General features: G+C 42.5%; 1 non-coding gene across 1 annotated transcript; it reads left to right on the top strand.

Annotated features, from left to right (window-relative positions):
• The first annotated feature begins 559,150 nt into the window (after nucleotides 1-559,150).
• Nucleotides 559,151-559,225, top strand: Trnat-ugu. Its single transcript has one exon. It is a non-coding gene; the product is annotated as a tRNA-Thr (tRNA).
• Nucleotides 559,226-576,716: the final 17,491 nt, after the last annotated feature.

Raw genomic sequence — 576,716 nt, 5'->3', positions numbered from 1 at the left:
CGTTTCCACAAGGCCGCAGTAGGATATTAACATTGGGTCACGCCCTCCGTAATGGAACCTGCGGCCGAGGAGCGCAGTATTTTCGTTTCTGAAAGATAAAAGGAAAAGTTACATTTTATGTACACAGGGACTGCAAAAAAGTACATACACAAATTTTTTTAATGTTTGGAGGAACACAGTTCCCTGCGAGAAAAATGGCATAGATGCATCGTTTCCCTGCGGGCGGGTTCTTGAACGTTTTGAAGCTAGTGATGTTCAGTGAAGGTTTTCAGACTACCGAGATGTAGCTGAAGACGCATAGCTAGCGTCTGCGGGCTGGTGTGTAAATAACTGTGTAACACGCTCAAAACAACAGTGTGTAATACGAATAACAGCTGCAGCTTCAGCCAAACGGGCGACATGATCTCCTGGGGTGTTTATCGATGTCTCGTACAGCAAACGTATCTCCTTCGCCAACAATAGGAAAAACGTTAGGAGTGAGGCCGCCCGAACACGGTGGCCACGCCACTGACTCACTGCTCTCAATCCAGCAACTGTGCAAATCATTGTCTAAATATTCTCTGAAATCAGTGGCAAAGTGTTGTGGGGACTGACTGCTTGGGAGTAGTATTTCAGTATTTCACTTAAAATTTCCAACATTCAGTATGTCACGGAGAAAGATGCTGTAATTTTCTTCACCGAGCACATTAGATAGAAGAAAGGGCTCAATCAGGTGGTCGCGAACAATATCAGCCCACACATTTACGGCAAATCTCTTCTAAAGGCGTAATACACGATAGGGCTTAGGATTATTCTTCTCCCAAGTATGGCTATTGTGGCTGTTGAATCTTACTTCCTTTGTGAAGGCAGCCTCAGTTTTAAATAAAACACACGTTTGGAAGTCATGGATGTTTATAATTTGTTGTAGAAACCACTGATAGGATTCCAGCGGCTGGGGAAAGTCATCAGCTGATAGGTCTCGTATCTTCTGACAAAAATGGCTCTGAGCACTATGGGACCTAACTTCTGAGGTGATAAGTTCCCTAGAACTTAGAACTACTTAAACCTAACTAACCTAAGGACATCACACACATCCATGCCCGAGGCAGGATTCGAACCTGCGGCCGTAGCGGTCGCTCGGCTCCAGACTGTAGCGCCTAGAACCGCTCGGCCCCTCCGGCCGGCTATCTTCTGACACCTGAATGGATGCACGCCTGTCTCATGCAGAATGTCCCACACACTGCCGATGGAGGTACTTAGTTCCTTTGCTACTGTTCGCGTGCTGGGGCCGGGGTTGTCCTCAGTTTGCAGCAGCTCATCTTCCTCAAGCTGGAAAGTTCGCACAGGGCGAAGTTAACCAGTTTCCCGTCGGGGTGACGTAAGGAATCCTTTTTGACAATGAGGGCCATTAGGTTTTTGTAACTTTACATGATCCGATAACCTCCTCCCTCGAAATCGCTCCAGTTACAGGTATTTAGCTTCTCGACTGTTGTATAGTGTCTCCCCATACATGACATGCATGTCAGCTAATTCGGTTAGAATGTTCCTTGCCCACATAACACAAATAATAATAATAGAATGGTTTATGAAACGGCGTGGACACTGCTAGAAGTAATGAAAACTCATCCATCCCAGAAGTAAGATGTGATACCGTGTCTGAGCAGAGTCTAATGTCAACATGTGGCATATGAAGTAGTCAAAACACCTGCGAAATCTGGTCTAAGTGAAGTCCATCAGCGAACTCTCTAAGGACCTCTGGCTGGGAAACGGTGCATCTGTGACATCTGTGCCTCAAAACAAAAGTGTTTCTTTTTATATTTTCTGATAACTCTACAAATTTGTATATGTAGGTTTTTTTTAACCTTATATGAAACGTTTTCCATTTCCATGTGACATTCGGTTCCGTTATCCAGACGTTCTTGAGAGTTTCAAAATTAGCATTAGGCAACTACGCACTCGAACAGGTGAAAACATACGCAATAGAAGAGGAGTGTAACTTTGAATATGTGAATCTCCACGTCCTGACCCCGTATTATTTGATCCATAAACTTGTGTGAGTTCAGCTGTAACACGACTTTGCCTAATGTTAATATTTTGGCTATAAACGTTTTCTTATCTCTTACTTTAAGTCACTTCACCCCTAGAAAATGTGGAACTTGGCTTTTGTAATCGGCAGTGATGTTTATGATGGCTTTTTCGCACACAACTGTTTAATGTATAAAAACAAAAAGGAAACAATGGTGTGGGAAAAAGTGTGGTATGCAAAACATAAGAAATGCGTAGTTCTACAGAATAACTAAAAATTAGACCATAAATACCAGTGTCTAAAGAAGATAAACAAACGATGTGCTCGCAGACGACATTTCCCGATGGAAGCGAGAAATCAAGCGGAAATCACCGTAACATATTGTTAGCGTATTGTTAAACGATATGTTGTTAACGAAATATTTATCGATCTTAAGGCAAATAAAAATGTAAATAACTTAATTACAGACCTCCGATGATGCTTTCCTCAATAAAGCGAAACGTGTCAGGTAAATTAAAAAGAAAAACACGAATTTTTGTAGTTGCAACGACGAAACAAAAATACTCTCAAGAACTGTACTATTGGGTGATAATTCTCTTACTGTGTGTATGATCGAAGAGGAAACTTCTTTTTTCCATCACAAGAAAAGTTGAGCATTGTGGAATTATTTAGAAGGATCAAATGCCACGAATAATTTCTATTGGTCTGTCACTCGTTCACGCACAAATTATTAACAACTCGTACAGCTATATTGATAACTCTAATTCTTGTGATACCAAACACTTCACTATTGACGGAGCTACAATGCGCCAACGTTCGGTCCATACAATGCAAGTGCTTATGAGTTTAGTGTTAAACACACTATCCGGCTCTCCCAGTCTAAAGATCGATGTGCCCTTATTGCCTGAAAAAGAACGAAAGCGAATGGAGACGTGAAGAGAAGCAGCGATCAGTCTCCCACTTAATGGAGAATGCTGGGATTCTGCAGGCACTCCGACATAAACAGCTGTACCCAATTGCCGGCGGCGTCTTCCGTTCTTAGCTTTGCTTGCTTCCATTTCCCCATCTCAAACCTCTTCCCTTCCCCCTCCCCCTCCCCCTTCCTCACCCCATTCCCCTCCCCCCCCCCCCACTCCGGGCATGCCACGCTTCTATCTGCCCTTTTTTCCTCTTTCCCCATTCATGCTCTCTCTCTCTCTCTCTCTCTCTCTCTCTCTCTCTCACACACACACACGCACACACGCCTACTACTTACTGACGGTGGCTTGAAACATTTATTGCGTGCAGGTAACAAGTTTCGAAACACCGACATTCACTGTGAAGGAATAACAACACCCTTACTTCTTGATGATTCTGTTCAAGCAACTGTTTCTTCTTACTTCAAACGCTGCGTTTCGTAATGTATCTAATCGCGCTTAAACAATCGCATTGTGTCGTAATATATTTCTAAGAGTAAATATCGTTTTCCAGAGGGTATCATGTTTTGCAATACACTTGTAATGCGCGAATAAGCTTGTGTAGATAATTTCGAATTACGATATTACCCATTAATCAGCCTTCTAGCACGCAACACCTCGTGCACCATGACTCGCTTGATAACGTCGGTGATATATAACAGAAAGCTGAATGAACGTGTAATGAGGTTCCATTCACTGCTGTGTGATCAGTCTCTATACGTCGTACGCTGTTTTAAATAAACTATGCACCTCGCTCTTTTCTACACTAAACTCGCGTACTAATTTTCATGATAAAACAGATATATTGTCGTTTACCTGCAATGGTAAAAATTTTCCGGAGAATACTACCGTGCCAATCTGACATAAAACGCGTGTTGCGTTATAAGACTGCCACTTGAAATAGATATTAAATTCAGTAAGGCACTCTGACCAGAATAATACTTGCACCAACTATCATTATGGAAACATTAAAAGTTTATGGAAAACAGGAAGAATTAAGAATCACACAGTGCACTTAAAAGAAGTTAAATTTACGGGGTGGTTATAATTACACTGCAGCTACTGACGAAGGTCCAGTTAGGGCTATACTTACCGTATGGCGACGAAACTGGGTAGATACCCTAATGCGTTAATACGGAACCGATTTACGCCGGAAAAAATTGCTTCCAATTTTGGTCACCAGGTGCTAATCTCGCGCTGTACAGCATGTCGTCGACGTCTTCGGTGCGCTTACTGAAAAATTATGTAATGGTGGCTAATAATAAAATCAACGTTATGCCTTTCTCACTCGTTTGTTCCTTTGTGCTCATGTTCCTTTCCTAATGCATTACGTACGGAAACATTTCGGTACGCCGTCCTTGCATTCACAGCGTCAGGTTTCCACCTGGTGGCCACACTTGGAACTAATTTTTTCCCAGCGTAAATCGGTTCCGCATTAACGCATTAGTATATCTGCCATTTTAGGCTGCCATACGATAACTGCAGCCCGCACTTGACCTCTGTGGGTAACTGTTCTTTTATAATAACTACCCAGCGTTGCTTTTAATGATGGGCTAATGTCAATTCTGTGCATTTCATACGTTTATTAAGACCTTCCTCGAAACATTACCTTTCAAAATTCAATAGATGCTTACACTCATCACCCAAAAGATTATAACTGACTAAACTCCACGATCAGGCACTGAGGACCACGCAGCGTCGACTGACCCCTTGTCGTCCTCTTCCATGTGGTGTGATGCTGTATGGACGGCAGTGGTGTAAGCACAGCTCTCTCCCGCCCACTGTCTACTTCACAGATCTTTGAGCTTCTGCGTTTCATCCAGTGTCTCCTCTGTTGCTATTACGAGCCTGAGCGAAGTTCATTAAAACGTTATGACCCCCTCTTAATGGTCCACATTCGGAACGCAATACAGCAGCGATTCTTCGTGGTACAGATTCGTCAAGTTATTGTCGGGATTCCGAAAGTAGCATCTAAAGTCCATATATAGGTGACAGTTCCTATGAATTACAGGTCGCTGATTTATGGGTGAGATGATCAAGGGTCAAGAAATCAACACCAAATCACCATCATGCTTCTTAACCATTGTAGTCAATTCTGGCATTGTGACATGGAAGATGCCATTGCCATTGGGGAAGACAACAAATGTGAAGGGGCACAGGTGATGTGTGATAATCACGTAATGTTCTGCTGTCCTGGTGCCTTCCATCACTATCACAGGTACCACAGAAGACGAAGTGGATGTGCCCTGTAGTTATGGGTGGTTATAACTGAAGTGCAGCTATCCACGGAGGTCCAGTGTGGGCTGTAATTACGGTATGGCAGCGAAACATGGTAGACGTTCTAATGCGTTAATACGAAACAGATTTGCGCTGGAAGAAACTTAGTTCCACTTTTGGCCACCAACTGAAAATCTGGGGCAGTGAATGTAAGAAAGACGTATAGAAGTGTTTCCATATGTAATAAATTAGGAATTGGACGTGGGCACAAAAGTTTAAGCAAGTGAGCAAGGCATAATGTTGATTTTATTACAAACCGCCACTTACGCAGTTTGTTCAATATGAGCACCATAGACGTCGACGAGATGATGTACAGCGCCAGATTTGCACCTGATGGTCAAAACTGAAATAAATTTTCTCCCAGTGTAATTCAGTTCCTCATTAATACATTAGCGCAGCTACCAAGTGTCACTGCCTTATGGTGATTATATCCCACGCTGGACCTCCGTGACTGGGTGTATTACTGCCCTCACCACGCCAAGTCAGCGGCACAGCAAATGTTAAGAGCAGTCGTTCGCCTGGATATTGGCCTATCCGGACCAGAAGGTCGACCTTTTGTCGCAAGAAACGTGATCCATCCGACCAAGTGGGACGTTTCCATTGATCCACGGTCCATTGTCGATGATCCCTTGCTCACTAATATTGTAAATGACAATGTCGTTCGATCAACATCAAACCACATAAGGGTCGTCTACTTTGCTGCCCACTGTTGAACAATGCGAGCTGAACAGTGCGCCAGGAAACAGTTTTGTCTGCCAGAGTATTTTGCGCAGCGGTAAAGGAAGACAGGAAATATTTATAAAGGTCTGCGACTTTGATGGGCTTATACACAATAGTCGGTCTGGATATTTTATTGCTTCACAAAGCTACCACAATTGGGCGGTCTGCTTTTACCAGACGAAAATCGTGGGTGAAACATCATTACAGTGAACCTGTAAAGCACACATCATCGTACCGAAATTACTGATATGAGATGTGGTTACGTGCCATTTGACGTGAAACATCGTGCCGATTCTTTACTTATGTTTTTGATCTGATGTCGCCAGCCTGCTATCTGTCATATTTAAAACAGTATAATCGCGATCAGTCATTACTACTTCACAAACGTAAAATATCAGCAGAGTTTTTACTTGTAGACTGAAATCGTTTCACTACAATTCGAGGTGTCTAATTAAAGAGTGCTTGCCCGAATACCGGGTAACACAAATGTGACGACCCCAAAAAGGGTTATTTTGTATTATGAGTGCGAGAACCTTATACGAAATTAGCTGCAGCGTCATGTCTCTGGGCGATTACGGTTTTAAACTAGTAGACACACGAAAATGACATAAGCTCAGACAATATTTTTTCTCGAATAAACAGGAATGGTAACTTTGTTAACTTTTACTGTAAATATTTGAACATTTTGGATGACGAGCAGGTAAAAGTTCAAAATAGATAGTTCCATTTTGTTTTGTACAGATAACTCCGTTTTCTATAGAAACGGGAAGACTTCTAAGCTACGAAAACCGGTAGCAGGGCGTATAAACAACATGTTCACTTAGGTATCAACATAAGTTTTAAAAAAACTGCGAGGTAGTGCATAAACGAGTTTTAGCAAAAAAAAAAGGCCTTGCGTTTCACTTTTCAATCTTTCGTGTCATTTACGTATTTCTCCATCTGAAGCGTGACCACACAAACAAATAGTGGGCAAAAAGTTTGTGAGTGGTGAAGAAAAGTGTTTTATCTATAATTAAAGCATCAGCCGTCACAGCGCCGTCCATTAATGTCGAAACAGTTACACGTTGATTTTACCCATGACGGATACGAGGTTCTGCTTATTAAACTCAGTATTAAAAGTAGAATCAACCACGATGTACAACGCAACGGCACTGATATCCACGCATTTCGAAGGAGAAAGTCTCCATCATCAGATTTATGCTGCAAGAAGCCTATGAAAGCAATAAAGATAAAAATATTTTAAATTTATGGTCGCCTGTAAACATGTCTTCCTAAAAGGTGCTTCAGCATAATTCATTCAGTCGGTAAAATGAACTAAAACGGCTCGATGTATCCAGTCCCTGAATATAGGCAGTATCCTTGCAACAGAATTTCAAATTCACCGTCCGCATTCTTCCTGAAACGTCTTCCCGCTACAAACAAATACCCAGTGCGACTGAGCACATCGTGTACTTAATCAAGAAGTCTGAGACATTCTCAGCAATGTTCAAAGAAGGAAACGCCTCCATACGGGAACGCCAGGTAGTTCGAATCTCGTCACACACTGAATGTCAACGATAGACTATGATTAAAGCAGCTAATACCAGTTGTTATTATTTTTGCGTGGCCTGTAATCTGATCAGTTGATGAATTTACATTTTCCTCGCTGTGTATCGTAACCTAACTTTTCCAGGAGATCCAGTTTTCTACTCTTACCCTGTTCGTGCAGAATGGAAGATGTTCTTCAATCCCCAAAGACTGTTGGCCAGTTTCGTGGATATGTGTGGTTAAGGCCGTCTTTTAGAAATTATTAACGGGATGAACGTCACTGTGTTCCCTGTACTTCAACATTAAGCACCCGGTGTAGTTCACCTTACGATTGTTAACACTGAATTTTATAGACGGCAGCTTCATCGTATTTATCAGCCTCCTGTGTTAATTCCTTAATTTACATCGTAACGTGTCGCTGATTTTAAATCGGGCTTCAATTTTAAACTGGTTAAAAATGTTCGCTACTTTCTGCGAGAAATTTCCGAAATGCGGAACCTTTACTATCTCAACACTATGCGCATCATTTTCACTTATCTTCGTGTGCCGTTTCTTACGAATTAATTACTTTGATATGTCTTCCTGATATCCGGTAGCTTAGGAAGCTGTCTTGTAACATTAAGTTCAGTCATTATACCCTGTTTACTAGTCTGAGCTTTAAAAGCTCTATCTAAACGAAGTGCTGAGTCGCGCTACATGTTTCGTATGTGACTCTGACTTTTCTGGAGAAATATAGACAATGCACGCCATTAGCTGTCGCCGCGACACTGCCTATACTGTCAGAACGCATACGCCGATTCAGTTTAGTATACTTTACTGACTGGACAAGTGATGATGAGGGCGCACATTTTAGAAAGACGCTGTTACAAGGGAAGTGACCAAACATTTTTAATATTTTAGTTACATTTTTATCTTTCAGAATAAAGCTGCTGATGAAGATTTGCTTCTTCGAAATTTTAGTAGTCTTGCCGTGTGAAACGTTGTTGATCCTACGTTTTAACACTGTGTTACATGTTGGAAACTCACGTCATTTCTCTTAGGAAACGGCTCACTTACCCAGACAGGAGCGACTTCCGGGCGGCTTCTGGGCTCCTGGCTGCCCTCTTCCTCCGGCTCCAGCTGGGTCACCACCTCACGCGTCGTCGGCGCGGGTCCCGTCCCGTGGCGTGCCCTACCTAGGGCAGGCCGTCGCTGTTGCTGCAGCGGCTGGCGGCCACCCACTGCCGGCTCCGCGGACGGCGTCCGCACTGTGTTTGGCGGGTGGCACTAGCGCGCAGGCGCACAACCGCGGCTGGACCTGGGACACACGAGGCTGGTGTTGCGGCCGCGGGCTCACCACGACTTGTTGCTGATCTCGCCAGGGGGGCTAATGGGGGCAGCGGAGCGACAAGACTGCCGACTCGAGAGGGGTCTGAGAAAGAGCGATACTCCGCGTGCTGGTACGGCGTTGCGTTATAGCTGTGTGGCTCAAAAATTGTACAGTGTGTGTCCAACAACATCTCTTATCCCTGCATCGAAAGAGTACCTCCATATACCGGGTGATCAAAAAGTCAGTATAAATTTGAAAAGTTAACCTTCATGCGCTCGCGCTAGAAATAGTCACGCGAGCGCTCACGTTTTCATCAGTCTCTTGAGGTTTACCGTTTTTAAAGGTTTTGAATATCGACATAGGATATCTCACACAATATTGCAAACACATTTGTAATCAAAATTATTTTTTTAACAATAAAATATACAACGGAATACTAAAAGGGAGCCAAATTCCCAAATGAAATATAAGAAGTTTTTTTTAATTGCAATGTTTTGGGACTATATAATGTAATACTTAAGACTAGAATTATTCACTGTCTTAACTCGTCACAAGAAAAGCTAATTTTGCTTTGAAAAGAGAGTTTTTGATTGAAAACGTCACAAACATTTCTGTCAGACGAAAAATGCTGACCAGTCTGTACGCACTTCATTTTCGTTTTGAGGCTGACAAAAATTATTGCACGGAACTGTCGGGATTGAATGTCGTAGACAGACGTTTCTTTCACTCATTCACCGCATTCTCGCTTTGTTTTTATATTCTTTTTTGAGCCACACAAATAACATATTCCTCTCCTTGTAGGGGTTAACACAGCTGCATAAACTACGTCAATCTCTCTGTAATTTTCCAAAAATACTAACAAATCTTTTGGTAAATGCTTCAATTTAGCTCTTTCTTTCAGGTTTTCGCTCATCAGTTCCAAAGATAACGCATGTAAGAATTGTCTCCTCGTTTTTTTTCTTTCATATTGCCTGTGTTGAATTGAAAAATGCCTAACGAATTTATTCCTGCCAAGTCAAGTAAGCGGAAAAATATACATTCAGGCCACCTTTGTGTTCTTCTTGATGTTGAAATTCTGGAGCACATGCACATTCACTAGAGAATTGGAAGACTCTATAAAATTTAGGAATTATAGGGAATTACAAAAAGAAATACTGACATTCCGAAGTAGACGAGTAGAACAAAGTCTCGCAAGCGCTCGCAAGGCAGTAACTGACCGTTTTTGTAAGTGCCGTAAGCGCTTGCAAGGCGGTAAACTGACCGCCGAACGTGTTCGGACCTATTTGAACTTGTTCTGAGAGGCAGAGAGGTGCGACTTGGACGAATTTGGAGCAGCATCTGTCGGAAAAAGGTGCAACTAGAGAATATATGTCCCTCCCGCCGCCTCGTTGCCTTTGTGGAGTAAGTATGGCGTGAAATTGCAAAAAGACGGTCACTTCACCGCCCGCGCGAGCGCGTGAAGGTTAATAAACCACGGAATAATCTAGATAGAGAGGTAAAAGTTGACACACATGCTTGGAATGACATGGGGGTTTTATTAGAAACCAAAAAAAAAAAAAAAAACAAAGTCTCAAAATGTCCGACACATGGCGCTGGACAGCAAAACGTCAGTGACTGCGCATTACAATCGTGTATAAAAGCAGTTGACACTGAGGCGTAACCTCCGATGCTATCCGTACAAAATCCATCGGCATCATGAACTGTTACCTGGCGATTTAGTGAAGCGGAGGGCATTTGCGGTGTGGGCGTTTCAAAAGATGGCGGAAGATGACGATTGGTTGAGTAACGTGTTGTGGACCGACAAAACTCAATTTCACGCTCCGAGGGTCTGTCAACGCCCACAACTGCAGAATTTGGGCTACCGTCGTCGTCGAAACTCCATTGCACGACGAGAAAGTCACGGTATGGGTTATAATTACGACATCTCCGTTATCGGGCCTTTTTTCTTCGAGGAAATGCGTGATTCTGGTTTTGTAACTGCTACCGTGACGCCTGAAAGGTACGCCGATATGTTACACAATCGCATCATCCATAGCCTGGCTGATAAACACCTGCTGGAACGTACGATGTTTATGCAGGATGGCGCTCCACCCCATATTGCTAAACGCGTGAAAGATCTCTTGCGCTCGTCGTTTGGTGATGATCGTGTTCTCAGCCGCCACTTTCGTCATGCTTGGCCTACCAGGTCCCCAGACCTCAGTCCGTGCGATTATTGGCTTTGGGGTTACCTGAAGTCGCAAGTGTATCGTGATCGACCGACATCTCTAGGGATGCTGAAAGACAACATCCGACGCCAGTGCCTCACCATAACTCCGGACATGCTTTACAGTGCTGTTCACAACATTATTCCTCGATTACAGCTATTATTGAGGAGTGATGATGGACATATTGAGCGTTTCCTGTAAAGAACATCATCTTTGCTTTGTCTTACTTTGTTATGCTAATTGTTGCTATTCTGATCAGATGAAGCGCCATCTGTCTGACATTTTTTGAATTTTTGTATTTTTTCGGTTCTAATAAAACCCAATGTCATTCCAAGCATGTATGTCAATTTGTACCTCTCTGTCTACGTTATTCCGTGATTTATTCAGATTTCAAACTTATACTGACTTTTTGATCATCCGGTACGTAAAGCATAGCAAAGAGGATTTAGCTAAGTGGATGTAATTTACTTGATAATTATGCTACTCTCCTTAAGTAACTCATTATTTCTCCTTGCCCTTTAACATGCGAAAATACTATTCAAACGATGTTTCATGTAATTTTATTATCCTTGTGATAATTTACAGCTGATAGATTACAGCGCAGAATTTAGTTCCGTCGAGAACTGTATCAGTTAAGGGTATTTGGTAATTTAAATTGTTATAACACAAATAAAATTTTAAGATAAGTGCTGTTCAGCAACGGTGAATGTAAAGGAATGATATGAAAAAAGTAGACAACCAGGTGCAGGTATAAAGGTTTATTAAGAACCCTCTATTGCGGTCTCAATAATTGGAAAATTGTCTTCTTCAGAAGTACATGGACATGGAAAATTTTCAGAACAATGAAAGTCATGAGTAAAATCTTCTCAGTTTTCAAGCCGTGTCAGTTCGAATAAAATTCTCGAACTGTCGACGGCTATCTTGGCCTTCGTCGTCAGTGTTAAAAGTACTGACTGCCGGGAAGGCCACAATTTTCCGCTTATACAGTTGCGGATACGGCAGCAAGCACCAATCAGAGATGGGCGAAACGACCCGTGCGCGGAAGGTGAGTTGGGCAGTTGATAGGAACTCTGCCCGCCGCGGGACCAGGTGACGTTTGGTGGTGGCAGGTTATCATGGGACCAAGCTGCTGAGGTCATCGGTCCCTAGGCTTACAAACTACTTAATCTAACTTAAAATAACTACGCTATGGATGACACACACACCCATGCCCAAGGGAGGACTCGAACCTCCGACGGGGGGAGCTGCGCAACCGTGGCAAGGCGCCCTTGACCGCGCGGCTACCCAGCGCGGCGAGTAACGTTAGATGGCGCGAGGGGCCGTCACCACGTTTGAAACTGCCGCTCCCTCCTCCCTATAAGCGTTAAGCATCCGTCATTACTTCCTTTCGACATCCAAAGCGCCCCCGCAAGCCCTACTCATTGTGCAGCCTTGGTCCCTGTTAAAATTGTTGCGCGTCCGCAGCTCGTGGTCGTGCGGTAGCGTTCTCGCTTCCCGCGCCCGGGTTCCCGGGTTCGATTCCCGGCGGGATCAGGGATTTTCTCTGCCTCGTGATGACTGAGTGTTGTGTGATGTCCTTAGGTTAGTTAGGTTTAAGTAGTTCTAAGTTCTAGGGGACTGATGACCACAGATGTTAAGTCCCATAGTGCTCAGAGCCATTTGAACCAAAATTGTTGCTGTTCATTCTAATCTCAGCTACCTCTTTTATAACGGAATCCTAGTCTTCTGACGCATGAGCTAAGACTCTCTTGTTCTCAGACTGTATTTCATTTCCATTTTCCAGGCAATTCTTAGCTATGAGCGATTTGTCAAGCTCCCTTTCCGTAATATGTCTCTTGTGCTCAGTACAATGCCCTACAAGTGTGCGAATTATCTAGCCTTTATACATTGCGTACTCAAAATTATCCGGCCATACCCAGAAACATACGTTATTCATATTAGGTGCGTTTTGCTGCCACCTACTGCCAGGTACTCCATATCAGCGACCGCAGTAGTCATTAGACATCGTGAGAGAGTAGAATGGGGCGTTCCACAGTACTTACGGACTTCGAACGTGGTCAGGTGATTGGGTGTCACTTGTGTCATACGTCTGTACGCGAGATTTCCACACTCCTAAACATCACTAGGTCCGCTGTTTCCCATGTGATAGTGAAGTGGAAACGTGAAGGGACACGTACAGCACAAAAGCGTACAGGTCGACCTCGTCTGTTGACTGACAGCGACCGCCGAGAGTTGAAAAGGGTCGCAATGTGCAATAGACAGACATCTATCCAGACCATCACACAGGAATTCCAAACTGCATCAGGATCGACTGCAATTATTATGACATTCAGGTTGGAGGTGAGAAAACTTGGACATGGTCGAGCGGCTGCTCATAAGCCACACACCACACCGGTAAATGCCAAACGACGCCTAGCTTGGTGTAAGGAACCTAAAGATTGGACGATTGAACAGTGTAAAAACGTAGTATGGAATGACGAATCACGGTACACAATCTGACGATGCGATAGCAGGGTGTGGATATGGCGAATACCCGGTGAACGTTATTTGCCAGCGTGCATAGTGCCAACAGTAAAATTCTGAGGCGATGGTGTTACGGTGTGGTCGTGTTTTTCATGGAGGGGGTTTGCACCCCTTGTTGTTTTGCGTGGCACTATCACAGCACAAGCCTACATTGATGTTTTAAGCACCTACTCGCTTCCCACTGTTGAAGAGCAATTCCGACATGGCGATTGCATCTTTCAACACGATCAAGCCCTTGTTCATAATGCACGGCCGGTGGCGGAGTGGTTACACAACAATAACATCCCTGTAGTGCACTGGCCTGCACAGAGTCCTCACCTGAATCGTACAGAACACCTTTGGGATGTTTTGGAACGCCGACTTCGTGCTAGGCCTCACCGACCGACATCGACACCTCTCCTCAGTGCAGCACTCCGTGAATAAACCTTCAAGCATCTGACTGAACGTATGCTTGCGCGAGCGGAAGCTTTCATCAAGGCTAAGGCTGTGCCAACACCGTATTGAATTCCAACATTACCGACGGAGGGCGCCACGAATTTGTAAGTCATTTCCAGGCATGTGTCCGCACTCGCACCGGACACCATACACACCGGGCACACCAAGAGCTATGTCCTCTTTCAGAGCGCAGCATATCGAACATGCGGGCCGGAATACCGGTCTCAATCCATGTCCCTGTAGTACACATCCAAACTTGCTGCTCGTTGCAGGAAAGCCGCCGGATCGGCTTCTAACGCCGATTCACAAGGCGTCCTTCTTCGTTGGCACCTGAAAGCGTTTCCAGTACCTCTCTTGCTATAACCATTCTCTCTGAACACGTGTCTCAAGCGCTGCATTTCCGACTACAGGAGGTCGTCGTCAGAAATAACTTTTGCTCTGTGTATTAACTTGCTCAGGACGGCTTTCTTGTGAGTTAGCGATCGGAAACTCAAGAATTTTATTCGAATTGACGCAGCTTGCACACCGAGAAGATTTTATTCAGGCATGCCACCGCGAAAGATTCCGAGGACAAAGAAGCTCATGTTGAGTAACATGGTATTTGTGTCCATCTGTAAAACCAAATAAAATCCATTACAAAAAATACAAAGTAAGAAATCAAAAAATAAAAACATTCCCTTGGGAGCTGGGACAGGCATAAAAGTCTTCACATTACACTGTGCATGGAAAATCCACAGAAGCGACCCGTATGTGTCTGGTCCCATGCGGCGAAAGTAAATTGTATTGTATTGTACTGTTGGCCACATACACTTCCTTGCCCCCTCCACCTCCTTAGGGGGGTGGTAACGTGCTAGCCTCCCACGCATTACGTGTTTCCTGAGACAGTTTCAGTAAACACGTAATGAAGATGCCGTATTCCAACGTCGAAGACGCAGACCACTGGCACTACATCCGATTCTCCGAGATTACAAGGAATCGCTGGGAAATTAAAAAAATTATGCTCCGAAAGTGTATGGTACAGACATTCCGCCCCATATTATGTTTCCTTCCAATTATTGTACATCTTGAGAAATTCTCTGGGCCCAGGTGAAGGAATTAGGTTAAATGAAATAATTAATGTGATGGGAAATCGAATGAAGATCATCAGCTTCTGCAAAAAAATGCTATGACAAAAAGAATCCACACCATGATAAGAAACACTATAGAAAGAAAAGGGCAGAAAGAAAAGTACATTCAGTAATATATACTGGATGCAGGTTCTTGAAAAAGGATGTTCATGATACTACTGAAGGGAAAACGTGGGGCTCCGAAATATTTGTTCTGGATACGTTAAGTCATTTCATTCATGGGTTTTGACCCTGTTTACATTTATTCTATGGTCAGTCAGTTCGCTCGATATTTTAGTAGTACTTCACACGCAGTAATATTTCTGTTGTGCCGGCCGGTGTGGCCGAGGGGTTCTAGGCGCTTAGTCTGGAACCGCGCCCGCATCTCGTGGTCGTGCGGTAGCGTTCTCGCTTCCCACGCCCGGGTTCCCGGGTTCGATTCCCGGCGGGGTCAGGGATTTTCACTGCCTCGTGATGGCTGGGTGTTGTGTGCTGTCCTTAGGTTAGTTAGGTTTAAGTAGTTCTAAGTTCTAGGGGACTGATGACCATAGATGTTAAGTCCCATAGTGATCAGAGCCATTTTTTTTGGAACCGCGCGACCGCTACGGTCGCAGGTTCGAATCCTGCCTCGGGCATGGATGTGTGTGATGTCCTTAGGTTAGTTAGGTTTAAGTAGTTCTAAGTTCCAGGGGACTGATGACCTCAGATGTTAAGTCCCATAGTGCTCATTTGAACAATTTTTGAGTATATCTGTTGTTGGGCATGATGCTTTACCGGTAAAGCGCATGACTGAAAGACGAGATGTTGCACGACTGAATCACGTCTGGAATTCGAAAATTCTCAGAGTGTTTTTAACTCTCAACAATGTGAGATTTCGCCAGGAATGACGCGTCATTTGAATTGTACCTTAAACAATCGATCCCCTTTCCTGGTTGGATAACGTGCATATTGGATGAGCAAGTCGCCTCAGTGACGCCCCATTGAATGATTTCCTCCAGGCCATTGAGCAGCTATAACTGTGATATCTATTTCGAAAACTATGTAGAAAAATAATTACAAATAAATATTACTCCCATAATGGAAATAACATTAAGAGATTACAACACCTTCCAGTCGTTAGAGTAACGTGCCAGGATATCTGGTGTTCATAGATTAGCCGTGCATGCGATGTTTGTCATTGGAAATGAACTACGTCAGGCCCATCTCTCTCTCACCTGGCGTCTTGTAAGGATTGAATTTTCATAGATTCATATCGTACACTCAAAAATAATCATGTCAATTTACGCTAGCTCAGTCAGACTTGGCCTGCACCTGAATATTTCTGGTAGCTTATTACACACAAAATGTAAACAGTGACGCCACGCGCATCGATTCACCATGGCCGCCGGCAACCAACTTCTCGATAATGCAATAATTAAGACATGTTGCAAACGTTTACGCATCGACATTAGACGAGCGACTCTTCCCTGTGATCACTGTTGGTAGAATGTGCCATAAAACAATATTTTGTAAGAATAGGTTAAAATCACAACCACCACGAGTGTCTACTTGGGCTGTAGCTGCCCAACTCCTCATGCTCATACAAGAGAGTTTCTGGCTGGAGCAATTTAGCCAATTACAACAAATTCCGTGCTGTTATATAGTGGAGCTTTGGTTAGCCTATAGGAAGCAAGGATGCTGTTACAAGGTCGATGGTGACGACTTGAAATCTCGGCAAAACGCCACACTGGAAACGCTATGCTCTCCACTACTCGTCCTCAAAACGCCACACTGTCCTTGTGCTTAAACTAAAGATCTTGTGACATATTGTGCCACTTTGCGAATATTCGATACCCATTTTAACAAAAGTATTACACATCTACCCCCCCTTAATGTTTTTTTTAATGGCAAATTCTCAAAGGCAATTACATGAATGAAGACAGAGACTCTCTTGCCAAATTGCTCATATTTAATGGAATGTTTTGAAACGTAAGTTTTGCTAAGAATGCATAAATGTTTCCTTGTTTTTCATTTGTCCACATTACGTTAACATTTGCGAATATTTTTCCTAGAATGTAAAAGCTTTAATGCTCCTTATCTATGAACTTAACATTTGAATTATTAAACTCAGTATATGCTATAAAATGCTTTTCTTCTTAAATCTGTACCCTTATGTTGTCCTATTTCTATCTTCTTGGCACATTGGTGTCCTAACACTACAGTGAAACTGCTTGCATCTGTCATCTGGCAGTTTGCCTTTTTTGGCCCTTCACGTAAATACTATTTCCGATGATAGGCAGCGGTGCAGTCGAGAGTATGTGGCAACTGAGGCATCATCATATTCTTCCCTCAATAATGCTGTCTCAATTCAGTAAAAGCAGCTCTCCATCACCTTCCTCTCTCTCTCCAACCTGGTACGTAGTTGAAGACTGACATGTAACGGAAATTTTTTATCAGGTAACAACAAGTAATTGTACTCTACTCGTGTGAAGGAATAACAGATTCATTAACTATTCAAGCACCACATTATTTCCATTACCAGCGTTCTTGGATGTCGTTGACTTTGTGTGGCGTTAAGACTAAGTATTTTCCCCATAGCCTTCCTGTAGAGCTATCAGAGTTTGTAGCCTATATTTTTTTGTGAGTCTCACTTGGCGATCCCGTACCTGTTTCGGTACAGAACACCTACAGTGAATAAATTTTTACTTTCTGGGGAGGGTCAGTACACCCGTAACACGTTAACTCAGTAGCCGAACTCCCGTGCGTTCGCCTCTCAAAACACTTTGTTGTTGCCATTACCAGTTACATTTACTTATTCCACACACGACCTCACATTAAAGTCGCTGCTACACAGTGGATTCGTTACGTTAACCTCTGTCTCAGTAGGATGTGTGTTTCTGTTGAATGCAAACGTACTACCCTAAGTTTGATAGTATTTGTTTCTGATATTGTCATTAATTGCAACTGAAATCGTTTCTATCTGATTTTTAATGCTTAACTGAGTACTTGCTGAGTGTGTGTTCTTCACCCTCTGGTCTCTCAACACAAATTTCGGCGTAACTATCACACTAAAATCATACCATTTCTCCTCGAATGCAAGACGGAAATTGCACCGAAATTGCGCCATTGTCTGTCGGACGGTCACGCGCGACGCCCCATTTCTGTCGCTGCACTTTGGGGATAATGTGGCCATAACAGTCGTCATATGTCATAAAATGTTCAAGATATCAAAACAAGTTATTTTTCAAATGACAGCACGCAAATAGGCACATACATTTATGATAAATACTCGGACCTCTTGTTTTCTCCGATATGTGGAAGTAACACGCCAGTAGCAGCTCTAGGGACGGCGGAAAAATGCCAATAGCACTTTAGTTCTCTAGAGTGTGAGGGATGTTTGAGCAGAGGTCCACATATCAGTTCCGTAGCCTACTGGTTAACTACGTGGACTGGCAATTTGTCGACTAGGACTCGATTCCCACTATGCCATCCTTTTATTTTCCTTTACTTCATTACATTCCTCGCAGTGTTAAACGCGTAATTACAAACCTTAAATCTATTTCAATAGTTCGATTTAAATAGGGAAAATTGATAGACAGAACGAAATTTTCACTCTGCGGTGGAGTGTGCGCTGATATGAAACTTCCTGGCAGATTAACTTCTGTGAAGTTTGGAAGGTAGGACACGAGGTACTGGCAGAAGTAAAGCAGTGAGGACGGGGCGTGAGTTAGTCGGTAGAGCACTTGTCCGCGAAAGGCAAAGGTCCCGAGTTCCAGTCTCGGTCCGGCACACAGTTTTAATCTGCCAGGAAGTTTCATATCAGAGCACATTCAGCTGCAGAATGAAAAAATCCCCCAGGCTGTGGCTAAGCCATGTCTCTACAGTATTCTTTCCTCAGGGAGTGCTAGGTCTGCAAGGTACGCAGGACAGTTTCTGTGAAGTTTGGAAGGTAAGAGACGAGCTACAGGCAGAACTGAAGCTGTGGGGACAGGTCGTGAGTCGTGCTTGAGTAGCTCAGTCGGTAGAGCACTTGCCCGCGAAAGACAAAGGTCCCGAGCTCGAGTCTCGGTCCGGCACACAGTTTTAATCTGCTACGAAGTTTCAAAAGTAATGTATTCAATTTATCTACAAAGGAATTAAAGACATTGGCGGCGAGTGGGCATTGATTTAAATCAATGGGGAAATTGAAAATTTATGACGGACTGAGATTCGAGCTGGGATCTCCTGATTACTAGCCACATGCTCTGACCACTAAGCTATCCGGACACAGTTATATCGTCGTGTCAGACAAAAATTCTCAACTTATCCACATACTACTGATTCGGTCCCATTATCCTCATTACTCGAGGAATTCCGCTGATAGCCGCATGAGTTCCAACTTGATGTGCATCCGCACTGAAGAGCTCATTGGCCACTTAGCCTTAATTGTGAATCACCTAATACTGGCTACTCACGTGTGGTTTTCGCAGAGCGGATTGGTACTCAGGGGCTCATACTGTTAGCTGATAGCCGGCCGGGGTGGCCGAGCGGTTTTAGGCGCTACAGTCTGGAGCCGAGCGACCGCTACGGTCGCAGGTTCGAATCCTGCCTCGGGCATGGATGTGTGTGATGACCTTAGGTTAGTTAGGTTTAAGTAGTTCTAAGTTCTAGGGGACTGATGACCTCAGAAGTTAAGTCCCATAGTGCTCAGAGCCATTTGAACCATTTTTTAGCCGATAAACAGCGTGTAACAATATAGATGAAGTGGATTTTTTGTCAAAAATAAACTTTCTTGAGTGTAACAATGCCAATCGACATTGACGACGTAAAAGCAGGTTAAATTAGAATGTCAATGGTGTTTGTTGCAGGATTCTAGTGCTAGCCGTTTACGAGATATCGTGTTTTTAAAAATTACCGCATCGACAATACCAGTGGGTAGCACACACTAAAGAACAACACAAGCGCATACGCTAATTATGTGGATTCTGACCAGTAACGAGAAATTGATCATCACAGGTTGTGTTCAAAATGACCGCGGGCAGCGTTGTCACACGCTTCCAGTCTGACATGGAACGACTACTGCATACGTGGTAGGTATTTCAGCGGAGGTTTCCAAGAAAGCTACGGTAACACCTCGTTGAATATCATCGGGTGTAGTTGGGTATAGTTGGTGTGTCCTTATAGACACCGTGTTTCAACTTTTCCTACAGAAAATAGTCTATAGGCGTCAGATCCACGAAAACGGCTAGCCAAGGCTCCTACAACTTCTCTGCGACCAATCAAATGATTTCGAAACAATTCGTGAAGACATACTGCAGTACTCCATGCACTATGGTCTGGACAGACATCACGCTGATACCAAAGTTTTTTCCTAGTCTGCAAAGAAACGGCTTCTATTATGTGTGGAAGATGGTCGGTTATGAGGCTGCGATACTTCTGTGCTTTCAGTGTTCCTTCTATAACACCCTGGGCCATGCGCTGATGGTTCACTATCCCACACCACACGTTTACACCCGACTAAGCCAATAATGTTTTTAGCAGACCATTAGTGCGTGTTTCGGCAGTTTACATGGACATGATTGGCAAATGTGGCTTCACCACTAAACAAGATAGGTGATACATCTGTCTTAATGCACATATACAGAAATTAACAGGATTCTTATATTCGTTTCTATGCAGCTTTTGATGGCGAGAGACGTGATGCAGATGTCGATGGAGAAGGAGTGTGACACTTGTCTGACTCATGCCACTTCCTCGTGCAATTGCACGGGAACTAACGTGTGGATCAACTGCAACAACAGCAGGAACATTAGTTTCCCCCTCTTCTGTCGTCACCAGTTTCCTTCTGTTACGTTGTGTACGTGTTACATTACCACATTCAAGTATCTGGTTGAAGAGGTTGATAAACAACTGCCAAGGTCGTTAACGTCTATTGGGATATCTTGTCGCATACACCGTATAAGAACGAACTGCGTTCTTCCTACACTCTCCATACGCCACGAGCATGTCGGGTTTTTCTGCCTTTGTAAATCACATCGTCCACTCCTATTGCTTGGACTGCCACACTCTAGCTGACTAGCAATGCTCACAAGGAACCCACAAGCACTCTGCAAGCAAATCCAACAACATCGTACACAGCAGCTACATACGTTGAATGCTACAAACAAGTGTCGGTGTGGGAACTTTCCAAAATACGATATCTCGTAAACGACTCGCACTAGAATCCTGCAACGAAGACCACTCACATTATAATTTACTCTACTTTCAGTCTTTTAATGTCAATAGGCGTTGTTCCATTTAAAATGGGTATGTTTGCATAAAAAATACACTTTCTAAGTAGTATTACAATCTGTTTATTCCCCAACAATAAGAGCCCCTTTCAGCATTCTGTGAAAACCACACATCGATAGCACTTCCCAATTCCGCAATAACTGCGGTGCAAAATGATTCAAATGGCTTTAAGCACTACAAGACTTAATATCTGGGGTCATCAGTCCCCTAGACTTAGAACTACTTAAACCTAACTAACCTAAGGACATCACACACATCCATGCCCGAGGCAGGATTCCAACCTGCAGCCGCAGCAGCAGCCCGGTTCCGGACTGAAGTGCCTAGAACCGCTCGGCCACAGAAGCCGGCTCTGCGGTGCAAGTTTTAGGTGATTCACCCTGTATTTTTGACAGATGTATAGATTGTACGATAGTGGATAATAGAGAACAAATTCAAACGAAAGGAAACAGCACCACTGTAGCTTGGAGTCCTATAGTCACCAACAACATACTGACAAAAGAGCTGTGAGTCCCCTGGGGTTTGCAGAGTGTCTACTAAGCTATTCAGTATTCACCATATAAATATTAATTCCTTAGGTCTTCTCAATAATTCGAATTCCATTTACTATACTTCGTCACTGTCTTTGCTTTCCTCAGTTTCTATTTGCAATCCGATTTAGTGGAGAAATTCGTAAAATGTATCCATAATCTCATTGTCGGGTATCAGATCGTTATAACTTTGACTTACCTGTTGTTTTTCGTTTGTACCTTGTTTATATTGTCACTTACCATTCTTTCTAGATTCGTAATCATTATTTTCTAACTTATAAATTTTCAATGACTCATCGCTCCATGGATTCGTAGGTGGATTACCTAAACGAGTATGTGCTCTGTAATCTACCTCTTCTTTGCCACTGTAACGAAACGTTACTCCTGACGTTTCTCTGTTGAGCGGACGCCGTTGATTAAATCCTCTCAGCTGCATTTGTATTGTCTACGTTCTCTTCACACGCTTGATTGACCTCTTTATATGTCTCAGCAAATGTTATTTTATTGGTCCGTTTTTATCCTTCCTCTTCAAGATAGATTCAACTATTTCACTCTGAGTGGTTTCTTAGTTAGTACCATCCATGATCGGACCCTATCCGAACCTGATAAGCTGTCAGTCTCCTGGCTGGTCTACCATCCCCTGTGACGTGGCACACCAGATTTGCGCTGGTTCCACGTAAATTTTCAGTAGCTGTGCTTATTCCATACGTGCATAACGCATAACTTTCCGATAGCCATTGAATCGTCAACCGATCTACTCTCTATTTTACCGTGAAAGTGTTTTAGATCGAAAGAAAGATCTCTTTGAATTCTTATTACATTTGATTTTAAGAACATCTCGGTAAACTTTAAGAAATTGAGCTTTGTAAACATTCTTTACTTTGGAGCACTGCTGCTTGTGCGAAACGTAATGTTTCTCAGTTCGCATTTGCTTTTTAACTGACCGAACATCACTAACAGCAATTAACTTCTAACTTCTAAAACAATGACTTGAAACTCATTTCCTTCAGTTATTTCTTTACTGTCAGTAGAAACAGTTTTTGTCACAGTATCTTCAAAAAAATAAAAGTTTATGACTTTTATTCATTAATGACACAACATTAGATTATAAACAAGCTATTTGAGGCTCTTACGCTTCAAACAACTGTCTTTTCCTAGATACTTTTTCTGTTAAAGCAATAATTTATACTAATTCAAAGATAATCTCATCTTTCAGTTAATCAATATTAAGACCGGTTTATCAAGTTAGATGGACTGATTATCGTTAGAGATTTCTATTTCTTTTGTAGTAGAAGGGTTACTGTCCTCAACTGGATTTTAAATTTCTTCAAAAATTTTCTGAAATTCTCTTAAATACTTCAGCAAAATATCCTTCTTGTCACTATCATTTACTACAGAAATTTCACTGGACGATTTACCACCACTGGCAGCAAGTACAGTGTCTGCTGATAAAGTGTGGTGTCTTTCACTGGGTAGACTTACATGTGACCCTTGCTCATCTGAATGTACTTGGGCAATGTGCACACAAGCAGGTTTTCCGTGACATTTGAAATGTTTTGCATTGATGTCACTCATATGAATCTGACAAAATATCGTCCTTTTATTCATGAGAAAACTAGCGCATTTCACTAGTGTTGTTCCTTAAAACTACATCTATTTTCGTCACCTATGCTTCAAAGGTTACTGATATTTATAACTATCAAATCTATTTATTACTGTCTGGATGTGGGCTGTTCTTCATTTCCGCGATGTAGCGCGAAGCCGTGCTATAGTGCTGGACCCTAATAAATGATAAAACAAGCCTACCGTACTTTACGACATGTGGCCGTCTGCGAGGTTTGCAAGTGCCGGCTCGTCAGATGGAACTTCGCCGCCAGTGAGATCCCTGGTTGAAAACAGACGTCTTCCTACCTCGAAGTACTGTCTGCTATCTTTCGCATTCCTCATGTCTTGTGAACATTTACAACAACGCTGACCGTCCCTCGCTGTCACTGTAATGTTGTGTAATTTGAATCAATCAAAAATTATCGTCAGTAGTCATGCCACGGTATTTTCTCTGCACTGCGCTATGAACCAGTATCATATATTTGTAGGGAACACCGCGCTCTTTCTGAAGATTAGTTCATGTCGCTGCAGTGAATACGCTTGGGCATGGTGAGCATCGCAGGAAAATCCTCAACTACTTTTCAGTAAACAGTACACAATTACTGTCCAAGGGACTCCTTTTATTAAGTGCCGTAATTATCAACACAGCACGCTCAACATTACACATGATGCACTGCACAACATGATATTTATATTGCTTCAAACCGTGCACTCTAAAATAACGAATATATTGAACTCCATTCCCAACACTTGGTACACTTTCGCATCTTTCCTCAATCCATCCAATACCTCAATATATCTGATAACTTATTATATCCAAAAATCTGAACAGTGACAGTTATGCCCATCTATTCACACATTTTGCAAACTTTTGAACTATGTGCTTACATGCTCGATCGGTTCCTGTGACCACCACATAAAACAATATTTTATAAAAAATGGCTTAGCCATATGCGACTCGACCAGCCATTCCTACTGCCAATACAAGAGATTTTATGATTCGAGCGGTTTAGCCAGCCACAACATAGAAATTATGTGCTGCCATTTATGGAGGAGCTTTGATTAGCCAATAGCAAGCGAGGAAGATTTTACCACGTGGGTAGCGACGCCGTCACACTTCAGCAAAACTCCTTGCTGGAAACAGCACGTTGTTCTTCCGCCCTTTATAAAAACGCCACGCTGTCCTTCTACCCGGATTGTTGCTTTTTGTGACATACTGCTCGCTATTACTAATAATCGGCTCATTTTAAAATAAGTGTTACAAGATAGCTGACAATTTCAAAATGTGGGGCACTAGTGTTTCTCCTGGTGTTAGACGGCAATAAAATTCACAGCAATGAACGTCGTCACTGTATGTATTCAACTGTGGTATGATTATACTGGAAATATGTTAAGACGTGGGACACACGATCAAGGATACTTCAACTCAATAAAGACAAGGCAACAATTACCAATCAAACATAAACTGTGGCCTGTAATTTCCAACACATTTTATTTAACAATTGCATGACAGCAACAAACTGCTCTTACTCCGGAATAATATACATAATTGCCCTAGAATTTGAAACATTAATAAACAGAAAAAATGCCTATGGGCGTCAAAGCCCACCCCAAACATTAAATAATTTTAAAACCCTCTTTACATTAATTTTAAGAATCATACAAACAATAAATGATTTACTGAGAAAAGCTCCCACAGAAGCAGGTCACATTTTAAAACATAACATCAGAAACAACTCAAAATATCTCTTTAAATACGATATTAAAAACCCAGTACAACGAAAGGCCTCTTTCAGGCATTACAAAATTTCAGAGTCAGGTAATGGCACATCAGAGATGGACGTCTGAATGAAACCCGAAAGGGAGTCGGCGAAGAAGGAAATACGGACGCCTCGGCGTCACCAGGAACAAACAATAAAAGACTCAACTTAAATTCGGCGAAGAACTGGGTTCTACTGGTTAACACAGTGACCGCGCTATCGGTTACAGTTCAAACTGACCGTCGGCAAGTGGTCGTCCTCCATTTAAACGATCAGCTACAACGGATGATGCGCACCACTGATTATACCATAGAAAAAACAACATAAAACCACATAGTAAACGGGCAGTATCCAGAGTAGCACAATCCTTAAAACATTAGAAAAATTTCAAAACAGGAATAGGGTCACAAGGGGCACCCAAGCCATTCACATTCAGCACCTCCTACCAACATTACATTGTGATGTACACAAATTAGTTCCGCAAAATTCTTCGACAGCATGTCACTATTCGCTTTTGTAAATTAATAATTAAAATGTTCATAATATAACCACGTTGCAAATAGTGAATTTTATACACTACTGGCCATTAAAATTGCTACACCACGAAGATGACGTGCTACAGACGCGAAATTTAACCAACAGGAAGAAGACGCTGTGATATGGAAATGATTAGCTTTTCAGAGAATTCGCACAAGGTTGGCGCCGGTGGCGACACCTACAACGTGCTGACGTGAGGAAAGTTTCCTACCGATTTCTCATATACAAACAGCAGTTGACCGGCGTTGCCTGGTGAAACATTGTTGTGATGCCTCGTGTAAGGAGGAGGAAAGCGTACCATCACGTTTCCGACTTTGATAAAGGTCGGATTGTAGCCTATCACTATTGCGGTTTATCGTATCGCGACATTGCTGCTCGCATTGGTCGAGATCCAATGACTTATAAGAATATGGAATCGGTGGGGCCAGGATGGTAATACGGAACGCCGTGCTGGATCCCAACGGCCTCGTATCACTTGCAGGCGAGATGACAGGCATCTTATTCACATGGCTGTGACGGATCGTGCAGCCACGTCTCGATCCGTGAGTCAACAGATGGGGACGTTTGCAGTTCGACGACGATTGCAGTAGCATGGACTATCAGCTCGGAGACCATGGTTGCGGTTATCCTTGACGCCGCATCACAGACAGGAGCGCCTGCGATGGTGTACTCAATGACGAACCTGGGTGCACGAATAGGAAAACCTCATTTTTTGGATGAATCCAGGTTCTGTTTACAGCATCATGATGGTCGCATCCAGTTTGGCGACATCGCGGTGAACGCACATTCGAAGCATGTATTCGTCATCGCCATACTGGCGTATCACCCGGCGTGATGGTATGGGGTGCCATTGGTTACACGTCTCGGTCACCTCTTCTTCGCATTGACGACACTTTGAACAGTGGACGTTACATTTCAGATGTTTTACGACCCGTGGCTCTACCCTTCATTCGATCCCTGCGAAACCCTACATTTCAGCAAGATAATGCACGACCGCATGTTGCAAGTCCTGTACGGGCCTTTCTGGATACAGAAAATGTTCGACTGCTGCCCTGGCCAGCACATTCTCCAGATCTCTTACCATTTGAAAACGTCTGGTCAATGGTGGCTGAGCAACTGGCTCGTCACAATACGCCAGCCACTACTCTTGATGAACTGTGGTATCGTGTTGAAGCTGCATGGGCAGCTGTACCTGTACACGCCATCCAAGCTCTGTTTGATTCAATGGCCAGGCGTATCAAGGCCGTTATTACTTCCAGAGTTGGTTGTTCTGGGTACTGATTTCTCAGGATCTATGCACCCAAATTGCGTGAAAATGTAATCACATGTCAGTTCTAGTATAATATATTTGTCCAATGAATACCCGTTTATCATCTGCATTTCTTCTTGGTGGAGCAATTTCAATGGCCAGTAGTTTAATTAATCCACAAGTTTTGGCCTTCCTCTACTTATAACTTCTGCCAAGGGAAAATAACCATTACTTCTGAAGGAAATTCCGATGGCGATTATTTAACAATTTGACGAAACAGACACACCATGTCATCACTGACGGACCAGAACGTAATCAGGAAAAATCGCTAGTTCAAACACAATGCAAATCCACGATTATCATCTTCTGGTAACAGTACCACATTCTCACTTTCTCTCACGTCGTTTAGCAGCACAGACGAGACCATCGCCCTCTGACTAGACGCAGCACGCATTCGCCGACCGCAGTCCCACCGCCCACGTGACAGAAAAAAGCAGAGCATGCGCAAAGAGCGACCGCTGACAACGAGACTACACATCGCAGCGCCAACTGACCGACCAAATCCAGCCCTCTCTCCACAGCGCCGAAAAGCGACCGAAGAGGAAAACCGCGGCCACGCGGTACAGAGTCGATCGCAGATATAACTGAATACAGAGAAGCGACTGGCGCCAATGCCGCCATGCATCACACGTGAGGTGATGCATTCCACGTGTAATTGTGTAGGCAAATTCTGGAGATACTGTCGAGTGGAAGACGATGAGGAAATTATGAGGCTTCTTACACATTTAACAGCGCCTCTTAACGGCGAACACTCTAAGTACCTTCTTCAACAACATTTGCATTCATTTGTTAGCCTAGTGAACCCACCAGGAGAATTGTGTCCTCACCAACTCAGGGCACCAACACATTTTTTCGGAACTGTGTGGGCACTGTTTGACGAACACTTCACGGACATATGTACGCACTTGTGATACGCCATGTCACGTTGTCACAATCCTATTGAGCTCATCTGGTATGCCATCCAGCAAGTATTGTGTGTCTTGAGCACAGCCCTCGCCTACCTCCCTGAATCGTGATCCTTCGTCTAGTGTTCATAAATCATTATAGCTCCCACATGCCTTTAGCGTGTCTTTCAATCCATGCAACGATGGTTACTACCTTCAGCAGGACGACCGGGTGTGTACACACATTACCTTCTCTTGTACATTTTAAGACCACCCATCTCCCTAGCCCGACCTCCTCACATAATTACAACGTTAACAACTATTTCATACAGCTTTGATAACGTACCTTTAAATTGATTCTTTACGTTCGATTTTATACTGTAATTTATTATTGTAGCAAAATATTTCGCAAAACCTGTTCGAATATTTTAGAGACCGTAGTATCCGTTCTACTTTTGAGCAATTCAATGTGTCTGAGCCAGACTACACCCTCAAAATTGAAACAAATACTTAGTCTACTCTTTTCGGTGCAAACTCTAGTTTTCGATCTTCATTTGGATATCACCTCACTGTCTATGTGGTTGATTTCCATGTTTCTTTGTTATCGGAGAAATAATGTTTGTTGATGATTATAGTCCAGTAGGGATAAAAGATTGGCACTCTACGACTATTAGGCCGGCCGGTGTGGCCGTGCGGTTAAAGGCGCTTCAGTCTGGAACCGCGTGACCGCTACGGTCGGAGGTTCGAATCCTGCCTCGGGCATGGATGTGTGTGATGTCCTTAGGTAAGTTAGGTTTATTTAGTTCTAAGTTCTAGGCGACTGATGACCTCAGAAGTTAAGTCGCATAGTGCTCAGAGCCATTTGAACCATCTACGACTATTAAATTGGTTTATGTTGGCTTCACACATCATTTACAAAACGTTCATGTATTTGCATATCTCTCGCACTAGCACCAACATCACTGGAATATTGCGAATATGCACAACAAGAGGTACATCTCGCATCCCTGCTTACAGTACAGAGTCTCTTTGACTCATAACAATATCCTTTTCCTTCTTTCAGAGTGGGTGTTCACTCTCATACCAACTACATTACTTTCTGCACAATAATATCTTGTTGTTGTTGTTGTGGTCTTCAGTCCAAAGACTGGTTTGATGCAGCTCTCCATGCTACTCTATCCTGTGCAACTTTCTTCATTTTCCAGTACCTACTGCAACCTACATCCTTCTGACTCTGTTTAGTGTATTCATCTCTTGGTCTCCCTCTAAGATTTTTACCCTCCATGCTGCCCTCCAATACAAAATTGGTGATCCCTTGATGCCTCAGAATATGCCCTACCAACCGATCCCTTCTTCCAGTCAATTCGTGCCACAAATTTCTCTTCTCTCCAATTCTATTCAATACCTCCTCATTAGTTATGTGATCTATCCATATAATCTTCAGCATTCTTCTGTAGCACCACATTTCGAAAGATTCTATTCTCTTCTTGTCTAAACTACTTGTCGTCCACGTTTCACTTCCGTACATGGCTACACTCCATGCAAATACTTTCAGAAACGACTTCCTGACACTTGAATCTATTCTCGATGTTAACAAATTTCTCTTCTTCAGAAACGCTTTCCTTGCCGTTGCCAGTCTACATTTTGTATCCTCTCCACTTCGACCATCATCAGTTATTTTCTCCCCAAATAGCAAAACTCCTTTACTACTTTAAGTGTCTCATATCCTAATCTAATTCCCTCAGCATCACCCGACTTAATTCGACTACATTCCATTATCCCCGTTTTGCTTTTGTTGATGTTCATCTTATATCCTCCTTTCAAGACACTGACCATTCAATTCAGCTGCTCTCGCACGTCCTTTGCTGTCTCTGATAGAACTACAATGTCATCGGCGAACCTCAAAGTTTTTATTTCTTCTGCATGGATTTTAATTCCTACTCCGAATTTTTCTTTTGTTTCATTTACTGCTTGCTCATTATACAGATTGAATAACCACTGCTTACCTTTCATGCCCCTCTACCCTTATAACTGCCATCTGGTTTCTGTACAAATTGTAAATAGCCTTTCGCTATCTGTATTTTACACCTGCCACCATCATAATTTGAAAGAGAGTATTCCAGGCAACATTGTCAAAAGCTTTCTCTAAGTCTACAAATGCTAGAAACGTAGGTTTGCCTTTCCTTAATCTATTACAGTTTTATGTAAAACTGGATATCGTAAGTATTCTTTATAATTATTCCATGTTCGAACTACTTAGTTTCATTTTTCGTTTACAGTCGTATCACAATGAAAAATGCTCTTATCATAGCACAAAAAAGGCGAATCTGTCCTGGGCAGAGTTAGAAATGTAAAAGAAGGAACCATCTTTTCGATTAATTTGGTAGCTTCAAAGACATTTAAGACAAAACATCTTGACGTAGTCACGCTTTTAATCCAACCCGGAAATTATATTCCCCCGGAAAACCCTTTTAGATATTACATGTATAGTCTTCAACCATGTGATATTATATGGCTGCCGAATCTTCTGGATTTTGGGCACAGGATCAGGGACTTCAGCCAGTAAATTGCAAGAAGCAGATGTGTCAATATCTTGCAACTAAGGGACTCACTGCGCTTGGGAAATAGGGTTAACCCGTAAAAATGAGGAAATATGTCATGAATTTTTTGTTTTTATGTGTTTGAAGCTTCCAGAAAAGTCGATTAGCTAATTCCCTTATTTTACATCCCTAACTCTTCCCAGGACTTCTTCACCTTTTTTGTGCTGTGATAGGACCGTTTTTTAATTCTGTTTCCAAACGTTTACTCTAACATAATTCTGACATTAGGCCGCTATAGTTTCGCAATTGATGTAGATTTTTGCTTACACGTGTGACAACAAATCCAGTATAACTTTCTTTAGTTGTCTTTCGAATCATGTTGTTTATATCGTAGAAACATACAAAGCCTTCACAAAACAACAGGATGACCGTTACTTTCTTGTATTTGTCTACCTTCTTACAAAGTGTGAACCGATTCGCACAAGTTTAAATCGTAGAAGTGACACACCTCGCACAAAAAACGTATTTCATGCACGTAATATCCAGCTGGAGCAAGATTTTTTCCAAATCCTTAAAACTCATCTTTCGCTAATATCTGATACATCTGTGCACCAAACCATCAGTCGCGCTCCAGCCCGGAGTTACTTAAGAATGACTGTTTTTGCACGTAAAAAATCTGAACAGTGCATATACAAATAGTGACATTAACTGAGTATTAATTTCAGCGCAGTTTTTGCGAAAAGAATTAATTTATTCACGCAATTTGCCTGAACACCAGCTCTGGTTCGTCGTTGAAACCTTGTTTAACGTACGTTAACATAGCTACAGTAAGACAGAGATTCGAATGCCTAAACAAATGGCTGCTGGTCTGGGCTAAACGAAATCCTTCTCACTGCATGTTCCTAATTCTAACAGGAACCGAACATCCCCACCCGTCTCCCCCAATCTGCGCTTCTGCGCACCACTTTGCATACATATTTGTTACAGCGCTTCTGCGCTACAACGATTTTCTGCGTTCCTTGATTTCATAGAATGCCTCTCAGACAATGTTCGGTTCCCAACGTTTGAAATAATCTTCCACCTAATCACATTTCAGAAGGTTTTTAGTTAAATTATTTCAGCCTATCTAAACGATATTAATGAAATAAAGAATATATGTATACAACTTTGCGAAGAAAGTATTGCCTGAAAAATCTGTCAATTCTGCATCTCAAGTATAAACGTGAAAATGTCCATGTACTTGCAATATAAATCTAGTGTTTCCAGTTGCTCAGTTGAAAATATTATCTCATTGTGAATGTGATACTGAAGCAGATCTCTGTATACTTGTACATTAAGTTTTAAAATCCTTCAGCAACGTACACACTGTACACTATGTACACAGGTTAATGAAACGAGATGTCTGATTTGCTGCACTGTATCGGCAGTCAGCTTGTTAATGCTGTGTCACACTACGGAAAAAGTGGAACATTACGCCCGATTAAAACATCTATCATTGTTGGAAAAACAAATTACCTCTGACCATTCGCCAAAACAGATTAAATGTGCTGTCCCATAAAGTACATGAGACGAGAGACCGCAGGATGAAGAAGTGGCGTGGGCTCGAGAAGTTACCTTATTATCTATATGAGACAGCTCAGCGGTAATGTGCAGACTCATCTGACATGGTTTCATACGTCGTCATCTGTTAATAGTCATTGACAACTGATTTGATGCCTCGGTCCACAAAAATGTATCATAACAAAACACTCAGGGGCTGTTGAACCACTGCCTAATAACTTTACAAAGTTCTTTCTGATCCAAGCGAGACAGACACAAAAATGTCGTTGGGTGGCACCTGAGTGAGGAACACTTGCTGATACAATCAGGAGCACACAGCGATTAACAAATGCACAAGTGATCTTACACATCGACCAAGCACTCTGAGATACAACTGGCAGTTGTTGGTTTTCTTGATACGCTGTCAGTGTAAATCAATAATACATTTGTACATCTTAAACTCAACATAATTCTCTTTGGAATGAATAAATAAGAACGACAGGGAAGCGTAGGCGAGAGGGCAACAAGAAAAACACGAAGATCGAAAAGCAAATGGTCGTCGGAAATGCTAGCTCAACATATAAGACAGTCAAGAGAGCCTTCGAAGAAATTGATAGCACATGCATCAACATTAAGTGCGCAAGAAAACTTCCGCTGTTAAACGCAGAGCGGATAGGTCGAGGGATTACAGTAAGGTCTGTATGAGAGGGTGAAACTGTTCGACGTGATAGAAGAAAAAATTGAATTAGATTTGGAAAGACAAAAGGAATCTAGTACAGGAGTCAAAGGTTAACAGAGCTTTGGAAGACATGCGATCAAATAAAGCAGAGGGCATACACAACATTCCCTCGTAATTTCTTAAATCAATTTCGGAAATGACAAACAAAAGATTGTTCAAGTTGGATTCTGCAATCTAGTATCAAACATTGGCATTTAGATTGAGAATTTAAGTTTGAATCACAGCGTTGCATGGAAGAGAGTCGAAGCGTTTGAGGCGAGGTGCTATAGAAGGAAGTTGAAAATTATGTAGGATCGGCGAGGGGAGAAACTCGTGGAAAACACTGATAATAAGAAAGGATAGGAAAAACGTTATACACACCAAGGAGAGACAACAAAACGAGGGAGAAGATAGAGATAAGTCTACAGCCAATACGTAATTAGAATACTGGATGCAAGAGGGATTCTGAAATGAAGAGGTTGGCGCAAAAGAGGATTTCATGACTGCCGCACCAAACAAGTCAGACGAATGATGACGCATAAAAGTTATTAACCACTGCACATCCAAATAAATTTGATCATGTTGATTAGCATTCGGGGATTTGGTCCCTGTCAGTTACGGAACGGCTAACAGGGCTATACGACCGCTATGTAACTGGCGCCAGCCATCTAACCAGCGAAGCATTCCGCCACATTAGAATGTGTAATTGATTGAAGGTTTTTGTAAACAGATATTTAGATAGAAGTTGTCCATGGTTACGGGCCTCAACGGTCAATGTCTGTTGAACATAAGTGCTTATTTTGTTTCGTTGTTTAGTACTGCGCTTTGTTGCATTTTCATCTGGGCAACAAAGTAGCCTACGTTGCCAATTGAACCGTCATCTAACATATTTTCTGTATTAGTTTCTTGAGTATCATGACTCCACATGAAATACCAGCCACTGAAGTCCTGCACACAGACCATACGAGGCGTTCTACGCTATCGATGGTATTCCATCATTGGCCTATCTGAAGGATTGACGTTGTGTATTATGCAAACAACATTCATTTGCAGTTAACTGTTAACAAGTCCGCCGGCAGAGACAAAGCCGTAGCGAGGCTCGCTATTCATTGCACCATAGCTGTCTCAATTGTCTTCGAATAGTACCTGTCATCTCCACTGAGCGATGGCCGATCTTCATTCCAAGTTGAGTTCAGTTTACTTGCATTCAATTTACCAACGACTCTGTTGACTGTTTTACTGTACCTTCTGTTTTCATTCAACTGTTTTCCTTATGTAACGATGTCTTGGACATTTGATAACTCGAATAAAGATTTGTTGTCCATTCTGAAATACTGTCTTTTAGATTCAAAAGATTCCTTTCTTTACTGTACCTAGGAAGTTTAGTATCCCAGAGAAAGGAGTAGAGATAGTTCATATAAATAAAAGAATTTCTACCTCAGTCACTTGTTCTTTTTGACGGTTCACACCATTACTTTCAGGTAGAGAATTGTGTTGTTACATTCCTGGCGTTACTACACAGCACACCTTTTAAATGCAGCAGATCAAGTGAAAGACAAGTTATGTTTCGTCTTTTGAAGGGAAGTAGAAGCGAAAGGATACTGCATACTGCTATTTTTTGCAGATGTTGTTCAATGTAGATTACATTTACAACGTAAACATGCAACAAGTAGCAGTATGCAGCATCCGTTCTCTTCTACTTCCCTTCAAATTACGAAACGTAACTTTTTGAGTGAAATGATTCATACCGGCTGCAAAATATTTTTATTAAAAGACAGTGCCAGATGAAGACAGAGCGGTCAGTTCTGCTTTGCCTTCTGCCGCTCAGCTCTTTCTGCTCGTGACATGGTTCTTCTATCCCCCTCAGTTTAACTTTTAACTACCGGTACCGATTTCAGTGCGCTCGACGTAAATGATGGGAAGTGATTCTAAGGCAGTTACCTTTCCGCTATGACTTGTTAAAAATAATCTCTATCCCCTGAGGATAATATGAAACCGGTCGTGGCTTTCAAGAAAAGTATTTTACAGCCATTGCGGAACATTTCATTCAAAATGTGGCAATGTGGCTGCGGTTTTCTCGAAGTTAAAATAATATGAAACATAACTCACCTTTCACTCGCTCTGATGCCGTGAAAATTCGTCTGTGCTCTGTAAGAATATAAAGATGATGGTGTGAACCAACGAAACTAACAAGTGACTGACGCAGAAATTGCTTCATTTATATTAATCAACAGTCGCAGCTCTGATGATCCCATCCTTTATGGACGACACATTCACTGCGAGTTCATGATATACACTGACGTGGGAGATCTGCCCCGGAGGTTGGAAGCCTGTCTGTTACAGTAGATGGGCTCGGTGCTGCCACTTTGTGCTGTACCACCTACAGGGAAGCCGCTTAATTGCCTGCGGGTCCCGCGAGGAAACTCTAACGCCTTCCCTGAACATCTTATCGAACGCCCTGTGGAGGCTTCTGGAGCCGAGGAATCAAATGCACGTTTCCGTAATGGTAGGCTTTTCGAGTTTTAATTGGTGGAGGATTGCGTTACACTGGTACTTAACTTGATGATATTAAACGTCAAAGATGATGCGTAATGGCTAATATCACGGTTCAGATAAGATTCACCACCGAAGAGCACTTTAGTCAGCACTAAACCAACGCTTATTAACCAAACAACGACATTTCTGTTATCAAAGCATATCTGTGGCCGGACTGAGTGTTTCTTGGTAGGCAGGACGCAAAATGTTATCTTGGAAGCAGCGCCATCGACAGAATTAGATACAACTTCAGATCTTAATGATAACCCCAGACGATGTTAAGAGATGCAATTGTCTACAATCGAGTGAAAAGGGAACACAGATACTTAGTAAGATCCTGATTAGATTAAAAATATAAAGTATAAACTTAGGTGATAGCGGCTGCACTGGTTGGTGCATCATAGCTCTTATGATAACTTAATTAGATATTCGTCTTTATTTAGCACTGCTTAGTACTTCGCAACCACTATGATAAACTTCAGGTTTTCTACTTTACTTACAACTGTTCGTTCTAGAACCCCGTAACCTCATTCTTCTATGTGTTGGTGCTTAGCTCAACGGCTAGTCGTGGCATAAAAATTGATTATTCTGATAGTGTTACATTTGCGGTAAGTTTGTGGTTAAGAAAGATAAGAATTTTACAAGAAAGTACGCTTCTATTACTTTGGAAATAAAGCTGGTCATGAATGCTTATTGGAACTGAAACTATTTGAAAGAACGGATCTGACTGACGCATGAAAGCCTACTCACAAAGTTTCAAGAAACAGTTTTAAGTGATGGATCTAGGAATATACAACAACCTACCTCCCCTACCTCTCCCCCACCCACCACCTATCATGACTATAGTTATCGCGAAGAGAACATTGAATCAGTCCAGTGCACACAGAGACCTTGAGCAATCATTCTTCCCTCCTTATACTTCAATGGAACGATGAGAAGCTCTCTGCTATGCACATAGTGGTTTACAGAGTATAAATGTAGATGCAGATGCAGATGAAGATAAGTTACGCAACCGGCATAAATCATACCATGTTTTTGTTGAACACCTCAGAAAATGTTAAAAATAGAGCATTTATATTCGATATCCCATCGACAATCGTCCGAAAACATGCAATAACAACAGCAGTCGGTAGGGAAAGCTCCTCTTCAATTTATCCACAATTTTATGGATCAAAAGTCCTGGCCAAGTTTCGAGTTGAAGCAATGTTTAGACTCACCGAGAAGATCATTGAATGCTTAAGATCAGCAAAAGCAACCTTTTGCAACCCCCGGGGTGTATAAAATTCCGTGTAGTAGTGATAAGGTTTGTATTGGAACAACTAAAAGCAGTGTTAGTACCCGCCTGAACGAACACAAAAGGAACTGTCATCTGGGACACACCGACAAATCGGCTGTATCAGAACATGTGTTTGAAGACGGTGATCATGAAATAAAATTTAGTGAGGCAAGCGTGTTAGCTAAGACATTGCATTATTATGCACTTACATACAGAGAAACCATAGAGATTTATAAACACCACAATAATTTTAACAGAAACGAAGAAGGCTTAAAGTTAGATAAGATATGGCGTTCGACTTTGTACCAACGACGTGACAATCGATTACCTTTGATCGAGAGTGATGATTTTAGTCAGAGATATTATCACTGTCGACAGCACGTGACGAGTGGCGGCGCTCTGTATGTGCTCTACATAAACGGGACTTCCACGGCCCCTCAGCAAGTATTTTACTCATCTAGGAAGATGTTGCCAGCAGTTGGCAACGAAACATGAGGAAGAATTTCCGCTGTTCGACCACGGCCTATTAGCCCGGAGTTTTAATTAATGAAGATGCCGGTCGTGATAGTCTACGAGTAATGATTACTGCAATAAAATTTGATGAACATGCATTAGGTTGGCAGCAGCGAAAACAAGTGTCACAAATTTATTAAACTAAAAATTATGTGGCTAATTCGTGAAAAGATTTGTTACCACATATAAATTAATTACACAGAAGTATGAGTTTTGCATGACGTTCAGTGTCAACGAGACAAAACGAGGAATAACTATATAATTAAAACAAAGAATAGGCACAATGCAACACGGAACTATGAAACTCTCGTACAATACACCACCGTGCCGTGGAATGTGTGTAGTGGGAAACACTACAGAACACCCCCGCCTCCAATGTTAGCAATACTTCTCGTTGAATTTGACATACGGTCTAGACGGCCTCGTCACGCCTTTCTTGAAGCTCGGTGGCTTCTCCTTGGGATCGGTGTATTCTTCCACCGGCGGGGCCATAGCGCCTACTCATGTTTCCTGCATGGTAGCATCTGATGTTCGTCGAGGCTCGTATATAGCTTGTTGAGCAGAAGGATACTTAGTCCATGCCTCTCCTCTTTCATATTTGTCGATGCCAATTCATTTTCTGTTGGTTCGAATCCTCAAATGCTGGTTTTATGCGGTCGGTCAAGCGCAATCGTGGTACGCCATGGATGGCGACCTTAAGCTGTTGTCCCATGGCTAATTACATAACGGGGTTGCATTAGTCTGCGTACCGCATCATTACGTAACAGCACATGTGAACAGGTGGCTAAATCTACAAAGACAAAGGTGCGGCGTCCGATTTGTTTCCGAGGCTATACTGGATGAAACTGACGTAAGTGGTATCGTAACTTCGCAGCGAAGTCTGACTCTGCGACGGTTTCATCTCCCATACCATGGATGAACTCTCCGGGTAGACTTAACGATTGGCTGTACACCAAGTCTGCCACTGTCGCTTGGAGGTCAGGCTTGAAGACTGTTCGCAAGCCTAGTAAAACAATGGGTAGTGTTTCTGTCCAGTTGTCTGTTGCATAACATCAACACCTAACAATGTGGCAAGGTCCTTAAAGAGGTACACCTCAAATGGATGTCCCTGATGTGTCGTTATTTTCAACGATACGCCGAAACATGCAACCCATCGTTTCAAAAACTCTTTCGTCATAGTCTCCGCTGCGATGTCAGCCATAGGTAATGCTTCTGGCCATCTCGAGTACCTGTCCACGATCGTAAGGCAGTAACTGGACCCTTCAGAAGTTGACAGCGGACCTACGATATCCATGTTGACATAGTCTAATCGCTGGTTAAGCGGTATAAATATACCTAGCAGTGCCTTGACGTGTCGCGTGGTTTTGTTCTTTTGATAGGCCATTCTTTGTTGGATATACAGCTTACAGTCGACGTTCGTGCTAGGCCAGATGAAACATTGCTTAACCTGTTTCGTGGTCCCTCGAACTCCGGGATTTGGTAGATTGTACGGCGACCACCTCTGTTGTGACTATGACAGGTTTTGACTTGTTCCCAACACTGGTTTATCGTCCGCTGCAACACTGCTCCAATTGCGTTAGAGAAGTATCGGCCGTTAAGGCAAACGGCGCGTTTGCTACAGGGTGTGCTAATAGAGCTGCAGCCACTATTGCTATTTTGATGGCATTGAAAGCAGAATCTGTCACGCTTGTCCACCGCAATCTGTCATTTGGCCTATGTGCACCTTTCAACAGCTCATTCCATGGTGCTGTTATCGACGCATGATGCGACACAAACCGCTGGAAGAAATTTATTAAATCACAATAACACCGCAACTGCCCAATTGTAATAGGCCGTGGGTACGCGCGTGTGGCTTCCACTTTGTCTTGCGACGGTCGGTGCCATGCGTGACCACTGCGTAAGTGACGCCAAAAATACATTTTGATAGGTTCATTATTAGTCTACTAGTCCTTGTCCACGCAGTCGTTAAGACGATTTCATCGAATGCTATATATGTTCCTCTTCGAAAGCAAATGTATGTCCATCTTTTCAGAGATGGTTGCGGGATTCGGCTGTTCGATACAGGACGTCAAATCAAACACCTCTTAGCCGTCTGGTTTCCAAAGTTATTTTATTTGGATACCAGTATCGGTGATTTACTACGCCATCTTCAGGCCACTCACCGACGTGCAGGAAGATTCCAACTCGGTTCTGGTCATAAATAAAATAACTTTGGAATGCAGACGGCTGAGAGATGTTTGATTTGACATCCTGAAACGAGCACATGGTCTATATATATACAGAATAAAATATTATATTACGCGTTATCTCGTCCACGAATCGCTGAAAAATCTGCGCTGCGTTAAACAACCCGAATGACATTCTTGTGAACACGAGTAAACCAAATGGCGTGGTGACAGCTGTCTGTCATTGAAGAAAATCGTTTTGCCTTGAATTCTGGCTAAGGAATTCTCTGTATGCGGCACGGATGTCTGTCCGGAATGGTTCTCGTACTTAATTCCGGTAATCAACCATGGCAGGGGCGCCATCCGTTTTTGTTTTCGTGTACCACATGATGAGGAACTGCCCAGCTGCTACTTGAAACCGGGCGAATTGGCCGAGCGGTTCTAGGCGCTTCAGTCTGGATCCGCGCGGCCACTACGGTATCAGGTTCGAGTCCTGCCTCGGGCCTGGATGTGTGTGATGTACTTAGGTTAGTTAGGTTTAAGTAGTTCTAAGTTCTAGGTGACTAATGACCTCAGATGTTAAGTCCCATAGCGCTCAGAGCCATTTGAACCATTTGCTACTTGAAGACCGGCAAATACCTTACGCTAACATGCCACGAAGCTCTTCTTTGATAAATTGTAATTTATCCGTTGCTAAAGGTCGAGGCTGTGCGTACGTTGGCGGGCCTCGGGTAGTGAGGATATGATGAACTGTCGAGTGTTTGACAGATGCAAACGTTATTGATTATCTCGTGAACTCCTTGAAATTTTTAGTAGTTACATGTTTCGTGACCCCTGCGGTCACTGTGACTGTGACTGAGTATAGTTTAGGGGGTGCAGTTTAACTTACCTCTTGCATTCATGTTCGATGTTGCGTCAATTCATCGCTGCCAACGTAGGTCGGGCACCAGATCGCAGGACGCCAAGACGTCTGCTCCTAGTAAGGGGTATGATACATCAGCTACAGTAAACGGGGCACTCAAAGGTACGACGCAGTTGAGGTTGGCTAGTAAAGTGACGAGTTTGTGTGTCGTAAACTCTGAATCATTTGCACCACACAGGCAAACATCGTCGCCACTGTGACGTGTTAACCTGGACGCGGGAGCGCTCCGGTGTCGATCAGGTACAGCACTTTTGTGTTAAGGCCCGTAGTAAATAAACTTCGTATTTTGACGGCGAACGTTGTTGTAGCTGCTGCTGTATCGGCGTCACGATCACTGTACACGGTACTACACACATCTATACGTCTTCACCAAATTTTCTGTGGTACCAACATATGTTGTGTGTCGCTGGCGAACGATTTCCACTTCTTGATCATCGGTGTGCTTCGCATTTTGTGTGGTTTTTGTAGCCCGGATGCTTGTATTGTGAGCGGAGCTAGTCCAGACTGTAGTGACGACAAAGTTGCTGACGTTTTATATTGTGCAGTAGCTACATCGCGATGCTTGTAGACTGATACATTTCTACATCTACATCTACATCATACTCTGCAATTCATTTATTGGTATGTGGCGGAAGGTACTTTCGGTACCACTATCTGATCCCTCCAACCCTGTTCCACTCGCGAATAGTGCGTGGGAAGAATGATAGTCGATAAGCCCCTGTATTGGCTCTAATTTCTCGAATTTTCCCCTCGCGAGATGTATGTGTGTGTGTGGGGGGGGGGGGGGAGGGGGGGAATTAATTTGCTGTCTGACTCTTCTTGAAATGTCCTGTCCCGAAATTTCAGTAGTAAATCTCTCCGTGATACACAATGTCTCTCTTGTAACGTCTGCCAGTGGAGTTTGTTTAGCATCTCTGTAACACTCTCTCGCTAGCTAAACGATCCCGTGACGAAGCGCGCCGCTCTTCGTTGGATCTTCTCTATCTCCTCCATCAATCTTATCTGATAGAAAACCCAGATAGACAAACAATACTCAAGAATCCGGTGAACAAGCGACTTATAAGCCACTTCTTTCGTGGATGAGTTACATTTTCTTAAGATTCTCCCACTATCTGCTTTATATGGTCATTCCACTTAAGGTCGCTCTGGACAGTTACGCTTAGATATTTTACAGCAGACGCTGTCTCCAGCTGTTTGTCATCAATAGTGTAGCTGTACAGCAGTGGATTTCTTTTTCTTTTCCATGCGCAATATGTTGCATTTATTTACGTTCAGCGTCAACTGTCAGAGGCTGCATCATTAATAAATTCTCTGCAGGTCGTTCTGCAAATTCTTACCATCTTCTGGCGTTTTCTGGCGTTGCTACTTTGGTATAAACAACTGCATCATCTGCGATATATAGTGAACAGCAACAATCGTATTACACTTCCTTATCGTACTCCGGATATTACCTTTACATCTGTCGATTTAGTTCTGTTAAGAGCGACGTATTGAATTCTATCAGCAAGAAAGTCTTGAATCCAAAGCAGGTCTTCTCCGATAGTCCGTAAGCTCGTATTGTTTTCAATAAACGGCAATGCGGCACGGTGTGAAATGCCGCTCTGAAACCAAGGAACACGGCACCAGCCTGAGAGCCGTTGTCCACTGCACTGTGGATCTCATGGAGGAAGCGAGCGAGATGAGTTACGCAGGATCTCTGTTTGCGGAATCCATGTTGATTTTTGTAGAGAAGCTGTTCATTTTCTTATAAGGTCATAACTCTTGAGCGTAAAACATGTTCCATCATTCTACAACAGACTGATGTCAATGATATAGGTCTATAATTGTGTGGATCTGTCTTACAGCCTTTCTTAAAAACGGGAACGTCCTGCGCTTTTTTCCAGTTGTTTGGCACCTTTCATTGCTCAAGCGATCTACGATAAATTACTGCTAGAAGAGGAGAAAGTTCTTTCGCATAATCTTTGTAGAATCTTATACGTACTTCATCTGGTCCTGAAGTCTTTCCACTACTATGCGATTGTAGCTGCTTTTCAATTCCGCGATCGGTTATCTTAATATCTGCGATTTCGATGTTCGTACGACGATTGAAAGGAGAGCCAGTGTTACGATCTTCCGCGGCGAAACAACTTCGGAAGACCGAATTCACTATTCCAGCCTCCTCTCTGTTATCTTCCGTTCCGATGCCGGTGTGGTCTCTGAGAAAATGAATAGATGATTTTGACCCACTTACTGATTTTACGTACGACCAAAATCTCTTAGGTTTTTTAGTCAGGTCGGTTTACAACGCCTTACTTTCGAAATCACTGAACGCTTCTCTCATTGCTCTCCTTACGCTCATTTTCACTTTGTTCAGCTTTTGTTTGTCAGCTACGTTTTTACTTCTCTTGAAGAGCTGTTCGTTTATGTGGCGCTTTTCTACTACGGCTATTAAATCATGGTGGATCTTTCCCATCCCTTAAAACCTTATCTAGGGCATATTCAACGATGCATTTGAATTTTTTCCATTTGTTCTCCACATCTTCGTCCTTGGTGCTGACTACTGAGATATTCTGAAATTGTCATCCTGTCATCCTCGATGAGCAGATATATCTTCCTACCTTTCTCAACATTCCTCGTAGGACCAGTCGTAATAGATGCTGTCACAGCCTGATGATCACTGATACCTTCCTCTACGTTAACTAATTCGATAATTTCAGGTCTGTTTGTTGCCGGGAGGTCTAAGACGTTACCCTCACGAGTTAGTTCTCTATGTGCTCGAGGTGATTTTCGGACAAGACGTCCAGAACAACGCCACACGATTTCCTGTCTCTGGCACCAGTTATGATGCTATAACATTCCGCATCTAAACCTCGCAAATTGAAGTCATCCCCTATTACAACGGCATGATCAGGAAAATTATTGAAATTCTGCAAGCTCTCTCTGAAGCGCTATACAACTACAAATCCTGACCCAGGTGGTCTATAAAGCATCCCATCACCATTTTTGACCTTTCTTTGATACTCAATTTCACCCAACTTAATTCACATTCGGGATCTGTGATAACCTCGCTAGATTTTATCGAATTTTGTACTGCAATAAACACGCCGCCACCATTGGCTACTAACCTACCCTTACGATAAACATTCCAATCTGAACTTAGGATTTCGTTATCATTGACGTCTGGCTTCACCCAGCTTTCTGTTCCCAATACAATCTGCGCATAATAATTCTGGGACTTTTCTTGGATGCTCCTAGAGTTTACTAAAATCAAATTAATCTTTTCTATCTCTGATCTGCGGGGACCAAAATCCTCTGAGGTCTCTGTGGCTGATTTAACAGGAAAATCGTGTTTGCTCCCAGGGGAGGGGTCCTCTAACCTAAAACAGCCCCATGTGGACGCCACACGTACACCGCTACCCTAGTAGCCGCTTCCTGCGTGCAGTGCACGACTGACTTGTTAAGGGGAACCCTACAATTCTGCACCCAATAGCGGAGGTCGAGAAATTCGCATCCGATACCGTCGCAGAGCCGCCTGAGCCTCTGGTTTAGACCTTCCACTCTGCTCCAAACCAGAGGACCGCGATCAACCCTGTGTGCGATGCTACAAGTAGCTTAGCCTACACCCCGCGGGCATTGCTAGTTGCCTTCACTAAATCAGCCAGCCGCCGAAAAGCCGAGGATGGCCTCAGAACCCAAGCAGCAGGCATCATTCGTGCCGACATGGCCACTTCATGCAGCCGGTTGCACCCTGTGCGCTCGATAGGCTCCGGCAGGGCCTCCTCCACATCTCAGATGAGACCTCCCGGCAAACATACGGAATGCACGCTGGAATTCTTTCTTGCCTTGCCTGCTCTCTCCTTGAGGGAGCTGTCAAGGAGTAGCTCCTTGAGCGAGATGCCAAGGACTAGCATACCACTAGCATACCCACCCTCTGTACATGTCCGGAATGGGCAGTAAAATCGACCGCTGGCCCAACAGGAGAGGCATCCCGTGCTGGCTCAGAGTTATCACCAACACTGGTAAGCACCTCGTACCTGTTGCTAAGACGTAGGGAGCCAGCCCCAAGGCCTCCTCCCTCTTTCGCCTTCCGCCCAGTGGCATGGGAACCCATCACTGTCAGCCACCCACTCTGGAGTGAGGACGGACCGGTCAGATGTTGCATATCGGAAGCCGCAATGACTCCCGGCCACCAGGGGATTCCAGTGACACCAAAGGTGTCGCAGGTCTCTTTACTGGGGCCCAGACGTCACCGAAACTTCGAGCATTAGCTAGAAGTTTGTCGACGGTAGCCAACGCAGCTTCCAGCTGTTTATGGACAGCAGCCAACTCTCCCTGTGTCCGCTCACAACAAGCACAGTCCCTAGCCATATCGTACTGTGTATAAAATAGATATAAGGTCTCAAATGGCGCTACTGAGTTTGAAAATATACCAAAGGAGAATAAAGTAACACTAAAAGTTGGTGTGCAGTTTTCTCACTGAACTCTGAGACCGCAAGTTATTAAACAGAAATAAATTTATCTACACGGAATATTTACACTAGAAAACCGCCTTACACAACGATACTCAAAAAACTTACGCAACAACAGAAACTACGATTAATTTTCTAGCCACTAGTCTACACAGTAAAATACACACTCACAGTTCACTTCTTTGCAGAAGCACGTGAAGTAAAAACAAAGACTAAATTAATTTACAGTTTATCACACGAGTGCTGCTGCTGCTCTGTTGCGCGTCCTCTCGGCCCGGCGGCTGCTGCTACACCGAATAGTCAACGGTCACTTACTGAACTGAGTCACGTGACGGGTGACGTGGCAGTTTAGCAACGGAAAAAATTCCGCTATCCGACCAGCTGCTTGGGCTAATGCAATCACAAATCCGGGACATACCGCTAAAATCTTCTGTGAACTCGCCGGTTGTCGGTTAGCTATATATTGCGTAATACATCGTCACTAATATTACTTGCAAGAGTATGCACGTGAAGAAGCAGTTACGACCGAGTTCTGTAGCCTAAATCCTCTGTTAATAAAAACTTTTTCCGACATTTAGCTTCAGACTGGAACAGTCGCATATTCAATGGATTCTTTATGGCAGCATATCCGTCGGTTTCCGGAGGACTGTCTTGGACTTCCACGGCAAGATCGTCCGTTAACGCAGTTACCGCGTAACTACATTTCGTTTCACCTGCTGTAATCTTTACAGAGATGAATCGGCTTTCTAATTGCGCGACCAGAGCAAGGTATTACGCTGCCACAAAGGCGGTGGTTTGATCGACACTCTGCTGATAACTTCATTATTTGAGGATGGCTCCGTAGCCACCGGCGAGGTAATCATCTTCGTGTGAAATGATCAACCGACGCGGCTGGCGGAGAAGTAACAGTCGTAGTTTTGACGCGACATGGATCGTCGAAGCTGGCGCGAAAGTACTTGTATGTGTAATGATGTCGGGCGGCACTAATTATGTGTGGTTAAATCGTGAAAAGATTTATTTCCACGTATAAATTAATTAGACAGACGTGTGTGGTTTGCATGAAATTCAGTGTCATCGAGACAAAACGAGGAATACCTCTATAATCAAAACAAAGGGTAAACACAATGCGACACGAAACCATGCAACTCGCCGCAGAATGTGTATCGTGGTAGTCATTACAGCTGCAACGCTTTTAGTAGAAAAATAATGTCACCATTTCCGAAAAGCGTTTTGAATAAAAATTTCTGTTTTATCTTTGTCTCTTAGTCCTTCGATTTTAATTTAAACAGCAAAGAAATCCAACAGTTTTGACGTGATGTACACACCATCAAAACGAATCTTTTTATAAATTTAAAAAGATCTGTTACATTTTCACCTTTTATTCGTGTTTATTGGGTCTTTTTCGCTGAAGAGCGGAATGTTAAAACTGCCGGTGGTCTGAAGGGAACTCCACAAGGTTCCGAGAATTTGCCACGAAACATGAGAAATACTAATGAGTAATATGAAAATAAGAGTCATTACTGGAATCCCTTACATCAGTTACCGACTACCAAGTATCGATTGTCATCGTATCGGGAGCAGAAATAAAATAGAGGAGGAAATGAGGAGACTGTACGCAGCTGAAACGTATTGTCATCTAACACGGGGGTAGTCATTACAAGTGCAACGCTTTTAGTAGAAAAATAATGTCACAATTTCTGCAAAGCGTTTTGAATAAAAATTTCTGTTTTATCTTTGTCTCTTACTCCACAGATTTTAATTTAAACAGCAAATAAATCCAACGAAGGCATTACTTGCCTGCTACTCTGTGGAGCTCAAGTGTCAGGTGTGTGAGCAGTGTGGCAGTCTCTATTGAAGGCACAGCGAAAGGACACGCGGCACTGGATGTAAAAGACTAAAGAGCCCTCATGTGAATCTGATGCGTAGGCGTGTGGTTATGTTACGCAGCACAGCCAGAAACGTTTCCCGATGACATTACTGACAGACGTAGTTGAAAGCTGATCTTCCCAAATCGTTTGTGGGAATAGCAGTTCTCTTCACATAGTACTAGCAGGAGGTTGATTCAACATGCAAATCACCACAGTACAGTGTATAACGAGAACGACGAAGCAGGCAAGGAAATTTAAGCTTCTCCAAGCACTGACACCGACAGAATGCGAAGTACGAAAAAACTAAAATCTTTAAAGTAAGGATCAAAGAGGAGCGAAATACCTTGAATACCTTTAGGTGCGCCGGCCGTAGTGGTCGAGCGGTTCTAGGCGCTACAGTCTGGAACCGCGCGACGGTCGTAGGTTCGAATACTGCCTCGGGCATGGATGTGTGTGATGTCCTTAGGTTAGTTGGGTTTAAGTAGTTCTAAGTTGTAGGGCACTGATGACCTCAGAAGTTAAGCCCCGTAGTGGTCAGAGCCATTTTGAACCATTAGTTGCACATGGTTTTCCGCTTTCATCACACACTGTCCCTGTTTTATAGTCAATTCGTAACACCATGCAAATGGAAATGGATAATTTTAATTCATTTATCATCGAGATGTAGTGGAGACTTTGTCAATGTAACTTGGAAGAGAATAAAAGTTAAAGTTGAGCGACAGCGAGTGAGTTTATTCACATGTTATATATTGACGGGAAGCAATGTACTGATATACTGACAAACATTCCCTCCAGGGGGCTCGCGCTCTTCGGCGGGTTCGTGCTTGACTACCACGGAGCTCCAGCTTTTGCAGCATCTTTTCCCTACCGTGCTGCATGTCTATCCTTTTGCTATTATTTTTCCCCTCCCTTGATGAATATGTCTGGGATATTTTTGGGTATGTGTTCTGCATTTTCAGTAGTTGACATCAGAACAGTCTCTCCAGTGTTTTTCGTTCCTCTTTTCTTTCTTCGATCACCTTCTGCTATCCTCCCTCCGCTTCGGCGTTTGAGGTTCCTCTTTTTCTTCTTCCTCTCTGTGTGCTCCTGAAGGCCGGCCCAAGCGTCTGATTGATAACAGGTGACTGGGCAATTCCCAGCCTTGGCTGAGCAGGTAGGGTTCGCACATACCCCTGGTACAGGCCAGGCCCAGGGAGGAATGACTGCCTGAGCTGCTACCTTCCCAAATAGCAGATAGGTTACTCTGTCAGGTTTTCAGGAGGTGTGAACCACCACCGAAGGCGGGTGCGCCTCCCTCTGATGGGGCCCCCAGCTGGATGGAGTGCTCCATCAGAGGCGCTGGCAATCATGGGGGATTTTCTCGCAATGAGCCAGTCATCTTTTTCACAGTCAATGTCTAACATTCTGCGTGGTGTCTGTTTTTTCTATATCTTGTCTCCCTACCACTTTCGCGCAACGACGCTCTGAGCGTGTTTTTTAGGGAACTGACTAGTTTGAACCTGGGACCTGTTGCTGGTAAGGAGATCCCAGACCACACATGACATGTAGAATTCAGAAGAGTTCAGTGAGACTAGCGATGATATAACCAAATACTTAATGATTTCAGCGTCGGCTCCACTGCACTCCCTGTAAAAGGATCTTAATACTAACTAAATTTAGTGGAATGGGTTCAAGGCTTTCCTATTTTTAGTTAGCTGGTAAAATAACGTCGAAAAAGAAGTTAAGTTTACCACTGGAAATTTTATTCTACTCACAAAACATTGTTTATAAATTGCACTATTGATAAAAGGAAATGTTTTAATACAGGATGGTAAAAACCAACTGCGTTCAACAAAAATGTGAACGAATATTCCATGAGTGGGTTTCCAAGTTCTACAATGGATCGAAGGATGACCTATGCCATATCACATCTATAATCTAGGTTTAAATTAAGTTTCACGAGAGAGAAAATTATCAAAATGGTCTACAGTGACCCTCAATTATCTTTAATTACTTATCTAACTTGTCGTAAAGTACAGTGGCTGATGTGGCTTCTCGATAACTATATAACAGAAAAATCATCGCGTTTCAGATTTTTACTTCAAGTGGCAAATGTGAACACCATGAGCTTTAATTGAAGATTGGCACTAGTATTACGCAAAAAAAGGGGTGTAACGGATGAGACTTCTGCAGTTCTGAGTGAAGCTTTATGCGCTGTTATGCGGCATCGCGTGCGTTCATTACCTTGCCGGTGTTCGTCAGGGGGCGTCGGGCAGCACAGCTCCGCTCACCTCGCCGTCTCGGAAGCAACTCTCTCCTAACTTCTCCTTACTACAATTTACCGAAGTTGGTTTAAAAAAAACTATCTGGCTGTGTTTTTATCTGACCAATCAGGGTCTCAATGTTAACCTTAAGCTCCGCCTACAAAAATTCTGTCTATCCAATGAGAAACGTTACACTTTTCGTGGTGGGGCAATGTTTTTTAAAGTTTGCAACGTAACAGAGACGCGAAAAAGTCTCACGCTAAAACTTGCAGCTGGTGTGGTCCTTTTAGCATTATCGTAAGATCTATACTGTTCTTCTGGAGGGATCTATCTTTTAACATAGGCTGGGGGTTGGTCCTGACGTAACAGAGACGCCAAAAAGTTTCACGCTAAAACTTGCGGGTGGTGTGGTCCTAGCGGTTAGCTGGCGACGTGGGTGTCCGTCCGTCCCTTATCGTAGGGCCTTCCAGCTTAACACGGTTCTGCTCTCGGCTTCTGTTCTCGTTTCTCCCCTCGGAACTGCGTCTGTCTCACGGTGGGAAGGTATGACATGCATTAAGGCATTCTTGTGTTAGTCTGTGGTATTCCATTTGCTCACTCGTTACTCGTATTACTTTGGTTAACTTAATGTCACGATTTATTCGGAGCTATGTGACATACTACTGGATTTGCTTATCATGTCAGGGTTTTCATGGAAGGTGTTGGATTTGCCTGACACCTTACAAATGTCAGTAAAACGTAAACGTACTGAAGCTCACGATTCGAAGACCCTCCCAGTTGCACCACGGTTTCTACTAGAACATCTTTGCCTTAGGAAGGCGTGGTTCGTGTGGAGATCGGAAGCGAGGCCACTGTCTGCTGTCTGCTGTTAGTCATGGGTTCGTTAGCCAACCGAACGCATTTCTACTCAGCTCCGCGTGGGAGTTACTTGTTTATCCCTCGCCCACGTGGCACGAGTTTGGTACAATTCGTGGTTGGCAGTCGAACTTTGTGCTCGGTGACAGTATTTAGATTTTGGCTGCCTTGCAAGTTTCGTTGATCTGTCTCCGTTAGCACTCTGATAAATTATTTACTTGTTTTTCTTTTTGCTATAATTTTGACTGTGGGGTGGTGGCTTTTGGTCTGTAGTACAGGCCTGGACGACTTGATGTACTTAGTATTTCTCTATTAATAAGGCTACGATTTGTGTTTCTTTTGGTGGAACTTGGATGAAATCTGCCTGGTTGATAAAACAGGCCCAGCGTCCGAAGGCGGAGATAAGTCTTCACTGACCGACGGCCAGCTGGGTGCAGGTGATCCTGCACCACTTAATCTTTCCCAGTACACTACGCCTTGCCAAGACAGGGTTGTATAGTACGTCGATGTATTTATTTGTATATTAATAATTCCACGCCTACTGCATCTCTCCTTTTTATCTTTTCTAGCTCATGTATATTGTTGAAGTGTTAACCGACTAATTTTTCGGTTGAGTCATTACTAGATTCATTTAGTTGAATCTGTTTATGCAAATGTCACTCGCTCAACTCATTGGTTATTAATCTTGCTCCTTATATGCACTGTTGGTTTTGAATTGACCAAACACTGTGAGATTTAAGAAGTGTAAATCTCATGAACGTTCTCACTGACATCAGTTTTTTCTGGTTATTTCTCTTGAGTGTCTTGTGCATCTCCACTATCTCCCGGTGTAGTAATTTTCTTAAATGGTTCTTATTTAAGAAGTGTACTTCTATTTTGGATTGTAAATCTTAAAATTTCTTTCTAGAAAGAATTTTTAGGTTTTTTATTGTACTGCCAAAGATTTTATTATTGTATGTAATCTGTTTGCTATTAATCAATCTGGTACAGTTTTATAACTGTAAATTATACTGTTTCTTAGTAGTCGATACCACTGAAGGTGTTTTTCCAATATATTTTCAGTGAATCTAGCTTAGAGTGTTCTATTAAAATAAATAGAACGTTCACAACACGAATGATGTTCAGTCTCCATTTGGCCCGGTCCTTCCTAGCACAGGCAGCCCGACGGGGGAACTGCAAACCACCGCTGGTGTTGTCGCGACGAATCCTTGCGGCATTAGGATATTTTGAGAGCACAGGATTGATTTTTATGGTCGGATATGAAACCTTCACCTCCCCTAGTAGGCGTGGAGGCCTTGGGCTAGTCCACGTCCGCGAACGAGCAGTGGCGACCTATGTAACGACGATGATCAAGATGTTCACAAGACACCAGACAATAACGGGCATATTGTTAGAAGAACTGGCACCATCTCCTTGTCTGGCGGCGGTAGCAGTGGCTCACATCGCACGTCGCTTGTCCACATAGGAATCTTTACACAGTTATGTACATTTGGAACTACTGACTATTAGGACGAAAACATCTCGTGATATGTATCGCATATTGGCTCGAGGACGGCCGAGTTATTCCTTAGAAGCCGCCGGTGTGGCCGAGCGGTTCTAGGCGCTTCAGTCTGGAACCGCGCGACCGCTACGGTCGCAGGTTCGAATCCTGCCTCGGGCATGGATGTGTGTGATGTCCTTAGGTTAGTTAGGTTTAAGTAGTTCTAAGTTCTAGGGGACTCATGACCTCAGATGATAAGTCCCATAGTGCTCAGAGCCATTTTATTCCTTAGAGAGGCGGCAGGCAACCATTGACATGGCCAGTGGTAAGGCTTACAGTGCACCACGTAGACTTACTATGGGAATACGCGCACTGTGGTATCAGGCTGTAAATGGGAAATATATGAACGTTCCAGGTTACATACAATTCACATGGCAGATACTCCGCTGCTCCTACAGATCAGTGTTGTAGTCACAGATAAACATCACCAGACATGCGGGCTTTCAGCAGCAGTGTCCGTTTGGTCCAAGAAATGATGGCCTTTCTCCTTCAGGTGGTGACGCAAGCAAATGAATCGCGGCTACTACTGCTCTCTGATATGACTTTGGTTCAGGGTCTGCCTGTACTTTGTCTTTTCCGAGAGTTCGGTAAGCATTTGCTAAACTTTTGGGCCTTACTACAATAACGTCATTCATTGATTGTGAAAATCCGAGATATCGAACATATTACTCAAATTTTTTAGGCAATGCCTTGACTGATCCCCCACCCAGTAGGTATGTACCGGGTAGGAGAGTGTAATTACTACATACGATTGTTCTGAACCAGAAAGAACCAGGACCCCGGAGAGGATCCACCATCACGCGTGAAGAACGTGCCGGGCACCAAAACGAAGTACAACAGGATCGACGAGGGGGCGCCCACGGATGGGGCCGTGGTCCATTATTGCTTTCTGCTGAAAGAAGCAGTTTGTATCTATTATTTATTACACCATTTCTGTCAAAAGAAGTCATGTTAAAAAAGTATACTTATCTACGTTTCAAGAAATATTTTGTTTTATTGGGAAAACTGTCTTTTAACTTTTGAAAACATTCCTGGCGGATAACAGCGGATTTTCTTAGCACTTTAAAATGAACATAAACCTCAAGAATCCTTTACTTTTGTAGTTATCGGTTTCGGTCAATTACTTACCATCTTCAGACCCCATTCTGAAATATGCGCACAGAATATATTAAGAGACATGTGTACAAATAATAGTAGCATATAAAACACATCTTATATAAAAATTAATAACTCCGCGAACGTCAGCTGCTACGCAAATCAATGCAGCTGTTGCTGAAATACGCGATGCTCCGCCAACTGCGCTCCAAATTACATCAGCGATAGTCAATCAGGCATACAGGATGTAAACAAGTTATACAATAAGGTGCATGCAGAATGATTACACGAAATCTAATGACAAATGAGGAAATAGATACTTTATATTATATAAAGTAACTTCTATAAATAGCACTACGTCAGTCTATGATAAAAATATGTGTAAAAAACAGATAACCGATCGTGATCGTTTGCGAAAACACGGATAGCCATCTGTGAGGATTTATCGCGAACTCGTAGATTGTATAGCAGCAAAGATGGTGGATAAGCGACGCTAATGGTTCCCATGGAGACGGAGTGGTCGTATCGATATGCGCCATCCAGCAGAAGAGGATTTTAGAGCTGCAACTGCGGCTGGATATCAAACACGTGCTGACATGCCAGGTATTACGTGTTGCTCCTAGATCGTAGTGGCAGTGGAAATAGTGCCCGACTGACGCCGTTATTTACAACCGAAGTGGCGTGGAGGTGTCGATGTGCACGTTTCACGGGTGAAGATTTCAAAGTTGCGACAACTACTAGTTGTTTCAGAATACTGGCGTGCAAGGAAGAGGACTGCTGTATTATGTGTCAGATCCCCTAGATGACATTGACTAAGTAACCAACAAGAAAACAAGGTAAGCAGGATACACGGGACCTAAAGCATGAAGAAATATCAGTTACATCAGAAGAACCACGACACGAAATCTCAATGACCCACCGAAGTAGTCAAAGGCATAAAACAACGAGCATAAGAAAACTGAAGTTTAAAGGAACTATGAACATAGATGTTCACAGTTATGCCATAAAACGGTGGTACTCAATGTCAGAAGTATAGGAATATAGATTACGTCACTAGGATATGATACACCAAGGACGCATCAAATTAGTCACAAATATAAATTAAGTTAAAAGATAGTGTGACTGTATTTGTCTACAGTCACAAAAAAATCCTTAAAATGCAGTGAGCACGACGATGCAATTATTATTTAGCGAACTACAAGAGGAATAAATGTGGACAGACGTAAAAGAGCGTTGTTCAGTTAGCCTAGGATAAAATCATTATATTGCATGAAGGGAGCCACAACACACAAACTGGGCCTATTAAGGTAGACACACCTAAGCAGGTATCTCCTTTGATTTTACTGATGAGAAAATTAATTTATTCTGGGGAACAATCATGAGTAAGCATCAGAAGGAAACGGATCCTCTTAGTAGCCAGCAAAATAAATTCGCACATGTTTCCTTCACTAATGAGCATACGTTCCCTCCTATCCCACTAATATTCGTATTAATCCCGTTGAAACAGAGCTTTAAACCAATGGTTAAGATATAATTTAACTCATACTCTAAATTATGCAAACATTAAGCGCATTATAGTCGACGTTAAAACTATGACGAAACGTTCCCATTTGAGTAAATCAGATGTCTGCAAAATTGCCATAAAAACTAAAGACATAATCATCAAAGAGAAAAATAAAATTAAAAGAGATAATGAATCCCAAATGTTTAAAACTATTAATGACAAGCTTGAAATTAATAAAGCAACACTAAGAAGGACAGATAAAGGTAATACAATGGTCCTTGTTTATGGAAGTGATTATATCTCAAGGACTTTAACGCTTTTCAGTGAAAATGGCATAACCGGAACTACCAAGGATCCAACTCCGAAATTTCAAAATACGACTAAAAAACTGATTAATGATAATAATTTCCTTATTTTACCAAAATAAAACCTTCATTGAAATTAATGAATCCTTACTTACCTAAATAAATATCCCAGATGATGCTACATGAGCCTACTACGCCAATTCGTCCAATTGTTAACAATATGAACTCTCCATCACAACCTAGACAAGAAACTGAATGACATTTTGAAAGTTTTTTAAGAGAACTTAAGTGTTAAGAACAGCTACGAACTAATACAGTCAATCTGCAACGTTGAAATTCCTGACGATGCAACATTGGACTAAATGGTCATTACAAAACTGTACACTAAAATATCAGTCACCGAAACAATAGCCATTATTAAAAATAATTTACTTCAAATCAAATTATGAGTGCGGGAGAGATAAAAGAGTTCACTGAGTTACGGGAAAGTACTCTTGCTTTATTCCTCGACTTGCGCCATAGGGTGGTGGGGTTTCGGGTTCCGCTGGATAGGTCAGGAGTCCACTACACGCAACAAGCGGCTACACGGGTAGCAGGGGTTGTGTGGCGTGGGCTGGGCGGTTTTTTAGGTTAGATGGCCTTGGGCAAGTACAGAAAGGGCAACAGCCTCAACGGGTGCGGGGCAAAGTCAGGACATGCGGGGAACAAGCAGCAATCGGTATTCTAATTGTCAACTGTCGAAGCTGCGTTGGTAAAGTACCGGAACTTCAAGCGCTGATAGAAAGCACCGAAGCTGAAATCGTTATAGGTACAGAAAGCTGGCTTAAGCCAGAGATAAATTCTGCCGAAATTTTTACAAAGGTACAGACGGTGTTTAGAAAGGATAGATTGCATGCAACCGGTGGTGGAGTGTTCATCGCTGTTAGTAGTAGTTTATCCTGTAGTGAAGTAGAAGTGGATAGTTCCTGTGAATTATTATGGGTGGAGGTTACACTAAACAACCGAACTAGGTTAATAATTGGCTCCTTGTACCGACCTCCCGACTCAGCAGCATTAGTGGCAGAACAACTGAGAGAAAATTTGGAATACATTTCACATAAATTTTCTCAGCATGTTATAGTCTTAGGTGGAGATTTCAATTTACCAGATATAGACTGGGACACTCAGATGTTTAGGACGGCTGGTAGGGACAGAGCATCGAGTGACATTATACTGAGTGCACTATCCGAAAATTACCTCGAGCAATTAAACAGAGAACCGACTCGTGGAGATAACATATTGGACCTACTGATAACAAACAGACCCGAACTTTTCGAATCTGTATGTACAGAACAGGGAATCAGTGATCATAAGGCCGTTGCAGCATCCCTGAATATGGAAGTTAATAGGAATATAAAAAAAGGGAGGAAGGTTTATCTGTTTAGCAAGAGTAATAGAAGGCAGATTTCAGACTACCTAACAGATCAAAACGAAAATTTCTGTTCCGACACTGACAATGTTGAGTGTTTATGGAAAAAGTTCAAGGCAATCGTAAAATGCGTTTTAGACAGGTACGTGCCGAGTAAAACTGTGAGGGACGGGAAAAACCCACCGTGGTACAACAACAAAGTTAGGAAACTACTGCGAAAGCAAAGAGAGCTCCACTCCAAGTTTAAACGCAGCCAAAACCTCTCAGACAAACAGAAGCTAAACGATGTCAAAGTTAGCGTAAGGAGGGCTATGCGTGAAGCGTTCATTGAATTCGAAAGTAAAATTCTATGTACCGACTTGACAGAAAATCCTAAGAAATTCTGGTCTTACGTTAAATCAGTAAGTGGCTCGAAACAGCATATCCAGACACTACGGGATGATGATGGCATTGAAACAGAGGATGACACGCGTAAAGCTGAAATACTAAACACCTTTTTCCAAAGCTGTTTCACAGAGGAAGACCGCACTGCAGTTCCTTCTCTAAATCCTCGCACAAACGAAAAAATGGCTGACATCGAAATAAGTGTCCAAGGAATAGAAAAGCAACTGGAATCACTCAATAGAGGAAAGTCCACTGGACCTGACGGGATACCAATTCGATTCTACACAGAGTACGCGAAAGAACTTGCCCCCCTTCTAACAGCCGTGTACCGCAAGTCTCTAGAGGAACGGAGGGTTCCAAATGATTGGAAAAGAGCACAGATAGTCCCAGTCTTCAAGAAGGGTCGTCGAGCAGATGCGCAAAACTATAGACCTATATCTCTTACGTCGATCTCTTGTAGAATTTTAGAACACGTTTTTTGCTCGCGTATCATGTCATTTCTGGAAACCCAGAATCTACTATGTAGGAATCAACATGGATTCCGGAAACAGCGATCGTGTGAGACCCAACTCGCCTTATTTGTTCATGAGACCCAGAAAATATTAGATACAGGCTCCCAGGTAGATGCTATTTTTCTTGACTTCCGGAAGGCGTTCGATACAGTTCCGCACTGTCGCCTGATAAACAAAGTAAGAGCCTACGGAATATCAGACCAGCTGTGTGGCTGGATTGAAGAGTTTTTAGCAAACAGAACACAGCATGTTGTTATCAATGGAGAGACGTCTACAGACGTTAAAGTAACCTCTGGCGTGCCACAGGGGAGTGTTATGGGACCATTGCTTTTCACAATATATATAAATGACTTAGTAGATAGTGTCGGAAGTTCCATGCGGCTTTTCGCGGATGATGCTGTAGTATACAGAGAAGTTGCTGCATTAGAAAATTGTAGCGAAATACAGGAAGATCTGCAGCGGATAGGCACTTGGTGCAGGGAGTGGCAACTGACCCTTAACATAGACAAATGTAATGTATTGCGAATACATAGAAATAAGGATCCTTTATTGTATGATTATATGATAGCGGAACAAACACTGGTAGCAGTTACTTCTGTAAAATATCTGGGAGTATGCGTACGGAACGATTTGAAGTGGAATGATCATATAAAACTAATTGTTGGTAAGGCGGGTACCAGGTTGAGATTCATTGGGAGAGTGCTTAGAAAATGTAGTCCATCAACAAAGGAGGTGGCTTACAAAACACTCGTTCGACCTATACTTGAGTATTGCTCATCAGTGTGGGATCCGTACCAGGTCGGGTTGACGGTGGAGATAGAGAAGATCCAAAGAAGAGCGGCGCGTTTCGTCACTGGGTTATTTGGTAACCGTGATAGCGTTACGGAGATGTTTAATAAACTCAAGTGGCAGACTCTGCAAGAGAGGCGCTCTGCATCGCGGTGTAGCTTGCTCGCCAGGTTTCGAGAGGGTGCGTTTCTGGATGAGGTATCGAATATATTGCTTCCCCCTACTTATACTTCCCGAGGAGATCACGAATGTAAAATTAGAGAAATTAGAGCGCGCACGGAGGCTTTCAGACAGTCGTTCTTCCCGCGAACCATACGCGACTGGAACAGGAAAGGGAGGTAATGACAGTGGCACGTAAAGTGCCCTCCGCCACACACCGTTGGGTGGCTTGCGGAGTATCAATGTAGATGTAGATGTAGATGAACTACTTCTCATTCATTGGAAAAATATATTACTAAAAAGACGGATTAGCAATGGGCAATTCACTGGCATGTATCATAGCTGACATCTTCGTTAATCACGTAGGATTACAATTTTCCAGAACAATCCACAGATCATTAATAAAATTTTATGCTGTAAGAAGAATGTTGATGATACTTTGTTGCTATATAAAGATTCTAGAGACGAGGTGGACTCACAAACATTTTAAATAGCGTTCATCCTAATCAATAGCATTAACTTTTAAGATCTAACGATTTCAAATGGCAGCGGTAAACATTCTCTTACCATTTACAGGACGCCCACTGCCACTGATGTAATTATTAATGCCTATTCATGTCAGCCATCTAAATACAAATAACCATGTTTCGAATCTGTGACTCACAGAATAATTAAATTGCATCTGGAATTAGATGAAATCCAAAAGGAACTAAACATTTTAAAGCAAATTGCCAAAGCTAACCGTTTTAACCCCAATGAACTTGATTATTTGCTTCGCAAATTACAACAGTAAGATAACACAGTCTAACTACTCTAAATAACAAATTTACCAAAATGACACGTGGACTTAGTTTCTGACGAAATTAATAACTTATTCAAGAACACAGATTTGACGATAACTTTTACTACGAATATCTTTTTGCAGAACAGGCTGAAACATACAACTGGAAATACCCATAATACCTACCACAATTCAGATGTTTATAAAATACTATGTAAAGATTGCGACAAACAGTACTTTGACTAGACAGGTAGGAACTTCACTACTCGTTGTAAGGAACACGCTTCTGGTGCGTTTCGTAATACATCAGGATTTGGCCAATATTTGACACATCATAATTACTCAGAAGGTAAAGTTATTCACAATACACCTAATGAATTGTTACTTACGACATTAGAGGAGATAGAAATGTAAGCTCACTACAAAAATAAAACCTTGTTCATATTCACTGAACAATTACCCTTAAGAGAAAAATATTTCTATCATCTTTTTGAAGACTTACTATAAACGTTCCAGCTCTTCCTCTTTTATTCTTTCTTTTCTTCTCAAGTCGTGGTTTCGTCTTAGAGTAAACTTTGTGCACTTTATTTTAAATTCTTCGGTGCTTATGTCCTTACTTTTCTTTATGTCTATCTTAATAATCCCAGTTTGTGGGCAGTACCCCCCTTCATGCAATATGATTTTGCTATAGGTTAACTAAAGAAGCCGTTTTACGTCTGTTTGCCCTTATTCCTCCTGTATTTCTCCAAAAGACAACTCTATTTTACGGACTTCTTGTGACTGTAGACAATTACAATCACAGTATGTTTTATCTTTTGACCGTTTATGCGCTTGCTTCACATTTATGATAACTTAGATGGGTCCTTGGCGTAATATGTCGTAGTGATGTGACCCATATTGCTACATTGTGTTCGCCTGTTTTATGGAATTACTGTAAATAACTTTTTTCATAGTTCCTTTAAACTTCAGATTTCGTATGCTCGTTGTTTTATGACTCTGAATACCTCGATTGGTCGATGAGATTTTGTGCCTTAGTTCTTGTGATGTAACTGATATTTTTCATGCTCTAAGTATCATGTGCCCTACTTTACGTGTTATCTTGTTGGTTACTTGCTCAGCGTCGACTAGGGGATTGACACATAATACGACAGTCGCCTTACATGAATGCCAGTGTTATGTAGAAACAAGTCGCTGTCGCAACTATGAAATATTCACCTGTGAAACGTACAAATTGACGCCTCCACACCACTTCGATGGTAAATAACGGCTTCAGTCGAGCAGTATTTCCGCTGCCACTATGATCTAGAAGGAATACGCAACACTTGGTACGCTTTTGTACATGTTGACCTGAATGTCAGCACGTACACTAAAGAGACAAAAAAACTGATGCACCTGCGTAATATCGTGTATGGGCCCCGCGAACATACAGAAGGACCGCGGGTGCCGCAACACGACGCGGCATGCAGTCGACTAATGTCTGAGGTAGTGATGGAGGGAACTGACACCATGAATCCTGCAGGGCTGCCCATAAATCCGTCAGAGTACAAGGGGCTGGAGATCTCTTCTTACAGCACGTTGCGAGGCATCCCAGATATACTCAATAGTGTTCATATCTGGGGAATTTGGTAGTCAGCGGAAGTGTTTAAGCTCAATAGAGTGTTCCTGGAGGCACTCTGTAGCAGTTCTGGAAATGTGGGGTGTCGAGCTGTCCTGCTGGAAATGCCCACGCCCGTCAGAACGCACAACTGACATAAATGCATGCAGATGATAAGACAGGATGCTTACGTATGTGTCACCTGTCACAGTCGTATTTAAACGTATCAGGGGTCCCATATTGCACCAACTGCATAAGCTCCAGACCATTAATGAGCTTCCACCAGCTTGAATAGTCCCCTGCTCACATGCAGGGTCCTTGGATTCATGGGGTTGTCTCTATACCCGTACACGTCCATCCCCTCGATGCAATTTTGAAGCGAGACTCGTCCGACCAGGCAACATATTTCCAGTCATCAACAGTCCAATGGCGGTGTTGACGGCCCCAGGTGAGTCGTAAAGCTTTGTATCGTGCAGCCATCAAGGGCTCCGAATGCCCGTATCGTTGAATGGTTCGTACGGTGACATTTGTTGATATCCCAGCATTGAAATCTGATCAGGTTGCGAAAACGTTGCACTTCTGTCACGTTGAACGATTCTTTTCCGTCGTCGTTGGTCCCGTTCTTCCAGGATCTTTTTCCGCAGCAACGATTTCGAAAATACTATGTTTTACCGGATTTTTGATATTCACCGTATACTCGTGAAATGGTCGTACGGAAAATCCCCACTTCATCGCTACCTCGGAGATGCTGTGTCCCATCGCTCTTGTGCCGACTATAACGCCACGTTCAAATTCATTTAATCTTGATAACCTGCCATTGCAGCAGCAGTAACCGGTCTAAAAACTGCGCCAGACACTTGTTGTCTGATATAGGCGTTGCCTACTGCTCCGCTGTATTCTGCCAGTTTACGGACACTGTGTGATCAAAAAACGACAAGTTCCTGGCGCCCTCCATCGGTAATGCTGAAATTTAATTTGATATTAGTCCACCATTAGCCTTGATGACGCTTCCACTTTCACAGGTATACGTTCAATCAGGTGTCGGAAGGTTTCTTGGGGAATGGCAGCCCATTCTCCACGGAGTGCTGCTCTGAGGAGTGGTATCGATGTCGGTCGGTGAGGCCTGGCACGAAGTCGTCGTTCAAAAACATCCCAATAGTGTTCTACAAGAGTCAAGTCAGGACTCCGTGCAGGCCCGTGCATTACAGGGATGTTATTGTCGTGTAACCACTCCACCACAAGCAGTGCATTATGAACAGGTGTTTGGCGGTGTTGAAAGATGCAATCGCCATCCCCGAATTGCTCTTCAACAGTGGGCAGCAAGAATGTGCTTAAAGCTTCAATGAAGGCCTCATCTGTGATAGTGTCACGCAAAACAACAAGGGCTGCAAGCCCCGTCCATGAAAAACACGACCACACCATAAAACCACCTCCTCCGAATTTTACAGTTGGCACTACACACGCTGGCAGACGACGTTCAGCGGGCGGTCGCCATATCACTTGCCATCGGATCGCCACACTGTGTACCGTGATTCGTCACTCTACACAACGTTTCTCTACTGTTCAGTGGTCCAATGTTTACGCTCCTTACACCAAGCGATTCGTTGTTTGATACTTATCGGTCTGATACGTGGCATACGAGCAGCCGCTCGACCATGAAATCCAAGTTTTCTCACCTCCCACCTAACTGTCATAGTACTTGCAGTAGATCCTGATGCAGTTTCTAATTCCTGTGTGATGGTCTGGATAGATGTCTGCCTATTACACATTACGAACCTCTTCAACTGTCGTCGGTCTCTGTCAGTCAACAGACGGACTCGGCCTGTACGTTTTTGTACTGTACGTTTCCCTTCACGTTTCCACTTCACTATCACATAGGAAACAATGGACCTAGGGATGTTCAGGAGTGTGGAAATCTCGCGTACAGACGCATGGCACAAGTGACACCCAATCACCTGACGACGTTCGAAGTTCGCAAGTTCTGTGGAGCGACCCATTCTGCTCTCTCACGATGTCAAATGACTACTGAGGTCGCCCATGCCGGCCGCGGTGGCCGTGCGGTTCTGGCGCTGCAGTCCGGAACCGCGGGACTGCTACGGTCGCAGGTTCGAATCCTGCCTCGGGCATGGGTGTGTGTGATGTCCTTAGGTTAGGTAGGTTTAAGTAGTTCTAAGTTCTAGGGGACTTATGACCTAAGATGTTGAGTCCCATAGTGCTCAGAGCCATTTGAACCATTTTTTTTAGGTCGCCCATATGGGGTACCTGGCAGTACGTGGTAGCACAATGATCCTAATATGAAAAACGAATGTTTTTAGGGGTGTGCGGATACTTTTGATCACATAGCGTATGTTTGTATTTGAATACGCATCGTTTTTTTTTTTTTTCGCTTGAGTGTATGTCACATCCAGCCGCTGTCGCAGCACTGACATCCTCTTCTGCTGGATAGCGCATAACGATATGAGCACGCCGTCTCCATGGGAACCATTAACGTCGCTGAACCACCGTCTTTGCTGCCATACAATCTATGGGTTTGCAATAAATCCTCACAAATGGCTAGCGGTGTTCTCGCAACTCATTATGCTTATATATTTATATTTATCATAGACTGACGACATGCTGTTTATAGCAGTTACTTTATATAATATAAGGCATCTATTTCTTTATTTGTTATTAGCTCTCGTGTAACCGTTCTGTACATATTGTATTGTAACAACTGATTTACGTCCTGTACGCCCGATCGGATATCACTGAGTAATTCGGTGTGCAGTGTGCGGAGCATCGCGTATTTAAGTAGCAGCCGCATTGCTGTTACTAGCCGGTAACCTTCGTGGAACTAGTAACCACGGCTCCATTCGCCGCCACCGCTCACCAACACTGATATAATTTATTGTTTCATGATTTGTTATTAAGATGTATTTTGTATGTTACTACTACTAGTTCGCATCTTTCTTAATCCACTCAATGTTCAAAATTCATTGTGAAGTCTAAAGTTCACCAGTAATTGAACTAAACAGGTAAAATAAGATTTCTTGTGGTCAAGACTTTTTATGTTCGTATAGAAGTACGTAGTCTTTTATTTTCAGACAACAGAGACTGTTATTTTCTTTATAATTTTACTTGCAATATTTTACTACTGTAGCAGGCGTTCATATTTTTTCTTCTCAGAAAGGGAGACTTTATTCTTTATTTCGAGAAGAGATCTTCCAGTCACTTTATTCGAGACACCTAAAGAGAAGAGGGGAAAAGCGCCACCGCCAACAGCTTCAGGGTTTTGTTGGCTGCGCGTGCCAGCCGTGTATCGTGCAGATCTATTTACCCGTACTGATTTTCTGTTTCCAACATCCGCCTGAAAAATTGAAAATAAAAACAGGTAATCTCTGGATCACTGTATTAAACAAAAGCGAAAGAAAAAGTGGTTAGCGGCGTGGCTTCTTATTTTTGTGTCCCGTGTCCAAAATCTAATAATCAAAAATGGTTCAAATGGCTCTGAGCACTATGGGACTTAACTGCTGTGGTCATCAGTCCCCTAGAACTTAGAACTACGTAAACCTAACTAACCTAAGGACATCACACACATCCATGCCCGAGGCAGGATTCGAACCTGCGACCGTAGCGGTCACGCGGTTCCAGACTGTAGCGCCTAGAACCGCACAGCCACTCTGGCCGGCAAACCTAATAATCATTTCTGTTTTTTTCTCTCTCTTTACTTTATTTTTATTGTTTTCATTAACTGCCCATATCCACAGAAAATTAAACACGAATGTTTCTTAGTAAATTATGAGATACAAGGTTGTTTTAATAACAGTGAAATCTTCACTAGATTGCACAATAAGTATCAAACATTTGTTGTGCAATATAAGAGTGTATGGTATGTTTAGGGGTAACGATCATTTTAAATTCTCATATTCTGCTATTTCATTCTCATATAAATTTTTATATTTTATTCATATATTTATTCTTCGGGAAGATTTGGTGTAATCGTTTGGATGATGCCTATCGTTGATACAATCGAAATATAGACATTGCGAACATTGTGAGCATCGCACGGAGGCAGGTTTGCCATAAAGACAGGGCTTCGAACGAATCTCACTCTGGGCAGAAACATCGTTAACAATGCTGAAGATTTTGGGCATTGGTAATTATTTCGACGTTGACAATAATATCGCGGCAGCACATGCATAACGAATCACTTATCCGAAAAATGGTGCATGTAGCTGATTATGAATAAATATAAGCAGCAGGACTTTCACCGAAATCAATTTCATATAATTTTCTCATTCTTTTTTTAATTAATTAATCTGACAAACAATTAATCGACGAATATGGACAGCGCTACTTTAGTACATACTGGAAAACATTTGTCTAGTAATCTTCTACAGACTTGGATATATAAATGAGAAGAAAAAATAAAAGTAATAATCGGGATTCGGATACCGTGCGCAAAACTAATTAATTGTTACTCTAATCACTACACCACAATTTCGTCTAAGGATATCGCACGGTAAAAGGCACACTACTTCGAAAATACAGCGAAAAGTTTGATCGTCGGTTTTTCAGAAACAGTCGAGTATTACGGATAATCAAAGACACTTGTTCGCCTATTTTGACACTTCTTCCACTGAGCGAAGTTTCTGGGAAAAATAACACCCTATATATTGTTGAAATCTACACCTAGGACACAGTTCCACTGATTACCCGCTACGTTTTAGCCTTCCTACTCTTGAATATGATCGTTCATTGTCTTTCCAGTTTCACCTAAATACATTTTGCCACAGTCACAAGTCACTTGATATATTCCTGCAGTATGAAGGTGATCAGGTGCGCCCTTTTCGCATCGGAGTAATCCTTTCAGTTTTTTCTGATTTTCGTGTCGCGCGAATATGTGTGTGTGTGTGTGTGTGTGTGTGTGTGTGTGTGTAGTTCACTTTCTGAGTTGTTCAGATGCATACAGAAGGTTACTTCTAAAGCCTACATCTCAATTCTTGTGCCAGAAAAAACGTTTTATGTGTCCATATTCTTTTGTTTTGTCTGCGCTCCACTGCATGAATGTAGGTGAGCTATTTTTTTGAATTATTAAAGCCACTATATAAGTTACACATTTTTTGCGTAACAAAATATTTTGAAAACCAGAATATTATCTTCATGACAGCTCTTTTAGGCTTTTAATGATGTAATTCTTCAAGTATATGATAGATGCTTTCACGATCATTGGCCAAGGTGTCGTGAAATATAGAGCAATACCTCTCCGTAATTTAGTTAATCGCCAGAATACGGGTGTAAACATTTTAAAAATGGTAACTGTTCTGTCTTTGGTGCATGTTTCGTCGACGAAACTATTCCGTAGGTCAGGAAAGAAGGTGCAGATTAAGAATGTCTTGAAAATGGTGATTGCGTTGCTCTTGTGGGCTTTTGAAAGTTGTGTCAACAGAAGATTTGCACCGCTATTGATGGAAACTTGCGTTGCCAGAACATACTCGTCGTTGAACAGTTTGAGCAATATTCAGTCAATGACTGTGGTAAATCTGGTTTCTTGTGAGGAATGCTGTTTCTTGTAAAATTCGCTTTCATAATATCCAGTCACTATTAATGTGGTATCATTTTTAGGTGCCACTTGATAACAAAACATTGGCCATAGCGCTATTAAGTTACGGAGGATGTCACAGTATGGCATTTTGAGCATATAAAGTCGTGTAAAATATTTTAGTGAGTTCAGTGGATAGACTCCGTTAATTTGTCCCACCTTCATTAAGAGCATGAAAGACTTCGCAATACCACAAATTTTTCTCCATTAAAATGTAATTGACGGAAGAAAACGACGAACGATGAGGCATAAGCAGTGACTTTGATGCAATAGATCCATATGTCATATTTCGTCAAAGCCGGATACCAATGAAAACGTATTATTCATGGGTGTAAATATCACCCCAACATTCTGGAAAAGTTTAAAGCATCTGCGGATCACTTAAAAGAATAAGTGCTGAATGATAAGAAAGAGTTTGAGATGAATAGCCTTTCTGAGTATCGTAAAGACACGTCACAGGCCCCTGTAGTGACTGACAATTCGCAATTTTTCACAAACATAACTTTTATTTATGTACGTTTACAAGGTTGATGACTGAACAACAAAAGAAAAGTAACAATAACGATGCCAGTAAAAGTCTTCTAATTGAGGCAAACAAAAGTTCACTTCAAATTTTCCACAAAGGGTCGTGGTAACACACACGCACTGGTAAAAGTCCAATTAAGAGACGAAGACGTAATTTTCAGCGGTCGAAGTCCACGATGTCGGCACCCAGAGTGAACTGAACTTCGACGCTGGTTCTAGCCGCTAAATAGCTGTCTCCAGCCAATCAGGTTTTGGCGTAGTGATACTTCCTGCAGGCCGTGGCTCGAGCTCCCCGTGATGGAAGTAGTGCTCGGAATGTCTGTTTCCGTTATATTGTATGTAAATAGCCGGTGTTTACCATGGTGCTTTCGGTACGCCTCGGACATAGACAACCCTGTCCTCTGTGTTGTAATATGGGTTGCCGGCTCTCAGGGGCTATCTTGGCTCTGGCATAACAGCCTCATACGTTCAGAGATCGGTCGTATATTACCGCCGCGATCTTTGGCGAAGGCACCAGTCTGGCTTTGAGGAGAGCAGCACAAACAAGCGTAGTACACTGGACTTGATCGGTTAACGACCTCTGGTGTGCCTTGGCTACCTGTATTCCCTGATGCTGCTTCAGCCTTCTGTTGGAAGGAATGTTCTAATTAACTGAACTACTTGTCGGTGATGCCCTGAGCTTACTCTTCTTGACTCATCAGTGATCGGTAGAAGGTCGTAGCGGCAGTTGCCTAGAACTTAAAATCAGCCGAAGCACATAGTACAAAGATGGGATGTTTTTTGTAAGTTCGTGTACTATATGAAAATTCATTAATTTATTTTATTTATCAAAAAACAGATCTTAGCTTAATGAAACGTTACAGTTTCCTTTGGCCCTTCAGGTGCTGTACGCTACGGGAGACTTTCACAGTGCACTGCGGACTGTCATATACCGATAAAAAATTACAAGAAAGGGAGCGGACGCCACCGCTGTTAGAGTATTCTCTGCGAGAGTCACAGCCACGCAAATACAGTCGAAATCTCCACAAGGGAAGAAAAACATAGTAAATAGGAATCTTGGTAACATACAATTCATAGCCCATTGATCCCAGCCATTACACTATTACGCTATTACGGATGTCATGATCGGTAAGGGAGACGAGTGCAAAAATAGTTTATTGCACGTTAGTCGAGAAGTTGGTAGCTGCAACAGGTTACGCCGACTTGCTAAGCATCATCTGTGGTTTGATGTCCTGTAACGATTATCGGAGAAGTAACAAGTGGAGTTAGACACTCTTTATCTCGCAAAGGTTCAACAAAATATCATTTTGACAAGGGGATTTCTGACGTTCACTATGAGTTTATTTTTATCTGTAGATATGAGTTATTATTATAATGGAAAATGAAATATCTACTGCTAAAGTATCACACTTTAAACAATATAAGATGAAAATGAAACTCTGCATTATTTTCACATAAAAACACGGCGGAGGTCCCTATGCGCCATTACATTTATTTTGATGAGTTTCCTTATAGAGTACGTTCAAAGTAGGCTTATAACCGTTCGCATTTGGAACACACTGCAACATTGATAGGCTCATTACTATCAACAATATTTGGAGTAATTGCTTCACAAAGCACTAAGGAAGATCACCAGGTTATAATTATTTAAAAATCTGCCTTCTGCCATGAATGGTGATGACGGTGTTAGCCCTTTTCCACATATTCACCCATCAACGCTACACGTTTCTCCCAAAGACAGATGGATTTTCGGACGCCTTGTTTGTAGAAAATTACAAATTTGTGTAGGTAACTGGCTACAGCCGTGAGATATTTACAAAAATGGATTTTTATTTGCCACAGCTGTGCCTGTCACATTTATTCTTGACCGGTTTCGGTTGTATCACCATCATCAGCTGGAAGATTGTACAAACAGCAAAACAGAAAACCATATCTAATAAACCGATAAAAATCGAAAAATTAGAGTTGTACCTCTGACCATAGACGTCATATGTGGAACTTATAAAATTGTAACGCATGTTGGTTTAAAAATGCTTAATTCTCATACTAAACACTTTAATATACCAAAATCTAACAATGACAAAACTTCGTTGGACTGTTCTTCCTCGTTCACCCTAGAGCCAGGACGAGCACCTTGTGACTTCCAAATGTTTGGCCCAATGAAGGATGAACTCAGCGGGAAGCATAACGTGGATGATGGGGAGGTTATTGATGCGGCAACATGTCTGCACCGACGTTGATCAGTAGAGTACTATCTTGCTGGAGTACAGGTCCTCCCAGTATGGTGGCGTAAGGTCATCGCATTGAACGCAGATTACGTTGAAGAATTGGGTCTTGTAGACAAAAGAGTGGATAATAACATGGTGATTTGGAATCCTGAATAAAATAAACCTACTTTTAGAAAAAAAAAGAGTGTTGCATTACTTATTGAACGCCTTGTCGTACTAGCTCATTTCGTACTTCATTACTTCTGTTACTCTTTCAAGTTACTACATTCGTTATTTTCATCAGAGCTGAGTAAAGTTCCTCGTGAAACGAATCAGCCAGACACCTGGCGGTCGCGTTTCGTGGAAGAAAACTACCAACGACGCAGTGTAAGTAGTGACTTTTTTGCAATAGATGTACATAGCGCATTTTGTCAAAGACAGATATCAGTGACAAGGTATTATTCGTATCTGTAAATGTCACCTAAATATACTGCAGAAGCTTAAATTATCCATGCATAACTTAAAAGAATCAAAAAGCTATATAATGTGCACAACGAGATTCAGATGCATAACAATACTTGAATATCATATTGAAATGTCATAGCATACGCGCTCAGATGTTGCTATGTCATCACTATCGATGGACAAATTTGACAGCGTAAAGAATGGGTGCAGACTTAGCTGTGACGATGTTGTGAAGGAATGACATTGCCCTAGACAGCTTTTCACAATGCTTCGAGATCAGAGCCTCCTGTAACGTCGTCGGAAGATAACTGCAGTTTGTTCGTGTGACACTCTGTATCTAACAGTCATATTCTGTTAGCATCGCACCTTGCCAGTGTGAAAATGCACTCAGCAATACCTTGCCCGATGATGGTTCGGCCATTACCTTTCTCGGCGATGGTGAATCCACATGTTTCCACTACATGTTTGCTCCTTTTTCTGAGGGCAAAGTAATAGATGCCGCATTACTCCATGTTGGTTAAGCGGCTTAATAAGTCACCTGAACTCAGACTTGTTTGACGGCGCCAGGAGACGCGCGGGGTAGCCGCGCGGTCAGGGGCGTCTTGTCACGGTCCGTGCGCCTCCCCCCCCCCCCCCCCCAGCCCCTCCGCCTCCGTCGGAGGTTCGAGTTCTCCCCCGGGCACGGGTGTGTGGTGTGTGTGTCGTCCTTTGCGTACGTTAGTTTAAGTTAGATTAAGTACTGTGTAAGCTTAGTGACCGATGATCTCAGCAGCTTGGTCCCGTAAGAACTTCCCACAAATTTCCGACGACGCCAGGAGTTTCTGCTCTATCTAACCATTGTGCCATATCGTGATGCCTTGTCACCATACATAACACTGATTCGGCAATGCTATTTCCCTCAAACATAGAAAACGCTGTACAGCAGGATACCCTCGTTATTAGTACACTACGCCAATTTATTTTGGTTTCCCTAGTGGGGTGGTGCAGAACTGTGGCGCTTCCACTGCGATGTATATGGACTGAAGACATCTGCCGGAAAACAAAAAAAAAGTTAATGACGTAAATTTAAATTGTTTTAGCAGTCGTAAATAAAATCCGACAGCATAATTCTCTAAGCTACATAACAAACACTTTAGTCTCTCTTAATCCTCCCTTCACATGCGCACATCAAATTAGGTACTAATAATGCGTCATATTTGTATTTATTATTACAAATTATTCCATTCCATTGGGGCAGAGTGCTACAGCAAGCATTTTCGAATTATTTCAGAATAAAAACAGTCTTAGCTGCGAAATTATTTAATATCAATGACTCGTTTCACCCTTGTTGGAGTATCATCAGATAGTATAAAAATAGCTGGATGTGTATGCTATAAAGCCATATAAAATGGAAAATGGACGCAACAGTGACTAGCTATGTAATGCACCCGTCAGAAAAGCATGTATAATACATAGTTGACGTTGAGAACACCAGCTGACTCGGCCACATCAATACCAAATAGGATCACGCTTACAAAATAAACGCGGTAGGACCCGCACACGGCAAAATGTACTTTTGTCGTCCAGGCGAATATCACTATATAGTAACATTTGTGTGCACACCAAAGCGACATCGTTCCGTGTGCCACTGCAATCACATCTATTTTGTAAGCATGGTCCTATTTTGTACTGCTATGGCGTACTCAGCTGTGCGTTCAGGATCCACCTAGCATTTCATGTTTTTTGGATTACATATTCAGTTACTGATGCTTCCAGTTGCCGTTTTATATGGCTTTATGACAGGCGGGTTACATATCCCATTATTTTAACACAATCTAATGTGCCCCAAAAGGGACAAACGCGCCATTGATATTTAATAATTTCGCAACAAAAACTGTTTTCATTCCGAGGTATTTACTATGTGATAGATCTTATAAACTAATTGTAGCCAGGGATAAGTAATGGGCACGAATTGGAAGTCTAACTGTCCAAGCAATTGTTTCCATTTTTCGGATTCTGTGCGCATACATTCACTGACTGTTAAAGTACAGTCTAACTTGATAATAACAGTGCATGCAGCACACCGCCGATGCCTTACCTATGTTTTTGTGAGGTAGACAGAATACCGCCAACGCCACCGGTTCCAATAATGAGCAAACCCACGTTCGCTTACTTGCCTGGGACGTGTTACATACTGGTATGGCACGCTTTCACGCATCCACTTGGCTCTTGTTCACGCTCACCATTAATTAGGTCAGTAACGTCCGACACGCCATTCAACTGTACCGTTGGGCGGGAACTCTGTGTGGTGCAGCATTTTCCCCGCTCGTAAACATTGACAAAAAATTCGGCAACACATGTTTGACCACTCGCCTAAATATGTGTAGTTGACAATAAATATTCTTTTCTCAGAAAATACAAGTTCGATTTTAGATTTTCAGTGCATGCAACTAACACATTTGCAAGTTTTAGATGTAAGATTTAAAATTCCGTTTCGGTGCATAACATATCCCTTTTTTGCTGTAGTCACACGAGCAACCAACTGATTGCGGTACAGTCACAACAGGGACCACTAACACGAGGGCTGTTGTGAAAGGAAGGTCCGATCTGTCGCGAAATGGAAGATATTGTGAAAATCAAAAATGCTGTTTGCATCAGTTAGCCACATCTTACAGCTGCTTCTCTGCATAGTCACCTCTCCGACTTGCTATTAAACATTTGCCGTAGCGTTGTTCCATCTTTCGAGTGCCATCGTAATAGAGGGCATCCGCCTGCGCTTTTCCCCAATTCTCTACGCTGCTCTACAGCTGGTTGTCTGTAGCAAAATGTTGTCTTCATAGTCAGAGGTTCATGCGAACAGAGATGAAAATCAGAGGGAGCCAAGTCCGTGCTGTAAGGTAGACGACAAAAAACTTCTCATCGAAAATCCTGCACGAGCGTCTTCGTTGTCCCTGCAGTGTGCTGCGGAGAAATGTCATGAAGAAGGAAATGCATTGCAATTATGTTATGTGGGCTGCTTGAAATCAGTCGAAATGTCACGGGAGACACCCATATAGGCTTGTGACTACGGTTTTCTAAGCATATTTACGTGCTCACTGTGCGCTCAGAACGGAAAAGACCGACGTGATGCGATCGATAGGCATACAACAGACACTGCCCAACAAATCTGTGCAAAGCTACATCGGATTTTCATTGTGGTTTCCTGGTTTCCATTTTGCGCCCGATTGAACCCTACTTTCTGAATAGCCCTCGTGGGTAATCTTAGATCACAGAGTATTATTGCAACTGAGTGAGCATTCAGATGTGGAGTGAAGGAAAAAGAAAACGGTGCAGTCCATCGATGTGGAGTATCGTGCGGTAATTTCTATTCATATATTATAGGTACTGCCCCTCTTACAGGTCCTCCGTAATCATTCAACTTCTTGCAGTTCACATGTTCCCTGAAGTGAAGTAGAAACTGCGCCAACTACAGCGAATCTGATGGAATTCTGTGGAAAGGGCTGTGTTACTGACGAATTGTAGACAGGAAATCCCTCACGTTGAAATCGCACAGTTTGATGCATGAACTGATATATATTAGAGTAGGAAGAATAATGTATCAAGCAGAGATTACGTTATATTCGCTATTCTGACGTAGGACGCTGCATACAGCACACGAAGCCGAGTGATTGCTACGTAATCTGATAACGTTAAGTAAAAAACGAAACCAAAAGTCATTGTAAAAACACCTACGACAGTACACTACTTTAAATTACATCATAATTATACAGTTTTGGCGGATTTTGTACTATTGATACAAACTCATCTTTTAGAAATAAGAACCAGTCGCAAGATTTCCAATTGTGCAGATATTACACATTATACTCCGCTGCTGTTGACTGTTCATCTGACGAGTCCAGTACGGTATTTACGTTTGTTCTCCTGCAGAACACATTGACAACAGTCCAATAAATGGAGAAAATTACAGCCACACAGACCCAGATGAGCGTAATATGAATCGGGTGATATTTATTGAAAAGTCTGTTACAACAATCGAATATCGTAGATCTCTACACTGATGACCTGTTTCCTTCAAGTAACGAACACCATCAGATGCGTCGAAAATAAATAACAAACACGCTAATGATTGTACCTATTTAATCGGACACACCGTACAATAAAATAAAAAGGTAAACAAAATGAAAGTGGCAGGATGTATAGAGGACTGTAATTTCTAACTACTGCCTTTTACGCACAATACATCATGATGACGAAGAAATCGTTAATATGAACAGTTACAACGTAAGACTTTCACATTACGAGACACGATAATCTAACAAAACACATAACAAGCGCAATTTCAGTCATTGGACTCAAACAGCGGCTATTAGAAAGCCGTAATTGTCTGAGTATACAAATTAGGTCAGTGATCATACTATGAGCAATAGCACGGCGGAAACGAGGCCAAACCAGCAGCGGACTGAACTGCACGCTGTATGTGCTACCGACTCACGAAACACGACGTCCTCTGATGGAATACTCGGGAAAAGCTCCACAGCGAAGATGCAAGAATAAAGAAAATGTGTTTGAGATGTGATCAGCGGGATTCTCTTTCATTCTAATTTTATCTTTGTACACTGATCATTGTCTTATCCTTAAAATTGTTTCTTTTAGCACATCTACTATAAAACGGGGTGACAGAATTCTAGGGATAGCTCTTAATACCATGTCGAATCTCCTTTTGCCAGGCTTAGTGCAGCAACTCGACTGTGGCAAGAACTCAACAAATATTTGGAAGTCCCCTGCAGAAACATTGAGCCATACTGCCTCTGTAGCATCCCTTATTTGCGGAAGTGTTGCCGATACAGGGTTCTGAGCACGAACTGACTTCTCGATTATGTGCCATAAACGTTATAGGATTCATGTCGGGCGATCCGGGTGGCCAAAATTATACACTCGAACTGTCCAGAATGTTCCTCGAGAGAGTCGCTAAGAGTTATGGCCCGGTGACATGGTGCATTTTTATCAATAAAAATCCCTTAGTCGTTTGGGGACATGAAGTCCATGTATGGCTGCAATTGTCTCCGTGTAGTTTTTTTTTTTTTTTTCTTTATTGTGATTTTAACACCTTATACAAAGGCGGGCTGGCAGCAGCACAATACGCCGCTCTTCAGCCTTGAGTGTTACAACAAGTAGGACGTAAAGGTGGCACAGAGTAGACAGTAATAACGGTGGGCAAAAAAAATGTAGACACTAAAAATCGAAAAAAACATGTAGCCGTTCGCGCTGGACGAGAAACATCACTAACACTGGGCGACACGATGCACAGAACATGGATGATGGCGACGGCACGTGAACGGAGGGGGCGTGACGGCGAACAACACTACACAAAAACGAAGGCACACACACGAAACACTGACGGCGATGATCTCCGGCGCGCGAATGTTCACTGAGCGTGTACGAGTCCGGGGACCTGCCAAGAGAGGAGGTGGAGGAGGAGGAATGGGAAGGGGAATGGGAGAGGGGGGGGAGCAGAGATGCCATGGGCAAAGGAGAGAGGGGGAGGGAGGAAGGGGGAGGGGAAGCCCGATGGAGAGGGGAGGAGGGAGGGGGGAAAGGAAAGAGGAGGGAAGGGAAGGGAGGGAGGGAGGGTGCCTAAAGGAGAGGACACAGGAGGTGGGGGGGGAGGATCAAATTTGATAAGAGGGGTAGATGGAGGGGACAAGGACATCATCAGGGAGGGGAAGCTGGCGGAAGCCACCTTGGGAGAGGGTATGTCTCCGTGTAGCCGAAAATAATCATTTTCAGTCAATGATCGATTCAACTGAACCTGAGAACCAAATCTGTTCCATGTAAAAACAGCCCATAGCAATATTAAGCCATCACCAACTGGCACAGTAAGTTGATAACAGCTTTGGTCCTTGGTTTCGTAGGTTCTGCACCACACTCGAACTCGAACATCAGCTCTTATCAACTGAAATCGGGTCTCATCTGATCAGGCGACGGCTTTCCAGTCGTCTAGGACCCAACTGGTATGGTCACGAGCCGAGAAGAGGCGCTGCAGGCCATGTCGTGCTGTTAGCAAAGGCACCCGCGTCAGTCGTCTGCTGCTACAGCGCATCAACGCCAAATTTCACCTCACTGTCTAACAGATACGTTCGTCGTACACCTCACATTGATTTCTGCAGTTATTTTACATAATGTGGCTTGTCTATTAGCACTGGCAATACTGTAAGCAAACGCCGCTGCTGTCGGTCGTTACGTGAAGGACGTTGGCCATGCTTTGTCCGTGATGAGAGATAATGCCTAAAATTTGTTATTCTCGGCGCACTCTTGACATTGTGGATCTCGGAATATCGAATTACCTAACGATTTCCGAAATGGATGTCCCATGCGTCCTGCTCCAACTACCGTCCCGCGTTCAACGTCTGTTAATTCTCGTCGTGCAGCCGTGATCACGTCGGAAACCTTTTCACAGGAATCGCCTGAGTACATATGACAGCTCCACAGATGCACTGCCCTTTTATACCTTGTATATGCGATACTACAGCCACCTGCATATGTTCATACCGCTCTCTCTTTACTTTTGCTAAAAGTGTATTATACTGATGTATCTTATGAAGAGCGACACCTCTCAATATGTTTTCTCAAACTGCTTTTAAAATTGCCTGAATTACAATTTATGAACATTAGCGACTAAAGGAGGTTGAACACAGCACATAAAACTGGCAGTATCTCATATCCAAATAGTTTGCAAAAAACGGATGTACCATACATACGTATGTATGTTCCACATCTCGTTCTAAACCACTATACCTATTACAACCAAACTTAGTAGACGTATGACTTGCTGTCTGGAAATATTCTCTCTGAGGATAGGAACAGCCAACCTATCAAAGAGCTGGGGTTGGGAGTGAAAAAGCAGTGCTGCCCACTACGCGCGAATACACACTTTTATTGATCCAGTATATGAGAATGAGAGGACTCAGTGACTTGCAACAAACATTTCACATAATTTCAAACCCTCATGAAACTTTTTCTCCCTGACAGCTCCCACAAAATAATGAAAGGGGGAAAAGTTTGTCGCTTACCATATGTTGCTGTTCATGCGGTAAAAATGATGCATGAAGCCTAACGCTTTAATTTATTACTTTTTCACTACTGAATTTGCAGACAATATTCATATATGCCACTAAATATACCAGCAAAATTGTATCGTGGTACGACGCATACTTAGGGATACATAACCTCAAATACTAAGATCAATGGAAAGCCGTGGTATCTTGTGGTATTATACATAACGTTTTAATTTATTATTTCTTTACTACTAATTTTATTCACAACAAATTTACCATAAAATAGAAAAATGTACCACTGGATGCACCAACAAAATTTTATCATTGTGCAAAACGTAGTTTTCGAGATATGACGTCGTAAACATTGAGCTGCCTAAAATTGAAACTGCAGAGCAAATTTTTCTAGACATACAAGTGAAATATGTATACAAATACGTGTGAAATATTTAAATATCTGTGAAATATATTTGAAATGGGTGTACGTCAGCGAAGCTACGAGTGTAAAACCTTCTTAAGTCCCTTCTTAAGTCACCCTTAGTACACATATTAGTTACGATTGGAAAGAACCACCAGCCTCCTATTGGTGTGGAGATCATAGTGTGGAGAGAGAATGGGAAGGAGGATATGGGCAGTTAGAGAGTGGGGAGTAAGAGAGGGGGGGAGGAGAAGATAGACAGAGAAAGGCAAGAGGAGGCGGATAGATACAGGGGGATCAAGAGATGGGCAGACAGGAGGGGTGGGAGGAGACGGACAGGGAGATGAGAATGAGAAGATGGACAGAGAAAGGAAAGAGGAGGAGATGGGCAGAGTACAAAGAAGAATATGAACAGTGAGAGTAGGAGGAGGAGATGGGGATGGGGAAATGTTCAGAGAGGATGGAGGAGAAGATAGGGAAGGAGAGGTGGGAGGAGGAGACGAAATCAGATGGGGCAGGAGGTGATGGACAGAGGGGGAATGAGCAGACGATAAGAGGAGGGAGGGGCAGATGGACAGAGAGAGAGACAGAGAGAGAGAGAGGAGGGGGGGGGGGGCAGGAGGCGATTGACAGGGAGTGAGGAGTAAAGGAAGTGGACATAGTGATGTGTTGGAGACGGACAGCGAGGGGGAAAGCGGGAGATAACTGAGAGAGAGCAGGAGATGGACTAAGAGACGATTGGACTAAATACTTACCGAGGTAACGCCGTGTTCTAAGATAATATTTTATATTTTTCATATGTGTGTTTCAGATTTCTTGTGTAAGATCAAACTTAGCATGTCTTTTACTTGCTTTAAGTCGGCCAGAATGGCCGAGCGGTTCTAGGCGCTTCAGCCTGGAACCGCACTGCTCCTACTGTCGCAGGTTCGAATCCTGCCTCGGACATGGATGTGTGTGATGTCCTTAGGTTAGTTAGGTTTAAGTAGTTCTAAGTTCTAGGGGACTGATGACCTCAGAAGTCCCATAGTGCTCAGAGCCATTTGAACCATTTTGAACTTGCTTTAACAGATCTGAAGTTGTTGAGATCATGAACTAAACCGACTAGCATTGTGAAGAAAAATGTAACAATTAAGTGTTAAAATATATTTTTCATCTTCTTTTGTGTCCATGTCTGATGACAGGTTTCAACTTGAGGCTCTTCATTGTGTTTTGTTCTGAGCAGTTTCCGTCATCGGTATGTTCATACTCTTCTAATGCCTTCCATTACTCCGATACTCTTCCTGCCACTTCTTCTCATTACCTCCATTTCTCTCTCTATAATTCTTTATTCCACACATTTTCTATGTAGTTACGTCCGAGCCACGATTTTTTCCTCATCCTGACAACTTCCAGTAATCTTCTTTCTACCGCTATTTCCTTCACTTCTGTTTCGTTCTTAAATTTGTCAGCCCGTTTCAACTTAAGCATTCTTCTCCATAGCCACATGTCAGAATTTCCTAAATACCTTTATTCTTTCCTTTGTCCATGATTCAAAGCTGTAGAATACTCATGGCAGTTTAACAAATATTTTCCTCAGCTCCTCTCGAATTTCACTGCTTGTTAGTAACCGCTTCGCCTTTTCATATGCTCTCCCTCCCATACATATCCTTCTCCTTATTTCTTCTGTACAACTACCATACCATGTCATTAAATGTTCCACGTATAGAAAGAATTTTACTTGCGATATTTTTTTTTCCGTCTAGGAATATGTTAACTGGCTCCGCATTCCTGCCTATTTCCATTACTTCTGTATTTCTTGTTTTTATTTTCGTTCCATGCCACTCGCCACATCTCCTGTAGCCTCCGATTCCGTCTTTACTGCTTGATTATCACCGTATATTATAGTCTGTATCCTTTATGTGTAGAATATATGAGTCTGGCGACATACCATCAAACTTTCGGAAAAGCATCATACACACAATTCCGAAGACGGCAAGAGCTGACAAGTGCGAGAATTACCGCACAATCAGCTTAACAGCTCATGCATCGAAGCTGCTTACAAGAATAATATACAGAAGAATGGAAAAGAAAATTGAGAATGCGCTAGGTGACGATCAGTTTGGATTTAGGAAAAGTAAGGGGACGAGAGAGGCAATTCTGACGTTACGGCTAATAATGGAAGCAAGGCTAAAGAAAAATCAAGACACTTTCTTAGGATTTTTCGACCTGGAAAAAGCGTTCGACAATATAAAATGGTGGAAGCTGTTCGAGATTCTGAAAAAAGTAGGGGTAAGCCATAGGGAGAGGCGGGTCATATACAATATGTACAACAACCAAGACGGAATAATAAGAGTGGACGGCCAAGAACGAAGTGCTCGTATTAAGAAGGGTGTAAGACAAGGCTGTAGCCTTTCGCCCCTACTCTTCAATCTGTACATCGAGGAAGCAATGATGGAAATAAAAGAAAGGTTCAGGAGTGGAATTAAAATACAAGGTGAAAGGATGTCAATGATACGATTCGCTGATGACATTGCTGTCCTGAGTGAAAGTGAAGAAGAATTAAATGATCTGCTGAACGGAATGAACAGTCTAATGAGTACACAGTATGGTTTGAGAGTAAATCGGAGAAAGACGAAGGTAATGAGAAGTAGTAGAAATGAGAACAGCGAGAAACTTAACATCAGGATTGATGGTCACGAAGTCAATGAAGTTAAGGAATTCTGCTACCTAGGCAGTAAAATAACCAATGACGGACGGAGCAAGGAGGACATCAAAAACAGACTCGCTATGGCAAAAAAGGCATTTCTGGCCAAGAGAAGTCTACTAATATCAAATACCGGCGTTAATATGAGGAAGAAATTTCTGAGGATGTACGTCTCGAGTACAGCATTGCATGGTAGTGAAACATGGACTGTGGGAAAACCGAAACAGAAGAGAATCGAAGCATTTGAGATGTGGTCCTATAGACGAATGTTGAAAATTTGGTGGACTGATAAGGTAAGGAATGAGGAGGTTCTACGCAGAATCGGAGAGGAAAGGAATATGTGGAAAACACTGATAAGGAGAAGGGACAAGATGAGGACATCTGCTAAGACATGAGGGAATGACTTCCATGGTACTAGAGGGAGCTGTAAAGGGCAAAAATTGTAGAGGAAGACAGAGATTGGAATACGTCAAGCAAATAATTGAGGACGTAGGTTGCAAGTGCTACTCTGAGATGAAGAGGTTAGCACAGGAACGGAATTCGTGGCGGGCCGCATCAAACCAGTCAGTAGACTGATGACCAAAAAAAAATCCTTTGTCCTCTCATTATAATGCCTCTTGGGTCCTCTACTGCCGTATCCATCAATTCTTCTCCATGGATGTTGAACAGCTTCGTTGTCAGCCAGCATTGTTTCCCCAAACCCCCACTAATGATGACACCTTCCTTCTCGTTCTTTCCTACTATTACTATTGCTTTATGTTCATCTCCTTTATTAATCTTCAATCTTTACAGTCGATCACACCTGTTAAAATTCTCGGCAGCATACCCCAGTTGTTTCTATCGGACGCATTCACCCAATCAATAAAGAATACTAGGATAATAATTCAGTTGTTGTCAATTTATCTGCGATTGATATCATGTCAGACTTTCCTCTTTTTTACAGTTATAAAGCATTATCACAACGAATGTGAGTAATCTGAGAAAACATCCCGAGAGAAGGCATCCACAATAATTTTATCAATTCAAGATTATGACTAACTCGCTTAGAACGGAAAACATGTAGAAAATATGATTTAATGTGAACTCTTATTTATTGCACAAATAATTAATATATCGCACAGAGTAGAAACTGAAACAAAAGTAATTTTCTTAAAGACACATAATACTTTGAAAGTATTATTACAGTAATGGGAACACGTCTTAATCCAAGAAAGACATTTCTAAGAACCTACTTTTTGAGCACAGCGTTGTACGGTAGTGAATCATAGACAATGGAAAAACAGGAACAAAGGAGAATGGAAGCGTTTGAAATGTTACGCTTCAGTGGACGTAACATAAAGTACTTCACGGTCAGCAGAAGCGATGGTGTCAGCCGATGTCATTTCGTTCCTGTATGAAAGACTGGCTGTAATTCCATTCAAATACTATCGCGAAAGTTCCTTTTTCCTAGCCGAAGAATTGACGATGAAGTATTAGAATCTGTGGCACATTGACGCTTAGATTTTAACAATGACATGCCTAGGATTTGTTTAATCTCATCCATATTGATAACTTCTTATATCAAGAATATTAGGTAGGAAATTCTTTGCAGTTTATTTTCAGTTGCTGTAATGTGTTGTTATATGTTATCGGCTATTACATGCTCTATATGTTCTTAAACAATTTTTTAAATAATCAGATATACCACCTACGGTATAAAATTCGGCCTGCTTCGTGTGTACACCAACCCAATAATGAGGATACACAAATTATCGTCTGCAGTGATGCGTTACCTCTTGTCTTCCATCCTATGTTTTTCTTCTGATGTAGCACCGCTCTTACACCACCGGTGACGTGACAGTATGAAAATCTTATGCGACTTACTTAACCTGCAAGTGCTGATGATATAGAACTCAGTCAGTTGTACTCCCTTCTCATACCTTCTTATCTGCCCATCCATATACACCCACATCGTTTTAAGTGATCGAAAATGATGTGATTACTTATTCATACTGCTGTCATTATAAAGCTCACGAATGCTGCAAGCACAGTTCAATTTGATAGTGCAGCAGAGTGACTACTCTCGTTTTGCTCTTATCAGACTGACTTGGAAAAGCAATACAGAGATTCTTATATAAAAGATAGAAGAACAAGATAGCGGAGGGTCAGTTTGTAATTATAACGAAAGTTTCCAGAAGAGAAGAATGTTTAATGATGTAAGTATAAATTAATCCCAGACAAGGTGTGTGTGTGTGTGTGTGTGTGTGTGTGTGTGTGTGTGTGTGTGTTTGAGGGAGAGAGGGGGGGGGGGGGGAGTGGCGAATGAGAGGAAGGAGTGGGGAGATACAGAGAGAGAGAGAGAGAGAGAGAGAGAGAGAGAGAGAGAGAGAGAGAGAGAGAGCATGCAGTCGCAGGAAATGGATTTAGGCACGACATAGTTCATGACTACCGGATATTATGCGTCTGACGTATCGCGTAGGGTCAATATATCAATTACTGTACGGCAGACGCGCTGTAAGGTACACAACTGCGTCTGGAATTGCGTCCGGTACATGACTCCCACGTTTCCATGGAATATCAGGAACTGTGAAACGGGAGTGGACCCTAAAATAAGTGTAATTTCCTTATGAGGAATGTCTGCCTTTACAGATGATCGGTCAGCGCCAGAGAAGTCCAACATGAGACTCTTGGTATAGACAAGAATATTTTTCTCGGTTCGTTTTGAAGTAAACTGCTATAAAAGCTGGCTCTCTGTGATGTATTTGGTGAACTTTACATTCTGATCTACTAACGCCTCGTAAATGTGCCATAATGGCATTGGCATTATTTGCCTTTGCCCTGAGTGAAATAAGCGTAGGTGCTCCGTTTTCTGTAATAAATATTGCGGTGCATCATTTACATACCTATCAGAATTTATGCTTTATAGGAATACGAGTATCTAATAATTCGTGCTGCAGTAGATGCACGACACAACAAATGATTTCACACGACGCAAAGTCTTTTGATGTAAGTCTTGAGGTTTTTCAGAACTCTATGAAATGTTCTGTGAATTCACATTCTTCGATAAATGCAGTCATGCATCACCAGACAAAAGAGCATTCCAGGATCGGCCTCAATACTGTAAAGAGACTGAAGCAGCCATTTGCTGTACTGACGTCGAGCCAGAGTATCTTAGATCTTCAGTCGATGCCCTACTGTTACGTAAGGCTTTAGTTTGAGTTTGTACGTAGGTCTGTGACCAAACGCTGCTGACACACTAGTCGAAAACGCTAAATAGTGCATTGATTTTCTCGAACTTCTTCAAAAAGGAAATTATAGGAAAGGTAGGTAGATATTTTTACTTGGCAAGAGCGACAGGATACAAATTGCTAATATCTGAGTGGTCAGCATAAAATATTCAGTGATGAGAACAAAGATGTAGAGCACAAATGGAAAAAGTTTAAAAGAATCGTTCAATGTGCCTTAGATAGGTATGTTCCGGAGCAAGATTTTGTGGGATTGAAAAGACCCATCGTGATTCAATAGCCGTGATAGAAAGCTGCTCCCCAACATTGTCGATTGAGAGCTAACACATGAAGACGCAGGACGTCTATAACGCACCGTTGTGTCGTAATAGTTCCCTCACTCAATAATACACATGACGTTAAGCCACACCCGATGGTTCCCCACACCGTGACAGTAGCAATGACATCGCTTTGCCTTCCCAAAACTTTGGTAGAATCGGATCTCTCCACGGTTCGCCGCCATACTCGCCGACCATGGTCATCCATATTAATGTAGAGACAGTGTAATGCCATTCAACAGCAGCTGATGCTTCCCGAACAAAGCATCACTCCAAGCACAGACGTTTGGGTTGTGGTGTTTACGACAGCCTGTACACGCAACAGCAATTCCCCAAACCAGCTGCTGCTAGTATGACACTCAGTATGCAGGGAGTCCATTACTTGTTATCGGACGGCAGAAGCATGCGTCTGGTGAACAATACGGCGACCCTGCCGTGTTGCAATCAGTTCTGGTTGACTGGAAACACGACAAGTATGCCCGCCCTCACGTTCCCATGCTCGCGAACATCGGGCCAGTGTCGCATCAGAATCCAACACAAATCTGGATACTGCACAATTCGATCAACAGGCCAAACGGATTCCCACAATGAGGCCGTTTTCGAACTTCCAGGTGCTGATAACGCTGTCTCAAACGAGTACTCTCCATCTCCGTGTTCTTCACAGTGATTACTCAACATGGGACTCTCTTCAGCCACTTTGTATGTCCTACCAGTCCGGTAAAAACACTAAACACGAACAACATTAACGCACTGCGGTGGCCGTTCTGTGTGTCACAGAGAACGGCAGGTGTACCATTTACATACATACCATTGGTATGTATGAGTAGGACGTTCATGTTGATATCCGACCATGTCTTCTGGGTGCTTCTCGTTTCTCATTAGGCAGTGTAAGATGTTGGAAAACGGAAACCCAGCAATTATTTCGTGTAGTGTTCTGATTCGTGAAATAAAGGTATATTAATGGAGAAAAAAGATACTGATGCTAGTATCATTTTACGAGCGTAGAAGGTATGAGCCTTACCTGATGTCTGCTGTTCTCTAAAAGGGCCATTGCCACAACATCGCATCGAAACTGGCAATAAGAGTAATTGTCATTATCCGTATAAAACTTCCTGGCAGATTAAATATGTGTCCCAGACCGAGACTCGAACTCGAGACCTTTGCCTTTCGCGGTCATTCTGAATTATCCGTATAGTTTTAAAACATCTAAAGAGTTCAGAGATGCACTGCTGGAGTGGTGACACGTTGGTATACCACAGACATAAATGCTTCGCGGACATACACGCGAGGAATCAGAAGTTTTATAACCATGCACCATCAATCATGTGTCACAGTTACCCTCAGTCCTGTTCCTGATCCCAGAATAAAACCGATATCGTAATGCAGGTAAGGTCTCTGTGCTGCTATGTAAAAATAATGAACTGGCGCTAGTGAATCACTTAAATGCAGGAAAAGTTCCAAAAAGATAGTCAGAGGGTTTCAAATATCATCTCTAAAAAAAAATAAAGTTATGTAATGAATTTTATTTTGTTTGCAGGCATATTCCTGCAGTTCTGGTACACACTGAATACCCCACGTTACAGTACTGAGTCATGCTGCACCTATAACCGTCCATAATAGCGAAAGTGTCCGTGCAGGGTTTTGTGCACGACCTCTCAAGTATTTCCCTTATATGTTCGATGGGAATCATGCCGGCCTGTCTGTGAAGTCATAACACTCTCTCCAAGTGTCCAAAATGTTCTTCAAACTAATGGTGAACACTTGTGGCCCGGTGACACAATGCATTGTCATCCATGAAAACTCCACCGTTGTTTGGGAACATGAAGTCCATGAATGGCTCAAAAATGGTCTCCAAGTAGCCGAACATAACCGTTTCCAGTCCATTCCATGTAAACACTGACCACACCATCAAGGAGCCACCACCACCATGGACAGTGCTTTGTTGACATCTTGGGTCCATGGCTTCGTGAGGTCTACGCCAAATCAGCTGTTACAGAGTGAAACTGGGGTTCATCTGACCAGGCGAAGGTTTTCCAGTCGTCTAGGTTCCTACCGATATAGTCAGGAGCGCAAGAGAGGCGCTGTAGGCGATGTCGTGATGTTAACAAAGTCACTCACGCCCGCGTCTGCTGCCATAGCACATTAACGCCAGATTTCGCCGCACTGTCCTAAGGGATACGTTCTTCGCAAACTGATTTTTGTGGTTATCTCGCGCAGTATGTTCAAAATGTTCAAATGTGTGTGAGTTCCTAAGGGACCAAACTGCTGAGGTCATCGGTCGCTACACTTAGACACTACGTAAACTAACTTATGCTAAGAACAACACACACACTCATGCCCGAGGGAGGTCTCGAACCTCCGGCGGGAGGGGCTGCGCAGTCCGTGACACGGCGCCTCAAACCTCGAGGCCACTCCGCGAGGCGCAGTTTGTCTGTTAGCACTGACAACTCTACGCAAACGCCGCTGCTCTCGGTCTTTAAGTGAACGGCGCCTGTCCCTGTGTTGTCCGTGGTGAGAAGTAAAGGCTGAAATTTCGTATTCTCCGCATACTCTTGATACTGTGAATCTCGGAATATTGAATTCCCTAACGATTTCCGAAATGGAATGTCCCATGCGTCTAACTCCAACCACCATTCCGCGTTCAGAGCCTGTTACTTCCCGTAGTGCGGCCGTAATCACGTCGGACATCTCCTCACATGAGTGCAAATGACAGCTCCACCAATTCACTGCCCTTTTGTATGTTGTGTACGCTATACTACCAAAATGGCTCTGAGCACTATGGGACGTAACATCTGAGGTCATCAGTCCTCTAGAACTCAGAACTACTTAAACCTGACTAACCTAAGGACATCACACACATCCATGCCCGAGGCAGCATTCGAACCTGCGACCGTAGCGGTCGCGCGGTTCCAGACTGAAGCGCCTAGAACCGCTCGCCCACACCGGCCGGCTCTATGTTACCGCCATCTGTATATGTACATATCGCTATCCTATGACTTTTGTCTCCTCAGTGTGTTCGTTCGTACGGACAAACCGTCAGAAGAGCACAGTACGGAAATTTACGAGAAGCTCTGAAGACGATGCCCAAGGGAATGTTTCAACCCAACTGCAATGCCTCAATTCATTCTGCATAGGGCACAGTGACACGTGTTGCTCCTTCGGTCTATCAACGTATCACCAGCTCCATATCCTGACATGGTACCCAGCTACTTTTTCTTCTTCCCGTGGATAAAGATGCTATTCTGTGGCAAGCATTCCCAGAAACGGAGGCGATTTTCGAGATGAACCATTTCCTAAGCAACTAAAACGCAAACTGCAGCAACCAAGGTCTTCTCCAAGTTACCCATCGTTGGGTAAAAATGTGTGGCATTGCAGAATGAATATGCAGAGAAGGGCTACCACCTTCATGAAATTTCATAGTCATTACTATCAATTTAATAAGTCACGGCTGCAAAATACTAACGGGAATTCTTTACAGACGGATGGAAAAACTGGTAGAAACCGACCTCGTGGAAGATCAGTTTGGATTCCGCAGAAATATTGGAACACGTGAGGCAATACTGACCCTACGACTAATCTTAGAAGCTGGATTAAGGAAAGGAAAACCTACGTTCCTAGCATTTGTAGACTTAGAGAAAGCTTTTGACAATGTTGACTGGAATACTCTCTTTCAAATTCTGAAGATGGCAGGGGTAAAATACAGGGAGCGAAAGGCTATTTACAATTTGTATAGAAACCAGTTGGCAGGTATAAGAGTCGAGGGACACGAAAGGAAAGCAGTGGTTGGGAAGGGAATGAGACAAGGTTGTAGCTTATCCCCGATGTTATTCAATCTGTATATTGAGCAAGCAGTGAAGGAAACAAAAGAAAAATTCGGAATAGGTATTAAAATCCATGGAGAAGAAATAAAAACTTTGAGGTTCGCCGATGACATTGTAATTCTGTCAGTGACAGCAAAGGACTTGGAAGAGCAGTTGAACGGAATGGACAGTGTCTTGAAAGGAGGGTATAAGATGAACATCAACAAAAGCAAAACGTGGATAATGGAATGTAGTCGAATTAACTCGGGTGATGCTGAGGGCATTAGATTAGGAAATGAGACACTTAAAGTAGTAAAGGAGGTTTGCTATTTGGGGAACAAAATAACTGATGATGGTCGAAGTAGAGACGATATAAAATGTAGACTGGCAATGGCAAGGAAAGCGTTTCTAAAGAAGAGAAATTTGTTAACATGAAGTATAGATTTAAGTGTCAGGGAGTAGTTTCTGAAAGTATTTGTATGGAGCGTAGCCTTGTATGGAAGTGAAACATGGACGATAAATAGTTTGGACAAGAAAAGAATAGAAGCTTTCCAAATATGGTGCTACAGAAGAATGCTGAAGATTAGATGGGTAGATCATATAACTAATGAAGAGGTATTGAATGGAATTGGGGAGAAGAGGCACAACTTGACAAGAAGAAGAGACCGGTTGGTAGAACATGTTCTGAGGCATCAAGGGATCACAAATTTAGTATTTGAGGGCAGCTTGGAGGGTAAAAATCGTAGAGGGAGACCAAGAGATGAATACACTAAACAGATTCAGTTGGCTGTAGGTGGCAGTAGGTACTGGGAGATGAAGAAGCTTGGACAGGATAGAGTAGCATGGAGAGCTGCATCAAACCAGTCTCAGGACTGAAGACCACAACAACAACAACTTGACATATTTTAGAAAAGAAAGTTAATGCTTTACGAGAACTCATCGTATGCATTTCATTCTCGTCATGCGAGACCGTGACGTGGTTATGTCCCTCCATCCTCCCTCTCCCCAGCCATTATCATAGGCATTTCTACACCAGAGAAGGCAGACGGTCGTTCTGGTTAAACTTACACTCTTCAGCTACGATTTCAAGAGAACTACATTCCGCGTAGTGATTGAATGAAGACGTGAATAAAGCTTCCCGAGGGTAGAAAAAGTTGATTGCAAAATAGAAGCGGTTTTAAGGAAGGATCCCGTGTGTTACGACGGTCCCATCACGAGACTGGAGAAGTTACGACACTCGGCTTATTCTCTGCGCTTGTGAAGTCATTGGCGATAAAACTAGAGGGCATAAAGATCCCGCTCTCTCCAGGGTCGTAGCTCGGTCGTAACGTAGAATTCACGCGGACAAAGAGAACAATAGCACAGCCGGCGAATTTGTAGGTTTCAAGGGCAGCGGGGCTAACAAGGTTCCTGTGGTGAGAGCAGGGGGAGGGCTTCGAATTTCATAGCCGCATCGTGCTATTTTGTAAAGATGCTGTGAATCATCGATCACGTAGAGAATTTGATACAGCATCTTCATTTTCAGGCAGACATAAACGCAACAATCAATTATATGAGCGTCTCTTGCGACTGCTTCAAAGGGAACATGTAATTTTGGCGAACTAAAATCGCTAATAACAGCGAGTATATTAAGTTCAGTAAACAGCGTTTCGAGCTGTACATCAGTGAAATGAACAAATATGAAATTTTTATTCGTTGTGCAAGTCAGGCAAATCTGTGTTTACAGAATCATTTCCGGAGACTTCTGTATGGACAGTTAATGACGTCATTGAGGTAGTGATCCCCACTTCATGACGACAAAATTTTCAGTTGCTTCTGGAGTTGTTTACTACTAATGTTAAATGCCCTAAAAATATAGTAGTGATTTCTCCATCGACTTCTTTTCTTTAGTTTTCGTTGACATGAGCTGTTGTCAGTTACGTAGTGTAGAATAGAACAAAACTGCTCAGTACCTACTAAAAGGTGAAATGACAGCTCTACACGATCGTACGAAATGAAACGTAGGCTGTGCATATGCGAAACACATTATGTTTTCATACATGGTTACAGATATTGACCTTTAGTCCATGTAATTTCTGTGTAGGTACATTCATATAGCGTTTACCAGTTGCTTTTTGATGTCCTGTAACAATACCGTCTAATCTTTTACTACGAAGGAACGTGTATTAGTGTAGAGAATCTACATAAAACCTTATTATCTGCATTTATAAAATGCAGGTAAGCCATACCAAGCAATGCGGTTCCAAAACAGAAAAATTTGCTAACATCAATTACAAATTTTAACTGACAGGTGTATTTTTATTGAGTGTAACTAAAAACAGTTTCGACGAGAGTAAAAGAGAACCATCCGAAATGCGTTGGTACAGGTGAAATCTTAAGATTATAAGGGCTGATCGAACAACTAATAAAGAGCTAAACAATCGAATTGTGGAGAAACAGAATTTATGGCATATTCTGATGAAAAGAGGTGATCTACTGATACGGTAGAAGCTGACGGATATCAGTGTGGTAATGGAGGGAAATGCAAGGGGTAAATATTGTACAGGGAGATCAAGGATTGACTACAAAAAGCAATTTAAGCGGACGCAGTGTGTAGTAGTTAGGCAGGGATGAATAGGATTACACAGAGCAGACTAGCATGAAAAGTTGCAACAAACCAGTATTCTGATTTGAGACCACAACAACTCTCAATTTCATATAGTAGCATCAGACAGTCACCAACAAGTTAATTCGGATGAGAAGGAAAAACAAACCCGTAATGATCGGATACAGCATTAGTAATGCCCTGCTTGATACAGTCACGTCGATTAAATATCTGGGCGTAACGTTGCAAAGCGATATAAAACGGGACACGCATGTGAGGATTGTGTTGTAAAGGTGAATGTTCGACTTCGGTTTATTGGGAGAATTCTAGGAAAATGTGATTGATCTGTTAATGAGACAGTATATAGGACGCCAGTGCGACCTACACTTGAATACTGCTAAGTGTTTGGGATCCACATCAGGTCGGATTAAGGGAAGACATCCAGCAATTCAGAGGCAGGCTGCTAGACTTGTTGCAGGTAGGTTCGAACAACACTTATGTGTGACGGAAATGCTTCGGGAACACATCACTGGAATCCCTGGAGGGAAGGCGACTTTCTTTTCGAGAATAACTACTGAGAAAATTTAGAGGATAGGCGTTTGAACCTGACTGCAGAACGATTCTCTTGCCTCCAAGATACATTGCACGCAAGGAACACAAAGATGAGAGTTCTCACGGAGGCATACAGACAGTCGTTTTTCCGTCATTCTGTTTGAGAGTGGAACAGGAAATGAATGACTAGTTGTGGTCCGGGCAACCATCCGCCACGTGCCATAAAGCGGATTTCGGAGTATCGATGTAGATGTAGATTTGTAAAATTCGTGAGTATGTTGATTACTTTCCCTAAATTACATCTTTTGGTATAAATTGGTTTGTTTGCTGGATGTGCGGTGTTAACATAAATTAAAACTCCTTTTGTTTTGCAATGTTCTTTGACGGAGTGATTTTAGTCGGACGCTTCACTCTTCCCTTTACAACTCAACTACAGCTCCTTGCATGTGAATTTTAGTCCCTATACTTTTTTTTATTCTCGAGCGGAATATCGCTTTCGTAACTATGGAAACGGGAACCATAGGCTCACGGCATTTGTGCTGCAGTGCGAAGGAGAGCGAAGTGTCAAACAGTTTCAAAGTAATCGCTGAAAAATCTTAAGGAGAAAGAGGACCCAATATATTGTGATACTGCTTAGAGATTTCCAAAGAAACGAATTTAAGGCAGGATATCTATTAACATACTCCAGGATTCCACATAAGGAGACTCGAGGGAGTGTCAATATGAATAAGAATAATCACACAGCCCGTTCTTGATTTATAGGACAGGACTCTTACTAACGGTATAATATAAAGTGTCCCGTTATATGAGTTTAACAATCATTTTCAAAGTAAGGGTGTTTTTAGATGTAGACGAGAGTAAAGCAAAAATATTTGTACGACACCGTCGCTGCTTTTGTAGAGTTTCAGTCATCATAAAATAAGAAAGTCATTGTCAATTGTGCTTCTTCCGACAACACTACATCACAGGGTACTGCCAGCACTGAACCTCACTGCAGAAGGCAGCAACAGTTCTTTTGCAGCTACTGTAGTGAATAGATTTTAATGTTAAAGAGACTCACCGAATAAAATACACAGGTCACTTTGGTGGGATTTAATAGTGTAGAACTGTTACTCTCTCGCTGGCTTAAGCCATGAAGGTGAAGTTTTGTATATATTCCTGTCGTTAGTCTGAAATCACCGCAGTAAGGTTTGTCGGCGTGAGACGTGACAGATTGAAAGAAATCAAGTTATCGTGTTTGGAAGTTCCCATGACCACATCGCGAAAAAGGCTGCCCGAATTGTTGGTGTATCAACTCACTGTGTAAAGTATCTATAAGGGATATTGTACCACTCGCAGATGCTTAACAGGGTGTATCGATAGTGTTCGTAATATGATCCTGACTGACAGGCACCGGAGAAGAGTGTCACGGCTTGTCACTGAAACTCGTTTCAAACCCGACAACAGTTGCTCCTGTTAGTGAGTGCAGTCCATCTCACAGGGGTACACGAATACGCTCCTTGTTGGCCGAACATTCTCGTATCCTGTGGCTCCTAGACTTGTCCCCTAAGTCACCCTATCTTAATAATATTAAAAACGTCTGTGACTATCTGTAATTTTTGTTTTTGGAGTGGGGAAGGGGGCGTGTATTCAAATCTCTGCCTTCTACAATTTTCTCTAGTACATTACCTGGATGCAGCATACCTTATAGAATTTGTGGATTCGCTTCCTCGCCGAATTAAGACTTTTATCAGAAGCGGTGCCACACTACATTAGTTTGATGTCTCCTGAAGAGCTCACAATTCTTTCCCGATTGCGCATTTGTAGTGCCCAAGCAACGCCTCCCGCTACCACAATCAATGACGTGTTTCCGCAGACCGTAGAGTATTTTTGCTACCTCGGCTTAGCGACCTGTACAAACACAGACGCTGGAAGTCAACATTGCCTCAAATCCGCAAGCACAGCTCTTCGATCTCCTGCGAGAAAGGATTTTAGACAACCCCGACATCAGCGTTCAGACTAACAAAGGAACAGTCCAAATGGACACGTCGAAATCTGTCGTGATTTTTTTTTCTTTTACGTGAAGAGTTAACCGAAAGAAACAATGTCAAAATTTTTGCTATCATGACAAACGTACTTTCTAAAATTATTATTATTTTTTTTTAATGTTGAAAATCCATATCTCATCAGGCGATTGGATTAATGTTCGTCCGTACCCTAGCTGCAGCAGGCAGCGCTTGCACAACACGCCAACACTGCAGATATATATCGTTGAATGATGACCCATCGTTAAAAGGATAACACGGCAAAGTGAGACGTAATTTCTAAAACGGATTTCAGTTTCCGTTGATAGTTTGTCTCACGCAGTTGTTCACAGTACTATTCACTCGAATATGCAACACATGTCTTTGTGGTATCGCTTAGTCTTAACAATGGAGATAAAGATTACTTTTTTTTTTCTTCTTCGTCTTCTCGTATATGCTTGCTAATAGCATGTGTCGTTGTGCAGGTTGTAGAATTTTACAGTAATATGGAATGCAATTAATATTTCCAACATTGCAAAGAGGAAATATGGAAAACGTAATGTGGAATCGAAATTACCTACTTCTCCTGAAGATTTACGTAGGCCTAAGTATTATTTATTATTTAATTTCTTGGACTTTGTAAGATCCCCCCACTTTGCTAAACCACTTGAAGAGTCTCAGTTTCGTCCGTAGAAGAAGGCATAAGAGACGTACAGAATGAATGGCCACTCTTTTCCATACTATATTTGCAGGGATTAAGACACCCTTAATTGGTTTACCTTTGTGAGTCGTCGCGTAGGGTATCTTCCTACCTGTTTTTCCGCAACACTCCATAGTAGAAGCAGTACCACTGCCATTAGATTATTTGGAAAGTGCAAGTCTATATATTGTAATTCGGTAAGGGAAATTCTATTACGAAAGACGCTCAATAAGCAAAGTAATAAAACTTTTTTTTGTCTCGGTCATTTTCGGTTGAAAAATTCAGAATTTGTAGAGGGACATAGTGAAAGTTTCCCGCTTCCGCCCTTATCTTTTCATAAATTTCTTATAAGTGACGGCACTATACGTAGCATTCAAATTGGGATCTGTAACGGAATTGAGATCCGAGCAGTCACTGTTTCTTTCGACGGAAAACATTCATAGACTTGCCACTGAACAAAAGCTTGGTGAGTCGTTAAACGAGGCGTATTTCATCATCGCAACAAGTGTCACGCAACCGTACCGATCTCCCGCGCGCCTGCCAACCGCACACAACTGTGGCTTCTGCAACACTGGAACGTGCGGACACACTCATTCGGGTGATCGACGGGTGACAAACAACGCGCTGGACAACTGGACGTCCCTGTCAGTAGTGATGACAAAATCGTACACCAGTTGGGGTACTCAAAACTATGTTTGTACCCGCTGTGTTCCTCGCCGCCTAACAGAAGACCACAAAGAGCAGCGAATGACCATCTGTGGGGAATCGCTCGAGCATTACGAGGGAGGATATTGATGCAGCAAGACGTTGGCTCCAACGTCTACCAGTAGAGTGCCACCATGCGGGCATTGCGGAAAAGCAACTGCATTCAGAAAAAAATGTATTGCATTTCTTATTGAACACCACTCGTACTTAAAATAATGTTGTGGGTACCCTTGTGATGCGTTTATTTACGGAAACACTGTAATCTGATGATAATGATTTAAGTCTTAACCAGCAATTCCTTGAGAGCGTGGTCTAACGGCTGAACTTTGATGACTTCTTTATTGAAATGACAGCTTTCTTGTGTCGTAATATTGTTATGAGAAAGTGATTGTGACATGTAGGCTTTTCCAAATATCTGTAGTGGAAAAAGTGGCTTTTATTAATTAATATTTATTACACAAAATCACTTTCCTTGCAGCAGAATGGCTGTGGTTTCCATACGTAAAGTGCGCTGATAAGTCTTTGTCGCAGCTATCCAAAGCGCCTCAACCCACCGTTTACTGGCAACGCCAAATGGTCCTGCGGCTACAGCAGCGAGCGTGGGAACTGGAGTCTTACATCCTCCTATACGTTCTGCAGGACTGCCTGAGCTTATTGAATGCTACTGATACCTGCAGACGCGATATAAAATCTACATCTGGAAAAAAACTAAATAAAATTGTTTTGAAAGTAAGGAGTACATTATAACATTCGTTCGAATAATATTGACATTTCGTTAAAAATTGTGGAAACATTAGAAGACGATTCTGTGAATTGTGAATCGACCGATGATTGTTGCGCTAATTAAACTCGAGAACAAAAACACAGCACCCTCCTAGCCCAAATAACACATTTATAGTTATAGCGAACACATTTATAGTTATAGCTTTCAGTGACAAACATAAGTTTGTAAATTTTTTGGTTAAATGAAGGAGGGAAAAATGCTTAAAATTAGGCAGCGTGTAAAGCCAGTTTCCTTTCGTAAAATACGAACGTGTACAAACGGAAGAATGATTTACACCAAGTATGAAACATGTTCCAACATGAAACTCGCAAAATTGTGAAAGAAAAACTATTAGAATGGTTTATAACTACTCTTGAGAGTCATGGCACCGTTTCTGAGGGAGATTTTCAAGACTGGGTCCTCTGAATAGAAAATTATTTCCAGGGTGCTTTGACCAGGTTATACAGATTTACGAAATTATGTGGAAAAGGAAGCCGCAAAAATAGGAAATTTACTTCAAGTAAACGTGTAGAGGAGAAGGCATTGACTAGTAACACTACAGAGGAATTCGTAGCTGACGTGAAGACGAAGTTTCTTGCTGCGTATAAAGCCAATAGGCAGGTTTCGTGCAAAAATGGCTTCCAGACCATTTCGTTCGCATAGAGCCGTAGCCGCTTGTGCGGTCAATGAATGCTATAACATATTCGTATACAACAATGCCAGTGATAAGTATCAGTAGATTTCTGTTTCTGTAACTTTATGTTCCTATTCATAATTTCAAGGCAAATTAAGACAAAAATTTAGAAAAAAGGATCTTGTAATAGATGTAGTAAAAGCTGGAAAAATTGGCGAGAATAATTTTCAACGCTACGCCCGAAAACGTCGTCTTGCCAGTTGCAATAAATAATTCATGGCTTTTGTTGGATTCTTGATTTGGACGTAACGACACCTCTGCCTTTAAGGAGGAGGACGGAAAGACCATTAATACATTTCGGATTTCACCTGCAATTAACAGCGTGATTCAGCCTCTCTATAAGGCTTTTTGACAGTGTTAACCATGTTTTCAGAAAATTATTGGACATAAAATATGCGATAGCTCTTTTTCATTTCAGATTTAATAGTGTATTCTTAAACGTTCGTCATTTGTGCGTTGTCCACAGCGCAATACAGGGTGAACATTAATAAAACCGACAAAGTGCAGGGACGGCTTCCTGGGTAAAAATTGAGGAAAATAGGTTCTATCAACATGTGTCCTAATATGTATCATTGCCACGGTAGATGGCGCTGACGAATGAGTTCCTCTGACCACGTGCCGTGTGTTGCGGGCTGTGTGATTGACGCAGCGTACTGTAACTAACAGAATGGTTCGGTATTCTTATCGGTAACAACACGATATGGTGTTTGTTTACGACCAAACTGATGGAAATGGTCGAGATGCAGCCAGCTATACCAAAATAAGTACTCTCACAGCCTAACCACATCACATAACATTTGAAGCCCTTTTTGGGCGTTTATGTGATGATGGACCTTTTCAGATAGGTGAACTTGCAAGAAGGGGGAGCACTGTGCATGCACCAGATTTAGGTAACTCGGTTCTATATTGAGACGAATGCATGCTTCAGGCAAGTGGTCCGCCGAAGTACGATTCTCTGTATCCTGTATCACAACCGCTACTATCCCTGCAACGAGTGCAAGGATTATCAGCAGTGGATTTCCCTCTACAGGATGGATTTTGTCGACGGTTCTTGCACCAAACCATCACGATTATGGGATTTCTGTCATCAGTCCTCGGATTTCTGTCATCAGTCCTCCACCGAAGAACGATTGTGCTGCTAACAGTACGCCGAGTCAGTGGCACAGCCTGCAACACACATGGAACACACGGCAACTGGTCAGAGGATCTTTCATTCATCAGCGCCATCTACCATGGAAACGATACATTTCGGCACAAATGCTCATGGAAACTTTTTCAGTACCTGCAGTTTGTTGGTTTTATTAATGTTCACCCTACATACAGAACAAGGTCGCAACCATTTCTTGCTCCATCCCAGCTCTGTCCACATAAATCTAGTTATTACCGTGGAGTGCATGAATGCATTAATTTTTCTTTTGTCATGTGTGCTCAGTGCAAGGAAAATGTGGTTTTCGTCATCCAATAACTGCACATTCGAGGGTTGGATTCCCTCTCTTCTTCATCGAAGAGTTTCACTGCCTGGGCTACTCTCAGGGTGCGCCTTCGACGTGGAAGATCCCTGCCGTGTCGTCTGCTTGCCGTCCGTACTGCCTGCCGGTGCTCGCCGCCGCCGCCGCCGCCGCCGCCACTTGGTCGCCGCCTTCCGGTCCTCGCCGCCGCCGCCGCCGTCGCCGCCTGCCGGGGCTCGCCGCCCCCGCCTGGTCGCCGCCTGCCGGTGCTCGCCGCCGCCGCCGCCGCCGCCGCCGCCGCCGCCTGCCGATCGCCGCCGACGCCGCCGACGCCGTCGCCGCCTGCCGGGGCTCGCCGCCGCCACCGCCGCCGCCGCCGCCATCCGGTGCCGCCTGGTCGCCGCCATCGCCGCCGTCCTGACCCTGGTCTACGGCCGTCTTCGTCTGCATCCGTCTTCGTCTTTGTCTGTCCCCAGTTTCTGTCCTCTCCTCTTCGTTCTGTTCGTTCTTGTTTCTCTCTCCCGTCATGTCCGCCCCCACCACCACTGTCACTACTACCACCACCACCATTGTCTATACCTCCCCTTCCGCCGCCTCCACCACTATAACTTGGTGTGCACAGTCCCACCCCCCTCCTTCCATTCCACCTCTCCTCACTCTCCCTTCACCCTCTATCTTTGTCGCCCCCTCTCCCGCTTCTTCCTCCCGCTCCTCTCGTTCTGATCCCTTCCCCCCACTCCCCCAGCCTGTCACTGCAGCTCCGGCTCGGGTGGTGGCCCGTCGGGCCACTGCCCACGCCCAGCTCTCCCCGTCACCTTCGCCATCACCGCCGCCACTGCCACCGTCATCGTCATCGTCGCCGTCGCCTTCGCCTTCGCCTTCACCGTCACCGTCACCGTCACCATCACCATCTCCGGCACCGGCTCCGGCCCCGGGACCTGCCCCTCCCCGCCACATTCCCGTTGTTCCCATCCCCCACACCTCCTCCACCGCCGTCAAGCGCCCCGGTGGCACTCCTGCTTCCTCTGCTTCCAAAAAGGCTGCGCCTCGTCCTCCTTCCCCCACCCATGATGCCATGGAAGTCTCCCCGCCTGTCCCTGCCCCCTCATCCTCCTCCTCTCCCCCTTCCTCCTACCGCTACCTCCTCTCCCGTCCTGATCCCTCTCTCCTTGAAGCCCGGAACCTCACCCTCTTCCTTCGCCAGCATTGTCCTGGTGCCCCCATCTCCCTCCTCACTCCTCGCCGAGATTCGGTCCTCATCTCCTCCCCCAGCCCCACCCTCCACACCTACCTCCTTTCCCGCATCCCTGTCACCCGCTTTGGCCCTCTTGCCTCTCTCACCCCTGCTCCTTCACCACCTCCCTCCCGCCAACCCCAACCTCCGCGTCGCCCGCCAACTCTCACCGCCGTGATCACTCGGCTTAGTCCAGTGCTCACGGAGGAGGAGGTGTTGGCGGAGCTCCAGGCGCATCCCCATTTGGAGGTGCGTGCGGTTCGCCGCATACATAACGCTGCCGGCCCCACCCGCCTTATGCGGGTTTTTTCTGAGCACGCCCCCTCCATTGACCGTCTCCTGAAGGAGGGTGCCCTCCTTTTTAACCAGCGGTACAAGGTCGACCCCTCCCGTTCCCCTCCTCAATCCCTGCGCTGCCAGAGGTGTCTACGCTATAACGCGCACCCCACAGCTGAGTGCCGCGAGGCCCCCACCTGCCCTCATTGTCGGCAAGCGCATTTCCTCAGGCAGTGCCCCAACCTCCAATCCCCTCCTTCCTGCAATACCTGCAATCTCCCCCATCCCACCTACTCCCAAAAGTGTAAAGCCCGACCCCCTCCAACCACTCCTGAACTCACTGTCCCTGTCCGTCCCCTGGACGCCCCCACCCCTCCTGGCAATTCCCTTCGTCCCCCCCCACCGCTGAGGACATCATCAGGTTCCTTACCATCGTCCTCCAGAATGTTCATCCCTTTCAGCACCCACACACCCTCCAACAGATCTCCCTCGCCACCCGTTCCATATTCCAACTCAAGATGTACGCCACCTACTCCAACAACCAGGCCCATTTCACCTTCTCCCACCTCGACACCCTCGTCTAAATCCCTATCATGGTGCGACAGCAACGTATCCTTTTCAACAACATCCGCTCCCTACCCGCCAACAGGAACCTCTTCCTGCACACCCTTGCCACCCACCGCGTGGATGCCTTCCTCCTTAATGAAACCTTCCTCCAACCCCACCACACCATTCACACTTCGCCCTACCTCCTCCACCGCTCCGATAATCCCCTCCCGATTGCGCGTGGCGGAGTTGCCATTGGTCACCACTGCCAGATCCCCATTCGGCTCCAACCTCTCCTTCCCGACCCCACCGAACACCTGATCCTTAGTCTCTTCTTCCCCGGCCTTACCGTTACCTGCGCCACCATCTATGTCCGCCCCAACGCTCCTATTCCCTTCGACTTCCTCTCCCACGTCGATCGTACCTTTTCCTCCTACGTGATCGCCGCCGACCTCAACATCCATAGTCGTTCCGCTGCCCAGTTACGGCGATGGCATCGGTTCCTCTCCACCCTTCAAGGTGACCTCGTCCCCATCCCCCGGCATACCCGTCCTGAATCCAACTCCACTCCTGATGTTCTCCTCTCCTCCCCCAACCTCCTTGGCCGCATAACGGTGGATGTCCTGGAGCCTATTGGTAGCGACCATCTCCCTGTCCTCCTCACCGTTTCAGACGGTCGTCGCCCTCGCCCCGACCCTCGTACTGACCCTCCCCCTAAGTATGTCCACGACTATTCCCGAGCCGACTGGAATGCCTACCGGGATGCCCTTTCCACCCAGGCCGATAGCCACCCTCTCACCTACCACCACCCTGACGATGTCACCCATGCCGCCTCCTTTCTCCAGCAGACCTTGTCTGAGGCCGTGGAGGCCCACGTTCCTACTGTCGCCATCCACCCCCACCGTCCTACCTTACCCCCACAGGCCGTTCTCCTTCTCCGTGAATCCCGTCGTCTCTACCGTGCCTTCCTCCGCACGCGTGACCCGGACACACTACGACGCCACCGGCAACTCCAGCGACACATTCGTAATTTGCTCGCGGCTAAGAAACGCCGGGACTGGCGACAGACATGCACCCGCTTAAATGCAACCCTACCAATCAACTCGTCCAAGTTCTGGACGGCCTTCCGTCGCCTTACCGGGACTAAACCCTCCCCCTACTATCCTCTTCTCCACGATGATCACCCCTTCCCTGACACCCTTAGTAAGGCCAATCACTTTGCCTCCTACCTCTCCGATGTCTTCTCCATCCCCGACGATCCACAGTTCGATTACTCCCTCTTCCCGGATATCCGCGATCGAACTGACACCTCTGTCCCTCCCCTCGCTCCTGGTTTCCAGTACTTGGACAACATTACACACACGGAACTCAATGCCCCTATCACTACACAGGATCTCATTGTTACACTCCGCACCAAACGCAACACCGCTCCTGGTCACGATCGTGTCACCTACCGTCACCTTCGTGAAGCTCCTGTCTCTTTCCTCTCCACCCTGGCCAGGCTCTACAATGTAGTCCTGTCAACCGGTTACTACCCCGACCTGTGGAAAACCTCCCGTATCCTCATGTTCCTTAAACCTGGCAAACCGCCGTCCGCCGTCTCTTCCTACCGTCCCATCAGCCTTACCTCGGTCTTCAGCAAGGTCCTGGAATCTATCCTCACCCGTCGCATCCACCAGCATCTCCGCCAGCACCGCCTCCTTCCCGTCACCCAGTGTGGCTTTCGGCCGTCCTTCTCTTCCGACGACCTTCTCCTTCACCTCACTCATCTCCTTTCCGAACAGCTTAATTCCCGTCGCTCCGCAATCTTCCTCTCCCTGGACCTCGAACGTGCATATGACCGCGTATGGCATTCCGGTCTCCTCTTCAAGCTCCAAACCTTCGCCCTTCCCATCAACTACGTCCGTCTGATCGGCTCCTTTCTCTCCCGCCGTCCTTCCTATGTCACCATCCATAACACCGATTCCTACACCTTTTTCCCCTCCGCCGGTGTGCCCCAAGGCTCCGTCCTCTCCCCCCTTCTGTACCTGTTGTACACGGCGGACATGCCGCCGCCGTCACCCCCTGTCCACCTTCTCCAGTTTGCCGATGACACCGCCTTCCTTGCCCTTGCCCCCACCCTACAGCGCTCCCAACGCCTTCTCCAATCCCATCTTGACCGGTTCACCGCTTGGTGCAACCAGTGGTTGCTCAAGGTCAATCCTTCCAAAACCCAGGCGATCATTGTAGGCAAAACCACCCCTTCCTTCCGCCTCCTTGATTTCTATCTCACCGTCTATGGCCGTCCCATCGCCCTCACTCCCACCCTTAAGTACCTTGGCGTCAACCTCGACCGTCGCCTCTCCTGGACTCCCCATCTCCAGACAATCCAAGCCAAGGCACGTTCCCGCCTCCGTCTCCTCAAGCTCCTTTCCGGCCGTACGTGGGGTCTGGACCCCTCCACCATCCTCCACACCTATAAATCCCTCATCCGCCCCATCCTTTGTTATGCTCATCCAGCATGGATCTCCGCTCCCCCTACCTTTTATAAATCCCTCCAAATCCTTGAACGCCATGCTCTCCGCCTCACCTATCGCATCCGTCTCCCCTCCCCCACGCGGATCCTCTACGATCTCATCCCCTTCCCCCACCTCCTCCTTTTCCTTGAGAGGATACGGATCCTGTACACCTCCCGCAAACTCGATCCTCCTCACCCGCTCGTCTCCCCGATCCTCTCCCACCCCCGCCCGCTGCCGCGCCTGTATTCGCACGTCCCACCCGGTCTCCATCTCTCCACCCTCCATACCCTCTCCCAAGGTGGCTTCCGCCAGCTCCCCCTCCCTGATGATGCCCTCCTCCCTTCCATCTACCCCTCCTACCAACTTTGATCCTCCCGCCCTCCTCCTGTACTTATTCCTCCGGGCACCCTCCCTCCCTCCTCTCCCTTTTCCCTCCCTCCTCCTTTTCTCCCCCCCTCCTCCCCTGGGCCTCCCCTCCCCTGTTCCTCTCCTCCTGCCCCCGACTCCTCAGCCATTGGCATCCTTTTTCTCCCCTCTCCCCCACCTCCCCCTTCTACCCCTCTTGGCAGGTCCCTGGACTCGCACACGTTACGTGGACATTCGCGCGCCGGAGGTCGCCGCCATCAGTGTTTTGTGTGTTTAGTGTTTAGTGTTCACCGTCCCCTCCATCGTTCACCAGTGCCATCATCATCTTCAGTGGTTGTGCGTCGTCTCATCAGCTAGCAGTGTGGATTATCGACGAGTGTGAACGGCTCCGTGATTGTCTCTATGTGTCTCCTGTTTTATTGCCCACCGCTCTGTGACTTATGTGTCTTCTCCCTGTTTTTGCTGCTTGTGTCTTCTATGGCTGAAGAGCAGCGTAGTGTGCTGCTGACAGCCTGCCTGTTGTACAGGTTTTAAAATAACAATAAAGTAAAAAAAAAAAAATCCAATAACAGTTCACATTTTTGTGATGACTGCAGGGAAGAAACAAAAAAGTGTTTTGTTGTTAGTAAACTACACATTCCTTAGTTAAAACTTCTCGGCTGAAAGGGCGTGATCGATCTGTACAACTTCTTCTTACTGACGTTTCGCTGCCAACTGCGGGCAACATCTTCCTAGATGAATCAACGACCGGCTACGAGGCCGTGGAGATCCCGTTCATAGTCCTATAGAGCGCATACAGGGCACCACCATACGTCACGTGGGGCCGACTGTAGGAAGTAGAAGATGGAAGAAGGAGTTTTACAGATCGGCCACGACCTCTCATCCCGGAAGTTTTAACTAATGATGACGCGGGGTGTGAAAGCCTACACATTAGGAAAGTATACATTATTCAAAATTTATCATAAGAACTTTCGTATAGTTATAAAATATTGAATGCAACAAATTAAAATCCCGATTGATGTCAGTCGTCTGTAACGGAACATCAACAATTTCGCTGACGATACGAACTGCATAATACTAAAAAAAAAATAATTATTTGAGACTTTTTGGCGTCGTTTGAGTGCTTAAAATTTGCATGTGTGAGCTTTGAACTCTGTTCTACGTTCTCTTGTCATGGCTGCGTATGCTTATTAGCCGATTAGTCCACTGGACAGGTAGGGCTGTACAAACCGGCAAAGCGGAGAAACTTTGACATTCTTCTTCTTTTTTTTTTCTAATACTTACAGTGTGGCTTAGCAGCTAAAATATTGACAATGCAATTGTTTCGGTTTAATCTTCCTGTGTGAGCTATTTCAGGGTAGGTTTCGACATTATCGGGCTGGGCCATTTCCTTATAAGCCGTATGTATACCACTCTTTGTAAAACCCTCCCTAGCATACGTCTGCAAAATTGAGACCACCTAGAGAAGGCACGTAATTTGCTTCGATAAGTATCAGCCCTGTTTTCTGAGAAGAATCTTTAAAACAGCGTTGTACTCGAAGAACCAAATGCTACTAGCATTGTGGCTACGACGTGAATATATCAGCATAGGTGGACTCATCATACGATCCTTGTGCAAACTCTCGCCTCGCTGAGCAAGTTATTTACTCTCCGCTTATGGTTCGACAGCAAACGCTGGAAGGACTTTTTGTGTAGTATTCAGATGTTCTGTAATACCATGTGCAAATTGTTGTCTTGGTAGAAGAGCCAACACCGTGTTACTAGTGGAGGCCGAAATGCACGAGTTTCAGCTCACGCAGGCTGGCGTGAGGAGGGAAGGACTATACTGACGTGAGGTCTGGAACATGACAAGGAATTAGAATTCAGAAAGCGCACAGAATTAGCTTCATACTTAACTTTAATCCATTAATGATGAACGTCGCTCTTGACGGTACATGATTCACAATATTATCTGTTCAGAATACATTCTTGAAGTAATTATAGTAACTGAATAGGGCGCCTTGCTAGGTCGTAGCAAATGACGTAGCTGAAGGCTATGCTAAACTGTCGTCTCTGCAAATGAGAGCGTATGTAGTCAGTGAACCATCGCTAGCAAAGTCGGCTGTGCAACTGGGGCGAGTGCTAGGGACTCTCTCTAGACTAGACCTGCCGTGTGGCGGCGCTCGGTCTGCAATCACTGATAGTGGCGACACGCGGGTCCGACCACCTAGCAAGTGTGGTGTCTGGCGGTGACACCACACAAATATGCTGAATCAGTGTCGGAAACAGGGGATGCACAATATCGACAAGTATTGCGTCGTTCAGGCCATGAAGACACACAAGATTGCAAACAGAACCGCCGAAAACGCCCGATAAGCGATAGGCAGGGAACGTACGAATGGCAGCTCGAATAAACAACCCACAGAGAATACTGGTTGCCACAGTCAGTTTTATGAAAGGCTTTACAGTTCCGCAGCTAGTTCATCTATCCCTCATAGACTCACACAAAATAACTTCCGTAAGACATAAATTCCGATAGCGACTGAGTAGCCAATAATTTCGACTTGTGTTTATTTCACAACGACGCTTAGCGAAGTATCTGCTTGATTATTCAAATAATGAATCAAAAAGAAGTTCTTCTTAGGTTCGCATCTCTTATTTTTCTATACGTGAATTTTGAAAGATATCTTCTGTTGAATTTTGACCAATTTGTCATTTGCTTTATTGCCAAGAAGTACTATACTAATGTCTGTGTTCATTATTGGTAATTTGTAATTCTAGCTGGGTTTCATAGTCGCGCGTTGCCCTTGTCCTTCAACTTGCCCAAGCATCAGCCTTTGCAAGTTCCTCGATGGTAAACTAGCGAGCGAAGGGTCGCAGTGTTAAGAACTGCATTCTTACGCGAGAGTGCGAGGTTCAAATCCCCTTCCAGATATCCACTATCAGGTTTTCTGTGATTCTGTGATTCTGTGAAATAGCCGAAAAAGCCCACATTCTCATATAAATGCCGTAACGGTTTCATTGGAAGAAAGCGGATAAATTCCCCTCCCATCTGGGCTAAAGTTCTGCCTCGACGAGACATTAAACCCTAGTTCTTTTCACTCGTTAAACTGATTGAATCCCATTTTCAGGAAACAACTGACTATCTTCTGCGAGGGACCTTGGTTCTTAGGTAATGAATGATTATAAGCGAAAATACAATCCACTTGTAAAGAAGTTTAGTGAACAACGTCCTCCGCAAGTGAATTCTATCCTTGCTTATAATGTTTGGTTTCCTAAGAACTAGCGACTCTTGTAGATGCTATGCATTTGTTTCCTGAAGATGGCCTAAGAGGTCGAAAACTAGTTAGAAATAAACAAAAATCAGTAGATCAGAACTAGTGTACTTGTTATTAAACTTTAAAAAAACTTATTTCGGTGGTTCTTTCGTCACGTGGGGGCGTTAAAATCAGTGATTATTAGAGAGATGTAATGTGTGTGGTGGAAGTGGCTTCGACACTTGCGTTTCCTTCATCACCAACGATAACGTTAACAAAGACACTACTCATTTCACCGTCAACATCAGCCACAATATTCACACTTCAGATTTAGGCACGAGCACCCCAAGGAGAGCCGAAAATACCTTACGATGTGTACATTTAGTTGCTTCAAGTGGTATCTCTATACAGTGGACGATTCACCTGCGAACTGTCATCAGTTAAAGTCCCTTACCTTGAACAGCACATTGCTCCTGAATGCCGTAATCTCGGAACGTTACAGTACTGCAGGTCAAGCCTGTCAGAGATTGCATTAAAACACACACACACACTTCTGTCCGTTATGAAGCATCAAGATTTAGAATGACGGAAAAGCCTTTTACTTTTACTTCCTTCCGCCTATTGTCACTTGATAAGTTGCATTGGTAGAATGCTGTTTCACTGGTGATAAATAAGCTTTAGTCTTTTTTATCTTTAAGAATATAATTTCTTTCCATTAAAATATCGTATTGCACCCTGATTACTATATCAGCAGATCGCAGTTGGAATCAGTCAACACAATACTAATAAGCTCACCAAGCGACATATTAGTCACCCCTTCAAAAGATCGCAGTTGTCGATTTGGAGCGCTGTGATTTGTGTATAACTCGTACCAGGAGGTCATGTGTCCCTAGTACTGCCCGAAAGTATTCCCTGGCGCTTCTCTATTTTCTTGTACTAATGGCTCTGAGCACTATAGGACATAACATCTGTAATCATCAGTCCCCTAGAACTTAGAACTACTTAAACCTAACCAACCTAAGGACATCACATACATCCATGCCCGAGGCAGGATTCGAACCTGCGAACGTAGCAGTCGCGCGGTTCCGGACTGAGCGCCTAGAACCGCTCGGCCACCGCGGCCGGCTATTTTCTTGTACTATTGGTTGCAATACATAAAATTCTATGCTTGAATAAACAATCAACTTGTGGTTGATGATAACTCCAAACAGGAGGCCAATAGATTTTTTGAATGATGGGTTCTTCCATTTTTTCCTTAGCAGAATAACCAGATTATAGCTTATGTAATTATAAGCATATCAGTGTTTAAATTATGCTCACTAACGTAAATAATTATTTCGTTACTCTTATTGACATCATTCAATGTACGTTTAAGTACAAAAGCGAACTTTAAAGAAGAGTGTTCCATGCAAACAATATTTACGTGCTTGTCACTGTTAAAATCCTAACGGTAGTAATGACGATAAGCTAATATCAATCTCTGGTTTACATGTTACTAAATCTATAAAAGCCTCAACTTTATATCTGTCCTTCAGAAACCACAAGTGAGATTTTCATATTCTCCCGCTCACCACGCGCAAAGCAGTGGCACTACGGAAAAATGAACGGAATGTTTTTGAAGGAAATTGAATGTAGCTAAATTTTGTATTGGAATACGTTTTCGGTGGAGGCCGTAGATTTCTAGTTAGTCAGAGGAACATTCAGAAGTGGCCTTTAAACGCATCACCTACTCCCACACTCACCCCAACCGGTCACTCTCTCGACTGAACGAACTATTTCCCACATTATAACATTTGGACTTCATTGACTGGTCCCAGTCAAGCTCTTACAAATTGTAAAATTGACATTTGTGTAAATTTTACCCAACGATTTTGTGAATTTTAGCAGCGTAAAAGAAACCTTTACATCGTTGTATTCGTCAGGCCTTATAACTACGAATCTACTGTGTATCCAAGGTCTGAGTTTGGATCGAATTGTCTCGGTAATTACTTTTAGCGTAAAGTTTACAGAAGTAGTTTTTCTTTCATTACCCTCAATGCCAAGTTTAAATTAGTAACGATAATGAAATAGCTGACTATCCTGGTAGCCTTAGAGCCCAATTAATAGAGGCCAAAACAGGTCTAATGTCATGAACAGTTGGCGTAGTCGAAGTTTTCTGGACAGTGGCAGAAGGTAATGCCACGAGCAACGTACTAGAAATCCTGACTGGTGAGGGAAGAGGGTGGGGGTGGAGGTGCTTTCGGTGGTCACTTTCGTATGTGTTTCTTCAATAACTCGAAAATCAAGCGAAAACCTATCACATTTAACTATATTAAATTTCCTGCAAAAAACTAATAGTTTGTGCGTATAGGTCGAGAGAATACGAAGATCTAGCACATGGTTTTTAACGCCATATATAACATTGTGGGTTACAAAAAACAATATCGGTAGGGACAGTTGGCTCATCCTGTATAACCTACCATCTGTACCTCACCAATGAAAAGATTTTCTATTTACAGAAACTACTTCAATATTAAGGATATCCACTTTTAAAATATCAATGAATGAACATTACGAACAGCAGATATTTTGCAATAAATCCTTCCTTTGCCATCAAAAGATACAAATAATCCAACGATGTTGAGGTGAACTCCTCGAATCAGAGATAACTCGCGATAATTTCCGCTTATTTGCTAAAAAGATTCTTTTACAAATGAAAAAGAACGATTTACTCTGTTTCCTTTTCTTAAGTTGGTTCATTAATTAGTATATGACTGCGTATTTAGATTTTTCCTTCATCTCAGAGTTAATTATGACTTCATAATTACTCCGAATCTATATGTGTTTTCATCCTTTTTCTGTCTATTCTTATATCCTTTCTTTTCTATATGTTATTAGTCCCAAGTGGTAAGATAAGAGCTCAAAGTCATATTTTAATTTTGAAATACACGTTCAAATTAATTTTCCTTTTCAAGTATGCATTCGCTGCCTTCGAGCTGCACTGTCTTCCTCAGTATACAAATGGTTCAAATGGCTCTGAGCACTATGGGACTTAACTGCTGTGGTCATCAGTCCCCTAGAACTTAGAACTATTTAAACCTAACTAACTTAAGGACATCACACACATCCATGCCCGAGGCAGGATTCGAACCAGCGACCGTAGCCTCAGTGATACAATCTTGGCCTTGCCTACAAAGGAAAAAATAAATTGCTATCTCCATTTTAGCCCTACAAATTACAAACTTCATTAACAAATCTCATACACTTTCGGCATGGGGTCTATCTAGCAATACTCTTCTTCCTCGGTTTAGTTCATTGTTGAAGAGTGTTACTGTCAGGAAAACAACGCTAGCGGCCTCCATCTCATCGTCACTCTACAATTAAGTCGTTCTCAGCACTAAATTGAAACTGCCTGTAGATCACTATATATATACAGGATGTCCCACTCAAACCTTCCTGATTTCAAAACTCAGGAAAAAAAAACACAGTAGATTCGACAATGAAAAATGCACCATATTGTAGAGCATCTGAAAGAATTTATTTATTTATCATCAATACACCTCTACATGTGATCCATTTGTTGCCGAAGAATATAGAGTCTATATTCAATTTCCTGCGGAGTTCTTTGTAACATTTCCTCTGTTATTGTTGCAATCGCATTAGTGATACGATGTCGCAACGCAGGAATATCGCCCACTTTGGTCGCATACACTCGGTCCTTCACGAATCCCCACATGAAGAAATCAAGTGGCTCAATGTCGGGTGAACGTGATGGCCAGGCAGTGGGTCCTCCACGTCCGATCCAACGATTGGGAAATTTCCTGTCCATGATCTTGCGAACAGCCATTGACCAATACGGCGGAGCTCAGTCTTGTTGAAAAATGATGTTGGGTTGCAAGTCTTGCATCTGAGGGTACACAAACTGCTCCAATATGTCCAGATACACTAACCCATTCACCGTTTGTTGCGCAAAGAAGAACGGTCCAGCAATCCTGTCGTACATTAGCCCGCACCAGATGTTTAGTTTTGGGCTATCACGAACATGTTCAATGGGAATGTGCGGATTTTGCGAACTCCAAATCCGAACATTATGATTATTATCCCTTCCTGACAGATGAAATGTTGCCTCATCTGAGAATAAATATCTTTCCATCCATATCAATACGCTGCAGCACATCAGCAGCAAATTGTTGTCGGGGTGGTTTGTCGTTCAGCGTCATATGTTGCAGAATTTGCACTTTGTAAGCACACATACGAAGACGCTGGTGAACTACACGATGCAATAATGATCGAGGTACTTCAAGTTGCCTAGATGCTTGACGAATTACTTACGTGGGCTTCTGAGAAACCTTTGTCTGCTGTCCTCCACTGTCTCTTCTGAAACTCCAGCACGTGCACCGCCAGAATGTTTCAGAACTGTGGTGTGCGTACTGTAAGACCTTCGCTACACACACCATCAGATTATTTGACTTGCCGCTCTAACGAAGTAGGCGAATGTCAGCAATATGTCTCGTGGTCTTATAGTGGCGTGTGTATCTTCTGCCGTTAGGTCAGACGATAGAAATGCCACTTGCACACTTAGAGTAGCAGATTGACGGTGACCAACTTTAAACAGAACTTGATTAATTTTCACACACATTTATTAAAAGAATAAAAATCATAGACATTACGTAACTTGATTCTGGATGCTGTTTACAATTGACAATCTTAAGTTCCTTTGGACTTGGTACATTAATCTTATTCACACATATCTCTGATACCTGACAAAGTGTCTAGTCATTTATCTTCATGGCTATATACAGGAATATGGTAATCTTATTAGGCGCAGACTGAAACTTGACTACAGACTAATGCAGACTAATGCATACTGACTAATCGGAGGTCTGTACACTCATTATAATACCTCGCGCGTTCATGTATCACTGCGCGAGTGTGATCCGCGAGGAGAAAAGGTTCTACGTTAGCAGCAATCTCATTGGCTCCATTACATATTAATACGCGGATCGGCGGAAGCAGAATTTGGTCCGTCTCTAGGCAGCGCCATCTCGTAGTGCAGAGACAGACGAGCGCTGCGCCTGCGCTGTTGTGCTTAGCGGGGCGCGCTCTAGTGGGGAAGTTGTGTACGCCCTGACTACGCGGAACTGTGTACGCAACAAGAACAGTTGCCAGAAACTTCCTATACCGTTCCTTAATTATTTCCACATCAGGTGGATCACATTAATACACACGACGATAATTTCTTTGCACAGTTATCGGCGATTTTGTTTCTGCAAACCACACTACTGCTTGCGAGCGCTGCTTTCGAGTCGCCAACTTCACTTCATGCGACCATGCTGCACTCCGGCGACGATACTTGGCACTTATGCTGCGGGAATATAAAGTCTTTGAGATGCTTTACAATCTGGTGCATTTTTCATTGTGTCGTATCTACTGTGGATTTTCTCCCTCCCTCCCTCTCTCTCTCTCTCTCTCTCTCTCTCTCTCTCTATATATATATATATATATATATATATATATATATATATATATATATTCACACAATCGGTAGAAACTACTTCTCTCGTTGTTTGGATGGGTTGGATGGGCCGATGTGGAGACGCGACAGATACGCAGACAGGTGCTATCTTGTTTGACCACAGCGCGAATGACACATAAAGGTGCATACCTTCAAGCCACGCAACACAAAACTATACCTACAGTATATACATAGAGGGCGTAGTTCAGGTCTGAATTAGTTGTATGAAGTTTTGCGGATATTATTCGTATCATGATTTGGGCCTACAAAATCTGATTACCGTGACCATTAACCAGCATGTATATTGCAACATTTTCGCTAACCAAAAAGTTTCCTTCCTTCTACATCTTAATAACAAGTACGTCGTCGCCATTACCATCTTCCCTTATGGCTACAGCAGTAATCAAAGAAGCTGCAAGCATATGATTTTCGTTTGAGGAACGCTCGGACAAATCCTCGCAGTACGATTGGTCAGTTAAATCACCTTATCTTAATCCCATAAAATTTTTGGGGTATTTTGGAACACCTGGTGAAACGTACCAATCATCAACTCTCTAGTTTTGTAGCTGTACATTACCTAATCATCAGTGAGTGGCTTCATCTGCATGTGGCATTCCTGAAGAACTTGTATAATTTCATCCTCAACGGGCTATAATTGTATTTCGAAGTGTTACCAGGGTGTAACAATTTTATTTTTTTTGATCATCAGTCTACTGACTGGTTTGATGCGGCCCGCCACGAATTCCGTTCCTGTGCTAACCTCTTCATCTCAGAGTAGCACTTGCAACCTACGTCCTCAATTATTTGCTTGGCGTATTCCAATCTCTGTCTTCTTCTGCAGTTTATGCCCTCTACAGCTCCCTCTAGTACCATGGAAGTCATTCCCTCGTGTCTTAGCAGATGTCCTATCATCCTGTCCCTTCTCCTTATCACTGTTTTCCACATATTCCTTTCCTCTCCGATTCTGCGTAGAACCTCCTCATTCCTTACCTTATCAGTCCACCAAATTTTCAACGTTCGTCTATAGCACCACATCTCAAATGCTTCGATTCTCTTCTGTTCCGGTTTTCCCACAGTCCATGTTTCACTACCATACAATGCTGTACTCCAGACGTACATTCTCAGAAATTTCTTCCTCAAATTAAGGCCGGTATTTGATATTAGTAGACTTCTCTTGGGCAGAAATGCTTTTTTTGCCATAGCGAGTCTGCTTTTGATGTCCTCCTTGCTCCGCCCGCCATTGGTTATTTTACTGCCTAGGTAGAAGAATTCCTTAACTTCATTGACTTCGTGACCATCAATCCTGATGTTAAGTTTCTCGCTGTTCTCATTTCTACTACTTCTCATTACCTTCGTCTTTCTCCGATTTACTCTCAAACCATACTGTGTACTCATTAGACTGTTCATTCCGTTCAGCAGATCATTTAATTCTTCTTCACTTTCACTCAGGATAGCAATGTCATCATCGAATCGTATCATTGACATCCTTTCACCTCGTATTTTAATTCCACTCCTGAACCCTTCTTTTATTTCCATCATTGCTTCCTCGATGTACAGATTGAAGAGTAGGGGCGAAAGGCTGCAGCCTTGTCTTACACCCTTCTTAATACGAGCACTTCGTTCTTGATCGTCCACTCTTATTATTCCCTCTTGTTTGTTGTACATATTGTATATGACCCGTCTCCCCCCATAGCTTACCCCTACTTTTTTCAGAATCTCGAACAGCTTGCACCATTTTATATTGTCGAACGCTTTTTCCAGGTCGACAAATCCTATGAAAGTGTCTTGATTTTTCTTTAGCCTTGCTTCCATTAATAGCCGTAACGTCAGAATTGCCTCTCTCGTCCCTTTACTTTTCCTAAAGCCAAACTGATCGTCACCTAGCGCATTCTCAATTTTCTTTTCCATTCTTCTGTATATTATTCTTGTAAGCAGCTTCGATGCATGAGCTGTTAAGCTGATTGTGCGATAATTCTCGCACTTATCAGCTCTTGGCGTTTTCGGAATTGTGTGGATGATGCTTTTCCGAAAGTCAGATGGTATGTCGTCAGACTCATGTATTCTACACACCAACGTGAATAGTCGTTTTGTTGCCACATCCCCCAATGATTTTAGAAATGCTGATGGAATGTTATCTATCCCTTCTGCCTTATTTGACCGTAAGTCCTCCAAAGCTCTTTTAAATTCCGATTCTAATACAGGATCCCCTATCACTTCTAAATCGACTCCTGTTTCTTCTTCTATCACATCAGACAAATCTTCACCCTCATAGAGGCTTTCAATGTATTCTTTCCACCTATCTGCTCTCTCCTCTGCATTTAGCAGTGGAATTCCCGTTGCACTCTTAATGTTACCACCGTTGCTTTTAATGTTACCAAAGGTTGTTTTGACTTTCTTGTATGCTGAGTCTGTCCTTCCGACAATCATATCTTTTTCGATGTCTTCACATTTTTCCTGCAGCCATTTCGTCTTAGCTTCCCTGCACTTCCTATTTATCTCATTCCTCAGCGACTTGTATTTCTGTATTCCTGATTTTCCCGGAACATTTTTGTACTTCCTCCTTTCATCAATCAACTGAAGTATTTCTTCTGTTACCCATGGCTTCTTTGTAGCTACCTTCTTTGTACCTATGTTTTCCTTCCCAACTTCTGTGATGGCCCTTTTTAGAGATGTCCATTCCTCTTCAACTGTACTGCCTACTGCGCTATTCCTTATTGCTGTATCTATAGCGTTAGAGAACTTCAAACGTATCTCGTCATTCCTTAGTACTTCCGTATCCCATTTCTTTGCGTATTGCTTCTTCCTGACTAATGTCTTGAACTTCAGCCTACTCTTCATCACTACTATATTGTGATCTGAGTCTATATCTGCTCCTGGGTACGCCTTACAGTCCAGTATCAGATTTCGGAATCTCTGTCTGTCCATGATGTAGTCTAATAGAAATCTTCCCGTATCTCCCGGCCTTTTCCAAGTATACTTCCTCCTCTTGTGATTCTTGAACAGGGTATTCGCTATTACTAGCTGAAACTTGTTACAGAACTCAATTAGTCTTTCTCCTCTTTCATTCCTTGTCGCAAGGCCATATTATCCTGTAACCTTTTCTTCTACTCCTTCCCCTACAACTGCATTCCAGCCGCCCTTGACTGTTAGATTTTCGTCCCCCTTTACATACTGCATTACCCTTTCAATATCCTTATACACTTCCACTATCTGTTCGTCTTCAGCTTGCGACGTCGGCATGTATACCTGAACTATCGTCGTCGGTGTTGGTCTGCTGTCGATTCTGATTAGAACAACCCGGTCACTGAACTGTTCACAGTAACACACCCTCTGCTCTACCTTCCTATTCATAACGAATCCTACACCTGTTATACCATTTTCTGCTGCTGTTGATATTACCCGATACTCATCTGACCAGAAATCCTTGTCTTCCTTCCACTTCACTTCACTGACCCCTACTATATCTAGATTGAGCCTTTGCATTTCCATTTTCAGATTTTCTAGTTTCCCTACCACGTTCAAGCTTCTGACATTCCACGCCCCGACTCGTAGGACGTTATCCTTTCGTTGATTATTCAATCTTTTTCTCATAGTAACCTCCCCCTTGGCAGTCCCCTCCCGGAGATCCGAATGGGGGACTATTCCGGAATCTTTTGCCAATGGAGAGATCATCATGACATATCTTCAATTACAGGCCACATGTGCTGTGGATACACGTTACGTGTCTTTAATGCAGTGGTTTCCATTGCCTTCTGCATCCTCATGTCGTTGATCATTGCTGATTCTTCCGCCTTTAGGGGCAATTTCCCACCCCTAGGACAAGAAAGTGCCCTGAACCTCTATCCGCTCCTCCGCCCTCTTTCACAAGGCCGTTGGCAGAATGAGGCTGACTTCTTATGCCGGAAGTCTTCGGCCGCCAATGCTGATTGTTGTTGTTGTTGTTGTGGTCTTCAGTCCTGAGACTGGGTTTGATGCAGCTCTCCATGCTACTCTATCCTGTGCAAGCTTCATCATCTCCCAGTACCTACTGCAATCTACATCCTTCTGAATCTGCTTAGTGTATTCATCTCTTGGTCTCCCTCTCCGATTTTTACCCTCCACGCTGCCCTCCAATACTAAATTGGTGATCCCTTGATGCCTCAGAACATATCCTACCAACCGATCCCGTCTTCTGGTCAAGTTGTGCCACAAACTTCTCTTCTCCCCAATCCTATTCAATACTTCCTCATTAGTTATGTGATCTACCCATCTAATCTTCAGCATTCTTCTGTAGCACCACATTTCGAATGCTTCTATTCTCTTCTTGTCCAAACTATTTATCGTCCATGTTTCCCTTCCATACATGGCTACACGCCATACAAATGCTTTCAGAAATGACTTCCTGACACTTAAACCTATAGTCGATTTTAACAAATTTCTCTTCTTCAGAAACGCTTTCCTTGCCATTGCCAGTCTACATTTTATATCCTCCCTACTTCGACAATCACCAGTTATTTTGCTCCCCAAATAGCAAAACTCCTTTACTACTTTAAGTGTCTCATTTCCTAATCTAATTCCCTCAGAATCACCTGACTTAATTCGACTACATTCCATTATCTTCGTTTAGCTTTTGTTGATGTTCATCTTATATCCTCCTTTCAAGACACTGTCCATTCCATTCAACTGCTCTTCCAAGTCCTTTGCTGTCTCTGACAGAATTACAATGTCATCAGCGAACCTCAAAGTTTTTATTTCTTCTCCATGGATTTTAATACCTACTCCGAATTTTTCTTTTGTTTCCTTTACTGCTTGCTCAATATACAGATTGAACAACATCGGGGAGAGGCTACAACCCTGTCTTACTCCCTTCCCAACCACTGCTTCCCTTTCATACCCCTCGACTCTTATAACTGCCATCTGGTTTCTGTACAACGCTGATTATTTATCAAAATTTAGGCAGTGGCGGTGATCAAACCCGGGACCGAAGACGTTTTGATTATGAATCAAAGACGCTACCCCTAGACCACGGGTAACAAATGATCGAATGCTATGAAAATATAACCAATCTACAAAGAAGATTATTTAGTGCAAACTCGTGCGATCTGTTCTAGCATATTGGTCACGTTTATGGGACTCATACGATATGAGATATTGCATTTAATTGATGAAAGGAGAAAATATAAAAATGTAATAAACGAAGCAGGCAAAAAGGAGTACAAACGTCTCAGAAATAAGATCGACAGGAAGTGCAAAATGGCTAAGCAGGGATGGCTAGAGAACGAATGTAGGGATGTAGATGGTTATCTCACTAGGGGTAAGATAGATACTGTCTACAGGAAAATTAAAGAGACCTTTGGAGAAAAGAGAATCACTTGTGTGAATATCAAGAGCTGAGATGGAATCCCAGTTCTAAGCAAAGAAGGGAAAGCAGATAGGTGGAAGGAGTATATAGAGGGTCTATACAAGGGCGATGTACTTGAAGACAATATTATGGAAATGGAAGAGGATGTAGACGAAGATTAAATGGGAGATATAATACTGCGTGAAGGGTTTGATTCGAAACAAGGCCCCGGGAGTAGACAACATTCCATTAGAACTACTGACAGCCTTGGGAGAGCCAGTCCTGACAAAACTCTACCATCTGGTGAGCAAGTGGTATGAGACAGGCGAAATACCCTCAGACTTAAAAAAGAATACAATGATTACAATCCCAAAGAAAGCAGATGTTGAGAGATGTGAAAATTACAGAACTATCAGTTTAATAAGTCACAGCTGCAAAATACTAGCGCGAATTATTTACAGACGAATGGAAAAACTGGTAGAAACCGACCTCGGGGAAGTTCAGTTTGGATTCCGTAGAAACACGTGAGGCAATACTGACCCTACAACTTATCTTAGAAGAAAGATTAAGGAAAGGCAAACCTACGTTTCTAGCATTTGTGGACTTAGAGAAAACGTTTGACAATGTTAACTGGAATACTCTCTATCAAATTCTGACAGCTAACGAAAGGCTATTTACAATCTGTACAGAAACCAGATGGTAGTTATAAGAGTCGAGGGGCATAAAAGGGAAGCAGTGGTTGGGATGGCAGTGAGACAGGGTTGTAGCCCATCCCCTATGTTATTCAATCTGCAAATTGAGCAAGCAGTAAAGGAAATAAAATAAAAATTCGGAGTAGGAATTAAAATCCATGGAGAAGAAATAAAAACTTTGATGTTCGCTGATGACATTGTAATTCTGTTAGAGACAGCAAAGGACCTGCAAGAGCAGCTGAGCGGAATGGACAGTGTCTTGGAAGGAGGATATAAGATGAACATCAACAAAAGCAAAACGAGGATAATGAAATGTAGTCGAATTAAGTCTGGTGACGCTGAGGGAATTATATTAGGAAAGTAGTAAAGTAGTAAAGGAGTTTTGCTATTTGAGGGGAAAAATATCTGATGGTGGTCGAAGTAGAGAGGATATAAAAGTTAGACTGGCAATGGCAGGGAAAGCATTTCTGAGGAAGAGAAATTTGTTAACATCGAGTATAGATTTAAGTGTCAGGAAGTCGTTTCAGAAAGTATTTGTATGGAGTGTAGCCATATATGGAAGTGAAACATGGTCGATAAATAGTTTGGGCAGGAAGAGAATAGAAGCTTTCGAAATGTGGTGCTACAGAAGAATGCTGAAGATTAGATGGGTAGATCACGTAACTAATGAGGAAGTATTGAACAGAATTGGGAAGAAGAGAAGTTTGCGGCAGAACTTGACTAGAAGAAGGGATCGGGTGGTAGGACATGTTCTGAGGCATCAAGGGATGACCAGTTTAGTCAGTTTAGTAGGAGTATTGGAGGGCAACGTGGAGGGTAAAAATAGTAGAAGGAGACGAAGAGATGAATACACTAAGCAGATTCAGAAGGACGTAAGTTGCAGTAGGTACTGGGAGATGAAGAAGCTTGCACAGGATAGAGAAGCATGGAGAGCTGCATCAAACCAGTCTCAGGACTGAAGACCACAACAACAAACAACGATACGGAACTAACAGAGGATATTGGATCTAATGTAGTGTGATTGTTTACAGGTTACTTTGAGTCATGGGACAGCTGGAAAACCTAAAGCTGGAGATTCTTGAAGACTGTGCTACGAAAGCCTCTTCACTAGCGACATATTACAACTCATTACGTATCGCTGCCGCAGGGACTATGAAGATAAATCTAATTACGGAGCGTATAGTGGCATTAAGGCCATCATTTTTCTCTCACTCAGTACGCAAATAGACCATGAAGAAATAGCAATACGTAATACAGTTGCAAGTACCATCTGCCATTCCCATCGTAGTTGTGTAGAGTATAAATGTAGAGTAGGTAATAGTGAGTTCTTAATGTCAGCATTTGTACAGTAACTGTAATCATAGCGGACACACTGGCTAATATAATGTTTGCTTAAAAACATTAAGTGTATGCTAATCCAGGACCAATTACAAAATTAGTTTCAACGTCTGATTAAAAAAAAAGTAGATTTTATAATAGTAGCCATTCTATTATGCTGAATCCTTAGAAAAAAAGACGACCGCATTCTATAATGAACTTCAAATAGTTTGCAGTCTTCATACTTAACTAAAATGGTAAATGAGTTTCTACAAATGACAGCAATCGAAAATTTAGAGAAAACGGCGGAAAACTAAAAAGAACAGTACCGTGGTCCCTAATTTGCAGTTCCAGCAATCAGTTGTAACCTGGGGGCCTTAGAAGCCGAAAATCGTTTGCTGAATAAAGAATAACTGTTGCTGAGTTTTTTGTCTTATAATGACTTAGTGCCAATTACAGTTAATACGAAAAATAAAAGCACTTCACGAGCAAATAAGATAATAGTTAACGAAACCAGTTACAATGGTCGAAAATACAAGGACCATCTTGAAAGCAAGCTTTGTTAGGCTAAAATAAAATACTGTTAAAATAATTTTAAAGGCTCATCTCAAAACTGTACCTCTGTGTTACTTCTCCACATAATTATCATTAAAATTTGAGCATTTATCACATCTTTTAACGAACTGACAACATCTTCTTCCTCTTCGGAGATGGGAAGCCAAGTGACTTAGCCATGCGGATGGGGAAATGAGTAAGGTATTTGAATCGCCGTTTTCCAGGAAGTTTTGCCCAAAGTTTCAGTAACTTCGTTGCTGACTGATGACTGACGGCAACTTCTGTTGTCATCGTCATAAATATCCGTCCTTCTACGCTAAAGCGCCTGCGATAGTATTGGTGCACATCACTTTCACACAACACATTTGATACGTATGCACCACGAATTTCGCCACGTGTGTCGACAGCTTTTGAATTTTTATCACTAAACGCCACTTTGCAGAAGAGTTTTCACATTCGGGACAGGGGTTACTTTCGGGTAGTCCTCGTAATATAATGTCTAAATGGAGAAGATAAATTGAGGATACTACGAGAGGAATTAACAGACCTTATATTTGCAAGATTTAAAACAATAGTTGAAGTTACTGCGAAAAAAGCTAAGATTTAATAGTTGAGTGAAAATTAGACATTGCGTTAATGGTACAAATAGATATGGCTTACCAGTTGTCTTCGAATGGAAGATTTGTAGAGGAAATCTATAGGTAGAGCACTATCAAAACAGATGACGATTTTTCAGTAACATCACTGAGAGTATTTTTTCCACGAGAAACTGAGAAATTCTTTTCTCCAACCAATTTTCTCCGCAATACACATAATTCGTGTATAATTTTTAATTTAGTCTCGTGGAATGGCAGCTCCGCAACCGTTCACAAGCAAATTAATAACGCTCCTCTTGGGCTACCGTGTACAGGGAAGATCAGAAAAGAGAGATGAGGTTTTTAATGATTGATTTGAACTGTCTGGTACGAAAGTCGCTCTATGTATCAAAAGGCTAGAGGGACGTAAGGGTACCATAGTGCTCATTGTCCATAACACGATGCGCCTTGGAGAGCGGTCCTTGTCTTTCGCTGAAATTATTTCTCCCTGGGTATTAATGCCGATTCCGAAATAAAGAAACTAATGACTGCATTCGGAAAAAAATTGCGAACAAGGATACGGGACGTTGTTCACGAAACACAGCGCGATCAATCCTCACACTTACTTGCAACCATTTAAAACTTATATCAGTGCTGACTATAATAGCTCGTCCCTCATCTTTAATTTACTGCCCGGAGCTAATCACGGATTACAGCTAGTCTCTTAAACGTTTATGAAAGCAACAAGCACAATATATAGCAATGATTCAATGCTAGAAACTCACATAAGAGCAAGAAAGCAAAAGTATATCAAAAGGTGGTGTTTCAAGAACAATGACGACAGTGAATGTTGCTTACATTCATTTTAGATGGTTTGATATTTAAATAATGTCGGATCATTTATTAACTTACAAAAAAACCTTCGCTTGACACAAAAAAACGAAGCTGAAATTTTGTAAGTTGTGTTTAGTTTTACATCCGGAAGGCGTTAGATACAATTCCGCCCTTGCGCCTCCTGAACAATCATAAGGAATAACAGACCAACCGTGTGACTGAATTGAAGAAATTCTAGCGAACGGAACACCGCTTGTCATCCTCAACGGAGATGTCTTCAGACGAAAAAATAACTTCGGGTGTGCCCCACGAAAGTGTTACTGCAACATTAATTTTCGCAATACACAGGGAGATCCCGTGGTAATGTTACAAACATTGGGGATGACAGAAAAGGGTAAATATAGCGGTACTGTTATTGATAAGACTGTAGGCTAGAAAACGACAAAAAAATCTCGAGTAAAGGTGTTGTCTAAAATGCGTACCTTAACAGCAATTAGCATTCGTTCACCTTCGATGCTGTGAAGCACATCTCTTCTACCGCAAGCTCATCGGTTTCCATATTTTTGGAGCGGTTGGTGGGGATCAAACAACATAAAGTACCCTGTAAACAAGGGCTCAAACGTTCATACCTTAAGAGACATGAGCACTTTTTTCAAATTGGCTACTGTGAATTACATGTTCCGCTGAACAAGTACCCACAATTATTATAGTAACAAAGGAGCCTCTGCCTCACAACGCGAGGTGGTTGTGGGAGTGTAGATAGAGACGTAGATATACACTCCTGGAAATTGAAATAAAAACACCGTGAATTCATTGTCCCAGGAAGGGGAAACTTTATTGACACATTCCTGGGGTCAGATACATCACATGATCACACTGACAGAACCACAGGCACATAGACACAGGCAACAGAGCATGCACAATGTCGGCACTAGTACAGTGTGTATCCACCTTTCGCAGCAATGCAGGCTGCTATTCTCCCATGGAGACGATCGTAGAGATGCTGGATGTAGTCCTGTGGAACGGCTTGCCATGCCATTTCCACCTGGCGCCTCAGTTGGACCAGCGTTCGTGCTGGACGTGCAGACCGCGTGAGACGACGCTTCATCCAGTCCCAAACATGCTCAATGGGGGACAGATCCGGAGATCTTGCTGGCCAGGGTAGTTGACTTACACCTTCTAGAGCACGTAGGGTGGCACGGGATACATGCGGATGTGCATTGTCCTGTTGGAACAGCAAGTTCCCTTGCCGGTCTAGGAATGGTAGAACGATGGGTTCGATGACGGTTTGGATGTACCGTGCACTATTCAGTGTCCCCTCGACGATCACCAGTGGTGTACGGCCAGTGTAGGAGATCGCTCCCCACACCATGATGCAGGGTGTTGGCCCTGTGTGCCTCGGTCGTATGCAGTCCTGATTGTGGCGCTCACCTGCACGTCGCCAAACACGCATACGACCATCATTGGCACCAAGGCAGAAGCGACTTTCATCGCTGAAGACGACACGTCTCCATTCGTCCCTCTATTCACGCCTGTCGCGACACCACTGGAGGCGGGCTGCACGATGTTGGGGCGTGAGCGGAAGACGGCCTAACGGTGTGCGGGACCGTAGCCCAGCTTCATGGAGACGGTTGCGAATGGTCCTCGCCGATACCCCAGGAGCAACAGTGTCCCTAATTTGCTGGGAAGTGGCGGTGCGGTCCCCTACGGCACTGCGTAGGATCCTACGGTCTTGGCGTGCATCCGTGCGTCGCTGCGGTCCGGTCTCAGGTGGACGGGCACGTGCACCTTCCGCCGACCACTGGCGACAACATCGATGTACTGTGGAGACCTCACGCCCCACGTGTTGAGCAATTCGGCGGTACGTCCACCCGGCCTCCCGCATGCCCACTATACGCCCTCGCTCAAAGTCCGTCAACTGCACATACGGTTCACGTCCACGCTGTCGCGGCATGCTACCAGTGTTAAAGACTGCGATGGAGCTCCGTATGCCACGGCAAACTGGCTGACACTGACGGCGGCGGTGCACAAATGCTGCGCAGCTAGCGCCATTCGACGGCCAACACCGCGGTTCCTGGTGTGTCCGCTGTGCCGTGCGTGTGATCATTGCTTGTACAGCCCTCTCGCAGTGTCCGGAGCAAGTATGGTGGGTCTGACACACCGGTGTCAATGTGTTCTTTTTTCCATTTCCAGGAGTGTAGATCTAGAGTTTCCATGCAATAAAAGAAATAATAGCGAGGGGATTGTGATTCAGTGATACTCAGTTTCTTTGTTCAGTTCCTCATAATCTTTTCTGAATATTTGAAGTGCTAGAATGATGTGCTTGGGAAAGGGTGGAATACGGGTCGTCCTTAACAATGGACATGGCTTTATGACAGGTGTATCTTAGGCTCGTCTTAGTAGTGATTATAGTATGCCACTTGCTGAGATTCAGCTGCTACAACGATGACTACCGTGGTGCGTCAAGTTTAACTCGGTTATAATGGTATGAGCCTGGTAAGAGACTCGATACCATAAAAAAACACTTGTTGCAATTATAAGCTGGCGCAGTCTTACGCTGAGGCATCAGCTGTACGCTGCCGCCCGCTTAGTTATTGAAATCAGGACATTTCGGCATATAGTGGTAGCAGCGACACCACAAACCTCCATTGGTTGGTTTAAATACTGGCCGACCACCCAGTGAGTCATCGAGTCACTGTCCATCACATTATCGACTTCCCCGCTGTGAGGTTGTTACCACTTCACCGTTATTCTGTCAGTACCGCCTGCCAGAGGCCCAGCCATGGTATTGACGAGCTGGAGGTCGAAATCTATTCATCAAGACACCGGACGCTGGGCGTCCACCAGTACCAGACATCGCTAGCTGGACACCAGGTCGGGCTTCTCTGCCTGGATGACTTCGCTTCCGCCACTACTAGGACCGATGGCAAGACCGTCCTGCACTCGGCGTGGCCGTACCAGGCTGTCGTGTCAGCTCCTGACGTAGCTTGGTTGTTGGTTGGGAATGTTTACCATGTAAGGTCGCACCGTAACTGGACTGCGGTCAGCATAGCAACTGCAGCCGTCTTTACTGCAACACCTCACCCCTGGGCTCTGTGGGTCAATGCCCAACACCCAGCGCCCACCAAATGTGGACTTCAGCTACTAATATAAATGGTTGGATAGTTAAAGAGAATCTACTCTGGCTGAGCAGCTTTCGACTCAGCCCAACCCGCCATTCTCATACAACTGAAAAATCTTCCTTCTATCTGTCTGTGTAGCGAGCAATTAGATGGATCATTCCTACTGAGCACAAGCCATGAGCAGAGGACTGAAATTGTCAAAGGTAGAGGAATTTTTGGAAGTGGTCGCCTTCACTAAGGCACCCGACATTTCGTTATGTCGGATTCCAACATGAGCCATAATTTACATTAAATTACTACCTAGATGATCGGAATTCCCTACATTTGCTATGGACCATAAAGAGCCTATACAATGAAAATAAATTTGTAATAAAGACAAGGAACAAAATAAGTAAGAATTGCGTCATACTGAACAAGGAGTTAAAAAAGATTACTGTCTATCTCCTATTTAACTCGATGTATATACACTGATCAGGTAGAACATTCTGACACCGACCTACTATCGATATAAACCCATCCAGGCGATAGGATCGTCTCCTGGCGAGGAATGACTGCTAGTCAGACACACTCATGGTGCATGTAGTATCAGTGACAAAACTGTCTGTAGGTAGAATGGGATAGGTGCGCGATCTGAGTTTGGCCGAGGGCAGACTGTTGTTCGAGGAGTGCTGCGGTGAGTGTCTTCAACACTTCGCGAAACCAAGGTGAAACCACGTCTAGACGTCGTGGGTCTGGGCGGCCACCCCTCATTACAGATGTCGGACGTCGTAGGCTGGGCAGATTACAAAAACAGGACAGGCGGCGAACTGTGGCGGAAATAACATCAGACTTCAATGCAGGGGCAGGATACAAGTGTGTCTAAATACACAGTGCACGGAACACTCCTGACGATGCGCCTCCGCAGCCGACGACCCTAAGTTAACGCCACCACTTCGGCAATTACGATTTAAGCAGGCACGTGATCATCGGCATTACATGTTGGCGCAATGGCGGAGCGTTGCATGTCCTGATGAATACCGGCACCTTCTTTCTCATGCCGATGGGAGAGGACGAATCCGTCCTCTTCCAAGGGTATCAGCTTGTTGACACCTGTACTGCAGGGCGGAGACAAGTTGGCTGCGGCTTCATCATGCTCTGGGGAACATTGACGTGGGCATCCATGGCTCCAGTGGATCTCGTGCAAGGCACCATGACGGGCAAGGAGTATCGTACTCTGGTTGCAGGCCTTATACACCCCTTCTTGACGATCTTGTCTCCCGACAGCAGTGGCATTTTTCAACACGATAATGCGCCATGTCACAAGGCCAGGAGAGTGACGGAATGGTTCGAGGAACACAGTGGTGAGTTCCAGTTGATGTGGAGGCCACCAACTCGTCAGATCGGGCCCATCCCCGGGATTTATGGGAGATAGCTGACTTCGATGTGGAGATGTGGTGCTAATTCACTTTAGGGATTTATCACTGTCTCATTGCTTCCATGCCATGACGCGTCGCCTCTGTTATCCGTACCAGCTATTAAGTAAGCCATTCAACAGCTGGCCGGCCGAAGTGGCCGAGCGGTTCTGGGCGCTACAGTCTGGAGCCGCGCGACCGCTACGGTCGCAGGTTCGAATCCTCCCTCGGGCATGGATGTGTGTGATGTCCTTCGGTTAGTTAGGTTTAAGTAGTTCTAAGTTCTAGGGGACTTATGACCTCAGCAGTTGAGTCCCATAGTGCTCAGAGCCATTTGAACCATTAAACAGCTGGTCGTAAGTTCTGGCTGATCAGTGCATATGAGACATGATTAACAAGTGGAATGAGGAAACATAATAACAAAGTAATAACACTACATCAGGACCGTAATATACAAGTATTAGTTTATCCTGAGAATCAAACTGTTATAGCCGTTACTGACAAACGGTCCCGCGTTCGAAACACTCCACCGCTTAAATTTTGATTAATAATCAGCATTGGTGGCCGATGACTTCCGGCATAAGAAGTCACCCTCATTCTGCCAACAGCGTTGCATTCTCGAAGACGAGGGATGATGGGAAACTGCCCCTAAAGCAATCAGCAATGATCAACGGCATGAGAATCCTGAAGACAATGAAAACCTCTGCATTAAAGACACTTAATGTGTGTCCACACGACTTGTTGCCTGTAATTGAAAAGTGTAATGATGATCTCTCCATTGGCAAAAGATTCCAGAATAGTCACCCATTCGGATCTCCGGGAGCGACTGGCAAGGGTAAGGTGACCATGAGAAAAAATACTCAATAACCCATGATAGGATAACGTTCTACCAGACGGGACGTGGAATGTCAGAAGCTTTAACGTGGTAGGGAAGCTAGAAAATCTGGAAAGAGAAAAGGGGAGGCTCAATGTACATGTAGTAGTGCTCAGTGAAGTGTAATGCGAAGAAGAAAAGGATATCTGGTTTAATGAGTGTAGGGTAATATCAACAGCAGCAAGAAATGGTAAAACGGGAGTATGATCCGTTATGATGGGGAGTGGGAGGGGGGGGGGAGGGGGGTAGGGGGTAGGACAAACACTGTGTTACTGTGAACAGTTCAGTGATAGGGTTGTTCTTATCAGAATTAACAGCAAATCAACACCGACAACGAGAGCTCAGGTATACATGCCGACGTCGCAAGTCGAAGATGATGAGATATACAGAAAACATATGAGGATATTGAAATGAAAATCTAATAGTCATGGGGGACTGAAATGCAGTTGTAGGGGAAGGAGTAGAAAAAAATGTTACAGGGGAATATGTGTTTCGACAAGGAATGAGAGAGGAGAAAGAATAATTGAGTTCTTCAGTGAATCTCATCTAGCAGTAGCGAATACTGTGTTGAAGAATCACAAGAGCAGGAGGTATACTTGGAAAAGACCGGGTCATATGGGAAGACTTCAGTTATTTTACATCATGGTCAGACAACGGTTCCGAATTCAGATACTGGATTGTAAGGCGTACCCAGGCGCAGTAGTGATGAAGAGTAGGCTGAAGTTTGAGAGATTAGTCAGGAAGAATCAATACGTAAGCAAGTTGCATACGAAACTAGTAAGGAATGACGAGATACTCTTCAAATTCTCTAACGTTGTAGATACAGCATTAAGGAATAGCTCTGTAGGCAGTACAGTTGAAGGAAGAGGAATGGACATCTCTGAAAAGAGGAATCGCAGACGTTGGAAAGAAAAACATAGGTGCAAAGGAAGTTAAATAAACCGTAGGTAACACAAGAAATACTTCAGTTCATCGATGAAAGAAGGAAGTACAAAAATGCTCAGGGAAATTCATGAATGCAGAAACACAAGTCGCTGACGAATGAAGTAAACAGGACGTGTGGGATAGCGAAAACGAAATGGCTGTATGAAAAATGTGAAGCAATCGAAAAAGAAATGCTTGTCGGAAGTACTGGCTCAGTATACAGAAAAGTCAAGGGTGGTAGCATTAAGACTTCAACGGGAATTCCTCTGTTAAATGCAGAGGAGAGACCGGTTAATTGGAAAGAGTTCGCTGAAGTCCTGTATGAGCGGCAACTTTTGTCTGATGCAAATGAGAAAGGAAAAGGGCAACATCAAACCAGTCAGAAGACCGATGACACAAGAAATTGTATATAAGGTCCTTATTTTGCACAAACAGTCGTTTTGTCGTGTACATCCAAACATGGTTCAGCAATTGTGTGCCATCATCCTGACTTTTTTTATTCATACCTATAAAATTTTTATGTGTTTTGAGCGATAATTATTCTGCGAAAGTTAAACTTAAAACAGTTTTTGTTTGTTGTTGGTATTAAAATAATATTTACACTATTTCTTTGTGTACTCGTAGTACCCTAAGTACATTATGAGGTACTGGCAGCTTGTCATCTGGAACTGAATGATGATCAGCTGGCGAGCTTACACGTCGCTCCATAACAAAGGGTAATTATATGCGCAACAATATTTCGCGAATATATTTGCGAAAATATTTAAAAAGTTCACTAGAAAAAGAAAGAAAAGAAAACCGGCCCCTGCAACGGCCCTGTTGGCGTGTATCCAGGTCGGCTTCTCGTTAATTTAAAAACTATGTATAGTCCCCTGAATACATCAGGTTTGAACTTTAGTTCCTGAACATTGAGCTATCTTCTCATTTCACTTCTCATACCCGGAACACCCCAACGAGCCGGAGGGTCCGTGAATAACGAACCAAAGTAATTGGAAAACCATGTTCTATATTTCACGTGTCGCCGCAAGATATCATGTTGCTCTTGCAGTACGTACCAGAAGTCTATGACGTTCATGTCATCGGTGCGATACAAATAATACGTCACCATCGCCTTTATTCAGTTTACGGCGTTTGTCCTGGCGGTGGGAAAGTATACTTTGTCCGAGAACAGTAGGTCGTCAGCTTGATCGCCGTGTGCGCCGTACCCAGTAAAATGCCCAGCATTTTCCTCGTAGAAGCCAACAGTCGAGTGCCACGCAACAAACGAAACGGTGCTCGTCGGAGTCGACGACCACGCAGTTGGGTCATGTCGGCGTGTTAACCAGATGAATTGAGTGCAGCCGTTGACGGTTCGGGAATTCGCCATTCACCACTACATACACAATGCGCGTACCTGTGTAGGGAGAGAGGGAAGATGGACAGGCTCTCCATATTCTCTGCCACTGTATCGCCGGGTACTTCCGCTCGATCACATTGCGATATTGGTGCTGAAGAAAGCTTCGATATACACCACTGGCCATTAAAATTGCTACATGAAGAAGAAATGTAGATGATAAATGGGTATTCATTGGACAAATATATTATACTAGAACTGACATGTGATTACATTTTCACGCTGTTTGGGTGCATAGATCCTGAGAAATCAGCCACCTCTGGCCGTAATAACGGCCTTGATACGCCTGGTCATTGAGTCAAACAGAGCTTGGATGGCGTGTACAGGTACAGCTGCCCATGCAGCTTCAACACGTTACCATAGTTCATCAAGAGTAGTGATTGGCGTATTGTGACGAGCCAGTTGCTCGGCCACCATTGACCAGACTTTTAAATTGGTGACAGATCTGGAGAATGTGCTGGCCATGGCCATTTTCTGTATCCAGTAAGGCCCGTACAGGACCTGCTACATGCGGTCGTGCATTATCCTGCAGAAATGTAGGGTTTCGCAGAGATAGAATGAAGGGTAGAGCCACGGGTTGTAACACATCTCAGATGTAACGTCCAGTGTTCAATGTGCCGTCAATGCGAACAAGAGGTGACCGAGACGTGTAACCAACGGCACCCCATACCATCACGCCGGGTGATACGTCAGTATGGCAATGACGAATACACGCTTCCAATGTACGTTCACCGCGATGTACGCCAAACACGGATGCGACCATCGAGACGCTGTAAACAGAACCTGGATTCATCCGATAAAATATGATGTTTTGCCATCGCAGGTGCTCCGCTCTGTGATGCAGCGTCAAGCGTAACCGCAGCCATGGTCTCCGAGCAGATAGTCCATGCTGCTGCAAACGTCGTCGAACTGTTCGTGCAGATGGTTTTTGTCTTGCAAACGTCTCCATATGTTGACTCAGGGATCGAGACGTGGCTGCACGATGCGTTACAGTCATGCGAATAAGATGCCTGTCATCTCGACTGCTAGTGATACGAGGCCGTTGGGATCCATAACGGCGTTCCGTATTAGCATCCAATGGGAATTAGAGAGCTGCTGTGCGAGAATACCAACAACGATTTCTGAATCGCAGAGTGCCAGAAAGCAGGGCGTTTAGCAGGGTGTTTCACGGATTGTGTGGCCGTGTTACGCTTCCCAGAGTAAATGTTGTCTCTCAACGTCCCGCACAACAAACTCTTACTGAAGTTGAGAACATTCTTCAAGCTGCCCACTTTGGTATTCCACAAACACGAGTGATACGAACAGTACACGAGCACTGTTTGTATGCCTTTCATCAACGGAGTGCATAACATCTGCATGAAGGAGATGCTGCCGCCCGGCAAGAATTCTCTCAATGGATCATTGCCAATGAGCGATAAATTCCACGTATTCTGTTCACTAATGAGTCAACATTTGCCCGCAACGGAATTAACAACATGAGCAACTCTCATGTATGGGCGAATGAAAATGTGCACGATACTGTGGAAACGAATTTTCAACGACGTTTCTCAGCCAAGTTTGGTGCTGTATTACTGATGACCAACTCGTCGGTCCAGTTGCTTTAGATAACCGTCTTATTGGGATATGGTATCTTGAGTTTCTTCAAAATGTGTTACCAGAATACGTGGAGGGTATCCCTTTGGGAAAACGAGCTCGTATGTGCCTTCAGCATTACGGAGCTCCTACACATTCCGTACTGCCAATGACACAGTATCTCAACACAACGAATCCTAATCGTTGGATCGGTCGCCGTGGAGTCATTGCCTGGCTACCGAGGTAACCCGAACTTACCCCATTACATTACTGTTCGTGGGGGTGGCTGAAAAAATGGTTCAAATGGCTCTGAGTACTATGGGACTTAACATCTGTGGTCATCAGTCCCCTAGAACTTAGAACTACTTAAACCTAACCAACCTAAGGACATCACACATATCCATGCCCGAGGCAGGATTCGAACCTGCGACCGTAGCAGTCCCGCGGTTCCGGACTGAGCGCCTAGAACGGGGTGGCTGAAGGGCGACGTCTACAAGTGCAGAGTGGACACAAGAGAGGAACTTCTAGCTCGTATTTTACATGCTTGTGCCCAGGTAAAGGAATGCATAACTGAGTCCGATCGGCGACACAACACCTGCCTACAATAGCAGGAACATGCACTGAAGTTGACGGTGGACTGTTTGAACGTCTTCTGTGAGGAAACGTACACAATTAAACAAACCATAACATAATAGTATCTCAATTTACCTTCACCTACACCATTCCCGTTCCTAGCTGTCTTCGTTGGTTTACCCAGACACGGTTAAGAAAAAGGCATATGTTATTTCAAGGTTTTTGTTCAGAATCACGAGTGGTAACACCCGTCAAATCATTTACCTTTTCTCCTGACTTACCCTTTATGGGTGTATAAGGTGTCTATTCATTGCGACACCATTTATAATCCCGGTCCGGCACACATTTTTAACCTTCCACATTGATTTAAATCAATGTCCACTCGCAGCCAGTATCTGTGCCTTAATTTACAACTATTTCTGTGCCGAACTAAAAGATTTCAAAAGCAAATACAAGACGCAATGTGTGCGACAAACCACGTATGACGAGTATTTTTGCAAAAAGTTCGGAATCTGGATATACTGATTCTCTGATAACTTATGTATCATTTACCCTGTAGTTGAAACATACATGTCTGGGCCGTCTGATATCAAGCAAGGATATTTCAGTGCTTCTTGTTTGGCTACTACATCTCTTTGTAGGCTCCTGTTAACTCTGTGTACCCACTGCCCATTAAGTATTAATATTTTGTGCCATTTCTTGCTTCAGTAAAAAATCCTTGACCGTAATGTAATGTTACTACACAGGATACGTAATGTCTGTTTTGGTAATATCTGCATTGGTAATTAATGAGAAGCAGTGGAATAAGTAATTCGGTTAGGGTAAGCCCGTTATTCTGATGTATTAAATAATGCTTGCTGCCTGAGGAGGAAGGTTTCTCTACTAGCAAATGGTTTGTTTTCGCTACTTTCTTCTTAATTTCATTAAAATTTCGTTTCGAATTTCTCCACAACGCAGGTGCTTGTACTGAAGACTTCATTTTTTCTTGTAAAGGCGTTCCTCCCTAAAGTTAGTTATCTGTTTCTGCTGATGTTGCCTATGATATTAGATCAGCTACTTACAACAACACTGGATATTTGAGCATGCTGCCTTTGCAGGAATTTGCGAAATCTATCGCTGTCCATATTAATAAATGGTGGCAACATAAAAACTGAGATTTATCCTTGTCAAGAAAGATATTTTTCGACACGTTTTCCTCACTTTTTTTTTTAACTCAGAGTTCGAGAAGTTCAGTTTGAAGCTAGTGGTCTACTCACCAATAACATGTGGTGGTACAGCTCATTTCCTTAACAGACCTTTAGTACCGCTAACCCGAGCTCACTTGATTTCACGTGGTCAGCTTCGAGCTTTTTGGGTGGCATTCAACACGGTGATAGCGTTTCATATCGGCAATAGGCAGTTAAAAACATATGCAATTGGCGGTGTCCTGTGTATTTTGATTTTCACTTGTTTCGCCGCTATGAAACATCCAAACTAACTACGATTCAGTTCTCTTTCTGTTATCTCCATTTGAAATAGCTTTAATGTATATAATACAACATTTTGCAAAGATAAACTTCCTCAGTAATCACCTCGTGGTGTTGCAGTTCTTCTTGTTGTGACCGTGCTTGCTACGAAATGGGAAGAGAAATTCCGCCCTACGCAAGACATCTTTTTCCTGTTTTGTTTCACCCAGACATGTTTCAGCACATTTTGCGCTATTTCAGTGGGTTATTTTTTACTTTTACTAGCTGTAAAATTGTTGTTGCATATTAACATTTAACGGATCTTTTGGTCCATAATACTCGTATTTACAACAGTGAATGAATAATTATTGCAAAATATTGTACATCATTTGTTCAACGTTCACAGTTGGGATATTTATTAACGACCTGAGGCACTATGTGTTGTTTATAACACGATGTCAAAGATGTATTTAAAGCTAATTGGCTTTACATACCTTACATGATGTTATTGGAAATTTATTTTGGTAGCTATTCTGCTACACAATCTACAAGTTCTCATATACAAATAGCAAAACGTAATTTCTATTTTTCTGTTTATTATGTATTTACGAACGGAAATGAGTACAAATCAGGTTTTTAGTGGGTTACTTACAGTTTGGTGGTGCTTTCTCATATGTTGTTGGCGAAGGGAATAGGCAGATCTCTTGACCTATGGTCGCTTGACACTGCACTTTCTCTGATTTTTCAAAACATAGGCAGAGTTTTTGCCGCCATTATGTGTTTTTGTGGCTGTGTAGTATTCATTTGTTTCGTTGCGCGTTTTGCTTGGTAACGCGCGCGAGTTTGAAGTGTATTTGGCATCTGTGGTGTTTGGTTTGTTTGAGTGTGCGCGCGCGCGCATTAGCGTGTGTATGTGTGTGTGTGTGTGTGTGTGTGTGTGTGTGTGTGTGTGTGTTCAGGGCTGGAGCAGAGAGGGAGAGGGAGAGAGGGGGGGGGAAGAGAGGGAGGGAGGGAGAAAGAAGTTTTTTTCCTTCTCATGAGTAGTTTTGGTGTCGGTGATACTTGTATAGTTCATTTATTGTGGCGAAGAGGGTTTTGCTGCACAGTGATGTGTATCCTTTGCGTACTTTCTTTCCTTGGGCTACTGATTTTTGGATGTGATAGTTTTCTTTTATAGTTAATTTCTTGTGTAAGCTGCTACTTGTCAGTTAATGTTTATTGGGTGGTGATTGTGTGCTATCAGGTGGTCTGCAAATGTTGAGAGTGAGCTATTGCTTTTTCCCACATATACGGATTGACAGAAGTTGCAAGTAAGTTGGTATGTACTGGACTGTCTGTATTTGTCAGTTTTTGTGGTATTTCTTCCAAGTCTGCTTTGTATCGTGTTGTTGGCTCTGTATGATATGTCGAGTCTTTGTTTCTTTAGTATATTACCCACCCTGTGTGTGACTTTGTTGGCCGGTCGGAGTGGCCGAGCGGTTCTAGGCGCTACAGTCTGGAACCGCGCGACCGCTACGGTCGCAGGTTCGAATCCTGCCTCGGGCATGGATGTGTGTGGTGTCCTTAGGTTAGTCAGTTTTAAGTAGTTCTAAGTTCTAGGGGACTGATGACCTCAGAAGTTAAGTCCCATAGTGTTCAGAGCCATTTGAACCATTTTTTTGACTTTGTTGTTGTAAGTCATTATGTGCCATTTGTTGCTTATTATCTGCTGATTTGTTGTGTTGTGTGTTGAGTTGTGTTTGTGTATGTGTGTGTGTTTTATGGCAATGTGTTGTGTGTTTTCGTGTTTTGTGGTTTACTACTCTCTTTGCATCATATCCATTCTTCTGCGCAATTTGTTTTATTGTGTTCAGTTCTTGTGTGTAATCGTGTTTTTTCATGGTTATTTTGTTCAGTCTGTGTAATACATATACGAAGCAGGCTTCTTTGTGAGTTATGGGGTGATGTATTGGTCATGAATAATGGTGCTAGTGATTACTGGTTTTCTGCAGAATGTAAATTCATGTTTGTTGTTTCTTTTGTGTATGGTGAGGTCGAAGAAATTAAGTTTCTCATCTGTTTGTGTTTCAATGGTGAACTGTACTTGTGGGTTGGTGGAGTTTATGTTGTCACGAAGTTCTTATATGCGAGGCTGTGGTTCATGTATTAAGCAAATTGTGTCAACTACATATCTCTACCAATGTATTATTTTGTACTATTTTTGTATTACTATTTTGTCAGAGAGCCTCCACCAGCTTCAACAGTCCCCTGCTGACATGCAGGGTCCATGGATTCATGAGGTTGCCTAAATTTCCGTACATGTCCATCCGCTCGATTCAACTTGAAACGAGACTCGTCCGATCAGGCAACATGTTTCCAGTCTTCAATAGTCCAATGTCGGTGTTGACAGGCCCGGGCGAGGCGTAAAACTATGTGTCGCACACTCATCAAGGGTACGCGAGTAGACCTTCGGTTCCGAAAGCCCATATCGACGATGTTTCGCTGAATGGTTCGCACGCTGACACTTGCTGATGGCCCAGCATTGAAAACTGCAGCAATTTGTGGCAGGTTTGCACTTCTGTCATGCTGAACGATTCTCTTTAGTCATCATACGTCTGTGCTTGCAGGCTCTTTTTCCAGCCGCAGCGATGTCGGAGATTTGATGTCTTACCGGGTTTCTGATAGTCACGGTACACTCGTAAAATGGTCGTGCGGGAAAATTCCCACCTCATCGCTATCTCGGAGATGCTGTGCCCATCGCTCGTGCCTCGACTATAACATGACGTTCAAACTCACTTAAATCTCGATAACCTCCCATCATTGCAGTAGCAGTAATCGATCTAACAAGTGCGCCAGACACTTGTCTTATACTGGCGCCGCGCGGGGTAGCCGCGCGGTCTAGGGCGTCTTGGCATGGTCCGCGCGGCTGCCCTCGTCGGAGGTTCGAGTCCTCTATCGGGTATGTTTGTGTGTGTGTGTGTGTGTGTGTGTGTGTGTGTCGTCCTTAGCGTAAGTTAGTTTAAGTTAGATTAAATATTCTTCAAGCTTAGGGATCGATTATCTCAGCCGTTTAATCCCATAAGACCTTACCACAAATTTCCTGTTTTCTTATAAGACCTACCGCAGCGCCTCATTCTGCCTGTTTACATATCTCTGTATTTGAATACGCATGCCTATACCAGTTTGTTTGGCGATTCAGCGTATCCATTAATTTATAGATTAAGATAACTTTTTAATTTTTATATTCGGTCAAAAATTATGTAAAATATTGGAAATATAATTTTTGTTTTTCTTGAAAGCCGTCAGATTGGCCAAATAGAACTTGGATTGGTTGACCGGGTGACCAGATAACCATTTCGACCGTTACGTAACATAGAAACTGTCCTTCGTGGCATCGTGTGTAATCACGAATCGACTTATGACTGCAGAAATGGCTACACAATGTGTACCAGAATGTCTATTATGGCTCTAAACAGTTACTAAAATATGGTACGACGTTTTTCCCCGTCAATGTATGCTGCGTGATCCGTGTCGCTAGGCATTGTTCAAACTGTTTTGCAGGTCATGAAAGAACAGGAACACGAGAACATTTGATACGAGTCTTACTGGAAGCCGTCGTTTCGCAGAGGTTTCCGTATTGCTTCCTTCAGCTCTGTAGCTCGCCTACTCTGTGTGTGACTCCAGGAACCTGTCCTTCGCCAGTCCGCCCACGCGGCAGTCGTTTGGTTTCCCCGCTGCAGACTGCAGACACCTGAAGCAAGGACCACGCCCACCACCCCTCTGGCACCGATCGTTTCACCGGTCCAATGATCGTTCGCCGCCCGCGTGCCTGTAACGCGAGCGCATTCCGCCACTGAATGGTTCTTCATCTGTCGTCGGAACCCCACCCATCTCCGACATTCCGTCTCTGTTCACTGCGCATCGACCGTCCGAATCGTTCCTGAGAAACACCGAAGTGCTCAACGACGTCTTTGTAAGGAAGAGTGGCGGAAGCAAACGGAATGTTGTATGTTTCATATTCCTACATAACGACATCTTTTAAGCTTCCACCCTCACCCAAATCTGTACAGAATTTATAAAAAATATTCTTCCAATTTTACAAGCATATCTATGCTATGTGAATGAGGGCAGAAATGTGGCGTGAATTAGCATCACTTTCTGTTGATTGGACGTCTCAGTCTCGATTAATTTCAGGAAGAGGTCATTCTACTAACATTTATTTTAAATTGAGCACCAGTAGTTTGGTACACGGCCCACTTTCAAGTGCATCTATTACAGATGATACGTAGTCCTCGTTTTGTCGTGTTGGGGAAAACCGAGTGCCATGTGTAATTGTGCATCATCTCGCGAATCGTAGCTACAAATTACAACTACGCACAGCTGTTTAGGGCACTAACATACGCGTAGAAGTATGCCTATGCACACGCACTCGTACACATGTGTTAGTACCATAAACAGCTGTGTGTATTGTAACCTCCCCGCAAATTTTTTAAAGTCAATAATAGTGAAATTGTAACCTCCCAGCAAGAATATGAAAGTCAATGTTAAGTGAAATGTTGTCTTCCCACAAAACTGAATAATAAAAATGAGTCAAGCGTAACCTCCCAGCAAGAATATGAAAGAATAACAATGGCCCAAATGTAAACTCCCCACAAACATTAACTAATGAAGATTGCTCATTAAACCCACAATAAAATTAATTAAATAATGATCTATGAACTGAATGTAACATCTCAACAGCAATAATTAAATCTGATAAATTTTATAAGGGCAGCGGCGCTGACCTTCGGCCCTGTGAAATAATTAAACCTGAACACAAAAACCAAAATTCTTACCTCAGTAAACTGCATCTATATCTGCTCTTATTTTTCGGCACAGCTCCGTGCAATGCTGGCCCATATTTAATTTTGATTCTTGGAGGGAATGCATAGGAAGTATTATTTAACTTGAAATGAATCTTTTTCTTTAAAACAGTTACTTTATAAAAAAATTATTATTGGGGCAATTCTTGAACAAATTAATTACAATTAACATATGTTATTAGCTGAGCGCAATGCTGCTTCATTACCTTCTATCACAATATACCTCGTCCCGAACCGTGACCAGAGATGCAAGGAGGGCACGCCGCCGACGCATGCCGACGGCCCCTCAGTACAACCGTCCACTCGCTACACACTACTTCCGACTGACTACTAGTGCAGACAGAGTGCAACTCGCAACTGCACCAGGCTACCACACTACTACTGCCGACAGAGTGCCACTCGCAACTGACTACTCGCAACTCTACTCCCTCTGCCGACTCCACACACACTACTGAACTCTCGTGCGGTCAAGCCCAGACTAGCAACGATACATAACTCTCTGGTCAGAGATTCTGTCATGCCTCGCCATCGCTGTTAATACATACGTCTTTCATAAACAGAGAATATACAGATGTAGAACATGAAGTAAATATGGTGCACATGCACCGAGTACAAAACATATTAGGCAATAACAAAAATGTGAGTACAAAACATATTAACAAATGACATAAGTCCACATGCACTGAAAAATTCTTCAAAGTTTCCACAACAAATAGACATAATGAGTACATATCTTTTGACAAATGACATAAGTGCACATCTACTGTAGTTCAGAACATATCAGCAAATCAAAAAAATGTACATACAATGAGTAGAAATCATGTTAGAAAAATGACAAAGGTGCACACGCACTGAAGTAGTGAACATATCAGGAAATCACAAATGTATAGGTAACGAGTACAAATCATATTGAGAAATGATAAAAGTGCACAGGCACTGAAGTTCAGTACAAAACATATTAACAAAATGGCAGAAGTGCACACACACTGTAGTTCAGAACATACCAGCAAATCAAAAAAAAATGTATTGGTCATGAATACAAATAATATTAGCAAAAAAAATGATTTTCACTATGTTACAAGAATTAGGATACGAAAGGGAAGGATTGCATCATGGTTGTAGCACTTTAGGTTGCACGCAGCGCCATATCTTTCTACTGTAGCACAACACCAAGTGAAACAATCTGAAGTTCTTTTCCCAGAAGTATTTATCAGCGTACCCAAGACACTGAAATGTCGTAGTAATATTCCATGTTATCATTTTGGCAGTACATTAGGTTCAACAAACAGTGGGACCATAATAACATCTCCCTCGCTTACAGTGGTGGACAGCATGTCGTGTCAACACCACGTTCTTGTAAGGTACACCAACGTAGAATTAGTGCAAAAACCAAATATAGTGCTCCATGATCAAGAGGATATACAGGGCAAACGGATATTGCAGTAATTCAAGGTAGTTAGGTCAGAAGGTGAAGGACATTAAGTCACATACTAGTCTTCACTGAGGATTACATTAGTAGTTTGCGGCATTCATTGCCCAGTTATTGAACATTTCTGTACCATGTATGTAGTATTACAGAATAATGTTCATAAATTGGCGTTTTACAGAAACATTGGCACTCATTGCCTAATTATATTACATAATAATATTCATGTGGCGTTTTACAGAGAACATTGGCACTCATTTCCTAATTACAAGTCATCAGAAGTCATTACTTAAAACAGGAGGTAGTCAATAACATAGTATTACAGAATAATGTTCATAATTAATCATTGGTCATCTCAATACAGTAATCACTAGCATTCATTTCCCAGTTACAAAGCATAAAACAGGAGATAGTCAATAACATAGTATTACAGAATAATGTTCATAATTAATCATTGGTCATCTCAATACAGTAATCACTAGCATTCATTTCCCAGTTACAAAGCATAAAACAGGAGGTAGCCAATAACATAGTATTACAGAATAATGTTCATAATTAATCATTGGTCATCTCAATACAGTAATCAGTAGCATTCATTTCCTAGTTACAAAGCATTATTATTATACTGTAACCATTACTCAAAGTCTGTGGTTGGAAAACATCATTTAGTATTACTCATAACTCTTTTAAATTGGTAGTATTATTTGGGACTGGTAATACTTTCCCTTTTTTTGTGTTAGCAATGCATTGTGTTGGGTAATTACAGGAGAAAGAAAAAAATTGCTTTTGGGTTGTTGCTGTAAATGAAAATGTGTAACGTCCTTCGTCATGAGTCAGCTGTAGTAAGATTATGAAACAAGTAGTGTATATGTAATCACCTTCATAAATGACATAGACTTAATGAAGAACTGCTTATAGCACATTAATTTCATAAATAATTTCTCCTGCAAAATATACAAAAATGGATTATTAAACTGAAAGAAGAAACGCATTTTATGTTGAAAAGTAGTGAACTTTGAATTAACAGGCAATGAAATGTGTATAAAATTGTGTTCCATAGCAGTCCCTTCCAAAACCTTCAGTCATCATACTATGCAATATAATACCTACTGTCAAAACGAACTGCAACAAATACTTAAATAATTACATAGCATAAATACATAACTTCAACAATATCCTCATCTGTAAAGAAAAACTTCATTATCCATCACTTCATTATCTATATTATCACAACTCCATTATTATCATCACTTGTAAAGAAAAACTTCATTATCAATAGTAGCATATTCTTCATCATTATTCATCAGCATTCATTATCATCTGCAAAAAATCACTTCATTACTCATTATACAACTATTCCTTATTTCTATCATATTTCATCACTAAAACTAAGATGTGTAGTTCTGTCTGACAGCCTGCATCAATAGCCTCGTATTCTGAAAGAAAAAATTAGTTAAGACTGCTATTCTACGATGTGTATAGTGTATTCTTGTTAATGCTGGTTAGTTCTGATCCATTTACTCTTCATCACGAAGTATTGCATTCTCTTTCGTTCATTCCGAAGGTGAAATTCCCATTTTGTTTAATTTATTTCTTTCACGCATCATTTCTTTCTGAAATTGATGAACAAAGATTAATGTCTTGCATTTACATAATATACTCACTAAATAATGACTGGTTTATGGTAACATAACTAAGCATACAGCATAACATGACAGAAAACGTAATATGTGAAAAAATAGATAGTGTTCAGAGGCAAAAATGTACCCAGTGTATCACAACGTAGCGGTAAAGTAGTCACGATGTTGAGATATCATAAGGCAAAATGTCAAAGTCAACTGGTGTTTGCTATATCTTAACTATTTCATAGTGCATACAAACAAAATATGAAAACAATCGTACAAACATAAAAAAATGATGACAAGAATTGTGACCTTCTTTGTGTTCAGCTTGTATGTTGTGTAGTTAATAGAGGCGAGAATTGAAGACTTTAATAGAGAAAAAATTTGATAAAATTAATATATCACTAGATAGAATTGCATAATTATTCGTAACATACGTAATTTTATCTGGAAAATGTGCACTGTCTAATGTGTAACGACAAGAAAAGCGACCTGCTAACCTTACCTTGCCTGGCACTTGCCAAGACAAAATACGATAATCATCAGTAAGTAGTCACATAAATATAATTGCATAAGTGGTCATAAAATGTGTAAATTCATCTGGGAAAATATGCACGGTCTGATGTGTAACGACAAGAAAAGCGACCTGCTAGCCTTACCTTGCCGAACACTTGCCAAGAAAAAATACGATAATCATCAGTAAGTAGTCATGTGAATATAATTGCATAAGTGATCATAAAATTAGCAAATGGCATTACAGCATGTTAAATCATAAAGTATCTTCATTCAATAAAAGGTTTGACGTTTGACCAATGGTGGTTTCCTTTCGATTTTCTGGTTCTCAAAGTTTCGACGTGTAGAACATTAGGGTGAGGAATGCTGCGAATTCGATATGAACCTGCGTATAGAAGTTCACATTTACTGCACCTACCTTTCATTTTGTTGGATAAATAGTGTGTACGTACTAATATCTTCTGTCCAACGTGAAAGTCACGGCGTATACAAACCTGTTTTTGCTGTCTTCTCCGGCGCTCTGCGGCACGTTTGATGTTGTTCAGCGCAATGTCAATTATGTCATGGTGTCGTAGTCGACGAGATGTAGGAAAGTTTAGTAATTCTTTAATTTTGTTATGTGGTTCAACATTTTTCAGTATAACAGACGGAGATAGCATAGTAGATTCATTTGGTATGGAATTAATTACATCCTGGAATGAGTGTATGTGTGTGTCCCAATCAATATGTCTTTTATGGCAGTATGTTCTACACAGTTTACCAATTTCTTCCATTAATCGTTCACAAGGGTTCGAAGAAGCATGGTACCTGGATATATATATATCGGAGAAATGTTTCTAGCTCGTAACATACGTGTCCATATAGCAGATCGAAATTGTGGTCCACTGTCGGAAATTACTTTCATCACATGCCCTACATGAAATAGAAAATGTTTTACAAATGCTTTCGAAACAGTTGTAGCAGTAGCTTTGCATAACGGAGTGAAGGTAACAAATTTTGAAGTGAGTTCAACAGCGTCAAAGATGTAGCAAAAACCTCTATTAGTTCTGGGAATCGGACCAAAAATGTCTGCAGCGGCCATGTGTCTCAATTTAACAGGTACAATGGGATATAATGGAGGAATATGTGAAGTTGTGTCTGACTTAGCTTTCTGGCATATTTTACATGACGCTAAAACTCGTCGTATACGTTTCTCCATGTTGGCAAAATAACAGTTCTGTCTCAGTATAAGAAAACATTTTCTAGCTCCGTAATGTGCGTAACTTAAATGAGTATACCAGATTAATTTGTTAACAAGCTCGTCAGGAATGCATAATAACCAATTGTTGCTGTCAGGATGAGAGCGGCGAAACAGAATGTCATTGTGTACAGTGTAATGGTTTCTAATAGTAACATTATTCTTATCTTGCCAAAGGTGTTTAATCTCTTTCCACACGTTGTCTTTACTCTGCTCTTGTGCTATGTCCTGTAATGACGACGAAATAAAATTTTCAAATGCAACTTGTTGAATGTACATGACGCTGAAATTTGCTTTGCAGAAGTTGGTTGCAATGTCTTGCTGATTGTTGCTGAGAGAACGGGATAATGCATCTGCTACAATATTTTGTGTGCCGGGAATGTGAACAATTGTGAAATTAAATTCCTGTAGATAAAGTTTCCATCTGCTTAATCTGTCGTGTGTAAATTTAGCCGAAAGTAAAAACTGTATCGCTCTGTGGTCTGTGTAAACGGTGGTATGTCTTCCATAAAGAAAATGACGAAATCTCGTAAAAGTCCATACAACACATAATGTTTCAAGTTCAGTAACAGAATTATTTCGTTCAGCAGGTGACAGATTGCGACTTGCAAATGCGATGTTTTTAATTACAGTACAACCATCTTCTTCAATTTCCTACGTCTAAAGCGGTGTTAGAACTGTCGGTGGCAATGGAAAAGTTTCTAGTAAGATCTGGGTGCGATAAAAGTGGTGCATTCAACAAAGTATGTTTCAAATAACATTCTCGTGAACAAGATTCTGAGTGTCAAAAGTATTGCTTGCGTTACTGGAAGATGCAACCTGTACTGTATCTGGTCAAATTCTATCTGACGTGTTATTATTTTCGGTAGGATGCTGTGGCATTTCAACTATTTGGACTGTTCTGTTATTTCTTACAGACGTATCACGTTCTGGATGATACCTACTGTCTGGTTCATTCATGAGAATATGTTCCTGTGGATGATTTTGCTGTTCGTAAGATCGACTGTTATTAAATGTACGTTGAAAATTGTGCTCATTATTTTTACGTCTGTCGTGATAGTCATTCCTATATGGTGCATCGCGATAGGAATTGAAATATTGTGTTTTCTGTACGTAGTTATTTCCTTGCTGGCGTGCGCTACTATTTGTTGTAGCTGGGACTATACGTGCACGCGGCGAAACATTAAAGTTTGGTTGACCTTGTAGACTGCATTGTTGGTTAGGTATGCTAACCGGCTGACTTTCATGCTGTTGTGGTGAAAAACGTCTATTGTTACTAAAATGTATTTGCGACTGCTAAAAATTTTGCACATACTGATGATTAAAAATTTTATCTGTTATTATAATTACGGCGATAGTTGTCATTACGGGAGTGTCTAAAGAGAACTGTCACTTTCGGTAAAAACTTGTCTTATCGGGTTTTCTTTAGTCATTTTTCTTAATTCTAGGTAGAGCAATAGTTAAAGAGCTGTTTTGATAGATATAAAGGATAGTAGAAGAGAAGGCAGCAGTGCAGAAAACTAAAGATGAAACAGCACTACTACAGCTCGGGGCCCTATGCACGCTACGGCACATATTCATTAAAGCGTAATGAATCCCCCTGAGGTCTATTACGCGCTGCAGATAAACTTTAGCTTTTGCGTTACAGGCAATGCCGGTGAAAATTCAAAAATAAATTGCTGTATCCATGCTAATTGTAGTTTCTGCATTAAAGGCAATGCTGATGAAAGTACAAAAGCAAATTGTCGTATCCAGTTCAAAGCGTGTACCTGTGCTCTGTCATTATTAAGTTCCTTAGATTTTCTTACGGATAAAAATTGCTCGTAATCTACGTTCTCGTCACTGAATTTGAGAACACGTTCAGGTTTGTGTGAGAATCTGTTTGTCAGTGTCATTTCGGATTTCAAGTTGCGTAGCTTTCCAGATTTTAAGTCGCGTACCTTTTCGGATTTTAAGTCGCGTAGTCTCTGTAAATTGCTTAAGTTACACTGGCTGTGTGAGTGTGACAAATGCTCGCAACGTGGCGTATTCTGTGACATGTTATTAACTGAAATAATTTTCATTTCCGTTACTTTAATACTTTCGTCAATTTGGTTGTTCTGTTGTTCACATTTATTATCGATTTCCGTATCCAGCGTGTGTGACAGTTCTGGTGACTTTAAATTAAACTCGCCGTGTGCCTGTGCTGCGTTTGTAGGACATTGTTCAGTGACTGCATTAATTTCATCTTTGACTGATTCTGTTGTGCCTACACGTGTACTACTTAATTCTTGTGCAACAGTTCCAACTTCTTCATTACTGTTACTAGCACAAGCCTTAGTATCCTCACGTAATTGTTCTTTCGTATCGTGACGTTGCACGGTAACAGCTGTAATATGTTCACTAACTTGTTTGTTCTGTTCATTAAGGTTGTCGTGTTTTTCGTTCGTCAGTTTGAAACTTTCATTAATTGTTTCGCTAATTTGTTTATAATGGTTATCTAGCATTTCATTAAGTTGTTTGAATTTATCATCAAATTTTTGTAGCCATGGTGCCATAATTTGATCCAAGCCAATATTGCCTACTCTATTCTCTGTGCTGTTTGATGACGTACCTGCAATTGTCACGTTTTGTGTGACCATTTGGTCATTCTGTGATTCTTGGGAATGTTTGCCAATCGGATGAGCACTGTTAGTCACTACACTGGAATTAAATAAATCTGTCGTACTCTGATTACTCTGTTCATTTTCAATAGAAAAAATTGTCTGTTCGTCACGTGAATTTTGCAAACCGGTTGTGTTGAGCTGGGCAGCGCTCATTGCAACAGAAAGCCCCGCGTCATCAATTGTCGTTAAATTAACAGACGACACAACTGAATTTGTCTGTTCATCGCTAGGATCAAAATCAACATTAGTGGTCGGTACATACTGATTGTCAGTAAACGGAGGATTGTCATCAATACCCTGTGTGTCACAAGTACTATCGCTGAAGGTATTTAAGTCGGTTATTTCACTCATTACACCTCGCGATGCACTATTAACAGTCTTTCGCGGCATTTTTACACTAGTCACAATAATTCACAAATGAGACAAATACAATGCAAAATCCAACAAATACAAATACAACAAAGAGCAACAAATTGCCGATGACCTGTGGAAGAAAGTCACAAAATTAGTAAAAGCGTTGCGCCAAATGCTAATTATATTTCAGTAAATAAGAGCAGATATCTGACTACCTATCAGAAGATTCACAAGGAAATACGATCCTGGACCGGATGTCGCCAAGTGTAACCTCCCCGCAAATTTTTTAAAGTCAATAATAGTGAAATTGTAACCTCCCAGCAAGAATATGAATGTCAATGTTAAGTGAAATGTTGTCTTCCCACAAAACTGAATAATAAAAATGAGTCAAGCGTAACCTCCCAGCAAGAATATGAAAGAATAACAATGGCCCAAATGTAAACTCCCCACAAACATTAACTAATAAAGATTGCTCATTAAACCCACAATAAAATTAATTAAATAATGATCTATGAACCGAATGTAACATCTCAACAGCAATAATTAAACCTGATAAATTTTATAAGGGCAGCGGCGCTGACCTTCGGCCCTGTGAAATAATTAAACATGAACACAAAAACCAAAATTCTTACCTCAGTAAACTACATCTATATCTGCTCTTATTTTTCGGCACAGCTCCGTGCAATGCTGGCCCATATTTAATTATGATTCTTGGAGGGAATGCATAGGAAGTATTATTTAACTTGAAATGAATCTTTTTCTTTAAAACAGTTACTTTATAAAAAATTATTATTGGGGCAATTCTTGAACAAATTAATTACAATTAACATATGTTATTAGCTGAGCGCAATGCTGCTTCATTACCTTCTATCACAATATACCTCGTCCCGAACCGTGACCAGAGATGCAAGGAGAGCACGCCGCCGACGCATGCCGACGACCCCTCAGCACAACCGTCCACTCGCTACACACTACTTCCGACTGACTACTGCTGCAGACAGAGTGCAACTCGCAACTGCACCAGACTACTACTGCCGACAGAGTGCCACTCGCAACTCTACTTCCTCTGCCGACTCCACACACACTACTGAACTCTCGCGCGGTCAAGCGCAGACTAGCGACGATAAATAACTCTCTGGTCAGAGATTCCGTCATGCCTCGCCATCGCTGTTAATACATACGTGTTTCAGTATGTAGCTACGAGTCACTAGATGGTGCACTCTCACGACAGTGCTACGTACAATTACGCATGGCACGCGGTGTCAACTGTACGTATATGTGTTCGTATACGTAACAGATACAACTGAAAATTGTCCACATCCGAAACTAGTAATGTTGAATGAGGCATGTACTTAAAATACACCTTTGCGGAATTATGTCTTTCCTCATACTTACGCGTTATACTTTAAGAACTGGCGTGGAAATATAAATGTTCGTATAATAATTTCTTATTTTTAGGCTCCTGAAACTCTGTTAATAATCAGGATGGTTCCTCTCGGAATCTATTTGTCAGTGGTTTTGACGACCTGATCGTAAGCCGAATTTTACAGAGTGTTCCTAAAAGGACTTACAGACCTGGTCTTATTGTCTTCTTTTAGCAAAGCAAATTAAGTTTTTTAGCTTACAAATCAGCAGGTTGAATGTGGCTTCCGTTGTTTAAGTGGCACACATCCCTTCTCGATTCTGTTTCTTGCCAAACTAGTTTCACTATCTTAGCTGTAATTTGTTGAATGTTGGAGTAGCGCTACTAGAGACAGTTAAAGACGGTATAGACACGGTACCCTTGAAGAATCCCCTCCAGGAAAAATCAGTAGGTACCAGGTCCGGTGAACGTGGTAGCCTCGCAGACGGCGTATCTCGACGTTTCCATTTACCTGGAAAGCGGAGATTGAGGAAGTTATGGACGTCGGTGAGTAACTGGCTGTGCGCAGCCATGTAAGAAGTGTACGCTAACTTCCTGGTCAGTATTGTCAACCAGCTGGATTGAGAAGTTTTCCAGCCTATCTTACTTCATATTTCCGTTGATTACCTTCCTTTGGAAACGAATTGGCAATAAAATTTGGTCTTGCTAAATCCACAAAAGACGTTAACGTTTGAGCCATCAGGACCATGTTCCAATGTTTGTCGTGGATGTTCACTAACCCAGATTCTACAGTTTACTAACCACTCAACCGAAAAGTCGAGTCTTCACTAAAAATAATGTTTACAATCAAATCTTGGTTTTATCTAACTGATGTATCATTTCCCCACAGAACTTCTTACGACCAGTCTTATCAGTGTCTTTTAGTCCATGCACCATTGTCATGCCGGCTGGAGTGGCCGTGCGGTTCTAGGCGATACCGTCTGGAGCCGAGCGACTGCCACGGTCGCAGGTTCGAATCCTGCCTCGAGCATGGATGTGTGTGATGTCCTTAGTTTAGTTAGGTTTAATTAGTTCTAAGTTCTAGGCGACTGATGACCTCAGAAGTTAAGTCGCATAGTCCTCAGAGCCATTTGAACCATTCTCATTTCATACGGTTTGAAATGAGAATGTCTTCATAACACACTCCAAACAGTCGCATGTGGGATACCCAGCTTCTGAGAAGCATACAGCCCGATTTTACAGGACAAGGCTTTGCCTCACGTACTCTACGACGTCGTCACGCGCATGGTCGACCTGAGGATTTCGTACCTTTTAGCCAGCACCCATTTTCCACGAAGCGCTTATGCTACTTACAGGTAAGTTGGCCTACTGACAAGGGAACATCCCCATCGCAACCCCCTCAGATTTAGTTATAAGTTGGCACAGTGGATAGGCCTTGAAAAACTGAACACAGATCAATCGCGAAAACAGGAAGAAGTTGTGTGGAACTATGAAAAAATGGCAAAATATACAAACTGGGTCGTCTATGCGTAAGATAGGCAACATTAAGGGCAATGTGAGGCGAGGAGCGCCGTGGTCCCGTGGTTAGCGTGAACAGCTGCGGAACGAGAGGTCCTTGGTTCAAATCTGCCCTCTACTGAAAATTTAAACTTTTTATTTTCAGTTTATGTGAAAAACTTATGTTTTCATCACTTTTTTTGGAGTGATTATTACATCCACAAGAAAACCTAAATCGGGAAAGGTAGAAGAATCTTTTCACCCATTCGCCAGGTGTACAAGTTAGGTGGGTCGACAACGTATTCCTGTCATGTGACGCACATGCTGTCACCAGTGTCGTATACAAAATATCAGACGTGTTTTTCTGTGGAGGAATCGGTTGACCTATGACCTTGCGATCAAATGTTTTCGGTTCCCATTGGAGAGGCACGTCCTTTCGTCAACTAATCACACGGTTTTGCGGTGCGGTCGCAAAACACAGACACTAAACTTATTACAGTGAACAGAGACGTCAATGAACGAACGGACAGATCATAACTTTGCGAAAATAAAGAAAGCAAAATTTTCAGTCGAGGGCAGATTTTAACCATGGACCTCTCGTTCCGCAGCTGTTCACGCTAACCACGGGACCACGGCACTCCTCGCCTCACATTGCCCTTAATGTTGCGTATCTTGCACATGGACGACCCAGTTTGTATATTTTGCTTTTTTTTTCATAGTTCCACACAACTTCTTCCTGTTTTCTCGATTGATCTGTGTTCAGTTTTTCAAGGCCTATCCACTGTGCCAACTTATAACTAAATCTGAGGGGGGTGCGATGGGGATGTTCCCTTGTGAGAAGACATTCACCACACTCGAAAAATCCGTTGCCCAGATGCAGCAGACTGTAATTTCTCGAACAAAAACCCACAAGAGAACGATCGACAGTCACGAAGACAACCAACGAACTGTGCTCCAAGTGTCTCCAACGCTTGTGGGGATGTTATTCGGTACTAGCGTACCATGTGAGTCAAAACTTCATCTATTTTCGTAGAAATGCAAAAACAAGATCTGTGAGACGTATGAAGAAGTTTCTATGAATGTTCAAAGTTGTAACATGTTTTTGTTGTGGCGTAACAAGCTAGCTACGCCACACTGAGAAGGGAGCCGAAAGGCACGCGTACACACACGCCGACTGGCGTCAAGTCTGGAACAGGATAAGTATTGAATTCTAATAAGAAAAGTATGCAGCTCCTCGAATACTTAACTTTATTCTATCCTTGTGGTACATCGCTCTTGATAATACAAATAAGACTCTCTTCAGATACGGTTAATGGTGCCTTGCTAGGTCGTAGCCATGGACTTAGCTGAAGGCTATTCTAACTGTCTCTCGGCAAATGAGAGAAAGGCTTCGTAAGTGTAGTCGCTAGCGAAGTCGTCGTACAACTGGGGCGAGTGCTAGTCCGTATCTCGAGACCTGCCTTGTGGTGGCGCTCGGTCTGCAATCACACAGTGGCGACACGCGGGTCCGACATGTACTAAATGGACCGCGGCCGATTTAAGCTACCACCTAGCAAGTGTGGTGTCTGGCGGTGACACCACAGTTTTTAGACGTGCAGTCTATAATGACAGGCTTGGAGGGAGGTTGGAACGCAACGGCTGCGTGGGACGAGGTGACTGGCTGGGCTGTTTTGGAGGAGGAGACCAGATAGCGAGGTCATCGGTCCCATCGGATTACGGAAGGATAGGGAAGGAAGGCGGCCGTGCCCTTTGAAAGGAACCATCGCGGCATTTGCCGGACTGCAGAGGCGTGCACCGAGCCTGCGCGGCCCACCCGGGACCGTAGCCGTGGCTGCCGGGCGGGCCCCGACTCTCGCTACCCGGCCAGCCAGTCGAGCCTCACCGAGCCCCGCCGGACTGTCCGGGCCCGCCGGTACCCGGGCCCGGACGGACGCCCGCGAGGCCCGGTTGCCCGTCACGTCTCGCGCCCGCCAGCCGCCGCACTGCTGCGGACGCGACTGACATCTATGTGACAGTCAGCAAGTAGTTTTTTTTTCTTCTGCACAGTATTTACCGACACAAAACTTCACCTCTGGTCTTATAGTAAATTAACTGTAATGCCTGGAACAGCGTGATTCCTTAAATCTGCTGTGTTGCTTGTAATTGGTAAACCAATATATTGTTACGCGCTTGTAATAAAAAAAAAACAAATAATCGAATTTTTGCAATACATAGCGAGGAAAGGGTTAATATTTAAAACTTTTTATTGACAGACATGGAAGATAGCTGTATATCTCACGGAAGAACTGATCTTTTTTTGAAATAAGTTCATCTTTTTCTCGCCACCTACAGCTTCCTCAAGACAGAGTCTGGCTTAAGACTTGGCTAATTTGGCACATATTTTCTTAAAAAATCTGCGGTTTAAATGTATTATTTCAGGGATCAAACACAAACACTGTTTCGAATAGTTGATTATAAAGGTTACAGTTAGGGACGTCTTTTTAAATTCCGATCAAGTTCAGTGCTTCGACATCCTACACGGTTTCCTATAAAAAATTCATCCCTCTTTGGATGATAATATCAAGAACACAATGAAAAACCTTCCAAAGATTATTTTTCTGTTGTGTCTAGTAACAAGAGCTGGATTCGAAATCTCGTAGAAAAGACAATAATTTTCGAATTCACATCAACTGTAAATTAAAATGAGCAGCTCCTGGAAACTTTCAGTGACTGTAAATAACAGAAATGTTATAAATCTTTGTCACTCGTAAGTACCTAGTGAAACTGAAACGCGAAAATCCCAACTGTACCAAATAAAGCAGTAATGAGATACCTGCCTCATCCATACATTTGTCTGTAAAGGCTTCTCCATCTTACACTTATGTAAAAAAAATAAGTAGAGAAACATCCGTTTCGGCGAAAGTAACCTGAAATTGTCTTGAACTTCTGTGATTCCTGTCTTGAATCTTATGTGCCATTCAAAGCAGGCGGATCCCTTGCAATTAATTCCAAGAAAGGGTTTAGCCAGTTAATTCCATAATAAAATCTTATAGGCCAGGAGAAAAGCGTAAAATATTTTAATATTGCATACTAGACGTACCCCTCTTGATGTGACACAACTGAAATGTAAACCATAAAAAAGCACTAGGGATTTTAAACATTTGCTTGGAATTCCGTTACTTGTATGTCACACTAAGTACTTTTTTTTATAAGATGTGAGTCCACAGATATTAGATTTCTGTGACGGGGTGTCACATCACCAAACGTTTCGGAACCACTGCTCCAAGGTATCTGCAAAAATGACATCACAGCTGTACGATAGAACCACGAAATTGTCAACTGAATGCAAAAGGAATTTGTTAAAATCAAAAGTTAAAACAACGAAGGAACACAAACTGCAGGCAGTAAAGAAAAAAGAAATTTATTGGAAATTTTCTTTTTTCATTTAAATAAAGCAACATTCTTCTTGTAACGCTATAACGACCTTCTGGCTGAATCCATTCCTGAAACAAGCAACTATGACGTTAGAGATTTGTGGTGACGAAAATAAGATGTTATGGAAACCTATTTGAAACTAACAATGCTGTTGCAGTGCACCACAAGCAGGTCGTTCACATTTTCTGTAGATATTCCACTACGTTTATCGGTAATAACAAGTCCAGCTCTACTAAATACCCTCTCACTAGAGGCACTAGAGGCAGGTGTACAAAAGACTTCTCGTGCTACTTGCGACAGTCTTGGATAGGTTGTTGTTCTCGATTTCCACCACTCCAGAGGTGACTGCTCTTCGTCTGGTTTCCCCATTACGAGATACATGGAAACCTCGTCGACAGTTTCCTCCTCCTCCGCCCACGATGTAAAGACACTCTTAGCACGTTTTGAAGATGTCGATGGCAAGGCTCCGTCCACTGTGTGACATTCTGCAAATAATACAACATGACTGCATGGAGGTACCTGTTAGTAAAATTGATGCATTTTTCACAACTTTTCTTCAGGGCATGATAAAGTATTTGCTTAGCGGACCTACGTAACACCACATTTACCTTCAAGTGCAGCGCATCTGGAACGTACTGCGGTATAAACTTCCTTTCTCTCAGTTGGTGAAAGTTGTTTCAGATGCCGCTTCTATGGTACTAGAAATGTTGCAATCAAATGCATTGGCTTTATTTCCATTTTTTCTCTTAAGAGTTTCTGTGCGCGTGCTTTCAGCATTGCTACTTCCTGCAAATGATTGATAATATTGAGCCACACCGTCTTCTTTAAATATGATCTCTTATTCAGCTCTGGATGTTTAAGATTTATAACTAAGAATTTAAATTTTATTTGTTTATAACAAAATCGTTTTACGAGTATGGGAGTGCTTACCTCACAGTCTGCCGCATTCTCAGCACATTGTTCTTGTAGCTGGTACACCCATGGCACAAGCAGCTGCAACGTCGGACCACTGTCAGCTTCCATAGCCTTTGTAGCATCTTGGAATACCTCGAGAAACTGAATTAATTTGTCAACTATCCAGTAATTCCAGTTCTCAAACAAGTGTATTTTCCAGAATTCATATAAAATTTCAGCAATTTGCTCATGCTGCGAAAATACAGATCTGACCATGACACACAAAGTATTCCAGCGAGTATCAACTTGTTGCTTTACGGTAAACTTAAGCCTCGAGTCTTTCATAAGGCCACTCCTTTTTAAGGAAGTTACAACATTTTTTGTTGCTTCCAACGATGCGTAAACATCGGGACATTGTTCCTTCAACCATTTGTCCTCAAAGATGTGGCGCAGAACAGTGCTAAGGCAGTGAATGTTGCATGGAAGGCGACAATACTTCTCAAGTGCCTTTTTCATATTTGCCCCCTGATCAGTAACAAACGTAACTTTCGACAAATAACTTGCAAATATCCCTAAGTTGCTCATGTTAGTTTCGATTTCCCCCCGTATCTACATCTACATCTACATGATTACTCTGCAATTCACATTTAAGTGCTTGGCAGAGGGTTCATCGAACCACAATCATACTATCTCTCTACCATTCCACTCCCGAACAGCGCGCGGGAAAAACGAACACCTAAACCTTTCTGTTCGAGCTCTGATTTCTCTTCTTTTATTTTGATGATCATTCCTACCTATGTAGGTTGGGCTCAACAAAATATTTTCGCATTCGGAAGAGAAAGTTGGTGACTGAAATTTCGTAAATAGATCTCGCCGCGACGAAAAACGTCTTTGCTTTAATGACTTCCATCCCAACTCGCGTATCATATCTGCCACACTCTCTCCCCTACTACGTGATAATACAAAACGAGCTGCCCTTTTTTGCACCCTTTCGATGTCCTCCGTCAGTCCCACCTGGTAAGGATCCCACACCGCGCAGCAACATTCTAACAGAGGACGAACGAGTGTAGTGTAAGCTGTCTCTTTAATGGACTTGTTGCATCTTATAAGTGTCCTGCCAATGAAACGCAACCTTTGGATCGCCTTCCCCACAATATTATCTATGTGGTCTTTGCAACTGAAGTTGTTCGTAATTTTAACACCCAGGTACTTAGTTGAATTGACAGCCTTGAGAATTGTACTATTTATCGAGTAATCAAATTCCAACGGATTTATTTTGGAACTCATGTGGATCACCTCACACTTTTCGTTATTTTGCGTCAACTGCCACCTGCCACACCATACAGCAATCTTTTCTAAATCGCTTTGCAACTGATACTGGTCTTCGGATGATCTTACTGGACGGTAAATTACAGCATCATCTGCGAACAACCTAAGAGAACTGCTCAGATTGTCACCCAGGTCATTTATATAGATCAGGAACAGCAGAGGTCCCAGGACGCTTCCCTGGGGAACACCTGATATCACTTCAGTTCTACTCGATGATTTGCCGTCTATTACTACGAACTGCGACCTTCCTGACAGGAAATCACGAATCCAGTCGCACAACTGAGACGATACCCCATAAGCCCGCACCTTGATTAGAAGTCGCTTGTGAGGAACGGTGTCAAAAGCTTTCCGGAAATCTAGAAATACGGAATCAACTTGAGATCCCCTGTCGATAGCGGCCATTACTTCGTGCGAATAAAGAGCTAGCTGCGTTGCACAAGAACGATGTTTTCTGAAACCATGCTGATTACGTATCAATAGATCGTTTCCTTCGAAGTGATTCATAATGTTTGAATACAGTACATGCTCCAAAGCCCTACTGCAAACCGACGTCAATGATACAGGTCTCTAGTTCGATGGATTACTCCTACTACCCTTCTTAAACACTGGTGCGACCTGCGCAATTTTCCAATCTGTAGGTACAGATCTGTCGGTGAGCGAGCGGTTGTATATGATTGCTAAGTAGGAAGCTATTGTATCAGCGTAATCTGAAAGGAACCTAATCGGTATACAATCTGGACCTGAAGACTTGCCCGTATCAAGCGCTTTGAGTTGCTTCGCAACCCCTAAGGTATCTACTTCTAAGAAACTCATGCTATCAGCTGTTCGTGTTTCAAATTGTGGAATATTCCATTCGTCTTCCCTGGTGAAGGAATTTCGGAAAACTGCGTTCAATAAAGCCGCTTTAGCGGCACAGTCGTCGGTAACAGTACCATCGGCACTGCGCAGCGAAGGTATTGACTGCGTCTTGCCGCTTGTGTACTTTACATACGACCAGATTTTTCTTCGGATTTTCTATCAAATTTCGAGACAATGTTTCGTTGTGGAACCTATTAAAGGCATCTCGCAATTTGTCCGCGCCAAATTTCGCGCATCTGTAAATTTTAGCCAATCTTCGGGATTTCGCGTTCTTCTGAACTTTGCATGCTTTTTCCGTTGCCCCTGCAACAGCGTTCGGACCTGTTTTGTGTACCATGGGGGATCAGTTCCATCTCTTACCAAATTATGAGGTATGTATCTCTCAATTCCTGTTGGTACTATATCTTTGAATTTGAGCCACATCTCGTCTACATTTGCATAGTCAGGTCGGAAGGAATGGAGATTGTCTCTTAAGAAGGCTTCTAGTGACACTTTATCCGCTTTTTTAAATAAAATTATTTTGCGTTCGTTTCTGGTGCACTTGGAAGAAACGGTATTGAGCCTAGCTACAACGACCTTGTGATCACTAATCCCTGGATCAGTCATGATGCTCTCTATTAGCTCTGGATTGTTTGTAGCACTTTTCTCCACGTCAGACGGGAACTGTGCAACGAACAGAACCCGATTTTTCCACTGCAACTCTCGCGAGATTGAATGTGCGGTAACGGTCAAGTAATGGGTTTTAGTATAGGCATCTGTCCACATATCAGCCGTACATGAACATGCACCATCCTCCATGTCCTGCAATATATGAGGGAGCATACCCACACGGTATTCGTTTGCTACTTTTTTTACTTTTCTGGTAACTGTTGAAGGATGAGGAAGCACGTCGGTTGCACTTGCAGTGGGGTACTGTGCTCCTATTTCTAACAGCGTCTGTGCAAGGTCTTTAAATCCCTCTCCTGCAACTGTGCTGAACGACCGCAGATCTCTTGCAAGCATTCTTACACACTTTTCCAGAACAACAGATTTTGCTGACGCTGGAAGGTTGTGACTCCTGTTGACATGAGTATTCAGAGAAGCGTTGCAGGTATTCAGATGTCGCAACAGGGTACTGGTACTGCCACCACAGAAAGCTAAAAACTTACGGCAGGCACTACACTCTGCATAGCCTACTGATTTTTTTTCATAATATACAATCTGTGTAAACTTTTGCCATACCACGCTATCTCCTAGTTTCTTCAAACGAGTGAAGGCTCCCTCCACCAGTTTCAAGGAAACTTGTTTCTTCTCTTCCTCACGTTTTCTAATTTTTGGACGTTGGGGGGATATTTCCTGTTCGGTATGTTTTTCTGACATAATAATGATAATGTTTTAAAAACCAATAAGCTCTATCAAGATTACGACAATTACGATGTGCTTGCGCCTTGATCACTTCAGTGTCTTGCTCCGAACTGCCTGCATCCCCCCATTCCCGGCGCTGTCCCTGCCGCTGTTGCTGCGGTCCCTGTTGACTCTCGGGCTCGCCGGGTACCCCGTCGAGCCGCGGGCCTCGACGGCGCATCGCGGCTCGCGCCCTCCGTTCCCGGTGCAGTAGAGCTCGACTACCCCCGGTGCGGGCAACAGCACGGAGCGGTCGGCTGCAGGCGAGCTCGGGCGGGTAAATGTAGCGCGGTGGACGGCTCTGCCCTGGAGCGATTTAGGGAAATCACGGAAAACCTAAATCAGGATGGCCGGACGCGGGATTGAACCGTCTTCCTGCCGAATAGACGAGGTGACCACACTGAGTCTATAGCGCACTGTAGTATCTATAAAGTAAACACAGAGACAACTCCGAAGCGAGTACTATAACGTTGTCACATCGCCCGGTAGAAGTCAGCGTTGCCCCAGTATTAATCCATTAGCTTTTAAAATAATTTCCCTCATTTCATGAAATAGAGTGACTGAAAAAACTCGCAACACCAAGAAGGAGTTGGTAGGCGTGTTTCGACATCTGAAAGATGACTTCACGCCAGTCGCAGAAGAGTGGCCCTAGTAATAAATCAGATTTGCTTTAAATACACGCTGTAACGGTCGTGAGCGTTAGTTTTCTTTGAATTTTGACATGGTCAGTTGATGTTAGTCAAGAATGCCTTTAAGGCGACAAAAAGGCCATTATCAACACGTCACTGAGCTTGGACGAGGTCGTGTAATAGGGCTACGAGAAGCTGTATGTTCCTTATGTGACATTGCAGAAAGACTTGGAATGCAGCCACTGTACATGATTCCTGGCAACGGTGATCGTGAGAATGTACGGTCAGAAGAAGACCAGGCTCCTGACGGGCACATGGCACTACGGAGAGGGAAGACCATCGTGTTCGGCGTATGGCTCAGCCGCATCGCACTGATCCACAGCAGGAATCTTAGCAGCAATTGGTACCACAGTGACACAACAAACTGTTGCTGATCAGTTGCTTCAAGGACAGCTCAGAGTCAGATGTCTTGCACTCCAATGACCCCAAACCATCTCCATTTGCTACTTCTGTGGTGTCAAGCGAAACTTCATTAGAGAGCAAGGTGGAGGTCTGTTGTGTTTTCTGATGAAATCCGGTTCTGCCTTGGTGTCAGGATAGCCCGGTAGTGGTTAGGAGGAGGCATATCGAGGGTCTGCAACCAGCCGGACTGCTATACCCACTGGACCTACACCTAGAGTTGTGATCTTGGGGGTTCGATCTCGTATGACATCAGGAACACGCTCGTGGTTATACCTCGCACCCTGATTGCAATTCTGTACGTCCGTCTGCTTATTCGACAGCTTTGTGTTTCCATTCATGAACAGCATTCCAGGGTTTCTTGTCCACGGGTTAACGCTCGCTTGCATACCGTTGTTACTCAGCATGCCCTACAGAGTGATGAGACATGTTGCCTTGGCCTGCTCGATAACCAGATCTGTCTCCAATAGAGAACATATGGGGTGTCATCGGGCGACTGTCATACACAAAGAACATTAACCGTACCTGCATTGCCAGATGAAGCGCAACAGGTATGGAACTCCATCGCACAACATCCGGCACCTGTAGAACACAATGCATGCACGTTTACATGCTTGCATTCAACGTTTTGGCGGTTACACCGGTTATTAATGTACCAGCATTTCACATTAGCAATGACATATCTCGCGCCTGCTTTAACGTGTGATCTTGCGATGTTCATCACTTACATATGTTGCCTAGAGAAACGTATTTGCAAAATTTCATGGCTCTACGTCAATTATTTTTCGGCGTTGCAATTTTTTTCCATCATTATACATGCCTTTTCTCATGTATGTACCTTTCCTGGAAAAAAAATTAATCACCCATAAAGCAAGGAGAAAACGAAATGAGCTTCGCGAGTTACGACGGCCTGTGATGTTATTGTAGTGATTAAGAGCTCATGAAATCGTCTCAGATTTAGGCGTGTAAAGTACCTGTCAGCATGAGTCTCCTGATCTGTATGACATTGTATTGCGTACTTATCATGGGGGTTCTGGGCGACTACTTCTCACCATCACAAGGGAGGATCCCCGTATTGTGCACCAAGCACATCGTATTCCCTCCACATCTGCGCCTGCTGTCAGCGAACAACAATGGACTCCCTGCAACAATGTGAGTCATATGCACCATTGGTCGAAGAGTAACAGCAGCCTGGATGCATGTGCTCAATCGGATGGGATTGGTTTTATAAAGCCGTTGTGTCATCTCCTGGAGCAAGTTATCCACAACTGTGTTGTGAATGGTCTTCGATATCATGGGTGCTGGCAATGGGACGGAGCTGACATCCAAACTGGTCCCACATATGTTCTATCAAGGACAGATCTAGGGACCATGCTGGTCACAGCAGTATCTCCACGCAGATATTTCACAGAAACACATGCTTATTGTAGACGAGCAGCGTCCTGTTGAGGATATGTGAAGCCCGTGAGTTACCGTTGTGCCGTCAGGCTTCCCTCAGTCGTTACCAGTCATGAACGGAAGTCACACCCGAGTGCTTCCGAAAAACACCTACTTGAGCATCATCATTTGTTGCAGGTCGTGGCTGACGTTTCAAATGTGGCTGAACACTTCCTGTTTCCTTGAATAACGTAACCATCCGGCGAACGGTCCGGACACTTGGATGATGTCGTCCAGGATAGCGAGCAGTATACATAGCACACCCCCCTTGGGCATTTTGATCACAATAGCCATGCATCAACACGATGTCAACCTTGGTAAACGGTCCATTTTAACACGGGTAATGTATCACGAAGCAAATACCGTCCGCACTGGCCGAATGTTAGATGATACCACGTACTTATACGTTTGTAATAATTACAGCGCCATCTATCAGAAAGCGAAAAAAGTGGGCCAACTAAAACATTCATATTTCTTTACATACTACACGAATATGTAATAAAATATGGGCGTTCCTATGAAAAAAAACCGCAGTTGATATCCGTTTGTCCTATGGCAGCGCCATCTAGCGGGCCAACCATAACGCCATCTGGTTTCCCCCTTGAAGCTAGACAAGTTTCGTTCTTTGTGGTTTTTTCGTTTGACGCTTATTTTGTGAGATATTTGGCCCGGTCACGATCAATGGACCACCCTGTATACATTGAAAAAACGACAAAGAGGAAGGACAAAGGTCCAGGGCACTATCTTCCACTTGGGGTGGGAAACTATCCGAAAGGTGGAAGAACCAGCAGTGGCAACGGGACGAGGATGCAGAAGGCAATAGAAACCACAGTCTTAAATATACATAATGCGCATCCAAAGGACGTGACGTGTGACTGAAACAGTGTAATGATGATCTCTCCATTGGCAAAAGATTCCGGACTAGACCTCCATTCGGAATTCCGGGAGGGGATTGGTAAGAGGGTGATAGGCATGACAGATTGCATGACCAACGAAAGGATAACGTTCTAAGAGTCGGGGCGTGGAATGTCAGAAGTTTGCACGTAGTATAGAAGCTAGAAAGTCTGAAAACGGGAATTTCCAAGGCTCAGTATAGATGCAGTGGGGATCAGTGAAGTGAGATGGAAAAAAGACAATGATTTCTGGTCATAAGAGTATAGGGTAATATCAACAGCAGCAGAAAATGGTATGACAGGAGTAATATTCGTTGTAAAGGCAGGGCAGGGAGTGTGTTACTGTGGCAGTTCAGCGAGGGGATGGTTCTCACCAGAATCGACAGCATACACACAATGACAGCAATAGTTCAGGTATATATACCGACGTCGCAAGCATAAGATGAAAATATGAAGAAGCTGGAAAGTCTCAAAACGGGAATTTCCAAGGCTCAGTCTAGATGCAGTGGGGACCAGTGAAGTGAGATGGAAAAAAGACAATGATTTCTGGTCATAAGAGTATAGGGTAATATCAACAGCAGCAGAAAATGGTATGACAGGAGTAATATTCGTTGTAAAGGCAGGGCGGGGAGTGTGTTACTGTGGCAGTTCAGCAAGGGGATGGTTCTCACCAGAATCGACAGCAAACACACAATGACAGCAATAGTTCAGGTATATATACCGACGTCGCAAGCATAAGATGAAAATATGAAGAAGCTAGAAAGTCTCAAAACGGGAATTTCCAAGGCTCAGTCTAGATGCAGTGGGGATCAGTGAAGTGAGATGGAAAAAAGACAATGATTTCTGGTCATAAGAGTATAGGGTAATATCAACAGCAGCAGAAAATGGTATGACAGGAGTAATATTCGTTGTAAAGGCAGGGCAGGGAGTGTGTTACTGTGGCAGTTCAGCGAGGGGATGGTTCTCACCAGAATCGACAGCATACACACAATGACAGCAATAGTTCAGGTATATATACCGACGTCGCAAGCATAAGATGAAAATATGAAGAAGCTAGAAAGTCTCAAAACGGGAATTTCCAAGGCTCAGTCTAGATGCAGTGGGGATCAGTGAAGTGAGATGGAAAAAAGACAATGATTTCTGGTCATAAGAGTATAGGGTAATATCAACAGCAGCAGAAAATGGTATGACAGGAGTAATATTCGTTGTAAAGGCAGGGCAGGGAGTGTGTTACTGTGGCAGTTCAGCGAGGGGATGGTTCTCACCAGAATCGACAGCATACACACAATGACAGCAATAGTTCAGGTATATATACCGACGTCGCAAGCATAAGATGAAAATATGAAGAAGCTAGAAAGTCTCAAAACGGGAATTTCCAAGGCTCAGTCTAGATGCAGTGGGGATCAGTGAAGTGAGATGGAAAAAAGACAATGATTTCTGGTCATAAGAGTATAGGGTAATATCAACAGCAGCAGAAAATGGTATGACAGGAGTAATATTCGTTGTAAAGGCAGGGCAGGGAGTGTGTTACTGTGGCAGTTCAGCGAGGGGATGGTTCTCACCAGAATCGACAGCATACACACAATGACAGCAATAGTTCAGGTATATATACCGACGTCGCAAGCATAAGATGAAAATATGAAGAAGCTAGAAAGTCTCAAAACGGGAATTTCCAAGGCTCAGTCTAGATGCAGTGGGGATCAGTGAAGTGAGATGGAAGAAAGACAATGATTTCTGGTCATAAGAGTATAGGGTAATATCAACAGCAGCAGAAAATGGTATGACAGGAGTAATATTCGTTGTAAAGGCAGGGCAGGGAGTGTGTTACTGTGGCAGTTCAGCGAGGGGATGGTTCTCACCAGAATCGACAGCAAACACACAATGACAGCAATAGTTCAGGTATATATACCGACGTCGCAAGCATAAGATGAAAATATGAAGATAGTTTATGGGGATACTGAACAGTTAATTCAGTTCGTAAAGGGGGATGAAAATCTCTAACAGTCACTGGAAATTGAAATGTGGTAGTATGAAAAGCGTAGAAAAAAGAGTTATTGGAGAATATGGGCTTGGTAGTAGGAATGAGAGAAGAGAAAGACTGATAGAGTTGTGCAATAAATTTCAGCTAGTAATAGCGAATACTCGGGTCAAGAATCACAGGAGGTGGAGGTGTACTAGGAAAAGGCCGGGAGATACAGGATGATTTCAGTCATGTTACATCAGGGTCAGGCAGAGATTTCGATATCACATAATGCATTGTAAATCTTCCCCAGGAGGAGATACAGACTTAGATCACAATTTGCTAGAGATGAAGAGTGGGCTGACGTTCAAGAGACTAGTCTGGAAGAATCAATCCGCCAAGCAGTGGGATACGGAATTACTAAGGAATAAGGAGATAAGCTTGAAGTTTTCTGACACCAAAAATAATACAATAGTGAGTAGCTCAGTGGGCAGATCAGTTCAAGAGGAAAGGACAGATGCAACGAAACCTTAGGTAACATAAGAAATAATTCAGTTGATCGATGAAAGAAGACGGTACAAAAACGCTAAGGGAAATTTAAAAATACAGAGATGCAAGTCATTGAACAATTAAATAGGAGGTGCAGGGAAGCTACGACAAAATGGCTGCACGAAATAGTGAAGAAATCGAAGAATAAATGAGTGGCGGAAAGACTTACTTAGCGTGTAGAAAAGTCAAATCAACCTTCGTTGAAATTAAAAGCTAGGGTGATAACATCAAGAGTGCAACGTTAATTCCACTGTCAGATGCAAAGAAGAGAACGAATAGGAGGAAAGAGTTCACTGAAGGGCTCTATGACGGAAGGACTTGTCTGATAACGTGATAGAAGAAGAAATAGTAGTCAATATACAAGACATTGGGGGTCGAGTATCAAAATTACAATTTAAAATAAGGCAGAAGGGATAGATAACATTCCATCAGAATTTCTAAAATCGTTGGGGGAAGTGCAGAAAAAACGACTGTTCATGTTGATATGTAGAATATATGAGTCTGGCGATATACCATCTGACTTTTGGAGAAACATCATTCAGACAATTCAGAAGACTGCAAGAGCCGATAGGTGCGAGAATTATGGGACAATCAGTTTAACAGCTAATGCATCCAAGTTGCTGACGAGAATAATGTGCAGAAGAATGGAAAAGAAAATTGAGGATCTGTTAGATGACGATCAGTTTGACTTAACGAAACGTATAGACACCATAGAGGTAATTCTGACGGCGCGATTGATAATGGAAGCAAGAATGAAGAAAGATCAAGACACGTTCATATAATCTGCGACCTGGAAAAGGTTTGGACAATGTCAAATGCTGCAAGAAGTTCGAAATTCCGAGAAAAATAAGGGTAATCTATAGGGAGAGACGGGTAATATAGAATCTGTAAAAGAATCAAGAGTTAACAATAAGGGCGGAAGGCCAAGAACGAATTGCTCGGACTAAAAAGCCTTTCGCCCCTACTGTTCAGTCTCTACATCGAAGAAGCAATGACGGAAAATGGTTCAAGAGCGGAAAAAATAGAGGTTGAAGGATGGTACAAAAATTCTAGGTGAAAGGATGTCAATGATGAGATTCTCTGACGACATTGCTATCCGCAGTGGAAGTGAAGATGCAGTACAACGTCCGTTGAATGGCAGAAACAGTCTAATGAGCTCAGAATGTGGACTGAGAGCAAATCAAAGAAAGACGAAAGTAATGAGAACTAGCAGAAATGAGAAAAGCGAGAAACTTAATGTCAGGTTTGGTGACCACGAGGTAGACGAAACTGAGGAATTCTGCTACCTAGGCAGCACAATAACCCATGACGCACGGAGCAAGGTAGACATAAAAAGCAGACTAGCAAAAAGGGCAATCCTTTCCAGAAGAAGTCTGCTAGAATCAAACTTGAGCCTTAATTTAAGGAAGAAATTTCCGAGAATACACGTTTGGAGCACAGCATTGTATGGTACTGAAACATGGACTGTGGGAAAACCGGAAAAGAAGAGAATCGATGCAATCCCAATGTGATGCTACAGAACAATATTGAAAATTCGGCGCCCTGATAAGAGAAGGAATGAGTAGGTTCTCCAGAGAATCGGCGAGGAAAGGAATGTATGGAAAACACTGACATGAAGAAGGGACATGGTGGTAGGACATCTGTGAAGACATCAGGAAATAGCTTCCTTTGTCCTAGATGGAGATGTAGATGGTAAAAGTTGTAGAGGAAGACAAAGATGGGAATACATACAGCAAATAATTGAAGTCGTAGGTTGCAGCTGCTACTTTAATATGAAGAGTTTGGCACAGGAGAGGCATTATTGGTGGGCCTCATCAAACAAATCAGAAGACTGATATATGAAGAGATTCAGTATAGGAATCATAAGTGAATGCAAATCAAATGGCTCTGAGCACTATGGGACTTAACTTCTGTGGTCATCAGTCCCTTAGAACTTAGAACTACTTAAACCTAACTAACCCAAGGACATCACACACATCCATGCCCGAAGCAGGATTCGAACCTGCGACCGTAGCAGTCGCGCGGTTCCGGACTGAGCGCTTTAACCGCGAGACCACCGCGGCCGGCAAGTGAATGCAGAATGCACTGTTGTCCACCCCGCATCGCTTATGTCCTTCGTTCACACATATCGGCCGACCTCTTTTTCCTCTCCCCTCTCTTCCAAAAGTCCTATACAGAGCGCACACGCCAATATTTTAACGTTAGTCTAACATCTGACAGCGTGAATGCATATGTTACTGTTATTTTATATTATTTTCATGATTGTTTAGTGTGCGTGTAACTAGAGTTTGTACATCACGACGAAACTGTTTGTGAAGTGTTGTCATATCTGAAGGTGGCAATAATACGCTGAAACTGACAGGGCGAATATTTGAAGTAATTAGTCTGTCTTAACATATTGAAGTACCACTGCACGCAGTAATGAAAAGTTTTTATTTGCAGATGAACCACCCGACTCTACAAGAATAGATCTTCTACATGCATAAGCATACAATATTGCGGTTCTTTTAAAAACTATATTTATTATCAATGTTTTCATATACTTTTCCCAAAAGTTCAAAGAGCTGTCCACCGGATGCACGACAAACATCCAGGCGACAGTCAAACTCGTCCCATATTTTTGCTAGTGAGTCTGGACTTAACTACGTCTACTGCTGCTACTATGCGGCATTGCAGTTCAGCCAAGTTGTTGCGAAGGGAGGCGCATAGACGGAGTCTTTCGCAAGTCACCACAAAAGAAATACACATACTGTGGGATTACTTGATCTTGAAGGCAAATGGTAGAATGTTATGTCACTATGCGCCTTACGCTGTAGGATTTGCACTGGCTGTAGAGGAAAACGATAAACCCTTCTTGTTATTGTGTTTTTAACTATCTAGACGTGACGTACATTGCGTAATGAACGTGTGAGCAACAGAGCGAACTAACTGCGCCTCGGAAACTACTAGCAATTGTGGTGAAGTTACGGGAAATGCGTTGGACGCGATGGTCAGCCACCGCCAAGTCTGAATCTTAGAACCCAGGCACTTTGCACGTCGCCTCCGCGAGATGAAATTCGACCGTTGATGAACTTAACCTTGCTCGAGAGGGCTACTCAGCGGGCTTAGGTACGCAGGCATCATTCAGCACCGCATTTTTCGACACTGACAAATCCTACGGCACTGTTTGGAGCCATAACACCCTCGGAGAGCTCCACACACGGGCTCTTGGAAGCGCCTGCCGCCCGATGACCGACGCTGCCCTGATTTTCTCAGAGGCAGCATCAATATTCAGGGGAGGTACTGATGCAGGCAATCTAACTTAGCTGACTCACCCTGTCGGTCACCGTAGGGAGCGTGGGACTGCAGTTTCAAGAGTGTTCATTTCTATCGCGTTTCCCGCGTTTCATACGCAGTCACTTAGAAGAAGCCAATACCTCGATCACATAATTTTTGTAAAAAGTGACTACAGTCAACTACAGATGGCATGTGACGTCAGTTAGTATTCGTAACAGATCAATAAAAATCGTAAAGCTTCCTTAAGAGAACCGGTAGAGATGCGAGGGCACTTGCTGTTTTTCTTGTCGCTGTAAGCAATTAGTGTGCAGTAGCCGGTAACAAACCTCTCCCAAGTTCTTCCACTCTCAGCTCATTTTTTAGCACTACAGCTTGAAACTGCATAATAATAATATAGCCCGCTTCACGTGTAAAATGAGCTAGCATTACCTTAGTTATAAGCAGGCATTTAAAAGTTATACTAGACCTACAACTCGCCCGCGTAGCGAAAATAAGTCATGTACATAAACCTTCAACATTAATCAGTTTGTACGCTACTGGTCATTAAAATTGCTACACCATGAAAAATTCAGATGTTAAATGGGTATTCATTGGACAAATATATTATACTAGAACTGACATGTGATTACATTTTCACGCAATTTGGGTGCATAGATCCTGAGAAGTCAGTACCCAGAACAACCACCTCTGGCCGTAATAACGGCCTTGATACGCCTGGGCATTGAGTCAAACAGAGCTTGGATGGCGTGTACAGGTACAGCTGCCCATGCAGGCTCAACACGATACCACAGTTCATCAAGAGTAGTGACTGGCGTATTGTGACGAGCCAGTTGCTCGGCCACGATTGACCAGACGTTTTCAACTGGTGAGAGATCTGGAGAATGTGCTGGCCAGGGCAGCAGTAGAACATTTTCTGTATCCAGAAAGACCCGTACAGGACCTACAACATGCGGTCGTGCATTATCCTGCTCAAATGTAGGGTTTCACAGGGATCGAATGAAGGGTAGAGCCACAGGTCGTAACACATCTGAAATGTAACGTCCACTGTTCAAAGTGCCGTCAATGCGAACAAGAGTTGACCGAGACGTGTAACCAATGGCACCCCATACCATCACGCCGGATGATACGCCAGTACGGCGATGACGAATTCACGCTTCCAATGTGCGTTCACCGCGATGTCACCAAACACGGATGCGACCATTATGATGCTGTAACCATAACCTGGATTCATCCGAAAAAATTACGTTTTGCCATTTGTGCACCCAGGTTCGTCGTTGAGTACACCAACGAAGGCGCTCCTGTCTGTGATGCAGCGTCAAGGGTAACCACAGACATGGTCTCCGAGTTGATAGTCCATGCTGCTGCAAACGTCGAACTGTTCGTACAGATGGTTGTGTTCTTGTAAACGTCCCCATCTGTTGACTCAGGGATCGAGACGTGCCTGCACGATCCGTTACAGCCATGTAGATAAGATGCTTGTCATCTCGACTGCTAGTGATACGAGGCCGTTGGGATCCAGCACGGCGTTCCGTATAATCCTCCTGAACCCACCGATTCCATATTCTGCTAACAGTCATTGAATCTCGACCAACGCGAGCAGCAACGTCGCGATACGATAAACCGCAATCGCGATACGCTGCAATCCGACGTTTATCAAAGTCGGAAACGTGATGGTACGCATTTCTCCTCCTTTCACAACAACGTTTCACCAGGCAACGCCGGTCAACTGCTGTTTGTGTGCTAGAAATCGGTTGGAAACTTTCCTCATGTCAGCACGTTGTAGGTGTCGCCACCGGCGCCAACTTTGTATGAATGCTCTGAAAAGCTAATCATTTGCATATCACAGCATGTTCTGCCCGTCGGTTAAATTTCGCGTCTGTAGCACGTCAACTTCGTGGTGTAGCAATTTTAATGGCCAGTGATGCATATTGTCCGCCCCCATAGCTGAGTGGTCCATCAACTGACTTGTGCTGCCACCAGTGACGTCTGGAAACTTGCCCGACAGTTCGTTGCCTGTTACCTCCGCGTTCCGCCGGACTCGATTGACCCATGGACTTTTATCCATCCTGAGAATACTTATTTCCCCGCCACCAAAAATCATGCGATTGAATGGGTCAAGGGATGGACGATCACCTGCATGTATAATGATGGCGACAAATCACGCCTTGATTTCTGGCAGTACTTACAAACCGCTCATAGTGAAGTCGAACACCGACCGCGCTACCGCGCCTTCTTCGCCAATTACCTACATGCGATCTTTACGTCACTCCCGCTCAATTGGATGGTGCCACACGCAGACAGCACTCCCGCCCCACCCTGCTGACGTCTGAGACCCCCCGCGCTACTTTCTACATTGTAACACACAGTGGAGTAGGCGCATGGACACGCGCCTCCTTTCTTTTATGCACTATACCAGACACACTGGTTTTTCCCTCACTCCACTGTATATTGCTTCACACCTCTTAGCTTACATCAGTATTATTATTCTTTTTTATCCTACACCTTGTCCATAAAAAAAATTTTACACGCCTTGTATGAGTATAATGACTTGTGTTATTTTCGCCGGAAGTATGGCATTTCAGTTGTATTTAAGTTTGTACCAATAAAGATCTTTTGTTAATTTACCCTGTCCCTGGAAAAAAAAAGATGTATAGAGCGTCTGCCATGTAAGCAGGAGATCCCGGGTTCGAGGCCCGGTCAGGGCACACATTTTTAACTGCCTCGTTGATGTATATCAACGCCTTTCGACAGCAAAGGTTCTTGATTTAATTATCATTTCACTTACAACAACTGTGTGCCACCTCGTCTCAGGAGGGGATGCAACGACTTTATGGCACTCTTTTCAAAAAAAAAAAAAGAAAAAAAATAAGCAAAAAAAAAGTGGTCAGCGCTACGGACTGTCAATCCTAAGGGCCTGAGTTCGATTCCCGGCTGGGTCGGAGATTTTGTGTTTTCCTAATCATCATCATTTCATCCCCATCGCCGCGCAAGTCGCCGCAGTGGCGTCAAATCGAAGGACTTGCACCAGGCGAGCGCTCTACCCGACGGGAGGCCTTCGTCACACAACATTATTATTAGTTTACATATTAACGAAAACTGCATCAAAATCGCAGAAGTTGTTTCTGAGAGCAGCCTTCACATACAAACAGAAAAAAATGGTGGAGGATTTAAATTTGTAATATGTATATATTCTGATCAAGCTTCAGTGTTCTCTGGAGTTGCGGCGGCTTTGACTTTACTGCTTTTCCCGCCAGGTACCGTTTCCCATGTAGCATACCAGGTTGTAGCTCCCAACATTCTCAAAAGATGTCACTCCAAGTGTCGATTAAGTATGGATCCCATAATAATACACATACTGCACGCTCGCTATTTTTATAATTATAAATTACACACACAAAACTTCCTCGTGAATCAGAGTGTCTGCTAGTGAAAACTGTATCAATATCCCTTTCCTAATTGCTGAGATTAGTCTTCTTGCACAGAAGAGAAAATACGGCGGTGGAGTTGGTTTTATAATTCCCATATAATTTTAAACGAGCCTTCGTGAAAGAAAAGAGAAGCAAACTAAACACAAGAGGAACGGAAAGACGAGGATGCACCCTGATAAAACTTGAGACCGAAGTCTGGGTATAGAGCCTTCATTGTACAGCGGAAACACGTGGGCGCAAATGAATGAATATGAATCGGTCCAGCCGATTAAACTGAAAGTAGGTTAATAGATTTGGTAACCTTTGGAGTAGAGGCTGGAGCGCCTCCACAGTGTGACTGCTATCAAAGGTGCTGTACAGAAAGATAAGTCAGGTTGGAATCGCTGTGGACCAGCACCTCGCTCTGTTGCTGAAACCAAAGTTGTATATATAATTTTTTTAAAGACATCATATTCGCCATTGACTGTAGAAATTATTTAGCGTTCTCGTTTAGCTCATGTCCTTACTGTGCTGGCGTAGGCTGTGCCAGCACACCGGTCAGCAACGATGTAACGCGAAGATCGATAGCAGGCGCTTCATCAAGTGCGTCTATCATGAGAGAGCCCAGAGACAGACTCGCATGCAACACGCCGCCAACGCCCTCTCGACAGCAGGTATGTAAGCCACTGCCACTGATCAGAGGGCCTCACATACTCACACTCAAGTTTGGCGACTGTCACTCATCCAGTAGAACGGGTCACAGGTTACGACAGTGCCTATCGACCAGATTAGTGAGACTGAAGTTCGTAATAGCTAGATTACCGATATTGTCTGCAAGAGGTCTTTATGGATTAGCTTGTACTACAACATACGGATTCTAATAGAGTCAAATAACCAGGTCCCGTAAATAAAGAACAATATCTATCCATGGGTGCATTTGTGCTGTAGAAAGAGGATACTGGCCAGCCATAGCACACCACCTCCCTTGCTTCCTTGGTCAAGACACTACACTTACCAGAGTTAAACCATTGGTCGTCAAGGCGTTCGAATGAACTTGAGATTGACGTTGAAGCCAGCGCATACCAATGCTACTATGCTACTGGTGTGCCATTGCCTAAGTTTGGTGTCCGAGTTCTCATTCACATACCATGCCACAAATGCAGCATTTGGATTTAATCAATGTAAGTGATAAATATAGTGACTGCAGTCGATTCGAGGTCTCTGATCCTTATGTTCACTTGCTATCAGGTTTCTGTAGTTGTTCACAATGCAAATATTGATACTTTAAAACTAGTCTTCATAATTCAGTATTTATTTCGTAGAAAACTCACTAAAGACGCTCAACACTGCCATTGGACATGGTATTGCACTGTTCCCAATCCAGATTTGGATGTCATTCACAAAAATTAAAAGTATTGTATATCAACATGGACTACCACAGTGTCAACTCACTCTAAAGTGGCGCTTTGCATCTAGTAAAAACTTATTACAACGCATCAGTTTCTCCTCCAATTTAATGGATGCAATGTCACATTAAATCTAATAATAGAATTAAGCTCCCTTAAGGCTACCCTATTATAATTTATATTAGTATGAGTTAAAAGAGTTTATTTGTCACATATTAAATTTGTTTTAGTGTATATTAATATGGCAGCAACCATACTTGGGTCGACTATTATTTCTACCATTATGTCAGCAATCTTCCCAAAATAAAAAAAAATGTAATTTTTTGAAATTTAGAACTTTTGATAATTTATGTATATAGTGTCTCATTTACAGGAATTTTCGTGCCCATTTCAAAACTGGTATGAAATTTCACGAGTCTGTGGTATTTCAGAGTTTATGGAAAATTTAACATTATGATTTATATTTCACCAATATTAATACAGCTGATGTGTTTTGGTTGCAGCTGTGTATGTAAAAAATGATCCTTTGTTGTCCATGACCTGCAGAATAAATTTTGCTTTTCAAAACAGTGTAACTGAATTTTAAAGTTGCACAACAGCTTCCTTTGTTAATACGTGATACAATTTTGGAACTAGGTAACTGATTGCTCCCTGATGAGATCTGTTACGCTATTATGGTCTCTGTTGTCTTAATGGTCAATATAGTATGTATCCATCTTGTGTGTATCTTGCTTTAGAATTTTTCTAATAAACTTTCTCTCTGGTTTCTTAAATTCTTGTGAATCTAGTTTTCGATTTAGTGAGAGTGTCTCACTTGCATATGTGACTATCGGTTCGATTACAGTGTTATAGAGTTTCATTTTAGCGCCTTTTGACAAGAATTATTTTTTATACAAACCTGAAATAAGTGAAATCGCTTTCTTGATATTCTGCAATCTGTTTTTAGTGCTATTGTTTTCAAGTTCTGTTGGATCAGTTATTTCACTGAGGTATTTAAAGTGTCTGACTCTGTTGATTTCACCGTAATTTACATTAAGTTTCGGAGCTTCTACAAGGATGGCTAGCCTCATCATTTACAGCTTCTCTCTCCTTCTTTTACATGTACAACTCAATTTATGAAAAAGACACCTGAAATCAAAATACATAAAGATGATATTAACATGAAAAACACTACAAGAGTCGACACCACAGTGTATAACAACATATTTTGGTAGTAAGCTGTCACGCTTATTTTGTTCGTTTAAAAAGTCTTTTTGCACCTTTAGCTGGGTGGCTATTCAAATTTTCCCCGATGCTTTTGGGTTTGTCTTTTCCGTATTTCCATTACAGCTGTAAGACATCAAAGTAGCTCGAACAGAATTCCACGTTATTACGTTCTTGCAAAGCCTGCGTTGTGACAGCAACTAAATTAGAAGTGAACCGCGCGGTAAGCAAAGGGAGACGGGGGCCTCCAGGGCTACACCAGAGGCCCTCCCCTTGGCGTTATTGCCACAGAAGATGTCGCGCTAATTGATTGCGCAGTCGGCGGCCGCACTTCCTCGCCGCCGTCTGCCGCTGGTGACTGCTGCATCACCGCCAGCTCCCTGCAGAGGCGGCTGCGTCGGAGCTCTGCCCTTTACGGCGCCGCTTATTGCTCTTTATTACGTCACGTGCTGGCGAGTGCTTGCTGTCGCGAGTGTAAGATTTGATCGCATTACAGAATATACCGCGTGTACACTGCTGGAAGCGGCAGCGACAACATGAACTACGAGATGAAAGCGGTAGTATATATAGCATTGCAATCGAACGGAGTCGAACTGAACCTTTCATCACCCATCGCAGGCTGTCATCAAGCACGAAGTGCGACACAGTAAGTTTCTAAATTTGTGATTACGTGTGGTTGGTGCACTGTTGCACTATGCTTTTTGAGGTGAGAGCCACGTAATGGTTGGATTATATATGAACAAATGGCTCTGAGCACTATGGAACTTAACAACTGTGGTCATCAGTCCCCTAGAACTTAGAACTACTTAAACCTAACTAACCTAAGGACATCACAAACATCCATGCCCGAGGCAGGATTCGAACCTGCGACCGTAGCAGTCATATATGAACAAACTACAGAGAAAAAGCGCGATACTCTGTCGTTATTCTAACGCCTGATTGAGTTCACAATGCCCTACATGCAGAGTTGCAAACTGCAAGGTAGCTATATTTTTTAAGAAATGTTACCCAACTTAATTCGATGTTCTGAAATACACTTGCCTCGTGTGTCAATTCATGTGGCGCCACCGATACCTGTTGATGTCTATAAAAATACCAACGTGTATCTGGTTTCTACGTAAAAGAAAAAGAGAAGCAGTTGCAAATGTAGTGAGGGGGCAAGAGAAAAGAAGTACACTGGAACTCTGACACTTGTATTTTACTAGCTTTTTACCTCTGGTTTCACCCGTGTACACGTGTGTCGCAACTCCTCTTCCTCCCTCTGTCCTCCTCCTCCTCCTCCTCTTCTTCCTCCTCCACCACTTTCTGTCGAACTTCGTCTTCCCCCACGCTCTGTACATCTTCTTCTCTGCACTTCCACTCTTCCCGCCTCTCTCTACCCTTTCCCTCTCTCTGTGTCGATCTCCACCTCCCCCACCTTCTGCTCTCCTCGTCTTTATCTTCTATTTCTCCTCTCCTCCATCTTCTCCTCGACTTCATGTCCACCTTCACCCACTCTTTACCTGCCCATCATAACCTTTCTCTATCCATCTCATCCTCCCTCTCTGTCAATCTCTTCCTCCCCTCTTTCGTGCTATTTCCACCTCCCTCCTCCTTCCCCGCAGTACTTCTTTCCAGACAAGTGGTATGTGTACATATTTTGGTTGAAATCGATCCAGTAGTATAGGAGCAGATAGGAAACGTGCATACATCCATCTACTTATGCATCTACATACATACACCGCAAGCTGTGGTTAGCACCTTGTACCACTACTAGTCATTTCCTTACCCATCCCACATGCAAACTGAGCGAGGAAACAACGGCTGCCTATATGCCTCTTAACAAGCTCTAATGTCTTTCACCTTACCTTTCTGGTCCTTAGGCGAAACGCACGTTTCCGGCAGTAGAATCGCTCTGCAGTCAGCTTCAAACGCCGGTTCTCTAAATATTCTCAATACTGTTTCTGGAAAAGGACGTCGCCTTCCCCCCAGGGATTCCCTTTCGAGTTACCGAAGTATGTCCGTAATACTTGCGTCCACTTCTAACCTACCGCTAACAAGCCTAGCAGTTCGCCTCCGAATTGCTTCGATGTCTTCCTTTAATCCCAAACACTCGAGCAGTACTCAAGAAAGTTCGCGCTAGTTCCAATAACTATGCGGTCCCCTTTACAGATGAACCACATTTCCCCAAAATTCTCCCCATAACCTGAAGTCTACCATTCGCGCTCCCTTTCACAATCCTCACATGCTCGTTCCACTTCATATTGTTTTGCAGTTAAGCCCAGATACACAAACGACGTGACTATGTCAAGCAGGACACTATTAATGCTGTATCCGAGCGGTACGGTTTTGTTTGTCCCACTCTTCCGCATTAAGGTCCATTTTTCGACATTTAGAACTGGCTACAATTCATCACACGAACTATATGTAAATTTTGTGTAAGCTATCTTGTATCCCCCTAGAGCCATTCAACGACGAGACGTTTCCATAGGCTGGCATCTGTAACCGAGCGGTTCTAGGCGCTTCAGTCCGGAACCGCGCTGCTGCTACGGTCGCAGGTTCAAGTCCTGCCTCGGGCATGGATGTGTGTGGCGTCCTTAGGTTAGTTAGGTTTAAGTAGTTTTAAGTCTAGGAGACTGATGATATCAGATGTTAAGTCCCATAGTGCTTACAGCCCTTTGAACCTTTCCATACACCACACCATTAATAGCAAATAGCGGGAGATTGTTGCACGCCCTATCCGTCAGATCATTTATGTATAGTATACAGAATACATACGTACTTTCGTATAACATATTAGCCTTTCACCCGCTCAGGTACGTGTAAGTCACATACGAGGGTAGTTCAATAAGTAATGCAACACATTTTTTTTCTCGGCCAATTTTGGTTGAAAAAACCGGAAATTTCTTGTGGAATATTTTCAAACATTCCCGCTTCGTCTCGTATAGTTTCATTGACTTCCGACAGGTGGCAGCGCTGTACGGAGCTGTTAAAATGGCGTCTGTAACGGATGTGCGTTGCAAACAACGGGCAGTGATCGAGTTTCTTTTGGCGGAGAACCAGGGCATCTCAGATATTCATAGGCGCTTGCAGAATGTCTACGGTGATCTGGCAGTGGACAAAAGCACGGTGAGTCGTTGGGCAAAGCGTGTGTCATCATCGCCGCAAGGTCAAGTAAGACTGTCTGATCTCCCGCGTGCGGGCCAGTCGTGCACAGCTGTGACTCCTGCAATGGCGGAGCGTGCGAACACACTCGTTCGAGATGATCGACGGATCACCATCAAACAACTCAGTGCTCAACTTGACATCTCTGTTGGTAGTGCTGTCACAATTGTTCACCAGTTGGGATATTCAAAGGTTTGTTCCCGCTGCGTCCCTCGTTGTCCAACCGAACACCATAAAGAGCAAAGGAGAACCATCTGTGCGGAATTGCTTGCTCGTCATGTGGCTGAGGGTGACAATTTCTTGTCAAAGATTGTTAAAGGCGATGAAACATGGGTTCATCACTTCGAACCTGATACAAAACGGCAATCAATGGAGTGGCGCCACACCCACTCCCCTACCAAGAAAAAGTTTAAAGCCAGAACTATAGACCTATTCTGTTCGATGTCCTTCCCCATGGTCAAACGATCAACTCTGAAGTGTATTGTGCTACTCTTCAGAAATTGAAGAAACGACTTCAGCGTGTTCGTAGGCACAAAAATCTGAACGAACTTCTCCTTCTTCATGACAACGCAAGACTTCACACAAGTCTTCGCACCCGAGAGGAGCTCGCAAAACTTCAGTGGACTGTTCTTCCTCATGCACCCTACAGCCCCGATCTCGCACCGTCGGATTTCCATATGTTTGGCCCAATGAAGGACGCAATCCGGCACTACGCGGATGATGAAGTTACTGAAGCCGTACGACGTTGGCTCCGACATCGACCAGTGGAATGGTACCGTGCAGGCATACAGGCCCTCATTTCAAGGTGGCGTAAGGCCGTAGCATTGAATGGAGATTACGTTGAAAAATAGTGTTGTGTAGCTAAAAGATTGGGGAATAACCTGGTGTATTTCAATGCTGAATAAAACAACCCCTGTTTCAGAAAAAAAATGTGTTGCATTACTTATTGAACTGCCCTCGTATATTACACACACATATATTTCTGAATCTCTGCTGTTTTACGCTTTACGATTCGCAGAGAGTGCCTTAAATTTGCCTGTAACAACAATGTCGGAAAAATAGATTGTTACATGCCGTAAAGATACCACACTGGGCTGCATTCAGGCAAAACACAAGCGGGAACACCTCATGCAGACGTGACCGCCAACCCCGGTAGCACGGAAGTGGCTGCCATGTATGCGTAAGGTATGCTTGCTTGTGTGAATGAATAGTGTGAACTTCTCTTTTTCTAGTAAGCCGAAAGCCTGTGTGTACGTGTCTTTTAATTGCGCTTGTCTGCAGCTTAGCGTGTTATCTTTACGATAAGCAACAATCTACCGTTTCCTATATTGCTGATTTATTATACGTTTTACGTGTGACCAATTTGTGCAATACGTACAAACGTATTGAAACAGAATACTTTATTGAAGCAGAAACGTAGTTACGCAGATGAATATCAATACACAGGCGCTTTGTAGTCGGTAGTACCCCAAGTACGTAGCACAAAATATGTAATGAAACGGAGTTGTATAGTGATCTCTGGCGCTTCCCACGCCTGGCCTAAAATGCAGTCTGACATCCCGCCAAAGAATGCGTGACCCATACACATTTTTGAATTGTTGCTCACGTTGCCCACAGAGTTTCTGCGATTTGGTGCAAAGTTATACGACTGCATCTTTGCCACTAACGATCATATCCAAGACTCCCCTTCGTTCTATTGAGTCTTCTTTCCCGTGACCAGGAGAATAAAAGTGACACTGCCACTTCCCTGAAACATAGTTAGCGCCCAACACCGGAGGATGCATAGATTTCAAAGTGTCATTCGGAAGGCTTTAGTAATTACTTTAGTTTGAAGTTTCCATTAGTTCATGAGGTTTTATTTCTAAAATCTGTTAGTTCCAAAGACGCGCTACATGTACATTAACTTAGGAATAATAGCGGCTATGTCAAGCAAGCGAGGAGGATGTCCATAAGCAACACCGTTTCCAAGACTTAGAGTTGCAAGGCTCCTTTCGAAAACTTATCTTTTTATCAATTCTTCAGGCCGAAAGAGCACATATCCAAACTACACTTTTCGGCTGAGCTTAATGCAACCCACTGACTTTTAGAGTTTTTTTTTTTTTTTTTTTTTTTTTTTTTTTTTTTTTTTTTTTTTTTTTTTTGAGCTTTCAGCCTCCTGACTCGTTTAATGTGGGTCCCCACCACTTCCTCAGCTGCGCCAACGATTTCATCTCAGAGTAGCACTTGCAACCGATATCCTCAATTATTTCGTACAAATATTCTAATATCTGTCTTCCCTACGGTTTTTACCCTCTATCACTCCCTGTGAGACCATGGAACTTATTCCGTGACGTCTTAACAGATGTCACCATCGTGTCCCTTCTTCGTGTCAGTGTTTTCCGTATATTTCTTTTCTCGCCGATTATCTGCGGAATGGTAACCTCTTTATTCCTAACCTTATCAGTCCACCTAATTTTCAACACTCTTCTGTAGCACTACATTTCAATTGCCATACAACCCTGTGCTCCAAACGAACCAGCCTCAGAAATTTCTCCCTCAAATTAAGGCCAACTTTTGATACTAGTAGACTTCTTTTGGCCAGGAATTCCATTTTTGTCAGTACTACTCTACTTTTTATACCCTCTTTGTTCCGTTCGTCAAGAGTTGTTTTGCTGCCTAGGTAGCAAAAGTCTTTAACTTCGTCTATTTCGTGATCACCAAACTTCATATTAAATTTCTCAAGGTTCTCATTTCTACATCTACATCTACATTTATACTCCGCAAGCCACCCAACGGTGTGTGGCGGAGGGCACTTTACGTACCACTGTCATTACCTCCCTTTTCTGTTCCAGTCGTGTGTGGTTCGCGGGAAGAACTACTGTCGGAAAGCCTCCGTGCGCGCTTGAATCTCTCTAATTTTACATTCGTGATCTCCTCGGGAGGTATAAGTAGGGGGAAGCAATATATTCGATACCTCAACCAGAAACGCACCCTCTCGAAACCTGGCGAGCAAGCTACACCGCCATGCAGAGCGCCTCTCTTGCAGAGTCTGCCACTTGAGTTTGCTAAACATCTCCGTAACGCTATCGCGGTTACCAAATAACCCTGTGACGAAACGCGCCGCTCTTCTTTCGATCTTCTCTATCTCCTCCGTCAACCCGATCTGGTACGGATCCCACACTGATGAGCTATACTCAAGCATAGGTCGAACGAGTGTTTTGTAAGCCACCTCCTTTGTTGATGGACTACATTTTCTAAGGACTCTCCCAATGAATCTCAACCTGGTACCCGCCTTACCAACAATTAATTTTATATGATCATTCCACTTCAAATCGTTCCGTACGCATACTCCCAGATATTTTACAGAAGTAACTGCTACCAGTGTTTGTTCCGTTATCATATAATCATACAATAAAGGGTCCTTCTTTCTATGTATTCGTAATACATTACATTTGTCTATGTTAAGGGTCAGTTGCCACTCCCTGCACCAAGTGCCTATCCGCTGTAGATCTTCCTGCATTTCGCTACAATTTTCTAATGCTGCAACTTCTCTGTATACTACAGCATCATTCGCGAAAAGCCGCATGGAACTTCCGACACTATCTACTAGGTCTTTTGTATATATTGTGAAAAGCATTGGTCCCATAACGCTCCCCTGTGGCACGCCAGAGGTTACTTTAACGTCTGTAGACGTCTCTCCATTGATAACAACATGCTGTGTTCTGTTTGCTAAAAACTCTTCAATCCAGCCACACAGGTGGTCTGATATTCCGTAGGCTCTTACTTTGTTTATCAGGCGACAGTGCGGAATGTATCGAACGCCTTCCGGAAGTCAAGGAAAATAGCATCTACCTTGGAGCCTGTATCTAATATTTTCTGGGTCTCATGAACAAATAAGCGAGTTGGGTCTCACACGATCGCTGTTTCCGGAATCCATGTTGATTCCTACAGAGTAGATTTTGGGTTTCCAAAAACGACATGATACGCGAGCAAAAAACATGTTCTAAAATTCTACAACAGATCGATGTCAGAGATATAGTTCTATAGTCTTGCGCATCTGCTCGACGACCCTTGTTGAAGACTGGGACTACCTGGGCTCTTTTCCAATCATTTGGACCCTTCCGTTCCTCGAGAAACTTGAGGTACACGGCTGTTAGAAGGGGGGCAAGTTCTTTCGTGTACTCTGTGTAGAGTCGAATTGGTATCCCGTCAGGTCCAGTGGACTTTCCTCTGCTGAGTGATTCCAGTTGCTTTTCTATTCCTTGGACACTTATTTCGATGTCAGCCATACTTCTTATTACTTTCGCTCTTTCTTCGATTTATTCTCAATCCATATCCTGTACGCTTTAGACTGTTGTTCAGTCCACTTATCAAATCTTGTAATGCTTCTTCACTTTCATTGAGTATGCCAGTCTCATCACCGAATCTTGTCACTGGTATACTTTCACCTCGAATTCTATTTCCACACTTGAACCTTTCTCTTATTTCAGTTATTGCTTCTTCGATGTATAGACTGAACAGTAGGTGCGAAGGCCTGTATCTCTGTCTTACACCCTCATAATCAGAGCACTTCTGTTTTGGTCTTCGACTCTTACTGTTCCCTCTTGGTTCTTGTACATATTGTATATTACCCATCTTTTCCTATAGCGTCATTTGACACTATCGAATGCCACATCGATAAATCTTATGTAGATGTCTTGATTTTTCTGAAGTCTTGATTCCATTAACAACTGCAACGTCAGAATTGCTTCTCCGGTGACTTTACCTTACCTAAAGCCTAAGTGATAATTGTGTGACACATCGTCAGTTTCCTTTTCCATTCTCCTTTCTATTATTCCTGTCAGTAAGTTTGATGCATGAGCTGTTAAGTACTTGCCGCTACTTGCAGTCTTCGTAACTTTGCAAATGATGTTTTATGGAAAGTAAAAGGGTATGTCGCCAGCCTACACCCCAACGTGAATCGTCATTTTGTTGCCTTTCCCCCAATGAGTGCAGAAATAATGATGGGACGTCATCTATCCCTTTATCTTATTCGTTCTTAGGTCTTCTTAGGTCTTCTTATTCTAATACTAGATATCCTACCTCTTATATATCGACTCCCGTTTCTTCTTTTATCATATCAGCAGACAAGACTTCCTCCTCATAGAACCCTTGAATATATTATTTTCAGCTATCCGCTCTCTCCTAAGCATTTAACAGTGGATTTTCCATTGCACTCTTAACGTTATCACCCTTTCTTTTAATTTGACAGAACGTTGTTTTGACTTTTCTGTATACTTAGTCACTCCTTCCGACAATCATTCCTTTATCGATTTCCTCACATTTTTCTTCCAGCCATTTTGCCTTTGCTTCCCTTCACTTCCTAATTTACATACACTCCTGGAAATTGAAATAAGAACACCGTGAATTCATTGTCCCAGGAAGGGGAAACTTTATTCACACATTCCTGGGGTCAGATACATCACATGATCACACTGACAGAACCACAGGCACATAGACACAGGCAACAGATCATGCACAATGTCGGCACTAGTACAGTGTATATCCACCTTTCGCAGCAATGCAGGCTGCTATTCTCCCATGGAGACGATCGTAGAGATGCTGGATGTAGTCCTGTGGAACGGCTTGCCATGCCATTTCCACCTGGCGCCTCAGTTGGACCAGCGTTCGTGCTGGACGTGCAGACCGCGTGAGACGACGCTTCATCCAGTCCCAAACATGCTCAATGGGGGACAGATCCGGAGATCTTGCTGGCCAGGGTAGTTGACTTACACCTTCTAGAGCACGTTGGGTGGCACGGGATACATGCGGACGTGCATTGTCCTGTTGGAACAGCAAGTTCCCTTGCCGGTCTAGGAATGGTAGAACGATGGGTTCGATGACGGTTTGGATGTACCGTGCACTATTCAGTGTCCCCTCGACGATCACCAGTGGTGTACGGCCAGTGTAGGAGATCGCTCCCCACACCATGATGCCGGGTGTTGGCCCTGTGTGCCTCGGTCGTATGCAGTCCTGATTGTGGCGCTCACCTGCACGGCGCCAAACACGCATACGACCATCATTGGCACCAAGGCAGAAGCGACTCTCATCGCTGAAGACGACACGTCTCCATTCGTCCCTCCATTCACGCCTGCCGCGACACCACTGGAGGCGGGCTGCACGATGTTGGGGCGTGAGCGGAAGACGGCCTAACGGTGTGCGGGACCGTAGCCCAGCTTCATGGAGACGGTTGCGAATGGTCCTCGCCGATACCCCAGGAGCAACAGTGTCCCTAATTTGCTGGGAAGTGGCGGTGCGGTCCCCTACGGCACTGCGTAGGATCCTACGGTCTTGGCGTGCATCCGTGCGTCGCTGCGGTCCGGTCCCAGGTCGACGGGCACGTGCACCTTCCGCCGACCACTGGCGACAACATCGATGTACTGTGGAGACCTCACGCCCCACGTGTTGAGCAATTCGGCGGTACGTCCACCCGGCCTCCCGCATGCCCACTATACGCCCTCGCTCAAAGTCCGTCAACTGCACATGCGGTTCACGTCCACGCTGTCGCGGCATGCTACCAGTGTTAAAGACTGCGATGGAGCTCCGTATGCCACGGCAAACTGGCTGACACTGACGGCGGCGGTGCACAAATGCTGCGCAGCTAGCGCCATTCGACGGCCAACACCGCGGTTCCTGGTGTGTCCGCTGTGCCGTGATCATTGCTTGTACAGCCCTCTCGCAGTGTCCGGAGCAAGTATGGTGGGTCTGACACACCGGTGTCAATGTGTTCTTTTTTCCATTTCCAGGAGTGTATAGTTCTGTGTTCCTGAATTTCCCTGTACATTTTTGTACTTCATTCTTTTGTCGATCAACTGAAGTATTTCTTCTAATTCCCATGATTTCTTCGTAGTTTTTTCCTTTGTTCTTTGCAATTGAACTGCCTACTGTCTAACCCTTAACGCAGTGTCTATGACCTCAGATAAGTTCTAGCGTATCTATTCATTCCTTAGTAGTTCCGTATCCAACTTCTTTGCCCATTGATTCTTCCTGTCTAGTCTCTAAAACTTCGGCCTACTCTTCATCACTACTAAATTGTGATCTGAGTCTATATCTTCTCCTGGGTATGCCTTACAATACTATATCTCATTTCGGAAACGCTGCCTAACCATGATGTAATCTAAAATCTTTACGTATATCGTGGCGTTTTCCATACATACTTCCTCCTCTTATGATTCTTGAGTACTCGCTGAAATTTATTGTAAGCATCAATTTGTCTTCCTCCTCTCTCATTCATAGTACCAAGCCCGTATTCCCTCGTAACCCTTTCTTCTTCTCCTTCCTCTACAACCGCATTCTGATCCCCTAAGACTGTTAGATTTTACACTCGTACTGGAGCATATCTAGCGCTCCGATGCCGATCTGTGAATATACAATTTTCATGACTGTCCTTTTATAGCTTGTTAAATGCGCATATAGTAAATTTTCATACAATAAATGAAGTAGAGTATTTGCCACTCTGTTAGGCAATCACTTAATATGCCTCAAATATTCTCCGACTCTTCTGTTTACATGTTTATATCGTTGGAGATTATAATGTTAGCGGTAAGTTCATAGGTTAGGACAGGAGACAATATAATAATAGCCCAAATGTAACGTCTAAGGCAGGCACGTGGTTATGAACATGTTAATTCCAAAGGTCATAATCTTTAAGCATTTTCTCATGCTCCTGTATATTTATTGGCGTCAACTTCCCGCCTTATCGGTCCCTTCTTATTTCTTCGAATTCCACATGTAGCATCAATTCGTCTAGCGACTTCCATTTCCTTTTCAGCACGGACATAATTACTTACGTCTCCACTCCGTCCGCTTCCCTGACTTACTTTGTCTATTGACCTTTTTCTCCCAGTAATTCTCTATACGCACCTCTTCATTGGTTTTTCAGAAATTCTCAAGTGTTTCTACAATTTTCTGATTAAAACTGTATGTCTCACTGCATAAGACTGATAAAAAATACTGATTCTAAACTTTCCACTTCAGACGATTGGGAGGCTGACTTTCAAAACCGTATTTAGTTTCTCAAAACCTCTAGGATGGTTTTATACTTTCAATTTTTGTATCTGTCCATCTGCTTATTGTCTTCAACAGTCAAAAAAATGAAATTTTATCCATTGGTTCCACGACGTTACACTTAATTTGTGCTCTTATTTCTTCAAAAGTTTGAAAAATATATATTATTTTTGTGATTTAATTGATTTTGAAACCTACATTCAGACTTCGCTCTTACACGACCTTACATTCGTTAGCGAGTTTCATCTGTTCTAGAGGCTAACAGTACAATCTCATCAGTACAATGAAAATTGGTAAAACATTGCATTACAACGAATTTCTTCTTCAATTTCGCAATTCATAGATCTGAAAACTTCCTGTACGAGTTCTGACTATAGATACGGTGATGTGAAATCTCAGCATGATAATGTCAAATGGACACTTTTTTGTTTCTTAGTCATCAGTCTTCTGACTGGTTGATGAGGCTGGCTACAAATTCCTCTTCTGTGACAACTTTTTCATCTCAGAGTAGCAATTGTAACCTGGTCCTCAGTTATTTGCTACAGGAATTCCAATACCTGTCTTCCTCTACATTTCTTATCCTCTACAGCCCCCTCTAGCACCATCGAAGTCATTCGCTGATGTCTTAGCAGATCCCTGATCATCCTGTCCCTTCTTCTTATCAGCGTTTTCCACATATGCCTTTCCTCCCCGATTCTACGGAGAACGTCGCCTTACCTTATCATTCCACGTAATTTTCATCATTCTTCTGTATCCCCACATCTCAAGTCTTCGATACTCTTCTGTTTCGGTTTTCCCACAGTCATGTTTCACTGCCATGCAATGTTGCGTACCTAATGCACATTCTTAGAAATTTCTTTCTAAAATCATATCCTATGATTAGTACAAGTAAATATCTCTTGGCTAGGAAACTTTAGTACTGAACAAAAGGGGTAGTGGAGTGCGAAGTGTTGCTTCCGTTGCTTACTTGCACTCTATACGGAATCATATTTTGGACAAGACTGTGTTTTCACATTTAACATTTTTATCCTGAGACAGATGCTAAGGACGATGGGGGGTATCACTTAATCAACTTTGTGTAGGCTTTACCTCAAGTAACTAGGAATTCTCTGTCATTCGTTTATAGTAAAACCTCAAGAGATTTGGGTTTAATACTATAGACTCAGTCACATATAACTCAGTGAATACCAGACAGAAAAAAATTGTCACTTGTGCAACACTTCCCTAACCATTGTAAAGAAAATAAGTACTCTTTGACAGGCACATTTGCAAAAGGCTTTTCAATTTGATGACGAATGGTCCCCTTGAGGCAGGCTTACTTTGTGTTGCACGTGATAGTCTTCCACAAAAGTGTGTTACTTATTTCAATATACCTACTCAAATATGTTGCTTTCTGTTATTCCATATTTCTTTTTAAGAGCTTTATAAATATTCTGGCAATTTTTTTTATTCGTTCCGTAATGGAGTAACTTAAGCCGTAAAACACCTACGAGCAGAATTTATTATATTGCGAATGACGGTTTTTGTGCAAATATTCTGCATGTTTCAAAAGTAAAACTGGTCGAGGTAAGACCGTACTGAAGTAGGCTGCTATGCTTCAACTTTCCGCTTGATGCGCCTGTTTTTATTATGGTTTATTTTGCCAATCTGTTTTTGTCATTAATTTTTTGAAGGTAGGATTTTTTTTTCCTTTCGTGTTGTTAACGATCCTCCAGTAGTGCGTTATTGTGGAAGAAATAAGCTGTATTATGATGTAGATACAGTGTGAAGGAAACATATGCCTATGAACGTACGAACGTGCAAGATGCGTTAGCCGGCCCATTGGTGCATCCGTGCTCGCTTGCGAAGAAGCGACCTCTAGTAACAGCTGCAGTGCTGCAAACTCAGTCTACCATGTGGCAGAAGCATCAGCCTCTTAGAAACTGCACCATTAGTAAGAAAGAATAATAAATGTATTGTGAGAACAAGGCATTGGTTTTACAGTTAATTAGCAGTGTTAGAGACCACTTTTCATCTGACTGTTTGTGTACGCTCCCGGGGATACAAAAGAGTAATGTTGCTTACAAAACAGAAAGAGGAAAGGTTGAATATTTCCTACAGTTTGTTTACTTTTTTGACTTGCCCCATCGCTTGTGAACAACTCTCTCCATTTATTACGTCACTTCTGTTGCAACGAACAGAAACCCTGTTTCCTGTGCTCGTGTTCTTGCTCATATGAGTGAGAAGTTTCGCGATTCAAAACTGTTAAATATAAAAAGAAATGGGTGTTTTAGTAATCGATGACATAAACGTATCTCACAAACGAAATAATGTAGACTTTTGTGTGACCCCTCTGTATTTATTAAGATTTGGAAAACAATCTATTAAAGGTAGTGAGCAAGGGAATAGTAAATTTTTCCATGCCTCTGTAAGCGTTCTGATCTATCTTATTCTCACTACCCCTGCGAGAGATACACGAGTATAATGATAGTCTTCTTCGAATACAGTTTCTCTAAAGTTGAATTTTCATATGGGCTATACGAGTTGTCGCCACCATGTTCGATTCGGTTTGTCATGCCTACGTGATAGGGACTCCATACATTGAAACAACACTCTAGGAGTAGTTGCACTTGCGTCTTTCTTTATAGATGTATGGCGCATTCCCTGAACCTTCTGACAAATCCAAGTCTTCCATTCGTGATCGTCCTATTTCATATCGCTTCTTATATTACCTCTAAATACCTACACAATAGGACATGCTAGAGATCTCCACACTAACCAAAATCGGATACTACCCGTATCTCTGTCCTTGTAACAGGAATTATGTGGCTATTATCTGCGTTTACACAGAGCTACAATTCATTATAAGAAATAGAAATGTTGCCCTAGTGATTCTGTATTTGCCTACGATCGCCCGATGACAGCACTTTCACGTAGATGACAGCGTCATCACCGATGAATTTTAGAATCCTATCTGATACGTCGTTTATATATACTGAGAATACGAGAGGTCCTGTAAGGTTTCTGTGGGACACTCTCGATGATACAGTCTTTTGTTTCCATGGAATATTCGCCGCCACTTTTTTTTCCGTCATCAGTCTTCTGACTGAATTGATGCGGCCCAAGTTCCTCTCCTGCGTCCTCTTCATCTCGGAGCAGCCCTTGTACCAACGTCCTCAATTATTTGCTGCGTGTATTCCAGTCTCTGTCCTCTCCTACAGTTTCTACTCTCTACAGCTCCCTCTAGTACCATGGAAGTCATTCCCTGACGTATTAACAGACGTACTTTCATCCTGTCCCTTCCTCTTGTCTCGCCGATTCTGCGGAGAAGCTCCTCATTCGTTGCCGTAGCAGTCTCTCATTTTCAACGTGCTTCTATAACACCACATTGCAAATGCTTCGATTCTCCTCTGTTCCGGTTTTCCTACAGTCCATGTTTCACTTTTATATAGAGATATGCTCCAATTTCATTCTCTGAAATTTCTTTCTCAAATTAAGACCAATGTGTTGATGCCAGTAGACTTCCCTTGGCTAAGCATGCCCTATTTGCCAGTTCTAGTCTGCTTTTTAGGTCCTCCTTACTCCGTCCGTCATGGGTTATTTTGCTGCCTAGGTAGCGAAATTCCGTGATTTCGTCTACTCTGTCTTCACCAATTCTGGTGTTAAGTTTCTAGCTGTTCTCATTGCTTTCGTCTTTCTTTGATTTACTCTCCGTTCCTTTCTGTACTCATTAGACTGTTCATTCCACTTATCAAATCCAGTAATTCTACTTCATTTTCACTGAGGATAGCAATGTCTTTAGCGAATCTTATCATTGACATCATTTCACCCTGAATTTTAATTCTTCGATGTATGGATTGAACAGTAGGGGCTGAAGACTACATCCCTACATTACACCCTTTTTAATCCAAGTACCGTGTTCTTCGTCTTCGATTCTTATTGTTCCCTCTTGGTTCTTCTACATTCTTTACATTACCATCTTTTTCTAGAGGTGCTGTGCTGCGGTGCTGCAGATAGAGAGATGTGGGGAGGCCTCGCAAGTGATGGTATCTATGTGCCTTCACCATTTCTTCAGAGAGAAATGAATGTGGCCTGAGAAATCAGGCGGCAGAAGTCTTTGGTAGCGGCTTGAGCGAAGATCGGCGGCTGACTGGAACATGTGCTCTTGAGTTGCTTCCAGAACGGCCTGGTTGACAGTTTCCTCCGGGACAGGCTTACAGACCAATTACACATTTGGTTCGTTTCCAACTTGTGATACTGTTTCGACACAACATAATGAATATTCGATTGAAGAGTGTATGGAATTTTTAAATAATTACTTTTTGCTTTACAACCCATCTATGTAACATCACCAATGTACGCAAGACACGGCTAAGTGCCACAGTAGCTAGTTTAGTTCACATATTCATCACAAGTTGAAGCTTTGCTACGTTGCTTACAGTTTACCCAGAGGTCTGTCATTACCAATAGCTTATATGAAAAATGAAGGCAATGGTTCTTGGTGCTCTGCATGCAAATAATTTTGAAATTGGGAATAAAAGGAAAGAAAAGCATTGAGTATAAGTTATATGTGGAGAAGAAACTGAGAATTAGTGGTAAAGGATACAAAATATCTACCAATGACAAGAAACAAGAGAAAAAGCCACCATGTCCGCTGGTAAGATACAAACCTGAATCTCAACTGTAATAATACAACCCTTTCCACACACCTGAATCTCAGCTGTAATAATTCAACTCTTTCCACGCACCAAATATGAAGTCATAAGTTTATAAACAAAACATTTGTAAGTCTTTTGGGAACCTGTTCATGAAGCAAAAATGTAATCCTTTTCGGATTTAGATTTACAACCGTAACTATATTCCGCAATCCAGTCTGTAGTGTATGATGAAGGGTACCGATATTATTTCATCCCACCCTGTTCCAATCACAGGTAGTATCCCAGTAGGAATACTGTTTATACCCCTCGGTATGGGCCCGAACTTCGACAGCTTCAAAAAGGTTCAAATGGCTCTCAGCACTATGAGACTGAACATCTTAGGTCATCAGTCCCCTAGAACTTAGAACTACTTAAACCTAACTAACCTAAGAACATCACACACATCCATGCCCGAGGCAGGATTCGAACCTGCGACCGTAGCAGTCCCGCGATTCCGGACTGAAGCGCCAAGAACCGCACGGCCACCGCGGCCGGCTCTTCGACAGCTACTTGCCGTGAAATAGGGACTTCGTGCTGACTGAGAAGAGGGGGAGGATGTGCCAGGCATTTGTTCCTGAAGACCTGCATGATGTTGTAAGATCTGCTACATGTCTTAATGAATTTGAAGTTATTGACTTAACTGAACAAAATGTCACCAATATTCAGTCTCCTGCCTATTCCGTGGTTACAACAAAAATAGTTGCAGATCTCAAATCTAACGACGGCAAACTTCTCAGCCACGAATTCCCGAGTCATAGAAGTGAGATATACCTTCAGAGAATTAGAAACTCGGAAAAATGATTAAAAAGAGAGTAGAGGTTTCTGCAATCAGAATAGTAATACTCAACGGAACTCAAGGGCAAAGAGTTCTTAGAAAAGATAAAAATGAGAACTTGTTTTCAATGATACCACACTTGGATCAAAAATAGAGCCCACTTTATGAGAACTTGTGTCATACTAATTTGGAATGCTTTGTATTTTCCTTCAAGTAGTGTGTGGTACTAAGACTGAAACTACCTTTGGCACGTACTTGAATTTTAGTATTTTTGTCCTACTTAGTGTGAACTGCATTTAATATTACAATTTAAAATGAAAACACCTATGGAACATTTTTAATATAACTTCTAAACAACTTTTTGAGTGCACTCTTCAGTTTTACGCCGTTCTTGTGGAACTCACCATTTATTTCTCTTGAGGCCAGGCTAAGAAATGAAACTGATGTTCCAACGCAATTACTATCATCGCTCTTTGTGTAGCCTCGCTTTTGCTTGCTGTACGCTTATAATTTAATGTAATGGATAATGGTCCGAAACGAATGTTTAGAATAACCGGGGAGAGACATTTCTTGCATTGGGCGTCATACTGTTGAAATTTAGTTTCTACTGGACCGTTTGAAGAACGGATGCCCTAGAAGCACGAATATCTAATTTACGATGTACTAAAAAGCCCAGGCACAGGAGAGACCAAGTATTATGCGTGTTCACTATAAATTTAGTGCTTTGTGGGCGACATTTATATGACTAGTAAAACACTTCAGAGCTTCAAAAACATATAGCCGAGTCAAATAACTGTCGTCGACATAACTGTGAAAACACATAGATCGTAAAGAAGCTGTGGCTCAGGACTAGCCCCAGGACATCTCGTAAAACATATGCGCCGCAACTTGTGACACTACGTGACAACAGCCATGCGGTTCCTTGTTTAATGGTAATTTTAGTGTAACAGGAAACACTTTAGTTTCTTACTGTCCTGAAACCAACTCTGGGCCCTTCCACCAAAACCCTGTGCTCCATAGGCGCGGCAGCAAACGACCCCTAGGCTTACCAGAGTGTCTGCTGTTGCGAGATTTAAATTGATAGCTGTACGGAAGGACGCAGCTAAAAGAGAATGAACCATTCAGAATGGTCTACGTCCATGCAGAGGCACAAACCGTTGACTCTGCGCGACTTCCTGGCCGATTAAAAGTATATTCGGAACCGAGACTCGAACCTGCAGCCTTACCTTTTCCTGGCATTGCTATTACCTACTGACCTACCAGGGAGTCCACATGACCCGTCATCACAGCTGTTCTTCTGCTACTGCATCTTCTCCACATTGCAAACTGCACGTAAGTTGTCCTGCATACCCTCCTGGAGCAGCACTTCTGGAAGAAAGTATATAGCGGAGAAATGGCTGAGACACAGGCTATGGGATTGTTTCCGCAATGAATCTTCCTTTATCCAGCTGTAAGACAGGTGGTCTATTCTTTTTAACCATTTTCATAAATGACACTGTAAGTGAGTAAACCGAACTAGTATTATTAACATATGTGAGCCTGTCATACGGTAGTTTAAAGCTGGTAACAGTACGATATTATACTTAATCCTAATCACTATCCAACATGCCATATGTAGAATCATACTGTAATGACGTTGTGGCTTTGCATAAGGTCCTCGTTTAAACTGAACTCTCACTTCCTGTTATAAGCAAATAATTCCAAGCCGAAACTTCCTTTCTACGACATAGTCGAGAAAGATTACTTTTTAGTTTGTGGTGCAATATTTTTATTTCACTTATTGATCATTAAATTCGATTACATAGGGAAATTATGAAATAAATTAAATTTTTATTGAATTCTATCAGTCAAAATATTTTGGTTTTTTTCTGTTGTGCGCCTCAATGAATAGCGTAATGACACTAAATTGTATAAATACAACAGTGTTATTATAAACGTCATTTGACGAACATGTGTTAAGTTCTGGCTAGTTCTAAGTAAACATTGTATAATGCTCAATGGGATGTGAAAACCAGGAATTTCGTTCCGCCTGATGCGCATGCAGCCCACATAACGCAGCTGTACTTCAGGTACTCTGATCTGTTTGCGCTTCACTTTGAACGCGAAATGGTAGTTGAAGGCAGACGCATGGGACAATCCATTTCCGAAATCGCAAGGGACTTTAATATTCCGAGATCCACTGACGGCCTTCACTTAACAATCGAAAGCAGTGGCGTTTGCGTAGAGTTGACAGTGCTAACAGACAAGCAGCACTGCGTGAAATAACCGTAGAAATCAACGTGTTGCAAAATTTGGCTTTAACGGGCTATGGCAGCAGACGACCAGGCCACAATTGTTCACGATTGGACAGTTCGAGCGAATGGTTTGGCCACCCATAACGTCCGACATGAATCACGTCGAACATTTATGAGACTGAACCGAGAGGTCAGTTCGTGAACAAAAATCCTGCACCAGCAATACTTTCGCGATTGTAGGCGGTTATAGAGGCAGCACGGCTCAATATATCTGCAGAGGACATCCAGCGACTTGCTGAATCCTTGCCATGTCTGCTACTGCACTAAGCCGGGCAAAAGGAGGTCCAACACGATATCAGGAGGTATCCGATGACTTTAGTGACCTCAGGATAGATACCACATGAGACCTGCATAGAGCAATGTTTTTGGCAATCAGTCCAGATGTAAATTAACACCACGATTTGCATATACTAGGAAACACGTTATGAGATATGGGACGACCGTTAGCTCTTGTAAACCCTCCTTCATTGCAATAAATGACATATATCATACAGTAATCCTTAGGTAAAATTAAATATCTTTATGAACAAGAGATTTTGAGCCAATATCTGGACTCCTCTAAAATCTTTTCCCACACCTGCTACAAGTTGTTTCTACGACTAGTGGTTTTGCATAAACTGGTTATTACACTAACCAATAAAAACATGCGATTAATACCGGAAGCACTCTACTGAAGTCCCAACAGCGTATCACCAGTAATTTCACTGTTCTCATAGTTATGAATAGTTATTTGTGTGCGTGTTTGAACTTTAAATGAGGTAGTGAATTCTTATTATGCACCTGGATTCAAACCGAGCACATAGAGCTAATGTTAACGATGCAAATATTTCGTGTCTGATCATGCATAAATAGATGTGAAATATCGAATTAGTTAATGCGTTATCACGTCGTTTCATTGCACTTTTACACGCTTATATTTTTCGAAAGCTTAATTCTAGTGTCGATTACCCATGTCGTCAATGCTGTAGAAGCTACTGCAATTTCCATGGCTACAAGCGCCACTTACTACACCCATAGCTAGGCAATCTGAAATTGAACATAAATGACGCAATTGTTTTCACTGAACTGGAAATCATATCAAGAGCCTTATCTTCCTCTCGACTGACAACGAACGACTTAATATAGTTTCATTCACAAGTAACAAATTGTGCCTGTTTTCAAAATTGAAATGCTATCATGTGAAGTTTTACGACGAGGTTCGAACCCAGCACGTAATCCGATTGTTAACTAAGTAAAATCAGAGCTGATCTATCGAATGTTTTCACCAATAACGAGATGTTTGAGTCTGATATGATGATATATTATTTTTTTGCGTGACAGGGTTTCGAAAACGGCACCTAATGATGTTGTTTTCTGTCTACGAACAGATGTTATGTATCAACTGTATGTTCAGCAGTAGCGAGCTTTGCGCGTGTTTGACTACAAATGACGGCACCTATCGTTATTTTCCACAACATTCAAAGACGAAAAAATTGAAAATTATTATTCGGTAGTAATTCTGTGTGAACATGCTAGGGTTTGAAATGTAGTTATGAATATTTGTGTCCTGGAACAGGATTCGAACCCAGATACGTGTCTTTCGTGGTGATATAGAGTAATTTGCAATTAGATCAAAACAACGAAATGATAGAACTGTATCGTTCTAAGAGGGTAAACTAAAGTTAAAGAGGAGATCGTAATTCGAATCCCACGGTCTCAACTTTAAATAAGGTAAGAGCTCCGTGACATTAAATGACTTTTGGTTTATTAAATAAATAAAATTTGTAGTATGAAAGAGTGATGATGACAAGGTTTTTCTTTGTGACAACTTTCACCGCTGCTCCAGATGGTAGGGAAGGGGCGGATTCTTAAGTTCGGAGCAATCTTGGTGTTACCAGAGTTGGAGACCTGTTGGTGCACGTTAAAAATAGACTGCTCTTGTGGGAACCGAACCCACACCCCACATCTATCAAACTACGATCAATACCCCAGCCACACTATTATGTTCTAACGGGAAAAGCGTGCTACCGTATGAGAAGTCTGACCCCTGACTCCCTGGAAGTAGATTCCAGCTCGTTCAATAAATTCATTTCCTGGCTTCGTTCTAATTTTGTTTGACTACATCGACATTCACCAACAGCGGCAGCTCCTCAAGTCGTACTTTCGTTACGCTCAGTACCTCCACTAACCCCACAAGACAATGACTGAAATGCCACCAACATCACTTTATAGGTGATTTTAACTGCTAATTGGCTACAGTTAATTTCTGGCGCTTATATATAACAAAGCTCACAATTACACACGGTGAAGAAAAACCGGTTCTCTATTGAAACTTCCTGGCAGATTAAAACCGTGTCCCGGACCGATACTCGAACTCGGGACCTTTGCCTGTCGCGGGCAAGTGTTCGAGTTTCGGCCCGACGGTCTAGATGCTACTGACTCCGTAATCTCTGCTGGCATATTTTCGTTGAGTTAAGGTCTTGAGAACCTTGGAAGAAATCGTAAGTTTAATTCCGTTTTGGTATTCGAACATTCTTGCAAAGCTTAATGCGGCTGTCCATCGACAGTGTAATAGAGCAGTAATCTCATGAATATCCCTATGGAATACAAAATCAGAGTCACAAAAACAATTTTGATTATTTTTATCTGAGCATATATCTTAAAGAAAGTTATGGTTCAAATGGCTCTGAGCACTATGCGACTTAACTTCTGAGGTCATCAGTCGTCTAGAACTTAGAACTAATTAAACCTAACTAACCTAAGGACATCACACACATCCATGCCCGAGGCAGGATTTGGACCTGCGACCGTAGCGGTCGCTCGGCTCCAGACTGTAGCGCCTAGAACCGCACGGCCACTCCGGCCGGCAAAGAAAGTTAAATATGCAGCAAACAGCAAAGGCAGTTAACTGAAGAACGTACAGGACAGTATCCGCCTGACCTTGTGCATCCAATCTAGTTTTGAATATGGCAAAAACAAAAAAAAGGAGAAAAAATTTGTTGGTGCATTTGTAGTAGATTATTTTCGGCTTTGGACAATTACTGGAACAGAAGAAGAAATTATGGATTGAGTGGTGCTTCTGGAAGGAATTCCGTATTACTAATTTGGTAAAGACTTCCGATAGTGTGAATAGAGCAACTACTTTAACATTATGAAGAAAACCGTGATGGATACCGTGAGTGGACAAGAACTTTATGATCTGTAGAAAAATCAACATGGAAAAAAAATTGTAAACGTAACGGAACAGCTGCGTGAAGTCGGGAAGAAGCATGGGAAAGGTAATTCCTTGTTCCCGTAATTGTTGAATATATTCATTGCAGAAGCCATGAAAATCATTAAAGAAGCAAAGAAAGAATTAAATTCATTGGTAACGACATAAATGTATCATCTTTTCTGATGACATTTCGAAAGTCGCAATTTCAGAAAAAAGAAATAAATAAACTGTAAGTAGTTTTCTAATGAATGAAGGGAGGAATCCCGAAACCAAAAAGAAAATAATTAAGTATTGCCAATTAAAAGAGATAGTGACAGCACTAAATTTAAACAAATAAGCAGACTGGCTATATCGGCAGAACCATTACGGAACGTAAAAACTATTTACTGGTGCGTCCCCATCCGGTCTGCCGAGCGCTGTTGGAAGGCGAGGTGCACTCAGCCCTTGTGAGGCCAACTGAGGAGCTACTTGATTGAGAAGTAGCGGCTCCGGTCTGGTAAACTGACATACGGTCACGAGAGTGGTGTGCTGATCACATGGCCCCTCCATATCTGCATCCAGTGACGTCTGTGGGCTAACGATGACACGGCGGTTGGACGGAACCGTTGGGCCTTTATGGTCTGTTCGGGTGGAGTTCAGCTTTTCAGTTGTAGAGCTGTTTAAAAGAACGAGATGAGGAATCATTTTAGAGCAGAAAAGGATGTGAAAGAAAAGATCACCTAAATGGAACGGAAATTCAGATATCGAGGAAAACTCTCGAGTACTAGATGGATGGAAGGAAAAGCAAATCCTGCGAGATGTGAAAGTGGTCAGAAGCCTAATAAAAGAAACAGAAATAAGGTAAGTGAGTCGGACAAGTCCTTGGGCATGCCACTTTCTGCAGAAATATATTTGAAGATCTGGTATTAGTCAAAACACAAATGTGATTCCAGACAAAAGTACATTATTAGAACTTTAAGGCATTAGTACAAAATTGTTCCACTTTCTGAGCAAGATATATCAGACAGGCTTCAATCAATTAGGAGACAGTAAATAGCTCATTTAGTATTTGGCATTTACATGTCTTATACGTTCATCTGCAGTGGTACAAAACATTCAGATTTTATGTTTTCTTCTTCTTCTGTTACATGTAAATGTGGATTTGCTAAGTTTGTGAGGCTATTTCATTCCTTTGTGTGTTCATCCAAATTGCATGTCGAATTATGTATTGTTTCATGTAATCTCCTAGAAAAATACCTGCGTCTTACAGTTAGCGCCATTAAGCCAGTTGGTCTCTATCCATCAGGAAAGAGTATAAAAATTTTCATCAGTGAACCAGTTAGACGGCTTAAAATCTTTAAATTTGAGAGATACGCAATGGCTAGGGTTTGTTTGTATCTCAGAGGAACAAGCCATACTACAGTATTCCAGAGCTATTGTGGGGCTTTGCTTACCTGTTTTGGTGGATATCAATAAATCAATAATCATTTCATTCCGAGTGAGTGTAATATTCAGTGAATTCTGAGAACAGTTACAATTTTATGGTTTTATTATATAAACTGAAGGTTGGGGGGGGGGGGGGGAGGGGGGGGAGAAAGGAAGGGAACTAATGATATTAGCTGCATCGGGACTGTGTACACGATCAGCAGCAATGAGTGAAAATGTGTGCCGGACTGGAACTCGATCGTGGGAGCTCCTACTTACTAGACATTGCCTTAACCACTGCGCCTCCAGATAAGGAGTATATCGGCCCGCTCTCTGGCCCACCCACACTGCCATCTAGAGCACCTATCCACAGTCGTCGTCCATGCCCTCCATTCTCGTCGACTTTTAAGTCCCCTTTGGAGGTCGAACATAAATGTGTCTCCACACTTAAGGTGGCGGATTCATTGCTCATCAAGGCGAATAAATTATCTGAATGCATCGAGTTTGTTCTTTCGGACAAATTCGAACAGACATCACACACTCAGGTAGTTTAAGATTTTAGTTATTAGAAGATATTGTGCTCATTTCCTTAAGTTAGAAAGACTGTGTACTTTTATTAAATTCTTGTATGAACACCGTCGTTTGTGGCAGAAGTAATATTATTGAGGTTCCTGATCCAACATGTTGTCTATATAAATATTCCTTTCATTTACTATTCTGTAAGTGGTAGATAAAAGTACCTTATCTGAAAGGGCCTCTACATATTTCTCAATTTATTTTGTCCCTTGCTGTCCTTTCGCAGCGGGTTAGCAAGTAATACTGCAACACCCAATGTTTAGATACATCACAAATATCTAGAGTTAAACAGTAATATCAGAAACTGAGTCCGCCTTGATGCAAAACACCTTGTTATTCGTTTATTTCTTTGTTATCCCAAACTAGTTTCGACGACAAATTCACCATTGTCAGTGGAGTTTTTTAATCTTATTTATTGTATGTTACAGCATGTTTTAAGCAATTATTGACCCTGTTTGCGACATATTTTCTGTGCTCTTTTCTTCGGGTGCCGTTTTTTACTTAGTGAACATCATTTTATTTGTAACCATATGAGTTGGTTCGTTGGACGGTATGTGGCTGCTTTTATACACAGAAAAACCAAACTTTCCCACTTTGTTTCTGCTTCAGAATATTACGCCATCTTGCTGTTCGCCATCTTGCTGTTCGAACAGCAAGATGGCGTAATATTCTGAAGCAGAAACAAAGTGCGAAAGTGTTGTTTTTCTTTGTGTAAAAGCAGCCACATACCGTCCAACGAACCAACTCATATGGTTGCAGATGACATGATGTTCAGTAAATAAGAAACGCCAACAGAAAAAAAGAGCACAAAAAATATGTCACAAATAGGGCCAATAATTGCTTAAAACACGCTGTAACATACAATAAATAAGATTAAAAAACTCCACTGATGATAATGAATTTGTCGCGGAAACTAGTTTGGGATAATAAAGAAATAAACGAATAACAGGGTGTTTTGCATCATGGCGGACTCAATTTCTGATATTACTGTTTTTCCATGCAAACACGGCCCAAATGGAAGAGTTACAAGATAAAATCATTGCATCTAGAATTAATTTATGGACATGTGGTAACGTCATATGGTTGGAGTTACATCAGCTTGTAATTAATAATGAAATTGTGGATGACGTGCCGTGCTTAAAATCATCGCTCAAGTAAATGTGTTACATCTCCCTAATCGTTCCCCGTTGTTATGTTGTCATTGCCATGCAGTATACACGGCAATATACTTACGAAATGATTCACTGTTCATTTCATGCATTGCACCCGCGGAGTTGGAAATGGATGTAGATTATGTAGACTGTTCCCAATTGGAAGAGGTCCGCCATGCTTTTACCGGAGTGATTAAACAAGCATAGGTAAATCTACATCACGATTGTAAGAATAGCTTTCGGACATTAGTCTAGAGTACAGAGGGATGCGTTCATTTATTGCGTAACATGCTCCCTGACTCTTTTTTATGTTCGCACTTAGTTAACTATAAATGTTTCTGAGTATTTATTGTTTTAGGGTGCAACTCGTCCTGACGGAGGAAATGTTTTCGCTCTGATGGCAATATACAAGGTTCCAGGTTCGGCTACCGGTCCGCTACGTGATTTCAGTCTGCCAGGAAGTTTCGATATTGGTTGGCTCTGGTCCGCGTTTGCACGGTTCCGGCGTTCATCAAGCTGCGCCAGGAAACGTTACACCGTAGAGGAAGCTGTTCGCGAAAGGTACTGTATAAAACCACGTGCCGTGCGCTATTTCGTCCTCCTTATGGCGGTATAAATCATATGAAACCGCTGTGGCTCATTCTCCTGCGATGAATTTCCGTTCTCGGGACATTAAGAGTCAAATTTAACGCTCGTTAACAGTAAATGTGCACTCTAAGCGTAGAGCAAAACATTAAGATGATGAACATTCGGAACCCCTAACATTTTTTCCCATAAAAATTATGCTCCACTTGTAAATCTTGGTCTCTTCCAAGAGCGTTCTCATCTGAAATGAGACGGTCTCTAGCATATGAGCGTCCCTAACACAACTTATTGTAAGTGGCAGCCATTAAGAGCAGTCTGTTGCACGTGCACAATTAGTAATTATCAAATACTCTGTGCTCTAACTAGAAAGCAGCGATGTTTACATCGTGTCTCAAGCAGTGAGATAAAGCTGTGAAGGAGCTTCCATCTGTAACACATCTCTAGTTAATTCTATTATTCACAAAATAAAAACAGGGTTGTTCCAATCTACAAAACCGAAAATAATTGCGATATGATTTACAACATGAACCCAGACTCCACAGAGAAAATTTCATAGTTTGTTCAGGGATGTTTTCTAAATTTTTTGATACAAAGAAAGCATCGTGTCTGCTGTATCACCACAGAGGAAAACTGCGTTTAGTTTGATCTGACACCACCCCCGACCTTCCCTCCACAGTTTACCCTTGCACTGACAGTGCAGATGTCTACGGTATACACTGTGTGTGTGTAGTTTGTAAACTTACTAGTTCCAACCACTAACAGCACTTGCTGTTGATAATAATAGTGCCCACATTACTCTTTGCCCTTAAGTTTGTAGTGAGTACTGATCCGTTCTGTGTCGAGCTCACTTTTCTGGCAGTGTTTAATGTGCGTTAAGAGTTACCCATAGCAGTACTATGGATAGGTTTAGTGATGAAGAATTGGTGGATATGCACCTCGTCTATGAGTTGGTCTGGGGTACAAAAAGGGACCAAACTACAGGGTCATCATTCCCTTTTTCCTTATGCAATCAAGTCATAAGTTAAAACAATTCCCAAAATGAGTTGTTGAAAGTAAAAGGACTTAAAACTAACAGGAAATCACACCGAAAGAGAAAACGAAAGAATCGAACCCAAAGGGAAACACTTACTCTAAAAGGAAATGTAGAGGACGGTGTTCACTGTCTGCAACGATAGAGTGGCACCACTACGCTACGGTAAGCTGTTCTCTCACCTACAGCAGCCACATCATGGTACTTCTGTACATGGCTGAAGGTTGGTGCAATGCACTATATTTTGTATTGTACGTTTTTGAGCTTAAATACTTCGGGCTAGTTTACTGTTGTGAAGGTATTTTAACAGGAACAAAGAAACAACTGTGGTAAGAGGTCATATTAATAACACAAGCACTATTACTCTGGGACGAGCCACCGGTGGCCACGTATGCCTTAAACCAAAACCCACAGAAAATACCTTCTAAATTTTGTCGGTGGCGCTCGTGTTCGTCGTGTATAATGCTATGTAATATCTAAAAAAAAAACTGTGAGTAGGATTCGGACATTCATGCTTTCTCACAAACATAATTAGGTATATAGACAACTCATCCAGTCCGAGAATCGAGAATGTCGACGAGTTTTGCCTGTTATCGACATTGATAATTGCAACATATCGGATCCAGGGTTCCAAGACTTTCGAGAATGTTTTAATTTCAAGTCTGAGGTCGGATATAAAATGATAAAAGAAATATTTTTTCATGTGATACAACTACAAATTTCATATATGTTATTTACGGATTCTTCCGTTGCCTCTAGAAGAACAGATCCATATTTAAGGTTGAATAAGTTCTAGTAATTTTTGCCTATTTCTAAGTACATTTCAGTTCATAGCGCCATCTTCAGGAAACAACTGATTAGCGTCTGTGATGGATACTAGTTTTTACCTAACCAAACATTGCACAGAATGTTGCGCACCAAACTTGTCTTTTAATGCTGAAATTAGAATTAGTGCCCCTTGCAAATGCTAGACAGTTGTTTCCTGAACATGGCACAATAAGCCGAAAACAAATGAGAAATAAACAAAAGTCAGTAGAACGAAAAACAGTGTACTTGTTATTCAACCTAATTTCATTACAAATTAACAATTTACCGATTTTCTTATTTTTGCTGTGAAATATTGCTTCTTGCTAAAATTTCGACATTCTAGACCAATTGGAAGTACCTTTTAGGTTTTCATGACTGAGTTTTCGACTGCCTAAATATGTGACATAATTGGTCGTATATTTTGGTAGCTTTGACTTAGAAGCTTAAATTTATTACACAGCCGAGGGACTATGGACCTTAATGTGTGACATGAATTTCATTTTGATACTTCTAACCGTTACTGAGAAAAAGGAGACTTAATGTACGAACGAACACACAGAGAGTCACATAACAAATGACAATTTTTGTGTGACATAATTATAAACTTAAAATTTTCTAATTTTTCCCCTTTATTTGTACTGTGAAACTTTACTTCTTGTCAAATTTTGTGATTCTGGGACAATGGGAAGTACCCTACACGTTTCGATGAGTGAGTTTGCGAGTATGAAAATATTTGACATAAATAGCCCTATCTTTTGACTGCATTGCTGTAGAAGCTAACTTTCATTATACCCTCCAAAGACTGTAGCCCTTAGTGTGTGAGATAAATTCCAACTTGGTAAGTCTACCCGTTGCTGACAAAAAAAAGTCTTAACAGACGGACGGACAAACAGTCTCATAAATGGAAAAAATTTTCCATTGACATAATTACAAATTAATAATTTTCAATTTTTTTCCGAAGGTTGTACCGTGGAACGTTTTGCCAAATTCCATGATTTTTGGCCGACGAGAAGTATCCCACGGATTTTGGAGAGTGAGTTTGCGAATGTCAAAGTGCGTGACATAGATCGCCGTTTCTTTCGATTGCATTGACATACAGGCTCCAATTCTTTACACCGTCAAGGGACTGTAAACTTTACTGACATACATTTCAACTTGACTTCTTGGGAAAAACGGCTTTTAACAGTCGGACAGCAGACAGACAAGGCGACAACAAAGCGTTGCTATAAGCATGATGCTACACTGAAGCACCAAAGAAAGTGTTATACGCATGCGTATCCAAATACAAAGATATGTAAACAGGCAGATTATGGCGCTGCGGTCGGCAACGCCTATATAAGACATCAAGTGTCTGCTATAACACATCAACTATCTGGCGCAGTTGTTAGATCGGTTACTGCTGCTACAATGATAGGTTATCAAGATTTAAGTGACTTTGAACATGGCGTGACAGTAGGCTCACAAGCGATGGGACACAGCATCTCCGTGGAAGCGATGTAAGGGGATTTTCCCGTACGACCTTTTCACCAGTGTACCGTGGATATCATGAATCAGGTAAAACCTCAAATTTCCGACATCGCTGCGACCAGAAAAAGATCCTGCAAGAACGGGACCAACGATGACTGAAGAGAATCGTTCAACGTGACAGAAGTACAACCCTTCGGCATATTGCTGCAGATTTCAATGCTGGGCCATCAGCAACTGTCAGCGAGCGAATCATTCAATGAAATATCATCGATATGGGCTTTCGGAGCCGAAGGCCCACTCTTGTACCCTGCACGACACAAAGCTTTACGCCTCACCTGAGTCCATTAACACCGACATTGGACTGTTGATGACTGGAAACATGTTGCCTGGTCGGACGAGTCTCGTTTCAAATTGTATCGAGCAGATAAACGTGTACGGGTAAGTCTCATGTATCCAGGGGACTTTTCAAGCTGTTTGAGGCTCTATAATGGTGTGGAAGTGTGCAGTTTGAGTATATGGGTCGTCTGATACGTCTTGTTACGACTCTGACAGGTGACACCCACGTAAGCATCCTGTCTGATCACTTGCATCCATTCATGTCCGTTGTGCCTTCCGACGCACTTCGGCAATTCGAGAAGGACAATGCAACACACCACACGTCCAGAATTGCTGCAGAATGGTTATAGGAACGCTCTTATTTGTTCAACACTTCCACTGGCCACCAAACTCCCCATGCATGTTCATTATTGAGCATATCTGGGCTGCCTTCCGACGTGTTCTTCAGAAGAGATCTCCACCCCCTCGTACTCTTACGGAGTTATGGGCAGTCCAGCAGGATTCAAAGTTTCAATAGCCTCCAGCACTACTTCAGACATTAGTCGAGTCCATGCCACGTCGTGTTGCTGCACTTCTGCGTGCTCGTGGGGGCTCTACACGATAACAGGAAGGTGTGCCAGATTCCTTGGCTCTTCAGTGTATAAGGGTGGAGGTTTGGAACCCTAAAACGAATTAGACTGCAACTCCTATCAGTTTTAGCGTCGAACGACATGTCTGTCTTGAATTAAAGCACTTGCTCAATTACTTTAAGGTGTTACAGGATGTTTTTGCTTTTGTTTCACTCGTTACCCTTTTTATTATTCTTTTAATTTGTTATAATAACATTAGAAAATACTCCAAGAAGCGTTCATCACTTTAAAAACTTTTATAATCGGAATTAAGTTTCCGTTAAAAAGCCAACGGTTAATATAAATAGTCAGCTGAAATTTTACAGTTATTGCATTGTTAATAATAAATTTAGTATGCTCTTTATACCTGGAAACAGTTCAGTGACGTTTATTATATCTAAATTTAGGTATGTTTCATTGTAATTTGAGAAGAATTAATGAAAATCACCAGGTAGAATAATAAAATGAACTGTTTTGATCTTGTTCTTGATTTTATTACTGACGAAATTATTGAAATTAATTCTTTTGAAACGACATTTTTTAGTTAGTTGATATAACTATTTATTCGCCGGCTTCTCAGTGCTCAAGCACACCAGTACCTCGCCTAAGGCAATAAACATCTTTCGTCCTATCAAAATCGAAACGTAAGATCTCACTTACCTCATACTAGCTGCAGTGCCCAGCGTTGCCTGGGATATTGAATATCTACAACACAAAGTAGCGTCATCTACTGTTACATTTTGCAATAAATATCACATTGTGTGTTAAGAAAATTCGTCTTCTACTGTTTCAGCTCAGCTTTTACTGTTTTAAGTAGAGCCGTGTGTGAGCACTATTCGAACAGGTCATGTTACAGTTCGGGAAATCTCGAGCTCTGATCGGCTCGTGATCAAATGACTTTTGTTGGTACTCTATCCACGACCCATCTTAGTGTTTATCTGATGCAGTGGGTTTTAATAATAAAAATAACTGTTAAACAAGGTCTAAAATAAGCCTTTAGAATACATATCATTTTTAAGACCGTCAACTAAACAATAAATAAGAGTTAACATCACGTTTCTGTCGAAATCTCTTGCTGTCGCTCGTCCCGCAATCTAGCGACGACTGATGCTACTATCTCCAGGAGGGGAACTGTCGATATAATTTATTCTAGCGATAGGAATTGCAATCAGTTTTACCACCACACACTTCGTTTGCTATGCATTTAATTTTTGATTAATTTTCTACGTTGTTTCACCTGAGAGTAGGAATTCGAAGTAAATCATCCAAGAAATTTCAAGTAAACCGGTCAAGTACATGTTTGGTAACAATGTTACACACACACACACACACACACCACGCATGACGTGGCATAGACTAAACTAATGTATGAAGTAGTGCTGGAGAGAACTGACACCAAGAATCCTGCAGCGCTGTCCACAATCAAGTAAGAGTACAAGAGGGACGTGATCTCTTCTGTACAGCACGTTGCAAAGCATCCCAGATATGCTCAATAATGTTCATGTCTGAGGAGCTTGTTGGCCGGTGGAAGTGTTTAAACTCAGAAGATTGTTCCTGGAGCAGCTCTGTAGCAATCTGGGACGTGCGGGGTGCCGCATTGACTTGTTGGAATTGCCTAATTCCTTCGGAAAGCACAATGAACATGTGTGGATGCAGTTCATCAGACAAGATGCTTACGTACGTGTCGCCTGTCAGAGCCGTACCTAGATGTATCAGGGGTCTCATATCACTCCAACTGCACACAGCCCACAACATTACAGAGCCTCCGCCAGCTTTAACAGCCCCCTGCTGACATACAGGGTACCCGGATTCATGAGGTTGTCTCCATAACCGTACGCTTCCACCCGCTCGATACAGTTTGAATCGAGACTCGTTTCGTGGAATGGTTCGTAAGCTGACACTTGCTGATGCTTCAGCATTGGAATCTGCAGCAATATACGGAAGAACTGCTCTTCTGTCACACTGAACGATTCTCTTCAGTCGTCGTTGGTCCCGTTCTCGCAGGATCTTTCTCCGGCCGCAACGATATCGGAGATTTGATGTTTTACCGGATTCCTTATATTCACGGTACACTCGTGAAACGGTCGTACGGGAAAGCCCAACTTCATCGCTACCTCTGAGATGCTGTGTCCCATCGCTCGTGCGCCGACTATAACACCACGTTCAAACTCACTCACAACGTGATAACCTGCCATTGTAGCAGCAGTAACCGATTAAATAACTCCTCCTGACACTTGTTGTCTTACACACACACACACACATATATATATATATATATATATATATATATATATATATATATATATATATATTAAAAAATATAAGTAGCCTATATTCGAACAAATATTCATTAGGGGATCGTGTACAAATTTAAAGTAAATCATCAGCCCAAAACTTTTAGATATTTTTGGTAAAATTCTTTCCCTTATATTTGTTACATACACATGTGGTTCAAGTCAGATTACGAAATCCTAAGTAGATAGTGACTTTCTTCTTGTCTTCAAGGTAAACGTGCGAAATTTCATCATGATTGGTACAAAATTGTAGATATGTATGACACACAAACAAAGTAACAAACGGACACTCTTCTTTATACGTATATATCTTGGCTGTGCCCTTTCAGAGCACAAAAACATTTGCAGCCTCCTTCGCTGTCGCAGCTGTCCGCTTCAGGAACAAGCTACCCTACACTCTTCTTTTAAGAAGCTGAAGTACTTCCTTCTATCATCCTCACAGATCTTCCCCAAAAATTATTGTAAATGGCCAACACTCCCTGTGTCAGACAGTAAAGACAGTTCTCTTTTCTCCCTGTTTCGCTTCCTTCTTCTTCCCCTGCCTTCGAGGCAGGCCATCTTCTCTTCCCTACATGCATTAAGAGTGTGTTAACAAATTCCTCTTCCCCCTGCCCACTGCTAATAGCACCCATAACTGAAAACCTACCTTACTGTAATCTCCAATTATTTTTCTATTTATCACGTACGAATTTAAACTGTGCGTATGTATTCTTTAACTGTACAACCATAATTTTTATTTTACAAATTTAGTATTAGATACTTATGGTATCATATGGCTGTTAAAATTTATGGAATGCCTGGTTAGATGTAAGAGAGGGCCTGATGTTACTAATGTTGCCAAATTATATAAAACAACATATTAAAAATAAAATGAATTTCTAAACTGGAACTAGAAGTCATCACTGTTTACCTAAGAATATTTCGCAATAAGTTGTTATGTGTAGTTGAGCCTTTAGAATTAAATGGTGGAATGGGTTGACTGAGTTTGGTTTACCATCCATATTCATACATTTATTGATAACATCGACGAAGATTTGACCTGATCAGAACGACCGATTCGTACCACCTGATTTATAAACAAAGTATTTCCAAGGCTAAATTTTGATGCAGTGTTAATTATTAATAAAGGCTCAGATTTTTTTTAAAAAACCATATATTTAGCATGATAATTAAGACCAGACAAAAACAACTAGCAACAATCACTGGCCCACGAACAGAATGCTACCAGAAAAAAAATATTTACACAGAAATAAAATGTTAATAACAGACACAGATTAAATAAAGTTTAAAACGAGTTTAGCCGCATAATTAAAACAACAGGATCGTAAGGAAATGAAACCATTTCAGGAAGCTCGGGAATATACTGAGTCTAACATATCAAATGTTTACCATAAATATTATAAATGTTAAGAACATTAGCTTCCCTTTTCGAGGACAATGGATGTTTGTTGCTTGAACACTGTTGTAAACATTACAGCAAGTTGAAATAGAGAGCGATACATCGTAAACTTGCGTATGATACCTACCTCCTGTGTGTTACCACAGACGGCGTTCCACGGATCTCGTTAGTACTAAGATTGCAATACACGTGCCACTGATCTCATTAGTGCTAAGATTGCAATAACGCAAGATGCGTATTTGGTTCCACCGCCCTGAGTGGAATGTGTAAGTTTTAATTAATGTTCACCAACCTGCAGTCTGCGCAGAGAACAGCACATATGTCGTGGATCTTTTATCTTGAGGCTGTAACAAATTCTTAACGAGGAACTAATATCGTATAAGTAATTAAATCTTCAAGTTTGTTTTTATGGGATGCCACTAACAAAACAGGGGAAACTGCATAATTATGACCCGCTTTATGAATCATAAATAATCTCCGTTATTCACTTTTTCATAGAAAATAAAGAATGAACTGCGTATTTGCGTAATTACTGTCAGATTGTTCTCAGTTATACATCCACATAACCAGAGTTGCTAATTAAGTTCTTAACCGATACTGACCAAGGCAGGCAACACATCTGTCTTCCGAGACTGCCGAACCATTTCGCTCACCAGCCGAGCCGCCGATCTCTGAAGTGCTTCGTCAACCTCTTCGCTTAGCAGTTGCTATTATGTTCATAATTAATACTTTTGAAATAAAGGTATGATAGCCTACTATTGAGAGATGTTTTTATATGAAAAGCAAGTAAACTCACTGTTTAGTTTTTCTAATATTAATAACAGAAGTTCATCATTTTCGCGCGCAACTTCCGAACGTAGCAGCCAATCGTGGAGGAGGACCACAATTTAGGCGTCTTTCCCACGATATCAATATCGAACAAACCATCTATCATCGGGACCTCAGATCACATTACGTCATCTTCCCACTGCTGCCTTCTCAACTGCTCTAAGATGAGCTTGTTGCAGATGAATATGATGACTGTGAAGCCAGAAATATTACAACACTCATTTCATTACACGAAATGCAGTCCACATTTGGACATACAAGGCTCGGAGTGGCCGAGCGGTTCTAGGCGCTACAGTCTGGAATTATGCGACCGCTACGGTCGCAGGTTCGAATCCTGCCTCGGGCATGGGTGTGTGTGGTGTCCTTAGGTTAGTTATGTTTCAGTAGTTCTAAGTTCTAGGGGACTGATGACCTCAGAAGTTAAGTCCCATAGTGCTCAGAGCCATTTGAACCATATAAAGCTCAAGAAAATATAACACAAACTAACTTGAAAATGTTCAGTAGTAGAAACAGAAAACAACTGTTCTTTATTCTATCAATAAAATACGCTATGTTTGGTACACGCGGCCAGAATAACATCACCGTTAGTCATAACTAATAAAAACATCTAGCAAACTGACTGATAACATACAGTCGGTACAACATCTGAACCCTAAAAAGCAAACGTAATACACTCTTGGCGGCCACCTCAAAAGTTATTAACATTGTCTATCGACCCACTATTTGTGAGCAGTTGTTAGATAATGCGGATTTTAGCAAACATCAGATTGAAGAACCTGTTTAGCATACAATTATGCTTGGCACAGGTAGCTATAAAAATGCTGTGGTTGCGAGCGACCTTACATAAACAAGCCCAGTCTCGACTTGCAGCCAATCTGATACCTGCTGCCGATCAGCTCCGTTCTCATGTCTGTCTCACTCATCCCCCCCCCCCCCCCCCCCACACCACACCACCCGCCCTTGTCACCGGCAGATAAACACTTCCTCCGCCAGAGAGATAAGCCATGTTGGCCAGCGGCAAAGCACAAGAAGTAGAGCCAATCTAGGGAACCTTGGCAGAATAGTGTCACTTGGCACAAAATGTTAAGTTTACAATTATGTGATGCGATAGTTCTGGAACACATGACGTAGACTCTTCTCTTGCGTTTAAACACCTCGCACGTATTGCATACTACCCGGCAAACCGGACTGGTTCTGTGGTCGGGGTGGTGGTATTGTTGTAATTACTCCCGAGTAACAACATACACTTGCAGCAGCACTATTTATTTTTCTGCCTTCCTTTTTACACTTCAGGTGAAAGCTTCTAAACCCGCGGTCTGCCCCGAAGCAACATACGTTATTCCTCAAATGAGAATTGCGGTAAAAAATTAGCTGCACTCTACTCCTCGACGCGGTACATAATTAATAAATTTACCAGGTCCGACTGCAACTACTAAACGAAGAAAACTCCTTGCACAAAATCCACGTTTGTGCTTAAAACTTTTCTGTCATTTGACAATCTCTGAGAATTCACGAGTTAACAAAGTAGTGTGGAGCTGCAGGTCAGATGACCTATCGTCGCAAGAACTGACCACCAACACTTTCTTCTTCCAGTAGCAACGGTGCAAAAGATGTCTTCTCTAATTGGTTGAACACCACAAGAGACAATCAGCATCCTATTTTCCTTCAAATAACCCAGTATTCCCTGTCCTTAGATCTATCTCATTGCAAGATCAATTTAGAGAGGGCAAATCCATAATAACGCAGTCCCAGAAACCAGATGAAAACATATTAATCATATCTTTAATCGTATGAACGAAAGAATTAAGTTTTATATTCCTACATTACCTAAAACAGCTTTCTTCATAATTCGTGGTTTCTCCCCACTCACGTCAAGGCTTCCCACAGGCTCACACTTAACTTTTCGCAATTTCAATAATTTCCATTCGACATACGTACCACATTCATTCTGTCTAAGCCGAGCGAGGTGGTGCAGTGGTTAGCACACTGGACTCGCATTCGGGAGAACGACCGTTCAATCCCGCGCCCGGCCATCCTGATTTACGTTTTCCGTGATTTCCCTAAATCGCATCAGACAAATGCGGGATGATTCCTTTGAAAGGGCACAGTCGACTTCCTTCCCCATCTTTCCCTACCCAATGAGACCGATGACCTCGCAGTTTGGTTTCCTCCTCCCAAATCAACCCAGCCCATTCCCTCATTCACTCAAACGAATCAAAATAATAATAATAAGAAACACAGCAAAAATGTAATTACGTTTTGATAACTGAGAAAGTTACATAATCTATAATATTAAACGATATGCTCTTTTATTAACTTCCTTTGGTAACACATTATTGACTTTAAGTCATTCACTGACGCACTTAGAAAAACATTTTAAAATGTCTGACTGTTGACTGTAACAGGTACTAAGAACTTTCATTTCTTGGAATTTTGAATATTTTCGAAACTACTTCAAATACGAATCTGAAATTTCTACGATAATTAACTACGTGCAAACCCCTCTACCCCATTTCTTTATAGGTTTGATCTCTCCTAGTATAAAACAGCTTCAAACGTCTCTTTTATAGTGGGTGTCCGTGAGAAAAAGTTTCATAAATGTTTGAAATTATGTTTAAAATTTCTTGGAAGTATCTAACTAATGTCATTCTTAAAAAACTGGATGAAAATAATCTGCGAAATTTACAAGCTATGAGTTATGCTGCCTCGTGGCATAGACACAGTTTCTAGTTGTAGAACTAGTGTTACTGTACGTCTGTTAAATTTCTAGTGTAACATTATGCCTCTTAATAGGTAGGTTATGGTACCATCCTAAATTTTTAAATTTGCCCAGTAATTATATCAAGTATTAAAAACTCAATTTTAGCAGCCCTTGGAAGTCTTTAGACAGGCAATCTGCAACTGGCGTCATGGGCTGCGCACTGCGTTAGCTGTTTAGTAATGCAGGATCTTTATAAAGTAGTCATAAAAAAGTAACTTTTAATTGTGAGAAGGATAAATAACTTACAGAAATGTTTGACATAGCAGTGCATGCCGTATATCTCCAGGTTTTAATCACAGCTAACACTGTTAATTACCGACATTCCCGCTAGGTGTCAAGCTAGAATGAGTTATTCCAACAGTCAGCATGGAGTATTATAACGGTGCAATGTGTGCCTAGTCTTGTTTATGGTTTCATGAATCCAAATCCGCAGCTCCAGTTTCAGAGAAAATTTAGGACTAGATATCACAAAGCACCACCTCAAAGCAAACTGTTGTTAATTGGTACAATCTGTTACACCCCAGGATAGAATCCCCTGTGGGCACTACAAATTCGTCCAGTCCTACCTTAGCAGCACCTGGAAGACGAACGACCTGCGTCAATGACAAGCATACTGTCAGCTAGGGGGAATTGCTCAGCGAGTTGCGGCAAACACGCAGGAACGAACGAACACCCAAGTCCGCAAGCGAAGCATAACCACATCATGGAAGGCAAGATATACAGTCACACCACCGGTAATGCAGAGTTTCGTGGGGAAGGCTAGGGATGACGCAACAACAAGTAATCAGGTGTCGAGCCTGAAGAAAATAATCTCTTAAAGGTGAAGTTGCGAAAGTCTGAAGTCGTTACTAGAGCTGACAGCGAGAGAAAACCAAGACACGTGATCTCATAGCCGTCCTCATCGCCGATTGCTTATTGCCGACTTCCCAGTGCGTAGTCTCAGCCCTTGTATCAGCTGCAGCTATCCAGCGAGTGGTGAGGCTATGAGTGTCGACCACCGGCACACCTAGCTCTCTTCGATCCTCTATGGATCCACGAATCCAGCTGGAAGGTCGCTCCAACTGACAGTTGCACTGCCAACTTCCAAGGTCACCCGAAGGGGCGCTAAAGCCGCCGTCACCCTGCAGGTCTGGTGGGGACTTGACATGCGTGACCTGGACGCTGTCTGTCATCCATTTTCAAGTGGGTGAGAGTCGCTTCTGCTCATCCCGTTCCTGTGCTAGACATCGATGCTGCCGTTTATGGGGCTGAGAGCCGATCCCTGTGAGACAGTGAATATTTCAGATGGACCTGGGTCGAGACACCTGAGTGCAAATCTCTGACGTCCACGACAGTACTTTCGAGATCGATACGTAGAGCTGGAAGCCGACAGACTCTGCCGGTCGACGGCCTCCCGTGACGTCACAGCCGCTACCCGACGCTTCGCTGCGCCCCCGACACTGCGAGTCGATCGCACTCCGGCATTCCACTGCTGACGAGGAGATACACCGCCCGCCCAGCTGAGGCGCGGTTCTTTGGAAGATTTTCCTGTATTACTGCCTAACAAATGTGTTATAGACAGTGATATTTTCTTTGCGCCCTCGAGCTCACCACCGGATTCCGCACGGCCCTTCCTGACGACTGTAGGAGTCTGGAACTGGATCCCTATATCTGGTGTCAGCAAGTCTTTGTCAGTGGTAGACACATCTACACCTGATGTCACACTAACACATTTGGGACAACAGCAGCTTACCATCTACACTGCTGCGACGTGGAGCCAACTATAACGAGTTCTAGTTTGTAACAGTGCAGTGTGGTAAGTGATTCAAATGGTTCAAATGGCTCTAAGCACTATGGGACTTAACATCTGAGAGCATCAGTCCCCTAGACTTAGAACTTTTTTTTTTTTTGTCATCAGTCTACTGACTGGTTTGAAGCGGCCCGCCACGAATTCCTTTCCTGTGCTAACCTCTTCATCTCAGAGTAGCACTTGCAACCTACATCCTCAATTATTTGCTTGACGTGTTCCAATCTCTGTCTTCCTCTACGATTTTTGCCCTTTACAGCTCCCTCTAGTTCCATGGAAGTCATTCCCTCATGTCTTAGCAGATGTCCTATCATCCTGTCCCTTCTCCTTATCAGTGTTTTCCACATATTCCTTTCCTCTCCGATTCTGCGTAGAACCTCCTCATTCCTTACCTTATCAGTCCACCTAATTTTCAACATTCGTCCGTACATCCTCAGAAATTTCTTCCTCAAATTAAGGCCGGTATTTGATATTAGTAGACTTCTCTTGGCCAGAAATGCCTTTTTTGCCATAGCGAGTCTGCTTTTGATGTCCTCCTTGCTCCGTCCGTCATTGGTTATCTTACTGCTTAGGTAGCAGAATTCCTTAACTTCATTGACTTCGTGACCATCAATCCTGATGTTAAGTTTCTTGCTGTTCTCATTTCTACTACTTCTCATTACCTTCGTCTTTCTCCGATTTACTCTCAAACCATACTGTGTACTCATTAGACTGTTCATTCCGTTCAGCAGATCATTTAATTCTTCTTTACTTTCACTCAGGATAGCAATGTCATCAGCGAATCGTATCATTGACATCCTTTCACCTTGTATTTTAATTCCACTCCTGAACCTTTCTTTCATTTCCATCATTGCTTCCTTGATGTACAGATTTAAGAGTAGGGGCGAAAGGCTACAGCCTTGCCTTACACCCTTCTTAATACGAGCACTTCGTTCTTGATCGTCTACTCTTATTATTCCCTCTTGGTTGTTGTACATTTTGTATATGACCCGTCTCTCTCTATAGCTTACCCCTACTTTTTTCAGAATCTCGAACAGCTTGCACCATTTTATATTGTCGAACGCTTTTTCCAGGTCGACAAATCCTATGAAAGTGTCTTGATTTTTCTTTAGCCTTGCTTCCATTATTAGCCGTAACGTCAGAATTGCCTTTCTCGTCCCTTTACTTTTCCTAAAGCCAAACTGATCGTCACCTAGCGCATTCTCAATTTTCTTTTCCATTCTTCTGTATATTATTCTTGTAATCAGTTTCGATGCATGAGCTGTTAAGCTGATTGTGCGATAATTCTCGCACTTATCAGCTCTTGCCGTCTTCGGAATTGTATGGATGATGCTTTTCCGAAAGTCAGATGGTATGTCGCCAGACTCATATATTCTACACACCAACGTGAATAATCGTTTTTTTGCCACATCCCCCAATGATTTTAGAAATTCTGATGGAATGTTATCTATCCCTTCTGCCTTATTTGACCGTAAGTCCTCCAAAGCTCTTTTAAATTCCTATTCTAATACTGGATCCCCTCTCTCTTCTACATCGACTCCTGTTTCTTCTTCCATCACATCAGACAAATCTTCACCCTCATAGAGGCTTCCAATGTATTCTTTCCACCTATCTGCTCTCTCCTCTGCATTTAACAGTGGAATTCCCGTTGCACTCTTAATGTTACCACCGTTGCTTTTAATGTCACAAAAGGTTGTTTTGACTTTCTTGTATGCTGAGTCTGTCCTTCCGACAATCATATCTTTCTCGATGTCTTCACATTTTTCCTGCACCCATTTCGTCCTAGCTTCCGTGCACTTCCTATTTATTTCATTCCTCAGCGACTTGTATTTCTGTATTCCTGATTTTCCCGGAACATGTTTGTACTTCCTCCTTTCATCAATAAACTGAAGTATTTCTTCTGTTACCCATGGTTTCTTTGCAGCTACCTTCTTTGTACCTATTTTTTCCTTCCCAACTTCTGTGATGGCCCTTTTTAGACATTTCCATTCCTCTTCAACTGTACTGCCTACTGCGCTATTCCTTATTGCTGTATCTATAGCGTTAGAGAATTTCAAACGTATCTCGTCATTCCTTAGTACTTCCGTATCCCACTTCCTTGCGTATTGATTGTTCCTGACTAATGTCTTGAACTTCAGCCTACTCTTCATCACTACTATATTGTGATCTGAGTCTATATCTTCTCCTGGGTACGCCTTACAATCCAGTATCTGATTTCGGAATCTCTGTCTGACCATGATGTAATCTAATTGAAATCTTCCCGTATCTCCCGGCCTTTTCCAAGTATACCTCCTAATCTTGTGATTCTTGAACAGGGTATTCGCTATTACTAGCTGAAACTTGTTACAGAACTCAATTAGTCTTTCTCCTCTTTCATTCCTTGTCCCAAGCCCATATTCTCCTGTAACCTTTTCTTCTACTCCTTCCCCTACAACTGCATTCTAGTCGCCCATGACTATTAGATTTTCGCCCCCCTTTACATACTGCATTACCCTTTCAATATCCTCATACACTTTCTCTATCTGTTCGTCTTCAGCTTGCGACGTCGGCATGTATACCTGAACTATCGTCGTCGGTGTTGGTCTGCTGTCGATTCTGATTAGAACAACCCGGTCACTGAACTGTTCACAGTAACACACCCTCTGCCCTACCTTCCTATTCATAACGAATCCTACACCTGTTATACGATTTTCTGCTGCTGTTGATATTACCCGATACTCATCTGACCAGAAATCCGTGTCTTCCTTCCACTTCACTTCACTCGCCCCTACTATATCTAGAGTGAGCCTTTGCATTTCCCTTTTCAGATTTTCTAGTTTCCCTACCACGTTCAAGCTTCTGACATTCGACGGCCCGACTCGTAGAACGTTATCCTTTCGTTTATTATTCAATCTTTTTCTCATGGTAACCTCCCCCTTGGCAGTCCCCTCCCGGAGATCCGAATGGGGGACTATTCCGGAATCTTTTGCCAATGGAGAGATCATTATGACACTTCTTCAATTACAGGCCACATGTCCTGTGGATACACGTTACGTGTCTTTAATGCAGTGGTTTCCACTGCCTTCTGCATCCTCATGTCGTTGATCATTGCTGATTCTTGCGCCTTTAGGGGCAATTTCCGACCCCCAGGACAAGAGAGTGCCCTGAACCTCTATCCGCTCCTCCGCCCTCTTTGACAAGGCCGTTGGCAGAATGAGGCTGACTTCTTATGCCGGAAGTCTTCGGCCGCCAATGCTGATTATTTATCAAAATTTAGGCAGTGGCGGAGATCGAACCCGGGACCGAAGACGTTTTGATTATGAATCAAAGACGCTACCCCTAGACCACTTAGAACTACTTTAACCTAACTAACCTAAGGACATCACACACATCCATGCCCGAGGCAGGATTCGAACGTGCGACCGTAGCAGCAGCGTGTTTTCGGACTGAAGCGCCTAGAACCACTCGGCCACAGCGGACGGCTGGTAAGTGATATTTGTTTGCATTCTTGTTCTGTAATTTCTCATGGCCGCATGGCCGCATGGCCGTTTTGAGCTCTGGATGCCTAGAGGCCTTCACATTACATGAAAAGTGTTGTTTGTTACACTGAAGGGACCTACAGACTTGTCTCAGTTCCGCGGGAGCACTAGAGAAGTTTACTTGTAGCCAGTGAGGTGTCCGTACTGTAATTTATCTGGGACGTCGTGTCGTATGTTCAAGCTGTGTCAGCTATGTGCAGTGTGTGTAGAAGTCTCTGTATGTCCATCTTTTCAGGGGTGGTTGCGGGTCTTGGCTATTCGCTACAGGATGTCAAATCAAACACCATTCAGCTGTCTAATTTCCAAACTTATTTTATTTGGCTACCAGTTACGGCGATTTACTACGCCACCTCCAGATCCCTGACCGACGTGCAGGATAATTCTATCTCGGTAGTGGTCAAAATAGGAGCCAGCATTCAAACACTGCTATCTCTAGATTTCTGCTTGCCATACCGATCACTTCATCCATCAGCTTCCGACTGTTAGATAAACATTCAAACGAAAACAGCCATCTTTGAGTGGTTTGTTTTGAATTCCGGTGTGCCGGCCGGTGTGGCCGGGTGGTTGTAGGCGCTATAGTCTGGAACCGCGCTACCGCTACGGTCGCAGGTTCGAATCCTGCCTCGGGAATGGATGTGTGTGATGTCCTTAGGTTAGTTAGGTTTAAATAGTTCTAAGTTCTAGGGGACTTTTGACCTCAGATGTTAAGTCCCATGGTGTTCAGAGCCATTTGAACCATTTGAATGCCGCTGTGGCACGGTGTCCTAATTGTTCAAATGGCTCTGAGCACTATGGGACTTAACTTCTGAGGTCATCAGTCCCCTAGAACTTAGAACTACTTAAACCTTACTAAACTAAGGACATCACACACATCCATGCCAGAGGCAGGATTCGAACCTGCGACCGTAGCGGTCGCGCGGTCGCGGTGTCCTAGATACAATGTTTACGGTAAGAGAACAGTTTATTTGCTGCTAATCATTCCTATGACAACTATAATCACTTGAAAAATTATAAATCGTAGCATAATAAATAAATATGTCTGTGCTTGCTGCACACTCAGTGTGACACCGAATTCATCTCATCTCTTTGTCATCTATTTTGTATGAGCTATTATTAATGGTGAAAGTACTGCAAAATCTCATTGTACAGTGAGATCGAACCCACGAACCTGTGCACAGTAGCTTGCTGCCTTACAGAGGAAGCTGTACATTGTTCTGCAAACTGTAATTATTTTAATGGATGATAACATATGTCATCTCGTCGCGCATTTCTTGAACTAATGTGTACCATGACGAATGTGATAAGGTTATGCAGCTGGCACCTTAAACCACATCATTATTCAGGCCATTCTACGACCCCATATTCGAACTCGCACCCTCCCCTTCCACTTCCGTACGTCTTAACCTATGGTATTCTAGCAAAGTTGGTATTTCATTTTGTTGTTCATGATAGCGTAGAAATTGCTGTCGAATAACACATTTACCCACCTCAAGGCACAGTCAATAAGCATACTTTGCTGTTTTTTTTTCTTTGGCCAAACATTTCAATTCAACGCACGTCAATACTGTGCCGCGCCTGCTGCAGTTTGCACACTGTCCTCTTGCTCAGCTTCTACATTTCGCTTGCATATTCCGTCCACTTTTTTACCTACACTCATCTTTACATAATTTAATGGTCGGTTGATTGGTTGGCAGGGGGGGGGGGCGGGGTGGTCCAAACTGCTTGGTCATCGGTCCCTTGTTCCTATAAAACAAGGCCACGAGGGAAAGAATAAAACAAACAAGACTTATCGCACCAAATATAGAGAAAAGAAGAACCACAAGAACTACTAAAGGGGAACAAACACTACAATGGACAAAATAAGATAAGGAAACCACACAGAGACGCAAGAAACAGGCAGAAGGGATTAAACTAGTGGAGCAGACTATAGTGACTGGCTGGTCATAAGAATAAAAAAGGATAAGCCAGCCGCTCTGCAACAGATTAAAACCTCCAGCCTAAAAGCACTAGGGTAAAGAACACAGATTGACAAAGGACATGCACTAAAACTTGGATGGAACGATAAAACACCGCTCAAGTATAAAACGTAAAACTAAATCAACTGATGACGCGTTGTCAGCTAAAAGTAATGGTAACAATTCCGGTAGCTGAAAATTCCGTCACAGGGCAGAAAAAGCAGGACAGTACAACAGAATGTGGGCCACCGTCAACAGGCTGCCGCACCGACACTGGGACAGGTCATCACGGCGGAGGTGATAGCCGTGGGTCAGCCAAGCGTGGCCGATGCGGAGCCGGCAGAGGACCGCAGAATCCCTGCGGGAGGCCCGCATGAACGACTTTCACACATTTGTAGACTCCTTCACGTCACGCAGTTTACTGGGCATGCCTAGATTACGCAATTCCTTATCCCAAATCCCAAAAACATTGTAGAGTAGTACCGAGCGAAGGTCAGTTTCAGAGATGCCGATCTCCAGAAGCGGTTCCAAGTAACCTGTTCGGCCAGCCTGTGAGAAAGCTCATTTCCTGTGATTCCGACGTATTCTTGGGTCTAGACAAACACCACTGAACGACCGGACTGCCAAGGCGTAGATGGATTCCTGGATGGTCGGTACCAAAGGATGGCGGGGGTAGCACTGGTCAGTAGCTTGCAAGCCGCTCAAGGAGTCACGACAGACAAGGAAGGACTCACAGGAGCAATAACGGAAATGCTCAAGAGCACGAGGTATGGCCACCAGATGTGCAGTGAAAACACTGCAGCCATCCGGCAAGGAGCGCTGTTCAATATGTCCTGTGTGAGCATAAACGAAGCCAACGTGGCCACCAACAAACGAGCCGTCGGTTAGACTACTTCAGAGCCCCGGGACGCCTCAAGAATCGAGAGAAAGTGACAATGGAGAGCCTCAGGGGGAACTGAATCCTTAGGGCCATGCGAAAGTTCCAGCCAAAGCTGCGGCCTAGGTACACACCACGGAGATGTATGTCAATGGACCCAGAGGAGAGATGTTAAAGGAAAGGACTCTAGTTCAGACAGAAGGGATCCGATGCGGACAGCGATCATAATCCCTGAACTGGGCCGCTGATGCGGGAGCTGAACCGCCGTGTTGGGAAAAGGAGATGTTCAGTGAATGACGACACAGAATAGCTCTGACGGTTCTGCCGATAATTTATTCAATAAAACAAATAGTGTCCGAAAAGGGCTTGAAGGCCTAACGGTACGACCGGCTGCCGTATGATCCTCAGCACTTAGGCGTCACCGGATACTGATATGGAGAGACATGTGGTCAGCACATCACTCTCCTGCCCATTGCCAGTTATCTTAATCAAGTAGCTCCTGAATTGGCGTCATAAGGCCTGAGTGCATCCCGCTTGCCAACAGCACCCAGCAGACCCAGACGGTGACGCATCCAAGCCCGACATCTCTTGATTTCGATTATCTGACGGGAGCCGGTGTTACCACTACGGCAAGGCCATTGTATAATCGATTCAATAGAGGGCAAACATCTGTAACAAAAGATTTACTCTAAAATCGATGAGAATAATATCAGCTTTGCTGTACGGAAGAGGATGTTGATAATTTCACCTTATACTGCAATGAAAATGAAGTATTTACCATCTAACTGAGGGCCAGGATTTCCATTTAGCAGTCACTGTCGTTCATATCGAACTTCACTTTGTTTGTGATGATGCATTATATTCAAATAAATGAGATTTTAGAACCTCCATTCTGTTCGACAATATACAACTTTCGCTTGTCACTGTGGCCGCACCTCTTCGTAGCATTAGCCACAGAAATTACGACGTATCATTATCAGCAGCAGCAGCAGCGACAGCATCTTCTATAGGCTATGCCTTGTTATTACAACCACTATTCTCTGTTTTGTGATGCCGTTTTCATTTATAGATAAGTTTGGTACTTCATTACTTCTAACACATCTTCCACTACTTTCTTCCTTGGCTTACTCTTCGACATCTAGAAGCCAGTAGCAACATTGTGCTTGTAGTTCCATTGAGTAGTTCTCCGATTAGAAAAGAATATCAAGGCTCCAAACTGAATTTGTATACTTGAACTCCAGTCAGCAAGTAGTGGAACCCTACTGCTGTCATCTCACATTCAATATCACTTCAGCAAGTTAACAGAGGTGCTACAGCATGCACGTGCTATGCGTGCACTACCCATAACTTGAATAGACCAAGATACTGCCTCAGTTTATAGTTCAGTTAAATTCAAAGACGCTTTGGGATGTTGAGTGCTGAAATACATTGGCATTACCACCTATCTGTTGTTTTCTCAACCTCAATGTAAAAACAGAACTGAGGTTGACGTGTTGTGGAGCAACCCGAGTGCAAGGAGCTTTGACCCTCACCTATTTCCCATTAAGAGACAAGAGAAATAAAAGACTTAAACTTTCGATGATAGAAAGAAATGTAAAAAATTTTCATGGTGTATAGAAAGGCTTGTGATATTTTTTTATTGTATTGATTCTGTATAAACGCTAGCATTTCAGAAAACACCCACTATATCAGGCAGTTTTCTCTCAGTTACTATATTTTTATTTAATTTGTGATGGTAATTTGGTTTTGATTCTGTAGCTGTATATATATATATATATATATATATATATATATATATATATATATATATATATATATAAGGGGGGCAGAGTTACCGAGGGGTGAAGGGGGGTGGGGGAAGGATGGAGGGAAGAACAATAATTTGTAATGTTGGACGCCCTCCGTCACAGATATCATGCGAATCACACAATGCGCTAAGGCCCCTACACACGAACAGTAGATCTCAATTGATATCACTATAAATTGTTCAAGGCATTAACCAGATGAGAACGAAGTTTTTCGCGGCGGCACTTATGTATAAAATATTCTCGGTATTCTTGCCGCGTCAGTTCTAGATAAAATCTCGAGCTTTCGACGATTACCTCCATCGTCATCGTCAGGAGCTGACTGTCTCTACTGCTGCTATGGTAGCCTCTATATAGCCCGAAGACGGCTTCTGATTGGTCGGATTCTAATTGGTCGGCGATTACGTGCTGCTGTCTCAGACGGTGTCACTGTGTGCGCCGGTGGCGCCACCGCTTCCGTTTAAACGTAAACCTTGGAAGGAACGTCTCTGCTGCTTCTCTGCATCAAGCGCTCGTTTCCACGCACAGCTCAGATGGTATCCGCTATCGCGGTTAAAGTTCTTTTGGCTCATTCTGATTTCAACAGCCTCCTTAATAACAGAATCCCAGTACGTGGAGGCATGGGACAGAATTTTAGTTTCATCGAACAATATTTTGTGTTTGTTCGTGAGGCTGTGCTCCGCAATTGCCGATTTCTCAAGCTCTCTATTTTTAATGTGGCGTTGGTGTTCTGCACAGCGGTCGGAAACGGTACGAATAGTCTGACCTATGTAATTGCTTCCACACTCAGACGGTATGGCAATGGGCTCTCCGTTGTCTCCATCATTGGCTAACTTTTTTATGGAGAATTTTGAAGAACGTGCACTAAATTCGGCTCCCCTCCGTCCGTCCTTATTTTATCGTTACGTTGACGATACATTTATGATCTGGCCACACGGCGAAGAAGCTCTTAAAGAATTCATTGAACACATGAACAGCATCCATTCGAACATCCAGTTCGCTGTCGAGACGGAGAAGGAAGGGAGACTGCCTTTCTTAGACGTTTTAGTACAACGACAGACGGACGGGCGTCTTGGCCACTCTGTATACCGTAAGCCGACGCATACCGATTTATACCTTAACGCACAGAGTTTCCATCACCCTGCTCAGAAGAGAGCCGTTTTGAACACGTTGGTATATAGAGCCAAAACTGTTTCTGACGAGGACCACTTAAGGTTCGAGATTAATCACCTAAAGAACGTGTTCCGAAAGAACGGCTATAGTGCACGCGATATAAAGGCAGCGTTCTCCAAAAGAAGGAAACGTGATAATGCTGCAACCTCACAGGATGAAACACCGATTGCGGTTCTTCCTTTTTGTGGCGCAATTTCCAGCAAAATAGGAAGAGTCCTGCGTAGACGTGGTATTAGACCGATTTTTCGTCCTCCTAAGAAAATTAAGGAGATGATGCGCCCTGTTAAGGACAATCTCGACCTCAGGGTCCCCGGTGTTTATAATATACCCTGTGAGTGTGGAAGCAATTACATAGGTCAGACTATTCGTACCGTTTCCGACCGCTGTCCAGAACACCAACGCCACATTAAAAATAGAGAGCTTGAGAAATCGGCAATTGCGGAGCACAGCCTCACGAACAAACACAAAATATTGTTCGATGAAACTAAAATTCTGTCCCATGCCTCCACGTACTGGGATTCTGTTATTAAGGAGGCTGTTGAAATCAGAATGAGCCAAAAGAACTTTAACCGCGATAGCGGATACCATCTGAGCTGTGCGTGGAAACGAGCGCTTGATGCAGAGAAGCAGCAGAGACGTTCCTTCCAAGGTTTACGTTTAAACGGAAGCGGTGGCGCCACCGGCGCACACAGTGACACCGTCTGAGACAGCAGCACGTAATCGCCGACCAATTAGAATCCGACCAATCAGAAGCCGTCTTCGGGCTATATAGAGGCTACCATAGCAGCAGTAGAGACAGTCAGCTCCTGACGATGACGATGGAGGTAATCGTCGAAAGCTCGAGATTTTATCTAGAACTGACGCGGCAAGAATACCGAGAATATTTTATACATTAACCAGATCATTCACCTGCTGAAAGCATCTGGTAGTGGGATGCCGAGGGATTCTCAGGCACAAGCTAGTCACGACAATTGTTGATTTATAATATGGAGTTGAAGCAACACAGAATGGAGTATCCTTTACGTCATCCAAGTTCTGTTCGGTGCCCAGCTAGCGTATTGCTGCCGTTGCTGGCAGAGACGGCAAATCGTGTGCACTGTAAGTTGCACTCAGTGAACTCCCTATCATCCACAAATACTACCACACCTCACCACACAGCAAGTTCCGTTGTTTGCTATCGTTCCTGCTGTTACAATTATAATGGCCCGCAGTGTGCGAAAGCAGGAAAATGAGTATCAACCACACAGTGTTGCAGCAACCTCTGAATCAACACGACACGACGTCCAAGGTCAGCAGGTGTTAAAGCACGCTGTTTCTTTGATTTCTTGGTGTGCAGTTGATTGAAGGCTTCAGCTTCACGCAACCAAGCAACGTTTCCACCGAGATGTGAGGCCAACAGTTCTTTCTCCTCTCCGGCTTTTGTATCTTGTTACTGACTGCCCTCTTCCTGCTAACCATGGTTGTAAGCATGGTGCGAGATGGATTTGTGCTACGTGACTATTTGGCCCAATGAATTTGTTAGCTACTCTACTATTTCCATTTCCTTGTACTTAGGTGATAATAATGTTTGGTAGTTCCATAATTGGATGCAATGCCATTTCACAGGGCCTAGTCGACTGTAATTCTGTATATACATAATTTCGTCTCATGGACCATTGCATCAGGATTGACGATGTCGGTTGTAAGCTTCATCTCAACTCTTACCCTGTATTTTAAGGATATTAGCAGGGGCAAATTTACTGAAAATCAGTCGCAATTTAATCATTTGAGGAGTAGTGATCAAACATTGGTAAATACGGAAATGTTAGTAGAAGCTATGACCGTGTACCCAGTACCAATCCCATTTCCCCGTTTTGGTTTAAATACATTTGGTTTATTACTAATTTTGGTTTAAATAATTAATAGTATTATTATGGTTTGTCTTCAGCAAGTCAGAACGAGAAATATACGTAAATACACCTTGGTTTCTGACAAGTACTTCATCCTTAACAATTCTGGTTTGCACTACAGCTCGCTACTATTGTAAAACTAGCATTTTCACGGTGTCATAACAAATTGTTCACCATGAAAAACCACGAAAATCTATCTGATCCACCGTATTTTATAATTACCAATTCCCATTATTCATAAGTGAATTTTATCATTTACCAGTTGAGCCGCTGTTAACCATACCTCTGCTTATTAAATAAGTCCCAGCCACCATCTGTGCACACGTATTCCTGATTGACATTGTGCCGTTCATCACGTTTCCGCTGCTTTATCCACTTGCTAGATTCATCTTCTGTTTCATGTCGAATACTGTTCCACGTAATGCCATTCCTCTAACTCTGAGCAGCTCAGAATTATGGCTGACTGCCCTATATAAAAACGCAGGAGTGCCGGAATTAAAAACCACATATTGCCAACACACAGGGCCCCCACGATTGTCTGTTGCGTTACCAAAGAACTTCCACTCGGTAGGTTTGGTAAATTTACCCCTGTCTCGCAGTCTACAGCATGTACGTGAAATTTCTTGTCCGCACTTCTCATTACGCAAGCGCTACATTTTGTTCGGGTTTCGCCACGCCGAAATGCTAACAGCTACATATATAATTAGTCAACTAATACCGTTGTACGACCGATGAATAACATCCCGTATTATTTAACTGGCGGTTGCCCGACAACGCGTTCAGCTTGGTAGCTTTGTCTGTCATTCTCGTATCAGAGTGCCCTGTCCGAAATTAATGCATCTGCACTTTCCCACTACCCTTGAAATATGAATATACAGGGTGATTCAAAAAGAATACCACAACTTTAAAAATGTGTATTTAATGAAAGAAATATAATGTAACCTTCTGTTATACATCATTACAAAGAGTTTTTAAAAAGGTTTTTTTTCACTCAAAAACAAGTTCAGAGATGTTCAATATGGCCCCCTCTAGACACTCGAGCAATATCAACCCGATACTCCAACTCGTTCCACACTCTCTGTAGCATATCAGGCGTAACATTTTGGATAGCTGCTGTTATTTCTCGTTTCAAATCATCAATGGTGGCTGGGAGAGGTGGCCGAAACACCATATCCTTAACATACCCCCATAAGAATAAATCGCAGGGGGTAAGATCAGGGCTTCTTGGAGGCCAGTGATGAAGTGCTCTGTCACGGGCTGCCTGGCGGCCGATCCATCGCCTCGGGTGGTTGACGTTCAGGTAGTTACGGACAGATAAGTGCCAATGTGGTGGCACTCCATCCTGCTGAAATATGAATTGTTGTGCTTCTTGTTCGAGCTGAGGGAACAGCCAATTCTCTAACATCTCCAGATACTGTAGTCCAGTTACAGTAGCACCTTCGAAGAAAAAGGGACCAAAAACTTTATTTCAGACGATAAGGTTTCATAACTAACCTTTTTCGTAGGACTCTCCATACAGTTGATTGTGGAATTTGCAGCTCTCTGCTAGCTCTCCGAGTCGATTTTCCTGGGCTGCCAACAAATGCTTGCTGGATGCGTGCTACATTTTCATCACTCGTTCTCCGCCGTCCAGAACTTTTCCCTTTGCACAAACACCCATTCTCTGTAAACTGTTTATACCAACGTTTAATACACCACCTATCAGGAGGTTTAACACCATACTTCGTTCGAAACGCACGCTGAACAACTGTCGTCGATTCACTTCTGCCGTACTCAATAACACAAAAAGCTTTCTGTTGAGCGGTCGCCTAGTCAACAGCGCCTCAAGCGAACAAATGTACAACTAAATGAAACTTTATAGCTCCCTTAATTCGCCGACAGATAGTGCTTAGCTCTGCCTTTTGGCGTTGCAGAGTTTTAAATTCCTAAAGTTGTGGTATTCTTTTTGAATCACCCTGTATGTTAGTAACGCCCAGTGTGTAGGTCACCAACAGCTTCACTACAGTTGCGTGTGTATTAAACGTACGTGCGTAGGAATTTCCGGAAGTAGGTGATAAATGTCATCTACATCTACATACATGCTCCGCAAGCCACAGTACGCTGCGTGGTGATGGTACTCTGTACCTCTACTAGTCATTTCCTTTCCTGTTCCACTCGCATATAGACTGAGGGGAAAACAACGGTCTATATGCCTCTGCATGAACTCCAATTTCTCGAATATTATCTCCGTGTTTCCTTAAGCGCAATGTATGTTGCCGGCAGCAGAATCGTTTGGTTGTCAGCTTCAGATGCCTGTTCTCTAAACTTTCTCTATAGTGTTTCCCGAAAAGAACGTCGCCTTCCCTCCAAGGGATTCTCATTTCAGTTCTCGAAGCATTTCCGTAACACTTTCGTGTTATCCAAGCCTACCAGTAACAAATCTAGCAAGCTGCCTCTGAATTGATTCAATGTTTTCCTTCAATCCGACCTGGTACTAATCTCAAACACTCGGCCAGTACTCAAGGTGAACCACTCTTTACTAAAATTCTCCCAATAAACCGAAGTCGACCATTCACCTTCCCCAACACAATTCTCACATGCTCGTTCCGTTTCATATCGCTTTGCGAAGTTACGCCCAGGTACATAATAGACTTGACTGTGTCATACACGATGCTTGCAATTCTCTAATCAAACATTACAGGTTTGTTTTTCCAACTCATCCTCTTTAACTCACATTTTTCCACATTTTCCAAATCTGGCTCTGGGATACTCAGAGGCCACTGGCATGGGCCTCGAGTGCCCGTCATATTCCCCGGATCTGTACACACACGACTTTTCTTTTCTGGGGCAATATTAATGAAAAGGCGAGCACCAATAACCCGAAAACCATTGTTGAGCTGAAAACAGCCATTCTGGAGATCATCGACATAATCGATATCCCGACACTTCAGCGGGTCATGCAGAATTTCGCTATTCGTATGCGCTACATCATCGCCAATGATGGCACTCGTATCGAACATCGCATAACGTAAATCCGAATATCTGTAGTAACGTTTACGTGCTGGACATACTGTGTGCACGCAGTAGTTTGTAACTAATTTATAGTTCAACAATTGTCACCCTGCAGTTCGCAAAGGGCAAGCTGAGTTTCGCACGAGCGATGCTTTCTAAAGTCATCTTACGCCAAGAACCATTACCCAGCAAATGTGGCACGTTGTCAGAAAAGAGAATATATTCTGAGTTTTCTGCATAGACATTTCTGCTGGAATACAGATAACAGTCCACCACCTGTCTTTCTTTCTTTTGTTACAGCCTTTAGCCCGCATTGTGCGCTGGGTCGGCAGGGTTAAGTACAGATTTGGCATGGTTAATTGTAAGGATGGCCGGATGCCCTTCCTGCCGCCACCCCATACCCCCCGGGAAGGAATTAGTGTACCCCAGCTGTCTGTGGCGAGTGTAAATCGTGAAATAGTGTGAATGTGTTGTAAATAACTGCGAGTCGCGTAACTGAGGCAGGACGTGGGGACCAGCCCGGTATTCACCTAGTAAGATGTGGAAAACCGCCTAAAAACCACAACCCGGGCTAGCCGGCACATCAGCCCTCGTCGTTAACCCTCCGGGCGGATTCGATCAGGGGCCGGCGCGCCTACCCGAGTCCAGAAAGCAGCGCGTTAGCGCTCTCGGCTATCCTGGCGGGTAACAGTCCACCACCCGTGTGGGAGTGAAATGGCACTTCAACTGTTACCATACTACATAGCTGAAATACTAGGACAGTACTATTCTTTGTGGGCAAAACTCCTAATCTGCACACATATTCACCGGGAATGGATCAGATTACGACGTCGCATCCAGCCGTAATGAAATGGTTTCTAAATTTTGACATAGGCCGCAGAGACATGGGTGATCCTAATCGGGAAGGAGGCCATCGACATCCACCACAGACGGCAGAGTCTAGGTAACCGAAGTAAGGTAGATTAGAGTTTAACGTCCTGCAGACAACTACGTCATTAGAGACGGATCATAATCTCGGATTACGGAAGGATGGAGAAGTGAACTGGCTGTGCCGTTTTCAAAGGAACCATACCGACATTTGTCAGAGACCGTGCAGGAAAAGCACGGAAAAGACAAATTTTGATGGCCGGACGCGGATTTGAATCGCCGTCGTTCTGACTGCGAGTCCACTATGATAGCCACTGCGCCACCTCACTCGGTAAGGCAGTCGAGGAAGAACATCTGGAGGTAAGAGGGTTTTTCCAAAGATGAAGACGTTTACAGAGGTATTCTCGTATGGTTCCACGACCAAGTAGTGCATTTCTGTCGTCGAGGAATTGAGTAATTGAACATTAGGACAGCTGTTCACAGAGACTTTATTACAATGTTGTGCTACGTATGTCTGTCACTTAGACATCTAGTGCAGCATTCAATAAAATTTACTTGCCCTGGCATAATAATGTTTAACTTACTTTTTGAAGTCTCTCACCACAAAGAGTTACTGAGGCTTATTTTTTACCATGGTTCTACTCTGATCACGAACAGTTGAGAACGGTAAAACTAACTCCAAATCGCAACAAATATTTAAGAAGAATATTGCATAACCTCTTCCACAAAAATTTAAAAGAAGGGAACATTGTGAAGGTAATACCCAACTATAACTTGCATTTCATTTTCTTGGATATTCACTCTCTGACCATGTAAATGAACAGAGGTTATGTTTGAGGTCAACCAGAGGTAGAAGCAGAATCGGTGTGAGCGCAAAATGAATTAATAAACATTTCCATTTCGTCGACTGGAATGCGATAGAGCGGCCTACATCTACAGGGTGGTCCATGTGAAATTTCGGATGAGATTATCTGGAAATCTATTCATCGGGTAAAAATAGTGGGTAAGACGCGTTTGTAAGTTCAAAGGGGGACATCAAATGATACTACACGTGACCTCCAGCCCCCGCCCCCTTGGGTGGGGCGGGGGCCAACTTTTAAATCTTAAATGGAAACCCCCATTTTTTATTCCAGACTCGGATTCTCCATTACAAAGTAATCAAGTTTTGTCTGAAACATTTTTAAACCATTGACAGATGGCGCTGAAATCGAGAAAATTTAAAATTGGGGAAGAACTCCGACTTTTAGAAAGGTCCGAGAAGGACGCATCAACTCCATACAAAATGTGCATCAATTCTTTTATTACGCCAAATTCAGTTATTTTTTTACGAAATGTGTCTACCCGCCACAGATTTTGATGGAGGGAGGTGGGATGGTATTAAAATCTCGTTAGGGAACTCTTCACAATTGCTTTACTTACCCGACTGTGGCGCTACCGTGGCCAAACTGCGAACTATGGCTCAGCGTAAAGGTCGGCGCAATGCGATCAAACGTCACTTCACTTTCAGATTGTGAACCGTAAACATCAACTGACGAAAGTGAATTATTCTTTAGCGAAACATGGCTCACTATCCTCCTAGAGAGATTGTTGATATGATGTTAATTTTAGGTGAATGCCATAACAATTACGCTGCAGATGCGCAATTGTAGGTGGATCGTTTCCCAAACAGACTACATTCAAGCGAAAACATTATTCGAAATTGCTCTCAAAGAGCTCGAAATGGATACATGCACCATCCACCTCGTCGTCGTAAATACAATGAAACTGACACTCGTACCCTTACTGTTCTCGCCTGTGTTCAACTGGATCCGGAAATGAATAGTCGTGCAATTCAGGGGCAAAATGGAATACCGAAATCAACTGTTTTGAGGATATTGAAGGCACATAAATGTCATGCGTATAATATCACACTGACACAGGCATTAACGCCGAAATATATGCAAATACGCGTGCGTTTCTGCCAATGGACCTTGGAAGTGGTGAGAAGTGATAATGATTCTTTTAGATACACTATGTTCACCGATGAAGCCACATTCAAAAGCAATGGCGAATTAAATCGTCATGATTGTCATTATTGGTCCCCTGTCAATTCACACTGTCACACACCCGTTGACAATCAACACATATGGTCGTTAATGGTCTGGTGTGGAATTTTAAACGGTTACTTGATAGGACTGTATTTTTTTGACCGAAATGTTGCTGGGGAATCTTTCTTACAACTTCCCCGCGATGATTTGTTGGAGCTAATGGAAGATGTTGATTCAGAAACTAGGCAACGAATGTGGTTCCAACAGGACGGAGCAGCTCCCCAATATGCTAAAAATGTGCGGAACGTTTTAAATTTACGGTACCCTGGTCGGTGGATAGGACGCGGCGGACCAATTCAGTGGCCTGCACGTTCATCAGACCTACCATCTCCTGACTTTTTCTTGTGGGGTTATTTAAAAAATATTGCTTATGAAAGACAGCCCACAACCCGAAACAATATGGAGCAGCGCATTCGAAGAGCTTGTGCAGCCATATCACGGGATGTGCTGCTCAAAACTGTGGACAACTTTTGCAGACGATTGACTTTATGCATCGAAGCAAATGGGGATAATTTTGAACAATTTGTTCGTGGCTAATTTCATTAATTAAGCACCCCAATTTATGAGAGGCAAGAGAACTGACACTAATGAAGCACCCCAAACTGTGAGAGTCAAGCAGGCTCACACTAATGAAGCACCCTATGTCGTTCCTTGGTGACGCTAAAAGTAGGATACAGTACATTTTGTACAAAAATAGCTTAATTTGACGTAACGAAAGAGCTGGCGCACATTTTTTATCGATTTGATGCGTCTTTCTTCGACAGTTCTAAATAAATCAGAGTTCTTCCCCAATTTTAACTTTTCTCGATTTCAGCGCCATCTGTCAATGGTTTAAAAAAATGTTTCAGACAAAATTTGATTACTTCTTTGTGGAGAATCCGAATCTGCAATAAAAATGGGGGTTTCCATTTATGATTTAAAAGTTTCTCCTCGCCCACCCAAGGGGGTGGGTCACGTTTAGCATCATTTGATGTCCCTCTTTGACCTTACTAACTTGTCTTACCCACTATTTTTACCCGATGTATAGTTTTCCAGATAATCTCATCCAAAATTTCAGATGGACCACCCTGTACACGGGTGTTACAAAAAGGTACGGCCAAACTTTCAGGGAACATTCCTCACACACAAAGAAAGAAAATATGTTATGTGGACATGTCTCCGGAAACGCTTACTTTCTATATTAGAGCTCATTTTATTACTTCTCTTCAAATCACATTAATTATGGAATGGAAACACACAGTAACAGAACGTACCAGCGTGACTTCAAACACTTTGTTACAGGAAATGTTCAAAATGTCCTCCGTTAGCGAGGACACATGCATCCACCCTCCGTCGCATGGAATCCCTGATGCGCTGATGCAGCCCTGGAGAATGGCGTATTGTATCACAGCCGTCCACAATACGAGCACGAAGACTCTCTATATTTGGTACCGGGGTTGCGTAGACAAGAGCTTTCAAATGCCCCCATAAATGAAAGTCAAGAGGGTTGAGGTCAGGAGAGCGTGGAGGCCATGGAATTGGTCCGCCTCTACCAATCCATCGGTCACCGAATCTGTTGTTGAGAAGCGTACGAACACTTCGACTGAAATGTGCAGGAGCTCCATCGTGCATGAACCATATGTTGTGTCGTACTTGTAAAGGCACATGTTCTAGGAGCTCAGGTAGAGTATCCGTGTGAAATCATGATAACGTGCTCCATTGAGCGTAGGTGGAAGAACATGGGGCCCAATCAAGACATCACAACAATGCCTGCCCAAACGTTCACAGAAAATCTGTGTTGATGACGTGATTGCACAATTGCGTGCGGATTCTCGTCAGCCCACACATGTTGATTGTAAAAATTTACAATTTGATCACGTTGGAATGAAGCCTCATCCGTAAAGAGAACATTTGCACTGAAATGAGGATTGACACATTGTTGGATGAACCATTCGCAGAAGTGTACTCGTGAAGGCCAATCAGCTGCTGATAGTGCCTGCACACGCTGTCCATGGTGCGGAAACAACTGGTTCTCCCGTAGCACTCTCCATACAGTGACGTGGTCAACGTTACCTTGTACAGTAGCAACTTCTCTGACGCTGACATTAGGGTTATCGTCAACTGCACGAAGAATTGCCTCGTCCATTGCAGGTGTCCTCGTCGTTCTAGGTCTTCCCCAGTCGCGAGTCATAGGCTGGAATATTCCGTGCTCCCTAAGACGCCGATCAATTGCTTCGAACGTCTTCCTGTCGGGACACCTTCGTTCTGGAAATTTGTCTCGATACAAACGTACCGCGCCGCGGCTATTGCCCCGTGCTAATCCATACATCAAATGGGCATCTGCCAACTCCGCACTTGTAAACATTGCACTGACTGCAAAACCACGTTCGTGATTAACACTAACCTGTTGATGCTACGTACTGACGTGCTTGATGCTAGTACTGTAGAGCAATGAGTCGCATGTCAACACAAGCACCGAAGTCAACATTAGCTTCCTTCAATTGGGCCAACTGGCGGTGAATCGAGGAAGTACAGTACATACTGACGAAACTAAAATGAGCTCTAACATGGAAATTAAGCGTTTCCGGACACATGTCCACATAACATCTTTTCTTTATTTGTGTGTGAGGAATGTTTCCTGAAAGTTTGGCCGTACCTTTTTGTAACACCCTGTATACACTATGGGACCTTACTTGTTCAGTAAGACCACGGACAGGAACACAGTGAACGTTCTTTTAAAGTCACATATTCGGAGGCCTTTTGAAAGCAAAACAATCTTCTTCTCCTGAAATCCTCCTTCTTCTGCAACAATAAGTCGAGTCTTTAACTTGTTTCAGGTCATTGTACTGATACTATGGGTGCAGGGGCGGTTTCATATCATAGATAAACTGGGTTGTGTCCCTGTTCAGCAATACGTACTCAATTTTTCAACGTACTATTTTGCTTGCACAGGTAAAGATAACATCTAATAAAAAATTTTTCATTGTTTTAACCATCAACTGCTACCATGCACCTTCATTTGTGAACTATCATCTCAGTAACATAATCAACAGACCTCAAGACGTTAAAACTACTTGTCACACTTGGCTCATATTACGTCCATTTACACAACAAGGAAAATCATAAAATTGAAATAAAATTTTTGAATCAGAATCTATTTCGACCGTGCATACACTGAATACACGGAAACTGGATAAGTAGAGTGAGGTAACCACCACTCCATACTTCACAGTGGCTTGAATTATGTTCTGGGCTATGCCACTTGGATCTATGTACGTGATTATAATAAGTATACGGACAATAGCCCTGCCTTCAAGATTAGACACACCTCGTCCCAGCACTAGCATAAATGGTGAAATTTTTAGTCAAAGATGTTCAACTGAGTGAATGCAGCACGAACTGCGTATAAACTAGGCATCCGACTAAAGCAGAAGTACACAGGTTACGTTCCAGTATTACATCGTACACACTCTGTCAATACTACAGTCGTTATTAGTGTTGCAATGCGTTGAACTGGTGATTATCGTTATACTAATTAGGATTTCATTAAATCTTGTGCATGCTTCCCGTTATCTAAAACCTAAATACCCTCGTTCGTAACGTGGGTTGCTATCGACAACAACAGTTCAACAATTCTCAGTACGAGTGCGTACATTATAATTCGTAACTTGCGCTGATTAATTGTCACAACGATTAAAACTTCTTGCTGACACCAAACAAATTTAGTGCCCGAAATAACTATACCTATCGCTGGTTATTTACGTTAGTCACGGTATCGATCGGTATAGTTTACTATGCGAAGATCTTTCACTCACTACTATAAAACAAAATCATTTAAAAAGGCGTAACAAATACGTACCGTGACAAATGGGCCTTAGTACGGTAAATCTCAATTTCTTACACTCTTGTTCAGTTAAATTTAATAAACCATTGTTTATTAAGATCATTCCTAACATAGCAGCCAAAGTTCTAATTTCATTGTAAACCAGCAATATAGCGATAGCTATCTCTGCGATGATATTAATTCTATTGCGATCTGTAAATGTCATTTCTCGTTGTCCCTTTTCCTTATTTCTTTATATTTGATCCTTGAAATAACAGTTAAGTGAATAAAGAAGTTAACACCTTTGCCTTTGCCTTTGAATGAAATCTAGTTAAGTCGTTTTCGTCTAATTACTGATTTTTTAAAACGTAATAAAATCTCAGTATGATATTAGTCTTCGAGTCTAGTTCTTTGGCCTGGGATAACTGATTTATCTCTGCAAGACTGATTTTTAACTACTTTGCATCAATGTAGCTCTTTATTATTTACACCACTTGCGTACATTTCAGTGGGGATTCAATCCTTTCCACTGTAGAACTAGAAAAATGGTTCAAATGGCTCTGAGCACTATGGGACTTAACTTCTGTGGTCATCAGTCCCCCAGAACTTAGAACTACTTAAACCTAACTAACCTAAGGACAGCACACACATCCATGCCCGAGGCAGGATTCGAACCTGCGACCGTAGCGGTCACGCGGTTCCGGACTGAAGTGCCTAGAACCCTTCGGCCATGTAGAACTAGACTCCGAACTCAGGATTCAGTTTAACTGTACTTAATTTGAATCAAATTAATATCTCACGTACATCTTTTATGTGAGCGAATGACATTAAAAAAATCTAAAATCCACACAAATCGATATAGAAAAGATAAAACAAAAACAGAAACAAAAATCCTAAGTGCCACCACCACTTTTGTACCAACTTCAGTACAACAACCAATGCTCATCCATTTCAGGTGTTGCAATCGCCTTCCCTTTAACAATCCCTAAATTAAACTTGCCACTCGTCACCCCATGAATCAATGGAATTGAGTACCGTCGTATAAAATTAATTGGTTCCGCTAAGGTACGAAGTCTGTTTTCAAAGATTGGTGTCACAAATTTTACGGGCAACAGTAACAGCGACCTCTTTTACATACTGTAAGTCGTGCCGATTCTAGTTCCTGGCTTTATAAAATACCAGCTGGTCTTAAACTCGTTACGTCAGTAACCCTGTAGTGTGTACTCAAATATATACACCAACATAAGCCGCTCAACAGTGTTTACTACCTTAGAATGGGCGATCAGAGTCACAGAAATAACTCAACCGCTCAATTACCTCAGAGCGTGCGTGAATACAACGTCCACCAACTTAAACCATAACGTCTTCTAGAGTCATCCCTGCACCAGGAATACCACGACTCGCACTCTTAGACTAAGACCTTCAAGCATGAGCTTCTCCAAATATGGACCACAGTTTCACCAAAATTAAAACGTAACTTTACAACGGCACGCTAGCACGTTTCTTCCTTCACAATGTGAACCCTATTATACTTTACCCTCACAACTGCAGCGTCAATTAATCAGTTTCTCCGCATATTCGATCGTACCAAAAATCTCGCCAACCCTACGACCCAAAATAAACTCAAATCAATTAGTTTTAAGTTCCCTACTTTCTCTTGCGTAACAATATAAATTGAAGCAGGTTCACTGCTAAAAATGTCTAACAACTCGGTCACACTAAGTTCTGATGGAAAGCACTGAACGCATACCAACCCAATAATTCAACGGACCCTCTTGACCAAATCCTCAACAATTTATCAGTCGCGATCCCACCTAGAACCGTGATCTATTGACTTTACCGGCAACTGTTAGACATTATATTTAATTAGAGCTTGCACCTATGAGTTCTAGTGTAGGCTTCCCTAGTAAGACTCAAATCGGAACTGAAATTATAAATCCTAAAAATTATAGGGAGACTATCACTTCACATTCCTATGGTTTTTGTGGTGTCACCGCCAGACACCACACTTGCTAGGTGGTAGCCTTTAAATCGGCCGCGGTCCATTAGTATACGTCGGACCCGCGTGTCGCCACTGTCAGTGATTGCAGACCGAGCGCCGCCACACGGCAGGTCTAGAGAGTCGTCCTAGCACTCGCCCCAGTTGTACAGCGGACTTTGCCAGAGATGGATCAATGACAAATACGCTCTCATTTGCCGAGACGATAGTTAGCATAGCCTTCAGCTACGTCATTTGCTACGACCTAGCAAGGCGCCATTACCAGTTTATATTGAGATAGTAATTATGTATCATCAAGAGCGATGTTCTCCAATTATGGATTAAAGTTAAGTATTCCAGAACTAAGTACTATTTTTGGCTAGTATAATTACTTTACCTTGTTCCAGACCTCGCGCCAGTCTGCGTGAGCTTAAACGCGTGCATTTCGGCCTTCTCTAGCAACACGGTGTTGGCTCTTCTGCCAACACATCAGTTTTAACAATTAAATGTAAGTTCTTCGGCGGCCTTCGTCTCGTTGAATAGCGGCCTCTCGCTTGGACAGCTGACGTCTGCTGCTGCCGGCGCAAGGGGTCTCTTTGCCGCAACTGGCCCGTTCTGTGAAGCGTGGTCGAAAGCTCGCTTTTCTACAACACTTACGCACATATAGACTTTAGTTACAGAACATACATACATTCATAACCATTCATCAGGAAATTAATATTTGCTAGCCGTTAAGTTAATATGCTGAAGCGAATCAAAGTCCGCGACGGCACTCAAAACACTTCTGTCTCTCCACAATTATCGGCAACCAATAGAGACAGCCGCCCACCGTTACAAGCTTTGACTTGTCAGGCTGCCTCAGAATTGATTACAACTTATCGCAGCTAACGTTAATGTTTCATATTACTACGTTACAAAATTTAAACCCCTGGGTGGAGTACAATCTCGCAACTCACCCTTTCTTAAAGCTTAATGTAGTAGACGAAGCGAGAAACTTAAAATTTTGACAGTTATCGGGAGAGGACGTGAACTCTGGCGTATCTTAATAGGTTAAAAATTAAGGCATGTTTGAAACGTGGCAAACAAACGTATTAGTAAATAAAAGTAGTACAAATACACACAGTGACGGAACTGAAATTTCGTGAAAGGAACATTAAGGAACGGAGCATTAAGCGAGGTAAATTGTCACTGGGACTCGGACTTTTGGTTAAATAAATTTTTTATGCAAATATGTAAATCAAATTTTTTTATTGTTACATAAATTCCAGTTTTTCACTTATTAGGGCATAATATTTAAATTTTTCATAAATAAGCTAGAATTTTCAGTTTATTTCATTTTTGTTCTGTGCTACTTACACGAGGACGAACCTATAAGCTACTTAATCTTAATATAAAAACCCGTTGGACTAAATGTAGAGAGTACGTTATTTTATCCCTAGACATTAACTTGCAGTTCTGTGTTTATAATTTTATCGGTCATGGTTTAAATGGTTCAAATCGCTCTGAGCACTATGGGACTTAACATCTGAGGTCATCAGTCCCCTAGAACTTAGAACTACTTAAACCTAACTAAGCTAAGGACATCACACACATCCAAGCCCGAGGCAGGATTCGAAACTGCGACCGTAGCGGTCACGCGATTCCAGACTGAAGCACCTAGAACCGCACGGCCACACCGGCCGGCTTTATCGGTCATATTCGCCACATAAGCGTGGGATTTCTTTGTCCATACCTATGTTGCACCAACTCACTCACATGTGGTTTATTTCTGGTGCTCTGAAGTGTGAAGCAATACCACATCGTCTAATGTAAAGTACACAACAAATTATCGTCTTCAACAATACATTGTTTGAATTACGGATTATTTTAGTTCAGATGGGTGCGTAATGTTCTGCGAACCATTTGAGAAAGCAATAAAGGCTGAACAGTGATCTCAAATTACACAATACCTGGAGGGCATGACATGAAAAACAACCTCTTATTAGGGATGCAGTTCCAGGTTCTTCAGCAGGACCTGGTACGTTTTCAGTTTATTGTGAAGATTTATACAGGGCATTTGCATTAGCCGACGTATCTTTTTCTAAGGTAAATAATCCAGTGTTAAAGGAGTTTCTCTCCAAGTATCCAAATGTTGACACTCCTGAAGAGTCACTGTTGAGAAAAAACAGTCTTCCGAAGAGTTATCGACAAGTTCTACAACAAATTCGTTCCATGTGTGAAAATGAAAAATTCTGCGGTACGTTCAACGAAACTTTGGACTTTGCTAGAAGGAAAGTTGGGAATGTCGTTGTTCGGTATCAAAAACGATGAAGTGATCTCAAAGAAATGTTTTTCGCTAACAAGCCAAGTAATGACTACCACGAACCATGTGACGGCCGGAACATTATTTAATAAATCAGCAAATTATGTAGCAGGGAGTTTCGAAGTCTTACAAAGTTTTACTGTTAATAGCAAATGCCGCAGCATCTGTGAAGAAGGCAGAGGCAGGTTTCCACATTAGTTTCCTTAAAGTGATCCATTTTACATACATTGCGCATGGTTTACATTGACTACGTAAAGAAATTAGAGGAAGAGGAGTATATCCTAATGTGGATAAATTGATTCCTAATGCGAAAAGAATGTTCCCAAGAAGAGCTCACGTACCCAAGAACAAAAATTCCAACGTATCACTGCCACCCACTCCAGTACAAATGCAGTGGGGAACTTTCATAAATGTTGCAAAAGAAATTTAGACGCGTGGTTGAAAACAATAATGCTTTTCAAAACATGTGCAACTTTCAAATGTGTTAAATGATCATCGAGAAGAGGATATCGATGTGAGTTTGAGCGACGTACCCTAGTATAAAATTCCCACATTGATGTCTTTTGATGTGGAGCGCTTATTTTCCCTTACAAAAGAGTGTTTCGAGATAATTGTTAGGCATTTGTGATGGTACCTTGAGGATGAATCTCAGGTCCATTGTAGTTCCACAGCAATCAGTGAGGTATAGAATAAATTCCTTTCATCAGTACTGCATATAGTTAATGTACACACGAATAAAAATGTTTTCATTTTGTTATCACATATTTCACGTAGGTTCAAAATAAAAAATTAATAAGGCCGTGTTCAAAAATGGTTCAAATGGCTCTGAGCCCTATGGGACTTAACATCTGAGGTCATCAGTCCCCTAGAACTTAGAACTACTTAAACCTAACTAACGTAAGGACATGACACACATCCATGCCCGAGGCAAGATTCGAACCTGAGACCGCAGCAGTCGCGCGGTTCCGGACTTCACGCCGAGAACCGCTCGGCTACCGAGGCCGGCAGGCGCTGTTCTATAGTACATGAAAATCCGGGCTTTAATTATCATTAGCACTGATTCAGAAGAACAGCTATCAAACTCTGGAAGTATTGTGGTTGTCTAGCTGTTTCGGCCTACATCGTTGGTGGGACAGGCAAATGGCTTTTGGGTGAGCTCTGTTAACTATGTCTAACAAACGATGTCTGAGATCAGTAGGTATTGTGGCGCAGTAATTAACGGCAGACCATAGTGAAACAAAGAATGGAAACAAAATCCTTGCGCCAATTTGTAATACTCATTACGTATCTTTATTAAGCTAAGTCGACTGTATTCTCCGAAAATGCATGCAATTTTATGTCAGTGTTTTAATGTGCCAACCGCCTTAAAAAACTACACAATGACTCACAAACAACCATCAAAGGTTTTGTTACTTTCGATTCAAAACTTCTAATTTTCTCCCGGAAAAATACACTGTGTGGTGCAGGGCCCGTGAAAGTGCAGTGCCCTTAGCACGTGCTACAAGGGTAAACAACCTCTGGCTGGGTGGACAACATTACATAAATTGCAGGAGACAACAAAGAACACCATGTAAACGAATTACAAACATATTAATACCGTTTATGTCTCTGGAAGGCCTCGAAGTATGGGTTAAATGATGATGACACTCCTTTGCTAGCACTTTGAGGTACAGCAGAGGTCCAGTAATCGATAAAAAATTATACCAGAAGACTGTAATGTGGTTTTGCTTACCCACGTAATTGGGACTTCAGTAAAAAACGGGCTACTCCCATGTCTGCTGGGTCGAAGCGCGAATTTAATATCGAAGCTCTACAGTGCTCCGCGTCCGCTGTCCCTCCCCTCGACACTAAACTTCGCTTTTCAGTTCCAGCAGCACCGAGAGGAAAACGTAGCGGGTGTGAGGTCACGTAATTGGCTGTAATTCCCAGGAACAGCGTATTACGTGACACGCTGCTGCAACCAAACAACGGCCGCAGAGCACGATCCAGCCTCGTGGTCTCTGTTAACTGCGGCATAAAACGCCTCCCGTGGTCTGGGCGACGGCTGCGCGTGTGTCCACACAACCAATGACACAGGCAAGCAGGCGCTGAGCCACACAGGCGCAGGGCAATGTGCTTGCCAACGCGTATACCTACTAAACGTAAGTGCAGACGCACAGTTATAAAATATATCAGACCTGTTGATGCATTTCGTTAGATGTGTATTTCTCTGCACATGTGGACAGCTATACAGGGTGCTTCATGCTCCTACCATGCTTCTAGGGGTGATCACAAGTGGAACTCCCCATCACATCCCCCCTCAGATTTAGTGGATAGATCGTCAGAAACTGAACACAGATCAAGCGTGAAAACAGGAAGAAGGTGTTCTGAAGTGTGAAAATAGAAGCAAAACAGAAAAAGTGGATGATCCAAGCTAAAGATGTGGTGTCACCGCCAGACACCACACTTGCTAGGTGTTAGCCTTTAAATCGGCCGCGGTCCGTTAGTATACGTCGGACTCGCGTGTCGCCACTATCAGTGATTGCAGACCGAGCGCCGCCACACGGCAGATCTAGTCTAGAGAGACTCCCTAGCACTAGCCCCAGTTGTACAGCCGACTTTGCTAGCGATGGTTCACTGTCTGCATACGCTCTCATTTGCAGAGACGACAGTTTAGCATAGCCTTCAGCTACGTCATTTGCTACGACCTAGCAAGGCGCCATATTCATTTACCATAATTACTATCTTCAACAATGTATTCTGAACAGATAATATTGTGAATCATGTACCGTCAAGAGCCACGTTCATCATTAATGGATCGAAGTTAAGTATCAAACTTATTACGTCCGCTTTCTGAATTCTCATTCCTTGACATGTTCCAGACCTCACGTCAGTATAGTTCTTCCCTCCTCACGGCAGCCTGCGTGAGCTAAAATGCGTGCATTTCGGCCTCCACTCGTAACACGGTGTTGTCCCTTCTGCTAACACAAAAAAGACGTGCAACATCGAGAGAATTCGAAGAATAAAGACGCCGTGGTTGTGTGGTTCAAATGGCTCTGAGAACTATGGGACTTAACAGCTGTGGTCATCAGTCCCCTAGAACTTAGAACTAATTAAACCTAACTAACCTAAGGACATCACACATATCCATGCCCGAGGCAGGATTCGAACCTGCGACCGCAGCAGTCGCGCGGTTCCGGACTGCGCGCCTAGAACCACGAGACCACCGCGGCCGGCGTGGTTGTGTGGTCACGGAGTTGGACGGCAAAATGGGAGGTCCATGTTCGAAAATCCGTGGCTCTTCCTGTTTTTTCAGAGCATTATGAACTTCCGTCCAGTCACTGATATGTCTGTTCTTCTTCTGCAGTCTCTGTATTGTCACACTATATTTTGGTTATAGAACACACGTCATGTGGTAAGAATATACGGGGTGTTCAAAAAGTCTCTTCGCAGTGACGTACGATTGTTAGCCGCGCGTGCCGTATGCCGCAGTGAATATACCGAAATGAAACTCATTGAAAAACAAGTTATTAATTTATTTAATATTTATTTTTACTTACAGATTTTCACATTAAATGTTGAAAGTGCCCCCACTGTTGTTGAATGCAAAATTAAATTCGTCTAATCATGTTTCCAAACACAAACTGTAACATCTCTTCTGTAACAGAAGCAGTGAAAGTGGATATTGCAGTTTTCAGTTCATCGATGGATTTTGGACGGTTTTTATAGACAGTTGCTTCCGCTGCACCCAAGAAGAAAAAGTCAGGTGGTGTTAGGTCAGGCAATCGTGGAGGCCAAAGTCCCTGTGAAACTATGCGATCTCCACAAACATCAGCAAGCAGTTACATTGAAACGCGAGCTGTATGCGCGGTTGCACCATCTTGTTGAAAATAACCGTTCAGTATTCTCCTATGAATGGGTACAGAATACCACTGCAGTATCGTTGTGCGTTTATTGTTTCGTTGAAAAACATGGGACCCACAATCCGACGTCTAGAACTTGAAATCCAAACTCCTATTTTCACAGAAAGAAGTGGTTCCTCATGAATACACAATGGATTTGCAATACTCCATGTACGAGAATTCTGCGAGTTAATGTACCTGGATAAATGAAACCACGCCTCATCAGTGAAAAAAGTTTCATTAATAATATCCCTTTCATTTTGTTGAACGAAATTGTTGAACCATCGACAATAATGCAGTCTCTTGCCATGATCACTTTGTATGGGAAAAGTATTTTTTTCCTTACAGCTGTGTGGGCCGTTCCGACACTAACATCGACTTCCTGGGCGAGCTTTCCTACTGACATTATCGGAAATATCGAGTAGTTTATCCTCAGACAAAACGCTACGACGACCACTTCTCGGTGCATCTGTCGCTGAACCCGTACTTGGAAATTTGATAATCAAACCTCGCATAGTATCGCGATGTGGGCGTGCTGTCTCCGAGAAAACTGAATTAAATGTTTGACGAACTGAAACTGTGTATTTACCGCCAGCTTTGAACACTTGTTCGACTAAAAACACACGTTCTCCAATGGTTAGCATTTTAACAGTGACAAAAACGAAACAAACAAACAAAGGAACTGAACTTAAACGTTCACGTCAACACGCAACGACACACACCAACGATACTACAGACGCTGGCTGAGATAAACAAAACAGTGGAATGTTAGGAGAGTTCATTTGAAGGGAAGTAAGAACCATACGGTACGCGCGGCTAACAATCACACGGCACTGCGTAGAGACTTTTTGAACACCCCGTATTATCGTCGCAAGTAAATGTGACCAATAGCGAGGGCAGGAGATATGCAGAATAGGCCTTTCACAGAAATGAAAATAACGGGTAAAAGGGTGTGAACTATGTTAGAAAAAAAGGAATTCAAGACTCAAAGCTTCCAAAACGGAACGCAAGAGTCATGACATTGGGTACTTGTGTAACAAATAGGAGGTATGTATGTCTGGAGAATCCCCTTTGTTCCACATCACTATTGAAAACGAACGTTACACCACGACACAGACACTAATTTGAATACAGCAGATAAGTCAATGATCGTACGGACAGGTCATAATTTTGTGAATAAAATAATACGGAGCACGAGCGAAATTTGTATACGGATCTCCCCCTCCGCAGTCCAATACCGTGACAACATAACCACGACAGCTAGACTTTTTGGGCTTCCTCAGTATTGGACATCTTGAGCATGGGCCATTCACTGTTTCAATTTTGCTTCTTTTTCGCAGTTCAGTACACGTTCTTCATGTGCTCACGCTTGAGCTGTGTTCAGTTTTTGACGGGATATCCACTGGGCCCCCTTACCGCTCAAATCTGAGGGGGGTGCGGGAGTTTCACTTGTCTGGAGATACAATGTTGATAAGTAACCTACGTCCAAAAAGATACGCTTGGATAAAAAAAATAACGTTGAAAATCGGATCGCATTCAAATCTCCCGCTTTACAGTACGCCCACGGGAGGAGACAAAGATAAAGCTCTATAGGATCCCATGGCGTATACAGTATCCAGAGTACTCGTTGTCGGATGCTCTACCACGTAATCAACAACGTCCTCTTCAAAGTTAGAGTGTGATCCGTCCGCGAAGCAACACAGTCAATTCTCTCTGTTGCGCACGTGCCTTCTTCTCGCAGCCGTTGTTGTAGTACATCGAAAATGGTATGTGATGTCATAATTACAACAGAGACTGAGCGGCACCTTCATCTCAGTTCTTTTTCAAGGCGTGAAGCGGGAGATTTGAAAGCGATCGGATTTTCTAACATTTTATATCCAGATAGTAGATTTCCGGATGTGGGTTCCCTATAAACTTTATTTCACAAGTCCCCCCTCCAATAACAGGAATTGTGAAACATCCTGTGTAGTAATCACGCAGAATTTCTCTCACTATAACAGTGATCATCGAATACAGTAGAAGAATCAAAACGTTCTTTGCATTAGTGTATCTCCTGGGACTACACGCGATCCCTTCACACGACGTGTACTGAAATGTATGGAAATGTGCATAAAACTAGAACGACACTTATAACGGCAGATACAATGGCTTCAGAAAGATGCAAGAACTGATGGAAAACGGCAGCTGATATTTACACTGATGACCCAAATCATTGTGGCCACTGATCGTCGCGAGACCGGACGCCGCCTGGTGGCTTTACGGGCATGTAACGCGGTAAGGAAAGTATACTGGGTGAACCAAAATTTGCGTACCCATACGTCGCACTGCGATGCTTTGCACACTAACAGTACAAAAATGTAAGTGGAGTTAGTTGGCATATAAACCTGTACCTCCAGAAATGTCTCAGTTTAGCCGGTGAGCGTAGATGGTGGTCTAATGTGCGTAATGTCCACATCTTCCCAACCGAATTTTGAAATAATGAAGTGAGTCCCTCCTTCATCTGACTTAGTGAGCCACCGCATGGTAATTCTTCCTACCTGTTAGGTGAAGATGCCCTCGCAGTTTCATCTCCGCTTGCAGAGCCGTAGGAGCCCCCTCTGACGCAACGCATATTTTCAATAAGTTACCAGCAACCATTAAGAGTTTAGTTTCAGACAAGGCACAATTTAAACATAATTTAAAAGAACCTTTGGTGGCCAACTCCTTCTATTACATTCATGAGTTTCTCAACAAGTGCAGTAGGCCATTTTAATGAAAATTTATTATACTTTAATTTTTGTCAATACTTGATTGTAACACCCAAGTAACTATCTACTGTGTGGTTGGTTGGTTGGTTGGTTGGTTTGGGGAAGGAGACCAGTCAGCGTGGTCATCGGTATCATCGGATTAGGGAAGAATGGGGAAGGAAGTCGGCCGTGCCCTTTCAGAGGAACCATCCCGGCATTTGCCTGGAGTGATTTAGAGAAATCACGGAGAACCTAAATCAGGATGGGCGGACGCGGGATTGAACCGTCGTCCTTCCGAATGCGAGTCCAGTGCCTACTGTGTGAATGATGGATGTATGGAAAGCAGATTTAAGTCTTAAAAAAATGGTTCAAATGGCTCTGAGCACTATGGGACTCAACTGCTGAGGTCATTAGTCCCCTAGAACTTAGAACTAGTTAAACCTAACTAACCTAAGGACATCACAAACATCCATGCCCGAGGCAGGATTCGAACCTGCGACCGTAGCGGTCTTGCGGTTCCAGACTGCAGCGCCTTTAACCGCACGGCCACTTCGGCCGGCCCATTTAAGTCTTAAGTCTGTAAATAGTGGAAGTTTAATTTTAAATCTTGTACATAATCTGACTGTTCTCAACTGATGATCATTGAAATGAGTAATTTACTTTAATTTTTGACAATACTTGCTTGTAATAGCCTGAAACTAGGAAATGTCTGAATGATGGATTTAATGAAAGCAGATGTAAGTATTAAACCTGAAAATATAAGAAGTTTAAATTTAATTCATGTACATAATTTTACTGTTTATTGACAGAGGATCATTAAAATTAATGAAACTCAAGTTTTTCTAATTACATTTTTGTAATGTGTTTATCTGACATGTTACACACCCAGGAGGATTCCCTCTTTTTATGGTTCTATGGAATGAATATTTAATCTAAGCCGGCCGGGGTGACTGAACGGTTCTAGGCGCTACAGTCTGGAACCGCGCGACCGCTACAGTTGCAGGTTCGAATCTTGCCTCGGGCATGGATGTGTGTGATGTCCTTAGGTTAGTTAGGTTTAAGTAGTTCTAAGTTCTAGGGGACCTATGACCTCAGAAGTTAAGTCCCATAGCGCTCAGAGCCATTTGAACCATTTAATCTAATCTAATCTAATCCTGGAACTATGTGTTACGTAATAAAGCTGGAAGAAGTTCCTTGTATGCAAATAATCTTTACACAGGTTGCCATAATGATGCGTTTCTTTAAGAGACACCGTAAAAGCAACTTGTTCCAACTTGATAAGCTAACTATTAACGTTGATAGAGCATGATCTACCGCATGACTAGATCAAAAGACATCCTATCGACGTCTGCTGGCTATGGCGCACAATCTCTAGCTTCGTAAAATTACTGAAAGGTAGTATTTATGCCCCGTAGACTACTCCTAATTTCTGAGTGGCCATAGGGAACTTTTGGTATCAAATATTTATCAATAACAATTACTTGATTCGCGGCAGAATAAATGTACTCTCCCTACGTATGTCTTTTCTGACGTCACGAGCGATTTCTACACCGGCTCCTCGTCCCACTGGCTTTGCAAGTGCCACATGGCCAACCACCTCTGCTAGCCAGCGTGGGAATCTACTGCTCACTTCTTAATCCGTAAGTACCGCAGTGCTGATACATTCACTTCACGTATGTCAGATAGCAAAACTGGAAATAAAGTAAAATGGACTCTTATCTGCATATAAGGGGTACCTTACAATCTCCAATAATTCCCACTATATTTGACTTTATCCATTCCCGTTTTCAAATTATCTAACCTACCTGCCAGATTAAGGGATCTAACATTCCACACTCCGATCCCTAGGGGGCCAGTTTTGTTTCTCCTGATGACGACATCGTCCTGAGACGTCCCCGTTCGGAGATCCAAAAGGGGGGAGCGCTATTATCTCCAGAATATTTAACCCAAGAGAGCGCCCTTACCGTTCAACCACTGTTTGCAGTACCAGCACAGCAAGGCCGCTTTGCGCGGGATTAGCCGAGCGGTCTAGGGCGCTGCAGTCGTGGACTGTGCGGCTGGTCCCGGCGGAGGTTCGAGACCTCCCTCGGGCATGGGTGTGTGCGTTTGTCCTTAGGATAATTTAGGTTAAGTAGTGTGTAAGCTTAGGGACTGGTGCCCCTAATAGTTAAGACCCATAAGATTACACACACACACACACACACTTGAACATTTTTGAACAAGGCCGCTTTGGTTGATATTACGGGGTCAGGTCAATCAATCATTCACACTGTTGCCCCTGCAGCTACTGCAAACGCTGCTGCCCCTCTTTAGGAACCACAAGTTTGTCTAGCCTCTCGACACATACTCCTCCGCTTGTAACAACAACGACGATGTACTGTTGTACATATAAGTGATTTTTTCTCTCTGAATTTTCGGTAAACTTGTGTAACTGATGTTCTGATTTCATTTCTTTTTTGTTTCATGCCATTATGATAAGAAAACTGCAAATAAGTTTCAATGTGAATAATAATGTTTATGTCAAATGTCAAGCAATATTATAATAGAATTGAAATGTAACAAATGTTGAAACTGTTGTAAGATGTTTAAAATTGTAATTGTGCGTCTGGTCCATACGTAGGCAATGTGTTAGGATATGTAGAATGCAAAACCTCGGGTGAATACCCGGCCTGTCAGGGAGCGGTAAAAGGTGGATGGCAGGCGAGCGCGGGAAAATGCACGCGGGCACTGCACGGCTCAACGGGCTCAGCAGTAGTAGTTGGAGTTTGGCACTGGTTTGAGCAACACCTTCTGGAGCGAGGAGGGTCTCCTGGAAGACGTAGCTTCATTGAGCCTCGGGTATGCCGTTCCAACGCCTACACAGCATGGTAAAATTCCGTAGGCACTAAATGGAAAATGTATTGCGGCGCTAAGAAGAATTAAAGTGCCGATACGTCAAGAGCTATAGCTGTGGTCGTACGTGTGCTCTGTGCCTCGCCATCTCGCCGCCCGCCAACCGCCGCATCGATACAAGCAGGTTGAAACTTTTAATACTGTACTTGTATGGACCGGAGAGTTAACTGTGCAATAATAACCTAAATTTTACCAGAACTTTCCCATCATTTAATTATCCTCACAACTAACCTAGACAGGGTCCTTTCCAAATATTATGCAATCCGAGTGTCGCGAAATGAAAAATTAAATTTTGTGTTAATAACACTTATTTGCAGTCCTAGCTGTGTTAGAATGGTACTTAAAGAAGTGTTTTGTTAATGAACCAGTAAATGAATAACGAAGGTCTAACGAAGTTGAAAGATAACTTTAATATTGATATAGTAATGAAATTTAATTATTTAGTGACAGATATAAAGGTATTTAAATGAGCAGTTAATAAGATAAAAAGCATACTGGAAATCTTGAACGCATAATAATTTCAGTAATCAATTTTTTAATACAGTGATCATAACAGTTTCAGGCCCCCCCCCCTTTTTATTCATATGAATTCTGAAGTGTTCTAAATTGGTTTGACCAGCAAATGTTAAAGTCAATATAAAAGTCAAAATTTATCAGTGTTTTATCTTTATCAAAATTGACAATTTGTGTATGGCACGAAAGTGATATTTCTAGGGTAACCTATGCCCGATTTTAATCAGATTAATATACAAAAGTTTTGTAGGATACATTATAGTGTAGTGTTATGTATTCATGGTTTTCCCATATCAGTACAGAACGTGAAACTATCAGTTCAATAGATTTTCAGGTTCTAAAATTCTACTATATTATGCAGTGTTACTACGTGTTGTTTTGCATGAATATATACCAACTTGTACAGGGAAGAAACTCAGTTAATGCCTAATTAGGCTGGCGACCATATTATTATCAAATTGGTAGCATCTTCAGTGTTGCTTTTGGTCCATCCTGACGTGTAATTGAGCCGGCCGAAGTGGCCGTGCGGTTAAAGGCGCTGCAGTCTGGAACCGCAAGACCGCTACGGTCGCAGGTTCGAATCCTGCCTCGGGCATGGATGTTTGTGATGTCCTTAGGTTAGTTAGGTTTAACTAGTTCTAAGTTCTAGGGGACTAATGACCTCAGCAGTTGAGTCCCATAGTGCATTGCAGTGGGCATGGGAACACTGAGATTAGACCACGGATCAAATACTATGGGGAACACCGATCTGGGCTGGCACCTGTCGAATTAATCGAACACATAGTGAGAACTGCGGACTATGTGAACATTATCCAACATTCCCATCATGCTTCATGTCACCTGACGGTGGTGGCACCTTCCAGCAGGATATGCGTTCGGGTCTCAAGTCCAGAATCGTGCTACAGCGCAAGCAAGAGCGTTATGCTGAACTAATGTTGATATTTTGGTCACCAAATTTAGCTGATCTGAACACAGTGGAGCACATCTGGGGCAATATCAGAAGTGAGCTCCATGCCCAAAACACCAGTCCCTTATTTAAGGGAATTATGGGAGCGGTGTGTAGATATCTAATGCTACATACCTCCAGAAAACCTACCAAGGAATAGTAGAATCTATGCCGTACAGAATCGCTGTTGTACTGCGTTGCAAACATGGAACAACATGGTATTAAACAGGTGATCATAATTTTTTGGCCCATCGCTCTATATCTCATACCATGACCACAATGCTACAAATGGAGAAAGTCGGAATGCTATAGAAGGGTAACCAAGGGACGGGGTAAGGGGAGGGGAGGAAATGGGAGATGAATGAGGAAGAATGACATGAACTTTGTGACTTCATTAGGCAGTCGATTAATGTATATAGGGTATATTTCACGTTTGAGGAAATTTGGAGCAGCAATTTGGGTACGTTTTTTTAAAACTCTTTACTCATTTTTTGTCTGAGGGACGTGTTTTATGTAAAACAAATCATAATTGTGTATCCGAATTTTAAACTTTCTAAAATTGCCCTTTTCCAGGAGTCTATGTCGCGCCATAACACCAACATGTGTACGCAATATGACCCATTTATTTTTATTTCAAAAACTGAGTTTATTTACTCAGTAATGCAAAAGGCAATGAAGTAAATATATGTTTACAAAGAACGGCAATAAAGTCAGTTTAATAACATAAAGTTATTAATTTCAAACTATGGTAGACAAATCAAATTTTAACTTTCACAGGTCAATTAATGTTACTATTAATTTCAAATTGAGATAAGCAAATCAAATACAAATGGTTCAAATGGCTCTGAGCACTATGGGACTTAACATCTTAGGTCATCAGTCCCCTAGAACTTAGAACTACTTAAACCTAACTAACCTAAGGACATCACACAACACCCAGCCATGACGAGGCAGAGAAAATCCCTGACCCCGCCGGGAATCGAACCTGGGAACCCGGGCGTGGGAAGCGAGAACGCTACCGCACGACCACGAGATGCGGGCATCAAATACACTCCTGGAAATGGAAAAAAGAACACATTGACACCGGTGTGTCAGACCCACCATACTTGCTCCGGACACTGCGAGAGGGCTGTACAAGCAATGATCACACGCACGGCACAGCGGACACACCAGGAACCGCAGTGTTGGCCGTCGAATGGCGCTAGCTGCGCAGCATTTGTGCACCGCCGCCGTCAGTGTCAGCCAGTTTGCCGTGGCACACGGAGCTCCATCGCAGTCTTTAACACTGGTAGCATGCCGCGACAGCGTGGACGTGAACCGTATGTGCAGTTGACGGACTTTGAGCGAGGGCGTATAGTGGGCATGCGGGAGGCCGGGTGGACGTACCGCCGAATTGCTCAACACGTGGGGCGTGAGGTCTCCACAGTACATCGATGTTGTCGCCAGTGGTCGGCGGAAGGTGCACGTGCCCGTCGACCTGGGACCGGACCGCAGCGACGCACGGATGCACGCCAAGACCGTAGGATCCTACGCAGTGCTGTAGGGGACCGCACCGCCACTTCCCAGCAAATTAGGGACACTGTTGCTCCTGGGGTATCGGCGAGGACCATTCGCAACCGTCTCCATGAAGCTGGGCTACGGTCCCGCACACCGTTAGGCCGTCTTCCGCTCACGCCCCAATATCGTGCAGCCCGCCTCCAGTGCTGTCGCGACAGGCGTGAATGGAGGGACGAATGGAGACGTGTCGTCTTCAGCGATGAGAGTCGCTTCTGCCTTGGTGCCAATGATGGTCGTATGCGTGTTTGGCGCCGTGCAGGTGAGCGCCACAATCAGGACTGCATACGACAGAGGCAACACCCGGCATCATGGTGTGGGGAGCGATCTCCTACACTGGCCGTACACCACTGGTGATCTTCGAGGGGACACTGAATAGTGCACGGTACATCCAAACCGTCATCGAACCCATCGTTCTACCATTCCTAGACCGGCAAGGGAACTTGCTGTTCCAACAGGACACTGCACGTCCGCATGTATCCCGTGCCACCCAACGTGCTCTAGAAGGTGTAAGTCAACTACCCTGGCCAGCAAGATCTCCGGATCTGTCCCCCATTGGGCATGTTTGGGACTGGATGAAGCGTCGTCTGACGCGGTCTGCACGTCCAGCACGAACGCTGGTCCAACTGAGGCGCCAGGTGGAAATGTCATGGAAAGCCGTTCCACACGACTACATCCAGCATCTCTACGATCGTCTCCATGGGAGAATAGCAGCCTGCATTGCTGCGAAAGGTGGATATACACTGTACTAGTGCCGACATTGTGCATGCTCTGTTGCCTGTGTCTATGTGCCTGTGGTTCTGTCAGTGTGATCATGTGATGTATCTGACCCCAGGAATGTGTCAATAATGTTTCCCCTTCCTGGGACAATGAATTCACGGTGTCCTTATTTCAATTTACAGGAGTGTATAAATCTTCTCGGTTGGGGCAGAGAAAATGTTCATGATTTTCTTTCCACAAACCCACACATTCCTTATGGACATAATTAACATACATTATCCGCAGTCTTATGCTCTTCATTTTATCTTCGGCACAAACTGAGCAGTACCAACCAGTTGTTAGTTTTCTCAGCTTCATTTTAACCCCCGTACTTTAAGGACTTTTTTCTTGCTGATATTGTTCGACTTAGGAGTCATTTTCTTGTTGGCGACCTCTGGAAACAGTTGCTTCCTTAAGATCACCCTACTTGACTAGACAGGCTGATTTTCCATAGCCGGTTGTTTTTTTTCAAACGTTACTAAATCAGCTTTGACCTGGCGAATTCGATTGTACAGGTGTTGTGATCTCGTCTTCTGTAATGACACTGGTAGGCTCTGCATTTGAAACACTGCTCTCAAATGAAATGTCACAGCTACTCTGATGAAGAGGTTGAGGCTCGCTAATGACGTTTGGTAAGCTCCTCGGGCGCAGTATCTCAGTGAGAAGTACTTGAAGGAACTGAAACTCAAGCTTGACTAAGTAGTTGCAAGATTGATCCATTGGGACACACGGTGCCTATGCCTTTTCTGGAATGGCTGAAGGCGTATACACCCGTAGCTCTGAAGCCACTATTTATACTGGCTTGGGCCACTGATTTTTCCCAAGCAGGAGTGAGCACGTCTACGAAGTTCGTCTTTGAAATTTCTGGTGCCTCTTTGCTGAAGTCAAAATGCAGTTATGCCTGTTCATCACAGTAAATGACAAATGTCCGAAAGACATTTTTATAGAAAAGGCTGCATTTGTATTTGTATTTTAAGGCAGGCAATACAAGGTGACATCACTTCCCTCAGCAGCATCACAGATTTTGGAATCTAACTAGTATTTTGTTTCATCGAAGATCAGCAAACATTTCCTCTGTGTACCGAATCTGAAAAGATGATGTATAAGCTGTACTCCACTTCTGAGTCGGTTTAATCGTGCTTCCCCATCTAGGTTTTTTTCTTTGGCCTTTGAATAAGATCACTGGGGGATGATTGTACCGAGACATTGCTACAAGCCACGATTGTGACACATTACCCATGCTCTTTAATGATTATGTGGGCAAGCTTAGCCCATTTTTGTGGCAAATCTGACGGTTATATAGGTAGGTGTACCCTGCATTCCTTTTCATTGGCATTTCTTTCAGTGCAATTAAAGAAGCTTTAGTCATCAAAAATTGCTTTGAGTTTTTGATACTGGCTGTTCACAATAAAATTGTTTAATTTTTGTGCCCGAGCAACTTTCAGTCTTTGTACTCTTCTCTTTGAAACTTTGTGGTTCCTCTTTAAAAACGTTTCAAATTCCATCTCCAGCCTTTTCTCACACAAACTTGTTGCTTATATTGCTTTCAGTATATACATACTGGGGGGCGGGGTACGTAAGCATTTCAGCGCAATTATCTTTGGAACAACAATAGGCACTGAAAAACGACTTTCACAGATAAGAATGTAAGGCAGATTCTCATGAAAGTAAACACTATGAAACATTGTAAAACGGAAGTAAATATTGTTTTTCCACACATACTAACGTATTTTTTTAAATCGACACCCTATATCATTTCTTACGCTATCAATAATATAAAAAAATCGCAGGAGGAATACAGTTGGTTGTATCGCAATACGTCTGTTGCATCCCGAGAAATTGCGAAGTTGACGCTTGAAATAAACAAATGGACCGCTATTGGGCATGCCGAGATGCATGCATGAACCCCACGTTGACCGTGATCGCGATGTGACAGATGTTCGTCATCTAACTTTCAGTGTCATCACGAAGGCCTGAAACACTTCCTATTCGATTGGATATTATTAATCACCGAGTAGCAGCCCAATAAATGAGATATTCTGACCGTGTCCTAAGGATAAGGCGCTGATCGGGTAATACTGCTGTGGGAATTGTTTTGGCTGCTGAATAATGCGTTGACACGATCAACAAGGTTCCACTGTAACAGTAGTTACTATGGTGTTCGGCTGCAATTACGTGCTACATCCTCGATTTTACGCAAATTCGAGGCAGCAATTCTCTTCGCCTTAAAATTTATTGATGGTCATGTTCATCACTGGTTATATTCATCACTGATAGTTCACGCGCTGTAACGTAAATTAGCACAAACACATCACAGTCCTCACTGCAATCCAATTGTAGGTTCCCGACGCGGTTGACGCAAAACGCGTAATCAGGATACAATGTAGATACTTAATAAAACACTTCAGAATAAACTATTGTCACGATAGGTATATTGCTGATAGTCAACTTGCGGCGTCGAGTATTTGCTCAGTCGACAAAGCGTATTACGGACGGGCTTCCACCATTACACCACGTTCTGCTCGCTCAAAGCTCATTTAACGGCACGCCCCTGCACACTGCCTGCACTCCACTAACTAATAATTGCTGTGTCTCCCTGGCGCTCGACTAGCGACCTGTGTGGCAAAACTACCTTTATCTTTATGTAAAGGGCTGTGGACCCTTTACAGACTGAAAGCGATAGTAGAGTTTCCCCGCACTAACATTGATAAGCACATAACGGTTTCCCTCTTGCACGTGCTATTTATCTACATACACACTACGGAACGGTACTGGTCAATATACTAAACCAACAATTCCCAAATCGATGGACAGGACAGGGCAGTCCTCTTAAGAGCTTTCCAGTGCTGTCGCCGGACTTCATTTCTATGAACTTCTTTGCCTGAGAACATGTAAAAAATCTGGTCTATCAGAAGTTTCAAACAAGCACAACATGAAGGCCCGTATTACCGCTCCATGTGCTACAACACTACAGACACTGACAGCAGTGAGTCGATCAACGCTGGAGAGAGCAGAAAGGTGCTGTTATGTAAATGGCAATCTCTTCGAACAACATTGTAGCGTTTTGCTATGAGAAACGTCACTGCATATCGGTGTGCATTTTGTGTGTTCCTGAGAAAAAGTGTATTTATTTTGTAGGTACTACTGTACACGTATGTAATCGTTTCATCGGTTGCAAAAGTCCAGTTGTAACAATCATTATAAATGTTCAGCGTCACAACCTGTACATGCCAAGTACGACCACGTAATTGATAAACAGCTACATACAACTAGCATTTACCTCTCTGTTAGATACCTGGTCAGCCATTAATTATGTTCACTGTGACTGTGATATTCGGTATTTCGTTGCCGATATATACATTCTAGTGCCGTAGTAAAGATTACTAAAGCACGAACGAGTGAACCCTTTCCTTATTTTTCATTGCCTGTTACTGGACGTTTGTACTGTTTCCAGTAAATACAACAGGTACGGAGTCTGTCGCGTCGTAGTTCATCAATCACATCAGAAGTACGGGCACCTTGCCTGTCGGGATGTGCAATAGCGGCGTGTTTCGTTTACTTCAACAATCAACTTCGCTTTGCAGTTTTTCGGGATGTAATTGACGTATTGCGATGAAACCAACACCATTCTTTTCGTGATTTTTCATGTTATGGACTACGTTTGAAATAATACGGGGTGTCAATTTAAAAAAGCATAAGTTATTGAAAAATATTGTTTACGTTTTAGAATGTCTCAAAGTATATACCTTCATGAGCCTCTGCCTTACGTTCATAGCCTGGAAAGACGTTTTTCGATATCTGTTGTTGTTCCAGAGATGTTTGCGCTAAAACGTTTAAGTGGGCTACCATGTGTGCGGTAACTTTCACCACGCAGCGTAGATAGTTTTGTACTTTGTCTCCTTTTTAGGAGTTACACGTGTTTTAATACAACCATGCTAAGTAATTCCATGAAGGTCTTCGTAAATGACAAGATGACTGTGGTTAAACGTAATACACGGTAAGAATTACGACAACAATTCAAAATCTACAATTTACTACAAACCATAAGCACAAACCCACAATCATACACGCACGCACACGGACGCTAAATCGCGCACGCGCGCACACACACACACACACACACACACACACACACACACCACCACCACCACCACCACCACCACTCCAAAATCAATTTTCTTGTCTATATAAAACTTTCAGTACAAATAAGAAATTAGTGAATGGGAGATCTACAATACAATAATACACAAATGTGGCTGTCTGATAATGGGACAAAAATAGTAAGACCAGCCACTCTGCATGTCACTAAAACGTCCAGGTTAAAGGATTAAGCTGTAGTCTAGCCAGATAGTTTTGCTCTAAACAGCGAAGAATGATTTCTGCGTATTAAGCATACCTATATCATATTTTTATTTTATGCTTTAGAAACAGTAGGTGAAAGCCTCCGAATGTGAAGGCAATGGTTTATTCTATAAAATAACTTATTCTGTGTTCAGTTACGATTTATTTTTTTATTTATCTTTTGTTCGACGTTTGTGGAAATGATTCCACTTCAAGTGCGGTTTTCGTGTATTCCGCCATTTCTTTGTAATGTTTTCGATGAATGAGATGCTGCATTGTTGTGTTACCTTTACTGTATTATATCTACTCATACACTTCTGTGATTAATGATCGATCTTTCTGTGGAGTTAGTGGTGAATTTGGAAAACAATCCTACTTCTGGTTTTTTTTTACGTATACCGAAACTAATCCATATTAAACACCACACAGAATTTTCTGTGCACAATACGCTTTGAAAACATTATACGTACAAAATACAAAAGATTCACAAAAATATTTTTACACGGGACCACCGGGATTCGATCTTCGATCAATGTAAACATGTCGGCTGTTCGGTGAATCAAATGGTTTGCTGTACTACGTCGACAGTCGTCTGCATAAACGCCGTCATCGAGGTGAACAGCGGTTCGAAATATGTAGCGCGCCACGGACACAGGCTGATGGGCGTACTGTTATGCTGTTGGAGACAATCTCCTGATGTTGCATGGGTCCTGTGCTAGTAATCCCGACGGCTATGTCACCTTTCAGCAGTACACTTGTACGTGTGTCGGAGACAGAACCGTGCTGCTGTGGTTTGAGGAGCATTACGTACTTGTATACCAGGTACGTGTTGCTATTGCTGATGTTATGTGTGTCTTCTGTCTATATAACAATGAGTAATTTTGATGTATAGTAACGTGATAAGCCGACGTATGTGGCCGAGCGCTTCTAGGCGCTTCAGGCTGTAACCGCGCCACCGCTATGGTCACAGGTTCGAATCCTGCATCGGGCATGGCTTTGTGTGATGCCCTTAGGTTAGTTAGGTTTAAGTAGTTGTAAGTTCTAGGGGACTGATGACCTCAGATGTTAAGTCCCATAGTGCTCAGAGCCATTTGAACCATTTTATTATGATAATGACTCACACTGGATGATATGAGAAAAATCTAAGATTTTAGGAGGAAATTAATCATATCGTGCAGGTAGAGATATTTTTCAGAATTACAAATATTCACGCAAAAATACAGACCTGACTCCTAGACGCTGGCTGCCGCACTGCATTGTTGATCTTCAGCGTAACGACTGACGCAACTTTTTGCGTAAAACTTGAGTAGTCCCAAATATCTTGTGCGTCTGAGGACATCGTTTAAGGGCAAAAACAACTTTCGCAGGCAGTAGTTATGACAGTGTTGCCCGTTGGAAAGTTTTCAGAAAGTAGCCCGCTACTGAGTTGACTCACGAGCTGCTTAAAATACGCTCAACGCTCGCCGAGAAATCGGGCGTCACTTGTGACGGCGCGCTGTTGTATTCATTTGGGGAGGAGGCAGGCAACTTGGCCTCCGCAGGAGCGGTTCCGAGATTGGATGGCGGCCCGTCAGCCTGGGTGCAGATAGTGAGATTATGGAAATGGCGTCAGGGGCGCCACACTGTGTCGGCCCTACGGTCTTCTGGGCAAATATTCCTGCCCGGTGCCTGCAGCGATTTCACTCAGCGTAGGCGCCAGCTAGGTACCGTCATTTATAGCAAAAGACTCCGTGGGTGTATCTTACCTTACGCTCCCATGAGTATAATAAATAATAGCTACGTGGGTAGAATAATTAATTTCTAGAAAATAACGATAACTTTTGATAAGAGAATTTATGACTTTTTGTGACCATGATTCTTACTGGGGTTTTACCGAAAATTTAAAACATGTGAAGCACACAGCCATACATAGAGCCAGACGGATTTGCACGCCGGAGTATCTAGACGTCGAATTAAAACATCTGAAGCACGCTTTTGAGAAAAATGGGTACTCAAAGAAAGAAGTAAGCTGAATTCTGCACCCAAACAACAAAAAGCCTAAGGACAAGCCCGAAAAACGATGGAAGCACATGAGCTTAAACGGGTGCCTTTCGGCTTCACCTCCTAGTGGCTTGGCTGTCTTGCCAAGTCACAACAATAGATATTTGCATGTGAAGAACACGTTAGTCTCTCTCCCTTTTATAAAGAAAGTAACGGATCAGATTGGAAAGATTTTAAGTAAACATGATATTAGACCTGTTTTTAGACCAACGAAGAAAATTTGTCATGTTCTCCGGTCTGTAAAAGATAAACGCGCTTCTCTATCAGCCAGTGGCGTATATAAAATTCCGTGTACATGTGGTAAAGTTTATACTGGAACAACAGAAAGAAGCGTAAATACACGGTTAAAAGGACACAGAACTCTTTGCCGATTAGAAAACACAGATAAATCGGCTGTAGCAGAACACGCTTTTCAGTCAGGAAATCATCAAGTGAAGTTTTCCGAAACAAAAATTTTATCTACGACGACGAACTATTACCCACGGCTTTGTAGAGAAGCAATTGAAATATATAAACATAGGGATAATTTTAATCGGAAATAAGAGACTATGAAACTTAGTGATATTTGTACAGTAGCACTACAGAATTGCTAGACAGTTTTATCCGTGACGAGATTACGATCGATAGTTAAGTTTTATCTCTGACAAAGATTATCTCTGCATATCACATGTAACTCTGGTCAAGCCCACTTTCTACGATATATAAGTCGCTCTCAGACGTCCGACCCGTCAGTCGGCAAGACTCACCGGAGGAGAAACACCCCTCTGAAGATGTCCAGCGCAGCTCTGGACGAAACGTTAGGAGCTGAAGAGTTTCATGGACCACGACCTTACATCCCGGAAGGTTTACCAGAACATACATAGTTCGTCGAAACTTTTTAATAAATTTTCTGTGACACAGCTGTTTTTATATAATTTCGACAAATACACGGTTCTCAGTACTCAAAGTTTGATAGCAGAAACTCGATTGATACCTGGTCAGTTGCTTGTGACTAAAACTCTTCCGATTTTCTAAATTTCCACATGCTATAAAATGGGTTATAATGAACATAACATTTCATTTGCAGCGCAAGTGCCTTTAACGTCGACGTTTCGCTTCGCATCTATCGTATCAGATACTGTACCTACATTCCCCTAACATACCAGGTGTAGATGTATGAAACCGGAATTTCCCTATAGATGGTGCCAGCCGTTAGTGTAAGTCGCATGAGACCGCGACTGCAGCGCCATCTCCTACCTGTAACGGCAGCCCAAGCTCCATACATAGAAGTTACATACATAGAAGTTAGTCTCGAACATATACTGCGTTAGGTTGGCAACATATAGGTAAACATACCAAAGAAGGTAAAACACGTAATGGAGTCGCATTATTTACGTTGAGAAAAACAGTGTACGACGAAATAGTTGTATCCAGTGACAAAAGAACAATAGTACACCACAAAAAAAGAGAGAAACATGGTGAACAGTGTGAGGAGCGCCAGAACAAAAAGATGTGATTATATGGCAGTGATAAAAGTGGTAGTGCGACCTCCAGACCAGATGTGAGGAAACTCAGATCAGCATATCGTAAGTAAGTAATTTTTTTACAAAAAAATCGCGAAGTGAACTGTTTAATGGTCTAAAACTAACAAAAACTATCGTTTAGATCCTACTGATGATGCCTTAGACCAGGAGAAGGCGAAACGCATATGGGATAAATAAAGGAACTAGCAGCTGGAAAAGGCAGTTTTATTTACAAAACAAGTATTTATATGCTTGCTACGAAGGATGGTCACACAAACAAACTTGATCATCGGTATCTGTTTGAAACCCGTAAACTTGTCGAGTTTTGTACCTACGAACTGCAATTTGCGGAGAGCATTGGTTTACAGTTGCCTTTTGGAGAAAACTGCTGCAGAATCGCATCGAATGCTTATAAAGCTTTCGATAAACATGCTGCCGGCCGGTGTAGCCGAGCGGTTCTAGGCGCTACGGTCTGGAACCGCGCGACCGCTACGGTCGCAGGTTCGAATCCTGCCTCGGGCATGGATGTGTGTGATGTCCTTACGTTAGTTAGGTTTAAGTAGTTCTAAGTTCTAGGGGACTGATGACCTCAGCAGTTAAGTCCCATAGTGCTCAGAGCCATTTGAACCATATGATAAACATGCTATTAGGAATACAGAGTGTTTCAAGTGGTTCAAAGAAACTCAAATTGGCGATTTTAAGGTGAGAAACGACGAGTGCGAGAAACCACCGAAAATTTTCGAAGAAGACAAATTGCAGACCTTGAAGATGATACTCAAACTCAACAGAAACTTTCAGAACAATTGAATGGGAGACATAAAGCCGTTTCTCTTCGGTTGAAAGCTATGGGAAAGGTGCAGAAAGTGGGAAAATGACCGCATGAACTGAAGGACAGACAGCAAGCAAATCGAAAGACCACTTGTGAACTGCTGCTCGCCAGATACGGAAGAATGTCGTTTCTCCATATAATAGTGACAAGCGATGAAAAATGGATATATTTTGAGAATCTTAAGCGTCATAAATCATGGGTGAATCCAGGCAAACCATCGACGTCCACTGCAGGATCAAATAGCTTTGAAAAGATCAGTGGTATCAGAAGGGTGGGATCAGAAAGGTGTCATCCATTATGAGCTGCTAAAACGTAGTCAGACCGTTAACACTAATCATTACCAACAGCAAATGATCGATTTAAATCGGGCATTACGTGAGAAACGCCCGGGATATGGAAAAAGGCAACGCAAAATCATATTGCTCCATGATAACACCCCATCACACACAGCATAACGGATCAGGGAAACGATCAAGGCCTTCAGTTTGGACATACTTGGGCATCCGGCTTATTCTGCGGACTTTCCTCCGTCCGATTGTCATCTATTTGCATCACGCTCTGGCTGTACAATGCTTCAGTTCGTATGAAAATGTACTCAAATGGCTCGGTGACTGGTTCTGTTTAAAAAAGAACTGCATTTCTTTTTTTTTTTTTCGTGGGATTCATAGCCTGCCGGAGAGGTGCGAGAAATATGTAAATAGCAACGAATATTATTTTGAATGAAATATTGCTTATCAGTTTTAAACAACAGGCGTGTGGTTATTCTAACCAAATTCCGCTATCATACTTCTACACCTGATATGTCAGCAAATGAGTCAAGTTTTTCACTTCTTCCTGTTTAGAGATATTGCACGGTTAACACAATATAAAACAAGATCGAAAGATTGGATATGAAAGTATGGAAATACCATAACAGAGATCAATCCAAAAGTAAACAGCAGGAAATGAACATAGACATTATACTGCATACATACAGCATATCAGTCAATTTCGCGTCGAAATCGGTGAATTTGATGTCGAATTGAGCATTTGTAAAAGATCCCAAGAAAGAAGTGCTCAGATTGGAGAGGATAGTTGAATTTGCTTGGTGATATCCATCTATTAACACGATATAGACACCTGAAGTTTCAGTAAGATTTATCAATAGTTTCAGATGAACAAAGGTGCGTTCCCTTCAACAAGGGGGTTCGTGCATTTCGTCTTTCGCTGACCAAGGTTGCGAACACTCACAATAGCGAGGGTCTGCTGTTATTAGTTACACTGCACTCCACAGCTCAGTGTCGTTGGCAGATCAAAAATGCTAGTGAAACAATGGTACAGCTGGTTATTCCCCGTTTCCGGAGGTATCTGACATCACACGTTTATACAATATCTATAGATTGCGGATGCATATCCGACAGTTAATAGCGTTCAGTAAGAATTCAGATCAGATGAATTTCATGACTAAAGCGTCAGTGTGAGTGCTCCTTAACCCCCCGTAGCATAATCTGACCCTTATACCACAATGATAATTATACTTACGCAGTAAAACGAATTGTAATAGTTCATAAAGACGTGTGGTCAGTGTGGTGCAACTGTTAGTATACTTGTTATTCTAGTAGTACATTCATTCCGTAGATTCAGACACTTGGTCCCGTGGTCCGCAATGTAATAACAGTACATTCATATTATAGATTCAGATAGGTTCCTAACTAGCTGCAGTAGTACTAGTAGTAGTAGAAGATTCATAATACACACTCCTGGAAATGGAAAAAAGAACACATTGACACCGGTGTGTCAGACCCACCATACTTGCTCCGGACACTGCGAGAGCGCTGTACAAGCAATGATCACACGCACGGCACAGCGGACACACCAGGAACCGCGGTGTTGGCCGTCGAATGGCGCTAGCTGCGCAGCATTTGTGCACCGCCGCCGTCAGTGTCAGCCAGTTTGCCGTGGCATACGGAGCTCCATCGCAGTCTTTAACACTGGTAGCATGCCGCGACAGCGTGGACGTGAACCGTATGTGCAGTTGACGGACTTTGAGCGAGGGCGTATAGTGGGCATGCGGGAGGCCGGGTGGACGTACCGCCGAATTGCTCAACACGTGGGGCGTGAGGTCTCCACAGTACATCGATGTTGTCGCCAGTGGTCGGCGGAAGGTGCACGTGCCCGTCGACCTGGGACCGGACCGCAGCGACGCACGGATGCACGCCAAGACCGTAGGATCCTACGCAGTGCCGTAGGGGACCGCACCGCCACTTCCCAGCAAATTAGGGACACTGTTGCTCCTGGGGTATCGGCGAGGACCATTCGCAACCGTCTCCATGAAGCTGGGCTACGGTCCCGCACACCGTTAGGCCGTCTTCCGCTCACGCCCCAACATCGTGCAGCCCGCCTCCAGTGGTGTCGCGACAGGCGTGAATGGAGGGACGAATGGAGACATGTCGTCTTCAGCGATGAGAGTCGCTTCTGCCTTGGTGCCAATGATGGTCGTATGCGTGTTTGGCGCCGTGCAGGTGAGCGCCACAATCAGGACTGCATACGACCGAGGCACACAGGGCCAACACCCGGCATCATGGTGTGGGGAGCGATCTCCTACACTGGCCGTACACCACTGGTGATCGTCGGGGGGACACTGAATAGTGCACGGTACATCCAAACGGTCATCGAACCCATCGTTCTACCATTCCTAGACCGGCAAGGGAACTTGCTGTTCCAACAGGACAATGCACGTCCGCATGTATCCCGTGCCACCCAACGTGCTCTAGAAGGTGTAAGTCAACTACCCTGGCCAGCAAGATCTCCGGATCTGTCCCCCATTGAGCATGTTTGGGACTGGATGAAGCGTCGTCTCACGCAGTCTGCACGTCCAGCACGAACGCTGGTCCAACTGAGGCGCCAGGTGGATATGGCATGGCCAGCCGTTCCACAGGACTACATCCAGCATCTCTACGATCGTCTCCATGGGAGAATAGCAGTCTGCATTGCTGCGAAAGGTGGATATACACTGTACTAGTGCCGACATTGTGCATGCTCTGTTGCCTGTGTCTATGTGCCTGTGGTTCTGTCAGTGTGATCATGTGATGTATCTGACCCCAGGAATGTGTCAATAAAGTTTCCCCTTCCTGGGACAATGAATTCACGGTGTTCTTATTTCAATTTCCAGGAGTGTATATTCCCCAAAGTGAAATGCGAGACAGGACAGCCAGCTACAGAATAGGACACTGTCAATATTGAACTGAATGGAAGGGGTATAAATAACGAGTCATAGATAGTAAATATATTTAATAACCATTTCATCATTTCCTAAACGTAGTAGAAAGAATAGGGACAAACAGTTCAAGGAAAAATTCACAGCTGCATGTTGAAATACCAGTATCATTCAATTTAGTCAAGCGGATGTAGCTGCAATTTCTCCTCCCGAAATTAAGAAAATTATACATTCTCTCACAAATAAAAACTCAACCGGCTTTGTTGGTGTTTGCAATAGAGTATAAAGATTGGTTCCCATATAATATGCCACTGTCAAACCCCTCCGTAAGGAAGGTGATAGGGGAGATCTCAATAATTATCGACCAGTTTCACTTCTGACATCATTTCCAAAAATTTCCGAGAAGAAGATATATTCCAACAATAACATATCCTCCACAAATCACAGGTTGGATTTCAGAAGTGTTGTTCTATTGAGAGTGCAATCTACATGTTCCCTCACCAAATTTAAAGCGGCCGCTCGTATTTTCTGCGATCTATCTAAAGCATTTGACCGTGTGGATTACAATATTCTCCTAGATATATTGAAGGTTTATGGGACTAATGGAACAGTGAACCAGTGGATAATGTCATATCTAGCCAAAAGAATTCCAAAAGTTGTACTAAGTAATTCGACACATGTAGTGTTTTGATATTATTTTGACTGGGGTGTAATCACATATGGGGTTACCCAAAGCTCAGCCTTTGTTCCACTGTTGTCCTTCATATGTTTAAACAATATTCTGTCTGAAATACAACAAACGACATTAATTCTTTCTGCTGATGACACTAGTGCTGTAATCAATCCAGAAATACATATAGTTGACTGGTTTGATATGAATTGTTTCATCTTCAGTTTTAAAAAGACACAACATATTCAGTTTTGTAAATATAAGTTTACTATGCTAGTGTTAAGTGTAACACATGTTGAAGAAATAATAAATAGGGTGGAAAATTCTAAATGCTCTCGCATTGATATTGATGGGAATTTAAACTGGGAAAAGCACATTATGAAATGTCTAAAATAACTTAATTCGGCCACATTTGCAGTTAGAATCATTGAAAATCTTGGAGAGGGATGAATCAGTAAGCTGAAGTACTCTGCTTATTTTCATTCAATAATGAGATATGGAATAATGTTATGGAGTGACTTATCTTTAAGAAAGAAAAATCTTCATTGCTCAAAAACTTGCTGTAAGAATAATTTGTTGTGCACACCCTAATCGTCTTGTAGACATCTGTTTAAAGGGTCGGCCATTCTGACTACTGCTTCACAGTAAATTTATTTCCACATGAACTTTGTTGTGAATAATCCACTGCACTTCCGAAGGAACAATGATGTAAACAATAACAATACAGTAAGGAAAAATTACATTCATTACTCCACAATGAGGTTGTCTTTAGCAAAATTTGGGTGTATGATGGTTGCAACAAAAATTTTTGATAACTTACCTAGAGATATAAAACGTCTGACAGGGAGAAAAGTAAAATTTGAAAACAAGTTAAAAAAAGTTTCAGCTCGAAAGCTGCTATTATTCTGTAGAAGAATTTCTGTTATTGTAATATGTAAAAGCTCATGGACTGAAACTATTATCCCACATCTGTGGCTACTTAGGGAAAACAGCTTCATAAATGTTCAGCATGCAGCCATATTTAAAAATTAAGTTCTGATGTGTATGCAAAATGACTCATTCCACATCATTACGATTTATTGTGCAAATAGTCCTTGGAACATGAAACAAACTAACTTACTAACTAGAAAAGAAACAAGAAAGCAGTCCGACCAACATACGATTCAGTCTAGAACAACTGGTTACCAGAAAAGTGCCCTAAGTCTTTGGATATGTATGTATAATAATTTATCAGAAGAAACCAAAGGACAGATATGCCAAGAGCTGTCACATGTACATTAAAAAACGTCTTTTGGTGCAAAACTTCTACACATTAAATGATTATTTTGAAAAAGGTTGTAAATGTCAACTAACTTCTTAATAAAAACTCAGTTATGCCTGATGATTATGTACAGCACGTATTTCCTTAAAATGTGGAATGCACTGGTATGCATTTATTTCTATTTTGTTTCTACCATGTTTCATTTCATTTCGTCATATTTAAAAAGAAGTTACAACCCTTCTAACAAGTGAAAGTACAACATGATACCTGTTATCTTCTTGTAATATTGCTGCGAATTTCATATAACAAATTAAAATCTGTACCATACCAACTGTAAAACTTACTTGTAAAAATGTGTACTTGAATGTACAGTACCATATGCACAAACTTACAACATTGTGATTTCTTGGATCAATAAAATACAAAGTAGAAAAACAATTAGCTGTACCGCAGCAACTGCACACTGTTTTGATAGATCTCGGTATTATTGTTTAACTAACACCGAGTGACACTGTAGGTAAGCATTGGTATGATGGAAATTTCATATCATTTGTATAATATGTTTAACTTCAATCATTCATCCTATAAACATAAGGCACCTACATTCAGGCTAACATTTCATTTTTAAGTTATTGTAAGTGGTTCTTCACATAAACTGTAAGTGTTTTACGTTACATGTAATACACTTAAAAACTCCAGTGTATTACTGAATGGTGATAGTTGAGGAATCTGAAGGAGTGGATAATGTGAATGTTGGAAGAAGAGCAGTGAAATTTCCATGTGTATGGTGTGGACTTCAGGAAATTCTGCTAGTCTACAAGACACTAAAATATGTTCGATTGTAGTTATATTTTGAAATATTTCCGAGAATTGTCGAACTTAGTTATTGAAGATTGTGGGGACTTTGATTTTATGAAGCCTGATCTGAAATATTTCGAATGAAGCTTGGAATTTGAGTATATATCAACAATGACCTACTTGTACAACTGTAAATTGTACATATGTTAACCGACAAGGTACTTCACGTAATGATGTGGTGTATAGACCTTTACCTTACATCAGTGTGCATTTTCATCCACCATGGTTTTGAAGCACACTATTCTGTTGATATGATCTATGGTTACTGAAAGTACCTTGTTCATGAGATTTCACTGCAGCACACTAACGCTCATTTTATTTATATGCTTCCTGCTATTCAGATTCTCTGTTTTATCCGTTTCACATAAACTTGAGACCAATTCCTATCTGAAGATGGTTGATATTTTCAACCTAAACTTGTTATCTAATTGTCATTATCGAACTGCGCTAAAGACAATTAAAAATTATTAAAAAATTTTTAATGAATTGGTCTCCCACCATTACGCCGGAATCTAAAACTGTAAGGAATTAAATATCAGTCATGTCACAGAATTAAGGTAAATAGCTTGGGTTGTGCTTGTGCATCAGTTTTTAACCTTATTTTTTCAACTCTCTAACTGTAAAGACAATGAACCTAATAGCACAAATTAGTATACATTCATTTCATGGGATTACAGTTGTTGAGATTTCTGTTTTCTTCAGATTAAATGCTGCTACTTCTAACTATATTATTGTAAGTTGGTGTTCTCACTCTATCCTCATGTCGATGGCTAGTCGTGGTTTCTTCTCCTCTGGACTTCCGTCTTCCTTGGCGTTGTCAGTTCACACACATTCTGCTGTGTGAAAAATAGCGACGCATGCAGCTCTTCTGAAAAAAGGAGAGTATGAAAGATCTTTTACTTTGGAGCTACTTTTAATTTTCTCAGGTCACTAAGGTAGATTACATCCTTTGCATATCAGCTTTCCTCAAATACATTACGGAAAGGAAGAGACTGGAGTTGGGAGCGAAGTTGCCAGGCCAGAAGACATCAAAATTTTATGTGCTTGGGCCATCTCTGCACTAATCGAATAAGAATCATTAACAGTTGCACAATTACAAAGACAGTGATTTCCTGAAAGCAGACAAAAAATTCCTTAATACACTTCGTAACTGTTCTCAACATACATGGTTAATCCGTTCGAAGATCACTGCATTGTACAGTTATCCTACACTTCCCTGAGCAGAAAACCCTAAATACTGCTACTGCAGGCAATGACAAAAACCCAAAAACCACTGAAATTGATGCGATTTTGAAATTTTATTCCATGAAAACTTCCACTTCATGAGACTTTCCTGTTCACAAGTTCTTAATTTCAGCTGTCTTTCGATGAACTGTTCTCCCAACACAGAAAGGACCAGAATAAATGTGAAAAAAGTTATTAAACAAAAATCTATGCCTTCTTGACAAACGATGAATTTTAAAACAACGTCCTGTCCTATTGCAAAAATGTCATCTGGCACAGTAACCCCTTGTTTCCACACATCCTTCCTCGCCTGATCTCCCCAAGGCGACCTCCCACTCGACCACAGGCAAGGGGTCAACTTCAATGCGAGCAGTAACTGGGCTGGCCACCAGTGCAGATCGATCAGTGGGCTCTGATGTGCTGGACATCCATTGGATCCTCACACCCCACACAGTGACGTCCATCTACTGCAACTTCAACCTGTGTATCCGAAGCCATCACAGCCTGGAGCTGAGAGTGAAGTGTCACCAACTTGGCTCGCATCCACACACAGCCCCCCCACCCCTGTCAGAGGTTTGAGTCCTCCCTCGTCCCTTGATCATGGGTGTGTGTGTTGTCCTTAGTGTATGTTAGATTAAGTAGAGTGTAAGCCTAGGGACTGATGGCCTCAGCAGTTTGGTCACATAGTCCTTATCACAAAGTTTCAAATTTTCCACACACAGCAGTCACAGCCCATATCCATACTGGAGACAATGAAGAACCAAACTACACAGTCAAACAAAGGACTCTCGACACATGCTAGGGAACTCTACTGTAGACACCAAAGAAAACGCGAGAAATGTGCCTACTATATTACACTCCTGGAAATGGAAAAAAGAACACATTGACACCGGTGTGTCAGACCCACCATACTTGCTCCGGACACTGCGAGAGCGCTGTACAAGCAATGATCAGACGCACGGCACAGCGGACACACCAGGAACCGCGCTGTTGGCCGTCGAATGGCGCTAGCTGCGCAGCATTTGTGCACCGCCGCCGTCAGTATCAGCCAGTTTGCCGTGGCATGCGGAGCTCCATCGCAGTCTTTAACACTGGTAGCATGCCGCGACAGCGTGGACGTGAACCGTATGTGCAGTTGACGCACTTTGAGCGAGGGCATATAGTGGGCATGCGGGAGGCCGGGTGGACGTACCGCCGAATTGCTCAACACGTGGGGCGTGAGGTCTCCACAGTACATCGATGTTGTCGCCAGTGGTCGGCGGAAGGTGCACGTGCCCGTCGACCTGGGACCGGACCGCAGCGACGCACGGATGCACGCCAAGACCGTAGGATCCTACGCAGTGCCGTAGGGGACTGCACCGCCACTTCCCAGCAAATTAGGGACACTGTTGCTCCTGGGGTATCGGCGAGGACCATTCGCAACCGTCTCCATGAAGCTGGGCTACGGTCCCGCAACCCGTTAGGCCGTCTTCCGCTCACGCCCCAACATCGTGCAGCCCGCCTCCAGTGGTGTCGCGACAGGCGTGAATGGAGGGACGAATGGAGACGTGTCGTCTTCAGCGATGAGAGTCGCTTCTGCTTTGGTGACAATGATGGTCGTATGCGTGTTTGGCGCCGTGCAGGTGAGCGCCACAATCAGGACTGCATACGACCGAGGCACACAGGGCCAACACCCGGCATCATGGTGTGGGGAGCGATCTCCTACACTGGCCGTACACCACTGGTGATCGTCGAGGGGACACTGAATAGTGCACGGTACATCCAAACCGTCATCGAACCCATCGTTCTACCATTCCTAGACCGGCAAGGGAACTTGCTGTTCCAACAGGACAATGCACGTCCGCATGTATCCCGTGCCACCCAACGTGCTCTAGAAGGTGTAAGTCAACTACCCTGGCCAGCAAGATCTCCGGATCTGTCCTCCATTGAGCATGTTTGGGACTGGATGAAGCGTCGTCTCACGCGGTCTGCACGTCCAGCACGAACGCTGGTCCAACTGAGGCGCCAGGTGGATATGGCATGGCCAGCCGTTCCACAGGACTACATCCAGCATCTCTACGATCGTCTCCATGGGAGAATAGCAGCCTGCATTGCTGCGAAAGGTGGATATACACTGTACTAGTGCCGACATTGTGCATGTTCTGTTGCCTGTGTCTATGTGCCTGTGGTTCTGTCGTGTGATCATGTGATGTATCTGACCCCAGGAATGTGTCAATAAAGTTTTCCCTTCCTGGGACAATGAATTCACGGTGTTCTTATTTCAATTTCCAGGAGTGTTGATTAACACGCAGAGATTCAGAAACTGAGCAACCAAAGCACTCAAGTGAGACTAAATAATTCGCGCCTGGTTAGGAACTTGTAAAAGTCACAAAACTGGTCACTTCGCTGTTGCTGCTTGTGTCTCGGTTGGCCCTTGTACCTCACTGCGTGACATCAATCTGCAATGCATTAGCAAACGCGCCTTAATTACATCCAACTGAAACTGCAGATCAACAACACCTTCAGAGTTTTTCATAAGGAACAACAGTGGATCAGAAGCTACTGGGATCCACAGAAGTGGAGGCGGAAGCTGATAAAAATTCGTTTGGTTCCCATCGCCATACTGAAACCCCCAAACCCCTGCAAGCTTCTGCAGCTTATATGTTGCAAATGCAAGACAGATTGCCGAGGGCGGTGTGGGTCTAGGCGGGCAACACTGTTTTGCACGAACTGTGCCAGCAAGATCAAGGATTGTGCTCCATCATCGACGACAATTTTCATATAGATACGAAGACTACCTGGGCTACTATGTAGCAGTATCATTGTCTGAAGCAGTTGAGGCGTCAGGACGTATTATTCGTGTAATATTTTGCAGCATTATGCGTCTTTACTAATAAAATTTTCTCTGTCATAAGATTAATCATTCAGTTACAATATTTTCAGTAAAAGAAAAGAAAGAACTCACTTTTCAGCCCAGACCTTCCATAGCCCCTGACGCTTTTCCTGGACCTTGCATTGACCAAGATCCTTCACCTAGACCTTCAAGAGCCCAAGAAACACTGCCTGGGTAACCAGCATTCCCAAGACGACTAAAATAGCAGTCTACATGACGTCAGACAAGTACTTCTTCATTCGTCAATAGCTCACAACACAACTTATATATCTTTTGTATTCATTTTCTTTCACTAAATGCCTTCTCTTTTCCAGATGATCCATTCCTAGGTTCCCCTTTAACTCATTTCATGACACATGTACGTGTATTATAATGTACAGATTTTTTTATTCCTCCTCCTAATCGTGTACCTAACACGTTTTAAATATAATGCATTAAAGTTTTACTCAAACATGCATTCCTACCGAAACATTCAAAACAATCTCTTAAGCGTAAAACACTGAAAGTGTATCACTATTGAGTGACAGGGGGAAGGGGTCATTTGGCTGTAAGGAGCAGATGATATTTTTCGTAATTTTCGCATTCCTTCTTGCCCTCTTATGAGACAATAGAATGTTAGCTACGTCTCTTGTAGGAAATATAATGTACATTCACACGGAGTGAACATTTTATTGATAACATGTACATTTTACGAGTTGTATGGCGTGGGAGTGGGTTTTTAACGTATTCGCAGAAGATACCACTCGTAAGAAAATCAAATCTGACTAATGTATTTTATTGGAGAATTTGTCGTCTTTAACGCTGTAGCGACTGGTCATCTACGAAAACGCGTAGTTTTTGAGATGTAAACAAAAAAATGAAAAATGTGTGATTAATTTCCGTTTTTTGTTTTGAATAAATCAGAAAACTTGAAATTCGGATTCAGCACACCAAGAACTTGTAGAGTCGTTGAAGAAACAAGAGTTTCGCAGTTTTATTACGGGAACAATATCATTTCACTGGGCTAATTGGATACTGTATCGTTCAGAACGTTGTCACTGATCTTTGCCAAGTAAAAAACGCAATCACTATGTATCAAGTATTTCAGATTGTTGTTGTTGTTGTGGTCTTCAGCCCTGAGACTGTTTTGATCCAGCTCTCCATGCTACTCTATCCTGTGCAAGCTTCTTCATCTCCCAGTACCTACTGCAACCTACATCCTCTTGAATCTGCTTGGTGTATTCATCTCTTGGTCTCCCTCTACGATTTTTACCCCAAACGCTGCCCTCCAATGCTAAATTGGTGATCCCTTGATGCCTCAGAACATGTCCTACCAATCGATCCCATCTTCTAGTCAAGTTGTGCCACAAACTCCTCTTCTCCCGAATTCTATTCAATACCTCCTCATTAGTTATGTCATCTACCCATCTAATCTTCAGCATTATTCTGTAGCACCACATTTCGAAAGCTTCTATTCTCTTCTTGTCCAAACTATTTATCGTCCATGTTTCACTTCCATACATGGCTACACTCCACACAAATACTTTCAGAAATGACTTCCTGACACTTAAATCTATACTCGATGTTAACAAATTTCTCTTCTTCAGAAACGCTTTCCTTGCTATTGCCAGTCTACATTTTATATCCTCTCTACTTGGACCATCATCAGTTATTTTACTCCCTAAAAAGCAAAACTCCTTTACTACTTTAAGTGTCTCATTCCATAATCTAATTCCCTCAGCATCTCCCGACTTAATTCGACTACATTCCATTATCCTCGTTTTGCTTTTGTTGATGTTCATCTTATATCCTCCTTTCAAAACGCTGTCCATTCCGTTCAACTGCTCCTCCAAGTCCTTCGCTGTCTCTGACAGAATTACAATGTCATCGGTGAACCTCAAGGTTTTTATTTCTTCTCCATGGATTTTAATACCTACTCCGAATTTTTCTTTTGTTTCCTTTACTGCATGCTCAATATACAGATTGCATAACATCGGAGAGAGGCTACAACCCTGTCTCACTCCCTTCCCAACCATTGCTTCCCTTTCATACCCCTCAATTCTTATAACTCCCATTTGGTTTCTGTACAAATTGTAAATAGCCTTTCGCTCTCTGTATTTTACCTCTGCCACCTTCAGAATCTGAAAGAGAGTATTACAGTCATCATTGTCAAAAGCTTTCTCGAAGTCTATATATGCTAGAAACGTAGATTTGCCTTTCCTTATTCCAGCTTCCAAGCTACGTCGTAGGGTCAGTATTGCCTCACGCGTTCCAATATTTCTATGGAATCCAAACTGATCTTCCCCGAGGTCGGCTTCTACTAGTTTTTCCATTCGTCTGTAAAGTATTCGCGTTAGTATTTTGCAGCCGTGACTTATTAAACTGATAGTTCGGTAATTTTCACATCTGTCAACACCTGCTTTCTTTGGGATTGGTATTACTATATTCTTCTTGACGCCTAAGGGTATTTCGCCTGTCTCATACATCTTGCTCACCAGATGGTAAAGTTTTGTCAGGACTGGCTCTCCCAAGGCTGTCAGTAGTTCTAATGGAATGTTATCTACTCCCGGGGCCTTCTTTCGACTCAGGTCTTTCAGTGCTCTGTCAAACTCTTCACGCAGTATCATATCTCCCATTTCATCTTCATCTACATCCTCTTCCATTTCCATAATATTGTCCTCAAGTACATCGCCCTTGTATAGACCCTCTATATATTCCTTCCACCTTTCTGCTTTCCCTTCTTTGCTTAGAACTGGGTTGCCATCTGAGCACCTGATATTCATACAAGTGGTTGTCTTTTCTCCAAAGGTCTCTTTAATTTTCCTGTAGGCAGTATCTATCTTACCCCTAGTGAGATAAGCCTCTACATCCTTACATTTGTCCTCTAGCCATCCCTGCTTAACCATTTTGCACTTCCTGTCGATCTCATTTTTGAGACGTTTGTATTCCTTTTTGGCTGCTTCATTTACTGCATTTTTATATTTTCTCCTTTCATCAATTAAATTCAATATTTCTTCTGTTGCCCAAGGATTTCTACTAGCCCTCGTCTTTATACCTACCTCATCCTCTGCTGCCTTCACTACTTCATCCCTCAAAGCTACCCATTCTTCTTCTACTGTATTTCTTTCCCCCACTACTGTCAATTGTTCCCTTATGCTCTCCCTGAAACTCTGTTAAACCTCTGGTTTAGTCAGTTTATCCAGGTTCCATCTCCTTAAATGCCCACCTTTTTGCAGTTTCTTCAGTTTTAATCTACAGTTCATAACCAATAGATTGTGGACAGAGTCCACATCTGCCCCTGGAAATGTCTTACAATTTAAAACCTGGTTCCTAAATCTCTGTCTTTCCATTATATAATCTATCTGATACCTTTTAGTATCTGCAGGCTTCTTCCATGTATACAACCTTCTTTTATGATTCTTGAACCAAGTGTTAGTTATGATTAAGTTATGCTCTGTGCAAAATTCTACCAGACAGCTTCCTCTTTCATTTCTTACCCCCAATCCATATTCACCTACTACGTTTCCTTCTCTCCCTTTTCCTACTACCGAATTCCAGTCACCCATGACTATTAAATTTTCGTCTCCCTTCACTATCTGAATAATTTCTTTTATTACATCATACTTTTCTTCAATTTCTTCGTCATCTACAGAGCTAGTTGGCATATAAACTTGCACTACTGTAGTAGGCGTGGGCTTCGTGTCTATCTTGACCACAATAATGCGTTCACTATGCTGTTTGTAGTAACTTACCCGCATTCCTATTTTTTTATTCATTATTAAACCTACTCCTGCATTACCCCTATTTGACTTTGCATTTATAACCCTGTATTCGCCTGACCAAAAGCCTTGATCCTCCTGCCACCGAATTTCACTAATTCCCACTATATCTAAATTCAACCTATCCATTTCCCTTTTTAAATTTTCTAACCTACCTGCCCGATTAAGGGATCTGACATTCCACGCTCCGATCCGTAGAATGCCAGTTTTCTTTCTCCTGATAACGACGTCCTCTTGAGTAGTCCCCGCCCGGAGATCCGAATGGGGGATTATTTTACCTCCGGAATATTTTACCCAACAGGACGCCATCATCATTAACCATACAGTGAAGCTGCATGCCCTCGGGGCCCGCATCTCGTGGTCGTGCGGTAGCGTTCTCGCTTCCCACGCTCGGGTTCCCGGGTTCGATTCCCGGCGGGGTCAGGGATTTTCTCTGCCTCGTGATGGCTGGGTGTTGTGTGATGTCCTTAGGTTAGTTAGGTTTAAGTAGTTCTAAGTTCTAGGGGACTGATGACCATAGAAGTTAAGTCCCATAGTGCTCAGAGCCATGCCCTCGGGAAAAATTACGGCTGTAGTTTCCCCTTGCTTTCAACCGTTCGCAGTACCAGCACAGCATCCGTTTTGGTTAGTATTACAAGGCCAGATCAGTCAATCATCCAGACTGTTGCCCCTGCAACTACTGAAAAGGCTGCTGCCCCTCTTCAGGAACCACACGTTGTCTGGCCTCTCCGTTGTGGTTACACCTACGGTACGGCTATCTGTATGAGGCACGCAAGCCTCCCCACCAACGGCAAGGTCCATGGTTCATGAGGGGGTATTTCAGATTATGACTCTCAAAAACTGAACTGGTCGTTTTTAAGAAGGTTCTTTTCCCACGGAACGTTGCCCGATTGTCCACCGCCAAGACTACAAAGTTACACATGCGTTTCCATGCCCTTTCACAGGCTGGCAGCTAAAATGTGCAGAAAGAATCCCCACTCTATAGACGAACATAAGGATACAGTAAGACACGAAATTAATTTCATTACTCGTAATGAACCTCAGATGAAAATCTGTTAAAATGGTGTGAGGAATGTCTTAGGGCATGAGGAGCACATTATGGACACTACTTTTCGCATAAAGTACGTAGCAAGAAAAGATTTAAGCTGCTATTATTAGCCCTCCGTTAATGTGTCACGGTCTCACTGACAGACGTTCAATGAAATTCTTGTATTACTGATGTGAATGACCTAAGTCTTTTACCGTTATGGGACACTTGATTGTAATTCGTTCTGAATTCCTGCTGAATCACTGGTCGGTAATATATTACATCACTCACCAACTAAGAAGGCTGTTCAGATTATCTCCTAAATCATTTATACAGCTCAAGAACACAAAGACTCGACAAACACCACACATAACTTCACTTTCATTAGCTTATATCTCATCAGTTAAAGTGTACTGCGACTTTTCTGAGAAGAAATAATGAATCTAATCGCAGAGCTGAGGCGATATTACATAAGCGCACATTTCGATTAAATGCTGCTTGTAAGGAATATAACCCAAAGCCTTCGGAAACTCCAGGAATATCAACTTGAAATACCCTGTAAATAACATTCATAACATTCATTACACCGTCTGAATAGAGCCACTGTTATTTCATAAGATCGATATTTTTTGGGCTCGTGCTGGGTGTATGTTAAAAAACTGTATTCGTCAAGATGTATCATAATTTTTGGTGACAACAGATGTTCTGAACCTTGTTTCGCGAATTCAAAGATTTTCAGTGAGTATATATTTTAAAATATTTTGTAACTTTTTAAAGTTTTCGAGGTCGATGTTGTAGAACAAACACATCTCGCTCTTTATGTTCCTTTTATCTCAACTGCCGATATCTGATGATGGCAGATACCTAAATGTAGTAATATATAAAGACATTTTACTTAGCGATCTAGACGATTTCACTCACAAAATATACTGAAATCTGACTATACAGAAGTCAGTCCAGTTACAAAGAAAATAGTTTCTAAAGAGTTGCGTATTACTGGACAATCAATTTAGATTGTTTCGGTCTTTAAATACTGATGCAAATAATCTACAGGAAAATGGAAGCATCGATAGAAGTCAGCTCAGGAGAAAATTAGTTTTGGTTCCGGAAAAATGTAGTAGCAAGTGCAGCAATACTGAACCCAAGGTTTAGAACGTAAGTTAAAGCAAGATGATCATACTTTTATAGCTTTTCTATCTTTGCTTCTTCACTCATGATTATGATGCACTCTTTGAAATTCTAAATGTATCAGGGACAATTTGTACAGAAACCAGACTGCGGTACTGAGAGCCATGAAAATGGAGTATTAATTGAGAAGGATGAAAGACAAGCTTTCAGCCTATGCTCCATGCTAATGAATCATTATATTGAACAATCAATGAAGAAAACCAAGGAGGAAAAGAGTAAAGAAGGAAAATTACTGCTAACGTAACAATTCCATCATCGAAGCATAAGATTTGTAATACCCTTTGATGAATGGATAGTGTTTTCAAAAGAGATTATAAAATAAGCATCAACAAAATTAAAACAAGGAATCGATAGTCGAACAAAATCAGGCGATTCTGATGGAATTTGATTAGAAAACGAAACATTACAAGAAATAGAAGGCACTTGCTATTAGAGTAGCGAAATAACAGATTAACTAACGACGGCAGATGTAAAGAGGATATAGAGTGCATGCTGACAATACCGCGGAATGCTTTTCTCAAAAGGAAAACTAAATAAATGAAATAAAATGTGTGTAGACCTTTGGCTACGAAGATTTTCCGGCGGAGACATCCAATAATAAGAATAGTGTTAGCATATTTTTCATGAAACTGTTTCTCTGGAGCTGAGCATGATATGGAAGTGAAACGTTTGAGGCACCTACCCTATATTTAAATGAAACGTTGGTTCTGAATATCGGTGCTTTTGTTTTCTGTCGTGTTTGTTTGTCGTCGGTCTCTTGATTTTGGCAACATTGTTGTGCAGTTTTACTCCCATGGCGGTAATAAAATTTTTATAAAGGTACCAAAATGACGCATACGCTCTCATCTACTCTAACTGCTCCACATAATTAAGTCAGTGAAATCACGAAAATGATAATAAAGGCTGAAACGGTACAGTTAATACCGTTAAATAAGATTTGTCATTTAGAATTTCCCAACACGTTATTAACACTTCATTTTCACTGAATGGTGCTCCTTTGGGGATGGAGACGGGCCTCTTGGGGAAAGACTAGTGGTAAAATGTGTAAATTTGTTATGTAATTGTACCTAATTGTTCCATATCCCTTCCTGAGTACCCTTCTGAGCAATTGGAAGAATGAATTAATTTTCAAAGATCCGTGGGATACCAGAGAGTTAACCACTGTATGCCTGACCTTTACCAACCTAAAGGTATTCCGGTGGTTGGGGACACCAGTGGAAACAGAGCAAAGTTGAAATATACTGTTTCCCCTTAAGCGCCTAAAAGCAGTAGTTGATACCGGCGACCCTCTACTTCCCGAGAGCACGCGAATGGCCGAAATATGCGAAAGGTCAGGGTCACTTTTCCTTCTGGGACGAGTGAGTACAAGACGGTAAATCTCCCTAATTTAGTAATATGGTTTGGAACTAGATAAGGATTAGATTTATTTCCAAATGTACAGGGCTTCAATCTGCTTCGGTCAAAAATGTAATACTGTAGATTACTTTGTGAACTTATTTCTTCGTTACTTTCATTCAACTGTTACGTGTAAAGTGAGTTTTAGCACGGAAACCTTGCAAGTAATGAGATGTAACTACGTGCATCAGTAACCAGTGAATTCAGTCTCTCAAGGTTTGTTTCATTTCGTATTCCAACGCGTATTTGCTGACGAAGATTTCGGATATCTTTCATTTGGAGCGCGCGTTAGTTTCAACTTTTTAAGCGGTATTTCTGGTTTTGGTTCTTTCTGATTACGCAACGTCGCACCAGTCAAAATTCATTCCGAGTTGATTGAGTGAAAAGACTGGTGCCTTCAGCGAACTAATTTCCTAATTTCGCGTCACTCTTGGTTTGAATATTTTATGTATGTTAACTTGTTTCATCTACATGACTGTTCTGCGATTCAGACTTAACTGTCTGGCAGAGCGTTCATCTAACCACTTTCACACTGTTTTTCTACCGTTCCACTATCGAACAGCACACGGGAAAAAAGAACACTTAGTCTTCTTCATGCAAGCTTTGATTTCTTTCATTTTATTAAGATGAGCCTTTCTCCTTGTGTAGGAGGGTGCCAATAAAATATTTTCGCATCCTTAGGGGAAAGCTGGAGGTTGAAATTTCGTGGAAAAATCTCGCCGCATCGGAAAACGCCTTTGTCTTAATTATTACCACCCTAACTCGCTTATCATATCCGTGACACTCTCTCTCCTAATTCGCGATTATACAAAACGAGCTGACTTTCTTTGAACTTCTTTGAGGTACTCCGTCAATGGTATCTGGTAAGGATCCGATACAGCACAGCAGTACTGTAGCAGAGCACGGACAAGCGCGTTGTAGGCAGTTTCTTTCCTTTCATTGTTGAACATAGTCGTCCTGAGACGACCATGGTATGCCATGCAATTTTCTTGTATCCAGTGACTAGCGCTGTGTTGCATCCTGTAACACGTGAAATTACAAACACGACGAGTACCAGCACGCTCAGAGGAGTCTTCAATCTCTTTTTTTATTGTATTGACATCTTTCTTATTTTTATTTATTTATTTATTCTCTGTTTCTGTAGTTTCTGTAACACACCTGTGCTCTCTCTTTTCATTGCCTTGTCTGATTTATTTTAACAGCTTAGCACCCCATAATGTAGCATGTTTATTTCTGAGAATTAGTGCTAATTATTTCTATTGCCCTTGTTCCATAAAACCCTTTACTTCTGCCAGTTCATGATGGTAAACATATGTGTAACAACTCTCCGACATTCATGATCTTATTTTATTAATTGGCTACTCAGGCGTTAAGTGTCAATAAACTGCATTCTGTTGTAGAGATCCTTACTCTTCATGACACATATGAATTCAATCAAGATCCTTTCCCAAATGTTTAACCGGCTTCAACGACGTGACTGACTTAATTTTAGTACGGGAATGAATTTGTCATAATGCGTATAAGGCCATTCCAAGTATTACCATGTACCATTGAGCTAGTTGTTCGTTGAGCATACCATCAATGTTAATGGCTCTATGGAGCCAGATCAATTGTATAGAATCAGATAATTCATACGAGCCCATTAGGACGTGAATGAAATGCGAATAATGTGATTCAATCCTATTTATGTTCAAGGTTACGTTACGGTAGATGACTGTAAAGATTCTTTAAAATGCTCCCCTGTTATCCGGCGCTCCAGCCTCTTCCTTAAACATAAATAAGTATAGGTCATAGGCCTCCTTTCACCTGGCAAGCCCTGCCCAGGATGCTCAGGACTGATAGAGTTTTCTCAAAGACAGCCTGATGTTAGGGTGTGTAACGCCAAATATCGTTTTTCAGAGGTTTCAAATTTTCCTTGCACTCATGTTCAGCGCTGACTGACAGCACTGTATCTACTTTGTAAGAATTATTTTCGGAGAGATTATTAAGATTTTATTTTCTATGTAGCTATAGAATTGCTTATCTTTGCTTTGCTCATCAAGGAAAATTGTTTGAGTGTTGAAAGTTTCCATATAATAAGAGTTATGAGTATTATCACTCGTTTGAGACAAGCAGTTCATTAATCACGAAGCGTCTGAGGAAGAGGTGTTAGACAGTGGAGTCACCACGGGATACCAGGGTGAGGTTGAATTGTTGCGAGGACAAGGATTCACGGGAACACCAACGCCGGTAACGCGGGCGACGTGCAGAACAAAGCGAGATGTGGAGACAGATTTAAGGGTCACGTCCCTGGTTCCGGAACACAAAAACGTCTGACTGCGGTCCAGAGCGGATGCCGTTGTGATCGATTCACCGGCGCAAGTTGAAGAGTTGAGGTGAGGGCTGCACTAATAGGCCTGGGAACATACGTCCTCGCATTAGTTTTCTGCAAGTTTGCTAGCCATTAAAACAAGTTTGACAAAGAGAGAAAAGAATTTAGAGAACGAGAGATCTGGTGAGATAGGAACCAGGTTGGACTCAGTAGTCACAGAAAGTTGAACTGCCATAGAATCTATCTAGCAATAAGTGGCGGAAGAGAGACTAGAAGTCGATGCAAGGGATCAGTGGAAAGAGGAATTGGTAGCAAAAGGTAATGAGGTTCCAGAAAGACAACAAGCAGTAGCCAGACACTTTGGCATTGGTGACTGGGAATGATTTGACCATGTTATGATGGGGCACCCACAGGAAAGCAACGAAACACTTCCCAGGAAGCCGCACATAAGGCCTCCCTGGTTAGTCTGACAAACAGGTTCCAAGTGCTTTCTGACCTGTTTCAGAGGAAACCTCTCAGCCTGAAAGATTCGGGCAGTCACAGTGGGTAGGATGCTAGTTGGGAGTTCCAATGTTAAGCGCATTATGGGGCCCTTAGGGACATGGCTGCCAAAGAGGGGAAGAAAGCGAGTGCGCACTCCGTGCGCATTGCAGACGTGAAACGGATCCTTCAGGAAACCATGAAGAGCACAGGATGCAATCACCTGCAGGTGGTGCCTCACGTCGGTATCAATGATAAGTGTAGCCTTAGAACGGAAGAAATTCTCTCTCGTTTTGAGCGGCTGTCATAAGTGGTAAGGTCTGCCAATCTTGCTGCAAGATGGAAGCAGAGCTCACCATTTGCATCGTAGTCGACAGGGCTGATTGCGGACCTCTGGTACAGAGCGGAGTGGAGGGCCTGAATCCGAGGCTCAGAGGGCTCCGCGATCGTGTAGGCTGAAGATTCCTCGAATTGTGCCAAAGAGTGGTTCGGTTTCGGGTTCCGCGAAATAGGTCAGGAGTCCACAACACGCAGGAGGCAGCTACGCTGGTAGCAGCGGCTGTGTGACATGGACTGGGCGGTTTTATAGGTTCGAGAGTTTCTGTGAAACACACTCAGGTTTTCACTCTCAAAGGGTTCAGGTCGAACACGGGAAGAACGTAGAGCCAGGAACCATCGGTATAAGAGTCTTAAAGTGTCGTAGCTCTGTTGACAAAATACCAGACTCGAAGAACTAACAGAAAGCACTGATGTTCAGATCGTTAGAGGCACTGAAAACTGGCTAAGGCCGGAAGTAGTTCAGCCGAAATTTTTGCTCAGGGCATAACGGCGTTCAGAAAGGTCAGGCGAAACACATTTGGCGATGTCGTCTTTGTTGCTGTTAGAAGTAGTTTGTCTCTTAGCGAAACTGAAGTTTCTGTGAGTTAGTATGGGTAGAGTTCATTCTTGGCAAGCGGAATAAAACAAGAATTGGATCCTTTTTCCGACCTCCAAATCCGGATGGTACAATCACCGAAAGGTTCAAAGACAAATTGAATCTAATTTCAAAAATGTACCCGCCTCATATAATTAAAGTTGTTGGTGACTTTAATTTACCCTCGGTATGTTGGCGAAAACATATTTTTAAATCCAGAGGTTCGCATAAAACGTCATCCGAAATTGTGCTAAATGGATTCTGTGAAAATTATTTCGAGCAGTTAGTTCATGAGCCCACTCGAATAGCCGGCCGAAGTGGCCGTGCGGTTAAAGGCGCTGCAGTCTGGAACCGCAGGACCGCTACGGTCGCAGGTTCGAATCCTGCCTCGGGCATGGATGTTTGTGATGTGCTTAGGTTAGTTAGGTTTAACTAGTTCTAAGTTCTAGGGGACTAATGACCTCAGCAGTTGAGTCCCATAGTGCTCAGAGCCATTTGAACCCACTCGAATAGTAAACGCTTGCGAAAACACACTTGACCTCTTAGCAACAAATAATGCTGTGTTAATAACGAGCATCAAAACGGATACAGGCATTAGTGAACAGAGAGTTGGTTCATGAGCCCACTCGAATAGTAAACGCTTGCGAAAACACACTTGGCCTCTTAGCACCAAACAATCCTGAGTTAGTAATGAGCATCAAAACGGATATAGGGATTAGTGAACACAGAGTTGTCGAAGCGAGACTAATTATTGTAACTTCTAAATCTTCTCAAACCTACAATTAAGGATAAAGGTGTGTAAGGCAAAAGGTTAGAGCCCAAGTACCATCATGCCTCATTTCTTTCTACTACCTTACTGACGTAAGTATCTTTGAAACAGTTAGGGGTTTAGCAATCACAATTTCAGTTAATTACAACTCAGATTGAGAAAGATATCAGAGCTCAATAACAGGGCAACAAAAAGAGGCAGGCCTTGATTAATAAGAGTTTCAGCTAACCCAAATTATAAAGTAGCTCTTCATTTAATTATAAGGTATCAGGCAGGCCTTCAATAATAACAGCTTCAGTTAAGTAAAATTACGAAGTAGAAACCAAGTAGTCCTGCATTGACACCAGCTTCAGTTAAGTAGAATTGCCAAATATAGAACAGGCAGGCCTTCAATACTAACAGCTTCCGTTAAGTGAAATTACTAAATACAAACAAGCAGGCTTCCTTTAATAACAGTTTCGGTTAAGTACCCGAGAGTTTTAATTGCCTCCTCCCAAGGTGTGCACCAGAAGTTTTATTGGCAAGCAACACAAGACTATACCAAATAGGAAGGCCAAGAAGGTTACAACGAGAGGACCAGTCATCAAAGGTCCTTTTCGTTAGATACAGGCCGGCAAAAGAAATAATAACACAGCAAGGTTAATTACGTGAAGGTAACAACGGTACACCCACGTCACTGCAAGATACCGCTTCTGCAACCTCGGCGGACTTCCCGAAAGAAAACTAGACTGCCAAACCCAATTACACAGCTTTAGCAATTGCAAATTTTGAGACCCAGGCACCTCCTAAGACAATATAATTAACAGAGTGATGACGTCTGCAATGCCTGGAGGTATTTCGAAACGGGCATCCGGCCACATTAGAAGAGAAACGTTCTCATCTGTTGTTCGAAGGCGTCTGGCAGGGAGGCCGGCTAAAACCCAACCATCTAGGTACTGCATGACGACGGGGGTCCGGCCAAGCATAGAAGAAGCACGTTATCGCTCCGGCTCAGGAAACACCATCCGCTCACACAGTTTAAGATATACTGTTAGCAAACAGTCAATGCCAGTATCGACTCAGAAAAAGCAAACAGCAGCCACAATTCAAGCAATCAACTGGTGGTGAAATAGATCAGATAAAAAATCGCAACGAGCACAACAAAGCTATAGATATCAGTAAGAAAATAACAGTTAAGACCTCAAAATCCAGAACTTAATTGAAATTCACGAATCGAAGCTGAAGCTTGCTGGTTCCAAAGGGGGCCCAGAATTCAGCACAGCGACACTGGCTTCGACTCTCTCATCGGTGTGCTACGTCCCAGAGCTGGCTGGGCACGGTTCGCACAAAGACGGCACTCGAAGTCAGCCATGGATGCACATCGGCCACAAATATGCCCAGCAACCACTCGCCGGACTCCGTGCCCAAGACGCTTGCGCAGGTGTTCGCCTTAGTCGCAGGGCGGACTTCTCACACCGCCCTCCTCGCTCCAGCTCCACTCCCCAGTTCGCCACGCCACAACACGCCCAGTCCCCATTAGCAGCATCGAGAAAATATCTTAGTGGCCTCAAACCGGAGGGACATCGCACGACAGATCGAGCTAGTGACGCCAGGAATTCGAAAGGCGTTCGCCAACAACCCCACCACGGCACATCTTCCAAAAATAAATGAAAAATATTATTCAAAAACGCAGATAAAAATTACCTGACGTCTTCCTAAGAGACAATCTCCACTCCATTCAAATAAACAATACAAGTGCAGACAAGATGTGGCTTGAAGTCAGAGAAATAGCATCTACGCAGTTGAGAGATTTATATCAAATAAGTTAACAAATGACGGAGCTGATACCTGTTGGTACACAAAACGAGTCAGAACACTGTTGCAGAAAAACGAACGCTAAATCTCCAAGATTGGTGAACTTTTACAGACGCTCGAAATTTAGCACAGATGCGAGATGCTTATAACAGCTTCTACAAAAAAACTTTGCCTCGATCTTGGCAGAAAATCCAAAGAGATTCTGGTCATATGTAAAATATGCTAGCGACAAGACACAGTCAATGCCTTCTCGCTGCGATAGCAATGGAAATACCGTCGATGACAATGCTGCCAAAGCAAAGTTACTAAACACGGCCTTCCGAAATTCCTTCACCAAAGACTTCGATGCAAATATTTCAGAATTCGAACCAAGAAAAGTTGCCACCATGAGTAACTTAGAAGTAGATGTCCTCGGAGTGAAGCAACTTAATCACTTAATAAAAGCAAGTCTTCTGGTCCCGATTGTGTACCAATAAGGTTCCTTTCAGATGTGCTGATGCAATAGCATGATAGTTAACAATCATGTATAACCGCTCGTTCGAGGAAATACCTGTACTCAAAGATTGGAAAGTTGTACCGGTCACATCAATGTTCAAGAAAGGCAGTAGGAGTAATCGACAAAATTACAGGCCCATTTCATTAACGTCCATACGCAGCAGAATTTTGGAACATATATTGTGTTCAAATACTATGAAGTACCTCGAACAAAACAGTCTATTGACTCATAGTCAACATGGATTTAGAAAACATCGTTCTTGTGAAACACAAATAGCTCTATACTCACACGAAGTACTGAGTGCTATTGACAGGGGATTTCAAATTGACTCCGTATTTCTAGATTTCCAGAATGCTTTTGACACTGTACTTCACAAGTAGTTTTGGAATATCGTCTCAGTTATGTGACTGGATTCGCGATTTCCTGTCAGAGAGATCATAGTTCATACTAACTGACGAAAAGTCATCGAGTAAATCGGAAGTGATTTCTGACGTTCCACAAAGTAGTGTTATAGATCCCTGGTGTGCCTTACCCGTACAGACTATTTTGAAGCCAATATGAGCAACTATCTTAGTTTGTTTACAGATGATGCTGTCGTTTATCGTCTGGTGAAGTCATCAAAAGACCAAAATGAATCGCAAAACGATTTAGAAAAGATATCTGAATGGTATGAAAATTGACAATTGACCGTAAATAATGAAAAGTGTGAGGTCTACCATGTGGGTGCTAAGAGCATTCGTTAAGCTTCGGTTACACTGCAAATCAGTCAAATCTAAAGGCCATAAATTCAACTAAATACCTAGGACTTACAATTACAAGAAACGGAAATTGGACAGAACACACAGAAAATGTTGTGGGGAAGATGAACCAAAGGCTTCGTTTTATTGGCACAACACTTAGAAGATACAACAGATCTACTACAGAGACTGCCAACACTAGGCTTGTCCGTCTTCTTTTGGAGTACTGTCCCCGGTGTGGGATCCTTACCAGATAGGATTAACGGAGTAGATCGAGAAAGTCCAAAGGAGAGCAGTACGTTTTGTATCATCGAGAAACAGAGGAGTGTTACGGTTAGGAACAGAATTTGGGGAGAACATCATTAAAACAAAGGCGTTTGCTCGTTCCAGCGGGATCTGCTCACGAAATTCCAATCACTAACTTTCTCCTCCGAAAGCGAAAATCTTTGTTGACGCCGACATACGTAGGGAGAAAGGATCATCACAGTAAAATCAGTAAAATAAGGGAGTGCAGAGCTCGCACGCAAAGATATAGGTGTTCGTTTTTTCTGCGCGCTGTTCGAGACTAGAATAACAGAGAATTATTGTGAAGGTGGTTCGATGAACCCGCTGCCAGTCACTTAAGTGTGATTTGCAGAGTACCCATGTAGATGTAGAAGTAGATGCGGACGTACTATTTAGATCTCAAATGGCTCAGAGCACTATGAGACTTAACTTCTGAGGTCATCAGTCCCCTAGAACTTAGATTTACTTAAACCTAACTAACCTAAGGACGTCACTCACATCCATGCCCGAGGCAGGATTCAAATCTGCGACCGTAGCGGTCGCGCGGCTGCAGACTAGAATCGCTCGTATACTTAGATGTCAGCTTGTTGAGCGTTCCGGTTGGGTGGTTGTTGCTATTAAGGGCAAGGAAAAATTTCTTAGCAGCAGCTGTTATTTCCTTTGATTGGGCAGAATGATCACTGAATTTAGTCATTTATTGGAGGAGTTCCGGATTTTGGAGATAATCTTGAGAAATTTAACTTCCGCTTTATTGAATAATGTGGACATTTTGTTGCAACCACTCATTGCATGGAAAAGGAGGGGAGCACAACACACTTCTCTACGACACTTCCCAGACAGTGGAGAAGCTGAGGCTATACCTGTGCATGGACTGAGTAAATGTGCATTGGGGGTGGGGGGGAGGGCGGGGGGGGAATGGCGCAAGAGATTTTGGAACCCCACCATTACGACCAGCGATCAACATCTTCCCCCACAACTGCGACACTCCTGTGAACCGAAGTCAGAGATTCTGCCGTCACCGTTATCCGTGTGTCTCAATCATTAGATTCTTACTTACAGACGATTCCGCTCTTATCCACTGATTAATCTATTCTAGGTTTTTCGCATTTGATAGAAAAATTTACTTGTGAAACTGTTGGCGTCTTGGTGCTGCTGAATTACATCTCGATGGACTGCTTTTTGGTCGACCATCTCAAGCGCTGCATGGGCTTGGTAGTCTTCTATCCGTGCGAGTACCATCTAACGCGACTATCGCACTTTGATTCTACTTCCTTCGTAAATAATGGCTATGTGAGTAGAAAATTTCTTCGACGATACGAATGTGTGAAATAAAAAGCCAGCATCGGTCACATATATTGTTCTACGTAGATCGAGATCAGTGAAGGTGGAAGATTACAAAAAATTGGTTGGCGCTCATTGCCACACTGAAACCCCCGGCTTCCGAAAGGCTTCTTCACCATACATCTGGCAAATGCAAGCCGGAGTCCCAAGGCCATTCTATGGGTAGTGAGCAGGGCTGTTCTGCACGGACGACAATTTCTATGTAGAACACATAGGCGAACTCTACGAACTCCTTGCAGTACCACTGTTTGAAGCAGCTGATGCGACAGAAGGCATCAATTCGCCTAATATTTTGCAGAATTTTGCGTCTTTGATCAGCTATTCTTTAATATTACGATAATCATTCTATTACATTTTTTTTCAGTAAAAGAACAGAAACAACTTACTTTTCAGCCTTTACGTTCCACAGCCTCTGACGCTTGGCTGGACCTTCCACTGCCCAAGATCCTTTACCTGGAGCTTCTAGTCCCCAAAAAACATTGCCTGCATCACCAGCAGCCAAACGGAGACGAGTAAAAGGGAACTGCGCACATGACATCAGTACAGTTATTTCTTCGTACAGCGATAGTTCACTAAAAAGTTTTCTATGTTTTGTATCCATATTCTGTCACCAAATGCCTACTTTTTTTTCGGGATGAAGAAACTATCCGTGGCGAGGACCCAATCCTGTGCTCGACATTAACCCATTTCATGACACATGTAACATTACTACATACAAATTTAATATTCATCTTTCTGTTGAGTTTCATGTACCAAACATATTGCAAACACATTTTTGTTAATTTTCATCAAAGATCCTTTCCCAACAATGCATTCAAAACAACCTTTTTTTGAGCTTAATACACTGAAAGTATAGCGCCGTTGACAGATATTTAAGAAACGTTTGAATTCCACCTCGTAATTGGAAAAGCCTTTTCAGCCTGTCATATCGTGTGACACGTGCAAGGGTCATTTGGCGGTAGCAGGACTTGGCATTTTTTTTATTTCCTCGTTCCCCACTCATGAGAAACTTGGGTATTACAGACCTGTGTTGTGGAAAGTATAATGCACTTTCACGTGGGGTGAGGACTTTTTTTTTATAACACGAAAACTTTTTGCGTTGTATGGCATAGGTGTGGGTGTCTTTTACGTACTCGCTCAAGGGCCAAAACATCGCTACTTTTCAGAGCGCTCTAGCGCCAACAAGGCTCGTCAGAAAATCAAACCTGGACTGAGCATTTTATAGATTTTATCTACTTTATGTTTGTGGCAGCTGGTCGAGACATAAACCATCAACTAAAGAAAGGTCGAAAATTTTGTTTCTTTGCGTTCCTTTTTATTGTGAATCCGACGTCCTACAAGACAGTAAACATGAAATCTGGGTTCAGCATCCCAGAAAATACACAGAACCACTGAAAAAAAAACCTTCCGCAATTTCGTTCCGAAAACAACCATTGTAACACCAGTTGACTGTATTAACTAACAATGACATAAGAGACTCTGTGAACAGTATACGAATAATGAAAACCAGGTGGAAACTGGAAGCAATATGGAACATGTAGTAAGAGCTAGCATACTTGTTGTATAATTGAAAAGAATTAAACGTTTACGCTGTTTGTGGTGCTGCGATGTGCATTTTAAAAATGCAGCTTCCGGTAACTTAACTACACGAATACCAAGTGAAGTAATAACGTGTAGATTGTATCTGTGAAAGTAAAAAGAAATCATTTTCTGCTGGGCGACTGTAAAGTAGAAAAATGGAGAGACGGAGATAAGGCATACAGGGAATTGCAACTGAGTGAGCACCAAACGTAAAAACGTTAGAGGAAAACTGAGATATGAAAAGCAAAAGGATATTGGGGATTTTGCGTGTCTAGTACTCAGAAAGGTTGTTATCACATGTCATGCTAAATAAAAGGGAAGTATGCAAATGAAATATTTCTGTCACGGTTTCCTTCTGTTTACCATGCAGAAATGGATAGTATTAATGCTAACAAAACAAATTTCATTCGTGCAGATGTGAGTAGATGCAGATTCGCAAATTAATATTTGAAGCGCAGGAAGAGAACTATGGAACCAATTGCTCAGATAACCACATGGAACTGTGCTGCGTAATTTGGGAACATCAGAAATAATGAAATACTTTGTAGCTGCCTTTATCTGATTACTAACGCATTTGGGTTCAGAGCCTTAATTACTTATCAGTCTCTCGCAACTTTATTCTAAAATATTCACCGAAATTTTTCTCACAAAATGTCCAATGTGTCAGCGGGTAGAATAAAATCCACCGAACAACAGATCATAAGCTCCAGTCCAGCAACTTTGAGCTATTTAGCAATTTGTTAATAGCTCTAATGACATTCTTTGCCAGAAGATGTCGAAATATTTAAGTTGATTCTTGAAGCTTCTGTATTCATTAAATTATCTATACGCAACAAAATGACGTTAAATTGTTAAATGGATGTCAGATATCCTCTTAGCATCGATTGACTTCCGATAGACCTAAATCTTCCCTGAACGACGTCTCTCCAAGAGTTTCAGCGATTTCATCTTGCGAATTTACCGACTTTGTCTGCACGGTCCAAACCGGGAAACTTTCATCGTGAATCGATAAGCGCGGTGTGAGCTGTAAACGGTCGCATTTTTCAGACCGCGAAAGCTAGCGTCCCCTTCGCGTAAAGCTGCAGTTACTCCTCCTTGGTGCAGTTGTAGTAGAGATTTCTAGATACCTCCAAGGACTCTGATTCGTCGCCCACCAAAAACTCACACTCTCCTAGTAAATGTGAGTCGAAAGTTTATCAGTAACAAGTACCCTGACGCTGTCTGGTGGAGACGAACTGACGCTAGGAACTTTCTATCAGCTATGAAACTAGTTCAACCAAAGATAAAGTTTGCCAGAATATGTCGCAACATTTAAGTTGATTCTTGAAGTTTCTGTATTCATTAAATTATCTATACGCAACAAAGTAGGATGCGTAGCATCTAAATCGCGATAATCGTGCTCAAATACTCGACAAGCATATCAGAAACGGTTCAGTTCATATTACAGTTTTCAGCTACAAGCATCCATGTTCTTCATGCTTGACTTCTAACGTCACCTACCTACATCCCACTAGGTCGTCATCTTTGTCTTCATTGCAGTTATTTTCATTTCGTCATTGAAACTACGTGGTTTTGTCACCAAAGCAGTTCCGTGTTGAAGTAAAACATGATCAGTGGTCTATAATGAAAGATATTTATGACCCTTACCCATTGCGAAGTTGGATGCCGCCTGATGCCTTTGCGGACACGTGACGCGGTAACAAAACTACGTAAGTGGTCAGACACGGAAGGGGGTCACCCTACCGGAGATACACTACTGGCCATTAAAATTGCTACACCAAGAAGAAATGAAGATGATAAACGGGTATTCACTGGACAAATATATTATACTATAACTGACATTTGATTACATTTTCACGTAATTCGGGTGCATAGATCCTGAGAAGTCAATACCGAGAACAACCACCTCTGGCCGTAATAACGGCCTTGGTACGCCTGGGCATTGAGTCAAACAGAGCTTGTATAGCGTGTACAGGTACAGCTGCCCATGCAGCTTCAACACGATACCACCGTTCATCAAGAGTAGTGACTGGCGTATTGCGACGAGCCAGTTGCTCGGCCACCATTGACCACACGTTTTCAAATGGTGAGAGATCTGGAGAATATGCTGGCCAGGGCAGCAGTCGAATATTTTCTGTATCCAGAAAGGCCCGTACAGGACCTGAAACATGCGGTCGTGCATTATCCGGCTGAAATGTAGGGTTTCACAGGGATCGAATGAACGTCCACTGTTCAAAGTGTGAACAAGACGTGACCGAGACGTGTAACCAATGACACCCCATACCATCACGCCGGGAGATACGCCAGTATGGCGATGACGAATACACGCTTTCAGTGTGCGTTCACTGCTGTGTCGCCAAACATGGATGCGACCATCATGATGCTGTAAACAGAACCTGGATTCATCCGAAAAAATTACGTTTTGCCATTCGTGCACCCAGGTTCGTCGTTGAGTACACCATCGCAGGCGCTACTGTCTGTGATGCAGCGTCAAGGGTAACCGCAGCCATGGCCTCCGAGCTGGTAGTCCATGCTGCTGCGAACGTCGTCGAGCTGTTCGTGCAGATAGTTGTTGTCTTGCAAACGTCCCCATCTGTTGACTCAGGCAACGAGACGTGGCTGCACGATCCGTTACAGCCATGCGGATAAGATGCCTGTCATCTCGATTGCTAGTGATACGAGGCCGTTGGGATCCAGCACGGCGTTCCGTATTACCCTCCTGAACCCACGGATTCCATACTCTGCTATCAGTCATTGGATCTCGACCAACGCGGGCATCAGTGTCGCGATACGATAAACCGCAATCACGATAGGCTACAATCCGACCTCTATCAAAGTCGGAAACGTGATGGTACGCATTTCTGCTCCTTACACGAGGTATCACAACAACGTTTCACCAGGCAACGCCTGTCAGCTGGTGTTTGTGGATTTCAGCACGTTGTAGGTGTCGCCACCGGCGCCAATCTTGTGTGAATGCTCTGAAAAGCTAATCATCCGCATATCACAGCATCTTCTTCCTGTCGCTTAAATTTGGCGTCTGTAGCACGTCATTTTCGGGGAGTAGCAATTTAAATGGCCAGTAGTGTATATGCTGCAAATGGGGAAATCCATTGAGATAAGTGAATTTGACAAAGGACCATTTATTATTACGCTGAGCCCGTGAACGAAGCTGATCGAATGTTCACGTGCTACTGTCACGAGAATCTAAGGGGAACAGGTCGAAGGCCAGTGAAGCTACCACTAGCCTCCAAATGGTTGAACATCCATGACTCTTCACAGAACGTGGGGTTCGGAGGCTTGTCTGCTGTGCAAAGTAGGACAGCACAGCGTTCATCGTACATTGTTGAACATACAGCTCCATAGCATACCACCCCTACATGTTCACATGTTGACAGAATGACATCGTCAGTTCTGATTGCAATGGGCATGGGACTATCGGGACTCGACTGTCGATCAGTGGAAATGTGTCAGCTCTTTATGTGAATCACATTTTTGCTACATTAGGTCGTTTCCACAAACGCCGACATCGAGGTAAACGGCGGCTCGAAACGTTCAGCGCGCTACGGATGCAGACCGTTTGGAGCAGTATTATGTTAAGGGAGACATTCTCCAGCTCTCGCATGGGACCTGTAATCGAAGACACATCGAAAGCTACCTACCACCTGTATCCCTTCTTCCTTCATGTCTTCCCCGATGGCGATGTCATCTTTCAGCAGCATAATTGTCCTTGTTGCAATGTTTTGAGGAGCATTATAATGAACTGCATTTATGTGTCGGCGACCAAATTCTATCGATGTTAATCATTTGGAACCCATCTGGGTTGCTACATGGAGCCATCATCGAGCATGAAAATCAGTGAACACTTATTTACGGGAACTATATAACCTGTGCGTAGATGTCTAATGTGACACACCTCCATAAACTTACCAACAAAGTGTCGGATCATTTATAAGCAGAATAAGTGGTGTATTTCGTTTCAAATACGGACAAACAGGCTGTTAAGCAGGTGGTCATAATGTTTTGGCTCATCATTGTATGTTTTCTGTAGGTTTACACACTTTACGCTAATTTTTTTTAATCTGAAAATATTCTCTTCCACTGTGATTCGTCGTATGTGTGTTATGTCATTTAATTATGTTATTATCTATGTATTTAATGTGAATATGAAATGAAGATGTAGTAACGGAGTTAAAGATGTAAATGGTGAGTATGTGGGGAGGGTAAGGGGAAGTAAGAAAGGGGAGACGTGAGTGAACAGTGAATGCAAAGTTGTATTAGGCCAGAATCAACAATGCTAAACGACAGGATATCCTAACTCAAAACCATGCAAGCAGACGGCGTTTTCTGATATGAACGAAAACCAGGCATAAAATACCGCAAATAAAATCGTAATAATTTGTAGCAAACTGTTTTTCCGTATAGCAAGCGAGCCAGCTTGTGAGTTTCTTTCTTTACAGGCTACTGATGTTTTAAAAATATGTACTATCAAAAACAGTCTTGATCACAAATTATTTATTTCAGTGACCGGTTTCGGCCACAACTGTGGTCATCTTCAGACCAATGAGTAAGAACCTCCTTCTGGTGGTAGTGATTTACCACCAGAAGGAGGTTCTTACTTTGATAGAAAATATTTTTAAAACATTGATCACTGTTCACTCCCACAATGTATTCACTGAAGACTTATTTACATAAAACGAAACGCATTTTCAATAAAAACGTGAATTTTATTGTAATTGCAAAGACAGAATTGAAATGTCTTCAGGCCGGCCGGGATGGCCGAGCGCTTCTAAGCGTTACAGTCTGGAACCGAGCGACCGCTATCGTCGCAGGTTCGAATCCTGCCTCGGGCATGGATGTGTGTGATGTCCTTAGGGTAGTTAGGTTTAAGTAGTTCTAAGTTCTAGGTGACTGATGACCTCAGGAGTTAAGTCCCATAGTGCTCAGAGCCATTTTGAAATGTCTTCAGTAATTATAAAGTCATTACAGACAACATGGCCACACAAATGAAATATCTTCATCCTTATTTATTTATGATGCGTGGCATGTAAATCGCGATAATCGTGCTCAGCTACTCGACAAGCATGATGTTGCTGTTGTTGCGGTCTTCAGTCCTGAGACTGGTTTGATGCAGCTCTCCATGCTACTCTATCCTGTGCAAGCTTCTTCATCTCCCAGTACCTACTACAACCTACATCCTTCTGAATCTGCTTAGTGTATTCATCTCTTGGTCTCCCTCTACGATTTTTATCCTCCACGCTACCCTCCAATACTAAACTGGTGATCCCTTGATGCCTCAGAACATGTCCTACCAACCGATCCCATCTTCTAGTCAAGTTGTGCCACAAACTTCTCTTCTCCCCAATCCTATTCAATACTTCCTCATTAGTTATGTGATCTACCCATCTAATCTTCAGCATTCTTCTGTAGCACCACATTTCGAAAGCTTCTATTCTCTTCTTGTCCAAACTATTTATCGTCCATGTTTCACTTCCATACATGGCAACACTCCATACAAATACTTTCAGAAACGACTTCCTGACACTTAAACCTATACTCGATGATAACGAATTTCTCTTCTTCAGAAACGCTTTCCTTTCCATTGCCAGTCTACATTTTATATCCTCTCTACTTCGACCATCATCAGTTATTTTGCTCCCCAAATAGCAAAACTACTTTATTACTTTAAGTGTCTCATTCCCTAATCTAATTCCCTCAGCATCACCCGCCCTTAATTCGACTACATTCCATTATCCTTGTTTTGCTTTTGTTGATGTTCATCTTATATCCTCCTTTCAAGACACTATCCATTCCGACAAGCATATCAGAAGCAATTCATATTCCAGTCTTCACCCTCAAGTCCTAGCTTACACCTAACGAGATGTCATTAGTAAGTCACTATTCTATAGTACGAAGCTAACAAGCTTCGTGGAGCAGGGAGTGATGGGACTAGAAAGTGGCTGGGCACTATGTACGTGTAACTACTTATCGAGTTTTAAATACATTTATTAACATTATAATTCAGTAAATCAGAGTGCGTGAGTAAAAGTAAAATGCGAGGAAACTGACAGGTGCTCATTCCACGAAGATGCATTAACTTTATATCAAATATAACTTGTCAAACAATAAAATTACTGCCTTCAAAATTATTTTAGCTTTCCAGCAAGGAAGGCATACAACAATAGTCAACTATACCACTAATAACATACAAGCTGCAGGGACTGAGAACAAAAAATAAAGTAGCAAGGCTCTAGCTCAGGAAACAATATACGAGATTTAACTAGAGTCTACGCACCAAAGCGCAAAAACTAATACAAATACAGCCAGTCAACAAGAGAAAAGGTAAGCATACAGTAGTGGCACAGAATAGTAAGGAGCTGAAAATTAGAAAATTTTATTAAAACTCATTCACCTTGCTGTAACCAAGTGCGGTCACGCAGAGTCAGGGGCAGAACAAGATAACAAGCGTTATGTCACAGTGGGTCAGGCCTCGGCTCGTTACAACATCGCGCCAAAAGAGAGGATGAGCTCAGCATAAAATAGCACGAGACAGAAAACCAAAGGAAACGTGACACGCATATTCATTAGCTCGAAATAGATGACGAAAGAAACTGTACCATTAAATAAAAACAAGTATCAGAGAACCTATGCAGCTGTTAAGAGCCTGTTAAGCGAATAAATAAGACTAAGGACACATGATACCATTACGAATTGAGTATCGCATCATAGCCTCACCTTAGCTCCCTTTAAGTACTCTAGCTCTCCAGCTCTGAAACAGTTGATATTTGGGAACGATGGCGTTCACAGTAATAACACTCGATTCCATGATTGCCATACTGTAGCGAATCTATCTCCCAGATACTCCAGAACAGTCTGCGAACCAGCTGAAGATGTATCTGAGATGACTGTCTTCCCCTGATGAATTTCATATTGTTCGCTGCCTACCATTGGTGATGGAGAAGCTAACTGCCTACTGGCAACGCCACATCACAGAGTGCTGACACCACCTAACTTCAGGGAGGAAACCGGCAGCAGGGACTCATGGGGTCCCCATTCCTGTTCAACACTTACGCACCTCCGCATGATGAAACCTACCTGGCCGGCAGGAAGGAGATCGACCGACCACACGACTTCCGACAACACCACATAGTGGATAGGTCATCAAGGGTCAACACTCCAGTAGCTAGTACGAGACCATTCGTGCTGGACCACAGCCGTACAGGCAGCGCGCCGTGGCTCGAGGTCACTTTTTCTTCACCTGGCCTGCAGACGAGGTGATGACGGGGCAGCGGGAATCCAACACGCAGCTGAATGAGACATCGGCTACAAGAGCAGTGGAACAAGACGACCGTGAACATAGTCAATAAATAATTGAACTTTGACAATGATTTACTAGTGTCAGAAACAGTTCACAGGTACCCAAATGCTATTCTGATTTCATGAAGTGGTGTCTCTACCCGGCCCCTCTATAATAGAGAACCACACTACCGAATGCTGGCCACGGGACGAAATAACGAGCCTAACAAGGACAGCAATTAGATACAAGAAAGGAAATAAGTTACCACAATTGACAAAAAAATAAGATACACTCATAGGTTTTAATCCACCAGGAATCTGCTGCTACTCAAGATTATTTCCAGTGACAACATTAGGCCTTGCAGCAGCCCCACAGTAACGACAGTAGGACAACCAGCAGAAGTAAGCTGATATGGAACTTCCTGGCAGATTAAAACTGTGTGCCGGACAGAGACTCGAACTCGAGACCTTTGCCTTTCGCTGGCAACTGCTGTATCAGATACTACGAGGTACTGTCAGAAGTAAAGCTTTGAGGACGGGGTGTGAGTCGTGCTTCGGTAGCTCAGATGGTAGAGCATTTGACCGCGATAGGCAAAAGTCCCGAGTGCGAGTCTCGGGCCGGCACACGGTTTTGATCTGCCAGGAAGTTTCATATCAGCGCACACTCTGCTGCAGAGTGACAATCTCATTCTGGAAACATCCCCCAGGCTGTGGGTAAGCCATGTCTCCGAAATATCCATTCTTTCAGGAGTGCTAGTTCTGCAAGGTTCGCAGGTGAGCTTCTGTAAAATTTGGAAGGTAGGAGACGAGGTACTGGCAGAAGTAAAACTGTGAGGAGGGGGTGTGAGTCGTGCTTGGGTAGCTCAGATGGTAGGGCACTTGACCGCGAAAGGCAAACGTCCCGAGTTCGAGTCTCCGTCCGGCAGACAGTTTTACTCTGCCAGGAAGTTTCATATCAGCGCACACTCCGCTACAGATTGAAAATCTCATTCTGCAAGCTGATATGGAACCGGACATGGTCATCTCCACGCCCACCACCATCCAAGGGAACGCACCACAGTTAACATCTGCTTGTGTGTCGTCAGCGTGACCTTCCGTGGAGCCAAGACGCCAGGTGCCGAGCGCTCTCCCGGAGTGGAGAGCGAAGCCTCGTACTAACAAAGAGTCGCTGCAGCTCAGGCCCTGTCTCCACCGGTCTTCCTCCCTTGCCGTCCGCGAGAGTCTGGCGCTCCGTCTGTCCAGCCGATCCCCGTCTCTGTTGCGCTCTTGTTGTGCTTCCTGGCCGCTCTCTGCTAACCCTCCACGTCTCAGCTGAGGCTTCTCGCTGCTTCAATTTGGCGGCGTTCACAAACCACATCCGTGCTTCTTGTGACCTCTGCATGACCAACTGACAAGGTAGAGCTCGACACTCCCCTAGTGGGTAGCAATATAGTGTGGCACAGCACAATCGTATGCGTTTATAGAATATTACCAATACTTTTTTAATTCCCATCAGAACTCTGACTGGTCTATAGGGTCCAGTAAGAATTCCTCTCCTGAGCCAGCCTCTTCGCGTCAGAGTAGCATTTCCAACCTACGTCCTCAGTTATTTGCTGGATGTATGTGTCTGTCTTTTCCTACAGCTTTCACCTTCTACAGTTCCATCTGTACAACGAAAATTACTCCTGACCTTTTAATGGATCTCCTATCACCTTGTCCCTCCATCTTGTCAGTGTTTTAAATATATTCATTTCCTCGCTGAATCGCCAGAGAATCTCCTCATTCCTTACTTTATAAGTCCGCCTAATTTTCAATATTTTTCTTATAATCACATCTCAAATGCTTCGGTTCTCTTCTGTGCCGGTTTCCCAGAGACCACGTCTCACAACCATACAACGCTGTGCTCCAAAAGTACATTCTAAGAAATTTCTTCCTCAAATTAAGGCCTCTGTTTGATACTAGTAGACTTCTCTTGGCCAGCAATGCCCTTCTTACCCGTGTTTGTCAGCTTCTTATGTCCTCCTTGCTCCAAGCGTCATGAGCTATTTTGCTGCCTAGATACCAGAATTCCTTCATCTAATTCCTCGACACCAAATCTGATGTCAAATTTCTCGGTATTCTCATTTATCCTACCTCTCGCGTGTTTTTGTATTTCTGGACAACTGTCATGAAGGAGCGCGACTGTATGACATTAAAAACGTTTATTTGACAACGCAAACGGTCGTCAAGCCACAGTCACTAAAACAATTTTTTTTAAGGTTACATAACTAGTTTCGACGCAGTGAGTCGTCATTTTCAAATGAAATCACAAATCTGGTAAAAAGCATTAATAACTGCATCCGCACTTCATTCACGAATTACGAAAAATGCACTAAAACCAGTAAACTGAAGCAAAGGCAGCAGAAAATGGTCGCAAGACGTCAGACAATTTTTGATTGATTAGTCATTTCACACCATAATGCAGTGTAGGTGAAAACTGCATTGACTTTTCGATCAGTGTCCTTCAAATAAAAAAGAACATATTCTTATTTCTTGTACTGCGACAGCACTCCTCCTCTGGTCGCATATTACTCGCCTTTTCCTATAGCTTAAACCTATTTCTCTCTGAATTTGGAACATCTTGCAACGTTTGACATTGTCTAGCGCTTTTTCCAGGTCGACAAATCCTGTGAAAGCGTCTCATTTTTCTTTACTCTTACTTCCATTATCAACCGCAATGTCAAAACTGCAATTCTGGTGCCTTCACCTTTCCCAAAGACAAATTAATCGTCATCTAACTGTATATTATTCTTCTGTATATTATTCTTGTCAGAAACTTTGACGCTTGAGTTGTTAAGCTGATTGTGGCATAATTCTCACACTTTCCAGCACTGGCTATTGTGTGAGTGATGTTTTCCGAAAGTCTGATAGTATATTGCCACTCTGATGCATTCTACAAGGTGCTCAGAAACAGTGTGAAAAGCCTGTAAGGGTGCTGCAGTGTCGGTTGCGCTTAGAATTTGTTGCTAAGAAAAAAAATCGATACGTTGCGCAGTTGTCGAGTTAATCAGCATTGAAGTTGGCAAATCAGGAAGTTGCATGAGCAAATACAAGAGGCCCGCCAGGTACTGTTTATGTCGGTTGTTCTCATGGTAGCGTTAAAGGCCGCTCAGACTTTGGCTCGGTTTCGATCATTACTACCGTCTCACGTCCAGTTTTCGCATCACTCTAGACGATGACCACCTTCGACACCGTTTCTGGCTGGTCGATTCAATCTGCGCACCAGCGGCCTGGTAGGCTAAATTCAACGCTAATTAACTCGTAAATGGCGAAACGTATCAAATTTGTTTCTTAATCATTATTTCTCAGCACAATCTCTCCTGCAACGATTTTACAATTTTCCCCCAATGATTTTAGTGATTCAGATGGGATGTTATCTATCCGTTCTGCCTTATTTCATCGGAAGTCCTCCATATCTTCTATACCGACTCTTGTTTCTTCTTCTGTCACATCAGACAAGTCTTCCCCGTCCACCTACTTGTTCTCTCCTCAGAATTTATCAAGTGGAACTGCCACTGAACTCTTAAAGTTACCACCCTTGCTCTCAGTTGCACCGAATGACCGAATGGTATTTTGATGTTCTGTTAGCTGTGTCAGTCCTTCCGACAATCATTTCCTTTCGATTTATTCACGTTTTTTGTGCAGCTGTTTCACCTTAGCTTCCCTACATTACTTATTTATTTCATTCCTAAGCGACTTGTATTTCTGTGATCCTGGGTTTACCTGAACATTTTTCTACTATCTTCTGTCGTTGATCAAATGAAGTATTTCTTCTCTTACCCATGGTTCTCTCGCAGTTCCCTTCCTTGTACTTACGTTTTCCTTTCGGACTTCTGTGACTGGCCTTTTCAGAGACGTCCATTCCTCTTAATCAGAAGTGCCTACGGAATTATTGATTATTGCAGTATCTACAACGTCACAGAACTGTTAGCGTCTCCCTTCATTCCTCATTATTTCCGTATCCCACTTATCTGCGCGTCGATTCTTCCTGCCTATATACTACTCTTTATATTACTAAACTGTGATCTATGTCTGCCCTTGGATACGCCTTGCAAGCCAGTATCTCATTTCGGAATATGTGCCTGATAGTAATGTAATCTAACTTAAATATTTACATATCTCCCGGCAGTTCCGAAGAGTACTTCCTCTGCTTGTGATTCTTGAACGGATTACTAGCTAAAATTTATTGGAGCACTCATTTAGTCTTTCTCCTCTGTCATTCCTACTACCAAGCCCTAATTCCCCCGTAACCCTTTCTTTTACTCCTTCCGCTACGTCGAATTCTAATCCCCCATGACTATTAGATTTTCATCTACTTTTACGTGGTGAATTACGCATTCAGTATCCTTATAAACTTTCCCCGTCTCTTCGTATTCCTGAAGTGTTATTGTTAGGTTGCTATCGATTTTGATGAGAACTGAACTGTACACAGTAACGCTCTTTGCCCTACCTTGTAATTCATAATAAATCTTACTCCCGCTATGCCATTTTCTACTGTGTTGATGTTATCTTGTACTCTTTCCATTTCATTCCACCTATCCCCACTATATGATATGTAGATTGAGCCTTGGTATTTTCCTTTTCAGATTTTCTAGGTATTTCACCACGTTCAAACTTCTAACATTTCACGCTTCGACAAGTAGAACGTTATCCTTTCTTTGGTTATTCAATCCATTTCTCATGGTGACTTCCCTCTTGGCATTCCCCTCCCAGGGATCCGAAGGGGGGTGACTAGTCCGGAAACTTTTGCCAGTGGAGAGACCATCATGACAATATGTCAGTTACAGGCCATACAGTATGTCTTGTGCATACGCTTTATGTGTCTTGAATGAAGTGGTTTCCATTGCCTTCTGAATCCTCATGCCGATGGTCATTGTTGATTCTTCCTCCTTTTAGGGACTGTTTCTTCACCCCAAGTGGAAGAAAGTGTCCTGATCCACTGTCTACTCTTCCACTCGCTTTGACAAGACCACGCCAGAATAAGAGTGATATGCCGGAACTCTTGGGCCACCATTGCTGATGATTTTTACTCAAAAATTAAACAGTGGCGTGGTTTGAGCACGGGACCGAGAACGTTTAGATTACTAATCAAAATAGGAACCCCTGCACTAGGGGTATATCATCACATAACGATCTAATAATCCAGAGCTGTGCTTTGAAGTGAACTCAAAGGAATGGTTTCTTCTCTTTGCCTGTGTAGATAAGCAACTGCCGCCTTCGCCTCCTGCCGGCCGGAGTGGCCGAGCGGTTCTAGGCGCTACAGTCTGGAACCGAGCGACCGCTACGGTCGCAGGTTCGAATCCTGCCTCGGGCATGGATGTGTGTGATGTCCTTAGGTTAGTGAGGTTTAAGTAGTTATAAGTTCTAGGCGACTGATGACCTCAGAAGTTAAGTCGCATAGTGCTCAGAGCCATTTGAACCATTTTGAACCTTCGCCTCCCTCCAGTGGGTATGGGTACTCCCCACGGGACTTCACAGCACTGCGCCTGAGCTTGTGCTCAGTCAGTTGCCACCGATAACTGCAGAATAGCCGTCCAAGGATAATTACTGTCATTCATGTTGCACGAAAATGCGATGAGCAGTTGCTTAAGTTCAATTCGACATTGAGCTGGAGTGTCATTCTCCTTTCTGACATTTTACATGCCTGAGAAGCACGTCGATTTTACACTGACAGAAAAGAATCGCAACAACAAGGAGTTGTGCGACATAAAGGAAACTTTGTAGGCGTGGTTTTAAAAAAATGGTTCAAATGGCTCTGAGCACTATGGGACTCAACTGCTGAGGTCATTAGTCCCCTAGAACTTAGAACTAGTTAAACCTAACTAACCTAAGGACATCACAAATATCCATGCCCAAGGCACGATTCGAACCTGCGACCGTAGCGGTCTTGCGGTTCCAGACTGCAGCGCCTTTAACCGCACGGCCACTTCGGCCGGCGCGTGGTTTTATATCTGAAAGATGGCGTCTATTCAGATTTCGCGCCAGTGGCATAATAGTGGAGCTACTACCACCACTATAAGGATACAAATAAGACTTGCTATAAATACACGCAATAACTGTGGTGAGCGTTAGTTACCTTTGAGATCGAACGTTATGAGTTGATGTTAATCAAGAATACCTTTAAGGCTATACAGACGCCATTAGGAACACCTCAACGAGTTTGAACGAGGCCGTGTAGTAGAGCTACGAGAAGTTGGGTGTTCCTCCTGCTATACTGCAGCAAGACGCGGCGGGAAACTAGTCTCTGCACATGATTTCAGACAGCCGTGGCACATGAATGTACGATCACAGGAAGACCTTTCTCCGGACGGCGACGTGGCACTACCGAGAGGAAAGAACGTCATGTTCAGCGTATGGCTCTGGCACATCGTACTGCATCTGGCACAACAGTGACACAACGCACTGGTTACAAATCGGTTAGTTCAAGGACAGCCCCGAGCCAGACGACCTGTAGCGTGCATTCCGCTGGCCCCAAACCACCGCCATTTGCAGCTTCAGTGATGTCAAGTGAGAGCTCTCTGGGAAGGCAGGATGGAGGTCTGTTGTGTTTTATGATGAAGGCTGGTTTTACCTCGATGACAGTGAAGATCGTGTGTTGGTTAGAAGGAAGCCTGCCGATGGCCTGCAACCTACTAGACACAATGGACCTACAACTGATGTCATGGCGTGGAATGTGATTTCGTACGACAGCAGGAGCACTCTCATAGTTATCCCACGCACCCACACTGGAAGTCTATGCATCAGTCTGGTGATTCGACCTGTAGTGCTGCCGTTTATGAACAGCACTCCAGGGGGTGTTATCCAACAGGATAACGCTCGCCCACGTACCGCTGTTGTAAACCAATACGGAGCGTCGACAAATTGCACTGGCCTGCTCGATCACCAGGTCTGTCTCTAGTCGAACACACATGGGGCGTCATTGGACGACAACTCCAGCATCATCCACAGCCAGCTTTAACACTGCCTGTATTGACCGAACAAGTCCAAATGGCACGGAGCTTTAATCCATAAACCGACATTTAGCACCTGCACAACACAATGCTTGCACGTTTGCATGCTTCCGTTCAACATTCTGGAGCTTACATTGGTTATCATGTAGCGGCATTTCACATTTGCAATGACTTATCTCGCACTTGCATTAGCCTGTGATCTTTTAATATTAATCACTTAAATACGTTACCTTGACAAATGCATTCCCGGAATTTCATTAGTTTACATTCATAATTTTTCGGTGTTACGATTTTTTCCTTCAGTGTAGTTGCATTCCTTTGAGTTTGCCAAATTTCACCTGTTAAAAAATCATAGTGACAGTTTCCACACCTTGTTAAAAAAATCATTCAGTCTGGTTTGGGTGAAGTATTTTTTCCTGGCATCTTGTCGCTCCCAGCTCTTTTCACGCTGTCGTATTCAAGTAATTTCCTTCTTACATTTTAGTCGAATGTCACGATTGGCATCTAACAGAAATGCATGGTAACAGTAAAGAAGGATTCAAAAACAGGAAAGAAGTTATTCCTATGGGAGTTAAGAAGGAAAATAACAGGATAGGAATAGCTGAAGAGATGGAAGGATGGAAACATAAATTTTCGGAGATAAGGAAAACACAGATAATGTTCAGAGTGGATGAAATTCTAATTCCCTGTTGGAGAGAAGGAAGACAGCTGAAATATATCGAGAGGGATGCTACCTCGAGAATAACAGAAAGCTTTCACCTCCACTTGAACACGTAGTGGTTCCAGTTAGAATGTAGATTTCTGGATTGTTTTTCCCAGAACTGTATGGCTGAAATAGAGAAAAATGTCTTGTTATATGTTCAAATGTTTGTGAAATCTTATGAGACTTAGCTGCTAAGGTCATCAGTCCCTTAGCTTACACAATACGTAACCTAAATTATCCTAAGGACAAACACACACACCTATGCCCGAGGGACCAGCCGCACAGTCCATGACTGTAGCGCCTTACACCGCTCGGCTAATCCCACGCGGCTGTTGTTATACGCAGATACGGCCAACATAACGGTGGTTATCCGATCTTGTACTGCAATTACAGAATGTTGGGCAGTATTCGATATTCGAGGAAAAGTAGTGAGGACACTAGTGGCTAAAAAAGCGATTAAGAAAGCAGAACGCACGTAAATCATGTCATCTAGACGGTGACATGCAACTCAGCTAAGCATCGAAAAGGTTGACGTCACCAAATAACCGAATTTTACATACACATCTTACAAAAAATTTCATTACTACATCGTCTGCAGTTTACAATATTCGTACGGTGTTGCACTACATTACAGTAAAAAATATTGGCGGAGTTAAAGACCGGAACAGAGTTTGTTTATTTTCGGAGCGAAAAATTTCTAAATTTTTTGATTCCATACTATCGACAGACCGATCTCCTGTATGCTGTGAATTCTTCCCCGTTTCAATGCTTAGCCCACATTATGCAGAGATCTGTTACTGCTTTCTAACGGGGTAATTGGATAAATCAAGGAATACAGACGGAATTTTCACGAAAAGTTTCCCAAAAAGTTTCCCATGTCATATAATGACCTGCGACTTCTTCGCCTTCAAGAGCCACGTTTGGTGCCCATCGTAATGCTGAACGAAATTCAACATTCAGGCCTGTCATGACAGCAGCAGCGTCCTCATATTTATCACATACATTGTTAATTTTAAGGTAGTACTTCAGCTGTTCTTGGAAAACGTACTCCGAGGCTTTCGATAGTACAAGTAATACGCTGATCAGCCTATAGACTGCTGCTGATTTTGGGTTGTCACTCATGTGCTGTAGGCGAATCAAGCCTTATTTCTACTCCATAGAAAGCGTACGAATAACGACAGAGACACTCAAGTCGTCTGTAAGAACTGGAATAATAATACCTGCAACGTTTTAATCATACTTATTCTCACACTGTCATTACCTATTTGCCTGAGAAGAGATTCTTATTATTGTTTGCCATACAGTGTATACCAGGTGATCAAAAAGTCAGTATAAATTTGAAAACTGAATAAATCACGGAATAATGTAGATATAGAGGTACAAATTGACACACATGCTTGGAATTACATGGGTTTTATTAGAACCAAAAAAATACAAACGTTCAAAAAATGTCCGACAGATGGCGCTTCACCTGATCAGAATGGCAATAATTAACATAACAAAGTAAGACAAAGCAAAGATGATGTTCTTTACAGGAAATGCTCAATATGTTCATCATCATTCCTCAACAATAGCTGTAGTTGAGGAATAATGTTGTGAACAGCACTGTAAAGCATGTCCGGAGTTATGGTGAGGCATTGGCGTCGGATGATGTCTTTCAGCATCCCTAGAGATGTCGGTCGATCACGATACACTTGCGACTTCAGGTAACCCCAAAGCCAATAACCGCACGGACTGAGGTCTGGGGACCTGGGAGGCCAAGCCTGACGAAAGTGGCGGCTGAGCACACGATCATCACCAAACGACGCGAGCAAGAGATCTTTCACGCGTCTAGCAATACTTAATTTTTTTTGTTCTAATAAAACCCCATGTCATTCCAAGCATGTGTGTCAATTTTTATCTCTCTATCTACATTATTCCCTGGTTTATTAAGTTTTCAAATTTGTACTGACTTTTTGATCACCCGGTATATTACCATTTTATTATACAACCCATGTACAAAAACTGCCGACAAGAATGATATCCAGAATAACAGATGACGTTGAGTTTAGAAATACAAGGCCACCAGAGAGGCAGTTGTGTTGTTGGGGTTCATAATAGAAGCAAGACTTACGAAGAATCAAGACTCCTTCATAGGACTTGTCAACGTAGATAAAGCAGTCGGCAATGTAAACAGCTACAAGGTGTTCGTAAAATAGGTGTAAGCTACAGGAAAAGGCGGATAATGTAAAATGTAAAGAAACCAAGAAGACACAATAAGAACGGAAGATCAAGAATGAAATGTTCATATTAAACAGGGTGTAAGAAAGGAATTCAGTCTTTTTCCACTGATCTTCAGTCTGTACGTCAAAGAAGCAATGACAGAACTGAAAGGCAGGTTCTAGAGTGGAATTAAAATCAGGCTGTTCTCTAGATGATGTACCCCATAATGCACTGCCATCCTACTTTGTGACTGCTTAATTTCTTTAGTTCGAACATTTCGGAACCGCTGATTTAAGACACTCAATTCCCCCTAGTCTACTTTGCATTCCTTCTGGGCGTAAGGCTTTAGTGGGCTTAGGGAGCTGTTGGCAACGCTTTAAGAGCTTCATTCTTAGGGCTCATATTTGGTAAATTTATTCAGAGTCTGCGAGCCTCACTACTAGTATTGTTTTTATTTTAGTGAAGCCTAGGCGTAACATTTGATACTTGTTTTTAAATCGGAACTGATGAAACAATATACACCAAAAAAATTTTAGTCACGGCCTACCCTAATCCTCTCTCTCCGCTCCTGAAACTACAACCAGCCTTCGAGGCAAAATGACTTTAAGCATGAGGAAAATCTGAAAGAGTGCTTAACTTTTAAGCCCGTATTAAAACTTGAAAGTGGCTGCAGGGAGTGGGTGAAAGTAAATTGCGGCTTATCTTGAGAACGCTGCTGTTTTTTTAAACACAATCCGTAATCACTTTGCACGCAGACATTGTGGAGATCTGTCCATAAATGTTAGGTACAGCAGAGTAGAGACCAAATATTATAAACGATTGTGACTCAGGGCGCAACAGAATTAATATGAAGACGCTAAACAGTTCAGACAGCAGGTTATCACTACTTCGTCACTGTCTTACATCATTCGACAATTTGTTGAATGAGCAGCCGCGTCACTATGAGAAGTATCGCAGTCACCAACCAACATTAAATACGTGTTCGGAAGAGAAACTCAGAGTTGCTGGCGTACGCCTAGAGCAGTGGTCTAATGCTAGCATCCTTGATTAGAAATCAAAACTTTGTCGGTCCAAGGTTCAAAACCAGACACCGCTTAGACTATGAACAAAAATCAACAGCTTTGGCGGCCGATGACTTCCGGCAACAGAAGTCACCTCCATTCTGCCAACGGCCTCGAGAAAGGGGGCAGAGGGGCGAACAGAGGTTCAGGGCGCACTCTTGCTCTTTGTGTGGGAAACTGCCTCTAAAGGCGGAAGAATCAGCAATGATCATCTGAATGGGGATGCAGAAGGCAATGGAAACCACTGCGTAAAGACACATAATATCTATCCACAGGGCATGTGGCTTGTAACTGAAAGCATGTTATGATGATTTCTCTCTCCACTGTCAAAACACTCCGGACTAGTCCACACCTTCGGATCTCCGGGAGGATACTGCTCACGGGGCTGTCCCCACGAGAAAAAGATTGAATAATCAACGAAAGGATAAGGTTCTACGAGACGGGGCGTGGAATGTCAGAAATTCAAAGGTGGTAGGAAATATAGACTATATGAAAATGGAAATGAAAAGGCTCCATCTAGATATAGTGGGGGTCAGTGAAGTGAAATGGAAACAAAACAAGGATTTCTGGTCTTACGAGCATCGGATAATATCAACAAAAGCAGAGAATGGTATAAAGGGAGTAGGATTCGTTTTGAATAGGAAGTTAGAACAGAGACTGTGTCACTGTGACTTTTCTCATCAGAATCTACAGCAAACCAACGCTGACGTCGCAAGCTGAAGACGAAAAAACAGAGTAATTATGTGATTATATCGAACGAGTAATTCAGTACGTAATGGGAGATGAAAATCGGATAGTAATACGGAACCTTTAATGTAGTTGTAGGGGGATGAGTAGATGAAATGTTTACGAGAGAATATGGGCTTGGTGTTAGGAATGATAGAGGAGAAATACTTAGTGAGTTCTGCAATAAATATCAGTTGGTTGTAGCGAACTCTCTGTTCAACAATAAAATACTTTGTTCAAGAATCACAAGAAAAGGAGGTATACTTGGAAACGACATGGAGATGCGGGAAGATTTCTGTTAGAATACATCGTGGTCCGGTAGAGATTAATAAATCAAATACTGGGTTATAAGACATATACAGGAGCAGTTGTAGATTCAGATCACAATTTATTAGTGCTACTGTCGTGCTGAGAGCAACACCTTGCCGACAGCCACTTCGTTACGCACCGTTGCTGACACCTACACAATTTTCTGCCCGTGGCTGACTACGTTACGAAGGCTGTTAATCGCATGGAAATGTTACCATTACAGATCACCAGCAAACACCTGCTAACACACACCACTGCATCCAAGAAGTAGGAGGTGAGCTACACTACACCGCGACATATCACAGTCAGCTTCAATTTTCACTGTAGAGGTCGCCCACCCTCACCTCTAGAGTCACTACGTCGACTTCGCATCAGATCGCTGCGTTTCGGCATCACTGCTTTCTCTGGTTTCGGCACTTGAGGAAGAATTGGCTGCGATTCCTGCATAGACATCCAGACGCCTGACCCCAGTAGAACTCAGCCGTTGTAAAACGCGGGAGTGCAGACACACCCGATCAGATAGTGCACTTGAGCTTGGAGATTTTAAGTGGAGAACAGAATGTCGAGAAAAACAGAATTAGCAAATCTGTCGCTCAGTGAAGTCCGTTTGTTTTAAATTAATCATTACTTCGTCGCCGATTTTGGTTTTGTTCACAGTAATATTTCTTTTTATATATTTTGTGACTAAAGCCCTTCTGGACAGTTAATTATTTTATATGTGACATGTAAGTATTGCCTCTGTCTTTTATTGTTAGTCAATAATTACACTTTTTATATAAAAATGTCTTTTCCTATAAATAAGTAATTATGTTATAGACCATTTTTATTATTTTGATTCTGATCTAGACACATTTAGAAGTGATGAAACCTGGTCAATAAGACTAAAAATAATTGTGACCGAGGGCTCATTTGTTTCAGTTTCAATTTCACAGTAAGATAATTAGTTTGCATAGAAGCAACTAGATCGCGAACGAGGAGTCCTACGAGGATCTTTTTTTTTTTTGTTTTTGTTCATCAGTCTTCTTACTGAATTGATGCAGCACACCATGAATTCCTCTCCTGTGCTAATATCTTTATCAGAGAGTAGCACTTGCAACCTCCGTCCTCAATTACAGTATTTACTGGATGTGTCCCAATCACGGTCTCCCTCTACAGTTTATGCCCACTGCAGGTCCCTCCAGTACCATGGAAGTCATTCCCTGATATATTAACAGTGGCCTGTCATCCTTTCCCTTCTTCTTGGCACTGTTTTCTACATATTCCTTTCCTCTCCGAATCTGCACAGGACCTCTTCATTCCTTTTCTTATGAATCCACCAAATTTTTAACATTCATCAGTAGCACCACATCTCAAATGCTTCGAATCTCTTCTGTTCCAGTTTTCCCACACCCATGTTTCACTACTGTGCAATTCTGTGCTCCAGCCGTACATTCTCAGAAATTTCTTTCCCAAATTAAGACCTATGTTTGTTACTAATAGACTTCTCTTGGCCAGGAATGCCCTTTCTGCCAGTGCTAGTCTGCTTTTGACGTCCTCCTCGTTCCGTCCGTCATGGGTTATTTTACTGCCTAGGTAGCAGAATTCCTTACCTTCATCTACATATCTACATATATACTCCACTAGCCACCAAGCGGTATGTGGCGGAGGGCACAATTCGCGCAAAAGTCATATTTCTCCCCCTCTGTTCCACTCGCGGATCGCGCGAGGGAAAAACGACTGTCTGAACGCCTCAGTACGAGCTTTGAATAGTGATCATTGCGCAAATTGAAATTTGGAGTTAATAATATATGTTCTACATCCTCGGCGAAGATTTCGGAATTTAGTGAGCAGCTCCTTCCGTTTAGTGCGTCGCTTATCTACATGTGTGTTCCACTTCAAATTTTCTGTAAGTTTTGTAACGATCTCGTGATAACTAAATATACCACTCACGAATATTGCCGCTAATCTTTGGAATTTCTCAATCCCTTGAATCAGAGCCAACTGATAAGGGTCCCACACAGACGAACAATACTCTAAGACTGGACGAACTAACGTATTGTAAGCAGTATCCATTGATGAAGGACTGCATCGCTTCAAATGGTTCAAATGGCTCTGTGCACTATGGCACTTGACATCTGAGGTCATCAGTCCCCGAGAACTTAGAACTACTTAAACCTAACTAACCTAAGGACATTACACAAATCCATACCCGAGGCAGGATCCGAACCTGCGACCATAGCGGTCACGCAGTTCCAGACTGGAGCGCCTAGAACCGCTCGGCCACAACCACCGGCGCATCGCTTCAGGATTCTACCAATAAACGGCAATCTAGAAATCGCCTTGCCCATTACTTGTGTATCAAACCATTCCCTTTGACATCCTTTCGAACAGTCACACCCACATACTTGACAGATGTTACCGCTTCCAAGGACTGGGCATTTATTTTGTACTCGTACATTAATGGGGATTTTCGCTTTCTTACTACTTTCCTGAAGACTACAGCATCATCGGCAAACAGTCTAATGCCGCTGTCAATACCATCAAACAGATCATTTATGTAAATCGTAAAAAGCAGCGGACCTATAACGCTGCCCTGGGGCACACCTGAAGCTACGCTTGATTATGATGAAGTCACCCAATTCAGGACGACATACTGCACTCTGTCTGCTAGAAAACTTTCTATCGAACCGCATATGTCATCGGATACACCGTAAGGGCGAACTTTTTGGAGCAAGCGACAGTGCGGAACTGAGTCGAACGCCTTTCAAAAGTCGAGAAGTATGGAATCAACCTGGGAGCCGGTATCTAGAGCCTGTTGTATATCATGCACAAAGAGGGCCAGCTGTGTCTCGCATGACCACTGTTTCCTAAAGCCGTGCTGTTTTCTGCAGATGAGCTTCTTAGAGTCTACAAAGGTCATTATATCTGAACACAAAATATGTTCCATGATTCTACAACAAATCGATGTCAGTGAAATTGGACGGTAATTATGTGCATCCGTTTTTCTACCCTTTTTATAGATTGCTATGACCTTGGCCTTCTTCCAGTCTCGTGAAACTTTCCGCTATTCTAATGATCTCTAATAGATGATGGTTAACGATGGTGCTATATTTGTAGCATAGTCAACGTATAATCTCACGAGGTACCGTCTGGGCAAGATGCCTTCCTGCCGTCTAAGGGTCTTAATTGTTTTACAAAAATTGGGACTTAACATCTGAGGTCATCAGTCCCCGAGAACTTAGAACTACTTAAACGTAACTAACCTAAGGACATCACACACATCCATGCCAGAGGCAGCATTAAGGATTCGAACCTGCGATTGTAGCAGCAGCGCGGTTCCGGACTGAAGCGCCTAGAACGGCTCGGTCACAACGGCCGGCAAAACTGTTTTACAATCCCAGATACACTAAACATTATGTCAGTCATCCTTGCGTTTGTTCGATAATTAAAAGAGGGAATGGTGCTGCAGTCCTCTACCGTAAATGAGTTTTTGAAAGCTAAGTTTAGAATTTCGGCCTTCTGTTTATCATCATCCGTTACATTACCCGTATTGTCAGCAAGAGAAGTATTGAATTATTTGTAGCGTTCATAGATTTTACGTACGGCAAAAAAATTTGGTTTATTTTTAGAATCTGCAGATAAAATATTGCTTTCAAATTCGTTAAAAGAATCACTCATTGACCTTTTGACAACTGCTTTCATTTCGCATAATTTCTGTTTGTCAGCGGGGCAGTGACTACATTTAAAACGACTGTGCAATATTCTCTGCTTTCTCAGCAACTTCCTAATACGTTTGTTGTGCCAAGGTGGATCCTTTCCCCCCCTATATTTTTGCTAGGCACATACTTCTCTCGCATGTGGTGGACAATACTTTTAAATTCCGACCAAAGATGATCAATATCTCCGGCCGGAGTGGCCGAGCGGTTCTAGGCGCTACAGTCTGGAACCGCGCAACGGCTACGGTCGCAGGTTCGAATCCTGCCTCGGGCATGGATGTGTGTGATGTTCTTAGGTTAGTTAGGTTTAATTAGTTCTAAGTTCTAGGGGACTGATGACCACAGCAGTTAAGTTCCATAGTGCTCAGAGCCATTTGAATCATTTTTGCTCAATATCTTTGTGTCCCGCGTGAATGATTGGAGCTGACAACGAAGATATTCATTATATTCATTAATGACACTTTTATTTGCTTTCCCAAAAAAGAAGTCTACGCTGTTTTTTCTTTTTTGCAACTTCCTCTGACATAGAAGACACAACGACATTATCGTTGCTAATACCTTCTAGATTAACTTCCTTTAAAAAGATCAGGTCTGAGTGGCGTCAAGATGTCTAATATGTTCCCATCTCGAGTTGGTTTTCTAACCAAATGTTTAGGACCGTCAGTTCCTCGCTGTTCTCAATTCTGCTATTTCTCACTATCTCCGTCTTTCTTTGACTTACTCCCAGTCCATACTCTGTACTCATTAGAATGTTCATCCCATTTAGCAGATCTTGTAATTTTTCTTCACTTTCGCCGAGGATAGAAATATCATCGGTGAATCCAGTCATTGATAACCTCTCACCTTGAATTTTAATTGCACATTTTAATCTTTCTTTTATTTCCATCACTGCTTCTTCGACGTATAGATTGATCATTAAGGGCGAAAATCTGCATCCCTTTCTTACTCCTTTTTTAATCCGACTACTTCGTTATTGATTTTCGATTCTTATTATTCGCTGTTGGCTCTTGTACATGTTGTATATAGCGGGTCTCTCCCTATAGCTTACCCCTATTTTTCTCATAGTTTTGAACATCTTGCACCATTTCACACAGTCGAGCCCTTTTCCCATTTCGTCAAATTCTGTGAACCCGTCTTGACTTTTCTTTAGTCTTGCTTCCACCATCGACCGTAACATAACTGCCTCTCTGGTGCCTTTACCTTTCCTTAAGCCAACCTGACGCCATCTAATAGATCCTCAATTCTCTTTTCCATTCTTCAGTGCATTATTCTTGTCAGCAACTTGGAGATAATTCCCTAACATGTCAGTTCTTGCAGTCTTCGGAATTGTGTGGACGATATTTTTCCGAAAGTCGGATGGTATATCGCCGCGCCCATACATTCTACACACCAGCGTGAATAGTCGGTTTTTTTCCACTTCCCCCAGAGATTTCAGGAATTCTGAACGTTATCTGTCTCTTCTACGTTATTTGATCTTAAGTCCTCTAACGCTTTTTTAAATTCTGATTCTAATTCTGGATCCCCATGTCTTCCGTATCGACTACTACTTCTTCTTCGATCGCATCAGCCAAGTCTTTCCCCTCACAGAGGCCTTCAATGTTCTCTTTCCACCTATCAGCTCTGTCCTCTGCATTTAATAGTGGAAACTACCTGTGGGTAGCAGAAAGCAGCCATGGCTGCCGGTCGGCTTCTGCTGTTCGGTGGGGAGCTCCGAGGCAAGCGGAATCAGACAGTGGCTTTCGGCATGACAGATAACGACGGTGAGTCACCCAGTGGGAAGGAACCAATTCGACAGCATTCAGACTCAGCTCAGGCAGTGGCCTGCAGCTAATGGCGGCAAAGTCCCAGACTGTGAGAAGATGTGGTCTCATCTCTTACTAGCCGCTAGCACCGACTACGTAATTGAACATGCCATGCACAACTGAGGGTGAGAGCGTAAATTAGATGGCATATTTACGTGCTAGGCTGGTAAATGCTTCTCAAAGGGCAGCACTCATGGCCTCTATGTCATAACAGGCAGGAGCGGCTGTTTTTTTTTTTATTTTGGAGGGAGGGGGGGGGGAAATCGTGATATCATTTGCCCAGGTTTTCCTGCCTTGTCAGATATTCCAGAAGCCCTGTCAGCACTGTAATGTGTCACAGATTCGACTTTTAGAGGTCCTGGACGGTTTATTCTCCACTCTCAGCGTAATGAATACATCTTATTGTCTTCGACAATGTTGGTGTTCTGAATACATCATCTTGCTTTCTGGATATGTGTTCTTGTGTCACGATACCTAGTTACCAAACTGACTTGCAACAATCTTCCTACGGTGTTGTTTCGCTGTGCCTTTCGCCATTTAAATGCGTGGCGCAACACTTCTTTCTATCTTGGCAAATCTGATTCACTGGATTGAAACCTGTTTACGTTTGGTAGAAATGTCTAACAACTTATTCTGGGATATACACTGACGGAAAAAATCGCAACACCAAAAAATATTTTGTGTAGCGTAATAAAATTTCTGGAAAGCATTTGTCTAGGTAACACATTTAAATGATTAACATCGAAAGATCACATGTTAATGTAAGTTGGAGATAAGCCATTGCAAATATGGTACATTAGTAACTGGTGCAACTGCCAGAATATTGAATGAAATCATGCAAACGAGACTGCATGGTGCTACACAGGTGGCAGATGTCAGTTTTGGGGATGGAGTTCCATGTCTGTTGCACTTGGTCGGTCATTACAGGGATGGTTAATGCTGTTTGTGCTCCAAAAACACATTCTCAGAGATTTATCCCAGAAATTAAGGTCAAACTTTGATACCATTAGACTTCTCTTGGGTAGGAATGCCCTCTTCGTTTGTGCTAGTCTGCATTTATCTTCTCCTTGCCCCATCCATCATGGGTTATTTTGTTGCCTAGGCAACAGAATTCCTTAATTATGTTGACTATGTGATCAATTTTTATGTTAAGTTCCTCGCTATTCTCATTTTTGCTGCTGCTCATTAACTTTGTCTTTTTCTGGTTTACTCTCAATACATATTCTGTACTGATTAGACTGTTCTTTACGTTCATGCATTGCATTGTACTTATTCAGGCTTCTTATAGGCTAGGAACTTTAGATTAAATGTCTGCCCTGTATGAGAATTACAGTATATGCACCTTCATCACACACGAATGATGATACATTGAACTTTGGATCTGGTCGCGAAGGATGCAAGGATGTCCAAAACGTATAAGAGTATCATTCGTGACAAGGGGGAAATCCAGTTTCGAGAACAGTAATAATACTTCTAGTTGCTGATTCTGTAATGCACTTACCACTTCCAAAGAAGAGGTGTAGAACCACCACAATTATGGCATGCATCTTGGTCGCCTTTGGTGGGGAAAAAGAATCAACATCATTCTCCCTCACCCTCTTGAAATGACCGAATGCTTGTGACTCCATACCACGCCAATTGCTGCAAAATACATGAAAGTGAAAATATCAATCTCACTCTAACAACAACAAAAAATCCGTAAAACAAAGAAACTACGTGAATGCAACATATCCTACTACATTGTTCACCATGGGTTCATTGTGTAATACCCTTCAGTGAACAGGGGTTAGTTAATACTACCAACTGGCCAGCCCTATATTTTGGCAAGTTTCACTATGACATCCCATTTTCTCCTACTGCTTAAGTGCCTTAGTGTTTGCCTTCTCCATACCTCTGTTACCGTTTTAGCAAAATTCCATACAGGTTCAGCATTTTTCCCTACCTTGGGTGTAGTTACGAAAGGTGGTTCATCTTGCTTCCACATACCCCTTGTATGGTATGAGACCAATGCTGTGACGCACCTTTGAAATATGTGTAGCCACCATATAAGGTAGGTAAACATGCCGTTCATAATCGATGCAATAGGTCGGCATCTTACCAATGGTTCGGTGATCATGTTCAGTCCTCCCATTAGCTTGCAGGTGCAGTTTATTAAATCTTATTTTTACATATGTGACAGGTAATGTTGCTTTTTCATTAGGTCTGACATGAAGTTGGTGCCTTAATCTGTGATTATCATGACAGGGACACCTAACTTCAATAACATGTCATTCCCTGTTATTTGTCCTACAGTAAGTGTTTGCTGATTTGGAATAGCAATCATTACAAAATAATTTGGCAAGAGGTCTAGAAAGGTCAGAACGTAGTGGGTACCCAATGGCATCTGGCTAAATGTACAATCAGTCATTCTGAATGGTATAGATGCCTCCAGTAGTCTCTGAAGTGGTACTTCTTTTGACTGAAGTATGCAAATTGTGCACAAAGCATATAATTTTTCACACACTGCTCAACATCCCCTTTCCATATTTTCTATCAGTAACGTACAGATATGCTATCATCCCTCGTTCTGTGTCCTTGTCCTGATAACTTCCTTAAACGCTTTGTATCAAATTGTAACAGGTGTTATGATGTGTGACCCTAACTTCATTGTCCTAAGTAATAAGACATCATGAAGATTGAACTGCAGCTGTGTTTTCAATAACTTTTAATCTCCATCAGCTGACTGCACCTTCTGCCATTCCACAATGCTAGAATAAATCATTTGTATGATACCAGTCTACCTGATCAGTCCATCTGCGCTACCATGCTTTCTACCCAGTTTATGAATACCTGAATGTCAAATTCGCACTACTTTACGAAAATACGCTTCGCTTTAACCGTAATAACCATTCCAGTGCCGCTTAGTCAGTTAATAGTTTGAGTTTCCCGCCATACAGATTATACCTGAAGTAAGTGACAGCACAAATCAAATTGAACATTTCTCTTTCCATGATCGAATAATTTTTTCAGCTGTATTTAATTCTTTTGATATGTAAGCCACTGGGTGCTCTTTCCCTTCACAGCTGGCGTAGAACACACCATATCACCTGACTGCTTTCGTCAAGGGACAGAATAAACTCATTTTTCACAATATGGAAATACTAATACATGGCTAGTAGTTAGCGCCTCCTCCAGTTTTTCGAACACAGCTTGACATTCAGCTATCCACTGGCTTCTTCAATAACTGTGTCAACATTCTTGCAATATTGACAAACATATCACAAATTCCCTACAATGATTAGCTAATTCTAAAAGTGAATGTAACTTCTTAGTCATTTGCAGTGACAGAAAAACATGTACTGCATGTTTTAACCTCATGTCTCTTTTTATACTGTCTTAGCTAATTGTGTGTCCCAGGTGGTTAACTTCTGTTAATGCAAAATTGCACTTCTTGCTACTCAACATTGGGGATACGGAACACAACATTCTAAAACTTCTTCTTGACACATGTGTGCTCCTTCATATCCTTCGAAAATACAATAATGTCATACAAGTACCCAATGCGCTGATATGACTTTAAACCTTCTAATAATTCAGCTACGAATCGTTGAGAAGTGGCTGCTGTGTTCTCTAAAGCAAATGGTGCTTGCTCGTACTGGTAATGACCCAAAGGGACCGTAAATGCAGTCACTGGCCAGTCCTTTGTGAATGTTTCATACCAGATATTCATCCATAACCCATTTACTGAATAAATAACAATAATCACAACAGAAACCTATACTTTTTCACACCATCTGGCTATACTTAGGTTAGTAATTATTGATGCTCTCCAAGAACTGTTATATCCTGCTGTTATGCCATCATTCGGTTGTTGATTAATAAATTACACTCATGCTCATAAATTACGGATAATTGCAGAATGTGGTGCCACACAACGTGGCACTACACAAAACTGGCGCTAATAGCATAGGCACATAGGTAACACACACGACACAGATCTGTAATTCCACGTTATTAGTGATAAGATGAGAATACCGTCCCGAAATACATGTTCTACAAAAAGCCACTGTTTCCTGCGCATGTATCCCAACATCAATATGGGATATAATCACCATGGACACGTACACAGGCCGCACAACGGGTTGGCATACTCTGGATCAGGTGGTCGAGTAGCTGCTGGGGTATAGCCTCACATTCTTGCACCAGTGCCTGTCGGAGCTCCTGAAGTGTCTTAGGGATTTGAAGACGTGCAGCGATACGTCGACCGAGAGCATACCAGACGTGCTCGATGGGGCTTAGGTCTGGAGAACAAGCAGGCCACTCCATGCGCCTGATATCTTCTGTTTCAAGGTATTCCTCCACAATGGCAGCTCGGTGTGGCGAGCGTTATCATCCATCAGGAGGAAGATGGGACCCACTGCACCCCTGAAAAGGCGGACGTACTGGTGCAAAACTACGTCCCGATACACCTGACCTGTTACAGTTCCTCTGTCAAAGACATGCAGGGGTGTACACGCACCAGTCATAATCCCACCCCACACCATGAAACCACGACCTCCATACAGATCCCTTTCAAGGACATTAAGGGCTTGGTATCTGGTTCCTGGTTCACGCCAGATGAAAACCCGGCGAGAATCACTGTTCAGACTATACCTAGACTCGTCCGTGAACATAACCTGGGACCACTGTTCCAATGACCATGTACTCTTTCCTTGACACCAGGCTTTACGGGCTCTCCTGTGACAGGGGTCAGTGGAATGCATCTTTCAGGTGTCTGGGCGAATAAACTACGTCTTTTTAGTCGTCTGTAGACTGTGTGTCTGGAGACAACTGTTCCAGTGGCTGCAGTAGGGTCCCGACCAAGGCTATCTGTAGTACTCCGTGGCAGTCTGCGGGCGCTGATGGTGAGATATCGGTTTTCTTGTGGTGTTGTACACAGTGGACGTCCCTTACTGTAGCGCCTGGACACGTTTCCTGTCTGCTGGAATCGTTGCCATAATCCTGAGATCACACTTTGTGGCACGGAGGGCCCTTCCTACGACCTGCTGTGTTTGACCAGCCTCCAGTCGCCCTAGTATTCTACCCCTCATAACGTCATCAACATGTGCCTTTTGAGCCATTTTCAGCACACAGTCACGATTAGCACGTCTGAAAACGTCTGCACATTTACTTGCTGCATCGTACTCTGACATGCACCAACACACCTCTGCGTATGTGCACTGCTGCCAGCGCCACCGTGGGACGACCGCTGGTCAAATGCACCGCATGGTCACACCCCGAGGTGGTTTGAACCCGCACACCACCCACCAGAGCTTTGTTTCACCATGTATTAGCAGTTTCCTTAATTTATGAGCATGAGTGCACTTTGTTATTTTTTGTAACTGGTGTGGTGTTCTTTGTGGTTTCTGATACACGGGATATTTGAGTCTAGTCAGAATCCTTTGTATATTATAGGTGTCATTGGCAATGACCCACTGGGACTGAACAAATGCACAAACTTTACCAATAGCTTCTCTGTTGCTATCGTACCTCCTCTTTTTAAATGCTCAAATTTCACATGTAATGCAGCTGTGTTGACAGTTCGCTTATAGATAGGTCCACAATTGACCTGTCTATATCATCCTCATCCATAACATCCACACTAGCAACTGAAAAGCCTTTTGCCACAGTCACTTCATATACAACGAAATTATCCATTCCTTGTATGCATTAAAGCCCCTACATATAAAACAGTGTGATGTATATAATTCCTCACAGTCTACCAATCGCTCAACTGCCCACAACATATCAAAAAATGGTTCAAATGGCTCTGAGCACTATGGGACTTAACATCTGAGGTCATCAGTCCCCTAGACTGAGAACTGCTTAAACCTAACTAACATAAGGACATCACACACACCCATGCCCGAGGCAGGATTCGAACCTGCGACCGCAGCAGCAGTGCTGTTCCGGTCTGAAGCACCTAGAACCGCTTGCCCACAGCGGCCGGCTCCTGAATATAAGGGCAAATGATTGCTGTTGAGCCCGCATCTCGTGGTCGTGCGGTAGCGTTCGCGCTTCCCGCGCCCGGGTTCCCGGGTTCGATTCCCGGCGGGGTCAGGGATTTTCTCTGCCTCGTGATGGCTGGGTGTTGTGTGATGTCCTTAGGTTAGTTAGGTTTAAGTAGTTCTAAGTTCTAGGGGACTGATGACCATAGATGTTAAGTCCCATAGTGCTCAGAGCCATTTGAACCATTTTTTGATTGCTGTTGAGCCTGTTGTTTACATTTGTGTGCGTAATGTGATAAAAAGCATATCATTACCAGTTTTATTCGTGCCAAATAATTTAATAATTATTCGGTTAGTTACTCTCTCCTACATCTGAAATACGAGCTTCGAAACAAAGTGTGATCTAAAATCACATACTCTTCACTCCTATAAAGCGAATGCAATTGAGATAACTAGGATGGACTTTGTTTAAAATATTTTGAGGTTCTTGATACAGTTTTTGTAGTTCGTAGTCCAAAAGCTCTCTTAAAGACAACAAATAATATGCACCAGTGTATAATCATCAAGATGAGAGAAGCTGCCACAGAAAGGCCGTTGGCACCTACCACGACGAGCAGATAATAAATATTTACCTCAAGGCGGAGCAGAACTATGCTTCAACGATCATGAGCTACTTCCACAGTAACAGTAACTCCTTCTTCGTAGATTTCGCAATCTTTGTCGTTCTCCTATGCTTCCATGTATAGTGTTCAATTGGTATTAATTTCAAATGTATAGTACGTCTCGCCAATATCAGAATATACTGCCGTTATAACACAAATGGCTGTTTAAGGTGAATGCCCGATTGAGGACTTAGCTATTTTCCGTCCAAAACAGTGTTGTTTTGTCGGCTGTACATAGACTTGCATCTCGACCACAGGAACGTTTTGTCTCTCCGTGGCGGCGTGAAAAATTTAAGCTTCCAAGTAGTGCAAAAAAAAGGTACTGTCATTGTGTCACATATTTTGGTACTCTCAAAATCAATCATGAAAACTTTTATGATACTTTCTGTTGACATAGAATCGGGAAATTTGGCAAAAAGGAAAGTTTTGCATTACACATAAAGGAAAGTATAGCTACTGTTGCTAATTAGCGTATCATGTTAATATAGCGTCAGAATTAATGAAATAAATGAAAAAGTTACAATGGCAAATGCGAAATCACACAAAAATTTCAAAATTAAATCTTAAAATTGAATCATTCTCCAAAGTCTTGGAATTTTCAGAACCGGTTTCCTGGCAATGTTCATACTGATTATAGGCAAAAGTCGTCAAGATTCTCGATTCCTGGTATGGGTGAACTACCTGCATACGTAATTGTGGTAGTCCAGAACCCTCAAAGTGCGAGTCCTTTTCGCACTTGGTCATTCTTTTTTTTTTTTGGCTTCCTCACTTCCCGATTTTACTCCTTCCTTTCGCTCATCTTATGGATCTTACGTTGTCTCCTCAGCCTGGCTTCTACGATTTTGTTTCTTCATCTGCATTTTTCCTTCATCTGCGTCTGAAGTATTACGAATCGTCTCCTACACCTTTGCTTGTGAAACTGAAAATACATTACAGCTGGTGACATAACGAGAAAATCTTTTCTTTCCAAGTGGAGTTTACCAAGTCTCTTTTCCTATATCCTAAATTAAGAGATTTTCCATAGGTAAAAACAAAAATTATACATTGTAGTAACTATACATTGTTTATTTTTTTGAAGGTGAAATTAAATATGGAAATAAATAATAAAATGAAATACCAATCTTGATGGCTTTTGTTCTCTTCACTACTAAAATTAAAAGGAATTTTCTTCTTTTAAATCCTTATGTCGCTTCTTTAGAAATGTTATAAATTACGCTCCTTGATAAAAACAAAGAGTACGGATGTTTCAACAAAATCTTTCTCCTCCTTCTCGACAGTATCTGACGTTCTTGCTGCTATGTAAATAACATGAAGTATTCTTCATTTTTTTCTTGTACAATCTTAACCTACATTATGTACATTAAATTATAACATATTCCATAGAAATACTAACTCTAAAATAAAAAATGTAAAGAACAAAAAGATCAACTTTCAACATCTTCTTAAATCTCGGATGCACAGAGACCTTGCTCTCGCATAGTTAGCAAAACTACTTCGAAAATTTCACCATTACTGCTCTTTCAGATCTGCTGAGAACAACGTTGTACCACGTAGTTTCACCTTGATGCTAGTTTCTATTCACCGAAGCAAATCTGTATCAATTTTGGTGGTGAATAAAAGCCTTTAGAGAAACGTCATTTTTAGCTTAATTTAAATTCTATTGACATTTATGGTACAAATAGTGGGTCATTATGTTTTCTGGTTGTAAATTGCTTCTTTCCAGCCCCGGCACCTATTCTTGTAGTTTCTCATCTTGGATGTTGGAGAAATAGAAGACTTGGCGTCTCTTTTCTTACGTTTTCGCTTGTTTGTACTTGACGCAACAATCCCCAGGTCCTGCAATTGTTTTTCTTCTTTACGATTTCCCGCAAACAGTTCGTATTTGGCAGGGGATATCCCTTCAAAATGAGGCATCGTTATGTTTTCAACCTAGATTTCCCCGTGGGCACAATTTGAAGTTACTAAAAATTGATTGTGTACATCATTTGTCCTACTTGGTTACTATCTGCAGGAGTTTTCCTCTTAGATTTTCAGTCGAAATTTCACTGGTTTTTATTTACTGAAAGACACAGCTGCGTTCGTCAGTATTTTTTCCGACGTTCTTTAAATGGCTCTGAGCACTATGGGACTTAACTTCTGTGGTCATCAGTCCCCTAGAACTTAGAACTACTTAAACCTAACTAACCTAAGGACATCACACACATCCACTCCCGAGGCAGGATTCGAACCTGCGACTGTAGCAGTCCCGCGGTTCCGGACTTCACGCCTAGAACCTCTAGACCACCGCGGCTGGCTCCGACGTTCTATATGTCAATTCCGTAAGTGCTTCCGCTGGACGGATCGATGATCCACGTTTTAGGAGCATCACCCATCGCATCATCGTGAACGACCTCCATCGCAGACATTTCTGAGCTCTGTGTTTTAAACTGACCGACCACGACTGCATTCTCACGCTGGCGGCCTGCACGTTTACAGAGGGTTTCCTCGACATTTCTATGCTTTCTCTCACGAGCTGTACTACTAGCCTGGATCTGACTCCTAGGTAATGGATCGGTTTTCTCAGAAGTCGACGAAGTGTACTTCTGCCATCGGTCCACGCCGCAAAAAATTACGTCAAACTATCTACTCCGACAGTTCCACAACCCGATGAAGAGCTATATGTTAGAGGTTGTGTCTAAAATTTACTCATGGGGCTATGATCATGTGAACAACATGGCACCCACACTGCATAGTCCACTACCAACTTCCACACCTTTGCCTTCCAGCCTCAGGTGGCACTGACTCATCACTCCGGTAGCGACAGGTCACCTATAAGCCGTGCTGTCACTGTACAGGTAACATTTCTCAGCGACCGTTCAATCTGCCCCTATCGAACTCACTCACACACTGTTATTGCGCTCTTTGGCGCCGACGAAGCGTACTGTCACTTGCTCCCGCGAGTCCACTTTGTTTGAGAGCTGTTCATTATGCGATATTGGCTTAACACTCCCCTTTCGTGTCACAGAGGAGAGGGCAAAGCTGAGCATACAACCGCGCCATCTCTCTTCAGTGTTGACCACTACAGCTCCGTACGCGTATACATCGAGTTTGAACTCTTATGAGATTGGCAATTTCCTACATGCTCGGTGTATTAATTTTAGGTGAATCACACTGCAAGCAGAGATATAAACTTTGCCTGAGGTGTTAAAACTGCCCTCTCACTCATTAGACTTTACCACGAGTAAGGGTCAATGCACTATCAAGTGACAGAAATAGAAATTTGAGCAGGAACTGTCGGATATGTACTCTGTTTTGATGGTTTCCGAGATAAAACAGTAGTAAATATTTATTAATTTATCAAAATTTATGTAATTTGGTATTTATTGTTTTTATAGTTATTAACTATGGGGCAGAGTAAAAATTCAAACAGTTCAAATTACGCATGATAACTTATTTTACAACATTTACAATAAATTTTCATCAGTCTACAGTAAATTAGGATCTTGGAATAGTTCAAATCACACTCGCGGTAGCTGAAAACTTATTTCACAATATATTTTATCCATCCACAGTAAATTTAGATTTTGCGGTGATGAAGTTTTAGGGCTCACGTTTGGAAGTTCATATATCAGGTGACAGACATGTTATGCTGCTTGAGAAACTATTTTATGTTAATTTAAATTACTAATGTGAGCATCTCGTGGTCTGATGGTTTGCATAGATGCTGTAGATCATGGGGTCCAGAGTTCGATTCCCGCGCAGGTCGCAGATTTTCTCTACTCGCGGACTGGGTGTGTTGTTCTCGTCATTTCATCTCATCGTCGATGCGCAAGTCGCCAAAGTGGTATCAAACAGAAAGACTTGGACTAGGTGCCCTACTAACCCAGACAGTGTCCCCCAGTCAATAACACCATTCGGTGATTTCATTTCACATTTATTGAAACTGCCAGGAACATGGCAGGAAGTGGAGCGCTGAGTTGTTTGCGACGGAGGGTGGTTGGGCTGACACATTTTTCTCACCTGTTATTTAATTTTCCAAATTCAGATTTCACTAAAACAAAATCTTCAGATCCTACGCCAAGACGGACCACCCGACGTTCTCGGAGTGAGGTGGGCCTGGATGTGAGAACCCACCTACCTCAACCAGCGCGGCGCCGGTGGCAACGACGGCGCGCAACCAATTGCTGAGATCATAGGTCTGAATGTAAAACGGAAGCACTCTTACTCTGAAACACAGGTCTGAGTACGCGACTTCATCTCACTTCAAGCAACAACACCACTGGCTGACGAGACTTAAAATCACATTAAAACATTCAGTTCAGCTTTGTACCAAAGCTTTATCAGAATGGTGAGGAGTGGCGGCTCGCTCAGATTCGATCTTCCACCGACAGTAGAATCTTTGGTCGCCCGCCACACGAAGAAGGCACGTGGCGCTCGGGGAACGAAGAGAGGGAGATCGCGAGAAGGAAGTTAGTAGTAGGAGGGGAGGAGGAGGAGGAGGAGGAGGAGGAGGAGGAGATTACTGTTTAACGGCCCATCGACAACGAGGTCATTAGAGACGGAGCACCAGCTCGGATTAGAGGAGAATGGGGAATGAAATTGGCCGTCCCTTTTGTCAGAGGAACCATACTGGCATTTTCCTAAAGTGATTCAGTGAAATCACGGATATCCTAAATCAGGGTTTGAACCGCCGTCCTCCCGAATGAGAGTCCAGTGTGCTAAGCACTGCGCCACGTGAGGAAGTTATTGGGGATGGAATGGAACAGGGCGGTCTGGCTAGATTTCGTGAAGGCCTGTGCTGTGGCGTCCAGCTCGGCGGTTGCGGCCTGTGTTGTTCTGGGCCTGACTGTGCATTGCGTTGTCATACTTAAACTAAGTCCTTGGATTTGTCCAAAAAATGGTCCAAATGGCTCTGAGCACTATGGGACTCAACTGCTGAGGTCATTAGTCCCCTATAACTTAGAACTAGTTAAACCTAACTAACCTAAGGACATCACAAACATCCATGCCCGAGGCAGGATTCGAACCTGCGACCGTAGCGGTCATGCGGTTCCAGACTGCAGCGCCTTTAACCGCACGGCCACTTCGGCCGGCCTTGGATTTGTCGCACTTGGCGTTACATGCCTTATATTCTTCGGCCTTACTCTTAGAGGTGTATCGGGCCGAACTTGAAGGGAATGAAGATTATTAACTTTGTGTGTGTATCGGCGGCAAGAAGTTCTCAGTCTGTACATAGAGCCTCCCTCATTCAATCTGCGGATCCTGTAGACTAGTGTGTACACGTTTGGCTCCTTGGCCTTGAGATTTGATCTAATAGTTGTATTTGCTATCTTGTCAGCTTCTTATGTGTGTCATGCTACAATGTACCAGCGAAAGAAGTTCAAATTGTGAATTTATTTGAAAGAAAAATTTGGATATCTAATGTTTTTTAAATGGGGGGGGGGGGGTGAGAGACACTTTCCTGAGTAATATTGAATGCTTAACAAATTGTGGAAGTAAATGCTTTTCATGTTAGTGCTCTGATAAAGGCAATATTTCCATGGGTATTATACTATTTATTAGTTTTAACCTCTTTGGAGAAATGTTGTGCCGTAATCAGACCATTATTTGTGAGGCAACTGGATAGTTTTTTATTTCGTCCGTCTCAGTTGCACTGATATGAAATTCAGCTGTAGTGGTTAACAGTTTCGTACTGACACGTCCAATTCTGAACCACACATCTTCTCATTAACCTTAATCATCCATACAATATACTGCCAAAAGGTACAGCGAAGTATACATTGGGCAATAGGTACCCCTCATTGGTACTTGTTTCCCAATAGCTGTCTAACACGTCCAAAACAACCAGCTTGCAGCTGCAGTGAAACGGGTAACAAATTCTTCTTGGATATGTATCTGTGTCTCGTACACCAAATACAACTGCTAGTTGTGCGTGAATGTAACTGGACGACATTTTCAACGACAATTTCGAAAGCACTATTCGTCACACAGAAGTCTGAACAGCGACCCTGAACTTCAATAGCGTCAGAAACGTCATGAGCTCCTAGCAGAGAAACGGTGCACCTGTAACATTTTTTGTCACATAAAAAACTTTTCATTTTATCTCCTCTTGAGAGTCTGAAGTTTTATACGCGTACTTTTTTTGCATCGTGTGTAAAAGGCGAACCGATAGTCTTTGGCGTTGCTAGGCTGATTGGTGGTAGCACCTGATATCGTTTAACTCTGTGTTAAAATAATGTACCGGGCAACTCCGAGCTACTAAATGGAGTACATTAATCGTTTCGCAGTTGCGAATATGGACAACCATGAGCTGTTTAATGTAATGAGGATACCGAAAATTTGTGCTGGACTGGGACTAAATGTTCAAATGTGTGTGAATTCCTAAGGGACCAAACAGCTGAGATCATCGGTCCCTAGATTTACATAGCACTTAAAGTAACTTACGCTAAGGACGACACACACTCCCATGCTCGAGGGACGACTCGAATCCCCGGCGGGAGGGCCTCGCAGTTCGTGACATAACGCTTCTAACCGCGCGGTGGAGCGGGACTCGAACCCGGATTTCTCGCTTATCACTTGCGGTCGTCTTATCATATGGTTACCCGAGAAGAACTCACCACCACACTCAAACTCCATGTCGTCAGCCATGTGTTTACAACCTGTATTCTTACATCCTTTGTCTATATTCCCATACAGGAGAGACATTTTACTCTAAAGTCGCTTGCCTGGTGTCGTTGGATAAGTACGATACTGCAGCGCCTGCGTTACTCCGAATTCGATGCGAAGTTTCTTTGGACAGGCTTGTCCAAAGGAACTTGGCGTCGTAATTCAAAATAACATAAGCACTGCAATATCGTAATCACTTAGTAGGTAAATGTCATAAACTATGAAGCAACCAAGAAAATTTCGAAGCTTTTATTCCATTTCTATTTCTCATTAAAACTGCAAGTTTTCTAATTGAGGTGCCGGCCGAAGTGGCCGTGCGGTTAAAGGCGCTGCAGTCTGGAACCGCAAGACCGCTACGGTCGCAGGTTCGAATCCTGCCTCGGGCATGGATGTTTGTGATGTCCTTAGGTTAGTTAGGTTTAACTAGTTCTAAGTTCTAGGGGACTAATGACCTCAGCAGTTGAGTCCCATAGTGCACAGAGCCATTTTTTTCTAATTGAGGTTTCGTAGTTGTTTTTTTCTTACGCACACACTACTACAAAAAAGGAGAGGGGGAGGCATAATACACTCGCACCTAGCGTAGCTTGAAATTTCAGAGGGCCTCTGAGAGTTTGTGACAGCTCTGGAGTGCTTGGGATATTTACGGGCGCTGGGTTCGCTGTTCGAGGACTCCAGAGGAGGATTGAAGGTCTCAAGTAGTGGTGGACGTGACGCCGTAACAAGTAGCTCCCTGGTGGCACGACGAAAAGACTCCCACAGCGGCGGCACGTTGCAACTCGTTACTCGCGAACGGTCGCCGGCCGCTTTGCGAGGGGGGGGGGGGGGGGGGGGGGGAGGCTGTTCTCAAGCGCAACGTTTCGCAGGGCAGAGGGCAGCAGACACAAGGAATTCGTTCACTGCTAGTAAGTCCATAAGTTATGCACACAGGAGCAAACTTTGGATTTATCGTTCTGGTGTACAACCGCAATCGTCAGTCACTTTCTTCTTTTCTTTCTTTCGCTTACGCCATAGTCCTGCAGCGATCGCAGGGTCGGCGTGGTTACAACGGATTTGGCAATGTTAGTGTTAGGGATGGCAGGATGCCCTTCCTGCGCCAGGACGGAATCAGTGTACCCCAACTGTGTGCGTCTAGTGGAGATCGTGAAATAGTGCGGGCGCGTTGCAAATGTCTGCGACGCGTGTAACTGAGGCAAACGTGGGGACCAGCCCGGTATTCACCTAGTGGGATGTGGAAAACCGTCTAAAAACCACATCCAGGCTGGCCGGCACACCGGCCCTCGTGGTTAATCCGCCAGGCGGATTCGATCTGGGGCCGGCGCGCCTACCCGAGTCCAGAAAGCAGCGCGTTAGCAGTCTCGGCTACCCTGGCGGGTAATTGCCAGTCAGTTTATACATCCTCAAAATAGATACTTTTTACTAACTTTTCGTCTCTTGTTAAGATGTTACTTTCACCAGCTGGTCATTCTAACACGTGTCGTTACTTGAGGCTGAGCCGACGGACGAAAGGGTAATATATATGTCATAAGAAGACATAGCATAGCCCAGCATTCTCTGAGTAATCAACCACTAAGCTTGCGAGAGAGGCTAGTCTCGCTGAAATTATTGTGCTTCATCTCAGGACTGTGTACTGCGGATAATGGATGTTTACAAATGGTGTGACGCAGGAATTAATTTCTAGAAATTTCTCTCTTCCCCCTTCCATCCCCTATAAGCCACAAAAATCACAACTTCCGATTTTTCAAAACTTTTGTCATTTACCTTAAAAGGTAACAAAAGATGTCATAGGGTTTTCCGTTTCTTTTGACTTCGCTTTATCCAGAAGCAGTGCTTCATATTTCTGATAAGATGATATGAGATCTAATAAATTATTTAATAAAGAGTGACCCAAAATTTTCATATAACGAGACGTCACCATGCTACTAGGCTACTGAGGTTGCCGGCAGTCATAAACGAAAGGCGATATGTACCGATCGCAAATTCGGAACGGAGCTCGCCACTCGTAATACGTTGTTCAAAAACAATGTGGTGACTAAGTCATGCGACACCTCCTAATAACCTGTCGGTCCTCCTTTTGCCCGTATGGCGCAGAAACTCGGCATGTACTCAACAACTCGTTGAAAGTACCTTGCAGAAATGTTAAACCATGCTGCCTCTATAGAGATCCATAATTGCGGGTACAGGATTTTGTGCCGAACTCACCTCTCGATTATGTCCTTAAATGTTCGATAGAATTCATGTCGGGTGATATGGGTGGCCAAATTTTCTTCAAACCAGTCGGAACAACTGAGATCTATTGACAGGACGCATTGTCATCCATAACAACTCCATCGTTGTTCGGGAACGTAAAATCAATGAACGGCTGCAGATGGTCTCCAAGTAGCTGAGCAGAACAGTTTTCAGTCAACGATCCGCGTAAACACAACCCTCACCATTATGGAGACATCACCAGTTTGCACAGTGCCTTGTTGACAATTTGGGTCCATGGCCTCGTGGGATCTGTGCCACACCCCAACACTACCACAGAAAGGGGTAAAATATGTTGCTATAAAACTTTTTGATAAATTACTAGATGAAATAAAATGTCTGAGGGACAGCAGTAACAGTTTAAAGAACAAACTGAAATCATATCTCCTTGACAACTCCTTCTACACCATAGATGAATTCTTGAATATGAGTAGATGAATCTGGAGATATATGAATTTTGTGCCATTTAAGGGAATGGGATAGATAATAGAAATATTTACGTATAACACTATAATGTAAACAAAAAAAACTTGTTCCCTGCGCGCATTTCTTGTGCATTTGACACGTTCCACATCATAATGGTTTTTCGTGCTATTGATCAATGGAACACGTAACTAACTAACTAACTAGCTCTCACCAACTGAATCGGGACTGATCTGACGACACCACGGTTTTCCAGTCGTCTAGGGTTTAACCAATATGGTCACGAGCCCAGGGGAGGCGCTGCAGGCGATGTTGTGCTGTTAGCGAGGGCACTCGCATCTGTCGTCTATTGCCATTATCACCGCTGACGTCAAATTTCACCGTGCTGTCCAAACGGATATGGTCATCGTACGTCTCACACTGATTGCTGCTGCTGTTTCACGCAATGTTCCTTGTCTGTTAGCACTGACAAATCTACACAAACGACGCTGCTCTCGTTCATTAAGTGAAGTCCGTTGACCACTGAATCATCAGTACCGTCTGAAATTTGATGTTCTCGGCACATTCTTGACGCCGTGGGTCTTGGAATATTGAAATCCCTAATGATTTCCAGACTGGAATATTCCATGCGTCTAGCTCAAACTACTATTCCGCTTTCAACAAGTGTTCATTCTCGTCGTGCGGCCATACGCACGTCGGAAACCTATTCATTTGAATGATTTGAGTACAAATGACAACTTCGCCAATACACTGCCCTTTTGTATCTTATGTACGCAGTACTATCGCCGTCTGTATGTGTGCATATCACTGTGCCATGACTTTTTGTCCGTTCCTTGTATTGTCACGTTCGCTGATTCCAGCGTAGCGTCAATTACAGCTACCTCATGATTTAATACACATGTACTAATTTAACTCTCTGCTACCGACCTGTTCCAGTGTAAGCAAAATTCCGGGTAGGTGCCAGGACGCCTTTCCGATGCTTTCCCGTGGAAATTAAGCACTGGTGTGGGGATTCCTGGAGCTCTGGTTCCAGAGAACATGCAATAAGCCAGAGTTCAACGACAGAAAAGGACGCAGGAAAAGGTTTGTGACTCATTAGTGGAGCAAACAACTGAAGAGGATACTGAAAGGCGAGCGGAAGAGGAAAAGGGAGGGGCTGAAGAGCCTCTGGGAGGAGAAGAAAATGCAATCAATCAGGGAATCGTCTGCGTTGACACAGAGGCCGTAACGAAAGAAGAAAAAGAAATTAGTACACAGTAACTCTGAATCAGAGGCCTTCTCGAGAACGAACATTCACAACATTGACGAACTGATAGTAAGCAATCTGTTGCAGCTGTATAGTATACAAAGACGATGGATTGATTTCGGAAGTACTTAGTTACCAGGCAACAGCAGTTGTATAGATGCCTTACATCAATGTTTTATGGAATAAATAATTTTACCTCCAATCTTATCCTGTGTACCGATGTTTCGTCTCTGTTACCTACGCCATTTACCTTGTACTTTCCTTGTTAGCCCATCCATAGCGTTTCCATGCGCACTGGTCCAATAATTAGTATTCCCTTTTTATTTAAACCAAATGCTTTAGAATAGATCTTGTTTTCAGGGATGTAGCTGCCAGCTGCTCTCTTTACTTAAGTTTATTTTAATATTTGATTCATGTGAACAATGCCTGGATCATACTAATAATTACATCCCATTCTTTAAGAATGACTTTATAATTAATGTTCTTTTATGTGTTTTTCTTATGAATAAATTATGTAATTTTCCGACTCAGCCCATCCTCTTATTTGTCGTTTGGCTAGAGTTGGTGGCGATCCAATCTTTTACGTTGACTTCAATGTCAGATAGCATTCTTGCCTGTTATAGCGGTTCTTGCCTGTTATCGACACTGATACTGGCAAGATATCGATCCTAGGAATTCCCGGACTTCAGAGAATATTTTAATTTTGACATCCGACAAGAAATGACAAAACGGATATTTATGTGTGATATAATTATAAATTAATAATTTTTAAATTATTTCCTGTTCTGTGAAACCTTGCTTCTTGCCAAGTCTCACGTTCTAGGTCAACGGGAAGTACGCTACTGGTTCTAATGAGTGAGTCTGCGAGTAGTATCAAAATGTAGACGCAAACGGTAGTATCTTTTGACTGCATTGGTCCCTCCAAGAGACAATACACTTCAGTGACGTAAGTTTCAACTTGACACGTCTATCCGTTTCCGAGAGAAAGACGGCTTTCAGACGGACGGGCGGACAAGTATACAGTCGGATAATAAACGGGGAAAAGTTTTTCGTGCTGTATAATCACAGATTAACAATTTCCGGATTTTCCCCTCACTTGTGATGTGTAGCTTTATTCCGTGCCATATTTCATGATTCTAGGCCAAAGGGAAGTACACCATAGGTTTAGCTGAGTGAGTTTCCGAGTATCAAAATATGTGATATACATGGCAGTATGTTTTGATTGTATTTACTTAAAAGTTTCAATTTTTCACTCTCCCAAGGGACCGTAGACTCTAGCATGTGGCACAGTTTTCAATTTGATACGTCTAAGAGCTCCTGAGAAAAGTGGTTCAAACAGTCGGGCAGACAGAGAGACGGACAAAAAAGTGATTCGTTTTCACCAATTTAAAAATGAACTATGTTTGTAGTGAAATACGGAAAAGATTTCAGTTCCATGTATTCATGAAAACACCTTTGAAATTACGAAACATTCGTAGAAAGAAGTAAGCATAATGTACAAGCAAAAACGTATAAGCACTGTACGCTGGATGTAGCTGCTTCTCGTGTCAACAGCACGAGTTTATAAACGTCGCTACGGGAACGTCTCCTCATAGCTCTATAGACGACTACTGTTTTCGCTGACAGTCGTTTGCGTTACGCAGTTGTAGGCTATCAAAAACGCTCCCAGGCGTCAGTGATACCCTTAAGTTGACTCGCCTATAGGGATGTCTTAGTAGTAAAGAATAAATCTAAACTTCATGCATGCTGCAGAAATTTTTCACCCATCTCAGTGTCCATCATGTCCTGTCTCTTGAACTATGTGTCGTACAATGATGTATCTGTGTAGGTACAGTCAGCATCATATGTCGATACTCTCTGCGAAATATGTTGAGAATATAGTAGCAGAGCGATGATAAATTTAAACGTCAAGCATGAACCGGCAGCTTCTCAGCGTTTACGACGTCATATCTTTTGATCTGTGTCATTGAATGGCATACCTTTGTAGGTACATACAGTGTCATATGTGGATACTGTGTTCGCAATGTGTTGAGAACAGTGTTAGTAGAACAGAAGTAATAAATTTAAACGCCATGCCCAATGTGGTAGTTTTTCACGAATCTCACTGGTTGAGATGTATCTCCTGAAGTACGTGTGGCACCATGATGTACTTTAGTAGGTGCATTTAATGGTGTATGTGGATACTATCTCCGAAGTTTATTGCTAATACTATTAGTAACACGGAAGTAACACCTTTAAGCACCATGCATGACGCGGCAGTTTTTCGTGTATCTCCTGAGATATTTTAGGTAGGTTGTTGTTATACCTGCAGTGATTGTTGTCTGCCAGTAAAAGATATGTGTACCATGTTTGCTTGAATTTGCTCCAATAGTTTCGGAGAAGATGTGGAACACACACACACACACACACACACACACACACACACACACACACACACACAACCATTTTTATAATATTTTTGGATATGGAAATATGACGGGCATTGGATTCTAGTGGGGCGTGCCAAAACTTAGGCAACAGTACGAAAAAAATAAATAAGTAAATAAAGTACCACCCGTGGCTACAACATACATATAACTGTAGTTTAAAAGAAAGATCCAATTCTTAGCAATGTTACTTTTATAAAGTTTTTCAAATGGTTCAAATGGCTCTGAGCACTATGGGACTTAACTTCTAAGGTCATCAGTTCCCTAGAAATTACAACTACTTAAACCTAACTAACTTAAGGACATCACACACATCCATGCCCGAGGCAGGATTCGAACCTGCGACCGTAGCGGTCGCGCGGTTCCAGAGTAGCGTCTAGAACCGCTCGGCCACCCCGGCTGGCTATAAAGTTTTTCTTTCGCTTTTTAGATTAATAAGTCCTTCTATAAGAACAAACTACCCGTATTTCTAAATTCATATTGCCCTGTTGTTAACATATCCTCAGTAGCACCAGAAAATTCTACACTTTGTGTGATACGTGTTTGCAGCGTTAGATTACGCGTGCGGCAATGTGTACGCAGAAAGCATGGACAGACAGTAGGGGTGGGACCGCAGCCGCCAGCCATGACAGATTGTGCGTCATCCAGTGATTTACATGCGGGAGCAGATTTCCAAATTCTGGGACAGACACTCTACAATATACGTCCATTCATGCTTACCACAGTGTGCGTTCTTTTTGACACTGATGGCTGTATAGAAATTCTGTTTCTCTGTCGACATGATTTTCCTCCTACTTCTAAAATATATTGTTTCCTAACCTTCTTTGCTAATCGCATCATAACGTTACCGAAAGACAGGCGGGTAGCAATACATCGTGGAAGGCTTAAAACTTAATTTCATGTAATGGCACAACTATCTAATGCCAGTGCAACAGTATAACACTCATCTGCTTTTATTGTCAAGTTTATCACTCTGTAGTTAACTTACGTGAAAGTCATGTGCTACTAGGAAGTAAGATTTACTTACACAGTACAGTTCTTGCTACACCTAACTGTATGTGGAAAAAAGAAAACATGATGCTATTTTCATTCGCTAAAAGTTTTTATTTAAGGATTTGCGTAATATCAGCGAATAGGAACCTGAGATATAATATTGCTAGACTCTAGAACACAATCACGTCACAACCAGCGAGCTCATTACTAAACTGCAGAGACTACTCAAAGACGTTCTGCATAGAAAACTGACTGTGGTTGGGGGTCTGCCGTATTGGCAGGGGCATTAGGGATTGTTAGTACTGCTAGCGCTTGAGACATTTGAGCAATTCTTTCATTGAATTACAAACTAGATATAGACAGCGTCATGTAGTAAACATTTATTTTACTGCTACTGTTTGGCAAAACGATACGGTAGCTTGTCCCGACCTAATAAGAGGGATGCGACGTATGGAGTCATTGCTTACCTTCACTCAGTAGTCATTTCACTATAGTACCGTGCTCACTGAAGGAAAACGGTGTTAATATCCATATGCAGATCAATAACTCTTAGTTAAAATATTGTTATTTAAAGATTTTTTCTCATTCTGATCGTTTTTCAGTTAATTAAGTAAACTATTTTTCGCTGAGGGTTATCATAAATTTCCTACCTCTCAGAAACATTTTTTAATAAGTCTGCTTCGTAGTGAAGCGACTTTCTTGCCACGTCCCTGCCCTCTTTTATTACATTCTTGTTGCTATGTTTTAATGCACAGTATACGAAGATTTTGTTACGGGAAGCTAGCATGTAGGTAGAATCGCAAGGCAGACACATCGAACTACGTTCCAAGTGGTCTCACAATGTGAGAACGGCATGGCAAGCAAGAGTCGTATCGTACTGGAATAGAGAGAGAGAGAGAGTGGGAATTCACCTACAATGCCGGGCACCAAAAAGCGAATCTTGTATTATTTTTATTTACTGTCTAAATATTAATATACAGCTCCAATCGTGATGATGACGTTACTTGCTCCGAGAAATTGTCACTAATAATTTCAATGTCATTAGAAAATATTAATTAAAAGTTTTAGTTACTGTCGATGCTCATTGATGGAAAAGATGGACCAGTCACAAGAGTGCCCTTACAGGGTAGGCGTCGAACTGCTAAGATAGCTCACAATTAGCTGGCGATCGGCTTCCGAAGAGATAATACATAAAACCGAGTACAAAATGTAATCTCATGTACAGTTTGTTGAAAAATTGCCTTGGATGACGTACTCGTGCGATGTTGTGTTAATCCAAGGCAGCAGACGATCGGTTTTTCAAGTGGTAACATGTGGCCTAGTGTGTAAAGTGCAACTATGCGTAAAGATAGAATCACTTCATAAAGTTGCATCGGGAAACATATTTGTGCGATCCTATGTGGATTCTTCTAAGATCGTGTGAAGCACATTGTCACTTTTGTCGTGCTCGGCAACTAATGATTAATGACTTGCAATCTTGCTACGAATATTAACGACAGACTGGCCCTAGAACTTGTTTTACTAATTTTGCAATTGGCAATTAAAGCAAAATTAGTTGGCATCCTGTCATTTTACGATTCTCATTATGCTTAAGCATTTAAACCTACTCTATTGCAACACTATTATCCGCTGTTTATTGCACAAGCGCTACAGCTCGCGACCGACAGAGAAGAAACCTACTGGGGCAGCAACGTATTATTGAATAAATGGTCTCTGGCTTGGAAACCATGCATTTCCGGACATCCATTCATTAGATCTTTTTTGTTCCGTATCCTCTCACCAATCAGTCACTCGAGTTTTTGTAGGGTGGAAAAAAATTCACCCTGTATAAGCCAGTGAAGCTGAAACAGAAACTGAATTCAGACCGAAGGTGTTGAGGTCCGGAAGATTTACGATCCAGGAGAACAAATATGTTGCAGATATATAGAGATATTAGAATAATACGTGCTGTCTGGGAAGTTTTGAGAGGTAGACTTCAGACCGGTGATTGTTAGCGTGGGAAACAAAGGCGTTACTGAAGTTCAGTAACGGTTGCAAAAAATATTGACTGGACCTCTCAAAACCTAAACAAAGAGCCAGGGTGAATTTTGAGGGAGGGAGGGAGGGAGGAGGGAGGGAGGGATTAGATTGTTGGTAAACATATAGGCTACTTTGGCTGTTGCCCTCCCATGAAAAATTATCATCACCTGGCACTACAGCCATGCGTGTATGAGTCTGTCAGCCACGCACTAACGCACTGTAGTAGAAGTTTTGCAAGCCGTCGTTCATCTGATTCAAACAAATAACTGGCGTCGAGTAATATGACTGTTAGATATAATGATTATATTATTGTTTTATTTTTAATTTTAGCACTTGAAGGAAATACATTGACGGAAAAAATCTCGACACAAAGGAGTTGTGCGACATTAAACGAAAGTTAGTAGGCGTTTTTCTTCATGGGAAAGAAAATGTCTATTCAGATTTCGCATGAGACTGATAACAGTGTTGGTAGTAGTATCAGCATCCGTATGAAAATCAGGTTTGCTTTAAATACGTGTTGTACGATCATGATCGTTAGATACCGTTGAGACTGGGCGTGGTGAGTTGATGTTAGTCAAGAATGCATCTAAGGCGACAAAGACGCCATTATCAACACCTCACTGAGTTTGAACGAGGTCGTGTAATAGGGCTATATGAAGCTGAATATTCCTCCCGCGATACCGCAGGAAGCTTTTGTAGTAACGTAGCCTCTACCGCCAGAGGTGGTCACGAGAATATAAGGTCAGAAGATGACTGGGCTTCGGCCAGCTCCGCGGCATTACTGAGAGGGGAGACCGTCGTGATCGGCGTACGGCTCTGGCGCATCGTACTGCATCTGCAGCAGCATCTTGAGCAGCAGTGGCACCACAGCGATACAACGAACTGTTGCAAATCGGTTACTTCAAGGACAGCTCCGAGCGAGATGCCCTGTAGCGTGCATTCCAGTGACCCCAAAACACCGCTATTTGCGGCTTCAGTAGTATCAAGCGAGAGCTTGAGGGCAGGTTGGAGTTCTGTTGTGTTTTATGATGAAAGCTGGTTCTGCCTCGGTGCCATTGATGGCCGTGTGTTGGCTAGAAGGAGATCGGGTGAGCGCCTGGAGCAAACCTGTCTGAGCCCTAGACGCACTGGAGCTATGGTCTCGAGTGCGATTTCGTATCACAGCAGGAGCACTCTCATCGTTATCTCACGCATCGTAACTGCAAAAATTGTACGTCAGCATTGTGATTCCATCTGTTGTGCTTGCATTCGTGAACAGCATTCCAGGGGTGTTTTACATCAGGATAACGCTCGCCCACATACGTTGTTGTAGTCTAACATGCTCCACAGAGTGTCGACATGTTGCCTTTGGCTGCACGATCACCAGATCTGTTTCCAATAGCGAGAGAGCGTCATCCACAAACAGCAAACAGCAACCATCATTAACTCTCCCTGTATTGACTGACTAGGTTCAACAGGCACGGAACTCCATCCCACAAACTGACATCAGCACCATGCTTGCGCGTTTGCACACTTGATTTCAACATTCTGGCTGTTACGCCTTTTTTATTTTTTAGTTTTTTTTTAAATCCGCATTCGCTGTAGAATATTTTGTATTAACAGCCATGGTCGGTTTCGCGACACTAGAAGACGCGTCCTTAGGTGATAAAAATTCCTTTTAATGGGCCATCGCTGAAAGATAAATGCCTTAGAGCGGTTGCAAACAAATAGCGCACCGAAAGTGGTAGTCTTTTAAAACGAAGGGGACAGCAGAACCGCACCACAAGCAGGAAGGTGGTTGAGAAGCAGCGGGCAAGGCAGTACTGACCTCTATGCAATGGGGAAGATGAACCAGAATTCCACATTTCCAAAGGCTTATCTCGCTCTTAGATTACCCTGTGATTTTACAATGATAACCATTTAAAAATGTTACCTAGATAAATGTATTCCAAAATTTAGTTATTCTAAATTAATTAATTTTTGGTGTTGCGATTTTATTCCGTCAATGGCGTGTTAACTGTTTCAGGAAAGTTTCGAAAATGGACGTGCAATAAATTTAGTCACACTCCAGGATATGACACATTTTGTGGAGGTAATGGATTATAATACACTTTATACGATTTCCTGTAGCTAGTGCACTTGATCCTTTTACTTGGAATTAATTGCACAGTCATTTGCAATTTATATTTTTAATAACTGTAATAAATATAAACTACTTGCAGTGTCAAACTTAAGAGCACGACATCGACGTAGCAGCTTGGCTATCCCTAGTTGTTTGGCTTCGCATCTGCACCGCGAGCGGAAAGGGCTTCACGTTAGTTGAAAACACCCTCCGGCGCCGTAAGCTAGAGGGAAGGTGTGCACGCTTTTCTCATCCAGTTGTGTTGACGTTTCTGAAGCTCACCGACCGCCGAAATCGCCCGCACCACAGCGGTTGCTCTTGTTACACTTATGATGCGAAACATTTACTCCAGAACGGTGTATCTGAGCTGAATATTATGAGTGAAGTAAGGAAAAACTGTTACTTGATTACGACTGTACCAGAAGTAAAAATAATTTCTATATTATGTGACACTGCATATGATTTAAAATACAGTTTTATATTCTCCTGAAAAATTCTGTTATAGGTTGCAAGCAGATATCAATCAAGAAATTAGAATTCACCAGATATTCAAAAACAAACTGAATGAGTAACCTGTTAACCACTCTTTCTATAATTTATAAGAATATTTGGACTCGAGAACGTAAATCCCAGTTAAAATTAATGTTTGTTATACAGGCTGTTTAGCTTTCCTGTTTATAGATACCTCATAGAGGCCAGTGAATTTCTTTAATTACTAGGTATGAAATAGTATATGAAAACAACTGCTGAATATAAATCGCAGGGTCCGCAGCTCGTGGTCGTGCGGTAGCGTTCCCGCGCCCGGGTTCCCGGGTTCGATACCCGGGGGGTCAGGGATTTTTCTCTGCCTCGTGATGACTGGGTGTTGAGTGATGTCCTTAGGTTAGTTAGGTTTAAGTAGTTCTAAGTTCTAGGGGACTGATGACCATAGATGTTAAGTCCCATAGTGCTCAGAGCCATTTTTTTTAAATCGTAGGACATCATTGCTTTTCCACCAGTAGATACAAGATACTGCCGTGGTTGCTTTTGCCAGTTAGTAACTACCTTTATCGAAGGATGTTGTTTCCGATGTATATAGAATATTACGTGTGAGTGGATGAACGAATAAATAAGTTTCCCAAAGTGAGCCTGACAAATTACAGACTGCATAAAATGGGAAGAATCTGTACAATAACACATTCGTTCACTGTAAGTTACATTCGTCAATCTCTAATCGGAGCAGATGCCACTTTCACTATCTTCTTCAGAAGCATTAGTGCCACCCACACCTTACTGTGTTGAGTTTAACTGCCGCTGTAAAATTATGTTACAAAAAAATTCGTGCTTACTTCGTGTGGCAAAGTGGCATAATTATGCATGAGATACATTTACTCTTCACTGGTGCTGTGCGATTCTAATAGAGAGTATCTGGTGTCGAGATTATTTTCCTGTCTTAGAACTGCATTTATGTATAATACATGGGAAAAATCGATGCCTCTATATGTTATTTCGCAATATATATAATTTTTTTATTTATTTATTTTATTTATTTATTTATTGTTCCGTGGGACCACATTTAGGAGAAGTCTCCATGGTCATGGAACGAGTCAATACATGAAATTATAACACGATTGTAGAAACAGATAGAATGAAATATAAGAAACATATTCAGGCGACAAGTCGTTAGTTTAAATAAAGAAAATCAAGAATGTAACACTGGAATTTGCTTAATTTTTTAGCTCTTCCAGGAGCTCCTCGACAGAATAGAAGGAGTGAGCCATGAGGAAACTCTTCAGTTTAGACTTAAAAGTGTTTGGGCTACTGCTAAGGTTTTTGAGTTCTTGTGGTAGCTTATTGAAAATGGATGCAGCAGAATACTGCACTCCTTTCTGCACAAGAGTCAAGGAAGTGCATTCCACATGCAGATTTGATTTCTGCCTAGTATTAACTGAGTGAAAGCTGCTAACTCTTGGGAATAAGCTAATATTGCTAACAACAAACGACATTAAAGAAAATACATACTGTGAGGGCAATGTCAAAATTCCCAGACTATTGAATAGGGGTCGACAAGAGGTTTTCGAACTTACACCATACATAGCTCGAACAGCCCGTTTTTGAGCCAAAAATACCCTTTTTGAATCAGAAGAATTACCCCAAAAAATAATACCATATGACATAAGCGTATGAAAATATGCGAAGTATACTACTTTTCGTGTTGAAATGTCACTTATTTCAGATACTGTTCTAATGGTAAATAAAGCGGCATTTAGTTTCTGAACAAGATCCTGAACATGGGCTTTCCACAACAGCTTACTATCTATCCGTACTCCTAGGAACTTGAACTGTTCCGTCTCGCTTATAACATGCCCATTCTGTCTGATTAAAATGTCAGTTCTTGTTGAATTGTGGGTTAGAAACAGTAAAAACTGAGTCTTACTGTGATTTAGCATCAAACTATTTTCCACAAGCCAGGAACTTATATCATGAACTACATTATTTGATAATGTTTCAATATTACACACAAGATCCTTCACTACTAAGGTGGTGTCATCAGCAAACAGAAATATTTTTGAATCACCTGTAATACTAGAAGGCATATCATTTACATAAATAAGAAACAGCAGTGGCCCCAGCACCGACCCTTGGGGAACGCCCCATTTAACAGTGCCCCATTGGGACTGAACATCATTACCACTCTCAATATTGCGGAGGATTACCTTCTGATTTCTGTTCTTAAAGTAGGAGGCGAACCAATTGTAAGCTACTCCCCTTACTCCATAATGTTCCAACTTCTGCAGTAATATTTTGTGGTCAACACAGTGAAAAGCCTTCGTTAAATCAAAGAAAACACCTAACGTTCGCAACCTTTTATTTAATCCATCCATAACCTCACAGAGAAAAGAGACTATAGCATTTTCAGTTGTTAAGCCATTTCTAAAACCAAACTGTACATTTGACAGCAAATTATGTGAATTTAAATGCTGCAGTAACCTTGTATATACAACCCTCTCGATAACTTTAGCAAACACCGATGGCATAGAAATAGGTCTATAATTGTCAACATTATCCCTGTCTCCCTTTTATAAAGTGGCTTCACTACCGAGTACTTTAATCGGTCAGGAAACCGACCACTCCTAAAGGAAAAGTTACGGATATGGCTAAGTACTGAGCTAACATACGTGGAACAATACTTCAGTATTCTGCTAGATACCCCGTCATATCCATGAGAGTTCTTGGTGTTTAGTGATTTAATTATTAACTCAATCTCCCTCTTGTCAGTATCATGGAGGAGCATTTCAGGTAACAGTCTCGGAACACTTTTTTCTAAGAGCGCTATATGATTCCCTGTTGGGACTAGGTTTCTATTTAGTTCACCTGCTATATTCAGAAAGTGATTATTAAGTACTGTACATATATGCGACTTATCAGTAACACGGACATCCCCACTACGCACTGATTCTATATTCTCGACCTGTCTCTGCAGACCAGCCACTTCCTTTACGACTGACCATATGGTTTTAATTTTATCCTGAGACTTAGCTATTCTATCTGCATACCACATACTTTTTGCCTTCCTAATAACTTTTTTAAGCACCTTACAATACTGTTTGTAATGGGCTGCTGCATTTAGATTTTGACTGTTTCTAACGTTTTGATATAATTGCCACTTTGTTCTACAAGATATTCTTATCCCTTTAGTCAGCCACCCAGGCTGCCTGTTTGTGCTAGAACCCTGTTTTGAACATTCTAACGGAAAGCAAATTTCAAAGAGCACGAGAAAAGTCTTGAGGAAAGCATTATATTTATCGTCTACTGTATCAGCACTATAAACATCTTGCCACTCTTGTTCCTTGATAAGGTTTACAAAAGTCTGTACAGCAACTGGATCAGCTTTCCTAAAAAGTTGGTAACTATATTTAACATGTGTTGCAGCACAAAAATCTTTTAGACTTAAAATTTGTGCATCATGATCTGAAAGGCCATTCACCTTTTTGCTAACAAAATGCCCTTCTAATAATGACGAATGAACAAAAATATTGTCTATGGTTGTTCCACTGTTCCCTTGCACTCTCGTTGGAAAGAATACGGTTTGCATAAGATTATATGAATTAAGGAGGTCTACCAGCATCCTTTTCCTTGCACAATCACTTATACAATTAATATTGAAGTCACCACATAGAACTAACTTTTTGTATTTCCTATAAAGTGAACCAAGAACCTCCTCTAGCTTTAGCAAAAATGTTGTGAAATCGGAGTCTGGGGATCTATAAATAACAACAGTAAGAAGTTTAGCTCCACTAAATTTAACCACACCTGTACAACATTCAAACACCTTTTCAGTGCAGTACTTTGAAACATCAATTGACTCAAATGGGATACCGTTTTTCACATACATGGCTACTCCCCCACACCGCAAAGAGCTCCTAGAAAAGCTGCCAGCCAACCTGTATCCTGGTAAAGGAAGCCTCTGAATTATCTCCTTATTTAAGAAGTGTTCAGATATACCAATAATTTCAGAGTCAACATCTATAAGCAGTTCACTAACTTTATCTCTAATACCTTGCATATTTTGATGAAATATTCTAATTCCCTCATTAATCGGATACCCAAGCTTTGTAGAAAGTGGTTTCTTTGTTAGAGAGACTTCCCTTAAGCAGGAATACCTATCAGCTGACTTCAATCTAAAAAAGGTACAGCTCTGACACCCACAACTACCGGAATTTTCCCATGAGTGATCCCACCATCCCCACCTATGCTTTCACCTATAAGTTTTGCCAACCTCCCCTTCCCATACCTGTTGAGGTGCAGGCCATGTCTGGTGAAAACCGTCCTACTGATAGACTGTGGTTCCCATAAAGCGTATCGAGAGGCCAGCTGAAGCAACACCAACTCCCTGGGGTATAAACACCCATTCCCAGATATTGTTTTCTGTCATATCTGTAAAGCACTTATGTTAACTTATTTTTCTCGCACGTGATTAAAATACGGAAGTGCTGTGGGTCACCTATAAGCACGTTATCATTCTGAGATGTTGATCCATTATTATGACATCCCTTGTAACCTTACACGAGGAAACATTTACGGTGCTCGTTTGGTTCATATCTCGCTGGTAATACTGGTAATTTCTCTCAGCTTATTTTTTCCTTATTGTTTTTTCATGCAGCTGCCGGTGAGGGCTGGCGTCAGTTAATTATCTGGTCTACAGCCACGCAAATAAAAACATGAAAAGATTTAAAACGCAGATTTTGTTAAATGAAACAGGTAGCCTTAATGTGGTGACAAATCACTGCACTTTCGTTGGAGATGAAATTGTCATATTGTTGAGGTGGTTGATACAGGAGCGTGTGCTATTTTATTTGAGGTTATCCTGTATATGTATGTAGAACAGCATATGAAGTTGATGAAACCCGATATCTAGGTGGAACACTGAAAAATGATTACAATAAATGACCAATGTTTAGCTCGTTTGTAACGATAACCTACCGATCGAACCATTGTGGCAGACTGTCCATTGAAAGTTTGGCACCAGTTACTTTTTTGGGGACAGAAGTGGACTTGAATTGTCGGAAAAATGGAACGAAAAAATACGCCTTATGGAACAAAACACTAAATAGCTTTACTGTGAAATGAAAGCAAAACGGTAATCAAGAGAGAGGCAGCCTGTCGGAACTGCACATCTGTGGTATCAAAATATGATGCTGGGTAACATTCGATATCTGTCATCCCTACCTGTAGTTCAAATGCTATGTCACTGGCATGTGTCCACAAGGTAGTTGAGAAGTTGCAGGTTCAGCCTGTTGCAGTTTGCGACGGTAATCCTTGTGGGGACACCAGAGTGTGTTCAGGGTGATTGATGAAGCACTGTGGTTTCAGGCGGTCCCAAACACACTCAATTGGGTTCACGTTATCAAACTCCTCAGGCCATTCTATTCTGTTGTTTCCTGCCTTCTCGAGGAAGGTGTTCCAGTAAACTCCTGGAGACCAAAGTGATCGTGTGGAGACACTTGCATACTGGTTGCGGTGACAAAGCCTTCCACTAGCTTTCAAATACGCAACGTCCAGTTCTGTTGCATTGCCTTCGATATACCCACCATCCACAACCCGTAGGCTGCGACCATCAGCTAGTGTTGATGGCAGCAGGTGGCCACCACGAGGCTGGTATTCACGACAGCGGGTTTGATGTAGGAATGTCCTCTCTGCGGTGTATTGTAATTCTGCGGGGAACTTCCTGTGCTGGCAATCCAACTTGCCATAAGATGAAGAGGCATGTACATTATCTGCTTAAAATGATCCCGACTTATCGAACAGTGTACGCGATCCGCCTTGTACTGTTCACAGTTGGAGACATAGCGCACTCCCGTGAACTGCGTTGAGAATGAGGTTCTCTTTTACTTCATTTGCACAAGTGACCTGTATTGCCGCACGGTACTGGACCTGACCAGATTGGATCGACGTATGATGTACGTGTACAGATGTCAATTCTGTACGCAACGTATGAAATAGACTCTTACTTATCTCTGCCGGGTAACAGCAGCACAAATGACTTAGAGACCCAACATATTACAGCATGCGCATGCTGTACACGATTGTGCAACACAATGAAAAAAGTTTTGTGGCAAGTTAGTAAGAGGATTAATATGTTCTCTAATGAGACAAGAAAGAATTTGTAGAGCCAGATTTTTCTGAGTGAGCGTACCGATCGTGTCGCGAGCGTGTGAAATGGCGGTAGTTGGGTGCTAAAATGCAACAATTGTTCAATAATTGCAGGTTGAATGATTATTCAGTATTTTACGGCGACCGTATCGAGCCTAAGAGCAATGGCTATTTCAAAGGGAACAGTAAAATACATGTGAGTGGAGCTGTGGAGAGGATCCTGCATAGACAAAATGGGCCGTACGAATGAAACTGAAGCACAAGCCTGGAAGATAACGCTAGAAGTCAGAGCATTTACTTGGAAGTAACAGGTCACACTGCGCCTAGAGCCAGCGCACATAAGCGAATAAATATTTTCAGTTTAAAAAAATCTAACGAGAGATAAGGAAAGGAGATAAGGAATTTTTATTCTCTATAATACAACATACAGTCACCATTAATCTTTATTTCATAATTGCTGTTGCCTACTTTCGCCCGTATAAACAGATACTCGTCTACATTGAGCATCTTCTTTCTTCTCGTAGAGAAATTAAACGGCTTGTCTGGCACCAAAGTGCCATAGGGAACCTTAGCCAGTAGACCTGTTCTCTCCACCTGTCTTCCAAGCCAAGATGTTTGCATCAGCGAAAGCTTCTACGCCACCATAGCCAGCATGATTCCCCCATACCACCGCCAAGGTCAGCCACGTACTGCATCCAAACACAGCAGAAACATAACTCGTGAATTGCATTCTTAGTCCACGAAAGACATGTGAACCACCAATAAGCTGCTGCTTATTGAATTGGCCAGCCAGAGCAACCTCTTTTGCTTTCAGAGACTTATACACAGGAACACTGCGCCGTCAATGGCGACGATAACCACGTCCCAAAGGCATTGCAGAGGTACGTTAACACAAGTGCTTCAGTTTGTGTGAACAACCTTTACCTTTTCCTCCTACCTTTTATTCTTAATACCAAAGCAAGACCTTCTAGCGATCTGCTTCGTCTTCATTGGAATGCTGTGCAGCATGTTCAAAATCCCCGTTCTGTAGATGTTCCGCAACATTATGCAGTACAAATTAGCACATTGATACTAGCGCAACCATTTCTATTGTTATATTCGTCGCCATATTTCATTGGTTTCGGAATTCGCACGTGCGTATAGCCAATTACACTAGCTGCAGTTGGGAATTTACATTTAGCTAGCGGCTCGTTTTTTGCTATAGTCCCATAATATGGGGACGACGGAAATTTGTTCCATAAATCAGCGTTTTCCATTATCTTTTCTAAAAATACTACTCACTGTTTTACATACTGCAGTTTGATTAGTCCTTATTTCTTCTGCTGTACTGAACTGGAATCTTGGATCCGCTACATACCAAAGTAAAATCTTCATCCTCTGTTCTGAAGAAAGTGCTGCACATCTTCTTCCCCCGGGTATGGCAGAAAATAATTCGCAACCCATTTAACATTTTCTTCGTTGAAACCGTATGGAGCTGTACAATGCACTGTATTTGGACATGTTCTATAGCATTTTTCTATTTCTATAGCATTTTTCGCACCATACACATGGCTCTGAGCACCATGGGACTTAGCATCTGAGGTCATCAGTCCCCTAGAACTTAGAACAACTTAAACGTAACTAACCTAAGGACATCACACACATCCATGCCCGAGGCAGGATTCGAACCTGCGATCGTAGCAGTCGCGCGGTTCCGGACTGAAGCGCCTAGAACCGCTCGGCCACGGCGGACGGCACCATACATATACTGCTAGTCAAGCCACATCTACACTCTGCAGACGTGAGTTTCCTACCGGCCAGCCCTCACATTTTAGAAGCTATTGCTTCGAGAGAATGAAGCCAGATCTTCTCTTTATTCATATGATTTATCTAATTCCGAAACCAGTGCTCTGTGCGAAGGGAAAGCATCTTTATTATTTTGGCCCTACAAACTAGTGCTCTTGCTTCATATTTTATTCACAAAATCCTAAGCTTAAGCTTAAAAATTTGACAGAAAAGCGTTTGCTTCTCTTCATTCATACTACTCAATGGAGCGACTTTAGTCTCAAACTTAAGGCACAATAAATCAAATGTTCACTCAAACTGTGTATAATGACAGTAAATCTTTTCATTACTTTTCTTGATGAGTATGTTATGTAGGAATAACACGTATTTCCACATGGCGCGAGTCATTAGGCGCACCGTTAGAGACTTTAATAACATGATGTGTGTACCTTGGGTGTAAGCCTGGCCTCGAGTGTTGTCATAAATTTTACAGCCCGAAACCAATTGATACTGACAGCAAGCTAACCAAGAATAGACTTTAACAACCAAAACTTGTGGAAGCGTACAAAGGCAGAGAGAAAGATCAAAGAAGCACAGCTCGTTTTCTAAACACGACGTAGGCACAGATATAACAAGTGATTTGGGATGGCAACCATTACAACAACAGCGTTTTTCGCTTATGCGAGAATTTTAATCACCAGATTACCTCACCGAATGCCATTTATTTGTGAACTCTCACATACGTTGCGAGAAATGACCATCGCAATAAAATAACGGAAATCAGAACTAGGACGGAATGATTTAGGTGTTCGTTTTTTCTAAGTACTGTTCTCAAGTGCAACGGAGGGGAAATAGTTTGACAGTTGTTGTACGAGCCCTCGGAAAATAATTAAGTGTGAATTGAAAAGTAATCTCTAGAGATAGATATAAATGGAGTGGAATTCAGGCAGGTATGCTTTCAAAAATCACATAAATCTTCGGTTAGCAACTTCTCTTGAAATGAGCAAGTCCGACACAGGCACTGCCAAACTTTACAAAGCATGGGTTCTCTCATCTTTTGAGCAGAAAATATGATATTGCTTGTCCTAGAAAATGGCTCTGAGCACTATGGGACTTAACATCTATAGTCATCAGTCCCCTAGAACTTAGAACTACTTAAACCTAACTAACCTAAGGACAGCACACAACACCCAGCCATCACGAGGCAGATAAAATCCCTGACCCCGCCGGGAATCGAACCCGGGAACCCGGGCGTGGGAAGCGAGAACGCTACCGCACGACCACGAGATGCGCGCATTGCTTGTCCTGAATCTTTCTCAACACGACATTTAATTTGTCACATGAGTCTACAGGGTTGAGAGAAACAATCTGAAAAGCTTGTAAGTGTGTTGCAGGGTAATATATGCAGAGAAAAATTCTCAAGAGAAAAATTCGTTTTCCTGTTTATTACAGGATTCGTCTTTGCACAGTTTTATGTTATAATGAGTGTTTTACTTTATGGACATCTGCCCTTCCTGACGTCACACTAGTCAGGTAGGAATGTTGGATAGTCACGTGCGCAATCTATCTACGAATCGTGGAAGCTTTGTTCTGCGTGTTATCGTATTTTAATGGCTTGTCTGTCGGGTTCTCTGAAGCGGAATTTGAGGACGGCGCAAGCTAATGCGCTACTAGTTGTGTTAGCTTTCTTTGTTACGCAAAGGAACCTGCTTGCTGTTAGGCAAGCACCTTTGCAAGTGAACCCCCATCCCTTTCACTCGTAGCTGTTGAAAACTGGATAAAGTACCGGGTGCTTATAATTAAACTTACTCTATCTAATACGTTATAACACGGAAAGTAATTAACGTACGAAGATCAACTCGGTAGCTTTAATGTCAAGAACATGGGGAAGAGAGATAATGCAGAATCAGTTCAGCTGAAACACTTTTAATCTGCTGCTACGGTCCATTAAACGATTACATACCGGTACCATTACTGCTACAAAGGGGCTCAATATGGCGCCCATCAGTATCCAGAAGAGTCTGAAAGCGCAGGACTGCATTCTGCACAGCAGGACGAAGCTTGTCCATAGGTATGCTGGCTATCTCTCCTGATATGCTGCTCTTCGAATCAGCACATGTGCGAATATTCCCCTAGTATACCTTGTCCTTCAGGTTGTCCCACAACCAGAAATCACAGGGAGTGAGATCAGGTGCTCGTGCCGGCCAAGCATCTGGATACGATCGGCTGGTAATTCCATCGTTTCTAAATGTGTTTCGGAGCAGCATGTGAACTGAACGAGCGACGTGAGGTGGGGTCCCATCATGCATGAAAACTGTTGATTTCAATACCTCGCTCCCTTGTAGGGTGGGTATTACATGCCGGCGAAGCATATCGCAGTAACACTTCATGAGTTTGTACCTTGAGTAACAAACTTTTCAAAAAAAAAATGGGCCAATGATGAACGTAGCCGTGAAGTCACACCATACAGTGACACGTTCACCATACAGAGGAACTTCATGCACAGAAATGGAGGTGAAAATCACCACACTTAGCAATTCTGTGTGTTCACTTCACCGGTCAGAGAAAAATTAGCTTCGTCTGTCCGTAGGACGGTCGAGGGCCAGCCCTCGTCAACTTCAGTCCTTGCGAGAAAGTGGAGAGCGAAGTCAACAAGTCATTGTGTGTCCTGTAATGCAAGCTGCTACACGATATGGACCTTATACAGATACCATTTGAGAATGGTTCTAACCACTTTCCTTACAGTGGGCCACGGGTGTTCAGCTGTTGTGACACAGCACGCGCAATATCTGACAATCGGGAATTGCGCGCAGCGTTGTCTGCCATAGCAACATCGATTTCATCAACCACCTGTGGTGCAAACGGTTGTCGGCCTCTTCCCGGAGCGACGCTCAGTTCTCCAATTGATTCGAACTTCATCATCATGCTCCACACAGCAGGTGGAGAAAGAGGACCCTTCCGTAATCCTCGTAGTAGGCGATGTCCTCGAAGTGCAGCGGCAGCATTACTGTTGTTTTGATAATAGAGCTTCATCAATAATGCCCTGCTCCTTTTGTTCACGCTCGTGTTGACACATCAACAGGTGCACTGCGACTGGTCAGGTGTGTGAGACTATGAATTACGGTGATTAATCACGGCACCTTGTGGCCATAGCTAGAACTGGACGGTGGCGCTGTGTCGCAGGGATATCATGCACCCCATACTCTGGACATTAATGCTGTTAAGTTTGGCACTCGTATGGTAATTAGTTTCCATGTTATAATGTGTTAAATATGGAAGTTTAATTATAACCACCCGGTATTGGCATAGCACAGATTCATGTGCTCCAAAATTTTATGAGAAATTCACTTACAAAAACAAGAGACAAATACAAAAAAAAAATTGCAATGAAACCCAAATGATCAACACTCAGACTCTTTTACATGATACGATTAAGGAACCTAATGTTCAAAAATGTTCAAATGTTTGTCAGTTTCTTAGGGACCAAACTGCTGCCATCGGTCCCTTGACTTACATTCTATTTAAGCTAACTTAAACTAACTTATGCTAAGAACAACACACACACCCATACCCGACGGAGGACTCGAACATCCGGCGAGAGGGGCCGCGCAATCCATGACGTGGGCCATTCCGCACGGCTTTCTGTCACTACCTACCGCGTCCGCTCCGATAGCTGAGTGGTGCCGGCACGGTAGCTCAGCGTCTTCGGTCGGAGGGCTGCATACTCTTTGTAATAAAAAAAACTAAGGAATCAATGATCAACTTGTACGGATTTCTTGTGAAGTCCGCCCAGACCAAATGCAACTAACTGTATCGAACAAAATGAAAAAAAGTGGTCAGCGTGACGGATGCCGTCCTACGGGCCCTGGTTCGATTGTCGGCTGGGTCGGAAATTTTCTCCGATCAAGGACTGGGTGTTGTGTTGTCTTCATCATCATTTCACCCCCATCCGGCGCGCAGGTCGCCCAATGTGGCGTCGAATGTAATAAGATCTGCACCAAGGCGGCCGGACCTACCTCGCAAGGGGCCTTCTGGCCAATGACGCCAAACGCTCATTTCATTTCCACTACCTAGCGTGGTATTTTCGTTATCGATACTATAACCTTTAGCGTTCCCACGAATCAGATATGATTTAGTCGGTTGATATTTTTTCTCACAATCATAAACTATATTTTAAATTGTCAGCCGTATGTATCACGTACTATACAGTCTGCGGTTAACGCTCTTCATTTTTTCAACGTCCTCGCAGTCGCAAGAAGGTGACAGCATTTACGAAAGCCACAGTGTTTGCGCGTTAACGATGATGGCACGTGAAAGAAAATGTAAGAAATAGAAACAGTATTATACACGAGGAATATTCATTATTGCTATAAGCAGATAAATCGAAACCTTCTCAGATTGTGCACATGTTTACCAGTCGCAGGACACGTGTAAATGTACTACACCAAATTTGTTTCAATCGAACTGTATGACTACACTGCCACAACTCTCGTACACTTGGAAATGCACTGTACCAAATTTGATACAGTCGGACTGTATGACTACATTTTGCTCATTATCAGGCCAGTTATGTTTAAATATGAGTGAGTGATGCAAAACAAACGTAGTTTGTCTCCTACATCTGATCTGCTGTAAATGAGAAAATTATAAGTTTAGTATGTTATAGATCGATTATTTAAGGAATTAAGTTCAAATGGTTCAAATGGCTCTGAGCACTATGGGACTCAACTGCTGAGGTCATTAGTCCCCTAGAACTTAGAACTAGTTAAACCTAACTAACCTAAGGACATCACAAACATCCATGCCCGAGGCAGGATTCGAACCTGCGACCGTAGCGGTCTTGCGGTTCCAGACTGCAGCGCCTTTAACCGCACGGCCACTTCGGCCGGCAGGAATTAAGTGTTCTTATTGTAGGTATACGTGGTCCAAGGTTTTTACGGATTCATACCCTTTAGAGATGCTACTGGAGTCCATATTTCGGACGAAGGGGAAATATATGAAACAAAGCCATCCCACCAGTATGCAAAAGATGTAGAATGCAAGGCTGCGCCAGTCATAGGTTCGTAAAATACCAGACTTGTGATGTGTTCCTGTGTTTCACTTCAAGAAGTAATTGCTTCAAAACTTTCCACACAGTATGAAATAAAGAGTGTGGAGGCGAAAATTCTAAGTTCAGTAATTTTCGTGTATTCGCAATCACATATATTATTATATAAGAATTTGTAATGAACACTGTTCTGCAAAATTTATCTCTGAAATGATTTTGTCTTTGACATTTTTACATAGAGTTGGGAGAATAAATAAATAGCGTACACAAGCTCTGATTTCTGTTAATGTTTCCTAACCAACAATTCCTTAACATTCTAGTAAACAGCAATAAATAAGCATTTTATACATCTGACTATTTTAGCTTCATAGAGCCCTTATGTATTGTATTTGATACACGGGCTACGATTATTTTTGCTTGATAGAGAGGTGCTGTATCGTATATGATAAATGATATGTAGGTCATGTACGGAATGATAATTTTTTTCAAAATTATTGGCTTTTAGTGAAATATACTCAATTCTCAAATTATTTCTTTAAAAGTTCGGTTTGAGGTCTCTAGAGGATAAATCATCATCGAGGTTTCTCGATTTTGACTTTACAACTCACGCAGTATGTTTTAGACATGTAAGTAGGACTTTTGAGGTTGATGAGGACAGAAATGGACTGCAGACATCGTGTTTAGCCTGAAATTAAATACTTCACACACTATAAAAGTAATTTAGTATTGGGCTCAAGAGGGATTTTTGTCTCAAATTAAAGGCGATCTATCAACACATCCATTTCTTCAGAAATCTAACTTTGTGCATACTCTCCACTAAGAAGTTATGCACATTTGTTTTCCTCGGTCTTGGTCGGAGTTGTCTAGCGGAACACTATACGTTGGAGAACATCCCAAATGCGTGAGCGCGTTGGCAGATTTACGTTCGATCTCGTTGTATATGCTGAAGTGCACAAGTCGTTAATCTCGGGAAACCTACGTATTTTGATTCGGCGAACGCTGGTGCAGAGTTACAGCCTATGCGAGAGCGACTTCGAAAACGGACTTTCGCAGTCGTTTATTTGCAGACAATGGGACGTGAAATCCTTTGATATAGGGAACGCCTGCCGCTATATTTGAAAAACAGCACGTTAATAAAACACGACCTTCCCTTCACGAGCGAACTTGGCAAAGATTCGATGACTCTGCAGTTCGCCCTCGGCCCGTGTTTCCATCTTATGTGACCACATTTCATGTTCGTGCCTCTCAAGAGAATAACAGAAGAAGGTTACTAAACTGGCAGAAGACGTCTTGTTCGCAACACCAAGTACGGTGGTTTAAATGAAACTAGGCTCGCTCCTGCGGGTACGCAATCACTTTTACACACAAGACTTAATAAATGAAACTTTTGGGCCTTAAAAGGTCAAGAGCCGGTCGCAGGCAAAGATGTAATAAATTATCAGAAAATAGATAGAACAGATTAGTTGACTACTGACGATAAAAATCACACAGCAATCAGACGATAACTGGGAGCTGCAAGTGTAAACGAGTGGATGAAGAAGAGTCGGAATAAAGAGACCAAGTTATCCGAATGAAAGGTGATAGAATAATCAGAGTAATAATCAATTATTGGCAGGTCATTAAGTATGCTAAGAGAGAGGTGGACGGATGAGCAAAAAATTAACCATGAACAGTAGAAGCATATAACAACAAAATGTAAAACTAAAGCGTCAGCAACTACGGAAAGGAGCCGTCAATGATTATTCATCAAACAGAACTGTGACGCAAATGCCCAACACCCTGCAAATTATGCAGCTTAATCTCGTTAGTATTATTGCAGTACAGGATATTATATTCATTCGTATCAACAATGTAGGAAGTAACGGTTCCTGTGTCAACAATGCAGGAGTATATGGATGGGAATTGGAGCTATGGATGTTCGCGGACAGTTGTGATGGAGTGACACGCTCTTGTGTTTAATGTAGCGATCACTCTCTTTCGTGCGCTCCCTATGAATTGCGTGGACGATTATGCCAATCTTAAGCAGTTGTTTAATGCCACATGATATGGCACCGTGTGTAGTAATAGTAATAAAAGTAAGTGTAGTCGTAGCTCAGTGCTTCTGTTGATAAGCAGCCGATGTTCCTCAGAATTCAAGCGACAGATATTACATACCATCTTGTTGTGGCACTCTCTGAACGTGTTCTACGTATTTTGGAGGATAAGGAGGTGTTACAACCTCCGAAATGTAAAACATGACCGTTTGGAAAAGAAATGTGATAATACTCACAAAGAATGATTTCAAATTACCTCCAGCCACGTTCATAGTCTGCAATCCACTGTTAAGTGCATGGCAGAAGATAATTTCATTGTACTACATATTCGGATTTCTTTCCGTTCCATTGATGTACGGAGGGCAGAAAGAGCGTCCGGTTAGTCTAACATTATTGTCGCGGTCCCCGTGGGAAAAATATGTAGGGTGCATCAATATATTCTCTGATTTCTCACTTAATACTGCTTCTCGAAACTGTGAAAGGAGGCTGCACCAGCAACACTTTTTCCTCGCTCTAAATTTTGTCATAAATAAGTGTTTTGCAGTTGTTATACAACTTTAGCGGACGATGTATCCAGATAAACTGGGATATGCCCTGGAAACAGGAAGTACTTGAGGTGTGGGCCACGTACGCATTTCAGTTTGTTTTCTTTCGTAAAGTTGATCAGTATAGTGACGTCAACATCTGATGATCGCAAGACAGGCAACTGCTTTGCGTGAATGGGACAACACGTACCAAAAAGGAACAACTAGCCTCATTATCGGTGGACATGCGCTATCGACAACGTCACATGTATCGGAGACTGTGAAGGTACGTCACATAAATATTGACATTTTTATCGGTTGTAAACCGTAGTTAACGTATTTTATGAATATAATTAGTATAAAAGATACAGTTAATGTTCTTGAAACAACTGATATGCAGCGATAATTTAAAAGTAGCATCTTTATTTAAAACATGTCTATTAAAATAAAAAAGGATCGAAAAGGGACGCGATTGTACAGCGGGGGAGGAAGGACGTACTTTATGGTACTCACAATGTTTTGTTTCGCGATACGGAAGGCAGCCATTGAGCGGCTACACATATTTTATGTAAGTTATTCGGTATTCTGCTAAAATAAACTAATTATTGTTATCACAAAATGAATTTCTTTGTAATAGTTGTCACCTCAAATGGTCGCAGTGTCTCATTATTTTTAATAAGCATTTTTCCAATAATTTGCGCTGCGGGAAGCTCATCTTCTGATGCAGCCTCTGGTCAGCCATTACGCGCCGAAGTATTAACTTATTTTTCAAAGTGTTAAAAGTAACTGCGAATGCGAGAGATTTCGTTGTGAGAACCTTTTTAAATTGCAACAGATAATTAATTTACGTTAAAGTTCATTTTTTAAATTATACAGATTCCATGAGTTCAGTAAGTTATATCTTGGCCGCTCCACGGCAACAATCGATATTCTCTCGAGCCTTGCTTTGCAATCAATAAATAGAAATTAACAAAATTACATTCAATTCAGTTAACGGCAACTATATTTTAGTCACCCCGTTCAAAATCTAAAGTTGGTTCATGAATAACAGCGGTCCTTCAAGAACCCGTTTCATGTTTACTTATGCACGTAAGTAAAAGTGATAAGTAAAGATAATATCCCCGAGAGAAAGAATCATGCTCTAACAAAAGAAAAATTCACCTGATTAAATAAAACGTAAAAAATGGCAACATAACAGCCACGCACGCATTTCAGTTTGTTTTCAAAAAAAATGTTCAAATGTGTGTGAATTCCTATGGGACTTAACTGCTAAGGTCATCAGTCCCTAAGCTTACACACTACCTATTCTAAATTATCCTAAGGACAAACACACACACCCATGCCCGAGGGAGGACTCGAACCTCCGCCGGGACCAGCCGCGCGGTCCATGACTGCAGCGCCGCAGACCGCTCGGCTAATCCCTCGCGGCAGTTTGTTTTCTTTCGTAACGTTGTTCAGTATAGTGACGTCAACATCTGATGATCACAAGACAGGTAACTGCTTTGTGTGAAAGGGACAACACGTATACCAACAAGGAACAACTCGCCTCGGTATCGGTGGATATGCGCTATCGACAACGTCACATGTATCGGAGACCATAAAAAATTTGCGGTAACATTACACACACTATACATCGCCCTTCAGCCTAATTCTAGTTTTATAGGGAGACAGTCTCATTGCTGTCATTTCTAAGCCGAATCTTTGTTCGAGTTCCTACCTGACAAGCACATGAGGCTACGTTGTGAATTTAGTATGTATTCTCTGCGGCAAATACGAAGACCGCTCAACAAGTAATGGAACAGATCTGTTTCTCGGCCAATTTCAGTTGAAAAAATGCGGAATTTGTTGTTGTACACAGTATAATATTCCCGATTTAGCCCTTATAGTTTAACGTATTTCCCATAGTTGGAGGCGCTATATCTTGCCTACAAAATGGCACCTGTAACGGAGGTGCGTTCCAAGCAGAAAGGTGGCATTGAGTTTCTTTTGGCGGAAAACCAGAGCATCGCAGATGTTCAAAGGCGCTTGCAGAATGTCTACGGAGACCTGGCACTAAACAAAAGTTCGGTGAGTCATTGGAAGAGGTGTCTGTCATCCCCGCAATAAGGTCGCGCAAACCCGTGCCCACGTGCCGGCTGGGCGCACACCTGCAATGTTGGAACGTTTGGACACTCTCATTCGAGGTGATCGAAGGATCACAATCAAACACATCACTGCTCAACTTGACGTCTCTGTTGGTAGTGCTGACAAACTCTACCACCAGTTCAGGACACTCAAAGGTGTGTGCCTTCTGGACTGGTTCAAATGGCTCTCAGCACTATGGGACTTAACTGCTGTCATCAGTCCCCTAGAACATAGAACTACTAAAAACCTAACTAACCTAAGGACATCACACACATCCATGCCCAAGGCAGAATTCGAACCTGCGACCGTAGCGGTTCCAGACTGTAGCGCCTACAATCGCTCGGCCACTCCGGCCGGCCCTTCTGGACTCCTCCCCACGCAACAGACGGCAATAAAGAGCAACAAAGGAACATGTGTTTGGCACAGTGGAGGATGCTCCACTGGATGCAGTACGTGGATGGTGGGGAGGTTATTGATGCAGCAAGACGTTGGCTCGGATGTTGACCTCTAGAGTGGCACCATGCGAGCATACACGCCCTCCCAGTAACGTGGCGTAAAGCCGTCATATTGAACTGAGATTATGTTGAAAACTGGGGCTTTTTAGCCAAAAGAGTGGGTGATAATATGGTGTATCCAGAATAAGACCAACCTAGTTTTAGAAAAAAAGTGAGTTGTATTACTTTCTGAAAGCCCCTCGGTCTTTTCATATGTGTATTGATTCATCACATTGACCAGGAAAAAATAAATACGCAATTTGATTAAATTACTAATGCGAGTTTCATGGTTATCTTGCAATCACGTACTGTGTTCTAGCACTGCAATTTACTTAACGCTCTATCGATAATCCAGTTCGAGTGCAAGTCCAGACGGACAATGTTGCTCTTCCTCTTATTTTCCGTGCTGCTTTGGTGCACTCTGGCTCCTCAAAGTTCTCAGGCAATTGCAGTAATTTACTCACCACTTCCAGCTGTTGAATAGTTGTTTCAGTAACATGTGGTTAAATATTTGTGAGCCCTTAGCAATGGGCAACTTTTGTTAAGAAAACTGGTGTAATGTGGGCTCTAATGACCCTTGCTAATGTTTCTTTCAAAAAATGATGTTGTGTTCACAGTTACCAGCCCCTCCCCCCTGCCGGTCCCAAGATCGCAGTCGCATACCTATGCAACACATTACGCTTTGCATTTTTTAAAATAGAAACGTAAACGACATATTTTTTTAGCTTACAAGCTGAGTTCGCAATAGGACGAGACCACGAAGTTGTCCTCTACTAGAAACGACATCTGAACGATAATTTGGTAGTATTTTGTAAAAGAAAATATGAGTTTTGGCGGGCAGTCTCCAGGATAGTTAATTCATCTTTCATTAAAGCACTAAATTAGGTCACAACTCGATTCAGTTGTCGTCATTCCCCACGATTGAAGTTCTTTGGCGATGACCCACACGGGTGGGCGCGCACGTTGGCACGTCGCTTTCGATATTCGGGAAGAAGTGTCGGCCCATGTTAAATATCCTGGATCTGCTTGGAGGCTGTTTCTCACATCCGACTCGGTGATCCCTGGTTGGTACCCAAGTCCCGCTCCTACCGACGTGGCGCAGTGGTTAGCACACGGGAAGACGAAGTTTCAAATTCGCATCTGGCCATTCGGATTTTGATTTTCGGTGATTTCCCTGTATCGCTCCAGGCAAATGCACGGCCTATTTGCTTCCCCACCCTTGGCACAATCCAATGTTGTGCTCCGTCTCTAAGACCTCGATGTTGACGGGACGTTAAATCTTAATCTTCCTTGCGAAATCCCACCTCTAACAACTCGCAAGTATTTCGAAAAGTTTCTCCCATCTCCTCATGGGATAACACTAGACGTAGACAGCTAGGATACACAAATCCTTCCGTACCGGGGAGAGGGCATGCAGCCATCCTTTTCTACTGAAATTGTCACATCCAGGTTAACATGCCGTCCTCGTGGAGATACGGGATCAGGTCACGAAAAAGAAGGCGAAGTAGGCATGTTAACGTAGTTCATACTTGGTTTCCATTGTGTCACGTTGGAGACTATAATTTAGTTTCAGGAAGGAAGAATGCAGTTCAGGGCTTGAATAACTTCGTAGATCACTCATCTTACCGTACTTCATGGATTTCGGGTGATGGGTTACTTTCAAATAATGTTCCCTCAACGAAGGCACTATTCCATACTGTTTAGATGACAGTCAGATTTTCAAGTAGGTTTTCGCTCATAAACTGGCTTGCAACTACAACCATTTCCGTAAAACTTCGTGCCAAGCCAAGTAGTGACCATTGATGACGACATTTATATGCATTCAGTGACCCCTGTTAATCCTATTTGGTATGTATGCGACACATTCTTCTACAGGTGCAAGAATGTTTTGTAAGCAATCTGCTTTCTAGGCCACGTGAACCTAATTCAGCCACCTGCTTTACCTGCGATTGAGCACGTACGATTACTCTATTTAGTATCTCCATAGATATCCCCGGTATGTGCAACAGTTGACTGATTCCAGCTGACGCATTCTTATTGTACTCATTGGATACTATAGTTCCTTTTTCTTTTTTTTTTTTTTTTTCGATGTGTGAATTACACCAGTTTATATTCCTGAATTTTTAAACAAGCTTCCAATTTTTCCACCACTTCGAAATCTTTTTGTCTCTGCTGGTCTTTTCACGTAGTACTTAATTCTACTGAAGTGATGCATTAATGAAGGGAATTTGGTCGCAACAGTAAGGTATTGTTCATCGTTTTCTTACTTACAGAGGGGAGACGAATCCACTTTCTGTCACACGGTTTCCAAGTTTTTTCACAGAATAGTGACACACTGATGAGACTTCGGAAGACATTGCTGCAATGCAATGTATCTCTGAGGGGATATCAAGTTTTACACATGGCAATGTGGAGGACGTAATGGATCACTGAAGGATAACATGGGTAAACTTGTCAATGTTAATCACAGTGAGACTCATTGCTGTGGTTTCAGACCTACATGATGTCTTCCATCGCGATATGGCTTTAGTGTTCTAAATTACACCCTAGTCAGCAGCAGTCCCGTTAACCTTTTTTGATAGATGTTCCCTTCCACCATAACTGCCCATCATCTGGACTGGATCAGTCATCACATCAGAATTTTGGACGCCATCCTCATTTGTCTCATGACTGGCTTGTTTAGTACATCCTCCCTCTCACATCACATCAAAGACATTGAAACAAGGTTAAATGCGAAATTTATAGAATTACCTTTTAAACGTAAGAAATTCTTGCACAAAATAGAGAGTGTCTCTTCTCCTGGGCAGTTAACTTGATAACTCATTTCATTTTCAACTGATCTCAATAGCACTCTTAGTATGATAAACAATATAGACATTTCACCCTTGACAGTAGCACTCCTGCCCAAGAGAATTCTACTAGTATCAACAACAGGTCTTCATTTGTGGAATAAATTTCGGGAATGTATGTTTGGAGCTCTGCATTGTATGGTAGCGAAGCATGGACTGTGAGAAAAGCAAAAAAGAGAACCATCGAAGCATTTGAGATGTGATGGTACAGAAGAATATTGAAAGTTAAGCGCACTGGTAAGGTAAGGAACGAGGATATTGTCCGGAGAATATGCGAGGAAAGGAATACATGGAACACACTAACAAGAAGAAGGGAAAGGCTGTTAATACATCTGAGCATGATCTCCATGATACTGGAAGGAGTAGTAGAACAATAAACTGTACAGGAAAACAGAGGTTGGAATAAACTCTGCAAAGAATTGATGACGTAGGATGCAAGGACTACTCTGAAATGAAGAGGTTGGCGCAGGAGAGGAATTCATGGCGGACAGCATCAATCAGTCAAAATACTGATGGCTCAAAAAAAAGAAAAAAAAACTTAACCCTCACAATACGCAATACGAAGGGGGGGGGGGGGGGGGGGGGGCGGGGGGTATACTCTGCCACCATTTGAAAATTTTGTAAACTCATCATATAATCCATATTTTAAAATTTAGAAAAAGATATTTATTGTTTTTAATGATTTCTAGAGCAGATGCTTTAACTGTTTTGAATTTTTAAGTAAAACATAACCCAAAAATTTAAATATTGTATTAAATGTAGCTTTTCACAAAAAATGTCATCTTCACATTTTTAACTTCTGGACCCTTCCTTCACTTCTATATATATATTAAAATGGATGTTGTGAATAAACTCAGCGACAGTTAACGGAATCAGTATTCAGATTTTTTTTTTTTGTCATAAAGTACCCCTCCTCTTTGAGTACCCATTACGGAAAATGCTTTGGTACTGCAAAGAGTGTGCCAACGGAGAATTTCGTGTTACGGACTCTACTTATGCTTCAGTACCTATTTAACAAAGATAAAAAATGTTGTTTATTAAAGTTAACGAGTTAACGAACCCTTTTTTTTTGCAGTTTCTTTGTGATGGTCATTAAGCACTCCCCTCCCTTCTCGCTTGGTAACACGCATTATGGAAAATACGTTCGTATTGCTAGGGATAAGCCTTATTACGTCACCGAGCGAGGTGGCGCAGTGGTTAGACACTGGACTTGCATTCGGGAGGACGACGGTTCAATCCCGCGTCCGGCCATCCTGATTTAGGTTTTCCGTGCTTTCCCTAAATCACTCCAGGCAAATGCCGGGATGGTTCCTCTGAAAGGGCACGACCGACTTCCTTCCCCATCCTTCCCTAATCCGATGAGACCGATGACCACGCTGTCTGGTCTCCTTCCCCAAAAAAACAACGACAACAACAACCAACCTTATTTCGTCAATCATGCACCACCTTGTACCTTGAAACGAAAGTTCATTTGCCATACAAAATCCGATAGTTACAAATGAATTCAGTTTCTTTAATGTCTTAACAGTTTTATCTGTTTTGAAATTGAAAATTTGTATTAGTTTCAAATAGCTTCTATTCCAAAATGTACTGAACTCGATTTTTTTAATATTTCTGCTAAATTTGACTTCATTTACCGATTATTAGTGTATAGTAGAGGAATAATATGAGACATACAAGTTATTTAATGAACACAGTCGTGATCGCATTTATGATGTGTATTTTTATTTTTAGATGACCTGTTTCTATATTTACCTTATTTATCCCCGTTTTCAAGAAGGGACAACGAACAGATGTGCAGAACTATAGACCTATATCTCTAACGCCTATCAGTTGTAGAATTTTGGAACACGTATTATGTTCGAGTGTAATGACTTTTCTGGAGACTAGAAATCTACGTTGTAGGAATCACCATGGGTTTCGAAAAAGACAATCGTGTGAAACCCAGCTCACGCTATTCGTCCACGAGACTCAGTGGGCCATAGAAATGGGTTCCAAGGTAGATGCCGTGTTTCTTGACTTCCGCTAGACTTTTGATACAGTTCCCCACAGTCGTTTAATGAACTAAGTAAGAGCATATGGACTATCAGACCAATTATGTGATTGCATTGAAGAGTTCCTAGATAACAGAACGCAGCATGTCATTCTCAATGGAGAGAAGTCTTCCGAAGTATGAGTGATTTCAGGTGTGCCGCAGGGGAGTGTCGTAGGACCGTTGCTATTCACAATATATATATAAATGACCTTGTGGATGACATCGGAAGTTCACTGAGGTTTTTTGCGGATGATGCTGTGGTATATCGAGAGGTTATAACAATGGAAAATTGTACTGAAATGCATGAGGATCTGCAGCGAATTGACGCATGGTGCAGGGAATGTGCAATTGAATCTCAATGTAGACAAGTGTAATGTGCTGCGAATACATAGAAAGAAAGATCCCTTATCATTTAGCTACAATATAGCAGGTCAGCAACTGGAACCAGTTAGCTCCATAAATTATCTGGGAGTACGCATTAGGAGTGATTTAAAATGGAATGATCATATAATGTTGATCGTCGGTAAAGCAGATGCCAGACTGAGATTCATTGGAAGAATCCTAAGGAAATGCAATCCGAAAACAAAGGAAGTAGGTTACAGTACGCTTGTTCGCCCACTGCTTGAATACTGCTCAGCAGTGTGGGATCCGTACCAGATAGGGTTGATAGAAGAGATAGAGAACATCCAACGGAGAGCAGCGCGCTTCGTTACAGGATCATTTAGTAATCGCGAAAGCGTTACGGAGATGATAGATAAACTCCATTGGAAGACTCTGCGGGAGAGACGTTCAGTAGCTCGGTACGGGCTTTTGTTGAAGTTTCGAGAACATACCTTCACCGAGGAGTCAAGCAGTATATTGCCCCCTCCTACATATATCTCCCGAAGAGACCATGAGGATAAAATCAGAGAGATTAGAGTCCACACAGAGGCATACCGACAATCCTTCTTTCCACGAACAATACGAGACTGGAATAGAAGGGAGAACCGATAGAGGTACTCAAGGTACCCTCCGCCACACACCGTCAGGTGCCTTGCGGAGTATGGATGTAGATGTAGATTTAAAAAGATCATTCCCGTTCTTACGTTCGTTGATGACAGAAGGAACTGCTGGCGTATAGCAGTCGGTCTATAAAGGCGTGGAGAACACTGCAATGTTCCAAAATAATTTAGACAGACGTTAAATGTAATATTGGTAAGATTATCTACGTCTACATCTATTCTTCGTAAGCCACCTTGGTGTGTAACCACTTCTCCCTTTTCCTTTTCCACTCGCGAATAGTTCGCGGGAAGAGCGATTGCTGGTAAGCCTCGGTGTGGGATCACGTGTCTCTAATTTTAACATAATTGTCTTTCAGCGAGACGTGCATAAGAGGAGGCAATGCATTTGTTGACTCTTCTAGGAACGTACGCTCTTGGAACTTTAGCAATAAACCACACCGTGATACAGAACATCTCTCTTACAGTGTCTGCCATTGGAGTTTCTTGATATTCTCTGTGAGCCGTTCGTGCTTACTACGTGAACCTATTGTATTTCCTCTATAGGTTCTGTCTATTGCGGATCCCATACTGACGAGTAATATGCAAGTAGTGGTCGAATGAGTGTTTTTCAAGATACTTCTGTTGTTGATGGACAACACTTCCTGAGGATTCTTCGAGTGAATCTCAGTCTCGCGTGTATGTGTAGTGTATATTGTACCGGGGACCTAGAAACGATGGAGAGGCTTCGTCCCGCCGTAGTCCTCGGTGGTTCACAACCCCACAACAGGCCACAGCAGTCCACCCACCCCACCGCCGCCTCACACCAAACCCAGGTTTATTGTGCGGTTCGGCCCCCAGTGGACCCCCCCCCCCCCCCTCCCCCAGGAACGTCTCATACCAGCATTCCAGATGAGTGTAACCCCGAATGTTTGCGTCGTAGAGTAATTATGGTGTACGCATACCTGGAGTCAGTGTTTGCACAGCAATCGCTGACAAAGTGTAACTGAGGCGGAATAAGGGGAACCAGCCCGCATTCGCCGAGGCAGGTGGAAAACCGCCTTAAAAACCATCCACAGGCTGTCCGGCATACAGGACCTCGACACTAATCCGCTGGGGACCGGCACGCCTTCCCGCTCGGGAAGCAGCGCGTTAGACCGCGCGGCTAGCCGGGCGGGCAGTGACTACTTTACTCGCGATTAACGTTATGTGGTCTTTACGTTTCAAGACGCTTCGTACCCACATTCTTAGCTATTTTGTGTAAGTAACTGCTTCCAGTAACTGTTCTGAAATCGTGTAATCACACGTTAAAGGGTATTTACATATTAGCAATACGTTACATTTGTTTATTTTGAGGGTCAGTTGCTACTCCCTGCACCAAGCGTCGATCCTTTGCAGGCCTTGCTGCACTTCTCTACAAGTACCTCGATCTACCAAGTTGTACCTTGGAATATGTTTTGCGGAGTAATTTTTCTCACTTCAGGAAAAGACTGACGTACTTAAATGGTGAGTGTCATCTTTTAAAAATGGCATACGAAAATACATCTAACTTCTATTACACAACTGCCTAGGGGCGAAAGTCTGAAACGTGTACCGAGTTTCAACACTTTCTCCTATTCTCGCATATTTGCCCTTTGTCTGACATTTTAAAATACATATGAAATAATTAAGTAGAAAAAGAAATGAACTATCTTGTAATCTGAGTACTAACACTTTTTACTGAATCCATCTTGATCAGATAAACTTTCACGAAATCGAACTCTCAGTTATTTTAACTCTTTGTTAGCTCTCTTGAACCTCAAATTTTCGAGGGATGAATATATTTAAAAAGCATAGGAGTAAAGAGTAAATCGATGGTGATGTCTGGTTTGAAGGGTGCTCAACTGTGCGGTTATCAGCTCCCGTACACATTCCCAACCTTTGCTCAGTCCAGTCTCGCCACTTTCATGAATTATGATGAAATGATGAGGACAACACAAACACCCAGTCATCTAGAGGCAGGTGAAAATCTCTGACCTCGCCGGGAATCGAACCCGGGACCCCGTACTCGGGAAGCGACGGCGAGACCACGAGTTGCGGACGGGAGTAAATCGAGTTCACATTACTGAGTAGAGAGAACAGCAGAGTAGTTTTGTTTTACCTAATCACAAAGCGACAGGATTTGCTTACTGTTGGCAGTATTAACTGAACGGATAATGGAACCTAGCCGTGACAATATTTTTCCCTTGGCTAAGCAAATCTTGTTAATGGTCGAGCTAAGCAGATACACAGGCAGTATTGTGCTCTCGCAAACGGCTGCAATTACCTTAAAATGCAACCGACAGCTGCGTGTAGCGAAAGTTGTTTTTCCTCGCCAGTCGTCTGGAACTGCAAATGGCGCGGCACGGCTCGGAAAAGCCTAGGGGTGCAGTGCCCTTGGCGTCGGGAATTCCCTCATTTGCATCGCCGCGACGCCGGGACAGTATCGCAGAATTCCGCAGGCCATGCAAATGCTAAGCGTCGTGGCGACCTTCACCTTGGCCGAGGTCGGTCTTCTACCCAGGCTGGGGTCATCCGAACACAGTACTCGAGAAAACTCTCGAAAGTACTAGGCTACTGTACAATTTAGGAGAAAATTGCCGGTATCGACACAGGAAAAAAATCGGAACGCCTGTTTTGCTTTTGCTGCTTACAGATACACCGGTGACCCGCAGTGTCTCGGAATTCTGTCGCAAGGATGTGCATTTAAATTCTAATGTACACTGGTGAGCAAAAATTAAGGACGAAAGTAAATTTTCCATGATGTTTCACTGCCAAGTAACATACCTCGATGAAACTAGGACCATCGTAGAGAGAATTACGACATTATGGTCCCTTTTTTTGTTGTTAGTCACCAGCTTTCTGAAGAGTTCCATGTGGCCCGCCATAAATCCCTCTCCTGTGCCAAATTTTCGATCTTAGAGCCGCATTTGCACCCTATCTCCTCAACTATTGGCTGGATGTATTCCAGTCTTTGTCTTTCTCTACAGTTCAAAACTGTACATCCCCCACTAGTACCATTGCAGTTATTCCCTGAGGTCTTAACAGACATTCTGTCATCTTGTCCCTTCTGCTTGTCGATGTTTTCCGTATATTCTTTTCCTCGCCGATTCTGCAGAGAACCTCCTCATTCCTTACCTAATCAGTCCACCTAATTTTCACAATTCTCCTGTAGCACCAATTCTCAAATGTTTCAATTCTGTTCTGTTCCGGTTTTCCCACACTACCATATAATGCTGTGCTCCAAACGTACATTCTCAAAAATTTCTTCCTCAAATTGAGGCCTATCTTTGGTACTAGTACATTTCTCTTGGCCAGAAACGGTATAGCGTAGAGGTTTAACTGAAAGACATGCTCAGTGAGACGAACAGAAATAGCGCTTTTATTTAAAGTCAATAATTTCACGGAAGCGACTTCGATTAATGATGGTCGCCTGAACATTACAAAAGGTAGGAAACAGTTTCCAATAGGGTGTGCGATCACCACGGCAGTAATAGACTTTCTCTAACGTGCTCCCATGCTGGCCACAAGCTTAGTAGGAGTTCTTGTCGTATGGCGTTGTACACCTCCATCAGCTGAATGCTCGTAGGTGCATGTGGACGTGCTGCAATACGCCTCATCAGCGCAACCCAAACGTGCTCGATGGGATTTATGTTCGGGGAACTGTCAGATCAGTCCATTCGCGGAATACCCTCTCGTTCCAAGAGCGCCTCCACCAACGCGGTTCGATGCGATGGCATCTTGCCATCTATAAAAATTAAATCAGGGCCGACTGCATCCCTGAAAAGAGGCAAATGGGGAAGAAATAATATTGACAGTTGGGTGTATCGTGTTCAACGATTTGGAGGTCAGTACAGCTGTGGAATATTTTGTCTGCCCACGCACCACCTGGACAACTAAAACGATCATGTTCGACGCATTACATGTTTCCACCTCCTTGCCATACGTCGAACATGATAGTTTTGGTGCTACAGTCTTTACAGTGTTCTTGGGCATAATGTTGCAAGTGCACGCTGACGTCCAAATCCTTGAACACGGTAAACTCACCAGACACTGTCATTGTGACACTGCACTTCTTCCCCATTAGCGTCTTTTTCGGAGTGCATTCGGCCTTGACTTCATTTTTATGGATGATAATATGTGACAGCTTCGAACAGCGCAGGTGAAGGTGGTCTTAGAACTAGATGATATTCCGCGAATGGACAGGACTGCCCGTTCCCCCGACTTAAATCCCATCGAGTACGTGTGGGATGTGGTGTGAAGATGTATTTCTGCACGTCCACATACACCAATGACCGTCCAGCAGTTGTCAACCGCACTGGTGGAAGAGTTGAACGACCTATCGCAAGAACTACTAATCAACTTTGGCCAGCATGGGACCCATGTCGTAGAGCTTGCGCTGTCATCCGCGGTGGTCACACACCCTATTAAAAAAACATTTTCCGCCTTTTGTAATCAGGGCACCGTCTTTAATTGCAATGACATCAGTGTAATTATTATCTTTGAATAAAAGTATTGCATCTGATGGTCTCATTGCGCTTCTCTTTCAGTTTCCTTCTATACTTAACTATAACAGTTCTTTCAATATATGGTCCAACTTTCAACGAGCTATGTTACTTGGCAGAGAGGCATCAACTGAAAGTTAGGTTCGACATACGTCATTTTACACAACACCGTAGTTCCAAACATAAGAACGGATGAAAATGCTGCACTATCAAAATATCTACCTGTTGTCTTAGGCCACTTCGAAATTTTGTACTCAGTGTTGCAAAAGTCTGCATCTACATCTACATCTACACAGATACTCCGCGAGTCGCCGTAACGCGCGTGGCGGGGGGTACCCTGTAGCACTACTTGTCATTTCCCCTCGTGTTTCGTTCGTAAATAGAGCGGGGTAGAAACGATTGTCTGTACGTCTCCATATGAGCCCTAATTTCTCGTATCTTATCTTCGTGGTCCTTCCGAGCGATATATGTTGGTGGGAACAGAATCGTTCACCAGTCAGTTTCAAATGCCGGTTCTCTAAATTTACTCAACCGTGTTTCCCAAAACGAACGTCGCCTTCCCTCCAGGAGTTCCCATTTCAGTTCCCGAAGCATCTTCGTGACACTTAAGTTGTTTTCGAACTTACAGGTAACAAATCTAGCAGCTCTCCTCTGAATTGCTTCGACGTCTTCCTTCAATCCGTCCTTGTATGGTCCCCGAACACTCGAGTACTCAAGAATAGGTCGCACTAGCGTTCTATATGCGGTCTCCTTTACAGGTGAACAGTTCTGTTCTAAAATTCTCCCAGTAACCCGAAGTTGGTCATTTACCTTCCCTACCACAGTATTCACATGTTCGTTCCACCTCAAATCGCTTTTGCAACGTTAGGCCGAGATATTTAAACGTAAATCTGGACTCTAGTAAAGCTGGACTCTAGTAATACTCTATCCAAACATTACAGGTTTGTTCTTCCTACTCATCCGCATTGATTTATATTTTTCCACATTCAGGATTAGCTGCCATTCACCACACCAGTTGGAAATTTTGTCAAAGTCGTCTTGTATTTTACTACAGTCACTCGATTCCGACACCTTGCCGTGCACCACGGCATGATTAGTAAACAGTCGCAGACTGCTGTCCACCCTGCCCGCCAAATCATTTATATATAATTTATATATAGAGGGAACAGCAGCGGTCCTATCACACTTCCCTGTGGCACTCCTGACGATACCCGTGTTCTGATGAACATTCGCCGCCGAGGACAGCATACTAGGTTCTACCACTTAAGTAGTCTTCGAGCCATTCACACACCTGTGAACTTATTCCATATGCTCGTTCCTTCGCTAGCAGTCTGCAATGGGGCACCATGTAAAACGGTTTCTGTAAATCTAGAAAAATGGAATCTACCTGTTTCCCTTCATCCATAGTTCTCAGTAGATCTTGTGAGAAAAGAGCAAGATGAGTTTCGCAAGAACAATGCGTTCTAAAACCATTCTTATCCATGAACATTAATATTTTAATACATGTTTTTTTGGTAGTTTTTGTTTCCTTTTGCATTCCAGCTCTCAAAAGATGCTCTTTCACAACCCTTAACAAGTTTCTCATCTTCTTAAATCAGGAGTTTCGTGTACTGCTATTTACGTTTTGTGAAAAATTTATAGCAAACATTATTAAATTCCCATAGTTTTTTGGCACACGTACCGTTTGGTATGTATTTAAAACAGCACAACTAAATTTTTAACTTCTTACAAAACTAAATGATTACTCAGCGCAGGTCCAGAATTTATTTATCTTACTTTCTCAAAATACATATTTAGGGAAAAATAATTTCTTACATCTTCACCTTCTCTATTACGTCCTGTTAAGTTCTGTTCGGTTCTAAAAACTTTCGAAAAGCTCATTGAAGTTATGTTCCTTGCATTCAAGTAATATGGAATCCACAGGGAGGTCAGAAACAGTCTTAAAAGCTTGTAAAGCCGTAGGTTGTGCTGAGAAATAATTCTTATGAAAAAATATAGATAGGTTGTGTAGTTTCCGGGTTAATTAGCATTGAAGTCAGCTAATCAGGCCGCTGCACGCACAAATTCAGCCGACCCGTCAGAGTCTTAGCAAAACCCACCCTGCGTACCTTTTCCAGTTTTTTCAGTCTGTTTCTAAACACTCTGCAGTTGGTAATCCGCGGCGATTTCGAGTTGCAGGTTGCCTATCTAAAGGCTTCCATTGCAAACAAATTTGATTTTCAATATTCCTTAAAATTCTTGATTGAAATTAAATATTTAAAAGTATCATATAATCCACTCATTAAGAAGCTCAATCTTATGTTACAAGTTAAATGCAATACAGTCATGTATTATAGTTAGAAACTGTGTATATGTCTTGAGGCAACATAACTCATGACATGCAAATTTCCCCGACTACATACGTCCCGTACTTGAGAAGGAGAGCCTTACAGACTTCCAAAAAAATTTGAGCGTAATTTCTAACCTGTAAGAAACATTTTCGTTCTAACATCCACCATAAAATGATGAAAAAAAAATCACCTTCTATATTTTCACTGTTAGTGACGTAAAACTCCAATAAAGACACGACGTTCTGATTTATTTCCTTTCTACTACAAACTCTATTTTCAACACGTTCTTCAGATGGTATAAAAATATACCATTGAATGTGCTTGCCAAATTATATCATTGTGCGATACATAATTCGGGAGATATTACGTATCATGCATGGGAGCTCGATTTCTTAAAGAATCGGCATGGATGCTTCATTGTTCTATCCTAACAGGACTGTCAGCTCCTACCCTATTGACCCTCAAATCTATGGATTCGATACCACTATTTGTCACTTACATTTTATAGTTTTAGATTTCATCCCTTCGCATCGTAGCTCCTAGAACTGCTATTTTGTATTACACTCAGTTTTTTTAGTATATCATACACGTACACACTTCAGCTGAAAATTCTCACAGCAGATCTAGCCAATTTTTTTTCATCAGCCATATGAACGTAGCTATTGCTCCCAACATCTGTATTTGTATTGTACCTATTTGTCTGCCCCTCCCATTTTACTTTACTGTTCCTTCCAGCCCCAAATAATCTTTACTGTATGTCATACCAGATGCCCCACTAACCTCCTGGTAAGGATCTTCTTTAGTCTTCTTTTTCGCATGTTCATTTAAAATTTTTTGCTATCATCATATTTAAATGGCTCCAGTTCATACTACTCAGAATTTCCGACTGTCCACTTTTAGGTCTACACAATGCACCAGACAAATACTTTCAGAAATTTCTTCCACAGTTTGTATAAGTATCTGACATTAGCAGAGCATTTTCATTGAAGAATGCTTTCTGCACCTGAGCTAATCTGCGTCTGCTATCTGCTTTTCTTAATCCGTGCCGGCCGCGGTGGTCTCGCGGTTCTAGGCGCTCAGTCCGGAACCACGTGACTGCTACGGTCGCAGGTTCGAATCCTGCCTCGGGCATGGATGTGTGTGATGTCCTTAGGTTGGTTAGGTTTAAGTAGTTCTAAGTTCTAGGGGACTGATGACCGCAGATGTTAAGTCCCATAGTGCCCAGAGCCATTTGAACCATTTTTTCTTAATCCGTCCTGGGTCATCTTACTCCTTACATAGGAAAGATGTCTTCCACTACCGTGTCGGTCGTTCCCACTTTTAAGCCTAAGCAAGTTATCATCCTCCTTTCTACCACTTTTCGTAATGTCTGACTTTTTATCTTTAAGTCGTATTCTGCGTTTGCTGCCGATTCATTTTAACACCTTTTCTAAGTTTTCCCTACATCTGGCAAGATTGGCTACTATATCATCCGCGATGTTCAGCATTGGTATCAGTTGCCTCCCACCTTCATTCCTCTTTCGAATTTTTTTTTCTTTTTACGCTCTTGACTGGCTCTTCGACACACATTAAAGATTAGAAACCTTCAAAACTGCAAATCCAGGAAAGGACGGAATTCTTACCGAACTCAAGGCTGTAGACAAAGCCCTCTCCTCAGGAATCCACAGTATAATTAAGTTAATCTTAACTTCACGCATACAGATCAGTCTGAAGATGATCAAAACGATCGAAACTCTAATTGAGTAAAACAATAATTGACTGTTGTCACATTTACAAATAAATTTCATAACTCTGGGTCGCTGTCACGTTCACAGTGACCGTCACATCTCATCTGGACAGAACAGCCAGTACCAGAGGAGTGAAAGGTGACTATGATATTCCCTATACATAAACCTGTAGGGGTACAGCGCTAGTCAACATATGTAATAAGATCTTCTCCAACTGTATATTATAGCAAATAAACCTATGGCAACAGAAGTAACTTGACACAACCAAGAGGTTTCTAAAGAGGGCGATCAACCGCGCACTAGATTTTAGTCTTAAAGACGGTGTGTGACAAAATGTACAAATACGGTCGAGAATTACCTCTCCTCTTCAAGGCTTCATGGAGTACTCATACAGTGATTTAAACCATGACAGAATTTGATGTACCCATGAAACTGATGAGACTTGTAGAGATATACTTAAATGATACAAAAAATAAGGTAAAGAGAGGCAACACAGTGGCAGAAATTTTCTTAACGGAAATAAGATTAAGACAAGGAATGATCCTGCCGAAAAGATAATGTGGGACTTCAACAAACTTTCAGGGTTATCAAATCGACAATTAAAGTATTATATATCTGGCCTTTACATATGACACTGCCTAATAGCATGCAGACAAGAAGAAATGAGAATTATTCACACCCTAGTATTAGTGCCATCGAAGTTTGGGCTATAAAATAAGTACTGAAGAGACTGAGTACAAGACCGCGGGAAGACAGCTTTGTAACTCCCTAAATCTAACATTGTACAGTACTAGATTTGAGCGTGTCAAAGTGTTCAAATATCTTGGATCAACTTTTAATGAAGTAACATCAACTGAAGCAGAAATTACGACATGATTGCAGGCAGGAAACGGATGCTACTACCCCCTAAACTCAGTATTAAAATCAGCAGCTAAAATCAAGACTACATAAAAATCAGAAATGCCAGTGGTGCTGTAAAGTTGTGAAATCTTGAGTACTCAATGACAAAACAGTAAGCTATTGTTTACATCTGTGTGAAAACCTTACCGGAAAATATATCTATCAGCTTGGGATCCAATTTCTAGAGAATGGGGCCACGTTACAATACAGAATTAGAAGAACTGTAGAAGGAGCCTAACATCGGTGGATGATGAAAGGCAAAGGGCTTCAAGAGGCAGGACACATTCCGAGAATGGAAGAATCAAAATGATCCAAAATTGCAATGGATTGGATCCCATCAGGCATCAGACCATTGGGAAGATCTAAGAAGTAGATAGATGGACCGAGTAAGACAAGACTTGCAGCAGCTGTTAGTCTGCAAAGGAACTGGAGACAGAGAGCAGAACACAGAAACAGATGGAGAGCCCTAACTGTGACGTCGCATTGTCCTCTGAGCCGGATCGCGTAAATGTAAAGGAAGCCGTGTTGCTTCTCTTTAATGTGCTGCCCAAGTTCCAACGCCAGTTCGTCTTCCCAAACAATAAATCAAATGCTTGGCTCGTCTGGTGGGTACTGTTCATTGCATTCCAGACTTACGCTTATTTTTACGACTAACCTCCTTCCCGCTTATGGTAAGGAGTGTCACTAGAAACTATTTTTTACAGAGATAGAGAGATGTAGCCACGACTAGCCGAGTTTGCTCCAAGCATCCAGGATTCCCGCTATCAGCCCCACCCGTACCCCTCCATCCCCAGTTTTTATAGGGATTTCTTGCCACTATGGTATCCTTTACGAAACGGTAATTCACATGTTGCAAAGTTTGGAGGAAACCAAGCGTTCCACAGTTGTAATGCTTCAGACCCATACCGAGGGAGATGGCACAACGTTCATTGATTAGGTGATTGGGTGGATACAGTATTTCTTGGCTTTCAGAAAGCGTTTGAATCGGCACCACTTGTAACTGGGGTGAAGATATCTTGTTAGAGAGGACTTACGTTGACTTGGATGGAGTGTCATTGACAGAAGTGGAAATAACTTATGGCATACACCTGAAAAGTATGGTGCGACACTTGTTATTGACGTCGTTATACTAAGTAGCTGGCACACAGTATTACAAAGACCCCACACTCTTCGCCGAAGCTGCAGTTATTTATAAAGAAGTTCTGTAAAATATCTACACAAATATCCAGTTGGATCTGGATAAGATTCCAAAGGCAAAGAGAAGCAGCTTATTTTAAATGTTCATAAATGTGAAGTTGGACACTGAATGAGGGAAAATAGTACACTAGGCAGAGCCGATTGGAAAACATATCTTTCCACACAACACAATTTTTCCACCCGAAGCGGCTGCTTGTTACCTCGTTTCACTAGTAGTCATTTTCTTTCCTGTTCCATTCGCAAACGGATTGTCTATATGCCCCCGTATGAAGAATTGTTCTCTTGTCTTGACGTGAAATCTACTTTGGCTGCAGTAGAATATTTCTGAAGTCAGCTGCAAATACTTTTTCTCTAAATTTTCACATTAATTTTTCGTGAAAAGAACGTTTCTTCCATCCAGGGATTCCCATCTGAGTTCTCGAATTATCTCTGCAGTACTGACTTATTGATTTAACCCACCGGTAACAAATCTAGCAGCTTGCCTCTGAATTGCTTCGATGTGTGCCTTTAGTCGGACCTGGTGGAGATCCCAGACATTCGAGCATTACTCAAGAATGGGTCGCACTACTGTTCTGTATGCCGTTTCCTTTATGGATGAGCAATGTTACGCTTAAACATTTAATCGAGGTGATTGTGTCGAACAGCACATGCATTCTAACATTACAGGGAAGATCACGAGGAAGTGTTCGCCGATTGCTCTTACGTATGTGGAGAGCAAGACCGATCCTACAACACATCCTTGGCCCATTCCTGGCGAAACGGTTGCCTCTGACGAACACTCGCCGTCGAGGACAACGTTCTGGGTTCTTTTACTTAAGAAGTCTCGAGCCATTCATATTTCTGGGAACCTTTTCCATATGCTTGGACTTCAGTAACAGTTGGCACTGACGCACCGTATCAAATACTTTCCAGAAATATAGGAATATGGAACCCGCCTGTAGCCCTTCATCCATGGCTGGCAAGGTATCTTCTGAGAAAAGAGCAATGTAGACGACAGGAGAGTATCGGAAGACCTATGATGGACATGTTACCAAATTATTACTGATATTACAGTGTCAAACTCTTCGTTCTGTCCATAGTCGATCCTGACATCTTCTTCGATAAAATCCCTCTTTCCCCACCTCCCCCCTCCCCCTAATAATCAATTTCTTACTTGAAAAGAGAAAATTTGCATCGGGACTCAGGTATAACGCCAAACTGTAGTACCTCATACAACTTGCTAAGTAAGACAGTAGTTGAAAGGTAAGAGGAAGGCAAGGGAATACCATCTCCAATAGCACCACGCTAGTGAAGCACTTGAGTATTCTCACCAACCTTCTGGTTGAACAGAAAATAGCTTTACCTTCAGGTCTACTAAAAAACAACACACGGCACATCTCACGCGTACTCGACGAACGGGAATGTACATTGATTAACACACTGCACAACAAGGATACGAAACTAATGATAATGAGCAATGCCACAGGTATATCCTACCAGTAGTTCGTAGGGCACGGAAAGATCCAGATTGTTGGAGTTAATGCAGTCCCGAGGCTGCATCGTCATGGCTGGTCCATAGTACACATGTGTTCACAAGAAACTACTTTGTACAGTGTGTACATAAAGTTCGCAAACACTTTCCATTATACATTGCATAAGTCATACATATTGCATTTTGAAGAGAAACTCTGAATTTTTTTTACAAACATTCGATATGCGAACCATGAGTGACCCGGCAGACGTCAATACGGTAATCGAATTCTTTCCATACCCGTCCCAGCATGGCACCGTCGACTGTGGCAGTCGCTTCCCGTATTCTCTCCCGGGGCTGTATTACATCACCTGGTAGCAGCGGTACATACACAAGATCTTTAATGTGTCCCCGCAGAAAACAGTCACTCGGTGTGAGATCTGGTGATCGGCGAGGTCTTTTCATGAAACAGCAGGTCCCTCCTATAGCATGGCCGATCCATCGACTAGCGCTGACTATCGGCAAATTAGCAAACTACGCTGTGGCGGTACACATGAAAAGAAAAAAGCTTTCAGTTTTTCTCTTAAAAATGATATATGTATGACATCTGTACAATGTTTGGTTCTTCTGCAATAAATAACAAAGTGTTCCCGGTCTTTATGTACACCCTGAATATTACTGTAGTTACGAAACAAACTGTGTGTAACATTTGAAAGTAACTGTATAACTTACGCTTTAATGGCCGGAACCTAAGAAATTAGTTAGAAATTAAACTAAGAAAACATCTCCAAAGTAAGCAGAAAGCTACACCATTTCTCATGAAAGTAAGTGACAGAATCCTGACAGTTATCAAACAATGTTCAAATGTGTGTGAAATCTTATGGGTCTTAACTGCTAAGGTCATCAGTCCCTAAGCTTACACACTACTTAATCTGCTGAATGCGCTCTCGTAGTAAGGCCTCCTCAGTCCGTTTGAAAATGCGTTGTGCCTTTCCCGAATAGAACAGTCGCTTTATCTTCAGAAACTTCGGTATAACGCCGACGGCTCTGCAACGAGACAGGAATGTGAGGGAACACAAAAGCTGCACTCTCTTCTTCTGGGGTCCTTCCAGGCGTCGCACTTATCTTGACATCTCCTCCCCGTAGAGGCGTCTGATACTAAAATGTTGACTTTCACGGCCGGAAACATCATGTCCATTATAATTATCCGGGCTGTTATGCCGTGGTCGGTTGATGAATTCTGTGTCGATTCCCAAAGTTTCGTCTCCGAGTGCGGGAGACATCTTCAAGGGGGTCCGTAGCTCCATGGAAGGTCCAACACACTCACTGGCTCGCTACTGACTGCCGCTAAATTCCGTGTCCGCGCGCTCCCACGCCGCGGCGTGACGTCACGTGTTTTGAAAACGTCAGTGCAATTAGCCGCTGTCCGTCGCCGTCGATCGCCGTTGCCATCACCCAGTAGTGGACGGGTGGTACACATCGTCTTTAGCACCGGCATCCATATACCGTTTAATTTCACGCTCTCCTCCTTTCGGTTGAAATTATTTGGGTGCTTAGCGATTTCGATTGCCTCCCTGTAGAGCCTTTCGTAATATCCGCTTGTGGCCGCTAGTACTTGCGTCTCCTCGAAACGAATATTGTGGTTCCGTGGCTCTAAAGCATGCTCTGCAACAGCTGATCGTTCCGTTTCTCCTCTTCTACAATTTCCCTTGTGCTCTTCCAAACGTTTAGAAACAGTTCTTTTAGTGGTACCCACATAAACATCACCACAGCTGCATGGGGTCGTATACACTCCATCTTTTTCCAATGGTTTGCGAGCGTCCTTGGCAGGCTTAAGGTATTCCTGTATCTTCCTGGTGGGCTTGTAAATTACGGTAATATTCCGCTTCGTCAAGATCCTCCCTATTCTTTCCGTTACATTTTTAACAAACGGCAGGAAAGCCTTAGGTTTTGCAGTAGCCTGTACGTTAGTATGATTTCTGCGTGGCTGCCTCAACGCACGTTTTATTTCGGCGGACGAATATCCGTTCTTCATTAGTGCATTGTGGAGATGTTCCATCTCAGCGTCGAGCAACTCAGGTTCACAAATATTTCTAGCCCCGTCCGCTAACGTCTTGATAACACCCCGCTTCTGTTGTGGGTGGTGGTTCGAATCCCGGTGCAAATAACTGTCCGTGTGCGTGGGTTTGCGGTATACTGAGTGGCCCAAACTACCATTTTCGTTTCTAAAAACAAGCACATCGAGGAAATGTAATTTGCCGTCTACCTCCTCCTCCATTGTAAACTGAATTCTCGTGTTTATGCTGTTCAGATGTTCGTGGAACCGGCTTAGTTCCTCCCTACCATGTCTCCACAGCACAAAAGTGTCATCCACGTATCGGAACCATACATTTGGTTTTTTGCTGGCAGTACCTAAGGCCTGTTCTTCGAATTTCTCCATAAAGAAGTTTGCAATTACGGGACTTAGGGGGCTTCCCATAGCCACGCCATCCGTTTGCTCATAAAGCTGTTCATTGCACTTGAAATATGTGGCCGTCAAACAAGACTTAAACAGTTCTGAAATGTCGGCAGGAAAAATTCGATCCAGCTGTTCCAATACATCATTAAGTGGATCCATGGTAAACAGCGATACCACATCGAAGCTGACCAATATGTCCTCCGGCTGGACCACTATGCCATTCAATCTGCTGATGAAATGTGTCGAATTCTTTATATAAGAATCCGAACGGCCCAGCGTAGTCAAAAACTTGGCTAACGAGTAGGTGGGCGAAGCAATGGCACTTAGTATCGGTCTTAACGGCACATTTTCTTTATGAATTTTGGGCAATCCATAAAGCCTCGGTGGTAGCGCAACCGAATTGCTGAGACCTTTCTGTACACTCTCATCAATGGAGGACTTTTTTATTAACCGCGACACAGTTGTGAGAACGTTGTTAGTGGGGTCCTTATTCAGCTTCCTATATGCTTGCGGATCCAGTAGATCAGTAATTTTACTCTGATAGTCGGCCACATCCATAACCACCGTTGCGCTTCCTTTGTCAGCCGGGAGAACCAAAATACTATCGTCGTCATTCAGGAGTTTTAAAGCTCTTCTCTCACCCACAGTTATATTACTTTTCGGCGGTTTTGCATTGGCTAATATTCTCACTGTTTCTATACGGATTTCTTCAGCTGTTACAGAATCCACACTGCGAATTCCTGCTTCTACACTGGCTATAATTTCTTCCGTGGGCACAAAACGCGGACTAACAGCAAAATTTCCTCCCTTGGCAAGCACAGATGTCTCATCGTCAGAAAACGAACGTTTGGACAAATTGATAACGGTCCGGGAAACGTCTAAATGCCGAACCGTCTGATAAGTTAACAAATTATCAAACTTCTTCTTCTGTCTACTAGACGTTGTCAACATACGCTTCCCCATGGTATCATGCAGTAGTCTATCAATTTTATCCCAGTCACTGCTGCACAGCTTATTACTGACCGTAATATGGAGAGACATTAACTTACAGTTTGTGCTTGCCAAGTCCCGTCGGGTCTGCTGAATGCGCTCTCGTAGTAAGGCCTCCTCAGTCCGTTTGAAAATGCTTTGTGCCTTTCCCGAGTAGAACAGTCGCTTCATCTTCAGAAACTTCGGTATAACGCCGACGGCTCTGCAACGAGACAGGAATGTGAGGGAACACAAAAGCTGCACTCTCTTCTTCTGGAGTCCTTCCAGGCGTCGCACTTCTCTTGACATCTCCTCCCCGTAGAGGCGTCTGATACTAAAATGCAGACTTTCACGACCGGAAAAATCATGTCCATTATAATTATCCGGGCTGTTATGCCGTGGTCGGTTGATGAATTCTGTGTCGATTCCCAACCACGGCATAACAGCCCCGATAATTATAATGGACAGTGATTACAAACTCGAGACAAATTTACAGAGAATAGCCTGCACTTCCAAAAAAAAGAAATGCTGTCTCAGCCCACTTATCACTATAACGTTGCACCCCTCTGGCCTGGGAGCATTCACAGATTCGGTAGGGAAGTGTGTCATAATACTATCACATCCCTTCCAGAGGCAAGCAGGCCAACTACTGTTGTTCTTGATATCCAAGATACTGGCACTGGGATGGAACTGACATCTGACCTGATGCCACACACGTTCTGTTGTTGGTATATTTGGATTCTTACAGGCCACAGAAACATTTCAGCATCACACAGTCAGTTCATAGAGACACGTAACATGTGTGAACAAGCAGTGTCCATTGAAAAATCGCACTATAATACAGTCGCATGAAATATATCACATAAAGATGCAGATTGTCTATGTCTTACCGTTATGCTGTCAGAGTTCCCACAGTCACGGCCAGCCTTACCTCAAATTATACCCCATGACTCCCTACACCAAAACGTCAGGAGTCACATGGCTGTACCTTCCCAAAACACTGGAAGACTCGGACTTCTCCTCATATCGCCACCACATTCTGCAATGATGGCCATGTGGATTAGTGATTCATCGCTTAACGAAATGCTGCGGACTCACAAGCAGTTGATGCTTCCCAGTCACAACACCACCCTAAACATAGTCGTTTGGGTTGTTATATTAACGATAGTATACGCATAGGGCGGCAATTCCCTCAGCTGATAGTTGCACAGGATGGTAATTCCCTGGTCTGGCTGTTGCATGGGATGGTAATTCCCTGGTCTGGCTGTTGCGTGGGATGGTAATTCCCTGGTCTGGCTGTTGCATGGGATGGTAATTCCCTGGTCTGGCTGTTGCATGGGATGGTAATTCCCTGGTCTGGCTGTTGCATGGGATGGTAATTCCCTGGTCTGGCTGTTGCATGGGATGGTAATTCCCTGGTCTGGCTGTTGCATGGGATGGTAATTCCCTGGTCTGGCTGTTGCATGGGATGGTAATTCCCTGGTCTGGCTGTTGCATGGGATGGTAATTCCCTAGCCTGGCTGCTGCACAGAACAGTAATTCCCTGGTCTTTCTGTTGCATGGGATAGTAATACCCTGGTCTCGCTGTTGTATGGGTCGATAATTCCATGGTCTGCCCCCACATTCACATGCAGTCCAATATCTGGACACTGTCAAATCCAAATGACTGACAGATATGGATGTTGCACGAATCGACCATCTGCCCAAAAGGAAACCATAATCAGGCCCCTTTCCAAGTGTGTGAGGCGCTGATGACGCTGTCTCGTACCAGTGTGCGGCATCCCCGTTCCTTCAGTGTGAGCACTCAGTATCTGACGCCATTCGCAGCCCTTAATACCAAACCAGACAACGCTACTGCTCACTGGTTATCGTTCCAACTACCATAAAAATCGAGTGAGGTGGCGCAGTGGCTAGCACACTGGACTCGAATTCGGGAGGACGACGGTTCAATCCCGCGTCCGGCCATCCTGATTTATGTTTTCCGGGATTTCCCTAAATCGCTCGAGGCAAATTCTGGGATGGTTCCTTTGCAAGGGCACGGGCGACTTTCTTCCCCGTCCTTCATTAATCCGATGAGACCGATGACCTCGCTGTCTGGTCTCCACCCCCCAAAACAACCCAACTTATCATAGAGAACTGGAACTCTAGTCATACACTACCACGCAGAAGTTACACTGATATTCGACGACGTCTTCAGGGTGCTTCGCATTTCTTATTAGGCTGTGTCGTTTTCATTTGAACTACGAGCGTGTGATGGAAAGTAATATCTTTTAATCTTTTATGTGAAAACTCTTAAATGTTTTATTAACATTCTACATCTTTATTCTTCATACATACTCGTTTATTTCTCAACATAGTCACCCTGCCGGCTAACACATTTCTCCGAATGAGAACTCTGTTTCTTGATGCCATCACTGTAGAATATGTGACTTTGTTGACAGAGCCACAACGTCACCTCTGCTTGCACCGCTTCGTTTGTATCAAGGTGAAGTCCTCTAAGATTGAAACATCCCCTTAGAAAAATTAGTGCTGATAAACCTCTTATGTTATTTGATTTTCAAACAGCTGAGCAAAACTGAACGTACTCAGACATTTCTGTCTTTACTTATTCTGATCATCACTAAACTGACACACAATATTTTTAGCGCAACGCAATCTGACTTTCAATAATCCCTACAAAAGAATGGCCCTGACTAACAATAACCTATACCTTTCATGAATCACTTACCTCACAAAAATCGTTATTCGAACTACTGCAATACAGCGAGCGCCAATACTGCCAGCTAAATAAAAGATTCTAACTACTGAAGTCACTAACTACTGATAGTCATAGTTAGCAAATGAAAGATTTTGATAAAGAACAACCTTAATAGTGTTCAAAAGTCATAATATATATTATAAGTTCATGACATCCAGTCTTACAAATTTACTGTCTCTGATGGACACACGTCCAGATCATCCGCTCTCAAAACTCGGCCACCTCTCTCCCCACATCCACCACAGCTGGCGGCTCACCTCGAACTGCGCAACGCTACGCGCTGTTAATAGTCAACTGCCCAACACTACAATAGCAAATTCCAACAATGCAAACCAGCCACAGACTGCACGCAGCACAGTCAGTGATTTTCATACAGAACTCTACGTGACGTTACCAACCTAAAAACCTAAACAGCCTACATACAAGATGATTTTTAAGTTTTGGAAATAGATGTAAATCGGGTGGGTACAAGTCGGGGCAATATAGAGGTGGTCGATGACAACAGTGAACCAAAGTGTTCGGATTGCTGCAGATGTCGCGGCGCTTGTGTGTGGTCATGGTGAAGTGGAGGGGCCTCCACATGTGGACGAACTCTTCGAATGTGAAACTGTATTACAGCACGCTTTTTCTCACGCTCCTACATTGTTACGTAACACACGCCATTTTACACGCTACATTTCGAAGCTCTCTAGCGGTAGAGGGCTGCGTATTTATAGCCATGAAGAATAAAGATGTAGAATTTTGACAACGTTTATTTTGCATAACACTGCCGTTCTGTTCGAGTCTATATGACTAGAAATGGTTATAAATTTCTTTTCTTTTTATTTAAATATCATAATAACTTTATGAAATTTGGTGAGTTTGTCTGAAAATACAAAGACAGTATGAGGTTAAAAAAAGTTTTAAAATATTTTAAGTAATATAATAATAAACATTAAGAGTTACATACGTAATGTTCGTGTCAATATGACCAGACATTAATATGATTAAAGTCAAATACTTTCTGGTTGGCTCACATTTTATAGTAGTAATGACTTTCATTGTTTATACTTACTCTCAGCATTCAACAAGTCAACAAAGCCGCTGCGTTTACAGAAATTGACTTGTCATTACGACTTGTCAACTGTTCGAATTATCTAGTGTTACTGCTCAGTTTGTGTTCTACATTGTTTGTGACAAGTCTGAGTAGTGATATCATGGCGATTAAATCACTGACTGACGTTGAGTTGTAAGAATTAGTAAATAGCTCAACAGGCGAAGGATCATTTTTCGAGTTCGAAGATCATGTCAGTGTTCTGATGACAATGACGGCAGCCTACAGCCTGTTCAAAGTAGCGTACAGACTTTTATTACTAAAAACGGGAACACAGAATGTCAGTTGCAACCACCAGCACAACACGGTCGCCTATTGCTTCGAACGTCATCAGGAGTGCCCCAAAAGTTAGCAGGTATGCAAGCAGCAGAATAAGTGATGTAAAAAGTTCATTTTAAGTGCTATTTTCTTTAGCAGTTCAGAATGAAATAAAATAGATGTAAAATATTGAGGGGCGCCGAGTTTATTGTAAACAATGGACAAACATCGATGTTTCGGTTTCTCACGCATCCGTAGGTCTTCTATTCGATGAAGGTATGTCGTTCACATGGGGACTCTACACAAAGTTGGTGGGTTAATGATACTGGGTGGATCGTATTTCGAGCCACCATGTCCCTAGAAACATTCTGTAAAATATCGAGAGTCTTGCGATTTGATAAGAAAACCACAAGAGAGGAAAGAAGACGTCCTGATAAACCCGCCGCAAATAGCAGTATCTAGGAGAAGCGATTACAAGTCCTTCCTAAACTGTATAATCCAGGGTAAAATGTGACCGTCGACGAGTAGCTGGTAGCATTTAAGTAGCTGCTGCCCATTGAAGCAGTACATCCCAAGCAAACCGGTTAAATGTGGGATCAAGATATGGATTCTGTGTTCCGGAAAATCTTCATGTGTACTAAAAGCCCAAATTTATACAGGAGAGGAGAGTGGAGCGGCACCAGAAAAAAATCGGGGAATGAGAGCAGTTGCTGATCTTACCTCTGATTTGCGAAGTCAGAATATAACATGTGACAATTTTTTTCGTCATACAGTTTGGGACAGCTGCTCCTGAAAAGGAAACTGACAATGTTAGGAACCATACGTAAAAATGGGCCAGAGCTTCCATAAAATATGACAAGGATGTTCAGAGTTCTGTATTTTACTTCACAAATGACACTACGGTGGTCAATTCTATTCCTAAGACAAATAACAATGTTGTTACCAATGAGAACTCTCCACCATCGTGAGGACATAACTGACAGGGCTGATAAGAAGCCACAAATGAAGTTAGATTATAATTCAAGCAAAGGGGCTGTTGACAGACTCGATCATCTAACAGGTACCTATATATGAAAACGAAAAACCAATAGATGGCCCATAATAATTTTCTAGAATATTCTTGATGTTGCTGCTTATAACGCTTATGTCGCGTGGACTTCCATTGACCCTAAAGGGAAAGCAAGAAAATTGAGTAGAAGGAGAATATTTTCGAAGGAACTGGGAAAATCACTGATTGCAGAGCACATTGCGTCAAGGAAGCATTTTCCAAGAACAGAAGGTTCTTTGAGAACGGTCAGGAGCATCCAACACCATGCAGGAGCGGCAGATGTGGCTAAATCAGTAGCAACAAGAAGCTCTACTAAATGTGCACGCTGTAATTTCTGTCCTTCAAGCAACAACAATAAAACAAACATGTTGTGTGGAAAGTGTAGTAAACATGTATGCAAAACACGCGTCACCTACTTGTGTCCAAACTGAAGTGAGTAATAAGGGGAGAAACTGATATGGGCAGACGGGCAGATGATTGTTGAGAATTACTTTTTGGTGGGAATGTCTGCTTTCCTAGTACGCGCAGCATGAATATTAAACTAATAAATTTTCTTTAATGAATTTCTGTGTCTTGTTATTATTATCGCTATGATTATTAACAACATACTGCATACAACAATGTCGATGACTTACAACTCTACGAAAAATACGTGGGAGTAGAACTTTTTCAGCATTTTGTAATGTCGAGTCATATTGACCCGAACAGTACCTTTGGATAGTAAAAGGGAACAGAACAGCAGGGTTAAAAAGCTTTAAGAGTTTTCGCATAAAAAAAATTCGGAGCCATAACTTTTCAGCACGCCTTTTTATCAGTGGTAATTTGTTTCGGTTTTCAGTCCAAAACCTGGTGTGACGCACACTAATCTACCCTGTGCAAACACTTTGCCCTCTGAATATCTACTGTAACCTACATCCATCTGAATCTGCTTGCTGTGGTATAGCCTCGGGTTTTCTCCAGTCTTCGCATCGTTACCACATTGACAATTCCTTTGTGCCTCATTTTGATCACGTTGTGCCATAAATTTCTTTTTTCCACAGTTCGATGCAGTCTGTCTTCATAAGTTATAAGACCTACCAAAAAAATCTTCATTGCTCTTCGGTAGCACAACATTTCAGAACTGTCTGTTCTCTTCCTGTATTCAAACTTTCGTTCCTCTTTTCCTCGGAGCTTCCATGGCGTCATGCGATGTCCCATTCGTATGCTGTGCGGCACTTGGAAACAAATTACGAAACGTATTGTTCCCCAGATTTACCCAAAAACGTTTTTAGTTAACCGTGGTATGAACCTCTACAGTACTACACTATTAAATCAAAGTAAGACTCGTCGAACTCACTTTGACACCAGAGATAGGATTAAAATTGTCACTACCTCTATACTGCGAGCGTCGTTCAACAAACAATGCACCAAATTTTATTTTATAGGAAAACAGCATCTAATGTTGTGTGTAGCTGACGTTTCCTCTGTACCTGTACGAGGTCTCGAGCAGTTCCGGCAGATAAGACAGCTTTCAGTGAACCAAAAAGTGCCGTCTACACAAGTCACTAAAGTCTTGGTTCAGGAAAACGAAACCGTAGTGACCATACATGAACGTTTGTATGTTGGTGGACGGTAATGTTGATGTTGATTGGAGTGGTTTTAGGCGATGGGTGAAGAGATTTAGAGCGGAAACTGAGTTCCATGATCGGCCACGTTGGGACGTCCGGTCACATCTAGTGCTCCCGACATTGTGAATCGTGCGGTTGCCATTATTCTCGCAAGGCGGGGCATCACAATGCTACAATTCGTTCTAGAGCTGTCGGTGAGCATTGGAAGTGCGTCTGTAATGATGCAAAGTCTTGGTGATTCAAAGGTGTGCTCAAGATGGATTACACGAATGCAGGATTCAAAGAAAAACCATTTCATCTGAAGTGTTGGACCAGTCTGAGGCCAATGGTGAGGCTACTCTCTCATGGATTCAGTGAAAAGTGTCTACGAACACAAGAGAACAGCTTTTAACAACAGAGAATACATGCCCTTACACAATGCTGGCCTGAGGACACAGAACGTCTGGAGACTCTGTAGAAAAACAATGCACGTAAAAGAAACGTTGATTGATATTGTTACCAAATAAGAATAAATACATTCTGAGAAAAAATTGTGTGGCATTACTGATTAAATGACGCTTGTACTAATAAATTCTCTGTAGAAGTCCAAATACTTTGGAAAGATTCTCGCTTCCGACCGCTACGTTGGCAAAGGAACACCGCGACTGGTCATTACATCGTCTCCAACTGGTTTATAACAACTTAAGCTTTCTGCGCAAGCAGAACAGGTCCCTTCTTTAGTCAGGATCACTCACATCAAACGTGGCCTTCAACAGCTTTGAATCATCAGATCCACCCTCGAGGGCTCCCACCGACTACCGATTTCGCGTGTTCGTGTACAGCTACGAGAAATTATTTTAACATCCTGGCCGCTAAGCTAATTATGTTCAGGAGCAGGCACTTTCATTGAGAAATTCCCGCACCCCCCTCTATCAGAACTTCTCGGAAGAGTGCTATTTCCTGCTCAAAAGTTTATTTCCATGAAGTGATGGTAAACACCTACCTCATGGAAAGTCACACGACCTTAATCCGGCCAAATCTGCCACCACAAAAACACATTTAAGATGATTACAGAATCATTGGTCAATAATCTTCCGGTGGACAATGTCGCTCCCACCCCCACCCCCACCCCACATCGGCTTCACCATCCACGTTAGGGACCCGAACGAGCCCAAGGATGTGCTGAGAAATCATATGTTACAGACTGAGCCGTTTGCCGTATGTGTTCCACTCCTGTATAAGACTGCATTGCGCCGCACAACAGAGAAGTCCTTTCGGCAAAGACTTCCTAACATTTCAATTTCTATTCGATGAAACCGAAGTCTCTCTTTTTCAGAATCTCTTTGCTTGCGACTCTCCATTTTATTTCGCTCTACTTCAGTCATCGTCAGTTACGGTAGGCGAGGACAAAGTACGCACGGGTAAATTGACCGATACTAGTGTTTTTCCTACTTCTGAGTGTATTGTGGCAGTCCTGTAATGCCAGCTGAGAGTTCTTATGATGGAAGAATCAAGTGCTTTGTGTTAGCGGTTTGTGCTGTGAAGCTTTCGAGATGAGATGAGTTAGTTATTTCGACTTTCGATCAAAATGTTTATCTTGTAACTGATAGCTATCTGTCCGCTGTACCAAAATCCCAAATAATTACCAATATCTCGTATGTAAGTACATAATTTAACTCTTGTTATAAGCTTACTTGTTAGATTAACAAGTTGCCATATATGTCAACTGATACCAGAAGTTCAGAAATCAGGGCAAAGCTTCTACGTATTAGATGCGGCAGATGTCTGCATGCAAAATTTTGCCACAAAATGTTTTTCTTCGGTTTTAATATTGACGGCTTGGGTTTATCAACATATTTAACGGATCTTAATTTGTAGTTCACTATTTCGTGTTGACTGATTAAGTATTAATAAGACTAGTTCAACTTCATGTTAAAGAAACTACGAGAGATAAGACGTTAAAGGAGATAAGAAGCTAATAGAAAATTGATCTTCCATCAGAAATTCAGCTAAAAGGCTTAAAGGTAATGAATCCACATTACGTAAAAGATTTAAACCAGGCTTTGGAGTGGCATCATTGGGGCGTTTCCAGAGAGTGTTTCTCGAAACAGAGGAAACGGAATTGGTGAAGCATAATATCAACCTGAATTCTATGTTATATGGCTTCAAGTTTAAAAACTTCCGACATACAGCATATCAGTTTGCCGGAAGTAAAAGCGTAACCACCCGTTTAATATAGGAAGCCAAGTGTCAGGGAAGACTGGGCTTGCTCATTCATCGCTTGTCATAATTTAGCTTTGAGATAACCGGAGAAAATCAGTATCGGCAGTATAATTAGGTTCAATAAAGCATAAACGGAACTTTTTGTCGGCAACCTGGAAACTTTCCAACCTAATCTTCCGCCCCGTCGAGTCTACAATGAAGACAAAACAGAAATACAGACTGTACAGGAAAAGTGCAGAAAATGTGGCAATAAAAGGCCAAATAATAAAAATACAATATATTTTACTCGTATTCAAATGTTTCGTAGTTAAATTAGCGATTCACATTTTGATGTTTAGTACGATCACGATGATCGAACTAACGATGATGATTGTGACGGTGATTCTGATATGAATAATGAAAGTACATGACAATTTCATCCTCCTTTGGTCTCTTATAATTATAATAATTTTCTTTTACCTGAAATTTTGCCCCGTGGCAGTAGGATGTTTACCTCGCCTTGGTGCAAAGAACCATTTACTTATTTGTAACATTTTGTTAAATATAACCTTACTACATCATAGAAGCAATCTTGAACTTATGGTATCGTATAAAGTATGATCCTAGGTGTATTGTGCACAATTTTAATTGTCATGTGACCGGAGTTGCAGAAGGGAAAATAGAAAAGCGTTAAATGCGCTCCTTTGCCCCCGCCTACGCTATAATGTTACCCAGAAAGCAAAACTAACTCAAAACTTTTATTGTCTCATTTCCTAATCTAATTTCTGCAGCATAGCCTGATTCAGGTGGGCTACTCCCATTGCACTTGTCTTTTCGTAGAGATTCATCTAATAATTTCTTTTCAAATAATATCCGTTCTTATCAACTGATGTTCCAGGTCCTTTGTTGTTTGTTTTATAAATACAATGTCATCTATTTTCATATGTTTTTAGAATAACATTCTCACTGTCATAAACAGGTAACCCAAGTACACTACTGGCCATAAAAATTGCTACACCAAGAAGAAATGCAGATATTAAACGGGTATTCATTGGACAAATATATTATAGTAGAAGTGACATGTGATTACATTTTCACGCAATTTGGGTGCATAGACCCTGAGAAATCAGTACCCAGAACGACCACCTCTGGCCGTAATAAAGGCCTTCATACGCATGGGCATTGAGTCAAACAGAGCTTGGATGGCGTGTACAGGTACAGCTGCCCATGCAGCTTCAACACGATACCACAGTTCATCGAGAGTAGTGACTGGCGTATTGTGACGAGCCAGTTGCTCGGCCACCATTGACCAGACGTTTTCAATTGGTGAGAGATCTGGAAAATGTGCTGGCCGGGGCCGCAGTCGAACGTTTTCTGTATCCAGAAAGGCCCGTGCAGGACCTGCAACACGCGGTCGTGAATTATTCTGCTGAAATGTAGGGTTTCGCAGGGATCGAATGAAGGGTAGAGCCACAGGTCGTAACACATCTGAAATATAATATCCACTGTTCAAAGTGCCGTCAATGCGAACAAGAGGTGACCGAGACGTGTAACCAATGGCACCCCATACCATCACGCCGGGTGACACGCCACTATCGCGAAGACGAATACACGCTTCCAATCTGCGTTCACCGCGATGTCGCCAAACATCGATGCGACCATCATGATGCTGTAAACAGAACCTGGATTCATCCGAAAAAATGGCGTTTTGCCATTCGTGCACCCAGGTTCGTCGTTGAGTACACCATCGCAGGCACTCCTGTCTGCGATGCAGCGACAATGGTAACCGCAGCCATGCTGCTGTAAACGTCGTCGAACTGTTCGTGCAGATGGTTGTTGTCTTGCAAATGTCCCCATCTGTTGACTCAGAGATCGAGACGTGGCTGCACGATCCGTTACACCCATGCGGATAAGATGCGTGTCTTCTCCACTGCTAATGATACGAGGCCGTTGGGATCCAGCACGGCGTTCCGTATTACTCTCCTGAACCCACCGATTCCATGTTCTGATAACATTCATTGGATCTCGACCAACGCTAGCAGCAATGTCACGATACGATAAACCGCAATCGCGATAGGCTACAATCCGACTTTTATCGAAGTCCGAAACGTGATGGTATGGATTTCCCACCTTACACGAGGCATCACAACAACGTTTCACCAGGCAACGCCGGTCAACTGCTGTTTGTGTACGAGAAATCGTTTGGAAACTTTCCTCATGTCAGCACGTTGTAGGTGTCGCCACAGGCGCCAACCTTGTGTGAATGCTCTGAAAAGCTAATCATTTGCATATCACAGTATCTTCTTCCTCTCGGTTAAATTTCGCGTCTGTAGCAAGTCATCTTCGTGGTGTAGCAATTTTAATGGCCAGTAGTGTATCTTCGAGTGTAGCTCTTCGTATGTGTGAAAGTGTAACGTCAATGCTCACCATGAACTAACTGTACCTGTCTCTAAACTGTTGCTTAACAAGTGTTCTCCCTAATACACCTCTATTTGCAAAATCACTTGCGAGGCGAATAGCGCGCAAGCAATGTATTCCGATCGTGTTTGGCTCATAGGCATCGATCCACACCTGAGCACCAGTAATTACGTTGTTTGCTCAGATCACACGCACATCCCAACCAAGCAAGGAGTGCGCCTAAATGGAGTATGGAGCATATTGGAGCTCCTCGAATGGATTACATCCGATGCTTCCTTTTTCCTCGCAGTCATTGCACACGGAGGAAGAGATGGTGTATGAAATATTCACTCAATCTGGACACGCGAACAGTTCCAGCAGTCTCGTCGTCTGAAGCACAACACAGCCTAAAGCAGCCCTCAACACCAGACAGACGCTTCGCTTCATCGGATTACAACTTGCATCTCTAAAACGGAGCGTTTATTATGACTGCGTCAATTTCTCTGAGTGTTAACTGATGATATTTTCGTCGTGTCATACAGTCATGTAGACAATATCTCAGCATTAAATTAGACTTGTGTCTAGGAACAGCAAATTCTGCGCAGATCGTTTGAGGCGATCGGATGTGCTCGGTTGCTCTTAGCGCCTCCTGGTGGCAGACAACGAAAGCTTACAGCCATCTTAAGAACAAGGAGCTGTTCGATTCACTTCGCGCATGTGTAGCTACACTAGCGGCCATAACAGTTGCTACACCAAGAAGAAATGCAGATGATAAACGGGTATTCATTGGACAAATATATTATACTAGAACTGACATGTGATTACATTTTCACGCAATTTGGTTGCATAGATCCTGAGAAATCAGTACCCAGAACAACCACCTCTGGCCGTAATAACGGCCTTGATAAGCCTGGGCATTAAGTCAAACAGAGCTTGGATGGCGCGTACAGGTACAGCTGACCATGCAGCTTCAGCACGATACCACAGTTCATCAAGAGTAGTGACTGGCGTATTGTGACGAGCCAGTTGCTCGGTCACCATTGACCAGACGTTTTCAGTTGGTGAGAGATCTGGAGAATGTGCTGGCCAGGGCAGCAGTCGAACATTTTCTGTATCCAGAAAGGCCCGTACAGGACATGCAATATGCGGTCGTGCATTATCCTGCTGAAATGTCGGGTTTCGCAGGGATCGAATGAGGGGTAGAGCCACGGGTCGTAACTCATCTGAAATGTAACGTCCACTGTTCAAAGTGCCGTCATTGCGAACGAGAGGTGACCGAGACGTGTAACCAATGGCACCCCATACCATCACGCCGGGCGATACGCCAGTATGGCGATGACGATGACGAATACACGCTTCCAATGTGCGTTCACCGAGATGTCGCCAAACACGGATGCGACCATCATGATGCTGTAAACACAACCTGGATTCATCTGAAAAAATGCCGTTTTGCCATTCGTGCACCCAAGTTCGCCGTTTAGTACACCATCGCAGGCGCTCCTGTCTGTGATGCAGCGTCAGGGGTAACCGCAGCCATGGTCTCCGAGCTGATAGTCCATGCTGCTGCAAACATCGTCGAACTGTTCGTGAGATGGTTGTTGTCTTGCAAACGTCCCCAGGGATCGAGACGTGGCTGCACGATCCGTTACAGCCATGCGGATAAGATGCCTGTCATCTCGACTGCTAGTGATACGAGGCCGTTGGGATCCAGCACGGCGTTCCGTATTACCCTCCTGAACCCATCGATTCCATATTCTGCTAACAGTCATTGGATCTCGTCAAAGCGAGCGGCAGTGTCGCGATACGATAAACCGCAATGGCGATACGCTACAATCCGACCTTTATCAAAGTCGGAAACGTGAAGGTACGCATTGCTCCTACTTACACGAGGCATCACAACAACGTTTCACCAGGCAACACCGGTCAACTGCTGTTTGTGTATGAGAAATCGGTTGGAAACTATCCTTGCATCAGCACGTTGTAGGTGTCGCCACCGGCGCCAACCTTGTGTGAATACTCTGAAAAACTAATCATTTGCATATCACATCATCTTCTTCCTGTCGGTTAAATTTCGCGTCTATAGCACCTCATCTTCGTGGTGTAGCAATTTTAATGGCCAGTAGTGTAGTTCCGTTTTGAGATGGTGACAGTGAGCATCTTTGTATGAACTCAACTCAGAGCACTGAAATTAAAAATTGTATGGTAATTACTCAACTTTTAATCTCGTATACGTCGTTACAGCCTTCACAATGTACAAAAGTGCCTAGGGCCCTTATGCATCCTCTAGGACCTGTAGTTTACAGTAATGAAAGACTTAATAAAAAATTCCTCGAAAATAGAGCACACAACTTACACCAATGTATCTGCTTAGACCTCCGTAATCAGAAAAGTGTAAAATTAATCAGTTAAAATAATAAGAACTGGAATACTTGTCTTTTGAAAAATTAGTCGTAGTTTGGAGAGAGTATAAATGTCCCTACGTTTTTAGTAGTGAGATAAATTTTCGAGGATGGCTTTGTCAAGTCCTGAATTACCGTAAATTATAGGTCCTAAAAAGTGCGAAACTAGCCTAAGCTCTTCGAAAACTTGTAAAGATTGTGACAACATACTGGATATTAAAAAATTCAGTAATTAACGTACAATTTTGAATTTCAAAGCTCCAACTTGATTTCATGCATTGGCGGTCACTAAGAAGAACTCAAACTGTAACTATATCCACGTATGAGCGGAATGAATCAAAGAGCTATCCATCTTAAAGCAACCCTCGCGTTCAGTAATATGGTCAAACGGTCAGAGAGGGCGTATTGACACAGTTATAGAAATATTAACGAACAGTGTTGATGGGCCCAAACATATGCTCAATGTTGTCAATACTTTCTGAGCCATGGGTGGTTGAGAATTTACGATTTGATAATGTATTCGCCATTCAAATGTTTGTAACGCCGGAAATGCATATCCTCCTATTTCCATCTATTGTACTATTATTTTTTTCCTTGTTTTGCTACCGCAAGATATGACATTTCTGTCTCTTTATATATTGTAATTGCTTTACTGTTTGGATATATATATATATTTATGCACTTATGTCGATCTATAATTGGTTTGTTTCGTAAATATTATTTGTATTTTTACGCTGGGTCTTGCCTAGGGAAAACTGCTATCGAACGATTACGTCGATAGGTCGTGTGAAGAATCAAAGTGTGTAGGATCTTTGGTAGTGTGAACTCTGCCGCGTGGAGCGCGGGCGGAGCAGTGAGAGTCCGGCGGGAGTAGCGAGTGGAGCAGGTGTTGTGTGACGCTCCCGCGAGTTGCCGCGCTTTCGGGGTTTGGCAGCATGTAATTGCGCTCGACTCGCGGTGATAGTTTCTGACATGGTGTCGCGGACGGGAAGCATTAGCTGGCGCACATCAAGAGCCCGTTTCGCCTGGTGACCGTGTCGAGAAGAAGGCGCGCCAACATCCAGCTTCTGCAACAGCGACGGGCGACAATGAGTGACTGTCGCCACCTCCTCGATCGACGGCTTCAAACCTTCAATCAACCAACAAGGAAGACTAAAAGCACGTAAAGTTTCAGAACTGTATGGCAGACCTCAGCTTTTCAAATTGTTCCATTTGCCTCGCAAAATTACAGCAACTTAGCATGAACCTTTGTTGCTCATTGTCCCAATTGCATTGCCAAGCAGGGTCCCTTCCTTTTCCGAAATGAACCCGAGTGTCGTTGAAATTCAAACGCCAGCATTAAAATAATATAATTAGATTTCACTGCTTTAATTTCCAAGTTCAGTAGCTGGCTACAATATTTAGGTTACACGAGCACAAATTTAGAGTGCGAGTTTTGTTAGCATATTTTAGCTTACCTGTGACTGCAGCTCAGCTTGGTACGTACTAAATTTTACTATTGTTAATAGTTCAGAATCATTTAATTCAAGTTCAAAGTTAAATCTCTTGTTTCTAAATTGCGTAGAGTCAAGTTGCTTTTGAAATGATTGTTGAGGTAGTCCAAGACTAACCGTATTTTACTGGGTTTCGATGTGCTTCAGAAAGAAAGCTCACTATTAACTTCAGTCACTAAATTAACTTTCGATTTTCCGGTTTTATTAATTCTTTTGCTAAATTAAGTCAGAGTGTAGCGAAATTTATTACTTCTGACAAACTTTCAGATTTCACACTACACGTGTCAACCTTCAGTTGCCACGCTTCTAGTGTTAATTATATGTGTAATAACCTTTCTTTTTCAGTTACTATAGTAATTGTCCTTAGGACTGGCGACCGTGATTTCCCCCAAATCTCAAATATCTAATTACCGCTAGTTAATTGTTAACGTGACGGCCGCACATTTACTTTCTTTATTATCTTTACCCCTTTTCAAAATTAATTTCCACCAGTTTCATTTGCATTTTTCCTTTCATTTAGATGTAACCCTTTCCTCCCTCTTTACCGACAGGTTAACTTCGGTGACGATTGCTTTTCCAAAACTCCCATTAGGTACACGCGGTTTAATTTTTCACTGTCATTAAGGTCGATAAGTGAGGGGGGAGGTTACACGTGGCGACCTGGTGACTGGACAATCTTCAAATTTGAGGTTGTTCTGGACACGAATTTTGCATTGTGCAAATCTCGTAACAAAGTACTGGTTACGAAATGGTCGATACGTCAGCGAGAATATTCGTGTGAGGAATCCTAATTAGAGTTGAGATTTTGCATTTATATTGAAAATTATTAAAATGAGTGAAGGCAACAATTACCAAAATTTGGTAGACTTAGATACGGAACAATCGGTCGGACAGTGGGAAACGCGCACAGCGGTACCCATTGTTCCGGGGCAGGCGGCTAGCATGAAAGATGCGACCGCCGAAACGCAACAAAGAGCAGAAATGGAATTCCAGACTTTAGAAAATGTTTCGGAATCGGAAGTGATTAAAGAGGAAGCCGCTACGGAAGTAAAACCGGTAGTTTCCGGGAATGTAACTGATTTATTGAATGTTTTGATTAACGAAATCAAGAGTCAATCGGCCAAGCAAGAAGCTCAGTCTGAAAAAATTGAACGAAAGCTAGACAGTCAGAACAAAGCTATTAATGTTGTTAACAGCAATGTTGGAGTTGTTAACACAAAAGTTGATAAAATCAAAGAAGATATTGTTGTGATTAATACTAAAATCGGTAATCTTAAACAGGAAATGATAGGCGTTCAGGCGGAAATTGCGAGCATAAATACTCGTTTTTATTCCGAAATTAGCAGAATCGAGAAAAGTGTAGGAGAATCAGTTGCTCCGATCATCGAGAATAAGGTGACGGAACAAATTCAATTAGTGAAAAAAGAGGATCAAAAGAAGGTGGAAACTTTAAAGGCTTTAGTATCCGAAGTAGATACCAAAGTGACGAAGCAGGCTAATACCTGCGAAGAGAAAAAGAGGGAAGCGGAAACGCTTGCGACAACCACTTGCCAAGTGATTACGAGGGTGTCGGAATTAGAAAGGAAACTTGACGAAAAACAGAGCTATGTGCCAATCTGTGCACATAGTTCGGAGTTGTTGACGAAAGAGGAGCGGTTCGACCCCTTGAAAAAAGGCGGTATACACCCGACGGATTTCATTAAAAATTGTGAAAGAGTTTTACCCAGATCATGGACTGATGAGAGAAAAATTAATGCGATTATTGATGTGCTGGCTGGTGAATCCAAGCGTTGGGGCTTAAACCTCAACATTACGAACCTGACTTTTGACGAGTTTAAAAATTTGTTTCTGGCTGAATACTGGTCAGAGCAAAGACAGCAAAGTGTCTGGCGCGAATTTGTCGTATCGAGGCCTTTCGATGCGAATTCGCGCGGCTCGATGAAGGAGTTTTGTGAGGGCTGGATCCGCAAGTTGGAATATTTGCGTGATCGCCGCACGGAATCCGAAATAGTCTGGGAACTCTACAAAAAGCGTCCAGATGATACAAAACGCTACGTAGGAAGCAATTACAGGACAATAAATGATTTCCTGGAAAGAGTGGAGGACGAGGACAATTGGCGCAATAATCGCGACAGTGGTAGAGGCCGTGGTAACAACAACGGGTACCACCCCAACCATAACAACGATAACCAAGGGAATAATGCATACCGCAGCAATAACAATAATGGTTCGGACCGTAATAACAATCGGTACAATGCAGATAATAACAGGAATGACAGAAACCAGTATCATACTAACGTGATACGGGCTTCACAGAATAGTAATAACGCCAGAGGGTGTGATCAGCCGCCTCAGCAGCATCCGGGGAGCGTATCTGCTGGGACGAGACAGGGAAACCATTAGCCGCGCCGGTGAGGGGCCGACCGGGCGTGGAGAAATTTTGGCGGCCCAATAACAAGAGAAAACCCAGGTGTCGCCGTTATGAAAATTCCGTATGGAATAATCAACGGCGGGAGAGTGTGCCAGTGTTAGGAGAAAGGAGTGCGCCCACAAGTAGTAGATCAGCAGTATACACGGCAGTAGGTAGTACATTCACTGTCAGTGAGAACAATTTAAGTAGTGTTCCGGAAATCGATTATAAAGTGGCAGCTGTAATACCCACAGCGGAACTGGAGATTGAGTTTAAGAATGATTCGCAAGTGTCGAAAGAAGATCAGATGTCGGATAAAACGTCCGTCATCGAGCGAGGGGATGCAGAGAGGGATGAGGTCTGGTTAAGGCAGTTCGGTCGCTTATACGACGAACTAAGAGATTATAGGGGCCTGTACGGGAGAAGTGTTTATGGGGAGCGCGGGCAGGATTTGCCGCGTCTCGTCCCGCAGGAAGGTAGTGATTGTGAAGTGATAGAAAGTTCTGGCCCTAACCGGCAGACTTTACTAGAAATAGTTGATGTTAATGGGGAGCACGAGCAAGATGCGTCGTGTTTCGTCCCGCAGGAATTGAATGTTGAAGTAGTAACGGAAAGTTCTGGCCCTAACCGGCAGACTTTACCGAAAGTTGTAGTGGTAGAAGTAGCCGACCCATCCGACGCAAACCTCCAGTTTAAACATTGCGAGAGTATTAAGGAGAAAGATTACGAAAATTTTAGTGATAGCCGGACACGATTGGTAGAAAAGCACATAGATTACAGCGTGTATGAGGTTAGAGTTGACATTATGCAGTCAGACGATAGCAGTGTGGGTTGCGCAGATCCAGAGGAAGTAATTGCAGATACTACTGGGCACATTTCTCCAGGTAGATTGGCAGATGAGATCAATCTGACCAAAGAGGAATCAACGAAGGTGACAATTAGTGAATCGATAGCAAAGCAATACTCACTAGTTGACGAGTTACAGGAAAAGGTTTCGGTATTGGAGGCGAAGCTACAGACTAAGCCTCAGGACAAACGTGTTGAAATTAAAACTGTATGTGAACAGAGGCTGAAAAAGCCGCCAGATAAGCCGAATTTAGGATCAAAGCCGGATGGTTTTTTCTGGAATGACCTGGATAAAGGCGAGGATTTACTGTGGGAAAATAAAGAAACAGTCGAGGACAAGTGTAGACAGATAGTAGTGTCTGTTAATATGCACGACCTACAACTAAACGTGTTGATTGACACCGGTGCAGAATTGAGTGCTGTATCTGGGAAAATATTTGAGTTACTGAAAGACAGACCCGGCATCGTAGTTATGCCAGTAACAGGAGTGAAAATTATCGGTGCTACTGGGAAGGCCAGTAAACCGGTCACAAAACAGATTTTTGTCCACTTCGAGATATGTGGGGCACGATTTGAACAAGAGTTTGTCGTCGTGCCAGACTTAACTGCGGAAGTAATTATCGGGTTAGATTGGCTATTAAAGTACCGTGCAGTGATTAACTGCGAAAGCAAAACTTTGACATGTACGTCCCAAGATAAAACAATAGTAGTTAGTTTTGACGAGGCAGGAGACGGTGTGCATAGGCAATACCAGCCTATACACATTGTTAACTGGCCGAATGGTATTGACGTAGGTATGAATTTGAACTACTGTAATGTGAGGAATCTCGGCATTGACAATAGTGTAGAAAATGAATTGGAAAGTATTGTGGAAGGTGTGTCAAACGTAACACACGAACAAAGACGAGGCCGACTTTCCCGTACCTACTGCCATCACAACCATAGGGCATGGGGCAAATATGAAGCAGAATTTAAGAGAATTATGAACACCTTGAGACATGAATCTACGGGATTTTCTCCAGAGGAAATCCTGTTGGATGACAGAAGTAAAAGTTTAGTGGAAGTGATAATCAAATTCCCTCCACGGATTGACATTAGTATTGGTGTGAAAAAAGATCGTTTGCGAGAAGTAACGAAGCTAAAAGCTGATGCTCGCATACGTCGTCATGACGCTAAAGCGCGTTCTGCTAAGTTTGCAATCGGAGACTTAGTACTTGTAAAAGCTCATGAGAAATCGAGCGAGATAGACCATGAAATCTCTAAATTTAAGTTTGTTTATAATGGACCATATAAAGTCATTGGTATACCTCACACAAATGCTTACGGAATATTGTAGACTTGAAATTGTACCAACCAAGGATTGATTAGTACCACAGATAGGGTAATTTGTACAATATGTAAATATAGAGTGTAAGATTTAAGGTTTGCTAGATTGCCATGCTTTTGACTGACCAAGGTCATTAAAGAAGTTGTAATTAATAAGTAATTAATTTTGATTAATCAATTTAATTTTAATCAATTTAATCATGATCTAATCAACTGAAAAATCCAAGCTGCTAGTTTAAGTTTTCAGCTGAGTCACAGTAGATTAAGGAATGTAAATATGATTTTGTAAATAACTGTAAGATTTCATAAATATGAGATTTACTAGTCATTGCCGATGTACTTAGACGCTGCTTTAAGTTTCAGGCTAGTACATGCGTGTGATGATGGACAGTGTTGAGTTATCCACTGTGATAGTGTTTATGGACTCCTTGAGATTACTCGGGAGTGAGTTTTTCCGAAAGAATTCAGTGAAACGGACGTTCTGGAAACGCCGTCACAAGGGCGAGTGAGATCAAGCGTGCCGCACACGCGGGCGCAACAATACTGGCGAGGCGAGCCGCTGTCGGCTCTTGTGCCGCTGTTGGCTCTTGGGCCGCTGTCGGCATTCTTTGTACTTGCGAGTACGGAAGGCGGAATTGTTTTTCTTCCTGGACAGCTGAAAGAATTCTACTGTCAATATTTATGTTTTTTTTCGATCTGATGTGTGTTATTTTCTTGTTTAGCGTTTAATGGACTCCCATGACGAGAATATTAATTATGAAAGGGTTATGTAAAAATGTGTATTCTATGTAATTAATTATTAATTTGCGTATTTTGATCTACCTGTTTTTATGACCATGTACTCTGATTAATTTTGTAAATAGTATTCCATTTCTTGATACTGTTGGGAATTTTGACAATTTTAGAATAGCTAAACCATTTTCTATGTTTTCTATGAATTTTAATATGTTGTAAACCTGTTTTATTTTGTGCAAGATGACAGAGTGGAATAAGATTAGGAGTGTCTCCACTCAATTATTATGGTCTAAAAATTGATTTATGCTTAGTTAGACGAATGCTAAATTTTGTTGATGTTTTGAGCATATGCATTTCCGCTGTTTCTTTTTTGGGACATTTTCTGAGTCTGTTTACGTTACACGAACATCCTCAGACAATGTGGGGCACGTGTAACGCCGGAAATGCATATCCTCCTATTTCCATCTATTGTACTATTATTTTTTTCCTTGTTTTGCTACCGCAAGATATGACATTTCTGTCTCTTTATATATTGTAATTGCTTTACTGTTTGGATATATATATATTTATGCACTTATGTCGATCTATAATTGGTTTGTTTCGTAAATATTATTTGTATTTTTACGCTGGGTCTTGCCTAGGGAAAACTGCTATCGAACGATTACGTCGATAGGTCGTGTGAAGAATCAAAGTGTGTAGGATCTTTGGTAGTGTGAACTCTGTCGCGTGGAGCGCGGGCGGAGCAGTGAGAGTCCGGCGGGAGTAGCGAGTGGAGCAGGTGTTGTGTGACGCTCCCGCGAGTTGCCGCGCTTTCGGGGTTTGGCAGCATGTAATTGCGCTCGACTCGCGGTGATAGTTTCTGACATGGTGTCGCGGACGGGAAGCATTAGCTGGCGCACATCAAGAGCCCGTTTCGCCTGGTGACCGTGTCGAGAAGAAGGCGCGCCAACATCCAGCTTCTGCAACAGCGACGGGCGACAATGAGTGACTGTCGCCACCTCCTCGATCGACGGCTTCAAACCTTCAATCAACCAACAAGGAAGACTAAAAGCACGTAAAGTTTCAGAACTGTATGGCAGACCTCAGCTTTTCAAATTGTTCCATTTGCCTCGCAAAATTACAGCAACTTAGCATGAACCTTTGTTGCTCATTGTCCCAATTGCATTGCCAAGCAGGGTCCCTTCCTTTTCCGAAATGAACCCGAGTGTCGTTGAAATTCAAACGCCAGCATTAAAATAATATAATTAGATTTCACTGCTTTAATTTCCAAGTTCAGTAGCTGGCTACAATATTTAGGTTACACGAGCACAAATTTAGAGTGCGAGTTTTGTTAGCATATTTTAGCTTACCTGTGACTGCAGCTCAGCTTGGTACGTACTAAATTTTACTATTGTTAATAGTTCAGAATCATTTAATTCAAGTTCAAAGTTAAATCTCTTGTTTCTAAATTGCGTAGAGTCAAGTTGCTTTTGAAATGATTGTTGAGGTAGTCCAAGACTAACCGTATTTTACTGGGTTTCGATGTGCTTCAGAAAGAAAGCTCACTATTAACTTCAGTCACTAAATTAACTTTCGATTTTCCGGTTTTATTAATTCTTTTGCTAAATTAAGTCAGAGTGTAGCGAAATTTATTACTTCTGACAAACTTTCAGATTTCACACTACACGTGTCAACCTTCAGTTGCCACGCTTCTAGTGTTAATTATATGTGTAATAACCTTTCTTTTTCAGTTACTATAGTAATTGTCCTTAGGACTGGCGACCGTGATTTCCCCCAAATCTCAAATATCTAATTACCGCTAGTTAATTGTTAACGTAACGGCCGCACATTTACTTTCTTTATTATCTTTACCCCTTTTCAAAATTAATTTCCACCAGTTTCATTTGCATTTTTCCTTTCATTTAGATGTAACCCTTTCCTCCCTCTTTACCGATAGATTAACTTCGGTGACGATTGCTTTTCCCAAATTTCCATTAGGTACACGCGGTTTAATTTTTCACTGTCATTAAGGTCGATAAGTGAGGGGGGAGGTTACATGTTGACAGAGCTTCACGAACAAGCAAAGCGGCTTCAGTCTGCATCCTTCATCGTTTCATTCCGTCTCTGTGCATATCATATTGCCTCAGATTCAATTTTTAAACATGGCTAACAACAGCAACAGTAAACAAACTTTCAGTATATAAATTATACAGCCAGTAGGCTGCATAAGTGAAATGTAAAATGTTAACCGGTTTCAATACCACTAAGGATATGTTATTCATAAGGAAGTCGCCTGTAAATTTTACACCTATTATAAAATAAACATCTAAAATACTTGAGGAGGAGGAGGAGGAGGAGGAGGTGGTGGTAAGTGTTTAACGTCACGTCGACAGCGAAGTCTTCAGAGCCGGAGCGCAATCTCGGATTAGGGAAGAAAATCAGCCGTGCCCTTTCAAAGGAACCATTCTGGCAATCTGCTAACGCGGTTTAGGGAAATCACGGGGAACTAAATCTCGATGACCGAACGCGTGATTGAACCGTCGTTCTCCCGTATGTGTGTGTTCAATATGCTGACCACTGCACCATCTCGCTCGTAAGACACTTTATACCTGACGACACTGAAAAGGAGAACATGCGATGAAAGTGGTACTTACGTAAGTTACATGGGGTTAAAATTGTAAATATACGAGATGAGCTAAGGAGCTCTAGTCAAACAGTAGAAAATATGGAATAAAGTCCTCCATGGAAACAACAAAAATTGTTACACAAGTACAGGGTATTAAAAGAGCAGGCGTTGGACTAAACGTTTGGCAACTAGTTACGATGCCAGGTAAACGTGATGTAGAGCACGCCATGTACTGGGCACTAGCAGCCTGATAAACGCTCAACTGTATGAAATACACAACTGTTACAGTAATACATCACTCTGAAACTATTTAGATGTTTCAAACAAAGTGAAGGATACGTGGTATAAAAAACAGGATATATAAAAGGAATAAAATTTTTATAAAAATAATTGCACCAATAATCAGCAATAAAAAACTTTCTGTAGCAGCACTGTTATCAAAATATCATAACAAACAAAAAAGAGGGAAATCTGCTTTACATAAAATTTTCAAAATAGAATGTGGTATACAGTGCCGTCCGACGTACCATTGTGAGGAAGTACAGAATCTGTAAAGGAGAGGGGAAAGCAACGGTTCCGGAATGGAAATGAACGAAATATGAACCAAAGCATCGTAAAGTCGACAGCAGTGCCTTAAAGGCGCTAAAGACGCCTTTGTTTCGTAACGGTAGTCGCTCGTGTAAGATGAGGCCACCGTTACTGACCATATAACTGAAGGTCTCCAGCTCTTCTAAGACATCAAGTTTCCAACCTTTCTTTTCTCTATGTAGAATCGTCATTTCGTCTACTCTTTTTGGATTATGTCGCCATATTAATACGGGCTCTGCGAAAGTAGAATTATGAACATTTACTACCTTTCTTCCATAGTAAGTGGTCCTTACATCTTACGTTAAAATCCCTACCGCTTTGTCCGATATAAAACACCGGGCAACAACCACAAGTAATTTTATACACTAATGAGCTACGTAAAGGTTCATCTGGCGTTCTAAAATTATGGATTATTTTTTTAAATTTATTTGGGAGGAAATAGCCGTGCAACCATATTGTTTGAGAGGCGCTGAATCATATACAATACATTACTTACGGAAATACATTACTTACTGAAATACATTTTCTTTATCGATATCCTCATTCAGAAAGTTACCTACTGATTCTTTTACTTGTTTTCGTTCAAAAATTTTTCCACCGATGACGGTTCATATCCGTTATTTAAAGACCATTGTTTTAATTAGATTAATTTGTTTCTTTAGTGTAACCGGTGACTGGTGTAACTATAGCGCGATGAATAGCTGAATGAAAGAAAACTGTCTTATGGATTTATGATGTGTTACATGCGAAGGCACAATCTGATCAGCATTTGTTAAATTACGGAAGGTAACAAAAGTTATTTGATGATCTAATATGGCTAAATTCAGATCCAAACAATTTAGCTATCTTTTTCATTTTGCAATTCACAAATGACACTAATTTTCTCATGAAGAGTAAAAAAATATTTCAAACAGTTGGCTAACCCTTCATTAGTTTCATTGTATTTAATCAAAATATTGTCCACGCACCTAGAGTAGCATAACTGCTGAGAAACTTCTAGCGAATTTATAAAAATATCTGCTAGAACGCCGCGTAACAGATTACCGATTGCAAGGCCATATGGTTGCTGAAACAGTTTTCCGTTACATTAAGAATAATTGTATGTAACTAACACTACTAGCAACTGTAAAATATTAATAACGTTCGATATTAATTTTACACTAATCTACCACGTTAGAAATAAGACAATCACGGTTGGAAAGTTATTTTGAATTGAAAGTAACGCGCTTCGCCGTGGTTAGACATCCTCAGATTATCTAAAAGGAAAAAGGAGAATAATTAGCTAACTCTCCTGTAAGCATTATAAAGCATGGTTCTAAGCTGCGCCAAAAATTTAACTAAAACTACAAACAACGTTCATGTAAAACTATCAAATGAAGCTCTTTACGCCGGCTAGCAAAGTGTCTTGAAGGGAGGATATAAGATGAACATCAACAAAATCAAAACGAGGATAATGGAATGTAGTCGAATTAAGTCGGGTGATGCTGAGAGAATTAGATTAGGAAATGAGACACTTAAAGTAGTAAAGGAGTTTTGCTATTTGGGGAGCAAAATAACTGATGATGGTCGAAGTAGAGAGGATATAAAATGTAGACTGGCAATGGCAAGGAAAGCGTTTCTGAAAAAGATAAATTTGTTAACATTGAGCATAGATTTAAGTGTCAGGAAGTCGTTTCTGAAAGTATTTGTATGGAGTGTAGCCATGTATGGAAGTGAAACGTGGACAATAAATAGTTTGGACAAGAAGAGAATAGAAGCTTTCGAAATGTGGTGCTACAGAAGAATGTTGAAGATTAGGTGGGTAGATCACGTAACTAATGAGGAGGTATTGAATAGGATTGGGGAGAAGAGAAATTTGTGGCACAACTTGACTAGAAGAAGGGATCGGTTGGTAGGGATCACCAATTTAGTATTGGAGGGCAGCGTGGAAGGTAAAAATCGTAGAGGGAGACCAAGAGATGAATACACTAAGCAGATTCAGAAGGATGTATGTTGCAGTAGGTACTGGGAGACGAAGGAGCTTGCACAGGATAGGGTAGCATGGAGAGCTGCATCAAACCAGTCTCAGGACTGAAGACCACAACAACAACAACAGCAAAGTTCTACGTCAGCTAAATATACATAAAACCGTGTCGATGAATCTAAATAACTACAAAGGAACTGCGTGACTCTAGACAGAACATTTGCAAAATCAATCCACAGCAACAAAGGAAAAAAGAGTTCTGAAAAACTAATAAAGGAAACCAACGAAGAATTACAAATACCTTTGAACTGTTGTAGCAGCAGGTAGAGCACGACGTAGCGCCACGCGTACATATTTGCCCGGATGCAAAACAGATGTGTGGTCTAACCGGCACTGGTACTAGAATTACCAAACGGCGGATGGTGCCATGTAGCCGCCCTAATACAGGAAAAGCACATTGGATGGAGCTAGTAACTTAAGTTGCGTAGGAGGCTAATATGGCACTGATTAACCTCTACTGAATCAGAAGGCATAAAGTAGATTAAAATTAAATTTAAAATGTAATGAAGATTAAAATTATTGAACAGGTAATATGAGCCATCCAGATCATGTGTAGTGCAGTGATGCTTGCTGTACCTATTATGTAAACAATATTGTGGTAAAGGACAGCAGTATTAAAAGTTAGCCAGCAAGCACTTCATGAGGAAAGTATAAAAAATGGTTCAAATGGCTCTGAGCACTATGGGACTTAACTTCTAAGGTCATCAGTCCCCTAGAAATTAGAACTACTTAAACCTAACTAACCTAAGGATTTCACACACATCCATGCCCGAGGCAGGATTCGAACCTGCGACCGTAGCTGACGCGCGGTTCCAGACTGTAGCGCCTAGAACCGCTCGGCCACCCCGGCCGGCGAAAGTACACAAAAGTAGCGCCACTGAACAACTGAAAAAATAAACCAACTGTAAAATTACAATAAAACTTATACAAATCTTAGAAACGAAATGTTATGTGTGAGGGGCAGAAAATCCGATGATTCCTAACCACGGCGAAACGCATCACTTTCATATAAAAAAACCTTTGCAATCGTTACTGTTTTATTTGAAGTATAAGCATGTAAACCGCTTGCTGTATCAATAACCCAACGACGCAATGGAATGAATACTATTAATGTTCCAGGTTCAAACCACTGCAGAAATCTAAAGAAAACCTACTTGCTTTCAAAAAGAATATAACAGATGAAAAAATTACGGACATTATATAGTTACTAGCACTGGTAGTTAAAAACAAATCTTTTGAATTTAATGGACTACTGTTACAACAACCAGATTGGCTTGCAATCGGTAATCCGTTCGCGGGCCATCTAGCAGCCGCTTTTATAAATTCGCCGGAAGAGAAATGTTTTTAGTAGTTATGCTGTTACAGAATTAGGTATTCAGCCCTACTCTAGGTACGTGGATGATATTTTGATTACATAGAATGAAACTAATGAAGGGGTTAGCCAACTCTTTGAAATATTTAATAATCTTCATGAGAAAATTAGTTTCACTTTCGAGTTACAAAATGGAAAACGAAATGAGCCCGGACAAGCAAGGTTATTAGGAATTCATGGAGAGGCTAGGCCCCAGGTTATGACATGATTCATTATTTGTCAAGTGATTTACATTTATTAAACATTTTTTTAAATGCAATAATAGTAAAACACAATGACATAATCTTTTAGAAGTCGCCAGTTGTTAAAACAGTAAAAGAAATGCTTTGAATTCAAAGAACCCCAATGTCTTAACAAATTTAACAACGATAGCAAAATGATACCAGACTAACACAAAGGTTTTAAATTACAGGCCCAGCATTTAACACGGTCCTTTAAGCGACTCGACAAATTTAAAGCAAAATGATTGAAGGTCACATGTACAACGACTAGCACCAATTTCGTAACGGGTAAAATGTTTAAACAAATTTAAATGTAAAAAGATTTAGGCTCACGCGAACCAGTGAAGAAAAAACTTAAGCATCAGTCACCGTGCCACAAAGCTGCGTCACACGAGGTAACAGCAGCGGCGAATCCACAATGCTGACCTGTAATATCGTGCCGCTTGTGCGCTCACCACTGTCAGGCCGGGCCAACTCCATGTGTAGCCAGCAGGAACAGCAGCTGACCGAGCAGCCAACAGCAGGGCGCTTCTAAAATAAGCGTCGTGCAACAAGAAGATGACTAGAAACACCATAGGCAAACAGTAAGATAACACACTTTCAACAAATGCCGGGTGATCAAAAAGTAAGTACAAATTTGACAACTGAATAAATCACAGATAAAGTATACAGAGGGGTACAAATTGACACACACGCTTGGAATGACATGGGGTTTTATTAGAACAAAAAAAAATACAAATGTTCATAATTGTCCGACAGATGGCGCTTCATCTGATCAGAATAGCAATAATTAAAATAACAAAGTAAGACAAAGCAAAGATGATGTTCTTTACAGGAAATGCTCAATACGTCCACGATCATTCCACAACAATAGCTGTAGTCGAGGAACAATGTTGGGAACAGCACTGTAAAGCATGTCCGGAGTTATGGTGAGGCATTGGCGTCGGATGTTGTCTTTCAGCATCCCTAGACATGTCGGTCGATCACGATACACTTGCGACTTCGGGTAACCCCAAAGCAAATAATCACACGGACTGAGGTCTGGGGACCTGGGAGGCCAAGCATGAAGAAAGTGGTGGCTGAGCACACGATCATCACCAAACGACCCGCGCAAGAGATCTTTCACGCGTCTAGCAATATGGGGTGGAGCGTCATCCTGCATAAACATCGTACGTTCCAGCAGGTGTTCGTCAGCCAGGCTGGAGATGATGCGATTCTGTAACATATCGGCGTACCTCTCACCCGTCACGGTAGCATTTACAAAACCGGACTCACGCATTTCCTCGAAGAAAAAAGGCCCGATAACGGTAGATGTGGTAAATACAACCCATACCGTGACTTTCTCGTCGTGCAATGGAGTTTCCACGACAGTTCTAGGATTTTCGGTAGCCCAAATTCTGCAGTTGTGGACGTTGACAGACCCTCGGAGCGTGAAATGAGCTTCGTCGGTCCACAACACGTTACTCAACCAATCGTCATCTTCCGCCTTCTTTTGAAACGCCCACACCGCAAATGCCCTCCGCTTCACTAAATCGCCAGGTAACAGTTCATGTTGCCGATGGATTTTGTACGGATAGCATCTGAGGGTATGCCTCAGTGTCAACCAAACCGTAGTGTATAGAATGCCGGTGCGACTCGCGACTGCACGAGCGCTGACTTCCCCGTGCATAGACAAACCCGCTACAGTCTCCAATTCTTCCTGAACTGTCTCAGCAGCATTCCGGCTTGTGCTCGGTCGGCCACTATGGGGTCTATCATCTACACAACCAGTGGCTTCCAATTTCGAAATCATTCTCGCCATAGCTGCATTTGTCAACGGACCTTTACCCGTTCGAATCTCCTTCCTATGGCGATAGGATCGTAACGCTGAACTAGCACATTCCCCATTCTGATAATACAGCTTCACTAAAAGCGCCTTTTCAGGTAACGTCAACATGCTGCGACTGCTGATGCCTCTGATTCTCTCTCTCATTACAGGTCCTTTTATACACGATTGTCATGAACAATCACTAACGTTTTGGTGTCCAGCGGCATCTGTCGGATATTTTGTGAACTTCGTTTTTTTTTTTGTTCTAATAAAACCCCATGTCATTCCAAGCATGTGTGTCAATTTTTACATCTCCATCTACATTATTCCGTGGTTTATTAAGTTTTCAAATTTATACTGACTTTTTGATCACCCGATAGCTGTCTGAAGAAGCAGTTCAGAATAAGCTACAACAGCCGGCAAATGGTGATCAACAGAAATTTCAAAAATAGTACAGTTTAAACACTGGAGAGAACCAAGAACGAGTACTTTAATATAATCAATCTACAAACATATTTTAAGTAGATTTTAAATACCAATTTTAAACTTGCCTTCCTGGTTGAAATCCTGGTTCTATTAATAATATACCATTTTCTTATTTTTTTTTCAGAATAAATTTCAGTCATTAGTTGCGCACCCGGTATACTAATAGATCTGGCCAGATCAGAATCGAAAACATAATTGAAAAAAACACGTTAATCATAAATATTCATGACAGCACCAGTAGCATTTGCGACTCCGTCACATTCCCATCGCTTGCAAAAAAAAATGTTGAAATGTGTGAAAAATCTTATGCGACTTAACTGCTAAGGCCGTCAGTCCCTAAGGACAAACACACACAACTATGCCCGAGGGAGGACTCGAACCTCCGCCGGGACCAGTCGCACACTCCATGACTGCAGCGCCTTAGTCCGTTCGGCTAATCTCGCGCAGCATCGCTTGCACAGACGGTGACAGTAATAATGTTACGCATCATTTGGCAAGGAGAAAAACTATTAAAACCAAACAATAAAGAAACTGTCACCGCAGTCGTCACACCCGGGGATCACAACTCAGTTATTTTTCTGGAAAGTAGTGCAGAGCACTCAGCAAACATCGAGGTGGGGAGGCTCAAACAGTTTGTGTAAGCGATACAGGCCACACTAACGGCGGATCCAGATTTCACGGAGAGTACAAATTCATAACTCAGGGAAGAATCACACAGGGCAGGGCAGTAAGAACAGAGCCCGCTAAGCTGCCAAAGTAGATCACACAAAACGGGTCGACAACAGGAAAGATATGCCCTTTCAACACACCAAAACCAGCTAAACATAATCAAAGACTTCCCGTTGCAACGGTTCCCTCAGAGCGAATAAGCCAAGACACCGACCTCCGGCTCGCGACAACATACGTTTCCTCTAGCCGACTTCCTCCCACTTCGTTCCTGGTTACTGATCGTTCCACACCCACCCGAACCGCAAACATTTCAACCATTTCGATCTACAGACAGCAGTCGATACGAGCCGACACGGCTCACGACAGCTAAATTATTTGGATCTGAAGTTGGCCTTAGTAGATGATAGAATAACTTCAGATATCTTCCCTAAGGCAACGAATATTGATAAGATTGTGCCTTCGGATTCAACGCATCATCAGTCCCAAGAGACAGCTTTCATCTATTCAGGTATTCATTGCGTTATAGTCACATCTCTATCACCAGCTACACTAAAGAAAGAAATTAATTAAATTAAAGCAGTGGCCTTTAGTGATGGTTATGTACCCTCAATAGTGGAAAAAATATTTCGAATCGAAAACCAGTAAAAGGAACACTACTCTAGCTAACTTTCTGAATGAGGTTTTTGGTAGAGGAAAATGTATTTCAGCACCTTATACAAGTAATGTATCGTATAGGATTCAGCGTCTCCTAGTTCAAAAATATGGCTGCAATGTTATTTTCTCCCGAACTAAAGTCTGCAAAAAAAGTTAATCCATAATTTAAAGACGTCACATGAACCATTACGTATCTCAGGAGTGTACAATATTATTAGTGGTAGTTGCCTGGTGTTTTATCTGGGACAAACTGGTAAGGCTTTTAACATAAAACACATCAATATTTTAGAAGTTTATTTTATTACATGTGTAAAACATTATAGATGACTCCCTTCCCTCTCGCAACAAATGCCCTGTCCACACGATACACTACTCCTCACCCTCTATCTTTCCCCACAGATTGTGTAACCAATTATCCATCTCGACTCCTACCGCTCATCGTCATAGTTTTCTTGTCTAACAAGCCCTTCTCTTTCTGTCCACACTCCTCAACCCTACGGCACGTACCCCCCCTTCCAGCAATACTTCACACTCCAGTGCAGATCCTTCAGATTTTAAGTGAAAGGGCAATGCTTCAGTATTCTAATTAGAAGAATTTCACCTTCCTTTGATTTGTTTTTAAAATGAATATATTTCCGTTTTTTAACTTCTGTCCTTGATTTTTAATTTACAATAGAAAACAGTCCCAAATTTTGCTTGTATTTCTCATTATAATTTTTTGCAATTCGCTTGGCTGAAAGGGAGAACATTGCACCGCTGACAGTCTACTCCCCATCCACATCGGGCGATGGGGATGAAGTAACAGAGAAAAAATATTGTAGGTGACTTCTTTCTGAAGAAAATACCCTTAGCGGTATTGAAACCTGGTCAAGGTTTTACATTAAACTTATGCAAATGATTGTATTCTTTATATGTTGAATATATTTCAACGCAAATGAATTTTAATAGAGCTATGCAGGGATAGTCGTATTTACTAATTTAGGACAGTCGATACTGAATTCATCTTGGCATTGTTCCTTTCATTATTCTGAAAACTCAGTAGTTCTACAACCTCGTCCAGGGTAAAAAGAAAGGCTTGTACTTCGAAAAGTACATCAAATACGTGCAATAAATAGTAAGAGGTTTGTGAAATTCAATAACATTTTTGCCCCTTGTGTTTGTTGATATTACAGCACTAACTTCAAGTATCCTAATGACCTGCCTGTCATTGGAAATCTCTATGCTGTACTTAATCTCTCGCCGACCGCAATTGCCACTCTCACTAACGTTGGTTCGTTGGTTGATTTGGGGGAGGGGACCAACCAGCGAGGTCATCGGATTAGAGAAGGAGGGGAAAGAAATCGGTCATGCTCTTTTCAAAGGAACCATCCCGGCAGTTGCCTGAAGCGATTTAGGAGAATCGAGGAAACCCTAAATCAGAATGGTCGGAGGCGGGATTGAACCGTCGTCCATTGTACTAACTGCTCCGCCACCTATCTTGGCTGCATTAAGGTTTCTTGCTTCTGTCTTTTGTGTCATTTCAAAGTCGGTAATTTGTTGTAAAATGGCAAACTCATCTGTAAATAGTTTATGAATAATCTCAGGTCCATCATTATGATTTTAGTAAGTAAATTATCATACGGCAAATCGCGCCGTTTTCTTAGCCGTTGTCAGACCGATTTACTCCTTCTTTTTTTGGTTTCTGGTGTTTACAAGTTAGAGCTAACATAATACTGTACATGTTTTCTTTAAGGTACTCGCAAAAACAAGTTGGCAACTGGCAATATTATAGACAGTGTGAGAGCCGCTTCACTATACTGAAGATATGACGAATTAGTAGTGTTAATAAGTAAACATTCACCTGTGCAGCACTAAACAATATGTGTAGGCACTCTTAAAAGCGACTATAAGCTCTCACTGTCTGCCACCAGAAAGCGCTACGAGCTGCGGGCCCGAAACTAGCTGAGAGTATCCGATCTGCACGGAGATTTGCTGTCCCTACACTGAAATGTGCATCTACATGCTGTCTTCTGCTGAAAACTAACTGACTGTTGCAGTTAACGGCATCCCATTTGTGCACCGCATAAGACAAACTATGTGTGCGCCAGAAATCGTCGCTCCGCCCCTTAACGCAAAGTCAACGTAAAGCGAGACGGTGGTGACAGTTGGCAGAAACGATGAATCGCTATCGAGTACCTCTGTCAATACAATATACTGTGCCAGAATATCATCAGACTGCTCATCGTACATTGAAGCACCAAAGAAACTCGTTGTTGTTGTTGTTGTTGTCTTCAGTCCTGAGACTGGTTTATGCAGCTCTCCATGCTACTCTATCCTGCGCAAGCTTCATCATCTCCCAGTACCTACTGCAACCTAAATCCTTCTGAATCTGCTTGGTGTATTCATCTCTTGGTCTCCCTCTACGATTTTTACCCTCCACGCTGCCCTCCAATACTAAATTGGTCATCCCTTGATGCCTAAGAACATGGCCTACCAACCGATCCCTTCTTCTAGTCAAGTTGTGCCACAAACTCCTCTTCTCTCCAATTCTATTCAACACCTCCTAATTAGTTATGCGATCTAGCCATCTATTCTCCAGCATTCGTCTGTACCACCACATTTCGAAAGCTTCTATTCTCTTCTTGTCTAAAGTATTTATCGTCCATGTTTCACTTCCATACATGGCTAAATTCCATACAAATATTTTCAGAAACGTCTTCCTGACACTTAAATCTATACTCGATGTTAACAAATTTCTCTTCTTCAGAAACGCTTTCCCTGCCATTGCCAGTCTACATTTTATATCCTCTCTACTTCGACCATCTTCAGTTATTTTGCTCCCCAAATAGCAAAACTCCTTTACTACTTTAATTCGACTACATTCCATTATCCTCGTTTTGCTTTTGTTGATGTTCATCTTATATGCTCCCTTCAAGACACTATCCATTCCGTTCAACTGCTCTTCCAAGTCCTTTGCTGTCTCTGACAGAATTACAATCTCATCGCCGAACATCAAAGTTTTTATTTCTTCTCCATGGATTTTTATACCTACTCCAAATTTTTCTTTTGTTTTCTTCACTGCTTGCTCAATATACAGATTGAATAACATCGGGGAGAGGCTACAACCCTGTCTCACTCCCTTCCCAACCACTGCTTCCCTTTCATGCCCTTCAACTCTTATAACTGCAATTTGGTTTTTATACAAATTGTAAATAGCCTTTTGCTCCCTGTATTTTACCCCTGCCATCTTCAGAATTTGAAAGAGATTGTTCCAGTCAACACTGGCAAACGCTTTCTGTAAGTCTACAAATGCTAGAAACGTAGGTTTGCCTTTCCTTAATCTAGCTTCTAAGATAAGCCGTAGGGTCAGTATTGCCTCACGTGTTCCAATATTTCTGCGGATTCCAAACTGATCTTCCCCAAGATCGACTTCTACTAGTTTTTCCATTCGTCTGTAAAGAATTCGCGTTAGTATTTTGCAGCCATGACTTATTAAACTGTTAGTTCGGTAATTTTCACATCTGTCAACACCTGCTTTCTTTGGGATTGGAATTATTATATTCTTCTTGAAGTCTGAGGGTATTTCGCCTGTCTCATACATCTTGCTCACCAGATGGTAGAGTTTTGTCATGACTGGCTCTCCCAAGGCTGTCAGTAGTTGTAATGGAATGTTGTCTACTCCGGGGGCCTTGTTTCGACTCAGGCCTTTCAGTGCTCTGTCACCCTCTTCACGCAGTATCATATCTCCCATTTCATCTTCACCTACATCCTCTTCCATTTCCATAATATTGTCAAGTACATCGCCCTTTTATAGACCCTCTATATACGCCTTCCACCTTTCTGCTTTCCCTTCTTTGCTCGTATGGGCTTGCTTATTCAATTACAGGGATATGTAAACAGACAGAAAACGGTGCTGCAGTCGGCAACGCCTGTATAAGAGAACAAGTGTCTGGCACGGTTGTTAGATCGGTTGTTGCTGCTATAATGACGGGTTATCAAGATTTAAGTGAGTTTGAACGTGGTATTATAGTCAACGAACGAGCGTGAGGCACAGCATCCCCGAGGTAGCGATGGAGTGGGGATTTTCCCGTACGATTTTTTCAGTAGTGTACTTTGAATATCATGAAACTGGTAAAACTTCAAATCACCGGCATCGCTGCGGCTGGAAAAAGATCCTGCAAGAACGGGACCAACGACGACTGAAGAGAATCGTCCAGCGTGACAGAAGTGCAACCCTTCCGCAAATTGCTGCAGATTTCTGAGCGGGGCCATCAACAAGTCTTAGCATACGAACCATTCAATGAACATCATCGATAAGGGCTTTCGGAGTCGCAAGCTCGCTTGTTTACCCTTGATGACGGCACGACACAAAGCTTTAAGCCTCGCCTGAGCCCGTCAACACTGACATTGGATGTTGATGACTGGAAACATGTTGCCTGCTCGGACAAGTCTCGTTTCAAATTGTATCAAGTGGATGGATGTGTACGGTTATGGAGACAACCTCATGAATCCACTGGCCCTGCATGTCAGCAGGGGACTGCTCAAGCTGGCGGAGGGTCTGTAATGGTGTTGGGCATGTGTATGTGGAGTGATATGGGACCCTTGATACGTCTAGATACGATTCTGACATGTGGGATGCCTTGAAATGTCAGCATATCTGGGATGCCTTGCAACGTGTTGTTCAGAAGCAATCTCCTTCCCCTCGTACTCTTACGGATTTATAGACAGCCCCGCAGGATTCACTGTATAGGTAGGATGCAGTTACAACAGAACTTTTTAATAATTAATGGACTTACTGTAGAATTACAGAGACAGGAGAGGAAGAGATTGACAAATATAGTGGATGATGGACATAGAGGGGGCGGGAGAGAGTTGGCCTGAGAGTCTGGGGTAAAGGATATTGGCAGATAGAGTAGCGAGAAGGGAATGGAGAGAGAAAGGGATGAGGAGGAGGGAGTTGACAGAGAGAGAATGGGCAGAAAATGGGGAAGAAGAAGTTGGACAGAGAGAGGTGCAGGAGAGAGAGTGGTGAGGAGGGAATCGACATAGAGGGGCGAGGAAGATAGGCTCATAGAGAGGGAGAGTGTGAGACAGTAGAGATAATGGAGATGGACACAGAGAGGTAGAGAGAAGGACATAGACAAGAGGGATGGTGAAGGGGTAGATCGACAAAGATGCTGGGTTGGAAGAGATGGACACACACATGGTACACGTGTTATATGGAACATGGATATATACATGCCTTGACAACAATTTACACAATAGTCGATCCTGTGTAAGGAAAGCACTGACAGCTGGGGATGCTTCGGACTTGTTTCAGCTGCGAATGGCTTGCGACTTCTAAATGAAAATGATATCCAACAAAAGAGCACCAGAAACACTGAGGCGTATCCATGGATAGGTCAACATAGCACCAGCAGAACTGAGGTGTTTCCACAGAAACGTCAACGTAGCACCAGCAGCACTGAGGTGCTTCCATTGATTCGTTCACAGATTCACCTCGCCTGATTTCGTGTCGCAGTCGCGTGAGGCCACGTCGCCGGGCACACTGCAATCTTTCCGTTTTCATCTTACCCCGCTGCGACAACAGGATTACGTCTCAGGTAATAACAAACGGATAACTTGCTTTTATTTGTTCCAGTATGTGAAATGCGAGCAATGCAGGTACAGCAGCAGGGAAAAGGCTAGTTAGTTAATGAAATGATATTGAGCAACCAGGTTCAGCGGCCCAACAAAAGCAATACACAAAATTGTACAATATCATGGCGCTGGGAACTAATTGGAGTGCCTCCACAGAACACCAGATTCAATGTGTAATTTCCGCATGGCCATCATGAAAGAGTACAAGAGACGAAACACAGGTCATCTGAAAAGTAATAAATATTAGCGTTCATCAAACAACCATTACATTCACTATTGTACCGATACAAACCTGTCAGACCGTTCCACAAAACTAGACCTCATTCACCAGTGGCAATTAAAATTACTATATAAATTGCAGTAATAAATTTTCAATAAGTTCTTTCATTGCGTACAATAAGGCGTATATCAAACATTAATGTCATGCAAATGTAGATTGATGACTTATTAGCCTTGACTTGTACATTAATACCAACTGCAGACGGTGACAAGACATTCATGAATACAAGCCTCAATGTTCAACTGATTACATGAATAACTACCAACGTCAAAACACAGGAGCTGCCGGTAAGCACTGTATCAATAATTTGTTCAACAGAACGGCAGAATTCGTCAGCAAAATTCATATGCAGTCCCTGAAGTCACGAAGTGGGGAAGACGGCACTCAAATATAATTTAGCTAAGCCAAGCACTTTAAGTTTCAGAGAAAAGGCACTGACTTTTTTTAATGTTCCTTGTAATTCCGTGTTTCAATAAGGAAATAACTCCCCTCCTGGAAGTTCAGCTGTGCCGAGGCAATCCACCGCGGTGTAGTAGTTATTCCCACTTCAGTCAGTACTGGCCGATAATGCCGACTCTGACACCCGTGCTGCTCCCGGTACAGTATGCCGGGCCGATCACAACCACAACACACTTCCTGTAGCCGCCTCGGCTAACCCAGGCCGCACATAACAAGGGGTTGCCGAACCGTGCTGTTACCCTGCTCACACGACGCTGCCTTCTCACTTCCCGCCCCTGATACCGCTTGCGGAACGGGCTACATGTGGCGCCACCGCGGCGAGCCACAGATCTTCATTACAACTGGAATGTGCCTAGAATCGGCACGATACTGAAGTGTATATATGTTCATATGTTCTTAGTAATATTCCATCCTCAGTCACGATATTTTTATTTCCTAATCACTCTCCAATGCGTTTCGGAGCTACAGGACAAGTAGAAGAAAATTTACTATAGTAATATGTCCGGAAACCGACACCTGCTGAGATATGGACCGTTTTGCATCTGCGATTTGCAGGAATCGGGATTCACGAGACATTGCATAGTAAATTGCCGCAATATGTACGCGTGGGCAAAATGAAAGCCTCTAGCAACCATGGACGTAAGGCCTCAGAATCGCACAGTATCAATGTAATGGCACGAATTGTCGGTGACAGTCTCAAACAGCCATCACTTTACCAACAAATTAACGGCTACTATGTATTACCGATTGCTCCTCCGTGAATTACCAGCGCTGTAGCACTACAGCACTGTGAATAATGACTGAAGGGTGTGTCAGGATGCTTGGTAACCACATGAAGCACTGCCTATAGTGCCTACTTCTACCCGGTTGGCAACCACTGTGGTTTATGCACGACTGAGAGCCACACCATTTTCTATGTATCGTGCGACAGCACCTCACAGTAATGTATCAAGAACGATGGGTTGTTCGGGGAGGTCCGCTAGCATGGACTTCACCTTCATCGTACCTGAATCGGTAGGATTTTTGGCTTTAGAGTCATTTAATCCTCGCCTTACCAGAGAGGGGAGAGGTATTTCATGCCCATCTTTTCAAAAGTTGGTCTTCTATTTAAAAATTTTGGAAAATGATTGTTGCTGTTTTTAATGATTTTTTCTACCACCTTCCGTAATTGTTTTAAATTTTTCAGCAGAAGTTAAAACAAAAATTTAATGTTGCTTTTCTCAGGTGACTTTCTACAGCTGTTGGGTAACTTGGAAAAATCGTATTTGGGGTTGGGTTGTTTTGAGGGAGTAGACCAGACGGCAAGGTCATCGGTCGCATCGGATTAGGGAAGGACGGGGAAGGAAGTCGGCCGTGCCCTTTCAAAGGAACCATCCCGACAGTTGCTGGAGCTATTTTAGGGAAATCACGGAGAACCTAAATCAGGATGACCGGACCCGGGATTGAACCGTCGTCTTCCCGAATGCGAGCCCAGTGTGCTAGCCACTGCGCCACATGACTCGGTAAAATCATATTTGTGCCGTCAACTGCAAAACTGAATGTTTATTTTCTACTGATTTCAATTATTACAATCATATTCTCAGGAGAAAAATATCGTACATCAATAAATCAAACGTACATTTGGTTGGATCAAATTTGACGGTAATGAATCAAATATACATTTTTTTTTAAGAAACCAAAAATTTACGTCTTAGTAGTAGACGTGACTTTCCACAATAAATATCAGATTCACATTTTCATGTTCAGGATCGCTGTTAAACATCAAAACATATTTAAAAATTGATCTGTGAATCAAAGTCAACGACAGACATACAGTATTACCCCTAGGTTCTGGAAAATGCGTTGGTATTGTGAGGTCGGTTCTCAAAGATATTTTTAGGTTCTGGACCCTACTAATACTTCAGCACTTACTTAAAAAGTGTGTTGATAGCCCACTTTATGGAAAATGCGTTGGTATTGCTAGGTTTAAAGGCACTGGGCTATTCTCAACCCTTTGACAATGTTACAGGAGCGTGTGACCAATGCATGTGGCGCACACCGTATTGAGCCAGGTGTATCGATGTTGTGTGTGGTTCACTGCGAAGAATGACTGAAGAGTGTGTCAGGATGCTTGGTAATAACATGAAGCACTGCCTATAGTGCCTACTTCTACGTAACTGACAGGCGGGAATGAGAGACCATATAGGCTCACATTTAAAGGCTTAATCGTTTCCCGACGTTTCACTATAAGGGCTTTTATTCTAGTGACTAATGCTAGCCCCTGCAGGAATGCGTGGCACTGTTTTCTAAACACCCTGTAGACCTAATGGGTGTTACATATTCCTCCGTTTTTCACCGAACAGTAGCAGAACTACACAGTCGCTCATTTACGGGGAAACTATCTCAGAGGCGATTAATGAAACACATAAAGAATTGTAATGTACTACCTGCGTTTGACCATATAACACACCACATCACACCAAATATTATTTAGCTAAACGTAGATAATACATCACAGTACTTAATTTATGTCATTAAACCTGAATCACAAAGTTTTTTCGTAAAACTTACAACTATGTCGTTCTGTTCTCTTTAAGTCAAAAACCAATTCAGTTGTAATGCCCATTATATCTATACATGCCTTGAAAAATGAGTTGTACCTCTGAAACGTGTTGGACAGTAGTTAGAACATAAAAACACTTGCTTCTGAATTCGGAATATTACTAGTAAAATATATGTCTAACCTAGTAGCTACAGTCACCGACAGCTCACGATTCAGTGTCTTGAAATTAACGTGCATTAGTATCCGCCTCGATAGCTCAGTGATGGTGGCATGGTAGCTCAGTGTGTTCGGTCCGAGGGCTGGTTGCTCTCTGTAATACAAAAACTGAGTAAAGGAACCAACGGTCGACTAGAAAGGCTGTTGTTTGACGTCCGCCCCGATCACACGCAAGGAACAATACCGAACAAAATGAAGTTAAAAAAAAAGTGATCAGTGTGATGCAAAGGGTCTTGGTTCGATTCCCGGCTGGATCGGAGATTTTCTCCGCTCAGGCATTGGGTGTTGTGCTGTCTTCAACATCACCATATCATCCCCAGCGACACACAAGTCGCCGAAGTGGCGTCAACTCAAAAGACTTGCACCAGGATACCAGTCTACTAGACGGGAAGTCCTAGGCCACGCGACATTTATTTTCAATGTGCATTAGTAACGGTATGAGCTCCTGAATAAAAACCCGCGAGCGTTACCCACTCGTCACCAAATAAACAGTTTTGCATTTCTCAGCATTCCATTAGTAATTTGGCGACAGTGCGCAACGGAAAAATTATTACACGCTATCTATTTATCACGATATTTATTAAATAATTATACCTGACATAGGAGAAGCTGTAGGAATTAGAGTTCACAAAAGGAAATCGATTTCACTACACCAACATTTAATCTTGCTGAAAAGTGACTCAAGAAAAAGAAAAAACACAGAGACTAACCATGAAATAGTTCAAAAATTGTGCAAATGGCTCTGAGCACTATGGGACTTAACATCTGAGGTCGTCAATCCCTTAGAACTTAGAACTACTTAAGCCTAACTAACCTAAGGACATGACACACATCCATGCCCGAGGCAGGATTCGAACCTGCGACCGTAGCAATCGCGAAGTTCCGGACTGCAGCGCCTAGAACCACTCGGCCACCGCGGCCGGCCATGAAATAGTGAACTTCATCATGTGGGGCTTTGATTGACATCGTTAGGAAGACTGAAAGAATAACAACATCAAAGTTGTTCGTATTCACAACTCACATGTTCAGATAAACAAGAAAAATAGCCAAAGTACTCCGCATCCAAGATCCATACCAGTTTGCCAAATGCGGGGTGCTCAGACTACGGATTCTGAAATATGAAACTAACACATCATGCTGTTAGCAACTGGACACCTACATTTACAGAGTGCTCTGGCAGCATGGGACAACAGCCAGAAAGAGAATCATCAGAATGACAGGAAACGAATGATAAGAATACAACGTTCTATGATCTCAGACTCCCTTTGGAGGGGCAGCAGAAAGCTTGTAGCCAATCTGACGAAAGTTAAGTGTGCCTTGTCGCATGAGAATAGTGGAGAATACTGCAGAAGATTCCTTGATATGATGTAAAAATATTCATAAATATTTTGTTACGTTCGTACTGAGTTTTAACGGTCTTCCACTGTTAGAGGACGTAGCAAACACAGTGTCTAGATGAGGAGGCAATACACAGGACTAGTCGAACAGAAATACTGTTGATAAGGTGCTAAATTTCTCAAGTTTCATGGGAACTGAAAGTCAGGATTCTTGTTGACACCAATACTGAGTAGGTACTTGCTACATCTCAAGTGGGCACTTGGGGGCTATGGCACCGTATGGCTGCGCGGCTGGAATTAACTCCCATATACTGCAGTTTCAGAATACGTCGAGAAGGCCCTGAAAACCACCTTACTTGAGACGAACTTTTCTGCCATCCAGGAGATATCACTGTTAGTCCCAGAATTCGCTTCCTTTCATGGAAACTTTTCATCCGTCATCCAACAGGTGTCCTGGCCGTTTAATATATGAAATAAATGTTACTAAATTGATTCAGTATCGTGGGGTGATCTCTGGCAGTCATGTTACGGTCTATTAATATTACAGCATAAATCAATGCTGCAGTTACCATTAGATTTCAGCAGGATAGTGGGAAATTCAGCATGGAAAGAGGAATCCGAAATAAGGTTATATGGCAGAAATATTATTCTCACCAGTCCTAGAGGAAGCTATCAGATTCTTCAACTATGGGAACGGAGAGGGTATACATATTAATCGAACTTACCTAACCAACTTCACTCCTACGGTTGTCATTCCGGTTTTTGCCTCCAGTGTGGATAAAGTTCAATAAAGAATGGAAGACCAATTATAAATTCAGACGTCAGAATTAATAATAATAAGAAAAAATAAAGTCTAATAAATATATCAAAAGATATAAGCAAACATCAGTAGGGAAGTAATACGAGCAGGCGATGAGTTCTTGTGTTTAGGGCAGTTGAAGACAACGACTGGATGAACAAGAAAGAAATAAACAGAGCAGTAAAAAATGAACTGGACCATTTTCGGTAAACTAAATAGGACTCTCGAAACTAACTTTCTGATGTACTTCCGGGTGTTCAGCCGAGTTTTGTTTCCAAAACTTGAATTGTTCATGGAACATTTAATCTAAATCCATCCTAATATAAAATTCACAATGGAACCTGATAAAGGGGTTAAGTTACATTTTCTCGACTTGTTATTTAAGAGAAAACTTGGAAGATTCCCGTGTCACAGTGCGTACAAAAAATACAAGCCAACCTTTATTTTCATGTCTCTGGTTAGGCCAGTCCATTTAAGGAACGTTATTGTCCACAGAACATTGCCTCACAGATGCAGCTTTATGACAGGTTGCACTATCATGCTGACACAGTCATAGTGTCAGAACTGTTCCTCTACTGTACACAGTACACAACGCTGCAAAATGTGCTCATAACCATCTGCATTTAGTATTTTCTTGAGCATAATAATGGGACCACATCTGATCACTGAAAACATCCCTGTTTCATGCTGTACTGTTGGCACTACACGTGACGGCAGATAGCTTTCTCCAGGCATTCGACAAACCCATATCCTTCCATGAAATGAAATGAAATGAGTGTTTGGCGTCATTGGCCGGGATGCCCCTTACGGGGCAGATGTGGCCGCCTTGGTGCAGTTCTTATTACATTCGACGCCACATTGGGCGACCTGCGCGCCGGATGAGGATGAAATTATGATGAAGACAACACAACACCTAATCCCTGAGCGGAGAAAATCCCCGACCCAGCCGGGAATCGAACCTGGGCCCCCTTATGACGGCTGTCCATCACGCTGACCATTCAGCCATCGGGGCGGACATATCCTTCCATAGGATTGCCACAGGGTACAGCATGATTGATCACTCCAGATTACACATCTCCATTCATACGCTGTCCAGTGGCGTCGCTCTTTACACCACCTCAAGCGTTGGTAGCACTGACTGCAGAAATGATCGACTTACGAACAGTTGCTCGGCCGTTGTGCCCTGTTCTTTTTCAATCCCCAAGCTCAGTCATAGTGCTAACTGAACTACTGGTAGCACTCTAGAATTCACTAGTAATTCCCCTCCTGTGACTCCGTGCTATTTTTTAAACCACCCTCTACAATGCGCAATGGTCCCTGTCCGTCAGTATGTAAGGTCTGCCTGGTGTTGGTTTAATTGATGTTGTCCCTCGCGTTTCCACTTCACAATAGCAACAGTCGACTTGGAACGCTTTAGAAGGGTTGACATGCCCCTAGTGCAGTGGTTCCCAACGTGGGCGTAATTACCCCCTGAGAGATAAAACTAATTTGTCTAAGGGGTAAAAACAAAAGGGCTTAATTGTTTTGGTCAGTAAATTAAATTGATTTTTTTTTAAATTTGCTGTTATCGTTATTTCATAACATTGTAAAACTGATAACGTAAGTGACGAATAATTACATGTTATTTTTCAAGTACTGGAATGTCACGTGAGACAGTGTGGTTGAAGTTACGGCCTATGAAATGAATCTGAGAATATCTTACTCAGATAGTGTACTCACTACACGCATACTTGGTGCCATCCATCCATGACTGAAACATATACTTTGTATCTGCAGACTGAAGCGACAAATGAAAATTTGTACCAAGGCTTTAGGGCCTACACAGTATTGTTATTATTATGAGAATTATTGTTAGCAGTCGTCATACACAAATCATTAGCAGCATGAAGTCTTCCAATTTCTGTTAGTTCGGAAGTAAGGAGTCCAGCAAGCAAGTGGTTTACAAATAGTAAATACAGTGTGTACATTTTAACTTGTTCGATTTTTATTGGAGGTGTAGCAAGTGTCAGTAGGGAGAACAGTGTTGTAGAGGAAGCATCTTTCGTCTGCGATGTGAATACTCAGCCTTCTTTCCTCAGAAGGAGTTGTGTGTAGGTAGCACTTGCAATGCCCTGAGAATTGCTTCAGTATTCTATAAAAAGAGGTTGTTAGAATTAAACAGTACCAACTGACACATTGGCTCATTAGTTCGTGGTTTAATGAAACAACCCCAATAACTACATATCATTTACCTTTAGTCATTTTAAAAATGAAAGTTTTAATGAAAAATATTTTTTATTTTAAGCCAATGGTCTCGGAAAGGTTGGGAATTACTCCCTAGTGGCCTTATTACTGAAGCTACATCCAAAGGCCAGTCCACATTAGAAGTCAATGAGCTCTCCTAATTCTCCCATTTTGCTATTATTGCTTCTCTACAGGCAACACAATACTCCCCGTCTTCTTCTGTACTGAGGGTTCCGCTCTCTTAAAATCTAGTTGGCAGTTCTGCATTAGATATGACTTTCCGGTATGGCATAAGATTTTGATGGTGGTGGTATTTAGCTGGCAGTTTTGCAAGCGTGGGCTTCTGACCGAATGTTTTGTTTTCTTAACAAGAGTTCAGATTGCCATATGCATACATAAACAATAAAGGCAAGCACTTACATCCTATCTTCGAATCAATTGACTATAAATAAAAAATAAATAAAAAAAAAGAGCAAACAAAGTGCGTGTTCGTAATGTAAGACCTTCAGTACACACACCATCAGATTATTTGACTTGTCGCTCTAACGAAGTAGGCGAGTGTCAGCAATATGTCTCGTGGTCTTATCGTGGCGTGTTTATCTTCTGCCGTTAGGTCAGACGATAGAAATGCCACTTGCACACTTAGAGTAGCAGATTTACGGTGACCAATTTTAAACAAAACTTGATTAATTTTCACACACATTTATTAAAATAATAACAAGCATAAAAATTACTTAACTTGGTTCTGGATGCTATTTACAATTTACAATCTGAAGTTCCTTTGGTATTGGTACGTTAATTTTATTCTCACATATATCTCTGATACTTGACAAAAGTGTCTATACATTTATCTTCATGGCTATGTACACGAATATGGTAATCTTATTAGGCGCAGACTGAAACTTGACTGTAGACTGGTACAGACAAATGTAGAACTCGTACAGACTGGTACAGACTAATGCAGACTGGTACAGACTGGTGCAGACAAATGCAGACTGACTACTCGGAGGTCTGTGCACTCGTTATAATACCTCGCGCGTTCACGTATCACTGGGCGAGTGTGATCCGCGAGGAGAAAAGGTTCTACGTAAGCAGCAAACTCATTGGCTGCGTTACATATTAATACGCGGATCGGCGGAAGCAGAATTTCTTCTGTCTCTATGGCAGCGCCATCTCGTAGTGCGAAGACGGACGAGCGCTGCGCCTGCACTGTTGTGCTTAGAGAGGCGCGCTCTAGTGGGAAAGTTGTGAACGCGCTAACTACGCGGGACTATGTACACAACACAAAGTGAATTCTCAACCCAGAGCAATAAAATAATAAAAGCTTCAAGTGGGCTGTAAGAACATACAACAGTACTTAGCCAAAGATAAATATATATACACAGGGTGGTCCATTGATTGGCCCGCTAGATGGCGCTGCCATAGGTCAGACGGATATGAACTGCGTTTTTTTTAAATAGGAACCCCCATTTTATTACATATTCGTGTAGTATGTAAAGAAATATGAATGTTTAATTTGGACCACCTTTTTCGGTTTGTGATAGATGGCGCTGTAATAGTCACAAACATATGGCTCTAATTTTAGACGAACAGTTGGTAACAGGTAGGTTTTTTAAATTAAAATACAGAACGTAGGTACGTTTGAACATTTTATTTCAGTTGTTCCAATGTGATACATGTACCTTTGTGAACTTATCATTTCTGGGAACGCATGCTGTTACAGCGTGATTACCTGTAAATACCACATTAATGCAATAAATGCTCAAAATGGTGTCCGTCAACCTCAGTACATTTGGCAATACGTGTAACGACATTCCTCTCAACAGCGAGTAGTTCGCCTTCCGTAATGCTCACACATGCATTGACAATGCGCTGGCGCATGTTGTTAGGCGTTGTCGGTGGATCACAATAGCAAATATCTTTCAACTTTCCCCACAGAAAGAAATCCGGGGACGTCAGATCCGGTGATCGTGCGGACCGTGGTATGGTGCTTCGGCGACCAGTCCACCTGTCATGAAATATGCTATTCAATACCGCTTCAACCGCATGCGAGCTATGTGACGGGCATCCATTATGTTGGAAGTACATCGTCATTCTGTCATGCAGTGAAACATCTTGTAGTAACATCGGTAGAACATTACGTATGAAATCAGCATACATTGCACCACTTAGATTGCCATCGATAAAACGGGGGCCAATTATCTTTCCTCCCATAATGCTGCATACATTAACTCGCCAAGGTCGCTGATGTTCCACTTGTCGCAGCCATCGTTGGGCATTTTGATCACAATAGCCATACATCAACACGATATCGACCTTTTCCGTAATTGGTAAATGGTCCATTTTAACACGGGTAATGTATCACGAAGCAAATACCGTCCGCATTGGCGGAATGTTACGTGATACCACGTACTTACACGTTTGTGACTATTACAGCGCCATCTATCACAAAGCGAAAAAACTGGTCCAACTAAAACATTCATATTTATTTGCTACTACACGAATAAGTAATAAAAAATGGGGGTTCCTATTTTAAAAAACCGCAGTTAATATCCGTTTGACCTATGGCAGCGCCATCTAGCGGGCCAACCATAACGCCATCTGGTTTCCCCCTTCAACCTAGACGAGCTTCGTTCTTTGTAGTTTTTTCGTTTGTTGCTTATTTAGTGAGATATTTGGCCCGGTCACTATCAGTGGACGACCCTGTATATATCATTCGTAAGAAATACGGCATCATCCCGCAGAAACTAATTTAACAAGGGCAAGAAAGATGATTCTGTACTATAAATCTAGCTTACCAGAAAGAACGCTCGGCTACAATTAACACGTTAACCACACCCTATACCATAAATATGAACAACACAGTCTACACTGACACAACAAGGTAACATGCAGTGAAGCATAAACCGGTAACAGAATATAAAGCTTGAATCTGCAAAATAATTGGACATACCACGGACTCACTGAATTTTCGATTCAATTACGAGGGATGTTCAGTAAGTAATGCAAAATAATTTTTTCTGGAAGGAAGTTGGATTTTTACAGGGTTCCGGTACACCATATTGTTCCCCACTCTTTTGGCTACAAAAGCCCTATTTCTCAGCATAATCTCCGGCCAATGAGATGCTCTGACGCCGCGTTACTGTGAGGGCCTGTACGCCCCCATGATATCACTATACCGATCGACGTCGGAGCAAACGTCTCCTTGCATCAATAACCTCCTCATCACCCACATTCTGCTTCCCGCTGAGTGCATCCTTCATTCGACCAAACAGATGGAAGTCTAAAGTTGCGAGATCCGGGCTGTAGGGTGGATGAGGAAGAACAGTCCAATGAAGTTTTGTGAGATCCTCTGGGGTGCGCAGACTTGTGTGACGCCTTGCATTTTCGTGGAGAAAGAGAAATTTGTTGACATTTTGTGGTGGCGAACAGTCTGAACTTCAAAAATAGTAAAGAGCACCATTTCGGAATTCATATTACAATCGTGGGGCGCATTCTGCTTCTCCTCCTGGAAGATAAATTGGCGCTGAAATTGTTTTTTTTCAATTTCCTGATGGTAGCATAATACACTGCAGAGTCGATCGTTGCACCATGAGGGAGGACGTCAAACAGAATAACACCTTCAGATTCGTAGAAGATCGTCGCGATGACTTCACAGGCTGACGGTGTGGTTTTGAACTTTTTCTCGGGAAGAGAGGTGGTGAGGCGTCACTCCATGGACTGCCGTTTTGTTTCCGGTTCTAAGTGATGAAGCCATGTTCCACCGCCTGTCACGGTATTCGGCAAAATAATTATCACTATGAGCCTCGCAACGCGCAAGTAATTCCGCACAGATGGTCCTTCGTTGCTCTTTATGGTCTTCTGCTAGGCGGCGTGGAACCCAGCGGTCACACACTTTTAAGTACCCCAACTGGTGGACGAGAGTATCGGCATTACCATTAGAGACGTCCAGTTGTACAGCGAGGTATACGATTGTGATTCGTCGATCATCTCGAATGAGAGTGTCTGCACATTCCAACATTGCTGGTGTCAGAGCTGTGAGTGGCCGCCCGGCACACGGGAGATCAGACGTGTTCGCGCGACTTTGTTGTGATGGCAGTCGCCTCGCCCAACGACTCACCCGGCTTTTGTTCACTGCCAGGTGTACTGTACTTCCTGCGGTGGTCGTGAATTTTAAGTTTATAAGTACCATGTGGTGATAGTTATTGTATTGTATGAATTGCTGGCGCAGTGCACCAAAAAGTAATCAAATGCACTGTGTTGCAATGAATTCCATGGACATTAGAGATTCTGTGTCTGAACTCTCTATTCTTTGGTCGTTTTCTTCTGTCATTGGACTTGAAGAGGAAAGAAAGTTTGTCTGAATTTCATCTTGCTGTAATTGTCTATGTAAGTTTAAAACGAAGAAAAAATATAGTTGTTCATAACTTAATATTTGTGTACAGGATTCAATAATGTGTATTCTTCAACCTTGCTTGTCCTGAGTAGACGTGGCCTTAACGGAATATTGACCATTGTTAGGCGCCTTACTAGAAAATAATTAGCAATTTTCTTTCAGCTCATCTTCAAGATGTGCCACCGGTTAGGACACTAAACTTTCTTTCCGATTCCACGAGCTATGCAGCCGTTATGGATAATTTAGTATATTTCACTTTTTAGATTTTCTCAAGGTCGCGAGATAATATCCCAGGCAGAAAGCTCTGGTCACAGGATTCTAATTCTAGTATAAGATTTTATCTGCAAAAGTTTAGGCTTGTTATATAGGTATTCGAGACGAAACCACGATCTTGAGTTACGGGTTGCATTACTTCACATTGAAATGACATGCGAAATATTATCGGGTGCTACAAACACATGACTTTTAACTATAGTTTGGATACACGTACATTGGGGAATATTTGTGATGATTCAACAGAGAGACAATTAATTTTTTATAATCCCGTAACCACCCTGAGTACTGAGCTAGTTTGCTGATTGCTGATCCGCGTCGGACTAAATTAAAGTTACATTACACTGTTCGTAGTATTATTAGTTATTTCTCTTCTGTTTTGACGTCATTTTATTAAAAGATATCAAAGCAGATATAATAAATTTAAAATTTTATTAAATTACATTACACAGGTCTCCGTAGACATTCTGCAAGTGGCTATGAATACCAGGTTGCAAGCGGTTATGAATATCTGCGATATTCTGGTTTCCCACCAAAAGAAGCTCAGTGATTGCTCTCTGCTTGGAACGCACCTCCGTTACAGACGTCAGTTTCAATGCCACGCATAGCTCCGCCACCAATTGCAGCTTCATTAAACTATAGGGGCTGAAGCGGAAATATTCCACGATATCTCACAACAAATTATGCATTTTTCAACCAAAACTGGCCGAGAAAAAATGTGTTGCATTGCTTGTCCAAAGTCGTTCGTAGAATTATAATACACTCAAAATACACCACTGCCTCGCCGGGCCTTTTCAATTCAAGTACCACTATGTAAGCACTTCTCTGCCTATAGAGGCGCAACTGGGGCCTACTGTATTTTGGCAATCGAAGTCCTTACAATGAAATAAATACCCCTAACTGCGTACAGGCGTTGCTATAGGTCAACAGAGACAGTTGAAAATATATGTACCGACCGGTACTCGAACCCGAGACCTACTGCTTACATGGCAGACGCTCTATCTATCTTTTTTTTTATGCCCCACAAAAGAAATTTATGGCAAAACACGATCAAAAGGAGTATTCGGTTGACAGAAAATATAGTGAGGTGTAAAGTAATTTGGTAATGGAGGGACGCATGGAGGGTAAAAAATTTAGGGGCTGATCGAGGATTGAGTGATGTGAGCCTAAATGGATGTAGGTGTCAGTACTTCTGCTGAATTGAAGCTACCACAGGCTAGACTGATGGGAAGATTTGCATCAAAGCAGCCTTCGGAATGAAAACTACAACAACATTAAATGCTATGCAGTTACGAACGGTTTCTTAAAAGTGTCTCTCAGCTGTCAGTAACAATATCTTTCACTTCATGTATCACAACTTCTGTTTTTGTAAAATACCAAATGGGTGACAATCAATGTTTCGCACGGTATTTGTTGACGGAAGATTTGACAACACAGTCTCCGCCACTTCTGCAGATCTGCCTTTACACCGCCTTTAACGCTTACGCGAAGGAGCAGTCTTTCCTCCTGCATGGCGAGGTTAATAATCGCAAACTGTAACTCGGTATGTTGTGTGCTTGGGCTGCGGTGACCACGGAGAGCGCTCTTGGTTTTCTGTGGCATGAGGTACGGTGTGCATGGGCTGGGGAGACAAGCTCCGCCCTCAGTAGGCAACACAAGCCTCTGTTTTCGAGCTTCCACGAAACAACAACGTACACAAGCCTCTGTTTTCGAGCTTCCACGAAACAACAACGTACACAACGGAGGTAATGATCAGTTAAAAACTTTGTGTTATCGACACTGAAGTTAGTTGAACTAAATGAGTTAAACGAAGAACTTTGAGGGGGAAAAAAACTGGCATAACTCTTATGTCTTCTGTAAAGGTATTAATGCATAAAAGTTGACATTTGGATCGCACGGTTACAGAAATTAAATGTGAAGCACTTTTCTCAAATACAGTCAGAACTGTCGCAGCAAAGAAACAACACTGGATGAAGAAGCTGCAAAGAGGTATCCGCCCAACCTGACAACACTGAAGACAGTTTGAAAACCGATTTTCAGACTTCAAGGCAATGGAACCTATTCCAACTTTCTTTCTTCTTTTCTTTCTTTTGCTACTGCCTTTAGCCCGCATTGTGCGCACGGTCGGCAGGGTTATGTACGGAATTGGCATGGTTAATGTTTAGGGGTGGCCGGATGCCCTTCCTACCGCCACCCCATACCCCCCGGGACGGAATTAGTGTACCTCAGCTGTCAGTGTCCAGGATAAATCTTGAAATAGTGTGAATGTGTTACAAATGTCTGCGTGTGGTGTAACTGAGGCGGGACGTGGGGACCAGCCCGGTATTCACCTAGTACCATATGGAAAACCGCCTAAAAACCACATCCAGGCTGTCCGGCACACTGGCCCTCGTCGTTAATCCGCCGGGCGGATTCGATCTGGGACCAGCGCGCCTACCCGAGTCCAGGAAGCAGCGCGTTAGCGCTCTTATTTTTATGGCAGACGCTCTATCCATCTTTTTTTTTAGACGCTACCCTTTTTTTATTTATTTTTTTTATTTTTGTTTTTAGACTTTTTTTTAAATTATGGGAACACATAGGCGAAAAGAGAAAAGAAATATAAATTCTGGTTAAAGAAAAAGAAAGGAAAAAGGAAAAGCAAAAAGAAATAAAATCCGCGCAATCTGCGACGCGCTCTCCCATCCGCGGAGGTCAGAAGTAGAATAGATCGTAGGCGGTTGAAACTCAGACACCGCCGGGGGAGGAGGGGTGGGTGCCCTCTAGGCCAGGCACCCCCCAACTCAGTGGAGGTCTAACAAAGACCGCTCGAAGATAGTTAGCAAATAATGTTCGGTAACGTGGCGAGTTTTCGAGAGCTGCATGGGCTGTTCGTAAATAGGTCCAAAAGTCGAGGCGGGATTTAGGTCCCCCACGAAAGAGATAAGCGACCGCTCATCCTTTGACCCACGTAATAGCATGACATTTGGCGGCGGGAAAATGTCGGTCCTCGGGGTATAGGAACATTCGAGGTTCTATTGTGTCTGGTGGTACCCGGAGATAGCAGGCAATGATTTGCTGCACGAAGCGCCATACATCTTGCGACGAGGCGCATGTCAGACGGTGCTCATCAGTGTCCAGTTGCTGGCAAAGGAGACAAAGAGGGGATTCTGACAAGCCAATGTTGTGCAGGCGCTGCTTCGTGGCAAATTTCCTGTTGACTATGTGATACCACAGTGCCCGGACGTTCGTAGGGAGGAAGGGCTGGTGGACGGTAGTCCACACTATGGCCCACTGGATGGAGGGATGTTTGGTCTCCATCACATTCCGGGGAACACAGCGCAGCAACAGGCTGTAAAAATCCTTAGTCCTAGGTGGGCGTGTATCTGGGAGACTGGTATGTATGTAAGCGTAGTCAACGAAGAAGGTCGAAATATGGAACAAATAGGGCACGATATGGCCGACAGACACCAGTGATGAGGTGGAAGCAGGTAGGAGGACTTCAAGCAGGCTGCGTGTTAGAGATGTACCCTGGCCCATCCACTGTTTTCTCGTGGTACTCATGTACAAGGCTGCAGCTCGCATACGGACATTGACGAGCCCGACGCCACCATACCGTGTGGGCAGGGTTAGTGTCTCATAACGGACTTTAAACATTGAACCAGCCGTGAGATAATAGCCAAAAGCCGCCTGAAGGTTGCGCCCAATTGCAGTTGGCAGAGGGAGAACTTGCGCGATGTGAACCAATTTTGATGCCACATAAAGATTAATAAACTCAACCCGCTGAAGTGTGTCCTGGCGGCGCAAGAGGTTCTGGCGGACGTCGTTGCGGATGACGTGTAACAGGCGACGGAAATTCGTTGCCGCTGTGCGTGTTACAGTGGGGGTAAAGGTAATGCCCAGGTACCGGAAAGTCCGCACAAGCGGCAGGGGTGCCACTTCACCCCCCTGGAGGCCTCGTCCAATGTGCATTGCAGAAGATTTGGCGACATTCATGGCACTGCCAGCGACAGCCCCATAACGGGTAATCAATTCGAGGACTTCCCGAATCTCAGAGCCGGAGCGAATGAGGAGGAGGAGGTCATCAGCATATGCCCGACAGCGAAAAGTGTGTTGGCGTAGGGTGAGGCCAGAGAGCTTGGTCGTCAAGCCACCAATAAGGGGCTCAAGGGCAATGGCATACAGGAGGGTAGAGAGGGGGCACCCCTGCCGTATCGAACGGCAGATAGGTACCGGCCCTGCTAAACGTCCATTGACTTGGACACGTGAACTGGCACTGTCGTAAAGACGCCGGATGACGTCGAGAAACGGAGGGGGGATGCCCATTCGGGCTGCCACCGAAAACAGGAAACGATGACGCACTTTATCGAAGGCGCTGTCGAAGTCGATAGCGACGACCGCTGCCCGGATTCTGCAGGCCGCCGCTATTGCAATTAAGTCGCGGCATTCCCCTGTGGCAGTCTGTATGTTAACCTGTCCGCCAGGCGTCGTTTGCTCTGGCGAGAGGATTTGAGGGAGTGTAGTTCGGAGCCGCATTGCCAGTAAGCGCACGAAAATCTTGTAATCGGCATTGATTAGGGTGAGCGGTCTGTAACTCGTGACCATCGAACCTCGGGCTGGTTTGTGGACCGGTATAATGATGCCCTCAGGAAAGGCGGGTGGGATTGCTTGGTCAGATGTCATCAGTTCTTGATACATAGTCGTCCACCGTGGTGCCATGAGGTCCAGAAAGGTACGGTAAAACTCAATCGGTAAGCCGTCAAAGCCGGGCGATCTGTTGACTGCACCCTTGGCGATGGCGTGGTTGACTTCGTCTAGCGTGACCGGTACTGTCAAAGCATCCGCCTCCGTGTGGGGGAGGGTGCGCGTGACGTAATGCAAAATGGAGTCGTCTGCTGCAGTTTCAGCGTCTTAATCACTATGAGTACGACGGTAGTGCTCGACGAATGCGTGGACGATGTCATTCTGAGTGGTCACCTGCGTTCCATGAGGCGTGGTCAGAGTGCTGATGATCTGCCGACGACGCCTTCGTTTGTCGGACACTATATCATGCATGGATGGAATTTCTAAATCCGCGAGATCGTGGCGCCGCGTCTGTACCACGACCCCTTGCAGTTTCCGGCGTGCCAGCGCAATTATCTTCGCCTTAGTTCTTTGCCGTTCCAACTGGTTGTCCGGGGTTGGCGGTTGAACATCCAGATCTCGGAGAATGGCGTAATAGAAGTCAACAGTGGTGCGATGCCAGTCGGCCATGTCCTTCCCGTATCTCATCAGTGTCCTCCGGATCGCCGGCTTGGCACAGTCCAACCACCATGTCAATGTCGAGTGGTAGCGGGGAAGGCGTCGTTCGCAGGCTGTCCACATTTCAGTGACTTGTTGGCGACACCCCAGGTCATGCAAGTGTGAGGCATTGAGTTTCCATGGCGCACGGCTGCGCCATACTGATTGTGGCGGAAGGAGGACCGTACAGATGTAAGCGCAATGGTCGGAAAACGCCAGCGGCCATCGTTCGGCGCCCCGTATCGCAGATCTAAGAGTTTGTGAGACATATATCCTGTCTAGTCGGCTTGCGGAATGACTTGTAAGAAAGGTATGGCCAGAAAGGTCGCCGTGTTGAACTTCCCAGGTATCGTGAAGCAGGAGGTCTCGCACCACTATACGTAGCTCCTGGCATGTAGTATAGTGGGGAATCTGATCTTTAGGATGCAGAACGCAGTTAAAATCACCTCCTAGTAAGCAATGGTCATAGCGCCCTAAAAACAGGGGAGCGATTTCCTCGGAATAAAACTGGGCTCTTTCATGCCGTCGGTCGGTGCCTGAGGGAGCGTAGACATTAATGATGCGTGTCCCCATGGCAGTGAGTGCCATGCCCCGAGCTGATGGAAGGAAGGCGACATCGGTCACAGAAATCCCGTGGCGGACGTAGATGGCCACCCCGCGGCCCATAGGATCACTCGCGGAGGCGTGGGCGGTATAGCCATTGATATCCGGGAGACCAGCCAAGTGAACTTCCTGCAGAAGGGTGAAATCAATATCCGAAGCCCAGAACATCTCCTGCATAAGGCGGATTTTCACCCTGGAACGGATGTTGTTGGTGTTGATGGTTGCTATCCGGTAGGCCTGGTGTCGGATTGCTGGAGGCTGGTCCACTCCGCTGTCCGCGCAAGGATGTGGGCGTCGCAGCGGAACGTCATCCCGTTGGCCCGCAGGGGAGTCTGGGGAGAGTATGATTAGTGGTGCGGCCGTGACGGCGCAGGGTCCCGTAACGGGTCCGGCTCCTGGACCTCCTCCTCGTGCCACGTCGTGGAAGCAGAAACTGGTGTATCGTCCATTTTGTCTGCAGAAGATGTTGTAATTGTGCGTGGTGTAGTGTCGCCCGTCTTACGTTCATGATTTAGTTCAGCGTCAGCACGGGGCGCAGGCACACCGATAGATGTCTCCGCGCCCATGACATCTTCGTCAGCAGTAGCGGGTTTTGAGGCCTCGTGCTGGTCGACGGTTACGTCCTCCTCGACTTGTAACGGCTCCTCTTGGCCGGAAACGGTGCGACGTCTTCGCTTGCGACGTTTCGGGGAACGTTGTTTCCTTGTGCAACCCTCCGTGTCAGACGACGCAAGGGAGTCGCGTCGTTCTGGCAGAAAGGCCGCTGTAGGAACGATGAGCGAGTCGATCTGCATCGTGTTTTCGAGGCCAGGGTCAGCGTCTGGTTGCGCCGGCATCTTCGGAGCGGCGTCGATGGCCGGCCGAGGCGGCGGGCCGTCCGAGGCGCTCTCCGTCGGTGTCGGGTCGGGCTCGTCGGTGGCGTCGTTTGCGGTGACCGGGCGACGTTGCAAAGCGGTAGGAGAAGCTAGAGCAGCGGTATAGGTCACCGGTAGCACCGTAGGTTGCGACGTGGGTGGTTCTTCGGCAGCTGGAAGTTGCGTAATACGCCGTTGTAGGCATTCGGATCTAAGGTGGCCTTCTTTGCCGCACCCGGAACAGGTCCGAGGCTGGCCGTCGTATATAATTATTGCACGGCATCCGCCAATCTGTAAGTAGGACGGGACGTGGCTGCGGAGATCTATGGTGACCTGTCGGACCCCGTTTAGGACAGGATACGTCCGAAACTGTGTCCACTTCTCCGCAGTGTGGCCATGGACTGCGCCGTATGGGCTTAGTGCCGCGACGACTTCCTCAGCAGGAAGTTCGAATGGCAATTCGAAAATGCATATCGTTCGCATACCTAATCCTGCGTGGTCGACGGTTACCTCCCCCACATTGCCATCAGCGTGACAGAAGCGGAGCCCCTGTTTGGTCTCACGTAGTATGCGTTCGCACGCCGCGTCGTTAATGATTTTCACATAGACCGTGCTGCTCACGATGGACAAATGTATGCCGATAATATCGGTCGCCGGGATCTGCACTTCCTCTCGCAGAAAACGCTCCACCTCGAGTGCTTTGGGTCGGGCATAATCGTTGCGGAAAGTAAATCGGAGTGTTGATTTACGATAACGGTTCGCCATGGATCGTACAAGGTAAGCCGGCGCTGAAGCAACGGTCGTCAGAAAGTAAACAAGGCGAGCTTGCGCGCCGCACGAAGTCAACACGTACGCGTCCGCTCTGTTGCCCTGCCGAAGGCAGACTGTGAGCCATCGAGGACTCATGTCAGAATACGACTGTAGGGACTTATCTCTGACACGCCTCCCGTGAGACTCGTATTCGCAACTTATTCTCCCAGACTATATTCATAGCCCCCCTGCCCATTATACTCATTACTAGTGGCTTGTCGCCGATTCCCGTAAGCACTCTTTGTGCATCCGCACAGAAGAACAAGATGATCAAATGGCCGGTGAGCCTTAACTATAGCATCTGTTGTTTCTGATATACGAGGCTTACCGGCCATTTGACCATCTTCTTCTTCTGTACGGATGCATAAACAGTGCCCGAAATCATACGGAAACAGCAACAAGCCGTGAGTAATGAGTATAATGAGCAGGGGCACTATGAATATAGTGCGGGACAATAAGCTGCGAATGTGAGTCTCACGGGAGACGTGCCTGAGATAAGTCCCTGCAGTCGTGCTATCCTCTGGGTCCTCGGTGGCTCAGATGGATAGAGCGTCTGCCATACAAGCAGGACATCCTGGGATCGAGTTCCGGTCGGCGCGCACATTTCCAACTGCCCCGTTGACTTATATCAACGCCTGCATGCAGCTATGGGTATTCATTTAATTGTAGTTTCATTCTAACGAGCTGCATGGTCAACGATGGTGTCTGTTCTTTCGGACATGCCGAAAAAACAGATACCATCTTATATAGGGTGTTACAAAAAAGGTACGGCCAAACTTTCAGGAAACATTCCTCACACACAAAGAAAGAAAAGATGTTATGTGGACATGTGTGCGGAAACGCTTAATTTCCATGTTACAGCTCATTTTAGTTTCGTCAGTATGTACTGTACTTCCTCGAATCACCGCCATGATTTCATACGGGATACTCTACCTGTGCTGCTAGAACATGTGCCTTTACAAGTACGACACAACATGTGGTTCATGCACGATGGAGCTCCTGCACATTTCAGTCGAAGTGTTCGTACGCTTCTCAACAACAGATTCGGTGACCGATGGTTTGGTAGAGGCGGTCCAATTCCATGGCCTCCACGCTCTCCTAACCTCAACCCTCTTGACTTTCATTTATGGGGGCATTTGAAAGCTCTTGTCTACGCAACCCCGGTACCAAATGTAGAGACTCTTCGTGCTTGTATTATGGACGGCTGTGATACAATACACCATTCTCCAAGGATGCATCAGCGCATCAGGGATTCCATGCGACGGAGGGTGGATGCATGTATCCTCGCTAAAGGAGGACATTTTGAACATTTCCTGTAACAAAGTGTTTGAAGTCACGCTGGTACGTTCTGTTGCTGTGTGTTTCCATTCCATGATTAATGTGATTTGAAGAGAAGTAATAAAATGAGCTCTAACATGGAAAGTAAGCGTTTCCGGACACATGTCCACATAACATATTTTCTTTCTTTGTGTGTGAGTAATGTTTCCTGGAAGTTTGGCCGTACTTTTTTGTTCCTTTTCAGACGCTATTGCCAGCACACGAGCAGTTTTGGGCACACTTAATGGCACAAGTTTCAACGTTGTTTTAGAATCGTCGTAGTGGAAACTCTATTCTGCACTTTGTCCCTGGCTACCAGCTCCTTTTTCTTCTGGACGTACGCATGAAACGCCTGCTGTTGCCGCAGCCAGACAATGTATGCATGACAACCAGCTACTTTAGAAAACAAGCAGTTGCAGCATTGATGCGTAAGTTGATGCTGAATGGGATACATACGGAGAGAGAGTTGGAAGAGAAGAGGACTAACACAGGCAAGAATTTTCGACTTGCTATTGGGATCGATTTTTTATCGGTGAAATAAACATATACGCAGTAGACAGATGGAGAACGTTTGTGTAGCGAGCGCAATTCATTTCATTTTATTCGTAACTGTAAATGAAATGGAGATAATATATATCGTTCACAGGCTGGTTGTATCTCTGATACTTGACTGCTACCGCCTCGTTGTACAGACTGTCCCCATAGGGCAGTTTAGGTGCCACCTACCGCGACAAAAATTTCTGCCTCTATTATAGTTGCTTACTGAAATTGCCGTTGTATCACTGTTACGCGTGAACAATATAATCGCTGCGGCTTATCGCACTGAGCTTTTAACGAGCGTCGCGCCTGTTAAAACGCGGGCCACTAACGTTTAAAGCCGTCATTTGTCATGGCAAATTGCCGCGCCATCGCCTGTTTGCCGGTATGATTTAGTGACACGATACCACAATGGCGGGGAACCATCGCTACTGAACAGGTGTTCACAGCCTCTTCAAAAGGCTTATCGCCAGCACGGCCCGTTTTGCCACCAACAAGTGTGTTTCGTAGAGATAAGAGGAACTACGAACTTTAGGTACTTAGTTGAAGTGCAGGATCATGAATCCTCTTGTGGTTAATGACCATTTTTTATTCATCGAGTTCGTAAGAATTCTCTTGCTAAAATGTTCTACCGACATTGATTAGTAACAAATACTAGCTCGTTTAGCCTAAAGTAAGGGAAGGGGCCGACTGTGGTTCAGCTGCGAAGATTATCACAGCTTTCTTGTAAATACGTTTGCAGAATGCCTGGGTATGAAAAACTAAACAGCTGGTTGATGGTCTGAGCCCCATTCCTTCCGAATAAGTCAAGTGCGCTACTGTTTTATTCTGTTCCGTTATTTGAGAGAAGATGCTTACCTAATGCTCTACAAACTTCATGAGGACTTTAGTTTCTTTCGCTATGTGTAACTTCAGTATTTTTTCAGTATCGTGAGTACTTAATTATCTTTCAACTGAGTATGTGTCGATGTCACATCGTTATGGCAGATGAATCATCAGTGCTAAGACATTTTTAATGTGGAATTTACCATGAATCGAATGGCATGAGACTGCACTGTAACCTGAATCACCAAAAAAGTCCTCATCGTCCTATGATGTTAAGATTTGGGGTCTGGTGCGCTATTGTGATTCCAGTGACATTTCGGTAACCATCTATGTAGCTCATAAATAAGTTTTGTAGCCCTTTGTTGACTCGATAACAATCAATACCGAACGAAAGATTTATTTTATGAGCATAAAATGGATTCATAGGAGCAACAATATACATGGTGTAATTTACTACCAAAAATCATCCATAATAGGTGCAGCAACATACATGGCATAATTTACTACAAAAAATCATCCATAATAGGTGCAACAACATACGTGGCATAATTTACTACCAAAATTCATCCATAAAGTACGTTATAATGCACCTAGCATATCAACAGATATGATTGTTCCCACATCAAAATCACAAGTGTTACTAATGTATCCAATGTGTAATGTTTCCGTTTTACATACTTGTAAATGGCCTAAGGCCGAAATTGTGCAACGCTCATGAAATTAAGAGAATGATAGCTGATGGCATCATGAAATCTTTCAGAAAGCATTTAACTTGCAATTTACGACGATATTATTTGAATCCGGCCACTTGCTCGGATTGAGGAAGGACAGCGAAGAAAATCGGGATTTCCCATGCTCATAACTTTATTCAGGACATACTTATCTAGTGCGTTTTGTGCAATGCCCTGAATTTTTTTCCATTTATGCTCAACATCCCGGTAATGCCAAAAACAATCCAGGGAACCTACAGAAAACTAGGTTAGAAAAGATGGTTGCAGCTTCGATCCACCGCCCTCTGGAATACGAGCTACAACTCATTCATCTACAGCTGTACCTGTGAAGCACCAGCTTTTCTGAAAACGGTAAAATATGGGACTATGAAGTCTGGTAAAATGACATAATATATTTTGAAAGTTACTTATCATCAGCTCTTTCATTTCCTCAACACTTATTTACCTAAAAGTGTATATTTGAGCGATGTCTTTCCTGTCGAACACGTCCATCAGAACAGACACCACTCGTGATGTCGCGGCTGGTGCATACATTTACACCACATAGAGTATGTGGAAAAAATGACCAAGGAGGGGTGGAAATTCGTGACTTCCATCCCCACAGGGCATTGTGGTAATGCAATGGCGAAAGCTGAAAATTTCTGCCGGAGCGTGATTCGGACCCGGATGCTCCGCTTCTCTAGAATGGTTCCTTTGACCGCTTCGGACATCGTGGAACGCTTTATAACTGACCAAAATACTCAACTTATCGTAAATTATTGACTCCGGTGGGAGGCCAGACGATACTAATGCATCAGCACTGAAACAAACGTCACGGAGCCGTCGTGTTCTTACAGAACATGTCCGAAAGAACAGGCATCACTCAAATGCATACATTACCATAGTGACCTGTACTGCTGGAAGTCAGGGATTCCAATCCTTTCTTTCCCTTCGTCTATATCATGTAAACTTATTTTACCTTTTCCAAGAATTTCAATGTTTCTTTTACTGCTACCCTTGAAACGTTGCGCTGAACTGTTTCAAAACGTACCGCTTCAGATGCTTACGAAAACTCTTTCGTAAGTCGCTGCATCTACAGTAAATGTTTCGAGACGCGATTGGCCACCAGCCAGTGACGTACCTTGGCGGCTTAGAATGCCATGCGTGCCCTTATTGAAGGAAGTCAACATTACATTCGCTCACAGTGCTTCAGAATGTTGAGAGGTGTCTGGGTTTGGAGCCTTACATTAGGCACCATGCTGTTCTGTTGAGACTACCTTTCGTTAAAGGAGAGTCATCGTTCTGGACAGTCTTCACGATCTACAAGATGCTCGTTACGATCAGTGCAATTTACATTCAGTTGCCGGAATACAATTTACAGTCAAGGTGTTGATACGCATTGGCCAAAGCGCTATTCTCCTTCGGCGTGTTACGAGCAGCGGGTTGTGCTTGAAGTGGTTCCGAATTAATAAGTACTTGGATGCTGGCTACTGATTTCAATGTGGAATACCTAAAATTTTCAAATATTAAATATCCAAATAGTGCAAAGCTAGTTTTTGTAGTGATGGTTTTTAACTGCGTTTTGTAATGAGTAGTATGAACAGAATTATCTCCACGAGGTTGTAAGTTGTGTACAAGTTCCGAACATGAACATATCAAATTTTTAATAACATCTGGCACGATCACATTTATCAGAATATACTTCCTCTTATTCATGCTTTATTTAAATGTGCTTCTATAAGGATCGCACCGTCTTTTGTGGTTTCTTGTAAAATAACTGCTGATGTGGAGGTCATTCTGATAGTTAAACTTACTGTCTGTGAGAAATAGCCGGCGTTTAACAATGATATTAACTGCAGTCACTTTGTACACTAGCTAGTTTCAGGAACGCAAAACGTAAGACGACGAGGGTGTTGTGTCGCTGAGTGCTGGTAAGTTACGTGTCGTAGCACAGTACCATCGAGATATTATCGTTTTCACGTAAAAGAGGTGTTCGATCTTTAGTAAATGATCTTTCAGATAATTGACTAGCTTCTGCACTGTGAACTGATTGATAGACAACTAGGAAAACTGGCCTATAGCACATCTGATCTCTATAAGTGGGAGGTTATATCTGGACTATCTATTGCTTTCACAAAGGTATTCACTCTAGCACTCTACACTATTTTTGTGTGATATAGAGACCCTTATCTCGCCTGTTGCGCTGTATTATAAGAAACTGTGTGCTGGGTGCTTACGTTATACATGTTTTTCAAATCTATGTTAGATGCTTTCTCCTTTTCACCTGCATCTACGCCGGCCACTGTGACCGAGCGGTTCTAGGCGCTTCAGTCCGGAACCACGCGGCTGCTACTGTCGCAGATTTGAATCCTGCCTTGGGCATGGATTAATGTGATTTCCTTAGGTTAGTCAGTTTTAAGTAGTTCTAAGTCTAGTGGACTGATGACCTCAAATGTTAAGTCCCATGGTGCTCAGAGCCATTTGAGCCCGCATCTGCATCCGCACTTCTCGTGCAGTGCGTCATGGAGGGTACTACCTGTACCACAGTCAGTTTTCCACTTTCCTGTTACAGTCTAAAACAGCCTGCGGGAATAATACCTGTGTGAGCTCCTTAGAATTTTATCTTCATTGTTGGATGAGGCGAGAAATACTACCACAGTTTTTGTGTAATCTCAAGTAATCTCTGTCGCTAGGATACTCTATTGCAGTTTCCTTTTCCCACTAGCTTTAGGGGCCTCATGGATCCTTAAAGAATGCGACTTTGTGCTGTAGTTTTCTCCGTTTCATCACTGGTATAATGAGTGAGGTACTGAAGATAGTCTCCCTTCTGCCCTGAAAACACGTTAGGAGGCGCGCTTGCCTTTTCGGCTGTTCTGTGAGAAGTAAACCATTTCATTCAACAAGTCAAATATCAGCTCATCACGCACTGCCTCAAGCACAGGAGTTCCTGAGGTTGCTGTCTCTCTTCTACCACAAAGCACTCATTAACTGGGCATTCCAGTACCTATGGCTCCACAATGACAACTGGTTTACTATTTTCTCTGACATCTATAGAAGCATTCCGGGCATGGGCCAAGTCCTGTCGGATAGCGCACAGGACTAGTGGTTGGCTCAATGTGAATCATTTGGAGTCTCTTCCAGAAATTTAGGAACAAGCAGTGTGTTCTACTTACAGTGGCAGAAGAGTCCTGTGTCTCCTGCCAAGTCCTTAATATTATCTGTAATGAACATATGACTGACATCGCTAGTCCAAATATTTCATTTCTTTTGTTTTGAGAGCCCAGTATAGCACAGCACGTCGCTGTGTTTTCTCCACGTATTGTTGCTTGTGCCAGGCAGTCAATGGAGAAAAACAGTGTTGTCGTGGTGTTCCAGAACCTGCCTTTTGTTACGCACCAGGGCAATACCCCCTGTAGCCAACACCTCAAATAACAGTACTGAAATCATAAACCGGTATTATTAATAACATATTGAATCATATACCGTGAAAGCGGATAAATATTTGGTGACGTGGGGTGGACCGTGTATCGTTGCACTTGACAGCTGTGTTGTCTGGAGACAAGTTAGGGGCGCCCGCTGACTTTACGCTGGTTACTGTGCAGGGAAGGACAAATGGCGTGTGAGGAAGGCACGCCGCAATCTGTGCGCAGACAGCGCCCAGACAGGCGTTAGCCGCTGCGACATCAGCGCGGCGAGTCGCTCCCAGTTCGCCCCAGTGGAGGCGCGGCAGCCATCGCGGGCTCTGTATCAGCCGCCTCCACAGCTCATCTGGCACGGTCGCAGCCCCCACAGGCTACGCGCCACGCAGATCTGCCTGATGGCTCCACGGCTCTACCCTCACGCGCTTTGCTATCGGGACGCACACGGCGCTGTGCGTGCAGCTCACTCGCTTTCATGGCTCTCGTGGTGAGAATTAAGAGCTACTACCGATCTGCCCCGGCTTCGCACATGTAGGACGACATATATGGAGAGGCGGTAATAAATGATACAGGATGTCTCAACCCTTTTGAGTCAAATTCGAGCTGCTGATAGTGGGTCTACAACTGGTTATATTGAGATAAGGAACAATGCTCGTAAATCCACATTTATTGTGTTAGGACATACACAGCGTACACTGCATAACAACAACATAGCTCATAGTAATTGTCCAAAGCGACGACCTTCAGTCTCAATATGTCTATTGCGACAGCGCAACGCCACCCTCATCGGTGTACACTAGCAACGATTCTCAGTCAACGTTTGGGTGGGCACTGCCCAAGATCACCTAATAGAACCTTACATCCTGCCTTACAGTTTGACATATCCACGTTAGCTTATGGTCCTGCGAGATGTGCGGCCACAGTTCTTCCAGAACGCATCCCTCAATGGGTGCGAAAGGATGGGGTTTCAACACGATGGTGCATCAACCCACTTCGATGTTAACATCCGCGAGCACCTCAACAACACGTAACCCCATCTTTGGATTGGAAGGGGAGGTCTTGTCCCATGGTGAGCATGATCTCCGGATATCACATCTCTGGACTTTTTCTTCTGGAGTTACGTCGAGAAGCTGATGTATGAAAGCCCCGTAAAACGGATGAAGAGCAGCTTGCTACGGTCCAAGCTGCCTATCTCCTGATACAATGATACCAGGGAGCTTTGAGAGACTGCGGCAGCACTTCATGTGCAGCTGCCATGCATTCACTGAGACGCAGTCGTTACTTAGAACAGTTACTATGAGCTACATCTTAACGCTGTGCACGCTATGTATGTCCATAACACAATAAAAAAGCATTTCTCACAATTGGCTTCCTATCTTAATATAATCGGTTCTGGATTCACTATCACATGTTTCAATTTGACGCAAACCGTTTGAGACACCCACTATACACAAATTTTCCTCCTGAATCAGTCTATTAGCAAAAATCCCTACACTATCTCCTGGGATCAGCCTTCACATGCAGACAGAGAAACTAAAATCGTCACGGGGGGAGTGGGGTGGGGGGTAGTATAAATGTAAATGTTCGTTTGTTGAAAATCTAAAGTCTTCAAAAGTTCTTCAGCAGTTGCTTTGAAATTTTGACAGAATGATGCATTCCAATACGCTCGTATTTGATGTATACCTACTGGAGCGCCATTTGTTGAACGTAAATTGAATACTCATATACAAGGTGTTTCAAAATGACGTTATAAAAATTTGGGGGAAGATTCCTTACATCAAAACAAGAAAAGAGGTCTAGTAAACATGGGCTCTAGAATGCATACCTTAAGACCTACGAGCATCTGCTCATCCTGGATATTGTGAACCACATCTCTTCTAAGCCAGCTCTTCCCTTTCCACATTTTGGAAGAATGTAGTGTGAGCCAAAATAAGGAGAAAATGTCCAGTAAACATCGATTCTATAATCCATACCTTAAGAGTTATGAGGACTTGTTCATCTTCACTACGGTGAGACCCATCTCTTTTACTGAACAAGTGCTCATAGTTCTTAAGGTATTTTTGAACCCATGCTCACTGGACCTTTTTCTTGTTTTTGTCCATGCTAACACCTCAAAAAATATGGAAAACAAAGAACTTGTAGCAGAAGAAATGTGGTTCACACTATCGAAGATGAACTAGTACTCATAGCTCTTTAGATATGCATTTTAGAGCCGTTATTTACTGGACATTTTTTCTTGTTTTTGTGTAAGGAACCTACCCTTATGTTTTTAAAACGTCAGTCTGAAACACCCACTAGTATACAAGGTGCCCCAGCTAACTCTGCCACCTCGTATATTCCCTAAACGAAACAAAATGTGAAAAATACATTTGGTCAGAGATGGGCCTGTGTCAGGGGCTCACACAATGGTCAGAAATGCATAATATATAAATGTAAACAAACGTCGCTTTCAACACAAAGGGGCGGTTTTTTTGGTTTTTTTTGTTTTTTTGTTTTTTAAGTGACTCAGTCATGTTTCTTCTAGGGAAATGAAGATGATGGGTACAATTAGTGACAGCAGATTTGTTTTCACTGTTCTAAACCTCATACTTCCTGAAATATGAAGACGTTAAAGGATGTCAACGGCGCCACAGTTTCTGTCATAATGGGCAGAGCAAGGGTTGCTTACAGTAGGCTTCAGGACAGTGCAGGCAACCCGCATTACGGCATTACAGCGTTAGGGCAGAAACTGTGGCACCATTCTCATTGTTTAAAGTCTAAATATTACAAAAGATGTAAGGTCTGTAGCAGTGAAACCAAGTCTGTCATCACTAACAGTACTTCTACTTCTCATTTTGCAGAAAAAACCATACATGTACTGCTAAAAAAGCGTAACTTTTTCTGAAAATGATTTTTGTTTGCTTCTAGAGACTGTGCATTCCTACCCATTGTATGGGCCACTGACGCAGGTGCATCCCTGAGCAATTGCAACTTTCATATTTTGTTTCATTTCGGAAACACAATAATTGGCGAAGTTAGGTGGGATAGTCTGTATAAAAAGGAAAATTGCTAGCGAAAATCTTGAAAAGCGCCTGATCGAGTAAGTCCAGATTTTTCCATCATACTCTAATAAGCAATCAGACGGACACATGCTACACATTTTTTAACCATATATAATATATAAATATGTGTATACCATAAAAAGGGAAATGTCTTTAGCAAAAATCTCGAAAAGTTCCTGACCGATTAACTCCAAATTTTTCCACGATATTCTAATAACATATCAGACGAACATATATATTTTTAAACAAAAATGTATAGGTTTCTTGTTAACACCAACTGCGACAAAGAAAATGCTGTGCTGTGAAAATATGTGGTTTCGTTTTCTTTTCTTCGGGCAGTTTTAACTACGATAGAAGGGCATTTAAATTATAAGACGGATTATTTCTTCCATATATATTTGTTTTCCTTGTACACAATTTTGAACAAAAATTATATACGCAACACCGCAATGTTTTTTTGTTTTCTTCCTAGCAGTAGGTTTTAACAGTATACAGGAAAGTTAAACTTATGGCTTGCCGGCCTTTGATTAGAATATTACTGCGGAATCTGAATTGTCCGAATGTCTGTAATTCGATTCTTTTGCTGATTAAAACTGTGCGAAATATTATCATTGAAGCCACTGTGCTCACTGATAGAGCATCTGGGGAGGTCTCTCTCATACCCTGAAACCAATGACTGCAAGTGATTTACCCACTAATTCTAAGTGACTTCAATCCCCAGTCAAGGTTTCATTTGCAGTACCAATAAACAAGGGTCAATACCAGAGAGAGAGTTGGGAGGGGAGGAAGTGGACGTAGAGAGGGGAAAGGAGTAGATGGACAGAGAGAGGAAGAGCACAAGATGGAATGAGAGAGGGCACAGTGAGAGGGCACAGTAAGTGATGGATGGAGAGAGGAAAATGAGAAGAAGTTGGAGAGTGAGAGGAGGAGAAGATGGTGGGAAGAAAGAAAGAGGGGGAGGAAGTAGGAGAAGATGGACAGAGTCAAAGGGAGGAGGAGATGGACAGAGAGGGGGGATGCGAGAGGAGATTAGGACGTGTATCCAATTCCCATACACACTTAGGAATTGCGAAGCATCGCAATGTTCGTTAGTACTAATTTTAAAACTTAAAATCCGTCATGTATGTCTCTTTGTTTGAACATGCTCATCCCCAAAACTACGAATTCTCACGAATTTTCCGCAGGTAATTTGAACGTAGCTTGGGGGAACTTAGAGACTTTATTTCATCAAAATCGGAAAATGGGAAATTTTTTTATCTGAAATCATCTGCTCAGCTTAGTAGCTCGGATGTTTAATCATCACGCAATTGTACACCAAAGAATCAATAGATGGCTCTTTTACTTACTTGAACACAGTGACAGATTTTCGGAGATCTACGTCAGTGGCAAGGTTAAGCACCGCAATATTATCGTTATGAATATGAGTAACAGCGAATTTACTTGGTTAGGATATACAGATTTATTAATTTCGCTTTCTATATCAAAACGTAACAACACTGTCTTGCTTCTTTCAGTTGGTTTTACTCACATTCCTTTCAGGAAAAAAGTTTATATTAAGCTTGCTTTATGACTTGAATGCCTACTCATTACAGTTTTGTTTCGTTTTGCTTACAAAAAACGTGGCTAGGAAATGGTCGAGTCTTCCTGAATACACCTGGACGGCTAAAAGACTGGGGACGATGCGTTCTCAAGAGTCCAATGAAGATCGTGTGGTGAGATTTTTTGCGTCTCGATACTTCAGACTAACTCGCTCTTTGGAAACTCCGTCCGAAAGCGAGGAGCGACCTAACTCTGATGGAGAGCGTTATCTATCTCCTGAGAACACCTCAAAGGCTTAAAGTTACTTCTCTCCAATGTAACTTCAGAGAAGCGAAAATTTTGTCGGCAAGTGACACAGGCGAGAGAGTATTTATCCCTCGAATCCCGCTTATTCCTAACACTTTACCATCTTGCATCAAACGCGTACAGTTTCCGTGAGATTATCTTATATCGTGACCATAAACAAAGCTCAAGGCCAGACGCTACGTGTTATGGGATGGATCTTACGTCAAGCTGCTATTCCTAATGCCAACTCTACATGGCTTCCTCTCGCGTTAGTAAAACAAACCATCTCTTCGTTCTTGTGTCCAATCGCACTACTTCAAAAGAAGTTTTATAAATAAAAAAATCATTCCAAGCATTCGAAGTCTCAGGATTTCCATAAAAAATACTTGGGCAGCACAGGCTTCTCAGCTAGTTTATAATATGCATAGATGGATTTGATATCGATGTAGATGTATATGTGTAAACAGTATCTGATCAAAACTGTCTGGTCACCTATTAGTTGACACTAATGACCGCTTGAATTCTGCTAAGGACCTTTCAGTTAGGTATCTGAATGTCTGTGGAAGAATGGCAGTCCATTCTCCCTCGAGAACCGGAACCACAGAAGGCTAATTCATCACGAAGGGGTTCTATTGGGTTCATGTCGGTAATCTGTTACAGGCCAGTCCATTTCAGGAACGTTATTGTCCATAAACCATTGCCTCACTGACGCTGCTTTATGACAGGATGCACTGTCATGCTGATAAAATCATAACCTCAGCACTGTTCCTCTACTGCAGGCCTACCCAAAGTGTATTCTACGTATCACTGGTGATCTGGGGGAAGTGAATAAGTGCTCCAAGGAAAATTATTAAAAACATGGCTTTTTTCCACATTTTGACGATACTAATTAATTTTTGAAAATTAATTTTTCTGTGTTATGATTTATAATCTAAAATGGAAGTAGTCACTGTGTAAAACAACTATTTCCCGTTTTTAAAATTTTGTTGACCTTCAAAATAAACAAAGTGTTCCATCGAAGTATCAGGATTCTCAAAGAGTTCCGTCAGAGTAAAAGTTTGAGAACCACTGATCTACTGTACATAATGCATAATGATGTACAAATGTGTTCATATTCTTCCGCATTTAGCGATCCCTCAAGTGTAATATGGGCACCACATCCTAACTACGAAAAACATATCCTACACCGTAAGAGCAGCTCCTCCGTACTTTACTATTGGCACTCCACATTCACAACAGACGATTGATCAGGGTTGAAATGTCCCTCATGGATTTTCTACTCGAGTGACGTCCAATGACTAGCCCACGCTGATGTCATTGAGCTCTCCTGAGCGAATTCTTCCGCTGTAACTCTCCTGAAAATGGAATACTGTCCCCCCCCCCCCCCCCCCCTCCTATTATACTGGCGGATCCGGCCCTTGTGACATCACGTGGTAAATATCACATTAAATAGGAGTGTCTGAACACTTTTGATGAGACCGTGTAGGATCTGGTCAAGCTTCACTGCTGTCTGGAAATGGGGTGGCTGTCTAGTTTAGTGCTTTTCCTGCCAGATAGCACCTCCTCTGTAGCTGTGCAGCTCGTAGTTCTCATTGTCGCTACCTGATGTCACTTCAAACTCCATTTAAATATGGAATAGACTACAACACATAAAATTCTCATTCATTGTTGTGTAATTCTGAAATATATACACAAACTGAAATGAGTGTGTGGCATTGTTGGGCAGGAGGCCACATCCGGGGAAGATCGGCCGCCGAGTGCAAGTTTTATTTCAGTCGACGCCACATTAGGTGACTTGCGCGGCAGTGATGAGGATTAAAGGATGACGAGGACAATACAACACCGTGTCCACGAGCGGAGAAAATGTCCGTCCCGGCCGGGAATAGAACCCGGGCTGGCTGCATAGGGAGCAAGCACGTTACCACTCAGCTAAGCAGTTGCAGTTTGTATCCTTACCAGAACCCCTACAGTACTTTCAGAAATTAGCGTTCACTTGCAGATAAATAAATGTGGCAGGGGACTTAAAATCTGTAATATGTATAGCCAAATCATCACTCCCAGCTGAGAATCATTTTGGTACCACACAGTATGAGGTGCTGCCCAAAATTTGGGAGATTTTTAAGTTTGCATCCAAACAATCAGCGGCACTAACTTGCTAAGTGCCCCTAGTTGTGTCTTTCAACTGCCTGAATGCCATTTGCCATTACTGTGAATACGTCAGTGTGAATGATGTCGCTAATTTGTTTACACCGTGTTTTACTGTGTCTGAAAATTTCAGAATGGCTGACTTTGGGGTACAAGGGATCTGCAGCAAAATTTATTTTAAGTTCGGTAAAGCTGCATCCGAATTACTGGTCATGCTGTGTGATACTTTTGGCGAGGTATCTTTGAGCCAGTCAAGAACATTCGAGTGGTTTAAACGATGTAGAGGTTGCCGGTAGTCTGTGGAGGGTGAAAAACACTCGTGCCGACTGTCACTGTGCTCAACTCTGGAAAAGATCGTGAAGTCGAAAGGAGGGTATATTAACTACTGGTGCATCTTTGAATGCAAATACGATGAAAATTATCGGTTTACTCGGCATATTGCCACTTTAAACATGTTTGCCTGCTGAAGACATGATCAATGCACAGTCTTCGGTTGCGTTATTGAGAAATGTGTGGGTAAGTTAGAAGGAAACGGTTGAGTCGTGTAGCAGACTTGCACATTAATAGTTGTACAGTCGTGGAGAGAGGATGTCGTATTATGGGGGAATGAGCAGCTTGGAGATGTGCCGCACAATGATTTCTATTTGACATGTTCGGTGTTGTGTAGCCTGAGGTTGAAGGTTGATTATACTAAGAGACAGTAGTTCAGAAGTAAAGTATTTTCAGTATGTTACTGCAAGGGAGATTTTGATAATTATTGATGTGCAAGGATTTCATTGTGTCCTATAATATCTATGTGTTTGATAATCAGGGAAACTACCAATCATTTGCTCAGTATGCTAATTATTTCCCCCCCCATTTACATTACGGACATAGTACTGCAAGACAAATTAAAAAATTATAACAGAAATATTTCACAGAAGCAAATATTATCGCGTATGACAATGATGATTACTAAGGAGTTCATTTCTGTGTCATTAAAAGGACCGAATTTCGGAGTACTTCCAATTGTCATTTATAGACATTTCACAAAACATATTCCGCTATTCAAAGAAACATGTTCGGTAAAATTTGCTTTGGCACTCCATGCACTTTTGCGCGATCAGAAATTAATAACCTTGAAAATAAAATCAAAAGACTTCGCTACAACATCGGAGTAAAGGAAATAACAATAGGAAGAAAGTTTTGTCGCACAGTGATTTATTTCAGATCATCACCGCCCTGCAGCCAGAGCAGCGTCAAGTTATCCGTTGCAAGGCAAGAGTTTGTTGTAGGGCCTAAGTGAACACTTTTGACAGAATATTAGTAACAGTTTTCAATTAATACAATTTCTTATAAATGTAACTGATGGTGTTTTGTAATAGGGTACATTTAAATTAGATAATAGTCGTTCTGAGTATTTTTGCCAATTGTTCTTTTAAGCAATCTAATTTTCAGAGAGTCAGATGCATTTTAATTAAAATCACATTCATACAAAATAATCTGCATAAATAAGTTGATGTTCAAAACTAGTGTGACTATGCCTGTTATAGATCTGAATCTGAATCAGAACTTAGATAGTTTTCAGATTGTTAGCAAAAAATTCTGTTAAACACTCCCAGCAGTGCAAATAACTTTCAAAATGATTCACAAGGACAGAAGGCATACAATCCATGTTGTTTTTTAATATGTGGGAATTTTATCCATGTCGACGCATTCTATTCGTATCTGAGGAACCGAACACGAGACGAGCTTATGTTTTGAACGCCTACCAACAATAGGAGTGCTTTGACATGCAAACAACAGTTGGAGATGATACAGATTTCCTGTCCAAGGTAGAAGCTGCCGATGAATCATAGGTGTACGGTTGTAACCCTGATACAAAACGGCGTTCTTTGCAGTGGAAGACACCATCCTCTCCGCGACGCAAAAAGGCTCGACAAGTACGCAACAACAAGTCAGTGCAACTGATTTTGACATTCAAGGAACTGCCCATAAAGAATTCTTCTACGTGAGCAGTGACACGGAAGCTTTACTGTGATGTTATGAGGACACTGAGGGAAGATGTTAGACGCAAGTGGCCTAAGAGAATAAAAACAAACATTTGTTGCAGCACCATACCAATGCACCTGCACACACCTCCATACTGTGAAATTAAAAACATGACGACTGTCCCCCCACCCTCCCTGTTTCCCTGATCTAGCCTTTTATGGTTTCTTCCTCTTTCCGGGTATGAAACAGAAGTTGAAGGGGCGGCTTTGTGACTCAATGGAAGACATTCAATCGAAATCACAACTAATTCTGAAGACGATCCAGCTAGCAGACTTCCACCACTGCTGTCAACAGTAGGGATATTGCTGGAAGCCTGCACACAACTGCGAGGGGATTACTTTGAAGGTTACTGTAGGTAAGTTGTTTGATTTTTACAAGGATATTCCCTGAAATTTCGGGTTGGACCTCGTATTTGATCTTGTTGTCTATATTGCACACGCTACACACTTCGCCAAACAAAAAGTGCACCACCATTTTATCATTCTCCATAAACGTGCAACGTAAAAAGCAGGATCGTGGCGGACATTTGTATTTTACCAACATACTTCGCGATATTATATAATGTCGGCAAAGTGTGACGTCTTCTGGCAAGGTATTTGCAAAATCGGTGTAATATATGGGAAAACAGAAACATTTCTTTGTATTATTATTATATCATTTCTATATGATCGGTTGTCTATTATGCATAGCCTGTAAGAAAGGAAATAATCATTTTTCATTTTTGTGTTTGTGCAATATTTATGTACCTATATTTCGCAAATAACGTCTGTGGTCGGCGAGTGTGGAAATCGAAGTAGACAATGATAATTTAAAAAATTAACAAAGATATTTACTATGTTACTGAATTGATTATAAATAGTGGAGGCTTAAATGTTATTCTCTCCGTCTTCTTTCAGCCGTTAAAGTTGTAAGATCCTGTGACGCTAGCTTGAATACTTGATTAGCTTTCTTTTGTTCTTTGTTCGAGATAGACACCATTGGAGGCTGATGTATAAAAAAGGAGTGTACTTTGAATTTATGTTGATTTTTGAATATAGAAATTGTTGAAAATACTTGTAATAATTTACTGCTAGCTTGTCTAGTATTTCATTCCTAATTTTTAGCCGTTTTCACCTTATTTAGAATTTTTCATGAAGCAGAGCTGCGCCGCAATCGTGGGAGCCGCTGCTGTGGCAAATTCAAACTATAATTGAATGAAAGCAGTTTTCCGCAATTAAGCGGGTGGGTAATGTTACATTAAAATTATTTCTTTCAGCTTCCCGGAGACATCGCAGGAGAATTGTGGATCTTATTATGTCATTTTCAGGTGGACATGGGTAACTGCCATTACATCTCAGTAACGTAAATAATTTACGTAAATCAGAGTGGTAAAACTTTACTTGTATGATATCAAAGACTGCTGTGCTGACACCTGTTCTGGCTAACAATAATATTAAAATCAAATTTTATATTTTTTTTTTTTTTTTTTTATTTCATGCTCTTGTGTAAGTCGTGGCAATCAATAGTGTTCATACGTTAAAAAAATCCACTGCAGCTTTTATGTTTAGCGAACATAGCATACTGTAACTTCTGTACGTGCAAATAAGAGTAATTTTCGGCGCATTTCAGAGATAAAACTAGAGAAGGACATGCTTAATTTGATAATTAGTTACAGTAATGATACCGTGTTCCATTTCTAACAGGAAAGATCAGGGTTATATGAAAATAGTTTGGAAATTAAAGATCACGCGTTACAGCAGGAAATCTTTTAGTGTTATGCGTATCCCCGCATAATAGGTCGAGGTGCACAAGGTTAAAGTTTTTCAACTACAGAAACTAATAGTGAGAATCGCATGTTATCTTTTGTGCTCGCAACAATAAGCAATATACAGTTAATTAAAATGTTATGCAACATAAACTGCATATAAAATAAAAAAGTGCGCTGTGGGGAGACGTGACAAAAGTAGCTTAATAAAACTGCCTAATTACCGTTGGAAATATTACACGATAATGATGCTGGTGAAACTCTAGCTGTTTTAGAGCACTAAACTAATAACTTGTCTTGATCGCCAAAAAACATTATTATAAGTAAAGCTAACGAGACGACAACTATTCGCAACAAAAGTGCAATCTCTTGCTATTCTCTGAGTGGACCAAAATGGACGTGGAGACTAGGGGATGGGGGAGGGAGCGGAGGGGAGGGGGACAATATTTGTCTAGTAAAGGAAAGCAGCAGCCCTCTGGCACATTCCAACTACGATGAGATTGTTTTACAGGGAGTCTCAACACAACAGGTATCATTCCTTCCCCCCTCCCATCCCATGTCTATCCTCGAGAGGGAGGATATTTTGAATGAACTGATCAACCGTCGGAAGAGATTATGGTAGTAAGGCGCAAATTGCAAATTTTCAGTTCAGTGAGCGATCTGAAGTGACAAGAAGTTTAAAATACTCCTATTACGTGGGTAAGTGTATTGCATAAATATGGTATGATAAGTATTTTTGCTGCAGTACGGGGAGGTGGCATGATTCACTGACGGTCCTGGTAACCACATATTGGCTCAAGTCAGAATCGAGCAGCTGAGTACAATGTGGACGCAGTGCGCTAAAGTCACTGGGCAGGACCTCAGTCTAGACTGCAATGTGGTAGAAGAAGGATGTGCTCTACTTGCTCCTCGACAATGGCGGAGTGCCGCCGACGAAGGGCAAGTTTCATGGAAATGTGGTAGCATGCGAGGATAAGTACCTATGTTTAGAAGTGTCGATATTCTGCCGTCATTTACGTGTATTTACGTGTGGAACATTTCTAGATCATGCCTAGTAAATGAAAGAAGTAGCACGTAGGTCAACGTACATGTTTTAGGATAGCCCTAGCAGACTTACTTTTAATTTTTCTTTTGTTGCCTGTGTGCATTATTTGGAGTACAGCATATTTCACATGCTCAATGCAATAAATTTATTTCAAATAAATAACAACAAACGTCTTACTGTGTTCTCGATACGAAAGTATAATCATAACTTGTCAGTAAGGCACCAAACTTCCTCGAGTTCATAAAACAGGGTGATGCCCGTTCCAAATTGTAACTAATATTGTACTTTATTGTATCCCTTCGCTACTCTAAGTTAATCTTCACCAGAACTAAAAATATGTACATATTTGATCTTCATTTAACCATGCTATGAACTGGAAAAAGGTGTCATTTTATATGCAATATATATATATATATATATATATATATATATATATATATATATATATATATATATATATATATATATATCCCAAGCAAGGCTGCAGCAGGACAGTAGCAACGGTGCAAATGTAACATCTGGAATAAAAAGAGCCACCAGTAGCGGAATACAGTAGTCAAAAGCTCTTGACCAAGATTTCAACCCATATAAATGGGCCTTCTTCAGAAGTCTTATTACCTAGAAATAAGTATATAGAGATAAATGCAACATTCAAAAAATTAATATGTTATGACAACACAATGCACATACAGTGGTGGTTATTACAATACGCAATAAGAATACGTCAACTTGTTATCATAAATGCAAGCTGAATGGCCACGTGCAAAACACAGCAGAGTGGCAGACTTCCCAAGCGCCTAACTTGGGCACTGATACATTTAAAAAAGGCCAGAAGCTATTAATTAATAAAATTAGCCCCAACGTACGTTTTACACGCTGATCGTGAAGTGCCACCAATAGGCTCAGTCATAAGTGAATCGGTTATTATGAAAAGGTCATAAGTCCATAAAATATGATTTTGAGATGCTCAAAGAAAACTGCTTTATGCTTCGATGGTAGAAGTTATGAAGTACTTGGACTTTTATACTCTAGTGTACCTGGAAACCATTAAATCTACATCTTCAAATCATCAATTTTTATATTCATATTCTTCAAATTAATTTTTTTTGTCTTGAGCTCATGACCTTTTCGATCCAAATTAAAATACACAATAGTACAACTACAAAATCTTGAGAAAATATATTAATAAACACAAATTACAAATAGTATTTTAACATAATCATCATTACAGATAAGCATTGTTGCAACATTTTCTGCAGGTTTCATACATTTTCATCTTCTTCAGCTGTAGTAGGCCAAGTGAATAAATCAATATAAAAGTTTTTTTGCTCCTTTTGGATGTACTGTTCCAGTTTTCTTATATCGGTTATCTTAACTTTGTTTATAGGACATTCCTCTCCATGTGCTTAGGTTGTTGAGAGTCTGATATTTGCTAGGGGTTTTAAAAGTCTGAAAGAGTTTTGAGTCAGTCCATCAGTGAATGATGGGGCTACTAATACCCCTGGGTTGTGGCTGTCATACTGAAACATATTGTACTGTGAAACACTGAAGTTGACTTTCATTGAATTGTCTTTCCCCATTGTTTCTAAACTCTGGGAATTGCGTTTAAAGAGATCTGTCCTCCAATCCTTATAGTTCTTAAGAGTGTTGTTTTCCTCAAGGTGGTTGACAATGAATGAGATCTTTTTATTGGCAGAATGAAGAATAAGTTCAGTATATTCTTTCACAGTGTAAACTATCTGTTTGTCGTAACTTTCTTCTTATACCCCCAAACACCCTATCACAAGGTAGAAAAGAGTTCCTCCGGATAGGAAAGTATTGAAAATTTTTTTCAAGCATACCAAGCCCTACTAATGCCATTAGGAATCGGACTACTGAATTGTTATGGCTTTGTCCTGGGCAATCATCAGAGAAAATGTGCATCTCCTTAATAGTTCTACCAAAGTAATTTCTTCAAAGAGAACAAGCAAGAAACGACCAACCTTATTAGCTCTCTTTTCGGCTATTCCTTCATAGAATACAAATAAATAAGGTTTTCCAGTCTTAAGATCGAAAATACAGAAAGTGAAGACCCAGAGCTGACGTAGGTAAAACACTTCCAGCACTGGAATGCAGGGAAGTGGTACGTTCTACATAAAATCCATACATATGCCTTCGACATCGTCGTTTTGCTTGCACTTGTCCTGTACAGTATTTATCTTTTTATAAAACTTCTTGGTCCTTCGAATATGAACCATTTACTCAGCAACAATCACTCTTTTAGCTGAATCACAAAGGTAAGTATTTTTTAGTTTAGTTTTAAGTTTCTCACAGTAACCGCTATAATTTTAACTAATATTGTGTTTATACTGGTTGCTGGTGAGCAGTAAAGTTAGTTATTAGTATTTTATTAATTATCTCATTCATAAGCAGCCATAACACAGTCATCACAATCGCTCAACAAAGTTATAATTAACTTTCACTTGTTGAATCAGAATCGGACGATGACTCTCCTTGTCTGCAGTCTCGATGATTCGAAGCGATCTGCAATCCTGTGTAAATAAAACATCCTGGTTTTCTTACGTTGCGTAGTCAGTCGGGAAACCTCAGATCAAGCGGAAAGTTTGCTTTGATAGAGTTCAATTATCGGATGAAATAATGGAGCTCTTAGATCTAGTAATTGCAGGTTCGTTACCAATTTCATCGGATGTTCCCTTCTGATTACCAACGAAACGACACCTCCGTGCATATTTCCAATTAGAGAATACATATATAATGAAATTCCTTACACACCTTTGATGTAAATGCTCATTATATATTCTCTTGATTAGCATACAGTATATTTTCAATCTCTTTCTTCCAGTAATCTCGATAGCAAAATAACAATTATTCAATCCGGCTATCCAGCACAGAGAAGATCATAGAAGTCCATTCAACACACCAGAGAGAATATTACAAAGAGTAATTATGTGCTCATGGAATAGTAATAGTATTGTACTACTTTGCGCATCGATTCTGCGAGTATATAGATGATCAATAGGAAACGTAATTAACTTATAGAATTGTGCAGGGATAATTAATGGAATATAAAGAGATATTACACCACAAACATCTTTTTGAGGTCTACCATACTTGTAATTATAATTGTCGTGGAAATTTTTTTAAATAAAATGCTTTTTGGATTATCCTTCCTTGGGAGTTTCGGGTAGTTTCCGTAACTTCCATAAGACCTTGTAGATATCCATCTTGTGCATCCTTGCTCCCGAAATCCTTGAACATTTCCAGAATCTGGGCTCTGTCGATCTCATCGATGGCATCAAAATAGCAAAGCTCACAACTGCAATAGAAGAAAGCAATGTTTAGTACAACAAGAGAAACACACGCTTTATGTTTTACTACACGTATAGAAAACATGTATTCAATATTTAGATTTTAAATTCATACTTATTTGCAATTTTTCCCCGTTGCAGTTGCAGGAATATTTTGTCCTTTAGAGTTAATATAAGCTTCTCCTCGTACTCTATCCGCCTTTACTATGATTTGTTTGTATTTGTCATAATGCCCTATGCCTAATGTTATGGCTGTTACCTTCTTCATTTGAGTCCATGCTGTCTTTTCTGATTAAATTGCCACTAATAATGAAATATTAGACAACAACACCACAAGATTTGTCTTACAATGTGGTGCCAACAATAGATCATGAAATCGATACTGGTAAAATCTGATTGTTATTAATATAGGGACATAAACCGTAGGCTACGTCTGGTGATTTAAAAAATATTACACAAAACTAATGAGAAGATGTAGTATGAAAACGTCTTGAAACCTGGACTGATGACGTTTCCGTACCAACTAAATATTTTGGCAACGATTTTCTTGCCTTTAAAGGCAGAAACTCATGACGTTCTCAACACAGATACATGCGTCTACAGACGGAGAATGCAAAAATACTGAAATCTGAATTTGTGATACATTGGACTCATGACCTTTTCATAATAACTGATTCAACTAATACTGACAATCGTAAAAGGAGCCCTCTGGCTTTGTCATACATAACATAATATACATATTATATATGGAATGTATGACCAGTAACGGATAAACATGTTACTGACGGAGCAACATTCATGTGATAACAGAAATTGGGAAAAATGCGTTGATACACCATACGATCTATAACCGCAGCAAACAGCTGATGTAACTGTACCACATGCTAAAATCGAAGCATTTTATAACACAAATTCGGAAGACAGTGAGGAACACAAAGCATCAAAAATTGTTACAAAAGGACGCCTAGACTTATGAAACTTACATGAGAAGTAACACAATTATACGAAACATGTACAACATTTTATTGGAACGCTTATGAATAGTTTGGTATTCAGAAAACAGTATAGTAGCCCGATGTAATAATTATGTTGCTTCGAGCATACGGCGAAAACCATAGAAGAAATTTTTATTTTTCAGTTGCAGTTGGTCATTCAAAATTGTATTCTTGTTGTTGAAACTTGTCTAAAAATGTGAAGCTTTTCTAATAGAACCAACCTATATCCCGTCTCCTCTCTACACAAAATAACAGTATCTTACAAATTATTGTGGGAATGTCCGCTTTGAACAAGATGTTCGGCGTATGAGTAGCCATGAATATTAATACCCCATTTCCCCAGTAAATGTTCCTTATACCTAGTTTTAATTGCCCTCCCGTCTGGCGCATATAAAAACGTGGGCTATCATTACATTTTATCTTATAAAGCCGCAGTTGTGAAAATGGATCTTCATTACGTTCTAAGTTGTTTATTAACTTTCCTCTCAAGTTGTTATTAGTTGAAAAAGACACTTTGCAGCTGCATTCCTTAGAAAGAAGTCGTATAATTTTATAAGAAATATTACCTAGAAACGGTATGGAAATAATTTATCTTTTCCCATCCACATTTTCCCGTTTACTGTCACCTTATGTGAGACATTTATAGAGGTTTTCTCATCCAAAATGCTGTCAACTACTGACGGATTATTCCACTTGTTGATAGCTATAGATTTCATTAATTTAATCTCATCTCACAATCTCTCAGGTGTTAATGCAGTAATCAGTGCTCGATGAATACTAGAATGGAAGAAGGCCAGTTTATGAGCTTGGGAGTCTGCTGAGTCAGAAGGAACAACATTATCAGAAAAAGCTTTCTTACGGAAAATGTTGAAGTATGTTTTGTCGTCATGTACTCTTAATGCAAGATGAAGGTAATTCATTTCTTTGCTACTGTTTTCTAGTTATTTTCTAAACACAATTTTTTCATGAAACTGATTGACGTTGGGAAACAATTGATCTAATTCATCGTTTGTACCTTCAGAAATGATGAGTATGTCATCAACGTACCGTGCAGAGAAACTAATGTTATTGAGTATTTCGGCATTTCCTTTAAAACAGCTCACTTCGAAAGAATTTAAGAAAATCTCTGCTAGCATTCCGGCCAGGAGGCTACCCAAGGCTAAGCTAAAGGCTGTGTGTACAACTGAATGTCGAAATTGAAATAATTGTATTGGACGACGCTCCTAAGCAGAGCCATGACTTGTGTAATTTCCAGTACAGTTATTTTCTTGTGGGCTAACAAATTCTTCTCTAATGTTTCCAGAGTTGTGTCTACTGGGACGTTAGCGTATAAGTTAGCTACATCAAAGTAAACTAATTTCGTCTGAGGAGAGCACTTTATATTAATCTACTGAGCAAGTCTCCATCACTTTTCAATGAAAAGCTTTTCTCAAAAAGCTAAGATTTAAGCTTTGACTGCAAAAAAACAGTCTAACTTGTAATGAGCTCTATGGGTACTGCCTGCGATCGAACGGATCGGATACCCCTGTTTACGGATTTTAAATTGGCTCCTCAGCATTGTTAGTTTCGATTCATATTTACTAACCATTTTTTACGAAACTTTCCCGCCAAGTTTTCGGTATTAGTCAGACCGATTCTAATTTCTTTTCGTAGTTTATCTGTCCGGTCTACTTCTGTCTCTAGAATGTCATTCTCTTTTTGTTTCTTTTTCTGTATATTCATTCTTATAAGCCACGATTACTGTATTATATTTGTCAGCCCTGGTTATAAGAGCGTCATTCTCTTTTAGATAAGGATTTATACTACTTACTACTTTATGCTCAACTGGGAGTTCGTTTACTCTATTGACAACTTTTTCTTTTGCTAAAGTATTACAACATTTATGAGCAATCCTTATCTGTTGCGATTTTTATACTTTATGGTTATCAAGACCCATCTTTAGATCAACTATGAAATCTTCTGTAATAGCAGGATCACTAAGCCTGGGTCTTACATTACATTTAAGACCTTTACACAATAGGTCATTTTCTGTTCTTGTAAAACCAATTTCAGTTTTATTAACCAGCATGCCATAAAACACATGTTCAGGCTGGTTGTTAGCTAATGCTCAAATACCAGCTAAGAACCAGCCTGAACATGTGTTTTACGACAGCATGCTTAATAAAACTGAAATTAGTTTTACAAAAACAGAAAATGACCAGTTGCGTAAAGCTCTCAAATTTAGAGCAACATTATGCCTTCACGTTTTGCGTTAAACTTAGGAAACCCGCGCGCGCGTGGAACATTTGAAAAGTTGAAAGAGGTATATAGGGAACATTCCTGATCAAGAGTGCAAGTTTTTCGCTGGCACCAATCACTTTCGGAAGGGCGAGAACGCGAAGATGAACCTCGCTCAGGGCCTCAACTTCAAAACCTGACGGAAACGTCGAACGTGTGAGTGCTCTTGTGAGATTGTTCCTTGAGGACAGCCAAGTGTTTTCCGAAGACGCCTTTAAGAGGCTCAGGAAAAGTTTGAGTCTTGTTAGACCGAACACTGAAGAAAAGTGAATCAAGACATGTCCATGTCATATGGTCACTTTCATCACCTCAAAATGCCTTCCTATTATTCCCCAGCTCTCCTATCCGCCTCATGTGAGTCCTTTTCTTTTCCAGGTATTAAAATTGACTTACAAGGACGGCTGGAGAACTTTCAAAAGAATGTGGCCGAGACGTGAAAGGCCCTACCAGCTGACACCTTTCAGCGCTGCTACCAAGACTGGGAATAACGACTCAGCCAGTGTATATCTGCAGAAGAAAACTACTTTGACGGAACAATAATGTTTGAAAAACTAAAAGCTTTTATAGGTAAAAAAATCAGTCCATTAGTTTTCGCACACACCTTGTATTTCCCCTAGCAAATAGATGTCAAGGTTTTGAAATGCTGTTTCATTTGTCAGCACTTTAGCAAAACAAAACTGATCAAGAACAGGCATTATGGAGTTTGCTTTGGCCATTAGTAACCTTTGTCGTTGTTAGTTCCTCAACCTCGATACTATACTCTGATTTTTGTATCATAAATGGCAAGTCATTTTCTTTCACTTTCGCTACTGGGCTAACCGAATGACATGAAATGATGTGACGAACAGTGTGAATACACGCTGCTGTGACGGTATCGTGACGTGATGCTCTTTCATTTTGTTCGTCGAAGCTACTAGTCCAGTTTATTCGATGCATAAAATACAAATTGTTATGGTGGCTACGAAACGCCTATACCAAATCCTCAGCACCTACCAAGGTAGTCTGTAAGTACTAGCGATCTGACGGCATTCAAAATTTATAGGACGCTTTACGGACAAACCTACGTCGTTCCGAGACACCGTGTCCATGGTGGTAATGTATGTTGAGAACAGAAAATCTATTCTGATCATCTGAATGCTCACTCCAGAGATATTTCGACTCTGTGCAATCTGCGCTCAACTGAATTACTTAGAATCGTTGTAATTGAAAAAAAAATGAATATAGTTAACTTCCTAAAGTATCTATTTCTGACAGAAAACTTTTAAAAACTTACCTGTTTCCTACGTAATTTTACGCTTTTTTGAAAATCTGAGGAGATAGTGAAGGTAGGTCTGGATAAAGGGTATTATCCCTTCGCCAGAAGACTATGAATACGACACTTGTCGAAACGTTGCCGTATTTTAACACTGCCACCTGGCTGGAAATCCGAGAACTTTTCACCAACAGTATACGCCAGGAGAGCCACATCCGCACATCCGCGTATGTTCGTTAAAACACGTTAAATGCTACTAAGATAACAATAGTTGATTTAAATGTACAAATAAGATGGAAGATAAGACATACGTATGGGACTCATACACTAGAATCGTATAAGAAATCTTTCTGTGTAGCCTATGATAGATTCCGGAGGATGGCGTGAGGCACACGTGGGCGTGGTACAGAGGGCAGTAGTATCGTGTTTCTCTGCGGACTCGCTTCCCACGCGCATCCTGCTTATTGGAGCAAACAGCGCACACTCCTGTAGGATTTCTCTTCTTCTCTGTTTGTTTGGCGACTTCCGGGAAATGTCTTTCTGTCAATTGAGGAGGGTGGGGCGTTTGCCCTGGTCGGCCTGGCTTAGGAGAAACGATTCTCCCTTTGAACTTCTCAATTATCATTTCCGAGAAGGTGAATTCCAGTGAGTCCTTGTCTGCGGATTTTTCATACAAAATAAACTAATTCCACATACTTATTTCCCAGCAAACAAAAATAGATTTTTATGTAATACATTTGCCTTTTGATTCTGGGTGTTGGACACGACGCCATTCTCTGATAGGCTCGATCCACTCCTCCAGTTCTGTCGTTGTAGTCAATCACAAGCTTCGGCTTTATTATTTTCTTTGACATTTCGCCACTCTCCACCATATCCATAGTGTGGATAGATGAAAGATCTACCACGTTCTTCTTTAGACACATAAGAACTTGTAAATTTATCTTCAAGGTGCTGGCCAAACATTGTTCAACTTAGGATCTGGGTGATTTCCAACATAACAGACTTCGTTATGGGGAAAATGAAGCTACTTTTTGATTTGGCACAACCTCTTGTAAGAAATTACATAATTTAAAATTGATATTGATATGCTTTCCCTCAGTGACCAGTACATCTGGAATACAGATTTCTCAACAAGACGTTGCAAAATGGTTAGAGCGAAGAAAATCTTAAGTTCTTGACATGTCCGGGGCAAAACATTACAGCCCGTAGTCGAAACACATTGGCTATTATACTGAGCTGTTTCCACCTCCATCATTTCCAGCGATTAGCAGCAAACAGGACGGCCGCGGTGGCAAAGCATTTCTACGCGCTTCAGTCCAGAACAGCGCGACTGCTACGGTCGCAGGTTCTAATCCTGCCTCGGCCATGGATGTGTGTGATGTCCTTAGGTTAGTTAGGTTTAAGTAGTTCTAAGTTCTAGGGGACTGATGACCTCAGATGTTAAGTCCCATAGTGCTCAGAGCCATTTGAACCATTTTGAGCAGCAAACGGTATCTTGGATTATAACATGCCACGCACGTACCCGAGACCAATCTATGTCTGTGCCTTCTTCACATGCTTCCTGACGTGACGAAAGTTCAAAAGAGTCATCACCGGATTCCAAACGAGTGGAATAATCACTATTCATTTTTAAGAAAACCTGCAAGCAGACCTAATACTGCGCGGTAGTGTTGCAACGACTATGGAAACTCTACCGACGCGAGTCTAATCGTCTTGGAAGTAGTCCAACTCCCAAGCCTCCTAGAGGCTTCACGAGCACAAGCGGGTAGCAATACACAAACAGAACGCGAAACTGCAAAAAGCGTTAACTAGCGGCTGCAGAAGAAAAACTATAACGATTTAAATATGAATGCTGTAGCTAACTTGCGGCAGCAGAAGAAACTACAACGATCATAATGGGGATGCTGGCGCAGGGACGAGCAAAATTTGGAGCCCGAGTTACCACGGGATATCATCTCTCAGAAAAACTGTTTAACTCCATAAATAGTTAGGATGATAACTAACATGTACGAGGGAGTGCCTCCAAATTTTTTAAGTGAAACAGAAACAAAACACGCATTATTAACATTCTGCCTCTTTATTCTCCGTGGCCGCTTATTTACAGCCCTCTGCCACTTGAAGCCTCTGAATTGTAGCACATAACATGACGCAGTGTAACTTAACTATGTAGGTACATGAGAAATAGCGTGCTATAATCGAGTTTCGAATTCAAAGAGTTCATTCACACAAGAAGCTCCCTCTCCTTTACCATGACAATGCCACACCACACACGAGCGCTGCAACGTCTCCAATAACCGTCGCCTTGGGTTCAGTGTCGTCGATCAGCTATCACACAGTCCAAGGAGGTAATAAAGAAGGCAAGTGGCATTGCGTCACAAACTTGAAGTCGATATCCGCCATCTTAGCCGGCCGAAGTGGCCGTGCGGTTAAAGACGCTGCAGTCTGGAACCGCAAGACCGCTACGGTCGCAGGTTCGAATCCTGCCTCGGGCATGGATGTTTGTGATGTCCTTAGGTTAGTTAGGTTTAACTAGTTCTAAGTTCTAGGGGACTAATGACCTCAGCAGTTGAGTCCCATAGTGCTCAGAACCATTTGAACCATTTTGAACCGCCATCTTAACTAGACCAAAACATTATGTTCACCGCATTCATACCCCCATAGTTCACTGCAATGACACTTCCCCGTGACGTCACTCTGTCTTGTAATACTAGAGCAAATACCCATTCAAGAAAAGAAAAACGTTCAAAATTAGCTTCTTGACACTACGCTATCCATCTAAGCTCTATAATTTGTAGTATTTAAACAGACATTGCGAGCAGACGACAGAAATAATGAACATGAATCATTCGCAAACAGTATTCTGCTAATGTTTTGGGCTACTTAAAATGCCGCCCACTCTGGCTTCGAAGCAACGTACAGCTTGAGACTGTAGTGCCGCCTCTCCCTTTTTTTTAGCGCCATGATGCAGCCCTACATGGTCCCATCCGATTTTCATCTGTTTCTATAACTTAAAGAACACCTTCGAAGACTTAACTTCGATAGTGATGAAGCGTTGCAAGTAGAGGTGAGGTTGTGGGTCAGTCAACGCAGTCAACATTGTATGGTGACGGTATCAAGAAACTACTCTCTCGTTGGCCTAAATGTGTTCGCCGCCAGTGTGACTATGTTGAGGAATAACTACGTAGACAATAAAAATTAAGATTTAGAATGTTAAGAAAGTTTGTTTTATTTTAAAACCTTTAAGAGTTATCTTATAAAATATTCGGAGACATTAACTTTTCAGCACCCCCTCGTAATGAGATTGTATAGCAGTACGCTGACTAACGTGACACAGACAAGAACTGTTGTGTAGTCACTACGTGGTGGTGTAGACCATGGAAAGTGAACATATTTTATTGACTTCTCATATCAGAAACAAACAGTGATTCATTTATTTTGCAAAGGTTTATTGAAAATTATTTTCCTGGTTTCGATCGCTGCTTACTGCGGAAAGTGAATAGTTTTAGATTTGTGAATTACGAAAACCTGGCAGTTCAGCAACAGATTATTTATGGCGCTGCCCATTCCGGAGGCAGGCTTTATCATTGATTGTTTTCAGTGTGGAGGTAGAAAAAGAAGGGAGAGGGCGCAAAGGCTTAACGCTGTACGTTGCTTGGAAGCCAGAGTTCGAGGCGCCTGCCATCTTAAACAGCGCAAAACATTAGCAGACAGCTGTTTACGACTGCTCCTTGTTCATTATTTCTTTCGTGTGCACGTAATAACTGTTTCAAGTACTAAAAATTACAGTGCGTCCACGATCAACATAGTGTCTGGAAGGCAATTGAGAACGTTTTTCTGTTCTTGAATGTGTATTAGCTCTAGTAATACAACACTTGTGACCTCGTTAATGTAACTTATTTTTTGTTCATATTTTTCGAATAACAAAGAAGAGAAGGAAGCGACGTGAAAAGCATGCGTTCGCAATCCATTTAATTCCACTTTTACTTTGTTTGTATCGGTAGCAAAAGGAGCTGGAGCTTCGAACCCGATGCTCATTTGGCTACTGGTTCTGCTTCTCGTCCGTTGCATTTTGAGCTTTCAACTCGTATGCGCAACATGTTTAATATTCCTGTAAAAAGAAAAGAAAAAAAAGGAAAAAACTCTTAACTGCGTGTTCTTTGCTAGCCCATAAACGCAACGAGGCAAGAAGCAAGACGTGCTATCGTATTTTGTGCATGTCAACAAAGTGAACGATTATTGAAATGACAAAGAAACAGAACTGCATAGAGGTGATGCCATCCGTCCCGATATATCAGGACCGTCCTCTTTATGCACCTTCTTGTCCCAACATCCCAACAAGAACCAATTTTGTCCCGATTTTGTAGAGTACTGTAACGAACTGGGCTTAACTACTGAAGTAACGCCGTTTGTTAGCACCACATGTAAATGTAGCCTCAGTTTCATGAATGTGAACAAGTTTATGCTGACAAGGTCGTCTCACAGATGGCCTTGTATGTTGGGTATCTTGTATTGACGGAGCAAGCACCATCTACATCTAGCTCCATGACTCGACGAAATACCAGGCTTCTCCAGTAGTACGGCTTCGTCAGTGCCATTCATTGTAAGAACTCCATAAAAGACTACAGGAAATACGTCTTCGATGGAATGGGCTGGAAGCAGCACGATGACCTAGATAAAGATGTACAGAGGGTTTCAGAGGAAAGGGGAATTTTCCAGCATCTTTTCATGCACGTTAAGACAGAAGAGTTTCAAATAGCAGTAACAGGAATGAAGGGAGAACAAAAGTAATTCCTGTCTTGGAACTCTTCTTCATTACGGAAAGAACTGCGAAAGTATGGAGTCTAAATCCTACAGTTACGGCCCTTTTGTTAATTCTTAGTATATTTGTTTCTAGGAGCATAGCTTGCCTGTTATATGTTCTTCTGAAACGAACATTTTTATGCCTTAAGTACTTCTTGTATACGATAAATATATTCTACAAATAAAATAGCAGTATGTTAAAATCTTATTTCAGTACATTACTGACAGAGGTATTTTAATGTTGATGAACATCTCGTAAATGACATACTTATATATTACTGAATTGACTAGATATGCCTTTACTTCCGTTTTTTAGTGTTTTCTGAAGAAGAGTTATTAACCAGTTAAAAACAAAATAAAAGTTTTGAAAGAATTATATATTTCATTCATGAATACAGTAGCTGGAAACTACAATGAAAAACAGTTTAGCTACAGGTTCTGTTATAACTATAGTTGCCATCCGTTCCGATATATCGGGACCGTCACCGTTATTGAAATTCTTGTCCCGACTTCCCGACAAGAACCAATTTTGTCCCCATTTTGTAAAATACTTTTACGAGCTTGGCTCAAGTACTGCAGTAACGCCATCTATTGGCGCAACATATAAATGCAGCCTCAGTTTCTATTAATATGTCAACAAGTTATGTTGACAAGGTCGTATCACAGATGGCGTTGCTTGTTGCGTATCCTATATCGACGATACAAGCATCTTCTACATCTAGCACCATCATTCGAGAAAATACCAGACGTCTCCAGTAGCACGGGGCTGGAACTATTAGAGCAGCGCCACGCGGAAGAATCGGGCAGTCCCTATTTGAATACCGATCTGATAAGATCATTCTTTCTAAACGTAATACGAACAACGAGTGCACGTTAGTAATGTTTGAAGAATTTACTGCAGATATATAGGGCCTGATATGTACAGTGACGTGAACTTCGACGACTAAAGTCTTATTTTCGACTGTTTACCGCCTAATAAACTTATCATAGCTTACGAAAATTCCTAAGGATGAAAAGAGAAAGTATGACTTTTCGGCTGATTAGACAAAAGAGTGGTGCTTTTTCAATAAATGACCCACGGATCTAGAAGAGTTGTGTGGGATTTGTAGCTGTTTCATCTCAGTAACTCACAGAGGTAAGGGGAATATGAGGCACCACATTTCTACGAAGGACCATGCAAATAGATTCACGGTAGCATCGACATTAAAGCCTATTTCTACATTCATGATTAAAGAAGTTACTCACGAAAAATTTCTCGTTGCTGCTGCAGAACTAATAATAGCTTGTAAAGTTGTCAAGCATCATCAATCCTTCCGTTTCCCTGATTGTAACGTAAAACTGAATGCCACAATGTGTCCTGACTCCAAAGTCGCCGCAAAGTAGTCTACGGCTAGGACCGAAGCTACAGCGATCGTTAAAAATATTCTCGCACCGCACTCCATGTCCGAAGGCGTAAAACAATTGCAAGAAGTTTCATTTTACGCCATAGGCGTCGACCACAAGACTGAAAGAATGTTCGCTTTCGTTGTTCAATACTTTACTGAAAATAACGGAATCCAGCAGAAGCTGTTGAAGTTGGATTCGCTGAATAACGAAACATCGGAGACAACTTCAAAGTTTTGTCTAGACACTTTACGACAACCGCAAATTATATTTCATAAATTAATCGCTTTTTGTGGGAACAGTACCAATACCAACTTTGGAGGGCTTCATCGAAGCAGCCAGCGGAATGGCTTTCACCAAATTAAAGAAGAAATAGGAAAAAATGTAGAAAGAAATGAATGCCCTGCTCATATTCTCCACAATACTATATCACGCGTTGCTGGAGTCTTCTGTCGACATTGTAATAATTGTCATGGAAATATTTAATTATTTTTCAATATACACGGTAAGGCCAGATAAGCTGAAAGATTTCTGCTTATACGTTGATGTCAATCATCAGACCCTTCCAACTCACTCAGAAACAAGAGGGCTGCCGTTAATGCCCACAATTGAGAGAACAAGCTTTGGATTACACTATAACAAATTTTTTAACGCCGAAGACAGGCCACTTAAAACTAATTCAGATTATTTCAGTGAAATTTACTTCATTTTTGTGCAATCAAACTTATCTCTGTTTAAAATATATATAAAAAGCATGGAGAAGAATAAAACCTCGATAATTGAAATAAGAAATATATTGATAGACACTCAAAGATGTCTGAATGAAAGGATGATGCCAATTTTATTGGATGCAAACCAAGATGAATCTGAACAAATTGAAGAACTAGAACCCTAACCAAGATATAATTAATTTGATTCCGAAATTTGAGGAAGATACAGTAAATTCCTATACTATAGCATTTGATTACATAAAGAAATGGGCTATTTCTTTTAACGAACACCAAGTATTTGATTGAAATGAAATGAGCGTTTGGCGTCATTGGCCGCGAGGCTCCTTACGGGACAGGTCCGGCAGCCTTGGTGCAGGTCTTTTTACATTCGACGCCACATTGGGCGACCTGTGCGCCGGATGGGGATGAAATGATGATGAAGACAACGCAACACCCAGGGTCTGAGCGGAGAAAATTCCCGACTCAGTCGGGAATCGAACCCGAGCTCCTTTTGACTGCAGTCCGTCATGCTGACCATTCATCCATCGGGACGGACTGAGTATTTGATTAGATGACACTATCTGAAACCCCAGATAGGGTGATGATTGAAAACACTCTTATGTACCTGACTAAAAGTGGCGTGAAGGTTTCTGGAGACAATTGTTCTCAGAAATATATGTATTTAAAGAGCTTTCTAGAAACGAAGCATGACTAGGAAGAATTGAAGTCTAATCAGTCCGTAAAAAAAAGGTGAATTTACTTTCCTAAGGAAACTAAAAATACCAGCTGCTAAAATTTTGCGACTACTTGTTTTCTATTCCCGCACACAATGCCACTGTGGAAAGTGTATTTTCACCGACGGCGGCCCGTTGGTATGGTGAAAAAGATCGACTACTGGCATGGACCGTGAAATTAATCTTACAGTACCAGTTTATCTACAGGGTGACTTATACGGGGTTTTATAAATACGTAAAATGGGAAAGAGACTTACTGAAAAATGTGAAATCTTCCTAAGAATATGGTGTACCAACTACCTTTGCCACAACAAGTTCCATGTAATTGGTTTCTAAATCAAATTTATGTTATTAAATAAATCTTTTTACTTCATTTCTACACTCCCATCTTTGAATGTCCCGACGAGGTCGCACCTAGATGTGGCAACCCTGTGTGCGACCAATAATAGCAATATACAGGCCAAGCTTTCCAACAGTAGCCTATTTGCTTGTTTTCTCGGAATATTTCTCGCCAGTAACTTTGTCAGTTTTTCAGGAATAACCAAACATATCACAACTGGAATAATGTCTACTTGTATCATCTGTTTCATTTTACTTTTGAATTTCATTTTGATGTTTTCAAAGTCTATACCATGCTTTGTGGTATACCAATAGTTAGTTAGTTTCATGTTCCATGTATCATCATTTGCATGACAAATCGCAATGAAGTGGATCGACTCAATTTATATCAATTTCTTTGTAAATAAAATTTGCCTCCATTCTGATCATTTATTATCTTCTTTAATTAGACAGACATTAATAATTCCTACCCATCGCTAATTACACATTACAACAATAGTCTAATGCTGAACAGAAGAAGTTGTCAAACAGAAACATTTTCAGTTTAGTTTCAGATTTTACATTTCTGTCTCTCATGCATTTTATATCACTGTGAGCTGATCAAAATTTTTGATTCCAACAGTGTGAATCCCTGTTTGTGCTACATACAATCTTAATGTGGCGTAATGAACATCAATTTTGCGTCTGGCATTGCAATTACGTACTTCATTGTTCCTGTTGAAGCGCAGAGAACAAATTTCATGAGCGGATAGACTCTTAATCACGCTCCGAGCAGCAGGCAGGTACGATGAAAAGAGTGTTCATGTAAGTCTTTGGCCAAAGCCTTCTTCAGAAAGCAAGCAAAGCACACACACATACACACATGCACACAAAAATGGTCAAATGGCTCTGAGCACTATGGGACTTAACTGCTGAGGTCATCAGTCCCCTAGAACTTAGAACTACTTAAACCTAACTAACCTAAGGACATCACACATCCATCCATGCCCGAAGCAGTATTCGAACCTGCGACCGTAGCGGTCGCGCGGTTCCAGACTGAAGCGCCTAGAACCGGCCGGCACACGCACACACATTCACACAATCATACCCACAAAACTCACTGCCACATGACCCTGTCTTCGACTGTTCTGGCCAGAAACTTTTCTGAAGGTGGAGAAAATGTGAACAATGAGTAATTATCGACGGGAGGAATTTAGGGCATAAGATTCTGCACCGACAAAGGGCGTCGTCACGTCGCCGTGTATTGTGGGGAAACCTTTGATGCAGTGTGGCTCGTGTGTAGGAGCGTTTGCAGTTTCAAAGGCAATGAAAAACACAGCAAGGCCTAAAGTAAACAGCGCAACCATAATTCATGTATACAAAAGTTAATATTGCTTAAATGGCTTCACTTGCGAATGAAATTTGAGTCTTCTAAACTTAATATTACGATCGGATCGATTAGCAACCTCCATTTATGATGAAACAACTCTGTCTCCACCCAATCAAAGCACCAGATGCTATTTGTGGTAGGATCCCAAAAGTTAATAGAACAGTCGAAACTGGGCACGGGTACGTCAGAGTGACGTCACGGGGAAGTACCACTGTGAACCTAATGTTTTGGGCCATATAAGATGGCGGACATCGGCTTCAGGGATTGTGACGTAACGACGACTCCTTTTTTTATACCTCCGAAGTTTTAAACGAAATTAATGTTTTTATCGGCACAACTGAACGTACTTTCGTTCTAGAGAGAGTCTTTCGACGCTTAAATCTGCCAACTTGTTATTAGAAAACTTCAAAGATTTCGTTGTGGTTTACACCCTCGGTAACAGAAATCTGAATACGGCCAAGAAAGACTAAATCAAACATTTAGCAAGCAGTGCAAGGCTGATTAACCGAAAGTGGAACTTCTATATTTATACATCGTGTAGTGTGCAACGAACCACACAATGACTGCGTCCTTCGTTTGATTGCACAGGCGCCCATAAATATCTGGTACACTTCACAACGCCACTAGTACTATTACCTATTACGTGAGCTTTCAGTATTTCAGGCTAAGTACTTGCACAGCAGACTGGTGGCAAAAGCAGCAGCGCAGCCAGCTCACGCTGCTGTCGTGTATCCCCTGGTCTGGCACTTCAAGTAGTCTTGTCGACGTCGAGTTCATGTAGTCCATATATACGAGCGATATATCTCTGTCAGCAATATCGACTGCAATTTATTGCCCCCATCGAACCCGCCACACGCGAGAAATTTACCAATGCAGATTTAACCCATATTTGAAACGTCACTGTACCGTCATGTCTTGTAATGGTAAGTGAACTGCTATGCATAGGAGCAATGGAAATTCTTCTAGATGCGTCGACTATTACTCGTGAGAAAAAGGGAGATTTAATCCCTGCAGCAAGAGGGAGTCCCTAGGTAATTTACCTGCTACTTTAATAAAAAAAAAACATTATTGTAAGTACTAGAGCTATGAAAAAAATATCGATACATCAATAATTTTTCGAAATATAGATTAATGTCACCGATAACTTTTGACCGATGTATCGATATCAAAATGGCTATGTCGAGCACCGATATTTTTTATTTTATGTTATACTTTTTGGGCAATTTTCGGTAAATATTTGAAGTTGTGCTTTTGAAACTTTAGTAGAACATTATTTTATTTTCACTGTCTGAAGGAGTCTTACTGGATTTTGAGCTTTCATCAGGTCCAAAATTTCTCTTTGACCGTGTGAAGCAAGTATAGGTGGCACAAAGAAGAAGTCCAATTGCTTTTTGTGGGGGGTGAATGGAATAACAAGATTTCCGATGTGAAATAGCGTTAAAAACAATTTTTAATGCTACTCATGTGCTATTTCTTCACACCGTCATTCTTACAAGACAGTTGCTGAAAATAATAAACAAAAATCTGAATGAAAGACTGGTCTTTGTGGTGGGTGGAGACGTGTGAGAGGAAATGCTGACGCAATCGGCGCCCGGCGCTACCAACAGAAACTGCAACGTTTAATTTCACCACGCAGGTTTGATACTGCAACTGCTAGGTCACTGGCGTTTTCAGAAACGGAAACACAGGGAAGTCGACATGAAGTGTTCCGGACAAGCCCGATATGTGACGAAACCGAACGACGGACCCATCGGACACTCTTACTGCGCCACTTGCACGCAGTTAACACTGTTATCAAAGTGGTTATCGCCAAGCGTGAACGTGCATCATTTTCCTTTCAATACTTGCTCTAAGAGGGATAAGGAGTCAGCAAACTTGCTGTTGTACAGAATATCTAATAATCAATCAATACTTAAATATACATCTCTAAAACTGTCAGTATATTTGCAATATGCAGCCGATATATTTATAGGCCGATACTTCTGTATTTTTTCCGTCGATGCACCAATATACCAGTACCTTTTATCGATATTTCGACGGCCGATTATGATAATCTTTTTTAAATATTGATACATTGGATTTCCCATATATTTAAAAACATCAACAGTCTTAGAAATTATCTGGCATTGTCAGAAGGGTAGAGATCTCTTATTGTATCTACAATTTTTGGACATCTTTGATCAGTTCATTAAAAGCCTTTATTAATATTTAATCCCTTTCCTGTCTCACTTTTTAAATACATTCGAAATATGTCTTATCTTACTGACAGAGAAATTTATTTTTTCTGCAGTGATAACATACGGGATTGATATTTGGGTGGTCGGTGCTTGATTCCTCGTCCGGCCATCCAGATTCAGCTTTCCGTGAGTTTTCTATATCGCTTAAGGGGAATGCTAAGATGGTACCTTTGAAGGGACACGGCTGATTTCCTTCCGTTACCTTCCTCAGTCTGAGCTCGTACTACGCCTCTAACGACATCATATCCTTCTCAGATAATACTTACAGGGTGGTGTGAGAAATGTCATGCATGGGCCGTTGTTTGTATGTCTTTTGATTTAAAAGATATCTCAGTTCTTTCTCAGTTCTTTCTACGCTATTTAATTACAGAACGTATGTACAGCCACTGCAGTTGCACAAAATTTTTTCAGTTGACTACGGCTTCGAACGCATTAAGATGTGATTATATGTATTGCATGTAACTTTTTATTCTGATTAAGATTGCCCTAGTGCAGTCGAAACCGTAGTCAATTGACAAAATTTTGTGCAACCTAAGTGACTGTATATACGTTCAGTAATTAAAACTGAGAGTAGTTTGATTTTAATGGATTTGTACATAGTTGGTTTAAATACCTCCGCTACATGATAGAAAAATATTCTGTTTAAAAAACTATAAGTCGTTTCTATAATTCTCTCAGAAATAACTGATGTCCATAATTCTGCAGGAATATGACGTTTCTTAGGTTTACCTATCGATATAAATGTTCATAATAACCATTATTATGTAATTTTAGAGAAAAACGCCGTAACTGAAACATCCCGTATATCCAAAACGAACTCAAAGATTAGTTATTGAACTGTAAGCAAGTAATGAAAACATATTAAATACATTAGGAGAAAGATGTGGGGTTGTTAGTACCCCCATCGGGCGTCTCCCCAGGTGGCGGATAGGGGAATTCCTCCTAGATATAGGTGGTACTGGGGAAATCAAATACCCAGGGCGGACCAAAAACTAACGAAATGTAGCGTCTGAACTCCTAGAGGAGCGGCTACAAACAGCGTCTGTTCTCCATGTTAGGAGCGGCTGAACACACACTCTGGAACTTACAATCCCAGTTTTAACCTCGGAATGGCCCAAAAAGCCATCTCCCCCCTGAATTTCAAACAACTATGCATGATGTCAATTTCTCTAGATAGAACTACTCCAGGAGGTAACCAATCCTCCGCCGCTAGCAGCAGCGCAATCAGGCCTAAGGATTCTGGAGAGCCTGAAGCACCATGTCGTTCAAGAAATTCAAAATCCTCTAAACTGAAGAAAAACAACGTACATTTCTTTGGAACCCTAAATATTAACCCGCTCTTGAAGCCGGGAAAACTGAAGCAGCTCACCAAAGTCTTGAAGGTATATAAAATCCAAATGTGTGCGCTGCAGGAAACCAGATTTACAGATGAAGATTTAATGGATTATGAAGAATACAGGATATTTAAAGGAAAGAAAGGCTGGAACCCATGTGGAAGAGGCCTTCCCCACCTTGGAACAGGCTTCATCGTGAAATCTAACTGGGTAAACTCAATAACCGACTTCCAGTCACCTAATGAACGCTTGTCTTTTCTCACATTCCGCGCCCTAAATAAAACCTATATACTTATTAATTGCCACGCACCCATCAACAATGACAATAAGAAAAACCCTCAGAAAGTAGATACATATTGGGAATCTCTAGACCACGAACTTTCTAAAATCCCAACATCAAATGTGAAAATAATGTTTGGGGACTTCAATAAACAAATAGGCCAAGAAAAAAAATATACAAAAAAACAATAGGAAACTACCCGGCTCACAAAAGGACAAACAGAAATGGAGAAAGATTAATAGAACTATGCAAGGGTCGTAACTTAAAATTAATGTCTACAAATTTCAAAAAACCTCCTAAGAAACAGAAAACATGGAAATCACCAAACACAAGTATTGGAGAGTTCCAGATAGATCACATAGCCATCACACACTATAATCAAAAAGAAATAATGAATGTGAGAGTTCGGAAAGGGGCAAACATTGTAACTGACCACTACTTATCGACAATCAAATTAAATTTCATACCACAAAGAAAGAAACAAACACAAAACAGGAAAACTCAAAAGATAGACGCAAACATCTTGAAAGAGAAAAGAGAAGAATTCTGTCAAAACATAGTTATGTTCGGATAAATGGGAAGATATAAAAGAAGGAATGATAAGATCTGCTCAAGAAGTCGCAAAAATGAAAAAGAGAAAGAAACACGAATGGTGGGATGAGATATGTGAGGAAGCAATAGAACAAAGGATGAAGGCATGGAAGAAATGGCACTAAACCAAAAGTGATGACTACCTGGAGTTCAAACAGCAAAGATCTTCTACAGCAAAACTCATTAGATCAGTAAAAAGACTATTTGAAAAGAACCAACTTACACAAATGGATAAAGATTTTAAGAGAAACAATAACAGATCCTTTTACAGCACATTCAGACAGAAACTACAAAAATATGTAGCACCAAATCTGTGTTTTAAAGATACCAGTGGAAAACTGGCAATGAATAATGAAAAAAATTGTGAAATATTAGCAAAATATTTTGAACAACTCCTCAACTGTGAGGAACCTATTGAAAAATTACCAGCCAACACCCCAAACACAGTAAACAATAATTCTGAACCCCCATGCCTCATAGAAATCAGAGAAATCATTAAAAACCTTAAGAACAATAAACCACCAGGGGAAGACATAATAATTGCAGAAACGTGGAAAAGTGTGGATAATACAACTCAAGGAAAACTACTGGGAATAATCAATGAGATTTGGAGAACGGAACGTACACCGGAAGAATGGAAAACTGCATTAATCCACCCCATCTTCAAGAAAGGGGATAAAACCGATGCAAATAACTACAGAGGGATATCTTTACTTCCGGTAACGTATAAAATTCTTTCTAAGGCCCTACAAAACAGATTGGAGAAACAACTTGATCAAGAAATTGGTGAATACCAAGCAGGCTTTAGGAAGGGAAGATCTTGTGTGGAGCAAATTTTAAACTTGAAGTTAATTATTAAATATAGACGATTAAGAGGAAAAGACATCTTTATCACGTTTATTGACTTCAAGAAGGCGTACGACTCCGTTGACAGAACAACCTTGGTTAACATCCTTAGTGAGTTTGGAGCAGACAAGAAAACAGTCGCAATCGTCAAAGAAACACTTACGGATACCTATGCAAAAGTAAAGTTCCGTGGTGAGGTATCCAGACCATTCAAAATCAGAACAGGATTAAGACAAGGAGATGGGTTGTCACCTACCCTATTCAACTGTGTGTTAGAAAAAGTTATTAGAGAGTGGAGGAAGAAAACGACTGAAGAAGGAATACAAAAAATCAGATTAGGAAGAATAAAGGATGAATTAGAAGTAGATTGCCTCGCTTTTGCTGATGACTTAGCGATTCTGGCAGGAAGTTTTGAAGAAGCAGTCAAACAGATCAATATTCTGAATGAAACAGCAGAGAAAGCAGGACTGAAAATCTCCTTTGAAAAGACAGAGTACCTAACCAATGTAAAAGAGGCACCGAACAATATGATTACAAAGTATGGCCAGATAAAGAAGGTTTCTAATTTCAAATATTTAGGGGAAATCATCCAGCCCAATGCTTCAGATAAAGAAGGAAATAAAACAAGAACAAGAAAAATGGAAATGGCATTCCAGCTAACAAAGAATGTGTACAACAAGAGGTCAGTATCAATTAACGCAAAAATAAGGCACTACAACACTGTGATTAAGCCAGGGTGTCTGTATGCATCTGAATGTTTAGCAATGAACACTAACAAGGAAATGGAAGCTATAGCAAAAAAGGAGCTAAAAATCATTAGAAGAGTACTTGGGCCGAGGTTTGAGAATGGGACTTGGAAGCTTAGAAGTAATAGAGAAGTGTATGACAAAATTGAGAAAGTGGGAGATACTATGAGGAAGAGATGAGTAAGCTTTTACGCCCATTTGAAAAGAATGAATGATGAAAGGCTGACAAGAAAATATTCATGTTTTTTGACAAGAACCCCAGAACCCAAATTACCTGGTTCAAAGAAGTCAAAGCAGACTTAGAGGAGATGGGTATAGGAGAAGATGATATAACCAACAGAGACTTAATGAGCGACAAAATTCAACATTTTGAAGGATTTGAAGTGAAGAAGAGAAGAACTGGAGGAACAGTGTGGACAGAAGACCGAAGGGAGCAGCACAGAGAGAGGATGAAGACATATTGGCAGAAGAGAAAAGAGGAGGAGCGCAATAGGAGAAATGTACATTGAAAAATAGTTGTTTAACGCGGTCCCTAAACGGCCAGAATTGGAATAAAAAAAAATTAGGAGAAAGAAATTTGCGGAGAAATAGAACTGCAAGAAGAGATAGTTTGAAGAAAGTGTGCAATGTTCATATAGACGAACTGAGGCTGCAATGCAGTGAATAGCACGAAACAAAAAACTGTCACGGAAAGCAGAGTTGGAAAATTTGTGTAGCCTACTGGTTTGGACGTAGCTCGTATAACGGGATGTATGAAATATGGTACCACTGAAAAGTATCTGATACACAATAAAAGATATGTAAATATTACAGACCACATAAAGGGCTGGGTAATGAAGAAGCAGGTTCTTATTCTTTGAAGACGTGAATGTCTCTTTGGACCGTTTTACGCAGATTCAAATTAACTACACTGCTGATCAATGATATGTTTCCGGAATTGGAGTTGTGTCTGTTATAAACTTTTAGCACAAAGATACTATAATACTATCTTGTTATTTTTTGTGACTTTCACTGCTCTTGTGTTTGAATGATATGGTAATGGTACGCATTACCGTCTGTCCTTAGACAGACGTAGAATCGGTAACAGTTTGCGGTGCAATAATATTGCACATCTATAGCTTATACTCTTTACGTCAGTTTCACAGCCTCCAGATAGAGACTCAGGCTATCGGCGCTAGATCTGCAGCTAATGTTTGTTAATCACCTTTGGTTAGTAGTGATGGTTCAGTTCGATATACTCCCGTTCTTAAAAACGAGGCTTGAAATTATTTAAGGGTATTTAAGCTACCTCTAATCCCTGGCGCTACAGTTTATGTAATTTGCAAATTTTGCTTTAATTGGAGCTGGAAACATTTTTCTAAATTTTTGGACTTCATATAGACTGGAAGATAGATTTCCTGTATGTCTGCAACTGTTTATTCTTCCCAACTTAGATGCTCATCCACGATTATGGTGAAGTCATTTAATATTTTCTGAAATGGTAACTGTATACCGTTGAGAGGTACTGAAGCGGCTGTTTCGCGAAAGTCAACTGGTCAGCTTTCGGTGTATGTGGATGACCCGCGACCTCTTGTGGTTGTTGAGAGGAATTACCACTCAGAACTGCATACATGAGAAGACACTTAGTATTTTGCTAGGTGAAAGATGTTCGCAAGTAGGCAACTTGGTCATCAGTCGAGATGTACTCAAACGCACAGCAAATACTGGTGTAAATAGGAACGTAAAGGAAGGTAAGGAAATATTTCTGCTTAACAAACAACGTTCCTGTGCGGTCAACATGAAAAATACATCTCCAACGCAGAAACTTTGTGTACCAATGGATAAAGTCTATGAGTATATGAGAATACGCCCCTAATCAGGTACATGACGAAGACCGCTTTGAAAGACGGGAAAGACCGGTTGTCGTCAGACTGCTGCTACTGAAACAGAGAACAAAAACTGAATGATGCCAGCATTAGAGTAAGGAGATACACGCGGGAAAAATTTAACCAATTTAAAAATAAAATTATATCTGCTGACTTAATAGAAAATCCTAAGTAGTCAAATCATTAAACGGATCGTAGCCATCCGTCCAGACACGCTGTGACCATAATGGCAACGAAACGGAGGATGGCAGAGGGAAGGCCGAAATACTAAATGCCTTTTTCCAAAGCTCTTTCACTGAGTGAGATAGTATTGTGTTTCCTTCCATAAATCATCGCACGAACGGCATAATGACAAATATCGAAATAAGTGATCATGGAATGGAAAGACAACTGAAATCGGTCAACAGAGGGAAGTCTACTGTACCTCATAGGATACCAGTAGGATTCTACATAGAATATGAGAGAGAACTTGCTCCTTTTCTAGCACCAGTGTATATTAGGTCGCTAAAGGAGCGAAGCGTTGCTAGTGACTAGAAACAAGATCAGTCATTTCCATTTTCAAGAACGGGCGAACAGAAGACAATAGGCCTGTATTTCTGATGTCATCATGCTGTAGAGTTTTTGAAGACTTATTACGCTCTGGTGTTGCGAAATTTCTGCAGACCGAATATCTCCTCTGTAGGATGCAACATGGGTTCCAAAAACAATGACCGCGTGAAACCCAGCTTGCTCTACTCGTTCTCGAGATCCAAAAAGGAGCAGGTACCGGCGGGCAGCTTGATGCCGTGTTCCTTTACTTCTGGAAGGCGTTCGATACAGTTTAGGACAACCGCCTAATGAACAAGGTAAGAACGCACAGAATATCAGAATAGTTGCGTGATTCGACTGGTGAAATTATAGCAAACAGCATTTCATAAATGACCTAGTGGATAACTTCGGAAGTTCAATGAGGCTCCTCGCGGTTGATCTTGTACACAGAGAGGTGGCAAGGCCACAGAAATGAACTGAGTTGGTGGAAGAGGGGTAGTGGATCGACGCTTGATGCAGGACTTGGCAGTTGATTGTCAACTTAACCAAATGTGACGCACCGAATATGTACGAGGGCGTTCAACAAGTAATGCAACACCTTTTCTTCTAGGCCCATTTCGGTTGAAATGGTTCAAATGGCCCTGAGCCCTAAGGGACTTAACATCTGAGGTCATCAGTCCCCTAGAACTTAGAACTACTTAAACCTAACTAACCTAAGGACACACGGTTCCAGACTGAAGCGCCTAGAACCGCTCGGCCACAACGGCCGGCTCTGTTAAAATAATTCGAAATTTATTGTGGGATATTCCGCTTAAGCCCATATAGTTTCATGAAATTCCGACTGGTGGCGGCATTGTACGTAGGCTTCAAAACGGTGCGTGTGACACTTGCAATGTTGGAACGTGCGGACACTCTCATTCGAGGTGACTGACGAACCACAACCAAACACCTCGCTGCTCAACGGCCCGTCCTTGTTGGTAGTACTCGTCCAATAGTTGGGGTACTCAAGGGTGTACGCCTGCAGGGTTCTTCGCCGCCTAAAAGAAGACCATAAAGAGCAACGAAGGACAATTCGTTCTGAACTGCTTCCGCGTTACAAGGCTGATCGTGACATCGTCACAGGCGATGAAACATGGGTTCATCACTTCTAACCGGGAGTATTACCAAAACACCCGTCCCCAAAGTTCAAAGCTGCACTCTCAGCCACTCAGCTCTCATTTACTCTACAACCAGGATCTTGCACATTCAAACTTCCATCTATTTGGCCCAATGAAGGATGCACACCCATGGGAAGCAGTACGTAGGTGTGACTGATGCAGCAAGACTTTGGCTCGGACGTCGACCAGTAGAGTGGTAAAACACGGGCATACAGGCCTTCCCATTAACGTGGCGTAAGGCCGTCGCATTGGATGGAAACTATGTTAAAAAATAGGGTTTTGTAACCAAAAGAGTGGGGAATAGGATGGTGTATTGGAATGCTGTATAAAGCCAACCTGCTTTCAGCAAAAATTGCGTTGCATTACTTTTTGAACGTCCCGCGCAGATAGAGTGACCCATTATTTTATGATTCCAATGTTGCAGAACTATCTCTGGTAGCAGTCATATCTAGTATGCATACTGAAACACTTAAAGTGGAACGACCACCTGACTCTAATCGCAGGTAACTTGGATTGATAAAACTGATAGAGGAAATAGAGAAAATCGGGAGAAGGGCAGCGCTCTTACAAGTTCATTTAGTAAGCGCGAAAGAGGCGTTGTGAATCGCGGAGTGGTTTACTGATGAAATTCCGAGAGCACACGTTCCTGGAAGAGTCAACCAATATATTGTTACCTCTTAGGTATATTTCGACAAAATATCATGAACGTAAAATTAGGAGGCTTACAAAGAATCATGCCATCCTTCTTGCGAATCACTCGCGACAAGAGCAGGAAAGGTAGTGAGGGGGGGGGGGGGGGGGGGCGACGTTACAGTGGTAAACAAAGTACCCTCCACTACACTCGGAAAGTGGCTTGCAGATAGAGTATAGATGTACGACTAGATAAGGTTGTGTTCTTACGATATTTTGTCACGGCACGAGCCGGTAGTGGAAAACGGGAAGTGAACAGTGAATGGGTTACGAAGTCAGAGCAGAGCTGCGTCTGCGGCGAAACCGCGGAATGCGCTCTGAGGTGGAGGCGGGGGTGGTTGGGAATTGGGTCGACGCGACTGCTTCTGATCAAGGGCGTGGCTGCTTCCCGCCCCACTGACCCACTGGCATTCCGTCCTTGGGTCTCTGAGAGAAGGGAAGAGGAGCTGTTGGCCTCAGTGCGCGTTCCCGGTAATGCCATGCAAAGTGACTCAGCTTACATTAGGATGGAAGAACGCCGCCGTCTGGAAAGAAGCAGCCTCAGCTGCTCTTTAGGGTTGTACTGTATCTGCTACTTCAATCTACAATCTGCATAGCTCAGAGGCAAGAACAGCGGTCAGGCTGCATGTTGCTTAGTAGTACATAGCTACATTTTCTTTCCAGAATCTGTTTACTTGCATTAATTACGTAAACCTTCATTTAAAAAACAAATTAGACTATGCACGTTTGTAGGGTATAAAAACTACGGATAATGTCATTCAGAGACAGCCATGTCAAGGGGTACTGGACAGCGTAAAATAGTAAAATATATTTCTATTCACCTCGTTGTGTATTTCTGTACTACACCGTTTACTAATTTCAGTAAAATATACAATCGATGTCAAAGCTCAATGGTTCCATGTTAATTTCCCACACACATCTAGGTGAAAACCTGGCTGGATATCCTGCCTCAGTTATGAAGTTACGAAACAATGCGAAAACGTTCTCACGCTTTCTCATGGAATAATACTAGACGCAGACAGATGGGGTCCATGAATTTCGTCCCCAGTGGGGCGAAGGACGAATTGGTGTCAACAGGAAGGACGTCATTCCATCCTCTATCGCTGACGCTCCGAAATACAAAATAAATGACTATCCCGTGGAGTCACGAGATAAGGCCAGGAAAAAGTAGGTTGGTTCAGATTTTACGCACTTTACAAGGAATGTAAATCGGCCTGCATCCACAACGTCAGTCACCCTCCGACACAGAGCGTGAGATAACCTTTTTGCCATGTATCATCAAGCCCATATACACTTCATCTGACAAAGTTTGGTTGAGGTGTACTCGGGACTGTTGATATAAGGAGGAATGTTGTCTCATTGCCTCAGTCAGCAAGTAACAATACGTTGCGGCTGTAGATCGATTTCCTCATCCTTTTCAGGTGGCAGGTGATGGATCCAGATGGTAGAGAATCGATAGATTGTAAGATCAGAAGCAAAACATACTGCACAATGTATAAAGAGAAATAGAAATATAGATACTATAAATAATTATTTTTCTCCTTAAAGTCCAGATGAGCAGGCGTCTCCTCAGTTTTTACTCATTATGGAAGTTACAAGATAGTGGACTCATTCTGTGTAATTCAGAGTACTTCAAGAAAATTCGCCAGATTTCACAAGACTATATCTTCTGGACGAATAAAGATAGAAACTTGACCTGGATTTTATCTTACACATCGAAACTAAATCTACATCTACACTCCACAACCTTCCATGCGGAAAGTGTCGAAGGATATTTTGTGTGGTACCGTCCAGAGATAGAGGTGCCACACCAAAGTGGACAACGACAACTGATACCGCACTCATTAACGAGCGCTCGGCGCAATCTGCAACGCCCAGTGGGAGGTACTCCAGAAGACACGCCCTCCCTCTCACAAGGGAAACTCCCTACCGCGCCCCTCTCAGAGTTAGTGGTAAAATGACCTGTTGGATAGCCCATCAAAAACTGAACGCAGATCAAATATGAAAACAGCAAGAAGGTGTACTGAAATGTGGAAGAAATAGGTAGAATAGAAACAATTGTCCGCAGCTCGTGGTCGTGCGGTAGCGTTCTCGCTTCCCGCGCCCGGGTTCCCGGGTTCGATTCCCGGCGGGGTCAGGGATTTTCTCTGCCTCGTGATGACTGGGTGTTGTGTGATGTCCTTAGGGGGTTAGGTTTAAGTAGTTCTAAGTTCTAGGGGACTGATGACCATAGATGTTAAGTCCCATAGTGCTCAGAGCCATTTGAACCATTTAGAAACAATCAACGGCCCAAGATTAACATGTGAAATATCGAGCGTCGTAAAAGACTGTGGAGTCATGGTTATGTGGTCACAGTACTGGACAGCGAAAGGGGACATCATGATTCAAATCTATCTCTTACTCATTTTTTCCCACAAAATTATGAACTGTCCGTTCGGTCATGGACGTGTGTGTTCGTTGTGTTCAAATTTGTGTCTTTATCGTGATGTAACGTCCGTTTGAAACAGCGACGTCTAACGAAGAGACCTCCAGACGTACGTATCCCCTATTCGTTCTACACAAGTAACATATTCTATGACTCTTGCGTTCCGTTTTGCAAGTTTTGACTCTTGAATTCCTTCGTTGTAACACAGTTCACACCCATTTATTTGTTGTTTTCATTTCTGTGAGAGGGCTATGAGGCATTTAGCCTACTTTCACTATTCATCCATCACGTTTACTTGCGACGGTTATATAGCCTTACCACATCACTCATTGTCTATAACCAATGTATAGTATGACTACTGCCAAGACTACTGAAGAAGGACAGAAAAGTCAATGACCGGTCGGACAATTCATAAATTTGTGAAAAAAATGACACGACGTAGTCTTCGAACCCTGATCTCCCACTTTGCAAGCCAACACCGTGACCACACAACCGCCACGCCGTCGTTCTTGCAAATCGCTCGACGTTGCACATTTTGAGCTTGGACCGTTTGCTGTTGCTTCTTTTTTCACAGTTCAGTACGTTTTTTTCTTTCTTCTTGCTTCCACGCTGGATATGTGTTCAGTTTTTGACGGGCTATCCAATGAGCCATTTTGCCACTAAATCTGAGGCGGGGTGCGTGGAGGAGTTTCCCTTGTGAGTAGTATACAGCGCCCTCGCTCTGAGGTCAATATAGATTCGAGAATGCAACAGCTCTCTCCCAGTTCGTGACATCATCTGAAAGGGTCAACATCTTGGTGCAGCACCAACGAGTTGTTAAAGTTTCTGATGAAATTTACTTTCGTAAATGTTGCATTTTGTACTGCAAGAGAACGTTTTGTAATTTATTGCATTAAGTGATGCTCTGCTAGTCAATGACAGTTGTAAATTATCCATTACTCATGTTGCGAAGAAGTTTGTCAAAGTTACGTAAATCTTTTATTCATTAATGTAATACAGTGAACTAATACTTTATGAGCTACAGTTCCTATGAGCCACCTCACAGAGCAATCAAAGAACACACTGTAATGACTGGACGAAGTAGTTTCGTCTGGTTACAAAACTTTGTGTACCATCGTCAACTTCTTCCGTCCCCTGTTCCCGTCATGACTGGTCCGCAGGATGAATGATTTTTGATAATCTCTAATTTTACCTCCGTAGCCTTTTCGCTAGTTGTAGGTAGGAGGAAGCAATGTATCGGTTGACACTCCTAGGACCTTACACTCTGTGATGTTTAACATCAATCCGCAACGTGATGCACAACGCCTTTTTTGTAGCATGTGCCACTGGAGTTGTCTGAGACTCCGCGTGAAGCTCCTGAACTTATTGGAGAACCTACAACGAAACGTGCTGCTGTTCTCTGTATACTGTATATTTCCTGTATCAACCATATCAGGCATAGATCCAACACCGACGACCAATATTCAAGTATTAGTCGATAGTGTCGCTTGTAAGCTACCTCATTTATGCTGCATAGCACAGTCTCACGTATGTAATACATGACTGCTTCCGGTGATTGTTTTACAATCGTGTAATCATACAGTGACGGGTCTTTCTAGCTGTTTATGCGCAGTAAATTACACTTTTTTATGTTGAGGGTCAAATGCCATACGTTGCTCCTCCGCAGACGAAAACTTAAAGTCTATCGTGGTGGCAGCTAAGTTGCTGTTATCGCTCTCCCTGGTGCAGTGAGTTAGCTCATTCACCCGTTCATTACTCGGTGTGCGCGGAGATGGCGGAAACACAACGACAGACGTTTTGCGCCCTGCATTTCAACACATGGAATTCAGTTACAATTGTGTAACGCGATTTTCTTCCAACGTACGGTACAGCACCTCCTGTTGCTCAAAGCCTTCAACGATGTCATCAGCCTTTCGAGGACACTGGTTGTTTAGAGAAATGAGAACCCACAGTTCACGAATGTGCGCTAGTCCAAGACGCGCTGTTAATACACATAAAGTATATTAACAACACATGTGGTCTGTAATTGAAAAAGTGAATGCAGAAGGCAATGGAAACCAATGCATCAAAGACACATAATGTGCATCAACAGTACAAGTGATCTATAATTGAAAAATTGTCATAATAATCTCTCCAATGGCACAATATTCCACATTAGTCCCCCATTCAGATCTCCGGGAGGGAACTGCCAATGGGGAGGTGACTACGAAAGAAAGAAGGAATGACCAACAAAAGGATAACGTTCTACGAGTCAGGGCGTGTAATGTCAGAAGTTTGAACGTAGTGGGAAAGCTAGAAAATATAAAAAGAGAAATGCAAAGACTCAGCCTACATATAGAGTGTGTTAGTGAGTGAAATGGAAAGAAGATAAAGATTGTGATCAGACGAATATAGGGTAATATAAACTGTAGCAGAAACACATAACGGGGGAAGATTCCTTACGAAGATGAAGGCAGGACTACTGTGAACAGCTCAGTGATAGAACTGTTCTCATCAGATTCGGCAGTAGCTAAAGCCGGGAGCAATAGTTCACGTATACATGCAACATCGTTGGCAGCAAATGAAGACATGGGGAAGTTCTATGTGAATACTGAATGGATGCTTTAGAGTGTAAAAGGAGATGAAAGTGTGATAGGTATGCGGGACTGGAACGCAGTTGTAGGGGAAGGAATAGCAGAAAGGGTTAGAGGTGAATGTGAGCTCGGCACTGCTACTGAGAAAGGAGGAAGACACTGAGTTCTGAACTCAATTTCAGACGGTACTAACGAATACTCTGTGTACTTCGAAAACGCCGGGAGATATGGGAAGGTTCCAGCTGGATTACATCACGCTCATACAGAGATTCCAAATCAGATATTGGATTCGAAGCCCAGCATCACACGGGGCCAGTTTGCAGCACTGCTGTGTGGTTCGCTGACGATGGTGGCGCTACTACTGATCTTAACTGGCGGTGCAAATGCGAGCTGGTGGCGTTGTAAAGGCACGTTAGTGAAGCTGCAAGCTCTGCCCGCCTCGAGTAAGATACTGAACAATACGTGGAGGATGTTTCGTTAAATGTTTAGCAAGATTTGGCAGAAATTACCATAGCTACTTGCTGCTTTCTGCACAAATTCGGCAGGGAAAGGGAAGGGTATGACTTTGAGGACACACTTTGTGTTTCTCGACTAGAAGATGAGACGCCAGTAGACAACACTCTAGCTGGTGACGCTGCTAAATGCACCCGAACAGAATTTGCTGATTACTTCATACATGAAGGCCATGGAAATGATCTAAATGTACATCAGATCTGAAATCAGGATTAACACGATTAAGTTTTCTCTGTCCTGGATGTGATCCGTGAAATTTATTTCGTTACTGTAATCGTTGTGTTTCAGATCCCCTGTGGCAGGCCGGCCGAAGTGGCCGTGCGGTTAAAGGCTCTGCAGTCTGGAACCGCAAGACCGCTACGGTCGCAGGTTCGAATCCTGCCTCGGGCATGGATGTTTGTGATGTCCTTAGGTTAGTTAGGTTTAACTAGTTCTAAGTTCTAGGGGACTAATGACCTCAGCAGTTGAGTCCCATAGTGCTCAGAGCCATTTGAACCAACCACCCTGTGGCAGGCCACTTTTCAGTCTCAATGACAAATCTTCTGTATTGATGTTTGATCCGTGTATTCCCTTGCCCAGTGCTATTTTCTAAGATCGTGACAACGAATCACTTCCTCTTTACTGCAGCTACTGCGCTAGGAACAGAGAGGTCCGCGACTGGTGCGTTAGCAGCGCCGCACTAACGCGTTTCAAAAGGTGGTGTGGCTGTGGTGCATTCTGAACGCTACCATTACATCCCTTGCAATGTCGCAAGTGGGTCCACTTCTCGTGGTCGCTATTCGCTGCTAAGCAGACCACCGATACGAAGAGACAAGAGAATCAAAGCATTTGAGATGCGGTGCTACAGTAGAATGTTGAAAATCAGGTGGACTGGTAAGATAAGGAATGAGTAGGTTCTCCGTAGAACTGGCGAAGAAAGGAAAATACGGAAAACGCTGACTAGAGGAAGGGACAAGTTGATAGGATATGTTTTAAGGCATCGGGAAATAATCTCCATGGCACCAGAGGGAACTTTAAGGGAGGATAGAGATTGGAATACACCCAGCAAATAACCGAGGTTGTAGAGTGCAAGTGCTACTCTAAAATGAAGAGGTTAGTGGAGGAGAGGTTTTAAAAAGAAAGAGATGTCATTTTACAACATTGGCAGACGAACATCCCCATTAACCATACAGGTTGACTAGGGAAAAACGACCGAACAATAGTGTCGTCAGCGTTCCTATTGTACCAAGCGGGCTACACCAAATATGAAAAGGTAGCTTGTATCTGTGATGGGATGCGACAGGAGTAACGTTGTTTACTTTGGTAATCTCGTTAGCACGTGGAATTTAAGATGTAAATTAGATCAGCAGTTGTGTCCATGTGTGATTTACGATGTTATAGATGTAGTTTTTATGTATTTTGATGAATGTAATGTGTGGTAGGAATATCGAGCTACACTCCACGACTGACATACAGTTTATTGCAGTAGAGCCAGCAAGAAAGCCACATGTATTTTAATAAATAATACAGAAAATCGAGATATGGAAGTATCTAATTTCAAAGATCACTGTGCTTGCGAAGTGTGGTGCAAATAATGAACAATGAGCATTCACTAGTTGGGCTTAAACTATCCATTAAATCAGTATTGCTACTATGCAACCTACGTGTATTTTTTAATGATATTTAACAATAAATTACAACGTTAGTTTGTCATGTGTGTTTTGTACTCGAAATCTTACATATTTTGATAAATGACGACTTTATTTTCTTGCAAAGTTCGAATTTTCGTTGGCGAAATGAGATCTTTGCAGATTACGATAAGTAACTGTGTGTGTGTATGTGTGTGTGTGTGTGTGTGTGTGTGTGTGTGTGTGTGTGTGTGTGTGAGAGAGAGAGAGAGAGAGAGAGAGAGAGAATAATTTTATTTCAGTGGCTAGGTTTCTATTTTGATATAATGGGCTTTCATCTTCGTCTTGTCCTACCATTATCTTTGGCCGCTTGTCAAGTCTGTCTTGTTCCATTATCTTTACATACATGTCATATGTAAACATTGTGTGTTATGTTCTTCTTCTGTATTGTGAAAATATGTAGTGAAAGTGATACAAGGCAGTGAAGATATCATAAAAACATTCTCTTCTTCCCTTTAAAAAATGGTGATTTGTCACTTGGTTTGTCTTATGGCTACGTTGGGTGTTCCTACATCACATATTATGATTAGGTTTTTGGTATTATTTAGGAGCTGATTATGTGAAATACAGCCAGTAAACTTTCAGAGAGCCTTATCACAATAATTCTGATCGGTAAGTTGTTAGCCAGTTAATAATTTTTCTCGTGTAGGGCATGATACATTATCTTCTTCCCCCTAAAATGGTATTTGGTTAGATGAAGCATTACTGAAAAACTTGTAAAATGGTTCGGTGATGTCAGCTCTTTCTGTCAACCTTCAATAACATTTTATCACATCGAAATATCGACATCCCTTTACGTACTCCTATTTTAGAGTTGGAGATACCATTGTAACGTTTGACATAACGTTGTGTGTTTGTGTGTGTGTGTGTGTGTGTGTGTGTGTGTGTGTGTGTGTGTGCTGCTAACTAATTTTTTGATGTATGGAACTAACATCCACATAAACATCTTACGCTGACGTTTTCTTTGTAGACTTTTTAGTCATTGAATTTACATATTTACATTATTACTCTTAGCAAGTATCATAGAACAATTCAGATGTGGGATTGTTTAAACTGAACGCCCATTGTCCCGTATGTTAAGTGTGAGTCTAAATATGGAATTTATTGTATTTCTCCAGTACCTGTCAGTACTTCTGTCTACCTATTTGCTTTTGTGCTAGCTTCTCATGGTATTTTAGCCAACATACTTTTTCAGCAGTTAAAGACCTGGTTATCTGAGTTCTGCTGCAGTGCCTCATTTAGACTTGAACATGAAGTGTCAACTGCCTGTTTAGCATGTTACTTTCCAGGTACGTGTGTTGGTAAAAATGTTGGCATGGAAACAGCTTTGGGCGATTAATTGGAGAATTTGCAGTCATCTTCTGATGGGTGTATGTGTGAGTGTGAATGTGTGTCTGTGTGTGTGTGCGTTTTTGGAAATTAGCTTTGTGGCACCTGACATAAACATTGCGTTCTTTGTGTTGCTGGCATATTTCTGGCGCCATGGAAAGCAAAATAAGACACTTCACATGCATCATAGCACAGTTTAAATGTGGAAAATATATAATATGAGGTCCGTTGTGCCTTGCATCAAGTATGATAAAACAATACAGCTATTGATTTTCACAAGTGCTGCTGAACATGTGGTTTCGTGCCATACACATTGTGTGCATATGTGTTTCTTTGTGTGTGTGTTTCTTCTGATAATTTAGATGTGAAAATACGGCAGGTTACACCCTCTGCGTAATTTCTACTCATTTGAAGTGAAGCTTACGTAATTTTTTGAACATGGCGCAGACTTACGCAATTCAAGTCATGGTTCTAATTTTTTTTCGTAAAGAAATCTCTGAACATGTCCATTACGAACTTCTTGAAGTGTTTAATTTTAAAGCACTGCAGTCTGAGAAGTTGTTTCGTGGTAAAATGCTGGATCGTGATTGATGGAGAGGGGCGTGGCCTACAAGCATCGTGGTTTGTGGTGTGATAGCTAAGGGTGCATGGATTCTCGTGTAAAAGACGAGGGGCATGGCTTGGCATGTGATTGATAAGGAAGTGCGTGGATTTTGACGTCATGCGTTTCCCCCTGCCGTGTAGGAACCCAAATAGGTGAATTTGTCACAGAATCCCTGCTGCCTTCCTAGTCATATTACTGATGCTTTTTAGAGAAGTATCATAAAAATAACGTATGGCACAGACAATATGCAAGCATTTACACAAATAATTACCCATGCCATTGACAGACTGCACTACTTAGTTGTTGTGTTTACAGAACATTGCATTGTGTCTTTGCATTTCTCTTTTCATATTTTCTAGTTTCCCACTACGTTGAAACTTCTGACGTTACACGCCCTGACTCGTAGAACGTTATCCTTTTGTTGGTTATTCCTTCTTTTTCTCGTGGTCACCTCCCTGTTGGCAGTCCCCTCGTGGAGGTCTGAATGGGGGACTAATGAGGAATATTTTGTCGCTGTAGAGATTATTATGACATATTTTCAATTATAGACCGCTTGTACTGTTGATATACATTATGTGTCTTTAATGCAGTGGTTTTCATTGCCTTCTGTAATCACTTTTTCAATCACAGACCACATGTGCTGTTAATACACGTTATGTGTCTTTAATGCAGTGGTTTCCGTTTCCTTCTGCAATCTCATACCGTTGATCATTGCTGGTTCTTCCGATTTTTAGGGGCAGTTTCCCACTCCAGGGTAAGAGATTGCCTTGAACATCTGTCGGTATTAACTTTATTTTGCACTACAAATCATTTGTCATCTTGAAAGGAGTTTACTGGAGCACATTTGTATATGGCACCTGAATATTATTTTACAAACGATGTATGTCTTTGACAGGCTTCATATCGCTGACTGTGTAAGCCCGCACATCCAAAGATACTGCTAGTGTTTGACTAGGAGAGCACTTGCCGCACAATTGTAGGTATTTGTCTGTGAGGGAAATACGATGCAGTAGGCAGTTTTTGTGGTGTACTATGTACTATTTGGGTATGTCAATATTGTTGAAATCGGAAGCAGAAGTCTTCATGCAAACAAGATAAAAATAATAAATAATTATGATTTTTGTTTTGCCTGATAATTTGCAATTGTTGAGTAACCCCAGAATGTACCATTTTAATAAAAAGGCTAGTTAGATATTTCACATTGTAATGTTTCTAAGAATTGTTGCATTTATGTTGGATTAATGAAGTTAGCTAATACTTGCTGTTTAAATCTCATTGTTTGTGAATCAATTGGGAGTAATGTAACTTCAACTGTCAGAGGTTTTTGAAAAGCCAAACTTAACTTGCAATATAATTTTGCTAAAAGAAACTCTGTGTTAGTAATTCGCCATAATCATTACCGCCTCCCCGTCCAGGTCATATATTGTTTAAAGAAGTTTTATTTTCTTAAATGTTCTCGTTTATCAGCCAAAAGAATTTCATGTGCATTTCAAGTATTATGGCCAGCATTGCACACTGCTGAGCCTGTAGCTAGCATATTTTTGTTTTTCATGAGAGACCAGAATATATCGCGTTACTCCACTGCTGCTTTAGAGGTAAGACAGTTTATTTTATGGATATGTGCACGGGGACCAAGGATAGCAGGTTTGAACAGCGCCAGATGATTTAGTGGGTATGAGGTTGAATGTATTCTGCAGTGACAGTGTTTCTTTATCGGTATTGAGAGTTGCATTGCCCAACCAATTCCTGTAAAGTTTTACTAACAGTAACACAGAGTAAGCACACCACTTGCAGTTACAACACATTACACGATAATTCGAGTTCAGTACACTTTCCACGGTTCAGACACTGGTTCAACGTAATCGTAAAGTTTATTATTTCATTTTTAAAGAACGTTACAATCTTCTGCTGAGAACGCTAAATCACACTATGGCAACTACGTAAAACTTTCATGAAATAGTGTACTGGAAGCAGTAATACACATTCGTATAGGTAAGAAATAACGGTTGATATGCTTTTGCCCACCGAGTTTCAAAGTCCCCCGATATTTTCATGACTTAATGTTACAGTAAGTACTCGACCTTGTAATGCAAACTATATGCCATCTTCTGCTTATAATGCTAATTTGTGCTATGGCACAGTGAAATCTACAATACCAAACAGATAAGGCAATGATAGTTGACGTAAACAGGCGTTCAGGACTGAAACAGTATCCTAACATCAGAATTTGGCAGCGTGTGTGTTGTTTTTTGGACTAACCATTTCCAGAGAGTCTTTTCCAGTGTTACAGTTTTTCAGTGTAACCATTCTCTGCGATATCTATTTTCTGGATTAACCATTTTCCATTGTAACATTTTCCATTGCAACCATTTTCCAGTGTAATTCAGACGGTACTTGTTGATTTCAGAGAGCCTTGCTGCTGTAGCCACACACTTCGGACATTGTTGCGCCTATTGCATCGGCATCCCACTTTACGTCCAACCATCAAGGGATGGCTGCATCACAGGGTGTATATTCACCAGGAAAACCTACGTCGTCTGTGTTGTCAAAACAAAGACTTACCGGCGGCCACAACACAACACACCACCAAGTCTCCACCAACGGCCACCAGGGACCACTACCCGTTCGCGGAGTCTGCAGAACAGCTTCACCAGAGGTCGCAGCTAGCCTAGGAACTACTTTCCTGCATCAAGCACGTGATCGCAAACAGTTCCATTCGCCAACGGGCTATATAAGGCGGCGCACTGCGAGCAGAAGGCATTTCGACACTTCGCTCAGAAGGGTACAGAGCTGCTGCCCCGGCAGCCACGGCCAGGCGCCTCTTCTAGCTGTCCGATCTCTTGGCGTAGTCGATGACGTTGCAGAACTGTTTGTGTTCGCTCCCTGTGAAGTGTCGGATCTTTTTATTATTATTATTATTATTATTTGTGTCGATCCGCAGTTGGGATCGAGTTGGTTGTTCTTTTGGATATTGTATAATTGTTTCATTTTGGTGAGTCCAATGTATTGTTTTCAGACTTCTTTTTTCCGCACTTCTATTCTGCTGGCGCAGATACTTCACTTGCCGATGTATCGTTCGCCGCGAGGTGGTAAGCGTGCAGTGCCGAAGCTTAAAGGGGGAAAGCACGGGCCGCTGAAGACAGTGGTGCACCGGCAAGTAAATGTGGCGGTTTACTACCGAGCGGATTGCAGTGCTTCGTCGAAGCTGAGTTTACGGCCGAAGTATACTTTAAGACTTGTAGTATACAGCAGCGGAAACGAGCAGTGTTGTGACTTGTTATTAAGCCGTAGTGTACTGGTTTATATGGAGAGATGGCGCTCAGCCTGAAGGAAGTTTCGAAGTTCCTCGTCGCAGCAGGATGAGTTGGCTGTTGTAGCCGCTGCGGCGGCGCTCTGGTGGCTCGCTGAAGTGCACTACGATCAACGCTAAGCGCCTTTACTTTAGTCACACTGGGACAGCATTGTTCGCTGATGAAAAGTTATTCTAAGTGACTGAATAGAATTGAGCTTAGCTGCGGTATAATATTGGTGAACATCTGCAAGTATGTAAAGCTTTGTTCATTTCCTGCACTAAGTTTCTATAGCCTCATGTGAAACTGGTATGTCAATTAGCTGGTCGATTTTCAAAAAATTTGGGGTTTTATTTTCATATGTATGTTAAAGCTCCATTCAAACATTTTGCATGATTTCCGTTTTACTGAGTTATCTTAAGTGGACCGACTTTATTGAAACACATTGTTGTTTAATAACCTTAAATTTGCAGTTTTTGGCCCTTTAGCTTATCACAGTAACATTACAATTATTCTTTGTTATTGGATGGCTATTTCTAGAGTCTGTTGTGTTATTCAAGTAAATTAACTGCTGAGTAACTTCATGGAGTTATTAACTAACGCCATGTATACTTTCTTAACATTAGGTTTTAAAGTTTTCTTATTTTTTTTAAACTTTTATTAATTGTAATTTTTGCAATTGTATTGTACAATCCTAAGTTCAGGGATGGTTGTGGGCTTTTGAAATAATTACGCACGTTGCTACACGTACGGTCGTTTCTCGTTTTAGAAGTTTCCTGTACCAACCAGTAATCACAGTGCTCATGAAACGGAAGGCGACCGCTTTTGGCATAATGTGGGGTCTGTGGGATGTGTTGTGTCCGTTTGTGATAGCCTTTGTAATCAACAATGATTTTTCGTTACATGTGTTTATTCCATGCAAAAGAGTATAATAAAGTATTGTAAATTTAAAGTTGTAGCTCTGAATTAAGTTTCTAAGCATTCCCCTGCTGAGCGTAATTTGTCCTTTCTTTTATGTCTATAATTGTTCTTGGGCTGTCTATAATATATAGTCTCAACGCAGATTTACATTTTCATGTTGTATTTTGTTAATGAAATGAGGGACGGTTCATAACTATTTTCCAGTGTAACCACAAACATGAAAAAAAGTTTTGCATCACCTCGATTACAAGTGTTCCGGCACCTGTACAGAAAATTGGAATAGAGATCAACATAAAAATAATTTTCGCCCTTTTGATTGCTAATGAAAACCACAAATTGCATGTTGTACCATCACACAGTGAGTGCTTCAGAGGTGGTGGTCCAGATTGCCATAAACACTGGTACCTCTAATACCCAGTAGCACGTCCTCTTCCATTGACGCATGCCTGTATTCGTCGTGGCATACTATTCACAAGTTCATCAAGGCACTGTTGGTTCAGATTGTCCCACTCAATTCGATTCGACGTACATCCCTCAGAGTGGTTGGTGGCTCACGTCATCTATAAACAGCCCTTTTCATTGTATCCCAGGAATGTTCGATAGGGTTCGTGTCTGGAGAACATGCTGGCCACACTAATCGAGCGATGTCGTTATCCTGAAGGATGTCATTCACAAGATGTGCACGATGGGGGCGCGAATTGTCCACGAAGACGAATGCGTCGCCAATATCCTGCCAATATGGTTGCACTATCGGTCGGGGGATGGCATTCACGTATCACACAGCCGTTACGGCGCCTCCAATGACCACCAATGGGATACGTCGGCCTCCACATAATCCCACCCCAAAACAGCAGGAAACATCCATCTAGCCGCACTTGCTGGACAGTGTGTCGAAGGAGTTCAGCCTGACCGGGTTACCTCCAAACACCTATCCAAAGATTGTGTGGTTGAAGGCGTACGCGACACGCATCGCTGAAGAGAACGTGATGCCAGTCCTGTGTGGTCCATTAGGCATGTTGTTGGGCCCATCTGTACATCGCTGCATGGTCTCATGGTTGCAAAGATGAACCTCGCCATGAACGTCAGGAGTGAAGTTGGGCATCATGCAGCCTATTGCACACAGTTTGAGTCGTAACACGGCGTCCTGTGGCTGCACGAAAAGCATTATTCAACATGGTGGCGTTACTGTCAGGGTCCCTCCGAGCAATCGTCCGTAGGTAGCGGTCATCTACTGCAGTAGTAGCCCTTGGGCGGCCTGAGCGAGGCATGTCATAGACAGTTCCTGTCTCTATATCTCCTCCATGTCAGAACAACATCGCTTTGGTTCACTTCGAGACGTCTGGACACTTCCCTTCTTGAGAGCCCTTCCTGGCACAAAGTAACAATGCGGACGCGATCTAACGGCGATATTGACCATCTAGGCATGATTGAAATACAGGCAACACGAGCCATGTCCCTCCTTCCTGGTGGAATGACTGGAACTAATCGGTTATCGGACCCCTTCCGTCTAATAGGTGCTGCTCATTCATGGTTGTTTACATCTTTGGGCGAGTTTAGTGACATCTCTGAACAGTCAAATGGACTGTGTCTGTGATACAATATCCACAGTTAACGTCTATCTTCTGGAGTTCTGGGAAACGGGGTGATGCAAAAATTTTTTGATGTGTATGATTTTCTGGGCCATTTTTATTTTGCCAACCCTGTATCCGGGCTTAACGCTTTTTGTCTAAGGTCTTACACTGCGTTTTTTTAAATATTTATGTGAGCCTCTCAGACCCACTCACTGCATGAACATGTAACGAATTGTGCTGCTCTTCTTTGTATCTTTTCTTTCTCTTTTTCTTTCAACTCTGTAAAGATTCCAGGTAGATGATGCAAATAATTTTCTGGACGTGTGTATTTTCCTTGTGCTAAGTCTTAAGGAGAACAGTTACACTGTAAAATGGTTGTGCTACAAACTCTTATACGCAAAATGTTTTACAATGGATGACAGTCACACTGGAAAATTTTTGCTATGGAGAACTGTTACAATCGAAAATGGTTCACTGGAAAATGGTTACACTGGAAAACAGTTATGCAGTTACGCTGACACTAGTTATACTGGAGAAGTTATGTGGAAAGTTGGTACGATGTTAACTGAGTATAATTGTTCCAATTTGGCTGTGACACGTAGGGCATCTAGTTAAACTTCCATTGTAACATGGGGAATCGTGAACAGTTTTGTTGTAACATAGGAGGTAATTTTTTACGGTGTCACTGTACCATGGGCCAACTTATTACAGTTTTGTTCCAGCATGAAGGGGAACACTAATCACATATGTAAGGAAAGCGAATGTTGCGAGGTAACGACTCATATATATGCAAACACCTAACGCACGGGTGATGCGGGTCGACCATAACTGACCAGAATCACTAGGAAAACTAACGTATCCTACAGTTACTTACGACAATCTTCGGTAGCCTATAGTAATTTCACAACTCTAACCGGAGTCAGCTACTTCCAAACGCGTTACCGTTTACAAATTTTCTGATTTACCTCGTGATTGTGGCGCTGACATAGGGGAATGCCATTTCACTAAAACATCGGGAAAACTGGTACAGTTTTGCCCTAGTGTGGAGGGGAACCCAAGTTGCTGATACTTCCCTGCTGTAGCTGACACGCCTAGTACCTGGCACCCCCCATAGCAGATAATCCATAATAACTGACACCCACTGTTCATACACACTGTAAGCTACTAATTTTACAATACAGTTATAAGATCACATAGCAGACACCACCTGCCAAGTTATGGCATGTACATGCCAGATTCTGGTTTTGTAATACTATTTCACTTACGAATGCCTGTCTGTGTCAGCTATCACTGCCTTGCACACCTATCATTGCAGGGATTCCCCTCTATCGTCACCTTCCCCACCAAGAGTGGGTAAAATGACGATAGAGGGAAACCTGTCTCAACAGCTACTCCTTCGAAGAGGTGCTTTTTACTTGTATGAAAAGTCGCTGATTGATTTATTGAGAAAAATCATTTGCTGATGGTAAGCATGCTGATCACATTGCTATATTAAAAACGCTCCAACACGTACAGTTGAATGGTGAACTTGCCAATATCGTGGGAATAACATCGATTGCTCTGGTAATTCTTGGCAGCATATGAACTTTAAGTTGCAAGTTAGATCAGCCGTAATGCCCATTTTAGTTTTTTGCGATGTTATAGAACTATAGTCGAGCCACTGTAAGAAGATCCCTGACAGTTGCAGCTTGGCGCGCCTACTCCAACCACTAAAGTTCGTGATTATGTAAATGTCTCAGTGCCAGTGCTTATCAGTTGCCAGAGCTCTGTAGACAGCTATCGTTATCGTTTGCAACCATTTCCGCTTCACAGTTGTAAGCTGGCAACGGCGCTCCTAGCTGTTGGGGATGAAGTTATGCCGACTCGACTATAGTTTTATTTATTTTGATGAATTTATTTTGTGGTACAAAAAGCGACCCACACTCGTCGATTAACCTACAGTTTATTTCAGGAGTGCCAATAAGCAAGGCACGCGTATTTTAAAGGTCATACAGACATTTTAGATGAGGAAGTGTTTGATTTGAATGTCCATTGTGCTTGAAAAGTGTGGTACAAAGATTGAACTATGAATGTTCACTAGTGCTATTTAATCCATCCACTGAATCAGCAGTGCTAATATGCAAGCCATTTGTATTTTTTTACAAAACGTTGCTTAATAATTAAGTTGCTTAACAATTAAGTCAGCATCGTGTGTATTTATTCTGAAGTAACCACAAGCGCCGGAACGAAGACAAAAACCGCAAGGCCAGAGAAGGTGGTGAAACGACGTCGACCAATGGTGGCTGATTGGGACTTCGCCAAGACAGGAGCGACACCTGCGAGAAGTGAGTAGAAACGCCGTTCCTGCCATCCTCGGCCGGATATTAGTGCTCAGTAGCGGATATTAGTGGACAGCATTAGCATGGCCTAGAAGGGTGTGCACCGATATCTGATAGTAGTGATCCATGAACTGTATGTCAGCTTGCAGGATCATTGTATATAGCCAAGGACTCCGAATAATATTGCATGTCGCCCTATCGCTTGCGGCAAAATTATGTACATTCAAATTAAGTATTGTCAATCTGCTTTGTAGAAGCAAAACTAATAATGTTATTTGCTTGAATTGTTGTGTAGCATTCCGAGGACGCAGCATCACTTAGGCACTCTATACGAGACGAGTGGGCAAGACCAAACAGTGTTTTGTACCCGAAATCGTACATATTTTTCGAAATAATTTGAGTTTGGTGCAAAGTTCATGGTGTGGGTTCCTGTTGTCATGTCCTAGTTCATGAACCACGGGCAACGTATGAGTGGCCAAGTAAGTGATCCTGACAGTCGAGATACCAGTTACTTTGGAATAAGGCTGGGCATCTCGGACATATTCTGAGTCGCGGTCACCTTTGTGTTCAGACGGCAAAGGCTACCAAATCCACCGGTTAGTCCCTCAACTGTTAGGGGTAATACCCAATGGGACTCGGGACAAGTAAGGCTACCAACCTGCTTCCCTGGTACTTTAAATATGATGTTGGCAACAATCAGAGCAAAATGCCTCGGACCTTTGGAGGTGACGGAGTCCCACCTCTAACTGACAAACAAGGGACTCCTGAGATACGACTCAGTAAACGAATGGTGACGAGATGGGGAGCTATTAATATCAATGGGGGCTACTCTGGGAAGAAGGTAGAGCTGGTAGAAGCTGCATGTAAGATGGGGTTGGACGTTTTAGCTGTTAGTGACATTCGGGTAAGGGGTGAGAAAGAAGAGAAAGTGGGAGAATACAAGGTCTACCTGTCAGGAGTCAAAGCAGGAATAGCACATCAGGAAAGAAATGGAACCCAGCGTAGTTGCAATAAGATATGTAAATGAACGACTGATGTGGATAGTTTTGACAGTGTCTAGTAAGAAAATTAGGATTGTGTCAGTATATTCGCATTGTGAAGGGACAGATCAAGATAAGACGGATAGTTTTTATGACGCACTCAGTGCTGTAGTTGTCAGAGTAAAGGACAAGGCAGTTTTCTGCTCATGGGTGATTTTAATGCCAGGATTGGAAATCGAAAAGAAGGGTATGAAAAGGTTATGGGTAAAGTTGGAAAGGATATGGAGGCCAACAGGAACGGGAAACAACTCTTGGATTTCTGTGCCAGTATGGACTTAGAAATCACAAACTCCTTTTTTAAACATAAGAACATTCACCGGTATACTTGGGAAGGCAGGGGAACAAGATCTGTCATTGACTATACAATAACAGATCAGGAATTCAGGAAGGCTGTGAGGGACACACGTGTATTCAGGGGATTCTTTGATGACACTGATCACTATTTAATCTGCAGTGAAATTGGTATTGTGTGGCCGAAAGTGCAGGAGGTCAGGTCCATATGTAGGAGGATAACAGTGGAGAAACTTCAGGATAAGGAAATCAGGCACAATTACATAACAGTGATCTCAGAAAGGTACCAGTTAATTGAATGTAGTCAATTACAGTCATTGTAAAAGGAATGCACAAGGTACAGGGACACAGTATTAGAAGTGGCTAAAGAATGTCTTGGAACAGTAGTGTGTAAAGGTAGGATGAAGCAAAGAGCTTGGTGGAATGACACAGTCAAGGGAGCCTGTAAAAGGAAAAAGAAGGTGTATCAAAAATGGCTACATACTAGAACTCAGGTAGACATAGAAAGTTATGTTGAAGAAAGAAACAAAGCCAAACAGATAATTGCAGCATCCAAGAAGATATCTTGGGAAGACTTTGGAAACAGGTTGGAGACTTTGGGTCAAGCTGCTGGAAAACCATTCTAGAGTGGAATTATCAGTGTTCGAAAGGGAGGTAAGAAGGAAATGACAAGTATTTTGAGCAGCTCAGGAAAACTGCTGGTGAATCCTGTTGATGCCTTGGGCAGATGGAGGGAATATTTTGAAGAGTTGCTCAATGTAGGTGAAAATACGATCATTAATGTTTCAGATTTCGATGTACAATGGGATGGGAATGATGATGGAAACAGGATCACGTTTGAGGAAGTGGAGAAAATGATCAATAGACTGCAGTGCAATAAAGCGGCTGGGGTGGATGAAATTAAGTCGGAACTCATCAAATACAGTAGACTGTCAGGTCTTAAATGGCTACACATGATAAATGAAATGGCGTGGGAGTCAGGACAGGTTCCATCAGAATGGACGAAAGTAGTAATCACACCAATCTTTAAACATGGAAACAGAAAAGATTGTAACAACTACAGAGGTATCTCTTTAATCAGCGTTGTGGGTAAAATCTTCTCTGGAATTGTTGAAAGGAAAGTGCGAGTATTAGTTTAGGACAAATTGGGTGAACATCAGTGTGGGTTTAGGCCTCTTGGAGGTTGTCAGGACCAGATCTTTAGCTTACGGCAAATAATGGAGAAGTGTAACGAGTGGAACAGGGAATTGTATCTTTGCTTTATAGATCTAGAAAAAGCTTATGACCGGGTTCCTAGGAGGAAGTTATTGTCTGATCTACGAGATTATGGAATAGGAAGTAAACTTTTGCAAGCAATTAAAGGTCTTTACATAGATAGTCAGGCAGCAGTTAGAGTTGACGGGAAATTGAGTTCATGGTTCAGAGTAGTTTCAGGGGTAAAACAAGGCTTCAGCCTGTATCCATTGTTGTTCATATTATTTATGGATCATTTGTTGAAAACAATAGACTGGCTAGGTGTGATTAAGATATGTGAACACAAAATAAGCAGTCTTGCATCCGTGGATGACTTAGTTGTGATGGCAGATTCGATTGAAAGTTTGCAAAGTAATATTTCAGAGCTAGATCAGAAATGTAAGGACTATGGTATGAAGATTAGCATCTCCAAAACGAAAGTAATGTCAGTGGGAAAGAGATATCAACGTATTGAGTGCCAAATAGGAGGAACAAAGTTATAACAGGTGGATGGTTTCAAGTACTTAGGATGCATATTCTCACAGGATGGCAACATAGTGTAAGAACTAGAAGCGAGGTGTAGCAAAGCTAATGCAGTGAGCGCTCAGCTACGATCTACTCTCTTCTGCAAGAAAGAAGTCAGTACCAGACTAAGTTATCTGTGTACCGTTCAATCTTTCGACCAACTTTGTTGTATGGGAGCGAAAGCTGGGTGGATTCAGGTTACCTTATCAATAAGGTTGAGGTTACAGATACGAACTGGACTCGCATTCGGGAGGACGACGGTTCAATCCCGCGTCCGGCCATCCTGATTTAGGTTTTCCGTGATTTCCCTAAATCACTCCAGGCAAATGCCGGGATGGTTCCTCTGAAAGGGCATGGCCGACTTCCTTCCCTAATCCGATGAGACCGATGACCACGCTGTCTGGTCTTCTTCCCCAAAACAACCAACCAACCAACGGATATGAAAGTAGCTAGGATGATTGCAGGTACTAGTAGATGGGAACAATGGCAGGAGGGTGTCCACAATGAGCAAATCGAAGAAAAACTGGGAACGAACTCGATAGATGTAGCAGTCAGGGCTAACAGGCTTAGATGGTGGGTTCATGTTACACGCATGGGAGAAGCAAGGTTACCCAAGAGACTCATGGGTTCAGCAGTAGAGGGTAGGAGGAGTCGGGATAGACCAAGGAGAAGGTACCTGGATTCGGTTAAGAATGATTTTGAAGTAATAGGCTTAACATCAGAGGAGGCACCAATGTTAGCACTGAATAGGGGATCATGGAGGAATTTTAAAGGGGGACTATGCTCCAGACTGAACGCTGAAAGGCATAATCAGTCTTAAATGACGATGATGATGATTATCATGGTGCAAAGTTCGTATTTTTGTTCAGCATCTGATATCCATAAGTGTACTTGCATATTAGGATAAGCAACCTGTGTGTATGTAAATAAATTTGTTTCTTTCAGCACCGTCTTTGACCATGTTCTATGTAAATGTTATGTGTTATATTCGCTTTGTGTACTAAGGAAATATTCAGTTTTATGCATCACAATAAATTTATCAAAACATTCGCTTCTTTCCTTCCAAAAATGGTATTTGGTCAGTTTGTTTGTCATTTAGCTATGGCCTCTGCTTCTTTTAATCTTGTTTCTTATTTTCCCATAATAAGAATAATATGATAAAGAAATTAAATTAATTGGTCAGTTAGTTTGTCTTTTGGCTATGGTTCGTGTTTCTTTTAATCCTATTTCTTCATGGCCCATGATAAATAAAACTTGATAAACAGAGTAAACTAGTTATTCTGTCGAAACGTAAAGATAAATTTGCTTCATCAATTCCGTTTGGCACCAAAGTTTATCTTATTTCGCTTCACGAATTGTACTCGGCAGTATTTTCGATTCAAAGTCATAACAATAAATTCACAGAATTTTATTGGCTGCACAATATGTTGTTTCAATAATAACAGTTTTAATTTATGAATGATTAATATTTCGTATGAGTGGGTGTGTATGAATGATTTTACACTGATATGTAAGTTTCACGTTACGTCAATGCAGTGGTGGAGGATACTAAATCAATTATCTTACCCTAGTGTACCTTCCAGTTATCATATGAAGAAAATAGTTTTTCCTCTGATTTGAATTTCAGAACTGTGCACATAAAAATAAATTACTCCTTTGCGTGTTTCCATTTTTTTAACATAGCGTTTGGGTCCGAAATTCCCTTGGTCATTAATCCCAATCATAAAGGGTATTTAAGTTGTAAGTTTCAAGTAGTCCACTGGAGTCTGCTCGCCGTGCCATCAGAGAACTAACAATTCCTCATGCGACTATCTGGTGCATTTTACGGCGACATTTATGTTTCAAACTACACAGGCTTCTGTCGCTACAAGCTTTTCATGACGGTGATAAGGATTAAAGAATAAGCTTTTGCATGTTCATTACTAGCATGGACATGGAGGATAGCAATTCCTTTCACTTTCCGTATACAGTGATGAAGCTACATTCCACTGAAGTAGAAAAGAGAATTAGAACGCACAAGCTAAATATAAGAGGAATATTTGTGAAAGGTAAATGAAAACATTGGTATGAAACGTGTCTATGAAAAGTACCTCAATGTTGTATGTGAGAGCATATAAAATACATAATACCGTAAAACCGGACGGTTCCTTTCAAAATAAAAGCTTGTAAGCTCAAAGCGTACGTTAACCTTCACTCCCAGTGACTACATTCATTCATGTTGAAGTAGTAGTCTTCTGTAATCGTGTGTACCTTTTTGAAAGACACTGTGCTTAAACTGTGAACTGCAGCCAGTCTGTGATCTTAAGACAGCGCGCATGGAAAGCTAGTACTACAGCGATCCAGGTGCCGTTTCCCGTGTTTGCATATGGAAAACTGTGGCTTCCTTAAGGAATGGCACGCTATTTCCTCCAAGTTGTGAGATGTTTCACGTCACTCGTGACAAGAGCGCGCTACGAGGTGCAGAAATAAACAGAAGTTCCGTGTCGCATTCTGTAAGCGATTCCTTTTACGCCGGCCGCGGTGGTCTAGTGGTTCTAGGCGCTCAGTCCGGAACCGCGCGACTGCTACGGTCGCAGGTTCGAATCCTGCCTCGGGCATGGATGTGTGTGATGTCCTTAGGTTAGTTAGGTTTAAGTAGTTCTAAGTTCTAGGGGACTGATTACCACAGATGTTAAGTCCCATAGTGCTCAGAGCCATTTGAACAATTTTTGATTCCTTTTACGAATGTAAGGGATCTCACAGCAGCAAACATTTAGAGTGAATTCTGTGGGTTCACACACCACTTAGCAGCCCCATCAGCCAAACAAATCAGTAACACCTTGCACTGTACGTGCTTGAGCACTGTCCTGCAAAATGATGGTCAGGTCCTGCAGAAAGAGTCACCACTTTTTTCCCTATGCTGTTCATTTTTGGAACACAACCTACGACCAGCTGAGAGACAGAAGTGATGACACTTTCTGCAGGACCTGACCATCATTTGCAGGACAATGCTCAAGCGCGTATAGTGTAAGCTGTTACTTATTTGTTTGACTGATGGGGCTGCTACGTGCTATACCACCTACTGCACTCCTCTGACTTAAGCCCGCGCGAGCTCAACTCGATTTTTAAACTGAAGGAAACACTTCACGGAATTCGCTTCAGAACTGCAACAAATTCATCGGGCAATATACCGCGCCGCTCGAACTGTCAACACAACTGGCATTGCTAAGAGTATCCTACGACTTCCACATCACTGGCAACAAGTTATACACAATGCTGGCGACTACTCTGGAGGTCAGTAAAACTTTGAAACACGTATATATTTTGTACCAGCTGTAAACAAATAGTGGCCACTATTAAAGTTCCAACCCTCGTATACAGTGATTTCCACCATTGGAACACATATCTTTAGAAGGATCCTGTGTGTGCTGTATTATGAACATGATGCACAAAATATTTGTCATTCGCAGAAGACATCACATAAACGCACTGGGCCAAATTCACTGTAGTCTTCACAAGAGGGCTCAAGTAGTGGTACGGAAAACGCCCCCCATAACATCACAGAACCTCGTCTGGCCTGAATTACACTTTCATAAATTGACGATATGAAGTCTGTAAATGAGTCCGCGGTCATGTTCTGACACTTTATTTTTAAAGATCCGTCCTGGTCACATAACCGGTGTAATTCGTAATTACTCGTTTCGGCCACTGACCTTTTCAGATCTGTTACAAACAGAAAAACCGTTGTGTAAGAAACTACGTTCAGTCAGCTGAAACTAACCCAATAGCAGGCCTAGTAATACAAAAGGACAACAAATGAAAAACCTTAACTTGATTAACAGCCACACATTTCAGCCATACATGCCGTGTAAATATTCTACGAACGTCACTATGTATTCAACTAAATACATAGTAAGTGCTGGTGGTGGCCTGGGTGTGTCCTGTGTTTATACAAATGACTGAGGCCATTAGCGAACACTAATGCTTGATACATGAGTAACCAGTATCGTAAATTCAATGTGCACAATCATTAAATAAAATTATTTGATATGGCAAAATGTGCGTCTGTCAATAAAATATGAGCTGAGATGCAATATGTGGAAATAAATTCCATTCTTAAAACCAACATAAAACGTGTACAGAGTAATAATAGAAAGCTTCTAGCCTGGTAAAATAAACAACATATAATTGTATTAAAGTCATAATTACAAAACTTAAAAGTAATATCACATCTATTAAATGAAAACTTTCAGAATGACAATGCAATTAAACATAACCGCAAGTGTAAGATAACTAACAGGAAAATGATTGTTAATTAAAATCTCGATAGTCGAAGACAGATTTGGAGTTGAATCTTAGTGGTGCCGCCTCGTGGTTCCCCTGTAATAATTTTTTGTTCCCCTGTGGCGGAGCTTGCGGAAATGGCCCAGTCCGCTCGCCGCTGGTGACCAGCGCACACGATCGCGCGCCAAGCTGCTGCAGCGCTCGACACTGCTCATACTAGTAGGTTTCGGAATATATCGAAAGAAACATTCAGGTTACTTTCATCCTGTTCATTCAGCAACAAACCAGGTTGCCTTTTTTATGTACAATAAGAGCCAAAAAGATTGCCAGGCCCGAATAATTTACAGTCCAAGAACAGAACACTGCGCATGTCCAATTTCAGAAGTGCCAGTGTTCAAAACTCTAGCGGTCTGTGGAGCTTCAGCTTGGTGTTTACATAACCAAATAGCAACAATATAATTGTTAGGATACAGGATATGTCGATATTCATTGCAAATTAATTCATCGTATTATTATTAGTATTATTATTATTAAATCATTATTCGAGCACGTAGAAAGAGTTGCAATGTAAGAACTCCACGTCTTAGACTTACTTCAACGGCGACCGCTTTCCGTTTTACATCTGTTACAATGGATATAAGCTGACGGTTTACAAACGTAAAAGACGAGCGTTCGAATCTCTTATTCATTCGTTACAATTGTGCAACTGTGGTCTTTTCTAGGTTCCACATGCTTTCAAAAGATTCCATTTTATAATAATCAAATCTTTAAAGAAACCGACAATTGGTCGTAGCAGAAATATTGAAAATTTATGCATTTATTTGTAATTACTTCGAAAGCCACTTGGGGTTTCTGTATTTTTCAGCTAAGAGAAACCTATCAACTCATTGGTTTACGTCATAGGTCTGCTTCAAAAGGGTTGCTGAGAATGTTCACGAGCGAATAATTGCTCTCTTTGAAAACGTTGTTAGTGCATCTGAGGCAGATATCGTTATGGTGTTGATTCTTCCATAGCAAGGAGACGGATTAGATGATTTATAGATAATGGTAAGGTAGTGAGACATCCTATATTTGGAAGACCACGAGTTTCTACACGGAGATAAGATGAAGTATTGGTCAGAGCAGCCCATAATACTCCTTTGTCAATCAACCGGGAACTAAGGAGAACTTCACATTTCCCTTTCTCGTCGAGATGTGTTCTCAAAACATTAAAGCATCATGGTATCAGGTCTCATCACTTTCTTTTCAAAGCACCGTTGTCCGACGAACAAGCCGTGGATAGACTAACAATTGTTAGTTCCTGGGAAGATGTCATCTTGGAGGAAAGTCATTTTCTCCGATGAATACACAACTGAATCCACGAGCAGAGGTCCTGCACTTGTTTACCGCACAGATGGGCGACGATATGACGCGCGCTTCGTAGCAACACGAACTAGAAGCGGACGCACAAGTGTGAAATTTTGGGGCCGTATGTCTTATATGGGTGCAGGAACTTTAGAACGTGTTCAAGACAAGTTCAATTCAGCATACTATGAACATTTCCTTGAAAATGTAATCATCCCTGGAGATCGACTTTGGTACCCCGAAGGACGTCTCGCTTACCAACATGATAATCGTCCATCACATACTAGCATTAGGATTCAGAGTTGGTTTCAAAGGAGGGAGAATATTATTCAGTGCCTTACGTGGTCTCCAAAGTAACCTGCTCTCAATCCCGGCGAGCATATATGGGCTCAACTTAAGAAGACTCTGCGGGACAATTGACCAGATCCTCTTCTTGAAACTGTGAATGTCCTATGGGATTTAGTTCATTGGGACAGAACTGCCACGGATGAGGACTTTTTCCATAGACTTGTCAATTCTATGCCTCGACGGGTCCAAGCTGTTCTTGATGCCAATTGCATGTGGACAAAATACTGAGGTTATAGGTAGCTTACTCTTCATTTTATTTTATTTCATTTTTCTGTAAAAGGTCTATGTTGTTATTAGGCCAATAATACTAATTTCAAAATAAAAATCTATTTGCTATCATATTATTTGTATTTTTTATTAGAGGTCAGATGAATATCACCCTCCAAGGAAGATTATTTTGATTTTTATGGAATGTTAGGTGAATATCAGCCTCCAAAAGTGACTATTTTTAATATTATGGAAGGCCAGATAAATATTACCTTCCAAGGACGATTATGTTCAGACATCAAATTCACAAACCATAATTAGTTATTTACTGAAGAGAATACCGAAAAAGTAAAAAAAAGAAAACATAGTTTAGTAACAGAAGGTAAATAAAGCACAAAACATTTCCGACGCGATAAAAAAGAAGGCGCGGTGAGATTCGATCCGACACATACTGCACCTACCAGTACAGCAAGCTGACACGCTACTAAGGACCTACCGATGTCTTTTTTTAAGCGCAACGGTTGAGCACTACTGTAGTTGAAGCACGAATATTAAACTGGAAACAACAGATATTGGAAGGCGCCTCCATTCGCTCGTGTAAGCCGCGAGTAAGGACTTGGAAAATCATCCCAATCAGATGATACGTTTCTCTTAGCTGGAAACTATAGAGACACCAGGTGGCGGTCGAAGTAATTACAAAAAAATACATCCATTTTCAATATTTTTACAACGACCTTTTATTTGTTTAAAGATTAGACTATTCTAAAATGGAATCTTTTGAAAGAATGAGGAAACTTGAAAAATCTAAACTGAACAATTTGTACCCCATTAAGGTTTAAAACATTACCAGCACAGGTCTAATTTTAAAAAAATGAGAATTGAATCCAGTTAGATCAGAACGCTCCTTCCTTACATTCGTAAACCGACAGCCTATTTACTCAGCCATTGAAGCAGATGTCAAACGTTCGTCGTTTTAGAAATTTTACTCACCTGAGTACTTATGTGTCAACCGTTTCTACGTGCTCGAATAATGATTTTCAAAAGAAACGATACGGCGAGTTAAACTGCAATGAATCTCGACATATACTGTATCCTAACTATTATATTGCTTCTATTTGATGATGTAAATGCCAAGCTGATGCTCATCAGACTGCTAGAGATGTGAACACTGGCACTTATGAACTTGGTGATGTGCAGCGCTCTGTTCTTGCACTCCAAATTATTCGGGCAGAGCAATTTTTCTGCCTCTCATTGTACTTAAATTCCTGTTTCCTCCAGTAGGTTCAATAGTTGTTCTTTTGATGCCTTACTCGACTCTTTCATATTATGCTGCACACTTTCCGTCATGTGTTTTTCTTTATCCAAATGAGCTTTTATTTTGGTATACATACGTTCTTTAAGACGAGTCTTGAAATTTTTCATCTCTCACCAATATACAACTTTTCACAGTCCTGGCAGTTGATCCTGTAGACACCAGATTCTAAATATTTGTTGTTGCTGTTGCCAACTTCGTGGCGTATCCTAATACTAGCTGTACCTTTCGCTTGAAATCCGATTTGTACTTTCATTTTTTCTGAAAGCTTGTCACTTATGGTGCAAAATGCACCAATTTATGACATAGCAACTAACGTCTTGTCCTATACACCCATTCTCTGTTTCCCGTCATGTATTTTTTTACTTTGGCGTGTTATAAAGGTTCGTTGCATCACAATGCAATATCCATTTTCTCTGGCTTCTTGTTTAATCACATTTAATTTTTTCACTTCGTCATTGTAGGTAAGTAGAAGTTTTAACATCGTGTTGATCATGGCTCTAAAGTGTGCCCATTTATGCTTTCTAGTGTGACAAAATTTCGCATTTGCAATTCTATCAGCAGCCGCCGAGTTCCTAAACATGCTAACGTTATGTCTTCATTCTTTTTAGTTAACCTTAGGTCTAAAAACCTTGTACTTCCTTCTTCTTTCAGTTCCATTGCGTAATTAATTTTTTCGTGTATCTCACTCATTCATAATACCACCTGCAAAAACACAAGGCCATGCAAGATAGCATGAAAAGCAATGCCCTTTTCACACAGTGAGCATCTCAGGGTGATGCTAAGAGCTGCCAGCGGCAGTGGTATTTGTGAAGCTGTAAAATTTGTTGGTGATTTGATCATAAATAAATTATCATAAAAAAGAACCCTGATTTTAAAGAAGAAGAAACAAGAAAACAAACCATACACATTGAACTTACCTAATGCCGAGAAGCGAATCTTGGTGTTGTAGCTCTCATGAGCAACCTGGTATGTTCTTTGTGTGCGGCACCCCTGTGCATCTCTGTGAGTCGCAACTTTTGCGTATCGCAACACAGTGTTGTATTGCCGAGCGTGATTGAGCAGGTTGCCTACCGGCTTTGAACGACTCACAAGATGTGAATGTATGCTTTCCCGGCGTATACAGCTGGCGAAGAGTTCTCGGGCTTCCAGCCGGGTGGCGGTGTCTTCAAACAGCGACGTTTCGACGAGTGACATACTCATCATCTTCTGGCGAAGTGCCGAGACTTTGCGGATGCCGGTCCCTTTATACCTGCGGTGTGCCCCCCACCACCTGGCCGCGGGAGGCTGGGTCCAGAGGAGCCGGCGGGCGAGGTGGAGGGGGAAGCGGGTGCGCCGTTCGTGTCTCCGTCAGAGCATTCTGATTGCGACTCGTGAGCTGGACGGTTCTTGTTGCGTTCCTGGCGTATTGCGGCTAATGCTGGATTCCAGGCCGCGCTCAGTTGATAGCCTTCGTCCCTGTTCACAAGGTTCTCGTGGACCCGTATTTCTATTGATTCTTTAATGACGCTATCCCAATAGCTCCCGGCTCGGCATAGCACCCTGGTGTTTTCGAAGTCAAAGGTGTGGTTTTCTTTGATGCTATGTTCAGCTATAGCAGATTTCTCTATCTGTCCAAGTCGAACATGCCTGATGTGTTCCTCGCACCTTTTAGAGATGCAGCGCTGCGTTTGACCAATGTACTGCACACCACATTCGCAGGCAATGTTGTATATACCAGGTGTGTTTAGTTTGAGTGGGTCTTTAGCTGAGCCCAGCAGCTCTTTCGTCTTCGGCGGTGGTCGGAAGACGGTATTTATGTTAGATTTTCTTAATAGCCTCCCGATTTTGGCTGATGTGGGCCCCAAATATGGAAGAAAGGCGAGTCTCTTGTTAACTTCCTCTTCCTCTTCTTGAACTTTGTCAGCCTGTCTCCTCTTGAAGGCCCTGCCAATCTGTGTTTCACTGTACCCGTTTTTCAGAAATACCTCTCTTAGGTGGTGTAATTCGTCTGAGAGGCTTTCTTTGTCACAAATGACGTGCGCCCTATGCACCAAGGTGGTCAGTACTGACTGGCGTTGCGCCGGATGGTGGCAGCTGGTTGCATGTAGGTACAGGTCTGTGTGTGTCTTTTTTCTATATACTGAATGGCCCAGCGTGCCATCCGCTTTCTTCCTGATCAGTATGTCCAGGAATGGAATACAGCCATTCTCTTCTACTTCCATCGTGAAGGTTATATTCTCATGTATGCCGTTTAGGTGGTCCATAAACTCCTCCAGTGCCTGCCTGCCATGCTGCCAAATCACGAAAGTGTCGTCCACATAGCGGAAGAAGTGCCTGGGTTTACGGTGAGCAGTTTGTAGTGCCACCTCCTCAAAGTGTTCCATATAAAGATTCGCGATCCCTGGAGCAAGGGGAGATCCCATGGCCACTCCATCCACTTGTTCATAATGCTCTCCATTGCACTTGAAGTAGGTGGTCGTAAGTGCATATTCAAAGAGCTTCACTGTTTCAGGCTCGAAGTGCCGATTAAGGAGCGCCAAGGCGTCTTGTAGCGGTACTTTTGTGAACAAGGAGGTGACGTCGAAGCTCACGAGTAGGTCATCACTCTGTATTCGGATGTCCTTCAGTATTCTAACGAAATCCGCGGAGTTTTTCACGTGATGACTGCAGTGTCCCACCAGTGGTTTCAATAGTGTCGCCAGGTATTTGGCCAGTCCATAACTGTGCGAGTTGATAGTGTCCAGAATCGGCCGTAGAGGCACCCCATCTTTGTGAATCTTGGGCAACCCATACAGGCGCGGTGTCGTTGGCGCTCTGGGATACAGCCGTTTCTGCACTGCCTCTGGTAGATCTGAGTCCTTCAGTAGCGCCACGGTTTTCCTGGTCATCGTCGATGTAGGGTCCTTGTTGAGCTTCCTGTAGGCTGGGTCTTGCAGCAGAGAGCAGATTTTCTGTTGGTAGTCGACTGTGCGAATCAGCACCGTCGCATTTCCCTTGTCTGCTGGGAGGACCATGATGTCAGCATCATCCCTCAGTGCGCGGATAGCCTCTCGCTCCTGCGCAGTAATGTTAGCTTTAGGGAGTCGTGACTTGTCGATGATCCTGCAGGTCTCCCTTCGGATCTGCTCAGCTTCCTCGTTGGGTAGGCCCCGGATTGCTTCCTCTACGCTGCTGATGATGTCCCGTTTCGGTATGGTCCTTGGTACAGGTGCAAAGTTCAACCCTTTCGTGAGGACAGAAGTTGTGGCTGCATCTAGCACCTTATCTGTCAAATTTACAATAGCTCTGGTGCTATTTGTCACCTTCTGGGTCGACTGAGCTCCAGAGAGTCTGCCGAATTTGTTGATCTGTTTTGCGGCAACATGTCGTTTCTGCACCTCACTGTCGGCGTGAGAGCTGCAGTCAACCCACTCCCAAGTGTGTGCCGGTAATGCTTCTGCCATTTTCAGGTGACATGCGATCAGGATGCGTGCATTCTTGTCCAGTTCTTGCCGTGTGTAGTGAATGCGTTCCCTGACAATGGCCATCCCTGCTCGCCGTAAAATACGTTCGGTTTTCTTCGTTTTCACAGGATGTCTTAATTCCGCAAATCGTGGCAAGATGTTCTTGTCTCGGCAACGTTGGAGGAAAGCCAGTGAGCTGAGCAATTTGGCTTTCCTGTTGCGTTCTTTCTGCAGCAGCTTGAAGCTACAGAGCATCTCCTCCCCGTAGAGGTGTCGTAAATGTGAATGTATGCTTTCCCGGCGTATACAGCTGGCGAAGAGTTCTCGGGCTTCCAGCCGGGTGGCGGTGTCTTCAAACAGCGACGTTTCGACGAGTGACATACTCATCATCTTCTGGCGAAGTGCCGAGACTTTGCGGATGCCGGTCCCTTTATACCTGCGGTGTGCCCCCCACCACCTGGCCGCGGGAGGCTGGGTCCAGAGGAGCCGGCGGGCGAGGTGGAGGGGGAAGCGGGTGCGCCGTTCGTGTCTCCGTCAGAGCATTCTGATTGCGACTCGTGAGCTGGACGGTTCTTGTTGCGTTCCTGGCGTATTGCGGCTAATGCTGGATTCCAGGCCGCGCTCAGTTGATAGCCTTCGTCCCTGTTCACAAGGTTCTCGTGGACCCGTATTTCTATTGATTCTTTAATGACGCTATCCCAATAGCTCCCGGCTCGGCATAGCACCCTGGTGTTTTCGAAGTCAAAGGTGTGGTTTTCTTTGATGCTATGTTCAGCTATAGCAGATTTCTCTATCTGTCCAAGTCGAACATGCCTGATGTGTTCCTCGCACCTTTTAGAGATGCAGCGCTGCGTTTGACCAATGTACTGCACACCACATTCGCAGGCAATGTTGTATATACCAGGTGTGTTTAGTTTGAGTGGGTCTTTAGCTGAGCCCAGCAGCTCTTTCGTCTTCGGCGGTGGTCGGAAGACGGTATTTATGTTAGATTTTCTTAATAGCCTCCCGATTTTGGCTGATGTGGGCCCCAAATATGGAAGAAAGGCGAGTCTCTTGTTAACTTCCTCTTCCTCTTCTTGAACTTTGTCAGCCTGTCTCCTCTTGAAGGCCCTGCCAATCTGTGTTTCACTGTACCCGTTTTTCAGAAATACCTCTCTTAGGTGGTGTAATTCGTCTGAGAGGCTTTCTTTGTCACAAATGACGTGCGCCCTATGCACCAAGGTGGTCAGTACTGACTGGCGTTGCGCCGGATGGTGGCAGCTGGTTGCATGTAGGTACAGGTCTGTGTGTGTCTTTTTTCTATATACTGAATGGCCCAGCGTGCCATCCGCTTTCTTCCTGATCAGTATGTCCAGGAATGGAATACAGCCATTCTCTTCTACTTCCATCGTGAAGGTTATATTCTCATGTATGCCGTTTAGGTGGTCCATAAACTCCTCCAGTGCCTGCCTGCCATGCTGCCAAATCACGAAAGTGTCGTCCACATAGCGGAAGAAGTGCCTGGGTTTACGGTGAGCAGTTTGTAGTGCCACCTCCTCAAAGTGTTCCATATAAAGATTCGCGATCCCTGGAGCAAGGGGAGATCCCATGGCCACTCCATCCACTTGTTCATAATGCTCTCCATTGCACTTGAAGTAGGTGGTCGTAAGTGCATATTCAAAGAGCTTCACTGTTTCAGGCTCGAAGTGCCGATTAAGGAGCGCCAAGGCGTCTTGTAGCGGTACTTTTGTGAACAAGGAGGTGACGTCGAAGCTCACGAGTAGGTCATCACTCTGTATTCGGATGTCCTTCAGTATTCTAACGAAATCCGCGGAGTTTTTCACGTGATGACTGCAGTGTCCCACCAGTGGTTTCAATAGTGTCGCCAGGTATTTGGCCAGTCCATAACTGTGCGAGTTGATAGTGTCCAGAATCGGCCGTAGAGGCACCCCATCTTTGTGAATCTTGGGCAACCCATACAGGCGCGGTGTCGTTGGCGCTCTGGGATACAGCCGTTTCTGCACTGCCTCTGGTAGATCTGAGTCCTTCAGTAGCGCCACGGTTTTCCTGGTCATCGTCGATGTAGGGTCCTTGTTGAGCTTCCTGTAGGCTGGGTCTTGCAGCAGAGAGCAGATTTTCTGTTGGTAGTCGACTGTGCGAATCAGCACCGTCGCATTTCCCTTGTCTGCTGGGAGGACCATGATGTCAGCATCATCCCTCAGTGCGCGGATAGCCTCTCGCTCCTGCGCAGTAATGTTAGCTTTAGGGAGTCGTGACTTGTCGATGATCCTGCAGGTCTCCCTTCGGATCTGCTCAGCTTCCTCGTTGGGTAGGCCCCGGATTGCTTCCTCTACGCTGCTGATGATGTCCCGTTTCGGTATGGTCCTTGGTACAGGTGCAAAGTTCAACCCTTTCGTGAGGACAGAAGTTGTGGCTGCATCTAGCACCTTATCTGTCAAATTTACAATAGCTCTGGTGCTATTTGTCACCTTCTGGGTCGACTGAGCTCCAGAGAGTCTGCCGAATTTGTTGATCTGTTTTGCGGCAACATGTCGTTTCTGCACCTCACTGTCGGCGTGAGAGCTGCAGTCAACCCACTCCCAAGTGTGTGCCGGTAATGCTTCTGCCATTTTCAGGTGACATGCGATCAGGATGCGTGCATTCTTGTCCAGTTCTTGCCGTGTGTAGTGAATGCGTTCCCTGACAATGGCCATCCCTGCTCGCCGTAAAATACGTTCGGTTTTCTTCGTTTTCACAGGATGTCTTAATTCCGCAAATCGTGGCAAGATGTTCTTGTCTCGGCAACGTTGGAGGAAAGCCAGTGAGCTGAGCAATTTGGCTTTCCTGTTGCGTTCTTTCTGCAGCAGCTTGAAGCTACAGAGCATCTCCTCCCCGTAGAGGTGTCGTAAATGTGAATGTATGCTTTCCCGGCGTATACAGCTGGCGAAGAGTTCTCGGGCTTCCAGCCGGGTGGCGGTGTCTTCAAACAGCGACGTTTCGACGAGTGACATACTCATCATCTTCTGGCGAAGTGCCGAGACTTTGCGGATGCCGGTCCCTTTATACCTGCGGTGTGCCCCCCACCACCTGGCCGCGGGAGGCTGGGTCCAGAGGAGCCGGCGGGCGAGGTGGAGGGGGAAGCGGGTGCGCCGTTCGTGTCTCCGTCAGAGCATTCTGATTGCGACTCGTGAGCTGGACGGTTCTTGTTGCGTTCCTGGCGTATTGCGGCTAATGCTGGATTCCAGGCCGCGCTCAGTTGATAGCCTTCGTCCCTGTTCACAAGGTTCTCGTGGACCCGTATTTCTATTGATTCTTTAATGACGCTATCCCAATAGCTCCCGGCTCGGCATAGCACCCTGGTGTTTTCGAAGTCAAAGGTGTGGTTTTCTTTGATGCTATGTTCAGCTATAGCAGATTTCTCTATCTGTCCAAGTCGAACATGCCTGATGTGTTCCTCGCACCTTTTAGAGATGCAGCGCTGCGTTTGACCAATGTACTGCACACCACATTCGCAGGCAATGTTGTATATACCAGGTGTGTTTAGTTTGAGTGGGTCTTTAGCTGAGCCCAGCAGCTCTTTCGTCTTCGGCGGTGGTCGGAAGACGGTATTTATGTTAGATTTTCTTAATAGCCTCCCGATTTTGGCTGATGTGGGCCCCAAATATGGAAGAAAGGCGAGTCTCTTGTTAACTTCCTCTTCCTCTTCTTGAACTTTGTCAGCCTGTCTCCTCTTGAAGGCCCTGCCAATCTGTGTTTCACTGTACCCGTTTTTCAGAAATACCTCTCTTAGGTGGTGTAATTCGTCTGAGAGGCTTTCTTTGTCACAAATGACGTGCGCCCTATGCACCAAGGTGGTCAGTACTGACTGGCGTTGCGCCGGATGGTGGCAGCTGGTTGCATGTAGGTACAGGTCTGTGTGTGTCTTTTTTCTATATACTGAATGGCCCAGCGTGCCATCCGCTTTCTTCCTGATCAGTATGTCCAGGAATGGAATACAGCCATTCTCTTCTACTTCCATCGTGAAGGTTATATTCTCATGTATGCCGTTTAGGTGGTCCATAAACTCCTCCAGTGCCTGCCTGCCATGCTGCCAAATCACGAAAGTGTCGTCCACATAGCGGAAGAAGTGCCTGGGTTTACGGTGAGCAGTTTGTAGTGCCACCTCCTCAAAGTGTTCCATATAAAGATTCGCGATCCCTGGAGCAAGGGGAGATCCCATGGCCACTCCATCCACTTGTTCATAATGCTCTCCATTGCACTTGAAGTAGGTGGTCGTAAGTGCATATTCAAAGAGCTTCACTGTTTCAGGCTCGAAGTGCCGATTAAGGAGCGCCAAGGCGTCTTGTAGCGGTACTTTTGTGAACAAGGAGGTGACGTCGAAGCTCACGAGTAGGTCATCACTCTGTATTCGGATGTCCTTCAGTATTCTAACGAAATCCGCGGAGTTTTTCACGTGATGACTGCAGTGTCCCACCAGTGGTTTCAATAGTGTCGCCAGGTATTTGGCCAGTCCATAACTGTGCGAGTTGATAGTGTCCAGAATCGGCCGTAGAGGCACCCCATCTTTGTGAATCTTGGGCAACCCATACAGGCGCGGTGTCGTTGGCGCTCTGGGATACAGCCGTTTCTGCACTGCCTCTGGTAGATCTGAGTCCTTCAGTAGCGCCACGGTTTTCCTGGTCATCGTCGATGTAGGGTCCTTGTTGAGCTTCCTGTAGGCTGGGTCTTGCAGCAGAGAGCAGATTTTCTGTTGGTAGTCGACTGTGCGAATCAGCACCGTCGCATTTCCCTTGTCTGCTGGGAGGACCATGATGTCAGCATCATCCCTCAGTGCGCGGATAGCCTCTCGCTCCTGCGCAGTAATGTTAGCTTTAGGGAGTCGTGACTTGTCGATGATCCTGCAGGTCTCCCTTCGGATCTGCTCAGCTTCCTCGTTGGGTAGGCCCCGGATTGCTTCCTCTACGCTGCTGATGATGTCCCGTTTCGGTATGGTCCTTGGTACAGGTGCAAAGTTCAACCCTTTCGTGAGGACAGAAGTTGTGGCTGCATCTAGCACCTTATCTGTCAAATTTACAATAGCTCTGGTGCTATTTGTCACCTTCTGGGTCGACTGAGCTCCAGAGAGTCTGCCGAATTTGTTGATCTGTTTTGCGGCAACATGTCGTTTCTGCACCTCACTGTCGGCGTGAGAGCTGCAGTCAACCCACTCCCAAGTGTGTGCCGGTAATGCTTCTGCCATTTTCAGGTGACATGCGATCAGGATGCGTGCATTCTTGTCCAGTTCTTGCCGTGTGTAGTGAATGCGTTCCCTGACAATGGCCATCCCTGCTCGCCGTAAAATACGTTCGGTTTTCTTCGTTTTCACAGGATGTCTTAATTCCGCAAATCGTGGCAAGATGTTCTTGTCTCGGCAACGTTGGAGGAAAGCCAGTGAGCTGAGCAATTTGGCTTTCCTGTTGCGTTCTTTCTGCAGCAGCTTGAAGCTACAGAGCATCTCCTCCCCGTAGAGGTGTCGTAAATGTGAATGTATGCTTTCCCGGCGTATACAGCTGGCGAAGAGTTCTCGGGCTTCCAGCCGGGTGGCGGTGTCTTCAAACAGCGACGTTTCGACGAGTGACATACTCATCATCTTCTGGCGAAGTGCCGAGACTTTGCGGATGCCGGTCCCTTTATACCTGCGGTGTGCCCCCCACCACCTGGCCGCGGGAGGCTGGGTCCAGAGGAGCCGGCGGGCGAGGTGGAGGGGGAAGCGGGTGCGCCGTTCGTGTCTCCGTCAGAGCATTCTGATTGCGACTCGTGAGCTGGACGGTTCTTGTTGCGTTCCTGGCGTATTGCGGCTAATGCTGGATTCCAGGCCGCGCTCAGTTGATAGCCTTCGTCCCTGTTCACAAGGTTCTCGTGGACCCGTATTTCTATTGATTCTTTAATGACGCTATCCCAATAGCTCCCGGCTCGGCATAGCACCCTGGTGTTTTCGAAGTCAAAGGTGTGGTTTTCTTTGATGCTATGTTCAGCTATAGCAGATTTCTCTATCTGTCCAAGTCGAACATGCCTGATGTGTTCCTCGCACCTTTTAGAGATGCAGCGCTGCGTTTGACCAATGTACTGCACACCACATTCGCAGGCAATGTTGTATATACCAGGTGTGTTTAGTTTGAGTGGGTCTTTAGCTGAGCCCAGCAGCTCTTTCGTCTTCGGCGGTGGTCGGAAGACGGTATTTATGTTAGATTTTCTTAATAGCCTCCCGATTTTGGCTGATGTGGGCCCCAAATATGGAAGAAAGGCGAGTCTCTTGTTAACTTCCTCTTCCTCTTCTTGAACTTTGTCAGCCTGTCTCCTCTTGAAGGCCCTGCCAATCTGTGTTTCACTGTACCCGTTTTTCAGAAATACCTCTCTTAGGTGGTGTAATTCGTCTGAGAGGCTTTCTTTGTCACAAATGACGTGCGCCCTATGCACCAAGGTGGTCAGTACTGACTGGCGTTGCGCCGGATGGTGGCAGCTGGTTGCATGTAGGTACAGGTCTGTGTGTGTCTTTTTTCTATATACTGAATGGCCCAGCGTGCCATCCGCTTTCTTCCTGATCAGTATGTCCAGGAATGGAATACAGCCATTCTCTTCTACTTCCATCGTGAAGGTTATATTCTCATGTATGCCGTTTAGGTGGTCCATAAACTCCTCCAGTGCCTGCCTGCCATGCTGCCAAATCACGAAAGTGTCGTCCACATAGCGGAAGAAGTGCCTGGGTTTACGGTGAGCAGTTTGTAGTGCCACCTCCTCAAAGTGTTCCATATAAAGATTCGCGATCCCTGGAGCAAGGGGAGATCCCATGGCCACTCCATCCACTTGTTCATAATGCTCTCCATTGCACTTGAAGTAGGTGGTCGTAAGTGCACGACCTGGACGTGTGTCCGCCAGAAAAAGGAAATTTGTAAAGATGGATGTCATGAATTGATAGATATATATATGATGACTTTTGAACATTATTAAGGTAAATACATTCTTTGTTCTCTATCAAAATCTTTCATTTGCTAACTATTCCTAACAGTAGTTAGTGCCTTCAGTAGTTAGAATCTTTTATTTAGCTGGCAGTATTGACGCTCGCTGTATTGCAGTTGTTCGAGTAACGAAGATTTTTGTGAGGTAAGTGATTCATGGAAGGTATAGGTTATTGTTGGTCAGGGCCATTCTTTTGTACGGATTATTGGAAGTCAGATTGCGCTGCCCTAAAAATAATGTGTGTCACTTTAGTGATGGTCAGAATAAGTAATGAGAGAAATGTCTGAGTACGTTCAGTTTTGCTCAGCTGTTTGAAAATCAAATAACCTAAGAGGTTTACGAGCACAGTCTTTTATAATTTTTCAAAGGGAGCGTTTCGGGGCCACAGAGAGAAATAAAATGAAGGTAAGGGGCATTGCTTCGCATACTGTCTTGGATAGCCCTTGCGTTTTTTCAGGTGCTGTTATTTCATTTTCGTCATCTTTGTACGAAAGTATGATGTCTAAATAACGACCGTGATAGATAATTTTCCCCATACAATCATCTTGTGCAAAAACCTTATTTTCTGGCACATTTATGAAGATCTCAGCTAAAATACAGGCAGCACCCACGTATTCACCGACACTTACTATGTACTTCGGTACATATATGTTGACGTTCCGTAGTGCCCGAAGCAAAGTATACGTCATTATAAGACAAAATTGAAATGAAAGCTCCAAAAGTAGCTACAACAAGCTAATAAATTTAATATTTTGCACGACAGGCCTCTTTCGGTTTAATTTCCATTATCAAGTGACCTGCGAAAATAACATTGGTAAGATTATCTATATATAAATCGTGGCTGATTTATGTTTAAATTTGCATTGGTACTTACGTCTAGTTGGAAGTGACGACCATATTGAATCTAGAGGTAATTTTTTCAGTCGAGTTGAGATAAGTCTAATATTTTTTGTGGTTATAAAACTTAAAAATACGCTTTTGGCAGATATATTGACAGTACAATATTATAACAGTTTAATATTTGGACAGTACTTTACTACGATGATGTTACATTTCGTTGTTCTTATTTTCCTTTGAATTTTATCCATTATCTGCGTGTGTTTTATTTTCCATGTGACTATCCCTTTTCGTATTCTATTACGCCAGTAAAATTTTCGAGATAGTATTTAAGTTTAAAGTCTGTGTGTTTATTTAGAATTTCGTGTTGATATTTTCTTGTATGAATATATACTTCCGATTTTTTCGAGAATATTCATAGTAAGTCCTTCCCGCAATTTGTGTAATATTTCTAGCGCTTTTGAATTTCTCGGCTTTGCGGTATTGAGTTTTGGGATGTAACTAGAATCTTGACCGACTACGTCAGCGTTTCTAGTGTGTTCTTCAGCTACACAGACCATAGATAATCTTACCAATATTACTTTCGCACGTCAGTTGACAATCGAAATTAAACCGAAACAAGCCTGTCGTGTAAAATACATTGCCTTTTTGCAGCTAGTTTTGGAATTTTCGTTTTTATTTTGTCTTATAACACATATTGACGTTAATACTTAGATCACAATACTACTATGAACTGCATACGCAAGCTGCGAATGCGAATGTACAACAGCTACACAATTTACTAGAACATATGAAACTATGTGCAGGGCAAGGATTCGGAGCTCGATTTCCGGCTTTACGGGGGTGGTCGCATTAACCGCTTGTTTTCTTTTTTGGTTGCACGGACGTCACAAGACATCCCTTCAAGTTCATGGTTCAATATTTCACTCAGTTTTACAGGGTCTCTATCGGAAGGAACATTGCATCAAACTATACAGACAGTGTAAAATATTGCCACTGCCCAATTATATCACAATATTTTTTGGTGTGCTTAACTGTTAATCAAGTTAAATTTTTTCATTTATTATTCCTATGTATTACTAGGCTTGTCGTAGGTTTAGCTTCAGCTAATCAAACATGTCAGGCAAGTGTTTTTTTTGTCCCTATTTGTAACAGATCTGATGCTGGCAATGGCGGAAACTGGTAACAATCAATTAAACAACTTATGTGTCAAGAGAGATCTTTAAAAATAAAGTGCATTACATCTTCAACAAGCTACAGGTTAAATACAGAGGTCCATAAAATTGTAGACACTCTTTGATAGCCAATATGAATAGAACAAAATGGCATACCGTTACAATTCTTGCACGGGTGAAAGTTATTTTATGCGTTCAAAGCGTCCTCCATTAGCAGCCAAACAACGTCGATGCAGCTGAACTGTTGACCGAACTATGGCTGTTAGCGTTGGCGGTGTGACAGCCGTACAGGACAGCTCGATGGTTTCTCGTAGCTCGCTTATTGTAGCTGGCTTCTGTTGATAAACTTCATTTTCCAAGGACCCCATAGGCAGAAGTCAAGAGGTGTAAGGTCTGGAGACGGTGGTGGGTACTCAACGTCTGGTGGATTGTCATCCAAGTAGGATCTGCTATCTCCGTGGTACAGAGGCAGAGTGCCATCTTGTTGTAAGTAAAATCTTTCATTTTCAGCCATCTCTCGGATGATAATCGATGATCACAGCATATTAAGATACACCTCAATAGTAACGGTACCTTCAAAGAAAATTGGCCATCAAACCACGCGATGACAGGCTACACTACACAGTACCACCCAGTAGATTAACACGTTTGTCCGCGTGAAGATGAGGATTTTCAGGAGACTAGTAATGCAGTTGTTGCTGTTTATGATATCGTTGAGTTTGAACTGAGACTCGTCAGACCAGATAACCATCCTCGCGAAGCATGCCTTCAAACCACTCGCAGTACTCCATCCTTAGATCCGGGTCGTCCCAGTCCATAGCGTGCAGCGATGTTGGAACGTACACAATCCACTGTACAACATTCAGAATTCGTCATATGCTCGATCGGCTTACTCCACATTTACGTGCACTGTGCTTCAAAGATTTTTGAGGTGACCTAGTAAAATGTTGCAATACAGCAACGCAGGAAGCTGGATTTGTTGATGTTTTTGGTCCGGTAGACCTTTCCTTATGCACATCCTGAACAGTACCGTTGGCTTCAAATTCATTCCGAATATGATAAATTGTTGTACGTGTAGATGGTTGAGTTCCGCACACATTCAGCCATTGCCATTGTACCATCATGTTTCGTACTTCCAGTTCTACTTCAATACGGCCTTGCGTTGCTGAAACGACAATCTTACTTCATTCATTGTTGCACTGTTATCTGCTGGAAAACACGAGCCAATATCTTTTGTCGGCCGAGGTGGCCGAGCTGTTCTAGGCGCTACAGTCTGGAACCGCGCAACCGCTACGGTCGCAGGTTCGAATCCTGCGTCGGGCATGGATGTGTGTGATGTCCTTAGGTTAGTTAGGTTTAAGTAGTTCTAAGTTCTAGGGGACTGATGACCTCAGAAGTTAAGTCCCATAGTGCTCAGAGCCATTTGAACAATTTTGAACGAATATACACTCCTGGAAATGGAAAAAAGAACACATTGACACCGGTGTGTCAGACCCACCATACTTGCTCCGGACACTGCGAGAGGGCTGTACAAGCAATGATCACACGCACGGCACAGCGGACACACCAGGAAACGCAGTGTTGGCCGTCGAATGGCGCTAGCTGCGCAGCATTTGTGCACCGCCGCCGTCAGTGTCAGCCAGTTTGCCGTGGCATACGGAGCTCCATCGCAGTCTTTAACACTGGTAGCATGCCGCGACAGCGTGGACGTGAACCGTATGTGCAGTTGACGGACTTTGAGCGAGGGCGTATAGTGGGCATGCGGGAGGTCGGGTGGACGTACCGCCGAATTGCTCAACACGTGGGGCGTGAGGTCTCCACAGTACATCGATGTTGACGCCAGTGGTCGGCGGAAGGTGCACGTGCCCGTCGACCTGGGACCGGACCGCAGCGACGCACGGATGCAACGCCAAGACCGTAGGATCCTACGCAGTGCCGTAGGGGACCGCACCGCCACTTCCCAGCAAATTAGGGACACTGTTGTTCCTGGGGTATCGGCGAGGACCATTCGCAACCGTCTCCATGAAGCTGGGCTACGGTCCCGCACACCGTTTGGCCGTCTTCCGCTCACGCCCCAACATCGCGCAGCCCTCCTCCAGTGGTGTCGCGACAGGCGTAAATGGAGGGACGAATGGAGACGTGTCGTCTTCAGCGATGAGAGTCGCTTCTGCCTTGGTGCCAATGATGGTCGTATGCGTGTTTGGCGCCGTGCAGGTGAGCGCCACAATCAGGACTGCATACGACCGAGGCACACAGGGCCAACACCCGGCATCATGGTGTGGGGAGCGATCTCCTACACTGGCCGTATACCACTGGCGATCGTCGAGGGGACACTGAATAGTGCACGGTACATCCAAACCGTCATCGAACCCATCGTTCTACCATTCCTAGACCGGCAAGGGAACTTGCTGTTCCAACAGGACAATGCACGTCCGCATGTATCCCGTGCCACCCAACGTGCTCTAGAAGGTGTAAGTCAACTACCCTGGCCAGCAAGATCTCCGGATCTGTCCCCCATTGAGCATGTTTGGGACTGGATGAAGCGTCGTCTCACGCGGTCTGCACGTCCAGCACGAACGCTGGTCCAACTGAGCGCCAGGTGGAAATGGCATGGCAAGCCGTTCCACAGGACTACATCCAGCATCTCTACGATCGTCTCCATGGGAGAATAGCAGCCTGCATTGCTGCGAAAGGTGGATATACACTGTACTAGTGCCGACATTGTGCATGCTCTGTTGCCTGTGTCTATGTGCCTGTGGTTCTGTCAGTGTGATCATGTGATGTATCTAACCCCAGGAATGTGTCAATAAAGTTTCCCCTTCCTGGGACAATGAATTCATGGTGTTCTTATTTCAATTTCCAGGAGTGTATTTTGAGGAAACAATGCACTACGCTATCGCGCAAAATTGCAACGACATCTCATTTTGTTCCATAGATGTTAACTATTAAAGAGTGTCTACTTTTTTCTGGACACCTCTGTATCTCACTGGGCTGACAGTGCATTTGAGCCTTCACATCATTTGAAAAGAGGCAAAAGCGTGACTCGTCGGACCTCACTACACGCCTCAGTTCAGCTACTGTCAGATTCCTGTGTTGCTTGACCCAGTGAAGACGTACATCTGTATGTGATCCTCTGAAGAATGTCTTATGCAGTGTACCCAACCCAAATCTCTAGTGCATGCAGTTTCCATTGTAACACTCACCAGGCATGACGCTCGTCTCTGGGCACTTTCGGTTAGTATTATTTCACGAACATGCTTCTTACTCTGTGTTACAAGGATGCGAGTGTTGCACCATTCCATGCAGGAACTTTCGACTGTTGTCGTCGATACACTAACAAATCTGACAGCTGCATTCACGGCGTGGTCATGAGTATATCCAAACAGGATAGCTCTTTTCCGCCACTCTTTCGTGTCTCCGTATCGATCGATCTTTCTGCGCTTATTCCATACACCCGACCGGGACATACACACCATTTCACTACCATGGCTAACGTCAGCGCTGGAGGATCACGTGAACACCTGGTAACGAATCGCCGGCCGCTGTGACCAAGCGGTTCTAGGCACTTCAGTCCGGAACCGCGCTACCACTACAGTCGCCGGTTCGAATCCTGCCTCGGGCATGGATGTGTGTGATGTCCTTAGGTTGGTTAGGTTTAAGAAGTTCTAAGTTCTAGGGGACTGATGACCTCAGATGTTAAGTCCCATAGTGCTCAGAGCCATTTGAACCATTTGGTAACGGGTCAACAACATCGACAGCCCTCCAGCATGACCGAAAAGTTCTTCTGAATGGACGATTTATTTTGTTCGGTGAGCTTATAAAATTCATAAAATGCTAAAATATGTGACATTTCGGCTATGGTGCAGCACCATTAATGTGCCACTGCTAGTCATTCTGAATCCCTAACCAGTCTGGATTAACAGGAGAGGTTGAGAATATCCGAGGGGCGTTTCGTCACGGGATCGTCGAGTCAGCGAAGGTGCGTTACTGTGATGTTCAACAAAACCTGTAGCAGATGCTACAAGAGAGGCGTTATCTACCAGGGAGCATACAGGGGAAATTCCGAGCGTAAACGTTCCCTTAAGAGTCCTCCAACACAGGCTTTCTGACACATATTTCTCGCAAAATGACCACAGTGAGAAAATCCTAGTTGCTACGAAGACCATCGTTGTTCCCACGCGCCATTCGCGAATGGAACAAGGAAGAGGGGAAACGATGGTGGTACCAGAAGGACTCATTCCTACACAGTGTAAGTTGAACTAGTTTCACTTTAAAAACTCGAATGGAATGGAAGAACGAGACAAAAGTGTGTCCTTATTACGAAACAGTTTACTGTTTGTGGCAGACACAGATCGCATGGGACAAAGAGACAACTGCCGCTTGCTTTCATGTCGATATTTCTTTGTCATGCTAGACACACAGATTGAAAAGGATTCGTACCGTATCAGTTAGGATAAAGAAATGTAATTTTATATCACGAGCATGATACTCCCTTTATGATATCATGTACAAAGCTCCGAAGTTCTGCTCAATATTAAAATCGCTCTTTCCACTCCTTACCTTCTGGTTCTTCATTTTTCATTTACTGACTCCTTTTGTAAGCTATTGGCATCCACTTTCACTTACGTCGTGTGTTTTTATATTCTCTGCAGCTGATGAGACTCACGCGTAATGCAGCTAGTGCTTCTTCCATTTTGTATCATTTCCTTCTGCAAATGCAGATAGTCTAGAAAATTAGAATGAAAATCTTTGTACTACGTTATTAAGAGATATTTCTAAAATAATACAAATAAAAACTGAGCTCTAGAAAAAATGTAATTCAGAGACACTATATTTGAACGTAATACTGAAGAAGGCGCAGTTCGCCCAGACAGTTACATTTCAGTTGGGTCCTAGAGTGGTACTGCGGAAATGTAGATGCTCCATTGAAGAAATGCCCGACACTTTCGATGTGGTCCAAGATGAATGTGATAGCACATTTAGTACCGTCTAATGCGGAAGAAATGTGATAAGCTGTAATCTTACTCTAGCCTTAGATCATAAAAGTCTGTATATTTACCAACATTTTGTTAAATGTTACCAAAATTCATGTTTACGTACTTTCCTATCTGTGGCAGCACCCATGGCACTGTTGACACATTATGTGTGTTTCCACAGCAGTTGTTTGAATTGTATAATCACTTTACAACTCTTCAACTTTTTAAAAGCTGCAGCCAATCATCTTCAGAGCATCGCACGCGAATCGACCCTATGAAAGTTTGTTGTTGTGTGATTTATTCGATGTATCTCTCCACGTTAGACTATCCTGAGTAAGCCTCTCCATCTCTGCATAACTACTGTAATCTACTTCCACCTGCTTTCTGTAGTAAAGCTTCCACACATTCCTCCATCACCAAGTGGACGATTACTTGATGCTTCATATTTTGTCTTTTCACCCGATTACTTCTTTAAGTGAAGTTGTATCATAAATTTATTTCCCTTCCAATTACATTTAGCAACTCCTCATTAGTTATCCGATCTACCCAACAAATCCCATCATGAAAGATGTCTTAACACTTGAATTTGTATCAGGTTTTCAAATATTTCTTTTGCAAAACTGTTTTGCCAGTCTGCATTTTATATCATCTCTACTTTGGCTGTTGCCAGTTATATTACTTCTAAAGCAGCAAACACAATCTATTACCCTGATAGTCTGTTTTCCTAACCTAATACCCTCAGCATGCTGTGATTTAATTCGAAAAACTCGATTACCTTTAACTTATCTTTATTGATCTTCACCTTATAACAGTTTTCTAGGTAGTATCCAGTCTTTTCCACTTTTCTCTTGCTATTTCTGTCCTCAAAGTTTTTATATATTCCTTCTAATCTTCAGTTCTCTTTCCAAATTAATCCTTGGTGTTCTTTACTGTTTGCTCAATATGCTCCCTTTTCAAGTCCTTTGAACACCAATAAAGCAATCTGGTTTGGAGTATTGGGATGTACAGATCACCACTCTGTCCGCCCCTGCCCCTGTTAGTTCCAGCGAAAATCAGACCGAAAAAGACTTCGTGATATGTGCTATATATCGTGGGAGAAACTTCAAACTACTTATTGAAACAGGACCACTGATCTCATTAATGTGGTGTAGCATAGATAAACGGGGTAAATTGAAACCGCCGCTATTAAAAGATCGAGGGTTAAACAGAGGAAAACTACTTAACTATGGAGAAATTGATGTAGAATTAATTCTTGGCCAAGACCAAGATGAAGGTTAAAATAAAGATAAATACACAGCAAGGGTGCAAGTAGCTTCACATAACGAAATGCGTTACGACGGTGTACTTGGTTTTGATTTCTTGTCCGCTAACGAGGCAGAGATATTTGCCGCAGAAAGAAAGATCGGACTAGGCTGTAGCAACTACAACCTAGGAAATCATTCTTCAGATCGTACTCAAAAGAGCAATCAATACTGAAGCAGCGGGAATAGATTGGTTCAAATGGCTCTGAGTACTATGGGACTTAACATCTGAGGTCATCAGTCCCCTAGAACTTAGAACTACTTAAAACTAACTAACCTAATGACATCACACACATCCATGCCCGAGGCAGGATTCGAACCTGCGAACGTAGCGGTCGCGAGGTTCCAGACTGAAGTGCCTAGAACCGCTCGGCCACACTTGCCGGCCGCGGGAATGGACCGCCCAAACTATGCATCAGTTCAAATCGTCCATGTCGACCTTCAAATTGATCAGCCTCAGAAAATTCCCAAGGGAGCCGGAAAGACAATCTATGTTGAAGTTAAGTCACCCCGATGCAAGGAAGGAACTTTGTTATTAATTGATCGATCCAAGAAAAGTGAATTACTGGAAACAATGCATTATTATTTTGCTAGAAGTTTAGGTGTCGCTACAATAGTGAGACAGAATGTTTCAAAATTCCTGGTTACAATAACAAATATGAACAATGAGGATGTTGTTTTGCCATGAGGAATGAAAGTTGCTGAAGTGTCGTGCGTAACAAAAAGTTACGTAATGCCGATTCCAGGTGAGGTAACAAACGCTGCAGTTATGAACACAGATTTTTGCAACAGTACCGCAAAATTGCAACGAGAGGCGAAGTTAATAATGAACTGAAGCGCAAGATTTGGAAGAAAATAGAACATTTGACAGCTGATGAACAGAAGATTTTAGCGCCTGTTTTGTTGGAGTATGCAGATTTTTTCCGAGAACGTGCTAATTTACCTGTCACTCATTTAGTTCAGCATCGTATTCATACAGGGAATGCAGTCCCAGTCACACAGAAACCTTACCAAATACCATTTAGTCAAAGAGAGTTGGCAGAAGACATGGTTAAAGAATAATCAGAAGCCAAAATTATAAAACCATGAGATCCTTCAGACCCACCATTGTGTTCGCCTGTTGTGACTGTAAGGAAGAAATCAATTTCTGGAGAACCACGGTTCCGTTTTTGTGTTGATTACCGATCATTGAATACTGTGACCACACCCAACATTTAACCCTTACCAAATTTAGTGGAAACCTTGGATTACTTGGGCAGATGTCAAATTTTTTTCAGTATGTGTTTTAACAAGTGGTTATCACCAGTTAACAGTGCATCCAGATGATCAAGCAAAACTTCATTTGTAACTGCAATAGGAGTATACAAGTATCTTCGTATGCCATCTGGACTTCGTAATGCTCCAGCTACATTTCAATGCTTGATGGATTATGGCTCACCCCAACACAAGCACTTGTTTACCTTGATGATGTAATAATTTTTGGTGAAAATATGATTCAGCATACTGAGAGACTACAAGCTGCTTTTGAGTGTATAAGAAGCGCAAACCTGTCTTTGTCAATAGATAAATGCCTTTTTGTACAAAGTAAGGTTAATTACCTTGGTCATGTCATAACCAGTGAAGGTGTTTGACCTGATCCAAAATTAATTGAAGATGTAAAGAATTTTCCTGAACCACAGAATTTGAAAGAACTACAAGCGTTCTTGGGATTGTCAATTTTCTAAAGATAATTTATAACCAGTTATGCATATATAGCATGTCCAATGACACAGCTACTGAAGAAAGGAGCCACTTTTATTTGGTCAACAGAATGCTAAAAGGCAATGGAAGAACTTAAAACTGCTCTAACCACAGAACCAGTGTAAGCCTATCTAGATTTCAGTAAACCTTCTATTCTTTCAACAGATGCATCCAGTTTTGCAGAAGGTGCAATATTGTCTCGAAAAGCTGATGGTCGCGAGCATCCAATCCAATTTGCTTGCAGACAGTTAAACGAAGAAGAATGTAATTATACTACCACTGAGATTGAGCTTTGTGCTTTGATTTTTGGTACAACGCATAACAGATGTTTCTTAACAGGAAGAGAATTTACAGTTATTACAAATCACGCCATACTTAAATGGTTATTGAGCTTAAAGGATCCAAGTTCCACGTTAACAAGATGGGCATTAAGACTGAGCGAGTACCAATTTAAGGTTATTCACCGACCTGGTAAACAACATGTGAATGCTGATATAATGAGTCGAAAAATCAATGTTTGTCTCTCAATAAGTCGAGAAGAAGAGTTAAAGGCAGCTCAAGAAGAAGATCCATAATGCAAATTATGGAAAAATGATCAATGTTTCGTCAAAATAGATGGATTATTGTACAAAATCACTAGTGAAGGAAACCGCCTAGTTATTCCAGAAAGCATAAAAGAACAAATCAAGCGAGAACAACAGAATTCTTTATTATCAGGGCATTGTGGAAAAAAAGCAACAAACAATAAAATAGCTCAAATGTTTTGGTGGCTGAACGTCAAAGCTGACGTTTTCGAGTTTGTTTCACAATGTAATTCCTGTAACAGACAGAATAATGTAGGAAAAAGTAGAGGACCATTGCAAGAACTGCCAGAGACAAGTGAACCATTTGAAAGAGTAGGACTAGATGTTGTAGGACCGTTACCTAAGCCTAAAGATGGGAACAAACACATATTGACAATGTCAGATCATTTCTCTAGATACCTTCTCATGATACCAGTACCTGATCAGAGTGAAGAGACTATAGCTAGAGTTCTTGTAAAAGAATGGATTCTTAAGTTTGGATCACTGTTATGTATAATTAATGATTAAGGAACGAATTTTATGAGTGAATTACTAAAACAGACTTGTAAACTCATGCAGGTAACTCAGTTAAGGACTACACCAACACACCCTGAATGAAGTGGAAGAGTCAAGCGAGTCCACAGAACAATTATTAAAATGGTTAGCCATTATGTGGGCAGCAAACACAACAATTGGGATGTCTGCTTACGATACTTGGTAAGTTGTTAGAATGCCTAAATGCACAGTCCAACTGGCCTAAGTCCATATGAGATCGTCTACAGAAGAAGAATGCATCCACCGTTGGTCTTTGCATGATCGACTGTCGACTGCCAGAATCAGCAATGTACATGTAAGGGATCTAGCACACAAACTAAAGGAAGCATGAAGGGGAGTGAAACTTTGAAATCATCAATCCTTTCTTCAGCAAGCAAGAAAATATGACCACCAAGCAGGAGTACCACGTATCGAGTTGGAGATCTCGTGTATCTGGGCAATGTGGTGTTAAAGAAGAGTGAAGTCAAAAAGTTTAAGAAATTTTGGAAAGGACCATATCCAATCTTGGAGGTGTTGTCGCCAGTCACTCTTATGCTCCAACTGCCCTTTCGTTCGAGTGTCGTTCATTTCAGTTGTGTAAAGCCATTTCTGGGTGGATGTTCTGTAGCATCGCAAGATGACAAGAACCAACCGAGAGGCAGACCTGCTGTTCTTGAACCCAAGGAGCAAGAATCGCGAGGTCACAGTCCAGACTTCGATGCCAAGGCATCGCCATGTTCTACGTAAATATGTGTAGTGTGTGAGAGTGCAATGTGTCTGTTTATTTCAGCCATGTGCTTATGTGAATGTGTTGTGAAAATTCAGTATTGAAGCTATTATACGAGTGCACAAGTGAAACTAAACCTTTTATTCCATATGTTACCAAAAGAAACTCATTTATTTTATGTTCATTGTAAACTCTAGTATTTAGAACTAATTAACCATGTTTATTTTTATTCTAATGTTTGCTATGATAAGGTATTCTACCAATGCTGTAGTAATAGTACCAAGACTACAGTTGATTTGTTTCAACCACGATCAGACATGGTAGTTTCAACAAGTAATGCAAAACTTGTACTCAAGTACAATGTAAGTGAAATCCAAAACAGTTCAATTCTTCAAAGAAGCAAATTGATCTAATTCTTTCTGTTAAGGGTAATGACACAATTTTGGAAACCGGTACATCTTGGTATAATTACTGGATCACAGCCAAATTGCAGGTAGCGTCTACATTTGCTATATATGAACAAGAGATTTACTATTTTTAATGCTTTTGCCACACAACATTTTAATTAGACATAAACGTGCCTGGTTTGATTTTGGAAGAAGTATCCTTTGTACCGTATTTGGTACTTTAACTAGTCGAGACCTACTGGAAGTTAAAGGCAAAATATTAGCACTTGAGCAACAGTCCAGCACAAATTCAACTAACCTCTCTAATGAAATTATCGTATTAAAGAATATGCACAAAACCATTATTAATCACACAGTTTCATTGAACAGATTGCAAAGCAATTTATCTCTCATTTCCAAGTAATTCGGAATGAAATGAACCCAAATATCCAAGAACTATTCCAAGGATTAAATTCTGAGTGCACACTTAGGTTAAAACACTCTGTTGTTAAGGATTGTAGTTTATCAAATGCTAGAACTGATGTCCTTAAGACAAGCCTTGGGAAGTAGTTCAAATGATTGTTTGAATAGCGTACTACTACATCCAGAACTATTTTTACAAATCCTACTATCAATTGAACGAAAGCTAGATGCAACATATACTTTGATTTACTCTTTAACTTTTACAGTTTATATGCTTACTATAAGTTAACCACCACACACTAGTTAATGATTGAAGATGAATCAACTGTTATTGTTTCTATAGCCATTTCTAGGTCAAAGCATAATTTTGAAATGTATAAGATTTATACTTACCCTGTGAAATGGAGACAGGCAGGTATTCGTGTAAAGTACATACTAAATGATTATCTACTGATCAGCAACGATCGATGATATTTTGTGTCCCTAAATGAAAAGATTTGCGTATGTGTAAATGTAGTCAAAAGTTAATTTGCCCTGAATCGGCATTATTCTTAGATAGTAGAGTGCACAGCTGTGAGAAAGAATTGTTTATGAATCATCCCCCAAGAGATTATAGCCCTGCAATTTTAACACATCTTTATCATCCATGTCTTTAACGATGTTCTGAAGGTATATTTTTCTCATTTAACTGCACCCTTGATGTCGCGTTTACATGTAAAAATTAAGATACACCTGAGCTACCCTTTACACTCAAATTGAATAATAGTGGATTAATCTTGAATGCCATACAATGTGATTTATCGTGTGAACTATTTGATACGCCTAGTGTATTGCCAACTACATTTCATGCAACTAGACATTTGATATTAACGAGAACGTTATCTGTTTATTACAATGATTCATGCATATTAACATATGGAAAGCATTCCTTTTTTACTGAAGACAATGATTTAATTGAGCATATCGATGAAAATGTAATTTCTTCCAATAATGAGTTAAACTTCATTGAAGCAGCAAACAGAATTAAGTCCTTCGATTCATCCAGTAATGTTAATGCATACTTGATTGTCAGTATTGTGTTTTTATTGCTTTGATTAATTTTCCTTTTGTCAACAGCATTTGCATGTATGAAATTGTCATTCTGAAGGCTCGCTTTTCTGTACCGAACGTTACTGTGTCTGCAAATGAAATACATGTTGCGATGTCTTCTGATGCCACAAATGGCGAAATAGATTCATAGCGCCCAGGAGGTCGTTTTCAGCCACCTATGGTTGCTCCTTCTCTCTGGGGAGAGTGATGTAAGAGTCTATGGGTTTGCACACAGTACGTAGCATGCGCTCGTCAGCCGACCTATCATGGAATGCTGACAATTTGCTTGATCAGTAGACGTGCATACGGCTGCGGTACGCCACAATGAGTAAGCGACTGGCCACCATCTGCAGCGCGCCGTATAACTAGCGTGGCCTTGGGCATGAATATATCTGTTTTCTTAGCTCACCACAGAACCTTTTGATATTACCATAATTAGCCGGTGTTAGGATGTCAGAGGATACTGATCGAATAATTCAGTACCTAAAGGCAGATGAAGCTCCAATAATAACGGGGTACTGGAATGCAATTGTAGGGAAAGGAGCAGATGGAAGGGTTGCGGGAGAATATGGTCTTGGTAGTACAATCAAGATACAAATCTAGTTTTGCAAATAAATATCAGTTAGTAATAGTGAATGCTGTGTTGAAGAGTCACAGAAGTGGAAGGCATACTTGAAAACGACCGGGAGTTAGATTACATTATCGTCAGGGAGAGATTCCGAAGTCAGATATTGGATTGTAAGGCATACCAGGAGCAGATATGAACTCAGATCACAATTTGCTAATGGCGAAGAGTGGGTGGAAGTTTAACACACCAGTAAGGAAGAATCAACGCTTAAAGAAGTGGGATCCGGGAGTGATAAGAAACAAAGAGATACGTTTGAAGTTCTCGAAGGCTATAGACACTGACATAGTAAATAGCGCAGTAGGCAGCACAACTGAAGAGGAATGGACATCTCTAAAGAGGGCAGTCAGAGAAGTTAGAGGAAACCGTAGGTACAAGGAAGACAGTTGCAAAGAAACCATGGTGAACAGATGAAATACTTCACCTGAACGATGAAAGAAAATATAAAAAATTTATTCTGGGAAAGTTAGGAGAATGAAACACAAGTCACTTAGGAACGAGATAGAGAGGGAGTGCAAGGCGAACTGCTTCATAACAAATATAAGGAAATCGAAAAATAAATGATTATAGGAAGGACGGATTCTGCATATAGAAAAGTCAAGACAACCTTCGCTGAAATTAAAGCAAGGGCGATAATATTAAGAGTTCGATGGGAATTCTACTGTTAAATGCGTAGGAGGCAGCGGATAGGTGGAAAGAGTACATTGGACGCCAGGCCTCTGCTATGGGGAAGACTTGTCTGATGACGTGATAGCAGAAGAAACGGGAATCTACAGAGAAGACATAGGGAATCCAGTAACATAATCAGAATTTAAAAGAGCTTTGGAAGATCAGATAAGGTAGAAGGGATAGATAACATTATATCATAATTTCTAAAATCATTGAGGGAAGTGGCAACAAAACGACTATTCAAATGCATATGTAGAATGTATGAATCTGGCGATATACCATCTGACTTTCGGAAAAATATCATCCACACATTTCCGAAGCTCCAAGGGTTGATACGTGCGAGAATTATCGCACAATAAGGGAATAATGGTAACAGCTTATACATCTAAGTTGCTGTCAAGAATAATATTCAGAGGAATTGAAAAGAAAATTGATGATCTGTTAGATGACGATCTATTTGTCTCTCGGGACGGTGAATGTCCCAGAGAGGCCATTCTGACGTTGCGATTGATAATGGAAGTACCACTTAAGAAAAATATCAATACAAGTTTATTGGATCTGTCGACCTGGAAAAAGTGTTTGACAGTGCACAATCGTGCAACGTTAGAAAATCTAAGAAAAATTGCTGTAAGCTATAGGGAGAGATGGGTAATATGCAATATCTACAAGAGCCAAGATGGAACAATCAAAGTGGGCGACCACGACCGAAGTGTTCGGATTACAAAGGGTCTAAGACCGGGATACCGTCTTTCGCCCCTACTGTTCAATCTGTACATCAAAGAAGCAATGATGGAAACAAAAGAAAGCTTCAGGAGCGCAATTAAAATTCAAGGTGAAAGGATATCAACTATATGATTCGGTAACGACATTGCTATCCTTAGTGAAAGTGAATGGAATGAACAGTGTAATGAGTACAGAATATGGCTTGAGAAAGACGAAAGTAATTAGAAGTAGCAGAAATGAGAACAACGAGAAAATTAACATTAGATTTGATGGTCACGAAGTAGATGAAGTTAAGGAATTCTCCTACCTAGACAGCAAAATAACCTACAACAGACAGAGTAAGGTGGACATAAAAACCTTCCTAGCACTGACGAAGAAGGCATTCCTGGCCCTTATCTTCCCTGAGCGCAAATGACTGTCTATCTTAAGGTGCATGAAGTACACACATCAAAGAAGGTTTGCATCCCCTCGGTTCCGAGAGTTCCGGAACCTGTACAGAAAATTAGAACAGAGATCAACATAAACACCATTTCCGCCTTTTTTTATTGCTCATGAAAGCCACACATTGCATGTTGTACCACCATAGATCGAGACCTTCAGAGGCGGTGGTCCCGACTACTGTAAACACGGGTACCTCTAATGCCCAATAGCACGTCCTCTTGCAGTGATGCAAGCCTGTATTCGTTGTGGCATACTATCCACAAGTTCACCAAGGCACTGTTGGTCGAGATGGTCCCACCCCTCAACGGCGATTCGGCGTAGATCCCTCAGAGTGGTTGGTGGGTCACGTCATCCATAAACAGCCCTTTTCAATCTATCCCAGGCATGTTCGATAAGGTTCATGTCTGGAGAACATGCTGGCCACTCTATCAAGCGATTTCGTTATCCTGAATGAAGTCATTCACAAGGTGTGCACGATTGGGGCGAGAATTGTCGTCCATGAAGACGAATGCCTCGCCAGTATGCTACAGATTTGGTCGCACAATCGGTCGGAGGATGGCATTCACGTATCGTACAGCCGTTACGGCGCCTTCCATGGCCACCAGCGGCGTACGTAGACTCCAAATAATGCCACCCCAAAATAGCAGGGAACCTCCACCTTGCTGCACTCGCTGGACAGGGTGTCTAAGGCGTTGAGCATGACCGGGTTGCCTCCAAACACGTCTCCGACGATTGTCTGGTTGAAGGCATATGCGACACTCATCGGTGAAGAGAACGTGATGCCAGTCCTGAGCGGTCAATCCGGCATGTTGTTGGGCCCATCTGCACCGGGCTGCACGGTGTCGTGGTTGCGAAGATGGACATCGCCATGGACGTCGGGAGTGAAGTTGCGCATCATGCAGCCTATTGCGCACAGTTTGAGTCGTGACACAACGTCCTGTGGCTGCACGAAAAGCGTTATTCAACATGGTGACGTTGCTGTCAGGTTTCCTCCGAGCCATAACCCGTAGGTAGCGGTCATCGACTACATTAGTAACCCTCTGGTGGCCTGAGCGAGGCATGTCATCGACAGTTCCTGTCTCTCTGTATCTCCTCAATGTCCGAACAACATTGATTTGGTTCGCTCCGAGACGCCTGGATGCTTTCCTTGTTGAGAGCCCTTCCTGGCACAAAGTAACAATGCGGACGCGATTGAACCGCGGTATTAACCGTCTAGGCATGGTTGAACTACAGACAACATGAGGCTTGTACGTCCTTCCTGGTGGAATGACTGGAACTGATCGGCTTGTCGGACCCCCTACGTCTAATAGGCGCTGCTCAAGCATGGTTGTTTACATCTTTGGGCCGGTTTAGTGATATCTCTGAACAGTCAAAGAGACTATGTCTGTGATACAATATCTACAGTCAACGTCTATCTTCAGGAATTCTGGGAACGGGAGTGATGCAAAACTTTTTGATGTGTATAATTTTCTGGGCCAATTTTATTTTGGCAACCCTGTATGCGGGCATAATGCTTTTTCTCTAAGGTCACACACTGTGTTTTTTTAAAAATATTTCTATGAGTCTCTCAGACTCACTCACTACATAAACATGTAACGAATTGTGCTGCTCTTCTTTGTATCTTTTCTTTTCCTTTTTCTTTCAACTCTGTAAAGCTTCCAGGTAGATGAACGTCATTCGAAATTTAGTCTAACAAAGATACTTTAAACGCCACAATGACCTCTAACGCGGTTGAGTAACACTTCTGTAGAATACTTATTTAATGTGAGTCTGGGGTGCATCCTCCACTTCTGGATTTATCCGTTCGTTCCATCTTAAATTGCTCTTCGCAGATACTACTGTGGGCTATATCCAATCGTCTTTCTTCTTATATTTATGTGCATTGCATTACATAAATTTATGTCTATACCCAACTGACAATCTTTCCACCAGGCCTTCAGCACTTAAAAGTTCTGCAGACAACCTCATTGTCAGCTAACAGTCTGACTGGCCACATCATTTATACACACATTGGACACTACAATTGGTGGTGAGGTTGGCTGTGACATATCACGATGCCCGCAGCATGCAGACTTAGGTAGCGGAGCAAGGCATGAAGACAGTCCGGGAGTGGCAGCTTGCTGATTCTTCTCAGCTTTTAGACTCGCATGTACCTCCCACCATGGCTATTGTCTGTGTGAGACACCGTCTAAATGTGATTCTATGTATGCAATTCTGGTTCACTATCGTCCTGGAACGGTAGCAGTTTTGCCCTCCATGTCGAGTCATGAGGGCTGACCATTGCTCCAGTTTTGTGTCAGCAAATTCTCCTTTCAAGAGCCCGAGGTGGTGACTTCCACAATGTCATCGTGCTGATTACCTCTTCTTGTACGAATACTATTGAAATTTCTTGCGCAACCCTTCTTACAAAGCTTTTTTGCTCAGGCAGTCACAGCAGACTGCTGTCTCGACAAACTGGGTCACGACACAATAATATCGTGAACAGCAACAACGGCCCTAACACACTTCCTTGATGTACGAAACTGACTACCTTCGCTCCTGAAGATGCATCCCCATTAACAATTACATCACCTTGAGATGACCAATCTTGGATGAACATCTAAAAGAAGAAGCACTCACAGCGTGCTGAAAATCTCTGTCCTACCTACACACAACAAAAATCTGAAAAAAAAGCTTCCATTCTATATCATAAAAACAATAGTTCAGTTTATGGTCGTGAAAAACGTTTACTACTGTGACGTGGCGCATACAACACAACTCCAGACGACTCCATCTATACTCGAGATGTCGTAAGAAGATCCCTGATGGCTCGTATCTCTGTTGCCAGCTTTCATTTGCGAAGCACAAACGGCTGCAGACGAGACAATAGCCTTCTATATAGCTTCGACTCTATTGAAGTGTTTCCATAGCGACGTTCACAGAAGCGCATTACATGAGTGGTTAAAGTAGGCGCATAAAGCTGCCGTGCCCGGCCTGCTGCATCTGTCAGGGATACACCACCTCGAATGTAGCTATGAATGCCCTGCATAAGAAATGTAACATTCGATTATGTCAGTCCTTCAGAGGCTCATTTAGGGTGGATGCGACAAGATAGGCTAGGTCTGTTTTCCTCATCGCTTTCTTAACGACTTGAGTCCCCAGTACATCTCCTCACATATCGGGTATTTATGACCAGTCCGTACATTCAACACCAAGTCAGATATATTCCCTCATCTTGGCTGTGCCTCTGTATAGTACTAAGCTTTGCTCCAACTCCTCCATTTCAGTCGTACAACTCTGAAACAAACTTCCGTGTAACCGGCGTCTTATCGAAAATCCCTCTGCATTCAAGAGCAGATCAAAGCTTTACCTCCTATCATCAGCGTAGCTTCCTTCGTAGCCTCTCCCAGCTGATTTTCTTCTCTTCAACAGCGGATCAGTATCTGCGTTACGCTTCAAAGTATTTGTGATTTCTCATCCTTATCTACTTTTGTTTTCTTCATTACATATCATTTGATAATCTTACCCTATTATTAATCACTCAGCCTTTTAATCTACACTAGTCCCATTTGTGTTGATGCCATACACATCTCTTGGACGAATTTAGCCACATCCGGCAAGTCTGTAAGAAGCCTCAGACTTGTTATATACCATGCGTTAATCCCCAAATATGTTATCATTATTATTCTTGCTATTATTATTGTCATGTTACGCTATCTGAGCAAAAGTATTCAGGCCCTTATTATTTGGCATTAATATGCCGTGTGTGCACCCTTTGCCTTTATGCCGACTCTGCTGGGAACACTTTTAATGACGTGTCTGAATGTCTGTGGTAGAAAGGCAGAGAATTCTTCTTCAAGAACCTAAACAGTGGAAGGTGGCTGGGGTCTGGAGTAGTCTAAGTTCAAACTCGCCCAATGGTGTTCCATTGATTTCAGGTTGGGACTTCGGACAGGCTAATCCATTTCAAGAATAAGACTGTTATTGCCTACAAACCATTATTCCACAGGTTTTGCATTTAAATGCTGATATAAACGGCTGTCGTCCGAAATGTTCCTCCACAGTATGCAGTAGACAATGCTGTAAAAATGTTTATATCTTTCCGCATTTAGCATTTTTAAGCGTGTAAGGCAACCATACCCTAAAAACGAAAAGCATCCGCATACTGTAACGACACCCTCTCCACACTTCACTGTTGGCACTACACATAATGCCAGGTAAGGTTTTCCAGGCATTCGTCAAGCCCAAACGTTTCCATCGCATTGCCACAGGGTGCAGCGTGATTCCTCAGTCCACATGTCTCGTTCCCAGACATCACTTCCCAGTCTCTCCTTACACCACCTCAAGCGTCGGTTAGCAATGATTACAGAAATGTGTGGCTTATGAGGAGCTGCTCAACTATTTTGCCCCATGCTTTCCAATTCCAAACTTACTGGTGCTCCATGGTCCTTGTCAGTCAGTAAATGAGCTCTGTCTTTTTTTCTTTTTCTTCCCTTGCGTTTCCACTTCACAATCATATCACTGCCGGTCTACTTGGGCAATCACCCAATGGATTTATTACTAAAGTGACATTTTCGAAGTCACTCAGCTTCTGTGGCTGACTCGTTCTCGTGTTACTTCTTTTTTAATGACAAAATAATACTCCTCGCCTTCTTTTATACTGGCGGATCTACCTCTCCGCTTCACATACGGATGTACCATTGATCAGCTAGAGTATGTTGTTCATGCATTACAGATATCGTAATATTGACTCACTAAGGATGTCTGGGTATATGCAAGACAGAGTCTGAAGGCCCTAATCTTGTCACTTAAAATGAATGCACATAAAAATAAACACAACCAAGTCAACTATCCCGGCATGTTTCATGGTCCTCTCTCACACTCAGCTCGACCAGTGCCTCTTGTAACGTAAAGATTCACATATTTAATGTAAATGGCTTCATCACATGGCTAACCGCGATGTCATTCTCTTGAGCCATTGTCCTTACACTTACAGATCAGTATAATGAGACCTAGACCTTAGGTGACTTGCAAACTGGTGAAGACTGTCACAAATGTAAGCATCGGGCTCTTTCACAAACAATCAGGCAACCCAAAGTTAAGTATCCGAAAACTGTTAACAGAATCGAACGCTGCCAATTTGCGATGAATGAAAACTTTCTTCTTCGTAAGGCACCAACTTCAGGCAAACGTTGACGAACCACATAGGTAGCTCTGAATGCGTAGCACGGAACGCTTTTCCTAATGTACATCTTGTAATGTCTTTTAGCCACGAGTTTCTCCTTCTTCCAATGGACGTTTTCCATGTATCTCTCCTTCAGAAATAATCTGTGTCTTTCTCCCCCTCATAATATGTCACAAGTGCTGTTCCTTGTTTTGTTGTATCAGGTGTTTCACAAATCCTGTTACAGGGTTCTATCGGTTGTGGAGGAGTCTTGTTAGACGATGGTTTCATAAGGAAACCATGCCCGGGAACGTATCGTTTGGCTATAAAATAAGTTCACGATCCGATCTCTTTCAAATCTTCTGCTTCACGGTAGGTGTTCCAACTGAGAAGGAGACGCAGTTTCCAGCCTCCGTTGCAATTAGCCTGTGGCGCCAAGGGGCGTGGTTGGGGAGTAGAGCACTGGGTTGCTTACGATTGAGTGTTGTTGTACCGTAACAAATTTATTTTCTCAATGTTTATTTTTCCCACTCCAGACTTCATTAGCAAGTCTTGCGATCCGATGCCAATTAGGAACAACCGACGTCCTTGGAGTGAGCTCTATGAGCTAGGCTGACAACTTTTGAAACTACTGTATCATCTAAAAGCATTCCTTCGAGCAACATTCTAGTCTTGAACAAAACGGACTGAATAATCATTCAATAAAGAGTTCTACATTTCTGATCTCATAAAACATAAAATGGAAAGGAGTCATGAACCCATGTTGACAACAAAATAGTTACATACGTAGCAGACACTTCCACATACCCGCTTAGTACCAAAATTCGCTACACGTTAGTATATAGTAGCGGCCGCTCTTTAAGCTATTCTCAAGCTACTTAAGCTAGAGAGCTCACTGTTAACTTCTCTTACATGCACACCAGTAAGTCTTTATGATAATACCTAAATCTCGGGTGGTAACCCTCTTATAGTAATCGGCTCGGCACTAACCGTAGTTTAATCTAAGCTTTCAGCTTATAGCGGGTTCAGAATGGTTCAAATGGCTCTGAGCACTATGGGTCTTAACTTCTGAGATCATCAGTCCCCTAGAACTTAGAACTACTTAAACCTAACTAACCTAATGACATCACACATATCCATGCCCGAAGCAGGATTCGAACCTGCGACCGTAGCGGTAGTGCGGCTCCAGACTGTAGCGCCTAGAACCGCTCGGCCACCCCGACCGGCAGTTTACAGCGGGGACTAAACCCTTTTACAACCAAGTAGGCACTAGCCTAATCAAAACAATCATTGTACCACAAGCATACGGCGGTATCCTTCGTAATAATCAACGCTCTAGGGTAATTTACCACTAAAAGACTTAGAAAAAGTCTTACTGTATGACTTTACTGTGAGAGCTCGGGGTAGCCACTGAAGACAGCACACAACCTCGATAACGAACACACGTTCGTTGTCCTCTGAACGCAACGAAAGAGAGCAACTCAAAATACACGCCCGTACTTACAATAAATAGAAATAGCTGAAGTACAAAAGGTCCACCTAACACAACCAGCATGAATATAGTTCCTTGGAAGCAACCAACACACCACGACACAACATACATTAAGTGAAACTGACCAATACAACGTGAAAACTGAAAAAGTATACAGCCTTCTCTCCCACGTACAATTAATACCAGACAGCACGAAAATACTGAAGGCAAAAACAAACCAATACGAGGCGACAACGTAGCTAAATGCACACGAGTTTGCCAAATAAACAGTTACCCAGATTGAAACAATTAATACAAGACCGTTATCCAAACTGATTCCCTCTTGAACACAGCATCGGCAAGTACCTGTGCGTGCGGTTCCAAGCAATGTGACAGTTGAGGGAACAATTCAACTGCACCTTCACTTCCGGGAGCATACTACGTAGTATCTAACTCCGTACAGGCTACGTAGTACATGTGTAACTCACAGCGCGAATGATTCAGTCACTGCTACAGAAAACCAGAACAGGATTTCAATAAGATTACAAAAATCAGATCTCAATATACAGCAGATAGTACGAAGCACCGGCAAATTAGCTATCGAGGATTAAACCTCCAGGCGTTTGCACGAACGTAAATTACTCTTAGGAACCGCATGTTTACTCTGGAAACCTCGCAAAGCGATTCAAAACCGATTTCTCTGCATTTGGTGCCTAAACCCAGCAGAGCACACATGCTCACAGGTGCTCACCAAACCAACAAATATTAATCACTAATCCTGCTCGTGTTTCGTATACGAAACAAACATAACACGTGTCCCTAATCACTAACCTCATATCAATGTGGGAACACTGACCACAGAGTCGAGACCCATTTCCGAACGCGTGAAACATGATGGACTCGGAACAAAAACTAAACACAAAACTCACTGCGAAACAATACAGGCATCAGCATGCCCCTACACACAACAAGAAACAACTTCCTACTGGTGGTAGAACGTAACACTAGTTCATGCTCAATTGGTTCAAATGGCTCTGAGCACTATGGGACTTAACATCTGTGCTCATCAGTCCCCTAGAGCTTAGAACTACTTAAACCTAACTAACCTAAGGACATCACACACATCCATGCCCGAGGCAGGATTCGAACCTGCGATCGTAGCGATGCTCAATTAATTTTCCAATTACTAAATAAACAATCGAGCAAGTGCACTCGTCTGCCCATGGCAGCACGACCAAGCCAGTTCCAACAACCTCTACATATGTACGATATTGCAATGTCCGTGTTGTTGACAAATACGACGCAATGTTCCTTCGGCCATGCATGCTTTTTTGCCTTATGCGGCTGGCATTTCCAACGTGATTCGTTTATTCTGAGGAAATTCGATGTGCAGGTTTTTTCCTCTCGTTTACCATCAAAGGATATGAGCTTTTAGCTACTGTAAAGCTAGATCTTGGTTTGCTTAAGGCGAGTGTCTACCGTATATCGTGCAATCGACACATGTACTTCATCGGTCAATCCTTCAGGATCATGGTTGACTGGTGTATAGATATGAAGCGTCACAAACGCTTACAACTTCTGGAAAATTTACGACTGTTGAACACTGCCGGCCATCCGATGGAATATAAGAACACAGAGATTCTGGCATGCACTTTCAGGTGCTTAGATATTACTTTTAAAGAAGCTGTTACGATTACTATAGTACGCGACCCTGTAAATACAGACAGAGATTCGTATTTAAATTCTGCTTGGAAAACGACTCTCTCTCGTCAAATAGCAGAGGGGTGGAGCTATTGCTAGCCGTTTAACCGTTGTTGGTTTATATGTCACTATCGATAACGTCTAACGTTGGTCGTATTTGACTGTGTGGTGCGCTAGTTGCTTTCGAGATACGCAGTCATCAGGCTTCCGGCTTGGCTTAGCGCCATCCATAGAGTGTTGAATTGGCATGCACAGCGATTGATCGTCATTTGTGCCTTGATACTGACTGTCGCAATATCAGCGGCTGTCGAGTACGTTATTCAGCAGCATCCCACAAGTTACCTGAACATAATGGTCCTGCTAACTGCGATTCCCTAATTACCTAGTGCTGGTGGTGGATAATACATAAACACATTTTTGTTTTCTTTTTTCTTTCTTTCTTTTCCTGCTCTAAATTCACTGTTTCCATGCCCGACCTCAGCATCTATGTTGAAGCTGTAGTGCAGGCTGCAACAGTAAAAACATCGTTACTTTGCATTACGCTCGCTACTCGTTATGTGTTGTTTCGCAAACATGTGGCGCTTACGACACACTGACACAATATCAAATAATGTAAGCGCATCGTCTGCCGTTCAGCGTAGGTCGCACTCTGCGGATGGTCACTGACCTCCCTAGTATTCCTCCCGTTCTCTCCCGGTAGTTTCTACGTTTGCTCCCCCCCCCCCCCCCCCCTCACCGTGCTCCCCTCACCCACTTCACAACCCACTCCTCGCGCGCTCTCTCTCTCTCTGCTGGCGGATATGTGTTTCCCCGGCTTCCTCTCTCTCTCTCTCTCTCTCTCTCTCTCTCTCTCTCTCTCTCTCTCCTCTCTCCAGCTGGTATTAGTGATAATTACGTGAATGTAGGGCGGCAGGAAATATGGACGCCTCCGCGGAGGAGTAAAAAAGTATATGCGCGCGGGAATGGAGGAGCTGTGTGTTGGCCCTCTGCAGCACGTACTGTATGTGGATGTGCCTCTAAGTGCATTTGCTCGCTCCAGATTCGTGTGACCTGGGTCGTCTGTTCAGTTTCAGGGAGGAAATGCTGGCGGGACACCTATCCTGGCACATGTTTGTTTCTAGTAATACGGGTAATGAACTCACGCGCACTAGACACTGGAGATTAAAACAGCGAATTACTAGTTTCGTCTTACATATAATGAGCATTCTTTGTGGCGACGTAAAAAGCTGCTGCGTCGAGCTCTTGGACGTTTCTTGCTCTACTACTTTATTATGAAAAAGATTTCATTAGTTTACGCCAACGTGAATTTTCTGTAACTTCCTCAGGAGGTATGTAGCTCACTCATAACACGCAACTTGCATTTTTTTAGCTCAGCAAATAAACTGAACGTTGCTGTGGCTGATTGTAGCTTATACTTTGCACCATGTGCCTTCTGTACATCAAGTGTTTCCGTTTTCTGCATGTCCCCAATAAAGACCGCAACCGCTTGAAGAAATCTGTTTATTACATCGCAAACATGTCTTCGAAAAATGAAGGTAATTTGTGTTTGTTTTTAGCAATTTGGAACTAGGACGACTTTGAATATGTTATACTGTGCTAATCTACCCTACATTAGCGAATAAGCAATTCATAGAAACACTATAGCGTTAAATTTTTTTCCGGGTCAAAATTCGGCAGCTACCTTCCCTTTCAAATTTTAATGGCATTTTTCTCATACTGTTTAGGTGTTTACTATTAATATTTCTGAGTACAGCTCATATTTCAATTAATTTCTATAGAAATAGTGAATCACATCATTCCTTTTTTAAGTTTAGCAGTTTTGTCTTATTTAGTCCCATAACCATGCATTGACACCAACATAAACGTTTCAGTCATAAGGCGTAAGCTCAGGACTGAGGAGACTAATGGCCTCCAACTCCACAATGTCACAGCATAAAAACTGCAGGGGAGCTTTTATAAGACACTTTTCTTTCTTTTTTGACTTCTGATTTTTGGTGAGGCACGCCACGAATAGCTCTCCTGTGCTAATGTTTTCATCTCAGACTAGCAGTTGCAAACTACGTCCTCAATTCTTTGCTGGATGTATTCCAATCTCTATCTTCCTCCACAGTTTTTACCTTCTTCATTTCCTTCTAGTGCCGTGGAAGTTAATCTCTGATGTCTTAACGGACTATCTGTCATCCAGTCCCTTCTTCTTGTTAGTGTTTTCCCTACATTATTTTCTTCGCAGATTCTACGGAGAACCTCCCTAGTCCTTACCTCTTTAGCCCACCTAACTTTCAACATTATTCTGTAGCACCAAATCTCAAACACTTCGATTCTCTTGTGTTCAGACTTTCTCACAGACCATGTTTCAGTACCATAGAATAATGTACTCCAGATGTACATTCTCAGGACTTTCTTCCTAAAATTAATACCTATGTTAGATACTAGCAGACTTCCCTTGGATAGGAATGCCCTTTTTGCCACTGCTAGTCTGCTTTTTAGTCCCCCTTGCTCCGTCAGTCATGGGTTGTTTTGCTGCCTAGGTGTCAGAATTCCTTAACTTCATCCTGAGCATAAATACTGTTGTTGGGTTTCTCGCTGTTCTCATTTCTGCTACTTCTCATTAATTTCGTCTTTCTTCGATATACTCTCATTCAACATTCTGTACTCATTGGGCTGTTCATTCCATTCCACGCATCACATAATTCTTCTTCACTTTGTATAAAGACAGCAATTTCATAATTTCATCAGCGTATCTTATCATTGTTATCATTTGAGCTCGAATTTTAATCCCTCTCTTGAACCTTTCGTTTATTTTCGTCATTGCTTCTTCGATGTGTAGACTGAACAATAAGGGCGAAAGAGGACATCACTGTCTTACACCCTTTTTAGTCCGAGCACTTCATTCTGGGCCTCCCATTCTTTTTGTTCCCTCTTGATTCTTGTACGCATTGTATATTACCCGCCTTTCACTATAGCCTGTGCCTGTTTTTCTCAAAATTTCGAACACCTTGCAGCGTTCTACATTTGCGAATGCTTTTTCTAGGACGAAAAATCCTGTGATGGTGTCAACCGCAACGTAAAACTGTCTCGCTAGTGCATTTACCTTTCCTAAAGCCTAACTAATCGTCATCCAACAGATCCTCAATTTTCTTTTCCATTCTTCTGTATATTATTCTTGTCAGCAACTTGGATGCATCTGCTGTTAAGCTGATTGTCCAATCCTCGCACTTGTCGGCTCTTGCAGCTTTCGGAACTGTGTTGATGTTTTTCTGTATATCCGATGGTTTAACGCCAGTCTCATACATTCGGCACGACTACGTGAATAGTCGTTTTGTTGCCACTCCCCACAATGATTTTATAAATTCCGACCGAATGTTGTCTATTCCCTCTGTCTTCTTTGATCTCAAATCTTTCAAGGTTGTTTTAAATTATAATTATAATACTGGATCCCCCACCTCTTACCTATCGACTCCTGGTTTTTCTTCGATCAGATCATCTGCTACCGCCCTTGATTTTTAATTTAACGGAAAGCTGTAATGCCTTCGTATTTTATGCAGCCTTTTCGTCTTAGCATCCCTGCGTATCATGTTAATTTCGTTCCTAAAACAAACAAAAAAAAAGTCTTCTGTATTTGTTAATTTCCCTGAACATTTTGTATCTCCTTCATTCGTCGATCGGCTGAAGTATTTCTTCTGTTACCCATGGTATCCTTGCAGTTACCTTCCTTGTACTTACGTTTTTCTTTCCACCTTGTGAGACCGTTCTTTTTAGAGATATCCATTCCTGATCAACTGACCTGTCTGCTGAGCTATTCATTATCGCAGTATCTGTAGCGTCAGAGAACATCAAGCTTATCTCTTCATTTCTTATTACCTCCGTATCCCTCTTACTTGCGCATTAGATCTTCCTAACTACTCTCTTAAACTTTAGCCTACTCTTCATCATCACTAAATTGTGATCTGTGCCTACATTTGCTCCTGGTTAGCCCTTACAATCCAATATCAGGTTTCCAAATTTCTGCCTGGCCATTACGTAATCCAATTGAAATCTTCCAGTATCTTCTAGCCTTTTCCAAGTATACCTCCTCGTCTTTGTGATTCTTGAATAGAGTATTCGCAATTAATAGCTGAAATTTGTTGCAGAACTCAATTGGTCTTTCTCCTCTCTCATTCCTGCTAACAAGCCCATATTCTCCCTAACCCTTTCCTCTACTCCTTCCCCTACGACCGCGTTCCCCCATGACTCTTAGACTTTCATCTCCCTTTACGTCCTGAACTATTCCTTCAATATCCTCATATATTTTCTCTATCTCTTCATCTTCTGCTAGCGATGTCAGCATGTATACGTGAACTATTGCTGTCGCTATTGTTTGCTGTCGATTCTGATGAGAACAACCCTATCACTGAGCTGCTCACAGTAACTCACTCTCTACCCTACCGTCATATTCACAACGAATCCTACTCCCGTTACACCATTTTCTGCTGCTGTTGATAGTAAGCTATACTCGTTTGACCATAAATCTTTCCATTTCACTTCACTGACCCACTCAATATCTAGAGTGGACCTTAGCATTTCCTTTTTCAGATTTTCTAGCTTGCCTGTCACATCAGAATTCTGGCATTCCATGCCCCGCCTCTTTGGACGTTATCCTTTCTTTGGTTATTCAAATCTATTCCTCTTTATCACATTCCCTTTGGAAGTCTCCTCCCAGCGATTCGAGTAGAGGACTATTCAGGAATCTTTGCCAACGGAGAGATCATATTTACACTTTTTCAGTTACAGGCCACATGTCCTGTGGATGCACGTTACGTAGTTTCCATTGCCTTCTGGATCCTCATGCCAATTGATCATTGCTGATTCTTCCGCCTGCTAGCAGCAGTTTCTCATCCCAAGGGCAAGAGAGTGTCATTAACATCTACTCGCTCCAAACTTGTCTTCCCCACAATATTATTAAGTGATTGCTCCAGTTTAAGTTGCAGGTAATTGTTGTCCCTATCCATTTAGTTGAACTGACAACTATAAAAGTTTGTGTGGTTGTGACTTAACCGAAATGGGGATGGCTCACTCATTTTACTGTTTAGAGTCAATTCCGACATTTTACACCATTTGGATGTCCAAATCATTTTGCAGTTCGTTCTGATCTTTTCGTCAACCCACACGACTATCAGACGGCAAACGACAGCATCATTTGCAAACAATGTAAGAGGGCTGTAAGAGGGCTACTCAGGCTGTCACCTAAATCGTTTACGCAGAATAAGAACACATGGACTCAGAACAGTTCCTTGGGGAACCCCAGGTGTCACTTACGTTACACTAGATGACTTCTTGTAAATATACGAAGTGTGACCATTCTGACAGTAAGTCACGAACCTAGTCGCACAAATAAAGAGTATGTATTCGCACGCACTTTGATTAGAGGCTGCTTGCAAGGAATGGCATCAGATGTCTTATAGAAATTTATAAAAACGGAACCAACTTGGAGAAAGAGTAAAATGAGCGTAGCAGCACTTCTGTATGTTCCTCAGAAGGCACAAACTTCCACCAACAACAGATAGTTCCACATGTTTTATATGGACAGCGTCTCACAGGAACTTGCCAGAAAACTAAAGTGTAGGAAATATACACCAGCTTTCTACGTTGTTGCCCTCTCTGTTGAACAGTAAAGACGAGATTGCAGTTTTAGAAAGGGTACCGTTTACGGGATTTCCTATAAATTGTTAAAGTTTTGTAGAAAACTTTCTGTAGGTAAGATCGCATAAAAACTTATTTATTTTCAATAACCGGTTTCGATTGGCTTAGCTGTCATCTTCTGGTCTTCAAAAATGTTTGTTGCGAAACGCGTTTTTTGTGAGTTGGAACCTAATGCCAAGTTGTCATAGTAGTTGATCAGATGTAGCACATTATGCAAGGATTTGTCAGCAATAAAACGCGTACAATCAAATGGCACCATGTGCCTATGGCCATCTCTGTATATGTAGACGCACAGATGATTGTTAAGTCTTAAAAAACACGATAAACAGTAAAATGTACAAAGGTACATCTGTTTACATTAGCTTGACGTACTCTTTTCATTGATGAACCACCTTAGACGGCGTATATGGAACAACTCGAGATGACCTGAACATATCATGCACCCTTTCACGTGAAAGAAAATGTTTATTTTTTCTTTGTTATGGATGTTCAATAACCTGCAGTAATTGTTTCTTTAGCTGCATTTTAAATAACCTTTCCCTCCTCATATTACAAATATGTGCAAACAGTGATGAGATTTTAATAAGACTATGGTTAAATAATATGATACTCTCAGATGATATAACAGATCGATAGTAAATTGACAGAATCTGCACATGAGGATGCCATATTTATGTTTTTCGTGTTCGCTACTAACAATATATAGACATCAGTAAGCATAACTAAGGTATTAGACATGCTCTGTCCCAAGGGGTTCTTCAAATTGGCACATTACGTGTAAGTAGGCTGTTTAGGTTCTTATACTGGTAACGCCGCCGCCACGTAGCGCTCTCTGTATGAAAATCACTGGCTGTGCTGTGTGCAGCATGTGGCTAGTTTGCATTGTTGTCTGCCATTGTAGTGTTGGGCAGCTGGACGTGAACAGCGCGTAGTGTTGCGCAGTTGGAGGTGAGCCGCCAGCAGTGGTGGATGTGGGGAGAGAGATGGCGGAGTTTTGAAATTTGTAATACTGGATATTAGGAACTGCTCTGTATATTATGATTTTTCAACACTATTAAGGTAAATACATTGCTTGTTCTCTATCAAAATCTTTCATTTGCTAACTATGCCTATCAGTAGTTAGTGCCTTCCGTAGTTTGAATCTTTTATTTAGCTGGCAGTAGTGGCGCTTGCTGTATTGCAGTAGTTCGAGTAACCAAGATTTTCGTGAGGTAAGCGATTTGTGAAACGCATAGGTTAATGTTAGTCAGGGCCATTCTTTTGTAGGGATTTCTGAAAGTCAGATTGCGTTGCGCTAAAAACATTGTGTGTCAGTTTAAGCACAGTTATCTATAATTGTTCAAAGGGGACGTTTCATATGGCGACCCTGCCAGGATACCTCCCTGGAATCTTCTGATTTTTTCTTGTAGTTTGTGTAATTAGTGTAGATTTTGTTTATTTCTAGCGTGTAATTGTAGAGAGAATCTCCTTTGTAGTTGCAGCCTTTCATTGTTGTACAGTAAAACAGTTGTGGCATGCATGTAGATTTGCACCAAGTATTTTGCAGCTGCGCTTGCAATTAACGAGATATTATTTTCAGTGCTATGTTAATGTGTTCTCTTATTGTTGCTCTTAAAATTGTGTTTTTCTGTGTTATCGTGTGAAATATTGTGACAATAATGTCGTGTGAAAAACGTAATACTAGGCTCCAAAGTAAACTGAGAAATGACAGTGAAAACGAAAGCAGTGTGTTAGCGCCACCGAGTAATGAATTAACTAATGTTCAAAGTAGTAATTTGGTAATTGTTCATAGGGAAATGTAGCGGGCTGCAAACAATGGTGTAGACAGTGAAACAATTAGTGAACAGGGAAGCATTACCAATCGATCGGTCGGCAACAGCTTACCTCAGGAATCCGAAATGGCAGGACACAATCTTGCAAATACTGTAGATTCAGGTTTTGCGTCCTCACCCTTTTCTCAAATAAGTCAAGACACATTTTCTGCTTTTCAAACTGCATTGCCGAATAGCACTGAGGAACATGTTTCAGACACCAGTGCATTGTTATTACAATTAATGCAACAAATGGGACAAAAGCTTCAAAAGTTAGACACAATGGAACAAAATCAGAGATAAACACAGCAAAAGCTTCAAAAGTTAGACACAATGGAACAAAATCTTCAAAAGTTAGACACAATGGTACAAAATCCGAGACAAACACAGCAAAAGTTAGACACAATGGAACAAAATCTTCAAAAGTTAGACACAATGGAACAAAATCAGAGACAAACACAGCAAAAGCTTCAAAAATTAGATACGACACTTGAACAAACACGTGAAGATTTAACTACTGAGTTACTTAACATTGAATCGAAATGTCAAAAAGTCTGTAATGACGTAAAAACACAAATTTGTGAGCATTTTCAACCTATTTTTTCGCGGCATGAAAATGCATTACAGAATCACGAAGCAGCCATAAAAGAACTGCAAACTATTATTCATCAAAATCATGAGACCCTGCAAGCTAAAATTGACTCAGTTGCATCTATCGATTCAGTTACGCAACTTGCAAAAACTCAAGAAAACTTAAAGGACACAGTAGATACTCTGAAAATTGGTTCAGAAAGACACATGGAGGGAATTAGTTCATTATCAGAGAAAGTAGTTGAACTTTCGGATCAGCTAAATAATTTATCTACGAAGGTAAATGATAATCTGAATGACACAAAACCGGTAGTCTTTAATGACACAGAAGAGTGCGAACAAATTAGGAAACTGAAACAAAATCTGAATCAAATTAATACGCAACACCAAAGAGAAATCTGGGAAGTACAAGATCAGCTGACACAGGTAATACAAGAATTACGTATTTCAGAGGACACTCGCGCTCCAATACGGGAAAAGGGACATAGAAATACGGAACAGCCACAAAATAATAACAGAGGGCACTTCGGAAATTATGAAAGAAATTGGCAAGGTACACCGAATTTTGAGATGGAACTGCCGAAACGACGTAACAATGACCGACATGCGACTCGCCGACACGATGATTTTGACTATAAGCTGTTCATTACTACATGTAAATTCAAAACGTTTAAGAATTCTGCCAACTACATTCATCCACAAGCATGGCTCCATCAATTCTCTCATTGTTTTCCTCCCAACTGGTCATTAGAATACAGATTAGAATTTATGTGTGGCTACTTAGAGAATGAACCAGCTGTAAGAATGCGATCGGTCATTCACGATTGCCACAGTGAAGGAGAATTTTACCATGCCTTCCTCTCAGCATATTGGTCTCAAGCTACACAAGACCGAGTAAAACATAGCATCATAATGATGAAACATTTCGAACAATCTGAATTTTCCAGTCTTGTGAAATATTTTGAAGACATGTTGCACAAGAATCAGTACCTGTCAAACCCATACAGCCCCTCAGAACTTATCCGCATTTGCTTAATCAAATTACCTGAACATTTACGACATATTATTTTGGCAGGACGTTGCAAAGACGACATTGAAGCTTTTCAGGGACTCTTACAAGAGTTAGAAATTGACACTGACAATCGCGAAACGCGAAAACAGGAACACAACAATTACAGGTCACATCCGTCGCAATTCCGCGATGAAAGAAATAATAACTGGACTCAACAAGGCTATTCTTACAACGCAAATCGTGACCAAAATAGACACCACCCACATGACAACCACTGGCAGAGTAATAATAGTTACAGGGAAAGATCGCATTTCCGTAGTAATGAATATGACAGCGATTACCAAAGAAACAGACAATATGGGAACAAAAACAATTATTATCAAGGGAGACAGAATATCTTCAGATGCAACAGTTCAGCGCGCAGTTACGATTCCGGGAGAAATTCTCCACCACATGACCGACAAACAAGAAACTATGTCAACTACCGACATAACGACAGACCTGAATTTCATCAGAACTGGCGGGATTTAAACAGGGCTGGGCCCTCTGGGCAAGGTGAATTTGTAGAAGTTAGGTCTCCTAATACCAGTAACGACGCGCGCCAACAAAGAAACAGACAATGACTCGCACTGCAGGCAGCCACGTGCGCCCGCTGGCTCAAGGAAAAATAACATAGACGCTAACCTTGAGAAAAATTCCAGTATCCTTTACCGACGTATACCACATGATAATTGCGTTAAAGTTGAAACTCTGCGTACATTTCACATGTAAAACCGTTTATTGAAAGATAATCTGCTTTTTAACTTTGTCTTTGCCATAAAACTTTTCACTTTACATTACCAGTATGCTTTGTCAGACTTAGAATCTGTTAACATGCAACAGTGTTTGAAGTTAAATATCCAGTCAAGAACCAAGAGAACTTATTTAAACAGAAATTACGAATACATTGTTATAGTGAACAGACGACACAGTGTTGTTATTTGTACATTCTTGCTTGTTAGTTGCACGATCACATAACGACTATGAGGCTCACATACTTGGAACATATACCGGCACTGCTAATGAGATTTTCATGCAACATTTTGGTTTGCTTGAGAGTGGATTCTGGATTTGAGGTGCTTTCTGTGAAATGCCAGATGACACAGTGGTTGGTTTGTGTGACAGCTACACGATTTTATCACGACACTGCTAATGAGTGACAATTTACAATGTTGCTTTTGCGGTGTATCTGTTTTATATCTGCACAGTTTTTTCTGAATTCTTCTGTAAAGTGAGACATGTTTTAGTGGTGACTTTTGTGCTATGGCTACAAGGAGACAGCCTTTTCTGTAGGGCAACAATACGTTACAGCACAGTACTTTCCTCATCATGGCAATAAGCGTAATAACTAAGACATCTATACGCAAAGCATTTCACTTTTGTTTATCATGAGGTAAGTACATTGACTTCTGCAGAACTTAGCTTTCGGAGGACGATAACTACGACACTTCCACAGAGATTATCTTACAACAAGACGCACAGTTCAGCGCTACAGTACATGTATTTGAGTGATTAATTTTGTACTTAAAACATTTATTTTTAAAGATATTTGAAGTACAATGATACAAAGGTTTTCCGTGATACATTTCATTCCATTGCTGTAATCTGTAACACCTGAGGGTATAATTACATTAATCCTCAGGGGGTACACGCTTACTTTGTGTACCATGTGTTTGGCAAGCACAAGGAGCCCTAGCTAATATGGTATTTGCTTATACAACTTTACACATCGGTACCATATTTCTCTAACACACAAATTACACAGCTATCTGAGAGATAAACATTTTTTTACTACATCAGTGACACATGTTTACGCAATTACACAGTTGGGTAACTTCACACTTATGAACTTGTATTTTGTCTGTACTTTGTGAACTGTTCATATTTTATCAGAACCATTGTGATACTATGAGAGCTTTGAATGATGTCTTTGGTAAGGGAGCATGATTTTAAAGTACGTTTGAGGTAGATGACACTATTGAAACGAGCAGAGTATTTTTTTTTAGGTTTTGACATTATTGCAGAAAGCGACGACGTTTTTGAGATTTGACTGAGGTGTTTTGATGTTATTTTTACGACGACGATGTGTATTATGCTGTTTCGGAATGTTTATGATCAATAAGCTGATGCTATATGAGGAATTTGGTTATGCTATGTATTTATTATGATGAAATATTGAAGTGTCGTCGCAAGATTGACGTGTCGACGAATATGTGTATGTGTAATAAGGTAAGGAGTAATGAATAGTGGTTAGGGACTCTGACTTGTGAAAAAGGATGTTGGAAACCAAGAATCGTACTTTAAGAGTTATGAAATGTGTGTAAATGCGTGAATGTATCACAATTCCGGCGAAAATTTTTTGGACACTGTTATACTCATAAGATTTTGTTTCTACACGTTTGCAACGCAAATTCTCGACCCATGTAATTTTGTATATGAGACTGTCACTGTAGCGGAAACTGCTGTCGTAAATATTTCCGTAAGAAAGTTAAGTGACCACCTGCACGTAATGCGTCGTGGGCACCCAGCTGCGTCAGACGCCTGGAGAAAAAGCCATTAGTGTGTGCGTTTTCAGAGGCACAGGTAGAAAAAAAAGGGAGGCCCTTGACATTCCTTTGTAGAAAGCATCCCAAATACGACACGCTCAAACTTGAAAACATATGATTACACTGTGGAGCTCTTAATTTATGATTTACTGAAATGCCTAATGAAATGATGAGAAATATTTTATGTCTATACACCTGATTATGACTACTGTCTTTATAGTTGAGAGATTTTTTACTACCTTATGAAATGCCATATGGCTAATGAATAATGTTTCATGCCTTCCTTTGTACATATTTTCATTTTTTTTAACATCTAGTTTCTAGCTGCACTGCAGCATTGGTTAAAATAGAATTTTATAGATGTACTAATATAAATATTTTCTGTCTACAGATCCAGTAAATACTAATTTTGTAATACATTTTCCAAAAATGGGGGAGCACAAAGACATTTCCCTTCACAGGAATTGCATACGGAATTTTCTTTTCAACTACTTGGTAATTTTTTTTGTAGAATAACTTCTTGTGGTTCACCACTTTAATTACATAGACATTAAGATGTGAATATACATTTCCCTTGTCTGCATTATTGTCTTTAGTGTAATGTTTTTTTCTGCTTGAGCTATGTCTTGTTTAGACATAAGTTATTTCATTTGCTGCTGCTGTTTGCCAGGCATTGTGTTACTGAATTTGACTTTGTGTTACTCTTCTAAGCCAGTTTACTACTGATTTATTTTTCTTGTTTGCTGCACATTGCCTTATATTAGTTGTAATAATGTTGCTTACTTTGCCAATTTGTATTTTTTTTCTCCTTGCTGTTTGTGTTAATTTGTTATGTGCTGCTGCATTGCCTCGTCCCTTAGTTTAGCATCTGAGCTCAGTAGATTTAAGTTAGCTTAAGAAGGGGTAGACTATATAAGAGAATGAGTTGCGATGAATTTGAAGAAATGCACTGAGAGGTTATACGAGAAAAATACAGTAAGCATGCTCGGATAGGATTTTTTTGGTGGAAGCAAAGGTTGAAATAAGACGAAAGATCTATGGAATGCAGTTTTGGGTTGGACTGCAGTACCAAATGTTACACTGAAAACAAACCCTGTCCTTTCCTTTTGTGTTATCCCACTATGTGTTTGTGTACCCTTGTGTATTTGTTTTCTTCCTGTCTCTGTGTACTGTTTCATAGAATTTTTTTCTCTTCTAATACAAAGCTACATTCACTATGATGAGGAATACTGTTATCATCAAATATAATTTGCATTAATAATATGTTATTCACCTTGTAAAGATGTTTAGACATTATTTATTCTGTTTTGTTTTAATGCTCATGTGTGAAGTTGATGTTTCGAAAGTTATTCTGATCTTTTATGTATGTACTCATGCCATAATTCCTGTAACACTAATGTATATGTTATTTCGATTCTTTTGTAAAGCCTGTACTACAAATGTTGTCTGTATTTTATGTTCTTTAATGATGTATTTTGTACCTTTGTAATTGTATTCTATTGTTATAAAATTGTAATTGACACCAGTTCATCATATTATTAACTTGTAAGTTCCATTTCACTGCACACGTTTCTGTTGGTCATAGTATATGGAGAATATGTGAGAAGTAGGGACTGTTAGTGTTTGCACGTGTGTTACTACTTCAGCAAGGGACTGGTTAACAGCATTGCTGGTTCTAAGGCCAACTCCAAAAACTTCGTGAGTGCACAAGTGGTGGTTTATGGACTTGCTATATTGTCTGCAAGGCACTTCGATGGTGATTGTGCACCTGCACAGTCGCAACAGATGGCTGCTGGCCATTTCTACAAGGACTACAGTGGGTCTGCATCTTTGATGACCCACCAATACCATTATTTCTACAAGGACTACAGTGATTCTACACCTTTGCTGACTTACCAGTACCATTATTTCTACAAGGATTGCAGTGGGCCGGCACCTCTGGTGGCCCACCAATACCGTAATCTCTACCAGGACTATAGTGGGTCTACTCTGTGATGACCTACCTACCAATATTCTTCAAAACTTCGACTGACTCTGCTGTGGGTTTGCTCTGTTGTGGCCCATTACCTGTCTGCATGTCAAGAGTCAGCACTGTCTTTCCGTTGGAAGGACAACACTACTTCTTCAAGACTGCATGGAAATCCATTACTCCTGTGTGCATTTTCTTTAAATGCTCAGACTTTGAGAAAAAAAAAACTGCAATTTTACTGTGATGAATGATCAGGACTGTCTTTATGGACTGTGAGAAAATTTTACCTTTTGACCAACATTGTATCAATAAGTGTGTGCATTTGATATCTTTGTTATTGTAATTATGAAAAAAAATTTCAAATCTGTATTGGCCACTGCCCAAAACAATTTGTAAAATTTTTTGTGGAGAGCATGGGGGCTATGTAAGTAGGCTGTTTAGGTTCTTATATTGGTAACGCCGCCGCCACGTAGCGCTCTCTGTATGAAAATCACTGGCTGTGCTGTGTGCAGCATGTGGCTAGTCCGCATTGTTGTCTGCCATTGTAGTGTTGGGCAGCTGGACGTGAACAGCGCGTAGCGTTGCGCAGTTGGAGGTGAGCCGCCAGCAGTGGTGGATGTGGGGAGAGAGATGGCGGAGTTTTGAAATTTGTAATACTGGATATTAGGAACTGCTATGTATATTATGATTTTTCAACACTATTAAGGTAAATACATTGTCTGTTCTCTATCAAAATCTTTCATTTGCTAACTATGCCTATCAGTAGTTAGTGCCTTCCGTAGTTTGAATCTTTTATTTAGCTGGCAGTAGTGGCGCTCGCTGTATTGCAGTAGTTCGAGTAACCAAGATTTTTGTGAGGTAAGCGATTTGTGAAACGCATAGGTTAATGTTAGTCAGGGCCATTCTTTTGTAGGGATTTCTGAAAGTCAGAGTGCGTTGCGCTAAAAATATTGTGTGTCAGTTTAAGCACAGTTATGTATAATTGTTCAAAGGGGACGTTTCATACGTTTCCCAAGAGTTCATTAACTAGCTGGTAATCTCCTCCTTTTCATCACTGCCACATCGACAAACAGATTTTCTGTGTATTTAGTCGTTATATTATCATTAATAGCTGTTTCATTCAGTTGTTTTCTTGTATCTTCGTTTCTGTGTCCGTTAAGTCATGTTACACGTTCAGTTTTTGTCAGGAAACTCACAGTACACGAGTTTTAATAACGTTATAAATTAAAAATCTACAGCTGCACGCAAAAAGTTATAGGGACGATAAGAAAGTGGTTTTCCTACGCTTACTGAAACCACGGCATCTCTCACGTCAGTTCAGTGTTCAACGATTTTTTAATCTCTGTACTGTCTCTCTCGCTTACCTTTAGCACGCCTTCACGAATGAGAAGGCGCTAGGCGTCACTCTCTGGCGCCGCTTTGCGTGCGCACGTTTCAACGCAGCAATAACATTCAAGCCAGGAAGTTAAGGTGGGCCATTACCCACAACGCAGCCTGTGAAATACGCTGCTGAATGGCGACTACGTATTCCGAGCAACGTTCACTAAACACGCTACCCATAAGAAACGAGGTTTAAATCCCCACGTCCGCTCTGACTCATGGTGCGTCAGCGATCTGACAGTGGGAAGAACCGAAAAAAGATAGAACTGAAACGTTTGAAATGTGGTGTTACAGAAGGATACTGAATACTAAGTGAATAGATAAAAAGGAATGACATGATTCTTTGCACTGTCATCGATTAAATGAATATGAGGAACAGAATAGGATCCGGTCGGGGTGGCCGAGCGGTTCTACGCGCTTCAGTCCGGAACCGTGCGACTGCTACCGTCGCAGGTTCGAATCCTGCCTCGGGCATGGATGTGTGTGATGTCCTTAGGTTAGTTGGATTTAAGTAGTTCTAAGTTCTAGTGGACTGATGACCTTAGAAGTTAAGTCCCATAGTGCTGAGAGCCATTTGAACCATTTTGTCCTCAGGTGAGTTAGGTCTAAGTAGTTCTAAGTTCTAGGTGACTGAAGACCTCAGATGTTAAGTCCCATAGTGCTCAGACCAATTTCAACCATTTTGAACAGAATAGGATGAGGGGAGACGTGTTAAAGCATCAGGGAATAATTTTCCCAGTAAAGTAAAACATGGCGCCATAGAAGACAAAAATTTTATGCGAAGATATTTAAAGCCGTCTACTAGAAATGTCTTTCATTTTTATCACTACTGGAGTTGCAAACAACCAGCATGGTTCATAGACTTATCGTTACTTGTTTTGTGCCTGCTAGGGGACTCACATGTCTGATTATATAGTAAAACATATATGAGCGACGAACTCTGAATGTAAAACTTTGTTGACCAATCAAGTGAGTTCGCTTGGTCAATGTGCGTACTGCCTCCGCATTGGACGTTTCGTGCTTGCCCCCACTGTTTCCTCGCGAGGTCTGTGATTTCAGCGGCTAACATGTTCTATGTGTGTAACACTGACTTGAGAGTCGTGCATATTACTGTGTCGAGCATTTCTTAGCTGCAGAATTCAGGAGTTATGCTGATAGTGTTCCTGGCTGGCGTTGCATTAACGCGATTCTTACATTATATTTTAACTTCGCAAATGTGTTCTTGTTGTACGCGAGATTAGATTTCTTTGCACTTATCGATGAAATACAGGGTGATTCAAAAAGAATACCACAACTTTAGGAATTTAAAACTCTGCAACGACAAAAGGCAGAGCTAAGCACTATCTGTCGGCGAATTAAGGGAGCTATAAAGTTTCATTTAGTTGTACATTTGTTCGCTTGAGGCGCTGTTGACTAGGCGTCAGCGTCAGTTGATGCTAAGATGGCGACCGCTCAACAGAAAGCTTTTTGTGTTATTGAGTACGGCAGAAGTGAATCGACGACAGTTGTTCAGCGTGCATTTCGAATGGTGTTAAACCTCCTGATAGGTGGTGTATTAAACGTTGGTATAAACAGTTTACAGAGAATGGGTGTTTGTGCAAAGGGAAAAGTTCTGGAAGGCCGAGAACGAGTGATGGAAATGTAGCACGCATCCAGCAAGCATTTGTTTGCAGCCCAGGAAAATCGACATGCAGAGCTAGCAGAGAGCTGCAAATTCCACAATCAACTGTATGGAGAGTCGTACGAAAAAGGTTAGTTATGAACCTGAACGTCAACTACCCGAGGCGATGGATCGGCCGCCAGGCAGCCCGTGACAGAGCACTTCATCACTGGCCTCCAAGAAGCCCTGATCTTACCTCCTGCGATTTTTTCTTATGGGGGTATGTTAAGGATATGGTGTTTCGGCCACCTCTCCCAGCCACCATTGATGATTTGAAACGAGAAATAACAGCAGCTATCCAAACTGTTACGCCTGATACGCTACAGAGAGTGTGGAACGAGTTGGAGTATCGGGTTGATATTGCTAGTGTGTCTGGAGGGGGCCATATTGAACATCTCTGAACTTGTTTTTAAGTGAAAAAAAAACTTTTTAAATACTCTTTGTAATGATGTATAACAGAAGGTTATATTATGTTTCTTTCTTTCATTAAATACACATTTTTAAAGTTGTGGTATTCTTTTTGAATCACCCTGTATACAACGAACAATAGCGGTTTTCCGTTAGGCGGTCCGTGGACGTACACTGATCAGCCAGAACATTATGACCACCTACCTTACAGCTGGTATGCCCACCTTTGGCACGGATAACAACGACGACGCATCGTAGCATGAAAGCAGTGAGGCTTTAGTAGGTCATTGGAGGGAGTTAGCTCCAAATCTGCACACACAAGTCAAATAACTCCCATAAATTCCGGGCAGGTGGGCGATGTGTTCTGACGCCACGTTCAATCACACCTCAGATGTGTTTGATCGGGTTCATGTCTGGCGAGTTGGGGGCCCAGCACAACAATTGTCATTCGCCACTGTATTCCTGAAACCACTCCATCACACTCCTGGCCTTGTAACGTTGTGCATTATCTTGTTGAAAAACGCCACTGCCATCGGGAGCGCCATGAAGGGGTGTACGTAGTTTGCAACCAGTGTACGATACTCCTTGACCGCGATGGTACCTTGCACAAGCTTCACTGGACCCATGGACGCCCACGTGAATGTTCCCCAGAGCATAATGGTGCCACCAGCTTGACTCCTCCCGCAGTACAGAGATCAAGGAGCTGTTCCCCTGGAAAACAACGAATTCGCGCCCTCCCATCGGTGTGATGAAGAAGGTAACAGGATTCGTTAGGCCATACAACGCTCGTCCACTGCGCCAATGTCCAGTGCTGATGGTCACGTGCCCATTTCAGTCGTAGTTCCAATGTCCTAGTGTTAACATCGTCACATGCATGTGTAATCGGCTGCGGAGACCCACCCTCGAGTGTTCGGTGCACTGTGTGTTCAGCCACACTTGTACTCTGCCCAGCTTTAAAGTCTAATGTTAGTTCTGCCACAGTTTGCAATCTGTGCTGTTCTACTAGTCTGCAGAGCCTACGACGTCCGACATCTGTAATGAGGGGTTGCCGCCCAATTCCACGATGTTTGTACTTGGTTTCACCTCAGTTTCGCCTGGTGTTGAAGACACTCATCACAGCGCTCCTCGAACACCCGGCATTTCTAAATGTTCCTGCCGAGCCTCCGGGCCATCACTGTCTGCCCTCGATGAGATAAACCGCGCGCCCTTCCCGTTCTAAACACTGACACTACGATCACTGCTACGTCACAGAGTGTGTGTGTGTGTCTGACTAGCAGCCATTCCTCGCCAGGTGATGCTGCTATCGCCTGGACGGTTTTATATCGCTAGTAGATCAGTGGTCATAACGTTCTGGCTGACCACTGTACATCGTGTTTCAAGTTTCTTTCACCCTGACATTACTAATGTCAGCGAAAAAATACTCCACTCGTAGCACAGAAAAGGAGAATATGTTTCTCTTTAAAACATTCTGACAGGAAGTACTGAACCAGCTGCCTCAATCCTCACTCAGATCTCCCACCACACATTCTGGCCTGCGAGCATTTCAGCACACAACATTTTAACTGCTTTTACCTAGTCTGTGTTTGTAGTTAAGCCTTGATACTCAGTATCTTCCTGTCACTCCCGCTATTTGTATGTCACTCCCTCACTGTCACCTTTTCCTCCGACTGATTTACAGTACATCCCACTACACTTTCTCTCATTTGTGCTCTCTCCTTTTGTCTCTCCTTCCGAATGCCACTGTTACCACCACGCCTTGGCAGTTCAAAAATTCTGGGACTCCAACTTACTTTTTCCCTATTTCTTAAAATTTCGATACAAAATGAGTCCTCCCTATACTTATGTGATAAAATTTCCCGCTCCGGAAGAATCCAGATACTAACCCCCCCACACACCCCACCTCAAGGCTATGTATGGTCTTCACTCATCTGTATTTTTCATTTCTACTATCTCCTCTCTCTTTTGCTCTCTCTGTTTCTACCTCCGTCCATCTCTTTCTATTTTACTGCCACTGTTTCTCACTGACCATCAGTATCTTCTCTCTCTTTGGCTCCCGCTGCTGCTGTCTTAACCCATCCCTCGTTCTCTTTCACCACTACTTTGTCTCTACCACCATCAGTATCTCCTCTTTCTTTCTCTCCCACTGGCACTGTCTCCTCTCTTTTCCACGATTACTGTCTGTCTGCTACTCTCTTTCAGCGCAAAAAAAGCGCAGATATGTTCGCATGCCAAAATTTTTGGTAAGGAAGGGGGAATGAGGACTGAGGCAGCTGATTTGATGCTTTTCCGTGAGACTCTTTTTTGTGCTCCGACAGGAGCATTTTTTTCTTTCTTTGTGAAGACGTGCCTGGCCACAATGGCGGGTTAGGAGGATCCGTCTGATCGATAATATCAGTGGGTTTAGTGTGCAATGTTCGTCCCTCTGGATGGGCGGCCTTTACGTTGTAGTTCCGCTTAATTTTGTCTGTTGCTACTTAGTTACTCTCTTTACCCATAGAAGGGCAGCATTGTACGAACGAAGGTGTTTTGTTTAACCTGTCTTCCAGCTCCACACACAAAAAGAAAATCTTAAGGGGTCGTTCAAGGACGGGAAAGGGGTGCATACTGGCCAGGTCTCGGGTTTCGAACCCTGCCCACGCTGTCTCCACCGGCTTGAAGGTGACTGCTCTCCTTCATAAACAAAATAAAAGTGGTCTGGAAGAAAAAAAATTTGTTTAAAAAAAAAAGACAGTTAATGCGGCCGCTCGTGTAAAGTGAGAAATCCGCCTTCAAGTCCCGGTCCGGCACAAATTTTCATTGTCACCAGTATATTGTGCAGCTTGAATCTGATTATATTCACAATTGCGAATACATTTCTTGTATTCTCAAGATGTTCTCTTACTGCTTCTGCCTTGGAACCCTTTTAAATTGTACACTGTCTCTTTCTGATGCTACTTCTCTTGCTTTTATGTTCTGTTTCCATACCTTTCTTTTTTCAGGAACCCAGCTTGTTAATTTCTATTCCCTGGGATACACTAAGATCTGTTTGGTCTGAATATTGAAATTAATCTCGTGCAAAGGTCCAAAAAGACGCCTGTATTTCTTATTATTTGTTATTTTTTCTGTATTATAATATATCTGACCATTTTCTACTCGATTTCCACGTATCATTACGCTTTATTGGACAAAGTTACCTCTCTGGATTATTATCTGTAATATTTCTAGTTGGTCTTATTTACATTCCAGTCCTTCCACTGAAACATTATCCTTACAATGCTGCACTTAAGTGCATTATTTTTACATTTGTTGATATGCAGTTTTAAGTGTAAATATGTTTTTTTAATTCCAAATCCCCTTTCCTGTATCTTTCATTTACAATAGGTTTTACAACCCATTTTCTAGAACGGCCTGCCCTAGACACTTAATCTTTTTAAACTTTTCTGTTTGACGAATGTCTGTCTGTAAACATTTTGGCGTATTTGCTATGTTATTGTTAAATTTGGTTTTCTCTGTGGAGATTCTTAACCTGCTCCAGCTGTTATATCACCCAAGACATTGATATATATTTCTTCATTTTTATTCTTTTGTGGTCAATTGTTTGGATACATCTTGTGAATAAATATTATCTTTTTGCAATCATAATTGGAAACATCTGTATAAAGCTCTATAAACTGGTGATAATGTAACAATAAATGGAGGTCTGGCATCCAAGGCAGGAGGCGATTTGACAAGAAGGAGAAATTATGGCAAGTGTAGGACCAACACTTCTCGTAATCGACAAGGGAAATCAATATGTGTCACAGGTAATTGGTCCAATGTTTCAATGTTACCCAAATAGTAAGTACTTTACAGAGGCTGAACGAAAATATGCAAGACACTATAAACACATTACCAAGCCTAACATGGTGTAGGAAAATCGTTGAATTCAAAACAGCTTCCAGTCGTCTCGGAATGAATAAGCACAAATCCTGTATGGTTTTCAAGGGAATCTTATACTATTCCTCCCAGAAAATAGTGGCAACTTCAGGTAACGGTGATAGAGGTGGATAGTGATGATGCATGGTTCTCTCCAAAGTACACCAAAACGCTGAAGTTATTAAGATCTGGTGACTGGTGGCCAGGGTAGACTCGACAATTCATTCTCGTGCTCACAAAACCTGTTCTGGACGATATGAGTATGGTATGGTATATGGTATATGGTATGAATATGGCGGACATGTCCGCAAGAACAGATACCATCTTCATATAGTTAAGGCTAACCGGCCATTGATCTTCTTCTTCTGTGTGGATGCACGCGTATTGCCCGAACTCTTACGGAACTCGGCAAGATTGTCTGCTGCGAGTAATGAGTGTAATGGGCGGGGCACTACGAATGTAGTGTGTGGACATTAAGTTGGGAATGAGGGTCTCACGGAGAGCGTGCAAGGGATAAGTCCCTGCAGTCGCACTATCCTCTGCGCCCCCGGTGACTCAGATGGATAGAGCGTCTGCCATGTAAGCAGGAGATCCCGGGTTCGAGTCCCGGTCGGGGCACAAAATTTCAACTGTCCCTATTGATGTATATCAACGCCTGTCGGCAGCGTAGGGTCTTGATTTAATTACCATTTGTTCTGGACGATGTGCGCTGTGAGAACAGGAGCCCTGTTGTCTCGGAATACAGCATCACCACTGGGAACAAACAATAAACCATGGGATAGAAGTGATCATCCAAAATGGTCACAGTAACGCAACTTTGCAAAGTAACGATGGGGTTTAGAGTATACCACGATATCGCTGCCCAAATCGTCACCGAATCCTCGCCATGTTTCATTCTAGGGACGTATACTCGGCCAGAAGTTGGAAACAATATGACACAAAACTCATCCGACCAAATTACTTTCTTCCTATACTCTATAGCGATGGTTTGAGGCCAACATTTCCCGTTTTCCTGTTAGGGCAATTCTCACAGCCGAAGAGTGGTTTAGGGATACCAGCTCGCACTGCAGTTCCCAGCTTCGTGTAGTTTTTGTGCTGACAGGGTTGGCGAGTGTGACATTCAGTTCTGCATAGATTTTTCAGTTGTCTTCCTCTGACATTTCCTCACAATCCTCTTGAATGACCGGCCATCACGTTCATTCAGCTCACAGTTTCGTTCGCGTTATGACTTAGCCGATAATGATTTTCAGCTTTCCCTGTATATGGTGTAAGTCTTCCGTACTGAGGCTTTAGACACACCAAGCACGTCGGCTATTTTGTTTATTGAAGCACCCACCATACAATCACCAACAATTTGCACACGTTCGTATTCACTTGGCTCGGACATAACGCAGTCACAACTACAAAGAACATTGGTCTGATCACGATTGACAATTGCAACTTACTGCGGTCACTGGGGAGGCAACGCTCGTCATCAAATACGACACTGCAACCTGCAGACTTGCCTAGCATCTGCATTTTTGCTCAAGCATGCATTTATAGCGGTTTTCTATATTTTTGTCCAGCCCCCCCTGTATCTCCCCCTTGTTACTGTCACAGGCTGCCATGTGTGAGGCAATATGGAGTTCAAAGTCTTCCCCCTTGCTTGACTACCATTACAATGGCGTGTCGCATTCATTATCCAGGTCATTAACCTATTTAATTATTATTACTACGTGAATACAAACGTCTCACAATCGACAAGAAGTGCAAAATGGCTAAGCAGGGATTGCTAGTGGACAAATGTAAGGATCTAGAAACACATATCACTAAGGGTAAGATAGATACTGCCTACAGGAAAATTAAAGAGACCTTTGGAGAAAAGAGGACGTCTTGCATGAATATCAAGAGCACAGATGGAAACCCAGTACTAATCAAAGAAGGGAAAGCACAAAAGGTGAAAGGAGTATATAGAGGGCGATGGTCTTGAGGACAATATTATGGAAATGGAAGAGAATGTAGATGAAGATGAAATGGGAGATATGATACTACGTGAAGAGTTTGACAGAGCACTGAAAGATCTCAGTCGAAACAAGACCCCGGGAGTAGACAGCATTCCATTAGAACTACTGACGGCCTTGGGAGAGCCAGTCCTGACAAAACTCTACCATCTGGTGAGCAAGATGTATGAGACAGGAGAAATACCCTCAGACTTCAAGAAGAACATAATAATTCCAATCCCAAAGAAAGCAGGTGTTGACAGATGTGAAAATTACCGAACTAACAGTTTAATAAGCAACAGCTGCAAAACACTAACACGAATTCTTTACAGACGAATGGAAAAACTTGTAGAAGCCGACCTTGGGGAAGATCAGTTTGGATTCCACAGAAATGTTGGAACACGTGAGGCAGTACTGACCCTACGACTTATCTTAGAAGCTAGATTAAGGAAAGGCAAACCTACATTTCTAACATTTGTACACTTAGAGAAAGCTTTTGACAATGTTGATTGGAATACCCTCTTTCAAATTCTGAAGGTGGTAGGGGTAAAATACAGGGAGCGAAAGACTATTTACAATTTGTACAGAAACCAGATGGCAGTTATAAGAGTCGAGGGGCATGAAAGGGAAGCAGTGGTTGGGAAGGGAGTGAGACACGGTTGTAGCCTCTCCCCGATGTTATTTAATCTGTACACCGAACAAGCAGTAAAAGAAACAACAGAAAAATAAGGAGTAGGTATTAAAATCCATGGAGAAGAACTAAAAACTTTGAGGTTCGCCGATGACATTGTAATTATGTCAGAGACAGCATAGGACCTGGAAGAGCAGTTGAACGGAATAGACAGTGACTTGAAAGGAGGATATAAGATGAACTTCAACAAAAGCAAAACGATGATAATGGAATGTAGTCGAATTAAATCGGGTAATGCTGCCGGAATTAGATTAGGAATTGAGACTCTTAAAGTAGTAAAGAAGTTTTGCTATTTGGGGAGCAAACTAACTGATGATGGTCGAAGTAGAGATAATATAAAATGTTGACTGGCAATGACAAGGAAAGCGTTTCTGAAGAAAAGAAATTTGTTAACATCGAGTTTAGATTTAAATGTCAGGAAGTAGTTTCTGAAATTATTTGTATGGAGTGTAGCCATGGAAGTGAAACATGGACGATAGACAAGAAGAGAATAGAAGATTTCGAAATCTGGTGCTACAGAAGAATGCTGAAGATTAGATGGGTAGATCATACAACAAATGAGGAGGTATTGAATAGGATTGGGGAGAAGAGAAGTTTGTGGCACAACTTGACTAGAAGAAGGGATCGGTTGGTAGGACATGTTCTGAGGCATCAAGGGATCATAAATTTAGTACTGGAGGGCAGCGTGGAGGGTAAAAATCATAGAGGGAGACCAAGAGATGAATACATTAAGCAGATTCAGAAGGATGTAGTCTGCACTACGTACTGGGAGATGAAGAAGCTTGCACAGGATAGAGTAGCATGGAGAGGTGCATCAAACCAGTCTCTTGACTGAATACCACAACAACAACGTGAACACTGATGTAATAGATAATTCGCGTACGTTATATATCACATACATTCCACGCAGTCCGGATAGCTGTTATAGAACCGAATAGCTGTCACGGACTGCCACATTACTACCTCGCTACCCAGGTGCAGTAACCTCCACGACGACTTTGATTGCGAAGCAGGTCCTTAGAAACCACCCCACGTCCTCCTCGCAAATTCCATGCCGAAGCAGCAGCGCAGTTCTTCGGCTGTCTGGCGCAGGCGCTCCACATACGTCGCCCTCGTCCTCCTGCGCTGTTCGTCTTCTGTCAGGGTGATTCACGCTAGCACGTCCTTTTGACGTGGAACTGCCCTGAATATTTCGGCACTTCACATTCAGTTCTGTGGCGTACTGTATCACATGCGACCACTTCAAATAAAGACTTCTCTGTCATTTATGACACAGTTATTTGCATCAACACAGAAGAATAAGGTCACAGTTTCCACAAAGTCCTTTTTCCGCTATTTGTAAGCAGGTCAAAAATGTTTCCACATGCTCTATATAAAATGTATGTCAAGTACGCTATGCGCTAAGTTCCTCATCACACTTCCTATTCGACATAAATACATTCTTTTTACACCCGTTGCAAAGACCGTCATCTAATCTAGCGTATTGTCGCTGTGAAAAACAGAAATATGACATCCTTTAGAGAAACACGAACGTACATACATTTTGCTATCTTTAAATGCAGTCTGGTCAGTTTAGTTAAAAGATATATTATCATTATCAAATATTTACACTTATAAATGGAAGGGATACTGTCATTGTAGGCCATGTTCAGATTTGCGCATCAGAAAAATTTGCCCTAAAGGAAGCAGTTAATGGAAATGTTATTAGTAGACAAGTGTTATTATCATAAACGTGATATTACATGTGTGACTAAGGTGGAACATTTTATTAGTTCGATTTTACGGATGAATGTGTTTATCTGTTACTAGTTCAAAGCTTCTCACATCGTGCATTATGGTAGATATTATGCGTCATTTACAACAGTTTATTTTCTGTTTCTTAACCAAATGTCTCATTAACTTTTTAGGTATGTACAACTTAAGAAATATATTTCCCATTATTTGCTAAACGACAAATAGCTTCTTCTCAGTCATTTGATTTAGATACGCACCATTGCATAGCACCACTCTTAGACTCATTCATTATTTCCAAGAATTATAATAAAATTATTTAGAGTGATTAATTTTGTTTTCTATGTGTGTCCATTGGATCTACTGTTTGCACTTCTGGACTCACACTTTTTAGTATAGAAGTTGTAAGTGACATGAATCTCATTGCCCTGTCATATTGCAGAACACATTGCTGTCTGATTGAATGCGGGGCCAGTAGAAATATGATATATGGAGCGGAGCAGTAAAGTGGAGTTATTGGTGTGGCGATGGGTAGAATGTTCAGGCTAATCTCCGGAACTACTGTAGAGATTTTCACACGGTTTTCACTAATAGACACACTGATTCACGAAGAAGGTTTGTGTATGTATCACTAACAAAGTGTCAAATCAAGGCATTGTGTAGAATGCTCAGGCAATATATAGAATCTCTAGAACTTTGTAACCTGTTTAATTTAGGTATAATTTAACAATTTTCCTAGGAAATGTATAAAATGCCTAGGTATTTTACGCACTGTGAAATGGACAGAGGCAAAGTACAAAATTACAATGAAATATCATACTTAAAATTCTGAATTGTATGTTTGATGGAAGTTAAATTAAAAGCTGAAAAATTATAGCAATTTTGTGTGTGTGAAAACTGGCATATCCTGATTCAGATATGTTTTAAAAATTTTTTAACATTTACTAATATGTAATAAACAAAAATGTTTTTAACAATTATCATATATATGTAGTTAACAATAACAGAATCTAGACTTTCAATTTTTATAGACTTTGAAGCTATACTTCTTTTATGCTTTATTTGTTGCAGCAAGCAGAATACTGTACTTCTTCATTAACCAATAATGCCGAAGCTGCTTTTTTCCATCTTCTTATCTGACTTCAGGTCCATTGTTATATCCTTATAGTGGTCGTCTGTTACAGAAATACTATTTCTTGAAGAATTACACCCTATTATCAGTAACTTTTTATAAAATGTTTGTTTCGCTGCATTTGCACGACCAGCAACCACAACACTTTCAGAATCAATACGTGCAATCGCGATTTTAGCGAAGGAGACATTCTGATACAACACAACTCTAACCAAAGTGGATTGAAAATTTTATAACAATGATGTCTGTGGGTATTGTTACTGTCAAAATACTTAAATTGTCTTTCTTTCATACTTCGCCTTAAACGTAATTGGCATCCTACTAGATGTCTCAGCACATTATCAAATAAGATGTATTTCATATCCTTATCATTGCTGGTATTCTATTTATTGCCTAGACGTTCCAAAAATAGTCGCATTTCACAATTTGCCAGTAAGGTATATAATTTATAATTACGGTAAGATGACTGTGTAATATATGTATTGTTATCTGTTCCATATTTAATTTGATTTTGGAGTGACAGCTCTTAGTAATGAAGGGAGCTATGAGTTGGTCAGCTACGGAGGAGGTAGTATCTGGCGGGAAGAGCAGTAAAGTGAACACAGCCGCCGCAACTCCAAAGAGAAGCGAAACTTGACCAGAGTCTATACACACCTGTATCTCTACAGATTTAAGTCCCCTCTCCAGATTTCCTTCTGTCTGTATGTGTGAGGCTACTCTCAGGAACTACTGTAGAGATTTTGAACGGTTTTCATTTACACAGTAGGTAGACTAATTTACGAGGCAGGTTTGAGTGTATAATTTATTACCGGTACCCCAAACAAACCGTTTATCTGTAAATAATTAGATGTTTGACTAAAGTAAAAATAATACTCTACTAACACACCCTGCCTCGCCAAACAGCTCCGTGGTACGTTCTTGTATGTACAAATCCGAATCGATACCTCGTATCGATATCCTTTCAATTTGGTGTTTTCCTTTGGCATATGTTTGCTTTTTGTGAAACTACTCAACAGTTTGTTTGTTTCTTGTGTGGCAGATTTCTGACGATGGCTTAAGCCAAAATACATTACAACAAGAAAACGATTAAGATATAATATTATACAGTGGTCAGAATAAATGTTACATATGTAAATATTGTGAGTAAGCATATTTTCTGAGTTGAGCGTAAAGCAAATGTTACTGTGAAGATTTTCGCGGCTTGTCAATACTGGACGTACTACAAAACAAAACTAATTCTTTTCTGTCAGATATAGTCATAAGAAAACAAAAATAAAGAAGATAAACACATTTCCATTTGATAATCAAAAGCAAATAAACCAAAGAAAAACATTACAAAAATTTCCACGTAAAACACTACAATTTCTTCTCACTGTCACCTTTCATAACACATTGTTTATAAACCAGTTGGTTCTCTTTGTAATTGGAGATACTTCTGAATGTGGTTAAGCATAATCCTTATCACAGTGTCCAGATAAGCCTATGGGATATTGTGCCATTCCTCCATAGCGGCCTTTTTGATCACCTATAAGGTCTCTGATGGGAAAGGATGAATGCATACCGCTCGTTTTAGAATGGCGTATGCAATCTCACTGCACCTGAGATATGGAGGCCAATCCATCAGATTGATTCTATGCTCCACGAGGAAGGGTTAACCAGATTGTATAACGATCGGGGATTGAGTTGTCATCCGTCAGCGTGACTCCCGCTCCAAACGCAGCAACATGCGTGAGAGGATGTTGTCCCGATACGTCACACCAGTCATCTTCGCATATATTGCCTCAATGGGTGTCTGCAGCCGTACATGAGTCCACTGCAAAACATGGCTGAACCGCCTTGATATGGGTGGCGTTCTACGTTGCAGTTGGGGTTTAAACGTTGCCATCGTTGTTTCCGTACACGAATATTAGTGTTATCAGGGTGAGATTGATACGGTCTCATCAGAAAATAGGATAGTGTTTCACTGCTGCCTAGTCAACAAAGAGCAGTTTCGTGCCTCTGTTACGTGAGGCCCTCTCCGAACCCGATCCAATTAATGAGCCTTGGGAGATCTTCTGACTCGTAATCCCTGCTCATGGAGCCTATTTTGTATCATTTCTGTTGATACCTTCACTCTTGTAGCTGTTTGGAACTGCCGGAGCAGATGGTTAACATTGTATTGAGTTTTTCTGCTTGTTGTTATACGCAGATATCGGTGGTGTATACCTATTGTTTTTTTCCCGCGGCCACTTTTGTGACCTCAACTTATTCTAGAAACATCACATTCGGCAAGCGAGTCTATGATCGTACGCTGCAGTTGTCCAAACCGTCCTGAAGCGATACTAGTCGTATGATGACACACAGAACAAGTATTGCAATGTCTACAGGTGACGCGTTGTCATAGACTGTACAAACTGTCCCCTCATGGCAGGAACGTGGACTGTTTCAGCTAGAATTACACAACAAACTGAGCAGTATATCGACATCATGGACATCATGATATATTTCTGGATCACAACATTCAGTAGTAAAGTTTCGGCAATATGCAACATTTAATCTAACCACCGTATTAGTTAGACTTTACTGATGAATGTGTTTATATTTTCATATGTACGCTTTCCTGGGTCAGGTGGAGAGTTGCTACTTGCATCTCAGTTACAATAGGGTGTAACGTTACTTTCAAATATTATAACTTTAAGATTATATTAAATGAATGTCTGAACTGTGGAATGGATGCAAATGGTTCAAATGGCTCTGAGCGCTATGGGACTTAACATCTGAGGTCATCAGTCCCCTAGAACTTAGAACTACTTAAACCTAACTAACCTAAGGACATCACACACATCCATGCCCGAGGCAGGATTCGAACCTGCGACCGCAGCGGTCGAGTTGTTCCAGAATGAAGCGGCTAGAACCACTCAGCCACCACGGCCGGCGGAATGGATGCAAAACTCGAATTGTCGTGTAGCGGGTTGTAACTGCAAGTGGTGTACATGTATGTATGTATGTATGTATTTAACTGGGGACCCATAAAAGACGAAGAGGCTTCGTCCCCGTCAGTGGTACACAACCCCACAACAGGCTGCAGCAGTCCACTTAACCCCTCACCCCACCCCCGGCCCCACCACCGAACGCAGGGTTATAGTGCGGTTCTGCTCCCCAATGCCCCCCTCCCCGGGAACGTCTCTTTCCAGGCGAGTGTAGCCCCAATGTTTGCGTGGTAGAGTAATTATGGTGTACGCGTGCGTGGAGACAGTGTTTGCGCAGCAATCCCCGACGTAGTGCAACTGAGGCGCAATAAGGGGAACCAGCCCGCATTCGCTGAGGCAGATGGAAAACCGCCTCAAAAACCATCCACAGGCAGGCTGGCACACTGGACCTCGACACTAATACGCCGGGCGGATTCGTCCAGGGGACCGGCACGCCTTCCCGCTCTGTAAGCAGTGCGTTAGACCGCGCGGCTAGCCGAATGGGCAGTGGTGTACTTACTCTGGCAAAACTTCATACTAATCGATTGGACAGTGCAGCTCCCAGTACCAATAAGGAAATGCAGTCACTGCAAAATACATTCAGCCCCTTAGGCACTGAGTCATCTGGCCCTGTTCAAAACTGAAAACTTTAGTCCATATGCACATAACAAATAAATTAAACTGTCTTACCTCTAAAGCAGCAACGGTGGAAGGCAATATAGTCTGATCTTTCACGCAAAAATATGCTAGCTACAGGCTCAGCGATGTGCAAAGTTGGCCGTAATACTTCGAAATGCACATGAAATTCTTTTGGCTGATAAACGAGAACATTTAACTAAATCCAACTTCTTTGAAAAATGTATGGCCTGGACTGGAAGGCGCCTCAGATTATGCTGAATTACGAGGTTCATTCAAGTTCTAAGGGCTCCGATTTTTTTTCTAATTCTCACCCGAAATCGATGAAACTGGTGTTACTTCTCGACGTAATCGCCCTGCAGGCGTACACATTTTTCACAACGCTGACGCCATGATTCCATGGCAGCGGCGAAGGCTTCTTTAGGAGTCTGTTTTGACCACTGGAAAGTCGCTGAGGCAATAGCAGCACTGCTGGTGAATATGCGGCCACAGAGAGTGTCTTTCACTGTTGGAAAAAGCCAAAAGTCACTAGGAGCCAGGTCAGGTGAGTAGGGAGCATGAGGAATCACTTCAAAGTTGTTATCACGAAGAAACTGTTGCGTAACGATGGCTCGATGTGCGGGTGCGTTGTCATGGTGAAACAGCACACGCGCAGCCCTTCCCGGACGTTTTTGTTGCAGTGCAGGAAGCAATTTGTTCTTCAAAACATTTTCGTAGGATGCACCTGTTACCGTAGTGCCCTTTGGAACGCAATGGGTAAGGATTACGCCCTCGCTGTCCCAGAACATGGACACCATCATTTTTTCAGCACTGGCGGTTACCCGAAATTTTTTTGGTGGCGGTGAATCTGTGTGCTTCCATTGAGCTGACTGGCGCTTTGTTTCTGGATTGAAAAATGGCATCCACATCTCATCCATCGTCACAACCGACGAAAAGAAAGTCCCATTCATGCTGTCAATGCGCGTCAACATTGCTTGGCAACATGCCACATGGGCAGCCATGTGGTCGTCTGTCAGCATTCGTGGCACCCACCTGGATGACACTTTTCGCATTTTCAAGTCGTCATGAAGGATTGTGTGCACAGAACCCACAGAAATGCCAACTCTGGAGGCGATCTGTTCAACAGTCATTCGGCGATCCCCAAAACAATTCTCTCCACTTTCTCGATCGTGTCGTCAGACTGGCTTGTGTGAGCCCGAGGTTGTTTCAGTTTGTTGTCACACGATGTTCTACCTTCATTAAACTGTCGCATCCACGAACGCACTTTCGACACATCCATAACTCCATCACCATGTCTCCTTCAACTGTCAATGAATTTCAATTGGTTTCACACCACGCAAATTCAGAAAACGAATGATTGCACGCTGTTTAAGTAATGAAAACGTCGCCATTTTAAGTATCTAAAACAGTTCTCATTCTCGCCGCTGGCGGTAAAATTCCATCTGCCGTATGGTGCTGCCATCTCTGGGACGTATTGACAATGAACGCGGTCTCATTTTAAAACAATGCGCATGTTACTATCTCTTTCCAGTCCGGAGAAAAAAAAATCAGAGGCCTTAGAACTTGAATGCACCTCGTACTAACACTGAGTTTTTTTTAGCAAAATTATATTGCAAGTTAACTTTGTCTTTTCAAAAACATCTGACATCTCAAGTTATATCACTCGAAATTTATTCACAAACAATGAGATTTAAACAGCAAGTATTATCTAACTTCACTAATCCAACAAAAACGCAAATCAGCAAATTACATATAGCTGCGTTAATAAGTCATCGAAGCATTGAAAAAGTGAAATATGTACGTAGCCTTTTTATCTAAACAGTTTACTTACATTCTGGGGCTACTCAACAATTACAAATGATCAGCCAACTCATCTCTACCAACGCGCTGCAAAAACTGAAATCATAATTATTTAACGTCTTTACCTTACCTGCGTGAAGACTTCTGGTTCCAAGTTCAACAATATTGACGTACCTAAATTAATCAAACACTTGGTGGCTTCATACAGCACACCACAAAAAACTGCCTATTCCATCGTCTTTCGCTCACCGACCGCTACCTACAACTGCGCGCCAAGCGCTCTTTTACTCCAACACTATAATAATCTCAGACCAAAAGCAGAATCTCTGGGTCTGCGGTCTTACACATTTAGCGATGTAAAGCCTATCAAAGACATACATTGTTTATAAAATCATATTCGGGTGCCACTTACAAATGTGCCCCAGTATATTCCTTTCAAGGGCAATGTGCTTGCAACCCAAAAACAACGTAGTCGAATTACAGGTTATTCTATTAATTTTCACGTTATTTTCATGTTATTTTACGATCGCTGTAGAAAAAAACGAAGCTGAAATGAGGGTCATTTGTCGTGTTGTGTTAGATATTTAATTTATTTCCAGTGTCACCATAATACAATTGGCTCTGAGCACTATGGGACTTATCATCTGAGGTCATCAGTCCCCTAGAACTTAGAACTTCTTAAACCCAACTAACCTAAGGACATCACACACATCCATGCTCGAGGCAGGATTCGAACCTACGACCGTAGCGGTCGCGCGATTCCAGACTGAAGCGCCTAGAACCGCTCGGCCACACCGGCCGGCCTAATATAATTCGCTGCTATCCCCGAACGGGAGAAGGATGATAAACACGTACACAGGTTTCATTCAGCCTATTTTCCTCATACCACCATAAACAAGGGAAGGCTGGGAAGATGTGTAGAAACTTGCAGAGGCAAATGTTGGTCTGTGTTTAGATACTGCAGCAGCCTTTCTGCAGAGACGTTGCGGCGAAACAGCGCCACAAGAGCTTGCGGTCAGCGAGGCATTAAGGGCATTCCACAGGGGCCTGTACTGTCCGCGACACGTTGTGGGTAGCGCGCTAGCTGTAAGGTATCTTGACGCCAGGCCCTGAGCTATGCTAATGGTCTGTGCTACTACAGTCTGGCCGGCAAACACTGTACGGAAACATATTTACAGTCGGCACACTTTCCAGGTTTCAGTAGTTATTCCCTGACACCTGGGTTACGTTTAATCGTAAAAAGAACAGCATAGCGGAATTCATTACGCTGTAGAGTGCACTACGCTAAACAGCATTCATACGCTACACAATATTTAGCAAATTTAATTTGGTGTAGTTTTAAACTGTTGTACGCTTACACGAATCCCTCGAATTTATTTAAATAACCTGCTGATTTCTACAAACAGCTAATTACATTACTGGCCATTAAAATTGCTACACCATGAAGATGACGTGCTACAGACGCAGAATTTAACCGACAGGAAGAACATCCTGTGATATACAAATGATTAGCTTTTCAGAGCATTCACACAAGATAAGCGCCGGTGGCGACACCTACAACGTGATGATATGAGGAAAGTTTCCAACCGATTTCTCATACACAAACAGCAGTTGACCGGCATTGCCTGGTGAAACGTTGTTGTGATGCCTCGTGTAAGGAGGAGAAATGCGTACCATCACGTTTCCGACTTTGATAAAGGTCGGATTGTAGCCTATCGCGATTGCGGTTTATCGTATCACGACATTGCTGCTCGTGTTGGTCGAGATCCAATGACTGTTAGCAGAATATGGAAGCGGTGGGTTCAGGAAGGTAATACGGAACGCAGTGCTGGATCCCAGCGGCCTCGTATCACTAGCAGTCGAGATGACAGGCATCTTATCCGCATGGCTGTAACGGATCGTACAGCCACGTCTCGATCCCTGAGTCAACAGATGGGGACGTTTACAATACAACAACCATCTGCACGAACAGTTCGAGGACGTTTGCAGCAGCATGGACTATCAGCGTGGAGACCATGGCTGCGGTTACCTTTGACGCTGCATCACAGACATGAGCGCCTGCGATGGTGTACTCAACGACGAACCTGGCTGCACGAATGGCAAAAGCGTCATTTTTTCGGATGAGCCGCGCGGGATTAGCAGAGAGGTCTAAGGCGCTGCAAACATGGACTTTGCGGCTGATCCCGGCGGAGGTTCGAGTCCTCCCTCGGGCATGGGTTTGTGTGTTTGTCCTTAGGATAATTTTGGTTAAGTAGTGTGTAAGCTTAGGTATTGATGACCTCAGCAGTTAAGTCCCATAAGATTTCACACACATTTGAACATTTTTTTCGGATGAATCCAGGTTCTGTTTACAGCATCATGATGGTCGCATCCGTGTTTGGCGACATCGCTGTGAACGCACATTGGAAGCGTGTATCCGTCATCGCCATACTGGCGTAACACCCGGCGTGATGGTATGGGGTGCCATTGGTTACACGTCTCGGTCACATCTTGTTCGCATTGAAGGCACTTTGAACAGTGGACGTTACATTTCAGATGTGTTACGACCCGTGGCTCTAACCCTCATTCGATCCCTGCGAAACCCTACATTTCAGAAGGATAATGCACGACCGCATGTTGCAGGTCCTGTACGGGCCTTTCTGGATACAGAAAATGTCCGACTGCTGCCCTGATCTCATCACCAATTTAAAACGTCTGGTCAATGGTGCCCGAGCAACTGGCTCGTCACAATACGCCAGTCACTACTCTTGATGAACTGTGGTATCGTGTCGAAGCTGCATGGGCAGCTGTACCTGTACACGCCATCCAAGCTCTGTTTGACTCAATGTCCAGGCCAACTAAGGCCGTTATTACGGCCAGAAGTGGTTGTTCTAGGTACTGATTGCTCAGGCTCTCTGCACCCAAATTGCGTGAAAATGTAATCACTTGTCAGTTCTAGTTTAATATATTTGTCCAATGAATACCCGTTTATCATCTGCATTTATTCTTGGTGTAGCAATTTTAAAGGCCAGTAGTGTAGTTTGAATTGTATATGTGTAAATATTGTAAGTAATTTTTTTGAGATGCATGTGAAGCATATGTGACCATGAAGGTATTCGCGGCCTGTCAGTGCAATAACATCTTCAAAGGTTTCTTGTCGCGTAACATCGTAACAGGGCAATGGGTCTTTGTGGGACCACAGAAGAAGAGAATAGAAGGATTTTAGATGTGGTGCTATAGAGCGATGTTAAACACTAAGTGAACTGGTGAGCAGATTTCCTCAGGAATCGGAGAAGAAAGGAGCATGTGGGAAGTAGAACAGAACAGTATGGAAAAGAATCCACTGCCTCCCAAGATCTGAGACGATGTAGATAGTATGACCTCTCTGTAACATTTTCATTGTGTTTTTGCTTTAAAACATAGGTCTAGCTCATTTTTTCTTGCATCACTTGCTTACTCCTTTACGCCTTTCCTGTCTGCACGAAAAGCAGAAGGTGATAGTTTTGTACAATTTAGATTAATGATGTACGATTCACATTACTATTGTTGACTTTTACTAATATTTCCTGTCCTAACAGTGTTTTTTAAACTTTTCCACAGCCTTACAACGGAGAGCGCAAATGAAGTTGGTGCTACTGGTACGGTGGTGCTCTTGACCGGCCGCCATCTGCTGCTGCCATAAATGCGTATTGTATGATCAGTATCAGAACCTCTTAAAGAAATCATTGCTATGCAACGCAAATACTGGCGTTGAGATGCTTATATTTTTTTTCACGGTCACTCATAACTCCGTTGGTAATGGACCAATAATCATTGACAGTGCCGATTTTACCGCCACTCCCGTGATTAAGATACACTATGTGACCGAAAGGATGCGGAAACCTGGCTGAAAATGACTAACAAGTCGGCAATGCTCGAATTCAGTATGGTGTTATCCTTAGCCTTGATGACAACTTCCGCTCTCGCAGGTATTCGTTCAGTCAGGTGGTGGAAGGTTTCTTGGGGAATGGCAGCCCATTCTTCACGGAGTGCTGCACTGAGGAGAGATATCGATGTTGGCCGAGGAGGCCTGGTACGAAGTCGGCATTGCAAAACATCCCAGACCTATTCTATAGGATTCAGGTCAGGACTCTGTGCAGGCCAGTCCATTACAGGAATATGTAATGGCCTGCGAAGTGTCACATCAGAGGAATAAATGTCAGGTGCAGCCCTTCTACCACACATCCCGAGGATGATTGGCAGAATCGGCTATACATTGTGCAATCACGGCGTAAACGCTATTTACAGTTCGACTAAGACGATCAAAGAGTATCGCAGAACGGTAAGGGGCAGGAGGTCCCCACCCACAAAATCTACTTCTACATCTACATCTACGTGATTACTCTGTTATCCACAATTAAGTGCATAGAAGAGGGTTCAATGAACCACCTTCAAGCTGTCTCTCTACCGTTCCACTCTCGAATGGCACACGGGAAATACAACACTTACATTTTTCTGTGCGAACCATGATTTCTCGTACTTTATCGTGATGATCACTTCTCCCTATGTAGGTGCATGCCAACAGAATGTTTTCGCAATCGGAGGAGAAAAGTGGTGATTGAAATTTCATGAGAAGATCCTGTCGCAACGAAAAACGCCTTTGTTTTAATGATTGCCACTCTAATTCACGTATCATGTCTGTGGCACTATCTCCCCTATTTCGCGATAATACATAACGAGTAGCCCTACTTTGAACTTTTTCAATATCATCCGTCAGTCCCACCTGATACGGATCCCATACTGCACATCAATACTCCAGAATAGGGTGGACAAGTATAGTGTAGGCAGTCTCTTTAGTAGATCTGTTGCACCTTGCAAGTGTTCTGCCAATGAATCGCAGTCTTTGCTTTGCTCTACCCACAACATTATCTATGTGATCGTATGAACTTAGCTTATTTGTAATTGCAGTTGTATTTAGTGGAATTTACAGCCTTCAGATTTGTGTCACTTATCGCGTAATCGAAATCCAGCGGATTTCTTTTAGTACTCATGTGAATAACTTCACACTTTTCTTTATTCAAGGTCAATTGCCACTTTTCACACCACACAGATATCTTATCTAAATCATTTTGCAATTCGTTTTGGTCATCTGATGACTTTACAAGACGGTAAATCATCTGCAAATAATCTAAGAGGACTACTCAGATTGTCTCCTAAGCGGTTAATATACACTCCTGGAAATGGAAAAAAGAACACATTGAAACCGGTGTGTCAGACCCACCATACTTGCTCCGGACACTGCGAGAGGGCTGTACAAGCAATGATCACACGCACGGCACAGCGGACACACCAGGAACCGCGGTGTTGGCCGTCGAATGGCGCTAGCTGCGCAGCATTTGTGCACCGCCGCCGTCAGTGTCAGCCAGTTTGCCGTGGCATACGGAGCTCCATCGCAGTCTTTAACACTGGTAGCATGCCGCGACAGCGTGGACGTGAACCGTATGTGCAGTTGACGGACTTTGAGCGAGGGCGTATAGTAGGCATGCGGGAGGCCCGGTGGACGTACCGCCGAATTGCTCAACACGTGGGGCGTGAGGTCTCCACAGTACATCGATGTTGTCGCCAGTGGTCGGCGGAAGGTGCACGTGCCCGTCGACCTGGGACCGGACCGCAGCAACGTACGGATGCACGCCAAGACCGTAGGATCCTACGCAGTGCCATAGGGGACCGCACCGCCACTTCCCAGCAAATTAGGGACACTGTTGCTCCTGGGGTATCGGCGAGGACCATTCGCAACCGTCTCCATGCAGCTGGGCTACGGTCCCGCACACCGTTAGGCCGTCTTCCGCTCACGTCCCAACATCGTGCAGCCCGCCTCCAGTGGTGTCGCGACAGGCGTGAATGGAGGGACGAATGGAGACGTGTCGTCTTCAGCGATGAGAGTCGCTTCTGCCTTGGTGCCAATGATGGTCGTATGCGTGTTTGGCGCCGTGCAGGTGAGCGCCACAATCAGGACTGCATACGACCGAGGCACACAGGGCCAACACCCGGCATCATGGTGTGGGGAGCGATCTCCTACACTGGCCGTACACCACTGGTGATCGTCGAGGGGACACTGAATAGTGCACGGTACATCCAAACCGTCATCGAACCCATCGTTCTACCATTCCTAGACCGGCAAGGGAACTTGCTGTTCCAACAGGACAATGCACGTCCGCATGTATCCCGTGCCACCCAACGTGCTCTAGAAGGTGTAAGTCAACTACCCTGGCCAGCAAGATCTCCGGATCTGTCCCCCATTGAGCATGTTTGGGACTGGATGAAGCGTCGTCTCACGCGGTCTGCACGTCCAGCACGAACGCTGGTCCAACTGAGGCGCCAGGTGGAAATGGCATGGCAAGCCGTTCCACAGGACTACATCCAGCATCTCTACGATCGTCTCCATGGGAGAATAGCAGCCTGCATTGCTGCGAAAGGTGGATATACACTGTACTAGTGCCGACATTGTGCATGCTCTGTTGCCTGTGTCTATGTGCCTGTGGTTCTGTCAGTGTGATCATGTGATGTATCTGACCCCAGGAATGTGTCAATAAAGTTTCCCCTTCCTGGGAAAATGAATTCACGGTGTTCTTATTTCAATTTCCAGGAGTGTAGATCAGGAACAACAGAGGGCCTATAACACTTCCTTGGGGGACGCCGGATATTACTTCTGTTTTACTCTATGTCTTTCCATCTATCACTACGAACTGTGATTTTTTCTGACAGGAAAACACGAATCCAGTCGTACAACTGAGGCGATATTCCATAGGCACACAGTGTGGTTGGAAGACGCTTGTGAGGAACGGTGTCGAAAGCGTTCTGTAAATCTATAAATATGGAATCAATTTGACATCCCCAGTCCCCTGTCGATAGCACTCATTACCTCATGACTATAAAGGGCTAGTTTTGTTTCACAAGAACAATGTTTCCTTAATCCGTGCTGACTTTGTGTCAATGAATTGTTTTCTTTGAGGTAATTCGTAATGTTCGAACACAGTGTATGTTGCAAAACCCTACTGCAAATTGACGTTAGCGATATGGGCCGGTAATTCAGCAGATTTCTCCTGTTTCCCTTTTTGGGTATTGGTGTGACTTGAGCAACTTTCGAATCTTCAGGTATGGAATTTGCTGTGAGCGAGGGGTTTTATACAATTGCTAAGTATGGAGCTATTGCATCAGCATACTCTGAAAGGAA

This window comes from Schistocerca americana, chromosome 2 (assembly GCF_021461395.2).
Source record: "Schistocerca americana isolate TAMUIC-IGC-003095 chromosome 2, iqSchAmer2.1, whole genome shotgun sequence".
NCBI lineage: Eukaryota > Metazoa > Arthropoda > Insecta > Orthoptera > Acrididae > Schistocerca > Schistocerca americana.
The sequence above is the reverse complement of the archived record's forward strand: the minus strand, read 5'-3'. Positions and strand labels throughout refer to the sequence as shown.